The 576,716-nt window shown below is 40.8% G+C and overlaps 4 protein-coding genes across 14 annotated transcripts in view; 2 read left to right on the forward strand and 2 right to left on the reverse strand.

Moving 5' to 3' along the window:
• Positions 1–11,908: 11,908 nt before the first annotated feature.
• On the forward strand, positions 11,909–376,510 carry TSPAN4 (tetraspanin 4). Of its 5 annotated transcripts, XM_050337173.1 has the most exons (9): positions 11,909–12,002; positions 90,602–90,683; positions 176,169–176,248; positions 299,614–299,805; positions 318,566–318,640; positions 354,839–354,940; positions 363,162–363,293; positions 365,617–365,700; positions 367,959–376,510. In XM_050337173.1, exons 3-9 carry the CDS (start codon positions 176,186–176,188, stop codon positions 368,025–368,027), a joined length of 717 nt encoding a protein of 238 aa, XP_050193130.1. In that variant the 5' UTR covers positions 11,909–12,002; positions 90,602–90,683; positions 176,169–176,185; the 3' UTR covers positions 368,028–376,510. The 5 variants fall into 5 exon arrangements, with proteins under 5 accessions (XP_050193130.1, XP_050193134.1, XP_050193133.1 ...); XM_050337177.1 differs by lacking the exons at positions 11,909–12,002; positions 90,602–90,683 and adding an exon at positions 174,523–174,580; XM_050337176.1 differs by lacking the exons at positions 11,909–12,002; positions 90,602–90,683 and adding an exon at positions 175,050–175,068.
• A 17,384-nt stretch (positions 376,511–393,894) lies between these two features.
• Positions 393,895–499,156, reverse strand: CHID1 (chitinase domain containing 1). 4 transcript variants are annotated; one of them, XM_050336911.1, is made up of 15 exons: positions 499,102–499,156; positions 497,289–497,361; positions 496,844–496,939; positions 495,821–495,963; positions 494,455–494,604; positions 493,053–493,185; positions 492,089–492,133; positions 490,664–490,770; positions 489,246–489,307; positions 480,451–480,543; positions 461,907–462,008; positions 460,507–460,662; positions 400,311–400,391; positions 396,224–396,266; positions 393,895–394,161 (listed from the first exon to the last, which is right to left on the reverse strand). In XM_050336911.1, exons 4-15 carry the CDS (start codon positions 495,944–495,946, stop codon positions 394,063–394,065), a joined length of 1,197 nt encoding a protein of 398 aa, XP_050192868.1. In that variant the 5' UTR covers positions 495,947–495,963; positions 496,844–496,939; positions 497,289–497,361; positions 499,102–499,156; the 3' UTR covers positions 393,895–394,062. The 4 variants fall into 4 exon arrangements, with proteins under 4 accessions (XP_050192868.1, XP_050192865.1, XP_050192869.1 ...); XM_050336908.1 differs by lacking the exon at positions 496,844–496,939 and having other exon boundaries at positions 499,102–499,153; XM_050336912.1 differs by lacking the exon at positions 496,844–496,939 and having other exon boundaries at positions 495,821–495,987; positions 499,102–499,132.
• Positions 499,157–503,462: 4,306 nt separating this feature from the next.
• On the forward strand, positions 503,463–552,429 carry AP2A2 (adaptor related protein complex 2 subunit alpha 2). 4 transcript variants are annotated; one of them, XM_050335333.1, is made up of 23 exons: positions 503,463–503,630; positions 516,706–516,774; positions 526,532–526,674; positions 527,202–527,395; positions 529,302–529,431; positions 530,718–530,819; positions 532,278–532,386; positions 532,866–533,016; positions 533,507–533,675; positions 534,835–534,972; positions 536,273–536,455; positions 536,789–536,886; positions 537,065–537,296; positions 538,173–538,346; positions 540,320–540,483; positions 542,228–542,305; positions 543,201–543,283; positions 544,040–544,129; positions 544,968–545,091; positions 545,839–545,955; positions 546,146–546,215; positions 548,639–548,773; positions 549,585–552,429. In XM_050335333.1, exons 1-23 carry the CDS (start codon positions 503,564–503,566, stop codon positions 549,660–549,662), a joined length of 2,898 nt encoding a protein of 965 aa, XP_050191290.1. In that variant the 5' UTR covers positions 503,463–503,563; the 3' UTR covers positions 549,663–552,429. The 4 variants fall into 4 exon arrangements, with proteins under 4 accessions (XP_050191290.1, XP_050191291.1, XP_050191292.1 ...); XM_050335334.1 differs by having other exon boundaries at positions 532,869–533,016; XM_050335335.1 differs by lacking the exon at positions 542,228–542,305.
• A 6,614-nt stretch (positions 552,430–559,043) lies between these two features.
• Positions 559,044–576,716, reverse strand: part of MUC6 (mucin 6, oligomeric mucus/gel-forming) — a 47,010-nt gene continuing 29,337 nt past the window's right edge. The window contains exons 33-37 of the mRNA XM_050336701.1: positions 576,539–576,716; positions 563,556–563,996; positions 561,694–562,134; positions 559,935–560,242; positions 559,044–559,064 (exon numbers count right to left, since the gene is read on the reverse strand). The exon at positions 576,539–576,716 is cut by the window's right edge and continues 263 nt beyond it. Coding sequence (XP_050192658.1) covers positions 559,044–559,064; positions 559,935–560,242; positions 561,694–562,134; positions 563,556–563,996; positions 576,539–576,716 — 1,389 coding nt within the window. The remainder of the gene's footprint in view (positions 559,065–559,934; positions 560,243–561,693; positions 562,135–563,555; positions 563,997–576,538) is intronic.

Here is a 576,716-nt window from a genome sequence, read left to right on the forward strand (position 1 = left end):
TTTTTTTTTTTCCTAGTAAAGGACATCTCCAATGTTGGCTGTATTTAAAGGCATAGAAAATAGTTTTGAAAAACTACACACAGCAGCTGAAATAATTTACTGTGATACCCTGCTGTTTAGGTAACTAATAAGCGCGTCAGTTCTTTGGATATGTTGAGCCAGATCATTAATCAGTATCAACTGACCTTGCTTCAGTGGAATTGGGGGGACTTTCATACGAGTTGATACAAATCACCTACACTTAGTGATTAAGGTATATAAAGGGGATGGTTTTCTCTTCATAAGAGATGGAAGTGTGTGCCTGGCTTAGTGTTGGGAATATTATGTTTTCGGGATATCGTGGAAAGCATGGACCAGTTACAAGAAAAAATTTTATTTCTAAGTTTGGGTGTTTGTTTCTTAAGCGTCTCTCCTGCTCTCATGTAGAACATGAGCAGCTTGTATGAGCTTACACTTCACAACCTGTCCATAATGAGGAATTGCTTCCAGCCAGCTCCAGAATTTTACCTGACTTCCTATAGCTGACTTTCGGCTTTTGTTCCCATCCAGCTGTGAGGTATCATCCTTCTGCCTTATCCTCCCATGAACTGCCTAATGTTGAAGCAGATCAGAAGTGAGAGGATGTTATCTTCGCTGCAGGAGTTTACTTACATCTTAAGGGATACAAAGTTTTGATACAGCTGCAGAATATTTCTTCAGTGTAGTCTCACTGTAGGTAGCAACGGCAGCATTTCTTATAGTTGAAAATTAAATATGTGCTTTTGTTGGTCATCTGCTCAGGACAGGGACCCGCTAACTCATGGTCTTCAGACAACCCCCGTTGCTTACAGCGCTGTATAAGCAGGCATTTCTGTAAGGGGCCTGCTTGCTTTTGGCTTCTGGGTTAAGAGGCATTTTGTTTTCATTAGAGTAGTGCATTCTAGGGTAGTAATGGATGAGCATCAGTCAAGTTTTGAGTTTGTACAAAGTGAATAACAATATGTGTATGAAGTATAAACTAGAGAGTAGTTTCAGACTGTGCCAGGCTGAAGGTGAGATGGAAAACCAAAGGCAGATGGCAGAAACTGCTAGGAAGAGTAAAGATAGACATCCCCATTGTTACTGACCTGTGAGCCTGGTGTGATTCTAATAAGAAATATGCTGGTTAGCCATAATGCTGTTAAAGAGTACTAGTGGCCGGTGAACAGCTGTAATCCCTCCAAGTTTAATCTCCCACCTGTAGCATTTAATCTACTTGACTAACTCTTGTGTGATTGTAGCAAATGGCAAGACAGAAGGACAATCAAAGTGAAATGCTTTTAAGTTTGGGGTTTTTTGGTGTGGATACTTTTTGTCTTCCATAAGTTTCAGAAGCTCCAAGATGGGACCTCTGTCTTGTGATAGACTTGTATGGACCTTAGCACTTTTTTAATGGATATATGATATATGTATCTTTTCCTGTTTTCCCCTGCTTTTCTTAAGTATGGGCAAGTAGTTATTTGTATGCTGTACTGCCCATTCTGCCTCAAACAAAACCAGAAATTTTCTGAGTTAAACATAGTCAGTAGGCATTGTGAGAGATGGATTCAAAGGGCAGGTTTTGTTTGCAAGATGGACCAATTAGTTGGAATGTTGTCTCTGTTGTGTGTGAGAACTCAAGGGCAGAGAAATGAAGACTTGAGCCCTGTAGGTAACTGCTTTGCCTGTATAATATGGATCAGGAAAGGAGATAGAGAACTGCATCTGCTGTCAAGTTGCTTTAACCTTTATGGTGCAATGTGGCACAACTGCATCTGACTCTGCACAAAACTTTTGAAAACCTCTAAATAATTTAAAGATGTTGATTCTGAAGCCATGTAGTGTTTCCTGACTGAGTGTAAAATATTCCAAAATATTTGCAGTAGTTTAAGCCAGCCTACATTTCTACAGTGGAACTTAAAGCAAACACATTCTTCATGAGATGTGTTTGGTTTTCCAAAGCCTAGTAGTGATAACGATCACATTAAATAAATTTCTTAAATCCTTCTCCAGAGGGAAGATGTTTGAGGTACCAGTGATGTGAATAGTTGTTTAGTATCTTTGTTATAGGTACCTATTACCTAGGTATTGGTTTAGATGCTTTGTAAACTGTGCAAATAAGTTTGGGTTATAAACTGCAATTGCTCCTGCCTGAAAGGTGATATTTTGATTTCTATATAGATCACAAATAAATTCTCAATGCATTTTGTGCAGTTATCCTGTAATAAGCCTCTTATCTTTTCACTGGGTCTGTGTGTTTGAGAGTGTTACCCAAGTCATCCAAATTTTTGCACCACTTGAGAAGGGTAGGGCAGTGGGCTGTGAAGTCCTGGGGATGCTCTGTGACAGGAGAGGAGGGTGACTGTGCGTTTAACAGGATTTGAGTGGAAGCAAACCAAATATGAATGCTCACCCCAGACAGATGGGAACATGGACCTGCAAGTCTGTGGGGGAATCCAGCAGTTAAGACTGTCAGAAAGTTGCTTAGAGCAGCACCTGTCACACTGAAGAACTCCTTGAACAATGTGAATGCTGCTGTCCTGGCCCAGATGGATCTGTGCTGTGCTTTAACTTCGCCCCCTGACTAAGTCACATTCAGTGCTTTCACTGTTGCCAAACACCAGTGCTCTGAAATTACTGCACAGTAGTTCTCATTTACCACGAAGTGCCTGCCATAGCTGCAGTGGTTCTGGCCCAGCCAGAGTGTTATTTGTGAAGGCTGGCTGATGTGCTCGCAGCAAAGCTGCGCCACCCTGCCAGCAAGGGGGCCTGCGGCCAGATCCAGTTACTCTGTGGCCAGATGGAAGAGCAGAGCAGAGGGAATTGCTGCAATCTGAAATGGAAAACTTACTTGGTTTGTGTGTTTTGGATGGTTGGTTTAGGAGAGCAAAGGATCTAAACTTGCCTTAAAATTGGGAATGTGTTGGTTTAACCTCCGTGAAGTTACCGCAAGGGGCAAAGATAGGATAAGTGTGTTCCTGGAAATATCGTGGTAAAAACTGTATGCTGTAGTTTACTGCCTTGGAGATTTTCTGGGAGCAAAATATGTGTGTTGGTGTATCCACAGCAACAAAATTGAGGTAACAGTTGTTTTAAGTCACTGGCTTAAAAGGAAAAGCTGAAAAGCTTTAAATAAAAAAGATAAGCGAGTACTTTGCAGATATTACAGCACTAGAAAACTTCACTTGACTGATTGAGGTAGGAAATTAAGTGACATGTAAATTGTTGTTGTTACCATCAAAATTTCCTTTGCCTGTGGTGGCTGATTTTCCTGTCTTGCCTTGCTCCTCCTCAGGTGCTTCTTCGTGTTTGCTCAGGGCATGCCTGTGGGATGACATATAGCTGGCCATCGCTCCCTGTGGAGCTGGGTGCTCACTGGGAACAGGGTGCACTTTGTTCGCCTCCTAACTCTGCAGCAGACTCCTTGGGAAGGTCACTTCTGTTTTCTGGCATGATGTCCAGTGTTGTGAATGATCTCAGGATGGCTTGAAGCGCTGCTGTGACTCAGTGTCCTGCCACAGACACCTCTGAAAGAGTGTGGTGGGACCCCAGACCTAGATAGTAAACTATCAGTGAGCCCAGGCAAGTGGTGTATTACCCTTGCTCAGAAGGAGCTTGGAGAGTGAGGAGGATCCTGTTGTTGCTGATTTTGCCATGCTCATAGTGTCTCAGGTCTGTACCAATCACAGCATGGGAAGGATAGTCCTTCTTATGCTTATAAGGATGACAGAGGGACAAATGTGTGCAATATTGGGATACTCTAAGAGATGTGTCAGCTCTTTGGGAATTGGAATAACTCCTTTAGAAAATACCTCCTGTTTATCTCTGTTTAAGGGTTTACAGTGGGTAATAGTTGGCTATGCCCACTGGGAGTATATTTCAGGAGCTAAGTGTATTTTAAAAACACCCTCTGTTTCTGAAAGCCCTGGAACAGTTTTAAGAATCGCTGGATGAGTACTGGAATCAATGCACTTAAACAGTGCTATGTCTGTATTTGTGTGTGTGTGTGTGATCATAGATACACAATTAAATGTATTCTCCAAAAAGAAACCTTTTCAATGGTGAATTTGAAATAATGACAAATCAGGTCAAGATTTAAACTTCCCCTAACCATTTAATAGCACTTAAATTAAGAAGTATTTACTGGTGCAGGTTTGGCTAGGGCTTTAAAGGAAAATGAAGGTGGTCGAACCACAGGAAATCAATGGCCTAATTGTCTGGAAAAAGAGTTCATTGCAGTGCCAGGATAATCTGTGAGAGCAATAGCCTATTCTATAGGTTTAGGGAGAATATTTGTCATTTAAGTTCTACAGCAATAGTAGTTCCACAGCTTATGAAGTTGTGAGACTGACTGGGAGTTGAGAATGCCATATAGCTTAGGTGAGGGAGGGATTCGAGAGAGTGAAGCAGGGATGGTGAGATATTCTCTTTATTCTAATAGAACCAGTCACCTTTCCTTTCTTTCTTTCATTATAGATAATGCTATTTTAAAAACAATTTTAAATGCAAAATTCATTATGCGTACTTTATTCTCTTGGTGAGTCATCAAGGTTGGGGCAGTTTAATTAAATGCTGCTTCTGCAGATTTTAATTGGGTTTCAGTTGTTGAGGTATACACCCAGCTTGATGTGCAGCTGCAGTGTGAGCTGCAGGTTGTGCTCTGGGTGGAGAGAAATGGTGGGACCACCAGGCAAGGGGCCATGACCTGATGCTGACAAAGGGCACAGGAACCTGTGGGACTTTTGGTGGGTGCAGGGTGTAGGAGTGGCCACTCACCCAGAGAGTCTGCAGAACCCAAATAAATAATGAGAATACCCCAGACCAAATTGGAATGGGCACAGGGACTGTGAGAGTACAAAACCCCGGGGATTCCTTTGATGGGGGTCCCTCCCCAGAGGCACCAGCTCGAGCTGTTCCTGTGTTACTGCACCACAATTAAATGACTTAAAGGAGCCAGGCGTCTGGGACTCTGCTGTGGGAAAACCAGGTCTGAGCCAGTGAGGGAAACTTGCCTGACTGTGAGTGTGGGATATGCAGGAGTCAAGTGGGGCACCCATCACATCACTGGAACTGCCCGACTGTGAAGGGGCTTCAGTCCCAGCAGTGAAAGTTTGGGGTGATGGGTGTGTGACTGACAGAGTGGCTTCTGGGTGGTCAGACAGGGAAGTTTCCTTAACATCAGTTTTCCTCCAAGGACACTCAAAGTTAAACAAACAGAGAAAAAATGAAAACAAAACAAAAGAAGAAACAAACAAACAAAAAACCCTCCCCAACTTTAGTAAAAGGCAAATCCATAATTCATTCTTATCAAACAGGAAAAAATGAAATTTGAATAAATGTATCATTTATTGCATATCTTCTTAGATAAATGAATGGTGATATATCTTCCTTAAATTTGCGTGCTGAACTTCAGTGTATGGGGTATTTTAATCTAAACATCTATATGTTTTCATAGTTACTAATCAGGGAGAATCAGCCCCCCTCCCTTTTTTTTTTTCTTTTTTTTTTTTTTTTTTAGGCTTAACAGCTAAATTGGAAACCCAAGTTTAAAGCTGCTGACCTTAATAATGGTTTCATGTTTTGAACTTCTAATCACTTTAATTATGAATATTAGAACTATTAAATTATTAGTTCTGGTCGTAATAGTATCTGAATGACGAATAATCATCTTCAGACAGCCTCTCCCTTCTGGCAGAAGGAGCTGTCATGGGAGCTGTTCCTGTGCTCTCTGAGGTGTAGCATGTGCTGCAGAGATCTTCTTGGGATCTAGTAGTACTAGATACAAAGGCAGACACTGAGAGTTAGATGACAATGATGGAAAGCAGTGGTTGATGCAGAGAGGCCTTCAGGAAGGAGTCAGCTGTGTTTCACCCTCCTTTGTAGGTTTACTTGCTTTGAGGAGTAACTGCCTTAGAATGCACTGAGGCCTCTCATCCTACCGAAAATATGGGTTGTTTTTGTTGGTTATTCCATCTAGAGTGCCCAGGATATGAAAGACCTTAAAGCCTCATCTTTTTTCACTGTATTTGGGAATAAAAGTGATAAAAATGAAAGGCTCCTCTGCATGAGAAGAGGGGACTTGCTCACCGGTTAGGCTGAGACTTGGGAACAGCCAGAGGAGGATCACAGATCTTCCAGCCTGTCAGTGCTAAGTGCTGAGCACAGATGCCTTTGCAAGCAGAAACACAGGATGCAAATATTTAACAAAGCCTTGTCAAGCTCACAGGAGGGATGCAGAGTGCAAGTGGATGTTTAGGGCAGAGTGCCTGAGCGACAATCTGCTGTTTGCACTAACTCTAGTGGAAGTCACATGTGTTCATCAGTTTAAGAGCTGATCCATGTAGGCATGCTGCAGTTGCATATTCTGGACATAGTAAAGAGTAACTCCAATAGTAAAATCAATCCAGTGGTTTCCAGAGACAAAAGTGAACTAACGTTGCAGGAATATGGTTGTCAGGTTTGATGCTGATGTAAGGAAGATAAGAATAGTCTAGAGTTCAGAAAATCCTAAAATAGGAGTTGGAAGGGAATAACTATTTATATATTCCCCTATGCTTTATATATATATAACATATATATAAGATATCAGCTGGAGATAGCTTACCTGGCAGTTTTGCTGGATTTTTTAATAGATAGTGATGGGTATGGTCACGACAGGAGAGTTGTCTTGCATCAAGCAATAGGAACTGAAGGAAGAGATTTCCAATAATTGCAAGTTGTCAAGTGGAGTTTTGTTTGAGGGGAGAGCATGTGGGCAAAAAAGACAACATTAATTAAAAAAAAAACCAAAACAACAACATAGAAAAGAAGGGATAGGTAGGAGACTGGTGGGTGGTGGTAGAGAAACTTGCTGACATTTCTTTTTTGTATTTTTTCTCTTAAAAACGAGCAAGCACTACTCATATCTGCTTTAAAATACACTTTCAACAACCTCTTGTGTTTTGTAGGACTTCAGAGAATAGCTTTTTTTTTTTTTTTTTTTTTTCTTATAGGCACTGTGTGCTAATGCAAGCAGATTACAGGCAGTCATTAAATTTCCTGAAGTGGTTGCAGTGGTTAAAATCAGAGCAGAGACTGAAAAGTACCCCTTACCACTGATTACGGTTGCTGTGTCTAATCTGTGTGGGGCTAGGAATTTGTGCGTTCTCTTCAAGACAGGGAAGTTGAGTTGCACTACAGATGTTTGCCCAGTGTGCTGTTGTGACAGAAATTGGGACAATTCCCAGCTTCCCACTGTCCCTGGTGATATCTAGCTCTGGGTATCTATGTGAACGCTGTCAAAAAGAGGCCTTATTGCAATGCCAGAAGACCCACACAGCAAAGCCTTCCCACCTTTTTAAGGTCACCATCAAATGCTATTGATGATGTCTTTGTTGATAATGAGTCAATTTCTTGGGATTGCTGCCCAAATGGCTGCAGCTTTGTATACAGGATGCATCTTGCCTCAAAAGGTGAAGCTATTTTCTGATATAAGGGGAAGAAAAAAGAATTGTTGACTGAGCTCAGAAGAATGAAAAAGGCAATTTTAGCATATCATGGTAACAAGTGTCTCCTAACTGCTACATTCGTTCTTTGCCTTTCAGCAGTCTGGTAAGTTGCACCTCTGTGCTTGGCAAAATCATGGAGCAGATCTTCCTGGAAACTGTGCTAAGGCACATGGAGAATAAGGAGTGACAGCCAGCATGGCTTCACTAAGGGCAAATCATGCCTGACAAGTCTGGTAACCTTCTATGGCAGTGTTACAGAGTTGGTGGGTGAGGGAAGAGCAACTGATGTCATCTACCTGAACTTGTGCTAAGCATTTGATGCTGTCCCACATTATATCCTTGTCTCTAGACCGGAGAGATCCTTGTCTGTAAACTGGAGAGACATGGATTTGATGTGTGGACCACTCGGTGGATAAGGAATTGGCTGTATGGTCGCATCCAGAAAGTAGTGGTCAGTTGTTCAGTGTCTGGGTGGAGACCAGTGATGAGTGTAATCCCTCAGGTGCCTGTATTGGGACCACTGTTAGTTAAACTCTTTGTTGGTGACATGGACAGTGGGATTGAGTGCAAGTTTGCTGATGGCACCAAGCTGTGTGGTGTGGTTGACAACGCTGGAGGGAAGGGATGTCATCCTGAGGGATACTCACTCACAGGCTGGAGTCTTGCACATGGGTTGGGGCAATTTTCAAACACAAATATGGGCTGGGCAACAGCGGATTGAGAGCAGCCCTAAGGAGAACTTTGGAGGGTAATGGTGGATGAAAAAAGGAATATGACCCAGCAATGTGTGCTCACAGCCCAGAAAATCAGCTGTTTCCTGGGCTGCATCCAAAGTAGTGTGGCCTGCAGGTCAAGGGAGGTGGTTCTACCCCTCGGCTCCACTCTCATGAGGCCCCACCTGGAGGGGTGTCCAGCTGTGGGACCCCCAACATAGAAAGATGTGTACCTGTTAGAGGGGGTCCAGAGGGGGACCACAAAGGTGACCAGAGGCCTGGAGCACCTGTCCTGTGAGGACAGACTGACAATGTTGGGGGTTTTCAGCCTGGAGAAGAGAAGGCTCTGGGGAGAATTTATAGTGGCCTTCCAGTACTTAGAGGGCTTACAGGAAAGACAAGGATGAATCTTTATCAGGGAGTGTAGTGATAGAATGAGGTTCAATAGTTTTAAACTGAAAGAGAGTAGATTTCCATTAGATATTTGGAAGACATTCTTTACTGTGAGGATGGTGAAACACTGGAACAGATTTTCCAGAGAAACTGGTCAAGGCCAGGTTGGATGGGGCCCTGAGCAACCTGGTCTAGTGGAAGATGTCTGTGCCCATGGCAGGCAGTTTGGACGAGACAATCTTGAGCATCCCTTCCAACACAACCGTTCTGTGATGTTGTGATGTATCAGCAAGCTCTTGAAAGTAGTAGAGCACCGAGAGGTGTCCTACATCTGGAAACCAGGTTTCTTGACCAATATGCAAATAAATATAAGCCCAAATTAACAGCTCTTCTGGGTTACAGCAGAAAGTCACCTTAATCTCTATCTTTGATGGGGGGAATGCCCAAGAAGGAATGCAGGAGTGGGGAGAGCAAGGAGAGATGTTTCAAAGCAAGAATTCAGAGAGCAGGACTCTTGTGTAACTCAGGGTGTCCAAGTTCCTGTAAAGCTGAGCTGTCTGTGACAGATCTTTCATCAGATAGTTTGAATTTAGGCATTAGGACTCAATTCACCTGCTCCTGCTAAGCTGTAGTTTCCTCCCTTAAGAACCTGCAAAGTTAGCCTGGAAAAAAAAGAATCTTCTAAGTGGTTGGAAGCTGTCAGTTTTTTAGATGGACTCCAGGTGGTGTGGGACATACCAGAGAGCTGGGAAGCATTTGACACAAGCCAGGACAGAAAGATTAAACACATGGCTCTGGTCTCTGGAGCAGGATGTCTGGTGTATCTGGGTTTGAGGGGGTGCTTGTAACTCTAATTGGAGTTATACTACAGCTGAGGTTCCTGTTGTTATTAAACTTAATGCTTAAAGGCCTCCTTGTGCTCAGCAACACGTGATAAATAGACATAAACATCTTGTAAAAGATGATCCCTGGCCAAAAGAGGAGACAAAAAAAAAAATCAACCTTGGAATGGAAGTGAGGGTCAAGCATACAAAATGTTTTGCCTGGGGCTATACAGGTCATTTGTGGAGAGGGAAGCAGAGCCCTGGTCTCTCTGCTGGTGGTGTCAGCATGTTCTTTGCTGAAAATGTAGTTTCCTGAGCTCACGTGTTGGACAGGTTAAGGGAAGTCTGTGCAATGACTATGATACTACTCAAAGAGCAGGATTTGAGATGTCTTCTAGATTTGAGGAGTAGATTTGAATGCAGCCTACCGAGATCACATCCTCTCATTAGGATAATGCTGCCACTTGTGATGGCAGCGACAGCCCGTGTTTCAGGAGGCAGGGCTGCAGCGTGAACAGCCCTACGTGACCCAGGTTTCATTAGCGTTGTTAACAGGCCTGATGAAGACACTGGGTTATGCACAACTACAGGGGCTTGCTGGAGGCAGATGTGTGAATGCTTCTGCATCTTCTCTGCCTTATCTCTTGAGCTGGTTGTCGACTGTGTTGAAAGCATATGTGACTGCGGTGTAGATATAGCTTCAGATACATACTTCCTCCTGCATTCCTGTAGAAAAGATAAGGCATGAAATGTGTTCCTGTCCATCTGTGTTGTGTTTACTGTACTTTCTAGGGATGCAAATGAATGATAAGACTAGGCCAGGCCAGGGGTCTGTCTAGCTCTTTTTCTTTTTTGCAGTAGCCAAGAGCACCTGCTTGAACCAGCCAAACCAGCCCACAAAAGTCCTGGGGGAAAAAAAAGGGTTTGTTTGAATTGTTATCACTAAGGCTTCTAGCTTGTTCTTAGTTTATGATTGAGTTTGTTTTTCTAGGAAGAATCTTTGCTGTTATGAGTCACTCTGGCATAAAAGAAGGATTTTGCTTTCAGCTGCCTTTTGCCTTAAAAGGTGATGTTGCTTATGGTATTTGTCAAGTTTAGGATAAAAAAACAAATCTAAAAATCATCAGGCAGCTCATTCTTCTAAAGAATCACTTGATACCTACTTCCTTAGTTCTTTGTTTTAGAAAAATCAAAATAAAATAGTGCTTTGGGAATGCATTCCTGATGCCTCTTTGGGGCCAGCTTGATTTATGTGACAGTAAAACATCAGAGAACAGCACTGCTGCACGTAACAGGGATATAGTCTGCTTGCTGGTGTGTTAGGTTTCTAGACCATCTGGAAATTAATATCATTAAGCACCTGAAATAGCAAAATTAAAAAAAATAAGCACAAAAAATCCTAGGAGTTACCCTATGGCAAGCCAGGCAGAGTTCATCTGCAGACCAAATGTCTTTCAAGTGGGTAGATAAAGTGCTGTCTTGTTTGCCTGTGGTCAGTAAAGATGTAATAGTTAACCCTCAGTAATTTACAGTGAGGCTAATTCCACTGGGCTTAGCTATAAAATCTATCTGTAGTTCCAAACTTAATGCTAAGGAAATGTATGCATTAACAAAAATCTTGTGCCGCAAAATGGTGGTGTAATTCATTATCCACTATAATTGTAAAGCTGCAATGGAAAAGAAAGGGGTTGTTCTTTTTTGCACCTCAGACCTTATTGCTGCTTTTGTAGGTAGAGCTAAGAAGTTACACGTTGGCTGATCGTGCATTTGGATGTTGCCCTGCATTTGAATATAGCTGTAAACTTCTCCCTGGGCAGCTTCACTTGGTTTTACCAGCAGAAGCTGCTGGATTCGTGGCTATTTGCTGCAGTAACTGCTTCCACCAACTGAGCTTGATTCATTGGCATTTGTCAGTCTCAGAAACTTGAATGTTTAGAAATTTTTACTTAATTTTACACTTCCTTGCTGTGACCTTCTCCCTGCATAGGAAACATAAACCCATGCTCTCTTCTGAATAATGCTTTCTGTGCATTATTCCCTAGGACCCACAAAGCTTGTTTCTTGGGCTGCTGATGGACCATAAATTACAGGGTGCTGTTCTGTACACACACTTTACTTGGACTTTTCTCTGCATGCCCAGCATGCCTTTGTCTGTTGCCATTTCATGTTCACTCTTACATTGTAAGGGGATTTAATGTCAAAAAGTCACTTTAATTTGTGTGTGTGTGTTTATATATTTATTTGTTTATTTATGTATTGGAAATGTGCTAGAAGAGATCTTCTCCAATAAGTCAATATTTATTTGGTGACCTGAGTTTCATTTTAGTAACAAACTCCATCGAGGCTGAGGAGTGTGTGTGGAAGTACAGAGGGGAGGGGAAGGGGATTGTGAAGCAGGGAGTATTAATCCTGGATCAAACAGTTTGTTTATGAAGTGACTCCTGATCACCACCTGCCTGTTTTGTTCATGAATCTGTTGTTTTGTGTCTTGCAGTGGTGTCACTGAAGGGCCAGCTGTTATTGCTGTGAGAGATCAAGAGCTCCTTCCAACTGCATCTCCTGTGTCATCTGCAAAAACACCAATTACAGTGAGTTTCTCCTACACACACTCTTGTTTTCTCCAGTGAGGATTTGTTAACTGGAATCTGTGATAATTATATTTGTCTATATTTATACTTTGTCAGTTCACTTACTACAGCAAAAAGCTTTAATTTACGAATCCCAGGCCACGTGGATACACGCACCTCCCACTCCCCAAAAGTGCATACTGGAAGCTCATCATTGCAAACTCTTCTGGCCACCTCCATACCTTGTAGGGGGGATGATCAAAGACTATGTGCTTTGAGTGGGTGTTCTGGTTATTCATCCAATAACCAAGTTGAGAGTTGAACAAAATATTTTGTTCCTGAGAATGGCTTCAAAAAGAAAAACTTATTTAAATAAAAAGAGGAAAGAAAAGTATGGGTTGGGCAAAGAAGATTAACCTTCCTTACTCGTTGAGTGTGCCAGAAGCAAACACATCATACCTGTGTGGATCTAGTCACAGCAGTGGTAGGTGAAAAGAGAGGGTGACTCAATGCTGGAATGTTCCTGAGTCTATTCCTAGATACACTCTTGAAATGAGATAGTGGACTTTTCTCAGCAGTGTAAGAAAGGGACCTAATTCAGTGCTGTTTGGATACCAGATGAAAACTCCTGAAAATCCTCATTCCCTCTTTTAGCTTCTGCCTAAAGGAAATGCAGTGAAGGAAATGCTTCCCTACTCCTGGCAGCTGTCTGTGAATGTCCCTGTAACTTGCCTATGTTTCCTCTGCCCATAACTCAGTAAAACACACTCAGGTGATTTTAGTCTTTTAATATTTTGCACCTTTTAAAACAGTTGCGTAACAATTGCTTGCAAAGCCATCTCTGGTTTTCAGACAACTATTTACCTCGTTGGATTCTGCACAGGGCATACCCAACTCACATATTCAGCTCTCCCATCTGCAAGACTGGAAGGGTAGGAGCACATCTATGCGTGTGCAAATGTTTGCTTTGATGAAAACTTGAGGACTAAATGAACAAAAAAAACCCTGTAAGTGGTTAAGGAAAATGCCCCTCAAATCTGTTGAAAGCTTATAAGAGATGATTTTGGCACGATGTGTATCTCTAGCCTATGTCAGTGTTGTGGATGCATAAATTATACATGACTCGTAAAATAAAAAAGGTTGCTTCTAGGGAGCTGTTGTGTTTTGCCTGGAAGGATGGAGCCAGCGTGCAACATATGTAGAGAATATTACCTGTCAGAAATTGAATATTGAGTGAAAGTAATCGTTTTAATCAAGAGTGGTTAAAAGTGAGGCCGAGTTGAAGGGAAAAACAACTGCTCATCTGGAAGACCGCTTCCAGAGCTGCAGACATGCCCTGAGATGTGTAGTTTCTGTATTAGGAATATTGATCAGGGCCATGGTTGTACCTTGCATTACCACTGTTCTTCCTGATAATTGCAATCGAGATTTCTTAACTCTTTGAATTCCGCTCCTTCCTCTGTAACCAAGTACGAAGCACTTGGTGCTGGTGTGATGGAGATGTCACCATCGTATGAGGTGCTTAGCTTGGCCCTTCCTTCCTTCTGTTTTAATATTGTGCAGAAGTAACTGGTTTAATCACAAAAAAGCTAAGGAGCTGTGGAGAGATCAGTCTCTGTACTCTCCTCTGAGGTCCTCTAGTAAACCTGTGAGCGAGCTTTGCCGCTGTTGAAGGTAGTGTGATCTTGTCACAGAACTTGGCTATGGTACCCTGTCCTGTCCTCCCCCAGGCCTTTCCCCTGTTAAACACTCATATACTTGAACCTGTCTGCAGACATTTTCCCTGATGGATGGATGGATGGATGGGTGAATCTTACTGTGGACCATGAATTTTAGCTGCATAAAATAAAGGAAGGAGAAGGGATTTAAGTGAGATGTTCCTGTATCAGCTGATGGACAACACTGCTCAAAGGAGCAGCTTGTTGGTGTGTGGACAGATACTTGGCAGAATCTATTGATTCTACTGAGGCAAAGACATTTTGGTTTATATTAATTAGTATTCCTGACAAATCATTTGTAGTGATTGTGGGTGTTTTCTTAAGAGTCACTGTACAGGCTTGTCACTGGGAGCAGTGACTGTGTGCACAATCTGAAATACACTGAGCTGAGTGTAAAGGAACTGTAGACTTTGTGTTTCTGCAAAGAAAAAATCCTAGGCTGTTTTTTTGAATTTTTCTGCTTTCAGATCAAAAGTGGGATTGTTTCCATGCACTTAAGTCTGCTTTCTATTTCTCCTGAGTTGATGTCTGTTCCCTTCTGATTGTTTACAGTGCCCTGGGAAAGCTGAATCCCTGTGGAACCTGGGTAAGCCACCTCCACTTGGATCTGCTAAAACTAGCTGGCAACAAAGGATGAGGTTGGAGATTAGTGATGTCAAACACCTTTTGTGTGCTACAGCATTTGGCTACTGCACCCGTGAGAAGGCAGGAGTCTACAGTTGCACTTGCTTGAGCAAAGCTCTGAGCAGAGCAGGTCATCCGTGGTGCAATGCTGGATGCAGAGTGGATGCTGGAGCCCTGCCGATGCAGTTGCTTTCTTGACCCACACCACCCTGCACTTTCTACTCTGACTTGCTTGTTCTTTGGCTGAGCCACCAGACTTTCGGAGGAAGCGGCACAAATATGTGCAGGTGGATGCGCCCGTTGGAAGAATGGTCTGGTAGCTGATTTAGAGCACTGCAAGTCCAGTTTCAGCTACCTGATCCACTTGCAGATTCCCTCTGAGAATTCAGAGTAGTATCAGTATATCAGTAGTATGATAGAGAGCTCTGTGCTAGTTTTCTGTCTGTAAAGGGCACTTCCACCTTGGATAGGAACTGATGGTAAACAGAACGTCTTTCTCTAACATTTCTGTGCGGCCTGGATAGTATTCCTGAAGTCTTTTTAGCAGTCAAAATGAGATGATGAGTAATGTGTATGGATAGGGAATGTAGGGTTGTATACCATGACAGTGAGATCCCAGTATCCACCATCCCACTCTGATCACTGAGTGTGTCTCACCTCTCTGAGTGACAGTGCTTTCATGGACCTGGGACACCAGAGGCTACAGACAACTTGGGTTCACATTCCTCACCTGGGATTTCAGTAGCAAGTGCTACTTTGTTCCCTCATATGGTTTTGCCTTGTTGTAGTCACATCTGCTCAACTTATCTGGACTGCCTATTGCATATTGGCTTTCAACATGTACTTTAGGGTCACAGAAAAGTCTTTTACCTTGCTTTCCAAATGTCACCAGGCGAAGTTCTTTTCAGAACCTGGCTATTTCATGGCTGCACAGCCTACCTCAAAACAGTTACTGTCCCTGGTGTGTCAATGAAAAAGACCTTGGTAGGACTGACAGCTATAAAACATTCCCTCTGAAGTCTGAGATGAAAGTGAGACATTTCCTTTCTCCTTTCAGAGGACTCATCTGCTGTAAGAGGAGGGAGATGGTTTTCTTTCTAAAAATGTAACTCATATCAGGTATCATAGCAGTGTCTATAGCGCTGCACAGCAGCATGTTCTGATGCCTCATGCTATGGGAAACTGGGAATGAAAGGCGACTCTGCCAAGAGGCTTCTGTGTGCACTGATGGGATGGTGCATGTGACTCTTATGGCATTACCCGAAGCTCACTGGTGATACAGGTGAAGAGGCATAGGGTAGAATCAAGTTTGAGTTCAAATATTCAGATTGCAAGGATCAACCTTGCAAAGATCAACCCTGGGGTTGATCTTCTTGCTTGCTAATGGCATAGCATAGGGAACAGAATAAAGAGGTTTTTGGCTTTGCACTGCAAATACATAAGCCGACCTTGCTTTGGCTCCCAGCCCAGGGTGAAAAGGATGGCTGATCACCCTGCTCTTTCAGTGTTGGCAGCTATTGCTGTCAGGGACAGATGTGGCTTGGGTCTAAGACAGAGATAACAGTGTGAATGCTTCTTGCTGGAAAGGTAGATTTTTAGGAGATAATGCAGTTTATCTGTTGTACAGTAAAGGGAAACAAGAAATGTTTTTGTGTTCTCTTGGTGCATTTTTCTTTTTCTTTTTTTTTTCATATTAATTCTCCTGATGCAAGAAGATTGCTCATATATTCTAGTACTTAGCAGTCATAGACTGTATCCTCAGTTCATCCAGTCTCATAAACCATCCCTCCCATGCCAAAACCAGTTACCTTACGAGCATGAAAGCAGGCCGTTCTGGGATACCACTGGCTCTGCAGATGTAAGTCTGTGTGTTTGATCCTTATGAAAATGTTTTGAAAAGCTGGACAAGAAAACACTGTAGGAATTTGGTGGGCAGATTAGCTGCATTCCTGTTTCAGGCTGTTTATTCATAGCTTTAACTTTTTTAAGGCAAAAGGAGGCTATTTTTAGCTTGCTTTTTTTCCCCTCCATATTAACCCAAACAAATTTCCCTCTTGAAGGGGAGGGTGGAGTTGGAAGGAAGGAAGGGTGGAATTGAAACTGCTTTATTAAGTCACTTTAAAGATCACTAACACACGATTTTGTTTTCACACTACAGCTTTGAGTCTCTTCAGACTTTCTGAAAAGGGGAAGCTTTGTGTACAGAGCGGGAGAGTGAGAGCCTCTGAGACAATGAAGTGGTTATGGAAAGCTTATGACTTTTGCTTAGGGTGAACTGTCAGGAGGGTAACCTGGCTCTCCTGAGTCCCAGTATCTATGTTTTGATGGTTTTATGGTAAGCTGGTTCTGAAGCAGAGAGAGCGAGAGCAACTCAAACAGCTTCTTTACTAGGCTGATGTGACTTTGGCTTTAACTTTCACATGGTTACTGAGTTAGGTGTGCTGCAGAAAGGGTGGCTGAATCCAGGGCCTGTGGATGTAGTCTGTTAGAAAGAAGGATACATACTTCAAACTTTGAGATTGACTGATAATCTGAGGAGCCAGTGCTGCCTGGCCACTGCAGAGCACTGCTGCTTTTTGAATCTCTTGTGCTTCGATGTTGGTTCTTCAGTACCTGTTAGTTTTCCCTCTCCCTGTTGATAATATCTGAAGGATCTTGAAAATGGAACATCTGTGAAGTCCACCTCTGGTGGTGGAGTGTAGAGCTGCTCGTGCTGTCCTGTCTGACTGACAGGTTACTCAAGATTAGATCCTAAATTACCTCTTCTTGCCATGTGTTCCTCCTGCTGTGTTTTCTCATGAACTATTGGAGAAGTGATTAAAAACAATGCTAATATTTGCACCTAAAGAAAGTAAAAACTTTTCTGGTTTAGAAATATACAGAAAAAACCCCATGAAACACATAAATATTTCTCTTCCAATAATAACTGGTTACCGAGTTATTGAACTCCATGTATGAGCTCAGAGCTGGAAAGGACAACCTGACTTTCCAAGCCTCAGTCCTGGGAAGACTCCCTGCTGCTGATGCATCAGCATGGGGCAGGAGCCATTTCTGTGGACTCCCAGGTTCTCTCTGTATCTGCTTTCTTCTCCTCTTCCACTTCTCCCACTGGGAGGCTGCTCCAGATCCCAGCTACTTCACATTCAGATTTCTCTGACCTCCAGCTGAGAAGCGTTCCTGGTTGGTATATCTCCCTTCTCTACCAAGCAAATCCTATGCTTTAAATGTCTGTTCTCATTTCTTGCAGCTCCTCTCCTCAAGTGTATTTGCAGGCAGTGATTCTGTCCTCTATTGTGCTGTGTTTTGCCAGCTTAAATGAGCCAAACTTTCCTGAGATAGGGCTCTTGTTCTTATCAGCACTCTTGTGAACCTGTTCTCAATTCAGTAAATCGTCTTTGAATTTTGCTGTAAGCAGAACTGCTCACGATAAGCCTGTCTGAGAAATGGCTGCTTTCATTAATGCTCATTTCAACATCCAACCATTAACTGTGACTTAAGTGTGGTCATATATGTATTTAAGAAGAATCCTCTGGTCTTGCTTTGAAGACATTAAGTAATGGTGACTCTTTCTGCTCTAGGAGAGTTCTGTCAATGATTAGTTACTTGATGTTTAACTAGGTACCTTAATTTGAATAGGCTGCCTTCAGTCACTGCATCTTGAAATGCCTTTCTTTGTTAGTTTACAGAGGCTTTTATTATCAGAAATATGATTTTTCTTAAAGTGCTCTTATACTTGTAGACTATGTAAAGCAATCAGTTAATTACAATGGTTTGTATTTCAGAAACCAAACACTCATATTCCAAGAAAAAGTCCCTTCTAAGGTATGTTTGAATATCCAAAAATGGCTCATTATCAGCTTCCATCTCCAGATAACACTGGGCATTGCACCAGCAAGAGTATATGCAAAGAATGGAAATAAAGTCCATTATTTATGACCCTCTCTCTGAGATTCCCTAGCTTGTGTGAGAAAAGTGGAACTACTTGGAAATACTTTGCTTCCCCCTGGATTTCTGGCTTCTTTGAAGGTTGTCTTGATCTTTGTGAATAATCTTGGGTTTATACATTTGATTTCATGCCAGCAAACTAAATCTTTCTGTAATGCGCATTCCTTCAGGCTTTGTATATCATGAAGATGAGGGATTTCTCCCACTGTTTGGTGTAGTGCTGTTTTCCTTCTGCTGGCACTGAACACCAGTGGGATGTGGTTGTGAGCAAGGCACAGCCTGCTGTGCCCAGAGTCGGGGTTTGTTACCTGGCTGTGCTGCAGGCACACACTGCCTGTCCGTGAGTGAACTGCACAACCACTCCCTGGATCTGCCTTTAAACTGGGGGCAGTGACACTGTGCCCGGCCCTGCTGAGCTCGTGTATTTCATAAACCCTTCTGTTGACACTCTCTCTCACTGCTTAGCCATTGGGCTTACAGTGACGGTAGCACAGGGCTGCTTGTGGTCCCAAAACCCACCCGAAGGGATGATGTGGCTTAACACCCTCACTGCTGGAAATACTCTTGTTAGGATGCTGGTCAGGGGGGCTGTAGTTTGGGTGATTTTTGTGTGTTTGTGTTTTGTTGTTGTTGTTGTTGTTGTTGTTGTTTTTGTTTGTTTTTGTTTGTTTGTTTTTTATTTTATTTTATTTTATTTTGTTCCTTGTGCTCTCCCGGTCTCTGGTTTTTGTTCCACATTGTCTCTTGTAATATACTCTCATTCAGTGGCTTCTAATGTTTTGGGAACAATCAACTGTTGCCAAACACAAAGTTTCTGGCAGGCTAAGCTCCTTGTTTGTTGTACATCACTGTTCTCGCATTCAGAAGGCAGTAATTTTGCTTATTGGAGAGGCTACACACATCTGTCATGGCCCTGTGAGCCTCTGCTGGGGAACCATTGTGTTATTCTCAGCATAAGTACTGTTTTTCTTCTGCTTCACAGGGCCTTACTCTAAAGTCTTCATTAAAGGTGTAGTAATACAAATACATTTGTCCTAAAGTCAGTTGAGTGAATGCTCTGTCCCTTTTTTAAAAAAAAACAAGTACCAGTGGATATAAGCTGCTTTTTGAATCTTTTAACTGAAATCCTACCTTGAGAAAATGAGTTGTTCTTTCCTTTTCTCTTAGAGTTTTAGTCCAGAGCTAAATGATTTTGGCAAAATACTTCCAGGCATTTAACTTTGATAATCATAATTTTATTTATAATAATTAATAAATCCTTTCACAGTGACAAGCTTTTGCCTTTAGAAAATGCCTGTGAGCCCCTTCTGCTAGATTACACTGTCATTGTATGTATATAATTTATCAGATATATATACGTTAAGAAAATATGTGTCTTTAAGTGCATGCATCTTTGAGATGACAGCCATCCTTGTGCTCTTGGCATCCTTTACATCATTTAGAGTATATCATAAACTCAGCTGTTAAGACAATTTGCCATAAATCCCATTGTCCTTGAATAATTTCACATATTCAATTGTAGTTCAAGTTTTTTTGGGGGGTAGAAAGTGCTCTTCTGCTCTTAAAAGCATTCTTTCCCTGCTCTGTCACAAGTATTGTTAGTTCATTCTGCATTTCTTTTTTAGTCACTTGCTGTAGTCCTTTAAAAGTGCAATTACATAATCCATATAAATTTAGAAAGGGAAAGATGAAGTTCTCTACACATGTTTAGGGTTTTTTTTTTTTTTTTTTTTCATCCTCTGTGGAAGCTAGGAAAAATTCAGGGTAGTGTTCTGGAAAGTAATTAGCATTTGAAATGGAAGTTAAGATTGGACAATTTCTCACGTGTCCTGGTGGAGATGACAGACGTAATCTCTCAGTTTTAATAAATCATTGTTTTGAGTCCTGAAGCAGCTTCCCTACAGCTATTCTTGACTTGTTGAAGGAGAGAAGGTCATTGTCTGGTTTACTCTGAATTGAGAGGTTAGCCCAGACCTCTGTATTTAAGCTAGAATGGGGCCAAGCAAGCAGTCTCTGCTTTGGAATTTGGTGAATAAGGCTGATTTTATTTGTTTGTACCACAGCGTGTTCACAAGCCCCAAATGGCGGCTTCTGCTATGTAAACACCTTACAACTACAGGACAAGGAAATGGTCCCTGATCAGAGGTTTCAGCCTATATGGAATAATTGACAGCTGCATTAGTAAATGCTCTTGCCTGAATGGAGACTTCATCCTCTCTGTGCCTAAACCTTCCAGGTGGAGGGAACCCAGAGTTTGTACTACAGGCTGGTGAGAGCTGTACTTCATGCATACACAGTGCAGTTGCTCTATCTAAAGCTTCCCAAGTGCGAAACTTGGGAAACATCCTTGTGCACAGGCTGTTTCTCTTCCTGAGCAGCATGTAGAGAAAGACAGTGACCAGCAGTGGACTGCTGGTGTCCTGGTGAAGGTGACCCAGTCCTGCCTGTGCTTTTCGAGGAGAACTCCTTGCAAGTAAGCAGGGAGAGGAGCTGTGGGCTTGTGTGGATTGTTCTTGCGATATGCTCCTAGCCATCTGTGTTATGGGATGAAGCAGCACCTGTCAGGAGAGAGGTAAGGGAACAGCTTAGGATTCCACTTCTGTTAGGGGTGGTCAGTTAGGGCTTTATGAGCTGTTCTGCCAGGCTATATATTTGGACATTAGTGGTCTGCATCATTAAGTTCTATTTAAGGACTCATTTGCCTTGTCCACTACTAAAAAAAAGAAAAAAAAGTTGTTTTAACAGAAATCTGGGACTTATCAACCCCTCTGGAAGTTGCATTTAAACCCAAGACTAGGAACTGAGGGACAGCTCTATTGACATTAATCTAAGGGGAATTATTTGATAAAACTGTCATTCTTGTGAATTCCACTATGATGCTTTTGAGCATTACTAAGTCCTGTTTATATCAATCTGTAGGCTCAGGAATACTGTTGCTTCCACTTGCATTTTCCTTGCATTTAAAAGGCTATCTCTGCAACTATGGGGGCTGTATTTTGATCTGTTTTAATTGGTACCACAGACTGTACAGAAGCCTGGGACTTGTATTTGTGTTCTCCAGAGCAAGATTTCCACACAGTAAATCAATAGTGAGAAGAAAGTGGATTAATTTCTGCAAACTCCACGTGTGTACTTGAGTCTCATCTCTGCAGACATTTTAATGCATGGTGAAATGAGTCCACCATTAGCTTCAGATGCCTGCAGACTAGCTGCCTGCATCTGAGAGAGTTATAGGAACTCTCCTTCCAGACAGGAAAGGGAGAGAGATATTTTAGGACATAGTTCATCTGACCCTGTTTTAGCCAACTGCTTTAGAAAGAGATGAATCCTGCCCTGCAGGTGACGCTTTCTCTCCACTGACTGTAGTGTCAGATGTAGATCTTAACATTTGCTCAGATGAATCCCGTATGAAATATTTCCAGTTTTAAATGTAACTGATCAGACGTTTTCAATAAAGTGCAGTCCCCAACCAGCAAACATGTCCCGGTACCAAGGGAGCCAGTTGTGTGCTATAACTTTTTCTGCTTTTATTCTCCAGCTCTTTATCTAGCAAATGAAAATTATTCCATTATGACAGCAACACTGGCCTTTAGAAAGCTCCTTTTATCTACACAAATACTTTCTGTGGTATTTTTCCACTTTTGCTTATCCATCTTAGAGCTGGATTAACTTCAGAAAGACCTTGTATGGAACTCTGAGGCACATTTATTTCTTTGACCAGTAAATCAGTATTATAGTTTCCTGGGGCCTGGAAAAGAGGGTATTATTATGGAGTTATACTAAGTCCACTTTCCTGAATGCTGAATTTCCAAGGAAAAGATATAAATCTCTTCTGTGAAGGAAAAGAAGCTATATGAAACAGACTTCAGGGGCCTTATTCTCTTTGTGTTTATGCTTGCTTGCCTTTTTTTTCTACCTCCCTCTGTTTCCTCAGGTGCTGCAGTATATTACTTAATCTCCTTTAAGGTAGGTATAGCTTCTTTGTCACTCTGTGGAACACATTGGTATTCAGAAGAGCTTTTTCCCGTGTCAGAGCCAATATTTTGTTTCTTTGTAACCCTAACCTTCTTGGAACTCTCCAGCTAATATTTTTCTTTTCTTCTGTCTTTTATTGACTGTGGTACACTGAGTATTGCTTCCCTCCCCAGTAACTTTTTGAGTTTTATTCGTGACTAAATACATCCATTTTATGAAGCAATGAAACGTATTTAGAGGAAAGCGAAGCTGGTTGCAGGGGCTTGATGGAAGTGACAATAGAAAGCACAGACTCTCCAGTCATGTTTGTTGTACAGATGAGGTCTAGCAGAGAGGCACAAATTCTGGGGCTCTACAGGATCCTTCTGGCTGTGTGCACATGTTCCCTTCTGCAGTGCCTCTGGGAAGAGCCGTGCTGAGGCTAGCTGGAAAGGTGAGCAGAGAGGGTGGTAAAATGGGATTCCATTCTCCCTGCTCATGCTAGAGGAGTGGAAATCCCAGTACTTGGCACCTCTGCATCTCTTCCCCACCATTCTTTGTCTGCTTGAATTGCAAACTGCTTCAAGAAGAAACTTGCATCCTGCAATGCCAGTGCATAAGACAGTGCATGGAGACTTGCATCTGCCCTCTGCCCCCCTCCCCCTTTTTTCCTTTCACTTTATGTTCTACAGTCATTTTAAGAGACACTGTTGGAGTTCCAGTAACTGAATCTAGTTTTCATGTTACTTTTCTCCCCTCCTCTCATCACCTTAGTCATATAGTCTTGACACAGTCTTACTGTGTGCATGTTTTAGAAGGCTATGAATTTGTTCACGTGGCATGCAAGGGAGGAAGGGTGACTTACCTGCATTGTGCTCATGTGTGGAAGCCCTTGAATCATTTCTGCCAGGATCTTCTCGTCCACAGCAGATTTTTGGATCACAGACATTTATGGGCCATATTAGGCTGTGCAGGAGCACCTGGGTAGTTTGCTGGGGTGGAGAGGGGATCTCACCAGCTGCTTCAGCTGCTTTGGTTCTGGTCTCCATCCCCTGAAGTTCCAGGGAGATAATACATTGGGTTGCCAAGGTATTGTGGTACTGAGGGATTAAGAAAAGTGGACATCTGATTGTGGCTGTAAGGAGAACCTCCCCGAGTCCCCCGAATATTATTCCAGAACCCCCTTGATTTTGTCATAGATCAAATGTGATTGTAGCTTCTCTGGTTTCATGTCACATGCACAGGGCCTGGATGAAATGTTGGCCTGTGATTCAGGGTTGCAGACACTATTTTAAAGTGTCTGTTCTGGCATCTCACTAGCAGAGTTTTCTTGTTCACAGCTGGTCTCTTAAAGGGTACAGCTAGCTTGTCATATTTAGGGCCACCAAGTCACCGGTTCAGTGAGCCAGTGTTGTTGGTTTTTTGCAGTGAAGTACATTCAAATAACATTTATTTTTCAGTAATCTACATTTTGATAACTCTCAGCCTTCTCTATAATGTGTAGATAATCTAGTCTCAGTTTTATACCTTGTTGTTGGTGCTCTCCCAGCCTTACAAGAATGTTGTCCAACCAAAACTGGAAATGGTCTCACATTGTCACTAGTAAGCTGTTCAGAAACTCTTGATTCTCTGTTTTGAAAGTGCTGTAAATCTCTAGTTCATAGATGACAAATCTGGCCACCTAAGCAAATAAACAAAAACACTCAACACACCATTATTTTTCAAGACGAGGTAAAGCTCTGACAGGAATAGAGCAGTAGGAGAGAGTTGGCGGTGGGGAAATCTGACAAGTTAATTTATTTTTGGTGTTTTAATTGGATAGGTTGGGAGACAGAGAAAGAAAAGATGGTGCAGGAGACAAGTCATGGAGTCCTGGGAAAAGGGAGCAGGGAAAGAACTGTAAACATGACCAGCAAAATAATCTACTTTGTGTGCAAAGTCCATTTAAATGTAAATTACCCAAAGTGATTTTTAGTGGAATATTTTATCAGCACAGTGTAGAAAGACAGAACTCTCTTCCTTCTCCCTTGTTTAAATATGTGATGCAGACAGCTATAGGGAGATATAAACATCCCCCATCTCTCTACCTACTCACACCCACTTCTTTCCTTTAGGCTTCTTGGAGCTCTTCCCTGCAGCAATGCTTCCAGGTAGTGACAGTTTGGATGTTCACTTCAGTCACCAGAGGCCTGTCAGGGCCAATTAGCATCCTAATGACTGGCATGTACTATCTTGATAACATTCAGTCTCTGCTCTGTACCAGGGGACCTCGCCTCTTAAGAACCCACCTTGTCTCATCTGGCCCTTACTGGTCATATAAACCTGTTTAAAAAAAAAAGGGGAAAGAAGAAAAAAATTTCCATTTCATCTTGTCTTCTGAGTCTCGGGGGATTCAAGCACAGAACAAATATCCTGTCCTTTCCTTTGCTGGAAGTGATGAATCTTGGCTTTAGGGAGGGGACTTAAATCAAGCTGCTGCTCGTACAGGTACTGAGGACTTTGGGCCAAAGCTTCAACTGAGACTAAGTAAAGCAGTACTTGTTCCTTGTACGAGCAATCAAAGACCCAGCCACATAGTCTTTAAATACTGAGTACCTGGCCGGTATGAGGACTAAAGTGGTACTTTTCTGAAATTACTGCTACCTGTTGTTTGGTGGTTTGCTGCAAAATCCACTCCACAAGCATCTGCTGTCAAAACTATGCTTCTGTTGTTCAATCAAACCAGAGCTGAATGCTGGGCAGAGTCCTTTTCTGTAGCACGGTCCAGGGCATGAAGATGAGGAAACTTAGGGAAAGTTTCACTGCTACTCAAGGAGATTGGAACATAGTGAAGTGTCCAGGGTGTAAACGTGTCACTCAGCACCCTTTATCAGTGTGGAGATTCTTGAGGCTTGTCATAAGCTGTGCCAGGCTGGAGCAGGAACGTATCCTCTGGTAGTGGCAGAGTTAAATGCTGCAGTTTTAAATCCCCCCATTTTGGTGCTGTGTTTTATTGTTCGGTGACAACGTGCTTTCAGGAGAAACTCATGCATCTATCCTGATTTTTAGCCGTAAAAGTCAGTGTTCCTTCTTGTTAGTATGGCATTGCTGTCTAATCCTGCCATGTCCTAGCTCTTCCGTGGCTTTAATGATGTGCTGTGATGCCAGGGCCAGCTGGTTGGCACAGCCACACTGGGTCATCTGAGGGAGAGGTCATCAGTTTAATGGTCTTTAAGAGGAGCCAAATCACCTGCGATGCTGAAACAGGCCAAGGAGCGGCTGAAGGGCACTGTGTTACCATGGCTGAACTGAAGCTGCAGCAGAGAGGATTTCAATTTATGGGGCGTGGAGGCGGCACCTTTCACTGATTGTGTAAGAACCCTTACATTGTGTTACTTGAAATGGCATTGCTAAGATGCTGAAGACAAAAGAAGCCTTTCCTGTAAGGAACAGCAAATCCCAAGTATGAACTCTGGAGAGCGAGTGAGCAAGAACTACTATTTTTAAGGTCATAACTATTCTTAAAACACACACACACACACAAAAAATAGCCCTGCCATCCCCCAGCCCAGCCTGTGAGGCTGAAAGACAGCACAGTAACATATCCACATGATACATAAGTTATTTTTAACCTTGCTGTGAGAATTCTGGCTTTTCCTGAATTTTTTGAATGGCGTTTGCATTTACTATCAGAAGGCTGTCATACTGCTATCATGACTCTTTCAGTTCCAAACTTAATGTTTTGACATGATCTTCTGCAATGTCCCAAGAACTTGATGGCTAAGAAGGCTGCAGATACATAGACAGAAGCACTGTGTTTGTTCAAGTACTTGCCTGTGCCTCTTGTCTCTTCTGGACGTGTCACCAGAAGACACAAACCTGTGTCCTGGAGCACTTTTTTCGTAAGTGCCACTTTGAATGTCATGGTATCTGTTACAATCTGGTTTGTATGCAGCGAGCCTGTTCTCATTGTGCATGAGGTGCAGTAAATCAGCAAGGCTGATTTACTGTGTGCACACAACGTACCCGACAAGAAGCCCTCCTAAAATGGTCCAATGATTTGAACTCTGCCTCTTGTGTTCTCTTATGGGTGTGATTTAGTTTGTAGACACCTCTGAGGCTGAAGCCCTCTGTCCCTCTCTTGTGGTCCCTAAGCATCCCCTAATCTGACATTCTAGGCTTCTCAAAGTCATAATGTGCTACTTTCCCCAGGTCATATTGCATTAAGCCTACTCAGGGTCACACTTAGCTTTTCTTTACAAACACGAAGGCCAAAAAATTAAAATAAAACATAGCCTACAATAACAGAGCGATTATTATATAATGATCTCTCTTGAGAAGCTTAGGTGATTATTGAAGTGTCAGGTATAGATGAAATGGGGAGAGTTGGCAGAGTTGATGTAAAAGATGGATAATAACAGGGCAGTTTTTCCCACATTAGTCTAACATGGGAAAATAGCTCTAGGCCTAATCCTGGCCTAGAGCTATTCTGCTTCTCCCTTCAGAGTAAAGAAGTAGCTAGCTCTCTGTGGCCTGTTTAACAAGTGGGTATTTTCCTGCTGCTTTCCAAAATGTGTATGAGAAGAGGGCATGTAAGCTCCCAGGCAAGGGTTCAAGTGTTCTGATACAGATTTTGGCAACTATGCACATATATCACTTGAAAGCCAGAGACTGGTTAGTTGTCCATGCTGCAGAGAAGGGCAGAGCCATAGCCTGAGCCAGTCCTCCTGGACTGGTAGAGCTTCAGAGCTATCCAGTTTCTTAAGACTGAAGCCAGAGGCTGAGAGTTTGGGATTCAGGGCTGAGGCTCAAGGATGATCCCCAACTACTCAGGAAAACATAAATCTCATTGGTGTGACTATGGACTATTTTGGCCAAAAATCATTGAGGTCTCTGACTCCCACTGATCTCGAGAGGATTAGGTGCCTACGTGACTTTTTATATCAAAAGTACCTGCTTTAGTTCTTCTTTTGCAAAATCAGTAAAATAGTACCTCTTCTTTTTACCTCCTAGTCTGACTGTGTAAAGATGCCAGGGATTTATCCTGAGAATTTGTTTTTAAAACAGTGGGGACATGCTCTCAGTTGGGGCTCTCACCACGGAGCAATCATTGCTTTATGTCAGGATACAGAGCTGTCACTTACAGGTTTCTACTGAAGCACATAGTAAAGTCAGAGTCTGCAGCTCCAGTAACGTGTGGGCAAATCAATAATCTGAGCACTTGGTGGTTTTCTGTAGTGTAGGACAATTCCCAGAGATTAATGTAAACCTAAGAGCCTTTGTACTGGAAGCAAACCACAGGACTGTGATTGCATTAGACATTTCAAATGGCTGTGTAAAGACTCTGCAACTACATATTTTTGAAACGCATTTATTCTTGGTGCAGCTTAGATCCTAGCTCAGTGATGAATTACTTTAAACTTCAAAATGAACTCCTTGTCCTGGTGTCAGGATGGATTGTAATCTTAAAGGTGACTCGTAAGAGAAAACAAATATTTTGTTTTTTGCTTGTGAATTTTTCCATCATAGGATGGGTAAAAGGAACACAAAGAGCAGATACTTCTTGTGAGAGTCAGTGATGGCTGAAGGACTACTAAAATAAAAAGCATTTCCAAATATCAGATCCATGTAGTTCTTTGAGACTTGTAAAATTTGCTTCTGAATCATGTTCCTTTTCTTCCATGTCCACTCTGGGGTAAAACCCTTATATTTGTTTCAGAGTTTCAGTGTTCTTTCCAGGTAAGGTACAGGAGTTTGCAGTCTCTATTCCCAGGACCCTTGTGGAGGAGACTTGCGGTTGGCTTTGCTAGGTACGAAAAGCTGGCTGCTGAAGAGGTGGGAAATGGAAAGGTTAGGGTTAAATTTAAAATTTCTCTTCATTCTTTGGAAGGCAGAAAGCTGCCATCATCTCGCTACTCACAAAACTCATCTTTTTCAGTTGCTCAGGCTGATTTTTAATCCCAGTCATGGTCCATGTTTATTCTGTACAAGTTGTTTTTTTGCCAAGTGACTGATAAAGTCTCGTCCCAGCATCATTACTGTAAATTACACTTAAAAAACACATCACCTGATATGATGGCTAATTTTTGTCCAGAAGAAAAACACCCACCCTAGCATTTATATGTTTTGAAAAACAGACTATGGTGTTTTGCTTGTTTTCCCCTCCACCTCCATGCTTACTGCTTTTTTCCACTGATTCTATATGTGTATTTGAGGGGTTTTCATGAATCTGTGTGGAGTTAACTGGCATACCTTGTGCTTATTAGGATAAATATTTTGTCAGCAATAATACTGAATATCAATAGTGAATCAGTAGCTTGTGCTCATGACTTTTATTGAATTTGTGGGTCAAATCATTCCTAGTGTGGCATCATGGCATGGTATTTAGACAGAGCCTTTTTGGGACTGAAATGTAATCTCTCTGTGCCTTCAACCTTGAGCATATTGCGGGCAGAGCTGTAGTAACAGATGTCTTGGTCCAGCCAGCTGTAAGAGTCCATGGATATATAACTTAAATCTCCTGTGGCTGCAGCAGGTTGGGAGGACATGTGTGAAAAACAACTGTCTCAGCACTTACACTATAACCTGCTTGATTTGCTGTAATTTGCTGATGGATCTGACCCTTTGAGACACATCCCTTGACCAGTCACATCTGTATTGCGTGTCAGGCTCTGGGACTACTGTGGAAACTATCAGTTCTTCAGGGGTTTTGCAAAAAGTAGAACACAGAACTGCATTTGGTTAGGTATGGAGTAAGCAAAAAGTTCCAGTGAGTAGAACTGCTTTTCTGTTAAAATACATTCACGTTCTGGTTTGAGTGTTTTCAGTTGGCTGCAGATTTGTTGTGAAGCAGTGTAATGTGGCCAGCAAGGAGAGGACTTCTGACCTTGGTGTTAGGATCAGTGTACGAGGGGGAGGTCTTTGTGCCAGGGTTCTGCAATAGGATTGGTAGCAGGACTGCCATGCAAACTGCTGTCTGCTGATCTGGGATGACGAGGTGCCAAGATATGGTAGTCAGCTCACTGTGAACAGCAGGAAACATGGTACTTTTTTTCTTCCATTCTTAGGCTTGTTGAGCTGTGTCTCATCCTGACCAGGAACTCATGAGTTTAGAGTTGGATGGACTAATTCCTAAGCTTCGCCCTGTGGAGCCCTGGGTGGCTTGAGAAACAAATGGTGAGCATGGGGGAATAGTGGCCAGAACATGAGCTTTGAGCACTATGCTCTGTTGTTGCAAATTAGATGAAAGTAGGTTGGTTTCTTTTCTGTCCCTGGGAGCGACAACAAAGAATTTTAATATTGTCACTGGCTGCCTGGAAGGCAGCTGTGCCCTTCTGGTCCATTGTGGCTGGCTGACTGTGAGCTCAGACAGTACTTAAAATGCAATCCTCCCAGGATTTCCAGAGTTAAGGCACCGGGGCACAGTTCTACAACAGTGGTGATCTGCAAAATGTCTAGTTGTGCAGTTCATTCTGGTCTGTGTTGCTCCTGAGACAGTTCATTGTCTGTCATGTTTTTCCCCTGTTCCAAGAATGTGGTTACAAATACTGTATTTCTGGCTTATTACTTTGAACACTTTTTCTGCCACCTCACCGGGCTTCCTTTTCTACCACCCAAATGCAAAACACTCATCTTTGTTGTCAGCTCTTCACAGCCTACCCCTTCCCTGTGTATCTTGTCCAGTGCAGCACTGAGACATCACCCCCATCTGCTCTGTTAAACCTAGAGTGTTCATTTGTCATGCATTTCTAAAAAAACTCCTTCATATATATTCTTCCATGTCACATCTGGCATCTAAGAGCAGTCCTAGTTAAAGGTCAGCGAAGCTGACAACTTTTCTCATTCTCAAGTCTTCCCTTAGCACTCTCCTGTGCCAGCAACAAGCTGGAAGATGATGAGACAGATGCTGCACAGGGAGTACCTGCAAAGCCAGCTCCAGGCATGGCCCTGGAAGTGGTTGCTCAAGGGAGAAGCTGCTGAGTGTGGCAGAACTGTCCACATTCCCCTTTCTTTGCCCCTATCAGTACTCTGTTGCTGCCCAGGAAGGAGGGCATGTGGAGGGTGGGAGAGCACTGCCTGCCAGGGCTGGTGTGGTCCCTGCTGAGCCGCTCTGCTTCTGTTCCTCCAGCAGCAGCCTCTGCTCAGCGCTCCTCAGCCTTCAGTAATGGGTGCCCTCCTAAGAAGCTTTGAGCTGGGGGGTGATGCCTTTGTGACAGGCTCCTTTACATGTCTCCCTCACAGCTGGGTGAAACTCCTGGGAACTTGGATGAGGAGCCCTTTAGGGCAGGGGCAATGTCCCCCTAACTGTGTGCCCAGTTATGGTGCAGGCATCTCATCTTTGTTAAGAGACTTAGCAAAATATGCAGGAACTCTGAAGTGTTGCCGTGGTTTAGATGCTCAGCAATTCCTTCAGTACTTCCACTGCTGGTCACTAAATGCTGGATTAAGCCCTGTCTTTCTCTCTTGACATGAAAAAGCACAATGAAATTTAAATTTCTCATAAGAGGGAGCGTGCATTCCCTTGTCAGTGAGAGAAATAGTGCCAGCTGTGATTTCAGTACTAACAACAACCAAAGCCTCCCAAAAAGAGAATTCTTTTCCTTTCCACTCCCTTGGTAGACAATTTTATGGGCTTATTTTTGTCTCATTATGTTCTCTGTGCCTCAGTTGTTTGTATACTTTATAAAGACTCTAAAGTAGAATTATTGAATAAACTCCGCAGTGTTGAATCTATGTGTTTCTCATGTCTGGCTTCACATGGAATTTCTTTTTTTAGTCTTTGTTTGTAGGACACCATATATTGTACCCCCTCCCAGTGCTTGTGCTCCCCTAGAAGAGCTAGAATCCACATCTAATGCTTTTTGTTTAGCTGACTGTAATTCTCTTCTAACCTTGGAAATATTTTTAGTGTGGCCAAATGATATATCCAGCTCTGTTATCGATGTATGTGCATCACAACTAAGGTTCTGAGTGAGAATCTGCATGGGACTGTGAATCTTTCCATTGATTTTTCCATAGGTTTTGACTGTACCTCTGATTACCTATCCTTCTCAGTGAATCTGTGCTGCTCTGTTTACTTTGCTTGATGAGATAAGGATCATTCTGTTCCTTGGAGATGTATTCCCAGGAGCCTTCCCTTTTTTTTTCACCTGTGCAATGATCACTTTATATTTTAGCAACCTGATGTTAATAAGTGCTGCAGCATTAGCTATGCCTTGGAGACAAAGCCTTCGTAGTGCAGACCCTGTGTGCCCGTGGGTCTTACATGTTCCTCTCAGCCAGGGTACAAATGGGTGACTGTGGCTGCCCTCAGTCTTCTGTTACACTTTTCGTTTTGTGCCACTGATATTTTTGCAGCTTCTTTTTGTGTGTGTGTCTGGCTTTTCTATCCCCATTTTTTCCCAGTGGTTTCTACTCCTGGCTGTGTGAATGTCACTTTCTATATTACTCCTTGGTGTTTTATGGCTTATTCTTATCTCGTGGAGCACTGGACAGGCAGCCAGTCATCCTCTGTGGAGCTGAGTGGGTGCTCTGGATGTGCATTCAGCTAGACAAAGATCATCAGCTCAGTCTTCCCTGACAGCCAGGACGAAGATTACAGGAGCAGGATTTGTATCAGGGTGGTTCACTGATGTAGTCACAATTCAGGCACTCGTTTATGTGAGTGTTCACAGGAACAGAATGCAGCCTTGTGAGCCTGGGGAGCCAAGCAGATAGACCAAAAGAGGGATGCAGAACCAAGATCCAGTGACATGTTCCTTGCCTGTGTTTTGAACACCAGAAACTCATTCATGTACATAACCCTCTACTTCTAATTAACAGTCTAGGTTGTGGAATTGTATATATTAAAAACAACTAGCTGTGTGCTGATGTAAGCTGTGTGACTGCTTGCTGGAGCTCTGCAGATTTTCTGTCCTGATCCTTGGACAAATGCCTCTACCTGAACAAACAAGCCAGATAGCCTATTGTGCTGCCCACAGTGGAAGTGTAGTGGCTGTGGACATTTTGTCTTACAAATCTGCCTTTGTGATTCCCCTGTGCAGACAAATCTACCCATCAATGTCCGAGTGACTGCCCCACATCACAAACCTAGCCTTAGTGATACCTGAGTCTTAGTATCTCCACTCAGACTTTGTAGTGACATCATTACCTTCTGGAAGGGCTGAACACATGCTGTGTGCCCATTTTCTGTGATTTTTTTTTTTTCTTTAGGGGAACAACACTGCATTTTTTGCTGCTTGAAGTCAAGTCTGAAAATATTTGCAGGTGTTTTAGGGAGCAGCTAGAAAGTCTTTATTATTTCTTGAGAAACTTGAGCTTCTGCAGAATCTGAATTTTATCTGTAGCCCACGTTAATTTATTGCATTTACGTATTGAGGCAGCTGCGTTCAGTATGTTGATTGAATAGAGAGATGATTTAAAAACATGAAGTGTTCTGGAGAGAGATTAAACTGTTTTCTTGTTAAGTATTTCATATCTCTCTATCACCCATGAAAATTGAAACTGCAAATATTAATAAATTAATTGACACATTTGCTAGTCTCATTGTAATGATACAGCCAATTGACATGCAGTCATATGATGACTCATCTTCAGTAGCAGGAGATATTTTTTAAAATCATGAGTTTATTTCACAGTATTGGGGTTTGTTTTTCATTTGTCTTCTGCGTTTTGAACATTTGGGGTTAGTATTGCCAGGCTTTCTTCTGCAGTCAGGAGGAGCAGAAACTTAGTTTTGTACTTCTTTTTTTTTAAAGACAGGACAATTATGCTCAAGAGGAGACTTATAATAGTAGTAAAAGTTGACAGATCTACAACTTTCTATTCTTTCAGCTGTGATTCAAAGCACTTTAAAGATTCAGCTTCCTGAATTATTCAGCAACGAATAATGCTGAGGATTCTTGAAGCACATGTACAGTTGACACTTCCCCCCTCCCCCCCCATTCTTTCACTCCTCCACTCCCACCCCCCTTTTACCAAATTCAGAAGTTGTTATAACAACATCAGCCATCGCTTTCTCAGTGTCAGTGCACCAGGACCATAGTGCTTTAGGCAGGAAACCTGAGCAGGGTAAATTCCAAACATTTCCTCCAAGATCTTGTTGCAATTTCTTGCCCTTGTTTGATTCTAGCTATTTGTGTGGGAGGATTGTTTTCCTAATGTTTTGATGGCTGTATTAGAGTTGTAGTACTTTACTAGAGCTTGATGCTAATAAGTCATGATGGTGTTATGAAAATAATCAGGGTAGCCAGATATAAAAACAGTTTGAAGTGTTGCAGAAATTCTCTCAATAGTGAGTGACCAGGTGGTAAAATGACAGGTAAAATGCATCACCACTGAATGCAAAGTATTTAGTATATAAAGAAAATAACCTTCTTCCCTTCCCTAACAAAACCCCCACAAAGTATATGAGGGTAGTGATGATGAGTCATACTTCAACTAATGCTGCTTTTGGAAAGTTGCTCCTAATAAGTCTTTGGAAGAATAAGCTCCATGTTCAGGGGTGATTAAATAGGCAAATAAAATGAAAGACTTTTTCCTACTGTGCTTGAATTCATCAATTTCTAGACTTGTCAGCCTGGAAAAGAGGTAGATTAGAGGTCGAAGGAGAAGGCTAATGAAATCATGAGGAAAGGAAAGAAGACAAATTAGTGAATGATTGTTCACTTTCTCACAAATAAGGCATTAGAAACTATCCAATGAAATAAATAGTAGATTTTAAGTAAATAAAAATACATTTTCCTGTAACACAGAATGGAGCTGTGGAACTCATTGCCAGATCATGTTGCGTGTTAAAAGGATACACAGACTAGAGAAATCCAGGGAGGAGAGATTTATGGGCTGCAAAACAGAATAGTTCAATATCAGCTCCTGAGGAACCGTAAGGTTCTAATAGTCAGCTGGAACTCTTAAGGAAAGGAAAGGTACATCCTCTTTAAGGGTGTATCAGGAGAAAGGCAATGCTGCCTTCTCCTAACTTTTGACCCCTACCATCTTAATTTCCATGTCCCTGTGGGTCTGGTTGCTTCTGATTGTGTGAGTCTACGTATCTGGACAACTTAAAGTCACAGGAACACATTCACATTCCTCGCATCTTCATATACACGTACACGTTTCTCCTGGAAAGATTTTCTATATACTTGGATTGCATCTATTCTATTTCAGTGAAATGGGACCTTGATGCAAATTACATCGTGCAGAAAAATCTACAGTGATGCACTTACGAAAATCTCCACTAGTTGTCACTCGATCCACATTTTAAAGCTGCCTTCAAGACCAATTCGAGCTTCTGTAAGAATGATGTCCTGGGCCCCAAATAACAAATATCCGCGACAAATTTTGCCATGGAGTCTTTCTGAAATGTAGTGATAAGAATAAGTTTGAGTCCAAGAGATGGCAGCCTCTGCAAGTGTTATTCTGTGGGTTTTGGCTTTCTGAATAATTACTCTTAACAGTGTGTTGTCCAGGGTCCAAGTTGGTGTGTCAGCTGCTGTATGTTAGCTCCTCTCTCTGGAGAGGTGATGATCCCAATGGACAAGTTCCCTCTAGGAGGAGGAGAAGTTACAGAAGAATGAAAAGAGTGTGGCAGCACCTCATTCAGCTTGGGCTTAGTTTTTGATGAATGTTTTCTAGGGCAGAAGTTAGCAGGACTGAAAGGGAGAGTGGCGAAAGGGTGCCGGCAGTGATGAGGAGGAAAGGACTTTGTAGAGGTGTTTTGCAATTTATTTCCAGGAGGGTTTCCTTTCTCTGGTTTCACAGCGAACAACCACCTGGATTTTTAACTGAAAAAATGTAAACTCTTTTACAAGTCCATGTTTTACCTACTTGTATTCCTTTGGTACAACCCAGCATGAGTTTGAGAAAAATAATAAATTCCATAAACTTGATAAGCCTCTTTTTTCTTCTTCTGTCTTTAGCTCTGCCTGTTGCAGGTTCATCTTTGGAGTGTGTGTGTTTCATTGTATGTGTAGAAGTAGTGTTGTATTGAACAAATCATGTTCTGTACCAGTTTGGTGCTTAATGCTGTGAAGTGAGGGAGAAGAGTTTGCTGTGTGTGTAAATCATAGGAAAATGCGAACATGGCACAATTCAAGCTTTTAATTTCTCATTATATTAGCAAAATTCTTTTGTTGTCTTAGTTTCGATGGCTGACAAGCCTGTCTTGAGATTTTTCTTTCCTACCAGACTTTTGTTTGGCCTGCCCCACTCCACAAAGAGATGCAAGTGTAAACCTGGCTAATAATACCTGGGGATGATGCAGATCATCACTCTCAGGAGAGCTGTATCATTAGCACAGGCAGCATTGGCTCCTGTTGCTCTATGAATTGAGAAGATGGACAAGGAATTGCCTGCTTGGCAGGCTCATAAGGGAAAAACGTTCCTGTCTCTACATGCTTTGGCCTCAGTGAACATACATTATTTGAGGAGGTAGTCAATGATTGAGTGAGTGAGCAAGAGCAATTAGGATGTCCTGTACCCTCCTCCTGCATGCTCACTTTGTAAGGAGTGTCCTGTGCTCTGCCATGTGCTCGCTGGGAGCAAGGACAGAATAGAGCAAAGCAGCCTGCATTATGGGGCTGCAAGGTCTGACATATACTTGTTCCTACAAAGCAATTACTGCTTCCAGTGCTTAAGTAGTAGGAAAGCTGTTTAAAAGGAAAAAACACCCCAACAACAAAAAACCCAACAAACACCACAAAAAAAGACAAACCAAACTAACAAAAAAGAAAAAAGAAAAAACCTCAACCAACTAAAAACTTAAAAAGAAACAACCAAGAAAACCCCACGACTAAAAAGACACAACTAAACGAAACTCCTCCCATTTTACAGGATTTAAAGAAAATTACTTTATTTTAATTAAAATTTCCTTTTTAATGTAATGAAATGGAAAGAATTTTTTCAATCACTTGTTCATTGTAATGGTAAAAGTGTTATCCTGAGTTACTGCTATTCAGTCTGTTCTCTCTTTTCCTCCTGAAAAGGAAGAAGGAAAGTCAGCTCAAACTGAATTGCTCTCAAGATGTTTCTTCAAGGTTAGAGAATGTTTCCTGCTCCAGCTACCCATTTCCTTTGAAATAATTATGTTTTGGAAACTGCTGTGAGCCCAGGCCATCAAAATGAGCCTCAAGGGAAGAAGAGTCTGTTTGAGACCAATGGGCAGGGCGTTAATGCATTTGTATCCCAGGACTAACTGTTTTGTTTATACACTGAGAAAAGTGAGATGGGACTATTTATTTGCATGATCAGTGTGTATGCCTTTTTATCTCTATTATATCAGTCTATAATTTGATTGCTTTGTTGAAACCTATATTACATATCTTTGTCTAATATTTTTTTCATTCTTTAATTTTCTAAAAGACATTAAAAAACCGTGGAGATTAGGTAATCCCCTCCCCCACATCTTACATTTTAAATGCAGGGGAAAATAATAAGAAACTTCTTATTGCTCTTGATTGCCTTTTAATTATTTTATGCTTTAATTAAGTCTCACCATTCCTCATTAAGGATATTGTTCAGGAACTGTTTTAGTAATCCTGCACAAGCAGCATCTGTGAAAGCCTTTGGTAGCTGTTGCCTTGGCAAGGAGACTTTTCACTTACATAAGCAAGTAGCATGTGATGAGGTTTGCTGCTCTGCTGTCACCTGAGGAAGCTGTGTGGCAAAAGATAGAACCCCAAATTTATACAATACCTAGGAAAAATGTCCCTGAGGCTGGAGCAGCCTAGTCTGGAGATGATAATTGTACTAATGAAGTGACCATTTTCATGGTTTATGCTGCTCAGAATCTCTATTAGCCAATTTGATGTCATTCTTGATCCAGGCCATTTTGTAATATAAAATCAGAGGTGCCAGACAGTGACTTCCCAGGTGCTTACATCATTGTCTCCTGTGGCAGCAAAACGTCTGAGGCAGGGGTCAATGAGCTAGAATTCATGAGACAGCTTACACCTGCCTGCTTGCATGATGTGAGAGGAGGGTGCTGCTGCCAGGACCGGAGCCCAGTCAGTACTCTGTGTGACACAGGTGTAATTCGACCTGGGGAGTCACCTTCAGCTCAGTCACTGACACTTCAACCGTTGCACAAAAGTTGATTCTATCACAGCTAGACCTTGAGCTCAAGTGAAAAATTCCTGGGTCACTGTGACATAAAGTACATGCTAAATTGAACTACAGCTGAGAGTAAGCCTGAAGTGAAGCTAAGCTGCTTAACTAAATTTAAAGCTTGAGGATCACTTTGAAGAGCAGTTTGGGGAGCAGTTGAGTTTTTCAAAGGTCCATGCAGAGACAACACCTAGATAACTTGGTAGCAAGGTGAGAGAAGCCTGGGAAGTTGCAGTAGCATTGCGTGAGGTTTTACCAGCTTGTCCAGTGTGCTGGATATTAGTTTGCAGACTAGTCAAATGAAGGTGCGCCTTCATCTACTGCAGTTAAACTCTAAGTAGAATGAGCCTCTGTCTCCTTGATGGACACACCTAGAGCATCCTGCTTTTGCAAAGGTTAGTGTTAGCCATAAACCCCACAAATGTAGCTTAGCTCAAGACACTGCTGTGAGCATGATGTCATTTGGTTGAGTATGTTGTTATAAGTTAGTATAAGAATTTAGACAACTCAATTCCAATTAAACATTGATAAATTTATTAAGCAAGTGATAATAAAGCAAAGACAGCGCTGGGTGGTCTGGGGAGCCAGTCTGCTCTGCCCAAGACACACACTGAAATCTAGTAAATGTCCCTTTTTATACATTTTTAAGTCCTGGGTTTTGAATGTAAATCTGCTTGTGGTTGCAGTGCATGGCTCGTTGTTAAGTGGTCATCTGGGATTTGTCAGAGATGAAAGTTGCAGTTCTTATCAGCTGTAAATTTTACCGATACTGACACTTGTTTGTTTAACAGGATGTCTGTGAAACTTATCTTGTTTAATTATAACAAAGTTTCTTATTCTCTCATACACATTTTATGAACAAAGTTAACCCTTCTATTACATATGTCATGGTGATCAGTGTCATGTGGGGTCACTCTACTCTCTCTTGCACAGAGAAGAACAGATCTGCTGTCCTTGCAGGTATGTAGGCCAAAAAGCAAGTAGTGTACTCCAGTTGTGTACAACACTGTCTCAGCCTTAGTTGACATTTTGGGCATTCAGCTGTGAATAAATGAGAGTCTGCCTATTAGTTCATCAGGGAATCTAGCAAATTAGGAACCACAGTAATTAAAATTTTGCTGGTGTGAAATCCTGTTCAAAAATACTTAGCATCTGCCATCCAGCAAATTTTTAAGTACTTAACAAGCTTTTGATTTTCTTATGTGGAGGTAAACATCAGTGTCTCCTATTTTACAAAAGAGACTGGTATACAGAAGAGTCAGATGACTTTCCTTAGTCATATGCAATGAACCAAAGCAGAGTTCTTTGATCAGGATTTTATCATTAATGTTGGAGATCTCTATACATACAGTCACAGTTATTATAACCAGTAAAGGAAAGTCTTACCTGCTCTAGGTGGAATATGACTGTTAGGAACTTGTCAATCAAGAAGAGATCAAGTGACTTTTTCTGGAAGAATGGAACAGTCTTACACTGTTGTGAAAGAGAAGCAATTCTGACTGTAAGATTTTTTTTTCCAGCAGTAAAAGAGCAGAACCAATTGTTGATTATTAAGGAAAGAAATTTTTCCTCAATCTAGAGTATAAGGGCAATTTAAAAAATACAGGTTAGAGTCTTAGGTAGCATATAAACCATATCAATATGCTGTATGAATGGCTTATTGTAGAAGCAGGATACTTGAAAGCAGACAAATCAGTAATAAAGTGTAGCTTAACCAAGATTTGGTTGAAAAGAGTTGAATAATTACTGTACATTGTAAAATATTTCAAGTGGAACCTAAAAGACTTCTTCACCTTCGTGGAAATATAATTGCATTTTACATAAACTCCTGGAAACTGGTGGCCAGAACCTGCCTTTAAGCTTAGGAGGGGTGCCAGGGACAGACACAGGGGAGGGATTTGGGGGTTGTATAGCCCAGATGTAGATATTGATATAGACTCTGAAAGACTATAGACAAACCTTGATGAGAAGAGAAGAAAAATGACAAAAAACCTGAAAGAAATTTAAATTTAATCTTACACTGAAGTAGAAGGGACTTCCTTTATTCTATGGGGGTTTTTTTGTGTGACATCCTGCTTACAAAGCTGTATGTGGAAAACCAAATGATGCTTAGAGAAGTAATCTGGAGTTCTGCTGTGATGAATGTACCTGAGTAAAACATTTAGTCAAAGGAGCTGACAAATAAATGTATGGTTTTCCTTATTCTGACTCTCAGTTTGCAAAGCTCCCTTGCAACACCACTGCAAGATTCATAGAAATACCGTATTTTAAACATTGTTTTCCTTTCTCTACCAGAGAGTTCATCGTGAAGTCACTGAAATGTAGTTTATTTATATGATGGTATGTTGTCTATTACTAATCCTGCAGATGAAATCACTGATGACATACTGCAAGTATTAACTGAACCTGAAATGAAAGTAAATATAAGCCAATAAAATTCACTTATCTTTCAGCTGAAACATAACTGGGGAGGGTGGCTGTGATTGATATCCATTTCAGGTGATACAGTAAAGTTTGAAGGCTAGAAGGAGGAAGTGATAATACCTTTCTGTGAAACTTCAGGAAGACTGTAAGCACAGTGGTTTTAGTGCCACAACAAGGAATTTGTCCGAGATAATGCATGAAGACCCATATAATACATCTGTTATTATTTGTGAACTGTTATTTAGGAATTTCTAGGTGGATGAGTTCCAAGACTTCTGTTGTCCTTAAAGAGTTCAATCTGGCAGTCACAAGTGTGGGGTGATGATTCATCAGGTGTAGTGAGCTCGAATAAATTTTTGACAGATGCAATTAAGCTGTGCGTCTTAGCAACATTTTTCTTAGCCCCAGGACAACGTACTCTCTATTTGTTCAGAGCTTTCTCTTAAGTGAAAAATGGTGCAAGACAGCTGTTTTAGAAATAGGACTCATTCAGAGTCAGAGGTGAGAAAACACTTTTTGTTGTGTGTAATGGAAAGGCGAACACCAGGGTCCCCACAGCTTTGGAAGCACTGCAGCTTTATAATATGTGGGAGACCTAGAAGAAACCTTCTATGGCGGGGGGAGGGGGGAAGTAATAATTAATCCTTCTTCCCTTAGTCCTTTATCTTTGGTAATAGAGAATAAAGTAGGCATTCTTACAACATGTGATCCGTTGATCAGGAGCTTATTTCCTGACTAGGAATAGGAAGGAGAAGACTGTTGCTTTGTCTGTATGCATGCTGCCCAGTGGGAGTTGTATGAAGCAGATGACTTCATACCTCATGATGGCTTCCAAGGAGTCTTCTGTGCTCTTTTGTAACAATCCTGCAGACCTATGTAAGTATGCAGAAGATGGCAAGGGACAGGGGAATGCGTGTCCTCTCTGAGCCTCTGTGTCTCAGTAGACATGTTCAGGTGTAAGCAATTGATGCATTGTCTGTAATAATTCCCTCAGCAGCCATCTAAAGGCACACAACATGATTTGGTGTTGACAATTGGAATTATTTAAAATAATTGTGCTTAATATGCCAAGCCCGTAGGAACTGTATTGGTTGAGAAAAATGCCAGATGTTTCAGGTACAGTAGATGTCGACAAGGGATTAATAAGTTGTGTAAGTACGTATTTTTTATCACTAAAGCTCATATACTGAGAAAAAACCTGATGAGTTCTGTGTAAGTGTTAATGTAGAAAAGTTGTTGAAAAGGTGATTAATGAGTTTTCACTGCTCTGTTTATGAAACACATAAACACGGTAATAAGCATAGTGAATTCCAGCTTTCAAGGTCTCATTCAGTGATTCACACTATTTTGTCCTGTACTATTTAGGTATTTATCTAAGAGTATAAATGTACTTATGTGTCTGTATATATATATATATATATTTATATGTATGTAAGTAGAACAGCCTCACCTGGATTTGTAGAACAAAACAGTGCTCAAGAACTCAACACCCATGTTTGTATACGTTTAGGGTTGTTGACACTGGACGGGCTCTAGCTCTGCTGACTGCCAACAGGATGTGCTGTCTTGCTCTGTCTACTGAGATTACTTGTCAATCTGTGTGGCTCTAGGCTGTGTTTGAATGGGAGCAGTAACTGTGTAGGTGGGGTGTTCTCAGACAGGCAGCTTGTGGGAACAGTGCCGTGTTTCTCTGTGGACATCCCTACAGCGGATCTGGACAAAGCGCAGAGCTCATCGCTAACTGCAGCCCTTACTGCTCAACAGCTGATGTCACCTCTGAGACAGACCAACTGCAGTGTAACACAAAACTAAATTTAGTTGTTTACTGTGGGTTTTTTAAATTTAAATTTTTCTTCTTCAATGTGAAGCGTCCTCATTCCGTGGCTGCCAGTTTTGTTTATTTTGCTAAATGTGGTGTATCCCTTTAGAGCTTGCACAGGCTGCTCAGCTCAAGGAACCTGCATGAGCCTTCTGAGCTTTGGATGCTGCTCTTCAGTGGTATGAACTCTTTGATATTCTTCAGTAGACATGTCTTTGTGATGTTGTCTGTGTGAGTTCATTTATAACATCAGCTAAAAAGAATCAAGTTTAAATTTTGGTTTTCTGGATTTTCTCCTTAATTATTCTTAGAAATTGGCCTTCTGTTCTTGTTTAAAATCATTTGATGCAAAGGGATGTGGAAACAGCCACGAGGAGGTTGGAAGGCCAGCTTTCTCTGGCATTTTGAAATATATTGAGGATACTGCTTCCTACTGACTTAGTGCAAAATCTAAAATTGCTGAGATTCCACAGAGGAGAACTCCATAATCTCACAAGTGTGTATAGGGAGGTATTTGACTTACAGTCTACTTTTTTGTTTCACATTTCAAAACTGAAATATTTAATTTAGATTCTGACATCTGAAGTGTAAATATAATACCCAGGAAAAGAAAGGATGGAATTTAAAATAAGGGAAAGTAATTTTAAAAAGAGAGTTGAGCAAAAACCTTTCTCTTCTGGAAAGGCTGTGGAGTTGCATGACTTTTACCCTGTTTTTTTTTTTTAGTATTGTCAGTATTGTGTTGATTTTATGAAACACTCAGGTTTCAGCAAAAATGCTTGTTCTGATGAGTTGTGGATCTTTTGAAACGCTGTGTTTTCCTGTTGGTGCTGTTACTACCACTGCATTATTGTGATGCACAGAGGCAGAATTTTGATGTGATTTTCACAGTGCTAACTAGAATCCTCACAATGGAGAACATGCCAATAAGGTTAGTGTGTTTCAACACATAGAACAGCTAATCCTGACCCTGCTGATGTCATTGACAAAACCACAGTGAGCTTTGCCCAGATGAAGGATTTCATTTGAATGATTTCAGGTTTTGCTTTCTCTGTGAAGCTGAAGCCCTTTGTTTTTGGGGCACTTGAAGTGGCTTTGTCTGGGTTTGTTTAGGCTTTGCTTTAAATGCAGGTTTCTTGCTTCTGTTACATATTCTCGTTCTTTCCCTATTCTGTTGCACTTTTTTTCCTTCCCTATGGAGTCCAAATGCAATATGTGTAAGTCAGGAGGAGGCAGGAGTAATACCTGGTTTAGAAATAAATGAAAATGAAAGCCCTACTCAAGTCTACCTATTTCGTTTACTTCCTAAGCATCATGGCAGAGTTGAGTCTGAAGCCTCTTCAAATATCTCTGGGTATTGTTTCTGTATAGTCAAACACTCTGGACCTTTCCAGGAGGGGTCCCTTTCACACAGGTGTAGCCATTTCAATGTCTTTAGAGTCTAAATGCTAAAAAAAGTTTAATTAATAAATCTGTTGTTTCCTATGGCACATGTTGTTTCTGGAGTTAAGTAATTTTAACCTTGTTGTACCAGTTGAGGCTCTCTGGAAGAGAGTAGGCTCTCTCTATCCCAAAGTTTCACATGGATTTTATCAGTACTCTGTTTTATGTTTGAGTTCTTTTTCCAGAACGTTCATTGTGTTCAGGGAGTGGGCAGAATTAATACACAGCTTCACTAAAGCCAAACCATGAGCTGTGCATCCAAAACTGTGGGACTAACTAAGCTAATGCTGGCTGGAGGTGTTGCAGGGTTTGAAGGCCACATCTCGATATTGGTGTGGTTGTGTCTTTACGGACGTGGCTTCGTGTGCTGCATGAAAAGGCAGCGGATTCCTAGGACTGCCTGGCTGTGCATGGCACGAGTCTGGACACGGGTCTTTGCTGGGTGAGGGTTCCCACGCTCCTCTCCTGCATGGCACAGGCATTTCTTGGGGAACTTGTGGAAATTTCTCTGGCTAGTCATACACACGGGAAAGGATTCCTGGCCCTTGTATTTTTTTTTTCTGCTGTTTCTCTTGAAAGTGTATGTATTCTGTGCTGGCAACAGCGTCCATAGTTTCATATATACATATACCAGACAGTTGTTGCCTCTTATACAGCCATATAGCATTTAAAATTTTTTTGTATATACTCAAGATTCCTAATTTCTAGGTCTGCTCCGTGAAGAGTTTGCTTATAATAACTGACTTCAGTGTGTTCCTTAAGACTTGTTTAGAAAACTTATGTTAGAAGTATATTGCTAAATAGCATTCAGTGAGTTAAATGCAGTTGCTGGCTCTTATTATTAGAGGCACAGTTATCTAGGAAGAGTTGCAAGATACCTGATTATAACAACATACTGCATATTATCTATGCTTGCTCTCTGCAAATGCCAGTTTATTCCTGAAAAGTGCCATAACATTTTATAGCACTTATACATGATCTTAGGGAGTATAGGCCAAGTTGTCTTAGGGCAGCACTTATAGTTAACCCTAAGATGTTTGGGCAAACACCTGGACTGTACAATATCCTGTAAAGTGCAATTATACACCTATATAATTGTGCAAACTTGGTGATTCCACTTGAAGGCGTAATCATACCTGCCATGACGTGGCTTGGTGGCCTTGTGCCTGGTCAGGATCCCATTGGGCTGTGCTCCCCACAAATGAACTGTAAGTGATGTTGAAGAATTTAACATCTAGATGGGCAAGATGAAAAGGAAATATTATACTCCTTTCAGAAACAGGACTCTAAAAATGGTAGGCTTGGGTCAGTGTGGAAACTGGACCCAGCTCCAAGTCTCAGGCTGAGGGTCAAGGCTTCTTGTCCCTTGCACGGAGCTCCTGGCTGGTGTGATATAGGCATTTCCCCCATGGGTTGTTTTACTGGTTATTTGCTTTTCCATCTTGTTACATAGCTTCTAAAAGTACTCAGCCAGATGGGCTGTTTGATTTGCTGGATGTTTCACTCTTTTATGTTTAGTTAAGTCAATATATGTCAAATTTTCATCTGTAAAGCGGAGCTAAAACTTCCCTATTTAATACTGTGCTGTGAGGATAAATTAAGAGGTTTGTATCTTTTTTTGCTGTGTCAGGAAGACAGTTAATATGGTTTAAAGATGAAAATAAGTATTTCTGATTGAATTTTCCCTTCCTCCCTCTCTCCCACTGTTACACATATACTGTGTATCTGTTGTTTTTGCTCATACCTACCCTTTTAGGATTTAAGTAACACACATTTTAAATGAGTTCTCTTTTGGGTTGCACAGGTTAACACTGCATATTCCAACTTTCTCTGACCTTGTTTCATAAATGTAAGAGATATTGCTCTCCAGAGGTGACTTATTCATACCGCTTCTTAATTACTAGAAGAGAGTTGGGCATGATGGGGATGATGAGTGACTTGAGCTCAGGACTCAGGCTGTAGTTCCCTATGGGAAAACATACAGTCCTGTGGTTAAGATCAAAGGCTGTAGATCTTGCATTCAGTCCCTATCTTTGTGCATCCTTCAGTATCCGAAAGTCATTTAAGTGAAGGAGCTTACATTTCCCTGTCTAGCCTAGGTGTTGTAAGAATAAATTGATTGGCGTGGATGAGTCACTCACAAATGCTCTGGGACTGTGGGTTATTTAAAAACCTGAATTTATCACTGAGGCCAGACTTTTCTAAAGGGCTCAGCTTGGCTTGTAAGCTTATGCCAGTAGTTGTCTTACCACTGTCATTTAGGATTTGTATCACAGTTTTGCCTAGAATCCCACATGGACATCAATAATGCATTACACAAAGGCTTATTATCTAGGAGTTCTTGCCCCAAAGAACTTTCAGTCAAGTCACAGGCAATAAATGGATATGAAAAACAGAAGAGAATGGGGAGAACATGGCAGGGTAGTATTATCTATCTATCTATCTATCTATCTATCTATCTATCTATCTATCTATCTTTTGGTCTTTCTACCTGATGAGATCTCTGATGACAGGAGGAGGCAGTGAATATATTCAACATTGTGATTGTATCTTTAAACTCGGGAGGAATCTCTACAGCATCATTTTAAACAAGTGTAAGTAGGAGCGTTAGACGTTTCAGTAGCAAAATTCCTAGCAAGATTGTTGCCAGATTAGTGTGCAGACCAGTCTGTCTATGCACTCCAAGGTATATTTCTACTCTAAATTGAATTATTTTACCTGTCAGCAAATGCTTGATAATATAGTGATCTGTGCTTGGAAGATTTGCTCTTCTATTAGTGTTGTATTGCATTCAGTGTTGAGGCTAGACAGAGCCACTCATCTTTACCTCCTGGTCCCACGTGGACTCACTTAGCTTAGTCATGAGTGGGCAATTAAATAAGAAGAGACCTTGTCAGCTCCAGGCATTAATATAAATCTTGGTGCTTGTAATACATTTACTTGGTTCCCCCGTGTCTATCTGGACTTAAAATCGTCTCTCTCATTCACAGATCTTCTGGGATATTGACTGCTCGTTTTTGCTTTGTAGTTCTCTGAATCAGACTTTGGCCCGGGAGATAGCCAGCAGTAAGTTTTCTGACAGGCACTCAGTGAGCACAGGCACTTACCCACCTTGATGTGCATAGGCACTGCCTTAAGTAATACTAAACATTTTGCTGGGGAAACAGGGGCTCCTGCTTAGCAGCCAGCGGATTTTATTCTCCAATTTCTCCTGCTCAGGTGCATCTGGCTTGTAGTTATCGGTGCCTCATGGCTGATACAAGGTCTTCATGAACAGATTTGGTGATCTTTTTATGTAGAAAGAGCACGTACCTGCATCATAGGGCCCTGAATGAATGAGTGGTCAGTGTGTCTGCTTCTCACAGGGATTTTATTAAGAGGTTCTTCCTAATTTCTTTAACCTAATCATCTGGAGATGTGTTAAGGATATAAGTAGTACTGTTGTGATCCACTAGTTAAGATGGCTCATGTTATATGTATAAGCCTTTGCTGATGATCTTGTGGAAGGTCCATGAGCTGAATGGAGCTTGGAGTTTGATTTACCCTGGAGAAACATCTTACAGAAGGAAAGACAGACAAGATGCAGACGGCTGGAACACAATAGCAAAGAGATGCTGTTTGTGCTCTGTTTTTCTTGACAACCAGCAGTTTTCTGTATTGAGGTTGGTGAGCTACTGCCTGTAAACATCAGTAAATTGTCTATATAAAATCACACAGAAGCAGGAAAGGGTGCAATGGCTAAAGTCTGGTATGTGGTTGTTTTGGTTTTTTTCTCCTGCAGCCTTAAAAAATGCTTTTTTGATTTCAAATTTAGGCAGAACTCTTCCATTCATTTCTGTCTCGGCATTGTTTATTACTATAAATAAATAAGTACTGGGGCATAATTTTATAAGTAGTCTGCACTGGGAGGTGGGGACTTCAGCTTTCGTTCTTCCAAGCAGGTGCACGCTTTGCTGGCTTTTATCGGGAAAATTGTCCAGCTGCTGCAGAGCCTCAAAGCAAATGTAATTTCTGGGACTTCTTCCCTTCCTTCCTTCTTCCCTTCCCTCCACAGGAAGCACCACGGTAGTGTCCATCAGAACATCTCTTAATGTTGTCAGGTACTTGCAGCTCTAGCGTAGATATGTTGTGAAATCCAAAATAAGCTTAAGAGATAATGTTAGCAGAACCAAATATTGTCAGAGGCTGACGTCTCTGTAGCTATCTAAAGGGAATTCAGACTGAAAGTGTTTATTTTGACAGCAAGTGACATGGATGCTGTGACAAAGTTTCGTTAAGGTGACTTCTATTATCCAGAATGATTGGTGTGCATTTCCTTGCTTCAGCTGATGAATGTTGGTGCAGTGGCAGAAGCTGCCTGCTCTGTATCTTCATTGATCTTCTGGTTTTAGATGTGTTTTAAGAACCAATTTATGTCAGGCTGCAACCGGTTGCAGACCAGTTGGTCATGACAGTAGGGGAGTGGATGGATGATGGCAGCTTGGGCTGGGCAGCCAATGTGTTTTTCAAATGCAGCTTTGCTCAGTATGTGGCTGGACATTTTCTTTGAGTGGCTGGCACAGACATTCAGTATCTCTTTGGCTGTTTTGTCCTCATGTGTATGTGAACCATCCACAGTGAAGTTGTTGAGTTGTGTATCTATAAGAAGACAGAAATTAATTCAGTCTTAAGCTAAAATGAGAGCTTTTTGTGAGTCAAATGGCCTCAGTTGCTTTCTATTTTAATACCTAAACAACTGTGACCTTTCTATGCTGCTTTCCATCTTCCCCTCACCATCTTTCCCTTCTGTACATTCCAGGTGAGCACTAATACAAGTGCTGCAACCATCTGTTAGAGCTTTAGGGTAACTTAGAGAGAAACTGCAATGTTAATACAAGGCAGAGCATCAAAGGCTGGAAACATTCCCAACTGATGAAAGATTTATGTGTGTGTGTTTATGTGTATGTATATAGCCTGACTTGTTGATACATCTTTTTAAATTCTATTTGGACATTGAACACAGAATATCTTCTGTCTCTGCTACTGCAGAGACAATATTTTCTGCTGAAACTTTTATGATGACAGTCCCTCAGTAGTACACGTTTCAGAGTATTGCTTTGCTACTGAATACAATCTATCAAGTCTTTGTTGTAACAACAACAGTAATGTTTTCCCCTTTTTTCACTTGGGTCCATTGTGCTTGAGGTCAGCTACAACCTTGTCAGCAGGTCAGGAATACTCTACCTTACTTGTACTGATAGAAGGAAGGGAGGTTCCTGGCATGGGGAGAATAGTCTGCCATTAGTAAATGGATACAAAGTAACCAAGCCTTTGCTTTTTTTTCCTGGTCACATTTTTTTTGTTGTTTCCTAAAGGAAGGTTTCTTTTCTGTATGCAAATTGTCAGGCCCAGAGCTCCTTTTCAAGCAGTGTTTTGTTACACAGTTCTGAATCCCAGACAAGGAGCTCTGTGGTGTGTGTGCACCGCTGCAGCAGAGGTTCAGAGGGAAGGGGTGCTGACCCTCACTCCACTGCTGCACATGAGGTTGTAGCTGTCTCTTTCTGGAGAGGGAGGATTGAATATCACTGCTGGTGTGAGTCTGTACGAGATTGATCTTCAAAACTATACTTCTGTGTTTGTTTTATCATGCAGTTGCTTGGCCCTGGCTCCCCAGGACTCATCTTTTTTTCTCTCAGCAAAGCTTCAATATGGTCTGTGCCCACGGGTCTGGTTCCCTCTCATGACGGTCTTGTTACTGGCTGGAGAGGATCTTGGCACTAAACAAGCCTATGAAGTGTGGAGGGCAGGGACTTGCTGTGTGCTGACACCACAGTGTGCACGTGCTGCACCTTTTTGTAAGGGATGATCTCAAGTGAAAGTGCTATCATGCTGACGCTGGGTAAATGGGATGTTTGTGACTGACCCATAAATGAGTTGTCCCCTAATTCAACAGAGATGCGAATAAGTGATGTAAGTTATATCTAAAATGTGCAGGAAATACTTAATGTAATTATTAATGTGTAATGTAATTTGAAGAGTTAAAGATAGTTTTCTGCCTTTATATTCCTTCTGAAAATTTACAACAAAAGAGGCTTCACTGCCCACTGTCCTCCGAGTATTGGGCTTTGAATATTCATCCAGCCAATTTTCCTTGATTGACTGAGAATCCCAGGTGGCTGCATATGCACTAACACCAATTCCTGCAGCACATTTCCTAAAGTCTGATGCTGCCTGTCTTGACTTGCAGCTGCGTAGCCACTTTTCCTCCACCACAGGACTATGAGAGTGACTTCACATCAAGAAAAATATAAGATACAAATTTTGTAATTTTTTCATCTTTGTATATGAGTGCTCTTTTTGGGACGCCTTGCCAGTAGGTTGCACATGAATTTGTTGATAGCAGAGAATTACTGAGACCTCTGGTCAGGAGGTGGGGTGAGGGATTTATGCATGTGCCTCTTTTTCAAAGGGCAACCTCTTCTACCTCTTCTTCTAGATTATTTTTGCTGCAAGCCTATCTTTTCACAGTGTGGCCAGACAGCCAGTGTCTTAGCAACACTTAGCAACTTTTGTGTACCTTCAACCTATAGTTTCTTGCCTGACCCCATCAAATACAGTGTTTTCTTATCAGTTTCTTTGCCTTTGCCCAGCCAGTTGAAATTTCCCTTTCTGCCCTTTTTTCTTCAGTTGTAGTTTACTTTTGCCACAATCCTTGCTGCCCTATACAAGCTTCTAAAAATACTTGTGCCTTCATTCACCTCCTTGTCACTCTCTATGGGTGGTGTTTGACTTCTTTCCCTGGTTCATGTGCTGCTTTCTCTGCCTTGGTGGTGGCAGGGAGAGGTTGGAGTACTCCCATGTGCTTCTCTTACCTTTGCAGTATCCATTTATGGCTCAGCCTGGAGCTGCTGTTGCAGAACATTCCGTCCAGTTCCTCATCCTGGTGCAGGCTCACTGCACCTCACTGTGTGGGTGTCATCCCAAAGCAGATTGAACATTTTCAGGGCTTGTGCAGACCTCAGCACACAACTGCAGGTGTGAAGCTGCAATACAGCAGCTGGCTTATTCAGGAGTGTGGCAATTAGTCACGTTGGGGTGGTTTCTGGCTGCACACTGTTCCTTAAAACGAAAAAAAACCCTGAAATGCCACATGTGTGTAAGGTGTGCTGCCACTCTCCGAGGTAATACAGCACTCTGCAGTGTGCATTAGCACATTGTCTTGTTAACACTGAAGTTCTTTCCCTCTGCCACTTGAAGACAGAGAGCCTGAGACAGAGAAAATTGGTGCTCAAAATCACCTTTTCCTCCTTTTTAAAGTAAGATGATGACATGATAGCAATTCTTTGACCAAGAAGGAAAATAATGTAAAGTTGAGTAGTGAAAATCAGTTGATATTAGCCCAGTGGACAGAGAACTTTGAGAACTATCCTAAAAGAAGCAAAAAAGTCAGAAACCAACAAAAAGGCTGTTCCCAAGGAAAAAAAATAGGGAATTGCTCTTATCTGTGGCAGCAGGGAAGAGGGTCCTGTGACTCCTTGTTAGCCTACGCTAAGGAAGATGGTTTAGAAATTCCAAGTTGTAATTTGCTAATGGCTAATATAGGCTTTGGGGATGGCAGATCAGTTATCCAAGCTACTGTTAGTGTTCATGGGCTTGTTAAGGATCTTGCTAGCACACTTTGTTCTGGAGCGAGATGTAAATGATTGAGGAGGAATTTGTAGTTGAAGGGCATCTGCAGCCAACTGGCATCCTGTCTTAGTGGCTGTGCACTGCAGTCAGGACTGCTGTCACCATGAGAAGTATTCTAGAAGAGCATCATCAAGCCATGACAAGCATCTTAGGGATTAGAAGGCCTTCTCAGACCTAATCAGTTTCTTGTTATTATAATCTAAAGTACTTTCCCCAGTGTTTCCTCATCTGAGTGAATCAACAGTGACCCTTGGTGGTTAGAAAGGCTCAGTGCCTGCTGGTCTGTCATGCGTAGCATTGCCAACCTGTATACCTGTCTCTTGAGAACCTGAATAATGTGGGCATTGACTACAGTATTGGGCATCTTATTTCAGCTTAAAACATCAGCTGATCAGGCTGATGTTTTAAGACAAAAATCTCCTCTAGCCAGTCCAGTTTGCATGGAGTGTTAGTTTCTAAATGGAGGATTTTGGCAGGACACTTAAATCTCACTCTTGAAGTTTTGGATTATTACTTTGACATACACATACCCCACTGCTACTCTGAGTGTAGATCCATAGCATTGTCCTGTTTGAAGGAAATCACAGGCCCTTACTGCATACAGAGTTTTGGAAAGAGATATTCTTTAAGGCCCATGTGAATTCATAGACACCAGTTTGGTGACATTTAGCATCAGGCCATAACTTGTCATTGTCCCTGCTTTTCTTTGTAGAAATCTGTCCACTGCAACAGACTTCCTTGTATCACAGTGCCTTGGTGTGACCATAAGGTGACTGTATGCTCGCTCACAGTGAGCTGTTACTCTGGTGGGTATAACTGATGGCAATGATGATGCTGTGTTTTTACAGTTCAGCAATCGTTTCTATTCGTTCTTCAACCTGGGCTGTGCTTCAAACCAGAATTTAAGTAGAGTCACCACCTGTTCATTTTTCAGCCAGACAATCTGCTTTTTTAATCTTTTAATTAAAAAAACCCAACCCTCTTCAGCAGAAGTCAGTTTGTTTCTCTGGCTGGCATCTGATTCCTGGCTCACTTCTAGTGGCATCTCCTCCTTCTCCTCCTCTTTACATCTTTGCTTCGGGCTGCTCAGTGTAACACTTAGCACACGCTGTGGCATCACTGGAAGCTGTGTTTAAACTACTTGAATTCAACTATAGTAGAGTGGGAGTGGAGATGTGGACTCATGAGAAAATTAGATGCATAGGGAGAAGGCATTTCTATGAAAGTTTCAACTTGTTCCTGCTCTTCAAAAACAAGTGATTGTTAGTTAAGGTATACGATACATCTGTATGTTATACGTAAAAGGCACAGCCATTGTGAATGCTGAGGAATACACCCAGTGCTGGTAACTGGGTGTGCAGCTGCAGTGTGAGCTGCAGGTTGTGCCCTGGGTGGGAGGAAAATGTTGGGAGCCCCAGGCAGAGGGGGCCATGACCTGGTGCTGACTCTGCACAACAAAGGGCACAGGGACCTGTGGTATTGTCTAGAGATGCTGTAAAACCAAATAAACAATGTGAAGAGGCACATGTAAGGGGTGTGAAGAGCATGTGAGGAGCGACATCGGTCTGGGCACACAGATTCTTAAGGGTACAAAATCCCAGGGGTTCTTCTGTTGGAGGTTCCTCCCCAGCGGCACCAGCTCGAGCTGTTTGTGTGTCACTGCACTACGATTGAATGACTTAAAGGAACAGGTGTCTGGGACTCTGCTGTGGGAAACTCAGGGTCGAGCTGGTAAGGAAACCTTGTCTGACTGTGAGTGTGGGGTGTGCAGAGAGTCAAGTGGGGCACCCATCAGGTCACTGGAGTCACATGCTGTGAAGGGGCTCCAGTCCCAGCAGTGAAAGTCTGGGGTGGTGGGAGTGTGACTGACAGTGGCTCCTGCGTGGTCAGACAGGGAAGTTTCCTTAACAGCAATCATGGAATTGGCCTGCATGTATCCACTCTTATTAAACTGCATTGAGAGAGAGAGAGGCCTTTGAGGCAGGTGAATTGTTAGAAAAACCAACCCTGCCCTTCAAACCGGTGGCCACATGAGTTACTTGGGAAAGCTCTCAAAGAATCTTGAAGAACAAGAACCTTACATAATTTGGAGGTAGTTTTTGTTATTTCGTTTGCAACAGGTTTTTACACTTTGGTCTGAAATCTTTTCTGCTGGGGTTGGCTATGGATGTTGGATCATGAAATAAAATTAGGAATTTGAGGGTTTTGCTGGCTGAGATTTGTATTGCAAGCTACTGTTTGCGTTGTTCCATAAAATCCAGGGGTATTTGCTGTAGCTCCCATACAGAGGTCTATGGAGACCTGTGAGGGTGTCCTGTATTCTATTTTGAACTGTGATTTACAAATGGTCATTTGGAATTTGTAATTTCGTTGGCCTTATTTTTTTGCATGACTTATGTTAGTAGAATCATAGAATCATTAGGGTTGGAAAAGACCTCCAAGATCGTCGAGTCCAATATTTGACCGATCACCACTTTGTCAACTAAACCACAGCACTAAGTGCCACGTCCAGTTGTTTGTTGAATACCTCCAGGGATGGTGACTCGACCACCTCCCTGGGTAGTCCATTCCAGTGCTTGACCACCCTTTCTGTGAAGAAATTCATTTTTATGTCCAATCTGAGCCTCCTGTGGCACAGCTAAAGCTATGTCCTCCTCTCCTCTTTTCAGCTGCCTGGGAGAAGGGATCAACCCCCACCTGGCTAAAACCTCCTTTCAGGTAGTTTTAGGGAGCAGTGAGGTCTCTCCTGAGCCTCCTGTTCTTCAGGCTAAACAACCTTAGCTCCCTCAGCCCCACTGGTGTGAGTAGGAGCCACTTGACTTTCAAATGTTTTCCATCTCAGAAATAATACTTGGACCACAACTAAAATTAAATAGAGAATGGGTATTTCACTGAAAATTAAAGAAGATAAAACTTTAAAACCCTACAGTGGTGTAAAAATTTTTGTCCCAGTGCACTCTTTAGGCTTTTAGTGGCGTGAAGTGCTTTTATAGGACAGCGAATATGTTGTTAGTTGTAGAACAAATCCTTCCTATTTATGGTAATGCCTGTTGTCTAAGACTCTGAAACCACTTTACAGAAGGTGATCAAATCTTTTGCTCTAATTTTACAGGGAGACATCTTGCCCTAGATCACAAAGCATATCAGCTGGAGTGTCACTTTCTTGGGGACACATGGTACATTCCCACCATAATTTATAACACTGAGGTGTCTCTCTGGGCCTTATCTCCCTGCTATTCTAAGGACAGATGACATGTGCCAGCCCTACTCCTGGCACCCCTACACAGTGGAACAGGAATTGCACACTGCATCTGTGCAGTAGCTCTCAGTGGCGATCTGTCCCAGCCCAAAAAACATTAGCACTCCCTAATCTCCTGCATTGTGTGGGTATTAGTGAAATGGCTTAAATTTATTTTGAATAAATGATCTCAAGAACTTGCTAATCATAATCCTAGTCAGTTCAGGGGCTCAGATCAAATGTGAGCTGGTGATGTGATATCTGTCAAATGAGGTGTTTCACTTTCAGCCATTTGTGCTATTGAAGTCAGTCATTGAATTTTAGCTTTCAAAGAGATAGATAAATTATGAGACACATTAGCCTTGCCAGTCCACATACTGGGAGAAGAACTTGTCATTTGGCCTCACATGGACAAATTGATGTGTGGGCTTCCAGTAAATTGATGGGGTGCCCTTGTAAGACCGTTGTCCTTGAGGGAGTTCCTGCAGTTTCTCACCATCTTCAAACAGAATGTGCCTGAAAGAAATGTCAGTTGAACTGAAGCCCCTCCAGGGCAATGCTTTTGTTTATTACAAAGCACTGGTGTATGAAATAACAGTGCTATAATCATGTGTAAATGAACCACGAACTAGGAGAACATCCACGAACATTTTATAATGGGATGTGTTCTCTAAAGTTGCGACTGGCTGGAATAAATCAATAGCCCATGGAGTGTACTTTTATTTTAGTCCTAAGTGTGCAAAATGCAGTTTTAAGTGGCTCTCCTTTTGAGAGCACAGACTTTAAAACTTCCTGACTCTAGCCATTTTCAACGCCTGAAATTGTGCTGCTAAGTAAGTAGTAATAAATTTCCTGAAAATGTAGTAGGCCTTTCATCTTTATCTTCTGTGACTTATTTAAAGAGGGAAGATAATTATGGCTCCTTGTTTCAGGAACCATTGTTTGCTGTACCAATGTTTAATGACTCTTTGATAAATATCATTCTCAACTCATCACTTTTGAGCCATTTGTTGTTTGTCCAAGGTGGTTAAGAAGGAAGGAAGAAAAGAATGAGATGAAATAAAAGTTAGAACTGAAGTGTATTTTAATATTTCAGCACAAACGTTGAACACTAGAGGAATTACTGGTTTTGTTGCTTTTGACATCTGCAAAGAAGTTGTTATGCCATCAAGACTATAGAAGCAAAGCATCTCCCAAACTCTCTTATGAATAGTGGTTTACTTATCATTTCACTGTCTCTGCAGGATGAGTGTCTCCTTGCAAACCTTCATGCTTTACTGCTTATTGTGCTTTTCAACTGTTCCTTTCCCCCATCCTGTTCCTTCACACTAGTTGCTTCTCATAGTTGCTTTGGTCTCTGTTAATTCATGTATTCTTTTCCCCATCTCACTTTAATGCGGTCCTTTCATTTTGCATCTCTTTATTGCAAGCCACCTTAGCCTACGTCTCGTGAATGCTTTCCTTTTGATTGGAAGTGCATAACACCACTTACCCCACTCCAAATTTGTTCTGCATGCTGTATAACAGGTTATTAAATGTATTCCATTCTAATGAACATTGATTCAATAATATGTTGCTTTGCTGTTTTTAATGAAACTGTAAGGATCTCTTCTCATCTGCCTACTCATGATCTGCCTTTAATCAGTGGTGGTTCTCTCTTGATTGCTGAGGTCTTCTAGTCCTTTTAAGTTTAAAGGTGTATGAGGTTTATGTTAGTGGTGGTGGCAAATTGCTTCTCATCTAAACAAGTGAATTCCCTGTATGGCGAAGATTTGTTACTGCTGTATTCTAGCTGGGAAATGTAAGTCAGAGCAAGGTTGCTGATGACAAATAAATCAATTGATGACAGAGGAATTTATGGTCCATCACAGAAAACAGAATGGGAGCTGTGATTTATATATTTATTTGCTTTAATCAATATATAAAAATAAAGTGTGACATTATACATAGGGTCCCTGGCAGTGAGTGATGATGGTGTAACCTGTACATATCTGCCCAGTAGATGAGTCTTTTCTGGGAAGAAACTCATGGACAATGAGCAGCATTTTAAACATACAGGTGGATTTTAAAAGTGTGTGTGTGTGTATGTAGGGAATGGTGGTTGTATGATCATATACCTTGACAATAAATATAAACATAAAAGAGTAGAAGATGGGTCACCTGTTTCTATCAGACTTTTGGGATGATCTTACTTTTACTTGGTGCATGGCTGTTGGTGTAAGCCACTCTGTTTTCCTGGTTCCTGCTAGTTTTACCATTACGTGGCATAGAATCTCATCACTGATACAGCATCCCTGGACATTTAAACATGGACCAGAAAGCAGGGAAGGTGGAATTTTTTTTCCCCCAGCTTACCATAAGAAAATTAGACTGTTCCAATGTCAGATGGGAAGCATGCCAGCTCATGGACACAGAATACGAATGGACTGGAGGGACTGGTTGGATAAAGAATGGTGGGAAGGTTGGCATCCCTTGGGGCCTGGTGTGTGCACTCTGTTATGCGTTGTCATTGTGGAAGATTTTGGGGCAAAGCATTCCTCTTTGGGGAGAATGGCAGCATCACTTTTCATGTCCTTGGTTTCTGTTCTGGTACATGGATGTCATACCTGATGGTTGCAGAGTAAGGGTTTGGGATGGGAAGGAGTAGGAAGGGAGGCTAGAAGCTCTCCCAGAAGCCTGTCCACCTCAAACAATCTGTTGCCTAACTTTGCATTTTTGCTTTTTTACTGATTTACAAATGGAGAAACATCTGTGTTGTTGAACCATAGGAAGAATAGGAGGTATGAATTCTCATCTCCAGTTGCACGCTAGGCTTGATTTAAGTTCTCACACCCAGGTTTCTTGGTAAGATATAGTATATGTAACCTGACTTTTTCTAAATCTGAGATAATTTGGTATTTTTTGGCTCATCTGGGCTTGTGTCTGCATAACCTGAGATGGAAGAGGAGGTAGGAAAAATTGTAAGGTATGGAAATACACATATTTACTTACTTCTCCTATGCTTAACAGGGATAAAGCATTTAAACTTCACTGATACCAGCTGTAGTTGCAGTTGGTAATGATCCAGTGTTTTATTTGGGAGAGGGGGGGAAGAGGAAATAGAACAACCTTCACTGAAAGGAAACTTCACCTTCACTGAAAGGAAAAGGGGATGCTTTTGTTAAAATGGAATGATCTCAAAGGATAGGTAACATTTCAGTTGATGTCTTCACATATTTTTGAGTTGCCTTCAATATTTGTTTTCAAGTAACAGTCACACCAAATTCCTTCTGAGTTGACTGCAGTTTCTTGAGTCTTACTCATCACAGATATTTATTCCTAAGAGGCATAAAACACGTTAACACATGTTGAGACTTCACAGTCCTCCAAACACTAATGCTCTGCTGGTGGGGTTCAGCAGCAGAACTGATGAACTCACCTTGTCTCTCATTGGGAATGGGTAGCACCGAAACACCTTTACTAAACAGCAAACAAAAGATGGGGACTGGCACTGGGGGACAGCAAGTTTGGCCACAGGGCCAATACCTTTCAGCTGTGACAAGTTCTCAACGTGATCTGCTGCAGCAGCCAGAGCTTTGTCATACACGAGACCAACACATCTGGACCCTCCCCATGTATTACTGTACTCCATGTATGTCCTGTGATGCCTTCTGGTATTCTTTGTCTTGATATCCAGTATTTATTAGCCTGCTGTCGCCTTGGATTAGAGAGGGAAAACATGTGCTGCCCCTCTGGCATGAAATGGGACATTTAAGGGATGGTTTCTTGTCATGATGCATGGTTTTATCATCATCAGTACAACTGAAGTTAAGGAGAGCAAGTACTGTTTTTAATGCTGAATTTGCAATAATTTTGAAGGTTTAGGACTTGTATGACAGATTTTACATGTGGCTCTTGTATACACCTGCTCCTTCTGTGTCCAGATTTTATGGGATGACTATATATCCTCTTAAACTGAGCATTTACTTCCTCGGGAGTGATTTTGGTTATTGCCGCTGTTAATGAGATAATTGCTAATTGAGGATCAGTCTTGTCTCTTTTCAACAAGTGCCCTGTATGTATTGCATATGGAAAATATGAATGTGAGCTTGGAGTTCTGAAAGGCCAACTCTGAGGTGCCCGAAAAGAGCTGATAATCTCAGCTTTGGGGCATAGCACATGGCTGAAATAGTTAAAAAGTCTCTTGGGCACTCCAAATCAACACAAATCTTATTCATACGTTTTATTTTGTGAAATCTAATTTTGCACACACTAGAGCACACATTGCGCTTGACTTGTTTGATGTGTCCCTGGAAACTCCAGTAAGGACATCACTGAGTGAACTTGTAGAAAGCTGGAGCTCATGTTTTACACACTGTAATTTATGGAAGGATGCTCCCCTGCTTCTTATGTCAGAGCTTTAGTTCAGCAGAGTGGACTCTCCTGGCTTCTACCTTTTGTACTAACTGAAAAGAGGCTGTTTCTGAATTGCATTACCTTTTGCAGTAATGTTTGTAAACTACTTAAAGGACACATTTACTATCACTTTCTTCTTTAAATGTAAATCTTCCCCATTCAGGTAGTCACAGCTCAAAAGTCCTGCACAAGGCAAAAGCATGCCATAAAGATGTAATGGAATATAAATGGGCCCTCCTGGCTGCTGAGATGAGAACTGGATGTATTTGAGTAGTTCACAGAGACTGCAATTTTAATTGTCTTTACGTACCTCTTATGGATTTCATTCTCTTTTTTTAATTTTCCTTCTCGTGGTTATTATACAGTTCAAAAAAAGTTAACCTGCAGTTATATAAGATGCAGAAACTACTGAACACAAGGATTTATTGACTTTCCCTGGCAGTTTTGACTGGGGTTGTTGTACATCTACATATGTGGCTAAGTTGCTGCTTTTGCAGTTGACACCAGTTAACACTAATGTTAACTCCTTGGTGTAGGAGATACTATCAGTGTATAGATAGCTGTTGCAAGTGTGCCTCTCTTTATAGTGAGAGAGATAATTAATGGAGTAGGCTGACTGCCTGAGTTCATGTAGCTCCTCAAAGTTGCTGGGATGGGAAGGTGAAGAAGGTTAATGTTGGGAAGAGCCAGGCTAATCAGTGCTTTACTACAGTGGAGAGTTCTGCATATACTTAATCTCTTTCTCCCATTTCAATCTCATTTAATGCTAATATTACTTGAGAAAGATTTCTGGAATTCAACATGAGTGGCTCCTTTATGATTCTGTAAAAACTCTTGAGTTTCTAATTGCTAATCACTCGTGAAAAACATGACCAGTAATTTTAAATCGTAATAATCATGCTTTCCCCAGACTCCTGTGTGCACAAAATAATGTTACAAAAATGGATGCGGTACCCTTAACAGATATTGTTTCATGCATTTTTGGTTTATATATTTGTGGCCTTTTGCACTGTTCGTGCACACGTGGGTGCCTTTGATGAAGCAGGCAGCTGTCTTTGAACTATTTGAAATAACTGAGCAGATGCATGACTCTGCCACACATCAGCTCAGTGCAAGGCATCCCTCCTGTGCAGTATAAATCAGGAGACTTGAGGAGCAAATATACAGTGCTAGACATCATCTCCTCATTTATCTTTGCCACATTTCACCCCCTCTGGGGGGGATAATATTTTGATGGGTGCATAAAGTACCATTAACTTCAACATTATCATCAATCATCATGACAAAGGAGGACAAGTAGTCTTTGTACCTGGTCTTGCCACTTGTTTAGTCATCAAACCCTTTACAAAATGAGTGTAAAACACTACTTTATTAAGGCTGTAGTTCTGTGATACAGTTTTTTTGACAGCAATACCTGTTTTAGCTACTGCTGGGCTACCTTGCACCTGTAAGGCAGCATCTCCATCCACTGTTCTGTGCAATTGCACATTCTGCCTCCCTTCTTAGGGCACCAACCCGACTCACCTTTTCAGAGACAAAACACGAAAAAACATGTTTTGGGAAGGGGGAGCTAATGGGAAGGTAGTTTTTTTTCTTTTTAAAGCTGCCTCAGTTCCCTGGTCCTGTTCATTACCTTGCTTTGTGAAGAGCTGACCCGACACCCCCTGAGAGTCTTGGGCCTGACTGAGGGCAGGCATCGCTGTGGGGTGAGAGAAGAGGTTGAAGGGTTTTGAGCCAGTATTTTCAAAAAGCAGTGAACTAAACACCTGAACTAAAGCCTGATTTAGTAACCATTGTGTTGGCAGTGCTTCAGTGCCAAGGATGTAGAGAATTCAGGATCCTTTCTTGACCACTTTCGTAGTGGTCCTTTTGGGTTTTTTCCCCTTGCTAAGACCACTTCTTGAGGGGGGGAAAAAAAATCATCAGGAGAAGTGAGGTGTGTTGCAGAGCAGCAGGACACCATAATGATGTGGGCCAGCACTGTCAGGGGAGTGTGAAGTTCTCAGTCTCGCTCCAGGTTTGCTGCACAGCTGAGAATTGAATCAGCACCAACTAGTTTTTACCAAGTGACTTTCAGCGGTAGCCTTTCATGCTGACAGAGGACAAAGCATTCTTCAAATACCTTTTCTTCTCTTTTTGCTTTCAGAAAGTCACTGCAGATGTGTCAGATTATGGCTTTGCTTTTCAAAGATTACTGTACCTCACAGACGGACAGGTACAGCTCAGCATTAGGTTTTAATTCAAATGAAAAAAAACTTATCATCCTGCCTCTTTTTAAAGCGTAGTTTTTCTCTCCGTGGGACAATTGATGAGGGGATGGTACTGCATCGTGTTTGCGAAGTTGCTGCTTAGAGGCAGTTTCCGTGCTTGCTCCTGGTATGATGACAGACTTTAGTAGGAACCCAAAATGTCATGCTTCCCTATATTTCTTCCTGGATAGCATTACTTTGTGCTCTCTTATGGTTTCAATGTGCACAAATGCTTAGGAGCCTGTGCAGCAGAAAAAAAATCCAAAATAAGGCCCTGTTCTGATAGGCTGGGAATTGAGGTCAGGATCTGGCAACTAATTTCCAGGAGGCCCCAGTGAAGAAACACAGTTTATCCAACCATATAATTTGCTCGTGTTGCTCGTAAAGCTCATTCTCATGCTAAAAAGGCAACCAAGGAAAGAAATGTCAGGTTTGCCATGCTCTTAATTTCTCCACAGTTTTTCTTCCTCTCCCCTTTTTCGGTCCCTTTTAACCACACTAAGTTAACTAAATTAATATTAATTCTTCAGTAGTGAGAGTTGATATTTGTGGAATTGACTCCTGCTGCTTTGTGTGTCTGGACAGTGCCTTACAACAGCTGGACAGGCTTTGAAATCTTGAGCACTGGGAGCTGATTAGTGCGACCTGGTTCAAGGGAGTGGTGTTAATCCGCTGAGATTGACCACAGATTGTAATCTGAGGGCTCTAAACAGTGTTTCTCTGTGTTGGCTGGCTGAGGCTTTAAGAATTTACCCCAAAGAGAGGAATGGATCTATGCCACTTCTATAAAAAAAATCAAAGGGAGGGATTTGCATGCCCAAATGTGTATGTTTCAGGCACCAGAATTTCCATGCTGAAGCTCACTGTTTCTGACTCAGCCTGCAGAAGACCCTATAGCTGGTGTCTATCTCACCATAAAATCTGGCAAATCATGGAGCACAAGATTCATCATGTGCTCTCAGCATATGGTACAACAGAGCATTTTGCTTTTACAAAGCAGTATAATCAGCCCTACAATATCCAGCCTTCTTCCTGTATAGTGAAGTTTAATACACAACAGAAAGGAGTTTTCTTCTCAGTGAAGATGGGGAGGAAGAACATTGGCCTTGCTGGAGGTGCATGGGCAGTGACCACAAGTGTGCCTGAGCCTGGATATCTCTCTAGTCCTTCCTGCGTGTGCACCAGGGGAAAGCTTGGCAAGTGTTTGCCTGCATTGAGATTCTGAACGAGACTCAGAGCCATTGCAAACGGATGATCCCAGTCTCTGGCTGAGCTGGCAATGATTAATTGAAGCCCTTGAGATACAAGACTGAGCAGATGCAAGTGACCTTAACTGACACAGAAATGAAGCCTTATCTGCATCAGAAAGAGGGTTCAGCTCATCATCATCTGCTGTTACAAACAGCAGGAAAGGAGAAAGGCACAGAAACTAGCTCAGGTAAAGTTTATCCAAAGAAGGCAGATAGATATGAAGAAGCTTGCAATATGTTCTTTGTTTAAATCCAGCAACCAGAATGCTGACACACATTTAAGATGTTATGTGGCTCAGGTGTTTTTTTTTTAAGTATTCGTCTTTCAAGTACTCTTTCCCAAGGAAATATGTTTGGGACATGCATATGGACTTCTACTGCATGTTAATGGAAGCTGCTTTTGAGTTTGCAGAGGGCGAGGTGTGGAGACCAGCAGGCAGGCCTGGTTTGTGTGTGTGTGTGTGAGAGAGAGCCTTGTAGGAGTCACTGCAATAGCAAAGCTGGAATGCAGGTTATGGAATTCTACGTAACAGGAACTTTAAATTTCTGGGTAGTCTCATTGCCTTGCAGAATCTTCCCGCAGGCATAAAATTTGGCTTAGGCGTAAGGATTTTCAGGAATGTTCTTCTTTTTAATGTGTACAGTGGAAACTGTAATTTAATTTGTTTGTGTGGCTGTTTTCCCTGTGGCTGTTGGAGACTGTTGCTTATTTTCCTGATAGTAGTGGCACAAGCAGTGCTTTCCAGTGTTTGCTTGGATGATTGGATTGCTGGGAAAGGCTGTCTGGGATAGTAGGTCACTGTGAAGTGAGGACTTTCTTTGCTCTAATCAGAAAGGCTGTACCTAGATGCTTGCTTCCAACAGCAAGAGAGGGAAAGCAGAAACGAAATGTGAACAGGACTGTATTGCAAGTGGAAAATGTTGAGGGACAGGAGTGTCAGGATAGCACCATTTCCCTCGATGATTGATTGCTCTTCAGCTCGTGGTCATGCAAAAGCATATCTCCTGTAACTGTAGCACTGTGTAATTTCCTGCACCCTTGCTCTGAAGAACTTAAAGAGCAGTGTGAACTCAGACGGGTTAAATCTGCAGCAGTTCTGTGACAGAGGTGCAGTCACCTTGGTTTTACAGATGAAACTCAGGGAAGAAAAGTTCAGGTGCTTACCCAGAATCAGTGAGATGGTGACAAAGGTAGGAACTGAATGGAGCATACAGACAGAAATTAACCACTCTGAAGCTATTAATCTGGGCTATGCCTTTGCTTATGTAGTTGAACAAATGAAATTGTTTTTTCCTGAAGCATTGTGCACCTACCAGCTCCCCTGGAAACCTGCTGGAGCGGTGGCAGTTCAGCTGTTCTGCAAATCAGACTCTTGAAAGAAGAGTCTTACACAAAAGAAACATCCTCAAGAGGGCGGAGTATTGGCAAGCTTTCTGAGGTCATTTGAAGTGCATAGAGCAGCACAGGATCAAAGTAGAGCAGAAGAGTTAGGAGATGAGGAAACGACTGGGGAGGGGGTGAGAAGGGCACGTTAAGAAATATTGGAGAATGGTGGCAGAAGAGGACAAGTTTGGCCTCAGAGAAGAAAATAGTAGGAAAGCGTGTGCACGATAGCCTGGTTAAAAAAACCAAACCCAAACACATAAGTCCTGCCTTAAAGGAAGTACATGAATTATGTAGTAAAAGAAAGAAGGGGTTTGGTGAGGTAAGATAGGTCTGAGGATAGGAGGGTTACTCAGGAACACAGAACCTTGCATTTGTCTTGCCCCCTGTCCCGTGTATGTACTAATGTTGTGCTCTTCCTTGTGCTGTGGGATGGTGCTGTGATCTTGTCCAAGTCCTCTGAGTACTGCTCTAATAAAATATGAACAGTAATCTCCCTTAGTCTGCAATCAGCACAATGAAAAAGGAGGGAAAGAGTAAGGTGTGGGTGAGAACTGTGTAGCTTTGTTGTGTTCTTTTTTCCTGTAACTAAAATTTTACCCTGGAAGTGTTCCAGAAATGAATCCTTGTCAGCTGATATAAATAAAAACCATCTTATTCCTCATTCTTTCCCTTTTCCCCCCTACATCACCAATGCGTAGCAGATGTAAAGCAAAGACAGAATCATAGTATTTTGTGTTATACAGGGAAAACCAGGTATTACCTGGTTTCAGACAGTGTTTTATCATGACCTGGGAAGGGTTGCATAACTCTGTCCTCTGTGAAGATTGTTGGGAAACTCTAGCTATTTTTCTTTTCATTATCATTATTATTTGAATGAAAAGTAAGTAAATGTGTCTGTGTGAGAGAGAGAGGGAGGCTGGGTGAGTACGTGTGTGGGGCTGAGGGGGAACTGAAACCTTTGTTGTTTGCTCCTACTGGTGTATCAGAGTTAGGCTCTTGGGTAGCAGTGGGAACCCTGAAGAAACTTCCTTTGAGAACTTCCTGTTGGAGAATGCACAGCATCACCCTATAATTAGAAATTTATTACTTGAATGGAAGTCCTGTGCTTCTGCTGCACTTGAAATAAATCCTCTTTCTTACTTACAGCAGTGTTACCACTAGGGAGTCCCTTTTTGGAAGTTACTTAATAGACAGTGTTCAAAAATGTGTTCTCAGTAGAAGTGTTAAAAAAATGTGCAGATGTGGCTCTTGGGGATCCGGTTTAGAGGTGATGGTAGGTTAGGACTCAGTGATCTTTGGGGCCTTTTCCAACCTTAATGACTCTATGACAAAGCAGCCTCAGGAGAACAGTTACAGTGCTGGTGAGGCAAGAGCACCATTCTGATATTTTTACGTTGTCTCAGGTTTTTCAGTCTGGCGTTGAATAATTCAAATGGCCTCTCAATGCCTCAGGTTGCCAGGAACGAGATGACAAAGTGGTACTCCTTGACTTTGTGGGCATAGGCTGATAAAGGTTTTGAAGTTGTTGAGGTATCCAAAGGTATAAGGTAAAAACTTTTATCTGAGACAGTATGTCTGCCCACTCCCAAGATCCTTATGGTGTTTTCCTCATTTAAGTTAAGCATGGAGGCTTTTATAAACCAGTCCCTTGCAACATGTTGAAAACCCCAGTGGGCAACAGAAAGCTGCTGAGTGGCTCCCCAGCCCAGTCAGAGTGTTGGAAAAAAATCTGAGGGGATTTCCTGCAACGGGATTTATTTTCTTGGCTTTTCACAAGTGGTGGACATACAGTTTACTGTTCCAGTTAATCCTGTCTTTTTGGTTAAATCTCAGAAAACACCTGCCAGCATCAGTGATGACTTACAAGGGAGCAGGAGGATCTAGTGGTCATTGGGGTTAGAGATCAGAGGCTTCAAATGGCCATACACAGATCTGTGTTTATGCATGGACCATTACTGAGACTGAATGCCTGACCCTCCCTGATATATTGGGATGTAATTGCAGGTGACTTTAGTAAGTACTGCAAGTTCAGGACTGCCTTACTAACCCAGGATATGGGGAGCAGGCACTTTTCCAGATCAGGACTGTCCGATTTTATGGTTTTGTGGTGGGCTACCCTAGCTCTTGCTTGCTTTAAGCCTGAGTCTGACAAGTACTGGGATCTACTGTGATCTCTTAGAGAGCCAACAAGAATTCCAGCCTAATATTTCAAGGCACTGAAAAAGAATCCTTTGCCCTTATGAAATTAATTCAGAACAGAAATTACCTCCCAATTGACTACTTCTTTGCACAGCCCTGCTAAGTAGTTTATCTTCATGAAATATGGTCAGATGTGATGTTTTTAAGTTCTGTTTCTTCCTAAAAAAGGACACAACTATTGAGTAGCAGCATCCCTGGGGAATGAACCTGGGAACTCTGGATGAAAAGGAACAGGTCTGTGTTGCTTGTGCTATTTGTTTATCTATGAATATCTGTGTATTAGCTAGAGGCTGCAGTTGTCTGCATTCAACCTACCCTCTAAAGAAGAATGAGGAGCCACAATGTGGGACTTTATTAGTATCTTTGACTTGCTTTCATCGGTGTGTATCAAACGTTCATCATCCTGGGTGCCACTGCTTTGTGGTGGAGCAGATGCTGACCTGAGCCCTTGGAGCTGGAAGTCAGGAATCATTCCTATTTAAGCCAAAGCGTAGCTGGTGTGGTGACAGCTCATTCCTTAGCCCTGATGTGTGTCCTCTTACCACGTGCAGAGAGTGCAGAACAGGAGCGTTGGACTTAGGGGTGATGATAAGATTTTTTACGCCTTGAAATGACAGAGAATGCACTGGAAAATTACAGTGCTTTCCAGTGGGATCAGAGAATGCTCACAGCTGCCTTTGTGGGGAGGAGATCAGGGTGCTATGAAGATACTGCAGGGAAGCAGAGCATCTGATAGCTGCAGCATTGAGATATATGTAAGAAATCTGGGTTTCCTGTGGCTAGGATTTGTGACTGCTGCAGATCTGTTGTGCCACCTTGGCTGGATCTCTCTATTCCCCTGAATGTTTCTTTTCTCTCTTGTTTATTCCTGTCTTACTGCCAGGAGGGGACTGCACTGAGCCCTCTGTTGTACAGCACCAGGTTGTACAAGCAGGCGGGGTCTCCCAGCACATCCATCACACTAAAAATAATAGGATGGGAGGGTACCTGTCAGACATTTCTTCTTACCTTTTAGTTATTAATACATTTTCCTTTCTGTCTATCTTTTATTTATTTATTTATTTATTTTATATTTATTTCTTGCTTGAAGGGGAAAATAAGTCAGCTGTCTTTTATTTCTTCTAAAACAAATGGCTCTTGACAGGTCTGGGAATGTGTTTCCTGCACTTACTCCATGCACACAGGGGCCGTGCTGGCTCATTTATACACCCACATACAACAGCTCAGACTTTTCATTAGCTTGGCATATATCTTTTGTTTGCAGTGATAGGCACATGAAAGTACAACAGGAACAGGGCTAGGGGAGAGGGGAGGGAAGGGGATGCATTGCTGCCTGAAAGTCGCTGTCTCGGTGTTTTATTCCTTGCATATGCAGAACAATATTTTTATTCTTTTTATTGTTCCCCAGCTGTGCGAGAGCTGACATGGACTCAGATGGATGCACTGCAGCCTGGGTCGCTGCTTGTGCCACTCAGACAAGGTTGATTTGTGATCTTGGCTGGCAGAGGAAGGGAAAGGACATGTAGGGGATTTTCCTGCTGTTCAGGAGTGAGAGTGTACCCTGGAGAAAGGAGCATGAATGAGGCAGACACTTGGCCAGCTCTCCTCTCCTCCCCAGCTTCATCCCTGGTCACTCTTGCTTTTGGGAATGTCCTCCAGCCAGAGATGATGTGTGCTGGGCCCTGTGAGGAGACTGATGGCTGTGGGATGACAGGCGAATGGGGGGGCAGTGCTGCTGTCTGATTTACATGCCCTCAGCAGGGGTTGTCCTTGGCCAAGAGCATCAGGGTGTTTGTGTGAGAGCTGAAATGCAGTCAAGGCTGGTTAGATCAGCAAAAGGCTAATTTTAAATCCCAGATATGCTGCCAGTCTTGCTCTGCATAGCTCCAGCCCTCCTGCTCCCTCTCATCTCGCCGCAGCTTCATCTTTCCCTTTCAGATTTGTCCCCCTATTGCTCAGTGCAATTCCTGGGTGACTGTTTTTTTTTTTTTCCCTAAGCCCATTTGTGTGCTTGTAGCTTATGTCCTGGAAATGTTTGCCCTTGTCAGATGTGTCCCTCTCACACAGCCAGATACAGAGCCTGGCAGATCTAGGCCTCCTGCCAATGCTTTCGTGGTGTTGTGGTCTCTCAAGCAAAAAGCCGCTCTTTTCTGTAGGTAGTACAGGCTGACAGATGTTTTGACTTCTGCTTTTGTCCCTGCCTGGCTGTCTTGAAGACAGAAGAGGTACATTGAAACTAGCACAGATGGGAGAGATGTCTGCTGAGATCCACCAAAGGTCACACGAAAGCTGTGGAAGGGAAATATTAGCGCCGTGTTTATACCGTCCCTACCTCCATCTGCAGCTTGAAATGCCACAGGGAAGAGCCACTCTTGGTGTGTCCAATCTTCATAATGTAGTCTAGCTTAGTTCTGTCCTGGCTCTTCTTTCTCCTGAAGGCTGTGTAAGCACTCATGTTCTCCGTGGGTACATTTAAACAGAAATCTTGGGTGTTTCAGTGTTGGCAAGGGCTCCTGAGGAGCTGTGACTGTTCATGACTGTCCCCATGGCTGACAGCAGAACTTACTCTTAGTAAGAGTCTCTGGTTTGAGCTAAAAAGACTGTGTTTTGCACATAACTTCAGTTGAATGAAAAAACTCAACCCCCAAACATCCAAAAACTTAAAAGAGCTGCAGAAACCTTCTGTCTCCTGCGAACAACAGTGAGCCTAGACCACACTCTAAAGAGCAGGGATTGCAGTGTTACTCCAGAATCACTGCCATAGCTCTCACTGGTTAGAGAATTCAAAGGCAGTGTGCAGCTTGTTACCCAGTCCCTTTGGCTTGCTAAAAACAGGTGAGATATCTTGGATTCTTTTTTCTGATGTCATGGGTAGGATCTGCGTGGAGACATTTTTGTGCTGTTGTCTTTGACCAAGAAATTGCTGCCTAGAAAATCAACTTTATGTGTTTTTTTTTCATTTTATTTCTTTTGAAACCTTGCACCATAGTAAGAAAATTGATAGTAGTGTTCTGTGTGCAATGCCCTGGATTATTTAAGGTGCTAATGCCCGTTCAAAGCTGTTGGTTAATTGAACATCACGGAGTTATAGGCCTGAGCTGCCAAATATAAACAGGGTAATAGTTTTTATTTATTTCACAAGATGAAATTCTGATCTTTGGTCATGTTTATTGACTGAATATCTTGGAGCTCAGTATTTTTAACATTTTACAGTAATTTCTTAGCATTATGCTGAGAAAAAGAAGGATAGGTAGAATTCTTAAATATTTTTCTATTGTGACCTCATCATCCTTTTGCACTGACTGCATTTACTTGTTCACCTAATTGTTGTCATGCTTGCACAAAAAGTGTGTATTCAGCAGATGTGTAGGCAGTGCTAGATTGTATCAGGTCCACTGTTCTTTGATAGTCTTTATTCTTTAAGATGCGAGACAAGCGGTGCTTTAACCTTTGAATCAAGGAATGGTTTTCTGAAGTGCTAGAATGATTTAAGAGTGTGGTGCCCTTTGGCTTCCAGTCAAACTTTGTGCTCTTTAATCTTTTTAGGTACTTTCTTTCCCTTCTCCAAGGGTTTTGTGAATCTGTCTCTCCTTAGCACTGACATGGCCCCTTTATTGTATAAGTACTGTCCAGCCGCCAGTATGCTGCCCTATCAGTCTAGTACGGGAGAAGAGATCTGTGTCTCTGACCTACAGATGGGGAGTTAAGGCACAAGGGAGATGGACTGAGTTGTCTGTAGCCACTCAGGGTTCTTAAAGCAGATATCCAAGTCGTACACAAAACCCTGAGCCTGATTGCTCAGCTTCTGTGCAGGGAGGTGCTAAGCATTCCCCACTATGCCTCGCTGAGTTAGGGACTTAAGCTCTTCCTGACATGGTCTGCTTGTCCGCACGTACAAGTACTTGCCAAAACTGCTGAGGTTTTGCTGTTAACTGAAGTGTTGGCATCAATACCTCCCAGGATGCACTCTGATGAACTATTCTGTGTGCTGAGAAAAGGAAGACAAGGAGCAGGCAGGGGAAAAGGCATTTAAATACAGTATCCTGCATATATAATTTGCTATTTCACTCATGTGTGATAGTTCAAGAGCATACAAAGTACAAATTCCCTGGTTTTGGGCTCTTTCCCTAGATAGCCCTTCCATTAATGTTGGCTCTGCATTAGTTCATGTTGGGTGAGCTTTGGACCACCTCTGCAAGGCTCACCTGATATAGCTTGGGACCTTTGAGCATAGGTGGGGATTATGGGGGATTTAAGCAAGCACAGATGGAGTGAATTTGAAAAGATGCTGCTTTGAATATTCTTAAGATGCTGCTTTGCTGGGATTCAATGAGGGCTTGTTCTTGTTTGGAACAACTGGAGCCTTGCTCTGAGGAGAGAAGTGGGGTTTCTGCAGTGAATGCCTTTCTGGGAGCAGAAGGGAGGCCTCAGCACTGGCCTAGGTGTCTGCTTCTATGGACTGCCTCTCAGCAGCTATTGCAGCTTTTTCTGTGAACAGTCTTCCCATGGGGAGAAGGACTGGGTGGTGCATAGGAACATTTTTTCAAATGAGAACTTAATTAAAAATGTTTATAAAAAAATCATTGTGACAGTTAATTATTTTTTGCAGTTTTTAACCATGAATACAGTGTTCAGCATTTTGGCTTTTGTATGCTTTTTACTTTTTTTTTTTTTTTTTTTTTTTAAGGTTTGGTTGCAGCTGCTGCTGTTTCTTTCTCTTTGTGTTGCTGGGTCCTTGGTTAGACACGGTGTTTTGTGTGGGCTTGACAATGGTGTGTGTCCCAGGGACCACGTGTTTCAGTTATCTGGTCTGGGCCAATTGAACAGCTGTAGTCCTCTGGCAGGTTGTGTTCCTGAAATGAAAAATATGGTTCTAATTTATTTTTGTTTATTTTAAAGCTTGATTGGCAGTCAACACTGTTTATTTACCACATTCTAATTATGGGCAGTGGCAAAACTAATTTGCTTGACCTTTAAAAAACACAAAGTATGGCTTTTTTTTAAAAAAAGGAAAATACTGTTTTGAAATATTTTAGAATACCTTTTGATTGTCTATTTTATGTTGCTTTGTTTCAGGTTATCAAATTTACAGATGTTCAGGGAAGCACTTGCCTGCCAAAGGTCAGCCCATCAGCTGGGTTGATGGTGCCTCTGTTGAGATATATTTAAGAAAGGGCAAAAACTGCCACACAGGAGAGGAGGAAGGGAAAAAAGAGAGTGAGAAAGAACAGAGGGAGCACCAAGATCAGGGAAGATGAAGGAGGAGAACATGCTCCATGATGGGCAGGTATTATTTCCAGCCTGTAGAAGACCCACACAGGAGCAGATGGATGTTCCCAAAGAACTGCTGGCAGAGGAGAGCCCACTCTAGAGCAGAGGAAAGGTGTGAGAATGAAGAAGGAGCAGAGAGGAGCTGTTGCATAGTGACAGTGTATCTTCATCAGTGACACAGTGGGATCTCAGCATATTTGCAGATGGCACACATGAGGTATGTGGTTCCATTCAGAGGGACCTGTATGAGCTCGAGAAGTGGGCCTGCATGAACCTCTTGAAGTTCAGCCACATGAAGTGCAAGGTCTTGCACCTGGGTGGGAGCAATCTCTGGTATCAGTACAGACTGTGGGGGATGAAGGGGTTGAGGGCAGCCCTGCGGAGAAGGACTTGGGGGATTATTGGTGCATGAAAAACTGAACATGGGCCAGCAATGTGCACTTGAAGCCCAGAAAGACGACTGTGTCCTGGTCTGCATCAAAAGCAACATTGCCAGCAGGGTGAGGGAGGTGGTTTTGCCCCTCTACTCTGCTCTGGTGAGACAGTACCTGGAGTGCTGCATCCAGCTCAGGGGTCCTCAGTACATGGATCTGTTGAAGCGGGTCCAGAGGAGGGCCACAAAAATGATCTGAGGGCACCTCTCCTATGAGGAAAGTCTGAGAGAGTTTGGGTTATTCAGCCTGGAGAAGTGCTTCTTGGGGTGAGGGGTGGAGTCTTGAGAAAAGCTCTGCAGTTGAGCCTGGGAGAGGGGAGAAGAAAGATGGTGTTCTAATGTTTGTGGTTTTGTTTCTCACTATCTGGATCTATTTTACTTGGCAGTAAGTAATTTTCATCAAGTCAAGTCTGTTTTGCCTGCTTTGCATGCAACAGTAATTGATAAGCAATCTTCCTGTCTTTATCTCAACCCACAAGCTTTCTCATTGCTATTCTTACTAATTTCCCCCTGTCCTTCTGATAGGAGGGAGTGAGTGAGAGCTTGGGAGGGTGTTTGGCTCTTAGCCAAGGCTCACCCACCACAGCAGGAATGAGAGTTAATATCACACTAAGCAGGTCTCACACTTGAGCACTGCTCTGCACTGCAGCTGTGAGCTGCAACTGCAGCTAAGGTGGCTCATTTAAATAAGCAACTGCAGCAACTCGAGGCTCAGTGCTGCCTTCATCACTTCACGTGCTTGGATGCCCAGCATCCTAAGGAGGTTTTTAATGAAAGCAGCCTGCTCCTTTGGCCTTCTTCCCCTCCTCACTGCTAACACAAAGTACTCCAACAGTGTCTGTATCTGCTGAGTTTTCCTTGTGATATTCTACCATGTGCATGCAGACATTATATTTCTTGCAGGGATCTTATGCTGGATGCAAATAGGAGACTCATAGATGTTTGCACTTGGCAGTAGGAGAGAGGAGCTTGCTGACTTAGCTGCAATCAGAAAGGCTGCATCTCTTAATCCAGATATTTTGGTAAGGTGCTGTCTTTGATATCAAGGAGGGTAGAAGCTCTCCTGGTTACTTGGAGACAGGAGTTCAGTTCCATACAACATTGCTGATCTCAAGAGATCAAATCAAACTAAATGATGTTCTTAAAAAAACAAACAAAAATTCTTAATATATTGAATTTAATGACTCTTTTGACTTTTACGCTGTATTTGCAGGAGGGAGTGGTCAACAGTGTGATTGTGAATGCACATAAAAATGCATTCACCTTCATAGACTTCCCTGTGCACTGCAACAGTGACTCCTTCATTGTTCCTTTTCCACAGCTAAAGTAATCACCACCCACCTTTGTTATGATCCTTTTCCTCTCCAACCTTAGCACTTTTTCTCCTGTCCGGCTCTTTGGTATGTGGAATAAAAAATTATGCTGGGGGCAAACTGAGAACAGTACAGAAGTTGCAGAACAAGAAATGAGAGAGCTTGAATGTGATGGGCACAGGTGTTTCTTAAGATGGAGGAAAAGATTTTTGTCAGCCCCTTGTGAAGGAAAAAAATGCCCAAGTTAGGTAATTGGGGAGTATTTTGCTTCAGGGTCCTGCACAGAACTCTGCTTCTGTTAGCAGGCTTAAAAATAATGGAGCTGGAGGAACTACTCACTTCACATCAAGGACTCTTGCAATGTCCTACAAATGCTGAATGCTGTGTTCTATGATTTATTTGTGAGAGCTGGTGATGCTGTTACATCATCATATGAGTCATGGTCTGTGTACTTCGTACGTGCCTTCCAGCTGTGGCCCTGCACTCAGGAGAAAGTTTTTCTGGTGAATTATATTGATTTTGCAAATATGCACTCAATTAGCATAGTGTGCTAATTCCAAACATATGTTTATTTAGCTGATTGTGTCCTTGTTGCTAATGTTTACAGTATGGCATTGTTCTCGGAGTTGGGTGACTTTTGAGTTTGTTTGTAGGCTGTAAATCAGGGCCACTGTAGGCTGGGTCCTTATTTTCTGTATGTTTAAACAGCTCTGTTGTCCTCATAATAAAGTACTGATTTATTTGGCAGGATAGACTTCTCTTAGTAGAAGTGGGCTATCTCTATCATCTAATAAACACAAGCAGGTTTAATAGATTTCCAGGAGGAAGTGTTATGATCACCTAGATTTCCTGGTTAATGTGAGCGGAAGACCCTAATTCAGCAGTTCCTGTGTCTAATCTTTAATTTTTGACTTCTGCTAGAGTATGTTGTCAGGAACTATACTGCTTTAGTTGAGGATTTGAAGTAACAGACAAAGTACCATGCAACTTATTAATTTGTGGCAGTAGTTAATTACTCCTTGTAAAAATTTAATCAGCTTTTCTTCAATTTCCATTTTGCCCGGCTTTAGCTTGAATGGTTCTCAATGTGCCCTTTTTGCTATATTAGGAGTTCCTTTCCATTACTAAATACTGTATTCCTGTGTAGGTGATTATACTTGGTAAAATAGGTAGCTTAAAGTTTCCAGTATTCAGGTCCATATACAGGAGAATGTGTTCCATAGGCTTCCAGTAGGACTAACGGTCATCTGATTTTTATTGAAAGATATTTAAAACTATCTTTTACATCATAGAACATGTCTTTTGAATTTTCTTCTAGCAGATTTCTGTTCTACTCACCCACTTGGGATGGTTAAGCATGGAAGACCTAGGAAGTGCTAAATGGCTTAAAACCATCTTGGCAACCTAGCATTATAGATCTGTGTTTTTTTGTGAGACAAAAATGAAAATTAAATTAAATTTCATCTAAGTAGATAGTATGAGAAGGGGAGAAAGTAAATCTCTTTGGACTCCACATCCTTATTTTCTGTGCTTTGTTCTTTGAGCACATAAAAGTCAGGCAGCTTGTTATAATAATAATAATAATGCAGCCTTAACACGTGTATATATAGACATAAAATATTTTGCCTTTTATCACTTTATAAGCATTTCCTTTCCTTGAGACCACACAAATGGTGTTAGTTTCCTTGATGTTCTCCGTTAGCAGTCAATGATTTGTGATCTCATAGGGAGTTAATAGTCTGTTGCAGAAGGGTTATCAAGGTCTTTTGGTTTAACACCTTTACTTTCCTCTCGTAACAAAAAATCAGCAAGTGGAGATGTGTGTATGTTTTGTCAGTCTACTCCAAAAGTGGCTGGTCAAGAATGCGGGTGACCTTTTTAACATTTTGTGCCTGGGAAGCAGAAATGGTAGTGGTGAGTCGGGTGACAGTCGGACACTCTGTGCTGTGAAGTCGGTATAACTGGTGGTGTGTTTGGACGGGAGCAGTGTCCCTCCACACCGTGCAGATGGATAAGGAGCTTCCAAGTGAGAAGGCTTTTGATTAGACATCAGGCCTTGGCTAGCCCTGGTGTAACATCTGGGTCTGTGCTGCCATGGTGCTTATGCACTTGGCAGCATCATCTCTCCTTGTTTTACAAGCCCCTCATTGCAGGTGTGTGTCTGGTGCTGCAGGCGACGTTCCCTCATGCAAGGTGTCCGGATCCGCATGTGGTGACACCTCCTAAACATCAGCTCCCTGACTCGGACTCTTGAATAGCTTCTAAATTTGGATGCCACAGGCTTAGATGCCCAAGTCTGGCAGCATCATATGTCTGGTTGTTCCTCAGTTGTTGGGAGTTTGGTAGATGCTGAACTCTGACCACGGCACTTGAAGTGAGCAGACAGTTGCAAGCACCCCAACTGTGTGAAAATTCTCTTGCAAAGTATTACAGGGCCTAAAACAGTGCCCTAAACACCAGGCATATATATTTGTTCTGTCACTACTGGGGATAAAAAACACCAATAAAAACTGAGATTTGTAGCTGGTTAAAAGAGAGAAAGAACATAGCTGTTCAGATAACCACGTGTAGTCAGCAAACTCATTTACTGGGGTTAATTTTGCCTGTAGCCATGTTCCTCCTATTGGCAAAGTGACAGTCCTGTCATAAGATACAGTTACTACTGAGTTCTCACCTCAATGTGGCAGCCCAGAGTTAACCAGTTGTATGAGATGAGAAAGGGTAGGAGCAGTTCCAGAATCAAAATTTACAATTCTTAGGTGCCCATGCTCTTCTGGAGTGGCTGCTGTGCTTTTTAATGCTTGGTGGGAGTGGCACATTATAAAGAACATAGAGGTCATTCTGGTGTTTGTGATTCTTTATTTGGTTGTGAATTTTAAAATTCTTTAATGCCTTCAAAATATAAACAGCAAGTTGTTATCACTGAAATTGAACTGCGTGTTGTGATGTGTTTGGGAAGGAAACCTGAGGTCACTCAGTGGATGTGTATGTTTTGCTGCAGCCCCGAGTGCTGAATCCCATCACGTCAGGGCTCAGTTCATCAAAGTTCATAACCTCATCTGTCTCTAGCTGTATAAAATTAAAGCATCTAGGCCAGAAAGTGCTTCAGTCCAGCTATTTTGGGTGTCTGTTTTAGGGCGGATAAGTCATGCTCAGATGAAGTCTGTCTCCACTGGCTGCAGGGTACATAGAGAACTAGTTTGGATGCTGTATTTGAGTTCAGCCCTGGAGCAACCCCACAGCCTGAGAGAACTTGCAGCCTCCTGGTGTCATTTAAGACAGCATTTGTGTGCTCTTGGTGGATAAAGTTTCTGCTCAGAACAGCACTTGGGAACTTCTTTTTCCTCCCCCTGAGCAGACATGTTTTCCTGGAATGATGCCTCCAGCTCTTACCAGATGTCCCCTTCTGGCTCCAGCTGTGTCAGCTAGGATGTCACTACCTGTCACTGCTTTTCAGACCCAGTGACAAGCCCACAGAGATCTGACAGCAGGGCAGTCTGCAGGAAGTTGAATCTTACTATTTTTTTGTAAAAAATGTGCAGCTTTTGGTTTGATCTGTCCTGATGGATTTTAACCAAAGCAGACCCAGCAGCACTTGCACTAACGCTTCCACCAGCAGAGTGATGGCAGCAAACATTGGCCAATAACTTCAGTGACACTGCAGAGTGTAAAAGCAATGTTTTTTGGCAGTGTCAGCAGAGGAGACGGGGAGTCTCAGCTTGGGTTCTGCCCCCTTGGCTGTGCTGTTCTCTAGCTCGTGTCTCACCTCAAGCCTCCAGGGATGTTCAAACAGTGTTGTCTCTCAGCTGTGTATGTGTGATAGAGTGTTGAACTTGGTATGTTCTGCCAAGCCAAGATGAATCATCTTAGGGAATGTGGTGTGCTTTGGGGGCAGGTGTAACAGATACCAAGGAACACTTCAGACAGGACAGCACTGAGGAGGACTATGTCTCTCAGATGTAGTGAGCACATAGAGATAGCAAAAAATTGGTTGTACCAGGGGAATTTGTGAGAACAAACCACAAGTTGGCTGTAGGTGTTAGCAAATGATTTCTGTGCTTGCACATGCTCCTGTAGAGTCATTTTGTTTTCTCAGGCTTTACAGTCACAGATGTGGTGAGGCTATAAATGCTCTAATCTCGCTCCTTCTTAATTCAGAATTTGGACTCTTCCCCGCTCCATTAAATCCCACATTCGACTTTATTTTGAAGAGTTTTAGTAATAGGAACGGTGTAGGGGACAGAAATGGTACATTTAGTTCTGTTGAATGGATAGGGCATTAGATTGACAGTCTCTGTCAGTGTTTAATTGCAGATTAATGGGATGTAATATGTCATTACGGCAGCTCAGTAGCACAAGTTTTGGAGCTGCGCACAAAGTCGAGACTTTATTTCTTGTTAGAGGGGGCTACTCTGACCTGCCTTGCACAATTTTCTCTCTGATCTCTTGTGGTAGAGAATAGGAATGTTTACAGTTCAGGGACTTAATGACCCCAGGAATATGAGGCAAGACCAAAGGTGTAATTTGAAGGGTATGAAGACACAGAGAAGAACTGATGCAATATGGGAGTGACATGATTCCAACAATATGCTACCAGGAATGAAATATGTATGAAAAGCTTTATGCTGTGAAGTGAGCAGCCTTCTGCACAACATCTGCCAGCAGATATGAAGGTATTATTTGTGTCCAAAATGAATAGAGTTGCTGAGCTTTACTGACCGGACCATGAAGCCAAGGGAGGAACTATATTCATGGGCTGGAAAATGGGGGCATTCCATAAATGGGTCATCAAAGTAACATCCCTGGTTATTGCCTAGTTGAGCCTCTTTCAGCCAATACTTTAATACTTCATGTCTTGCAGCAGATGCCTTATGCTAAGCAGGTTGATTTGAAGGTATTCTCACTGAGGACCACCTTGAGACATTTACTTACCTAAAACATACTTTACACTCTAAGCAGCCCTCCTGATGTCTACAGACAAAAATAATGATTTTTGGGAATGGAATAGGTTGTATTTTGGCCCTAGGGCAGGAGCTGAGTAAGGAATCAAACAGGTATTAGAAAGGGCTTAATCACTTTAAGATGTAATAGATCTCCTTCAATTTTTCTTCCCTAGTAAGGCAGCCTGTCAGTGTTGCTGTGCAGGTTTCAGGTACCCTCTCAAGAGTCACTTATTCTTGAACTCCACAACTCACAGTCCTGCTTGTGCAGACAGTGCAGTGTGGACTGCCGTAAGATAGAATGGATTTTTTCTTTGATGGAGTAGGAAGACAGTTCCTGGTGTAGCAATGGGCAGAGGAGGTATTTATTCCTCCCTATCTGACTGGAGTCACATGGAGGAAATGCTAACCATCACAGAATGAAAGGAATGGCTTGGAAACCTTTGTTACAAGCACAGGACTGCTTCCTCTGTGACAGATTTCAAGGCATCAGTTGTAGTGGTGTCTCAAAGGACATTTGAGGAGAAGAGGGAGTCTGCAGCTGAGGAGTTTCAGATGTGTGTGACGGATCTGCTGGGAATTTTATCTTGTGCTGTATAAAGTGTGGCTACCACCGTGTTTACTTGCGCTGCTCCATTTGTTCATGCTTCCCACACTGGCGTAAGGATTTCACGTGTCCAGGTTTTCTCTGCCATTGTGAAAGTGGAAACTGGCAGGGCTTAGCAAGTCTTCACCTGGTGGACAGCAAGCCTGTTGTTGAAACTGCTGACCCTGAGGGGCCAGGGATGCTTCTTTATAGAAACAACATATCTCTTAATAACCCGATGTACTATGGCCTTGACTGTACTTGTATGTTGAGAGTGTTTTGGACTTGTGAAGTGCTCCATTGTGCTCCATTGTTCCTGTGCAAATAACAACCCTGCCATGCCCAAACCTCCACGTCAGAGTAGCAGCCCAGGGAGAGCATTCCTGGAGCTGCTATTGCTTCCAGTTGCTTACAGGTATGTGAGGATACAGCAGCAAAGTGTGGGGAGTGGTGTAGCCAGGCTCTTCCTCTTCTCCCTGTTGGCCTGGTGTTGTCTTGAGCCATATCATTGAGGGGATCATGAGCAAGTCTTCAGGGCTAAATGTAATGCCACCCATCCAGGAGCAGAGGTGCAGACTGCAATTTCTCCAGGTGTGTTCCTTTGGAGAACATAGCTGAGCTGGGAAGGAGGTGACTGTCCACAGCCACCTGCCAAATGTTACTGCCTTAGTGCTCTGTGGTCAGAGCCATGTGTGTGAGTGTTTCCTTATCTGCTCCAGGTGTAATCAGGCTGCCCAGCTCAGGTCAGTGATTTGTGGTATTTTATACTAGTACTGATAATTTAGATTTCCTAAATGTAAGTAAGGAATTTTTGACAAAAAGCAGCTTTTCAGGCAATACTGTGAGGAACACAGAGAAAGGAATTGCAATGCTGGAAGGTGTGAAACTCTTTTAAAGGTACGTGGGAACCTAAGAAAGAAGTCTGTGATGGCCTCAGATTCATAATGCTGTGCCCTGTGCTCAGGGCTTGCTTGACAGCGGTGGGTGAACTAAATGCATTTATGGTTTGCAGAAAAAAAGTGAATTCTTAGACATAATAATAAATACGTGGATAATACCCCAGAATGACCAGCCTACTTCGGAAGAGTGGTAAAACCTAATAATGCCTTTGTTTAAAAGAACTGAGACACTAATTCACCTCTAGAACTGAGGGAAGTATTTATCATTAGTGCCATGCTACCAGATTTAGTAGTGTGAAAATAACACAAAGAGTAATCTGTAATGCAAATGTTGATGTCTGATTAATAGAGAAAATAACACGAGCAATTAATCCACTAGGGAATAGATCATTATAAATGCAAATTAGATCATCAAAGGGTAAGCCACACAGAAATAAAACTACCCCAAAACATGATTAATTATTGAAATTCCAGTAAAAAGACATCTTTAACAATAGACTCCTTGGAAGACATGTCATGTGGTTCATCAAAATTCTGGACGGGGTTATTTTACAAGCCCAAAATTGATTAGCTTCATTATGAATATGATGGGGACATTTATTCCACCCAAGATGGCATTCTGTTTTAGGGATAGAGCACAGCCTTAGCACTAAACTGACTCAGTCCTGATTTATGCACACCCACTTTTTGTTGTAGTATAGTTTGCTTGGGTAAGTCAGGAGACACCTTTCTAGCATTTTGGAGAGATGAGCATAGCTATTACATAAATAAGTATATTTGTACCTCCATATGATCATAATCGCTCCAAGACACAGTGTTAGAGAAAAGACTTTCTCGTCAGGGCATAGAGATTTCTCAAAAATTATTTTCTCTTCTTGCCTCTCAAAAAAATTCTCAGGTGGCCTAGGGCAGGTTGCTTTATCTCCCTGTGCCATGTTCTCTACCTTGGTTTTGAATGCTTCAGCTTAATGTTGTATAACAAGAAATTATTTAAAAGGTCTTAATTTCAAGTAATGCTAGGAATCTGCCGTTGTAAAGTCCTGGTTACTTTTTAAAAGCTCAATTAAAGATGTTATTCTTTTCTAACAAAATAGGTCTTACTGTGCTGTTAAATGCTCAAGTTACTTCATACTCTGAAGATAGGCAGTATTTTAGCACTGTTTGTAACATTAAATGGCCAGGATCATAATCTGCATCTTTCCTGAGGTTAAATTTTACATTTTGCTGTTATTAGAGACCTACTTAGGAACTTGGCAGTTTTCTCCCTTTCTATTCAAACTAGACTCACTGTGCAGTAGTTTAATTGCATTTTGCATGGTATTGTGGTGTGCTGAACACCCTTCAGAACTGGCCTTATGTGACACCTTCCTCCTTATGCAAGGCCAGTTGGAGTTTGAGATATGTTGCTGGAATGAGTATTTCAGAGAGTGTCAGAGGGAGGAAAAATAGGAGAAGCATCTCTGGTACTGGCAGGAAGGCCTATGAGCAGTCAAAGAATTACTTGTAGCAAGGGTCCAGAAAAAGATAACAACAAACTTTTGTATACAGGACAGATTGACAAGAATGTTGAAGCTGAGATAGAATCAGAACAACTTTGTCTCGCTGTTCAGCTTCTTCTTTATTTGATGAAATAAGATTTTCTAAGGATTATATTGCAAATAAATATTACTCAGGAAATGCCATATCTTTCCTTACTTTCTCTTCTTGATAGAAACAGAACCCCAGTCCAGGTTAGCCTCTGGGTTAGACAGCATCTCAGAACAAGTTTTGCATACTGCTCTTCTCAGACTCTTACTGCTGCTTCGTCTGTCCACACCTTTTTATAATGTTCTGTATGTGAGACCTAGCAGAGAGTCACAAGTCCTGGTTATGTCAGGAAGTTATGTGGTCACCTCTTGAGCTTCAGTTTTGTTTTGGCACCTTACCCTTCAATTTAGTTTTGCTACAGTTTTTTTCTCTGCTTTGAAGGACAGGAGGGATTGAAACCTCTGTAAAAGATGGGTGTCTTCAGAGCCTCTTGGCTGTTAACAGACATTGAATGTTGACTGGTTCCATACAGGAATTGTCATCTCAGCCATTGCTTGAAGTTGTTACCCAAAAAGTTTGCTTTCACTACAAGCCACAGTCAGTAGTTTTTATTGCTCCTGAATATTATTTTCAGCCCCAGCCCTTTTGCTAATAGCACTAGAGTGCTGATGCTTGTGATGCAAATTTCTGTAGCTGAGAAGGCCACCTGATGGTAAATGTTTCTGCTTTTTCCCTTCAGTCAAATGGTTCTGAGGCATTTCTTACAGGAACTTAGTTGGAATACTGTATTAGGTAGCTTGTGGTTTTGAGGCTCCAACAGCTAGATTTAAATACTGCTGCAGAAACATATACAGAAAACCCAGGAAATGAGGAACAAATACCTGACAGGAAAAAGCACTTTTGCATTTTTATACTGTCATTATCTCTTAAAAAACAACCCTTTTGGTCTGATTCCTGGGTGCAGTACTCCTGTGCAGGAAGAAACTTGGCCTTGACTTGCTTTTCATTTTGAGCTCCTGAGCTTTGGGTGGTACCAGCAAGTCTCTTCTATTACTGTAAGCATCCAAGTTTAAATAGCAGCCTTTCTATGCCTGTAATGGAGTGTGTCCTACCTGGTCCTCTTCAGCCCGAGGAAGGATGAGTGCAGTGCCTTACCCTAAGGCCCTGTAACATAAATGGTAGAATATGTATTTCCCTGAGTTCCCTTAGGGCTGTACAGAGAACCTTGGAGGGAGAAAGACTGCTGAAGAAATGGATGTTGGTAAATCGTATTAAAAACTAGTAGACAGGGAGAGATATATGAGTGCAAGATACGTAGGGTTGTTAAGTGAGGGAGAAGTCTGTGAACCCAATTTATGCCAGTGGCACGAGGAATGAAACAAGAAAGGTGGCACTCAGTAGGGTCCCTTGGCTCCTCGTAAATTTTGAATTGTCTACCTTTCTGGTTTTAGTATCCTGCAATTTAGTAAAATGCCACCCTGGGATTGTTAGAAGATGTGCTGGTGAAGGTGATAGGAAGTGAGAGAAGTTTCCTCATTCTGGCCTTCATTTCCATGTTCATCAGCGATTTGTTGGTCAATTAACGTGGGGTCAGATATATCTGTCGTTTGTTCAAGTATTATGCTCCAGTAGACTATGTTATTCAACTTAATCTTGTCTGCATCTTTAGAACCATGCTTGCCATTAGAATATTTTTGGCTCACTGGGATGAAGAAAAGGATTTTAATTTTTCAGCACCCTCTGTGCAGAATGGCAGTTATGCTTTTTATATTTCTGTATTTTTAGTGGAATATAAAGAAGTTGCTGTTTCAAACAAACATTTGGAGGCCTGCTAATTTGTAGAAATCATTTTAATGAAGGGGAAGGAGATGCAGTCTTTTGTCATTCCTACTGTGCATTAGTTGGCTTAAATCTGGAGGGCCAGTTTGACTAATACTTCTGATGATCCTCCTCAGGATCCTTGTCCCCTCTCCCATTATCTAATGCTTCCTCAGCCTAGGGACTCCACCACTGTTGTCATTTCATCAGGCCACGGACCCCTGGGGGCTGAGAGCTTTCCAGCTTTGTGCTCAGCACACGTGCAGTGCAAAATGACCGTGTGCTCCTAGAGGGCAAACACTCAGCGCTAATGAGAAGTTACTGGTGAGGTGTGAGGTGCTTTGCAAAGCAAGGGGTATGAATTGGTTTTTTAAACTTTGTCACTACCTTCCCACTTCATCCTCGGCTGACACGCAGCCCTCTAAAAACTGAGGTCTGGGTATATTTGTCACTGATTTCTCAGGTCACTCAAGAGGCCCATGGCAGCTCTGCACATTGTATGCTGTGATCCATCCTTGTAGGAGGGGAGTGGGAGCATCAGCATCACATGTGGATTGGTTCTGCTTGTAAATAGATTAAAATTGTGTCTTGTGATCTGGTTATAAATTCTCTGAACATCAGCAGAGAAATTTGAAAAATGTATTGGCCTTTCCATGTGGACCTCCACATGGCCAATAGCTCATTTGAACTAAATTTTTTCGACCAATTCCACAGAATCCCTAAGAGTGGCCATTCTGGCTGGCTGGAATTCAGACTGCCAGGAAACAAAGTCTTAGCTTTTTGTTGTCTTCTCTGTCCTTCATATGAAGTAGCCTTTTTCTGAGGGGGTGTTCTTAAACTGTGTCTGCCTCCATAAACTTCTTAGGCGTGGTTGTCTGTACCATGTTTTACTCAAGTACCTGAAGTCTTAAGTTCAAAGCTTAGGTTGAGAGAGACACATAGGCCAGGCTTCTTCCTCCTGTCTTTTGTGTATGCCATCAAGTTGTGTACTTGTTAGAAAGAATACTATCTCTGAGTGTACGTGCATGTGTGAGGGTCCTCAGCTCTCACTGAAGTGGGATTCACAGCAGTCCAGTACTATGCACATATCAGCAGCAGTCACAGTATTAATATTGGTGGGGGAGGTGGGGAATAATTTATTGATTTCTATAACAGCTAAACTCATGCAATGTGAGGGCAGTTGTTTCAAGGCTGTATGGGTCAGCCCTCTCGGTTTCATTCCACTGGCGTCACAGCTTTCTGAAAGCAAAAGCCGTGTACTGTCTAGGGAGTTTTCTGTTGAACTTTTAATAAGTTTGTGATGAGGTGCTGTGCAATTCCGCAGGTAATTGGCCTGTGTGTAACCCAAAATGTTTCTACATGAGTATGTACGTGAAGAGCAGTTGGTACTAATTAAATAATTACTTCCATTAAGCTGAACATAATTAATGCAACTTAGATAATGGAGAAAGGCAAGTGGGCAATTTAACTGCTGTGGGTTTGTGGCAGAATTTTCAATGATTCACTATGTGGCAAAGAAGAAAGAATTGGGAAATATTGCTACAGAACAACTCAAATAAAAAGGGATCACCTTGCAGTATTTCTGCAATATTGCAGAAAGCTTTTTATACTTCTGTAAGGTTGCCTGGCAGGTTATAGTTAGATCTGGGAGAGAGTATGCCTTTTCCCCCCACCTTCCCCCCTCAAGGAGCTTTTAAGACTTAGAATACTTGAATGTACTGACAAGGTTGTGTCACTGCCTGAAGCGCCACAGCGATCTCTGTGGCCAAAAATGCAGTGGTCCAGTGCTTGGAGATGAGGCAGGTCCAAGATCAGGCCAGGGTGCTGCAGGTCGGGTCAGCAAAGCAGAGGGCCAGGCACAAGTTTGTGCAAACCAGGGAAGGCCCAAGGGCTTGATCTTCATTGCAGCTCTATAGAAAAGTGATTATTCCTGAGATGAATATGTCTCTTTCAGGGCTGTGGTTGCTCTTGGCACAGATTTCCCCCCCTCTTTTGTTGTTGTTGTTTGTTTGTTTGTTTGTTTTTGTGCCCCCCCCCCCTTCAGCCTGAAACTGGAAAAAACTTTATGAAAGCCAAGCAAATGACAAAAGCTTTCTTACTTCTTTATTTGAATTTAAATCAATGTTTGTGAGTGTTGAGTCTTTTATCACAGGAAAGAATGTGTTCATCTCTGGCATGGTTCTGTAATGGCAGTGAAAAATGTGCATTCAACCATGGGTTGAAATTTTCTGTGGTTTAAATGCTTGTCTAGTCCCAGAGCAAAGAAAGCCCAACTGAAGCATGCATAGCTGAGAGAGGATGAAGTCTTGATCAGCAGTCTTGCTGAGCAGAGGCAGACAGAGATATCCCCAGGAGCAAGCAGAACGCATCACAACTCTTTCATTACAGTGCCTTGGTATCTGAGAAATTCCCTGAAAACTCCTGTTACCAGTAGCAGTGCTGGGTATTGTGGGACTGACAAACAGTGAATTCCTGGTAATTTTATTTTTGCCAGTGCTGCTGTTAGGGATAAACCACAATAGTTCAGTGGTCAGTGGAACCTGGAGAGGAGGGCAGGTGTGATCCAACACTAATTTCCTTCTAGTCTCACCTGTATATCCATCCTTGCTCTCAGAGGTCTGAAGTCATGTATGGGAGTACAGGATTTACCTACCTTGTCCCATTATTTTAAATGTCTTCTAAGTATCAGGTAAGATCAAAACCCTTTGAGGGTTCTTTAGATAAATGGCTTGCTCTTTGTAAGCAAAAGCAAAAGATTGAATTGTCTTGACATTTTTTAATCTTTTTGATTTCACGTGCTGAAGTTTAAATGTATTGCAAAAGGCCCCTGTCATTTTTCTGAAGTCTGCAGGGTCTCTGAGGACGGGAGTAATATCTTCACTTCCTTGCAGTCTCATTTCTGTACCTGGTCCTGTGACCTTCATGAGACAGATGTAAGATTTTGTTTTCCTCAGGATTGTGCTGTCCTCTGGACAATTTAGACCTACTTGTTACTAATTTATATCTGATGAGGAAATTTGAAAAGATTCAAATGTGGATTTATTCTCTGGGATACCTCCGCTACGAGTTGCTTGAGGATGAAGCTGGATGACTTTTCAGTCAGTACTCTCCTGTTCTCCATGGTACTACTGATCTCTGTTTGAGCTGCTGGAATTTATTATTTGTATAAAGAGGTTTCCCAGCCTCAGCTCTAATCTTATTTACTTGTGAACAGTCTGTATACAGCATAGACACAGATCATTTCTGTGCCAAGTTAATATGCAGTGCAAAGGATAACATATTTAGGTGGCTGTGTTGGATTTGGGAGGCTGTGAAGCTCATCATTCTTGCCTTTTCTTATCAAATAGTGGACTGCAGCATTCTGGTACCATGTAACCCATCAGGAGGAGAGGTATTTCTGTCAAGGGAAAGAAAGAGAAAATTCAGTCCTTTACTCTTTCTGCTCTGATGCTTCAGGAAATGCAGAGCAGAGAAATGTGATCCCTGAGGATCTCTGCAAATAGTGAAAAGAGGAAATATAGAGAAGACAAAAATCAGCTACAGGATGCCATACCTTGAGGGATTCCAGATTCAATTGACTTTTGATACCTCAGGCTTTAAGCTGTCTTTTGGTAGTAGGCAGTGTAGATGATGCTGTCTTCAGGCAGCAGACAGCACCATTCAGGCATTCCATGAACGCGGCGGGTGCTGGGGTGTGTTGTCAATGAGCCGTCAAGTTCTCATACCAAAATGGCTTTTTTGATAGTCACTTCTCCCAGAGAAATGTCACAATTAGTGATTCTTTATTAATGGTAGAAGCGTTCTGTCAATCATTCCCCCTTTGAAATGAAAGCAATCCAATTAATAATGCTGAAAGGAAATGTTTCACAAATGACTGGAAAAAGTACTGATTTTGAATCCTGAAGAAAAAGAACCTTCAGTGTGCCAGTATTTAAAAAAAAAAAAAATGTTTTCTAGTAAGTTTTGTCTTGGTAAGGAGTCTCACACATCAGGGGAGGTGAGGTAATGACTATCTGGCTGTTGTGTTAGAAATGTCTGTGTGTGTAAGAGACTGATGGTGGTGGTACATCATCCTTGTTGCTTAAAAAGACACTCTCAGGTGGGAGCTACCTACATAAGTTACTCCAGTTAGAGCTTCTCTCCAATTGCAAGGGCAAGGACTGTGGCTTATGTCCTTGCTATAAATATCTGCTGGTGTTCCGATATTTTCTAATGCATGTTTGGAGTCATCTCCACTCCTTTCAGTTGCCTGGCTGTCCTCAGACCTACTGTTAGTCCTGAATTTTGGCCAAGGCTGAACCTTGGGTACCGGGGCAAGGAGGTCTTGAGCTAGAGATATCTTCTCTCCCTGGACACAGAGTGCCCCATTAGTTGCCTTTAGGGCATGATGGAAACACCATTTGTTTAATCTGATCTGTTTAACCTTGGCTGCCCTTCAGATTTCTGGTTTGTATACGATTTTCTTTCCCCTGCAACCTGAGCTCCCTTCATCAGCTGTAGTGGCTGCTGAAGAGCAAGGAATTCTACCTTGTGCAAGGCTTTTAAAGAAATTATTTATGATTCTAAGATGATTGGATGTGTTTCGGTGTCAGCACTGGGTATGCAATTTTAAGAATGCTGTTGAAACCTTCATACAAAAAAATCAACCAAGTATGTTCCTAGGATGCTATTTTATAGTATTAAATAACGTATTGAATGGAGTACTATTGAATAAAAACTTCAAACTAATTTATCAAAATGTTTTCCGTGCTTTCCTCCTTCTAGAACTGGCAGAATTTAAACAAACACCAAGCAAAGGAAGGGGACAGAAATGTGTTTTTGACCTTACATCTCTTTTGCTTTAACTGGGACTAGTTAGGCTGAATACATAATCATAAGCTCAGAAGCCTAATTTTTTGTTGAAGGGAATTTGTATAGCAGGAGTTTGAAAAGTCAATGTGATTGATGTCAAGTAAGTCTGATGTTGTGTAGTCTTTGAGCCTGTTATCTGCAATAATGCGAGTTAACCTCAGTGAACGATCAACAGCTGCAGTCATGGGCTAGCAGAGCTTCTAGATTATGACAACAAAGAGATCTTGACTTTTTTATCCTTCGAAAGGTAAATGGAAAAGTTTAAAGAAGAACTTCGTGGTCAATATTTTGATGGGGCCAGTATGGTTTTAGAAATGTTCATCAAAATGGATGCTGACATTCCTTAGTAGTCTGGTCTTCTGGCAGACATGAAAAAAAAGTCATAAAACAAAAAGATTGAACACAATGAAAAGGGAAGGATTCAATTTTATATTTTCTTGAGGATTTAGATTTTGTTGATTTTGTTTATTTTAATTTAATTAAATTATTAAATTTTAGATTTCAGTAACGCTGCCTATAGATATGTTTCATTAGATGGGCAGAAGAGCTGCTCCTCTCTTCAGGCAAAATGCAGAATTTATTTCTGGGCTGTGTGCCTGGTCAGTTGTATCTTTATATGTAGATGTCTGTGCTAAAGTGCACACAGATTTACAGCAAAGGAATTTAAGGTGTGGTGATCTCTAAGAGAGATCACTAGGTCAAGCAAGTTCTCTCTCCAAGATTATAAATCAAGCTAGATCAAGTGATACATAAGGCAGACAGGCACTTTCTTGGATTGGAAACAAGGCAGAAACATTGTAGAAACAATTCCTACAAGTTTAATTTTACTCGGATTTTTGTTGGTTTTACTGCTTTTGCACTTTGAAACTGGAACAAATGTGAGATTCTGTTCATTCCAATAAGCTGGAAATGAAAACAAAGACACATTTGTCCCAGTGAGGTCCTTTTTAATACATAGAATTCTCTGAAGATGATCTCCATTCATGCCTTATTTCTATTAAGTCCTCTCTTAAAAGCTGCTGGGAAATGGAGTTTGGGTGCAATTTTCCAATTGTGAATAATCTTCCTGTTTCTGTAGTATGGATGCAGTTTGGGTTGAAGACATTATGAGGGAAAGCAGCACCTCGCATGGCACTTCAGGCTCTGTGTCTGATGCAGTAATGCTGTTCTGAGTAGCAGAAGTGTTCAAAAGGACACATCAATGCAGTGAGCAGTTCATAGTCTCCTTTCCCATATAGCATTACTTCTTACTTGAAAGATCTTCTAATGCTGTACTTGAAGTGCTTAATTTATGCAATACATTTTTTTTGTTTCCTTCTCAGTACTTCTCCTAAACTGAGAGTGTGCTTAAATGGAAAGGAATGGCCTTAGTTCTTCTGTCTGTCTAATCTAATTAATCTATTTCGTTTATTCAGTAATTAGACCATGCAGATTTTTTTTTTTTATTTTTTTTTTACTCATGAAGTAGAAGACGGGAGTGCTGAACATCTGTGTTTGTTCCTGTGGAGTCTGTCTGGTTGAATAAAAGACATCCTCCAGTGTCATCCTCTTCACTTGAAACAGGTGTTTGAAGTTCACCCTTTTGGATGGCTTTGAACTGAAGGCAAGGAAAGCCTACTGGGAAAATAAGCATCAAAGGCCTTGTAGGCCTTTTGAAAGAGTTAAATCGCTCTCTGATCTCACTGGTTTCACTCAGGCTGTTAGGTCTTTAAGCATCTTGTCTTTGAGGATTAGTCTGAACTTAATTGTCCATTCCTGATGGTTTCTGTCACCTCAAGTCTGCTAATCCTGCCTTAATAATTATGGCAGTCATTGCATTGCTGTAAAAACTCTTGCTTTTTTTCTTTATAATATTCTTCACTCAAAAGCTTTCCCTTTAAAGCCTTTCAGCCAGTTCATAATTGGGATGATGGGGAGCGAGCAGTGGGAGTAGAGCCATAGCACTTGATAAATTGTTTTTTCTCAAGTTCTCTGGGCTCCCAGAGCAAGGGAAGTGTCACCAAGCCACTTTTTTGCTAAAACCTGCTGTTAGCAAGCTGTTAGTGTTGATTCCCAGGTGCTTTGCATTAGTAGAATGGTTTCTACCATCTGCATTTGCCAAGAGTCCTGTGGGCTTTGAGAAAACTTCATGTGTAGTTTAGAAGCAGTGTGCACTTGTATGTGAGTCTTATCATGATGGAAATGAAGTGCTACAAAGATGATTAATGGACTGGAGCATCTCTTACATGAGGAAGGGCTGAGAGGAGAGAGCAGGGATTGTTTAGCTGTGAGGGGAGAAGGCTTAGGGGGGATCTTATCAGTATATATACATAGCTGAAGGAAGGGTGCAAAGAACTTTGGAGTCAGGCTATTCCCAGTGATGCCTACTGACAAGATAGAGGCACAAAATGAAACAGGAAGTTCTGTCTGAACATCAGGAAAGAGTTTTGCTGTGAGGGTGACTTGGTTGACAGTCGCCTCACCTGGGATGACACAGGTTGTCCAGAGGAGTTGTGCAGCCTCAATTCTTGAAGGTCTTTAAAAGCTGTCTGACACGATCCTGGACAGTGGGCTCCAAGTGCCCCTGCTTGAACAGGGTGGTTGGAGCAGGTGTCCTCCAGGGATCCCTTCCAACCTTATCCAGTCTGAGACTCTGTGATGCTCAGCTTTAATGCAGAGCATCATGTGAGTAAAGACCTGACCCAGAATGGAGGTTTAATTTTCCAGCCATCTTGTCTTTCCCAGTTCTATGTGCAGTCATCTCATCTTTTTGTACCGTGTGGTCCCACTAATGACACCTTTTGCTTTTCTATCGATTTTTTTTAATTATTTTTCGTTCATTAAACCCCCTTCAATTTCTGTATGCATGAGATTTTGGGGAGAGCTGAGGTTTCTTTAAAAAATATAAATAAAAAATTAGTTTTTGTGGTTATACAAAAAGAAATCAGACGTATAACTTTCTAAAAAGACAAAATATTATGTAATAAATGAAGACATTCTAACACTCTCTGTTTTATGAAAACATTGATTTTAGGAAGCTGATTTTTAACTTTTCCTCCCGTTTGGATTTATACATTACATATTCTGGATGTGTAGAAATTACATTCGTGTCTCTTTTGAATCTCAAGTCCTTGAAGTGCTCATATCTGATCCAGTGTTTAATGGGATTCAGATTATGCAAAGAAGCTGATGATGCCACCCTGTTCTAATGAAGTGCTCGAACATGGGCCTGAGTGGAAACATGCAGTGTGGGATGTTCAGAAGTGCCCAGGAGAAAGAGTTTAAATCCCACTGATGATCCCACTAGCCTGAGAACATGGTGTCTCCCCCTTGCTCTGCTCCTGCTGCCATTGGTGGGTGTTGTCATTCTGATACTTCACGAGCCAAGCTATGGGTTTCATGCACCGTCCCTTTATAGTCACACTGATGCAAACTCTCATACCTTGCCAGGTTTTCCTCTATTAGGTTTTGAGTGATTTTAGAGTAGTTAATTAGGGGGTGGCAATGGTGTCTCTTTTGTCCTTACCAAAGGCACAGTTAGAGAGAGCTGTTTTCCATATATTTTGTTAAAGACACATAGCTGCTGACACACAGGCTCTTGTTTTGCAGGTCGCCGGTTTACGGGCTGTGGAAAGGCCACCTTGTCAACTGGGATCACATCAGGTGCTCTGAGCTCCCATTCCTGCATCAGGTACGTGAATAGCTGTGATCAATTTATTGATCTAAACTAACATTCCAAGTGGGTAATTGCATTTCAACTTTAGGCCTCAGTGAATGGCTTATTAAAGAGTAGAAATGACAATCTGCAGAAGCTATTACAATTAATATAATGGGTTAGGCTGGTAACAGAGATGTTGTTTACTGCTGATGTGGATTGTATTTCCTTGTTTCCCTCCAAGTGGGGTGGCCTGGTAAGATGTTGTGCTGAGCCCTTTGGGTGAGGGGACTGAAATGGGAATTGAATAATTATCTCAGGATCCTCCTTTTTGTGTTAGTGTTACTGGCAAACTAACTGATGTGGGTATTGTTTATGTGAATACAGAGCGCAACTGTATTCTTTCCAAGTCAGATCAATTTCTTTCTGTTTATGATGATGAGACTTCGCTCTTTAAGAAAAAATAATTAAATAAGATCCCATCTACTGCAGTCATGCATGAAATATGTCCATCTTCATTCTTTCCCCCAAACCTGCGTCTTTTTTCACAGCCTGTATATTTTGAATAGGGGGAAAAAACCAACCCAGTCCTTCCAGTCATACTACAGAAACAGTGAAGGTGTTGAAGAACATGCTGTGGGAAGGGAAGGACAGATAAACAGACTAAAAATTGAGGTGCTGCAGCACCTGGCACAGTTGCTGTACCTATATAGTTGATCACCCAGCAACAAATGACTGAGACACTGAGATATATTTGGGATAATCTCACAGAGTGCAGCCCCTGAAGTGGGCAGAAAGGAAAAGGATGATGCAGTGGAATTTATGTGCAGTCCTTTCTAGAGCCTTGTAGGGAAAAATAGTTTTGAGTCTTCTGGAAGATCAAACCTACAAATAAAACACTTTAATAACTTCCAGGTTGGTGTATCTGAAGCAGTGAAGCGTTTAGGTAGAGGGTCAGTCTTTCCCCTTTATTTTATTTACCTTAAGTACTTTGTATTTTAATTTCCTTTAAGCAGTGCAACTGACATAAGGACCAGTCTCAACCTCCACCTGAAAGTCAGATTTTTACCAGAAATACGGAAAGAAAAATAATTTTTAGTTTGCAGATAAAAAGAAAATACAGGTGAAAGGAAATAGCAAGTACTTACTGCTGGCAAGTTACTGGGGACACTCAGAAAAGCAGTCACCATTGTATAGTGTCCCTTTTCACTGGAAATTGCAGGTGATTATTGAAGTCCATGTAGGTCTGTGAACTTTTGCAGCACATCCAAACTGAGGATTTGACAAAGGTCCATGGTGTGAAGTGCAATTGAGTTGGGTATCTGATGTTAATTGGTATCGACTTTTGACTTGGTTCATCTCACTCTCTAAAATGCTGATGTGTATCAGGAATTTTTATGTTCCTTGATTTTCAGTGACCCTTCTCCTCCTGGGTTGTTTTGGGTTTGGGTTTTTTTTTTTGTTTGTTACTGTTTTTGTTTTGTTTTGGGGTTTTGTTTGGTTTTTTTGGGTGGGAAAATGTATTTTCTTTGATTTTATATGTATTCTGTAACTCCCATGTTAGTTACAACTGAAATTAAGATTTGTTCTATATCGTTAACATTACTGTGTGTCAGTTGAATTGAATCAACCAAAGCTCAGTGATTTATGCTAGAAAAGAACTCTTTTTGTTTCTTTTTTACCCTTTTTGTTGTCTGTGAAAACTGAAGTATCTGTCCTTCAGAAGGGCTATTCTGTCCATGTAGCTTTTGCAGTTAAATGGAACAGGTAGTGTAGTTACTGGTAGTGTAGCCATAATTTACCAACTAATAGAATCTTTAACTGGACTAGTTTTTTTGTTTGTTTGTTTACCGAGTTAGTGTGTCAAAACTTAACTTTGCTTTCAATTCTCAAACTGAATTATAGGTTTAGGCCAAGGAGGTTCATCAAACACAGGATTTCAGCAGCTGGACTGACCCAATTTTCTACATTGTTAGTGATGATTTTGTTGGTTTTGTATGACTATATATTTAATTCAGCAGAGCTTTCAATAGGCAAGGTTCGAAGAAGAGGGGGAGGCCTCTTTGTTTTCTTTGTTACTGTAAATATTCACACAGCATGACTGTATAATTTGAAGGATACAGCTCTTAGGGCCGTGTTTACTCCCTCATCCTTACAGCATTGTGCAGAGCCCTTCTGTATGAAGTGTGCAGGAAAAAAACCCCAAACAAAACCTGTTTCTCTGCAGAAATTTTTTATATTGAGTTTTAAGGTGGTCTTTACAGACTAAGGACAAATCCTTTTTTTCGGTGGTGCAAGGGCTTCTAGGGAAATATGGTGAATGAGTGCTGGGGGCATCTGTTTGGGCTGACATGGAATGTGTTTGACTATGCATATACTAATTGTTTGTACTTAATGCAAAAGAAGTGTGAGTTTCCCAAGTAGTATTTCACTGCTGAAATCAGGCAATATGAGTTGTCATCTCAAGTGCAGCACCTCTGGGAGGTGAGATTTAACCAAAATCATCTACAGATGTGGAGATGAACTGGTGGAAAAATGGCAGACTCTTGTCTTCTTTCACTAACAGAAAGAGGGAAGGGCCTGCCTGTGTCAGTGCAGTACTTATACACAGTCTAGACGAGAAGCTGTCAGGTTGTAGATGCTGAGGGATTTAAAAGGATCTTTGTGCCATGAAAACAGTCTCTGCCCGCATGCCTGATGTTAGGAGTGGAGTTGTTGTGGAGGGGAATAAGGCTTTGCTTTTCCCACCAGTGTTTGTTTTTCTTTAGCTCTTTCCGCTTCTGGCCTCACTGCTGACAGGGAGACTGGTTTACCATGCTAAACACCCCGGGGCTGACAGGGTAGAGAAAACCTAGAGGCTCCTTTGACAGCCATAATCAATAAGAAGTGAAAAATCTCGCTTTGAGGAGACCTTTTCCAACTGTAAATGGCAACAAAAGTCACTAAGGTGAAACCCTGATTTTTAGATCGAACTGTCAAAGCAGAGGACCAGGAATCTGGGCCCAGGCGAAAGATTTGCAAACCAAGAGTTTCTATCTGCTCGTCTGTGTGCGCCTCAACCAAGGGGAGAACTACATTGTGCCAGACAGTCCTCTAAAATGCCTTCCTCAGCCCATAAGCTGGGGCTTTACTTAGTACATCCCTCAGAATTTAGAATCATAAAATTGCTAAGGTTGGAGAAGACCTCTATGATCATCGAGTCCAACCATTAATCCAGTACCACCATGTTCACTGCTAAACCCCATCGCTTGGGGTGCCACATCCACATGTTTTTTGAGACTTCCAGGGATGGTGATTTCACCACTTTCCTGGGCACCCTGTTCCAATGCCTGACCACCAGCACTGCTGCTGGCTTCTTGTGTATTTGTAATATCCAATCTAAACATCCCCTGGTGCAACTTGAGGCCATTTCCTCTCATCCTGTCACTTGTTACCTACGACTGACCACCAGTCTCTGGGCCCAGTCATCCATCCAGGTTTTTACCCAGTGAACAGTGCACACATCCAAGCTATGAGCAGCCAGTTTCTCCAGGAGAATGCGGTGGGAAATGGTGTCAAAGGCTTTAATAAAGTCCAGGTAGACAGCATCAACAGCCTTTCCCTCGTCCACTAAGTGGGTCACCTTGTCGTAGAAGGAGATCAGGTTAGGCAAGCAGCACCTGCCTTTCCCAAAACCAGCTGGCTGGGCCTGATCCCGTTATTTTCCTGTATGTACTGTGTGATTGCAGTCAAGATGATCTGTTCTAAAATATTCCCTGCCACCAGAGTCAGGCTGATAGACCTGTAGTTCCTCAGATCCTCCGTCTGACCCTTCCTGTAGGATGGACATTACATTGGCAAACCTCCAGTCAACTGGGATCTCCCTGGTTAGCCAGGACTGCTGAGAAATGATCGAAAGTGGCTTGGTGTGCACTTCCAAAAGCTCCCTCAGTGCCCTTGAGTGGATCCAGTCAGGGTCCCTAGACTTGTGTATGTCTGAGTAGTGTAGCAGGCTGCAGACCATTTCCTCCTGGGTTATGGGGGCTCCAGTCTGCTCCTTGTCTCTGTCTTCCAGCTCAGAGGGCTGTGTACCCTGAGGATAACTGGTACTATTAAAGACTTGCCCAAGAGCTTTCATTATCAAACTGAAAGCTTCTCCAAAGTTCCTACTCGCCTTATGAGGGATGATGAATTTCTCCAGCTCTTGAGAGAGTCACCGGAAGGTGAGGAAACTTCATTAATAAAATCTAGGCAGAAGGAGGGATCAGAATTAACTTTTTAACCAACAGGTTTACTTTATTTTTAAAAATAAGGAAATAATTTCTACGGAAGAAAAAAAGTTTTTTCTTTCCAAATAATTGTCAGCAGGTCACATTGAAAATGGGAATAACAACTTTTAATTATGAATGGGGATAGACAGAAATTCCCAGAGCACCTGGTTAATCAAAAAATAGACGCTTAGGAGTGCAGTATTTTTCATGCTGTATTATAGTGATAATGGCAAGTCATTCAGAAAGCACAATAGGAAAAATTAAGTCTAGCTGATGTATTCTTGTTTTGTGATGTTGAGTAATTGGTAATATGGGCTCTTACTGTCATTGTTTTGCAGGAAGCAGTGCAAGCAAATAAACAGGTCTGTATCCTGTCTTACTCACAACTTAACTGTTTATTTGGTCGATAGGGAGTTTTTGTTGCCTTTGTGTTATGGGTTCAGGTAAGAAATTTAGTGGTAATAAAACCACAGAGCTCTTGCTGCAGGCTTTGCGCTGATACATTTCAGTGTTTCATGAAGTGTGATTAACCTCACATTGCGGATATGTAACAGAGAAAGAGGTTTGCCCCCATTGTCACTTGGCTTGCAGGAGAACTGGACTGTGTATCCCTGGCCTTGAACCTCAGCTCCCTTTGTCTGACCACGCTCTGCTTTGGTTTGTTTGTAGAACTGTCAGTGGTATAATTCCTCCTAAGGATGTGGGGAAGGTTTTAGATATTAACCAGGTACCTTTCTGTCAGCACTAAATTAATTTTAAAGGAGAGATACAAAAATAGCACATCCTTTTATATTAGGTATCATATGTCCTCTGGAAGCATCTTTGCCAAATGCTATTAATGGCTACTCAAGAGATTCATTCTATTATCTTGACTAGCTTATTTCGAAAGTAGTTTGACATTTTATTTGTCTGACTTATCTGTTGTTGTGGGGAGATCTTATTTTATTACCCTTGAGAAGGCTAAAATGTTAACCAGGAAATACAGGAGCTTCTTTTGTTACTTTTTTACTATGAAATATGAACTCACAGAGTGGAGTGTTGGCTCTGCAGTAAAGGAGAGTTCTTGGCTCATGGATGGGAAAAATGGTGCTCAGGAGACTTAGATTTGACTACAAACAGTCCCACGCCCTCTGGGGTAAATTACTTATTCCTCAAATAGGAATACAAAGCAGTTTTGAGCCCTGCACACCATACCTCTCCAATGGGAAATTGAGTTGGAGCTTTGTCTTCCTTTGGCACTGCCAAGGTCCCAGTTACTGTAGTCAGGGTGAACAAGCACTGCAGGGAGGGAGTATGCTGGAGTGAAGTGGGTTCGTGCTCCCAGAGCAGACTTTGCTGTGAATAGTAGGACAGATGTAGTTTAAAATACTGGTGTTACTGGTGAACGTGTACCATCAGTAGTGTGAACTATAATGGGAACTATAGTATGTTAACAAAAAGTCCTTTTGCCTGGAAGAATAAGAACCATTTTATATGGTCATCTTTTAGACTGAACTTGTTTCTTCCTCAGCCAGTTCAGACATGCTTGACATCAGCTGAATGCTCTTAAATTTAATGGCTTTGAGTGTTTTTGTATTGATATTCTGGTGTACAGTCCTCTCTGCTTCATGATTTCCTGATTCCACCTTTCATGCATGCACACACACTCTCCATTTGGAACACAAGATAAATATTTGATTTGATTACGATCTTTGGGAGGCACAGTGAGTAGGAGGAGTTTATTGAGAGGCCAGGAGAAAGCTCAGAGTCAGATAAGACAGAAAGAAAACCAGTTGAGATGGATTGGCAGTTTTCTATGTGTGAGCACACTATGTTACATTTTGAGTCAAAGAGGATAAAAAGCATTTGATTAATAGAAACCTGGGTGAAGACATGTCCTGCTACATTTTTTTTAGGAGTCTGGTAGATCCTGGGCTTGACACCCAAAAAATCTGTCCTCTAATATGAGGAAAGTTGAATGAACTTTCCTCATATTAGAGAAAACTGTAAGGTAAATGAAATAAGTAAGTAGAGCAGGCATATATTATTAAGCAAGTTTTGTGTGAGTAAATGAATATCCACATTTTTAAAAGGAGTCTAAAACTCAGGCCTGCAGAAATAAATTTCTTTGTCTTAATAATATACAACAGAAAGCTTTTGCTTTTTGAGAGAAAAAATACAGAAAACTTTGGACCTTCTTAAAGCAAAGATAATTGCACTCTAGCTTATTTTAATTACATTATCTTAAGTAGGTCGCTCACATGCTTAAACTGTGGAAAATTTAGGAAAGTTTATGAACCTGGCATAACAACAGAACCAGGGGACCTTGATTTCAGTCTCCTTTTGCTTCAGCATTTCAGCATGGACTGCCTGCAGTCAGAGAGAACGTTTACTTGTACTTGTTTTCTAATCCAGACTGGTGTTAGCACTTCTTTTCTGGGTCAACTGATTTCATTACAGACATGTTCATTGCAGTCAAGCTGTCTTGTAGCAGCAGTGATAAAAAGATAAAATCAGGCTTCTAAAAGCAATGGTGACAAGATTGGCTCTGAGTGGATAAAGAGACTGAAAATAGGAACAACTTCATGTGGTCAGAGATGGTACTGAATATTTACTTTCTGATTTAGGGTGTGCTTTGTGGCTCTAGAAAAATGAGGCAAAAATTACCAACTCAGTTCCTGATTTCTTAAATGTGTGGCTCTGTTTTCTGAGCTCAGGATGCTTAGGATCCTGCATGTCTATTTGGTACTGAAAAAGTCTGACCTTTGATGTTACCTCAAGAGCAGCAGAGCTCTAAGCACACTTATAGGAGCTCCTCCCCTCTTCAGCTGCTGAAGTGGTACACCAGAGCTCCTGTGAAAACTTGAGTAAAGGGCTCCTTTGGAAATATTTAGCTGCAAAGATACAACACAGAGAGTAGTAGAAGAAGGGCTTAGGGCTTTGCTCTATGTTTTAGTGTAGATGCAAGCTGGTCTTTAAACTCCTTGGGAACCCCTGAGTAAAAAGGTTAGTTATAAAGGTAATGCTACTGGGTATAATACATTTGGAAAATGCCAACATTTCTGATAGGATGGTTTTCAGGCATGACATGCATTACCAAGACAGTTCAGTGGGATTGCAGTACACAGAACATCCGTTTCAGAAAAAAAATCTCTATCCTCGGCTTTTTACACATCTTCTGCAGCTTCTGCGGTGAACTGTGCAGCCTGATCAGTGTTATCATTGTTATTTTTTTCTGCTTAACTCTTTAAATATGGGCATGCAAAGGGGCCAGGAGAGGCTGCTTCAGACCATCATGTGTTTGCTGGCTGGAGCTCTGCCAATATAACTCGAGGAGACTGTAGTGGTGGGGAGTCTTTCCTGGAGTTCAGGAAAGGAGAAGGAAAAAAGCTCTGTGCTATGAACGGAGAAGTTTGCATAAAGTACACTCTGCTGGAAACAAGTCATGCAAGGTGGTTAACAGTGTAACTAATTTTTCCTTCTTTCACTATGAAGCCCATCTTCTTTAAAATGAGATGTCAGTTATTGGCAGTTTGAACTTCTCAGTGGTGTTCAGAGTAAAAGGGCTTTATAAGCATGAGATACGATGTTTTCCTTCTGTTACATAGCAGGTAAGGTCTTTCCACCTCAGTTTGACCGGAACTTCACCAGGCACAGAGAGCGAGCAAGGCAGTAAAGAGACAGAACCTCTGTTTTTACTTCTTGGCTGTTGGGTGTAGTCTTATGGTGAGGGATAAGGAGCCATGCTAATGTCCTGCTCCACAGTCCTTTCAATTCAAAGACCCTCACTTATTTAAAAAGAGCTGAAAAAGACTTCAAACCTGTCTCCTTCCATCAAGCTCATAGTATTGTTGGCTGTTCAACTTGGAAAAGAGACATTAAAATAATATTATCCTGGAGCATACCCCTCCAGTGATACCCCTGTCTTCTACTTGTTTGGTGTTCAGTAGCACTGTGTCACAGCATTGTTCATTAGCTCCTTGCCTGCTGTAAAGAGAGATTTCCCTCTGGTTTCAACCCACAAATTGTTATGGCTGATTACTAGAGGGGGAAATGCTGTACTCTCTTTATAGCCCTATTCTTATATCTGTCCCTGTTTCTCCTCAATGCAGTGGATACTTTTCCTTCTCTGATTTCTTCCGTAAAATCACAGGTTGTAGTGGAAGTGACCTCAGTAGGCAGTAAAGACTTGAAGTTGAAACAAAATGAGCAAAGCTACAGGGAAAATGAATTTGGTTGTAAAGTTTTCACTGTGGGATCAGCCAAATCCTGAGATCTATCTATTCCTGAACTTTTCCTAGGATATGGTATTTTAAATTAATTATATAGGTATAACCCTCTGTGCGGACATTTGTTCTAGAGTAAGAGTGTCTATGTAGAAATTGAACTCCTGAAACCACTTGAAAGTATTTATTCTGCAGTAGCTGCTTTGATTAATTTCTAAGCATGCCAGGACCTACAGTGATTACAGCTGATACAGCTTTTGTTCCTCACTGCTTGCTTAAAGAAGCTCAGAGACTGTCCCCAGCAATGAGTCAGGTTCAGAATTGTGCCCTTTCATTTTATTTAAACTAGCAGAAGAGAACAATCTTCTCGACTTTTCATCTAAAAAAGCATATCACAGATTGAAAGATTGCACTGTGTATCTGTGTGCTGACTCCACAAACCTCCCACCCTTTGCCACCATCTCTTTCATAACAGTAGAGTTTAAATGTGGAAACATCTCTTAAGTCAGACAAGGATATTTGGCTCAGAAAATGAGAGGAGGTCGTCAGTGCATCACATGAAGTGATACGTGAGGGGATGAGACATGTCTAATGAAAAAGACTGGAAAAAAGCAAGGGAAGAGTACTGAGGGAGAGAAAACCAGAAGTAAAAGGAGTGGAAAAGAGGAAAAAATGCAGGGAGAGGCTGTAAGGTCCTGATGAAATTAAAATGAGTAGCTGTTAACACACAGGAATTGCTCCGTGACTTTGGATAGGCCAGGACTCCCTGCTCCACTGGCTTTCCTGCCATGCAGTCCCTGTTCACTTCTGCTGAGAACTTGGCCTTCCTCACTCAGAAGTTGCCATCTGTCATAGTCACCCACTGGCCTGTGAATTATTTGGGCTTGTCTAAAGGCACGAACTGCTGAATGCATGAGCTCACTGCAGGATTGGTGCTGTAGCTCAGCTGGAGGCCAAATGGTAGAGCCTCAGCCCAAGAAAAGCCCCAAAGCAGCTCCCACAGCTCTCCCCAAGGTTCCCAAAAAGAAAGGGTGCAGACCTCAACTGTGCTGCAGCCAAGACTGTGGGCACAGTAACAGTATTTAAAATTGAAAAAAGTAAGTGCTGTTCACCTCAGGTAAACATTTATCTAAGGACCTTACAATTTTATTGTTGTTTGGATGAGGCTTCATAGAAATTTGGTGTGATAGCTCAGCTATTTCCAATAGAAATGGGGAAAGATATCAAAGGGAAGTACCTGCTGAATAATCGAGAGCTAGGGATAACCTTCAGCTTACCCAAGCACACGGCTCCTGCTCCTTCCCTTGGGCAGTGTGCACAGTTGCTTCTTCATCAAAAAAAGTCTTTCCTCTGCATGGAGCTCATGAAGAACCTCATATTCTCTGATGTTGGACCAAAACTTCGTTATGTTCCTGACGTTCTGCTTGCTTTCAGTTTGTTGCCTGCAGTTCTGGTGAATCAGCATCTTTTATTTGACCAAGAGCTGACCTAACTCGGCGGTGCCCAAATGTGTCCAGTTCTCAGAGGAGTTTCTTTGACAACAGGTGAAAAATGGAGAACTTAGTCACTCATTGGAGCTCTTGACTTCAGGTCAGCTCTGAGAGCTCAGTATTGCTCCCTTTTCTGGGGTCAACAGAAATTAATTAATTATTTTGTCCTGATTGCTTCAGAAGGTCTCCCTATTCCAGGACTGTTTGGCTGGGTGGGAAATGGTTAAAAGTATCTGCCTGCAAACCCTCACCTTTCATTTCTGCTGAGGGGAAAATGTGATACATGCATTAGGCTATAGCACTGACCAAAAAAACTGCAACACTTTGCACCCAGTGAGCAGCTGATGAATGTGATGGTCTGTTTAGATGTCTCTGTCTCCCTCAATCTCTGTTTAGAAACAAATGACAGAAACATAAACACATTCCTGAAATCAAGGAATAGTTACAGTTCATGAACAACAGAGAGTCAGATTCGAAACTGGTGAAAGTTACCATAGCTTCACTAAAGTTTCATTTATTTATGTTTACATTATTTTAGCAGCGGGATTTCACAGCTCTTATTTAGAGCATGGCTTTGAGAGTAACTGAATCAGCTTAAGGAAGGTGGCAGTGGACTCTGCTGTGAGGAGATCAGAGCTGGGAGGGAGAGTTAGCCCTCTTAAATCAGATGTGATGTCAGTAAAAGTAATTATGTGGAACTACAGCCTTAATAGAGTGCTGCAATTTTATACCAGCTCCTGATATGACTGGTAGCTAAACTTTAATTTACCCACCACCTCCTGCTCTTCATGCTGACTGCCATAATTATGAAAGCTGCTCTCATCTGAAAATGGTCTTAAGAGTTACCAGTATGACGACACTAAAGGTAGGCTAAGAGCGAGTCATATACTCCGTATCATGAATTCATAAACTGCTCATCTTGTGCCAGTGGCATTATAAAACAAAGTTAACATTCTGGAAATCCTTTTCATAGTCCAGGTACACTATGAACTCCTATTAATTTAAGCCTAACTCTTTTAAAAAAGTGCACTGGTTCTGTTTGTAATGAGTTTGGAAGATGCAAGGTCTGTTTATGGGCTCAGTCTCAACATGTCTTTCTGTTATTACAGAGCTGTTTCAAATTTAGTTTGAAGCTAAATCTATGCAATTCCTTCATATCAGCTGAATAATGCTTCTAGTGTATTGAGCTATAGATTTTTTTTTTGGTGTTAATTTTGCCAATTTTTATCTATTGCTTATATATTGCTTTATAGTTTCAGGGAAACTTTCCGAAGGACTGGAGAGAGTGTCACGTAACAGTATTTTTTTAAATTTTGATAGCATGCAAGTGAAAGATACTTGGGTTATCCTCGTTTTTGAAGTTTAGTCAGCCCTCAGTTGGGATTTCTGGACGTGTCTGTGGCACAGATTTAGATACTTTTTGCCATTTTGAATTTTCTTCTTTTGACTTCAGGAGGTACTAAATCTAATAAGGGCAGACCTGTCACTATAAAATTGAAGCAGAGACAGGAAATAGGCATTTGTCATATGGGTGAATTTCAACAAGCTTGATTTCGTATTGCTTTTTGAAAAGCAGTCTGATGTGATAAATGACAGCAAATGCAATTCTGCTTAACAGTTACTGACCTCTTTTTTTGGTAGCATTCCTGCAGAAGTTGCAATACTCAAACCTAAATATAGAAAAGAGGCTGCAAGCATGTTATGAGGCTTTCCACTTGTATAGAGTATTGCAAAGTGCTTTGAGTAATAAGGCCTTGTTAAATATGAGTAATTTTGCTCTTGTCTAGTTCTGTTACAGATGTGAAGGGATAGAAAAGTACAGATTGTCATGACAGATGTTAGCCACGTCCCTTGGTGTACATCTGGAAAGCTCTTGGACTTAAACTGAAATGTTCTCACAGACATTGACATATATTGGTTGGTCACTGCTTCTCTGCCCCCTCTCTTGGCATACAGATAACTAATAATATTTATTGCCTGATCACAGTGGGCAAACTCTATAATTTTAGAAGTATTTATTGTCAAGATCAATGTGAAGTTTTATGCCAACAAAGCTGAAGGAGGGGGAAAAAGGCTGACCAGGTTCTTTACCAGGGAGTGTTGACTTTTGGCTATCTTCATACCATGCCTTCATTCCATGACCCAGAAAAGGTCACAGAAGGGAAGACTTTCACTGCTAGAGGTTTCTAGGCTTGGGAGAGCTCTCTTACACTGTGTGTTAGAGGGGATACAGCATGCATAGGAGTGTGTAGATTGTCTCATCTCACCTGGTGCGTGTGGACAAAGCAATCACCAGAGGTAATGTGTAATCCATAGAGAGCAGCCCATGAAGCCGCCACTTACTGCTGAACCATTCCTTTAAAATCTTTTGGGGCACATCTCTGGATGCACGTTAGCTGAAATACATTTAGTAGTGTAAGGACACAGGAAAATCTACTCATCAAGACCAGTCATTCTGAACAGAGAGAACTCCAAATATTCTGTCTGTCTCCTTTTCTGTGTGAAGTCTGTGATAGAGCTAATTGTGACAAAACAAATTTTTTAACCAGTTCAGTATCACATCTGGAAAAAAGTCAAGATTCTTTGCAACCTTATTTACAGTCAAGTAAACATTGTGCAAAAATTTGTATAAGGCAGCATACTCTCTTCATAATATATTTGTATTTATGCATGTGTGTGTATAAATGTATCTTTATCCCTACAGAAAAGCAGACTGTGAAAACACAGTGTTCATTTCTTAGAAACCTTGAGTACAGTGGTCCCTCATACCGCTCATACCCCTTATACATCCTGGATGTATTATTTCTTTTTTTTAATACTCTTTTGTGCTTGTAAGAAAGGGGAGCAAAGGCCACCCCTTTGGCACCAACCACTTTCCTTTTGAAAACCTCTGTTCTTTGCTGCGTGTCAGATGGTGTTATAGGATAGTTTCTAAACCAGATTAATTAAGTTCAAGGAAAGTTCCCAAGCTTTGCAGAAGCTGTCAATTTGCATTTTTATTTTTATTTGCTTTTTGACACAATCTAGTGTCAAAGAGAGTTCAAAATCCAATATGACAGCATGATGGGAAGGTGTTGTGACTTCTTTCCAATTTAGAAGGACTGCTTTCCAAGTGAGATCTCCAGCATCTCTTACTGCTGTGAGGAATGCAGCAAGTACAAAGATGCTTTGCAATAAGTGTCCCCAGGAGGCCTGGTGAAGCCTGAACTTGAACATGGGTGAGCCAGTTGAAACCCTTCCCAATATGAAATACCTCTCAAATTGGGACTACGAAAAGCAAATATCCTGCTGTTTAAACTAATTTACTAATAAGAAAATGTTTGCTAATTGTTGATGATTCTTTGCATTATGTTTCCTTGCAAATCCGGGACTCCTGTCCATATTAGCTTCCTCTTGGGAAAACCCTGAGTATGAAAGGAAATACAGTTCCAGATAGCACATTCTGGCTGATTAGTTCTTCCCCTTGGACACAGCTGCAGAGTTGATGTATACTGTGTATAGTATTAATTCACACCTTTTGCTTGGATTGGGGTTTAGATCCCTCCCAGGGTGCATCTCCTGTTCATCCCTGTCCACCTACAGTTGTCGGTGTGATGAGCCATTTGGGCACAGTTAGGCTCACTGGAGGAGTAAATAAAGCTTCCTACAGGTTTTGTCAGTCTCTCATGTACCCTCCTTGAGCTAACTGCTCAGTTAAGATCCTGTTGCTCAGTCTCTAGACAATTTTAAATCCCTGTGGCTTCAGATCTCGACTTCAGTGAAGCTGTGTATGCAATTTCTTAACCTTGAACTGTTGTTTAAACTTGTACTTCCCTAACAGAGCACAAATCCAGGTACTTAGCTTTATGGACATACTTGTAGGGTTGAATGCCTCTCAAATCAGATTGAATGCTCTGTCAGTTCTAGGAAGAATTGAAGGGCAGATTTTTACTTACCTTTTTTCCCTCCCCCCAAGTCGGTATCTTGAAAATATAAGACTTCTAACTAGAGTTAAGGAAAAGTCATACTTTTCTAGGAGTTTACATTTCTGAGAGAGTACTGGTTGTGAAGGTATTGGGGTGTGGTTGCTTTTAATTTTGCTTTTTAACTTAACTTTCTCTGCAGGCTTTTGGCTGTAGTGACAGAATCCTTCAGGCATAACAAAGTACCGGCAGATTCCAGCTCTTGCATTTGCCCGATATCCCGTTGTGCTCAGTATTCTGGATGGTGTAGAAGCTGCTGTGTAAATCCTTGGCTTGGCAACAGAAATGCCATGCAGTTAACTCACTGAGTGGTCTTTGTTATGCTTCATCTACTTTTCTGATTTCATTTCAGATTTGGTAACACCTGGTCTGCAAGTGGTAATGACAGCCACAGTTGCTTATATACTTATATACTCATAGTTGTGTATTTCAGTGCATGTGTCTATGCATACTAAATGCTTACACAGTTCTATTGCAGTATGAGTTGCCATCATCTGTGGGAGTGGCCTACCAGTGTTTTCTTTCATTGCATTGATTCCCAAGGTGCCCTAAATCAATGAATGAATGAAAATGCATCGACTCGGAAGGAGCACGTTCTAGAGATTGTTCAGAAGTGAACCAGTTGACTTGACAAGTTCAATTTTGAGAGCAATCTTTTTCGGGGCACTGAAAGATAACAAGTGAGAAATCCTGCCCAGGAAACAAGAGAGACTCAATTTACCAACTGTCAGACACGTGACATTGATTTTGAACAAAGTGAACACCAGATTCTCTGAGGCTTGAGGCATCAGTGGAGCCCAAAAGTCAGATACACGTATTTGAATGATGCAGAGGAGCAACCTTTCTTTGGCAAGGTTGTTTTTATCTCCTGAAGTAAAATAATGGCATAAAATAATCCATAAAGGTGACTTTGCTACAGAGAGGACTTACAACCTAGATGTTGAAACAAATGTCTTGAAGATGTGTAGAGTAATGAATTCTAACTGATCACATTCCTCTTTCCATGGGAAAACCTCTTTCTGGATTTTGTTGCATGTTTCAGTTCAAATGCTGATCCTTTTTGAGGGGATTTCCAGCTTAGTTTGAGAAAATAAAAGGTGATGAGTGTTGAGAAAGATAGAATGTGTTGAGATATACTGTTGTCTCTTCTAGTCTTCAAGTAGTGCTTTTAGAATTAGAATTAAAACCCCACAGGTTTGGAAAGGTTGATTAAGTTGCTGAACCAGGCAGAAATGGTGGTTCAAGTTTACAAGCATGATATCAGGTGGTTTTGTTTGTTTGTTTGTTTTGCTTTTAAAGCCTCAGCAGTCCTGCTGCTGTGTTCGATTTGAGTCAAAAGCTTTTTGGTTAAGCTGACCCTTTTATACTTCTCAGCTTGGAGCTGGGTCTGTAATGTTTCTGTCAGTTAGAGGATTGTGAAGAAACTGCCAGGCAGGTGCTTTGCAGAGTTACAAGAGGTGATAGCTGCAGGGGATAGCACACTGCAGGTAAGAACAGCTGCAGAATGGCCCTTCTCTCCCCCTGCCTGCTGTGTCCATCGAACCTGTTGCTCTCGCTTTGGCCCAATGAGATACTGCTCCCAGCAGGTGCCAGGCCTTGGTGTGAGCAGTATGGTAAGTCAAAACATGAGCTGTAGCTGAGTAAACAGTCACAATCTGCCCAAAAAAAAATCATGCAAGTGTGCTGATTCTGCCTATCACATTCCTCGAAGACCAAATTTTTATGATGAAATGAGAGGTTTACCTACAAAAAGCCATATTTGCCACTGCATAGTTACACTGAGGACTAGAAAACTTGTGCTCCCTAGGGATCTTATCCCCAGTGATATCCCCACATGTACAACTATCTGAAAGGGAGTTGTAGTAAGGTGTGGGGATCGGCCTCTTCTCGCAAGCAGCTAATGGCAGGACAAGAGGAAATGGCCTAAAGTTGTGTCAGGGGTAGGTTCAAGGGGGACATCAGGAAGAATTTCTTCAGTGAAGAAATTGGCATTGGCATGGGCTGCCCAGGGAAGGGGTGGAGTCACCGTTCCTGGGAGAATTCAAGAAATGACTGGATGTGGCACGTAGTGCTGTGGTTTAGTTGACACAGAGTTACAGAATCACGGCATGTTCAGGGGCTTTTAATGGACCTTAAAGATTGTCGAGTCTCAACCCTGCCTGCACTGGGCAAGGACACCTCCCACTAGACCAGGTTGCTTAAGGCCTTATCCAACCTGGCTTTGAACACTGCCAGGGATGGGGCATGCACAGCCTCCCTGGGCAATCTGTTCCAGTGTCTAAGCACCCTCACAGTACAAAATTTCTTCCTAATATCTAACCTTAATCTTCCCTCCTTCATTTTGTATCCATTACTCCTTGTCCTATCACTGCAGTTCCTGACAGTGAGTCTCTTCTGGGTGGTGTTTGGTCAAAAATTGGACTCTCTGATCTTGGAGGTCTTTTCCAACCTGAATGATTCTATAATTCTATGATTTCGAATTCCCATAATGCTTTTAAAATGACATTTTACAAGATTATATTGCAATTAAAAAGTCAAAACAAACGTGAGAAATCCATGGGGGAAAAAAACCCCAGTGTTCAGTGAAAGTTTAGATTGTGTTTTGATTTTGATACATTCCTCTGTTTTCAGCAGGAAAAAACCTCCTACTCACTACGGGGGAAGGTGTTTTTCAAGCCCTGTCTTGCAAGTTGGAAATTTAAATGCAGCATCACTGTGGGTGCAGGTGACACTGAAAAAGTGAAACAGAACTTAAAATATGGATAGAAAAGAAAGACCCTTCATGAAGTAGATCTAGGTAAAAAGTAAAACTCCAGTCCTTTCTGCTGCCACTTTGGTCAATTCAGTGTTGGGATCAGACACTGATAATGGGCTTTAATTTACTTTACTATTTAGCATGTTGTGCATCTTCTTGAGTATGGCAGCTCATTGCCGTTTTTATATGGATATAGGAGGTACAAAATGGTTGTGTTGTTAATGGACTAACAATAGAGAATGAGAGAAAGAGGGAAAGGGCTAGTAATTTGTGATATGTGGGAGTTTTGCTGAAAAAGGATTATGTGGTTTAAAAAGTGGTTGTGCATTTTTTCTCTGAATAACTGCAAGGGTTGATAGATGTTTACAAGGTATGGAATAGCCAGTGCAGATCAGTAGTAGAGTCACTGCAACAACTAAAAAAAAGATTAAAACAACAATTAAAAAGTTAAAGTTTTTTTTGGTTTCTACGCGTTTCTCTGAGAGTGGGCTTGGGTGGAATGTTTACTGTGTTGGCAAATATTGGCAACTGTTAAAAGCTGTATTGGCTCCTGGGGTAGATTTTCATTGGTAGCTCATACTGTTCAGTGTTGAAGAGCTGTTCCTGTTGTGTAGGGAGTAAAATCTGGGGATGCAGCTGCAAGAAATGAATGACCTATGTTGGTAGGTAGAGTGGAGGTGAGCGAATTGACTGAGTAAACAGATACTTCTGCAAACCGTATCTTCTCTCCTGTCATAGTCTCTAAAGACACTTTGGGCATTTGGAATGCTAAAAACCTCTGTGATCTTTAGAATTAAGCATATCTCACTGTGTTCTTGAGTTTATGTAAGAATCTGTCAACCTTTTAGCCTTTGATCCTGTAGATTACAAAGACAGCTATAGCTCCCTACTGTGCCAGACACTGTTGTTCCAGGGACTGTATAAACATAACAGTTATGGAAGAGTTTTGCACCAGGTATCTCATTTTGCAAGCAGATCAAGGCACTCACAAAATGAGTAAATGTAATTGAAATATAATGCCATGGTTTCCTCTGTGCGTGCATGATTTTGAACAAGGATGTTCTGCTCCTGGATCAACAGGGTAGAATTCATCTGAGCCATCTGTATAATCTCTGCCAAACAAGGAAGCACCTTGTGCAGAAAGAATAGGGAGGGCAGGTGACGTGGTGGTGTCTCATTATACGTAAGGGAGGGCTTTGATTGCACGGTTAGTGCTGTTCTAGTTAGTGATGATGTGGTTGGGTATTTCTGTGTAAGGATTAGGGGGATGGGAAACAAAGAAGAGGTTGTTACACAGAATAGCTAGTACTGATTGCACTGATGAGTTATTCTGTAGGAATTAGAAGAAACTTCTGGATCTTATAGGGATGAAGAAAAAGTGGAGGCATCCCCAGTCTTTAATAATACCGATAGACCTTGGGCTGCTCAACCCCCTGAGTCAGAGGACCATGAGTGCGGGAACAGTGACTTTCCATTCATGGAACACATTGTGTAAGGTACCAGCTGTGTCAACTAAATGTTTCCAAGTCCATAGGGGCCTGATGGGATTCATCCTGGAATTCTGAAGGAGCTGGTAGATGTTATGGCAGGATCCTTCTCAATCATCCAGCAAAAGATCTTGGGAATCTGGGGGCAGGTCCCTGCTGGGGAAGTTAGCCAGTGCTATTCCAACCTACAAGGAGGGCAGGAGGGAAAACCCAGGGAATTACAGACCTGTTAGTCTAATCTCAAGTTCCTGGAATAAACTATGGAAAAAATTATACTGGGTACTATTGGAAGGCCTTTAAAGAATAATGCATTCATCAGGTAGAATCAACATGGGTTCACAAAGGGAAAGTCCTGTTTAACTAATTTGATCTCTTTGTATGCTAAGGTCACCCACCTAGTGGATGAAGTGAAAGCAGTGGATGCAATTTTTTTTTATTTTAATAAGACATTTGATACTGGTACCGTCACAGGTTCTTCACTCAGCACACCGTGAACCCCCTCATTTGAGGTCCCAGTGAACTGTCCAGACCTGTGTCCTAACTGAGTGTAACGCAGAGACATGAGAGATCAAGGTTTCTTGGTGGAAAGTATCTTTTGAGACATTTTAGTCCTATATGTTCAGCAAATGTTTCTGAGAAAACCCTGTATTCTCCCCTTCTATCAATATTTACTTTAATATCCATTTTCTAGTTTTTGTTTATTTGTTTGCTTTGCTGTGTGTCTCGGCTAAAAATCCAGTGATTTCAGTGCGGTGACAAAGGTAAAGGAAGAGCTGTGGAATGATCTACCAGAATGGGACTGAAATATGAAAATACCTTCATGCCTTGTAAACACAAGGTTGTTGATGCATGGGAGAACTAATAGAGATGGTTTCAGCAGGGAGCTGGAGAGTCATTACACCTTAATCACTCTTTGCTTGCTTTGAGGAAAAGAAACTGTTCCTCAACTGGTCATCAATTTTGCTTCCTGATTTATTTTAAAGAAAAAAATAGAAAGAAATAGGGTTTTTCAGAATTATTGACGTGTTTGTTTGTTTATTTGTTTGTTTTAAATTAGCAGTATACTAGAAGTAAAAAGAAAAAGAGGGGAATAAACACAAAGTTATCATTGAGGGAGGAGATGCATGTGGCTCAGGACTGACTTTTTTCTTGTGGACCAGAGAGTCTTCTCTTTTCTATTAAATGAATGTGGTTAGTGTGTGACAACTATGATATTGTTTTGTGAAATATAACCTTTAGACTTCTTTCTGAAGGGATAAAAAAAATCCTGCTTGATTTATGGAGAAAAAAAGTCTTAAACTGTAGGTGACATTAGCAATGAAAATGTCAGGCTCTGTAGTGTGTAATACATAACTGTGCTGTGTTTTCGCTGTATTTAATGTTATGGGACAATAACCAGGACTTCTGCTCTTCTGATTACTCATTTTGAATGCAGCCCTCCTCAAGAGAATAACAGTTTTGTACTCCTAGAGAGCAAAGTGCAGCTCTCTGAACTACTGCAAACTTTGGCCTTCCTCCACAGAAGTCAGCAGGATTTACTCATCTCCAGTGGGAGAATGGAAAAACCTTAAGGATAGGTATAAGGAGGGAATTTTCAGAGAAAATTTATTTTATTTGCATCAACGTAGTTCATGAGCTGTCTGCTGATTACAAGGGATGTCTTTCATTTTCATCCAAAATCTGTTGATGTCCTGCACAAATTTTTTGTCCTGCTTCTACTCTCCAAAAAAAAAAAAAAAAAAAAAAAAAAAATCAAAGGATTGAAAGCTTTCAACTGAGGGGCTACTGAAAGAATACTTTTCACTGAGGAAGGATGACAAAGGCACTTATGAGTGCCTTGCATGATTAACTCTTTTGCAGAGCATGTTTTCCACCCTCAACTCCTTCTTCCATTATGGCTGAGAGAAATACTGCTGAATAGTTTTATGTTTTATTTTTGTGCACTGTCCTGGTTTTGGCTGGGGTAGAGTTACTTTTCTTCCCGGTAGCTGATACAGTGCTGTATTTTGGATTTAGTATGAGAGCAGTTGTTGCTAACACTGATATTTTAGTTGTTGCTACGTACTGCTCACTCTAAAGTTTCATTTCCCCCATGGTGCTGTTGGGGAGGTGCACAAGGAGCTGGGAGGGAGCATGGCCAGGCCAGCTGATCCAAATTGGCCAAAGGAATGTTCCATATCACAGAATGTCAGGCTTAGTATAGAAACTGGGGGCAGTTGGCCTGCAAACATTGATCACTGCTGAGGGACAGGCTGGGCATCAGTCAGTGGGGGGATCACCTGTGTTTGTTGGGCTTTATTCTTCTTCTTTCTCCTTTCCATTACAACTATTATTATTGATATTATTATTATTATTATATTTTACTTTGTTTCAATTTTCAAACTGTTCTTCTCGCAACCCACAAGTTCTGATTTTTTTTTTAACTGATTCTCCTCCCCATTCCATCAAGGAGGGGGAGAGGTGGGAGGGAACAAGCAGTTGTGTGGTACGTAGTTGCCAGCTGGGGTTAGACCGTGACACCCTTACATCAACAAATGATGAATAATCCAACATTTATTTTCCCTGCAAAGAAGTTTCCCTGTTCTTCAGCAAGGGTTGAAGTGGCTTGTACGAATCAAGTCATTACAAGAACTTGCATTAGGTTAATAGAAGATCGTGGAATTGGCTTAACACTTCAGCGGCGTCATTATCGGACTTGCAGAGCTGAACGTTCCAACGGAGGAATGAGATCATCTCAGTCTTGTATTCTGCCTCAGCATCCATTCAGAGATGGCAGAGCATTGACAAGAACAGGGAAAACTGCAAATGGATGTGCCAGAATGTCATCACAGCCAGGAGATGGTGCTTATGTAGGAACAGGCAAGTGACAAAAATAACACCAGTAAGCAATAGTGCAGTGATTTCTTTAGAGTCACTTCTGACTCTCACCTGCTGACTTCATGGAGTTTAAACCCATTAATGGATGGCAAGTTACATTCAGCTGACTCTACTAACTGGCCTTGCTACTTTAAATTTTAGCATTCCTCAGTGTCTCACTGGCTGTATAACTACAGTAGGATGTCTGGTCCAGCTGTTTAATACTTTTGTATAAGGTAGTGCTCACAGAATTGCCATTAAATCTGATTTATTCAGTTTTTTTTTTTTATTTTGGCATTAAAATACTGCAACTCAAGTTTAGTTCAACTTGTTTGTCAAACCCTGTTATGATACAGGAGCTGCGTTCTAGTGAGCAACTTGGCTGATACATTTGCAGGCACCTTTTATGGGAGAAGAATGTTAGTTGGAAATAAAATTTCAGTCTCCGGTTGCCATGGGTCAGTCACTGCAAAGTTATTTTAGAATTAATGCAAAAATTCTCTCTGGATAAAAGTTTTGAATAAGCTGTATAAATTATAAATGCTAATGATGGGTTTCCAAAGTCACTTAGAATAAGATTTATGAAGATATTGCAGTATGTAAAGTTAGAGGTAGACATCTTGTGGAAAAAAAAAACTCTTAAATGTCATTGAGGGCCTCAAAGATGACATTTTTTCAAAAGAAAACTACAGCTATTTTGACACTTGCCTGAATCTTTTTAATGAGGCAGGATTTACTAAGGGAAAGGAAGTAGCACTTTTGAAAGTTGAACTCTGTAAACTGTTTGAAACTGTACTTGAAGAATAGAGAGACCTATCACTGCTCTACTTGTTTCTGAAAATTGTACATTGTACTTCTGAAAAGGCAAAGGGAAAATTGTATCTGGTTAGAAAAGTAGCAGAAAGGGTAAGACAAATGGGAAGACTCCCTTTGGGGTAATGAGGAGTAGTGATTTGATCTGTGAAACTGGGAAGTGGATAAGATTTCCTTATTCCTTTGCCTAAAACAAATGTTTATATTTCTTGTCGTTTTATTGATTAATCTGAAAAATTGGAGACTTTTCTCTTTTGTAGTTTCAATTCAAACTATGCAGCACAGCCTCTGAATAGAAAGTAGAATAATACAAATGAGATTTAAAAATAAAGTAATTTCCAGATAGCTCTGTATAAGCACTAAAACAGAAATAAAGGAGATTTTATAGTTTCACTGTAGCATCAAGCAATGAAAGTCAGTCAGTTTGAAGCAGGTTCATAGTGTTAAAACAAACCATCAGCTCAAAGCAGGAAGTAAAACAGGTGCATTCACAGTAACATTTACAGTAAGGAAAGCAGATGGGAAAAGTGAGCGCATTAATGGATATATTTTTAATACATTTTTGTGTGCCCATGATCTTTTATTACAAGAGAAAATTCAGTAAATTGATATTGTTCACTGAAGTCCAGTTACATATAGTACACAGTGGCAGCGTGTGGGGGATTGACCCCAACCAGCAACTAAATACCCACTGACCAATTGCTCACTGCCTGCTGCTCCCCCAGTGGGATGGGGGGAGAATTGGAAGTGCAAAAGTGAGAAAAGATCAGTTTGAGTGAAGCAAAGCGCTGTGTGCAAGCAAAGTGAAATGGGGAGACGTATCCCATCAGCGGGTAGATGTTTAGCCCCCTCCTGTAGGCCGGCAGGGCTCAGCAGGCAAAGTGCTTACTTGGGAAGGCAAATGCTATAACAGCAAACAGCTCTCCTTCATCCTCTTTTCCCTGAGCTTCTGTTGCTGAGCATGACACCAGGGGCTGTGGGATATCCCTCTGGTCACTTGGGGTCAGCTGTCCTGGCTGTCCCCCCTCTTGACTTCTTGCCCAATGCTCGAGATGAACATTGCCACTGAGGACTAATTTTGCCTGGTTTTATTCCAGAGTGTCTACTGGCTGCTGGATTTCTGTGCCTAGTGGCACCTAGAAGAAGGTGCTGCTAGTGACTGCAGCTGCTGGAAGTTTCTGCTGTACCTTGTCATTCTTGAGATATCCAAGGGTTTCACTTGTCCATTTTGTGAGACTTTAGTTTTAACGTTTTCTCAGATCAATCGAATTCCATAATAAATCCATTACAATATGTATCTCTCTGGTCACAACTGGAGTTGTGCTGCCTTTTGCAGTGTGGGAGAGGCTTGATTTTTGTTGCTAATTTATTTTTACCAGCTGAAGTTTTGGAGTTTTGTTAGAAATTAGTTCCCAGGGTGTACATTGATAGTATTGGATGGCATCTTCATCCCTTCAGCTGTCAGACGAGGCCGTCTGTCTGACTTGACATTAGTTGAACCCATTCCAATTGCAAGTAAGGGTACTAAATTCTCAGCGTAGTTGTTGCCTTCATTTGGACATGATGAATTCCACATGCATGTGAATCTCATGTTTTGCACAGCCTAATTTTTGGAGTTATAAACTTGCCCTGACTTTCAGATGGTGATTGTTACTTAAAGCAGAACTGGGCACTCAGTGGGCTGGGTCCTTTTGTTTCCAGTGCACAGGCTGTGGCTTTGTTCAAAGGACAGAGTTCAGGGTTGATGAAGAGTGTTGCAGATGTGCAGGAGGCAGCTCTGTGAGTTACACACTGACATTGCATTTAAATGAGGCATTTACTGATTTCTCCCAACCCTAAAGTTTGGGAGCTTTGGTTCTAAGTGTTTGGATTTTTTATTTGTCTTGAAATTATACACTTCTGGTTTTTTTGTATGTATATATATATATATGTGTGTATATATATATATGTGTTAACTTGGGTGGGCATCTATGCCTACTTTAGCTTATTCCTGTAAATTCTTGGTTTAGAATGATAAAAGCATATAATAAACAGAGATTATTTGTAACTGATACAGAGTATCTCTCAGAATACCAGAAATAGGGAGCTCTTTAGAGCTGAGAACTATCTTTATACCATGACCTTACTAATATCTTATCCCTGCACGCTCTTTTAATGGAGACAATCTGTTTTTAAAGTTTTAAAGATGTTTTTAAAGTTGCTATTTCAGTCTACATTTTCATATTTTCCTTTGCCTGAAGCAGCTGATGTCCCCCTGAATCCTGAACAGGCTATTTGTGTGCGATATTGAAGAAGCCTGATGGCTCTGCCTGTGTGAACAGAATTTCAGTTGCTTCTGAATGCTCTAGCAGTGTGCCAGACTTAGGTAAATAAACTAACTACATTAATTGCTCCTACATCCCTTGAGTGCTTCCACTTTGTAGGTTTTACAGTAATGTTAATGTATTGTAATCCATTATTATTTGCAAAATTAAAATTTTCTTTCTTTGCCTGCATCTGCCACTGTTAATTCAGAAGCTCTAATAAATGCATTAAAAGAGGGAAGTAATAAGCAAAAGAAAGCCCCTCTGGGAATGTATAATTTCACTCTTTATGCTGTGTTGGAAGAAAATAAACAGTGTAAACATGCAAAGTTAGCACGCCACTAAAGTGAGACTACAAAGGAAAGCCGTAAAACCCTTCTGTAGCTTTTGCACTTGAATTTATTATAGAAATGGAAAGGATGAGACTCAGTAATGCAGTGATGTGCTGAAAGCAGGTCTCAGACTTGCATCAAAGGAGAGGCTCATGTGGAAGCTGTGAGCAGTGTCATGCATTGGAATGGGAAGCTACCCCATGGGGCACACTGGATAAGTCATTTTTTATGAGGGAAAACAGTAAACCATCAAAAAGCTGAGATTAGTAAAGGAAATAAGGAAAGAGAGACCTGTATGTGGACACAGTGTATCAGTCAGAAAAAAGGCAACTGAATGAGGAGATGAAGCTTTATCAGAACAAACAGTTTTGATTTGAGAACAATTGCCTTACTGCCTTTTGGGACCTGGCCAATACTAAACATGCATTTCTCCTATTAATTTTAAGTGCCAGAGGGTGTTAGGAGATGTCAGACACAGATGTTTCATTTAGCCATTGTCTGACTTCAAAGGAGTAGGTGAGCATGAGATGATAGCCCATGACATGCTGAACAACTGGGATAAGTCAGGAATAGGTTCAGAGAGATCCAGGCCGAGTAAAGGAAGAAATTAGAATGGGAGTGAGATGGTGGAAAAGAAGGAATGAAAGTGGATGAGGAGTGGATGTTTTGGGAAGTCTTTATGTTTAAAAGGTTTTTTGCAAGGCCGGGCTCAGGCAGAAATAGGAGAAGCTGAGCTGCCTGGAGCAGAAGAAACATTTGAAAGCAGCATGGCTACCCAAGAGGAGCCAGGGAGATAGCTCCATGTAGGGAACGTACAGGCAGGTGTGTGGCAGAAGAAAGAAAATGTGCTTAATTCTATTTAGTAGCACTGTACTATATCCTGCTGGGGCTTTAGTGGATCTTTCATGGAGTTTTGGAGCAGATGTGGGTTCAACACCTAACTACAGCAGCCAGGCCTCGTGGGGGTTCTTCTGTCTTCTCTGCCAAGGAAGGAGCTGCAGGAACACTTGCAGGCAGAAGTGCCACGGCACAAGCTCTGTATGGCAACTAAACAGCAGCCCTGGGGATAGGAAGCAGGCCTTTTCTAGTGGATAGGATGTGACAAATGTCCTGTTGTTTCAATGAGATCATCTTCTCCCATTAGTGTAATCACTGCAATTAGTCAAGCTGTCCTTGCTGGTGATGTCCCCTGGGACATGTTTCAAAATTTTTCTCCTGTTATGTGCCTGGAGGGTGTTGAATTTGGGAATAAAGAAGAGAAGCGCTGTTGTTATGCACCCTAAGAGGAGAGATCTGAGCACAGGAGGCAGAGTATGACTTTCAGCATCATAATAAATGGATATTCTTGACGAACTGTGGGTGAAAGTTAGGGAAGGAATAAGGTCATTGTGCTGAATGGGATGTGTATATTTATACAGGGTCAAGGTAGACCCTTAGTGGGTTATTTATCTCAAGGGGTTTCTGCCTTAAGCATGCTTTCTAGAGGAAGAGTGTCAGCCTGCAGTTGTTAGGGCACTTTCAATCCAGGAATAGGCATGTTCAGTGATATGGTTTTTATGCAGACATAAAGCAATTGCAGTGAAATAAAGGAGGTTCTTTAATTTCATGAGGCTTAAAAATGTGTATGGTCCACAAGGCCATGCAAATCCCTCTTGATTTTCTAATGTGCAGCAGCATTGGGCTTTGCAGAATAAATGGAGCTAATAATTTCTAGGAACTGGTCTGATCCACTGCTTGAGAAGCTGAGAGCTAGGGCTTTGTTCCCTTGAGTCATTTGGAACTCCTTTCTTCTGTCTTAAAATGTTAATAAACAGAGCTGTGGAACTTCATGGGTTTTGTAAAGCTTTGTGAATTTCTGCAATGTAAGGTTGTCCCATAAAGTATAGAGTGTTATTCTTAGACTCCTGTGGGGTAGAGTACCCTCCTTTTGTTTGTATTGGACTTAAGGGGGGGAATAGCAATTGTTGAAGCCTCGAATATTTACAATGAATTGTGGCATAAGAATGGAAGAACAGATAACTTTCCATTAATGTAGGTAAAGAAACAGATATGCATTAAGTGAACATAAATGTGCATTTCCCAGCCTTTCAGGAACATAAAAATTGCTATTAAAGTAGAACAAAACAGCTTTAACATTAAATACAGCTTCTCTGTAGGAATAAGATAAATATCAGAATGTAAGTAATTGCAAAGCCCCTGAAAAAAGCAGTGCTATAGAAATGCACACACAGTTTGCCACTTGTGTCCCACGTTCACTAAAAAGCATCAAATACTGTGAATGTGCTATCAGCAACATCTGTTTCCTTAGGAGATGCTGAGCTACATTTATTTATATTATTGTCTCACATCCAGAAACCTCAGATTTTTGCTCCTTGGAAGAGTGTACCAGCAATGCTTTTTGGTTTCAGAGAAATCATCGTTCTGTATTTTCTCTGCCCTCACTACTACTGTGTACATAGTGATGCAAAATGTTTCTTCCACGTTCAACAGTTACCCAGGTTTACGTGCAGACTGAAGATTTTAGTAGGCAGAGGAGGAAGTGCTTTTAAACAGGAGCTGTGATTTTTAAAAGCAGCTGCAAAAATGTCTCCCAGTGATTTCTTAGTTAAGCCAGGAAAAAAGAAATATATTCTCATCCTTTTAGTATGTTATAAAAGTTTATACTAACATAATTCTAACGCAATCAGTAACAATGCAGTGCTGTAAAATAAGTATAACATGATGGAAAAAAGCGTAGTAGTCCTTCCTACTTACCATCTCAGACCTAAACTTTTAGTGTGAGCATGAAGGTTGGTATTTTTGGTCCATCAATAACATTATTTTGTATTTAAGACTTTTAACATTACTATAAAATCAGTGTGGCTTCTTTTTGTATCATTGGCATTGTAGAGATCTAATGCTAGTGTCTGATTGATGGATTAGATACTTTTAGATCATCATTACATACATATCATCATTGGTGCTGTCTCTATCTGTAAGAGTAATTCTGGCAATAAGCATTAAGTGATATCATCACTCTTCCAGATAGTCTCTGGAGAAGCCAAACAATGATGTCATGTCTAAGCAGTCCTTTAATCCCAGATGTATCTTTTAATGTCCTGATTTACATGTGATTCTGCGATAGTGTGAAGAATCACATTCTACACTGAAGCCTAATGTTTTTGGTTTTTTTATTCCTTGGGCTGTCATTTTTTCAAATTCAGCAGTGGAAGTACCTACTTTTCAAGGAAAACTATGCATTTCTTAGAGTGATCCCTATATATCTGCATACACATCTGGATGATACACATCTATATTTGGATTAGATTTTATAATTTGGCCATTTTTTTCATCCCCATGTCCCAGTCCTAGAAAAAGCTTGGATAAGGTTATGTCAGAAAGGTTTCTTGGATTAGTTTTGTTGTGAACTGGTTTGTTTTCTTGTTTATTAGAGCTTTTCCATGCTAATGGCAGACTTAACTATTGCATTTCAATTGCAAGAAATGCTTTTGCTGAAACAATTGACTTTTTCTTTTTTTAATTCAACACATTAATATAAATCATACCAGCAAAAGACAATGTCGTTGCTATAGGCTGTGCCTGTGATAGCTTTAGCTGTTTCAGTTGTGCCAAGATGGGTTGTAATTGCATAATGATACCAGCAAACCATTTCTGAAGTAGACCTTGCCTGAGGCACATGCTTAACTTTACATACTGCGAATAATTTCACTGATTTCAGAAATTATTTATAAGACAAAATCCTGGCTCCTCATTCCACAGACTTCGGTGGAGCTAAAAGCCACCCATGGGGCATAAATACTATCAAACTCTGGACTAGAGCTGATAAAATCCCCAGGCTGCAACAGAGGTAAAAATTGATCTTTTGATATTGAAGAAGAGGTGTGACTTGTGGGTAAACTGTGGAAACCTGGGAACTATATGCAACTTATTATTGATGTGAGAGAGGGAAGGAAATGAGCAGAGGCTTGCATAAAAGTAATAACATTGCCAAAGGGATGGTCTAGGAAAATGGCCTTTAAAGCAGCACTTTGGATAAATAGCTGAGGAACAAGATTGAATCTGTCAAGAGAGTTTTATCTCTGCAGATGACAAGATGCTGTGGATGGCCTGTTAGCGACACTATGTGGAAACCCTCTGCCAGGCTAAGGTACAGCTTAGATATAAGATATAAGAATCAAGAACAAGCTCCAAGATGAAGATGATAATGAAGTTATGGGCTGATGCAACAGGAAGATGGTTATTGTTCACAATTCATGAGGAAAGAAGATAATGGGCGGGAGGGTCTTGGGAAGAAAATTAAGTTACCTGCTTTAGCCATGATGAGTTTGTGGTAATTGCTAAATATACACATAAAAATATAAGAAAAGAAGCTGAGATTCCCATTTGAACAGAAGGTGTGGCATTTTGTAAGTCATCAAGCAAGCTGAATTTGTGTTTGCCAATGGGAGGAAATGTGGAAGTGAAAGAGAAGGAACAAAAAGCGTAGAGGCCAGTGGGACTACAGAAGGAAATGGAGGTGTGAAGCATGAGGAGAGTTCAGTAGAGGACACACAGGGAACACTCAGGGAATCAGGAGGAGGATTCAGGACATGCTGTCACTGAAGCTGTGGAAAGAAACAGCACAACAGCAGGAGCATGGCTAGATCTACTGAAGAGTCTAACTAAGAAGTTGTAAAGTTATTGTTAGAAGTAATTCCCATGGACTGTAAGAGCATAAACCAGATGTTTGTAGGCCGCATTTTCTTGAAAAGAATTCTAGATAATTACTGCAGTGATCTCAGGGTGGCTGATGTATTTTGGCATGGGTTTTTTCAGGATGGGAGTGGCCAAATCAGATTTGAAGTTTATTTGTATCATGAAAAGAAGAGCTACAAGGAGAGAAGTTTGCGAGGGAGGTCCGTGATCAATGAGATCATCCTTATAAACAGAGTTATAGCAGGAGACATTTTTCATTCATCAATTAATGATCCCTTGAACAAGAAAATTAATGACTTGAACTATAATTGAGACAGTCACATTGGACTAATCATGTAACCCTGTGGTCTACAAGGTACATTTAATGAGAATTTGGCCCTTTAAGATTGATTATTTTCATGATCTGTTTAAGTCAATGTATGTCTAACTCTGGGGGCATTTGAAAGATGTTTATTCTGGCATTTGGAAGACATGATGGACATGTCCATGAAATCCTGAGGGCTAAAGCAGAGTGAGAGCAGTGTCTTCCTGATGTCATGCATCAAATATTGCATGGGACAGACTGAGCTGCTGCAAATGCCACATGAAGCTCTTAACCATCCAAGAATTATTCCATGCCTTTCTGGTATCTGAGGCGTGCGTTTGTGCCTTAGCTGAGAATGCTTGTCCTGTGCCCCAGGAGACACAGACTCTTGCTTCTTCTCAGCCAGTTTTGCACTCTCTTGTGCAGTATCACTGGTACAAGTTAATTTACTTATTTTGCTACTGTGGTCCTTTTTAAAGTATGTTTTGCATAGATTTAACCAAAATTTTCATCACCTCTTAATACAGTTGGCTTGCTGTGTTCAGATGGGCCAGCTGAGGCATTGCATTAGTACTGATACAGATGGGGACTTGTTGCATGATGGTGAAATGTAAATGGTTTCAGCACCTGTGTTTCTATTCCATTTTACTTTGTCCAAGTGAATGCTGCAGTGGACTGTCCCTGAAGACAAGCAGGTAGCAAGTGTTTCCTGTCTGTAAACACCTCTGTGAAAATGTACTGACTCTATTTGGCTCCTGCTGTGCAGGCTCAGCACCTGTTAGCAGGAGTGGGACTTCCACTTGTGCTTTGAGTGCAGTGTACTCTGGGTAACAGAACCCTTATCTTGCATTTCCATATTGCTGTGTGGAACAAAAGCCATTGTAAAAACAAATCCACCCCATCCCTCCATGGGTATTTTTGTCTTGCTTCTCTTTTCTCATTTGCAATGAGACAACCCAAGGCTGACAAGAGAGCTTTGTTACTTTCTGGTAGCTTAAAAGAGAGACAAGGGAAGGCTTCTTGACACACTGCCATAACTGTCCAGACCTTTTGTAAGCTTTATCTTCCCAGGCTGCAGAGTTCGTGAGTTAAAAATCACCTCTCCTGAAAATGTCATATGGTTTCCATAGCATAAAATGACTGTCTGCAGGTTAGACTGTAACTCCTGATTTACAGAAGTGTCACTGTATCCAGGTACCTTCAGACAACTCTGAATTCTAAAAGCTGTGACAAATACCAGTATGGGCAAAGAGGCCAACCTGAGCACTTAACCTGCCCTACACTGTGTTTTGCTGCTTTACCATGTGCATGGAAAAATGGTAAATAATTGGAACTACACCATGAAACTTGAACATCAAAATGATGGAGAGGCAGAAACATGGCAGCAAATGGAAGGGGTCTTTTGATCTTTAAGTGACCCAGTTTACCACATGGCCCACAAACATTTGTATGTGCATAGTTAAGGTGCCAAGTTGCAGCACAGGGAAATTAATGAAGAATCAGGGGCTTAAAACAGTCTTGTGGTGCCCTTAGACACAAAGCAGAACAACTGAGAGATGAATTTCCTATAGTACTCTTTAATTCCTTTAGGGGGTTTGTGCCAACATCCGAAACCTTGTGAGCCATATAATTCAGGAGTCAGTTTATTGCAATTACTGAGGCATGCATTTGAAACCCTAATCCCTGAACCTCTTTTGTTCTGTGACTTGAAACCCAAAATATTTTTTGTAACGCTATCAGTTTTAAGTATCGGTAAATATCATCCTTAAAAAAAACCCAACCGCCACACAGAATCCTCTGTGATTAAAGTTCTGTATTTTGTGGTTGAGGCTGCAGAAGTTGAAAATGTCTGTCTAAGTTCATGGAGGGAACTGCTTTGGAGAAAGTTTCTTTTCCTTTATGTCAGGTAAGCAATCTCCCAGTAACCATGCATTTGGTGTGGTTGTGACCCTTCTTTATTCTGAATGCTGACAATCTATTAGGACTGAAAAGTATGACTTGCTCACCCTTTTAGTATCAAATATCATCACTCTGCTGGTTTTTAGAATGAGGGAAGAGATGGGCGCGGGGCAAAGCAAATGTTTTCCTTGTAGGTGTTCCTGTGGGAAAGAGCCATTATGTCTTTGTTCTTCCCTGGTACATTTCTAGGTCAAATCAATCTTTTTTGTAACAGCTTTGAGCTGACTCTTATTTATTTATATGACCAGCTGTTCTCAAGATAAGTGATACAAAAGAGGTAAGGAAAGGAGAGAAAGCAAAGGGAGGAAGCAAGTACTTTTCTATCTCCTCTGCCATGGGGAAAAGAGAGGAAAAAGGGAGAGGAAGAGGACATGGTTGTAGTTACATCCCCCTCCCATTACTCCATCTTATGGTAAATAACCTGAAGGATTGGTTTTACATCCCCCATTAAATAAGCTGGTACTGGAGACGACTTAGCTGTCATGAATAGTCACTTATGACTGCAGCTAGCAGTGTTTCTCTCCTTCCCATTGCAGGGACTGGAATGGTCCCTAGCTGTGCAGGGTCCTGAAGGTACTCTCTCTGGGGCACAGGCAAGTGATAACTACCCTTGCCTGAATTATATTCTTGCAACTGTAAGGGCACGGGATTATCTTGATGCTCTTCAAATGTTCCTCATATCCTTCTGTCATGAGACACATATGTCATGCTTCCAATTAAAGAAATATGGTTGTAGTGCATAGTTTCTAATCCATATTGCAGAACCATGTTCCTCCTCCCTCATGTATCCTTGGAGAATGTATCTTGAAAGAAAGGTTCACAGTTTCCTCCTACGGAAGTTTCATGCAGGTTTGGTGGGGTTATGGATATGATATGCACGCTGATAATTCTTCAGATTAGAGCCATCCATTCATGATGATTATTTTAGCAGGTAAGGAGAATGAGCATCACTAGACATCCATAATAAAAGTGCAAGAAGCTTCATAAAGTGTCAGTTACTCTTTGTGGATGGTGGAATAACCCTCTGAGGAGCTGTGTGCTGCTCAAGATCATTTCTGATGCCCAAGCTATCCTCTCCTGTTCACAAAGTGTAAGAAATAGGATTATCCTGACTTTACAGGTTAGATTGGAAGCACAGTAAGTGTTAATTAAATGATTTGCCCAAAGTTAGAGAATTGACTTATGTCAGAGCCAGGGTTTGAATCATTATAATCTGAATCTCAAACTGGTGCTTTTGCCTCCAAAGAGGACTGTTGTTCTGGAGAGGAAAAGCCTACAGCAGTCAAAGTTGCAGCTTTGGGGAAATGACTGGCCAGAAAAATGAGTGTTAGCCAAATGTTTTTCATATTTGTGTTTGTGTGAGAGAAGCTGTGCATCTCTAATTTGGTAAAAATTCAACTTCATCACTTAATTAGAAGTTGTTGTTATCTAAAAACTTTGCAGCACTCCCACATTTCTCCTGACAGCTTGGGCTGTGTGGCACAGACAAGCTAGAATGGTTTAAATGTCAAAATATGCTTTTCATTCTTGTGTGTGTATATATATCAATGCATTATCGAGTAAAATAAAACCCTGCAATGTGACAAGTTACATTTCTCTAATTGTCATCAGTCTTTAAATGAATTTATGGCTGTCAAGAGAAATTTGCACTTCCAGAAACATGGGAAACCTTGAATCATCTAGGCTGAAAAGAAGGCCGGGCCTTGCTCTGTGTAGCTCTTGCTGGAGCATTGCTGGAGATGGCTGAGCTGATTTGAATACATTTGGTTTTGAATGCTTTCTCTTTTATTGCTAATTACATACCAGGTTGTATTTCATACAGAACTCTGACCGTCTTTCTCTGCTTTGTCAGTGGTTTTTATTGTTTGTGGGACTAAAGAAGTGGGAGGCTTCTCCTGAGGGATCTGGTTCTTCACATGTTCCTGTTGGACAGCCCCTGCTGCTGTCATGTTTGTGGAGCAAGAAGCCTGTGCACCTCCATGAGTTAGAGAAGATTTGTGTTCCCTGTTTGGAGGTGGATGTGAGGTGGCAATAGGCTGGAATGGAAATCTGTTAGCTACATTGTGCTTAACCTGGACCAGCCTAGCAGGAGTTGAAGGTGCAGGGAGCATTACTGATGGTGGATGGACATGAACTGGCAATGGCACTCGCAGCCCAAAAAGCCAGTCGTATCCTGGGCTGTGTCCAAAGTAGCGTGGCCAGCAGATCAAGGGAGGTGATTCTACCTTTCTACTCTGATATGGTGAGACCCCAGCTGGAGTGGTGAGACACTGCATTATAACATTAATTCCTGGGTTGAACCAACTCAAGTTGGGGTGGGGGTGGTGGTGAGGGAAGGGTAAAGGTTGAACTTCACAGAGGTGGGGTGATGCCCTATTCCATATCTCAGCCCCTGTGAGACTCCTGGGGCAGCCCTGGAGCAGCTGGGGGCCAAAGCAATAAAAGCAGGATCATGTGCTGTCCAGGCTATTTGAGACCTGCCACGTACATGGAAGCTGGATTCTTACAGGTCTCTAGTGGTAGGTATATAATTTTCTCCTTTTTTTCTCTCTGTTTCTCTACTTCTCCTTCTTCTCTTAATCTCTTTTCTTAATATTTTGGGTAACCTAAGACTGAGTGGGCTGGATTTTGCTAAGTTGTATGTGTCAGCGTGTGCTGAGTCAGTGGTTTGTGGACTACTTTGTTTTGGTTGTATGTTACCCTTTAAACTTTTGCAAAGATCTCCTATTTCCTAACGTTTACCAGTAAAAGTACCCTCTGATGAAATGTGTGTGGCTTTTCTCCTTTGGGCTCTCTCTTAAGGTGTTAAAAGAACTGTGTGCTCTTCTAATAATTCAGAGGGTGAATTTTTGGAGCCCTGTATATTTGTTAAAGTAAAACTCCCTCAGTGATCTCGTAACTCGAGACCTGGGATCTTACAAGTCCTGAATCCAGCTCTGGGGTCCTCAGCACAGGACCCGTTGGAGTGAATCCAGAGCAGGGGCACCGAGATGATTAGAGGGATGAAGCACCTCTCCTACAATGAAAGGCTCAGAGAACTGGGTTTGTTCAGCCTGGAGAAGAGAAGGTGTCAGGGTGACTTAATTATGGCCTTCCAGTGCTTGAGGAGAGACTACAAGAAAAATGGAGAGGGACTTTTTACAAGAGCATGTAGTGACAGGACAAGTGGGAATGGTTTCAAACTGAAACAGATGACGTTTAGATTAGACAGTCTTTGCTGTGAGGGTGGTGAGACAGGCACAGGTTGCCAGAGAAGTTGTGGATTCCCCATCCCTGGAAGTGTCCAAGGCCAGGTTGGACAGGGCTTGGAGCAACCTGATCTAGTGGAAGGTGTTCCTGACCATGGCAAGGGGATTGGAATTAGATGATCTTTAAGGTCCCTTCGAAACCGAATCATTCTATGATTATTGCATTATGTGTGTTAGGCAGGCTGAAGAGATGCATGCACGTCAGCCATGGATATACTTATTAGAAGGTTACTTCTAGGAGCCACTGAAGAACATGAGAAGGGGAATGAGGTAATTAAGAGAGGCAGATTGAAACAAACATGACTCATCTGATGCCTTAACCATGAATGTCACCAGTAATTTCTAGCTAGGCAGAAATCAACAACTGCTGTTCCAGCTGGCTTTCCTACTTCCTTTAAAAATATTTAATTCTGAGTTTTGTTTACTATGCGGGAGCATCCTTGTGTGTACTGCATAGATCTAAAGGCGTGTGTTTTCACTTACAGGTCCCCAGCAGGGATACTGCAGGTGCCGACCTTGACACTAAAGTTTTAACTGTGATTAACAAGCTCAGATTCTGGAAACCTTAAAATTGTGTGTTTTGCCTGTCAGCTGGATCTCTGGGTGCAGAGATGTGGTTCAAATGGCAGTTGCAGATAGGAAATTACAGACAGAGAGCAACAGGAGCTCCAGCAGCACCTCGAATTCCACATAAGCACACCTGGTCTGTTTTTTTTTTTTTTGCAGCAGATATATCACATTAGTCAGGGATTGCTGTATTTTCTGTCTTTGGTTTCCCTGGGTTCATTTACCTGGTTAGATGCCCTACTGCCTTGAAAGAAAATCTGGAATTAAATGCCACAGACAGAATGCCCTTTCTTTTTGCTGCTTTTCTGGATAGAGATGGATGCCCTTTGTACACTCACAGCAGCAGCAGCCAGACAAACTGGTAGGTCACAACACTTTTCTTCTGCCTGAAATGAAGGAGAGACTAGTTCTGATTAAAATTCAGCCAGAGGCTGTAATACTGTAGTATTAATAGTGATCCTGGCCTTGACAAAAATAGCTGTTAAATGAGGAGTAAAAAGCTTTCCATGTTTGCCAAAGTTGTAATGAAAATGGTGGAGCTGTCATAAATACGATGTTCTTAGTTAAAATGATTATGGCTTAACAATTATCTGATGCATTGCAGTGGGTTATTCCCAGAACATTCAGATCTTGGAGCTGTAAAGGCTTAATAGAAAATCTGAGTGCCAGAGGAAAAGGTAGGCAGTGTTTATGAAATCCACTCACATTCTTTTCTCACTACCTTGACATTGCTTCTGTGCTCGTTTTTTGTCATCTTTACATGTGTCGTAACTCTTTCAAGAAACACTTGAACCAGGTTATGGCTGTGGGCTGCTAAATGTGGTTGCTGTTTCTTTGCATGCTACGTGACCCTAACAGTCCTCATAGGCTGTAATACACGGGCTGACTCCTCAGCAGGGGTAAATCCATGGCATTCCACAGAAGTGGCTGAAGCTGGGCCAATCTACAGTGCTTGAAGACTAAGAACAATGATGCATCATTAATGCAAATTACTGCTTTTAGGAAAAACTAGTGTATAGAAGGAATCAAGCATACATGGGTTAATGCTGAACTGCGAAGCAGGGCCAGAAGTTACAGTTGACAGATCTTTGTAGATGTTAAGGAACTCAGGGAAAATTTAAATACCAGCCTCTGTGATAATGATAGAACAATACAAGTTGAGAACACGTACAGAAATATTTTATTCCAAATGGTAAAGTGACTAATGCTGTTCATTTATGATGAACACTAGGGAAGTGAATTTGCCTCTCTGTAGCTCTGATTTCAGTTTGTAGCAGAAACTTGCCTTGGTAGCAGGAACTCGAACATTGGATGGTTCCAGCTTTCATTAATTATCAGTTCTGTTTCTTATTTCTCCAGAACAGAGGCTGAACATTCCTCATCATGTTTTCACTGATCCCTAATGGGCTTTTTAAGTGGAGGGAGAAGCATGCATGTTTGCAAGTTCTTCTGCTGGCCTACAGAAATACTGCTTTCTTCTCATTTTTGTGTATTCTGAAGGAAAGGGAGAAGAACAAGTAATTTATCCTGAGGCCAAGAACTGCACAAAACCTAGTGTGGCATTATGATCTTTGTAACTGTAGACAGCATGTTGCTGAGTATGGAGGAGACCCCAGAAATTCTGGACTGCTGATACTTGATTGAGGTTTCTTGTTTGTTTCATACTAAAGAGGTGAGTTAGGTCTATAGAAGCATTCCCATTCGCAATTAGTCAATGTACCAGGGAATATCCTGCTGTGTATCTTTGGATATCTTCAGTGGACAAAAAAATGCAGTGCAACCTTATCAGACAGCAATAGGGAGCCCCTGATTCTCACCTCTTGTTTTGTGCGGTTGTGCATGAGATGGGACTATCTTATTGCCTAGTTAAGTATATCCTGGAGTGCCTTTCTGAATCCATAGCCTTCTGTGTATATTACTACTTATGAAGAAATAATAATAATAGTCATAATAAAGTATTCCCTGCACTATTGTAAAAATTATGTATTTTTTTGCAGAGAAGGTGTATGGCTACACAAACGAAAGAATTTGGATGTATATTTTATTGCCTGTTCAGTGGCTTTTCCAGAGCTTATAAGTAAGCTAGGTACATAATGCCTTTGGGATCCATGTGTTGGTAATAGTGTTTACTGCTAACACCTTAGTCATTGTATCTTGGTATTATTGGTGGTCTTAAGATTTACAGGGAGGGGTGTTACGTTTTAGTAAATCAGCTGATACACCTGCAGAGAATCTCTGAGAACCAATAAGCTCCAGGAAAAAAAACAAACAGTGGAGAGTAATTATGATATGAGCACTTTCAGAAATTGTCTCCTATTTGATGTAGGTGGTGAACACTTGGGAGACAAGAACATGTACTTACATTCATATCAAAATAAATAGTATTTAAGCTGCTGTTTTGCTGGTAGCTGCAGTGCATGTCTGGGTGAGGCTGTCATGCCCTGTAACTGTGTGGTGTGTGGGCACTGACATTACCCTTTAGGTGTTCCTTTCAATATCTGCCTCTCCCACCTGCTGCCCTTTTCCAGGGACCAGGTAGCAGCTGCCTGTCTGATCACCTAAACTGGCTGCTGTTGGATCTGTCTGGAATCCCACGTCCAGGTGATCAGACGTTTGCAGTCTGCCAGATGTTGGATATGTCTCTCAGATTTCTTTCTTGGGTAGTAAGGTAACACTGCGTGCTGCTGAGAAACTGGTGGGATCTAACCTATGCCTTAGGACAGACACCCTTTCCAGACTTGATCCATCAGATAAAAGATATCCCACTGTGATTAGTCAAGGCTCAGCTGTCTCCTTTGATCGCAGCTTCAGTTATTGATCCCTGTGTCTACACTGTACGTAAATCATTTTGCTTTCACAGATAAGAACACCTTGCACCGTTCTGGTACCCTTTGGTCAGAACAGAGGGCATTAGCTGTTCTGTTTTGGAAGCATAGCTGAGAACCCACAAAAAAGTGGCAGCTGTGAGCTAACACATTAACAGCTGTCCTCAGTCTTCTATCCTGCTCTGAGAAATACTGGGCTAACTGGATGCTGCTGTCCTTACTGTGCATGCTGGATATGGTAAGGACTCCCAGGTGTGTGGCAGCCTTGGGTAAATATGAACTATTCTACTGGATTTACCTGGGGAACAGTTGAAGTATGGAATTGCTACACTGAATCAATGGCTGATTCTCACAAATTCAAAAAATGCATGGCCTTTTTAGTCTTCCTCTCTGGACAGCCTGGAAGTGCTGAAAAGTATTTTAGCATAGCCACTGCTACTCATGAAAGAGGACTTTATTGTAGGAAAGGCACTTGCTACAAGTTGTACAAGCTAAATAATATTTTTAAATACCCTGTTCAAAATTGAATTACCTGAGGAAGAAGAATAATTTTTTAATTAGTTTTCTGTTGAATGCTGCATGTGTGATTCCCTTTAGAAAAGTTTAAAAGTTGAACATTTACCTTACTGTCTTGTTATGATTATATTTGGTCCTCTGTTTCCTCTAATTTGTTTATTATTAGGAACTGGACTAAGAGCAGTTACATGAATATAGTAAGACAGGAGATTATTATATTGTTCACTAAGTGCTATGGCATTCCTTATTTTTATATATATATATATTTATATTTATAGAGGTTGCTGACGTTATAGCTCTTGATGTAGGAAAAGTGAAATAAAAAGAGGGGCTAGGCAAAGAAATGAAGAGGTGGAAAAAACCCCAAGCTGTGATCTAAGAAAGAATTTAAGAAAAGTATTTACAAGAGTTTCTGACAGAAACCCTTGATTTGATGCATTTGGCATTATCTGCCAAGAATCATATGAAAATAAAAGAAGCCAAAATTAGAGGTAAATACATGGGAAGTGGGCTTCAGTACTGAATTTAAAATGTTGGCAGTTCCTGTCGTTGATTTGACATTTGATCGTTGCAGAGAATTTGGTGTTTCTGTTGTGAGTAGAATTAAGCTTTCCTGTGAACATACACAACACCACCACCTACCCTCAGACTTCATTGATGGACAGTGTTCTGTACCCTTTAATATTGCAGGCACATTTGGTTTCAATAGTTGTACCTCTTTTTGGCAGCACATTCATGTATGTATATTAAATAGCTCTTTTGTAAGGTCTTGAGTTCACAAAGGAAGGCAGTTGTGAGTCAGAGCAACACCAGCACAGCATCCTTTTTCAGCAGTAGCTCAGAGCAAATGCTGAGAAGTGGTAAAACAAATAAGACATATAGTGACAATTCTTGAGTGTACTTAGAAGCTATCAGGCCAAATGACTGCATCAGTGCAAGCCCTAAGCAGAGGCTCGGAGATAATTCTTTTGGTTTTCCTCTTCGAAACAGGGTTAAGTGCAAATATCCCACTTGGAGCTTTTCCACATGAGCATCCTGGATTTGCATCAGTGCAGGTGGATCAGTTCTAGGCCTCTGCCTCCCAAGTGGGGCTAGTTCTGTAAACATCTCACCCTGTGAGCTGGATAAGACTTCTCATGTGCTGGGCATAAAGTTGCAATGGCATGAACGCAAATAAAGCCAGAAGTTCACAGCTGTCCTGCACTGTGATTGCAAACCTGGATCATGGTGGCTGTACAGGTGTTTGTCTCTCTCATGCCATGTGCATTTTGGATGGATAGTGATGATAACTATTTATGATTACTAGCTCTTGAGGCTGCTGAAGAACAGAAAAGAAATGCATGTGTGTGGGTGTCTTTTTGTGTTTGGTTTCTGTCTGCATGCAAGTACAAAATGTTTATCAGGCAGTTAGTTTGGGATCTAAGCTAGAAATACGTTGCCTCTTTAGGAACCTCTTCCTTTCCCCTCCATCTTGTGGAGTCTCACCAGGGTGGTGCTAGAAAGTGGCAGCAGTTTTATCAGCTGTCAGGTCATTCCCTTCACTCTTTTTAACCAGGATCCACAGCCTGGATGTACTTCTTGAAGAGTAGCAGAAAGACTTGGAGATGCCTCTCAGTTTCTGAGTTATAACTTCTATTTATAGTAATTTGATATTCTCCCTGAAAATTGAAACTATAAAGTTGATGAATTGGTTTCAGATTCTTTTTTTCTGTTGGTCTTTGGTTGCATGGACTGTTTAACACCAATGATGGATAGTTTCATTATAGCTCTTCTCCTATAAGCATATAGGATCTTTATGAAAAAGTGATTTAGGATTTCTTCATTATGCCTGAAAATGTCTTAGAAGATGCCTTGCATGGTGCTAATCCTCAAAAGTGAGTTGTGTGCTTTTTCTAGAAGAACAAAAACTTTAAAGCTTGTTGGAATTTGACTCCCTAAATTTACTTTTTAAATGCGTTTCCTCTCCATCCTTCTTTCTCATATATTAAAGCCTCTCTGGTAATTAACATGGGGACTGCTAAATTACATTTTGTGATTTCTTTTTTGAATATATAAAAACTGTTTGTGTACTTTGTGTAGGGTTTTTTCCTTTTTCTTTTTGACCATCAATACCAAGCCAGGTATAAAATTGAAGATAGGGAAAAAGATGCTTTTGAAGTGGCGAGTGTTTAAATAACTATTTTAAAACCTTCATTTTGAAACAAATCAGCAAATGTTGAGGCCCCCACAGGTGGCCTCATACTACTATTCCCCGTTGTAGACACTCCTCAGACCATCATCTGACCTCACTATATGAATCAGTGAGTTCAGCTTGGAAAATGGTGAATAATTTACTACCTGGTGTTAGCAGTTTCCAAAGGAGCCTGGTTAAGAGTTCACGGAGGTTATCTTGGCTCTTCACCCTCTGGTTTTCAAAAAGCTTGAAGTTTGCTGAATAAGGCATTAAAAGCAGAAGGTATTATGAGGCGGTCTCAGGTTTGTACTAGTGTACCTTTTTTTTCCCCTTTGAATTCTCTATGGTGATATAAAGGGAAAACTAAATATTCTGCTGGAGCGGAATGGGTTTTATACCAGTCTTTTCCACTTCCTCTTACTTGTGAGAGCAAATAATTTGAGGCACTGTCCTTGAACTGGTAATAATTTAGCAGGTGGGAAAAATGTACTTCCTAATTCTTGGGTGAAAAGTAATAAAAACTGTGAAGCTACTTGCATAGGGGTTTTGTTAGCTAGACGTATTCTCTCCTGGCTTTTTGTAGCTGATGGAGTTTTTGGTGTCTCACTGCAAATGAAAGGGACTTTTGGAGAGTCAGCTCATTGCAGAAATAGCAGAAGGGTGTTCACTGAGAATAGTCTCTCACAGAGACATGAATTCACAGCAACAGCATTTCTTCTGCTTTATTTCCCCCAGCACTGAGCTAAAGCGGCTCAGCCTTCTGGACGTTACAAGCTTGGATTGGCTCCTTTAACCTTCTCTGAGCTGTAGGTCATTGATGTCAGATCTGGCCCACTTTAAAGTATGTTTCATGTTCTTTTACACACTCTAATTGTAGCTTTCTCGTTCCCCAAGTGGTCTCCTTCCTTGCTGTTTTCCTCACACTCCCCACCTACACTTTCTGCAGAGTCTCTCTGGGAGTATGAAACAGCTAAAGGATAGATTACCAGTATGAGGTCTTGCCTAAAAGGGGCAGATCCTTCAGAGATGCTGAATCAGTCTGCGTGATGCTAGAGGTACTTAATTTTGAGTGTTCTGAAATAATCCTGTAATTATTCCATTACTTTTTCATAAATGGAGTATCATCCATAGCACCACTTGCCACAGCTTATATCTGGTCAAGTATTTGTCTTTAAGTTACACCTAGTGTGAAGGTTACTCCAGATCTATGTGCGTGCTATAACTTCCATTGCAGTTGCCTTTCAGAGGGACCTTACAGGGGTTGCTGCCCCAAAACTCACTAGGCAGTTTGGCTGATTATGGCATTTGCTGCTTAGTGGTGGCTGTAACTGTCTTCCTATGAACTTAGCAGTCTCACCTTTTGCATGCCTATTTTTTCCATCATCCTTAAAACTCCAGATGGCAGGGACCGTTTTTGAATACAAGATGTGATATAAGTTGTTGATTTTTATCTACACCTCCACGTGCTTCCACAGGTTAAGAACTAATAATTGACTGTTGTCAGTTTTGCACTGTTCCTCTTGTGTTTTAACTACATGTTTCTGTGAAATGCCTACAGTTACTTTCCATGGTCTAAAGCAACATTTGAGCAAGTTAAGTGAGTGAGTCTGCTGGCTCTCAGGTATTTGGAACCCTAATGCATGTCCAGCTGTGCACTTGTATGCTGTTCTCTGCCAAAGCGATTACAGTTGGTAGTAGCTGATTATGTTAAAATACAATTAGTTGGATTTTATTGTTATTTATACCTTCACTATTTCTTATTTCTGAAGTACACTTGAGTAATCCTGTAGGTTCAAGACAACACAGTTGTAAAGTTTCAAGTGGTCAGTATTCTCTGTATGATGTTGAAAAGTTAATACAGGTGTCTACCTCTGATTTATAGCTAATTATTTGTTTAAAACAATTCTGTATTTCTGAATGTTCTATTCAAAATGGCATTTTGGTCTATATTGTCAGTTCTTTGGGGATTGCCTGACCTTGTAGTTTTCCTTAAAACGTGTCATGATTTTGTTTGATGTGTGCTGATTTTTATATGTGTCTGTAGCCTGTCAGCTGAAGATGTTATCACGTTTGTTAAATGCAGGCTAGGGGGGCTGGTGTACAAGGCAAACCATATAGACTCTGAGCTAATCTTATCTCCTGGAGCAAAGCATTTCTGAGGAATTTCTAATTTTGACAACTGGGATCAAATGTCTGACTTCTGAGGGCTGACAATAATGCCAGGGGCTGAGCTGCTTTGTCCTGTTGATAGCAACTGCACAGTTTAAAAACCACACTAAATGCCAGGGAAGAACCATGCATCGTATCTGGTGAGAGTCAGGGTGTGTGTGTGTTCAGGGTAAGGCATGAGCCTTAGCAGTCTTCATGGGGCAGAAATGCTGTGGCTGCTGAGGGGTAAAAATAGTTCTGGGTTTTCAATGGCTGCATTCCATGGCTGGAGCCTGAAATCGTGAATCAGGGCTCAGCTCTCGGTCTGTGCGAGACCAACTGCGAGAGCTCTGCAGACACACGGGAGGGGAGCAGCTGGCTGAGATGAGTCTGAGCCCAGCACCGCTGATACTCTGGGAGGGACCCGTGTTGCTTGTACACTCTCAGCAAGGTATTGTACATTAATATTTTGATTTCCAGTAGGAGTGTAGTTACTTGAGTGTGAATAATTAAAAATCTTCTGAACCATGTAAAATTTCCCGCTCAGCCAAAGGCGACTTTTAAGAACTGTCTTGTTCTGTGTGAATTCAGCCTCATAGAGACTTGTAGCTTCACACCTTACAAGCTTCCAGAGACCTGGGTTGATATATTGTGATTGCAAGGGTGTGCTGCTCATCCCCACCTGAACACTGTTTTCTGCAAGTGTTTGTCCTTGCTTTTGCATGTTTTTCTGGCCTGGAAATTCCTGGGAATTTAGATACATAGATAGTAGTCCTTTGAAACCCTCCTGCAAGAGTGCTTTTTAAAACTGTACCTAAAACATGGCTGCTTAACTTAGAGATCTCTAAAGCTTCAAGTGTTGTGGCGTGAGATCTATGCAGGTTTAAATCCCAGTTTTACAGAGTTAAGATGATTATTCTCAGTGGTTGAAAGTATAGCACTACTTAATGCAGGAGTGAATTTTGTACTTACAGTCAGGACTTTGTGTTGAAAGTGTTACTAGAATGCTACCAAAGTTTTTGTGACCAACATTACCTTTGAAAGTGCTAAACAAAACCTCCCCCCCCCTTTTTTTTTGTCCCTGAGACCTTTCAAAAATCTATTCTCCAGGCTATTCCTAGTAGGACCTTGAGAAATCGATGTTCATGCAGTTTTTGGCATGCCCTGTGAGTTGAGTAACTGCGTGATCCTCCTTCCAGAGTGAGTTGCTGGATTTCGTGCTGCTAGAAGTACCCGTGCCAGCCGTGTGTGCAGATTGTCTGTTCCATTAGTGCCCGGGGCAAAGCGATGCAAATCCACACGTGGTAACCTTGCAGTTGGGCACAGCGTTCGAGTGCATTCATTCATCTGTTTTCTTCCTAGGCCCTGGGACGCGTCCACACACGCTTGTCTGACACTCTCAGTGTATCTCCTCGTGCTGATCTGCTCTGTGCTACCTCTGTGCCTGGCACAGCTGCACGTATCTGCCTTTTGCTTTGCTGGCACTCGACATGTCACACGGGCTCCTGCAGCTGTGCTGTGCCCACCTACTGCTGGATGGGCTTCTGTTGGAAGAGCTTGATAGCCAAGCACAGCGCTGGGTCCAGGTGATCCTGCTTCAGCAAACCAACAGCCAAAGCTATTTGCGACTCATTTTTTTATTTTTTCCCCTTCTAGTGTGCTGGCACAGCGTACTTCCCTGAACATTGCTGATACTCAGAGTAGAGGATACTGTTTTCTTATGGACTCCCACATTGTGAGGCTGATCTGTAACATAACCAAGGCGAATTTGGGAAATCTCAGTTGGAATAGCAACTGTGAAGTGAGAAGCATATTGCTCTAAGATGAGGAGTAAAACTGCAGAAGTCAAAGTAGTTCCATGCTGTAAGCTGAGTTAGTGAGGTGTTAGGTACAGCTGTGGGATGATTAGTGAACACAAGGAGTTTTTAAATCTATATTGTTTTATTTTACTTGAGATGTCTTAGTGTGGAAAGCACTGGGCTTGGGTGCAGGACCTGGATTCTATTTCAGCCTTGCTGATGGAATTGAGTCACCTAATTTTCTTGCTTTTCTGTTCCCAGTCTGTATAATGAGAATGATTTTACAACAGAGGTATTATGCAAATAAAATCTTATTTATTACAAATGTAAGTGCTAATGCCATCTTTGCCCTTTCAGAGCTGCCAGATTAACTGCCAGTACACCACTCTTGGGAGGCCCGTCCCATTTCTTAAACAGGAGTTTAGTGTTCTTCTCACTGAAGCCATTTTGAAAAGGGTGAATATGGAGTGTGGATAGTTAAAAGTGTATTCCAGGAGTTGTGTAATGTCTGAGGACAAGAACGAGTGCATTAATGCTACCTACCCGTCTTCTGTGTGCTCCCCTCACTGTATGTTCCCCTTTTGTGAGGTTCAGTAAGAGTTAGAAATACGTTGCAAGACCTGGGTTAGCCATCAGCTCTGCACAAAAATAGTTGAATGGGTATTTTAAAGAAGTGACATGGCAAAACCGTTGGTGTAATTGTAGCGATAGCAGAGCTGCCTAAAATAACATTAGAAAGTATTTTTTAACTACCGCATTTTATTTAAGGCTATTTTTGCCTACTGTGGATCAAGCAATGAGAGATATCTCAAATATTCAGTCAGTGGTCCCAGATATTATGTGCCCTTTGTGTTAGGAATTACAACACTTCAAACTATTTGCCAGAGTTGTCAGATAAGGTGAATAACTGAAGATTTGGATGTTTGCCCAAGCTGTCTGGGTTTAATTATCCTCTGAAACCTCATTAGAGATGATGTACATCTGTGATACTAAGAAGGAACTATTTTGAAGGTAGTTCAGACCCTGATTCATAGCTCAGTATAAAAAATAGCCTTTTAGAGTCTGAAAGTTTTTCCATCCCCATGTATTTTGTTACAATTAGTATTCAGTCCTGATCTGATTTTTTGAGGGGGCAGGAAATAGAGAAGATGCATTTGGTAGCCAAAATGATGCTGACAAATTGGAGATACAGCCTGATATAAATGGATAAATGCAATATATTTCACTTCAGAAATAATCAGCTGCATAATATGGGGGTTATTGTGGTTCACAGGGTGAATTTAAGTCAGGAATGCTGTGTTGCTTCAAAAGACAAAACCATCTTGCAATACAAAAGTAGAACATATCACCTGTGAGACCTGTGAAATGATCCATCTCTTTGGCACTTAGCAGAGTCTCAACTGGGATATAACTCAGATTTTGGGAGCTACAGCTGAAAGATGTGGATAAACTGGACAATATGATCTGAGTGCAGTGGAAATGATCGAGGTAAAAATAAAATCTAAGGGGAAGATTGCATGAATTGGAGTTCTTTGGTAAAAAAGAGATGCCTAAGGATATTTAACAGCATTTTGCAAATGTGTAAATGGCTGCTGGAAAGAGGAAGGGAAGAACTCTTCTTTGTAGGCATAGGGTAAGAAGTAGTAGGCTTCAGTCACAGAATAGAAGGTTGAGGTTTGTTAATAGATGAAGTAATTGTCTGTCTGGGGTGGCATAGATATGGCCCGTTCTGCCGTCATCTGTGTGTTCTTTTCAAGTCTCTCCCAACTCTGTGATTCTATAATCCTGCATGATTATATGCTTTGAGTTGGAAACTAATGTCCTTAATCCTCTGCAGCAGACATTGTGCTCAGTGTCTCCCAGAGAAACCTGTTCCTGCAACTGTGGCTGATGCTATTATAGATAATGGAAGCTGGGCAGAGGGAAGGGGTTGGGTGGACATATAACCTTTTGGCAGTCATAAACAACTGAGTCAGGAATGAATGGCTGTTCTCAGTTTCTCATGGTACAAAAGCTGTATGACAACCACTTGGACTGTCAGGTGGCAAATGCAGAACAGGTAAGGACTTTTTCCCACTGTATCTGCTTAATCTGAGGAACTTACTGCTGTTAGATGTGTTGGGTGCCAAAAGCGATTAGACAATATTATACCAGCAGATCTGTCAAAAGCATTTAAACCAGTTCCAGCTTGAGAATTTCCTGAGACCCATGTTGCTGGAGGCTGGGCTTGGATTCTGTGGAGGCTATTGCTATATTTGTGCTCTGTTCCTATACTCTTGGCACTTGCAAGGGGTGTCTGTCAGAGTTTGAAGGGAGAGCTGGGTCCAAAATTTATTGAAGAAGGGTTTTCTCTTTCTCCAGTCTGCAGTGCACAGCCTGTGGTGGCATCTGCATGCCTGATAATCAGCACATTTAAAATAGCCTTTTGCCTGTCAGGATCTGAGAAGAGCCCTGACCGGGACAACTTCTGTTCCCATATGAGAAATATTCTGTCAGCACTCCCACTTCAGTCTGAGGAGTGCAGTGAAACAGCTGAGATGGAATGAGAAGAGGCAGCAAAAATTCATTCCTACTCATTGGACATTCTCATGTTTTCTCTGGGAATATCAGGGCATTTGCTTCCTAGATTATTTCCAACCAGAACTATACTGAAACGTGTCAAGTCTTTGCTTTTAAGGATAGCTTAGGAAGCCCCATCATTAGAGACATTTCTGAGTACAAAGCTTGGCATGGCTTATAGGAGGAACTGCTAATAGCCAAGAGGTATATGTACAAGGTCAGATAAAAACTACATAAATGCTACGTGCCAATGTTTTTCTCACACAAAATTACCCTGTCTTTAGCAGGATGATATTATGAATTACCCTAAAATAATTTCACAGAATCGCTAGGGTTGGTAAGGACATCGGGAGACCATCCAGCCCAACCCGTCTGCCAAGACAGGGTCACCTACAGCAGGTTACAGAGGAGCTCATCCAGGTGGGTTTTGAATGTCTCCGGAGAGGGAGACTCCATGACCTGCCTGGGCAGCCTGTTCCAGTGCTCTGCCACCCTCAATCTAAAGAAGTTCTTCTCACATTGAGGTGAAACTTCTTGTGTTTTAGTTTATGGCCATTTGTCCTCGGGCTGTTGCTGGGCACCACCATAAAGGGTCTGGCACCATCCTCTTGGCACCCAGCTTTGAGATATTTATGTGCATTATTGAGATCCCCTCTCTGTCTTCTCTTTTGTAGACTAAACAGGCCCAGCTTCCTCAGTCTCTCCTCATAGGAGAGATGCTTCAGACCCCTAATTTTTGTAGCTAGTGTGCTGCCATTCTGTAAGGATTATGTGTTATGAGGACACGACTGTGGGATTGATATGCCGGGAGGTGGCATGCAAGCGGCAGGCTCTTGGTGCTTCTCTGCCTGTAAGCTGTCCTCTGTCAATACTAAAACCACTATGTTGACAGCAGTAAGCTATGAATTTTACCCGTGGGGCGAACAATCCAAAGTGTTGACTGAAGAGGATTGAGTACTATGGCAGAGGCTGTCTGATAAAAGTACACAAGGCCAGGAAAGGCCATAACAAGAGCTGAGCACCTCTGGTGGTGTTCAGCTTGTTACAGAATGGGGTCTGATGGGTCAACCTGCTGGAGCACGTTGCTAGAGGGAATATTGCTGGCAGACAGCGTGCAGATTGGTAACAAAATGGAAATCAGACAGAATAATGTCCACATGAGAAGTGCTTAGACTAACAAAATCCAAGCAATTTTGTACACCAGTGTGGAAGAGTGTCTTCTAGTTCTAGAGCACAGTGACTTGATCAGTGTGTTGAGACTGGTGTTAAGATTTGGAAAGGTGGTGTGGTACCTAACTCTTTTATTAGGAGGCTAAAAATATCTTTACAAGTCTGGAACAAAGCTGTAGGAGGCAAGGGTCCTTTGAGGGTTGGCTACATTTTGGGCGGTTGTACTTGGCCTACAGTAATCGTTGGAAATCGTTACTTCAAGTCGAAAAGGAATATACTTACCAAATCCTCAAAACACTGTTAATGCCTAGGTATTGTCATGATCCCCTATTCTGATTTTTCTGATGTCAAAGACAGGAAAAGCATCCCAAGCATTTCATGTAGATACCCATTACCTAAAGACCCTGAAAAAAGATTTCTCAAAAGTGAAAAAGAAAGGATTGCTTTAACATTTCTTAAGCAGATTTCACTGCAGTTGCATCCCAAATAATTTTCTACATCTTCTGAACCAAAAAATGTAACATTTTCAAAAGAGCTGTACTTTGTAGGCCTGACAAAAAATTACCAAAGCAGTGAGCCAACAAATCTTGACATTGGCTAACAGAATAGAAGCCCCTCATTTAGTGGTTAGTTTCTTAAATATTTTAGGAATAAATTTTACGTCTCAATTAACATAAGCACAAATGTTTTTATGAGCCATATAGAAGTCCAGTCCTAGTGTACATTCTGCAGAGGTCTTGGAAAGGAAGGCCCTAGATGGTCTAACTGTAGCCAGAAATGATGTTGCACAAGAGAAATTTTTATCCTTCGCAGAACTTTGCAGCCAATTTTTATCCTTTGCAGCCTGCAAGAAAATTTAAATTAGTGCTTTCTGTATTAGTAACTGTAATGGGATCTCATCATAGACTAATTGACTCAACACACCTGAACAGCACACCCTCCTGTAGCTGACCTGGCTCTCCTTGCCTTATCCCTGCCCTCAGCAACCCCTGTATCCATTTTGGACCATGTATACCAGAGTGGTGCTGTCTGCAACAGAAAATGCCAGATGATGAAAAATTACTAATTTGTTTTGATAGCAGCTTTGCAGTTGTTTTGTGTTTTATGAACAGCCAAAGAAGTCAGATGAGGAACTGAATAACTAACCTTTTATGTTGTTCTCATGTGTCTACCATAAAAAGAAAAAAATCACCCTGACAGTTAATAATAATAACCACCACAGCAATCCCTTGATAGTCCTTGTGGAAGTGACGAATATGTTCTCAGGGTTTGCATTATATATTGAATATACCTTATAATGAATATTCTAGTGGCTATTCTACTGTAGTTATTTCTGAAGTCCTAAACAGAATGGGAGATTTTTCTGCAGGATGTCGTACTTGGTGCACACTAATTCATTCCTTCTGAACTTTTGATCTGCTTTGCTGAAGTGGAATTTCCCCGCAGAAGAATTTTCCTTCCTGATAATATGAGTGTGTATGTATATCCATTAGAAAATGTTCGTAGCCACAGAGCAGAACTCAGTTGTAATGATAGTCAAGTTATTATTATGAATTACAGGTTGTTTGTTTTCCTTATTCCTGGAGCTGTATTTAATGATGTTTTAAACACAGCAAATTTCCACTCAAAATGAAGAACAGCTTTTCTCAGTGGAACATAAGGAAATTCTTCCTTATGTACTCTGTTTTACTACTAGGTTTTCTGCAAAGTTTATTTGAAGTTGTTTGTTCCCCAAAGCTATTTTATTGATGCCTTTGCCAAAGCTAAAATCATTGGTCAGATGAGAGGAAAAATACATATTTGTACAGTGACATATCTGCAGCAATATCATCTGGTTCATGGAGAAATGCCTTTTAGTTCATCCTGTACATCTGTATCCTTAGCAGCAGGTGCCACTGCCAGACAATTCATCAAAGTTAATGTGATTGCTGAGAAATGCTAAAGCCTTTCTTTTTTATTGCTGTGGGAGGTGGTGTAAAGAACTGTGTTCTCTGTGGGAGGAAGAGGAGGCTATGCTGACAAACAAGCTGGAAAGGTGGACTTTTCAACTATGCTTTGTTGAGGATTAAGTGTAAGAAAACAAGGGTGTCCTCTCCACAGCTTGTGATGGGGGGCAAATGTGGGACACCTTGTCTCAGCAGGAGATGGGAGCACAAGTTCAGCATGAAAGGGGCCATCTGGTATGTGATTTGGAATACACCTTCAGAAAGAACAGGGTTGAAAAGTGAATAGGGATTTTTTCCAGTTGAAGTGCTGCCAACTTAGTCATGCCATGAGCAGAGGCTGGACATTTGCGTTCTTCCCTTGGCAGGCGGCTTTAAAAGCAGCACACGCTGATTCACAGATTGTGCTGGGAACCTGTACACGCCCACCCCACCAAGTTTTTGGCTTTTATTACCTGCAGCTGCTGATGCCTACTAACCAGTAAGCAGCAAGATTTGCTGAGATTTTGCCTGGTTGAACTTTTGCCCCATGTCAGCAAACCTAGTCTGGAGACCAGTGGAAATCACGAGTTTATTTATGTGTAGGAAGTAGCCAGGTTTGGGAGGAGGGAGCCTGGAGCTGTAGTAAACAAACCCCAGGAGCACATGTGCTAGTGCTAAAATGACAAATGACTAAGAAAGGATGCTCTATGACAAAAGAGGAGAGAAACATTAGCAGAGAGCTAATCTACAGGAATAGAAAGTGGTACAAAACAGATAGTGATAGAATTAATGACAACAAGTTGCTAGCAATAGATATGCTCAGCAGGCATGGAAATGAAGAATGAGCATGCACATATGAATGGAACTGTGCACATACACAATCAGTCCCTTTGGTTAGAACTATACAATGCTCAAAGCTAGGGTCAGTCCTAATGCTAAAATGGATGCAACTTTAGGAGCTGGGAGGCTGTATCCTTCCCTTTCTCCATGGAACCACCCATCTAAGAAGCATTTGTGTTAAGGGAAGGACAGCTGTGGTCCTTTTCCCTTACATCAACACTTACACACAGAAAAGAACAGCAGTGAAACATTTGCTAAGCTGAATGTGAGTTATCACACGTGGTGGCAGAATAGCAGTGCTTGGTAGTTCGGAGGATGCCAAGCAGAGGACAGTGTAAACCGAATAGTAGGACAAAAATGACCACGGAATGGTGAAATCTCAGAAGCATTCATGGAGCAAGAAGTTCAGGCATGTATAGAGCAATACAAGTAAGACCCCAGGACTTGCAGTATGATGGTATGAGTAAACCACAGGATGATTACATGGGGCTTCACAGAAAATGTGTAAACAGTATCACCTTGCAATTCTACCATATTCTCTGTGCAAGTCCATAGCTGAATTTGGAAACAACTTAGTCTCAGGGCACCAGCTTTAAATCCTATAACCCAGTTTAGTTGCTGTTCATAACCTAACTTTTCCCTAAATTCTGCAGTAATGCCAGTGCAATGTTCTTTTCTTTGTGCTTTTATAACCTTTCCTGGTCCTATTTGAAATTGGTAAGTCTGGGTAATATCCATGGAAATTGTTCAGTTTATTGATTTTTCTTTTCATGCCCTAAAGTGAAAGGGCTATCAACACAATAACTTGGATTTTTGAAACAAAGATTTGAATTCTAATTTGTTCAGTATTTTAGAAAAGTTGTATTCTCCTTTTCGTGACCAAGTTCTGACTGTGTTTGCAGCACAGAATTCCCTATAGAATAAACCTTGACTTCCTCATTTCTTTGTGCTTTTAAGTAGTTTGAGGTGGTTAGTAGTCTTCATTGTCTTATCAGGAGAAAGTTTTGTTTCCTGAAATGGCCTATAACTGTGGTTTTGGGCCCAGGAGTCCAAACTCAAAATTTCGTTTTCCATAAAGGACATGAGTAAAAAAGCACTTTTTTTTTTTTTTTTCCTCCAGAGGACTGAAGTGACTAATCACTAGTCTGATTTAATGCTGAAAGTGGAGCATTATTTATGAAGGTTGTTTAGAGTTTCAGATGTTGGTCTTGAGTTGAGTAGCCTTTGTTTACACACATTTATACCATTCTGCCCCCAAGTTTTATTAATGGTTAGACTGAACTCAGAAAGGATCAATATCTTCTTGTCTTTTCACTGAGTATCAAATGTTAGGGGTGTCTCATTAAGGCAAGTAACAGCATTCTTAAAGGTAAGTTCATCCACAAGGTAGGACAGGTTTTATCCATCCACTGGTAGAATCTGACCTTTAAAGAAGTTAATCTTTTCAAGCGTTATATATGTTACAAATTATTGCTGAGATTCTTGTTGAGTTTCATTTTTTTCCTAAATTAATTTGCATGTGAACACTGACGGAGTTTCAGGGAGCTTTCTTTTCCTTCTAAATGGAATCTAATGGCCAAATACCGTAGCATAAACAATTTGAAATGCAAGGAAGCAAAATAAGGTTAGGAGATGTAAATTCAGTTCCCTGATATAATTTGAATAAACAACTCAACCAACAGATAACCCCATAATCTAGTTCACGAGAGCGTATGTTTGGCAGGATTCAGCCTGGTGGGTTTGCAGCCTCTGCTTATCAAAGAACCAGGACTATATGCATCACTGCCACATGCTTCTCTTTTCCCTTCATCCTAGGGAAACTAATCTTGTCAAGAAATGAAAGTGGGAGGAGGAAATGCATCATTCCAACACAAGCTGGATACAATTCCTTTGCTCGATGTTAGTGGAGGCTGGGAGACGCCTTATATCTTACAGACAGCCTATTGCAGAGGAATTTCAATGTCTGGTTTTACTTTTAGTGTAGATTTTTTTTTTTTTAATACGTATGAGTTATAAAGCTATTTTCTTCAACAGACTCAGATACTAAGAAGTTCGGTCCTGCAGCATCTCTCCTTTGTGTGGCATATGTAAGTGGCTCATTAACTGTCCAACTGTAATTTCTGTTTTATCATAAATGAAGAACAAGAGAGGCATGTTGGCACCAGAATCCTCCTATAAAATGGAAAATTTACTTTAAGATGCCTGAAAGTACCATTAGCTTTGGAAGCATTGCCCTTTTCCTGTAAGTGGAGAAAATCTTTTTATTAAAGTTTCAACCATGATGATAATATGGGAAGTATGGGGAGTGTTAATATAAATAGTTTTAGTCAGTTGTTATACATAGGCTATCCTATTAACCTCCTTTGACTGAATGTTCAGTCCTTACTACCTGAACTGTGAAAAACCAGGGATTCACATGAAGTGTTACAGTAGCTTTTGATGGAGAAATCTCTCACGTAGGTTAACCTACAGAGAGTCTGTGGTCTGAGCAATTCTGAGAATGGTGAGTTGCTCTAAATACAGAGTGAACAAGCAGAAGAGTTTTAATTTATGAAGGAAACTTAAATGGGCTTATCTGCTTCAGTAATTAAGAGCTGAGAATCACAGAAATTGTGGGTGTGTTGGGAAATCAGCATAACAAAATTCATTGGGAGATCTTACAGAAGGGGAAAGTAGTATTTATTAAAAAAAAATCTTTAAGTAAGTTGATTTTGCCTGCTGATGCTGATTTTGTCATAGATTTCATTCATCTGCATACTTTTACAGACATGCCCATGTCCACAAGCTCTAGGAGGTGTATGTCCAGAGTATCCGGCAAGGATCAGTTGTGTGTGACGTAGAGGCCAAAGGGTGCCAGATGTTAAGCTTCTGGGGTTCTTCCTGATGTAATCTGATGTAACAAGCATGCTTTTGGACAGGTCTTTTGTGCCCTTTAGGATTCAGCAGCGGTTGCATAGTGGTGCTTTCCTGCAGAGCCTTGCTTACATCATCTTCCATAAATCTTGGGCCAGGTTATCACCCATTACCTGTTTTCCTTGTGGGATAAGGAAGATATGAGTGGTTGGTGTGGCATTGCCACAACCTTGGTATGTGAGTGTGACACTTCTACAACCTTGGTGTGGTCTTCATTAGCAATACAGGTCCTTTTTTTAACCCTCTGTCCTGTTCCTTCTGGTGCTTGCAGCTACATAGTTCAGACTGCATTTATGCATCTTCATATTTCCGTAACAGATCTCTCCAGGTGGAATTTTTAAAAGTGCCCACTGTTGTTCAAACTCCCTTTGCATTGAGGTTAGTGGTAAAACTTCTGTGGATGTCAAAGAGAGACAGTGATTTGTGTCAGTGCTCAGTACTTTGGAAAATTAAGTGCTTAGAAATGCTGTTGTATAACCAACTTCCCTGAAGTAGAGAAGACATCCCCAGTGTCAAGTTTGGACTAGACAGACTATTATTAAACCCTGCTGTAGTTCTGGAATGTATGTTGCATGAGCACATACAGAGAAGCAGTCAGGCTTTTGCCTGAAACTGAAAATAAGTTTTTGTGTGACAGTTTCCACGTGAAACTGCTTTTCAGATTTTTGTCACGTGAGAACAACTTTCTTTCTTCATGTTTAGCAGAAATATTCGAACCTTCAGTAAAGTGAACTTTGCTCTGGGATTACTGTGCTGTCAGGGCTCAGCACCAGACTGCTTATTCATCCAAGTTGTTGAGCACAGTTGCCACCTCTTGTTCACCTTTAGCTTTTGTCCCCCTTGGCTAACTGCAGGAGGTGACATCACTTGGCTGAAGATCCAGAGAATAACTGGAAGGAGAATACTTTGCAGGACAGCTATGCCAAGGAGAGCTACTCGCATAGCTCAAGGAGAGGACTGTGATTCCAGGAATCAGTCCAGTGATTTGCTCATGCATATGGAAAAGAGACACCAACCTTGGGCTTCTGGGAGATTTTCTGTACCGCCCCCCTCTTCTTCCCCAGTTTAGTGTCTCTTGTGGTGAATTAGCATTATGAATACTAAGTTTATCTACACAGTGTAGTTAGTAGTCTTCTGTGGAGTCCCTGGTGATATTGTTGCATTAGTACTTCAGCTTTGGCACAGCATATGTGAGTTTCATGCGTCGGTGGCTTTTGTCACAAGAGTGCTTGGTTATGGAAGCTGTCGAATGAGTCCACCTGCAGTGATCTGAATGCTTGATTAAAACTTGATTTGACTCCTCTATCTGAGCTATCGGCAAAGAGTCCAAAACACCCCAGGGGACAGAGACAAGTGGAAATGGTAAGGGAGAAGTGGGGAATGAGGGTAGGGGTAGAAAGCAGTTGATGCAGTGTTCTGCAACTGCTTAAAACTACAATTCCAAATTCGATATAATTTCCAAGCTAAAACCAATCTTTTGCAAAACTCTCAACTTCAGCTACTGGGGTAGGCTACTGTGGGTGGCTGTAAAAAATACTGCCTTTTAAAGAGTTGGCAGTAGGGTTTGCCAGAGGGGAAGATATATAAAGCAAGTTGGTTTTACATGCACACCCTGTGTTGAGGAGCTCTCTGTAACACAACTACCATGGAGAGGACTGTATATGTATTTGAGGTACCAACTTTGAGCTGTGGGGCTGCCCTAGACCACCTGATTGAGGTGCAGGATTCCCTTTTCTCCACAAGCTGAAGCAGCAGCCAAAGGCTGTGGAAATACAGGTGGGAAAGAAACTAAAAACGTTATGAATGTTAGAAGAAAACTTTCTGCTCTTTAGCACAATATCCTTCAATGTATAACCCAATCAGGAAAGAAATATATTTAGTAGTGAGGTGTCAGCTGTCTGGGAAGCAGCAAGTTTCCTAAGTACTGAGGGACAGTTTGGGCCTTAGCCTGTGGCAGGTTGGGTGTGAGAACCCTGAAAAGCTCTAGTGAGTTGTTCTAACATCAAAGCCCCCAAAGAGCAGGTATCAGTGAGCTGCTGTGTGAAATTTCACCCATGGTTTATTATGTGCTTGCAACTGCCTGGCTTTCTACCCACTGCACTCTCCAGATGTTTTCCTGGGACTCACAGTGCAGCCCCAAAGGAAAACAACACTAGAACATTACACAGCAGTATTTGAATAAACCACTTTTGGGAGTGGTGGACAGCAATGAAATCTTATGACATGATTTGTTGTGAGCCTGGAGCATAATGGCCAAGCCTTTGTGCCATCAGCTCTTCAGGGGTCCTGGGAGCAATCCTGATAATTGGTTGTGCTTCATCAGGTCTCTTACAGAGTCTGACCTAACTTGGTCTGCTCTCTTTGCATGAACTGGAAAATCACAGTCAGCAGTACCAAGGAGCTGTGGTTTCCTTGGGAACTTAGTGCTGTCTTATTTACAACACTGGGTGGCTGCTTGGAGTAGCAGGGTGGAGAGAGCATGTTACCAGACCGCCTGGTGCCTTGTATTTTGAAGTTACCAGCACCTGGGAGTGCCTCACTGGGTGCTGATGGCAGAGACAAGCCAAAAGGCTTTTTCCTGAACTCCTGCTGTGCCCCTCCTGCATCCTCCTCTGTGTCCATCAAGTGGTGAAATTAGCAGATGGGCTGCCCTGAGGTGACACATGCTTACCTGCAGGGAAGAGAGAGCAGCTCCTGTACCATGTCCCCGGTGTAAGTGCTGCTGCTGGCAGGCAGGCAGCTCTGTTGCTTGGCAGCAGGTCTCAGAGAGATTACGTTGTCCTTGTTCTCAGTCAAGTTTGCCAGGTTCCCTTCTGATTGCCAGGCTGGTTAATGCATGGGGGAGATAACCCTGGTTCAGTGAGCAGCAATGCAGTCTGTCATCAAACAGAAAATACTTGGGCAGAATTAACAGAGCCATGTGCTAAGCTAATTTGGTATCAGCCTTTTGAGTGTGGTTCTTTGGTACAAGTATTTTTGTGTTTGTCTTTTTGCAGAGAGGACTGAAATCTTCCATCTGTCCCTTACAGGCTTGCTCACAACTTGTACGGTCCCCCTCCATGCTCTTTACCTGCAAGCTAAGCTGCTGCCTCTCATCTCTCTCCAACAGCAGCATGTTTGTTCCCTTTTCCCCTGCACTCCCATCACCAGCTCTGCAGACTGGGAGACTTGTTTGTGCTCTCATTCTCTGTGGCTTACTGAATTTCGTGGACACATCAGGTAGTCCTGCCAGTCTGGACCCATCCCTCCCAGCCCCTGACCTCCCCCAAAAGAAATGCATACATTATTGCTCCAGAGTAATGTTCAATTGTCAAATTTGCCTGCCTTCCCTGTTGAAAAACAGGATATATCTTTCCTATTTTGGTTTTTGTCTTCTCCTTTTTTGCCACCTTCCTAGCTGTTGCTAATGACTTTTTGTTTGAGTGTGAGTACTAATCCAGAGGGCGTAATTGGTTGAGAATCAAGTCACAAATAAAACTTGTGTTCACAGGATCTTGCCTGATTAACCTTCAGTCCAGATTCTTGCCATATTGTGTCATATGCAAGAAAGTGTATTACTGTGCCCTACACAGGTATTAAGACTTTGCTGTATCTGAGGACTGAGGTCTGTGGATTTCACTCAGTAATACAACTACAAAGATCCCTTCACCCACTTTACGATGTGAGGATTCCTGCACATACTTGCAAGCATTCCAGTCACCAAATTCTTTAATTTTCCTATGACAGATCAGACCTCATGTCTCTGTTACTTCTTGAATTACCTTCTTGTCTATGTTTTGTAGCAAAAATAACAGTTGATGCACACAAGTGTGGGTATATCCACCCAAAGCATTTGCACTCTTTAGCCAATGTGTCTAGCTGTGATTCATCATTTGATGCAAGGCCAATTTACCATAATACTAATGTATTTGGGATTTACTAAGCAATAAGTGCAGAAGAAAACACATATTTTTGTTTATTTGCCATCTTAAGAGAGCTTCTGAAAGCCATGTTTTCTCCAGTGTTTCAATTTAATATATGAGTTAATTGGTTTGATGCTATGAAGAAGTCACTCTTCCCTCACCCTCTGCTGTAGGTATAAAGCAGCAAATACAGGGATAAAACTGGATGGGGAGGAATGTGGAGCAGTTATGATGGCTGCATGAGGCGTGATCGACAGCAGCAGGGTTCAACAAGGAGAGAGGTTTATAGCATCACAGCTGCTGGCTTCATCTTTCTGACGCTCAAGCCTGGGTGGAAATCTCTCTGTGCACTCCAAAGTCTTGCTGTTGCTGAACTTCGGAAAGGTATCATGTTCATGAACACTTTATTTATGTACAAATACCAGGTGTAAAGAAGGCATGAAATTGCTAATTGATCTGTGTCAAAGCAGATCTTGCTTCTCTACTTCTTCATGATTTGGTAGCCTAATAGTGGGTTTATTTTGTTGCTGTTGTGTTTTTCTGTCCCAGTTTGTGGCTGAGTTATGATTTCCATGTGTCTGTGGCGGAAGAATCCTCAGATGCACAAGGGCCAGGATTTTCACTCAAAAATATCACGTAGGAGACACTAACCCAAGCACAGAGCAAGGATCATAGACAGTTACAATTCTCCTTGTTATAATCTGCTCTGGCCAATAATTTTCTAATTTGGCGCAAAACCCAATGCATAAACCCAGCCAGATTTCTTTTATTTGGCATGTTTTAATATGCAACAATAATGGTGACTGCTCAGAGCTGTGCTGGCTGACCTGTGCAATGTGCTGCTCTGTTTCACTGCAGCAGAAACAGAGGTGGTTTTAATGCTGGCCATTTGGTTAGCGTCTACCTAAAACATCCCAGACCACAGGGATTCTTAGCATTGAAAACTCAGGCATTTTCACCCTTTCTCCTTTAGTAACTAGCTGCTGTCTGCTCTCCCATGCAGCCACAGCTTACTTGCTGTCACTGTTCAGCTTGTCCAGGGTGACATTGTCCTGTTGTTTTGACAATGACCTTAATCTATTTGTGCAGTTCAGAGTAAAGGCTGTGTGGCCAGAGATGGAAATGCATGAGCTCAGGCAACTTAAATTGAAATGTGGAGTCTTTTACTTCAGCTACTTTGAAGCCACTGCAGATCAGTTGTTGGATTTGATGTGTCTTCAAGGATATGAAGTGAGTTTAGTGGCTTCTAGCTGGTCACAGGAAATCAGGTGTTCACTTCATGAACTGCTCCACTATAATCAAGAGTTGTGTATGGCAGGTTTAGCAGGTATGCCAGTGGCTGTATCAAACTGGATGTAGCTTCCTCTACTGACAAAGATTTTGATAAACCCACTTGCAGGCAATTTAACAGACGGATCATTGAGCAGGAACTTTGTTCCATGGTTGCCTGTACTTGTATGTGTTTACACATAGAGGATAGCAGGACTTTTGAGTCAAAGTGGCACTGCTGTGCTGAGTTAGGTGGTAGGATCAATAATTTCTTGTTAGCTGGTGTCTCTTAGTGCTGCTGGTCTGGGGCAACTGCCTGAGGACATTGTTAAATCAAAGTTTGGACTATCAATGAAATGCCTTTCAATACCTATAGTGCAGAGAGGACCAGACAGCAAATTACTTAAGAGAAAGCCAACTGTTTCTGGTGAATTTGAAAACACTTGATTTGTCCTTACCAAGGAATGGGAGCATGTTGTCTGGCTGCAGCACCTTCCCAGTAACATTTGTCCCCTGTGGGAGCACTGGCTGGGGGCAAATATCTGCAAACCCTCTCTTCATGCCACACAGAGAAATGTCTGTTGCGAGGGTAGCACTGGAGCAAGGCACACTGCGAGTTACATGGATTTTTAGATCAATAGTGGCTCTAAAATGTAGCCAGCTGCATTATACTTTGGCACATACATTTGTGCAGATCCTGGGACTCTGCTTGGCTTTTTTAATGGAATTAGCTGTGCACCAAGCATTAACACCAGCAAACTCTTATCAGAAGCAGGAGATGCACAGTATTTTGCCCTTTCCTGGAAAATTTGCTTCCTTACTTAAAGACAGAAGTCAGAAACAGCACCATATTCATTTGCCTTTTTGGACTTGAATTCTGTGTGACTCTGCATCTATTTCCAGGAGTCATACATTTCCCTTGATTTACATTGTTTAATCAGGGAGGATGCAGTGGGTACATGACCTGTGAACAAGGCGATCTTTATTGCAATCACTGCAACCCTCAGCTTTCAATGCAATTAAAAGATAAGCTTACAGGTATGTAAAAATGCCTCCTGCTTGTCACAGTGGTAGTGTTTACTTAGGCTATTTTCTATTATTCTCTGTACACGTAGCTGTATGAATTCCCCTCCTTCCATTTCTGGGAGTCTAAGCCAAATCAAGAGGGATATTCAAATTCTGTGTATGGATTAATGTCAGTTGAGCATCCTGTGGTGGGAGCAGTTCCTATGTTACATGAAAAAATACTAAAAATTAGGAACTGTTTATCTACTGTTTATCTACTTTCAGTATCGGTGCAGAGGACAGAGCCTGGTCACGTGGGAGATACGATCAGTACACATTGGATGAAATACGAAATATAAATGCAACTTTAGCAAGCCAGAAAGGTGAAGGTGTTGTTGAACTGTCCTCAGTCTGTGTCCTTCTTGGATCCAGGCTAATGACAAATCGACAAACAACAAAATATGTGTTGACCTAATGAATAAGAAATGCTTCTGGGATGCAGGGACTGACTCCTTTCCTATTTTTCTCACTGCTCTGCTGAGTAATCTTTCCTTATTTGTGCTTCAGTGCCTTTATCTGTCAGATGGCAATAACGATAATAAAATCTGTTTTGAAGCTTGTTGGGCTATACCAGTGAAGGGCATACAGAGGATCTGGACACAAACATTTTTTTGTTTTCTTTACCATGGGCCAGGAGTGAGGGAATGGAAGGCATAGTTTCTACCTGAAAAATGAGCATCAGGGACTCTAAATGCCTTCTGAAGTATTTTAGAGCTGCCCTGTCCGTGGTGCTTTTTCAAGGACTTGAGGTCAAAAAAAATACCACTTTGTATTGTACTACTGTGATACTACTCCAGAAGATTTCAGTGCTTTGTAAGCAACTGTCATTGTGATTTTGTGCCTGGTCAGTCACATCTTGATGGCCTTTCTTGTGTATTGTATCACTTTGTTCTCATCAGGTGGAAGAGGCAAATTTGTGATGAAATCTTCCCTTTCTTCCATTTCTTGTGGTCACTGGGTATGGTCTTTTGCAGATGCTTTGGGAATGAAAGTGACCGAAAAAATCCTGTGATATTTGTACGTTCTTCTCCCTTATGACTCGCTCTGATCTATGGCAGTATTACTTCTCTGCTATTTATAGGTCATACTTTTGCAGAGCTATCAGTGCACAATACTTCTAACTTTGTCAGTTTTGTGCTTTGTATGCTTCTCAGATCAACTAAGGTACATCCATTTGTAATCTGATCAATAGGCCTTTAGGCCTGGCCCCTCATCCTGCATTCTTTGTATTTGGCTTTTTTAACATATATCTAATTTTTTTAACATAACCAGGTAAATAGTCTGTGCTTGTGTGGCCATACTTAAACTCTGTATGTGCCTTCTGTGACAAGCCACTTATAATTTGTAACCATGTTTCCAAGAATTTTTGTAAAATGTCTCCATATACTCCACATACAAGTGCTTAGGTCTGCCAAAGTATCTCTTGTTACCTGCCAGGTGACTTACTCTCAGGAAAAATATACTCCTCATTTCATGTTTGGAATGCTATCTGAGACACAGTAGGTCCATCTTCCTTATTTCGGGAAGCCTGTTGTAATTTTACGCTCTTCTTCCAAAACACTGTGATTCTTGGGTGTTTCAACTCCTGTCTTGCTCTCAATATGCAGCTTGTTTGAGTTCTGTCAACACAGCCCTAACTTTCCTGTAGAACATGGAATTGGAGAAACATTCATGTCAGAAAAGACATCTAGAAGTCATCTGGTCTGATCCCTTGTGCCAAGAAGGACCAGCTTTGAAGTTACATTGGGTTGGTCACTCAGGACCTTTCCAATCTTAAATTTTGTCTTCATCTCCAAAGGCGGAGATTCCCCATATTTCAGAGACCCTTTTCCAACGCTGAACAACCTTGCAGTGATTGGTTGCTCCTTTCCCCCTCCCTGATACCTAGTGAGAATTTCCATTACTACAGATTGTGGCCATTGCCTCTCTTCCCATGGAGCTCTGGGCAGCTCGGGAGAGACTCTGGCTCCATTTTCTGTATAGCTGCCCTTTTAACCCAGGGCTCAGTAAATACTTGTAGTATTCAGAACAGTTGTTATTTTCTTATGAATTATTTTAGAGTTTTTATTTTTCAGGCACTAGTGATCATTCAACAAAGCACAGTATCAGGACATACCTAACTAATGCTTTACAATATTTGGAGTCGAGTGTGAAATAACTTACCAGGGCCTGTTTTTCAGAATATGTAAAAATGTCATGAAGACACAGCATTGAATCTTAGTGTTTTTCTCCTCATTTTGTTACCACTGCAGAAAAAAATGGAACTAGAGGAGTCAGCTGCATTTTGATATAACTTGTGGCTCATTTCTGTGTTTATTTCCTAAATTCTAATCTGCTATTTCTGTGCAAGTCCCTTGAAATCTGTTAGCTAGAAAGAAAGAACCCAGCTGGAGTTTTGGGACTTCCACAGTAAATTTACCAGCTTTGGGGAGTAAGATATTCTTTCTAGCAAATTGAGTCTTTTTGATTTGAAATTCCATGAAGAGCATCAGCAAGAGAATACCGTGGTGCTGCTTCTTTAGAAGCCTCTCCCTGTGTTGCTTGTAGAGATGTAAAGCTTGGAAAGCTCCAGGTATCACCATGCTGTGAGGAAGATGGCAATGCAGCATCTTTGAGTAGACGATTCTATTTTGTGGGCTTTCTTAGAGGATGCTGTTATTTTGCTTTACCACTGGTGTACTTCCTTGAATGTACTTTGTCAGTGTCAAAACGAAGGTATGCTGCTGTTCTTGTGTTGGAGTGACAGCTCTTCCTCTCACACCATCCCTTGCATCCTGACGTTTTCCATGTCAAGCCCCAAATATCTTTCTAGTGTCATGCTAATGATTGTTGGTTCTGCTTGGCCAGCATGTGAAGATCAAGTTGATTTCCCTGCTGGAAGCAAGGCACTCTGAAGGTTTCTAGATCAAACAGAATTATTTCCCTATCCCATCCAAAAAGCACTGAAATGCAAATATGGCAAAAGAGGACAAAATTAAATTCTGTCATCCATACAGGTGCTAAACTAGCTCAAAGTCAAAAAGGTTACTCAGTAGTCACTGTATCTATTCCATACAAGTAACAATAAACACTACGCTGAATTTCCCTGCTCAGGAAGGGCAAGACCTAAACCAGACTGGTCCGTCCTCTTCAGTTCATTAATGCAATGACCATTTCTTCATGGGGCAGGATTAGACATTTTTAGCTAGTGTTTTATTACATGGTCCCTTTCTATGCACACTTTGAGAGGCAGGAGTGTTCCTTTTCTTTTCCCAGCAGCATTTCTTAACAAACATGCTTGAAATGCTTTCATCCCTTAGAATGCTTCATGGATAATAGGTTGCTTTGTCAGGCCTATGTTGTCAACAGCTGTTTCTGTGAGTTCTGCCATGCAAACACATAATCATCTCTTTCAAGAAGTTAGTGGTTCCTCCAGGATATGTATTTCCAATCTGTATTATTAATTGTTGGTCTGTTCTGATACAGTGGCTTTGTTGTTAATGTGGAATTGAAACTAACTTTAAAATAGCATCCAACAAAATGTCCTCAATTAACTCAAAGTTAATAGTAAAGAAATAGTAATTCAAAGCCAGAATATTAAGGAACTATAACCTGGCTTTCTTCTCTACCAGTTCCTAATGACTTTTTCAAATTCTTAGTGGATGGTTAAGGGGGATATTAGAAATCAGGTGGTCACACCATCATGCTTGGAAATCCACCTATGTGGGGCAAATGGGGAAAATAACTCAAAAAATGCCTGTCACTTTGTTCATGCTGTTACAGCTGTAACCCTGTAGTGCACCCAGAGCTGAGGTGCACGTGGGAAGGGGTGGCCTTAGTTGCTGTGGGTGGTGGTGGCTGTGATGGCTGTGCTGTACCTTGTGAGCCAGCACATCTCGGGGGTAAGAACTTGGCCAAGCCACTCTGCTCCTGGAGCCTGCAGCAGGAAGATGGCTGAGTTCCTGCAGTCTATTAATGGTATGTTCAAGTGATAAACCTTCAGAATTAGTTTTCTAGTTTAAGAACAGGGTCGAATTGTTAGTAATACTGACAGGTGCCAGCAGAGGGCATTTGGAAACTTGGCTTTCCTGCTCATTTATCTTCTGATAGATTAGGGCCCCTGTGCAATTTCTGTGTGAGGCTGATGTCCCACAGTGCTGGTGTCTTCTGTGTTGGTACCTAAGTTTTGGGGTTATTGTTTGTTCTGGTTTGGTTTTAATTAACATACAAAATTAATAAAATATGTATTTCAGAATAATTTCCAAGTTAGAAGTAGTATTGAGACAGAAAGCCAGTAAACGCTTGCTTCTATCAGAAGGGAGTATTTGGGTGTGAGGTGGATAAAAGGCCAAGAGAAAGGAAGTGAAGAAACAGCATATTCTCTGGGTTTTTTTTCCACTAGTGTGTTTTATTTGTAAATTATCAATCTAAAGTGGAACCTTATTGCTTGATATGCATTACCATATTTAGATACTAATTACACCTCCTCTACCCTAAAATCATCAGCATAAGCCTCTCACCAGTGACCATTTTAGCCCAATACTCTTATCTTTGGTACCAAGAAAATTGCACGTGCAGGAATAATAAAAAAAGACCAAATAGTGACTCTTCGTATTCATGACCAAAAATCCAGTTGCATTCCTGTTGATGAAGGCTTTTGTTATTTGCACTGAGTATGTGACATGGTGCAGTACACAAAAGGTCTCTCACCAGCAATACATTTGGAGTGAGCTGTTGTTAAAGCCCATGTCCTTGAGTAAATGTGCAAAGGCGTTAAAGCATAAGAGCATTTAATAAAAATGCTTTTCTGTTCTTGGGCTTTGATCAAGTGATTCCTATCTATCAGCCTTTGATTCAGGCTCTGGCAGCATCTTTCTAGAAGATACTTTTACTGGACTTTTTAAAAAGACAAGTCTTATGTGGGGGGTGCTGGTAAAAACAACTGAAGTGCATTTCTCAGCTTTGCAACATGATAAATGGCTCCAGCACTGTGAGGCTGCTAAGGTTTTCAGCTTTTTTATCTCTTTGGAAAAATGTTAATAAAAATAGGGGAAAGGTATTTTTTAAGCTTTGTAAAGGTACATTAAGTGGACCTGTTTGTGGGCCTTTTGTTGGCTAACATGCATGCTAAAATATTACAGATGGGAATTTTAATGTAAGGGGTAACAACATTTGGAGATTATTTCCTCTAAATATAAACTGTTCTGAGGTATGATTTATGCTGCAGATATGATATCGTATGTATGTTTTGAAAAAGTGGGATGGAACAGAATCTTTCTGTGAGGCAGAAGGATGCTTTTTTATACTAGAAGTGTCATTAGCAAAGACAGAGTAAAAAAGGGAGCAACTGAGGGGTGCATTTATTGATATATATTTCATATGTACTTTACTTGCTATAACATCTGCCAACATCTGTTGTATCCCTATGGCAGAGCTTTTCTTTGGCCTTTTGAAAGTTAGTGAATGTTAGCATGAACTACCTACACTGAACTGTGCTTCCACATGCTCACGTTATAGAGGAATTCTTTGACTTCTTCTGAAATAACATGCCAAGCCCGTAAGCTTGATTATTAACATTTGAGTGGTTGGTTTCAAAGCTGTTTGCTTGCACCTTTTCAACTTACATATCGATGAGCTATAAAAAACGAACTCTTCCATTGTGGAGACTTGTCATTGTGGCTCCTTGCAAACGTGCTTCAATATGTTGAGAGAGACGCTGTAGAGCGAGGAAAGGGAAAGCAGGGCTTGGGGTAGACTCTGCAATTTACTCAGACCTTGGACAAGTGGGTCCAGTGCTGTGCTTTTGCATCAGCTTGATGGGAATGCAGTAGTTACCCCTCTGGAAAAGCTGTATGTTTTGGAAATATGAAGCTGTTCTATACTGCTTGCCCAAATCCAGTGAGTTTCTTGGCTCCAGCCATGTGGCTAGCAGCTCCTTTTGGTGTGTAAGATGTGATGTTTTTTTAAGTAAAGCTTAAAATACTCCCTATGTGATGACAGCATGTCTCACTCATTTTCACTGTCCATTCTGTATTTTCTGATTTCTGTATTGTTTTCTCTCACTTACACTGAGTGCTATCTGCTAGTGAACTGCTTCAGGACAATGCCAAGATTAATAGAAATGTGGGAAACATCCACTTCTATTTTCAGACCTGTCTCAGAGGTTGTAATACTTGTTCTGGTTGAAGTGAGTTTTCATCCAGACAGTGTAATGATTGAGAATAGAGTAAGTAACACTGGAATAACTAACTGTATATAATTGCTCTGCAAGTAAAAGCAAAAAAACACTTTAGTGAAGACTAGTAATTGTTATAATGGTAATTACCACTAAAGTTAGAAAAGCTCTTTCTTGGTACCCACTAACACCATTTAAAGAGCATTCTACCATACAGTATATGTTAATGAGTTCCTGCTTGTGTTTCTGTGCTCATAATCGTATTTCAAGTTTGTGCTGTGTACCTCCTCCTTGTCATTATCATCATTATCCTGTTCTTGATACTATTGTAGAGCACATCCATCCCTAGTAGTATTGCACGGATACCTAGAAATCTCAACAACTTGGTGATAGTATGAAAAAAAAGGACTGGAGAGCAAAACTGAAGAACAAAAGAACTCAATCATGTACCCAGCACTGGAGGACTGTGTAAGAGGTGGAATGGAAACTTTAAGTCTGAAGGCTTACTTAACTTCTGAGGACAAAGTCTTAGTCCTTTTTGTTGTTTCATCTGCGAAGTAGACGGACCCCCATCTTTCCCTTGCTGCTTCTAGCAAAAGGTCAGATCTAATCCTCTTGTTAAGCACACTGGGAGGCACATCAAGTTTTTTGAACTCTACAGGCTCAATATAAAAGGGCAGCTGTCATTAAAGTAGCTGCAGATGTCTGATATTTAACTCTTTCACATCTCCAGAGAGATGACTTTAAGTTATTCTCTAAATGAAAAAGTTTCTCAGAAGTTTGCCTCCGTGCTCTTCAGACTCATAGGTAGACCTCCCACTGACTTCAGTGTGCACTGGATTAGCCCACACAGGGAGAAGGAAAAGAACATTTGAATTTTGAAATAAACACTAACTGGGGTGATAAATCCCAATAGCTTTCTCATTGCCATGGCTGCGTTGGTCCCTATCCCAGGGAGCCATTCTGCCTCCTCATCTTCTCTCATCTGCCTTAGGGAAATTTCCATGCAGTGTTGCCCTGCACCCCTGTCCTGGGCAGTCTTCATTCCGACCATGCATCTTCCAAAAACACTTTGAAAAACATAGAACAGAGCTACGATGAACAGCCTGATACAGAATAAATTATGGCTATCACAAAACATCTCTTTGGCAGCAGTGTCCTGCTACCCCTTTGCCTGGAAAGAAAATTAAATCTAAAAGACAAATTCTCAAACAAAGCTGGCCTGGGTACATGAATTGGCAGGTAGCAAATAACAGTGTGAAGTGACTTCTGGCCCTTACTGGCTGCTTTCCTTGAGAGAGGAAGGAGACGGCTGTGCTCCCAGATGGAGGAACAAGAGGGAGTCTAACACTGTGACATGTGAGGGTCCTCCGTAGATGCTGAGGCTTGGCTGGCAGCTGATTCTCCAGTGAGGTTGGTGACAGCTTGAGGGAAGGGCATCTCACCTGTGCCCCAGCAGCATAAAGTACGTGAGTCAAGTCCTGGCACGCACAGCCCAACTGAATCGGGAAAACAGAGCCCCTGTTCAAAGAAAGGGAGAATTCTAAGCAAATCCCAGGGTGCAGCTCAGAAATGCTGCTGCAGATATTTTCACTGCATCAACAGGAACGAAAAAGGCAGCATATACATGGGGGAGAAATACTTCAGCCGTGGTGCTTACCTGAGTGGAAGCCTCTGCAATTTTAAGATGGTTGGCTGGGTTCTCAATTGGTGTAAACACTCAGAGCTTTTGATTTACTTGTAGTTAAATTGTTTTGCAGTGTCTCAGAATCTTGCTTACACATCTGAATCATGACTGAGGAGCGTGAGCTGCTGAGGGATTCATATCAAAACCCAAAGGTTAATTAGCACATGGTGTTAAAAGCAGATCTAGTTTAAGGGAACGGTGCTTCAATGCACCTATGCAGATATTGATTCTAAAGAAGAAAGATGAGCTGGCGAGTTGTGGCTCAACTGTGACAAAGTCTAATCAAAAAATAAAAAGTTTTAAAATAAATATAAAAACCATTAAATTATCCATTTTCCAGGAGTATCAGTAAAATTTTAATAGTCAAATTTTCTGTGAAAGTGTATACACTGACACATCCTTATTAATATATATTCGTTATAAGTATATATACCAGAACCAACCTGAAACCTTCTAAAGGCCCAGGGAGTAATCCAGTCAGGGAAAAGAAACTGCCAATTAATGTATCACAGAAGAATAGCAAATTGTGACGAATACAATATTGAAACAATATTTTTTGTGACTAAAATATGTTTGTAGCAGGCTTGGGAGAGACAGATTTTCACGTGTATAGAAGGGAAATGGGCACCTAGCTTCCAGCGAAACCTATCTTCTCTATTTACTTAATACATTCCCTAATTATCTTTTCATAAAGAAGATATACTGATAAAACCGAGCCATCTCACAGATAATCTGTAAATGGTAACATAAGACTTTGTCACCACTACATGTACAGTAATTGGCTGCACAGAAAATCTGCCTTGTAACTACAAAATTGTAGTTTATTTGTTGTGTAATGAATTGTTTCTTTTCCTGCAGTGCCAAAAGCTGTTGCCGTGAACCCTCCAGAGTGCTGATTTGCTTGCTGTCAGGTCACTCTGGGTGTTTACTGTCCTGAAATCCTTGCCTCTCTGCCCCTCCCCTTTGCACACAAGGGGAGAAAATTGAGAAGGGGGAGCATTGTTTCCTTACCCAAAGGGAGGTGCGAGCTGTGCGAGTGAAACAGTGATTTCCACGAGCAGCCATCAGAGAAATCTGCACAAATGGTGTGCAGCAGCAAAAGCCTTTTGCCTAAACTCGTCTTCAGTGACGAGGTGGAGGAGCAGGAACCTTCAGGGTTGCTTGGAATGGACACGTGAGGGATTTTGGAGGCAGTGCCCTTTTGGGTCTAGCAGGGATCAGGGGTGCTGGGCCTGTTGACCACTGTACAGGGTCTGGCTGTATTGGCAGGGCTGCCTGTGACCTCTGCCTGATGTTGTGTGACAGAGAGCCCCTCTTCCAGCTTCAGTGAGAGTAGGTGGTGGTCCAGGCTTCTCTTGCTGCTTCATGGGGGCCAGCTGTTGTCTGGAGAAGACCCAAATCCTCCTGCGTTCCTGCCCTTTGGAGGGCACATCCTCACATCCTGATGGTGGATGTGAGGTACGGGTGCAGTTAAATGGGTCCTTTTCCCACAGGATCTTGTCTTTCCTTGGCAGTCACAGTTGTGAAGCCCCTAGGGTTGTCTTGTTGGTGCTACGCTTTCCTGACAGCTCAGAATGTTGTGACAGTAGCAGTGCCTGTTCCACAGTTTCCCCCTTGAAAGATTCTTATTTAAAATCCTAGCCATCAAGCAGTCTACTTAGCTAATTGTCAGAACTTGTCATGCTATGTAATTAATTTTTGGACAGCATTCAGATGCCTCTTCAAGAGTGTGTAAGGGTATGTGTGGAACTGCATCTCTTCTGCCCTGTTATCACAAGAAATGACTTGCACTTCTTGCTGGTTCAAACAGAGCTGCAGACATCATTGCGGTAGCTTTGGTAGAGGATTGAAGATTAGGAGCTTCCATAACATGCTCCCACAGAAAAACCCCAGCTAGCCTTGCTGCTAGTGCAGGGATTTGTTCACAACTGACTGGGTATAACCAAGGGGATTCTTTAAATCTCCTCAGCCTGCTGTTAGGAGCTTGCTTACTATAGCCTAGTAACTCTGTCCTGGAATCACAGGCAGCTCTCAAATTAAGACCTCTGTCTTCAGTAGGAAGGATAAGGCTTCAGCATCGTGGATTTGAGAGGGCCTTGCTGTTCATTACTTCTGATGCACATGCACACAGTTGCTCAGGTAATCAAACTCTAAGTGTTCATGCACTGCACAGACCAACCTGCCTGTGCTGGTGGCTGGCTGAGGTAGCAATAAGCCTCAGAGTTTCATTGATCTTGCAAAAGAAATAAAAAGTGTCTGTATGTATTCACACATGTATATATATTTTTTTTCCTGGGAAAAATGCCAACATCGTGCTTCAGATTTTGAGGCATTGCCATCCTGGGTGCACTATTGAATTTTGGGATTGTTTTGTTTTTAAAGCTGCATTGCAGAAATTAATGTGAACATGGAAAATGCTGGAGGTTTTTTGGGGTTTTGTTTGTTTAGAACACAATAACAAAAAATCTCTTTTGAGGTCCCCTAAATGCTCAAACATTATTGCAGCACAGTGTTTTGCTTCTAAATTCTGTGTGCAGTGTCTGTGCTGTCTTGATTCATCCTAAGATTTTCAATAGCATCCTAGTGGAGACAGAATAAAGCATGGCTGTCACTGGAACCTCTCTTCTGTCAGAACTCAACATGGTCAAAAAGAAACTTAAATCATGGGCAGCTGTTGAAGCCAATTCCTTTGAGCTGCTCTCAAACTGGGAAGAAACAGTTCTATAGCACACACACACAAAAAAACCTTCGTCTGCTTTTATGGTACTTCAAGAAGTGTAGACAAGCAGGGATCCAGGACTGAAGGGTTTCTTTTGGAGGAATGCAGGTTCCATCAACAGAGTTCTTGTGTGGATGATTAAAATGAGATTAAAGCATGCCAGGATGAAACTAGTAAAGCCTTGTAAGTGGATTCTCAACCCATCCATTTCAGTTTGTTGTGCACATCTCTTACTAAATACTGGCTCCTGTGCCTGTAGCTGTGTGCCTTTCTGTGCTGCCCCTTTCAGAACTCTGGAGGCCCAGGCTGTGGGTTATATACTCTGTTCACTGTTTCTGGGAATGAGAGCTGCTTGTTTTGGAATTTCATTTTCTTCCTCTAAAGGAAGCTGCCTCCTTTTGCTCTCCAGCAACCTCTGATTGACCACGTTTCAGACATGTCCAGTGACTCTTGGAATTGCCTTTTTTGCTTTTAAGAGAGCACCTATAAGTGCAGTTCGTCCTTCTAGGTGATAAGTGAGAAGGGAGATGGAAGCAGGCTGCACCCTGAAAAGTGCAAAATGTGGATGTGGAAGGCAGATGAAAAAAATGCTTCTCTCATTGCTAAAAACTAGGGCAACAGAGAGGTTTACAGCTGTTCTGTATAGTTACATGTGGAGTCTGGCATAGAGCTCTCTGAATTTCTGCAGCAGCTCCCACTGATGTGAGGCTCCAGGTCTACCAGCAACAGCCTGTTCTTGTTCCCAACATGGAAGAACTGCCCCTCACTGCTTAGTGGCTTTCAGTGGCTCCAGTCCCATGCAGATCACTTCCCAGCCAGCTTTCCCTGCCACTTGTGCTTCTCCAATGCTTCTCAGGAGCTTGGGACATTATGGCCTCACATACTATTTTAACTGTCAGTCTAGTAAAAACCAAAACATATTGTAAGCTTGGATGCAAAATAGCAGTGTGGGCTCTGTGCATTGATCTGCAAGGTGGGGCCAGATGATCTTGACATAATCGCTTTGACAGGGCGGGTAAATCCCACCTGCTGTTTGGCAGGAGCAGAGGAAAACCTGCAAGTTGGTATTTCCCTGCTGGGGAAAGCAGCCGTAAGGGAACACTGCCAGGTTGTGCTCAAACCAGTTATCTTATTATTGAGAACCACTGGGAGTCCAGGAAGAAAAGAGGATGCTTTTGAAGTCAAGTCTGTCTGTTTATGAGCTTCAGTAAGCAGCAGAGACCAGATTGTCCCGAGGGCCAGGGGTAGGGGAACCTCTTGTGTAATTCCTCTGATCTGCAGGTTTTGTTATGTGGATTTTGTGATTTGTAGTTTAGGATTAAAAGGACCAAAGACCTTTTAAGTATGGATTTCATTCTGCTGATTGTGTCATCGTCCACAGATGCAGAGCCAGCCAGCATGTATCAGACCCTTCATCAACTAATTAACTTGAGTTGTCAAGCTGCAATCAGTGAACTGCTCTCATACTAAAATAATAATGATAAATTCCTCTCATCTGAAGCTGTCAGCTTCCAGCTGCAAGAGGCACAAGTTTGCAGAATCTATAACTTACTCCACGAAGGAAAATCAGATTTGCACCTCTGTCTTGCCAAAGCCAACTTGGCTTGGTTCCCTTTCTAGCAGAGTTTTCTGTTGGAGGAGCAGCTGAGGCCAGGCCAGGATTATGCCGGGACTTGTAGCAGGGCTAATACCTACCATCAGACTGCCAGATACAGTGCCTTGAGTCCTTGTTTTGCAGGGAATGTAGGAGTGGAGAATGTGCTCCATGGCTTGGTGAAGGCAGGGGAGTTCCACATTGCCAAGGCTCATGGTTTTCTAGTTTTGGTTGCTGACTGAGGAGCTGATGTTTGTTGGTTTCTTTTGGGTTGCATTTTTAAGAGTATGTCTGTAAGGGCTGTGTTTCTGTTGAAATTCTGCCCGTGATTATTTTTTTAGATGAGAAAGGTGCTACACATTTCACTGTGGAACAGGGTCTGAGACCTGTCTGAAGGAACAAGTGTCCAGAATGCCTTTGGGACCACTTGTCTGCCCCACAGAGCTGGCAGGTCAGCAGGGAGTCCTCACAGGCTCTGGTGAGAATGTCAGACTTTCTTCCTTCCTGTTTCTTGGAGCTTTAATGCCCTGTTTTATCCGTCCTGTCATACTTGTCATACCTATCCTGTCTTAAGCAGATCAATAAAGAAATCCGATTCCACAGTGGTAAAGGGAATCCTGGATTCAATCCTCCTGCCTCTCTGGCTCGCATTAAAAAATTGAATGCCAGCTCATCTAAATATGACCAGTCCTGCTCACCACAATATCCAGGCATCAACGGGGGCAGAAGCTTGATCCAAGATTTGTCTGGACTAAAAGTAGTCAGGCTATTGAGGTGTTGAGATTGGAAGAACACCTTGCCGTGAATTCAATGAGTTTTGGATCAGTCTCCAAACACAGTGTGCTGCTTGAGCTAGGCAGTGAGTATAATTATCTTCTAGGTATTTTCATTTCTTGCTCTTGCAAATACACCAAGTGTATTGATTATTGGCTTGATTCACAAGTATGGTTTTGGCTTTAGAGTGTTTGACCACTATAGGATTTTATTTTTTTTTTGGTGGTGATTGACTGCCTAGGAATTCCGAGCAAAATGGAAGTAAACAAAAATGATTGTTTGCTCTATCCAGACAGACTGTGACCTAGGAATTTATGCAGTCTTCTAAGAAATAATGGCTAGCTTTTCCTGCAGTGAATGTCTTTGTACAGTGTAAACATAACAAATAGAAATTAAAAGTACAGTTTACCTTACAGCATAGGTTTGGGTGACACTTACAAAAGGCTATAAAGCATTTTAATTAAAGTTTTATAGGCTTATAATCGTGCGGTTTTTGAGATAAATATCATTAGCAATAGAGCAATGCAGAAACTTAATATAGTCTTTATATACCTGGAAATATGTGTAAAATAAATATATTTCTAGGAAGGTCTTCTTTCCCCGTCAAATAAGGAATCTTGTCTGAAGACAGAAATGCAGAATACAGAAATTAGGAGGCTGGCTTTTTCTTTGTGCATTCCCTGCCATTTCTGAAAACCATCATGGAATAGATACCATTTTTCTGTGGAAACGCTCCTAATAATTTTTCAGATGGCTTCTTGGTGATTTGATGCAGAAATATTTTATTAGTATATAAATCTGCCTTCATAAACATCCTCATAAATACAACACAGCAAAAAAAAACTGCTTGGAGGTCAGAATACAGAAGAGGTTGAGCTTGCAGTTTTAGCAGTTTAATGTAGGCTAGGGCTTAGATTTAGCAGGATTAAATTTTGCAAAGGTCCTGTGCCAAATGTTTCTTACAGAGTAGAAATGTCTGAAAGCCTTGTGCAAACTAATAGGAAACACTGAGCACAAATTCTCAGGTGAAGTTTAGGCACAAATTTGATTTTGATTAAATCCAGAATCTTAGCCAGTGTGCAAAATAGGCAGTGACTTCAAGGATTAAACAGATATTTTGGCAGTACCTTTTCATGAGCATCTAAATTCAGGCACTGATTCTCTTTCATTTTTTATCATTAAAGCTCTTAGCTACATCCTTATTTCTGTCCAAACAAAGCCTTCATGATTAAAATTAAATAACATTAAGTCCCTTAATAAATAAGGATGAGTTTCTAATTTTTTTTTTAATTTGCTGAATTAGAGCTCATGTATTACGTTTTGGTAACTGAGTTTAGGTATGTTTTGCAAAAATGGTATCCCTGCTGCCTTAAAATACAGTTGCCTCTTCTTTTTGTGCTGATGTACCCTTCCTTAGGGACATGAGCCTATTTACAGATTTTGACAGTGAAATATAAAAAGCTGGATTGCGGTGATGGAAACAAGTGAATACAGATATATGGTTCCAGTGCAGGTGATATTTTTTATTCCAAAAGAACACTTTTATTTCAAGCATTATCGCTATTGTACTCACTAATATGCCTTTTAGGGGTGTAAAACCTAGGTTATTGTTTTAAATTGTTTACCTGTATGTGTTATCTGTTCAAAGAATGTGTTTGACAGTATGTCTGCTGGTAGCATTCCTGAAGTTATTTTTGACTGTTCACTGTTATGAATGCTCAGAATAGCAAAGCAAAAAGCCAAAGCTTGTGGTACTACCCAGAATTATTTTTTTTTATAAACTTTTGATGGCAGAAGCTCCTCTCTTTTTGCTTGAATGGTTATAGAGATGTCAAGGATAAGAGATCCACTGCTATTTACTTTTATTATGTGGGATTCCATATGACATTAAGAACAGAAACAATAGATGATAACCTAATATATAAAAAGATATATGTCCACTTGCATTTTTTTTGTACAGGTCCATTGCATTTTAATATCAATATTTAATTATCACCTAGTGGTTTTGTTTACCATTTGCTTTCAAATACTCTTTTAATTTGCTGCAGGCTCTTTAATACTTCAGTTTTAATTTTAAGCTTTCTCCAACACACCTTGCATTCCAAGTAATGCATTGAGTTGGTGTCACAAACTTTCCATATAGTAAAAAAATAATGCCTTTTGCTTACTCTTAAGAAGTTGCCTTTCAAGATGAAAAAAATACATCTATTGCTCCCTTAAGGAGGTTATTTTCAGTACTTTTTTTTTGAAAAATAAGTGTATTTGTCTTTTAACTAGCATTTTGGAAGGAACCTAAGGGAACTAGGAGCAAATTGAGGACTTTTGGCTATGAAGAGAAAGACAGACCCAGCAGTGCAGCAGCAGAGATGATTTCTTGAGCCAGTCTTGGCATGCTTGCTCACATCTGTTGACTGAGTTGATGGTAGGAGAGCTCCTTTCCCCATTTCAAACTGTGTTCTTTTGGCTGAAGGCACCTCCCAGCCAGCTCTGCAAGGAGATCTGCAAAGCAGTAGCCTCAAAAGGGTGTGCTCAGGGAGTAATTCCTTCTACTACAGCAGCTGTATGGAGAGTCCAGCTTGATCTGAAGCCTTTTGAACACTGCATTTCTCCTGCTTATGTACAACCCCACCCATGAAAGCTTTAAGTGTGTGCTTACTGTTTAAGTACATGAATGCAGTGAAAATGCAGTGAAAACTGTGGTTGAGTACTCAGTTGAAATGGGCTCTCTGTGACCTGATTCTGAAATGTGCTGAGCGCTCCGATGCCCGTGAGGTCAGTGAATGCTTCTGGGCCTTCATTGCTTTGGAACTGGAGCTGAAACGTGGTTATATGAACTTTGCTTCATGCTCATCTGCGTGCAAAACCTTAGTCCTGTTTTTAAGGATGCAAGGCAAGAAAAGAATCCATTTTGAATCTCCAAGGGGAAAATCCATAAAGATGTTAAAAGGCAAACACTGGTTAGGGAACGTTATTGAATCTTTGGATTTTTCTAAGTCACTGTTTTGTTTTGTTTGCTTTTGCTTTCACAAGCCCGCAGAACTGTGCAGTTTAAGGATTTTCACGTCTGATTACTTTATACTTGACAGAAAGATCCCGAGTACCACGTGTGTGTTTGAAGTGGTATTTCTTTGAATGTCAGCTGATCTCTCAGGTTAGAGAAAGTAACCTGATTTTAAGAAAACTAGCACATAAATTGCATTTCTGCTGCTAAGACCTGCTGACACCGCAAAGATAGGTCTTGACAAAGATTTTATTTGGGCTACAACTCTTCTTGTACAGCGTGTCAGATGGGTTCTTTATTTCTGTTCTTTCGTTCTTTATTACTGAGGACATTAGTAGGGGAACAGGGCGTTCTGCTTCTTCAAGAGTTCAGTGACTGGCCCTGCTTGTCTTTCATCTGCAGCAACAATCCTCTCTGTCCAGAGCTGAAATACACAGAATTTGCTGGGGAAACAGGGAATCTCCTTACTTAAAATTTTTATTATTGGACAAAAGAAATCATTAGCAAAGAATAGGATGACAAAAGCCCAGAAAACACAAACAGCAAGGGAGCTCTGAGGTGCACAGGGTTTTGGGGGCTGATACCAGGTAATTTTTAAAGAGATTTTATTTGTTTAATCTGACTTGACACCAGCTACCCTGCGTGCATGTACAGTCTCATCACTGTTTGAACATATAGATGCTCAGATATGGGTGAAGAAAATGCCCTCAGTGTGAGTCATGCACGTACCAATACGAGTATGTCTGAGTGCACAGGCAGAGGTGATGGCAGCAGTTATGCAGATGAGAGCACGTAAAAGGCAGTGAGGTTTCTGCAAAAGTTGTGCACAGGCTTGAATAAAGAGCATTGCAAATCATACCCAAAATATTTTCTCTGTGTCTCTGATTATGTTATTTCCATAGCAACTAATTATGCCATAAACCAAAGATCATGACTTCAGGTGACATGTGAGCAGAAGGAGATGAGTTAATAAGTATTGAAGATTTTTTTTTCATGCAAATTTCCTTATTTATAAAGGAAAAGGAAGAAGGAAAATGAAAAAAGAAAAACCACACAAAAAACCAACAGACAAAAACCAAACTAACCAACCCTAAATTCTGCTATGTGAGTGAAATTGCTTCTGACTGGAATGTGTTTTCAAAGTTTTGTTGGAGGCATCAGTAAATCTTTTAAGGAGTTGGAGGTACAACTGTGAATATCAAAAGATCTGTGTATTAGCTGAGGAAATCTCTAGAATGTCTGACCTCCTGCTTATCCAATCCAGAGCTCAACCTTTTTCCAGCAACTTTAGCCTTTTACAGATTCTGAGCTTGTTAATGGACGAGCAAGGACCGGGGAAATAAAAGGGAAGGTGTGGGATCTTCTTATGTATGCAGTAAGTTTGAGGTTTCAGTGAAATATGCTCTATTCTGCTTCAGTTATTAAAACCATTCATATTTCTTTCTAAAATAAAAGGTTCCAGAGAGATTTTCAGCTTACAGTCCCATAGTAATACCCTTTGAGCTGGAGGACCTACTGCCCAGAGTAGGACTGATGTTGCTTGACTAACCTATTTCTTGGGCTGCTTTAACATATCTTGCTTTTTGTTCAGGAACTGGTTGTATGGCTCCCACTTGAGCCAATTCTGACCCACTTGAGCCTCTCTTAAAGCCTTTGGCAGCACATGACAGCACAGGCTTATTGCACCATGAGAATTTTTAGGAGAGAGCAGGATTTAGGGATGAAGACCTTTGGTTGCTGCTTGAATTGAACTTGAACGTTTCCAGGGATGGGGCATCTACAACCTCTTTGGGCAACTTCTTCCAGTATTTTATCACTTCATTGTAAAAAATTTCTTCCCTATATCTAGTCTGAATCTACCCTATTTTAGTTTAAAACCATTACCCCTTCTCCTATCACAACAGGCCCTTTTAAAAAGTCTGTCCCCATCTTTCTTTTAAGCCCATTCAGGTACTGAAAGGCCACAATGAGATCTACCCAGAGCCTTCTCTTCTCCAGGCTGAACAACTCCAACCCTCTCAGCCTTTCCTGATAGGAAAAGTGTTCCAGACCTCCTCTGGATCCATTCCCAATAGGTCCATGTCTTGAACTGAGGACTCCTGAGCTGGATGCACTATTCCACATGGGCTCTCATCAGAATACAGAAGCAGAATCACCTCCCTCAACCTGTTTGCCATGCTGCTTTAGGTGCAGCCCAGGATGTGGTTGGCTTTCTGGGCTGCAGGGACACACTGTGGGCTCATGTCATTTTTCATCTGCCAGTACCTGCAAGTCCATCTTCAAGGGGTCACTCCCAGTCCCTTCATCCCCCAGCCTGTACTGATACTGGAGGCTGCCCCAACACAGGTGCACGACCTTGCACTTGGTCTTGTTGAACCCCATGAGATTCCCATGTGCCCACTTCTTGAGCTTATCCAGGTTCCTCTGAATGGCATCCTGTCCCTCAGTGTGTCAGCTGCACCACTCAGCTTATTGTCATCTGCAGACTTGGGGAGGGTGAACTCGATCCCACTGTCCGTGTGTGTCACTGATGAAGACATTAAACAGTACTGGCCAGGGCTGAGCAGAGACTGAAGGCCCATGGCAGCGTGAGGCTGGCAGGTTAAAAATCATATTCTCCCTCCCTTTGCCTTGCGCTTTTAGTCATTTATATTCATGCAAAATGAATATACAAAAGCAAACAAATCAAAGACTTCATCACAAGGCTTTTTCCTCCCAGCTGAAACAGCCAGCTTCCCCCTGAACTTGGGTTCACTCTCCAGTCAGAAGAGGTAATGTTTCTCTTAGTCTTTGGAAGAGGTACAATTTTTACAAAGCCTGCATCACTGAATCAAATGTAATCAAATTATTTGCAAAGAGTACACTGGGGGAAGAAAAAAGGGATTGCTCTGTAGGCATGTTGCTGAAGAAAAGGACAGACAGTGCCAGACAGGACTGATTAACGTTCTTGTGTGGTGATGTCTGTACGTGAAATTACAAAGTTCAGATAAATACACTTGGAGTGTATTTATCAGTCGATCACCCTTAGCTGATTCCAACGTCGTGGCATGAAGCAAAGCTAATAACCCACAAGAGATGACCACCGTTTTAGTCATTTTTGATCTCAAACATTTTGTTCATTGAAACTACTGGGAATGACAGTCACCTGTCACATGCATGGCTTTGCGCACCCCCCTGTTGCAGAACAGGAGCAGTTGCCACATACTGTATTTATAGAGTATATTTCAGTATTAGCTTCTAACAGGATTCTTTAAAATTTATTTCATTTTGTGGATCACTTCTTAACAGTCTACCAAGTAGGTTGTTTCATTAGGAGGATGGAGCAGATGTGTTTTGAGGACAGTGACAAGAGGCATTAGTAGGGAGAAAGCCTTTGCAACCCTTAAAGAACTTATGAGACTAAATTAATGAGGAGGTGAGTTAGTGGCTGCATTTTGTGTGACCTGAAGGCACTGGTGTCTTGTGATCATGAGAGTTAAATCATGGAGGAGGAAGAGAAAGCAGTATTCAAAATGGGCAAAAGGAAGGCCTGATTCAATACCAACATGGTATTGAAATACTGGTTGGTTTCAGTGGATGGTTCCTTTGGGTCCAGAGGCATCACACACAGTCAGGCATGAGGAGGGAAAGTCCTGAACATGGAACAGGCAAAGAAGAAGCTGGGTCTGGAAAAACATGGTACACCAAAAGAGGAACCAAAGATGGACCAGGGGCTGAAGTGGGCCAGAAAGCAGCTGTCACCAAAATTATGGGAGAAGCAGGGTTTTTTTGGCATCCCTGGTAGAAAGTTTTGATGTATTAACCATCACTTGAGCTCAGAGTCCACACACAAAGCTTGCTCAAAGCTTGGCAGTGGCGATGCCCCTGCTTTGGGGTCAGGATCCAGCAGCACTCCCCAGCTGCAGCCCACCTGGGGTTTGGGACTGCTGCCTGTGCTCTCACGTGTACCTATTGCACATGCATTGCATGTACCCCATCCTGACTGGCCCGGGTGCCCATGACCCGTTAAAGGAGGAATGTTACCATGACCAGTGGAGGTGATGGAGTAGGGGCTGGCAGCGGGGACACTGAGCACAGCTTAGGAAATGGGGAGTAGATTTGGCTAAGGGAGAGGGGTCTGTGGTGGCTGCAAGCTTAGGTTGAGGTGGGAAGTGTGGGCTGAACACATAGGTGTGTGTCTTCAGGTGAAAGCTGAAGCCTCGGATGAGGCTGCTCAGAGAAAGGGTGTGAGGGATAACACAGTTAACAGATTTGCTGCTGATACCCAAACTTTTACACTTTACTGATGTCAGATGAACTCCAGGCAACAGAGTGCTGCCTCTCCTCTTTCAGGGGCAGGGTTCTGGCTGGAGATGTCGAAGGTTTACCAGCCCTTCACTCAGAGCAGCAGGGACAGAGTTGTTATAACCTAAATGGTAGCGTGCCACTGCAATCAATACAAATTGAACCTCTGCCGGAGAGATTGCACAGTGCCTGCTTTCTTGTGTAGAGGAATCAATATGAATTGGCCACAGGATGGGAATATACAGATGCAGTTAGGGAGAGAAAACGTAAATGTTAAGCAGAGGTGAACAGAGGTCACTAAGTCCAGTGATGTGGCTGTGATTTTAGGCTCAGTCATTAACAAAAAGTTTTGTGAAGGCTTCAGTTCACCTGCCCCTTGAGTCACCCTTATAGGCATAATGGCAATGCTTCCAAAGCACATTCTTCTTGGTTCATATATTACTTCATTGTTAAGCAGCTTAAATGTCAACGTGGGTCCTGGAATGTGCCTTTCATCCACTTTACACCAGGGATAGGAAAGAGCAGAGTACATCAGCCCTTCTCTTTTTGTTTTTTACCCACTTGCCATGCAGGATCTTACTCCATCACATAAGCATGTCATCCAGGCTATGGTTAGCCTGCTGGAACAACATTGCTATCTCAAGGATTTCCCATTTAGTTTAGTGATTCTGATTGGGTTTCCTAACGTGGAAGATGTAATAAAAAATGATTCTGGATCTGTATAATGTCTGTATCCTCAATGAATCTGTTTTTAATTAGTTGTTGGTATTGGCACGAGAAAGAAGAACAGCAAAGGTCCTGTCTGACCAACCTGATCTCCTTTTACGATCAGGTGACCCACCTGGTGGATGAGGGGAAGGCTGTGGATGTGTCTATCTGGACTTCAGCAAAGCCTTTGACACTGTCTCCCATAATATACTCCTGGAAAAGCTGGCAGCCCATGGCTTGGACAGGGGCACTCTGTGCTGGGTTAAGAACTGGCTGGAGGGCCGGGCCCAGAGAGTGCTGGTGAACGGGGCTGCCTCCAGCTGGCAGTCACCAGTGGTGTCCCCCAGGGATCAGTGCTGGGCCCAGTCCTGTTTAACATCTTTATCGATGATCTAGATGAGGGGATTGAGTCCATCATCAGCAAATTTGCAGATGACACCAAGTTGGGAGGGAGTGTCAACCTACCAGAAGGCAGGAGGGCTCTGCAGAGGGACCTGGATAGACTGGAGAGTTGGGCTGATTCCAACGGGATGAGGTTCAGCAAGGCCAAGTGCCGGGTCCTGCACTTTGGCCACAACAACCCCTGCAGCGCTACAGGCTGGGGACAGAGTGGCTGGAGAGCAGCCAGGTGGAAAGGGACCTGGGGGTGCTGATTGACAGGAAGCTGAACATGAGCCAGCAGTGTGCCCAGGTGGCCAAGAAGGCCAATGGCATCCTGGCCTGGATCAGGAACAGTGTGGCCAGCAGGACGAGGGAAGTGATCCTTCCCCTGTACTCAGCGCTGTGAGTGAGGTGAGGCCACACCTTGAGTATTGTGTTCAGCTCTGGGCCCCTCAGTTCAGGAAAGACATTGAGGTGCTGGAGCGGGCCCAGAGAAGAGCAACGAGGCTGGTGAAGGGACTGAGCACAAGTCCTATGAGGAGAGGCTGAGGGAGCTGGGGTTGTTTAGTCTGGAGAAGAGGAGGCTCAGGAGTGACCTCATCACTCTCTACAACTCCCTGAGAGGAGGCTGTAGCCAGGTGGGGGTTGGTCTCTTCTCCCAGGCAATCAGCAGCAGGACAAGAGGGCACGGGCTTAAGCTCTGCCAGGGGAGGTTTAGGTTGGATATTAGAAAGAAGTTCTTTACAGAGAGAGTGATCAGGCATTGGAATGGCCTGCCCAGAGAGGTGGTGGATTCACCATCCCTGGAGGTTTCTAAGATGAGGCTGGATGTGGGCACTAAGTGCCATGGTCTAGTAATCACAGTGGGGTTGGATCAAGGGTTGGACTTGATGATCTCGGAGGTCTCTTCCAACCCAGTTAATTCTATGATTCTGTGACTTGAGAACTAAATTTCACACTAAAGTGCCTTTGAAAAGTTGTCATTTCCAAGAGGTGTGCTAAGGGATGATGCTGAAAGGAGGCTGGAGTAAAAGTACCCTTATTGTATGGGTCATGCAGGACCCCTGCCTTCCTCGTGCATCTTCTGTATCTGTCTGAAATATATCCACAGTGTGTCGATGTTTATTACTTTTTATTTAAAAGCAACATTTAGAAACTCTCCCTTGTACCTCATATCTTTGCTTTATAAATTATTCCACCCATATTAAGGACTTAATTCTCCTAAGAATTGATGATTTCTTGCCTTAAGGGAAGGTGATATCAAGTGATTTCTCTTTTCTAATCCAGATAGCAATGAGATGCCTTTAGGGCTTCAGATGCCTAGTTTATAGTAAATATGCTGAATTCTCCTCCCTTACATGCAGTACCAGGGACACTCTTGTTAAATAACAGTTATCTGACTTGTCACTGTTTCAGCATAATTTGTGTGCTGAGAAAAACCATTTAATGTGAAGCTCTATGGCACAGGCATTTTTGTATACTGACAGGCAATGTAGAAAATATTTGAATCACCTTTGGTGTCTGTTGCCAAACTGGTCTAGTTGCAATAGAGACGAGGAGGAAGGTTGGAGACAGAACTGTCTGATGCCACAGGAAAAATCAGTGATATATTGGAAACTCAGTGTGAGAACAGATCTGCTTCCGTGGGACCGTGTTTATGTGCTAGGAAAGGAGGACTCCTTTATGGGGACAGAGTTTATACCGTGCAGGAAAGGGAGGGAGGGAAGAGTAGAAAACTGACTTCCCTTGGGGCTATGAAGTGTCTCTAATTTCAGGGGCAGGGAAATTAAAAAGTAGAAAAGCTGTAAGTTATCAAAGTTGTGGAAATAGATGGCGCAGGAGTTACTACCCTCGGGTTTTGTGCTCAAGTTCTTTCTCTCTAAAGCTTGCACCAGGTATGGTCAGTGTATTTATAGTTTGTGGAGGAAATGAAGAGAAATAATTAGACTCTAGGTTTGCAGTTTGTAAATTAACAGAATTAGAGGGTAGTTTGCAAGGGTGATCTGCTCAGGCTATGTGCATAACCAGCTCATTTTACTTTTACTAATTTGTTCTTTAATTAATTGGTGCCTGTGTCTCTCAGTTTGTGCTGAGACTTGCAAGATGCTTCATGCAAGAAACCTGTTTTCATCTTGATTAATTCTCTGCTGGGGCAAGCCTTTTAAAAAATATTAGCCAGCCATCTTTTCACTTGGCTCCAGTAGCATACAGCCAAAATCAAAGGGCAGACAGAGGAGGAGAGGAGGAAGGCAGAGACAGGCCAGCCCATTTCGCAGATCAGAAGTGGCACTACAGAGACAAGTGAGTTACTTTCACAGGGAATTCGGGGCAAAGATGGTAAATGAGTCTTGCTTTCCTGAGTGTTAATACTGTAATTCCCCCAGTTTCAGTAAGATTTTTTCCTTTCTGAAAAAGTTGCGTGTGGCAGATTTTCAGCTCTTTACTGCCGGTGGGAGCTGTCAGATTTTAGAGAAGTGCTCCCTAGCGTACCGAGCATGATGCCGATCAGTACCTTACCTGACAGGGGGACAAATGAGCTGGCCATACATTGTGCTGAGTGATGATTCTGTGGGACTGAGCGAATTAGGAAAATCCCGGTGATGGATCTGCAGCGGAACAAACAAGCCTTCCGGCAAGGGGAGCACTGCCTGTCCTGACCCCAGCATCCCCCTGACAAAGCATCCCCAGCGCTTATGCGTGCGAAATCTTTGCACTGGTTACTTATTCCCGATCCTTTCGGCAGCGCGGTCGGTGTGTCCGGGCAGCCCCTCAGGACCCACCTGCACCAGGTTCGCTCTCCGTGCCCAGAGTTTCGGAGCGGGGTGGGGGGACCCGCGGCCCCGAGACCTGCCCCGGGCGGGGGTTCCCGCCGCATCCCCGTGCGAGGGGGTGCTGCCGGTCGGCAGGGTGTGGGTCGGGGTGTGCCCGGGGCCGGGGCCGGGCCGGGCCGGGGCAGGAGGGCGCGGCCGCGGGCGGGCCGGGAGCGCCATTGGCGCGGCGCTCGGAGGAGGGGCGGCCGCGCCGGGAATGGAGCGGCGGGGCTGGCGTGCCACGGGCTCCCGCCGCGGGAAGGGCATGCGGGCATGCTGAAAGTGAGCTCGGCGTCTCGGGGCAGAGCGATGTGGCGAGGAGGAAAGGGCCACGGGAGCTGCTTGCCTTTTGGATAATACCTGCCCCTGCCGCGGGTCTTGTGCAGCGGCGCTCTCTTGTTTGCGTGTGGCATGCGGAGCCGGGGTTTTATATGGCATTTGGGAGCCGAGCGAGGTCACACTTCCTTTTTTAAAAATTCTTTGCTTTGGGTACAGTGTATCTCTCTGTGATTTTTTCTTCCCTGGTAGCGGGGTGGGCCGGGAGGGACGATTGTGACAGTGACGGGAATGTTTACTTGTGCAGAAGTCTTTCTCATGTGGAAGCACGCTGCTCCCTAACTCCTGGCTAAGCAGACTTCAGTTCACCAACTTTGCTGCCGTACAGCAGACATAACTCCTTGACAGGATGGCAGACAAAAGAACAGCTGGCGCAAAGCAATAGGGGATTCATAGCAAGGAGGAGGGAAGAAGATCGCAGACCTTTCACCCGCGCCATCGACGCCCGGCAGCTGTCAGAGCAGCAGTGGAAGGGACAGCTGAAGCCACCATGCGCAGGTCTAGCACCGATGAGTCGACCTATCACAGGAGCCCTTCCCTGGACAGCAAGGATTACAGTTTCCCAAATGGCGCCTTTCGTCGCTACAGCAGCATGTATGGTGGCCAGTTTGGGGCTGCCAGCAACTCTTTCTTTGGATTCCACACCAACCCAGGCCCAAAGGCCACCAAGGCTAAGTACACGTCCCCCAAGGGAAACAAGTACGTTGTCTTTTACCTGGATCTCTCATTTATTTTTCTCCTAGAACTGAAGAGGTGCAGCATGGCTCACAACTGCCTGCAGTGTATCAAGTACCTAATGTTTGTTTTCAACCTTCTCTTCTGGGTGAGTACACATTTGAAACTGCGAGACGTTTTGTGTCTGCTTACTAATGGAAGGTGAACTTGTTGCTTCTTTAAAAGTTTAAACTTGGAAGTTGAACAAAGTGGTGTCTGGCCTCTTTAATTTTTGTAGACAGCCTTCTGAGGATTTCCTTTATCCTCATTTCCTGACCCTCGACTGCTTTTGAAAACTGTGATACAAGGCAAGAGAATGTGTTTTTAGAGGCCAGTTGCATGAATGCCTTTATCACTTTGTTCCAGTGGGAGCTGTACACTCTTTTTTGTGCCCTGATCTTTCATTCCCATGTGTGCTTGCCTCAAAAGTCATGCATAGTCCTACAGAAATCGCTGAGGCCATTCATGATTGGAGAGTTGAGCGCATACTTATGTCCACTGTTGTATTGCAGGTGGCACACTTGGTACACCACAACATTAAAGCCTGTGTCAGGAATGTCCAGGTAATCGCACTCTGTCCCAGTCAGTGATAGGTCCTGGCATTGCCATTCCCAGTTGAAGACATGGCTCTGAAGGGTGGAGGGTGACCAGAGCCCTCCTCACTGCTTCTGAGGCTGCTACTCTGTGGAGGAGCTTACAAATCCCTACGAGGCATGCGTGTGTCAGGAGGACACATGGATGTGTCTCCACATCACCTTTTTAATAACGGAGGTGGCTGTCAGCAACACAGTGATTGGGCATTTCACTCCCAGGAAATGGAGCATAGGCTGTAGCCGGAGACTAAAGAAGCTCACTGGGGGGTTCAGGTTTTTTCCTGTAAAAAAGGGAGTAGCACGATTGCTAGGGCAGGAAGTGGTTTCTAGTTCAGTGTCTCCTGTCCAGGATCCTATGTGGGAGGGTCTGTTGCGAGATCATCAGGAGGTGCCTTTAAATGGCTCGTTCTTCCCAAGTGGTTTATTAACATGCTGAGGGAAATAAGGCATATTGTAAAGTGACGCCACTTCTGTCCTGTCACTTAAGGAGAGGGTACGTTTGCAATTGTATGTTACCGTGTCTGTATTACTGATTGCCTGTGCTCTCATGAATTGGTGGAGGTACACGGAGTGAGATGCAAAGAGCTGTTCTCTAGTGTGCACTGCTGTACAGCTGTTTAAAGCCAGGCATGCTGCAGTGCATCAGAAAACACGAAGTGCACGCAACTTCTGCTGACCTGAGTCATACCAGGGAGTCGGGGTGTAATAAACTACTTCAAGTCCACTGAATTGGCATAGTACTAACCAGAGCTTTGAAACACAATGAGGGTGCTATCTTTATGTCCTAAGTAAGCTGGTAGGAAGAGTGTTTGTAAGACTGCAGTGTGTCTTTCAAGGCTGGCTCTGATTGCTTCTGCTTTCCTAAAAATTTTCTAGTATTTATTGCAGGTTTCCCTGGACCTTTCTGGAAAAGATGAACATTATCTTTCTTGTTCTTTTAAGCCTTGTGCCTCTACTGACTGTCCCTGGTCAAGATTATAACACTGACAGCCAGTTGAAGCGTATGCTAGAGAGAAGCAATTGGGTGCTGGCATTAATAGCTCTTTTCAGGACTGGGCACGGCACTGCCACAAAGGATACAGGCATTCTGAATCCTCTTACAATATTCATCTTCCACTGAAGGGTATACATGTGTTAAGAAGAGGTACTGCTTGCAAGTAGTGTGTGTGTATTTACAAAGGCAAAGTGGCACATACTAATTTATCTTTGGCATGCTTTTCAGTAGGAAAGCTTTAATCCTTTGAGAGGAAAGAGAAGGGTTTTGTCTTCCCCCTGATGATGTCAGAACTATTCTAAGCTTTGCTTGGAGGGAGAGAAAAGACAGGGGTCCCAAAAAGAGAATAACTGTGTGTCAACAGGGCTCTTCATGAAGAAAGCATAGGATCAGGGGGTGGGTGGTGTCAAATACTGCAGCACGATTTCTGTTTTGTTTCCCTTTCACATGCTACCTGCACAGCAGGAGTGATTGATGATGATCGTGTCCAAATGAGGTTTGCACAGCATGTAGTTATAATAGATGCAGCTCTTCACCTTCTCACGGTGTAGAAAGTAACTAAAATGGACGATTTTTAAAAGTACTGGCTTAAGCTTAGTAAAAACAGAAAAAATTTTCCATTTCTAGTGATCAAAAATCTTAGAATGATTACAGTTTGATGATGCTGTTGTTTTGTTTTCCATCATGCTGTCAGTTATCTGTCATATTTTACTTTGTGAAATTAAAGGAAAAGCATCTCTGCAAGAAAACAGGATTTCTCTTTGCCTACATGATCACGGAAGTTTTGCTGGCTCCACCTTTCCCCTCCACCCTTCTCTAGGTGGTTGATTAGTGACAGACAAGAGTTTAAGTAAGAAGAGGACTTTTTTTCTTTTTCATGCTTTGACCTCCAAATAAAAACTGCAGCTATTTTCATGTATTGAGAGCAGTCATTACATTAAATGAATTAAATGCCTATTATAGGTTGTTCCTGCTTTTTATTGTTTTGAGCAAATGCTTTGATTTCCTTCAGAAATCATATTTTCTTCTTCCTGTTCCTGTTCATTAACTCTAGTACATCTTGTGCTTCCCTACAGCCTATTTCCTAGTACTTTCAGCTATGTTTCCCACAGTATGGCAGAAAAACAGTCCTCAGCCCTGTGCAATTCCAGTGGGATTGGTACTGCATTTCTGAGGAAAAAAGTCCTTTTCTTAGGATACTGGTGAATTTATAAGAAACAAAATCTCTGAGACCTTGATTTTAAATGTTCCTGGCAGGCTTTGTTGTGTTAGGTGGTGCGCTCATGCTGTAAAATTTTTAAGAGCTGTCATATAACTGTGAAAACAGAGCGAATTTCTCCTCCCCTTTCTGATGGTTAAAGGGAAAACAAAGCTCCTTCTCAAGTGTCAGAGGCTGAAATGCCCTGTCAGTGTTGGTGCTGAATCAGTCCATTGGTACAGCAGACTAGCAGGTTATTACATGTAGAGAAAAAAAGTGGATACTCCTAGAATAGCTCACTTCTTCATGGAGAGTCCTGTGCAAATTGCTCTGGGGTATTAAGATACTGAAACACAGGCAAAACATTAATAGAGAGCAGCACTGCCACTCTAATGGGAATTGCCATTCAGAGGCTATTTCCTGGAGTATTGCCAGGTGTAGAGGAGCCATTATTGTATCACTGCACTGGTTTGTAAGCTCCCAGAATAACTTTTGTCACCTGATACATCATACTTGTCTGAGTTCATTCATTTTTATGGACTTTGATTTTCATTTGTTGGATTGCTGAACCCTCGAGACTGAAGATCACCTCAGATGATTGCAGAGCAGACTATTTTTATTTCATAATGAAATATTCGTATTTCACTGTGAAATACCCAGGGAAGAACATTTGTTTTCCTCACTCTGTCCTCCGGACATCCAGCGTTTTTTTACAGTCAGTAAAAGAAACTGTTTTCTTTCTGTGCTTTTAATCCAAGGCTCTGCTTGCCTTCTTTTTTTGTTGTTGCTGTTAGGAAAAGGTGGGATATATCCTGAAGGCTGAGAGAGTGCTATAGAAAGAAAAAGGTCATCCCCTTAATCCCCTTGTCTTATGCTGCATTCCCTCTTGCTTTGACTTCTAGCTCCCAAACCTCCAAGACTCAATAAAGGAAATGCACTAACTCTACTTGTGTTGCCGGTGCCTTGTGCTTTCCTTAGATCCCGTGCTAGGGAATACTGGCTAGATTGGTAGCCATTTGCCCTTCAAATAATTGAATACCTTTATCTGACTCTTCAGATAGTGCTTTAACCAATAGAGAACTTCAGTAAAGCATGGGGTTTGCAGAATGCTTTTGTTAGAAGTTATAGAGGGGAGACAGCAACAAAAAGAAAGAAGGCAAAGAAGTTTATTTTTATCAAACTTACCATCAGTCATTTCTGTGCCTGTGTCTCCTTTCTGTTGTTAAAACATACTAAATTTGTATGCATTACAAAGCAGTCAAAACCTTCAAAAAGTTATATCAAGGCTCTGATTCCATTGGGTAGGCTACCAAAGACCCAGGGGAATAGTCTCTGGTAGCTTGAAAACTTGGGAGTTGCCATCTGCTGGACACTCTGTGGCTGGGATGAGCAGCTGGAAGTCTGCTTTCCACCTTTCTGGATGACAAGATGAGGCAAGGCACTTTGCTTTCTTTTGCCATTTGTTCAGTAATAAATTCCCAAATCATACAGCCCTGGGAATGCTTTATCTTGGCTTGTGAGTCACAAAGTGCAAATCTGAAATGTATGGAAACACTGAGCCAAGGAAGTGGCAGGTGGCAATACTGAATGCACAAGGATCTTTGTGGAGAAAACCCAAGAACATATTGAATCTTATTCCAGGGTCCAGCTATGGGTCTCCTGCTCTGGCTTTGCTGCTGTTGATGCTTCATGGACCCCAGTTTAGGAAGCTCTTCCCTAATGAGTCCTGCTGGCCTGGGGCACAAGTGATACTGCCAGCAGTCAATCTTTATTATTTGTATGTAAATGGAAAGAAGGAGGGGGAGTAATGAAAATGAGAAGTCCCTTATTACTGGGATATTCTTCCTTCCTTGCACTTCAACTTCAGTGGCACAGGTTGTCTTACAAGAACTGTACAAAAAAGTTATAATACGTGCAAGACCAGGCAGGACTGCTGGAAAAAGGAACAGCTTGATGTGAAAATGCACCGTGAGCAATGGGTTGTGTTTGAGTGATCCTGGCCAAATTTGACCAGAGGGTGGAAGCAGAGGGGTGTCTCTTCGTTTCTTGGTACCTTGGGAAACCAACTGATATTATTAGCTTGAGAAGAGCTATTAGCTGGAAGCTAGAGAATTTTGTAAGAGAAGCAGCTGATTTTATTGAGGTGGATTCCTTATCCTTCATTTGCTTCTTCCATCAGTCAGCTGAATGAGATTGATGGCTGAAACAGCCAGAAACTCCACAGATTGTTAGTGGCTGAGGACAGCAATCATTTTGTGGTTATACTTGGCTGCAGTCTCAAGTTTGTGGAAAAAAAATTACCAATAGAGCAGTAAGTAATTTTAAAAGCAGGCCCCCCATTTCATCATCATTATGTGTACATGTTCGGCTCTGATGGGCAAGGGCTGCCACTTATCCATGGAGCTGCTGCAGGTCATTGTGCAGGGTAGACAGTCATGTGTTTACCAGTTGAGTGGTGCTCTGAGAAGAAAGTTTGATTAGAAATAAGACAGGCTGTGTACTTCCAAATGTATGAGAGGAGGAAAATATGTGACAAACACAAACTTGATTAATCAGCAAAACAGACTTCGCTTTTGTGTAATTAAAACATGTGAAATGACACGCCAGAATGTCATTTTCTCTAACTGCCTCTGAGTCTCTGATTCTCCTTTGTTACTTAGCCCTTCCAGAAAACTGCTCAGTCTGATTGACATCTTATCTCTGCTTCTGGCTTTCTGAGGGCTCTCTGAGGATGTATTTTTAAGAAGCATTGCTTTTAAAGAAAGGAGAGTCATTTGATATGGGAATTACAGACTTCAAAAAATGGCATTTCCGTGAGAAGCAGAACTATTGAGAGCTGATATCAAGTGTGAGAGAGAGATGATTGTACTACCTGATGTCTGATTTGTACAGGCACCAATTAGAGCTTTTCCCATAGCAGCACCATTCATACAGTCTCTTTGCTGTGTGGATTCTGATGTCTAATAGGGATTTGGGATCATGCTGGAGTCTTATCTCCCAGTGAAGGCATTGCTAAGGACTGCATTTGCTATCTAAATGCATACCTTCTGAAAACTTTTAAGAAGTTAATGACTTTGAAAGAATGCATATGTGTCAAATCAGGCTAACAGTGATCAGTGTTATTCATGGGATACTCAGCCAATTCCTTTCCATAATATCTTTTTCCTTAGGAAACCAGGTTCAAAGGGCTGTTCATAGAGAAGAAAAAAATTGCTCTAAAGTTGACCATATAATAGATGCCATCTTCAGGTTGCTCACTGTATGCCACGTCATGCATCTGTTGCTCATGACAAGGAGTAGTTTCCTAATGTTATGTCTGTTTACTGTCATATTGATAAGATTTTGGCCACGAGTATTGGCAAGGACTAAGCACCTCACTTTACAGGTTTTACTGTCAGGTATATCCCCTGTCCCTAACTCAGGGTTACTGGTAGTACAAAAAAATGAGGAAACCCATCAGTGAGCAGACCCACAGGATAGGGCTTGGTGCTGTTGTGGACAAACTGGCCTTTTTAAAGCAATGAGTGAAAAGGCTGCAAACATAATTCCCTCTTCTGAACAGTGACAGATACTAAATCTGTTGCAACCAATGCTTTGAACTACACAGAGGAAGAACCAGGCAGGTGAGATAATTTCTATCTATTCCTCTTCCTCCGTCTCTTGGCTTGAAAAATTTTGAAGGCTTGCCAGTGCTTCTTTCTTGCGCAGGATTTCTCATCGCTGGGGACACGATCAAAGTGAGAGTTACTGCTACAATAGATGCTGTCACCTCACATTTTATTCTGCCCATGTATTACATCCTTTTCACCCCCTCTGAGACACTATTTTAGAAGAATAACCTTTTGGTCAGGGGATTGGTTGCAACTCTGTACCCACAGAGTATCTAGAAGAGTAAAATCCCAGTCTTATTTTGTCTCCAGATGCTACTGTTTAAAACATGATAGCTATTAATACTGCAGTGTGGTTTATTTATTTAGAACATAACTTTTAGCTAAGGTTGCAAATCTGTACAAGTTGGAAAAATATACAGTATCTATATAAAACATATAAAGACACTTCTCTCTGGTATTTGTAGTGCAAAGTGAGCAGTGAGAGGTCAAAAATGAAATGTGGAGTTGAATGGAATGAATTCTGCATACTCATACAGATTGGAGTCAGTAAATTGTATTTCTTAGTACTGTCCTGTAATTGTTTCTCCAGGAAATGTTAAACCATCACAGGATGCTACAGAAGTAAATGAAATTGAAATTGCACTCTGTAATTAGACTGTCATACTGTAACACATCTTAAATCTATCTTCAACAGAAAAACTAACACCCTCCAAAAAACCCTCCCAACCTGATTCAAGTGTGAATGCATGCAGAGCCGTATAATTCAATATGTTTCAACTGAGACTTGTTCTACAGATGCCATGCATTTGAAATAGTAGTTTGAATGAGACAGAAGGTTTGATACACAAGGACAAAGGACTAGAATGACTCAGTGTTGTGAGTTTTTATGCACAGGTTTTCAGGACTTTGGGATGTTTATTTTGGTTTTTGTTAGTTTTGTTTTGATTTAATTAGTTGGTTGTGGTTTTTTCCCCTGCTTGCTTTTCCAGATTGCTCATTTCCTTGGCCATAACAACTTTGTTTGTTTTCAGATACTTTGAAAGTAGTGCAGCAGCAGCTATTGATCTATGTCATCTTAGTGCTGGAGTCCTTCTGAGCTGTATGGTTTAGGGGTGGCTCTAAATCTGGATCAGCATAATCCATACTGGCTTATTGTATTATTACTTTGTCTAGTTTTGTTTCTGCTCTGCACACTATGTGGTACTTGTTCATCTACTCTTCTCACAAGCTTCTTCATGTTTTCTCCCCATTTCATCCTTTACAGGAAAATTCCGATTTACAAAACCTTCACTTTCCCTTCCAGCTGTATTGTGTAAACTCCTTCTTGAGAAATCATGTGCTGTGATGCCTGTGAACGTTCTATCTGATGACCATGGAATGATAGTGATTTATTAGTGCTGATGTTGTTTATTGCCCATAGTCGTTGCACATACTTTTAGTTTTTTCTATGTATTCCTGGCTCTATCACTGGTGACTTTGATAATGTAGAGGCCTCTGGATATAACTTACAGTGGGAATGAGCTTTCATGGCTTTCCTTTGTAGTCACGCTTTGTTGATAAAACTACGATATGTTTGCTCCTACTCCCATTTAGATAGACAGTCGTCTTACCCCTGTGCCTAACAGGATTTAGTTTGAGACCTGGAGAACAAGGAAAACTCTGCTGTGAGGGAGGGAAACCCAACCAATGACCTGCCCTTCATGCAGATGTCAGTTTGCACTTTATTTTTTGTATGAAGTTCATTTTCTTTTTTCCCTAAGTGGCTTTCCTTTGCCACAGTGACCAAATTTAATGATGAAACAGCCAGCACAAAGTGCAATGCTTGGAATTAAACAATTTAAATCTCTTATTTTAAAAAGGCTTAGCACTTAGGAACAAAAATCTTATTGATTTAATAAGTGACTGTGTGGCAGGCCTGTGGTGGGATTATAAAGCCTTCACATAACCTTCAGCTACACCAGCAAATTGTGCTCGTGCCAAGAAGGCTTGTTTTCTCCAGAGAACTGGTGTAGGCTGTAATGACAAAAAGTGCTTTTCCTAGTGTTAGCTGTTCCCCCAGTAGGGGCTTTGCTGGTTTAATATGCAGACAATTGGGGTTTTAGCCCACAAGGTGTAAGAATGGTGATACTCTCTCTGTGCCGCTCTTGGACAGTGTGGGGCCCAAAAAGGCAGAATGGAGCTGGGTAAAGGGAAGGTGAATGTTATCTGTAGGAAATGAGATTTTGTTGTGACTCAGTGGCCATGTGCTTAACCTGTGCAATAGCATGAGGAGCCACTACCCTGTGAGTTGTGAGCAATATGCTTTCCCCAGCAGCAGAAAGGAAAGGGGCAAGAGCTTAATCTCCGAGGAAAGAAAGTAGCCAGCAGCTTCTGTGGTAAAAGTGGCAAAATTAGGTAATATCTTGAACTTTATACCTCCTCCCTCCTTCTTCAATTACCAGTGGTTTACCCTTGTTGTCTATACAATATTTAGAAGGGAGAGCACAAAGAAGTTACATTCTCAGTAAATACGTTCATTCACTACTCTACGACACCAAGACCAAGTACCTCTTGGTGCTTCTGTGCTTGGAAAGGCTCAACTAATGGCTTCCTCCATAGGAGGCAGTTGAGGGCCTTCACAACTTCTAAGGGTTTTTTCCCCTCCCATGCTGTTGTCTCTCATTAGTGGTACTTGCAATTTCTAGTCTTGTCACAGTTCCTGTGACAACCTGGGAGTCCCTGTAGTAGTGGGAAGGGTGCAAGTCTCCTTGGGAAACACCATACATGAGTGCCTCTGGTTCTGTTGAACACTGTATTTTTCTCTAGGTCATCTTGCTGTAGAGCATTTCTTTGACGTTGATGATGGCCTTTACTCCCTCAGTATTCACCAGTGGCTGTTCTGAGGGTATATTCTGGATGAGATGGACTTACAACTCTTCTGTAAAACGCGAAACAGAGCTCCAGTTTGTCCTGAACTACTTAAGCATTCCAAAACCCTTCTCGGTTGTCTTTCAATAACAATTTTTTAACATCTTGTTTCCTCCCAGTTGAAACTAGAACTTTAGATGTGGTTATTCATGGTCATTTTATTACATTACTTTTTTTCTAAAGTCCCCCTACAAATTGACCTTAAGTTATGTGCTATCCACCACATTGCTTCTGACAAGTTTGCAAATGTTAGTAAACAAACTGCCTTCGTACTGACCAGTTGAACATTTGTACTCTTGTTTTGTTAGTGACATTCATCCAGGGTTGTAGGACAAATTGGTTATTTATGTCTGAATAAATCTTTTCACTAATCCATTTGTAGCAGCATGGGAAGGAGCTGAGGGTGACACATTTAATACCATTTTCTTGAACGAAACAATTGGAACTCCTGATATGAATCGAGTTCCACTGCCACTTGCAATCTGTTACAAGTTTCAGTCCTTGAAGGCCAGAGTTTTAACACATCCACCATCTGCTTTGTACTTACTATATTAATGCAGAATGCTTGGTTGTTTTAGAATGACTCTGCAAACTAAAATAAAGAGCACAGAAATGGTCTAATGCATCCTATATACATGTGCAGCCACTACCAAGGATACAAAGAGGCGTCTTTGGACATGAAAAAGTGGACATCGTTTTGTTGTTTATTCATGAGTCACTTCATGACCTCCAACCATGAGACTTTTTCACTTTTGTAAGTATATTAGTATTTTTCTGACATTCGCAAGCCCCAAACACTGTAGTAATAGAAGTCTGGTGCAAAAAAGGAGGCAACCTTGAGAACTTTTTGACTGGTCTTTCAGTGCAAAGAAAACCAGGAGCAGGTTGAGTGTGCACGATCATTGTAGCCATGTGTATCATTTACCGGTTTTTATGATTCCGTGTCTTTTGTCAGTGGTGGGATTCAGTTTGTACCATGGAGAAGATGCTGATTGTGTCTTGCACTGCTTTGGTGCCCTTGCCCTCCTCTCCCAGTGGCAGATGTGCTAAGGGATCTCCATTTGTCTCTTGGTTGGTGTGTTTGAGCTCGGTGTCACAGTTGGAGCACACAGGTTTGCTGCTTCTCTTCGTAGTCAGGCTTCCTGGTGCTCCTTACTGCAGAAACCTGGAAGTAGAGGTAAATATGATCACAGTGGTTTTGGTAAACAAAGTGGGACGAGTCTGTAAAGCTCCAGGCTAAACTCTTGCATCCCTTTTCCTTGTCAGTATTGTTGAATTCTGCAAAGGCACGATAACATGGCAGCAAAACAATGCATCGTTCAGGGGGATCATATGGCTCATAGAATTATTGCTCCAGTGACACAGGGAGGTCTCAGGTTCAAGTTAGAGGCAAAGAAACAGCATAGTGGGTTAAGATCTATTTATTTGAAATAAGCATCACTGAAATCCTGTGTGTAATTTATGACAGCTTCCATTTGTAATATTTGGGTAAATTCACACAGGACCTGAAACATTGTTACCATACTCCCACCAGTCTGTCTTCTTGAATATGTTCCTGTGTGTTACTTACAGTATTTATCCCTTCTTGCTCTCCAATTTCCCTTTGTAAATAGGTTTTAGGTAGATAATTCTTGGAGAAAAATCGACTAACAGTCACTGAGAAAAATGTCCTGTAGCTAAGGAGAGCGTGTGTCTCCACTTATGGTACTGGTTAAATTGTAATCCTGAAAAAACACAGACTGGACAGTCCCATTTTTTTCCACTGCTGACACTAAAGGGCTGTTTCAATACTCTAGGAAAGCCTTAGATGAAATTCTTGCATTTTCTATGTACTGAATTTCTTTCTGCCTTCATTTCTCAGCAAATACTCCATGGGCTTTTCAAGATTAAGGCACTGGTCCTTCATCAAACACAGGTTTTGTTTTCCTTTGGTTTCTTAGCTACTAGTACTTTCCTCTAAGGTTCCACTTGCTCTATCCAGAAGTTGCAGTAGAGCTATTATTTCGAGGCTGGAGCTTGGAAACACTTCATGCTTTGTCACTGCAGTTGAAATTTCTCTCTCCGAAATAATATCCAACCCATTCAGTTCCTGGCTTAGTATTTTTAGCACAAGCTGCTTACTGTTACATGTCGACTTACCTGCAATAGCAGTGTGGATTTCCTTGTGCGTGTATGAGGAGCACTCCCTTTTGAAACCTAATCCATTTTAGTAACTTGATAATTCTGATGTGAAATTAGGAAAATGGCAGAAGGCACTTCATTTTAAATCTCACACCTACTAGCTGGAGTATATATATCTGTATATATGTAGTACTTTGTTATCCTCTGTGCTTGGCACTTGTATCTTGTTTTCCACGATCTCCAAATGTAAGTGACCAACTAAGAAATATAAATTGTCTGGCACATTCTTCTTCAGTTGGCTGTACTTTCTCATGTCACTCTCTTTCTGAAAGAAGATGATTTTCATTTCATGTGTTTTTTACAACTTCTGTATACACTGCCATTTTTTACAGTCCCTATGGGATTTGCCTTTGACCCAATGTTCATTTGGATTGTCAGATTGTCACATCAAAAGCACACCCTCACATTGTTTCGTTCACGACATGCTTCTGTTCATGAAACTTGCATGTAGGTGATAATATTACAACTCCTTGGCATATATGTAGAATGAAAAGTTATTAATTATAAGAAAGAAAATTGAAAGCAATAAGGGGTGTGATACTGTATACGATTTGGTGCCGCAAGTGCACTTATCCTCCATCGTGTGACCAAGCAGCTGCACAAATGCCCCATTTGCTGCTGGTGAGATCTGAGCCAGACCTTGGTGCTTTAGAGTCACATTTGATCCCATCAGTACCTGATTTTGGATTACTTCCCTTTGCCTACCAGTCGTGAGTTAATCCTCTTTGTATATCATCTGGTTTTGTCATAACTGACAGAACTCTGCTAATTTCTTTATTTCAGCCACATGTTGAGGTTTGGGGATCTTTCCATGTCTATACAAGTGGAAAGGCTCTGTGACCACACGGTGTCTGTGGGCTGGGGACTCCATAGGATTCACATAGTCTTGGCACGTGCTTTGCTGTCTGCTGGTGTAATAGGAGCTGTTAGGTTGCACAGCAAGTTACAGGCTTAAGTCCCCATTACATTCGGTAAAACAGTCATCTTTTTCTCATAACAGATATCATTAGCTATTATGTACTGTTTCAGTCGCTCAGAAGAGGTGTCAAATCTTCCACTGAATTACCAGACAGGTCCAGATATCAGTCCTGTTTAACCCTTTTTCTGACTGCGTGGCAGGTTGCCCACAGATCCAGTGCTTCACACAATACTTTTAATTTGATTTTTGGTTTTGTCTCTGCAGCTACACCTGCTTTGTTATGTTCCTTAATAGGGCTCTTGCCCTTACTGCCAAATGCTTTGCCCTTTCTTTCTAAACAGTGGGGAAGCTGCAGGGGCACAGCTGGTTTCCCCGTAACTGTGATGTGTTAGTTAGCTCCAACCCTCTAAACCTCAGCTACCCATGGACTCTACTGCAAAGTTTATGTGACTTCTGCTGCAGAGGACAGGGCAGACACTGCAGGGGGGCTCAGATGGTGCTTAAAAGCCTGTCACTGTGCTGCACTGGGCTGTCCAGCCTATGGCTCATGAACCACAGGCACAGGTGCCTTCTGGTTCCTACTGCAGGAGTTGTCACGGGGACCACTACAGTGGTGTATGTGTTTTGGCTTTCAGGCTGGTGCTGGTCAATACTTGTACCTCTGCCTCTGTACAGGCAGTGGCAAGAAGGGGAGGGAACAGAGCCTGTCTGTGGTATTACAATTACAGGGTCAAGTACAGGCTTGCTCATCTTGGCACTAATGTTGCTGGTGGCATTTGCCAGAGCTTAGTAGGGATGTGGTGGTGTGTTCTGTTATATGCAAGTATCATGGAATGAGTCTATTTTCCAGTATACAAAGAAGTAGGATTCGTAAGATAGAGCTGAGCTTTATAAAAGGGACAGTAAAAAGATTTTACAAGTTTATCAAAGTCTTAGGTGCATGTTCAGAGATCTCCAGAGTCTTCTGAAAATTTTAAAAATACTTCACTGTGACAATTCAGTGCTGCTGCTGACTTTGTCCTGAGCTGGCCAAGCAGATGCTTAAAAAACTCTTGAAGAGCTATAGGAAGAAACAGCTGGATGTTCACCCCAGACATTCGCTCATTTTGTGCAGGATGTAGAATCATTTTGTTTTATCTGGGTGGTTTCATCACTGCATACATGTGTGTGTGCATGTGTATGAGAGAGTGAGATAACTGAGCTTTTGTGAGTGGGTGTTCAGTTTTGGCTAACAAAGTCTTATTTCACTTGGGATTTGGAAAAACAAGTGACAGCTGTGGGACTTAAAAGATCTGCCAGGTTTGGAAGCTGTAATGATTACACCAGCACAGTAGGTGTATATATTACACAGGTGTATTTTGTTCTGGGGGAAAAAATATTCATCAAGTTATATGAATATTTAGAGATATTAGGAGAAAATCATATACATTTTTGTGAGATAAATGGTACAAGTTAAGAGATGAGAGTTTTAAGAGGGATATAATACAAAGTGATTACTTTATCAAGACCCATAGGTCATGGAATAGAAAATGCCAGTAGACTTTTTTTGCAGGCTATGTGTAGGGAAGGAATTCACAAACCAGGCTATTTATCTACTGTTACTTATTTGAAGCTCTTTTTGATAAAACAGAAGATTATCACTAACATTACTGGGGAAATCTCAAAAGATTCAAAACAAACAGTTTCCTTTTCCATCCAATTAAAAACAATACCCGAGGCATGAAGATAAATACATTTGTTCTCAGAAAACCACATGAGCAATACCATCAAAGAAAATCCTTATTTCTATATAGTTGTTTTAAAATCAATACGGTGAGCTTAGTCTTGGCCTCTGCACAGCCACCATTACTATTTAGCTCATCTAACAACAGACATTCCAGGCTATTAACACCAGGTTAGTAGGTGTTCCAGAAGAGAAAAAAATTGTCAGATGTTATAACTGGAAGTGAGGGGATTCTAAAAGAGTTGTGTTCTGGGTCTATGACATTTAGAGTGTACAGTTATATACATAGGTAGGAGGGGAAAAAAAAGGAGGGTGTTTGAAGAGGCTATATGTTTCTTAACTTCTGGAGAGCCTGCACATTTTACTTCTATAAGATTCTTCCACTACTTGGTCATTAACTACTATATAATTTCTGTGATTGGGAATGACTAGGTCATCCATACTGGGGAGAGTTTTCTTGTAGTGACACTTTTGAGCCTGGCATGTTCAAAAGGACTAATATGACTTAAATAACCATGTCCTGTTGAATTTCCCTTACAGCTGGACATGTTTTAAGTTCTTTGAAGTTTTATTCCAAGCCTCTCTCCTCTACCTGCAGAAGACAGGAGGAGCCTTGCCCTTGCACAAGGCATCTGTGACATGAATTCAAGAAAGCGGGTCCTCAACCTGTCTCATTCCAGACTCGTGTGATTCTCTTAGCAAATGTCAAGTCTGAGCAGAAGTGTTAACCATCTTTTGTGTGGTGTCTTATAATCCAGGATTTATGTGAAAGGCAGAAGGCTGAAGTAGTTTCAGTAGTCTTAGATGCTCTACTTCTTGTTGTCTGATTAAGTCCCTTTTTTCATGTGAGAAAAGCCCTGAGAATGGCACAGCAAGACTGAGTTTTCTTGTAACATTGTGATAACTTTTTGTCAGATTGCGTTTAATTTTCACCTCCTACCTGTGCTCCTACTGCTGCATTGGGTGGTTTTTTTAAAACTAGAAAAAAAGCTCTGCTTAAAAAACAGCTGCAGAGGGTTCGAACTTCTTGTGTTTTGAATAATTTGAGTAACTTTTATAATCTGAGAAGAACATATCTGCAATTTTACAACCTACAGTAGAGAAATATCACTGTTGCACTGCTTGTGTAGATGCTGCTGGGCTGGCAGGCATCCTCTTACTGCTTCACAGGTCCCTGCTTTGGGAACTTTCCCTTTCTGGCCTCAGTTTTTGCTCTTTTGTCTTTGTTGGCAATTTACTTTGTCTCTGCAGGTACACATTGGTGGGTTTGTTCTTTAGATAGTGTTGACAGGGTTTTCCTGGTTTTCTTTTTTCTTACCTCAGTTGTATAGACTGTACTCGCCTGTGTTTTGAGAAGAAGCACCTAGGGCCATTGAACTGGAGGACCTGTGTATCCCCAAGGAAACATTATTAATGAGCTGTCTCTTAAGTTTTTCCCTCTGCCCTGGTTGTTTGTCTCCATTTGGTAGGTGCTCTCTTCTAGGAAGCCTTAAACTTGCTATTTGCTTTTTTGAAAATGTTATTAATGGAGCAGGAAGTTGTATTATTGGCTTCAACTTTATAGTTGCCTGTGACACTCTAGAGGGTTTGTGCAGTGATCTAGATATTGTTTATACCTGACAGTCTTTTTTAATTACCTTTGATCTGAGTTTTTAACTGTTCCTTCTAATCTACTACCTGTAAGCCTGACAGACGGATCATACAACTGGGAGAGTTTAATTGTGCTATCAGGCAGAGCTGAATAAGCTATTAAAACTGTTTACTCATGAGTTACTTGACCAGATTTGTAAAATGTGAAAGCACCTTTACAGAAACAATATAAAATATAGCATAAATGTGGAAACCTCAGCACTTGCTGCCTCCACTTTAAATTGAGTGTTTTAGAGGAGCACATGCCTGTTAAATAGCATACCAGAGTCACAGGGACAGTGGCGTGGTTTTGCCCACCAGCCAGCCCCTGGGGCTGAGGATGGTTTTGTCCAAGTAGATTTCCAGAAAAAGGCCAATCAAAAGTGTTACTAACGCCTTTGCTAATTATATATTTAAGAAAACGGAAGAGAAGCGTGTTGTGCAGTTGAAATTAAGTAGCCATGTAGGAGAGGCAGCAGGCCCCAGGTGGGGGCCAGGCCTCCTCCTCCCCTGGCCCTGGGCCAGGGGCAGGTGTGGCACTGAAGCCCCCCTTTCTCTCCTGTAAGAGAGTAGAGAAAAAAAAAATTAGAGAAGAACTGACTGCTTGGATGAGAAGCGCTGCAGAAGAAATTCTGGCAGAGAGAGGTATTCAAGGCCAAAGCTGCAGTAGGAGAGAGAAAAGAGAAGTTCGAAGGGGGGGCTGTTTCTCCCCCCTCTCTTGCTCTCTCTCTCTCTCTCTCTCTGTTCAGCAGGGAAAAGACTGAAAAATAAATCCCTGCCACCTGTGGAAGTTTGTTGGGGTGAGGAGACCCCCATGCTGCTTGTGGAAGAGCCTACACTGGAGTAAGTGGATGCATAAAGAAGCTGAGACTTTATGAGAGACCTGAGGTGAAGCAGAGTCCTGTTGAAGATTTGTGACCCTGAGGGAGGCTTACGCTGGAGCGAGACGGCTCGGGTAAGCTTGGGATCTCAGTGAGAGATCCATGCTGGTTGCTGGAGATTGTGACCCTGAGAGAACCTACGCTGGAGCGAGATGGTCCGGGTAGGATGTTGGGATCCATTAGACCCATGTCGGAGAGGTCAATCAAAGACTGTTCTCTCGTGGGAAGGGAACCCTCAGGAAGCAGGGGTGGACTCAAAAGCCATTATCCCCTGTGACCCTGTGGTGAAGATCCATGGTAGGCAAGTGTCCCCTTGCAGTCCATGGAAGAGAAAACCTTCAGGGCCTGGGTAACCCCCCAGCCTCCGGTCTTAGCCCAGGAGGGGGGTAGGTCCAGCCCTGGGGCTGACACAGAAGAGAGAGAGAGAGAGAAAAAGTTCCAGCTGCGGCAAATTGGAGTTGTCGTCCTAGAGATAACAGAAGAAGAGCTTTAGAGTGCTGCAGAGTTACTGAAAAGACCTAGAGCTCCAAGAATGGAGAAAGAGACTGCTTCTCCTCCTGGACTGATAAAAAGGTGGGAAAGATATTTCTGTAAATACATAGTACTTTTACCTAATTAGAATTGTTGTAGATATAGTTCTTTAGGTTTTTATCTTGCTAGTAATAAATGTTAATATTATTTTCCCAAATCAGGTCTCTTTTGTCTGCATAAACCTTCTCTCAATTTATAGTAATTGTGTGTGGGGTGAGACAAATTGACCCAGAGCAAAACCACGACAGAGGCAGCAGCGGTGCTGTATTTTGGAGCGAGTCCCTAACAAATCCTTAATTTTGATACTTTGGCAACATTTTGTGTAAATAGGTGTCAAGATGCTTTTTATTTTTCTTCAAGTGAAAGTGGCAAGTGATGTGCTTCTATACCCTCTCCTATGTAATTTGTGTGAGTTTTAGAAGCTATGGGTCACTTGGTTGTGAAAGTCATTTGTCTTCAAAGGGTTAAACATGCCAGTTCCTGTGGAGCATTCTTCATGCTTCTTTTAGCCATGTCATCTTTGATGGAAGTGCTATGGATTGTGATACCAAACCATGCTCCTTTAGTTGCACATATGATGCAACTTTTGATTACTGAGAAATTATGTCACTAGCTCGGGCTGTTGGAGACAGACCCTTGTGCCATCATCACTCATTGTCGGAAGAAACTTGTGAGTAGCAGGAATATCTTAGGCATGTACAGAATTAGGTGTTGAGGCAGTGAGGGAGGACAGGAGTGCTGAGAAGCAGATTGGGAATTTGCATGTATCATTCACAATTGAAAAGTGTAACCTCCATTTCTTTGTAGCTTTCATTTTTGTGTCTTACAAAGCAATTACTATTTATCATTCTCAAACCTTTCATCAACAGCACTTATCACAGCTCTTGCCTGCACAGTGATTTCCTCTCAGCACATCTTTGAGGAGAACTAGTGACACTGCTGCAGTCTGCTTACTGCTCTGAATTGCCTTGATTCTGTGTGTTTTACCCAGCATTTTCCCTACTGATGTCAGCTTCTCCTTACCTACTTTAGGGAAAAGATCCTAAGGAAAGTTTGCTACTGACAGTACCTTTGCAGAGGTGGCTGCTCATCGGAATGTCTCCTTTCTCTTTGTCTACAGGAGTCGATTTAAACATTTCCTTTGGATGGTTTCATTGCAAATGATTTTTATTTTTGTTATTATGATTGTTCTGAATCCACATAAGCTGGATCCTCAGCCTTTTCCCTTTTATTTATGTGGCATTCATTTTTCATCACACAAGCAATGCTGCACTTGATCAGACAAGCGTTGTCTAATCTGAAGCCTGTGCCAGACACCTCAGAAGAAGGTGCAGAAAATCTAAAATAGACAATTATTCCAAATTGTTGATGGTTATTTTACCTGGGGATGTTGAGGTCATGTATATAAAGCCCAGAATGGTGTTTCAGTTCTGTTGACATCAGTGTGAGAAGTTCTGCAGTTCCAGTAAAATCTGGGTTTCATTGGCAATTTCTACCCACGGTGAAGGCTGATATAGTAATTTTTCTCGAAGACATGTACTTCTGTAGCTGTAGTTCTGAAGATACAGTTTTCTCTGTTCACTCAATAGTATTATCTTGGTAGATAACAGGGATCTTTCAGTAGAGTAACCTTCCCAGTGGTTATGCCCTTATCTGTGCTTCTTGAATGGCATCCCATTGATTTTTGTTGCTTGCCATGCTCAGGAAGTGAAGTCTCGTCAAAGCCCTCTTTTACTGACAATTATTCCAACCTTCTTCCAATTCTAGAAACTGTCTTTAACATTATGCAGTAGAGAATGTTTTGGCAAACAGGATGTTCCACTCATTTAAATGTCTTATCAACTCAGCCCTTAAAAAGTGGGCATTTGCCTGTGTTAGGAGAAGTTTTATCAGCCCCTTAATAGAATCTGTTTTCCTGGTATACACAGGAACTGACTGACTTATCTGACAGAAGTATCTTTCAGTTGATGTAATCAGTTAAAATATTCCTCACCTTCAAACTAATCAGTCCTGATTGACATAAACCTCATGTGTATGGAACCTAAGTCTAGGATGCACATGAGAGGTAGGTCGGGGAAGATTGCCCACAGTGGATCTGATTAGCACATTAATTTTAGCTTGGCCTGCACTCCCTGTTTTATAATGGAGGTTGTGATCGATACATTATAGTTCTTTATGTGTGAGAGAGCTAGTCCATCCTGGCACTTGTCCGTGAAGGCTTTTATTGTCACACTTTCCCTGCTGTCATCCGATATGGTTTCTTTAAATGTTCTCAGTTTTAGGGAAAGCTGGTGGTTATTAAAATGTATTTAAGCAATGGTTATGTTTGACTCTGCAAAATCCAATGGCTGTTCCTTACATTTGTCTCTTCCTTTCTCACATCTCTGCTTTCATTAAGTATATCACTTATAGGTGTCTCTTCACTAAGTGGCAATTAGGCACATTCATCTGGTAGGGCAGTGAGCTCCTGATTAGGCAAAATGCTGCAAGTCTATGAAATACCAGGTTGTGCAAGGACTGCCAGCCCAGCAGCAACAGCCCATTTTTTCAGGATGCTTCCACAGTGCTGTTTGCTGCCTGTTTATGGGGGAGGATGCAAGGACTGCTTTCCTGTGGTGACTGCCAGTCCTCATTAGATGCCAGTCTGTAATGAAGCTGCATGTCAGAGAGCATGGAATGTTGCAAAGGTTCTCCAGAATTTTGCAGAATGGACAACCCCAGGTGGTATGAGCTGATGGTAGCCAAAACAGACTGAATAAAAGGGAAGCCCCAGACTCCTCCTCTTCTTGCTGCTCTTTCGCAAAAGTGATTCCAGCTTCTAAGAAACCCTGGTGTTGTCTTCAGCTGTTCCTTATATCTGTATTCCCATTATAGTGAGACTCTTTGTCACTCAGCAAAATGAAAACCTGTAGTCTTATAACTGTAAATAGCTGGAGAAAAGAATTAACAATAAATTGCATAGCCAGAAACTAATCCATGAAGAGTTTTGTTTCCTTTTTTAAAAACTATTTTTATGTTTATAGCAAATTTTATCAATCACTCTAATAAAGGTGAATTTTTTCTTACATTTTTGCCCTGGTTACCTCCTTGAGTTATCATGACTGTATTACCCATTTTATTATAGTAACACCTCTACTTCTAGATAGATAGATAGATATAGTGATGCAGAAGTTGCTCTGTAATGTACTTTTCCTAAACTGAATATCCCAGCTCCCACCCTAGGGACTCATCCAGGTTTGCCAGAAATGTGTTTGTCAGGGTCCTGGAGAAGTACTCTCATTTTCCCTAGATTACTGCGTAAAAGATAACATAACAAAAGCTCTGCAGATGCTTTCTACATTAAATAAAGAGCTTTCCCTGTGAATTTAAATCTCCCACAGCTTACTTTCTGTGATTCAATAGTGAGTTATATTTGGTTTTTATTTTGTAATTAGAGTGCAGAACAGATGGCAAACCCTCAGTTTAAAGTGAAGTGTATTGAATAACCCCCAATGCCTGGTGCCTAACCGGAATTCAGAGAAAAGTTGCACTCACTTTTCTTGACCTTGCTCCCAGAGCTTTATGTGGAAACAGTGTTAGCAGAAACATTCACCAAATCTCACTTAATAGCAGCATCATGTCTGCTGCTACTCAGGCCAGCAAACTAAATCCACTTTAGAGTAGCTGGAGGGGACATCAGGAAACATCAAATACCATGAGCAGAGGCATCATTATGAGTCAGACACTATAAAGTGTCCACTTCAGCAGCCGGGAGACAAATATGTCATTAGAAGTGAAGGCTTTGGCCAAAATATGAGACTAGCTTAGAACATTTCAAAGGTACTTAAGTGATAGTCTTTTAGTAAAAAAAATCATTTTGATCCTTGATGAATTGCAGTATGTGATATTGCTTGACCACTTCAGTATCCTTCTATCCTTCAATTGCATATAGAATTTTTCATTTGTTTTGTGTTGCTGGTGTTGTTTGTTCCATGGAGTATGTGCAGGCAGGACTCCATTTCAGATGTAGGTAATTTTGCACTTTTATCTGCTACAGCAAATTATCACAAAGCTTCTGTTAATGAAATATTTGCTTTTACTTCTGCTATAGAGAAAGTATAACAGAGCCATTATGGTACTGGAAGCTGTCATACCTTGTTTTTGCTTTTCAGAAGATGTGCTAGAGGGACACTCATTCCAGAGATGTAAGCACATTCCGTTTCAGAGTAAGCAGGAGCAAAGAAATGGGAGGGCAGTGTAAAAGGTGTGATGTAGAGCTCCTTGGTGTTGACTTTCTGAGATTCTTTTCCCTTGAAATTCCTTTCCGTTATCACCCATTTAGAAGAGAGTTTGTCTGATGTTGGTTAGAAGTGACAGGTCTAGGCATTACCTGGCAGGTAGGAGTTACTACCAGAGATGCTCCTGTTTACCTATAGGATAAAATGAAGACCAGTTCAAAGCTCTCCTTTCTTTGCCTCTTTGAATTATTTTTTTTTTTTGTTTGTTTGGTTTGTTTTTGGGGTGTGTCCTGGCTACTTCACAATCATCCTCTATTCCCTCACCTACATTTGCTATCTTTTTAATAGCAGTTGTGGTCTCTGAAGTCTATACAGAATTACGAGGAAAAATCAGATCAACCAAGCGCTGTTCTGGTACTTCCCCACCCTCCTTCATCCTGGTACTTCTCTTTCATTACATTAATTTCTTGTTTCTTTTCTTTTTTTTTTTTTTTTTTTTTTTTTTAAATGCCAGTCTTGCTTTTGCATCCAGCTTTCTGCTTAGTATGTAAGCTGTTCCTGCTTTGAGCAGGGAGTTGAAACTGGTGACAACCTGTATCATCACTGCAAAACATCCTTTAAATTGCAGAGTCCATCACCAGCATTGCTAATCATGATTCTTCGGTGTGGAGATACCCACCTTTTCATGTCACTGCACTGGTCTTAATAAAAAAGACAAAACTCCCCAAACTGGGAATTTATCTTGTGCCTAGGTGCCATTATGGTTGAACAACAGTAGTGTCAGTTTGATGCTATGCATCAGTCTTTATATCATAGTGGGTTTTATGTGTTTCTGGTTAAAATTTAGGCCTTTGATGCATGATCAAATTATCAGTTCAGCTGAGTGTTGATGATAATCTGTATCTCTCCACTTATAACCCATGATATATTTGAAGTAACCCTGCTTAGCTTCACTCATAATGAAAAATTCTTATTTCTTGAAGTTACTGTTGCTGGAAGTACACAGGCATTATCACAACAGATGAATTGTCAAGAGGAAGTCCTTTAAACCAAGCTAATTTTATTGTGGATTGAGATCTTAGTTCAAAGGTACGAGGTTATGTGTTCTGAATTGAGCAGGGTCATGCTTTCAGCAATGGGATGTCTGTGGAAAGATACTATGTTTCTCACTGCCGTTGAATACTGCTGTGTTCAGTTGGTGGCCTTATTGATTTTTGTGATTTAGTTTCTAGTGTGATTTACTAATCTACGTGAAAAGGCATCAGAACCTGGTCTGACAGACAAGGCAGCAGTAGTGGCTTCTGTTCTCCCCCCACCTCCTGCCACCCTTGAGTTCATGACTGATGGTACTTTCCTCTGAAAGTAAAGTATTTGCCCTGTTTAAGATCGCAGTTCTTCCAGAGAAATGCTTGGTCTTGCTCGAAGTGCTTGGTCTTGTTAACCTTAAAGTCCTAAGCCGCTTGCTTAATACACATTCTTAGTGAAAACTTTGCCTCTGAACACACTCTGTGATGGACAGAAATCTTCAAGAAACTCATAACAGTAAGCAGGCGTGGCTTGGAAGCTCCGTGACACACTCCATGATTCCATCCCTTACAGAGCTTCAGGAAAACCGTCACTGTTGTGGTATTGTGTTCACAAATTGCACTCCTACTGCCAGGCAGATGCACTTTTTCCCAGTTGCCTTGTGCTTATTATCCTTCTTTTCTTTGGTGGGGTGGAGGGGGCAGCAGAGGGAAAAGGTTGTAGCAGCATTTCAGCCTGACATTTGTGCACCTGTAAGAACTGTGTTTTGTCAACTGCTCTTTTTACATAATAGATTCTCAGGTTAAGAGAAACTGGGGGAACAGAGGAGTGTTTCAATGATTAATAGCACCAGGATGTCAGATTGCTGCTGTAAAAGAGATTTAAAAAAAAAAAGAAAAAAGAAAAAAAGAAAAGATTGAGGCTAGTTTTCTGCTGGATGCCCAAAGGAGTCAGCTTTTTATACTTGTTGAGGAACCAAAACACAAAGTAGGTGTCTTCGTGTCTGTGTGTATCTTTAGGTGCATAATTATTTTCAAATTACCAACCCTTTTTTATTCTTGAAAGATGCTTATTATCCTGCAGTTATTACAGAGTTAAGTAATACTTTTGACTTCAAAGACTTCTGTTCCTTTTTTATGATGAGGAATCAGCAATAAAAAATCCCTGTTATTGAAAAAGTAGGCAAAAAAATCCTCAGATCTGGACACGGAGTGTGAGGAGCTAAATCCCTAGCAATATGCACAGCTGTAATGGTCTTGAAAGCAGTGATGCTCTGTCCTGAATTTGTTGTGAAGGCTCTTGTGCACAACGTGAGGGAAACGATACTATTTAAAATGGTTTCTTGTAGGAGCACACCACCTCTGTGTTCAGCGTTTATGTGTGAGACTGCACATGACTAAGAGATGCAAATGGACGTGCATGCTCAAACCTTCTTCCTTTAATAGCATGTTTTCTGTAGTATGAAGGGGTTTAAGAGGTTGGAAGTGACTTCTATTGATGTATTCTATTTTTAGCAGGTAATCTGAATCAATTTATTCTCCTTGATAGAGCAGTGTATAAAAAAGAGGAGAGGCAGTCTGGGGGGTGGGAAGCATCTCACTAAGGAGGTTTCCCCTGATACCTCCATATGTAATTTATTTAACCATTGCCCTTCCTTCACTATGTTTTGTTAAAGCTGTGCTGTTATGCTGCTGATCTGGATGCTGTTAGGATCAAAAGTGTTGTAGGCTATAGGAATATGATCTGACCATAGCTCTTAAGTTTTCTGTGACACCGTTCTCTGCAGACTGCTGTTCTAGGAAGTTGATCTAATTTCCAGGACAGAAAATCTTCTGTAAAGGTGATAAACTCTCAAATGACTCTTCAGGGTGTTTAGGATGTAGGAGTAGGATGCCTTCGAAGTACATTATTAACCAGTGAACAACTGCAAACATCCTTGTATTTTCTGCCAGTTGGAAGCTATTCAGGGATGGGAGAAAGAAAATTGCTTGTACTGCAGTTTTGCATGTACCTCAGAGGTGTGGGGCTGCTCAGCTCTCTAGAGGAAAGACACTGTTCTCTGCTTCATTACATTCATTAAACTTCATTACGGACCTTAAGTGTCTGCAGGAATGCTAGGGAATCAATACTGCTCTCCATTTCCTCTGCCAGAGTAATTTTCTGAGCTGTAGTGCACTCTACGGTACCACTGACCTAATCCAAAAAGGGTAAGAGAGACTTAATCCAACAATTCTTTTTCCTTGCTGTTCCCCACTAATCGTGAAGGCCACGTTCACTCTCAGGTTAAAAACTGAGCTTAGAGATGATTTCTTTGGAAATCCAACCATTGCAAATAATTGATTTCACTTACCCTTCCAGAACCATGGGCTTTGCCTGGGCAAGGGCATCCTTCAACCCTGACAACTTTCTCCTTGTCCTCCTCTCTCCAGCTTCACCTCTCATTGCAAAGCTCTTGGTTTTTGTGGTAAATAACATTGCTCACATGCTCAAGTTACCCCTGTCCATCTAATAAGTAATCACTTAGTGCTGATGGCAGGAAACTGCCTACAGCAGAGCCCTCTTCAGGTGATGGCAGCAGTGAATATAGATGGGGAGAGAAAGTCCTTGCTATGAAAAGGATTTACAGGCTATATTCATGTGGCTAGGAAAGAAAGCTCTTAGGAAACAGTGGTATTTGGGATGAGAAGATGGGACTGTGGATGTATCAGTAGGTGTAAGGGCTAAACAAATAAGGCAGTGTAGATTTGCATGTGTAACCACCTGACATGTGAGACTCAGTGTTTTATTTAGGAAATTGTTACAGATCAGTTGGAATCAGTCTACTAGAATATAGATGTATGTAAGGGTGTGAGTCTTGAATAAGGATTCTGGAATGAGTTCAAGAGTTGCTTTCTTGGCACGATGTCCGTGGCTGTGAACCTTGGAGAGTACAATACTACGTGTTCCTGGTGTTCCTGAGTGGTTCTAGGTGGTTGTAATGATCCATTCTGACCTTTAAAAATAAATCTCTGCATGCTCACTGAAATAACTGTTTAAGATACCAGTCAGTAGAAGGGAGGGGAGCTAGAAGGCAGTGTTCCCCTCTGATTTTGGTGTCATTGGATTATTTCCATCTGGTTGAATACTTGTTGTGGAGGAAAACAATCTTTCAGTCTTCACATAAAGATGTGTTCAAGGCTGCTGCTTTTTTAGCTCATACACTAACGCCCGTATTTCTCCAAACTGATCCTATCATGTTTGACATGGCTGGACTTTCTTTTCCCAATATATTTTTTCTCTCCTCCTCTAAGCAGTTTCCTCTCTACTTACCCTGCTGTAAAACTTTATTGTTCCCTTAGGTTGTGATTGACTGTCTTGCAGCAAGGTGATTTACAACACTTCACAATGAGCATGTTATATAAAAATCAATCGTGTTCTGCTCTATGGTTTGGGCTGGGTGGGGTTTTTTGGTTTAGTTCCAACTTTCCATTCTCCTTCCACCTTCTAACCTATTCTATTGTACAAAAATAAATAGTAGTACCAGTGTATATTATCCACTACAGATAAGATCTTGTGCGCTTTCTTGTGGACTCTAGCAAACCATTTCTTTGTTCTGTGCAGTGTGAATTGATTTTGTTCTTGTCTCCTAGATTTTTTCTTGACTTGGGGATCAATCTAATCTCTAACTTTTCTTGTACTCAGTTCAGTTTTTCTTCAGTTCTCTGATTAGATCTGACTGGGGTATTCTACAGTGACACACTGTAATTTCATACTCCCTTTCTATTTTTTTTTTTGTTATTTTTCCCCTCCCAAGATACAGCATAATTTTCTATGAGGTCTTTGCAAGTGGTTTCCATGCTGTGAGCCAATAATTCTGCTGAAAATAAGAATGCCTTGGAGCTTCTTTAATGCATATTAATGCATATTTTAATCAACACAAGGTCTCATGACATATCAGGAATTCACTAAAATTTCACCAGCTCTACCTTAGATATTTTTTGTTCTTGTTGGTTAGAGAGATTGACATGTAAATATTTTCAACTCCCTTGAAAGCACTTTTGCTCTGTGATATTACCAAAGAATGTACTTTGTATTAACTTGCAGTAACTGGGAGCAGTCAGGACTGCTCTGTCAGATGACACAGGCTCTTTAAAGACTCTGTTGCATAGTTTAAATGCAGAGAGTCTTATCCTTTACCTGGCAGTGCAGTTTCAGGGAATGGGGAAGATCACGATGACTGTATTTTACTTGATGCCCCACACAATTCATTGCAGAGCTTCTCTGAGCAGCCCTCAATAGCATAAGGCAGCTGGAGCAGAAATATATTTCTTCTTCCATTGGCTATGCTTGGCTTTCAGGTGGCAAACCAGCAGATACGGTTCAGGTTGTTGCAGATTATCCTTGTATCTTTTTTCTTTTTTGATGATATACAAAGCTTTGTCAAGAATGTCTTTGGGTTTGTTTGCATTGTGTTTGAAGCAGTGGGGTTTTATTCTTGGCTGGTTCTGAAGCACCACTGTAATGATCCTGATAATTAGGAATAGTAAGATCTAAAAGCTAAGCCTCATCAAAAGCCAGTTAAAACAATTGGAAAGAAGCTGACTTAATTGACTTTACAGCAAGCCCTTCTCTAAGTCTGCCTATCTACTAAATAAGAAGTGGTAGGGAAAAGCACTTATAGGTAATTTTGTTCTATTCTCTTTTTTTTCTCCCCCCACCAACCATCTGCAAGTGCATGCCTGTCCCAACCGTGTGTTTTGTCGTTGCCACTTCTATTCAGTAAGATTTACAAACTGCACACAAGCTTGCAGGAGGTGTCCTGCTTTTCTTTTCCCTTCTGCAGAAACTGTGCAAGTAAAAGTAATGTAAACCACTGTGTCCTCCTTCCTTTACATGGCCTTTCCCAAGTGCACAGTGAATACTTTAAAGGCAATTGTTTTACTTAGTTAGATTGAATTTTCACATATTCTAGAACTACTGGAACAAGTACTTTAAGGTCTTGATCTTGCAATTCAATAAAACTAGTTGTGTGTTTGCACACTTCTGCAGACCCCAGAACTGTGAGAGAGCATCTTCTCTGCTTGCAGGAAGGAAGGATCCTGCTTCTTGCACTGGAATCTCAGGGAATTTATTTTGGGGTCTAGTGTTGCACCACTGATTTCAAGGATCTTTTTTCAAATGCTTCAGTGGATGCACCATTATGTATCATCTTTGGATTCTGTTTTCTTGCACTTTAGAAATCACTTACATCTTTTAGTGCCTTCTATTTTGACAGTACTGTCTCCTCCTCAATAGTGAAAAAGGGTATGAGTGGTTATTTGGGGTTCTTTACCAACTCTTTAAGACCTTATGATCTCATTTTAAATGAGACAGATTACATTTTAATACCAGGCATTTATTTGAGTAGGATTATTAGAGGAGTAGGATCATTTAATGGAGGTACATGTTTTAATGATTCCAGTGGGATGACATTTTTCTCTGCTGTGATGGTTTTGCTTACAAAATTGTGTTCCTAATGTCTTTGTCATCAAAATTCAGCTAAGAAGTTGTCAGAAATTTGTAAGGGAGAAAGAAGATTCGGTTTCTCTGAGAGCACTATATTTAGCTGTGCATTCATGTAATGAATGAACACTTGTTTGCATCCGTGAAGTACACAGAGATGCTTCAAAGACATGCATGGAACAAGCATACAGAATTGTTTGTCAAGAGTTAAGTCCTGTTATTTTCAACGAGACTCATCCAGTAAATTACCTGACATTGTAAAGCATATTTTTTTGATCCTCCAAAAGCATTCTGTGTGTCTCTCTAGATGTGAGAGTTCATAAACAAAGCTCCAAGTAACCATCCTCCACACAAAACTAGGGACTGGAAAGTTTCTTTTTCTGATAGCAAGTTGATTCTTCTCATTGATATTTATCTTTATCAAGGGAAAAATACATTTCCAGTATTTCATATTCTGGCCTCATAGTGGATGTATATGCAGTCTCTTTGTGTTGTTTGAATTGTTATCACTGACTGGATCTTTAGAAGAAAGCATATGGGAAAGCATTTGCTTGACATTCATAGGAGGGAATGTACTTCACAGTCCTTTGGGCTGCCTCTTGCAGTGTCTTTGGCTGCATGAACTCGTTATCATGCGATGACGTAAGAAGAGTTTTTACTTGCAGCTCTCACTCACCATTTCCAACACTTGAAATTAATTAGGCTGAGTAAACCACTGTCATAGATGATTTGGGAAACAGCTTGTCATGGTTTAACCCCATCCAGCAATTGTGTACCACACTGCTGCTCACCCACTCCCACCCCCCCCAATCCCTGTAGTGAGATGGGAAGGAGAGTTGGAAAAAGGTAAAACTTGTGGCTTGAGGTAAGAACAGTTTAATAATTGAAACTAAGTAAAATATAATACTTTGACTACTACTAATACAAATAATAATTTAATAAAGGGAGGGATGAAACTCAAGAAACACATGATGCACGGTATAGTTGCTCACCACACACTGACCAATGCCATCCCATCCCTCAGCAGTGATTGGTGTTTGCAGGCCAACTGCCTCCAGTTTCTATACTGAGCCTGACATTCTATGGTAACATCCCTTTGGCCAGTTTGGATCAGCTGGCCTGGCCATGCTCCCTCCCAGCTTCTTGTGAACCTCCTCACTGACAGAGCACGGGAAACTGAAAAATCCTTGCTTTAGAGTGAGCAGTACTTAGCAACAACTAAAATATCAGCATGTTATCAACAGTTGTTCTCATACTAAATCCAAAACGCGGCACTGTACCAGCTACTAGGAAGAAAAGTAACTTAATCCCAGCCAAAACCAGGACACAGCTGAATGAAACCAGCAGTTTGGACCAATGTCTAGTACTACAGCAGAAGGAGATAGGACTGCAAATACTGTTTTCACATGAAGAGAACAAGCCTCATCTAACTGCTTTGAGAAAGTAAATTACGTTCCTTTCAGAGACTTATCGTTTGAATCTAATTACACTACTGCAGAAAAGAAACTTAAAAATTCCCCGTAAGTGGATTTGTTTGCTGTCAATTTGATGTGAAATCAGGGGACTAGGAACAGATGATTAGCCTTTTTTTTTTTTTTGTGTGTGTGTGTGTGTTTAGCTTTAAGAGATTATGAAGTACAAAATGCATATTACAGACTTCTGGCATCATTAGCAATTCCTCCAGCTTTATTTTCCCTGTCACTCTGTAACAAGTAATGAACTAAGCTGGTATTAAAGCCAGCTTAACAAGCCATCGCTTTTTAAATTGCAAGTCTCCCAATATGTCCTTCTGCTTATTATTAATTTTAAATAACTCCTATTTCTGTTGCTGCATTTCTGTTCCTTGTGAATTTTGCATAATGTTTGTATTCACATACTTTTAGTCCTCTCAGTAAAGATGCAGTGATTAGGCGCTTTCTGTTACCAGCTTCCAAGACATAAGAAAAAAGGATGTTCCGGGGCAATGAAAGGTCAGAAAAATACAATCAAAGTTAGAAATCTATTTCAGAGGCAAGACAGTCTCTGAAATTCACTACTACATAGAAGTTGCTGACATTGCTGAAAGATGCTTATAATTTTATGTCTATTAACATAATTTGTAATTGAGCTGCTGAGAACAGGGATGAGAGCAGGGATGAAATTTATCTTCCCTGAAAGCTGTCTCTGGCCACTTGGTTGTACAGAGGCTGGGATTGAATCACTGGTCCTGTTCAACTGACATTTCCATCCAGCTCAAGAAGAGTATTATTGAGGAATAATGAAGATTGAGATCAAAACACATTTTGGCATGTGAAGAACTTAACATAGTTAAATCAATCAAAGTGTGGTAAATGTAGGACAGATGATGAATGCAATATCACAGGCTCCTGTTTTCCATTTCCCATAAAGTAAGAACAGATGATGAGCAGCAAATGTAGAATCAATGACAAAGGAAAATATTTGAAAATTAACTTACTTGTGCTTGTTATCTTAAGATAGAAAAGCAGTTTGGGATCTTGTGTTCCTTTTCTTTTTCCAAAGGCTCTTTTTTCAGATTTCTCTGGCATTGAGAATACTTGGGTTTCTTAAGTGTCTTCAACTCCAGAGTTTTCTGCCCACAGTTATAACACTTACGGGTTTTGAAAGATATTTTCTGTGTAAATTGTGTTATATCATTATGTGCCCTACATTTTACTTCACATTCTCTGAAGCATTCGCCCCTATCAGAGATAAGTTATAAGAATAGGTGAATTACTGGTCTAATTTAAAGTTTCCCTATCTAAAAAGATAGTAGTGCCTAGCAGTGAGGAAAAAAAGTGGCTTTCTATAAATACAGCTGAATTAAAGGCCAAGACTTTTGAAAACACAAGTGATTTTTGGATGTTTCTTTTCTGTTGAGCTTAACCTGTGAGCCTCCTCTGAGGGGCATTGATGTCTCAAAAATAAGACATTTGTATCTTGAATGTTGTGTAAAGTTCTGATGCCTCTCACCTCAAAAAAGCCTGAACAACTGTAAAACAAGCAGAGAAGGGAGATGGGAGGATCAGAGATAGGGAATGACTTGTACCTGAGGGGTAGTTAAATAGAGTAGATCTCTTCAATCTAGCAACCAGGTGACTTGAGGATGGACTTGACAGATTTTGTAAGAACAAAATTAGGAGTTGCATGGAAAAAGGTGAGTAAGGAAAAACTTCCTGAAGAATATATGGCTAAGCCTGTGAATGTTGTTGTCACAGAACACACTGTGGGCAGCATGAATTCAAAAATGGGAAAATCAGCAATAAAATCTATGAAAATCTATGAAATAAGAAGACACTTCAGATTCAGGAAGTGCCCAAGAGCTGGAGTGCAAGGCAGGGCTCTGGGGAAGTGTTCTCTTTGCTCTGGTGTAGGATCTATGGCTAGAGATTTGCTTTTGTTCTCCATAGAATCTTGTTCTGACTTGATGCAGCCATTTCTGAGTAAAATACCGACCTCTTGCCTCTTGAAGAAGAGGCTGTGTAAGAACATCTCCATTTAGGTACAAAAAAAATAGAAGGTTTCAAATCCCTCTTTGCACTTCAGAACATAAAATGCCAGTTTTCAGAGCATTAATTGTAAATAATGTAATGAATATCGCTTTGCTCTGTGCCTGACCTCGGGAATATGGCATAGCTTTTAGATGAAGGTATTATTTGCTGCAGGAACAAGGATTGGAATTTAGTCATTATTTGAGCAAAAGAGAATACTTCATGCCAAGTGACAGTGTTAGGTGAGTGATGCCATCTTACTTCTTGTTATGAGTGTAATCCCATCTAAATATGGTTCTACGTGATGGAGCTTAATGATTTCAGAGAGAAGTCATTACAGATGATCAAGTAAATAGAATGTATTTAGAAAGAAAAAAGCTCACAAGCTTGAAGAGTTATTTACCTGATGGCTTAGTGCATGTAGGCAGAGGAGTGGTTATCCTGTCACACTTCCTATGTACCTGTCAGAGGTTTTTCAGCTCCACAGTATACATATTTATACAATCTGATTGAAGACTTATATGCAAAGGAGCTATTGCCAGCTGTGATATGTATGTGGTCTCTGATGACAGGAATGTCTTTTGAAATAGGAAATCAATTCCTTTAAAATATTCAAGGAACAAAATTGGTTTATCTTCACACCTGTGGTGGGCTGACCATGACTGGATGCCAGGGGCCCACCAAGCTGCTCTATCACTCCCCTCCACATCTGGACAGAGCAGAGAAAATACAACAAAAGGCTGGTGGGTTGAGGATAAGGACAGGGAGAGATCACTCACCAGCTACTGTCACAGGCAAAAGATATTCTACTTCAGGAAACTGGTTTAATTTATTGCCAATCAAATCAGAGAAGGGTAATGAGAAAACCGAATCTTTAAAACTGCTTCCCCCCATCCTTCCCTTCTTCCTGGGCTTAACTTTAGTCATGATTTTCTCTGCTTCCTCCCCTCCAGTGATACAAGGGGGTGGGGAATGGGGGCAGTGGTTAGTTCCTCAGATGTTGTCTCTGATGCTCCTTCCTCCTCAGGGTGAGGACTCCTCACACTCTTCCCCTGCTCCAGCGTGGGTCCCCCGTGGGGCCACAAGTCCTGCCAGCAAACCTGCTCTGGTGTGGGCTGCTCTCTCCTCACATCCACAGGCCAGGCTCCAGTGCAGGCTTCCTATGGGGTCACAGCCTCCTTTGGGCACCTGCTCTGGTGTGGGGTCCTCTGTGGGCTGCAGGTGGATATCTACTCTATTGTGGACCTTCATGGGCTGCAGGGGCACAGCTGCCTCACCATGGTCTGCACCACGGGCTGCAGGGAACCTCAGCTCTGATGCCTAGAACACCTCTTCGCCCTCTTTTTACGACTGACCTTCGTGTCTTCAGGGCTGTTCCTGTCACATATTCTCACTTCTGTCCTTTGCTCCCATTGCAAAGGGTTTTTTCTCCTCTTCTTAAATCTGTTATCCCAGAGGCACTACCATCATGACTGATCCTTGGGCTGATGTCTTGCTCAAGGACATGGGTTCTCACTGAGCCCTGTGAGGTTAAATAACTTGCCTAAGTATCAAACAGGGAGCATGTTCCAAAGACAGCTTTCATATGGGATTTGAGCACGATGAAAAGGCAAGTGCTTGTTTCATGTTTGCTGTTGGATGTAGGCAAAGTAACCTCGGCACAGCTGAACTGCTTACATGAGAGATCTAAGCACTGACAGTGATCCCAAAGGCTCTTAGGAGTGCTTGGCCTGGCACCTTTCCTTGCATCATTTTTCTGCGCTTTCCTCAGGTCATTTGAGAGGTTGTTCTGACTCACAGCCTCTGCTCCAAAGAACCTGAAGTGGTAGGAAGAGTTGTAAATCTGCACTGAGTGTTGTCAGCAGGGTTGTATTTACAGACCTGCACAAACACTTCTCCATGTTCTGCCTTGGTATGAACACTCTGTTTGGTCTCAAGCTTTGCAGAGCACTTACATTCATTCCCATGGAGAAAAATATGCAAATGAGAAAAAACTATCTCCGTATCCATAAAAGAAGTCAGTAAGGGTCATTAGTAATAACAATTTATCTTTGGAATTGCTGTGATGCTGGCAGAAGCAACCTGTTAGTCTCCAACCTGGATCAGAGTGGATATGAAGGCACGGGGCTGCACTGTGGGTGACGGTGACAGCAATCTGCTGCCCAGGCAGCTTGGCTGGAAAAGCAGCCTCAGAGGCAAATATGCTGTGTCCAAACTGGCTTTGGCCAGTTTTCCCACCTGCCACTGCTTCCTGTTATTGCAGGGTTGTGTTAATATTTGCATTTACTGACTTTCTGTCCAGATATTTAGATATTGGTACAGACTCCCTTCAGTGCTGCTAGCTCTGATGAGTTACTTGCTATATCTCAAAGATTTTTAGAGCCAGAGAATATATCTTTTAGAGTGTGGTTTTGATCAGGGAAGAGACTAAGTAAAAATAACTCCATTCTGGTTCCAGAATGGTTCCCTAGTGTATTTTCAAGACATTTGATTATTTTGACAAATAGAAATCTTTATGCTACTTCTCCCTCCAGACCTTATAAAACTATGGAAGAATGCCCTGCAGTCTTTTCTGCCCAGAGCGTCTGATACTTTAACTCCTAGGCACAGTCCTGAATATGCAATTCAGAGTCTTTATTACCTGTGTCACTGTTAGAGGCAGGAGAAACCTAGCATGATTTTTCCAGTCTCAAAGTGATATTTCCAAACTGTCAGGGGAGAAAAACCCATCACTGAATTGTAAACTGAGCAATAACAGAATGAGTACAGGCTCTTTGCTGACACTTCTCTATAAACTGATTGCTTCAGTGGTGGGCTTGTTGGGGCTCACAGAGTTCAGCATTGGCCCACTTAAGAAGGTAAGGGTTAAGGATATATCTTACCAGAGCAGAGCATAAAATATGCATCTGTGGTGAACAGTGTGCTTCTTCCTCTGTGTCATCTTCTTAGTCCTGTCACAGAGGCTGATACTTCTGTGCCTCATGAAGTCTTGTTCTTCTGGAGAGTGAGCATCTGTGTCCAGTAGTTAAACTGACAGTAAGCAGAGCAGGAGACTCTATGCTGTGCTCTTTTTTTTTTACTCTTACCACAAACTGCTTAGGCATGATGAGGGTTAGGTGCTGCGTTGCTGATTCGAGATAGAGCTGAAAGGTAAAATCTCAATTTCAGCCTGGATTCCAAGCCCCATGAATTTCTGACTCCCTTGATATGAAGTGTTTTGTTTGAGATCCTAGCACAGATGTGACACAGCTGCAATGTCCAGCTGGCTTCTGGGTCCGAGTCTTGGAGTCTTCTGCCTCTCTGTGAGCAGAGAGGCACTTGTCTTGTTGGCAGCAAACTTGGATCCAGAACTTCCTGAAACTAATAATAAGCATTCATTCAGTATGTCTCTGGTAACAGAAGCTTATGGCTTTTCTCTGTACTGATCTAGCAAGTTGCTTCTGAAAGTTTTGCAGGAGCTGGGGGAGAGGCAGGGCTGTGAATTCTAGTGTGGATTGAGCCAACTCAACACTGTAATTGTGCAAATGAGGGCAGAATGCAGTGTGGTAGATGTGGAGAGAACTGTTTGTTTTAATTTTACCTACCGTGTTGCCCCTAGACTCTGAACTTGGAAGCTGGTTGGCAGCTTGTTTGTCAATGTTTGGATGTAATACAGATAGGATCCATGCCTCTTGCACCATCCCAACTCCCTCTTAAGCAATGTTGGCCATAGCTGGTCAGGATTGGGTTTTTATTCTCACAAACAGCCTCAATATAGGTCAGATGAATTCTCCTTTATGTTTTCTTTCCTGAGGTTTTCTTTTGGAAAAAGTGTGGGTGAAGGGTTTTTTTCTTAAACCCAGAAATTTTTAGGTTTAGTTTAGACTGTGGCTTAGTGCTTTGCTGTATTAAGATAGAAACTAGTAATGAAATCTCTGATGCAGTTTTGCTACCTTTCTGAAATAGATGAACACTACTGTCCTGATACTCTTGCATCCGTGTGGTTGTGAACATAAATCCACTTCAGATCATTATAGAAACAGAAGGTCCATCAAACTGAAACACATGGTTATTATTTAATGGATATTTAGTGTTTAGGGACTCAGACTGTCCTGATGCAGGGATTTGGAAATCTTTTTCTGGGAGGAGGTTGCCAGATCTCAGGATTCAGATGACACCTTCTAGTAATTAGTGTTACTTTGGGGAGATTACTTTACTCATTTAAGCTGAATTCAGGGAGCAAACTTATGAAAGGACAAAGACCAAAACAGAAGCCACTGTTTTCTAAAGGAGCCTCTGATCTGGGGTGTCTGTTCTGCTGTTGCTGTGACCGTAACAGCCTGCTGCTCACAGGTTCTTTGATTGTTGAATTTTTGAGAAATCAAATGGAAGACAGATTTTCATTCATTTCACTAAATAAATACTTAAAAGTAAGGGGAGAGAAAGAGTTAAAGGAAAGGGAAATGATATTACCAATTTGATTCTGTCACTGCTATTCCCTGGTCTATTTTTGCTGAGAACTGTAGAGAATCCTTTTCAGTTTAGTACCACTTGTGTCAAGGTGAAAGTTAATTCTACAGCAAAACAGAAATAACCTGAGATATATTTGATGCCAACTAATCAGTTAATTTGAAAATCCCAGTTCAGAGACCAAGTCCTTCTCAGACCAGGTTTTCTACACCTTTATCAGAAAATGAGTCCTTAACTCGAAAGAGTTTGCAGTCAAAGTGTCAGAGGGAGAGACAACCAACGAAAATGACAGATGGGAGGGTGTGCAAAGGAACAGCAAGCTAATTAAGATTAGCATAATAAGCAACACAGTGAGGTTATTGTAATGCTCAGTAATTATACACAAGTAAGAAACTGATGGCTGGTGAATTTCTTATTTTCTGCTTGAAAGTGATTGAATTCTTTCCTGCTGTTCTCTGCTGTTTGTGTGCAGGAATGTATTTTCAAAGTCCCTTCCTACTTTTTGGTGGGAACTTCAATACTAAAGCATTTTCTTGGGCTGCCAGATACCTGTTTTCATGGAACCTGTATCCAGAAGTGTGTGGAAAGCAGTTCCCAGTATAATGTCATACATTCTTTTGAGGCTAATGTTTCAATCTTTGCTTATTTTGCCTACTTACAAGTCACTATTAGTGAACATATAAGGAATCTGTTGCCACTGGGAGAGGAGAGGAATACCCAGAGTGATCCAGAGATAAATGCTACCTACTTTGAATGCAGCCCTCCTTTTGTGGTCACATTTGGTGGTGTGATCTGCCAGAGTGATGTTCTGCTCAGAAGGCAGCAGGTCCAAGAAGGGAAGTCTGTCCAGTAAATGAGGCCAGGCATGTGAGCGACTGCAATCAAAACAAGCTCTTTACTCCACAGACAGGAGGACAGATGGCACTGGAGTTTATGAAATCAGGTAATAGTCTCTGGTGGAGAGAAGCACATTAAATGTGTCAATCAACCACAAGTTGGAAAGCCCCCATTTGAAGACTTGTATAATCAGAGAAGGTTCTCCCAGGGCTGACAAGTTCTAAGTCTGTCATCATCTGCTCCAGGGAGCATGAAGTGCATAGTAGTAATGAACTAAGAGGGCATGTTTTTAGAAAGAAAATGAAAGTACGCTAATATTCTCTTCAGTATATACAGCTGTGGGATGAATGTCTTCATGTCTATATGCTCTGCTGTGGACCCGGCCAAGCCTGACTCCAGAAATCCCAAGTTTCTGCATTCAGGTTTTAAGTTGACCTTAGTTCCTTTGAAGTAAGGTTGACCTGCACTGGTTTAGTGTCTTCCCATTTTCCATGGTTATGCAGACTGTGCAGTTTGTAGCTCTGTGCTGATAGAGCATTTTTTTGAGAAGGAAGGAAAGGTGTTTTCCTCTCTATTTCTGGTTGTATTTTTGTGCATCTAGCTAATGAGTCCCAGCCCGTGAAGTTACTATAACAGATCTACACAGCTGGAATCCCTGTCAGCTGCTAAGCTACTGCTCTTCACAAAAAGGAACTTTTTCTGAAGTTCAGCAAAGTTATAGATACAACAGGAGTTACCTAAAAAAGCTCCATGGTCTCCAAGGCGTGAGTTCTTTTCTCTGGCAGCAGACTGTGTCTTAGCTTCAGGTGTCTGACTGCCTCCCTACCAGGTCCCTGCATGCCAGAGCTACATGAGAGATGCAGCACAGAAACTTCGCAGGGCAGACTCATTTGAGAATTTCTTTCTGCTGCAAAAATCACATCTGAAGCATACTAGAGGTTTTCTTTCTTGCTTCCTGCCGTGTGAACATCTATTTTATCCAATTATTTTTTACCGCGCAACTTGGGCTTGTTTTGTTCATGTAATAGATGAATTCAGTATATGTCACCTCTGACGTGAGTGTTGGGGTGCAATGAAGGTCTGGTTGTGCTCCAGCACCTCAGTACCTGTGTCACAGTGGGCTGGGCAGGGGTCTGGCTGGTCAGGGTTTATCTCCACTTTACCCCCCAGCAGGGCAAGTGGGGCCAGGGTGGGGGTGGTAGTCAAGGTCAGCTGGGAGTCCAGATCATTAGACACGCCTGGGGTAATGAGACTTGTCCACAGTCTGAGATATCAACTGGATATTTACATAAGTGAGCTGCTGCTTCTTTTGTGTGAAAAAAAAATCTCTCAACGACAAACCACGTTCCAATCTCTTATCGTGCCGTAGTTGGGATAGTAGGACTGACAGAGCTCCTGCTCAACCAGCTGGGGTTTGAGCATAACTGTGAAGTGCCTTCAATGTGCTGCTGCACAACAATTTGAGTTGTTCCTCTGGTTCCATTCATCCTTCCCTGAAATGTAGGAGTATTTGTCCATCAACTGAAGCAGCATATCTGTGGTTTCATCCAGGGGAAGTTGGTAAGCCAAATGGAAGTGTGTGTGTGTGCTGCCTGGTTGGGGGTCTCTGGTAATGCTTCTGTAGATGTTGATGACTACTTTGGCTGGCTCTGAAGGCTGATGGCTTTAGCTTGAATTTTTTTTTTTTTTTAGAACCATTCAATATCCTCATCCTGTTCAATCTCTCAAGAAAGAGAAAACACACACTACAGATAAGTGGTCTGTGGCAGAGATAAATCAGCTCTAAATTGCTTGATTTCCTTTCAGAGAGTAGCTGCTTCTTGCATAATTTTTCAAAAAGAATCTTGTGAGGGCATGAGGGGGCAGGGACTATATCACACTGTTTCTGTAGCACAGAGACATATTTCCCTCTTTCAAGAGTGAAGTGCCGACTTGCATTTTGTTGTGCATTGCTCAGGAGCTGCCTGCACAGGTTTTACAAGTCTCAGATGAACGGAAGCAAACCACAGTCAGATAACCTTGAAAGAGGCAGCAATGACTTCCTTTTTTCTGTGCTATCTACAAGCCTGTGGCTGGACTACATTCTCTATTTTTCATTCTTAAAATTATATACTTTCAGAGGGCTCCAGCAAATCTCATTTGTCTTCAGTGTTTTTTTGGATGTGAGTCAAGGGGCAGTGGGCGAATAGAGGAGCTTAGGGAAAAGTGGCAGCCCATTGCCTGTGAACCACCACTCTTCAATGCCTTTGCTGGATCTGTCCTCAGAGTTACCAAAGCAAATCACCTTTTCTTTAGAAAAAAAAGTAGAATCTTGTCAGCTAGAAATGTGACCTGACCCAATAGTTCATTTCATACAATAGGTACTGTAGAGCAGGTAGTGTGCTAACTGTGGAAAAACGGAGAATAACCCTCCACCTGGCAAGAATTCAGAGGGGGTGGGAACCCAAAGATGAACATCTCCTGATATCTACTGCAAAGATGGAAAAGAAAACTGTGAAAGATCCATAGGTGTATCTGAAAGATGTGTTCTTGTGTTTTACAGATTTTTTTTTGTTAAAGCAAGTTTGTAATGAAGTCTACCTTGTGTTAGCTTTCGTTGATTACTTCAGATATGACCAAGTATCCTAAAATACAGAAGGTTATACAGTGATGTTCTTTCAGTTTCTAAAACATAAGGTTGTGTTGTGTTAAAATTATTTGCACAGAACATGGTTTGAGTGCTTTCAGAAGGGGGTGCTGCTCGCTTCTGCAAAATGCAAGGCACGCTGTACTTGTGGAGATCAGGGAGGTCTCTGCTTTTTATGAAAGGAAAACTACAGCTTATCAGCAGAAATACTGGATCTTTTGGAAGAGTTTCTTTGATGTTTCAGAGGCATCCCAAACCACATTTTACATGCTACCTGCTATGTGTGGCTTTTCCTACTTTATAGCATGTGTCATTTCAGTTGAATGCTGACTCTTCGACTAGATGCATGGGAATATTTTTTTGCCTTTTACGTAGCAGCAATATTGCCTTCCCTTTGGAAAATAACTTTCAAACTTATACTCCCAAGAAGGGTATGCTTGAGGCACTTCACACCTCATATTTGGGAGTGGAATTTATACTGCTAGAGCTCAGTTATTTGGACTTTGAAATCTTTTTTAAAGAAAAGGAGAAGCTATAGCTGTGACCAGTTCTTGTTGCAAAGCCTGAGAGATGAAACTATGTGCTTCTGTTGATGGAATACCAGAAGAAAGAGTTTCAGTCCAAAGGCATCTTGAGAAGCCTGAAGATAGTCCAAGGGAGATCTCTTAACAAGAAGTGCAAAATTCTACTTTTGCTATAGAGTAACCCTGGTATCTGTACAGGTTGGGAACCATGTGGCTGAGTAGTAATCCTGCTGTGAAGGCCTTGCAAGTTATGAGGGATGTCAAGTTGAATGTTGACCAGCTTTGCACTCTGTATGTGAATAAGATGAACTAAATACTGGGCTGCATTTGGAGGACTGTGGCCAGCAGATTGAAGGAAAATTATTATCCTCTTCATTTGAGAGTGGTGAGGCTTTGCCTGGTACCTTGGGTCTAGTTTTGGGATGTCAAGATACTTAAGCAGGGCCAGCAAAAATCTGCTTGGATGGGTAGAGGCTGAGCACATGAATTATGGGCAGAGTTTGAGAGGATTGGATTTGTATAAACTAGTGAGGGCAAGGAAAGGGGTCATTAAATAACAATCTACAACTACTTGAAGGGAGGAACAAAAATGACCGAGCCAAACCCTTCCCAGCAATTGCAGGTGGTGAGTCAAGGATGCTGTGGGAGAAGTGGCAGCTTGGAAGCTTCAGACTACTTAACACGAGCTTTTTCACTTGTTTGGTGCTGCAGCTCTGTAATAATTTGTAACAGTACCGAACTACAGTTTGGTACTAAGGTATGGAGATAATTTTTCTCCATTCTTGGGCTTTTTCAAGGCTAAGATAGACCAAACCATGTCTGAGCTGATCTAGTGTTTACAGTAGTCCTCCTTGTAAAATGACATAGGGCTGGAGACCTGTGGGGTGCCAACAGACAGTCCTGCAGTCTGTGTAAACCCCAACTCCTGGCCAGCCCCCTAATCTAGCTCTAGAGGAGGGGAGCAGCATCACTGGAGTCACGCTCGACTTGATCTCAGGGCACTGAACTCTTTCAGGTGGGCCATTGACTTGGTTGGTAAGGGGGTGAATGCACCTGTTCATCTCCTGGTGTTTCCCCCAGTTTATTTGACACAAGCCACAGTTGTTGCTGCCTCTAGATGAGACTTCATTAATAACCACTCAGCTAAAAATAGACTACAGTGAACCAGAGTCCCTTGACAGAGTGCCCTGCTTCCACCTCTTGCCATCAGCTGTCTTTTTGCTTTTAATTAAATCTGGTCTTCACATTTTTTAGTATTTTTTCCTCTCCCCTGCCCCACCACCACAGGATTTAATTTCTGTTCCAGAGGGCTGAGTTTCTTCTGAGATTGAAGTTATTACCTGATACATAGCAGTTTCTATGGACCTTGATAAACTGTGGCTTCTGTGATTCAATCTCTAAGGTTTCCTGGAATCTTAGTGCTTCTTGAATCTTCCAAGAGACTGTACTTCACTGATAGAGTTAACAGAATGCCTTGCTTTGCTTTTGTATGGCTGTGCTCAAGTATTTAGTAGTGCTTGTGACCAGCAATTTCAGCTGAAGCAAAGATCAGATTTTGTGGTTAGACTGACAAGTATTCAGTTGGTTAGACTACTAATGTACTGTAGGAAAAGGGTATCTTTAACAAAAATAAATAGGACAATATTTTCAGCTTGGTTAAACTGCCAGAGCATGGTTGATTTCCATGAGGCCATGACGATACAAATCATATTTTCCTTTTAGGTCGCTTTAGCTCTGTATTTGCATATTGGATGGCATGGGGAGGAGAACAGATAAATATCATTGTGAAACAGTTGGTAGAGTCCTTCAAACAAAACCAATTGCTACATTGTTAGATGTTGGATTAAAAATTGTTGAGAGAAATGCAGGCAAGTGCTAATAAGCAGAAACTTGGTATGACTTAAGTCTCTTGTTTTTCATTAAGTTTTCCTATTTTCTTAATAAATAATTTGTATTATTTGATATCTGGAAGAGTATTATTTGTTAGTTCCATTAACTATTTGGAAGAAGTGATAAGGAAGAAAGAAGTTGTGAGGCCAATTGAATAGTAAGGAAGATAAAGGAAATATTTTAAAGAAACTTGGAAAGGTAAATAGGAGTAGGAATGAAAATGAAATTAATCGTGGCAAAATTCAAGTGAATATGTTTGAGAAACTGCTGGGGTTTCATACCGTGTATGTAAAATTACAGGAGAAGAATTGGAGGGTAAGAAAAAAGCATTGTGGTAGTTCTGAGCAGCATGGTTTAAGAATCTGGTGGAATATAGGGGGAAAAAGAAGTATGATAACATGAGGGATAAAATTTAAGAAGAGGGAAAGGAATTCTTTAAATGAATGAGTTTTAGAAACAATGTGTTACTGAGGCAAAAATCTTCTTTTCATCTGCAAAAGTCTTGATGGTGCCAGTGGGGTAACACAGAGCTGGATGACTGGCAGGTAAAGTGAATTTAACAATTCTGCAGTGGCTGGGAAGTCACTTAGGGTGAATTAAATAGCTTGTGCAAAGTGAATTCAACATCAAAGTTCAAAATGAAGGCCGTAGTTAATCCTCAGAGAAGAGTAAACAAATCCAAGGTGTGTACCTTGCCATCTACACATAAGAATTAGTTCCAAATTGAGTCTTTGATTCTGACTTTGACTCGAGGGCATTGGGTCTTGCCTTTCCATGAAGAGGCAAAAATAGATTCAGATCATTTTCCACTCTGGAATGCTGTGACCTACCTTCTGTAGATTTGGTAACTTAAAATAACTCCTCGCCCATTACATGCATTTTAGTGCTGTCCCAGTCTGAGAGCACTTGTTGGTCTCCACAAATTCCAAAGAGGTCCTTGCTGCTGAGGTAAAAACATCAAGGTAGCACTTGCATTTATCCTGAGTTCTGGTGAACTTTCATGCGCTGAAGATGTCTTGGAGGTGTCACTCTACTAAAAGCATAAATACTTTCTACTAAAACCAGATATTTTGCTTCACGTAAACTCTTCCTCCACATTCTTTATGTAGTGTGGTTGAAATGATTGTGAAACAAGATAATTAGCCACGTATTCTTTATGGTTTCTGCATTTACCCTTTCAGTTTATAATATTCATCATAAGGTTTTTTGTACACAAAGAAGGTTCAGAATCCTACATTTTTTGCTTAACAGAAAAAAATATATGCAAGAAGCTTGAAGTCTAGAGTCTTAATTAAGGCATTATGTATGAATTATTTTGTTTCACACATTGGACTTCATTGTGTCTTATGTCTGTGAGATTTTTGTATTAGTATTTTTTATTTGTCCACCCAATTTTTGAAAATGTTTTTTTTTTGTGTTCAGTACCAGCACATTTCTCAGTCTTTCCTATTCAGGAAGCCAGATCTGTGTCCAGCTGACTTCTGTGTGAGGCATTGAATGACTCCAGCAGAATCCAGCTTAAAGAATGGAGGCAACCTCAGGGCTTTCATCAACACAAGTGACAGCTGCATTCCCCTTCTGAAGTAGTGCATTGCCACTCTGGAGCTGATTGCTTGAGGAAGAAGTGCTCTCAGCTGCCTTGGACTGCAGAAGAACAATGTAAGATAAGCAATTACAGAATTGCAATTGGGTTCAGAAGGATCTCTGGTGATTATGAAGGTGAGCTGAAAGCAGGTCTTACTAGATGAGGTTGTTCATGAACTCTTTTTAATATCTCCAAAGGTGGAAGACTCCTCAGTCTCTCTGTGGACCTCTTCCAATGGTTGACCACTCTTAAATTAATTTCTGGTTTTTTTCCTGTAAATGCATGACTACCAAAGAATGATGCAACAAAAAACTTGGTCTGAGACATCTAAAAATCTAATGGAACAGAATGACTTTTCTTGCTCTCATCATTCCCTGTTATAAACAAGTAGTAACGAGCTGGCTACCGGGCGATAGGAAACGTCACAGTATCTTCACTTACTCATTTTCTGAAAAATGGTCTTTTTCTTCCAGCACCATTTAATTGGATGGAAGAGTTGAGAAAAGGGCTTGGATGATTTTCAGAGTCAATATATTCTTTTCCCATGCATTCTGCAGAATCACAGAGGTGGTTAAGAGAGGGGGAGAAAGCTCTTGCAGACAGAATAAACAGAAGCAGAATGTTCTCCATACTATGAGAATCTTTCCCATTATTATGGGCAAATCACTCGAATTTGATGTCTTACCTTTTTCATGGATGTCACACTGTTTGGAGGTCCTTTGAAGTAATTGCTGATGTCTTCGTATGTACTGATAAAAAATGAACAGTGGATCATCTGATCTGGTCTCCTGAAAGTCCCACCTTGAGGAATTTCACCAGTGTAGTCTGATTTTGAGCTTGTGTTTCTGTAAATTATCTGTGAAGTGCCTTAGGCAACATGGTGGGAGGTCTTGTAGGTATCTTGCATTTTCAGTTCCTCAGTGGCCCACAGAAACAGAGGGTGCCTGATTAACATTCCCAGTCAAAAAGACTCTGTCTTTTTTCTTATTGTTCTTGTTCAGCCATTTCAACAACTGACTTTGCCCTTTCTTTGGAGAATGTTGGACAAATCCAGAAGTCTCTGGCTTTCTTTTGCATCTCTACTTTATATAAAATGACCTTTCTTTTTTATTAAAACAGATTTTAAATAGATTTAAAAAATATTTATTCAAATAGATCTGTGTGCAAACCTGTTTAATTATATTACCCCTTAAGCCTGATTAGTACTATCTTTTGCTTGTGGAATTATTGTTTTTTTGGTCTCATGTACAGCAACTTTATTAGCGTGCAGTGTTTTATCTCAACTGTGTTAAGCCTGAATTATCATGGATAAGGATCCAGTGTTGATTGTATATGGGATCCTACACAGCACAGTCGATTCTCCCAGTGAGATGGAAACTAGAAACCCACAGCCAAAACTGAAGATGGAAAAACCCTTATCAATACTGAAAAATAACCTTTAAGGGCCAGGTTTCTTATTGGTGGATGGGAAGGGGAAAATGGGCCATGTGAATAAAAAAATGAAGAATCTTTCATTAAAGCTAATAACAAAAACAACAACCAAAAATCCTTGACTTGTTATCTCTGATTTCTATATATGCTTTCTCATATGCTTTATTTTGTTTTTAGGATTTCCCTACTGCCCTTACTCTTCTTCAAGATTTCTTTTTTCCAGAGATTTGCGTTTAGAATTAAATTTTGCTTCCTTCTCCCATGTGCATGCAGGAAAGAAAACATTTTTATTGCTGTAGCTGGTAATATCTGCTCATCAGTAGGATGTGAAAGGCCTTGCATATTTGGTTTGCTATTTTTTGTTTCCCCTGGTGCCTCTTCTCTGTGAACATCAGCCTTTCAGCTGCAGAGTGAGCTGGTGGAAGAGAGGCTGCCTAAGGGAGTTGTGACGTGGAGTAGGATTGAATTCTGCATGCTAAAAACTGAATATCCTGCAACCCTGCAGAAAATCGCGCCAGGTCATTTCCAGTCATTTCCAGGAGTCCCTTCCTGTCTCTTCTGCCAAGAGTAGCACTGGAGGACATGGCATAGCTGATAAAAGCAAGTGTGTTCTCCAACTCATATAGGGTTGTGAAATTGTATTTCTGTTCTGGAAAATAGCTGTGGAAAAGGTGGATGGCTGTACTTCTTGGACTGTGTTGCTTCTGGCATCAGAATTTGAGGTGCTGAATACAAAGAGATAATCTTTTATTTTTACCCTTATATAATGTTAGAAGACTAATGTAGCAAAATGACAGTGTGTTTTCCTCATGGATTTTCTTGTAGTACTTGCAGTATTTGCTATTTTTTGTAAAGTCCCAACCTTTATAATCATGGTAATATCACAGAATGTTAGTTTTCATTTTTTTTCTGTGAGCACATTTTAAACTTCATTTTCCCAGATGAAAAGGTGTCACTCAAATGTCGCACTTCAAGTCTTTCAAAAGGTGCAGAGGAGTCACAGTCCTAACATTCAACAAAAGAAATGCATCCTGCATTTAAATCCAGCTTCACAGTTTTAGGAGTTTGATTCCTGATTTCTGTATACGTAAGATAAAAGGTATTAAACTGAGCTGGATTTTATTCCTTTTGTATCTACAACACACTAGAAATATAGGGAGCTGACTCAACCTCAGTCAGCTATAAATCAAAATAGACTGTGGGAGGTGGTGAGGTTGCCCAAGGATCATTTTGGGCATAATAGGAAGTTGTCAGGGCTGTCTTGTTATCCCTTTAGGTCAGCTACATGACTGATAATATGAAGGATGATTGGAAAGTGCTATATCTTCTTAAACCTTCAAGGAGAAAGTGTCTGATCTTCCATAATAAATTACAAACTGTTCTCTCAATTAAGAGAACTTGAGACAAATGGGGATAATGTTGTGTCAGTTTTGCAACATCGTCTTTCTTGACACAGTAGCAGGATAACAAATCCCCATGGCCAGGTCAGGTGGTCAGTTCCTTCTTCAGCTGTAACTTGTCCCACACAGTTTGCTGGTTGGAATGGGGAAACAATAAATTCAAGGAAGCCTTTCCTTGACACTGAATTTAAACATACATAAGTATTTTAAGTAGAGGACTGCATTGCACCTGGATCTGAAGGGAAGTGATTGGGTGCTTTGCTCTGTGTTTGTATACAGTGGTTTTATCTTTCTGTAGCCACTTTGCATAAAATAATAAAATAATTACTGGCCTGCTTATTTTCTTCTAGCATGTGATCCCTGGCTTAGACTAAACTGTTTCAGAGATGTGTTTGATCTCCACCACAGTGGTTGGAATCCTTGAAAGTCATTAGGACAAATTCATCTCTTGGATTAGCCACATGCCTTGTTGCTTTTGTCCTGCCTTGACTAATAAGTTTTGACAAGTAAATTATCAGATCAATAGCCCTTGTCAGACGAGGCTGATTGAGAAAACGGGAAGCAGCTTCAAAGCACAAATGGTTTATTGTCTCAAGAAACATAGCAGATCTTCAGGGATGTTGAACCCAATTATCCATATCCTCCTTGGATAATGCCAAGCTGTTTCAAGCTAATTACCCAGAGTTTACACCAATCTGGATATGAATTTCATCTAGTTGTAATGAACTTTTATTCTTTGGCTTTGCTCATTTCAACTGCAGTGAATTTCACTTTTGAGTTAATGTTGGTTTTGTTTTAATTACATCGCAGCGGACTAATTGGATGGCTCGGGACTAGATGCTTAATAACTTGATATTGCATATTATTAGTGCTGTCATTTAATATTAGAGGATGAAAGAAAGTTATTACTAAGTACAGAGGTTTTGGAGCTTATTCTTCCAGGAGAAACCTGCATTTTTCCACTTCTTGGTTCAGTCTCCTTTGACTTAGTGACTGATAGAGCTCTTAGTAAGGTCTATAAAAAGATTCCCATTGATTTGAAAGAAGCTTTTATAGATGCTGATTTAGGTCTCAATTTAGAAAAGTACTTTAGCAGGTGAATAAATAAGTTTCCCTATCAACAGAACTTAAGCACATGTTCAAAAAAAGTACTGAAGCATGAATCAAGACTAAAAAAGGGTAATTTATTCAGAAATGCTTACCTTCCAATTTACCAGAAGAAAATACTAAATCATTTTAAGGGCAAGCTAACCTTTCTCTTTTAATTTTGACCTTATAGTTGTGACTGATTTATCCTTCCCATTTTTGCTTTGGGAAATTAGGAAGAAACCTCAAAAATTATTTCCAGTTTGTCTGCTACCTCATTCACCAACAGCTTGTATTTTTCGAGGCTGCTTCTGTTCTCCCTTACTTTTTGTAATGTTGGTTGAGTGGTGTTTGGTCTGTCTAAACTGAATGGGAGTGTTACTACTTAATTCACAAATTAAGAGATTTGTACCCAGCAGCTTCAGAGAGATGGCTTGTGTTCCACTGTTTGCTGTGAGAGGATCAGGTCTTTGGGGTACTGTGCTTCCATTTGAGCACTCGGTCTTGCATTCAGTAAAGTGTAAAGTGCACCTTTACCTGGCAGTAAAGTGTACCTTTAGGAAGTAACAGGGAAGTCAGTGGGACTGTTCACCTCTATCAAATTTAACATGCAGAAATGTATTTCAAGATGATACTGTCTTTACGAAACAGGACTGTATCCAGTGCCTGATTTTTGCATCTTCCAGATAATTTCATGTCTTCTAATGATATTCCAGTGTTTACTGCCTCTGATAAAGCACATAATTACGTTTCTAATTGTTCTACTTGTTACTTCAGCATTTCTGTGCAAGGTAGAGATGGTCCCAGAGAAGGAAGCAAGTGAGAAAAGTAAGAGTTACACATCACTATGCCCTTATCTTTGTTTCTTTAAATTTTGGGTGGAGCATTAACGGTTTAAGTGGAAGTTCTTATAGTAAATACTATTTATTATAGTTATTCTATTTAAACTTGTTTAGGTTTTGAAATAACTGCAGTTATTGTTGGAAAACCCCGATATTTTAGAAAACTGCTCTACTGCTTTGCTTTCTACACTTTTCTTAGTCTAAGATAATAAAATCCTCAGCACAGTGCAATCTGTTTGGAGTTCTGGAAATAGAAGGACTGTGTATTTTGAAAAAAATGTGTTCTCATCTGGAGGAAAAAAATGTAATGTCTGTAGTCATACAAATTTTAATAACATTTCTCTTGAGTTCCAATCTGCACCTTAAAACGTAAAATGCATGTTGAGACTCAAAAGATACAGTAAGTGGAACTTCAGGTCCTTCTGTACTTCTCTGCTTAATGGAATTTACACTTTGCCAGTGCTGATCACAAGCTTATGCTGCAGTTTCTTTAACTTACAGTGATGAGTGAAGACTCAACTTGTTTGGTCTAGTCTCTACCTAGAGACACCACAACTGTGACTAATTTTTGTTGTTTACAGAGATTCTGCTGTTATCCAGGGTTCAAGGAGCTGGAATTGTAAGGAAAACACTAAACAGATTGCAGATATTACTGATGCTGATAAGTACTGCTGTTAGTACCTGTCTTACAAATTACTAGAAAAAGGCAGAATTTGTAATTTTACATAGATAGTGATATGCCAGCCCTATATTGCCTGGAGATTGGAGTGACTTTATTGTATATGACTCTGGCTGTTACACGGCTTTCTCCTAGCTATGTCACCTGTAACTAAGAGAGAATATGCATCTGTATTTCTAGACTTAATTGAAATTATTGTTGTTAGGAAGCAGCTACACAATGAGAATGTGACTAAAACATCTATTCAGACTGCTGCCTTTCCTTGTTTAGGTACTGTTATTGTAAGAAAGATTTGCATGTAGTACCCCAGAGCCGTGACTGAATAGCAGGAATGGCTATTTAAATGTTCTCCTGAAAAACAAAATAATTAAAAAACGTCACAGGCATAAGCTAACTAGTTTAAATGAGATGAAATGCTGCACTGTAGTGTTATTTCAAATAGGAGGAAATATGAAATACTGAAATGTAATAATACATTGCCAGAATGTTCTCCCTCAGAGATTCTTGGCAGGTAATGCACTGAATAGAGTGCAAATAAATCTGGTTTTAATAGTAATCAGTAGATTATTGTGTTGGTGTAGAGCAAATTTACTGTTTGGCTCGCACATGGTGATTCTGTTCTATGTACCCATTGCTCTTCCTCTGCAAATGCCTATTTCAGGGGGAAGCCACGAGGTGTGCACACAGGTGCATATTGAGGTCACACCCAACATGCAGCTCGACATACAGATGTTTTGTAAACGGTGGGTTTTTTTACCCTGTCTCTGTAATGTAGCTCGTGTTGGAAAATCCTTGCTTTTTGAAATGATACCAGTTACTCGACTTTTATCCCAACCCCTTTATGAAAGTAGTGTTGATCTGTGAGCTGCTGTAGAAACACTTGTGCTGAACAGTTTGCCAGGCAGAGGCTGTGCACCATGGGAGGTTTCAGTAAAGCCAACAGACTGTGCCCATGCTTTTTGACCTGAGCGAGCCAAAGCCAGGAACACGCAGTTGGTAGAAAGGCAGGGAAATGTGAACTCATATTCCTGCATTTTGATTTTCTGGATGAGGTCTTTCGTGGAGGTAGGCAAAGAGCGTAATCCAAGAGATAGCTTGGTTAGCATTCATATGTATAAGCTATATGGCTGCTCACTAAGGATGAAGAGGAATTAAGTAGAAGATAACTAATTAGAATTATGGGTGAAATTCTATATCCAGCAAAGTACAGGAAATCCATTACAGTCAAATATTGAGCCCTGGTTTTAATTTTCTGAGTCCCCGGGCCAGTTCTCTAACCACAAAATGTTATTAATGTCTCCACAGCTAGTTTTTTACAAGATAGACAATATCAGAAATTATTCTTGTGTAGCACATTAGAGCATGAGTAATAGTGAAGCCTCTAAGACTTTTTTTAATATGCCTTTCAAAGCATAATGGGAGCAAGAGTAATTTTCCAAGCAAGTGTATATTCACTGCTGTTACTTTACATTTCTTTCAACTCTTATTACTACTGAATTGGGGGAGATTAAACCTGTTCTCTGCCTTTTTTATTTTTTGCAGTGCAAGGCAGCAGTAGCCATAAAATATGTACATGAGTATGAAAAACACCCCAATGTTTAAAACAGCCAGCAAGGAATTGTAAACTGGACTGCAAGTTTTATATTTCAGAGAAAGCGGCTATTGTAAGTTAAGTCAGGTTTATTTATGAGACTTATGTGAAATACAGACTTGGTGTACTACGGTTTCCACAGACGGCTAGTCTCTTAAGAGACATGGTAATTATGTTCATAAATATTGTGTGTAATCCTGATGAGTAGAAAAAGAGGAGGAAAGGTTAGAAAGGAAGGGCTGTGGAAGGATTTTGAGGGGGCATGCTGTTGCCAGCAGAGGTCTAACACTCTGTTTGGAAACCTGATTAGAAGTATGAATGGAAAAAACATGCATCGCCAGCAATTCATTATTACAGATTTCTTTTCACTAGGTGTTTTGGGGAGAAAATTATGTTTGAAGTGAATCTGTCTCAAATGAAGGCAAAATAAAAATTACATTGTTGTTCAGAGGTAACACTTGGCAATTCTGATACCCAGTGAAGACTGACAGAGCCTTTGCAGGGATCGCCCAGATGGAGCCTGAGGTGCAGTGTTGGTTCCTTGCAGGGTGCCACAGCAAGCAGTGGCTGAGATCTGGTGCCCTGCAAATGCAGTACAATTCTCAGAAGAGCAGACAAGTTTGTTCTGACCTGGCTGAAGGAAATAAGGAGAATTACTGAGCCTCTAATCCAATAACTTCAATTCTGGTCCTGCTGCTGCACTTGTTGCCTGCTCTAAACAGGCACCTCTCGATGTGTGTGCAAAACATAGAGGGAAGCTTTCAAAATAACTCCCTGTCACATGCTGTATATACCTTTTGAGACTAAAACTACTACACCTGTGCACAAGGCATTTTGATGGGCACAGGAGGCCCTGCTAGCCCTGCCCAGCCACCCATCCCCATTTTGACTGGGGCTGCCCCACAGGGGGACCCAGTGTCCAGCCCAGGATACAGTTGACTGACTTTTTTTTGTATCTGGAAACTGGTTTTCTTCCTGTATGGGCACTGTTGTTAGCAGTTTCCCATCCCTCACTTCACCGTAGCCTGATGTCGGGTGCCGTGTCTTCAGCCCACCTCCTGCAGGTCCTGACTGGATTTCCTGAGTGGACTTTAGGCTTCTCGCATCACCTCATGTCATTTGTAGTGGCCAGTGACACTCTGGTGTCCCCAGCCTGCTCTGCACACCCCACTGGGATGTGGTGGTGTGGCACTGAGGACAGTGTCTGGCTCCATTGCCTTGTCTGGGTCTCCTGGCCAGCGCCAGCTTGTGTTGCACAGAAGTTTGGCAGAAATTCCTGTCTGTGGTGCATATGTATATTTGTATCCCTGAAGCTCTAACCTTTCAGTGATCTTCAGATACAGGAGATAGCTGTTGCACTCAGGTGTTGCCTCGGGTACCTGTCAGTAATCAGTGTCGGTGTTACAGCATCAGAAATGCTCATTGCTGAAAGCCTCCTCTGTGGCTGTCATGTTGTTTAACTGTGCTACCTGCTCCACAATAACAGCACGGCTGTTTTCAGGAGATGCATTTTCCCACCCCTTTGTCAGAAAAGTCCGGTGACTGTGTAGTGGGGAGGAGTGGGGCCCGTAAATACATCAGAGTAAAGCAATGCAGGAGAAAGGGTGTTGTAAAATAGAAGTATTTCTATGAGAAAGCAGTCACACAGGAGGTGCTGTAAGTCTGACTTGTAAAAAGAAAAAAAGGGAAATTTTAACAGCCCATAAAGTTCTCTACAGGAGGTTGTTTTTTCCCTTGTTCTGCTGGTAAGGTAGCTTTGGTGTAGATGGACCATGACAATGTGATGGTCCCATGTGTTTTATCCTTTCTTTAGTGCTGCTTTTGGATGGGCATTTATTTGGCAGTAAGGAAATGCTCCATAGAGTATAACTTATCTCTAGAAAGTCTCTTATAAACCACCAAATAACCTCCAGGGAATAACAGAGACTTTCTGCTGCTTTAGACTCAGGATTTAGTTGGAACCGGTAACCTGAAGGTGAGTGGTTGTTGTGTTTATCAGCCTGATTCGTGCCTTTTTCCCAGGCTTTTTAAAAAAGGTAGGGAGAGTAAGAGCCACTGTGGGCTCGTGCTAATCAACTACCTCCAATTTCAGTTTGTTGCTTCTCCAGTCCTCTCTTGGCTCACATGATACCATTTTGTGTTAGATGTTTTCTCGCAATAGGTAAATGTGGTTGACGTAGCACAGCTAGGTCATAATACATGAGGAAATGGAGATAGGGGAGCAGTACTATTTCTTGTGGTGCTTCCTGAGCACGGCCTGTCAGCAGAAATGTGCAGTGAGGAACCTGCCACACAGCCATTAAAATCCCCAAAGGACAAATTCTTCAGTCAGAGGAAAAATTTTCCCTACCTTGATGAGTGTGTGACAGGCTGTTAATGGCACTGTCCCCCAGTGATGCAAACGTGTGTAACAGTGCAAACATTAGCACATTAATATTTCAGGGTGTAATCTGATTAACAGCTAGGATCAAGATGAGCTTTCCCACACATGGGTTAGTGTTACAAAGGACTATTTGGCATGAGGTAGTGCAATAGTGGCTGACTCATCATGCTGACACTGGTGTGGGCAGGGATAAGGATGCAGGAATACGGCTGACTGAAGCTCATACAGCTAATAGATGGAGGAAGAAAGCTATATTAGTGGTTGTGGCCATCATGATGGGGTGATCTTGGTGGCTTTTTGCTCTGGCAGTTATTATAGGTGTTAGTGGGGCAGTTCTTGGAAAGAGGGGATGGGTAACAGATGCAAGGCCTGAGCTTCCCTTGTGGTCTGCCAAATATGCAAAACAATGGCAAATTCTGTTCAGCTTGCCAGGTTTACCTGTATGTTATACAGGAAGCATAACCATGCAGAACTGAGTGGGCCTAGAGTGGCCCATTCAGTGAAGGTATTTTTGGAGTGGGCTATGCTGCCATCAGTTATCTTACATGCTTTTCACATGCCTTTTCTGTGCCTACACAGGAGGGATTAAAATGCCACATCACTTCCAAAGCTACCCTGGGTAGCAATTTCAAGGCAAGCCATGACTTCCTGAGAACAGAAGCTTTATAGAACATGAGACTGAACACTGCAAAACTGAAAGTTTTAGTTTTCTCTGTGATATGAAAATTACAACTTCGTATTTCAGTCAATGTAGCATCAAACCTGTCACGTTTAACCATTTGTGACAACTAAACGAGGTCAAGAAAGAGGGTTTAATATACTGTTTAAGACCATCATCATGCTTCTGGACGTGGTGGAGTCTGGGTAGCTCTTAGAAACTTCTGTTTAATGCTGTGCTAGTCTTGTGCTAATGGGAGTGTGAGGAATGGAAAAGATGTCTTATGGGCTTGGGGAGCATCTCTCTCTGCTCATCCATGAGAAATACATAGTGTTCTCTTTCTCCCTGAAATCAGCACTTGAATGTTTTGTTAGGAATAACCCAGCTTGTCACTCGTGTGCCATTCTTGTAGGTTTGTCTGTACCATCAGTTGCTACCTGAGAGAAATATTTATGTGGGGCAAGATGGGCAAGCTCTGCCTAATGAACACAGAAAAGCACATCTCAGTGAGTGGTGGTGCATGGACGGTTCAGAAGAGGAGGAATTAAGTGTCGCAGTTTCACTGACATTCTCTCTGTTATATTCTACAGTCCAGGTGAACTATCTGATCATAACTTTGCCATGGAAGTGGTAGTATTGTTGACATAGATCAGTGTTGATATGACTCATTAATGTGATGCGAACTTCTGTAGATGACCTATTGACTTCTGTCTGAGCTCCGTGCCTTGATATATCTGTATACATTTGTATTATCATCTAAATAGCAGTTCTCTAAACTTCACTGGAGGCATTCACATTTCAGAAAAATTGAGTCTTTTTAAAAGAAAAATAACCAAGGCAAATTACTCTCCTTACACAACCTCAGTTTTGCCTTTGAAATTAAAAAAGGGAATTAGCTGTGATTATAGCTAGGCAAAATTTGAAGTTTTCATCACAGTGGGAATGCCTGCATTTCAATATTTGAGTTTGTTCCAGGCTGGTACTAAAATGTGAAATTTTAACATAGTGGATATTCCAAAACAGTCAATTTGACTTTTCTTTAATTAAAATCTTTTAGCACTTTTCAGGTTGAAAATGCTTAATTTCTATTATTGTTGGTTTCTGCAGTGTTTCATTTTGAGCATGTTAAGTATTTAAGCTACACACAAGATGGGGGTTGCAGTTAAGAAGCATGATGTGTTTTCCATTCTCTCTTTTGGGTTGGCCTGCTTTTCTGGACTACACCTCCAGGGATTATTCAAAATTATGCAGTGTATATAATATATCGTACAGATCCCTCAGAGGAAGATCTGCATTGCATTATAGGAAATGTAATCTTCTGAGCCATTCAGTTTATTTTAGAAAATGTGGGCCCATACCTTAATTTACAAAAATCAACATGGTGTTACGAACATAGAGTTTAGTAATTTCTCAGTCCAAGTTCAAGTAACATTTTGGGTTAGTTCACTGTAAAAAAAATCCCTCTACAAACACCTTTTGGGACAAGGAACTCTCTAATGAGGTATTTTACCTTAAATTTCCTTTGATGGTGATAACAACAATAATAATATTTTTCAGCAGATCAGTTTTTCATGGAAAATACTGGGTTTGGAAAGTTGCGTATTTGATTAGCAAACTCTAGTATTCCTAAAATTTTTACTTCTACCAGTTTTGTTCACTGAGTGAGTGAAAAAAACCAGAGGTTTTCCCTCTGCTGATGACTGTACAAATATACCAGTCAGGCACTATGAAGTTTTGCTGTAGAGGTTCTGTAAGTGCTGTCAGTTTGCCATTCCAACGTTTACAGGTCAGTGAGATTCAATAATGATTTGTTTTACAATTGTCAAATCAAGGAAGAAGAAATCAGAAAAACCTGATGAACAGGGTGCAGGGACAGTGAGGATGCTAAAATTCCATCCCTGAACTGGTCAAGGTTTTAAAGTATTAAGTGTCCAGAGTCAGATTTGTTAGGAAAAAGGCTAGAGATAACAGCTGCCATCTGATTAGGTATCTGGTATTATCTAGTTCATGTTAGCCTTGTTAAGCAGCTTATATTAGGTATTAGTGTAGTCAATCCTATGAATGTAACATGGGAAGGATTTAAGGATGTCTTTAAATTATTTTTACTTCTTTACTTCTTTTTTTTTACTTCTTTTGTTTTGCCTGCAAGTTCTCTTTAAACAAGGCACTGGCCGACAGGCACAGGGGATGGTGGATAAAATAATCCTAACAGCTTTTCAGAGTGGCATAAGTAATTGGAATGAGGTTTCCCTTAACTAGCTGCAGTCCAGTATTCTCTGTTTAGAGTTGTGCTGACACCAGTTTTCAGATGAGATTAAAGAGAGCTTTAATTTGAAATGAAACGTGGTTTTCACTGCTTGTATTGGTAGAGGGTTTCCTTCTCATTCAGAAGACAGTTTTTTCTGTCTTCTAAAAGCGTTAAGTCTGAGGAATTTCTTTCCATCACTATGTCACAGATAGTCTTGTACGTAGTTACTTTTTCTGAAGGTTGTCCAAGGTCACTGCACTCACAAGGCAGACAGAAACCTACTGCTTCCCTCTCTACGCTTTGGGAAGGGTGAGGAATGCTTTGCAAGCTTCCGTATGTCAGTATCATAACAGGAAACAATGCTCTGTTAATGCCCACTTTGCCATATTGAATTAGCTCATTGCCTCCTGTGGCGTATCAGTACAGCTCCTGTGGCAGCAATGGAGCTGTATCAAGGTGACCCACAGCTCCTTTCACTAATTTATCTAATCAAGTGTGCAGTAATTTACTTAAGGTTGAAAAGGCAGAGGAGTTACTTCATGACCTTTGTACCTGTCAGTTCATACTCCAAAGTGTGATTTATTTTTTTTTACTACCTATTTTATGTGAGGTTCCTTCTTAAAATTCACTATTCGTGCCTGTCTTTAACAAATTCTAGCAATTTTGTATTCCGTGAACTCCCTCTGTGTTGCCTTAAGAAGTCTGCCTTTGTATTGATTTTTAATTCACTGCCCTTTAGCTTTATTGATGAACCTAAATATTTCAAGATATAGAAATGCAGATTGTACCACCCAAGCATACATAAACCTTATGGCAGTGCCTGAGACCACTCTTGTGTCAAATTTATTCAGGTATATTAGACAGTTGTAACTCTTGGTCACTAAAAAGGCTGGGCCTGGCAGTTACATAAAGTCATCTTAATGCATGGGAATGTGTAGTTCTGAATAAAATCCTTGTTTAACTATTTCCTCACCTTGGAATTAGAAAAGTAATAATTTTCCAGACTTCATTAAGATCCCAGATGCCATCCCTTCTACAAGTATAATTAATCAGCAAGCTAGTGTATCTACCTGTGCAAATTTTTGAGGCTCAATTTATTAATTTAAGGGCAGTGCATGGATGGAATAAAAAGTTGGTGTAATGATGCAGCATATATTAGCAATACAGACACCAAAGCAGCGTTTTATACTTCATGAAATACTTTATTACTTAATAGCCTACTTCATAGCTTACACTTACCAAAGTCTGTAGTCCAGGCACATCTCAAATTGCATCTGGCAGGTGTTCTGTGAGTACACCCATCAGAGAAGTCCAACACCACCTGCTGCTGGTAGTGCCTCACCCAAGGGCTCAGGGACCACGGCTCCTTCTCCAGGGCTTTGGATGTGCCAGTCCCTGCTGTGCAGTGGTGTACTGTGTTTCACAAGGAAGGGCTGTTAGAAATGCATTTTTAGTGTACTAGGGTGCTAGTAACTTCACTGAGACTTAAAGACCCTTATTCCTAATAATAATGTTTCAGCTGTGCTTAACACTTCTCATTGATCAGGTTGTGTCCTTTCTACTTGGCATCTTTGTGCCTTTGTGAGGTGTTTGGATGTCATGGTAAGTAGGCGAGGAACAAGTGGCATGTGAACTCAGCAAGTGAACACATGCCTAAGAACCAGTGTCCCTGTGACTGTGTGTTAGGATATGCCTTGTATGCACACTTGGGAAAATGTATTCCTCACAGTGTAAAAGACTAGCAGTTCATGTTTATCTCCTCTGTTTTACCAAAAACCTGGTAATGAGGCAAAATAATCTAATTTGGATGCAACATATAGTCCCTTACAAGAAATTATGGGTGTTGTCTAGGTACACTGTACCATCTGAGTAAAGAAAGAACAGGATCCTGATTGTCTTGTAAGGAGTCATATGCACTGGAGGGGACAAAGCAAAACTGCACCAGAGATCTGGTGTTCCCTCAGAAGCACAGCTCTTACAAGGTGTTGTTTAGAGTTCTTCAAAAGCACCGAGAGGCTCGTTCTGGTACAGATCAGCCAGGTTTCCTGGCAGGTGGGACACAAGTAAGGTTTTGCCCCCTTAATCTGTTCAGCATAATAAAAATGACAGGCTACTCTAGACAGAAATAGAAGTTAGCTGGCGAAGAATAATCACTGCCTGAGCTTTTATAAAGCCATTTTATTTACTTGATATGTTTTAAGAGTGTTACTGTGCCTCTTTAATCTCTCCTTACTCTCCTGTCCAAAGGGGAATGGCTGTGGACCTTGTGTAAATACAGATGATGGGGCACTTAAAAACACGTATTAGGAGAAAGGAGAATATACATCTTGTTTCTGTATTGCTGAAGATGGCCAAGTTACTTGATGCTTGGGAAGTGTTGTGTTAACCACAACTCCTGGCCTTTCCATTATCTTCATTCCCTCCAATGTATTCATCTTAAGCGAAAATTGGAAACAAAGTTGGTAAGTAAAAGAATACCTTTATTACAAAGTGCATCTCTGTGTTCTGTTCTTCCCACAACCTTGCCACAGATTTGTCTCATGAAAGCTTTTGCTGTATAATTTTTGAGAGGGTGCAGAGAGCTGCCATAACTGCAAAGAGCTGTGTGTGTGAGCTGCTCAGAGGCACCAGGCAGTCTCTGACATTGATGTAGCGTGATGCATCCGTTAACACCTTCATTTTCCCCTCAGACACGCTCCCTCTGTCCCATTATGGCTGGCTCCAGCAGTTTTTGTTATGATCAGCATTAGCACCTCATTTCCTCCTGCGCTCTCCACCTCCCTTCAAAGCTTCATAAAATCCATCTCATGTCTGGTATCTGACAAATATTTCTGGGCACCTTGAAGCACTTTGTTGTGAGAGGGAAGCAAAGCTCAGGTGTGGCTGCCTCTGTAAGCTATCTAAGGGTAGCATTAACTCAATGTAAAACCTGTGAATGTGATATCCCTTCCTCCCTCCTCTTTTCTGTCTTCTTCAGTCATTTCTTCTATTTCTGTTACTGCTGGTGGTTTTACCTGGCTTATAGAGCCTAAGGTGTAAACTGAGCTGGGTCACTGTGCATTCACAGAAGCTAAGCAGCTCCTCTGTAATCTGCTTGGATTTGATTTGTCTCTGACAGTGATGGGGGCCAATGTCTTTAGCAGTAGGAAAGCTGTTAGCTGGATGTGACTGTCACTGCCGTCACAAAGAGGAACTACTCAGGCTATTTCAAAGTCTGAATGTATGTTCCCTTTAGATTTTATGCACTGTCTCTTGCATATGTTTGTGACTTAAAGGATTCCTACCTGTGTATGTAGGTAGTGGTTAGGATAGTAATGAAAGCAGTATTTACGGGTTTTTAGAAGGCAGAAAAACTTTAATTGTACTTACTGCTTCTCTGACTGTATTTGCCTCTTAAGAGGTTTCTCTTTTATGTAGTCAGCAGGTGGCTCAGTCCTTGCTGCAGAACTTCCTAGCGCTCTTCCTGCACATCTATCTCAGCTTATTCCTTCCCTGCTGTTCCAAAAACCTCTGCACTATTTACTGTAATTACTTATTTTTATGGTGTTAGTGTCTGGAGATGTGCAGATAGCATCACATCAGGCTACAAATGTTAGCAGACATAGGTTTGTAGAAATAAGTGTGTGTTTCTACCCAAAGAGGCTTCCAAGATGATATGTTTTAAGACTCAATTTATACTATCTTAGCCTATGAAATTGCTTTTTATTTAGTATGTGCTTCCTTCTGCTCTCTGTAAGACCCATCTGTAAGAAGAGGAGCAATAAGCATCTCCAGCACTATACAGGTGTAGATAGCAAGTAAAATTCCCATTAGTTGCTTTATCCTCTTGTACCAGATGCTATCGATAGAGTTAATTTTCTACTGAGATAAGAAAGTACTCATGGTCCAGAGATGGGACAGGTATGAAAGCAAAGAGATGGGAATGGTCATGGAGCCTATGCCTTGTTATTTTAGTTGTGTACTTCCTACACAAGTAGGAGGTACTTGTGTAGGAGAGGAGGTAGCAGATGAGCAAAGGAATAGAGAGCAGGAAGCGAGCAGGTTGACATAAAGATGAAATGATACAAGCAAATCATGCCTGGAGTTTTACTTGTACAGTTAGCATGTCGACTTCCCAGTGTTCAGGGTAGTGATAGACAGCTCATACACTGCTCAGCACGTGCTCTGGGCTCATTCTGCAGAAACCTCAGCTGTTTTGGAGAAAGTGCACTATGCCATTACTCTGAGGGGACAAGGAAGTCTGCTGCAGACGCAGCCTGTGGTGAGAGAGACAGTTGCTCTGACAGACCTCTCTCTTTACTGAACTCCGACACGAGGGGATAAAGGCCTTTTTTTGCTCCAGATGCTTTTAATTTGAAAGTACAGTAAACTCTTCAAATCCCATTAGCCCTTTGGGTGCAAGATGGATAGTTATCTATTTTGTTGAACTGTTTTAGCAAGCAGATTTACATTTTGTGTTTCCAGTTGCAGAGGAAGAAGAGGAATTCTCTGTATACAAAGTGTCGAGTCTGTGTTAAATCTTTGAGCAAGTTGCTATGTACTGGTACCCTCTGGATTTCATACTAGGGGAAGCTTGAAGGGGTTCTCTGATTTTAAATTAGATCTGAAAATGTGTAAATGCTGCTTAAAGTACAGTATGACTGGCCATCAATAGTCTGGATCACTCAAAGTGAGGAGCCTCCAGCAGCCAATTTAGAATAGTAAATCAAAGTATGTTTGGAGATTTTAAATTTTCTATTGTTTGCTTTTATGTGTGTCGGGAAAAGAGTAAAACATGTCCATGGTCAAGAGAAAGGGTTTAGTGTAAGGATAAGTGAGAGAATTTTCACCCTTCAGTTATCTAGCATCTTAGGTATCTTGCACGTGAAACCATGTGGCTTTCTCTTACATAGTTGTTTTAGATCCAGCCTTGTCAACTAATCTCATGAGAACAAAAAGTGTGCAGCACCTACAGAACACCGAAAACATTAGTTTAAACACTTAGTTCTTCATCCACTTTGGGAATCTCAGCTGATTGCAGACATTTTGCCAGTTCTTCTATGCTGTGCTGTGAAGGGTGTTTCAACAGATAATGCCTCTTTGTGGATTTCAGTTGGTGATTTTTATTTGTAGAGATTCAGATAGTTGTGCATTGTGTAAGCTACATTTGCTCTAAACTGAACTTCAGAATTAAGACAGCTTATAGGGGAGCAGATTAGGTGCATGCCCTTCTATGCGTGACCTTTTAAAAAGCAACCAAGCATTCAGCCCGCCCTCCTAGTGCCACACATGAATTATGAAGAATATATTCTTTCAATTTTTTAAATGCTGAAAAGCCATTTGTCTTCTGTGTCCTTAACCAGACCTACAGAAAGAGATATAACTTAAGTAATTTACTTTGCAGAATGAGGCATTAGCAATTTACTTGATTAACAACACGTACTAGCTTTAGCTCTGAATTTGAAATTGCACAAAAATAATCTGACCTTTTTTTACAATTAGCTCTGTAGTGACAAAGGAAGCCAAGCCAGAAAAACATGTGCAGGGTTTCTGAGAGTGCCAGGGGCTTCCAGGGAGCTTCCTGTTTCTGCCCAAGATAGCTGATGATGGGTCTGTTGAGCTGACATATTTCTTGCTCAGTGGTTGCCTTTCGTACTGTGCTTTCTTTTAATACTGTAATTGCCTTAGCCATTAAAAAAACAACACTTAGGTGTTGTTTGAATTTGTCTTCATTTGTTAGGTCTGTGACAAAGTAATGCCTGAAAGAGCAGTATTTTATCTGTTACTAAGCTCCTATTTCAACTCGCTATTTTGTGCCAGAAACTTCATAATCTAATTAATTGAATACAAACAGAGCAAAAGTATTATTTTAAATTAATTTACAGGAAACTAAAAATAAATGCAGAAGGAAAATACTGCAGGGTATTCAAGCAGAACAAGGTTTTGCTCATCAGAGGTTTTCAAAGATTCAGGGTTAATAGTTTGGGCCAGCAGTTCAGACCTGCAGCTTGGCTGGTGGGCTGATATGCAATACAAGACTGACAGTATCATGCTGTGTTCTGCTGTTTTCCTCAGTTAAGGAATGTGCAGGTCCTGAGTTGAAGGAGACTGCTCTAAAAGAAGATGTCTTGATTTTATGGAAACTGAGATCACGAAGACGATAAAGCTATGTCTGTTTCTCAGAGAAAACTTTGTTAGAGAAATTGTACATCAGAGCCAGAGAGGAAGATTTATAAGGCCCAGTACTTCTGGCCAGGGAACTGAGAGTTTCCAGATCTTTCTGCCTTTCTTCCTCTAATTCTGAGTTGCCTGTATTGGCTTTAGGACTACCTCTGATTGTTTCTAATGTGCACATTTCCCCCTACATATTTGTTTATGTCAGCACATGGGCTCCAACTGAAGTAATTTAATTTAATTCATGGAGTTGTATTTCATATTCATTATTCCACATTTAATTGAAGCAGGTCAGGAATTAAGATACTAGAACACCAGTTTTAGAACTTTATTTGGTTTAGTTGCCTTTGAAGGGCTAGAGTACCTTCCAGCTTGGAAGTCAGATGTGCCTTGTCCTCTGCCTAATTTTTCCGTATCAGTTAAAGCAGAATTGCTAAGGAATGCCCTGTAAAAGTAATAGTCAATAAGGGAGGAGTTTTAGTGCCAGGTATCTACCTATCCCCTGAAACTTCAGCTATGGCTGAGGTTTTTTGTGTTGGATTTTTTTGTGTCACTCATTTTAATGACAAAATGCCCTTTCTGTAAGGTAAGGATAACTAAGTGCCTCCACTTGGACAATCAATAGCAAATCACAAATCCCATCAGCAGGAGCACAAGAGGCTACTGTTGCTCAAATCCCTTTTATTTTCACCTTTAATGAGGTAGAAAGTCGTTCAGTTGATATATTGTGCCCTGCCCTTTTCCCAGTAATTAACCTAGACTATTGGGCTGTGCCTTAATAAATCTGTTCTTTGAAAGGAGAGAGAGAACAGAAAAGGACCAGTGAGTTTGTCTTAGACTTGTCTTACACCTCTGAATTTCCTCATTAGTAATTTTAAGGATCCTTCTTTGAACAAGTTTGCTATCATAGCATAAAACTGACCACAACACAGTTTTGCTTTTACCAAAATTGCTGTGTAGGCAGGGGCAGAAATTAAGGTCTTCTTGATGATACAATGAAGATTGTTGTCCTGTCTGATGGCATCTGCTTATGGCAAAGAACTGTTGTTTATCTTCTCTTTAAGCTCACGTTATACATAGGGGAAGGAAGAGTCACAAGATGTTTTCCATGCTTGTAGATATCCACATTTCGGGGTGGAGGACGATCCACAGGAAAGGTGGTGTTTGTCTGTACATCTTCAACCAACTGCCTCATGGGATTGGCAGTGGAAACACTGCTTTACTGCCTTCCTCCCTATGGCTCAGGTGTCTCTGTGGTTCCAGCAGTAATCTCAAGCTCTTTGGATCAAACCATAATTGCCTCAGTTTCCAATTTTTTTTTCCTGGTTAATATTGTCCATTGGGTGGCACCAAAAAGCAGAATCTTTCCTGTCCTTCAAGAGCAAGTAATGTTTCTTCTCAGAAATTTGGCCCAAAGTCAGCTGTGGGTGTATTTCCGTAGTAAATGAAGTGCTATAAAACCAGAGGGTTTGGTGTGATGTTTTAGATGTTGATTCCATTTGAAAATCAAGTCAGCTGTATTTGTATACCAATGCAGAAACTGGAAGAGTGTAACTTAAGCACTCTGGATTAGTGTTTTTAAAACCATGTTTGTAACCGAACCACTTTAATAATTTATATTCCTTTGAATATTGTGTACTCTGTTTTGAAGCTCTGTGTTAAAGCATGCTTCTTTGAGCACACGGGATAAGAACAACATTTAATCCAACCTCTCTGTTTCAAAGTAAGCCATGTCTACATTATAAAATACCAAGCCAGTAGCTGCATTGATACATTCAAGGGCTGAATTGTCAGTGTACTTGCAGTCGTCCATATACACATGTGTAACCTTAAAAAGTACTTAAAACTGCTAAGAGTGAACACTTGGTAGAGGGGACTTGTGCTTCAAGGCTCTCTAAAAGTTAGTGAATTGATTATTTATTTTTTTCTTAAATGTAATGCATAAACAGCAATTTCAGAATGTGATATTGTTACTGTTTCACACCTCCTGCTCTTAAAGCTTTCAGCAGCTGCATCTTTCACATTAGCTCTAGGTGTAAAAACTGTAAATGTTTGAGTACATGTGGCTGGCACGCTTGAGGAATTGGGTGCCAGACACCAGCAGATGAGCTGGAGGTAAGTCAGAGGTAGCCAGTTTTCCCATTTTGTAAATACTTGAGATAAAACACTATGTTTTTGTAGTGTTGGTCATTTTGTAGTTGGGTCATTTCCCGCTCTTTGAATTGAAATGACACAATTTTTTTGTCTGTCATTTTCCTGTCCCAGAATAAAGGCAAACACAATGTTTTCATTATCTTCATAAAACTGTGCATAAATACCAGCATTCTCCGTGTCAGTTTATGTGCCAAAAAAAATCCCCAAAGAATGATAATAAAACTGTAAAGTGCTTTAAAATTAGGATACACCAGAAATGGAGTAACTTGACATTTTTGTGTTAAATGACTTATGGTGAAGATTTAGTACTTACATCCTATAATAGTGCCAGTTCTATCATGTATTAATGAGGAAGCTGCTTCACATTCATCAGTTTTCTACCAATTTGGTTAATGGAGTAACTGAAATATTAGAAGCTTGGGGTTTTTAATGGAAATAGGAATAAGACACACATTTTTAAATATGCTACAAAGCTATTTACTAACAGGAAGGGTGTTTCTGAAATGCTGTGGCTCAAATTTTAGATTCCATTCCAAGCTTTGGAGGTCCAGAGGTTTTTTTTAGCATGTATAAATGTTCCCTTTTCTCATCTTCACAAATTGAAAAGGTTCTTTGCTTTTCATGCTGATCACCTTCTTGTGGCATTGTTTATATCTTTATACCTTATCTTTTTTTCCAATCCTGCCAGGGTCTGAGGAGAAAAAAGAAACTGTTTATGTGCTTTTGATGCTGAGTGAGAAGTAATCTGCATTTGTAGAAAAACATTGGCTGGCCCCTTGCAGCCCAGGCTGCAGCCTGCTCAGGGTGAATGGAGCTTTCAGCACAGTCAGCTGCAATAAGCTTCAAGATCTTTGCTAAGGAGGACTTGGCTCCAGTTTTTCCAGCGACTTGTGAGTTGTTATTCTTGGAAAGCTATTTGCTTGCCAAGTTGCAGTTCCACACTGCACATCTAGAGCTTCTTAAAGAAAATATTTTTTTTTCTTTTGTTTTTGAATATGAGCAAAACAATGTATTTTTCTCTAAGCTCCTTCTGGGAAATGCCTGAACTGTCAAGACTGAAGTTTTCCAAAACAGCATGGCTAGAGGCATGCTTCTAGTATGTTAAAGTCTCTGGAATTTGAATATTTTCTCCTTTGCTGCTGGGAACACTCCTGTCCTGTGCATGGTAGCCCTTTAAAACTTTTCATCATCAGTTCCTCCAAGCTTGCTGCTGCTGCTGACATTGTCAGAAGTCAACTTGAGAGGGCAGACATAAAGCAAATTTTGTTTAAAGTTGTTACTCGTGCTGTTGTGTCCTTTTCTAAATATGTAAAGCTAAATGGCACGTTGGGCTTTTACAGAAGTCTATAATTTTGATCTTAAGGGGTTCTTTATTCCCCAAGACATTTGTTGTTTTCCTGACAGACCAGAGGTCTTGCAGAGGAAATAAGCAGTCAGTCTGAAATCAAAAAGTAGTTTCCTGGCCAGAGCATGCAATTCACAGTAAAATCAACAGATGTTATTAAATAAAGAAGCTCTAAGTTAAAGGATGGTTATAACTATTCAGAAATAATTTCACATTTCCATCATCCTTACCTGTGTTTGTTCTACTTTCTGTTTTCCCTATTGCACTGTGTTTCTTTGGTAGAGATTCTCTTCTGTGTCTTTTCTGCTTGAATGCTTTAGCATGACCGTTTGCTTGGCATCTCATAGTTCTTCCAGCTTTCAGAATGGCAATGCCTAATTTTGGTTTAGGTGTTTTAGTTTGTTTTGTTTTGTTTTGTTTTGTCATATCAGTACTGATTCTCATATGTGAGCTACAAAATTTACTTTTTCTTATAAAATACTCTCAGGATTTCCTTTAAAAGGAACTACTGGACTGTAAGTGAGGAGTTGTGCTTGTGGGAGCATTCAGAAGAACAAATTATTAATGATAAGTATACTCTAGGATGACAGTCCATTTTCATTCCTGTCTTTCCCATGTATCTCTCTGTGTGGCATTATTAGTCATGAGTATCAAGTGACATTAAAGTTCCTTCTACCCATCTCTAATTATATAGTTGTATTTTTAACATTTTGTGGAATGCACAAAAGCATAAAATAGCAGTATAGGTGTCATCCTTCCAGCCTTTAACCAGTTAATGAAACAAATTGTAGGGTCAGTAAATCAGTTTCTATAGCAAATCCATTAAATTTAACTGAGTAAAATATACTTGGTATATGGTAATTACAGATCTGCTCCCAACTTTATGTGTTCAGTGAAAACCTACATAGAAGAAGAATTTGTATGAACACCTATAAGGGTACTTAATTTATTCCATAAATGTGTTTTGAAATGCATTACTCTGAAGCTTCAATGCAGTGCTGTCAAGTGAAGTCAAATTTAATTGTATTCCACAGACAGGATGGATTCATAGAAGGATAAATTGCCCGTAAGATGAACCTGCGTTGTTGTCTTAGTATTTACTCTGCTACATGTTTTTCTCACCTCTGCCTTTCTGAGCTTTTCCTAAGTTTAAGGTGTCAGTTCTGTGCAAGACTAATTATCTTTTTTTTCAGGAGAGGGTTTTTTCCTTGGTCAGCAGGTACAGACATTTGCAGACACGTACAAATGGGTATAGTGATAACAACAAAAACCTCTGTGCATTAAAAGTAGATTAATAAATTGGTAGTAACACACTAATATTTTTAAGTGTAAGGAGTCCAAGTTGGATATTAGAACATATTGGTAGTTATTAGGTCATTTTTGATCCAGCATTCTCTAGTGCTGGTGGGGTTGGTGTACTTTAGTGTCTGGTGGGTATTTTTTAGTACGTATCTCAGTTCAAATATGTTTAGAAATTACTACCTTGGTGTGTCCAGTTTCCTTACTTTAATGACACTTTCTAGAAGCAATTTACTTGCTTAGACTAACCCTCATGTTCATTTGATTCATCAGGTATCTTTTATTTACAAATATATACACCCAGTGATCACAGGTATACTATTAAGCTGAACTGAAAATTGGCAGTTGCATTTGGCTTTGACATCACCTTCCAAGGTGAAGAATAAACAATTTCTTTGAAAATGGAAAAGTGGAATTGCCTATTTCAAGTCATTCATTCTTCAAATGGGGAGCTTCAGACTTTGGAGAACCTGCTCAGGTTTACAGTCAGCTGTTCTTCCCCCACATCATGTCATCACAACAGGACATATCCCTTCTGGGATACTTTTCCTAATATTCAATTCCTAATATTTGTGACGCTATATAAAGACCATCTTATAAGAACCATGTTTGTCGTACATCATCTTGTACCTGGCTCTCTCTAATCCCCACTAGTGTTTAAAATAGTGCTCTAGCTTATAAGAAGCTTCTGTTCCCAAATCTGTGCAACCTTTGTGAGAGAGAGGAATGTGTGGACCAAAGAGAGAGGAATGTGTGGACCAATGTGTGTCACACCAGTTGAAGTCAGTGGTAGTAGTTCAGCATCTTTTCCAGACCACCAGGGTCCTTCCTGACTCACCTGGGGAATTGTTTAATTCTGGATCTCTAGGAAGTACAGCCTGACATATGCAACCACATCAAAGAAGAATAAAATTGGTTCTATCCTAGAGCTTAGTTACCTCAACATTTGTCCCTTCTCTACTTCATCTACCAGGATACTTCGTTCTCTATTTCTCTAACCCTGCCTCTTTGGCAAGAAGCACGTCTTAATTTCTGAATCCCCATAACCTTGTTTGACTGATGAGGACAGAACTGCTTAATATTTTCTCCTCCTTGGTATGCTCCAGCCTAACATTTACTGAAAGCACAGCTCACAGGGAAGAAAACCGGGATGCTTCTATGGGGAGGAAATCTTGCTCTAATGGGGCTGCATCAGCACTTCCAGTGCATTAATATTTTTATTAGACTATATAGTTAAGTACTGGGAAGTAAGTGCATTAGTGTGGATCAGCATTTCTGAGCTATGGGTGTGTTTTATAGAGGTTATCAACAAGACAGTGCATTTGAAAGCTTTGTTGATCTGAATCAACAATTCAGTGCATTAGTGATTCATGCAAATGCTTAGGCCCTGAGACCCAGGGAGAACAGGGATGTGTTGCTAATTCGAATATTAATAGCCTTTGACTTGAAGCTGAAGTTCAGAATTTGATGGATATTGATTATCAAATGAAAACTTCCTTGTTGATGAATTTCTTTCACAGTGAAAATGGGGGAATGTGCATGGTAGTAAGTGATTATTTTTACCTTTGAAATTTAATTTATTAAATCTTTTTGGAGGGAGATAAAATTCAATTCTGATAGCAGCTATAAAAACGCACTCAGCTTTTAATGACTGAATATAACACACTATCACATGGAAGCAGAACTGAAAATTAAAAAAGAAATGGGTCCATTACATGGAAAGAGCAGCACTGACCTGATCTGATCTCTAACCTTTCATGTCTTATCCCTGTCCCCACTTTTGGCTCTTCAGGTTGTCCATCTGAAAGCACTTGGGCAGCTCAGACTTTTTCTTCTGCTTGCTTTCTCATGCCTCTCTCCTGGTCTGATGGGGTTTTCCATATCTCCCTGGTCATCATTCCCTTTGGGCTGTAACTGTGTTGGACCTGTAAGAGCGTCAGGAATGGAGATCAGGGGAAGTTGGGCTTTGGTCTTGAAAAGGGAAGGAAAGTGATAAAGTGGCACCGGTAAAGGTGGATGGAAGGGGATACCTGGAGTGAGTGTGACAGGTAATTGTTAAGCTCTGAAGTTGAGGGACAGGGCCCTTGAGGCTTGTTTGCCTAGGAAAGAGAAGATGAAGAAAGGAGCAAAGTCTCAGTAAACAGCAAGGTATAGAGGAGGAGACAGAGGTGAATCCTGTCCAAATAGAGACTGGTTTTAATTCACATGTGCAGTATAATTGTTTACATCATGTAATAAGTATATTAGAAAATTATAATCTTTTTTTCTTCCAGGTGTTACCAAGAAATGTGGTCATACAGGAATGGGTTCTTGAGACCAAGAGAAACTCATCATTTCTGTTTTCTGATGTAAGAGGTGCAGTGCACCGCTGGGGATTCAAGGATCTATAGCACTGTTCTGTCCCCAGGTATGGACATGAAGGCCCAATTAGTGGGGATATTTTTGTTGATATCCAAAATTATTTACTGGTTTTTAAGAAGTGCAGCATTTTGTTCTGCTTTTGCTGATGGCTCTGACATACTGAGTCCCAGTGAGCATCACCACTGGCAGAATGTGATGTGCAAGTGAATAAAATCTACTGAGAGTGAGTGCTAAAGATCCTTCACCCTTAGCCTGCTCAAATGAGAAAGGATGCACTTGCAATATCAGTACAGATTTTCAACACAGGAGAAGAAAAGTAAAGGCAATAATTTTCATTTCATTTTTTCCTTCCTTTTTCAGTCAATTCTAAAGGTAGCATTGCTGTATTCTATGATTTCTTCAGAGTTGCAATGGAGTTTCACCTAAACCCCATTTCACCTTGTGTTAAAGTCCTGGCAATGTCACAGGATGTCCGTATGAGTTTTAATTTAAATGTGCTCACAGTGTCTGTTCTGGTTCCCTTTATCAACTCTGTTATTTAGCAGCTACCCATTATGTTATTTCCACCCTTCTTTTCAACATGCATGCAAAAAAGCAGAGTATGTTGGCTTGTACTTTGTCCATATTCTGATAGCATAAACAGGTGCTTAAGCTTTATGTTCTTCTAAAATTTTTAAGGTCTTATGACACAGGGGAAGTGAAAATGTGTAGGCACTGTAAAGACAACAACTGGGCAATTAGGAAGGCTTCATCTTGAAGTGGTTCCGTGAGCACTGCCGATTTTGCTTGCAGTCTGATCCTACTGGATATATATTACCTTGGTGGGTCATGACCTAAAGAGGTACCTAAGATAAGTTACTAGTGGAGGTTTTGGAAAGTGCTCTCTCAAGTGCCCATTCTGGGGCAGAGGAATTTAGATGTATTGCTGCTTTGTGGAAAACGGAGAGCTGATCTGACGGTCTTGGCTCTAAAGCAGCTGTCATCTCTGTGTGTTTTTTCTTTTCATATCACCAGTCAGATTAAGCAGCAGAAATGGCAGTAGCAGCAGCAACGCTGTCACTTGGTCTGTTTATTTCCCTTGAGCTTCTTTTACTGTGCTTTTGGGATACTGTTTTCAGATACATATTGGATATTCAGGAAAAGGTACTCAGAAACAGCGTGTTGTTGGCACGCTGTTCAAAATGGTAGAATGAACCAATGCACTTGCTTTCATGTGTCTGTATCAGCATGTTGCCTGCTTCTGTGTTGTGAACAAAATAAGGAGTGTTGTTCTCTGGTTCTGCTTTGCAGCCCCGTGGAAGTGCCTAGTTGTGATGCTTATCATTTTAATGTGCTAGCAAAGTGCTGCTGCAGACTGAGAGACTCTGTAACCCTCCCTCTAATGGGTCACTTCTGCTTGGGCATCTCTGTATGCAATTTAACAGTACACAGTGATAATTTATTGACTATTGCATGTAATAGTCAACTAGGATGAAATGCTACTAGGCTAGCAGAACATGTGTTGATTGCAGTTGCAGAGACCTAATGGGTGGTGGGTTAATTGTCAGCTTCTCATCAGTCAGGTGGGAAAGGGCTTTCCTCTACTGCTCCCTCAGTCAAGCTTATCCTTGACCATTTTTGTTAAATTGCTGTCTCTGATTCTCCATTTTTTTCTTAGGGCTTTATAGCTTCTTGTGTCACTCTTTCTGTCTTGAGTCTGGAATCATCTTAATAGTTTCATTTGTGTCTGCATTTTGTCTTGCTTGGCTTCAGCTTATGGATTGTCTCACACAAATTTTCTCCCTAACTTAATGTTTTGGTAGAATGGAGATAAAACTTTTCTGAAACCAGAGCTGTGGATGAACTGACTACTGGTGTTGTACCTGCCTGTGCAAAACACAGTTTCTGCTTTCCAACTTGACTAGCAAAACTGTCTATCTACTTGCTACTGCTATCTCATAGCACTGGAATTTTATAAATGCTCTTTTTTTTCTGTTTGGGATTCGGTTTAGTTGGAGTTTCTTCCATGTGATCTGTTTGGCAGTATTTGGTGAATATAGTGTTCTTTAGTTCATTGAAATTATTTCCTGCTAAATGTGTCCTTGTGTTCAGCTTAAGTGAACTGACATCATCAAACCTCTACTGGTCTGTGTGGGAGATCTGGATGGAGTCTCCACTGTGAACAAACAGGTGGAGGTATAACTTTCATGAATATCAATAAAGAGAATGAAGGAGTAAATTTTAGCAGATCGTGGGCAGACATGAAAAGAGATGCTTTAAAATGTTCATAGAGCAGTGGAACTGAAGAGAGCCTTTGAACATCTCAGCAAGAATCCATTAGAAGTGCTCAAAGACTTGAAAAGGGAAAAACACTTGGGGTCCTGTGCTTGCAGGAGAGAATCTGTCCTGAGTGAAAAGTCTGAGTGAAGAGCCTCCAAATACAGAAACCAGAATCAAACCTTACTTCTGTCTTCTGGGGTTTGCCTCTCATATCTACTGTTGTACTTTAAGAATGAAAAAACACAATGCCTTTTGAGGCTGGAGGTGACCCTGAATACTTAAGCTCTTTACCATTCTAGATTAATTTTTTATCGAAGCAGGATTTGCATCTTTTGAGCTGGGATTTCCTGAAAAGCTGCCTGCCTTTTCATGTCTTTTCTTTTTAGTCCCTGTACTGTGACAGTGATGAGTGCAGCCTGCTCTGCCACACTGTGGAAATGTCAGCTTTGCAGAGGCAGCTCTCTGAGGTCTCTGCAAGTGAGAGCATTCCTGATGCTGCTGCACTACTTAGGGGAAATGTTACCAGTCAGTCACAAGGGAAATGATGACAGAGAATAATCATAGAATCACAGAATGCTTTGGGTTGGAAGGGACTTTAAATATCATCTAATTCCAAGCCCCCTGCCACAGGCAGGGACACCTTCCACTAGGCCAGGTTGTTCAAAGTCTCCCCTGTTCCAGTTGACTGTAAAAATTCCAGGGATGGGGCTTTCTTGTAGGTTCCCTTTAGGTACTGAAAGGCTGTTCTAAAGTCTCCCCAGAGCCTTTACTTCCCCCCACTGAACAACCCCATCTCTCTCAGCCAGGAGAGATGCTCCATCCCTCTCATCATCTTCGTGATCCTCCTGTGGACCCCCTCCAAGAGGTCCATGTCTTTCCTGGGCTGAGGACTCCAGAGCTGAATGTAATACTGCAGCCTGGGTCTTAGGAGAGTATAGCAGAGGGGGAGAATCACCAGTCTTGACCTGCTGGCCATGCTTCTCTTCATGCAACCCAGGATGCAACTGGCCTTCTGGGCTGCAAACACAAATTGCTCGGTTATGTCAAGCTTCTCACCCATCAACATCCTCAAGTCCTTCTTCTCAGGGCTACTCTTAACCAATTCTCTGCCCAGCCTGTAATTGTACTTGGACTTGCCCTAATCTGAGTGGAGGACATTGCACTTGCCCTTGTTGAACTTCATGAGTTTCGCACAGTCCCGACTCTCCAGACTGTCAGCATCTTTCTGGATTGCATCCCTGCCCTCCTGCAAGTTGATTGTACCAAACAGCTTAGTGATGTTGGCAACCTTGCTGAGGATGTACTCAGTCTGGCTGTGCACATCACTGACGTCTGGCTGTGCACATCACTGACAAAGATGTTAAATAGCATCAGTCCCAAGAACTCATATCACAAAAACTTGACAACTGGAAAGTGTGTATGGAAGATGCTGATATCCTGAATGAAAAATAAAACCAGAACTTTTATTTTTAGTATACAGATGGACAGGAGTTAATCATTGTGGACATACAGGATTACAAGACTAAACTTCAGCATTTGCATGCATAAAGCCAGACTGTGAACACTGCTGCATGTAGACCAAAAGAGTCACAGTGTTTCATTCATCATTCATTTCATCAGATCAGAGTAACTGATCCTTGCCCTTCCTACACACTGTTAATACAGAGCACAAAGAAAGTACCTAAAAGGAGGTAGATAGTTTGAATTGTGAAATAGTGATTTTATTTAGCCTAATCTCTTGTCAGTTTTTCATGCTGTCTCTGTAGTAAATCAAGCATTTTTTCTGTGATTAAAAGTGCTAAAGAAAAAAAGAGACAATAAATATTAGGGTAAATAACTTTTTACTCAGATGCCCACTCGGTGTTCCTTATGTTAAGTCCAAATACTAGGTAGAGTGAGGAGTTGCTTTTCTCAGGACATTAAGCTATGAGACATTAAGGCAGTGAGCAGCAGAGACAAGAAATGTATTAATTGAAATATGTCCACATTATTCCAACAAGCAAGCTAGGCATTGTGCAAGGGAGATAGGAAAAAAAAAATTCCTCGAGGCCCTTAGAAAATTCCTTTTCAATATGTCATTGAGTGATCTGCATGCTTGGAAGCATCCAAGTAATGTTCACCAGCCAGCCTTCAAGAAAAAGGCCTTTCCTGTATAGCACAGCAGTAGCTCTCCATGCAGCTCTAGCTGCAGGTGCTTTGATGCCTCAGAATAGCAAGTAATATTCAGAGACAAGGGAAAACCACAGTGTCTGGTCAAGTATGCATAGCTGGAAAAATCTTTCCTCATTCCACCACAGACCATCCAAGGCTGTGCAGTGAGGTTTGACTTTACCCATTCTGCAATGCAACTTACAAGTTGAGGACAGAGGAGTAAATTTGATCCATTTTTGGAAGAGTCAAGGCCAGGAGGGTTCTCCTGAAACCTTTAGGCCAGTTTCTTTCTCTTCCTTAACAGAATCACAGAATATGCAGAGTTGGAAGGGACCCACAAGGATCATCAAGTCCAACTCTTGGACCTGCACAGGACCATCCCCAAGAGTCACACCATGTGCCTGAGAGTATCATCCAAACACTTCTTGAACTCTGTCAGGCTTGGTGCTGTGACCACTTCCCTGGGGAGCCTGTTCCAGCAACCAAACACCCTCAGGGTGAGGAACCTTCTTCTAATATCCAACCTAAACCTTCCCTGACACAACTTCAGGCCATTCCTTTGGGTCCTGTCACTGGTCTCCACAGAGAAGAGATCAGTGCCTGCCCCTTCTCTTCCCATCATGAGGAAGTTGTAACTGCAATGAGGTCTCCTTTCAGACTCCGTTTCTCCAGGCTGAACAGACCGAGTGACCTCAGCTGCTCCTCATACAGCTTCCCCTCAAAGCCCTTCACCATCTTCATTGCCCTCCTTTGGACACTCTCTAAGAGCTTAATATCTTTCTTACATTGTGGTGCCCAAAACTGCACACAATATTCAAGGTGCAGAGCAGAGCGGGATCCCAGCTGTCTAGACCATAAAATTTCTTCCAGAAGTAGTATTAAAATACTGGTTTTTTAAAGCCTTGGGATCCAGGCAAGTCTATCACTTCTGGTAAACGGTTTTAATACTTAATTATAGTTTCTCTAAGAAATTTCTCCTTAGTTCAAGATTAAATCTGTCTCACTTGAGCTTCCAGTCAGTGGATCTTGCAATGCTATTGTCAGCAGGATTAGAAAGGCTATCTGATGTCTTTTCAACAAAAACATTAACATTGTTCACATCAACTCTAGATTTACTTTTCAATATCCTAAATACATTAAAAGTTTCTTAATCCTCACATTGTCAGGATGAATTTGACAGTTCCTGGGACACTTCTGTGATTCTTCCCTGCAGTTGCTTTACGATGCCCACAGCAACGTTGTTATGAATAGGCCAGAACTGCACACTCCAGTCTAATAATGTTCTTTACAGTGCTGCACACACAGAGCAAGGAGTTGCTTCCCTGTGTCTCTTTAGGGCTAAAGTTGCCCTTTTTATAAGTTTGCTGCTCTCTCAGGTCATTGTCTCATAATTACCTATTAAAACTACCAAGCTGTTTGCTTAGTTATTCTTTTTTCAGAAGTCTCTCACGATGCAGGTATAGTTGTATTTTCTGTTCCCATATACACAATCTTCCTGGAGGTCATGTTGGACAGTGACCATTTATTTAGTTCAGGAGCAACTCAGCAGTTGCTCTCTACAGTCTGAGCAAAATTATTGGCCCAAGAAGGCAGCCTGTGCTGAGCTTGGGAGTGAAGGGCATCATGTTGAAATAGAGCCAGAAAACTTCACTAGGAGTGAGGCTTGAAGAGCTGTCTGCTTTGCTCTGTGCCTAGAGCAGGGCTCCCTGGTTGGCTTAACTGGCTGTTCTGGGTTTCTTCCATGATGAATGTAGAGATTAAAGTATAATAAGGATAGAAATATAAAGCAACCCACATTACAAGACAGTAAACATAAAGAGAACCTGCACTTGCATGATACTTGGAGAAGGTGTCTTCGAGAATATATATGTACCTTTTCAAAAAATAGGTGAAATAACAGGGAATATAGTTGGGATGAGAAGTCATACTCATTTGCAAATCAAATATTTAAAGGTTTAGCAGATAAGAAAACTAATCACTGCTCAAATTGACTTACCCAAAACTGTAAGCATCATTTATGCAATGAGGACACATGGTTGGAATCAGTGATGAAGCAAAGATGTAGTTTGCCAGATTTAATACAAGCACTGAGCAAAAAATTTCTGTGCTGAGAAGTTTTTGATCCCTTCATTATGTGATAGCAGGATTGAACAGTCAGGCCTGGAGTAAAGCACTGGATAGCTGAACTAGTTCATACTTGTCTGTGAATTTTAAATAGGGAAAAGGAGGCACTATGTGGATTTTGCCAAACCCTCACATACTCCTGTGTTTACCATGCCAGTCAGCATTTGTGGATTTCTAAAGAATTGTAGGAAACTGCAGGACAGTGCTTTGCTAAGTCTAGTGAGGATGTTTCTTATGTTATTACCTAGGAAAATATGCTTACTTTGCTTTTTTTCAAAAGTGGCAATCATATAAGAAGTTGATAGGTGAAGGGCACAGGAATTCTGGGTCATTGTCTTTGCACTGTTAACTCACCCTCTTTGTGCTCACACACTATGACGCAGTCTTTAATTAGGTGCTCACGTACTGTTTTGTTCCACAGAGGTGGAAGGGACCCACAAGAATCAGCACCGGAAAGTTGCAAGATTGTGCAGGGATTGAGTCTGATCTTGGTAGACCCCTTATCTTGTCTGGAAACTATGCAGTGAATGAGGCCAGGGATTGCTGGCAGGCAGTGGATAAGCCTGTGCAATGCCAGAATACTCTGAGCTGCAGTTTGCACGTTCCTAATTATGTGGGTACTTGGTAGGATATATGTTAGGCCAGATTTGCATAAATGCTGAGCATTCCCAGCTGCAAGCGTGACTGCTTGGATCTGTGCTCTGCATGTGTGGGGTGCTATAAAAAAGATAAGTACTTTGGAAAAAACCACACTCTGAGGGTCTCAAGTTTATTCCTTAAATGTAGAGCTTTAGCTGCTTTGGCTTTACTCATGGCTAGCTTTAGTTTCATATCTGCCAAAAAAAAGATTGTAATAATGTCAAATGTTTCAGGAATATTAAGGCAAAATAAGAAAATTTCTGATGCTTACTAGTGTAACAAATAAAGGCCTGGAAGTGTGATGCAGCCGTTTAGGGTTCATGGGTGTACAGAAATAAGATGTGGTTCAGTGTGAATGTGGAGGTTGAGAAGTACCAAGTAACTACAGTCACTAAATGAGCTGTAATTCCTATGGAAACATGTTTTTTGGCAGTGCATCCCAGTGTTTATGCACTGCAGAGAATCCTGAAGTGCAACAGGCAACCTGTTATTGTCTGGCAAACCAGGGTTTCCTGATTTGTTTTTTTAAATGTAATAAAAATATGTCGCCACACTTCACCAACTATTTGTTTGATGGGAAGTGAAGACATCTGAGCCATTAATGCCTTAGGCAAGCCAGGTGCAGCTGTGTAAGAAGGTCATCCTTCTCTGTGAGCCTAATGAGTCATTCAGGGAGATTGCTATACACAGTGTCATTCAACATCACTGCTGACGCCTGATGGAATTAATAATACTATTTATATCAATAAGATTAGCAGCAGATAGGTTCAATGTTATTAATAGTATAATTAGCAACTATGAATTTGTATCAGTGGTGTGTGGTATCTTCTCCATTAGCATGTCATAAAAGCTATCACTGCTAGGAAGTAGATGGCAGGTGCTGAGTCAATGAAACACCTGCTTACACATAATTGTAAATTAAGCAGCCACATTTACTTTGGTGAACGCAATCTTTTATCTGTCTGGGGCTTACCCTAATGTCATGGATAGCAAAAATAGCACCAGAAATTATGCCTTGGCAACGTCTAGTCTAGCTCCAGGGGTCTCGCAGGTCTCTCAGTGCATCTTTCCCACTAGTATTGATTTTACCTGGTCCTGAATATTTACGGTAATGGTTCCTAGCCAGCATCCCTGGAGACACTATTCACTTACCAGTTATTCGTTTCCTTAACTTACACTGCCAACTTACCTACCAACTTCTGAGACAGAGTAATTCCCATTTTTCATTTATACATTTATGTTACTACCTTGAAGATATTTATAGATCGTGATCATCTTCCCCATGAGTCATCTCTTTTCTAAACTATTAGTTCCTCCAGCACTTCTGCATGTGTGACCTGTTTTTCTAATTTTCTGGGTCACTGATGGAAAAGGAGAGCTGCCTACAGTATGTAAATAGGGTATGGGTCAAAGGAGAAGAGACTTACTCAGATCAGAATTGTTGTGACATACCTGAACTTCCTATCCCAAACTTTTTTTCCCCCCAGTTCCTGCTGAAAGTGTTGTAAATTTAGCTTGGTCTGCTGGTTCACATTCTTGTTTCTCAATATAGCAAAGTCAAACATTAGATCAACCTCAGTCATTTTAGTTCATCTGTATTGCAGTAGTTGCCCACAGCCATAATGAATTCAGTGAAATGATGTACTGAAAAAACCACTCTAACACCAGCTCATCACCTGCTCAGGACTCTGGTGCAAGAGTTAACTTTGAACATATGCCTGTTGTGCTGAGATTGTTTTTATATTGCAGAAACAATGGAGGTACCTGATTGGGCTTCTTGTTAGTTAGCCTGTGTGCCTGCTGCAGTGGATCTCAGCATGACTGAATTTTTCCAGAGTGAAGGTGTACTGCACATGCATATATATGTATAGACACATTATGCTATAACTAAATTGGTGTTAGCACAGAGTGTTTTGCTGAAAATAAATGCTAGCTGTCCTATGTAAATAATGTGTGCAGAGGGAGAGAGTAAGATCTAGTTGCCTTGGAGAAATGAAATTTTAAGGGCATGTTTTAGTGTTTGAGGATGTAGTAATTTACTCTGGCATCCCGTCATTGTGTCTTCACTGTGCGCATTCACTATGTTCCAAATAAGATCAAAACAAGGCAAATCTCTGTCATCTTCCAGTTAAATAAATATTTAATTTGAAAAGAATAGGACAAACAGTGCATTAAGTATGTCATTCAGTCTGAATCTGATGACCTGACCTAGTTCGTTGTTTGCATAAAGTTCTACTTGCGGAGAATCCTAAGTTACAAATATTCTTTACTTCAGAAAACTCTTCAGCACAGTATCGTGTCAAGTACAGTAAAATAATATAGCTCATATGAGATGATACTGTCTCGTAGAACAATGTCTTCCATAACATTGATGTATTTTATCCACTGCCTGTCTTTCCTTTAGTTCTAATCTGCTCTTGCAATAGCTTCCTGGAAGATCAAGTGTTCGTGTACCAGCCAAGTTAGTTACAACCTCTATTTACAGATGGATTTTTCAAAATGGTTACTTCAGCTTATGCATCTTTATCTTAGAAGATTCTCCAAGTGATATTTTCTTCATATTTATAGCAGAATATAAAGTAAGTTTTCCAGCTGTGGCAATATAAAATATTTCATGTGTGATAAAAAAGCTGTCTCACTTGTGCAGTAATCGACATTGGGCATTACAGAGTGTCATAATCTTGGTACTTATGGTGTCTCTCAAGCAGAAACAGTCATTGCTGTCAAAACCATTCTGAATCCACAATATGTACATAGAAAACCAAATGGCTGGTAACTGCCCCAATAAATTTTATGGTGATTGTCTTTATGTTACAATTTAACATAAAGGCAAAAGCTGGGAAAAAGGGAAAATACTGGAATCAACAGTTGTGTGATTTCTGAGTTACTTATTCTAGTACTTGGTAGATTCTCAATCTTGTTTCTAGACAAGCTTTTGCTTCATTCTGGTGTCCTGCAAAAGTCGGACCTAGCCTGGATTCTAGCTCCCATGTAGACTGTACAATTGGCATTTCTTAATCCCTGGTGGAAGAGAGAGAAAAGAGTCCAGTGAGTGCAACTTCAGTGTAGCAATGTTGTTTGTGATTTATTGAGGAGACCTTTGGGGATCATCAGTAGGGAATAAAGAGAAGTGCTTACTGAAACAGCAGTGTAGGTAGAGAAACTTTCAATTCATTAATCAATGTACTAGCAGTGTCCACTTTCAGATAGGTGAGATAGTAAAATATGGAGCCAAGAAAATCAATCTGCATTACCAGAACACCTCCATAAATAAAATGTTAAAAAGAACAATGGCTTCAGACTCTTCTGACAAATAGAGTTTATTTTTAACTGTAGCATTGATCTTCATTTCTTTAGGGATGAATTGTCACAGCCCTAAGGTTTATGTAAGCATGCCGTGTGTGTAAGTGTAATGGGAGATACAAAACATACCTCAAAAACAAATGCTGTATCCACCCTCTAGCTTTTACCTGTTGTCTGTTAACTTCTTTTGCCCATTAATGCTGTTCATGTCTTGATTATGAGTGCAACCTCATAGTGATTCTTACATAGATTAGGATCAGTGAGTGAGAAAACTCCATAGAAAAACTCCTCACACCACCACAAAGCATGATAATAAGCTTCCCCTACCCTCAGAGGCAGAGTAACATTATAAAGTGTTGCCTGCTTCTATAGATGTTATCCATAGAAAAGTATCACAACTCTTCACACTATGTTATTTTCTTTGTATGAAAAAATACCTTTTTTAATTTAGATTCTCTCCTCCTTTCTGCATCAGAGGAAAATTAGATTTTTTGAGAGCCTCTTCTTTTTACCTATTATTAAAGTATTATTAAAATACTTTAGCAAACTTTAGCACTGTTATAAACAAACACATTTAAACCTGTCTTCCCCTGATAAGGATTAACACAGGCCAGGCATTCTTTCTCTGATTGTAGCTGCCTGAGTAAGTTCGTCATTGTGGCAGACCTGTAAAACTGATTCAGACTGCAGTGTGCCATGTCTCCCACTGCATTATCTGGGAGTCTAGCCTGTAAACCCATTCGTGCTTTTGCAGAACTATAGCAGGGGAGAATCATCTTTATAATTTCCAAGAATGGGGTGGATCTATCAGCAGCCCAAACCAACAGAAAAATTATTGAACAAATTAATCCAAGCAGAGCATAGTTTGCTGGAAGGCAGTGCAGATCCAGGGACCTACAGATATATTGGAGTCTCTGCAGAAACATTCACAGCTGGCTTCCCTCTGAATGAGCTGAAACTGTTGAATGGCCTTTATGTGCAGCACTTGGAATGCTTAGGCTGGGAAAGCTGGGCTGTTCAGCCTGGAGAAGAGAAGGTTGTGTGGAGACCTCAGAGTAACCTTCCAGTATCTGAAGGGAGCCTACAGGGAAGCTGGAGAGGGACTCTTTGTCAGGAACTGTAGTGATAGGACAAGGAGTAATGGGTACAAATTGAAAGAGGGGAAATTTAGGCTAGATATTAGGAAAAAAATTCTTTACTGTGAGAGTGATGAGACTAGAACAGGTTGCCCAGAGAAGGAGTTGTGGATGCCCCAACTGTTCAAGGCCATCTTGGATAAGGCCTTGAGGAACCTGATCTACTAGGAGGTGTCCCTGCCCATGGCAAAGGGTGTTTGGACTAGAAGATCTTTAAGGTCCCTTCCAACCCTTAAAACTCTATGATTATTGCAGTTACCTTGTGAGTTTTGCAAACAGCATTGAGGATGCAGGATAGCAAGGGGTGACAAGGCTGGTGGGGAGTATCTGGCATCTTAGGAAACATTGTTCATTATGATGTAAGAGGCTTAAGCATTTCACATAAACTAAACCTTGATGTGACTAACCAGGTGACTAATGTCACCTAGTGCATTTCCCTATTGGGGTGCAAGTTCCAGTATCCCTCAGCACCAGCAGAGGCAAAGTTTAGAAACACTGGAATTCTCTGTTGATCTAGAGAACAGTGAGGTGGGCTGAGTATCTTTCAACTATCAGTGATGTAGCAGATTTGCCACTCCAGGGAGCTAGAGCTCCTCCATCATTCCTGTTATACTCGTTCTGGAGAACAATCCTGCTGAGAAAGAAGATGGAAGAGGGGAAGGCAAGGAAATAGGTTGGAAATTTCACCAAGTGCAGTTCATTCTATGCTGCTTGATACTAACAGGATAATGACTTGGAACTCCCACTCAGATTTAACTGTGAGCAACAAAACTGTGCATTCATTGCATGTGTATGCTGGCAGAGCCACACTCTTAGGTACCAACCATATTTTGTTTTTTAACTCTTAAGGAGTAAGATCAGTTGGGGCTTTCTCTGAGGTGCCTTTGTGGTGCTCTTCAAGTCACTCTAGAGATGCATTAGTGAAAGCAGAAAACCAGTAAAATAAGGGGGGAAAAGGCTGGCTTGTGATTACAAGTTGTACTGAGAAGGTAACAGGCCTTCATTACTTTCTGCACATCACTGCTTTTATACTGAGAAGACAAGGGCCTCTTGGGATGTGGAGATTAACTGTGAGAGATTAACTGTGCAGGATGGACTGGGAATCAAAGGGGTTTTTCTGTTTTACACTTTCAAGCAGTGTATGATAAGTCGCTAGTTTGAGAAAAGAGTGCAAGTGTCAGCACCAAACTCTCAAAACCTTCATACCATCAGACCACCAGTTTCTTTTGGTGTAGCAAAGAGCTCCTTGTATTCAGCATCTTCTCTGGAGAAAGCTGCAAAGGGACTAGAACTAGTCAAAACAGCCTAAAAGCTTCATGCACAGACTGAGCTACAAGGAGCATGGAGACCACTGAAGGGAAGCACTGCTAGCAGCATTCACCAGCATGGCTTCTATGAATGCAAGGAGGATTCCTTACTCACTGTGATGGCAGCTGACAACAGAAGGCATAAATTGAGGCTTGAAAGTCTCTTTGTTCACTGAGCAGATGGAAATGTTTGGCCACTTTGTGGATTTCTTCTTTCCTTCTGGACTGGAATTACCCTTGTTTTCATACCATCCAGCATTAATGTTTCCCAAAGTTGCCCCTTAAGCAGAGCAGAAATACTCTACAGCATATTAACAACATGAGCATATCACAGTAAATGGTCTTATACATAATACAACATGGTCATTAGCCAGCTGTGCACATAAAACACCAAGTAGAGGCAGCAGGATGTAAACCAGGTTCTTCAGCTCTGAAGGCATTAGTCCCTGCACAGAGGGCTAACGGAGCTCTCCTGGCCTGTGTGCTGCAATGGGGAGTGGTTTTCCATCAGAATAGTCATCCTTCTCTAGGGTGTTTTACAACATTTCAAAACGCCTGTAAGCCATGAGCTAGCTCGGTGAGAACAAACAAATTACACAGGAGGCAATAACTCCTCTGTGATAATCATAGATCTGTTGGCCGAGATAAATTTTAAGCCTTTCTAAATTACTGCCAGTCAGACTTGAACAGGTTTATATCTTGTGATGTACCACAGTTAGAAGCATCTCATTCTGCCCTATCATCTGTACCTACCTTCTCATCAAGTTTCTGTATTTCTATATAATTAGAGAAAGTGAAAATATTTGATAATATAGCATAGAAGGTTTTTATTAGCAAAAGTTTATGGCCACAAGTTTTATTGGGTAAAGTTTTACATGCACACCAAGTTACTTACGTATGTCATCCTTAACAAGGGCCAATAAAATTTCTGTGTTGTGCCACGTACACTATCGTGTATTCAGAACCTGCCTCAGAACCATCATTTCTGTTTTATTATCTGCAAAGCCTCTTCAGCAGTGGAAACACAAAGAAACGGATCTGATGGTCCTGAAAGCTCCGCTGCTGACATTGGTATGGGTTCCCCATTCTCTTTGCAACCTGTGTACCCTGAAGGTCTCAGAACTAAATGGTAAGGACTAGTGTATGCCATGTAAGGGTGAGGTTGAACACTGAAGATGTGTCTGGCTGGTTTCTGAAAAGTGCAGTTGTATTTTCTGTTAGCCAGCAGGAGGATGAAACTAGGCAGGTAGAAAAGATACAAATTTGATAGATATTTGATAGATAGATATTTGATAGACAGATTTTTCACCAATGTCTTGGCTTGGTCAGTTATTTCTTACAGTTGAATTTCAAAGAGTCAAGGAGATTTTTTTTTTTCCTAAGCTCTATGTAAATTCAGTGAGCAGATAAATAGCAGAAGCAGATAATAATTTTTTTAAGGGACAAAATAATTTCCTGATAAATACCTGTAAGCAATAAGAGTATACCAGTTTAATATAAGGCCTAACTTTAGCTACTGTAAAGGAAATAAAATAAAAGCTTTTGTGCTTGTTTCGTTTAAGGAACACAAGTGATTTGGCCCTCTCACTTTACACTACCAGAGCTTGTGCAATGGACATAAGAGAGGAGAACATCACATTCAGATTTCTGGAGCATTTGAATCCTAGACTTTGCTCTAGTGTGAAAAGAAGATAGATTCCTAACCCTCTGCTATGCAGGTGCACTTGCTTTCACACCTGAACTGCAGTGGAGTTAAGCTGGACAGAGTATTTCAGTTTATCTCAAGCAAATACCTGTCTTTGTCTTGAGGGGAAAAAATACCAACTTGGAACTGCAGTTCCCCATCAGTCTCTGAGATATCCATGCTGTATGAGATCACTGGAAGAGAGAGAAGAAAACACAGGAGCTGGCTCAGAGAGAGATTCAGCAAACATCAGCAAGCTGCCAAATGATCATTTTAGTGCTGCAGTTGTTTGCCTCTGCAAAATTTCAAGGACACCCATCAGAAAAGCTTTCTGAGGAAAAATCCTTTTAAAAGAGGACCATTCTTTGGTGGCAGTTGCAGTTTGGAAGAGCTGTCTTTTGAGACAATGCAGTATTTCTTTAATAGGAGAAAAAAAAAAAAAAGGCAGATTTTATAATGAGCAATTCCTGTACTTAGTCTGCCTCTATTACATCACCTTTTATAAAGCACTCCTATTTAGGGTTATCTCATACTAGTGTGTGCCTAATAGCTCTGTAGGAGCCTGAGATGAAATTTACTGTGTGCTCCTGTTTTTTGTATCGGTTCTCTCTTCCCTTGAAAAGATACAAACAGTAGTGAGCAGCTTTGCAGTAGGAAAGCTGTTGTACTTTCTCACTGTAATGACAACAGAGGAAAAGCAATTCAGAAGGGTAAAACAAATGGCCTTTTTTATTTAAAGGATGGTGAATACATACCCCTTTGTCAGTGGTAATAAGTGCTATTTAGAGAGGTTTCCAGGTTAAATGGTATGTTTCCAAAGGACATGAATATGACTAAGTGTAAGCAAGTATTCTCTGAAAACTTTCAGCCCACAGGGTTTGTATTATTCTGTTTTGTCCTATAATACCTCTCCTTTATCTAAAATCAATGGGCTGTTATGTTCTTATGTACCAACATCTCTTCAAAGCCTGACATCGTCTGACCAAGCAAATATTTGGGTCAGAACTATTTAATTTCAAAGGATTTGTACACAGGGTCGTAATTCAGCCCTGGTTTACTTGCGTTTTGGCTGAGGCAAGGGCTTTTCTGAAGGCACCAAGTCTTGATATGAACTTGGCTTCCATCAGTCCTGTTCTTTTCAGGTATTTGTTCTGATGCTGTCACCTCTGTATCAGCTAGAGAACACTGAAGTAGAGCAGAACTAATGTAGTGCTTTACTGTGGGAACTTTACATATAAATAACACACAACTGGAGAGGTCATTACCTGACATTATACATTCACTTGTATTGTAAGTACCTGCTCTTGGACATCTTTCCACAGCACTCCTGATGGGAAAGAGTGGGGGGTATTTTTGTTTCATTTTGGTTGGCTTTTTCCTGTATGAAATATGAAATTTACATAATGGAACTACTACAAAGAGTACTTTTTCAAATATCAGGACTGTATGTTCTTGGTTTTGATGGCATTTGTGGGAAGGGAATTGCAAATTCTGGGGCCAAGGACTACAAAAGATGTGGTTTGTGTTGTGAAGAGTGCAGTCGTCGCTGTTGGTCTTGGTGCAGTGTCCTTGTTGGCAAGACTAAGAGAGTATAAAACCCCCACTTTTTTAAAGAAGGTAGTGGAATGGGTTAGGTCTGCTTAATGTCATTGAATGACAACTCATGATCAATTGTCTTGTAAACCTGTTGCTGCAAAGTATAGGCATTGGTTTGCTACTGCTAAACTGGTTAATTGTAGATGAGTAAGAATCTGGGCAAGTGAACTTCCAGAGAACACTGACATCGTATTCTATACAGCCATGGACTTCTCCTCCTTATGCTGGAAAAGGAACAAAGACTCCTTGCAGAGCAGCAGAGGAATCAGCTGCTTTTCCTGTAAATTCTGGGATTTTCCCAATTCAGACCATGTCTGTGCCCCATCACAGTACACTCATTTTTCTGTATCCCAAGGCTTCTTTTTGCCTGGGCAGCTACTTCAGCATTGCAGTAGCTCTCTCCATTCTGCTGTCATCACAGTCAACATAATCAACCTTCTCTTCATGCCTACTTCTACCTTTCAAGGATTAGGAGCTGCTGCTGAAATATCCTTTCATAATCTTTTATATCCTTTTATTGCATCTCACTGTACTAACAGTATAGCCTGGGGTTTTTGCATACTGAGCCTGCTGAGATACAAAAAGCAGATATTATAGGCTACCATGTGGCAGTGACAGCAGTAGTGACTGCAAATGGCTTTTGACTCCATATCAGGCCATCTACAGAGGCAGATGGTTGGTTGTTCAGGCAATACCCAGTCTTCTCGAGAGAAAAAGACGGTCATCTTGCTTCCTGTTTGTGTACCATAGTTTGGGAACATTTCACATAGCCACAAGCACAAACAACTCATCACAGATCCTAGAGACTTGGATTTGCAGTGGCTGGAGTTTTCAAAAGAAGTATTACAATTTTTCTCCAAAAATATTTCCTTGGTAAGTCAGTGATAGTGGTCTGTCATTTCACAGAACTTGTCCTTGCTGTCACAATACTGTGTTATTGAAAACATTATTGAGAACAGCTTTATTTTATGTCTGTGCACGCCCCCTCTCAGCTCCAGTTTGGAATGGGCATAGATGGCTAAATCATTAGCCTTGTTGCCAGATCTGTGCAGCCCAGAGTCATCAGTGATGAGGGTGTAAAACAAAGCAATCTGGCGAATTTCAAATTCTGTTTTAGGGGAGGAATAACAAAAGTGACGCATGTGGGTTTTTCCTTCCTTTGTTACAGTATTTTGCATAAATTTCAATTACTTTGCTTTTTTTGCCACATCAATTTCAGTGATGTAGTATGGATGAATTCCAGACCCAATATGTTACACTTAAAAGTGTAAAAAATTAGATTAACTGAAGTTTTTGGTCACTGGAACAACTACTATTATAAGTAGACTGAAAACCTTCAGTTACAGTTAACTGCAACTGAAGTAACAGCTTCCTAAATAATTGAAAAACATCTTGAAGTACTCAAAAATGTCTTGTGCCTGAGATGAAGTTCTTTGTATTGATGAAAGTTTGAATCAAGTTGGACAGTGCCGGTGTCTTATTTCTTTTGCTTGCTTTTAGAGTAAACTTTAATCTCATTTATCCAGACCATTTATACTTTGCTCAGGAGTGTGCTTGGTTGACTGTTGGGAGTCTCTTGTTTTGAAACAATGATTATTAAATCAAGTTTGATTCTATTAGAAGCATATTATTTAGAAAAAAAATGGCTCTTGACATTAATGTTCTTTATCTCATATGGAGCCTGCTTATTAATGTTGATTGAATGTATAAACACTCATTTTTAAATTTTTTTCTCTGTTCTTCTCCTGGTACAGGACTAGTAAGGAGAGGAGGGGCATTGTTTTTTGTTCTTGTACAAGACAAATATTTTTGTAGATACAGAGAAAACTGCACCATTACTGGTTTTAACTTGAGCTGTTGGAAATGAGAGGCATTATCCACATACTTTTGAAGTTACAAAACACAGGGATCCTTCTCTTCAACAATGCATTAAACATTGGTAATATCTTTCTCAAGAGCAGATTTTTGTCTGCAGATAAGACCTCAAAGAGCAGTTAATACCAAATGCACCTTTAAATCTCATTATACAAGACTGAGGAGGGTAAAAGTAGAAAAACAGAATCAGGCAGCAAAAAGGTAGTCAGATGTCTCTGAAATCTTGCTCGTAGCAGTCTCTCAGTTTTAAATGTTTCTTTTTCTAAATGCTTCTTTTTTCTAATAAGTTACTGGGTTTATTATCTACTCTTTATAAATAACAAGAATTATCTGATATTAACAACACATATTGAGAAGAATTGAGTCTATGATTGAAGAGGTTTCATATAGTTCCATAGTGTATGAAACAGGCTGCTAGTTTTTTTTGGTTTGTATTTTGTGGGCAGGCAGTTCAGTAAAATGTTTCCATGTATTACAGTGCATGGGCTGTTTCCTCTCTGATGCATCTCATTGAGTAGCAAAGTCTTCAAATGCCATGAGACAGATTTCAATGGGCTTTAGCCACAGAGAATGACCAGATCTCATGGAAAAGAAATGAGCAACAAAATTGTAAAGACATGTCAAAATAAAATTAAAATTGAAAACTCCAGACATATAAGACTGTGGATCTTTGGGATGAAATAGTTTTTTGATAGCTACTATCTAGTAGCAGTCCAGCGCAGAGCAGGAGATCCAAATCACATTTCCTAGTTAATGCCCTGTCGCAGTTATTTTCTGTCTCCTTTCTGTGTGTTCCCACTGTGATGTAGGGAAAATGTTTTTTGAACAAAACCTAAAGATGTGACTGCCTTTTTTCGTATTTCAAGATACATCGCTCGTCTAGTTCAAGTTGATGTAATTTACTCAATGCAGCACAGTGCTATCTGTTACTGTCAGGCTGAGAATATGTAATTTTGTCCACAAGGGAGATACTTTTCCGTCTACAGTAAGGCACTAGAGATAAAATGCAGGACAGTGTTGACATCTCTCAGTAGAAGATGAAGACTTGACAAAATAAGTCTAGTTAGGAGTCAGGGAATATCTTTACAGGGTATTCTTTGGATGTGATGTGCAAAAGGGGGAGATGGTGTTAAAATGATGCTGTTTGACAAAATGCTTCAGGGAAGAGGATAACCGAGGTCTGTTTTCCATTTGGCTCTAGGAGAGGGGATAAGGCATTCACAGTGTGTTTGCTGTTGTGTTAATAGCATGAAGATTATTCCTTTGAATAATGTTTAATGTTGCAAGCAGTGGCATATGCTGTCATTGCAGCACACAGGCAAATGTTTGCATGCAAGAGTACTATTTTTGAAGAGGAATTGCCTAGAAAGCCTAAAGTTGTCCTTGTAGGTTTACTGGGACACACGGTTGATGAACACTGCATGAATATTTAAAATTACTTTTATGGAATCCTTTACAAGCTTCACTGAACCTGCAGATGAGGAGAGAAGTGGTTTTGGATTATATATGCTAACCTACCCAGAGTATTACATACCAGTCTAACACAGAGAAAGTATCATACCTAAAGCAAACAGATTTTCTCACCTGGTCAGACAATAGGATTTCCTTGTATCACTGAGTCTAGCACTCCTCCTTTTCCTCCCCTGGCAATTCAGAATTAAGATACTGCCATGATTTAAGCATTCTCACCTGTTTTTCTTACCACTTCGGTTCAGACCCTTGCCCCTGCTTAAATGCTTTCTTGAATCAAAGGTGCTGTGTAGCTCGTAAAAACCAATAACATTGCAGCAGTGGCATAATTTTCACAGAAAAGGCTTCTCAGCTTTTTTTATTGCCTCATTTAATGCTGCTTGCCTGGTGAGACACACAGCAAAGGCAGTTTGTTCCTCTTCTCCTTGGCCTTGTGAGAAGAGAAATATTTCAGTGTGAGGTGGCATTTTGAGTCCCATGAAGCTGTACCTGGCTGCTGGCTGTGACCATCATGATCTGTGACCTCTGGGTGCTGGACATAGCTAGTCAGCAGAGTCCATCAGCAACCCTGGTGCAGGATATCTGGTACTAGGGCTCAGTACTGGGCTTCTGAGTTTCCACGATGGTTGCCAGCAGCACAGTCTATCACTGCCATAAATTGCAGAGCTGTTAAACTAGAGGAGAAGGTCATGGTGGTGAGGCCCAAGCAGTGCTCGTTGGGGAATAGAGTTGTCCTAGGCTATACCACATCGTTAAAAATGAAGACATCAGATGACAACATTCTCTGAGTGCTTTCTGTTCCACAGTAGATTTTGATAGTTGTTTGAAAGAAGCAGTCAAGACTTTGCATCAATTTCTCAGGATAACAGACTGGTGATCGTGCTTTGTGTTTGACCTGTTCAGTCACAACTATTTTGCTCGTGTTTCTGTAAATGGCGTGGTTGAGTCAGGGGAAACCCTCGGGCGTAGGAGAGAAATCACACCTTCCTTGGACACCTGCTGAGAAGGAGCAAGAGAAGGGACTTTCAGAGACACTGAGTATGGAAGACAGGAAAGTCATTGTGTGAAGCTGAGAGCAGCAGCTCAGGGGGACACAGAAAACTTCTTAAGGACCATGTTCCTTATGGACTCCTTACAAAGTGACTGATGGCAGGAATAAAGCTTGAGAAGGACTTGCTTGCAGGGAGACTGTGGGTGAAGGGAGTATTGTTTTTAGTCTGTGTGCGTTTCTCTTCTCTCTGCAGTATTCATTTTTTAAAATTTTTGTCTTTAATTTAAATGTTAAATATTCTGTTTTATACTTTTACAAAGACTGACATTTTTATTTTAAAAGTACTTTGGTCTGTTTTGCAGAACTGTCTATAAAGAGAAGAGTTTGGATCTTTTCACACATTAAATACCACATTAAATATAGTTAATCCTTGTCTCCATCCCTGCTTTCTGACGTGGAAGTATTAAAGGGCGAGGTGGAAAGGGATAAAGCTCCTTATACTGAAAAATATGAAACAGCTTTGACCTTATGCTCAGTATCTCCCTGAACACATGGACTGCAAATCAAAACACAAAAATCAACAAAAGTAATAGGAGTGCACAGGGTTAAGTGTCAAGCAACTCCTCTGAGGACAGAGAAATTCAAAATGGAGTTCAGTGCTCAAGGACCAGTTAAGTCCCAGCAGCTCTGGTGCTGCTGGAAGTGGTGCTGCTCAGCCATCGACTGGAGTGGGCATCACAGGAGGGCTGCCTGCTGGGCAGGGTGCTCTGATTTAATTGCCATCCCCTCAGAACCCTACACACAGCATGGGGTATGCACAAGATCGCACATGGATGTATATGTCACTGCAAATACATTACATGTTAAATCCATTCCATTAGTTTCTGCATTTGCTTGGAAGTGTTAAGAGTTTAACAAAAGACAAGATCAGTATTACCAAAGCATTGCATTGTCCTTTTCTGTTACTTTTGTTACCTTAAAAAGCTGCATGCCCTAAGCTTCTCTGTTCTCTTAGATCTCAGGAGGGTGTAAATGTGTGCAAGAGATCCCTAGAGACAGGGCAAAGCACTAAGGTTGTAAAGTTGTGCTGTTTTAATATGAGGAGGCAGAAAGCCAAGTTAGATTGATAGTCTAAGTACCAACAAAATAATAAACTAATGCAGATTCTGTGTCCAAGCCTCTTCTGCTTTCAGTTCCCAGTGGGACAGTCTGTTCCAGTGTCCTTGTCCATTTGACTTTCTTCTAGAGGAATTGGACAGTATCCAACTTTTAAAATTACCTCAGTTTTAATTTATTCTGCTTTTGATTTCATTGCACTATATATTTAATGGTCCCCAGATCTTTTCCTTAGTCTATAAGTCTATAATTTACCTGCCCAGTGTCTCAAAGGCAGATACCACTTACTTTAAAAGTTACATATAATTTTAATATCCATATGTTTATATAATATGTGAAGTTTGTGGAGTGAGTGAGGAAGGGAAATGATTTACACTTCACGAGCATTTCCAGCCATTCCGATGACAAGTGAATTTCAGTTTTACAGAGGCATCTTAGCAGAAACCTCCCCAGGTCCAGCATATTTAATGTAACTTAGACTCAGCAAAAAAATGAACAAGTTCCCTTAGGACTTAGTACCAAACTCACAGAACTAGGTGCAATCCAGCTAAATGTATTCCTTTTCCATGGCAGGTTTCTTTTTAAAGAAAAACACGGCGACAGGGGGATATGAGAAAAAGTCGTGTGAATTACGAAGAACTGAATTTTATATGTGAGGACTTAAAAATATCTCAATTACAGTTTCCACTGAGGCACCTTTATGTAAACCTGGAAATGCAAAGGGAAATCAGTGAAGCAAAGCTGTAGCACTTGTTAAGGCCCCTTTTCAGAACAGGTTAAATTGACATAAAACTTAGATCCAAAGCCTTGTTTCCCACACAAGGGCTGTAGAAATGGGAGCTATATGTATAAGTAGAAGAGAGTGATGGTGAGGATTAAATCCTGAAGAGTGGCACAGAATAGTTCAGGAAAGCAAATCTGAGCAGATCCCATGATTGCATAGCAGCTGGTGAAAGTGAGCTGTGGTCCAAGGTGAGCAGAGATTCCAGAGCCCTGCGGACACTCGCCCGCTGACTGCCGCATCGCCTCTCGTGGCTCCCCGTGGCTGGCCAGGGCAGAGCATGGATTTTGATTTCCTCCTGCATCTAAGCCTGGTATGATCTCTGTGTGCTCTTGCTGCTCTCTTGGCATTATGCTGTTCAGACATGGTGGGAAAGGAAATTAGCCAATTTGCCGCAAAGCCAGTTGATGAACCTTTCGTCACACATCTACTAGTTTCAAATGTATCATCTCCTCTTATTTTCACTTGCCCATATATGCTCAGGCAGAGCCAAAGCTCGCACATTTCACGGTGGTGTAACGTCCTTAAAGCTTGGGAGAGGCAAAAAGAGCTATAGAGATCTGGAACCCTGTTGGACCTTAAGAATTCTGATTTGAATAGAGCAGCAATGTGTCGTAACTTAGCATCCATTAGCAATAGGAGCATAAGCCCTCCTAAGAATCAGACTAGTATCTCTATTTCAGTCTATGCTTGAAGGAATTGGTAACTTTTCATACTGTCTAAAATTGATAGTTTTTTTAGGGGAAAAAGGAGACACAAAGACACTGCTTGCATCATATCTGCACTGCTCAACAGATTATTCTAAACAATGTGAAGTGTTGCTTTGTGTATTTCTTACAAGCTGTTCCTTCCTCTTGCCCCTTTTCTTTTTTCTTTCGTAGGTGATGAAATAGATTGACTCCAGCTCTCCCCTCCTGGCATGCCATATGTGCTGTGTGATACCCTTCTTTGCTAGATTGTTCCAGCCTTTAGGGAGGTGGGAATTTATTCCTGGAATCATTCCAGTGTCCAGATCACTTTCAGTGCCTTGATTATTATGGACTGCAGCCCATCATCACTGAGGAGAGCAGTTGTAGGGAGCCTATGAGATAATTGCCTAAAATGAACTCTACCTCCACAAAATCACTCAGTGGCATTGCAGTATTCTCATTCTGGATTAAGTTGCCTTCCCCCCTCTAGGCAGTAGCTGGTTCTTACATATGCTATGGGGACCATATGCTCAGCCTAGACCCAGTCCCAGGCTTAGTCCGTCTGCCTGTAAAACAATATGATTTTTCTTTCCTGCAGCCCTTTCTAGGTGGCATCTCCATCCTTCAGGTGCAAGAGCTTACTGCCTTCATCCCTCCAGGATGGCTGTCAGCAAAAGAAATCAGTTATTCTCTGGGTCCAAAGGGTCAAACTCTTTCCATCTGCTCATTCCCATGCCTGAACAGCTCCGTGCAGTAGGGCCAGCCTCTCAAATATTGCTGTACGTCATGCAAATGTATATGACTTCCATAGAATCATAGACTCACTTGGGTTGGAAAAGCCCCTTAAGATCATTGAGTCCAACTGTTATCCCAGTGCTGCCAAGTCCACCACTAAACCATATCCCTAAGCACCACATCGACAGCTCTTTATAAATACCTCCAGTGATGGTGGCTCAGCCACTTCCGTGGACAGCCTGTTCCAGTGCTTCACAACTCGGTGAAGAATTTTTTACTAATGTCCATTGTAAATCTCCCCTGGTGCCACTTGAGACCATTTCCTCTTGTTCTGTCACTTGTTAGCTGAGAGAAGAGACCAACTCCCACCTGCCTACAACCTTCTTTCAGGTAGCTGTAGTTAGGGATAAGCTTCTCTCTCAAGCCTGCTTTTCTCCAGGCTAAACAACCTCATTACCCTCTGCTGCTCCTCATCAGATGTGTGCTGCAGATCCTTCTATAGAGGACTATACTGTTTCATGTGGGCTTTAAGTTGGTGATAGGTCACGACTGTGTAAATGTGGTCCAAGTCTCCTTTTCCTGTATTTATAATAAGATGAACCAAATCCCAGTGTTGTTCTCTCTGCTGGCATTATTGAATGGATAGCATGGTGTACCAAAAATGGTCAAGGATGGGCCTTGCAATCGCCCCAGCTGGAACCAGTTAGCTGATGAGAACAAGGAACTGCAAATTACCAAGGAAGGGGTGAATTCCAGCAGAAAGCTAGAGGTGCAGGTTTTGGAGCTACAGACTAAGAGAAACTGTGAAGAAAAATGTAAGAGGAGAGAGAGTAAAACCCATTAGGAAGATTCATGAGGGATGGGTAGAACTTTTGGTGCTTAATGCATGGTTATTGGGCTGGAAGCTAGAGGAGGAGCTGGGATTCCCATTCCCTGCAGAAGGGGAAGAAGCAGACCTGGAGGCAAATAAGCAGCAGAAAAGGGAGAAGTCCAGTGCTGGATTATATGGTGTAGGATTTTTGTTGTTTGGAAAAGAAAGAGACCCTGCTGCAGCCAGGCAGGAGCATCGTGTCTTCACTTGCGGTTCCTTCTTGGTACCAAAGTGGTTTAAGCAAAGGTAAGAAGCAAAAACCCTCCTCTCAGGAGCAGCATGACCCTGCAGCACTTCTGTGCCTTGGGGCAGCTGTGTCCCATCACAGCTCACTATAGCAGCTGGAGGTCCTCTCTCCACCCCCTAGAGGGAAGAGACTCGGCTCTTTGCTATGCTCTTGTCTGTTCTCTACCACTTGAATTTGATGAGGTTTTGTGGAGGGAAGAAGGCAGTAAGCTCTTGCATTCAACCCACTTCTGGACATAAAACTGAACTGTAACCATGGCCTGAGTTAGAAATATCAGGACAGGGACAAAACCTCACAAACCAATGAACTCTTTTACAGCCTACTGTAAGCATTTGTTTTACCCTTCTAAAGGGAAATAACCAAACATCTCTTTGCTGCTTGAATGAGCAGGAGGCTTTATTAGAAAATGTTTTGCAGTGTTTGTTTGCTTCCTATTAGTTAGTAATTGTTTCATTAATGTAGAAATAGATGTCATGTTACTTTTTCATGTTGTTTTTTTCCCACACTGTTGTGTGAACATTTCTTTCTGTTATTTTCTGTAGGAAAATGTGGAATAGATGGTATAAAAGTAGGCAGAAACAGAGAAATTGCCTTAGCTTTGGAAGAGCCTTGCTTCTTGCCCTCAGCTGACATTAACAAACCCATCAATAATAAAGTCAAGTGTGAGCTAAAATGAAGCAGCTTTTCAATTACAAAGGAAGGAGTTTGGACCAGGGCAGATTAAGAGACTGGAAAAGACTAGTTAGAAGTTTGCCCTGCTGAAGGTGTACCAGTTTCCAGTCATTACTGGTTGAGTCAAGGAGGAGTAGAAGCACTGGTGTGTTTTATGGGGTCCTTTGTCTGTTTACACCTTCACTCTCTCTACTGCTATTGATTTCTGATCCATGGATCTCCAGGAGGAGTCTCCTTTGACTTGACCCTGCCTGTCCAACAGGGTGGCACGAGAAAGCAGCATCAATGGGTCTGTGTGAGTCTAATGTTGTTTACAGAGTGATGTTGGTGCTACTAGATTTTAGCAGCTGGAAGAGCCACTGTATTAACCACTAGTCTGTCCATCTCTGTCCCAGAAGCCATAGATCCTAGCCAGGTATGGCTTTCTACCAGCAGCTAGTAAGACACATGCAGTGTTATTTATGGTGAATGATGCAATACTATATAGTTTAATGTATTATTTGCTCATCCTGTAGTGATGGAAATTTAAAGGCATGAGGTAGCAGTTAGAGAGGACTTAGCAAAGCTACCCCTTTCTCATCCCACAACCTCCAATTGAAGAAGAGAGATGGAATATGTAGAACTTCTGGAGGAAATGTATTTGAAGAAAAGACGTGGAAGAGGTGTTGGATGAAAAACAGAAGAAAGCTTCAGATTTCTGCAGTTAAAGGGAATGGGGAGGCTGAGTGCATGTGAAGGTGGACATGAGTATCATGTGCTGTTTGGCTGGGGAGGAACAGGCAAGTCGAAGAAAGAAGTTAACAAGTGTCCAAAAGCAACCTGAGACTCTGTGAAAGGCTAAAAATAGTTAAAAGGTCATGTGTGTTAAAAGGTTATGTGTGCAGTACTGTCATGCAGTAACTCTGCATGATAACATTGTTTTATTGGAGCCTTTGGCAAAACACAGAGCGTGCTGCCGGGGGAGCTTTGCTCTCTCCTTTGCCCTGTGCATCTTGACAGCAAAGACTGTGAGGCTTAGGGCTTTTATGAAGGATTTTGTTGTTTTTTTTTTAGCAGAATTAAGTGGCAGGCAGTATACCCACAGCTTTCCTGTGGAAGAGCTTGGCTTAATACCCCTGTGACCTGCTGTGGCTCTGTGCCCTCCTAGAACTTGCAGTCATGGGGACACTACTGATGCTTTTGTTTTTATGGTAAATTAAAGAAGCCAACAGACACTTTGAAATTCAGGTGTACTCTTAATATTTCAAACCGAGGTTGCATGAACACTTTTTTCCCCCCACGGATAACTTTAATGCAGAGAAAAGAGCTGCAGCAGAGAGCTTTGCACATTAAGGAACTGATGAATTATACATGAAACACAGCAGTATTGGCAGTGCCTGGTTTATGAGAGAAAGGGAGTGATAGTAACAATTTACGCTGTACACTAGCTGTAGTTTTTCATACTAGAGCAGTAATGGGGGCTGCTGGGCTGGGAATGAACAACATGACTCCTTCTTTAAGCCCCTAGGGGCTGGGAAAGGTTGTCTGGCAGCAGGGAGCAATAGAACTGTTTTGAGCAAAGCATGGAGAAAGGCAAGAGAAGGCAGGGAGGACGCATCAGCTCTGCAGGCTGCTTGGCAGGGCTGTGCTGAAGAATGATGGAGTTACTACTGGGTTGACAGGCCCAGCGTGTGCACAGTAAACTCTGCCTTGTAATGGGGCAATAAGACAGACACCAAAAGCCTTGTATCAGGCAATCCATGCTGCCTGGGCTCGCTGTCCTGTGAATCAAAGGTGGAATGAGAAGAGAAAGCAATGGTTAAAAAAACTCGTTAAAGGTAAAGGGTGACTGTAGAAAAATAAAGGGATAATACTTTGCAGTGCTTTTAACGTGAGGCCTCTTGCTGTGACAGCAGACTTGTGGAGTTGCTGCATGTCAGAAGCTGCAGAGGTAAAGCTCTGTAGGTTACTGGTTAAGCGATTTACCAGAAAATTAAGTGCCCTAGAAGTTCTCCAAACCTTTGTGATTCAGCAGCAAAAAGAAATTTCTGCTCTCCCTGGCAAGTTGCCACTGCATATTTATAAGGCAGCTACATCTTTGGAGTGGCAATTGTAGGACCTCAGGTTTCCTTGTAATTGTTTGAGGTTCTCTCTCAACCAGATCCACATCTTTTATTGTTCTCTTTAGGTTTCTTTTTTTGACCATTCATGATTTTGAACCATTTATTAGGAAGAGCCAATCCCTATAGGTGTTGAAAGTGGGCTGGATGTCTATGAGGCATTTGTACACCAATGATGATGATTTTTGTTTTTTGTAGTGTTGGTTATTCTCCCCTTTCAAAAGAGCTTTATGAACATCAAGAAAGCCATTTTCTTCTCCTTCACGGTGGGAGAATACTTTCATGCTCGGTTTGCACGTGGAGACTGACATGCAGAGAAGTACAGTCCAGCATTTTCAAAAGTGTCCTGTATTAGAAGGCATACATTTTCCAAGATTTTCAGAAATGCTGATCATGTGGAACCTCTCTGAACACCAGCTAAAGTGCTTGGCATTTATGAAGCTGGAAAGCATTGATTTGGTATGAACCTGAATCTACTCTGAAAAACATTGGCCTGGGAGACTTCCTTGGACTAAAGAGCTCAATTGGAATCCTGGACATTGCTGTGATTACTACTTCTCTGCTGCTCAACTATTCGTTGTTCTTTATACTTTTAATTCTTTAGAGAGTGACTCTGTTTGCCTTGGCCCTGTCTTCTCAGTCTCTGTCAGAATCCTTTATGTGATGAAGTTGTGTTTGAGTCTTGCATTTTGAAGTTGTTGTTCTGGCTAACCTTAACCATGAGCAGCACAAACAGATTTTGTTTTACTTCAACCTCTCTTTGGACACTTGGGTGTGGAAGACAGAAGAAAACCCAGCACTCTTTAGAGAGAGCTCTTTACCCTTGTCTTGTTCCTCCGGAATTTCAGTCCCAGCTATCCTCAATGTTAAAAGGGTTGATTTAACAGTTTTAACAAAATAGTTAAAGAACACTGATCAAATTGGAGTTTTCTTGCCAATGAATTGGCAAAGCTTTGGTTCTGACTGTGTAATGCCTCCAGTACACACATGACATGGCAGTAGCTCATTACTGTATTTCCAAGCAGCATTCATTGAATTATTTTATTTTACATTTTGTGGAGATGAACAAAAAATGAAACAACCTTCTTAACTGTAAGCAATAAAATACATATTGTGCTTTAATTGTTTTCACTTTTGGCAGAGCTACTTTATAATACAATTATGCTTGTGCCCAGGGGTATGTGGGATTGGATTATTGGGTATCCCCCTTCCAGCACTCTCTTCAGACACCCTATACTTAAATTATATGAATCCTTTGGGAACCAGATCATTATGGAAGTGTTAGTTAGCAAAAATCATCTGAAGTTGCATGCAAGCGTATTTCTCTATAGAACCATTTTGTAGGTAACTTTTCTTTTTTGGTTAATCTAAGTGCTTTGAATATGGGCTTTAGTGTTCTTCTCAAGTGACTTATGAGGATGTTCTTTTGTGTGTGGGGACAAGAGACATATGGGGAAAATGTGAATCACCTACTCTGACCAAGCATGGAAAAAAGAATAAATCTTTTGGGAAAAATAAGTCTATTAGTTGAAGTGCAAGCTCTGGTAATTCTTTTTCAGAGAAGGCTTTTATTCCAACAAGGTTAATATTCCACGAATAATCTTCTTTGTTTGCCTATGCTTTTTGTGTTTTGTTTTTAATTTTTTTCAACACTTTATGGAAGATGAGGCATGTCTGATGTTTTTGCAAAGATGCTTAGGCAGCAGTCACTTGTTGCAGGGAAGAAATTAAGGCCAGTATCATGTGCAACTTATGTCAGTTTGGCTAAGATTTTTTTATTTTTTTAAACATTCATGTTTAAGCAGAAGCAAATTTTGCAGGGCCATTCTTATCCGGGCTTGTCCCTATTTCTCAGGTGATCTAAAGTGCTATAAACTTTAAATTAAAGTGTATACACACAGTTGTTTACAATCAAACGTAATAACTTTGAAACCAGATTAATATGAATTGACTCTATAGATTTACAATTACTACTGTAAACAGGGACAATACAGAATGGTTTCATCAAAGTTCTGGTGTCTCTATAACCTCAGCTAAGTTGACTGATGCAGATGTTTTACCACTCAAAGACTTGATCTGAAATCTAATTCAAACCATGGTGGTATCTCCTACTTCCTTTAATGTTGTAAATGGTTGCATAATGTGCAAGGCATGTGAATGCATATGCAGATTTCCACAAGATAGATATATCTATGTCTCTCAATATATCTGTATCTATAGAAGTCCCTCCTTCTGTAACCAGAGATATGGATACTGCTTCTGTTGCTGGACCTTCAGATTCCTTTCATGTGACTGTCTAACAGGTTTTTTAACAGCTTTCGAAGATCTTAGTTCATCTGTTTTAAATGTAAAACACTCTTACTGCATGTATGTTTAGAGTATGTTCATGGTTACTAAATGGTATCTTATTTCTTCATAAGCCAGGCAAATGATTCAATGTCAAAATATTTTTGTGTCTTGGGCAGAAATTTTCCCTTCTGGTGCTGGTCCAGACTGAATTTCTGCAGCTAGATCTTTGCTTACCCACAGAGGTGTGCCTGTGATTGCTGAAATTACACTTGGTTATTTACCTAAGGATAATAATATGCACTGCATGTAACCTTTTCCCTTGGCTTTTATTTGAATACTAAAAGGAGGAAATGATCTGCCTAAAGAGGTTTCCTTTGTGTTCCCCTTCTCAACCTTCTCTCTATTTCAGTGGGGAAAAAAAAAGCCCAACTGTCATGTTCTGTAGCTAAAACCCATTCAAACAAAAGAAGTCTTAAATCCATATTAATCACCTCCACCTTTAATTTCTCAATCACTGCTTGATTAAATTGCTGCCTGGATATGTCCTTTCAGTGATAGGGCCTGGTGAGCTCTCTGCAGTGAACTCAAACAGAGAAGTAATAAAATGTTTTCTGTCACAGGCACTCCCCAAAGCGCCAGACACAACACAAGTTATTAAAAAAATATCAAAGAGTGAGCTCCCATAAACTGTGTGTAGAGGAACAGAATGATTGTCCAGGGAAGGGGAAGAAGATTTTAATTTCACATCTGCAATTGTGAAGGCAAATACATCTGTATAGAGGATACTTCAAAGTCAAAAAGAAATGAGCAAACTTGAATGGCTGGGTCTGTGTCAAAACCTAGGTTTGTGATGATTTTACCACTGTCTAAAGGAAAGTGCCTATTTTTTTTTTCCTTTCAGTATAATTTTCAGCATAGAGCATGTCTATCTGTTGGTGAACTAACATTATCTACAATCACAAAGTCACAGAATGAGCCAGGTTGGAAGGCACTACAGTGGGTCATCTGGTCCAACTTCCCTGCTCAAGCAGGGTCAATCCTAGAGCACATGGCGCAGGATTGCATCCAGATGCTTCTTGAATATCTCCAGTGAGGGAGACTCCCCACCCTCTCTGGGCAATCTGTTCCAGTGCTCGGTCACCCACACAGTAAAGAGTTTCTTCTTTATGTTCACTTCCCTTTAAATCTTCCCTCCAGGAATGCAGATATTCCAGCTCTGATTCTAGTAAAGATGGGGTTCTGCGTAAGTCACCTTTTGTTGATGTGCAACCCTCTTCTGATACTCCACAACCATTATGAAAATGGTTTATGTTGTTATAGGACTTGACAGTAGACCTGTGGGTCTTGAACCACCTTCCACTAGTGAGCAGTCAAGGTGCCATTCCCAAGCTGGACTGTTGTTTGGAGTCTAGTGCTGGCACCGAGGTTGCTGTGTAGTCTAATGTGAGCCAAAAGGTCTTTTCTGATGACTGTCCTCACTTGGGAAGTGAGTTGTAAAGTTGTGTTTGGTGTTGTTATGTTATGATACAGCTGGACTTTCATGCTGGGTGACTGCTGTTCAAAGAACATTAAGTCAGTGTTAGTGTCCCCGGTGGCTCAGCACTTGGAATGGTCAGAATAGGGTATTTTACAAAGTCCTGTCCTTTGTCTGTGTTAGCTGCCAGCACAAACATTGATTATCCAGTAAATACAGAATAAAATGGACAAACTGAAGCAAACAGCTGGGGCTGGGACTTGCATGTGTTTGGCTTCCCAGCCTTAGCTGAGGAAAAGTAACTTCCAGATGAAATAGCTTATTTTCTTTTAAATAAAATCTCTGAATTTTTTACAATTACATGAGTATCCCCTTGGCTCTACCTCGTCTTTGACAAATCTTCAAACCTTGATGTTGTTAAGAGTATGTATTAGAAAACCATGTTCTTCTTGTTTAAGATGTTTCACAGGACATGTTGCTGTGTTCTGACACAAGTACTTTTGCTTTTTTTCCCCAACCTGAGTCAGTAGAGAGTCAACATACACTAAATCATTATAAGTCAATTTTAAACCAATTCAGGAATGTCCATACTGGGGTTTGTGTGGACAACAATTTAGTGAAAAAATCAATGTTCAGCATCATCTGTGTCAGTTTAACTAGCTTCCTTCCCATTCAGCTTTCAGCCGGCTAATAGCTGGCAAAACCCTACAACATAATGTTGTCTTGGGCTTACACAATCTTCATCGGCAAAAGGATTTTAGCGGCTGATTTTAGTCCCTTAAGTTTGTATTGTGCAGATCTTTACCCAGCCTAGAGTGTGATGGAGACAACCTGTTTCACGCTGTGAAAGCCTGTAGCTACAGCTTTTTGAGTGCAGAAAAGGCCTTGTAGACAAGATATCAAGAGTTGGATTCGAGAGAGCTGAGTGCTCATTTCTACCATTTCTACTTTATCTTTCTATCTTTTCCCTCCACCAAATGGCTGCAATAATACAAACCTTGCATGTGGTGCATGTGGTTTATTTGAATTCATTTGTTCTTGGGAAGTTTTTTTGGAGTCAGTGATTATTAAAGTAATAAAAAAATACTGGAGATTGTAGTCAGTGGATATTTGGAGTAGTTCTGTCATGCTGGTGATATTCTGCATCCATGCCTGCTTGTGTACTTTGATGTAAATTTGGGGCTGCTGTCACAGTGGTGAGGCTGGTCTCCTGAAGAAACCTGTCCTCACACAAAGCTTCATCTAATTATTTAGCAAGTGCCCCTGCAACATCAGAACCACCCATGTGGATTCCTTCTATTTTAGTAAGGGAGTGATTTCTGTGGAAGATAGATTTCTTCCCTTAGTTTTCTTGTACTGTTAAATGAATCCTTCTACTGCTGTGGTGTTGATGCAGTGCTGACCATGATTGCAGAAGCAGCATTGCCTCCATAAGAGTTGCAGGCTTGAAATAGGGTCAAAACATTAAAATTCATATTTCTTTTGCTTACCTGTAGAAGGCTTGTGGAGTGAGATGTATTTCTGTACTGTGGTGTGCTTACATATTCATTGGTTGCCCTACTTCATGGCCCTCAGCTAAAGTTACCGCCAGCGTCTGTAGTGTAGAGACAGGGAGCTGGGGTTGGTAATTAATGTGGTATTTTACTGCATAGCAATATATGTACCCTGTGCATCTATGAATAAGCACATCTCATACTGCTCTGCAGGAAAATGTAAACATCCCACAATGAGCAATAACAGTTCAAAACCATTTCATAAACATTTGGTTTAAACAACAACAAACCCCTGCAAAACCGTAAGACAACAGTGGTATTTCATTTTCACAAAATTACTTGGAGGGCTCTTTGTGGACTGTAGTAGAAATATTATTGGAGTGCTGGGTCTGAGACTTTCCTTTCCTGCTATCCTTCCATTTAGCATCAAAATCCATTTGGGCTTCCTTCTCTGCTGTAATCCTATTGTTTGCAAATCCATGTTTCCTGTTTATGCTCTGAAACCCGTACTGAGACACCCAGTGCTCTCAGCTGCTTGTCTGAGAAAAGGATCCAGGGCTGAACCCTTCCAAAAGGCAATAGGTTGCAAGTAGAAAATGTCAGCAGGATACCTGTGTGCTTACCTCCGTTTCTCACAAAACACAATCACAGTTTTTAATTTGTGCAAGTCCCTGAGTGAATAGTACTAGAAAAAGCTGATAATGCTGCAGCATTCTCTATCCCTTTACTGGTCTAGTTATTATTGTATCGTGCCAACTGTCTGATGACACATGTTCATTGCTCTGTTGTCCCATCACGCGCTGCAATTACTTTAGTCCTTCCACTCAAATAGCACAACCACAATCAAAATTGCCTGGAGATGTAACATCTTGGGAAACTGAAGGCATTAGGCAGGCATGGGGTTAACCTTTGCATCCACTGTAATTATGTCAGGTAGTGGAAATTATTAAAGGACCTGAAACATACACTTCAGAACAGACAAGTACCTGTAGCCAGTATTTTTTAACCTCCTGGGCTTACCCCGAGTAATCAAGTATTTTATAATCAGATGGCAGATGCCCACTTTATTAGTGAGCCATTAGTTTAGCAGGGTTATAGATGGTGTTATAACACATATGATTTTTTTACTGTATGAGCAGAGTAACTTCTAATTTAGACAGGTGAATAATTAATAGAAAAGGAGCTTTTATAGAAGTGAGGTCATCTGTTTTCTATTATAAAAGCTGGAGTTAAAGCATGGATCAAGAAGGGCATAGCACACAGAAAGGTGACAATGTCTTGATCCTTCTGGCTTAGATTGATTTGCCTCTTTGCTCTTCTGATCTTCCTACTGAACAGTTTTCTTCCAGACAAATTCAGACAGATGAAACCATTAGAAGTAGAGAAACTTGAAGGGCATGAAAAGAGGGATGTGGGGATTTTCATCATGAGCACCCTCACCCATCAAATGCCAAAACAGCAAGTTGTGTAACCATGACCAGACTGTTGGTAGAACATCTCTGCTGTGATCTCTTGAGTTATGTGTCTATCTGCAGATGGTCTTTAAAGCAAGAGAGTCTAGAGAAGTGCTTTATCACAATATAGCATTGAACAGCTACAGTGGGCTGATTGCTCTGAATTCCCAGAAATGAGTATTTCAGGGATAGCAGTCCCTTACATCATGTGTGATTGCTGTGAGGAGCAGGAGTTTCATCTTTTGCATTTGTTTGACAACCTTTCGGCTTTACAATTTGATTGATAACAAATGCTGGAGGTTTTTAGGACAACATATGCTGTCAGCTTCAATTGGGTTCCTTTGTAATTTTGACAGAAAGTGTTCCCTAAATCTATGACACAGAGGATTACTCGGTAAAGACTGTCACATACTGGGACAAAGGGATTTTAAGAAGTATAGCAACAAGTAAACATCCATCTTTGGTAGACCATTGTTACAAATCCTTTGAGAAGATGATTCATGTGAAGGGTGTAATCAGATTTTTAAGAATTCCTGTTGTCCAGAATGAGGAAGGCTGAATGTGATTTTAGGTGAGTAAGGCAATTAAATATAACACAAAAGTTTGGTATTTTTTTTTGCCTTCCTCCCCTTCCTCTTTTTTTCTTCTCCTTTCCTAACAGCTAAGGGGGAGCTGAGCAATGCTGTAAGGAAGATGCAGGTGGGATGAAAGAATCGGACAGGATGCAGAACAGCCAAGAGGTGACAGTTGTATTTGCAGAGGGTAGGGAAACAGCCAAGGAGGTGACAAGGAAGGCTCATTTGTACAGCTGGGAGCTGCTCACTTTGTTGGACAAGGAAAAAGGTGTGGGCCTGGAATAGAAACCTGTAGTGGAGGGAAGCTCGTAAAAAACAGTGCCAGACCTAAATTTGATGAAGTCCATGGCGCTGCATGATTTATACTGTGGAATATCTTGCCTGTTTAGTATATCTTTTTTCTTTTGCCTATATGCACACAAATAAAGTTCAGGTTTGTATTTTTGATGTCCTACCTATTTTCTTTTGATTGTTGTCCCCCTTCAGTTGGATTTTTTTTCCTGTTTTTTTATGTTAAGTGTTGAAAAATATCACAGTTATTTCATGCTTAGTGGTTTCCATAATCTACCATCAGAGAGTTTCTTGAGGGCCTGGCATCTGCTGGATGGCAGAGCACTTTTCCAAGTCTGTGAAAGGATCTCTGACTCATTCAGCTGTTACACCTTTCTTCATGTAAAGCTGCAGTCTTTGGAGTTCCCAGCCCAGTCTGTCTTTGGAAACACTAGGTGGCAAAACTTGGGCACGTAGAGAAAAGCTGCACTTCAGCCCTAATTTTGGTTAAATCTGTTGCTGTTGTATTTTCATGTAATATTCTGCAAGCTGACAGTTTTGTTGTGTTTTTTTTTAATTATTTTTTTAAATGCCATTGTTGTGGCAACAAAGTGAAGAGCCCTTGTGCACTTACTTACTGAATTGTACTTTTTCCAGAAGGGAAATAAAATACAAAGTAGAATCAACAATAGTGGAAAACGAGATAGGAATAAAACCACATAATTATTTCCTTCTTTCTCTCTCCTTCAACAAAAAGAAAAGGTAGACTGAGGCTGAACAGACTCTGCCCTGCTGTGGGGGGAAGCACAGCAGCCTTCTGGGCCTGTCCTCTTTTATAGCAAGTGGTAAATAGTCCTAAAGCACTTGAACACAGCATATTTATGTGCAAGTAGGTTCTGTATTCAAAAATGACAAGAATTTGTGTGATGGTGGGAGTGCTCATCATAAAAAAAATTCAGAGGAACCTGTCTCAGTTCACTTATCTGGAAATATTTCTACATCTGAAAAACAGCCCTACCGGCTGAAAATGTCTGCAGTGGCAGGGGGAAGAAAGAAAGGCCTTCTGGCAGTTTTCTTCTGAACTAAGTAAATTGTCTTCAGTGTTTCCCTTTTTATTTTTAAAAAGGATGCTTTGAAAATACTACATAGTGTTGTTAGGACCATAAAGCAGTTGCTAAGGTTAAGCGGGAGCCTGAGCCAGAATTCTTGAAATCAGAGGAAGTTTGGGAATAGCTCGTAAAGAGGGCAGGAAGAGTGCATTGGGTGAGAGGGACACACACATTACAAAAAGTTATGCTCTTAGCTTCCCTCTTTAAAAACCATATGTTTAATCTCAGTAATAATTTTTACAGTAAAAATTTCTTTAGGCGTGTCACTGTTGCCATGCAAGTCAAAACCAAGACCTCTGCTACAAAAACCCGAAAGTGGCAATGTGGCCTTTTCCTCCCTTGCTCTCGTTGTAATTCAGTAACTCAGCTAGAGGCACAATTGCAGAAAAGAGCCAAAAAGGTTCATTCGTACTTGCTCTCCCTGGCTGGCTCTGATATGCTATTTATGTGTGTCAGTTTTTCACACCTGCTTTGGAACGGCAGGGGAAGATACTGTGAGAAAAGAGAGAGGACTGCCTTATTCTTTCTTCTTGTACAAATGCTCGGGCGAATCCACACAGGAGTCTTTGAAAAGACAAAACTTGTATCAATAGCCAGCCATGCTGTTGCTTTTATGCTCTGCATTATGAACTGGGCCTCTGTTTTGGCTTGATATTCTTCACAAACAAACTCGGAAAGTGGAATTTGAAAACAACAACAACAAAAAAGATTTCGATTATTTTAGCTTCATTGCACTTCATGTTGCTGCTGCTCCTCCCTCTGGAGAGACACTCTTGCTGTTTCTGGCTCTTCTCATTTACTGAGTGCGATTGTATGAGTTGACCAAATTTTCCAAACCATTGATCTTGCTGCAAATGCTCTGCTGACTTGTTTCTGGCTTATGTTCAGAAAGTTAGTGAGTTGTGTGGAATTGCCAATAGTTCTTTTAGTTGAAGACAGTTAAGGGGTCTGTATTTTGCTTTTCTGCCTTATTGCATGCTATATCCCCTACACATCGGGTGGAAAGGAGAGATAAACCATATAGGAAAAGGTTCTGCATGTTTGCACAGCTGCTTAGAAGTCAGTGCTGTTTTGTAGGCACTGGGTTTGGATATGTCATGTGATACATGCCTCTCAGCAATTGAAATATTATGAATTACATCGGAGATTTGGATAGTGAGTACCCTGTTAGAGTTATGCATGTGAATGAGTGTGTTTGAGGGCACACAACTTTTTCTTTTTTGGTTTTGTTCTTTTTTCTTTGGCTTCTTTTTCCTTTCCCTTAACTCCTATTGTATCACAAGTGGCTTTATCTGGCGTGTTCTGCAGATCAGACAGACTTAAACTAGTTTATTTCTTTCTATCTAATCTGCTCTGCCTGGCTGTAGGTTTACCCCATTATTACACAGACAGCAGAGATCATCAGTAGCAGATTAGGATTGGATAAACTTTCCAGTGCATGTTCAAATCCTATCACATACCCATTACAGAGCAGCTGCAGACCCAGGCAAGAGGCATTTCATTGACCAAAGTCTATCTAGTGAGCTCTAAACCTTGTGTTTTGTATCTATATTAGTCCTGCAACATTGGCAGCTTTTCATTAAATCTAAGCAGGGAATAGAGTGTGTGAATGCAAAAACACTTTCACAAACTCCTCCTCTGGTTGGTCCACAGACGAAACACCATGGGGGTGGAGGGCATGAGCAGCACCTGTGTGGAATTTAGCTGTGAATGGCATGCTTGTAAAAAATGCTCTGACATCAGAAAGGTGGATGGCACGTCTTGGTACAGAGCATTATGTGTAAGTGGTTCTTTCCCCTCTCTGTGACCATCTGGCATCACATAGAAATCATGTCCTCAGAGCTGAACATGTTGAAGTGTCTCAGATGGGCCTGTTAAGGCTGGAATTGCTGCAGACTCTATCTCCTGCTTGGCTGATATTTTTCTCCCAGTTTATGCTAGAAGAGCTTTGGCTGCCCTTGCATCAATCTGTTTGCTGTGGGACAGGTGGTGGTAAGCCATTGAAACCCCCAAGTGTGAGCCTTCCTGTAAGCCACTGCTATCAGGAACAGACTGTAGTGAGCTTTTATGGAGGTGTAGTTTAACGGTGGGGACTGGATACTGCACAGGATGCAGGGAAACAGTCTTTGTAATGTCCCAGAGCAGCTCAGGAATAATAACCTTAAGACCTGGGGACAGGCAACAAGTGCTCTTTGGTCAGCACTCCAGCTGCAGAGCTGGAACAGCCTCCCACTTCCCTATGGCCATTGCTTTGAAAAAGGTGATGCCTTGGACTGGTAGAAGGGTTTGGCACCCCTTCAACCCTACATCCAAGTGCTTCTGCCTTAGCTTCTGTGAAGAGCTGTTGGACATGTTGATACATTGAGAGGCACCTGGAGAAATGTTGGGCTCTCTTTTCCTGCTAGAACCTTTGAGGGTCCGTTTTACAAAGGAGAGCAACTGGAGACTGATGTAAAGAGAGGAGAACCATTTCTCATTGGTGATGCTGAGCATTTCTCCTTTTCATACAAATGTTGCCACTATTTAATTCTGCAGTTCAAGATGACAACAGCAATAAAGTCAGCAAACAGATGCTTTGCAGAGAGAAATTATTTCTCAGCCGTTGGCTTTCTTGCCCTGTAGCAAAGTTTTATTGTGAGTATATTGTGTCTGTAATAAACCTGGCTTTCCAGGAGCTGCTCTTGGGAAGAAGACATGAAAGTTTCACTGTGAGCCTCTTATCCCCTTTGTCAGAGTTATTTTCCCATTTCTAACTGGCTTTAAGGTAAGGATATGCTTGTTTTTTCAATGTAATAGTGTGGGAAGCCAAAAGTTTTACTTGTCAAAAGTTCTTTTAGGTAAAAGCCCCGAAAAGTGTCAATATATTAAGTACCAAGTGTTGTTGTGCCACCAGCATCACTGGAGTTTTGGGGCTGTTCTGGCTGCTTATAGCTGTTTGAGGCTCACTGCATGCTTGGCCCTGGTTTGTTTAGGTTTAAAGGCAAAGAACTTGACTTTGAATCTCTTTAGAATTATATTAGAGTAAAGCAGTAGGATTCCTGCCTGAGCCAGCGTTTTCCTCTTCAGTCTGAAAAACGTTATATTGCCTGGAAGCCTCTGCTGAGCTTCTGTCCCGAGTGAAAGCAAGTGTGACAGACTCAGGCCTCTCCCAAATGAGAACTTCTTTCAATAGCAGCAGTGGCTGGGAGGGCACTTCTGAAGAAGAGGGTCTCACTGCAGGGCAAGCTGTTTCTGCTTGTCCTTAAAATCTCTCCTACTCTGCCTCTTCTAACGGGTGAGTTTGTGTAAGCGTATAGAACGTGCCTAATTGTACTTACAAAGCAGTCGGGGTAAGATGGACTGTGCTTTCCTTGGGCTTGGCAGAGCAGGATGATATTTTACACTGAGAGCCTGAAGAGAGCTGACTTTGATGCAGCATTGAGCTCCCTGAGAACTGTGTCATACTTTGGTCATGACTCCTTGGAGGTTCTGACAGGAGTATTTATTTAAGTATTTCAGAACCTAGCTGCTTGCACCAGCCATAGCTATTAAAGATTACAACTGAGGATAATTATTCTTTATAAGAACGAGTTTTTATTAGAGAGGACTAATAAACAGCTCTAGTAGTGCTGTGCATGTCTTGGTGGCGCTTTAGCACTTCCTCATAATCATTCACACTAATGCTGCCCAGCTGAGCAAATCCCATGGCCATTTTATCCAGATAAAATGGAGAAAATAGATGAGCTTTTCACTGCCCCTGGAAGGCTGACAACAAATCTCACATTCACCAGACCAAAACGAAAGCAATTACCCAGACAGCAGCTTGCCAATAGTAACTTTTCCCCTTAAAATAAAGGAGTACAATGACATATTTTCATCAGCTCTCCCTGTGCTGCTGCAGTGAAGGGAGGCCAGCCACTAAGTCTGAGAATTCTGCCTTTTCCTCCAGAGCTTTCCTCTAGGAAAGTGTTTCCAATCCCTAGCGTTCCCTCTGGGATTGTCACTCTCTAGCTATGTCATGCCAACCCTTGGCTTAACCACTGCAATCCTCTTGATATTCCCTTCTCCCATCAATTCTTTCTTTCCCCCTCCATAAGCGAATCGGAGACCGCAGTCATTGAACATAAAGGAGGTTTGGTTCAGTGAACACAGAAAGTCTTCAAATTACGGATGTATGCAGAGTTCCTGGAGAATAACAAAAGTCGCTGAGATGGCATATCTCAAGATGAAGGTCAAGGATGGAGAGGGAACTGGAATTCATCCAGATCACTGAGTCTAGAGGGAACTTGTTAAGTAGTATAGACTATTTACTCAAAATATTTTTCTTCAAGTTTTTTACCTTTATCTCTCCACTTCCATTAGAGGACACTCATTCATCCTGCCTTCCTTTCCTCCCTTTTCAGCTGTGTACTTTTGTTACCTGCCTCTTGTGAGAGACATGGAAAAGAGGAGGTGGACTGAAAATTGGATTTTTTTCTTGTTGTTGGTTTTGTCCTGGTAAACTTGTCCTGCTCTTGCTTGCTGGTAAAGCTCACTCACCCTTGGGAGACTGAGAAAGGCAAGGAATAATATTGAAGTGAATTACCTCTTGGGGATTCACTTCATTGGCTGGAGATGAGAGCTTTCTGCCCCTTGGAATATGTTTTGCCTTGTAAATGGTTAATAGAATGGGAATGAAGATGGCTGAAATAATCTTGAGATGTTTTTCTTTATACAGCACTGCCTGTTTACAGTTTGAAATCAGTGATTCATTTTAAGTGGCTAAAGGTTATTAATTGAAAGCAGGTTCTCTATAGTACAGCTGCAGACTCCAAGTGGCCTCATGATGAGTTATTAAATAAGACTTTTGCCTTGATTCACAACTACGAGTTTTAGCCTGAACTTAACAGAAAGATTTCATACTGAGAGTCCCATTGCTGCCTTCCACCTTCCTATGCAGAGAAGCTAATTTTGTAGTTAACCCAAGAATATGGTTCACCTTCTTGTTCTTGTTTGGATAAAGTTATGCTTCTCAATGTTTGACTTTCTTTGCTGTCTCACTCCCATGCCTGTCTTTGATTTTAGTCAGACCTGTCCCACCAAGCACAGAGCCATTGCAGCCATTTCTGCTCTGAAGTTCATTTATTCTCTTGCCTACTAAATTTACATGAAATTCCAGTGTTTTGTTTTGGAGGCCATCCTAGAATTAGTACACAGCCTGGTGTTAGAGGGCTGTTCTCTAGATTTCCCCTCTTTGCTGAAGTTGGGAACATTTCTATTTGAAAGCTTTTTATTTTTTCACCTGTGGCATTTGAATTGCAGTGCACCCTGTGGACATTTCAGCTTTGTCAGCTTGACTGTTATTAAGCTGTAATCATTTATCATCATTGGCAATGATTTTATGTCTAGGTTTTTTTAAGCAGGTATTGCAGAACATTCATTGGTAAACTGCTGTGAGCACACAAAGACTTAAGATATATAATTTATGAAGACATATTTATGTAGCAGTACTTTATGATGGAAGGGTGTGCTAAGAAAGTGTTTGAGATGACTGTTTATTTTTAGATGAGCCAGAAGTTTTTGTTTTCATCTCATTTCAGGCCCTGGCACAGAATGATTGAGGATCTGCAGAAACCCAAAAGCTTTTTCCCATCTAATGGCGAGAAAGTGTGTGTAAATAAAACTGACAAACATAAAAATGCAATAAACTACAACTGTTTCATGAATTTATAACCTGAGGGGCAAAGTAATAAAGCAATAAATTCATGTCAGTCATGCCCCTTTATTAAGAGCTACTAAGCAATACCCGTAATGGACAGTGCAAGAATGTAAGTGTATCTGAATGCTGTCCATGAGTATTGACTAGAAGGGACTTGCTGAACTTAGATAATTTCATTCTTCTTGCTCTCTGTGTGTATTTGCACACACATGGGGGTTGAATATCTATGTGATGGCATGTTGTTATCACAAGGAATAAAAAACCCCAATATGTAATTTTAATTAATAAGGATAGATGAGTTAATTTCCAAATTACCTCAGAGAGGATTGTGAAGCTTCACAACCTGACCTTTGAAGAGAGAATCATCTTTTCTGTCTTTTAGGGAGGGATTTTAAGCTGTCTGTGCTGTTTGCTCCCCCTACCCTTCAGTCGCTGCATACAGTAGGTTTTCCAAAGGGTCATTTGTCCTGAATGCATATTCTAGAATAGGCTGGAGTGAACTTTGAAGATGCCTGTTTCCTTCCAATGACAAATGAAGGAGAGTCTGGGCAGATGGATTTGAGCTGAGGTTGGAGCTGCCCTAACTCAAGGCGTCCAGGCTGCTGCTGCAGTCAGGGCAGTTCTGGTCAATGCCATTAATGGTGTCTGGGGAGCACTTCAGCTGACCAAAGTCAGGCTTGCACTATGATTAGCCACATTGATTTCTAGGCACCACTAATAGCATTGACATCAAAAGGTAGGTGACCTGAATCCTACCCTAGATGGCTGAATGCTGGTGGTATAGACCTGAAATCAGAAGAAATATTTGCAGTCTTTCTGTGTTGTATCATGTAGCATCTGACAAATAAAAGATGAAGCTTAGTCTAGAAATATTCTGCAGTCCAGAAGTGTCAACAGTACTTACATAACCAGAAGACTACTTGGAGGGAGCCCCTAGGGTATATTCATTGTTTGGACGGTCCCAGAGGGAATATTTACATTCATTTTTACATCTTAGTCTTAGGGTTCATTTCCACAGATCCACGAAAGAGAAAAAGCAAAATAAAATGTGAAAGCAGGGGATTCTGTGAGCTCTCCTGTCTGTACATTGCAGTGAAGCTGCTGATCACAGATCTGTTTAACTAAATGTGTTTATTGCAAAGCATCTGAAATGCCTCCATAGCAGATATTTGGTTGGTGATAAGAGGGGACTGTAATGTTTCCTTTGGGAATAACTAGAACAGAAAAAGAGATTATTTGAGGTGCCATTCATTACTGATGGCACACTGCCCATTCTTGGAAGTGGCTTGGGATAGGAACAATTGTGTATAAACAGCCTCAGATGTGCTATTGCATAGCAAAGTCTAATATAAATAAACAATCATTAAAAATTGCTAACATAAAACAAGGGAATAATCTTTGCTTTCTCTTGTACTCCTACCCAATTAGAATAGTTTTCTTGACAAGGCATTTGAACTATTGAAGTGAGAGATGCTATTCCAGACGTAATGCTGGTTTTGTTACAAGGGACTGCTTACATGGAATTGTTAGGCAATTGCGATGGAAGTAAATACTTTGTTTGCTTGTACAAATATTATTAAGAATCCATTAAAAAGAATCCATAAAAGATTCAGAATGTGTTTTGCTCAGCTTTCTGATGGTGTTCAGTGAAAGAAGATGAGCTTTGTGATGTGAGGCTTTAGGGTGTGATTATTGCTCACAAGTCTGTTATTGATCAGGGGATCAATATTGAATGTGGCAGAAACCCTTCCTATGACCACGTGAGCCACTAATTGATGGGACTGTTTAAAAAAAAGACTTCTCATTGAAAGCCAGTTGTGATGTACAAGTTTGGTCATTCTCCCCGTCCCCATGGAAAGCTTAACTTCAGGAAATGAGATCCTGTGTAAAAGTTCTGCTGCTTCCTAAAACCTTTCTATCCCTTCTCATGATGGGCTCAGTTCCTGAGGAGGGCTCCTCAAGATGAAAGTTGGGTGTTACAGGAATCAACCTGAGAGTCCTGTGGTTTTTGGAGGTGGACTTGGAGAATAATGGGAAGGGACTTCCTGTGATACAGAACGTTTGTCTGGCCTCAGGTGTTTGCAGCACCTGGGCAGAGAGAGCAGGTTGCAGGCACAATATCTGTGGTAGGCAGAGGTGGGGGGTGCTGTACTGCAGGTGTTCTCACTTACCCTCGCCTACAGCCCTCTGCTGTAAGCTGGTAGGTTTGAGAACAGTGTTAGATGGTGACCCTGTATGTATTCTTGCTGACACTGTCCCTGGCTAATGAGTAAACTTGAGAAAGCTGAATGGGAGCAGAAAATGTGGCGTAGCTGCATTGCTACTGGAGGAATTGAAGACAACGTTCTATCATGTAGACTGTAAGTTTGCAAAGAAGAACAATTCCTCTTCCAAGAGGTTTTCATCAGGAAAAATAGGCATAATGACAGTGGAACACATCAGCACAGTCTGGGACCTGAGAAAGGAGGCTCTTAAAATCAGCCTCGAGGTGTAAAAACCCAGGCATGTTAGTAAAGGCCACCTGCCCTCAGTTCCAGGACTAAAACCAGAGACTTTTGGGATCTGACTTGACTTCCAAACTAAGTTCAGCTTCTACCACTGTGCACTGTGGGAGATTATTTTATTAAATATTCTGAACAAAGATTGGTTTATACAGTCAAGGCTCTTATTTTTTGAAAGCTTTTGTGTGATAGGGTATCATCTTTAGCTGTCGTAATTTTTTTTGACAGTATCAGCAATTTTCTATCTTAGATACATGACTAATTTTGCATTTCAACTGCAGTATCTGTGTTCACTGTGGATGTTTCTATAGCAACCAGCCTTGTGCTATCTACATACCTTTGTACGGATTAAACGTGCAATATAAAGTTGATTTTCATTTTACTTTTCTGCGGATCGTGCCTGTTGCAACATGTTTTAAAAACTCTTTGAGTAGTATGAAATAGATTGACCATCTCTGTCATCTTTGTATTTTTATAAGAAACCCGTTTGTTTATCTTTGGTTTTTATATGGCTGGTATCATCCTAATATTTCACTACCGTTTACTCTAAACCCATCCAGTACCTCTAGAGGAGAGTAAAGCTGTAAAGATACCAAATAATTTAGACTTTATCTAATGCAAGAAATCTGTGGTAAACCAATGAACTGAGCTATGGCCTCTGGAGTCATTATTTGAGGCTCATTATCCTCAGTTTTTCTCAGCATCTCACCAAATGGTTCAGGTAAAATTATCCATCAGCAATCTCCTTTACAGAAATCACGTTCTGTTTTGCATAAAAGACCAAACTTTACAATTGTGTCTGCTTCTATTGCTTTCAGTATTTAGTGCTATGTGCATGACAACGGGTGACTAAAATTGCATCCAGAGCTCCAGATCTGGTATTTTCCCAGTTTATGCTACAAAGTAATTTTAAAAGTTATTTATTGCTATAGGGATGAGACAGAACAGGGACTCCTGGTCACACCCAGTTTTCTCCCATCTCTGCTTCTCTGCTAAAAGATTTAACTTCATTTGATGGATTCTGATTCCAGATCTCATGCGTGTATTCCTCGTTACAACTGTATCCATTTCATTACAGTAATCCCAGGTGGGTTTAGAAATTATATTTGAGGAGCAGATGAAAAAGCTTTAACAGCTTCAGTTTGGCAGCAGCTAAAACTAGAACATGAAAAGAGTAGTTGTAGTAAATTCATCCCTTTTGCTTTTCTAACTCATGCATTTGCTCTGTTTCAGTGTGTTGTCATTAACTCAATGTGTTACTAATAATCCTTAATTTGAATTAGAGTTTAGGCATATTGCCAAATTAGATGCTTGTGACACTGATAATCACCATTTTTTAATATTCTTTGATCGTGTTTAATCTTTTGTCAGCAATGCTGCCTTAATAGGTCATTCTCACCTCTCTATTTCTGCAAATTTTTGCATCCTCAATGATAAGAGCTTTGCATCATGGGGCAATTAAGTGTACTACAGATGTGTCTAATTAAAGCCAGTGGCCATTAAGCACATGCTTTTTATTGCTTTGCTGAATAAGGATGTGACTGAGCACACATTTAAGTGTTTCAGTGAATTTTGAGCTCATGAAAGGAAGCCATCGCTTTTTAGATTGAGTGTATTAACTCATAAATGTTGTAGTTCCGTTCTTCTGTAACTGTACTTGATAGATAACTACGATTTGGAGGAGAAAGTATGTAGGAGAATGCTACTCATAAAACAGCAGGGATTAGCTGAATGACTCTTTATTCACTTTTCCATTAGCGGGGTGTCAGCATGATATTCTGTCTTTTGACATCTTCAATTGTCTCCAGATTTACTTCAGTTGTATGAGACTGCAATTTAGTGGTGGAACTCAACTGGGAAAGAATAATGAATTTCTTAAGGCTTAAGTTCCTGAGGCTCAATCCTCACCAGGATAACTGAAAAAGCAGCATTTCATGTTTCCATTATTGACACTATGAAAATAAATGCCCTTCTTGTGATGTTTCTTTGCCCACATGGTCTACAAACGGGACTTCAGAGCTCTTTCTAGGCTTGATAAAATCACTTGGTATTTGTCAGGCTCACGCACTGGGTGGAATATCCTAAAACAAAGCCTGTTTGTAGAGTCTAAAAGGAAGAAAAGCAACAACATGAGCTATTGGCCTGTGTTTCTTCTAACCTTTGACAAGACTGCAGTGGAGTTACAGGGCAGCGAGGGTGTGAATCCCAGGATGTCATGGTGGCAGGCAGAACAAGGTTATGATTATAGCACTGCTGTGCTATGATCAGGCTACCTGTGTTCATGTAACAGTTTTTTGCCTGTCGTGCAGGATATCAAGTTGAGGCTCATGGAAGGTGGTACATCACATCTACTTTGAAATTATGTTGAATGCTGCACACTGTGTTGCACTACAACAAGACACTGGCTTCTAAAGGAGAGGGAGACAGGATGTTAATTCAGGAGAAAATGTCTAGTGTGACCTCCAGACTGGATCCTTGGCTATTGTTGGCCAGGGTGGTGACCAGTTGGTTGTGCTGGTTGACACCAGCTGGGCATGTAGGCCTCCAACTCTTGGAGGCGTTTTTCTGCTGCTTGATCCATATTGCAAGATGAGATTTTTGTATTAAATAGTAATTTTCAAGCAAAAATGAAAAGAATATGAGATGTCAAGGCAAACAACTAGTTTCATAGAACTTTTAAACTTTTACTGCTTATATGCAGAGCTGAGAGCTTGGCATTTGAAATGCTTTGTGCCTTACACAGTTGTGCTGTTCTAAAATATCTTCCTGTAAGTCATGGAGATATTAGTGAAAGAGTTCTGAAGTGAAATTAAATGACACCAGATTTTGGCTTGAGAGAACATAATGCCATGAGTAGATGTTCTAAAAGAAAGCCTTGATTCTGGGAATAGGGCAACATTTGTCTGTGATGTGTGATTAGTTGGAATAATGTCTGCCTACTGGATTTATCTACTGGAGCTATCACTCTTTAGGAGTTGAGAATGGACATGTCTGAGAAGCAACACAATGGAGAGCCCATCTGAATTAGATGAAGACAGGATTTTCTGGGTTATTCCCTTTTACAGTGGGGCTTTACAGACCACAGGCTTGGTGTTTTTTCTCCTTTCCTTTTTCTATTCCTCCCCTCCCCTTCTCTCCTTCTGTGCAAACCTCATGAAGTGCTTAACTGTTGAAATCTCAAGTCTCAAGACTTTTGGGGTCTATCCCAAGACTCAATAGATTGGACATTTTTTACCCTTAATTATTTTTCTCTGAAAAGACTTCTTCAGGGGGCTGTGCTTAACCATCCAGCCTGACAATCAGGGTGCTAAAGGTGTGTGGGTGTAGCATGGGGTGGAAAGGATATGCTTGCATTCAGCCAAGCTTTTAAAAGGCTGCTTACTCCCTAGGGTGGGAAATCAGGGACATGTTTTGAATGATCTAGGGGACCTGTAAGCCCTGTTCTCATTGATTTTTTGATGTAAGTTATGAGACAGCTCAAGTGCTCTGAAGTGATGACAGGTGAGAATTTGCTGATGGCTGCCCAAATTCCATCAGCCATACTGAAAACATGTGCATAAGCACTGTGGTGTTTCTAGTTTACCTATTGATTGCATTAACACCAGAGTCTGGTATGCTTGGGAATAAAGTCTAGGATTTCCCTTCAACTAATCTTCAGAAAGATCTGGTGGACTGGGTGTGTAGAGGTTAGCAGGTCTTACTCCAGATTTGCTGAGTCTGAGAGAGAAGAGGCTCAATAGGATCTCCATGCTGACAAGAAAAGAAATGCCGCATTTATAGGTCCAGTGGATCTGAGGGAGATGAAGAGACTTTGAATTTGTTTCTAAATTTGATAATTTTGATGACTGAACAGATTTTTAAAGTTTGGGTTGAAGTAAGCTGTGTATTCATTGATACACTACCAGTGTGATATGTAGGTAAGGAGAAACGGATTTAACTCTTTGATCGTTGTCTGTATCTAAAGTTCTGTCTCTGAAAAGAGGCTGAAGCCAAGTCAAGGAAGTGAGTGAAAAAAAAAATCAAATTCAAACTTTAACTGAACATTCAAACTAGGGAGGGGAAGAGGGTGAAATAGGGAGAACATAGAAGTGGCCATGACGTTAAAAGGGTTTCATCTAGACAAGTACCCTATTTTTGGTCAGGGTTGCTCAGAAATGCTTAGAGAGAATGTAAGAAAAAAGCAGGGACAAGACAGGACATTTTTAGCAGCTGCTCCAGTTAATGGAGCAAAGGCTGCAAGTAAAATATCATTTTTAAGAAATGGTATGATACCTTGTCCTCATTTGATTTGTGTAATCCCTTTTTGAACCTGCATATATTTTGACATCCGCAAAACTCTGTGGCAAGGAATTCCAGAATTTAATTAAATGTCTTGTGAAAAAGTGCTTACTTTATTGGTTTTCAACCTGCAGACCGAATAACCTCTATCTTTTTTTTAATCTTAAGAAAAATGAATAATGATCCTCTAGTCACCTTTCCCATTCCACGTTGGTGTTTATTTACTGCTACTGTTTACTTCTACTGTTTTAGTCTCTTTCCAGGATTGTGGTCCCTACTAACTGATCTTTTTTCAAATATTTTTTCCCTAGTTCTTTTAAAATTCTTGCTAAAAGGACACAGCTCAGATCATGGCCATTTTGAATGAGGTTTACACATATCCTTTAGTTTTAGCCTTGATACTCTCAAGGGTAGAAATGTGCTTCGTTCCACATTTACTACTCCATTTAACTTTCTAAAATGAGAGGCACAAAAAGGATCAAATTCTGTAGCATCCTTTGTTAAATTTCTGTCTATTATCCTGTATTTGTTAAATTTCAGACTTCTAACTAGTGAAAGAAATACAGCTTGTGCTACTCTGAGGTGATACCACTACTTTATGTCACATGAGCTTTGCCGAAGTGGACACCACCCGCAAATTCAGTTATCCCGCGTAGTGGCAGCGGGTCCTGGTGGTGGGGTGCAGATGGATGTCTGCGAGGTCTTCAGTACCATGATGGCCATGAACTACCTGCTTGAAGGTGTTTTCCAGAAGTGACTCCTCCTTCCCCCTAGATAGGCAACAGCTACATGAACAGGTTGTTTGCACGTGTTTATATAGAGCGCCACGGCCTCTGCGTTTGCGCACGTGCTTCTGCTTTTTCCGTGTTAGATTCTTGGTTCATTGGATCTTGTCTGTGTATATATGTATTCCATTTCCACCTCCTCTGTGTGTCTAGCAGAAAGGATCAGTAATTTAAATATGCCTGATATTACAGGAACGTTTGCTGGATAACATTCACATCGCTGCTGTTGATACTTCAATGTTGATTTTTTCACTGTATGCTTTCACTCCATACTTAGAGGGGGAAGCATGTTCATGAAAGTGGGATTGAGAAAACCCCTTTATTTTAAATATGTAGAGACTAGGGGAGAAAAATCCTCCAGAGGAGTTAGTTTAACTGCAAAACAACTGTTTATTCAGAATCCACTTGGATTCTGTTATCAGCATTTTTCTTAATAACACAAGGAATTTTTTTTTTAGCTAAAAGAGGAAGTATGATGAGTAGATCCTGATCAGATACAATATGAAAAGCCTCAATTAGATGCATTTTCCATGTAATAAAACCAATAAAAAACCCACTTAAAGACACCAGCACCATTATCGTGAACAATGAGACAGTTTCTCCTGCAGTATTTTAAGTGTGTAGCTGTAACTTCAGAATAATTTTCTCCACCAACATGCATATATCCAGGGCTGTTTGGGATTACTTTGGTTATCATACTGTAAGATCAATTCTAAATGTATGCACTGAAGCCTGAATAATTTATTTTCCAGACCATTAGAACAATGTGGAGGATCTAATTCCATAGGCAGCTTTTTTGCCAAGAGAGCAAGTGCACGTCTGTGTACCTCTTGGGGAAGAAGAGAGACTCAATCTATGCTTTTAGAGGAAGACACCTGCTTTGCTGCTTGACTGCTGTATAAATGCCTATGAGCAATTTGTCTTGAGCAGAATAATCTGCTCCTTCCAGAGCCAATTGCACAGTCCAGGGCTTCCAAAGAACCCACTCACAATTTTGCAACGCAGTCACAGACACACTAAATAGCCTAGTTGAGACTTACGCTGACGTCTGCCTTGGAGCAGACACTTGACTCAAATTTCCCAAGTCTCAGGGCTATGACAGTAGTCCTTCTGGTGTCCCACTGTTTTGACTTTAGAATAAAAGATTTTGCAAAAAAATGTGCAACATTTATCGGGGTAAAAAATGTTAGAGGAAGGATCATTTTGTTTCAGGTCTTGCCATGAGCTGCCTTGCTTGCAAGAGAGTGGATTATCATGAACAATTAGGCAAATAACGTGTTAAACATTTCACAAGAGAATTAAAAAAATTGTTGTTGTCAGCCTGACATCTTTCAAGGGGATTTTTTTTTTAAGTCAGCTCTGCACTCACTAAGTGGAGTTGATACATCTGGCTGCCAGTAGATCAGGTTTAAACTGTAGACTTCTCACTAATCTTTATTTTAATGTTTTCTCTTTTATCCATGCCAGCATCACTGTTTGCATAGAAGTCCCCAAATTATCAAGAATAGCCCCTTTAATGGTTTTGTTTAATTTCATATCTCGGCAAGCCCTGCAAACTGTCAAAACTTATCATCTCCTCACTCTGCTTCTGAGTGTTTGATACAAAAAAAAGGATTGGGAGGTGGGGATGAGGTAAGGAGAGAAAAAGTAGAGGAAAGGGGACATCATAAATAACTACATAAAATTATCCTTAACTAATAGGGCCTTAGATACCAAGAGGACAAAGTAAAACCAGACAAGCAGTATAGAACCAACTACAACAGCTTTCTCTTGGCTCTGATCCAGAATAAATAAACGTGATCCCTCTAATCCCTGGATTTTAGACTGGGAATTACACTGCTGTTCAGTTCAGAATGGGGGGGTGGGGCAGGACAGGCAGGGAACAAGCTTTTTGAATTTTTCAGAAAACATTTGGCTATTGTTGGAAAGGCTCCTGTGGCTGTCTTGGTGGGTCTTGGTTCCCTTAAGCATTGCCTTAACCAGGTGCTTGAGTGTTAAAAAGGCCAGTGAGCAGAGACTTGCAGATGTGCTTCACCCTGTGGGGAAAAGGGAGCTTTAACGAGCCGTTTAGACGAGAATTAAGGGCAGCCTGTTTCCCATGGCCTGGTGTGACAACTGAGGAAATTTATTTGGGGACCACGAGGGGATGTTCTGATGTGGAAAAAAGACTGGACTAGGGTGAAGCAGTCTTCAGTAGTGTGTGCTGAGGTTGGGAAGTCCGGCCTGAGCCAGGTGTTTTAATGTTCAAGAGATCCCTTTGCACTGTCAGGGTTTGGTTAATCAACCTAAGGAAGAGCTGTGCATTATCTCTTCAAAAACAGGAAGATGGAGAGTATCTCTGAATCAAGGGCAGTGTACTGAGATACTCCTGCTGACCAACTGATCTGAAATATTCATCCCTGATCTAAATGGGCATAGCCACCATCGTGGCATTTTGCACGAATTGTGTCCTACTTCTGTGATGTTTTGTGCTACTGGTGAATTTCCAGTTTCCGCGAACAAGAACGACTTTGGAGTCAGAAGAGACTGGATTCGAATGTCCAGGCAATGATGTCTTAAGCATTATGCATTGGATGGCATAAAGAACTTAGTGGGTGATGGAGGAGCAGGCAAGCAGGTCTTGCCTTTACAGCGTCCTCCTTTAATATAAGGATGATAGCTGTAGGTGTTGGTATCACTCAGAGCAGTGTAGCAACGCAGGGGGGCATGAAAGCTGATGAAAAAAGCTGCCTCTTACTGGTGCTGTTGAATTGCTTCTGAACAAAGGACTGCAGATAATAGCTAAACATATTGCAAGGTCATGCCTCTGCTGCTGCTGGGCATCCACCTTCTTTAGGCTTAATTGGTCTGTCGGTGCGGCCTCACTGTGCCTGCAGCTCCAAGACTGATTTTTGAGGCAGAACCTCCTCCAGGCTGAAGAGGCAGAAGTACAGTTGTGCTTTCTACCCCATTCCTTGGCCAGTTTAGTGCTATTCCTGACTGTGTGTCAATGTTCTGACCAGTTTGGTTTTAGCTTGGGTTTCTACCACCTCTCCTTGGATGATGTTCTGTAGTCCGATAGACATTCAGAGTTTTATTCCCATTTTAGGGAATTTATTCCTAATTTGATTCCATTTTTTTCCCTTGGGCCATGATGATAGCTTTTGTTTATATTCCCTCAGTTATCTTAAATGATTTTTTATGGATTACCTTCTTTAAGTAATACTTCCCTCTCCTCTTCCTTGTTTTTTTTTTAATCATTTTAGACCACTTTAAAGATCATGGTCTCTAAGTGGACATAGAGGGAAGGTATATCCAGTGTGTATGATCATGGCATGGACTACAACAAGAACCTCCATGGTTCTTGTAGAGGGTACTTGAGAAAGAGTGAATTTAGTGATATGGGATGCTTGTAATATTGTAATATGCTACTGAGTGAGGTGATTTGAGCCCCTGTGTCCAGGAGTTTTCCTTTTCTCAGGAAAACTCTCAGCACAGGCTGGTGCAACTGAGATGCATTGCAATGAGGCATAGTCTAGTCCCTTAGTTCTGAACAAAATAGACTGATCTGCAACTTGGATGGGGAGTTCTGCCTTAAAACATAGTTGCCTTTATTGTCCTCTATTGTGGGGGAATTCAGTGGCATTCAGAGACAACCTTAGTAATTAGTGTAAGAAATTACTTTGGCTTTTGTGTTTCTCTTCTATGTTTCATTTCTGAGGTTTAGCTCTGCCGCAGGATTAGCTCTATCTTTTTCCCTCCCTGGTTCATGAGTTGCCTTATGTTCATCCACTTTATGCAGGTATTTAATGGATATGCTCCTGTGCCTGGCTTAATACTCTTAGGAACACAATTTCTTTCCTAGCCTTTAATTGATTTGGGTAATAAAGTGCAATTATAAAACTCAGTAAAAATTGGTTATTTTAAAGGGAGAGCAGGAAAGAAACCTAAGTGATGAGCAGCACAGTGACTATATAATAATGCAAAACCCCCTTCGATTTAATTCTGTTTAATTGCTCAGCTTTACTCAGATTGTTACAATTCTGCAGATTTCCTCACAGTTATAAATGCAGTTTTTGAAAGTTCCTTGTGTATATAATAATTGTAAATTTTATGCTTTTGTGGTGGCTGCTGCCTGCACTGACATCCTCCCTTTTCCTTGTTCCTGTGCCTAGGAAACCTGTATTGCTGCTCCTCCTCAAATTTTTCCTAAACCAGCCAACTTCTCTTCTGAGGATTGAATTACCAATGAAGTGTCACATTAGGAGTAAACATGTTTGGGGGGTTTTAATGTTATGGGAGGATTCTTCCTCCTTCTCTGGTCCCTTTATACTTTAACTGCTCTCTTGCTTCCAAGAGAGGCTAGACCTTGGACAGGAGCTAATAACAAGAATAATGAGGTGTTCTGCCAGGCAAGTGCTCTGGCAGGATTTGTTTATGGCATGTGTCAGGGATGAGAGACTGTGTATATTAGGATGGGAAGAAAAGGGTATCAAAAGTACTTCAGCCATTCTCAGCTGCAGCTCTCAAAGGTACCTAAATAGGACATGGATTTTTTTCAATCCCGTTGAATTTTTTCAGTTCTCACAAAGGAGAGCCAAACTTTTGGGAAATCTGTCCTTTACTCAGTGTCTGCTTTTTCACCAGAGAGGAAGAGACCTGGTATCTAAAGTTATGTCTTGAATTTAGGAAGTCTGTGTCTTTTTCTCGAGTGTTACATATTACTGATGAGTTTTGTGTAATTTTTTTCTTCCTCCTTTGTTTGCACCACTGAAAATGCCATAAGGAGAGATCATTTCCTATTAGGTGTAACTGCTGGGTTACCTCAGCAGAGCCATTCTACCACTGCCATATTGACATGGATTAATATCTGGAGTTGCTTGGATACAATAACTGAGTTTCTCTGTTTCTCTTTGTTTTCCCAGCTGGGAGGCTGTGGAATCCTTGGTGTAGGCATCTGGCTGGCTGTTACCCAAGGGAACTTTGCCACCCTCTCCTCTTCTTTCCCGTCCCTGTCAGCTGCCAACCTACTGATCGTCACAGGGACATTTGTCATGATCATTGGCTTCGTGGGCTGCATAGGCGCCATCAAAGAAAACAAGTGCCTCCTGCTGAGTGTGAGTATTAAACCACTGTGTTGCTGCGGTGTTTGCTGTCTTATGGTGCTTTTACTATTCTAATGCATGTTACAGTGACAGGGATTTCAACACAAGTTGCTCACTTGCAATAGATGAGATGTGAGTCATGTTTGAATCAGGCTTCGATCACTTTAAGGAGCTGCTCGATCATCCCTGACCATGCTTTTAATCTTAGCATGGAGGATGAGACCTGCAAGAAGGGAATTGTTAGAGGTGGCATAGGATTCCTTGAACTTTTCAAGGAAGAAGAGTTTTGTGAGGACATCTTTTGCCGTATATCCTTGAATTACTTTTCACTCAGCTTGGTAGAGATCTATTCCAAATACTTGCCCTGTTGGGATGGATGATCTGAAGTCCTGGACAGAAAGATCAGTGTAGGGAGGAAACACTGTGAAGAGATTGATTTTGGTTTCAATTGAAAAACAAGACCTTCAGATTTGGCAATGCTGGTTTAGCCAGCCATTAACTCTGAAATGACTGAGATGTCAGGAGGCAAAGGTACCAGCACAAGGATACTGCTGTGAAATCAAAGATCAATAAAGTGCCAGCTGTCCATGATTTCATGGAGGCTTGAGCCACATCCATGGGTTATTTTATCAAAATGTAATTTGTTGCCACTCAAAGCTGAACTTCGGGAGTAGTGAATACCTGCTGTAGTTGGTGTTAGTGTTTATTTTGCATCCTGTTCAGCTTAGGACCAGGAAGTGAGGGGATCTTTCTGCTCCAGTCTAAGACTTCACCGTGAAGAGGGCAAACCTCATAGTGAAGTGATGCTGGGGTTCGGTTTGGTGATCTGGTGATGCCTTTGTAAAAGGTTGTTCCTTACTGTGCTTCACATATTTATTTTGTTCCCATGGGAACTATAGAATGAGTTCAGTTATGCAGCCTCCCATTTTCCTAAGTGACTGTGAGATTCCAAACCTTCAACGGAGGACTCTTGCCAGACCTCTGTCTTATTGAGTTGTTTCTGCCGATTTTTAACCAGTCAGGACTAGTCAGTCTAGGCTATTTATGTGGCAGGTATGTGGTTTGAAACTAAAATGAACAATATAAATCGAAATTAAGGCAGTTATATGAGTGGAAATTTAAACTGGGAAGGCTGAAAGTCCTTGACATTCTCATTAGTCTTATAAATACCCACTTTGTGGAGGAAATATCTAGCCAGCCACATGTAATGGATTACAGCTTCAATGCCAATGCAACAGGAGCCCACAGAGTGCTGAGTCTAAAAGTGTAGCTTACATGTGCAAAATTAATCACCTACTTTGTGCTTTTTTGAAGGCCTAGCTCAGGTGTGACGTGCAGTGAGCAGTGCCTTCTTGTGTGTCAGGAACAGGTCAGAGTCTGGCAATTTAGTCCTTGGTACTGGAAGAGTTTCAGCCTTTTATTTCACGTGGTTCTTTGGCCCTCATGTCTCCCTTTGGGAAGGGCAAAACCTATTGCTGCAGCTAGGGTGAATGTACTCAGCCAACCCTACCTGGGCATTCTTTTAGGGAGATGGAAATGTTTGTAGGTACTGCTCCTCCTAACATATGGTGCACAATACTCAGAATCTAATGCCCTTCAATGCACCAGGTACAGATCAATCCAATGCCCTTCAGTGCATGACATAAGGACTTTACTAGGTGAATCAGATTAAGTAATGTAAAGGAATCCAAATTCATTTAGGAACTCTTTGCATGGGAGAATAGGGAAACTTGATCTGATTTGGTACCCACATTTCACTCTGTCTGCCTGTCCTTACGTTTTTGTGCTGTAGCTGTTCAACGTGGTATCTACTTTACTCAATTTCCTTCAAAATTGAGTTATGTTAGAGCTGATTACAGCTACTTTAATTCTGAATAAGCCAGACTATAGAGGGTTGAAAAAGAGTTTAATTAGTCTACACTTTTTGTTTAGTCTAAAGTAACTTTACATTGGTACTTCCTTACTGTCAGTAAATACCAGAAATACTGACATTTTTGATCTCTTCTGAGTTCATTTGTTGTGACTGTCTCTCTGGAAGGGAAATGGATGGTTGTAGGAGCTCCTGTTTCTGGGAGCAAAGACTTAACATGTAGGTTTGTCTGTAGTCTTCCTTTCCTCAAATTGATGGTTCTATTTGACTAGTGTTTGAAATAGTGTTTTCAAGTTCAGGGCTGGTGTATTTCAATTTGGCCATCTCCTGTTTTTCTAGGTAACATGGATAGTAAAATAAGTGCTTGAATGAAAGAAATTGCTGAATATCAAACCAAGACTGTTCTTAGGGCGTGTGGTTGCTACATCTCTTCATTCCATTTCTTATTCCACAGGTGTTCCCAATGCTGTGTTATGCCAAAATGAAAATAATCTCTTCTGAAAGTACCTGGTTTTTCATTAAACATCCCTGAAAGTCCCCCTCTCTACTGCTTTTCAAGAGGATTGTTTTGTTGCAGCTGGGACGCAATAGCATTTATCATCTAAATTGTAAAGGAAAAGCTCCTAAGTATTGGCAGCCTTGTGTTAAACACACATAAAGTTCAACAATCACTGCAGGATCAAGTCCTTAACACTCCTTTCTACATCTCCCTGGGCAGTACTTAACATCTGGCTTTGGTCCTGGTAGTAGCTAAGATTGCTTTTGGAACTGAACTCCTGTAATTTGTGTCTGCAGAAGGCATTACCACAAATGTGACAGCAGCTCATGGACTAAGTTGTCTTGCTCACGTGTGATGTCACTGCCATATCTTCTTGCGCAGCATTTGCTTTAGCTAACTTATCATAACTTCTTCCTTCGTTTGGAGACAGGGGCTTTGATAGTACACAAAGAGAGGAACTGAAGTCTGTCTGTACAGGTGCTTAAGATGGGATGATAGAGGCTGTTTGGCTGTATGGGTAGTATATGCTGTTGCACTATTTGCTGGTAATGTATTTGGATCGTTCACCCTCACTCCCTGATATTTGTCAAACCCCAGTGGTTTGGCTTGGAAGGGACATTAAAGATCATCTATTTCCAACCTCCCTGCCATGGGCAGAGACACCTTCCACTAGGCCTGGTTACTCTGAGTCCCATCCAGCGTGGTCCTGAGCACCTCCAAGGATGGGAGTCCACAACCTCTCTGGGCAACCAGTGAGTGTCTCACCATCCTCATAGTAAAGAATTCCTTCCTAATATCTAATCTGAACTTGCCCTCTTTCAGCCTAAAGTCATTCCTCCTATCTCTATTACTACAGGCCCATGTGGAAAGCCCATCTCTGGCTTTCTCCCCAAGGCTAGTCTTGATCCGTTCTCTGCCCAGCCTGTATTTATTCTTAGTGTTCCTTTGACCCAGGTGCAGGACCTTGTGCTTGGCCTTCAAGAGATTCTAAACCAGTAAAGAAACAAGCACTAAACAGCCTTAGGGAACAGGGAGGGACAGGAGATAGACAAGGTCTGCAGGCAGTTGAAGCAGGTTTCTGGTGGGCTTAAAACCATTGAAAAGTTATTGATGGAGTCCTAAAAGGAAATGAAGAAGTAAAGCTAGGTTGTTGATTTTACATGGTCATACCTGGCTTAACTAAGAACAATTTGGATCTCCCCTTGCTCATATCTCCCGTAGTGCACCTTATCCTAATGATAGGGTGTTGGTCTGACCTGCAAGGACTGGAAACACAAATTTCCTGTAGAACAGGGGCACCTCTTGTTCTGCATCCTAAAATCAGAAGAAAGAGGAAAGGAGAGGAAAGTGGCTTTTACTAATTGGGAGGATGTGCTGGTGTTCTTGGGGTGTATGGTTTGGAGGAAGACACTGGAGATATTGCAGGAGGCATGGAGCACTACTGGGATCCTAAAATGAACTGGGAGGGAGCAGGACAGGAAGAACTAGTAGCTCAACCCACCTGCACTGGAGAAGCAGAAGTATTAGACATGTGTTAGACAAAGGATGTTTGTGTATGGTCTTGCCTTAGGAATAGTGCTGTTGTTTGATGATGTGATAAAGGATGAGATTTCCTAAGGAGTTTGCTTGAGTGAATGAAAATGAGCAGTATCAAAGAGACATTTCAGTCTATTTTCATTTCATACACTAGGTTGCAGAGCAGGTGAGACTCTGATCCTGTGTCTTTGTGTTCTCCACATGACATTTGTATTGGGTTGTCAGCGCACCTGTCAGCTCTTTGGTCTTAGGCTGCTGTGATGCTAGGTGTGAATGTTAGTAATTGCTTACCTCTGGTATTTACCAATGACTTTTGAAAGAAAGAAGGACAGACCAAGTGTTTTAAGTAGCAGAGGACAGACAAAGAAAGAAAGTTTGAAAGGAGTTGTAAAGTTTAATTTGTAAATGAGATTTTTGCATGGCTGTGTACAATAGCCAGGAACGATCTATGTTAACTCTTTGAATAGAGAGTTTAGATAGTCTAAAGCTTCACAGATGTACTGACTTGAAAGGACTGACCTGGTGTTCACAAACTAAGGAGCTGGCAGATATTCTTTACTCAGTGACAACGTATGGTCAGGAGAGTGCTTCATTAGTCTTTTAAGAAACAGGCCCATTCCTATTTCTCTGCCTTCAGAGCAATACAATAATAGGAAAATGTAAAATTGAATGTAAAGGAAAAAAAAAAAAAAGGAAACCTCAACCACCTTGTGTGTTCTGCACAAGTACATAGATGGGATGAGTTTTGCAGCTGTCATTCTAAGATCTCAGTGAACAAAGACTAGCACTGATTCTTATTTGTTCCAGCTACAATGTGGAAGAAGATAAAGCTTTCCGTTATGAGATTTCCCAGGGGAAATCAAACCAACAGGCATTCTTGAGATAAGTATACAACCTGGTGTATGTAATCTTACATACACCATCTGAATGTAGATGCAAATGGGTGAATGAAGCAGATGAATCTTTCTTGCTTCAGAAAGATTTGTTTAACATTTCTGCTTGTCTTGCTGCTCAAGATTGTATGACAGAGGTCCCTCTGCTACAAGCTCAGCTGTAATTAGAAAATGGCATCGTTGTTCTGATGTGTTGGGTCCTCAACTGGTGACAGAGGTAATAAGCTAAGAGTCTGACTTGAGAAAGTTGGTTTATGGACTTCCACTGATTTTTTTCATAGGTATTTGGTCCTGCATTGCCGGATCATCTAGCTGTGCTGCAAATGCCTATAGGCTGTCTTGACACAAAATTACTAATCTATCTTTGTTCATTTTCCCTTTGCAAATGGGATGTAGTTCTAACATCCATCAGAGCTATTAGCCATATCCATTGTCTTTGTGAATTTTAACAGGATGTTTGGCTTGTGAGCCCTTTACCCATTGCAGTGCACGTGCTGTCCCACTGAGGGCAGGTCCTTGCAGGAGCTGAGGCACCACCTTGCTGTACCACTCCAGCACAATCAGTTTTGGTGGCTTGATCATAGTACTGACTTCAGGCAGGTGCTGTATGCACACATGAACAGACCATTTATCTATGCTAAAGAAATTTATGCCTGATTAAGTACTTCCATGCTCAAACGTTGACCTACCTGATCCTTCAGTGTCTGTGTAAACATTATCTTTTAGGTTAATTGCTTAGGATCTATGTTTGAGAAACTAAATTGCCTGAATTCTCTGCCTTTTGTACATGTTTAGCAGAGATCTATATTTGTGTGCTTGCACTGAAAAAGGTCTTTCATTATTCCATGGGTAGTCCAGGTTAAAAGTCTTAGCTCTAGACGTTAAATCATGATGGATTATGTAATTTATCTATATTACAGTATCCCCTACAGGCAGCCCATGAGGATGCTCATTCTGTATAAAACTCCTAGTAAGCAGAGGTACCTGGCCAGTAGAGTTTACCATCTAATTAGATAAGACAAATGGAAAATATTATTATCCTCATTAGACAGATGGGGAGCTGCAGCAAAGTGAAACTAAGTGCCTTGGGTAAGTTGCACTGGGAGATTGTGGGAGAGCTGTGAAGCAAACCCAAATTGTCTAAATCTCAGTGCCTTTATCATCTTTCTGTGATTACAGCAGAATGACTTGCCATCCTGTGTGCTTCAATGACCTTTAGGAAGTATTTAGTCCATGTTTCTATATTAGCAATACAAAATTTGATTTCTTTTATCATATGGATAGTGTCCAAATGATAAATAAAAGCATCCCAAAGCAAAATTATTTCTGAATTTTTATTTTGTTGGAAGTGCCTAGTTGGCAGACTTTGCTGTTTTCCATGGGCTCCACTCAAGGGCTGTCCCAGCTGAGCTGATCAGCCTAATTGCAGCATTGCCTTCAGTTAAATGTGAAGCAGAACATTTAGAGAAGCTGCCAGAAAGAGTCGGTGAACATGGTCTAGTGCATTTTTTTGCAAATAGGAACTTACTTTTGGTCTAGAAAATCATAGTCATACTGGTAAAAAACCAGTATCAGGTCCTTTATGAAGGAAGGATTTTAGTACTTATTTGGTTGTTACAGCATACATGTATAGATGTTTCCATACAGTTGAAACTTAAGTAATAACCCAGGTCCTAGAAGGAAATATGATCCTTAGGCAGTTCTTTATTTCACCCTCAGATTTGGCAACCTTTTTTTTTTTTTTTCTCCAGTGATTTGGTACAAAGAACACATTCTTCTGCTCCTGGTTGGGGTGCAGCATGGTCAATAATCCAATCAAAAAAGGTAGAGGATGAGGGGATTCTTTGCCACACGTTGCCTACACAAGAATAAACTAGAAAGGGGAAAGGGCTTGAAACAGACAAAGTGCTCATTCCTCTCTGATTACCCAAAGCCGGCTGCCTTCTTATAAAGCATCAATGTTGGGTGTGTTCCATCACATCACAGATTAGATAAATAACAAAATGTCTTAGACACACTCTCTTTCTGCTTATTGCCGATTTGTGGATAACCTTGATTTTTGTAGTAGAAAAGTTGAAACAACGGTTAATGAGAAGGGGAAGGAAAGTAATAGACCGATCTGTGTGTTCAGTTTAATTTAAATGAGGACCTCATGTTAATAGCGAGTAGTTCATCACAGTTGCTAGAATGAATAAGATCAAAATTAAACCTTGATAGTAGGTCAGGACCAGCTGTGGAATGCGCTGATGCTATATACATGTCTGTGTGACTATCCAGACATCAAAAGGGTCTCATTTACAGAATAGTCCAAGGGGAAAATGAACACCCGTGATGTTTTGTGCTGTGCTGTTGAGAGTTTTCTGAACTTCAGCCAGCTCATCTGTAAGTGAAATAGCAATAAGGAAAATGAAGAAAAAGTTAATGAGTGGAACGAAAAAGAGACTAAAAAACCCAACTGTTCTCAATAGTGTCACTGGATCCAGAGAGCTGACAACTGAAACTTCATTGGTGACAGGAAATTTATTTCGAAGTGACTAAATGGGAAAAACCATCCCATGAACGACTTCGTCTCAGTAATGTAATGCTACAGATCAAACAGTAGATTCTTATTCTGGTTTAGTACGTGAGCTGGTGTTGTAGCAATCAAACTAGCAAAATCAGGGAGATGGTAGCTGCAGCCACTGCAGCAAGCAATGTGAAACCCAGGCAGATGCCATACGTACAGCCTGAGAGCATTATACATCATGTATAGCACTTCTCTGTGTAGTGCTGTGTTGCATATGAAAGCCCCATTTGGACTGTAAGTACTGAGCACCAATCTCCCCTAGTTTGGTTGTCTCTGTTAGAAAAAATCAGCTTTTCATTGCCTTTCAGTTTTTAGCTCCTTCTGCTTGGCTGGTACTGCAACTCAGGAGGGGATTTTTGAGTTCTCCCCTTCCTACATTCTTTTCTTCAACTCTGGTAGCAATTAATCAAAGGAGCTGGGAACAGAGGAGAGAAAAATAAAGCTGTTTTCCTTCCCTTCTCTTTTTAGACTCAACCCTAGGCACAATGTGTAGGAAGGGCTTACCTCATAGAGTTAGTTTTCTAATACAGACTAATGCAATACCATTAGTGCCAGATGTGCTTTGAGATATAGAATCATACAGTATCTTGAGTTGGAGAATCATCTAGTTCTACTACCTGATCCCCACAGGATTGCCTAACTAAACTAAACCATGTAACTAGGAATGTAGTCCAGATACTCCTTGAACTCTGACAGGCTTGGTACCCCACTTCCCTGGAGAGCCTGTTTTGGTGACTACCCACCGTCTCAGTGAAGAACCCTTCCCTAATGTCCCCATTCCTTTTTGTAGTGCCAAGACACTGCTTAATGGCAGTCCAGCCATGTGGCAGCACCATGTGCAGGAGTCAGTGGAGCTATACTAATTTATATCAGTTGAAGGTTTAATCTGTTTGTCTAAATGGCTCTCAGTGTTTCCGAGTTCCTAACTCCTTGTTGATTAATCTGTTAAGCAGTAGTTGTTAGCTGTGTGTTAGCAACATCAGCTTCTCTGACCTGTGAAGGCTGAAGTTCCTCTATCACTTGAAAAGCCTCCCTCAGCCCATGTTTTACCTCAGCGCTCAACCAGCTCTCATGTGCCAGAGGTTTCTTGAAAGAAAAGCCTGGCTGTGAGGCATTTCCAAAGTGGACCCAGAAACTAAGCCTCATCTTGCCCTTCTACTACCTGTGAGGATTTGAGGTGGGTCACTGCACATCAAGTTGCCAGGGCAGTTAAGTAATCTAAGGGACCTCATGGTAGAAAACTAGAGCATAAGACTACCTGGTGGTCTGGAAAACACTTTCAAGAAAACCTGTTTTCTGCCAGAGCTTGCAGTTTCTGGACAGATATATTTATTGTCTGATCTGTAAGACTGTCCGCTGCTGCTTTGGATAGACCTTTGCTGTAGAGCTAGGATCACCTGCAAGGTCTGAAAGGCAACAGATTTCCTCCCATTTTGAAAGTAAAGGACAGGTAACCTGTGTGTTCCTTGCCTGTACAGACATTCATGTCAATTTTGAGCATAACGTTTGATAATTTTTTTTCCCTAATAATAAAATTATCTCCTCGGGTAGAACACAATAGGCTTACCAAAGCAGCTTGTGTGCTTATATTCCCAGTCATTCTTTTGTCATTTTTAACCACCTTAATAATGCATCCTAAATTGAAGAGCAACATTGACTTCTTTTTCAGTAAGGATTAGAATTACCTGAACCGCAGAAAAATGTAACTCTGGAGGTAAAGAAATGGAGGTTAGTGCGTGTAAATCAGTGGTGCCTACACAAGGTATAGCCAGAGCTGATTTGGTGCTGTAAACGTTTCAGATCCCCAGTAGGAGAATATTACCACCTTAAAGGCAGAATAAGTAAGCCAAATGGACTACTTGTTCATTTTTGAAGCTACTAAAAGACCATCCCATGTGCATCTGATGCAGCAGCTTCTGTGTACCACATTTGAGAACAGCAAGCAGGGTAAAACCAGCAGTAGAATTTAAATACAGACAAAATAGCTTTTCCTTTATTCTCTCCTTGATGACCTTCTCACCATCTTCTTCATGTGCACACACATCACAGTTTCTAGACACTGTTTTGACACTCCTAGAAATAAGATAAGTCTTCTATTGTTATAACTGGCAAGTGAGGTCCCATTGCAAGCTTAGCTCAGGGTTTGTAAGTAGGTGTAAAGAGAGGACTGCAGAATTTCACAGTCATTTTTTTCCCCTTTGGCTCATCATAAGTCAGCTGAGCAGCATGGTCATGTCATTTGCCCTTATCATCTTGGGGGAACTTCTGTCGGTTTGCCCAGCACTTGAGGTCAGCCAGATGTTCAGTGTGAATATGAGTGTGAAGCCAGCCCTGCCAACACACTCGCTCCTCATGGAGGGGGTGGGCACCACTCGCTGCTGCTCTCCTGCTCCTCTTGGGACACTGAGCTGTCCAATCCTGTTTCATTCTGGCACTCCAGATAAGAAGAAATATCCCAGGGAAGAAGCTCCATTTACTAAATACACAGGTGGTGTTATAGTGTGAGTAAAAGGTGTAAGTTTAGACACTTATGAATCTTGCATTTCATCACCATAGATGGAGAATATTGTATTAAAACCAAGGCAGAGCCTTTTAGTTGTATTGACTGTGTCCATTACCTGTGTTAGATGGACTCAAGCAGCTGCTTTGGCATCAGTGGAGTGGCTCAGGGACTCATAAGAGCTAGTCCAGTGTTTAATTTCTTCTACAGCCACTTGTACTTCACAAGTAGGATGAGTTTTTCTCTCAACTAGTATACAGAGTGACACCGTGTCATGTCACACCTTTGCATTATGCATCATGCAGAAGAGATGAAGCAACCCTTAAAAGGCCAGTGAGTCCTCAATTTGTGCTAAGGCATCTGTGCTCTCTTAAGTGGACCTATACCCACCTACTGTTGTGATATTAGAGTGAGACCTGGCCAATATTTGATGACACCTCATTAATTTTGAGTCAGTTGTTGGAGAATATGAAAAATTACCAGAAATACCATAAAATGTGAGTTAAAATCCTTTGAAGCATAGTATGGGAATATCAAGTCTCTCAACTCTCACTCTCTAATGCAGAAAGACTGAATGATTTGAACTGAAAGCAGTAATGAGACTAAAATGAAACACTGTTAATGTGTTAAGATGGCATATGTTGTATATCTTCCCAGAAATAATTACTGCAGATTTCTTTGAGCTTTATTGATCAGCAGGAGTTCTTGCACATTCATAAAGAATATAGTCCAAACATAAACAAAGATGTACTATATATCCAGCAGGCATAAAGCATGCAAGACTTGTCACAATTAGAATGAATTAACTATTGAGGCTTTTAGAGAATAATAGTTGATGAACCAAATTTAGATACATACCATTTTCATAATGGAGTTTCTGTTCATAAGTTTGCTCATATATATTACTGCCTTTTTACAGTTTATGAGCAAACTTATCATTTTTATGCTGAAAAAAAAGATGATTGTGAGGCTAAAGAGATTTACTTCCAGGGGAGCATAAAAGAGCTAAATATGCACAGCATGGCAGAGAGAAGGCTCAAATGGGACACAGATCTACAAATATGCAAGGAGTCTAAATGCTGTGGGCAGGAAGGTAGCGTGCATTGTGCTACAGAGGGTGGGAAGTAGAAGCAATCGTATGGAACTAATGAAAGGAGCATTCAAACCTAGTGTCAGCAAAAACTTTGGTACTGAGATGTACAATCTGAATCCACTGTGAGGGAAATTGATAGAAGCAAACTGCCCTTTCCCTTTTGCTCTGAAGTTCATGTAGTAGATTAATACACCGGGATTTTCTTGACTGTAATTTAGGTTATTTTTACAGTCTGGGCACTGTCCTGTCATTTCTCATTCTCTGCTCTGTCTCTTTCTGTACAAGTCTTCCAGGCTGCAGAGGAAGTCACTTCCAAGTACAATTCCCACTGCACTTCTTCTTCTATTCCCTTCTGCTTGCTCAGTACCTTGGAAAAGAAAATCAAAGAAAATTTAAGAAAAATAAGCGAACCTTTCATAGTGTTCCTGTTTCCTATTAATATATCAGATCAAAATGTCTATGGGGAATTATGTTAAATCAAACTTCTCATGAGAACTAGTGACACATGAAACACTTTTGCTTTCAAAAGTGGAATAAAGTTTCTTTGGGGTTTTGGGTTGTTTTTTTTTTTGAGTACTGATAAAAACTGTACCATACCACTTTTTATTCTGTGGAAGTCATGTTACCAGTATGTTAGAAAAAAGCTGTTCTGGGAAGCCTTTTAAAGTGCTTGAGGATGATCTTTATATTGCTCTGCTTACAAAGCCAGATCCAATATTGGCAAAAGTACAGGATCCTTATAAAGAGTGGGTGGTTCTCCAGTTTTTTTCAGTATCTCAGTGGGAATTCTTGCATTGATTCAGAGTTTTCTTAGGTGGCTTGATTTTTTTCCAAAGTGTGGAATACGCAGTAAATTTGGCGATAGTTTATAACATTCAGAATTTCTGATGGTGTTACCTCTTTTGGTGCTCAGGTTTATGGATCTAAGTTTGTTGGTGCATGTGCTATAATTTGGTTGGACATGGGGATGCTACACTTCTGCAGAGAAGATAGAAGATTTTTGACAATGCCAACCATGGTAATCAGGCATCTCCACTCAGTCCAGTAAATATTATTGAAATATAAATAATATAATTTATGATAAAGTAACAGGAAAATTACAAAACAAATTTAGGGAAAGTTCTTCATTTTCAGACAGCTCCGTAAAGTGTGGCTGCTATAAAATCCTGTACGTTCTTTTGACTTTAACAGAACTCTGTGAATTTTTAGGTCTCCTAGTTTCAGCTGGGGTAGAGCTTATTTTCTTACCATGACAGTAGGTAAAAGTTTGATGTAATTTATTAAAAAAAAATTACACTTTCAGTATTAAAGACAGGACACTATCCCTGAAGTGAAGGATTTGTGCAGGATGTGAGGTTATCTTTGATAGTATTTCTGTTCATATCAGATCATAATCTGAAAATCAAGCGAAGATGTTTGAAATGTGTGGAGAGACTGCATTTTAATCTACGAGCCTTTGTCTCAAATGAGAATAAAAAGATAACTGTAATAATTGGGCAGTTGTGGACGACACCAAGCCCCACATTCCTTTACATTTCTTGACACGGAGAAATAATAACACCTTCTTCCAGAATAAGATAAGGCTGTGTCTAAAGTGCTTAGCCTGATTTGAAGCTCCCCAGTAGAAGACACATGTACATACCAGCAGGAAAGGAATCCAGTGGAGGGCCACTGTGATGATTATGGGGCACATGATGTGCAAGGACGGACTGAGGGAGCACAGTTTGCTCTGTCTTAAGAAATTAAAGCAAGGAGGATATTTTATTCACGTCTTCAACTACCTTACAGTAGAGTCTAAAGAAAATACAGCCTTTGGAAGGATTCGCAGAGATCACACAAGAGGTAACAGACACACGTTAAAACAAAGGGAATTCCAATTAGAGATACAGAATATTTTTGTTTTCATGAATATGGTCAAGTGTTGGAAAAAGGTATCCAGTGAGGCTGTGGATGACTGTCCATCTTCGTCCTTGGAGATGCTCATAAGGTGAATGGGCACAGCTCTGCACAGCTTCATCTAGTTGGCTGTGCCATTTGGAAAGGGTTTGAACCAGACAATCCTCAGAGGTCACTGACAGCCCGTGTGTTTCTGTTATTCTAAGAGACTGTGTCTTCAAGCAGCCAAGCTGGTCAATTTTTGAGTACCAAAGCTACATATGTATACATTAGGACCAGGCAGACAAATTAAAAACCCTCCCAGCCTATGAAGACCAACTATCTTAGCCCAACAAATTCTCTGTCATTTCTTCTACCTGAGGTACATGTTAATTAGGAAGTGGAATGTAACACTGAAATTAAAGCTTATCGGTGAGGACTTGGTAACCCAGCCTCACTTAAAGGCAAAATCCTTGACTATATCCAACTTGCAGTTGATATTACAGAGGAAACACTACCTGTAACTCTTCTATTTTTTTTTTCTCTGCATCCTGGGAGCTGCTGCAGCTGAAGAGCAGTTATCTTGCTGGAGCATTTTCACAGGTGCAACCTACCTGCTCATGTGTTGTAGTTCATACTGTCTCTGTCAGAAAAGAAGCTGACTGTCCACCTTGCAGACAGTTTAACAGTGTAGTTACTGTGAGATGGAAAACAGCACATGCTGACTGTTGAAGTTATTTGTTCTGATTCATGGGTAGGTTATTTGAAGGCAGTGTAGTCTAAACAATTTAGTTGCTAAGCCATGAACTTTAGAGTCATTTTGGAATGTATCACTATTCCAAAGAGACTGCTGGCTTTTGGATCTTCTTACTACTTTCATGTTGTTTGTTGAAGAGAATTTGAACAATACATTGCAAGAAACTTCTGTCTCTTGTCATTAGCGAAGTTGAGAAGAGAGTCTGGCACACTTAGATCTTACTCTCTCCTTCTGAGACAGACCCTTTTCAAACTAACTCATTATTTCAGCGATCAGTCTAAACATAACAGTCTTGATTCTGCCATCAGTTATACCACATTTAGTCTCATAGCAAAATGTGAGGAGGTTAACAAACAACATAATCACACATTGGTTTTCATTGTACTGGTTCACTTTTGTCTTTGGGAGACAGTGAGATGATCACCTATTCCTGACATGGAGAGATGGGCAATTGGAGCAACATGATACAACTCCTGAGGAAGGGGAGGCAGAGGACCCAATCCTGTGTGTTAGGGTGTGGTGCTCAGTCACCATTCAGAGAGGCAAGTGTAACGTGTGAGAAACCAGGGAATCTTGGTTTTTTGGGAAGGAAATAGAATTAACTGGTTCTGTGCCTTCGCGAGCTGTGATGGAAAAATATTTTAAATTATGTACATAGGGTGCAGTTCATGATTCTCTCACTGATATTATGAGGCTGGATGAAGAAGAGTGGAAGTAGTGGGTCAAAAGCTTGGTACAGCTCCAATAGGGATGGAGTTGAATGCTGAGACCTCCTCTTCTCTAGCAGATTTTTCTCTGACATCAGGAGGGGGATGCATATCTATGAGGTGGGCTTGATAGCAGTTGCATACTGCCTTTTCCCTATTCCTTGAATGAGAACCTGTGAGAAAGTCATAGGCTTTGTAGAATATAAAGGTAGCTGCTGAGGAACTGGCTGAGTTTTTCTGAAGGGTTAGGAGTCAGCAGTGGTAGACAGAAAGGCATCACCTTACCTCCCTTCTCATCAAAACTCCTTTGCAGTTATTTCAGGTGTAATTTATGAAAAGCTGAGGAGTAGGTACCCCTCCACTAAACCTCTATAGGTTGCATCCCACTGTTTGACAAGTAGTATGGGAAAGCATTTCCCTGTACAAGGTCAGATTAATCTTTTTTTATGGAGTTTCACATGAATGCTTTGCTTTGGGATTGTTTCTCCATGCATAAATCTTTATTATACCAACAGCCTACAGCCCCAGTGAACCAAACAAAACTCATTTTTATTCCTCTCTGTATTTATCACCACAGTGAGAGAACTCCATTGAACAGGAGCTGTGAGAGTTTCCAGCAGGTGTGGTGGGGAGTTGGGCACTGTGAGCTTTTAGTGGGTTTATGTTCCTTCCTTTTAAATTTTAATGGTATATGCCAAGCTGGTTCTGGCCCCAGATTGGGCATCATTCCCTTTGGAATGACACTGAGGACTGAACTGAAAATGAACTCTTGTTGGAAGGTGCTGTGGGAATAGAGGAGCAGGTTGTGCATATGTCCATGCATGCACTTTAGGATGGTGAGTCAAAAAATGTGCTGAAGTGTGCAGGCTGTGCTTTGCAGCCGGCTCAGGCTGAAGCCTTGATTTCTACTTTCCAATGAGTTTGTTTGGGTTCAGGTGTGGTTCTTCTTTAGAGGGGGAAGACACATGTGCTGGCATGTAGGTGCTTGTGGCTTTTACCAGATGATGAATTTGAACCCTACACCTTGTGGTTGACCTCACATAATTTACCTTTGTAATAAAAGGTGCAGTGCAGGTCTCTACACACAGGGGGATTGCTAATACATGTTAGTTATCTGGGATATAACTGTGTGGGTTTTGTCAATGAATGCAAATGGAAAGCAAGATAAAACTAGGTGTTTTACATAGAGCAATTTTTTTTTTATGGAGATAAAGGATAATCCTGCTTATTTAGGTTTTGACTTTCTGAACAGTGTACATTAGTTTTGGTTCACTGTATAACTTCCAAAATCTACAGTGCATGAAACCAAATTCCCAGCTTGGAGGAACCTCTGAGGAAAAAACTTAGACATGATACATAAACATCACTGAGAGGACTTTTATTCTCATATGTCCTAAATTTTGAACGCTCGACTCCGCAATTTTAGCACCTGCTGCGATGGCAATGTCATACCTATTTCTCTTTTCTGAACTAAGGCAGGAGCACCATCACAGTTTCACCAGAAATTCCACCCTCCTTTTGTTGGTGAACACACCAGCTCGGCTGGCAACAGCAGCTGCCTGCTCCAGTCTGAAGATGGGGGGTTTTAGCAGAGTTGGTGTTGCAGGGGAAAACACTCTTCAGTTGTGAAGTTTCACTTAATTTATTGCCAGTTAGGATAAACTTTGAATTGCTGATCCTGGTATTGAGAAATAACGACACACCCCCTTGCCAGTCGCCAGTCCACTTGCTGTACACGTCACGTGCTCAGTCATGAGGGTCAGTGGAGGGGGCTTTCCTTTCTCTGCCACTCCTTGTTTCTTGCTATTTTTTTTTCCCCTGGCTCCAGCATGGGGTCCTCCCCAGGCCACTGTCTTCTCAAAGGCCTTGCCCCTCCTGGGCATCCATGTGTGCAGGTATCCTCTGGCCCTGCCTTGATTGTCTCTGGTGTCTCCTCCCTCAGTTGGCTGCTGCCTGTAGGTACAGTTTCTCTAAAACTGGTTGCCAGATCATACCCTAAAACAAACCATTCCCCATCTGCTGTTAAAAATGTTCTTCCTTAAGCTCCCCTTTCTCCTGCAGAGTCATTCCCTGGCTTCATCTGTACTTTATCCATGATTCTGAGTGCAGAGAAGGGAGGAAAAGCTTTCTTGAGAGCCCAGGAAAAACAGGTCCCTGAATTTTATTCCAGTTCCTGGACATACCCAATGTTTCAGGTCATGTCCTGTGAAGCAGGACTGGAGGTTATTGGCTCTGGGGAGTTGGCAGAAGGGCATCAGGGGTGAGCGTGGGCACCACAGGAACAGAGAAGATTCTCTGTGGGATGGTTTGTGGGTTGTCTGGTCACACATAAGCATGTGGTTGTACACTCTGCAGGTTTTATCTGCTGAGCCCTCTCTGCTGGATATGTGAAATACAGTTTTTTGAAGGGTAATAATTTCCCACGAAAATGCACTCATAGTTGGGTAAGACAAAAAACATGTGCCTGAAATGGAGCCACACTGTTTTGGGTCCCTGCTCTAAACACTGCAATATGACAGGATTGCAAATTAAATCACCAGAAATTTAACCTGGGCAGAATAACATACTTTGCCCTGCTTAATTTTTTAAAGTAAGTGAAGCCCTATTTCTTTCAAAAGCTGTTATCCTTTAGACAGAAACAAGCGCAGAATATATAAACACAAACAATTACAGTTCTGCAAAATGATAAGCTGATGAAATTGAGGTCCTGTGGTAGGAAATGATGATCACTCTTAATAATTGGTATCAGCCCTTCCTTTGTTCTAGAAATTGTCTAAGGCAATCCTAGCTATGCCTGGGAATTTCACAAGGAGAGAATGGTGTTCGCATGCACATTTTGGAAAAGCAGTGCTTTGTGAATGAGCAAAGAAGTGCTCTGCAGCCAAATGAGTAGAGCAAAGTGTCTGTGCACCTTTGCAGAGAGTGATATCCTTTGCCCTGTTTCAGTTAATGCTATGCAGCAGGCTAAAATTGTAAACAGTAAGCAAGCTGTACCAAGACTGGTTTGAAAAGCCGTACAGAAGGTCAGTGTTGGTTGGTAATGATATGGAAATCAGCTTGGATCATGAGCATAAATGGGTTCTGTGATTCAAAACTGGGCAGTAATAGGATCCAGTATTAGGGTCAGGCAGGTGTGAAAATACTGGTGATGAAGATTTGAAAATAAATAGTTTAAGATTCAGAGGGCAAAATGCAATGATTTCTGTAGACACAGTAATTCTCTGAGAGAAGAAAAGTATTTTCCCCTTCTTGACCTTTCGCCCTCCATTCAGTCACAGAAAGCCATAGGTTCAAAGGTTTGGTTTTGACTTACCAAGCAGTGCAGAAATTCTGATAAAGGCTTAGTAGCTATTAAACTTTCATAAGTTTGCAGCCTTTTGGTTGAAGCTAAAGAGACAGTAGCTGTTTTTTTTCTCTTGGGGATGGGATTCTAATTAAGTCAGTGTTGCTCAGTATTAGAATTCCAGCCTTACAGGCTGCCAAGTGTGTGGAGTTTGTGTTATAGGGAGCAGGACCTTTGCCTGAGCCTAAAAAATTTCCAAAATTACTCTCTCCTTTACCTATCTTTGCAAAACTCAGTTTCATTTAGTGCCCTGATAGCATTCATTCTGAAGTCTTGTGCAACTGCTGTGTTGACACCGCTGCAGACCTGTGCTGCAGACCCATCCAGCATCTTAACAAAATGCAGAGGATTTGGTTTTCCAGAAGTGTTTGGCATTGCCACCAGTTTCTCTCACTGAAGTCGGTTAAAGCTGAGGGCTTTATTGAATCTACCTGAAATCCCTGCATTAAAAGTTTTTTATCCAGTTCTTTGAGCTTTTGACTGGGTTTTAAACAGTTCCATGGCTGATAAGAAAAGCTGGTGGACCAACTTTACTTTGATGTCTTTAGTACAAATCAGCCCCTTTCAACTGAAACTCAGGGGTGATTTGTGTAGCTGCCTGAAACTGCTTGTACGGCTACTTGGTATACTTTTCACTTCTCCCACAGTTCCCATTGAAAGGAGCTATGACTTTATGGGTTATGACCCAGGCTACCTTCTCTTGCAAGGGAAAGTTGAGGCTGTGGATTTCACTGATAGCATTGGATATGACTGGGTGTCACTGGATATGTCACTGGTAGCAATGACGATATCCAATGGGAAAAAAATTAAAGAAAAACCTAGTGTGGGAAAAGTCCTCAAGTGGTGCTGTTAAGCAGAGCGTTGGCTTGCTCTTTGTGGGGTTTGGGGCTGTTCCACTGTAACCAGTGACATAAATGAGCCATATGTACGCACAGATACCATGGTGTTTCCTGACTGCTATTTTATCTGCTTTCTCAGTTGCTGCATGTTGCAGCACATTTGTATCTTGCTGCCTGTATGACTCCCATTCTGCATGATCTGCTGAATGTTCTTACTGTGCATCCAGAAAGAGATGAAATAGATGTTGATGGCTTTTGCTTTTGTTTATCCCCTGTCCCTTCTTCTCTTGACAGTTTTTTATCATGCTGTTAATTATATTTCTGTTGGAGCTCACTGTTGTGATTCTGTTCTTCGTCTACACCGACAAGGTAAGTCAAATTCTTCATTTTTCTTTCCCCTTCAGCAAATTTATATGCCCCTTTTCCCTATAAATAAATCATGAAGCGCTTGGCTTGGTATGCACATCATGCTTCTGTCTTCCTTGAGACACTCCTCTCAGAAGGAGCTCTCTCAGAATGCATAAACAGCCTTGCAGGACTGGGCTGTCTTGCGTGATGTGTACAACTCAAGGTCACAGATACTGCCAAGTGCATCTGTCATTAACAACCAACAAAACAAACACCAAAAACCCCCACAAAAAGTCAAAGAAGCGAACGAGCCTCACTAAGGGCATGTAGGAAGAGACACCCATCAGAATGAATAGGATTTTTAAAAATATGTGTACAATTTAAGAGCCACGTTGATGTTGTTACAAAGGAGGTGTCCTTAGCACAGCCAAATGCACAAAATTCATTATCTTTCCACATTGTTCCTTGCAGCACATGTGTACTTAGGATCTAGTGGAAAGCCAAGGTAAATGTATAAAAGTTCAATAAAGAAAGCTTTTGTTTGTGGTTTCACATTTTACTTATGTTTGACTGTTGTTCCTTCTGTTTTTTGGGCAGTATTGGCTATCTGAATTATCTGTATCCTTAAAATAATTTTTCTTTAAAATATTTCACAGTAATAAATCCAAAACGAGGGCATAATTGTGTGCAACCTGCCTATTCAATCAAAATTTTCAAATACTAAGGGAGCTTAAAAATCGTATGGTAGGTGGCAAAATTTTACCATGAATTAACAGCCATCAGGTGCATGACCAATAAATGCCTTCTTCCAGAATGGAAAGGCAAACCAGCAAATTTAAAAAAAACAAAAACAAACCACAAACCCAACAAACAAACAAATCCTTCACAAAATATCAAAATAAAATAAAGGTTAACAGTAGACCTAGTTATATTCAGTATGTTTAGCAATAACCTGGAGTAGGAGTAGATAAGATGTCAACATAACTTTCTAGAAAGGCTCCAGATTTATTGATGAGCACTGTGAGTGATTGTCAGGTGCACTTCTGAAGGACTGAAGAGAGCTAGGGTGCTGGACAGCATCCTGTAGCTGGAACATGGAATTAACTTGCAAAGTAATTACAGTAGAAGGGACAATATAAAATTACTTGTATGCATTACTGGATTCTGAATTACATGTCACCTTGTGGGAGAAAGATCTACGTGTCATACATGAATAAAGGCACCTACTTAATATGCAGTGGGCCTCCAAAACCCAAACACAACACTTGGTTATATTTAGAGAGGAAATCAGTCAGAAAGTATTGTCGTGTCATTGTATAAATTGATGGGCTTGCCTCCCTGTGAACGTAATATTGAGTTTTGGTTACAGAAACGATTAGAAGTGCTAGAAGGGTGGGAGAGAGAAGACATGAGGAGGGATTATGGAGATGACCTAGATTTAGTCTGGGAAAGAAAAGAGATCCTCTGCTTAGAAGGTCTGAAGAAGAGAAATTCTAGTAGTGTCCAAAATAATGACAGACCTAAACTAAAGACCTGACCTGAACACAGAAGAGGTATATGAAAATATTAAGGATTAGATTTATAATATAAATATTTGTTATGCTCCACATCATCATCTTGTGGAATTCCCTGGTTTTGGCTGGTGTTGAGGCTGATAGTTCAATAAATGTGTGGGTACGGAGGAAAGAAAAAAAATACAAAAAAGTATTTTCATTCAGAAAGCAGTCAACTCTATTAGCTTGACAAGTGTGTCACAGAGAATGTTTGTCCTCACTCTTCAGAGATAAAAACCAGTGAAAAACTATCAGGAGGGATTTCCTCTCTCCTTCAGCCTGGTGGTTTGCAGTGGGGTTTTTTGGTTTTTAATAAATAGATCAGGAAATTAACTTTCCTCTGAGTCACATACTGTAGGCTGATGCAGGAGGTACACTGCAGTTGTCTTTAAGATCAAAACAGAGTGTAAAATATGGGCTCCATATAACTGCAGTTTTACTGAGTTAACAAATTGCTGTAGTCTGTGTATTTATTGCAGATGATCAGATTTGAGGCTCTTAATGTTCCTGTATGATTTTCAATCGTATACTGAAGAAATCAATAGCTTGTGTTACACTTGCAGTCCTGCCTACAGAATAAATAAAACAGCAGCAGCCTAAAACTAATATTTTCATACAGCATGTTTAGAATTTGTGCGCTGGCTTTCCTGGTGTGAGGAACAGTATTGCCCTGTGTATGGGGAAGTAGCTGACTCAAACAAGTTCACCACAGCAATCCAGTTAATGTAGTTCCTTGGAAAATCAGGGAAGGAGCAATCTACACTAACGCTTGCCCATCAGAAGACAGTAACATTAATTTTGTGTGCAAATGGAGAAAAAGACTCTGCAGATTATGACTTTGAGGGCCTCTGTATCAGTCATTTTAGATATAGATAGATACAGATTATATATTTGTCATCACTTTTTTCAAGTATCTGGTAGCTTTCTGTTAGTCAGGAGTGTATGTACATGTAAAATTCTTCCCAGGATAAAATGTGGGCCAACTGTTATTTTCTATTTCTGGCTTGAGGAGAGGTTCAATAATGGATTCCCTTGCAGGTTTTGTTTACTCCTGCTTTGTCAAGTGGAAGAACTTTGGAGTGGATACTTTGTCCCTTGCTGCTACAAATTTTAATCAATACTCTCCTCTTTCCTTGAAGCAAGCAGTGCTATGACCCTATTTAGCTGTAGAGGCAGGAGCTGAGAGAGTTTCCCAAGATTCTGCAGGAAGCTGGGGCTGATTCTAAATTTAGAGCTGTTCATGTTTTGGCTGCTGCTGAGGGATTGGAGAGGCTGAGCTGTGCCTGGCAGGGCTGGCTATTGCAGGTGACTCAGTAGCTCTTGTCTGGTGAGTGGTGTCTCATTTGTTCCTTCTGCTGTAGAATGGGCACAGCCACAGGCTGGTGCTCCCACGGCATTATCAGCCACAGGGTGGGTGTGCATTCTTGTCAGTGTGGCACTGCATGGGCTCCTGAGCTGTGAAGCAGTGTCTGTATCCACTGCTGGGACTGCTGCTTTAGTAGTGCCTTGAGTATTAAAAATAATGACAAAAGTTCTTTACAGCCATTCACGAATATGTTTTTGGCACAGCACTTCTATTCTTTTACTGTCGAAGGATGTGCAGCTGTAGAGGTGAACAGGACAGGCTGCTGGGACTCACCTGTTCTCATTCATCAGCCTGGGAGAAACCAAAAAATTGCCTCTGCCTCTCATTCTAGTGACTTCATAGCAGCTTCTCTAAGCTTTGAAGCAGCCAACTTGCTCCCATACCCTAGAATGTCTTTTCATTTCTTGATGGACAAATGTTTATCTTGATCTCATGAGGTAAATGGCACTCTGAAGTCTACAACTCTTTTTCTGAACTAGCTCTGCAGTCTGATATTGTAAAGAGAGGGGCTTGGAGAAAGCTCAGGAGTCCATAGTGTAGGAAGGAAAAGCCTTGCTTCTTGAAGCTACACTGTGGATCTCATTGTCAGGGCCTCAGTTAACACCTTGTTCACTATTCCTTCAGCTATCCTGACTAGTTGTGTTGGAAAATCCGAGTCTCTTGACATCTGCAGAAGTGAATGTGGGCTGTGATGGAATTCATTCCTGTGGGAAGGTTGTCAGGAAAACATATAGGCCTTTTATTTTGTCCTGGCTGTTTCCAAAGCAGCAGAGTGACGGGTTCGTGGCTTGTCTTCAGCAAAAAGTAGCACCCAGGAGACTGGGAAGCTCCTCTTGCTGTTTGTGCATGTTCATATGCAAGTTCCCAAAGTGTAGTTTTTATTTTTTTGAGGTCAGAAGTATCAGCCTAAGAGATGTGGGTATTGAATGGAGCTTGTGTGATTATGAGAACTAAGGCGGGTTATTATCGCTGTTGAGTGCAGTATTTTTTTCAGGCTACATTTATGCCCCATTTGAAACAGTCCAAACACCAGTGACATTGTGAGAATCATGTAAATGGTTATGTGAATGGCTACCCATCTATAGCTGGAATATTCTCATTAGTATGTTTTATTTTGATTCCATTATGCAGAACAGCATTTGACATTTTTATAAGTTTGCCATTTCTGTATGAGGCTTTCTATGTATTCATAAGAGATACACAAAGTGCTGATAGGGTTAACCTTAATTTCATTGTGATAAAGAGAAAGCAGCAGAACCCTATCCTGTCAGAGGCTGGATACTCATGCTTCTCAACACCAGATTGGATCCTGTTAGAATATAAATTATGCTAATAAAATGCACAGCCTTGTACCAGTTCTAACTTGTATAATCCTTCTGGTTTTAGAATCTGTATTTATTTTTACTGTGATGATTCTCCTGCAGGCACAGGGAAAAAAAAAAGTCTATATTTGTTTTTATTTTTAAGTAGGTTTATTCAGATGTCTGCATTTTATATGATTTACAGGCAGAGCTGTTTAATGCCCACAAATGGAAGAACATAACTAAATAATGAGGGGAGGGGGTTGCGGTTTCTTTTCTTTTTAAATGTCAAACTGAGTAACATAAGCCAGGAAGGAACAAAAGCGCTGAAGTATCACTGACTATGATATTTGATTATGGCAGCAGTTACTGCTGTTGGCAACTCAAAGTTAGGATGAGAATTTTCAATAAAGATTAGGCCATTAACTCACTTGGGGTCCCTGTGAAAATTACAGCCTAAATTCCATGCCTGCTTAGCTGTGTTGAAAATGGCCCATAGAATGGCCCACAGAGGATTGAAAAATAATGGCTACTTCTGTTTTTCATGAGATGTGTGAAAATGTTGTTGTTTTCCATGTTGTGGTACATTGTAATGAGCTCCTCTGTAGCTTTTACGGCTAGCTTGTGAAAAAAAAAATAGTCTGTAGGTTGATGTGTTTCTTGCTTTGTTTCTCAAAACATTATTGTAATTCCTGATTGATATTTTGCCTCATCCCATAGAGAGACAGCAGATTGGAATGTAGTGGATATGATTTCAAGCACAGCTCAGTCCTCACAATCGCTTTCATATTTGGCTTTAAAAGTGCAAAAACACTTCCACCTGCTGTGCTCATGTGTGGTTGCTCACTGAAGTGATCCAATTCTGCAGAACCGCTCACTGATACCAGGAAGGGATTCACAAAAAACTGAAGAAATCACTCCTACAGAAAGTTTAGTTCAAGTCCATTGCTGAAAACTGTTGTCATTGAGCTTCTGTCAAGAGAGCTTAAAAGTTTTGCAAGTTTGCGTTTGACAGAGCTTCAGCAAAGCAAGGTGTCACCTCAGGTAATGAAACGCCTCATGTTCACAGTCAGCATAGCCTGCAGGGCTGTCCACGGCACACACAGGAGATGCTAATGTTTTTGAAAATGGAGAAATGGAGGCTAAAGCGAAGGGACAAGACCATCCAAATTGTATGTAGTTTAGAGATGGTCTTAAGTTACTGGAAAACGACAGGCTGTGGAAAATCCTGCAAAACTGGCAGAGTAGTTGGTCACTGCACCACTCTTCAGTCAGATGGCCTGCCTTTTCTTCCAATGTTTCTCCATCATCCGTTTGACTTTGCCTACACCATCCCCTTGTCATAGGTTTTTAAATTTCTTCCTGTTGAAACTCTTGAGTGGTGGTAGAAGTTACTGGGTCTGTGTATCCTCCTTTGCCACAGTGAACACGGCTGTTCCTGCTGCTGTTCGAGGCTGGGATAATTCCAGAACAGAGTCTGTGTGGGTAGTGTCTGCACTTGTCGGCGTGCAGAGAAGGCTCTCAAGAGGACAGGGCCAATTTTAACTCTCTCTGGTACTACTGTGGGGATGGGCTGTATTAACATAACAAGCTTCAGAGAATGCAAGTCCTGATATATGTATGCAATGGTTTCTGAGCAGCCCGTGTGCTAATGCTTTATTTTGCAGTTAAGGTTCCATTTGTTTTGTTTTTAAGAGTCAAACAGTTCCTGGCTTGTACCATCTCTCCTCAGTGTTCTGGAGTCAGGGTTTTGCCCAAGTGCTGAGGTAGCTAAAAGCTCTTTCTCAAGATCATTGAGAGTAGCACTGCAGGCAGTGTGGAGGAATCTATGGATCGCCTCCTGGATGGCGATGCACTGCGATTACTGCTCTGTGAGGCTGATGTGTTCACTCTGGTCAAATATTTTATTTCTCTAATGCAAAATATCACATAAATGATGATATAAAATAAGAAAAGAAAGAAGTGTCTCTGTGGTTTATTTTACTTGGTAATAAGCTTAATTTTAGCTAGTTTATTAGCATTTCAGTACTGGTGTCACACAATAGGGAGTTGCAGAAATTTCATCAAAAGAATTTAATTATAACCAATTCATTTTGGCTTCTTTTCAGCAAAGCGTTCAGGCATAGGTTTAAATTTCTCCCTGTTCAGTACATAACTTAAGTGCATGCTTAAGCCCATGTGACTGACTTAATCATATGCTCAAGTCTTGTCAAAGTTGATCTTCACCTTCTGTGTCTTTTAAAGAAATATTGCTAGGAAAATGCTAACGACACTGAAAAATTATGGAAAGGGTAAAGATGCATCACATCTTTCATTCTGTGGGGAATTTAGTGAAAAATAATGAATGTTTGCTTTAAAGCGTTATTGGTTATCTTTTTCCATTTGTTCTGAACAGCTTTCTATTTAGTATCTTGATCTCTAACACATCACTTTAACCTTTTTCTAGTCAGGAGGAGGTGAGGGGGATGGAATTTATTTGCCTGTGCAACTGAAAGAAGCAAACACACCAAAGGAAATCCCGGTAGTTTCACTAATTCATTTGTCAAAGGAGGATTTCATTGAAAGTGCACTTTCAAAATGTTATTAACAGGCTTGTTGAAGGGTAGCACAGTATTGATGAAAAGAATTAAGTGCATGCTCAGAAATAGGTGTTATTTAGGAACAATAACTGCAGATAAAATGCATTAGGGCTCCCCACTGGGAACTCCTGATCTATGGTTGATCAAGGCCTAATTGATTCCTTGAATAAAACGTTAGCAGGGGAATGGGTGCAGGGAAAGGAAAATCAAACTTTCCTAAATTAAGCTCCATACCTAATACAAATACTCTTTGTGAAGATTAGATAATGCAGCAGCCTGACAGCTCTTTATGCTGCATATCTTCCTACTTTGGCTGAATTCAGAAATGAAGACAGGGGTAGATGTCTTATCCTCAGCAGTATGGATTTTTGCTCATATTGCAATGAGTACCATATTTTTCATAGTCTCCTGATGCACAGTTTGGAACAGTGCTTTTGTCTCAGGAGAAATCCAGTTCTGACCTCCAGCCTGGCTAGCTGGGATATTAATTCCCAAATCCGTACAGATGAACCGAACACAGCTGTTGCTGCCATTATGCCTGGCTTAAAGCCAGCAAGATCTGTCTCTTATTTCCTGACATCACTGAGTTAATCCTGGGGTTTTCCTGATAAATATTTGGCAACATGTAAGTTAGTCTGCAACAGAAAGAGATGTATCTGAGCTTCCTTCTTACTAGTTTGTGATTTCTGATTATAAGTTAACTCATAACCTCAGCAGCATGTCAAGTTATATTTTTTTGGTGGTGGCTGCACTTCTACAGTGATCTGTCTCCCATGCCCATGTCTCAAGTTTCAGGTTTTGTAGTAAACAAAATATAAGTGGTGCATGTCTTCAACCAGCCTCTCCAAAGGAAAACTAGAATACGGTACTGATGGTTATTAAATACTTTGCACATCTGCATGCTTTTTTTTGTCCATCATCTTAAAGCATGTTACGAGTGGTAAGTAGTTCAGCTCTGCTTTTGCTGACTTGAGGAAGTGCTGTTGAAAGTGAAATCCTGAAGGTGCAGTGTGTCCTGGGAAATACTTAGTGCTCTCATGTGTGAATGAAGAGAATGGGATCTTACTGTTCCAGAAGACAAGTGTTTACATGACTCATCCACGATCACATAAGAAGCCATTTGAGCATCTAAGTGGATCTGGAATTGAATGCATGCCAGTGTTCAGTGCCAGTGGAAGTAAAGTGAAGGGCACTGTTCTATATACACCTGATCAACATTAGTTTTAGCTGGTGACTGACCCCCAGTTTGCTCTAATGGCTGGCACCCATTTTATACAGTTTTATTTGACAAAGGAAAGAACAGCAGAAAGAGAAAAGAATGCTTTAGAAAAGCAATAAAATAAATAATTAAGGCAGCTTTAGACATTAAAGCACAGGCAACATCAAATACTGAGGAATGACTGAGGTAGTGTATTGAAACAGACAGCACATTTTTTATTCATTCTGTGAACATTTTTGATGTGTCACAATGTATTTCAGGCAACATTAGAAAATGACAGTAAACTAAATGCTTAACACTTTTTACATATTACAAAAAGAGAAGGGAAGATGACTTTTTGCATTATCAGAGTGTAAGCAGGCCAGTAGCTTATAGTCCTTGTCTTGGATTTGTCAGCTGCAGTTAAAGAATGATGAGGTAGCTTGACCACTTTATTAGGCGTAATTTGCAGCTGAGGTTTTTTCAACTCCTTCCTTTTATTTAACTCAGCAATGGTATACTCAAAACTAGTTGAAACCATGGAGAGGCAGATCTGTTGATCAGCAGCTCTAAGCCACTGCTAGCTCTGGGTTCTCTTAGCGTGGAGTGTGTTGACAGCACTGCTCAGGTACTTTATATATAATCCAAACTCTGTGATATGAACAAAGCTTCTCATTGGAAATATTGCTGTATTGCAAGACAGTGTTGTCCTTTCAGCTGATTTTTTTGTGGGTTGGATTCTGTCTATGAAGTTCTTGTGTAGGGAGGAGGTTTAGCAAGTGTTCCAGACACCAGAAGTTTACCTTTTGAAATATGTTCCCCAGCCTTACAAAACCAGCACAGTCAATGGTGATTATCAGTCAGTGGCTGCTTTCTGATATACCTGATACCACTTATATCTTAATCATCTTTAATATGGATTAATAATTTTAATTATTTGGGGTCTTGGACTCCCTGAATCTATGCGCAAAAAATCAGTGATTGACTTAACAGTGGGAAATGACTGAGCTGGAAGAGAGGGAGTATATTTTGTGTAAGGATATATGTCTTAACAGGAAGCTGAGAGCTTTATTTTGCCGTTTCTGTATGCACACATTTCCTACTTGACACCTTCAGTGCCTCTGGTAATTTGGGTGATGGTAACAACTTTGCTACAGTGTCCTGGCATTAGCAGTGAATGAGCTGTGTGCAAAAATTGTTTTAACCATGGTACAATCTTAATTCACTTTGTTGTACTGCAATTATTTTGTGTACCCTCTTCTATACCTTGAAGTTGCAGGGAAGACATCCCAGAGAACAGCGAATTCTGGGAGAGGTTCACTTTCACCATTCACCCCCCCTTTCCCCCCTATTAACTGTCTTTCATACAATTTCCTAATGAGATTTTCTGTGATAGATTATTGAATTATTATACAACAATATATATTTTGATTTTCCTGCTTGCTCCATTTTGCACTTTACTGCCATAAGTCAAGGATGATGTTGCTCTGCCAGACGTGTTTGCCATCTGCACCGTGCCACTTGAACCACAGGAAAGCAGAGCAATACATATCATCATCTTCAGCAATGCTGATGTTGCCTCTGTTGACAAAGTCCTAACCTCAGCATTTAGGAAACCTTTTCAGAGGTCACCCTGAAGGGCATATTGAAGTGCAAACTGAATTGCATGTTAAAAATTGGCAAATTATGTAAATGAAGCAAGATGGAAAAGATTCAAAAGATCATTGAAGCTATTTAAGAAAACTACTAAAAATCTTTCACTAAAGAATAACAAAAGCAGAAAGTCACAAAGCACGTAAGATTTTGATTCAAAACCAGATGTTTGTTAGATTTATCACACAAGACATTTAGTTTTTCTTTTAAAAATACAGGACCAAAGGAGCTGTGGTAAGATTTGAATTAATCAAAATGGTTGAAGGGATATTTAAAAGCTGTGAAGAGAATCAACATTACTCTCTATATGACATGCACACGCAAGAAAATGTCCTGCAGATTTCTTTCAGGTCCACCTTTATCTCCATGAATAGGAAATGCATTGTAGTCAGCACAAAAGCAGCTGAATCCATGCAAACAAAGGGAAGAAATGTTTTTTTCAAGGTCAGGCAGCTTGGAGGAAAAAAAAACACCCCTTTTGGGGGCTGTGAAGAAAGCAAGAGGAGAATGTGCTGCATACCTTGAAGTGTGCTGAAATGGGACTGATATTTAAGTAAATGTCAGCAGAGTGCCCTTGCTGCTGCCACCACCACAGGTGACCCTTCAGCGGGCAGGTGGGGCTTCCCATAGCTGGGTGTTCCCAGTGGAAGCCTGGTTTGTGTGGCTTTGACACTGATTTATGTACAAATGGCAGAGGCAGCTCTTTCGTACCCACTGTTGTCGCCAAAGAGCACTGAGCAATGAGGATTGCTTTTCTGATTGCCTGCTGTAAGTTTTCCCTCTTTCAACTCTGTTCATGTAGGTGTTTTCATGTAAGAGCATCAGTAAGAGGTGATTTGATGAGTAAGACTAGGGGACCGGAATTGCTGCTGGATATCACAGTTTTGCCATATCCATTTCAAGTCATTTAGGAGTTTAGCTACGTGATACAGCTATCAGGTGTCAGCACTGAATGAATACACAAGTTACCACTTCCTGTATGGTAAAATTCTGGCCTTACTGAAGTCAGTGGGAGCTGCCTGTTGTCTTCCATGAAGCTGTTATCCCTAATTTTAGGATTTTTAAATCTGTTTCCCACTTCCCAGCATAGTGATCCAAATAACGCTCCCTTGAGTGTGTGAAATTATGTATTCCAGTGCTATGGGAGATTCCTCTGCATGGCAGCTGCAATAATCGGGGAGTTTTGTTCTCGAGCATAATGTCTTAATCTTGTGATACAGAATGTGTGGGATGCTGCTGCCTGCTCAGAAATTGGTTGAATCTTGGCTGCAGAAAGATCAGACATTTCCAAAAGAAATGTAAGTAATGAAATCTAGATGCCTGTGGGTATTCGTTTCCTAATCTCTGCTTTGGTAACTTGGCTTTGCCATCCATGTTCTTAATGACTGCAACACCCTTGCTAGGGTACAGAATTGCCGGACTGTTTAGTTCAGGAGGGGTTTCTTGAGATCTGGTGTCCCAACCCTCTCTTCAAACAGGAACAAGTAGAGCAGACTTCCCAGGGCTGTGTCCAGTTGGGTTTTGACTATCTCCACAATCTCTCTGAGCAACCTGTTGCAGTGTTTGACCACCCTCACGGTGTCCTTCTTTGCTTCAAGAGTGCATTTCTGGCTCATGGTCAACCTAATGCCTTGACCAAAACTGCAAGGTCTTCTCTGCAGAGCTACAGGTGTCAAAAGCTGTACTAAAGTAAAGACAAGGTAAACAACATCCACTGCTCTCCCCTGATCCACAGAGCTCGTTACCGTATGGTGGAAAACTGTCACGTTAGTTAAGCATGATTTCCCCTTCGTGAATCCATTCTGACTACTCCCAATCGTCTTCCTGTCCTTCGTGTGTTTGGAAATGGTTTCCAGGATTAGTTGCTCTATCACCTTTCCAGGGATTGATGTGAGAATGACAGGTTTGTAGTTCCTGGATCTTCCTAACTGCCCAGGCTGAAGATAGGAGTGGTGTTTGCTCTTTCTTGCAGTGTTCAAGAACTGCTTACCAACATCTAGTGGGACAGAGTCCTCTCTCCTGTCTTGTATGATATTGGCATTTCTTGTCTAGAAATTCCAATCACTGCAAAACAACAGCCCATGTGCCTGACTGCCAAGGCACTATATATTCTGTAGCAGATGAAATATTTATCTGTTACACTCCCATTTCAGCCCTTTTTTCTCATTCTGGGTACTAATTTTAAGTATCTGATGCAACCAGTCATCACTTTTCACAAAAATTATGGAAATTGAGTGTATCTGAAATCTGTGTGTCTACATTTTACTTCTTTTTTTTTTTTTTTTTTTTGCTTTACAATTATTTGTTGAAGGCATATAATGGCAAAAGCTTTCCAATGACAAAATGCTTCCCCTGATGCATACGATAGGTTTGCAGTGATTAAACAAAAGGAAAATATTTGAATTAAAAATCAACATGCAACTTGAAGCTTTTTCTCCGTGCTATTTAATGAAATGAATGCTTTTCCAATGAGGCTTTGGCTGTCATTTATTTGAAGTTACTTTTTAAAATACTTTGAATTCCTGGAATGTGCTTGATATCAAACTGCTAAGAGGGCAGCAGGGAGGGGCTTCATTCCACACTGAGCTGCACTTTTTGAGGGTTTATATATCCCTTTTCAACATGCTTGTTTATTAGATTTTGTGATTGGTTATGGTTGTATTTTTGTATTCATCCCATAAGGATCAGCTAGTGCTATTTATGATAAAATGGAGAATATGGAGAATTTGGCTTTTTGTTTTCACATAATTAGTGGGGCCATGCAGATTCCATAGAAGTCAGATTCTGGATTCCTCAGGCTCCTCGCTCCTGATCCAAGGGCATTTCCTAGCACACTCCTTAGACACCACAAAACTGTCAACATTACTGCAGCTCTTTGAGCATTTTGATCAAGCTCTAAGATGCTGAAGTATGCTCTCCTGCTTGATCTAGAAATAAATAGTAGGTGCTTTTCTGATCCAAAGGCGCCTTCCATCCATCCCAGGCATGTTTTGAGCAATGTTCCACTGGCCATTTGGAATAGACCTTTTTGCTGTGTGCCTGGGAGAGCTTTAGTCTTCCCTGTGAGGCTGGAGTGACACTTTAAAGAGGCTCATGGCATGTCCGGGTGTGAATTTGCCTGTGTGTGGTCCCTGCTCTATCCTGTTTGTCAGGGAGATGCAAACAGCCAGATTTAGAGGTAGAGACAACTGAACCTTTTCCATGTGCCCTTATGAAACAATTTCAATGCAAATGAGCAACGTATTTTCAGTAACTATTTCACAGACTGTATGTGGGTTTTTTTCTGGCCTTAGCAGGATGTCATGCAGTGGTATAGCCTGTAAGGGTCTCTCTGTAAGTCCTTATCTATTCCACAGCTTTTATGTTTAGAGTTAATACATCTCATTGATTTTTTTTTTTTAATAGCATATTAAATGCAAGGATTCCAATATTACTCTTTCTCAAGATTTTTCCACATGAACTTTTCTAGAGGAGATGATCTTATCAGAGAAGAGTTAAGGAATTCTGTTCTATATAGATTTTTTTGTGAAAAGTGGCACATTTGAGTATTGAGATATACAGCTGATAACAGGGTAAATCTACTACTTGAAGCGTGTTTCTTCAGTCACACAATTATTCTTTTTCTCTTCAAAGGCTGTTTGCCTTGGTCAGCTTAACATCATGAACCCACAATTTAAATAGCATGAATTAGGAGGATCAAGTTTCTTATCTCTGAAAGCTTGCAATACCCTGATTACTCTAACCTTCCAAGAGAAGAGGACATTGAGAGGTCCCCATGTCAATTCTGGCTTTGCTGATCACTTCACCTTCAGTCCTTGAAACAATTACTCAGTGGGAATTTTAGGTTGCATGCTGACAGCTTTTATTCTGATTGAACAGTTAAGTGGAGTTAAGTAGGCAAGAAGTTGACTCTTGTTACAGAGTTTGTTCTTAAGCGACTTCCAGGTGCTCTTTTAAGTGGTGGCATTGGAATCTGATAAAGAGAAAAATTAATACTAAAGGAAAACTATATTTGACAGCCAGCTAAGTACATCCTACCTGGTGAAAATGCATTTTTAAGCTGAGAGTAATTTGTGTGTTTCTCCCATGTTGACCCACTTGGAGATAATTTCGAGAGGCTTGAATGTTGAGAGTTCATGCAAATGAGGTCTGCTGGGATGAGGAGTGCCCCAAATCCCTCTCATGTCTGCAAATCATCTCTGAGGTAGAGTGACCCTGAACAGCAGTGCAGTGGTGAGACACGGTTCAGCCACTGCCTACCACAGCAACTCACTTCACAAGGGAAGAACTCCTTGGGTAAGAATGAATCTTAACATTCTCTTTTTCGTGTCCTGTGACCACAGTGCAGAGCCTCTCATTTACCATTAGGAACAGAGTTTTACATGGAGGGTAAGGATGCATTTGTATTAATAAGCATATAGGTTTGGATCACTTGCTTTGTTTTATCAGGAACTAGCAGCTTAACTGGTCCTCCATTTCAAGCTGAAATGGAAGAATAAATTAAACAAATCTTTTATCTCAGCACATTTTTATAAAAGTGTGTGGGGAATGAAAGATGAATTGTGTTCTGTGAAGTAGGAAATTAAATTGTCCTTCCACCCTCTAATTGAAAAATCCAGGAAAGCTCAGGAAATGTTCCTTGCTTTCTGGATGTACCAATATCCCTTCCCATGCCTGGACTATCTCAGAACATACAGGAAGGGCTTTAGGATTTGGGAAGGGTGGCTGTAAAGGTCTTTTCCTGCAAATAAAGCTATTTCTTACAAGAAGCATATTTGGCACCTGAAAGTGAATTTTGTTGATCTGCAACAAGAGAAGGAACACCCAGATTGACCCTGCAGTGCTCTGGGCAACTATGGGCATGTAGGATTAGGATGGGGAAAGTGAAGGTTCTATGCTGCTGCCTTTTTCTCAGGGAGCACAGACTGCTCCGCCTTCCCTGCACCGTGCCTGGATCAAAGACTGGAGGAATGGAGTGAGGGGCTGTACACTTGCTAGAGATGGGCATAAATATGATTAGTCCCCAAGCTTGGAGTAATGTTTATTGCCAAACATTAGACATATTGTGGCAGAAATGGCAGTTCAGGATTTTCCTAGCAGCATTTGTTCTCTGTCTGTCCCAATGAATGCAGTCCAGTGGGCCCAAGTAATTTAATACGATTAAAAGCTCGGCCCCAGTGAAAGGAGTGATGAGGGAGATTCTTTACTTATTCCCCATTAGTCCTGAGCTCATGAATCCTGTAACCTTGGCAGCAAGAGAATCCCCTTTTGCTTCGCTATCTGCAAGGAAATGAATTACACAAGCATAGAAATTCATGAACACTGAATGCTGCAATTAATTTTGTTAAAGTCTCTTTATATATTTAGTTTGTGAAGAGGAAGGAAGGAGAAGCTTATCACCAGCTGTGAGTCTGAAGCCACAAATCTTGCACAGCTTTCACTTTGAGATAAAAATGAATCTATAAGGAATCCAAAACCCCTTTGTTTATTTTATATATTGTAAGAATGAGAAATGATGAAGGCAGTAATATAAAGTAGTGTTAACATTGCAATCCCCATATTGAATTGATTAACGTGGAGGAAACACATTAATAGCTTCTTTATTACTAGTCTGAAAACTTTATAATGGCATTTATTGGAACAGGATTGAAATGTGAATGACAGAACTTTATAAATCTCAGCTTGTGAGTGGTGGCCAAAACACTGCAGGAAAATGTTTGGGTTTTTTTAAAGGTCCAGACTTTAAAGCTTGCCAGTTTTTCCCATTTAATCTTTCATTTGTACATACTAAACAGGCAATCATACTGCAAAGGAGAAGCTGGATGTAAAGCTGAATGTATTGGATGTGCAAATTTTCTCTCTTTATGGTCAAAGCAGATGCATGTAAATGTTTCATCAGCACACCCATTAAGTTCCCAGTGGTAAATTTAACCACAACCATTCAAGAGGTGCTTACTTTGCATTTAATGTAGATCTAAAAAAAGAAGTAGCAGGTATATTTAAAATGCATTACAGTCAGCTTATTTAATATTCTTATTCTCATATATTCTTATTCATTATTTATATATAAAAAGTTAATGAGAAAGTCACAGAAATGCATAGCTCAAAGTGATGAGGGTGGTTGTTCTAGAGGGGGTAAAATCTGGCTTAGCAACCAACCAGTCATTTCATGATCTCTGAGTGAAATAACCTCACTGAAGTCAGAGAGCATCTCCCAGACAGAGTAACTCTGTTATCCTCTCTTCTTAAATTGTACCAAATACTTCTAGTTTTTCATGCTGTTGCATAATACTAGCACTGCAGGTTGCTCTGGCTCTTTTTCATCCCTCTTTTTCCTTCTGTGGGCAGATTCCATGAACTTGCCAATTTCAGCGTGCTCACATCTGATTGCAGTGGAGCTTTCTTTGCTGTTTACTCACAGACTTTACATTGTTAACTCTTGCTGTGGCACAGCCTCACTCTGCCACGGGTAAGAAGATGCAGGGACTTCTGCTTGTGCATCACCCACCTTTCCATGGCAGCAGTGCTTTGCACTTCATTAGGAGTTGTGTTTTCTTTGGGAGTTACACTGATATCACTTCATATGTGAAATGCATTATTTATCACATCTGTTCAAAATGGGTGGCCAGAAATCGGAATTTCTAGACCAGGGGAACAATGATGTGATAAAATGCAGTGAACAAAACAGCTATCGGGAATATAAAAAGAAATATATTCCTGTCTGTGTGGCAAGTTGCACTGAAGAGAGATGGCTACAAAGCATGAAGGAGATTTTTCTTGGTAGGTTCAGATAGGTACAAGGCTCTGTAGATAACAGGCCTCTGAAAAGTGTACTTGGATGCTGTTTGTTTGGAAGCCATCCACTTGGTAAAGTTTGCGCTAACTATATGCCAAGTCCATAAATATCAATCAAAATGCAGTCATCATCTTTCTACTGTTTCAGCATGTCCTCAGAAAGAATCATGGGATTTGGCTTGGTGAGGGATTAAATTGCTAACAGATATCTGGGCTTCTCTGTTGTGTTTTACTTGCTTTGGCATGCTTTTGTTTATTCCCATGCCTTTCAGAGGATAGAGTTCTACTGCACTCCACCCTTATGGTATCTCTGTAAAGAAGAAAACAGAAAACTTACTGCTTAGGCTTGTTCTTGAGTTTAGCTTGTATCCCCTTATCCAAGTTTTAGAAGATAATTTTAACAACTTACGAAACTCTTCTTAGGCTGCCCAGTGTGGCAGGGGAGACAAAAACTAATTTTTTCCCTGTGTGAATTTTTTTGCCTGACAAAATGGCCTGTTGTGACAGAAAGGAATTTTCACCCTCATCCCTTCCTATCTTGTTTCATCACAAGTCACACTACATTAGAGTCCTAATGTTTCTATCAATAAATGATGGATTTGCCAATGGTGATTTAAGTTTAAAATTACTTCCGAAAACTTAATGAAGCCTTCAAATCATGAATTAGATCTCAAAGAAATAATCTCTGACAGTTAAAAACTACAGGGCCAAAGTAATTTCAAGGGTGGCATTTTTCCCCCATCTATAAATTATGTATCAGGGCAAGACAGAGGTGGTGGTTCTGTAGGTATTATTATGATTTTTTTTAAAAGCAAATAGCAATTTGTCTCCTGCTGCCAGAGCTTTCTCTTACTGGTGTGTAGCGAGGTGGGTGACATGCTCTGCAGAAAAAAAATTAATCTCTGCTGCAACGAGCCGTTGTGAGTGCCAGTCTGCTTTGAGTCTGTTTTTAACATTGGTTTGAGTGATGGTTTCTAATCCCACTTCCCAATCTTGTGTCCTCATTACCAAACTGCTCAGACTGCTTGTCTGCTGTGGACGCAAATGCTACCCTGAAGCTCTCAGATGTTGTATTTCTAAATGGGGTTATGTTTTTAAAACTCCCAAGTGCCTTTTGCAGACTTAAAGGCCTTTTGGCCCCCGCTTTGCCTGCGTAGGAGAGGATTCCTTGTGCTGGTTTGCAGCATCATGAGAAAGAGAATCACTTTTCTCAAAAATGCACGTGGGGAATTTGTTGTTGCTTGGAGCATATTCATTTAGTTAATTAGATTTCTGAAAGCAAATTAAAAGTTTCCTCTCCTAAATTTGGGATATTTAATGCAATTTGCAAACGGTTGTAAATCTATCTAAAATAGCCATAAAAGAACCATAGTTATCTATTGATTCTGTCCTTTCTTTTCCTTCCAATCCAAGGAGATAAGAGTGGTTAAAAGTATTTTAAGCCCTCCCCAAGAAAGGAGAGGTGGTTGAAGAGTACTTCTAATGCTTTGATAATCTTGCCAATAGGCTTTATTTAGATTTGGTGATTCTCTCTGAGCAGTGTGGTAACACAGTGGTAGTCAGCATGCTTCTGAATCCAGTCAGTCTCTGATTTGGTGAGGGAGCTACAGTTTTATAGACTGAAACTAAAAGTCTCTCTAATGCAGTTAAGAAACAATTGGAACTTTTGGTGCATCTTTTGCATTATTGACATTTACAGTGTTTGTATTCACAAACTGTGGTGGGTTTTGCTCCCTCACGTATTTGTGGTGAAACAGTTATCCACTGAATACCCAGCTTTCACAGTTTTCCACTTTCTTTTTCTAATCTGTTAAATTATTTTATTTTTCTTCCCCATGTGTCTGCATATGGTGTCTTGATGGGAGAGAATTCAGCCCTGGCTGAATAATCTAAGCATTTCTGTTGTCCTGTTTATGTTGTAGAGAGAACGGTGAACACAACAGGTTTATTTATTGAAACTTGTTTCAGTGCTCCCATTTACTCCATGTATGCTGGGTGTCATTTTTCATCTGCAAAGCTGCTTTATGCACAACCTGAATATCTGTTACTCTTGGTTTGCATGGTTTCAACTCTGTTTCCAAGATTAGATTGTCTGTGGCACATTTGTCTATCAACAAATTGTTTGTCTACATGATGAGACATTCCCTTTGGCAAGATGGATCCTGTTCTTCGTCGCCCAGCCTCCAGTTTACAGCACTTGTGACTCTTGACTGAATGTTTCTTTTACAGACTTGTGTGTGGATTTGGTTGTAAGGCCAGTTGTACCACTAATGTGAGGTTAGCAAAGAAATCATTAGTGCTCAGTGAAAACACACAGGGTGTGGCTTTGCAGTTTCAGAACAATTGGAATCCACTCCCTGTCTCAAGGCTTTCTGTGGTGCTGTCCTGGTCCTTTTTAATAAGCCTTTGCTTATCAAAGAAGTTTAGTAGAAGGGAAAAAACCCTGATCCTGTAACTTTCTTTTCTGTTTTGGAAAACCTGTCATAGATAAAGAGATTCTAACAGGTGTTTGATTATCGCATTTTCCAGCAGTCAAACCCAAGAAAGGTGAAAGCTGACATAGCAAAGACCTCTCCAGCTGTTGTGAGATTGTTGTGTCAAGCAGTTCTTATATGACCACTTGAGAGCTTCTGCTGGTCACCGAGGTACACAGCTGAGGAGATGTGGTTACTGCCTCTTGTAAAAGTGACCATGCTTTGCAGAAAAATGAGATTTAAATAGAATCTGATTGGGAAAAAAAAATCACAATAAAAACCAGCAAACAACCACAGGTGTTTAATCAGGTCTTTAGTAATTATTTTAAGTGCATTTTGATGCTCAGGTGAGGGCAGTGTATATCCAGTACTTGTTATTTTGTTAGATTCTGAACTAGTATAAATAGTCTAAATAGCAACAGCATCTGTGAAATAGTCATATCATCATCCCGTGGAGCAATGCCAGAGCTGTACCAGAGTTGAGAAGCTGCCAACCTTCACCGGACGAAATCATGCAAGATGATTTCATTGGCAGTGAGGCAGAATGACAAACACTTCTTACTAATCTGGGGTGAAGGGGGATTGCCTTTTGCTTTTTAATATTTTAAAACTTTTAGCATAAACCATGAGGCTTTAACATTTTATAATAAACTTTTTTTTTAAATTCTCAACTATGGCTGCTGAATTCAGTATCTGGAGTATTTTACAAACTCCCGTGCAAGTACAATGTGACTTCTCTAAGTATCCCAAAAGCTGGTAATACTGGTGAAAGTACAGGGCTTCTCCTTTGGATTAAGTGACTCACGTGCAGGCTAATCCCAGCCTGCAATTTCTTTCATAGTGCTGGGTTAGTTTGTGTTCCAGTCTTCCAGTACCTAAAAAAAAAAATTGACATGGCACAAAAAACCTGCACTTTGCACTTTGGTGTGTATACATTTTGTCCTCACTGCAGCAACACCTGGGGGCCTCCGCTGTTGTTTTCAGGCCGATAGGATCATGTAAGGAAAATTGTGATCTCAGCTCCAAGCATCTTTGATTCCCATAAGAGATTTATTGCTATTGATCCAGGTCTATCTATATTAAGGTTTGATGTAAGTATGAAAGCATGTCAGAGTCACATCTGAGAGAACGTGTGCTTGTACTGTGCTTTGGGTCACAAATGGCAGGTAGTGTCACTGCAGGTACTCACAGGGCAATGTTTTCTAAGTGGTTACAGTTTAGATGGTGGAAGTTTTTCAAATAAAAAGTGAATGAGATTCTGAATAGCAGGGCTGCACATGGGGTCCTTATCTAGAGGAAGGATACTTCAAAACTAAGGCCCCAATGGTGAGTGACTATGGCAAATAGCGCTGTGGCTGTGGCTGTGAGTGGCCTTTGCCGCCGCACTGTATTCAGCACAGCCCTGTCCATGTATTCCTTGTCCATGGGATTCAAGGCAGATGCCCTGACTTTATGAGCATTACTTGGGTGTGGACTGGAGATGGTCCTGGTGATGCTGCACCCTGACGAGCCAGTGCTGTGATATCTCAGGGGAGTGTCTGGCAGGACAGGTAAGAGACAAAGGACAGGCAAGGGACAGAGTGTTCCTATGAAATTCAAAGAACTCAACTCTTTGGACTGACAAAATAGTCACGGGCCATTGATGGCTGAAAGTTAAATCGAAGGCACTTTTTGCTGTCCATCTAGTCTTGACTTTATGTCAGAGGGACTGAAATGTGCTTGCCTGTCCCAGGGGAGTTAAGACAGCACACCTTAGAGCTGCTCACCTGTGACTCCTTGGGCTTGGCCTCTCCCCTGCCGCCACAGTCCTGGCTGGTGATGCCATGCAGGCTGTCACACTGTAGCCAGGGGAAGCCAGGTAAAAGCAGCCTCTGAGATGAATGCCATGAATGTGCTGCAGGGCAGATGAGCCTGCGTGGATGGTGGCTGTGGAGCAGCTGGCCTCTGTAACTTGGATGACACGGTTCCCAGAGGACCCCTGCTCCCAGAGGACCCCTGCTCAGTCACAGTCAGCAACACTTCTGAGTGTTGCCGTGGGCAAGGAGATGGTGGATTTGGCAGACAGGGAGCTCATTCAGAGAACTCGGGTTGTTAACTAGGAGCATTTGTGCTCCCAGATCGCAAGGGTCAGTTTAAAAGGAGTTGTGTCAGAGTCCCCAGGATGGGATGTGCCAGATAGGCTGATATGTTTTATTTCAGCTGTTCTTTAGGATGGATTTGAAGCAAAGTTCAAAATGCAGGGCATAGGTAACATAATCTGGCATGAATAACCCAAGTCCCTATCCCTGGAAAACTTGCAGCCTTCTGGAAAGATTTGTAAATTTTAAGACCAGAAGAAAGGTTACAGTCATCTGTTATCTGTAGTGTTTCAATGAGTATTCTTCTCATCAAACTAATTGCATATGAGTTACAATTTTGCAAAATTCTTGGGCCTTTCTTGTATTTGTCTAGCTTAAAGTTCTAACCATTAACTCTCATTATGTCTCTTTGTGGTAGATTAAAGAGCTGTCTACTGTTGAGAATTGCTTCTCCATGTAGGTACCTGAAGACTGCAATTAAGCTCCTTTTTAACTTTGTCACTCCACTTAATTCTTCCAAGAATGTTAGTCACGTAAAGGACACTTCTCGTGGTGGATTTTTCTTGTAGGTCTTCTTAAAAATCTTTTCAGATTTTCAGTAGATTTTTGAAAACATGGATATCAGTTCTGCAGTGTAGAGAGTGGTACAACTCAACCTTTATACAGTTTATGTTGACTAAACCCGTGACTCTGTTTTCTCTGTGAGTTGGAAATGTTCCCCAAGAGCATGTCCATTTCCGCTTCCTCAGTCCTTACACAGATTTTATGCTTTCCAGAATACAGTTTCCAGTCTCGTAGTGTGACCTCTCACCTTTGTTCTTAGATGTCTTTTCTGGTATTTGGCTGCATAAGCTGTGAGGTTCTGTTACCAAGCAGACCAGGTGATATCAGCAGATTATGTAATGCATAGCAAGTTATGGGGGTGTTAGCTACAAAATTTCATTAGCAGCGATTTTTATGCTTCCTTCCTTAGCATTACTAAAATACCAAATAACTTTGGGTCGAGAACCCACTAAAACCCCCACTGATGAACCCCCTATTTTTAATAATGTTTCTTATTTGTAAATTTTACTTTTAAAAATACATTCAGTGTAGCTACAGTGACTCTTTTCTCTTGTGTCCCCATAAGCCTTGACCCTGACAGCAAATTTCAGTCAAATTTGAGCTCTTTAGAGGTGTCAGAACCAGTAAATTTGGATCGGTGGAGAGACCCAAATGAATGTCCCATGGAGAAGAATGTCGTATAGCTATCACAGCCAGTATTATTGAACACCAGAGAATCCAAGGGGAATAGGAGAGAGCAGACAGTTTCCGGCTTTAAGAAGAGACTTGGGATCTATGCTGCTCTTTGGCAAAAAGTCAATGTTTTAATTAGGAAAGAGGGGCTCATTTTGAAAGGTAGAAGCATGAACAATAAATTCAAAAGAAGCCAGAGGCAGCTGAGGAACATCCTCAGAGGTGTTCTTGAGACCATTGTCACATGTGGTAGATTTAACCTTTCACTTTGGTTTCTGTTCCTCTCTGAGGGATAACTCACCCTTCTGACAGAGACTGTTTCTGAACAGACGAGGTCACCACTGGCAGTTGCTCAGTCTGCCTGGATTACTTCCAGGACCTCAGTGCCATTTCTAGAAGGGGCACTTGCATGTGGCAGAAACTTGTTTCAGGTCCTTGGCTCAGACACAACATATTTGGAAACACAGCACCTCTTCTAGAAGGCGTGTGTTTTGGGTGAAGTCGATGATATGACAGCAGAGTAGGTGTAAGCTACAACCAAAATTAAAAACAAACAAACAAAAAGAATAGTGTTTTTTTCCTGTCAGAGGCTTTTAAAACTTAACATTTTGTGGAAAAGAAGGAAGGTGGAGTAGCATAGTAGGTTGGCTAAAAGGATACAGCCCATACCCCTTAGGCCTGTATTAACTGGGGGGGGGGGGGCTGAGCTGTAGTTGATTGACAATAAGCTTTATAGTAGAAATTATATAGTTATAAAATTATATAGATTATATTATATTAATTATCTGTAATAAGATTTTCAGATTTCTAAAGGCAGTTTTGGACACTAGCTACACACTTGAGCCAAGCTAATATTAATGTAGTTTGATCTCAGAGGCAAACTAGAGGTGTGTGGAGGCTGTCCAAACTAACCTCTACAAAAATGTGTAGTGACTTCTAGGTGACTGGCAGTCAGTTAAGACAAGGTGAAATTACCCAGTGGATTTAAACCTTTTAAAGGTCCTGATTGAGATGCAGCTTGTGCTTAAACTGATTAAAAGTGATTGCCAGCAGTTATTTGATTGAGTCTTGATTATTGCAGACAACTCTCTGTACTTTTAGATGTGACCTTGTTAAGTTCTTGTAAAGGAGGTGGGCTAAGACAGACCAATTTTGCAGATTTCCTTCCTTTTTCCTACACGGTGGCTTCTTTGGATTTGGAGTAGGATTCAGCTCTGTCATGACATGGGCATCCCCTTTCACTGGGGAGTCAATTCTTACCTCTAGTCCAGTTACATGTAGTATGGGATCAAATAATCATAGATTGGTTTAGGTTAGAAGGGACTTCAAAGATCATCTAGTTCCCAACCCCCTGCCATGGGCAGGGACATCTTCCACTACACCAGGTCGCTCAAAGCCCCGTCCAACCTGGCATTGAACTCTTCCAGGGATGACACAGCCACAACTTCTCTGGGCAACCTGTGCCAGTGCCTCACCATCCTCACAGTAAACACTTTCTTCCTAATATGTAATCTAAACCTGCCCTCTTTCAGTTTGAAGCCATTCCCCTTGTCCTGTCAGTACAGGCCATTGTAAAAAACCCCTCTCCAGCTTTCTTGTATGCCCCTTTAGATACTGAAAGGTGCTAAAAGGTCTCCCTGGAGACTTCTCCAAGCTGAATAACCCCAACTCTTTCAGCCTCTTCTCATACAAAGGTGCTCCATCTCCCTCATCATCTTCATGGCCCTTCTCTGCACTTGCTCCCACAAGTCAATGCTTTTCATATGCTGGAGACCTCGGAGCTGGATGCAGCACTCCAGGTGAGGTCTCACCAGAGCAGAGTGGAAGAATCACCTCCCTCACCTGCTGGCCACACTCTCTTGATGCAGATCAGGGCATGGTTGACTTTCTGGCCTTACTGTTCCTGTCCATCTTCTTCCATCAGCACCCCGAAGTTGTTCTCCTCAGCATCACGCTCAATCCATTCTCCACCCAGCCTGTGTTTGTGCTTGGGATTGCCCTGATCCAAGAGCAGGAAAGCTTCAACTTGTCCTTGTTGAGCTTCATGAATTTCACACAGCCCCCCCTGTCAAGGTCAGATCCTCAAATGATTACTAGTGTGTTGGTTTCTATAGGGTTGGGTGAGGGTGGCTCAAATCGTAATCTCAAATGTGTCCACTGCTCACATGAAAAGTATTTGCATTTTTTTACACTGGCTTTTGTTGACTTTTACAGATAACAGTCCTGAGTGTCTCCTCCTTTCATTAAGGACCAGTAGGTAGTTGAGGAAGTGAGTTGACTCAGTTTCTTCTGACTCCAGTAACTGTTGGATGGCCATTGATACCTAGATGCACAGTCTGTGTGTCATGTTGACATGATGATGCAATTACAAATGAAATTGGCATGTGCCCTGGGTGGTTTGAAACACTGGATCTGCCACAGAGCAGCGATTCTGGTGCTCTCCTCCCCTGCCCACCCCAATGGAGTGGAGGGGAGCCAAACCTCTCCCCAGTTTGCAGCTGGATTAGGCAGCCAGTATGTGCATGTGTCTCACCTTGGGATATAGGAGGGCTCCCCAAGCAGCAGCAGCTTGAGGTGAACCTTTCTTCAAGATTTCCGGTTTCTCCTTTCATTCACCTTTGCTGCCATTTCACAGGGCGTCTGCTGTTCCTTTGATAAATGCCACTTTTTGTGGGGAAAAAACAGCATAGTTAATTCTGTTCTGTATGGAAATACTGCATTCCTCCAGCATCTCGCTCAGTGAAGGTGCTGTCACTTATCTCTGTTTAACATATGGAGTAAGAACCACATTTCCTTCTCCATTCAACCCATGTGACTTCCAGTGAGAAATGTGGCTTTGTTCTGACAATATTAGAAGTAGAGAGTATGCTGGAAACTTGCACTTCGTGCCATATAATTGTGACTGGCAGTTTGCTTATTTGCTTGTTTTCTGTTATTATGGAAAGCAATCTCCATGTAGTTTATTCATTTGCAGTGACTGAGTCCCAAATCATTCCATTCACGATAAAATCTGTTTTCAGTGAAGTGCATTGAAGAGCTGCAATTGTTTGTTTCATTAAAACAAGGGAGGCATTTAATAGCAGTTATTCACTTCTGTTGCTGTTGTTATTTACTAGCTTTCCAAGACATTTTGTTTACCAATTTTGTAATACCTTCACTGAAAAGTTTACCTGAGGATTAAAACCAGTAATTCCAGTTGCTGAAGGTCAGAACTCCCATGGTGTCAGGGATGTTGTTTGGAGAGAGAATAGTTTACAAGCTTGCATGTACCACCTAATGGAAACATGGGTTTGAGCCACTGGAGACACCACATGGCCATGCCCAGATGCTAGAAATGTGAGCAACTCCATTGATTTTAGTGGAGTCAGGCAGATTTCAACTAGCTGGGGAGCTGGCATTTAGCATATCCTTTGATTCTTGCAAGTACACATGTCTATGTGATTGCAAGAAAATAATGTATTTCCAAGGAAGAAAAGACAGGTAAGGAGACCATCACCTTCTCTGGTGTTTGGCCAGGCAGCTCTTCCAGTGGTCTTGCTAAGTTTCTGCACAGTAGCTGGATGTTCTCCAAAGCCCTCTGTCTCTTCCCTGGATCTGGGATTTGTGCTGGCCTCTCTCTCTCAGGGGTGCATTCTGCACTTCTCCCACTTTCCGGCCTGCTGCTCTGTTCCCTCCAAGGACAATGGTAGTTCTCACAGCATTATTTATTTAAAATGAGTTAATTTCAGAGAAAGCTTATCTTAAGAATAATAAAACAGGCTGTGTGCAAACCTCACTTTCCCCTAAGGATTAACATTCCCTGAATCTAGGAAGACACAGCTCTTTCAATGTTTCCAGAGAATCACTCTTTTCAGACAAGTTTCTTCAGGCAGTGTAGCAAATTTTAACCCTTCAGTGGCTTTGATTTGGTTTTTAATGGGTCTTTTAGCTCCAGACCAGAGAAAGGTGGCTTATCAGCACAACATTTGTTCCCCTTGTTCTAAGGAATCAGGAAAATTTGTACCCCATAGGACATGATTTAGCCAGTCCTCTCCCCCACTGGCTTTACAGGTTACTGGGTTGTCACTGGTTGCTGATGGAGCTGACCCCTGTGTTCAGCAGAGTAGCTCTGACACCAAGAGGGGGCAATGCTGATGCCTGTGATAAACCACGGGAGCTTGCGAGCCTTTCTTATGGCCCCAGCAAAGCTCAGGTGGCACCAAAGGCCTGATACAGAGAGGGTGTAATTGTTTTGACTTTTGCACAGATGTATTTACCTTGTAGCAGTGGACGAATCTTGTATTTTAGCCTATATTTTCCTACCAAAGTCATAAATTTAAGTGGAAACTAACTTAAGCTATATGGATAAATGGATTTGCAGATAGCCCGCCCTTACGTGGTGTGTGGGACTCGTTCATCCTCTCTTACCACAGTGGGAGCGTAGGGCATGGTTTGCCTTGGTTATCCCTCCTCCTCTGATATTTTAATAGTGCTCTCTCTTATTTGAACACTCTCTTGTTCACCTTTAAGCTGAATGAATGAGTACTGCAAATAATTGAAGCAAGGTTTGATCCCATGGGATGGCCACAGCAAATGGCTTAGTGGGCGTATGGCCAAGTCCTTCATCTCTGTGAGTGAACTGCTGCCTTCCCCTTTCCCAGTTCACAGCGTCTGAAGGAGTCTGTGTCCAATGTCACTGTTCCACCTAATATATAATCACACAGTGGTCATTAGTTCCTACAAGGGAAGAGGATTTTCTCCCTGCTTTGATTTGCCTCTGCAGTCCTGAAGTCTTTGTTGGCAGCTAATTGGATCTCAAGTTCTATTGACGTGCACATCCCTAGGTGGCTGGGGAGGTTTTGGCAGTCTCTTTTTGGGTCTGTGTAGTTGGAGATAACAGGTTGTTAGCACTGGAAACATAAATGCAACCCACCTTTCATGTCTCTTGGCAAACAAAGGCTCAACAGTATGTATCATGTTAATTGGCATCCTTCCTGATTTACTTATCTGTGGTTATACTGATGGCTGTTAAGGACAAATGAAAGTGATTATTTAAAAATTAAAAGAAAGGAAAAAAAAATGGCAGAGAGGCTGAATACAGATATCCTGGGAATATCTTCAACATAAGCATAGGTTTTGAAAGAGGGAGCATTTCCCTTGCTGGTCTGGATCCAGTCTACGTGAGATTTCAATACATGAGCAAAGCTCAGCGGATTCTTTACACCCTGGCACAGGTGCGGTCCTGTAGCCACCAGAGATTGAGGCAGAATTACCATTACTGGGACATACAGGAAGGGAGTGACTCTTACAGGACCATGTCTGGGAAGAGATGATTCAAGTGAGTAGGAGGGGTGGCAGAGGAAGGGGACGAGGGCTTTGAGGAAAGGTTGTGAGATCTGTGGGACACAAGGCTGATCTGGGAAGACAGAGGAGCATTGCTGAGAGCAATGGTGGGATACCTAACTAGAGAAAAGGCACAGAAGCTCTTTTGTGTCAGTCATCTTTGGAGCAAGTATATCAAGAAAATGTGCTACAAAGGGAGTTTCACTCTGGAAAAGAAATGGCATTGTTAGATCACGATGGCACCAGCTTTGCTGGTGTCCCTGCTGTTGAGGTGTTAGTATCATGTTTTCCCAACCATCTTAATAATCTGAAGAAGAGCCTATTTATATGTAAAAAAAGTGTCCTTCAATGGAAGCAGCATTAAATTTATGCTGAATGCTGTATAATTAGGTATGTCACAAAGAACATGCACTTCATTGTTCACTCACCTGAAATTCCTCCAGCATGCTGCTGGTGAGGCTTTTGTCACTCAAAATGCATAATGCTCAGGAAGAATAGACTTAATAATGTGATAATTACTTTGCAGTGTCACACTTCTGAGTAAGCAATTGATTTTATTTACCTGCCTAGTTTTACCCAGCCCTTTCCCCATGTTTGCCACAGCATTCAAATTCCTTTCAAACAAGAAGCAGCAATCCAAGAATTCATATTTAAAGTTTTTATTCCTGGGTCCACTAAAAATTAACAAGATTTTTGGGCTTTTTAGGGTGGTCTAGGACTGTCTTGTTGGGAAGTGCCCGTGCTCAGGTGCCATACAAGAGAGAGCTTAAATAAGCACTTGGCTCTGCTACTGGCTTCATTCTCTAGATAAACCAAGAAAATGCATAGCTGCAGCTTAACATTTTGAACTGTATCTCTGAGCTAGTTATTATGTACTGTATTTAAACAAACCTGGGGACTTGATGCACAAGTTATTCAGCTGTTGTTGTGCCTAAGAACAGATTACATGGCAGTGGCCTCTCCAGCTCCAGAGTAGCGTACTTTCCCCTTACACCAGCAGTAACAGGATGCTAAACATTCACTTTATATGGAACAATGATAAAATGCCCATCTCTCCCTTGGACTTTTAAGGAATCATTTGGACAAAATCAGGTACAGTTTGCTGAAAACATTTGAATTTGCTCTTGCATGAAAAAAATTTGAGTTGCAGAGCTTAGTGACTTGCCATATTTGTGATCTCTTGCTGAAAACAAAGAAGCACTAAAGCTGCTGTGGGATTCATTGGCAGTTTAATAGTATGAATAGTACAGGGATGTTTCTGTGGCTCCTTTCCTGCAGCCTCAGCTGTTTGCTGATGCCTGCATTTGAGCACAAGCAGGTGCTTGTGGGCAGAAGACAGTGACTGAAACTGCAATTAATTGTATGCACAAACTGTGGCCCCAGGAAACACTGGTTTGAAAAACCCAAGTTCTTTGACTTTCTTATTAGCTTTTTGTTATAAAAGCTATTACAACTCCTTATGCTCTTGTCAGAGCACATGGTGAGAAGTTCTTTCTCTTACAGTTTCACCAGTTGCCTGCTCCAGGCCAATGCAAGACGTACTTGTCCTTCCTTTTGCTTCCCGATGAACCTCAGTTTTACCTTCTCAGTGTTTCTGACTCTCTCAGGTCAGAAACCCCAGTCCTTGTCTCAGATTCTGTACAGGGTTTCATCTCCCAGGTTAGGTTTGGTATTCAAATACCTACCAAATTATATTATTAACTTCGTGGCATGACTAGAGTCAGATTATTCTTGTTTTACAATCAGGGAGCTGAAATACAAGAGAAACAGTGACTTCTCAAGACTAGGTAGGAATCCTGTGGCACAGTTACCCCAGCTGACCCCAGCCAGGACCTTTCAGAAACATTCACTCTTCTTCCTGCTCCCAGCCCTTTTCCTCTGATCTTCACTTCCGTATTCTTCACTCTTTTTCTGAAGTTACACAGCCAGTACCAGTGCACCTCTCTTGGTATCAAACACTGCTAGAGCAATAAGTATGTCAACTAAATTATTGAAGTGTGGAAGATCTGTAGAGTGTTTGACTTCTGACACTGGCTTTTGTAGTGAAACTAGGAAAAGAGAATTCACTAAGCAAGAGGTTTTCTGTGTTTAAGGAAGCAATTAAAAAAAAAAAAAGTTAAGTTTTGAAGTTGTTTCAGATTTGGGGATAAAGTGAGGAAGAGAGAATCCCACAGAGCTGAGCAAAACATCCTGGAGACGTCGTGTAACGCTGATGACACTGGCAAGAAATCAGTATATTGTTGCTTAACTGCCAAACATCAACAAAAATCATGTAATATCTTTTACTTACTAAAATCTTACAAGATTTCTATTTATAGGCAGGTGGTGTAAGGAAGATTTCAGTGGTGAGGAGGGCACGTACTGCTCTCGGCTTCTTATAGACAGGCCTAAGGACATCTCATTTAAAACAAGCCTTACCTGTTGGTACAATCAATCTCATCTCTTCTTAGCAGGCAAGGGCTCTCACAGATGACCTTATAGATTAGGCACTTTCTGTTTACATTCGATTTCCCACTCCCTGCTATTTGTAGAGAATGATTATCAAGGCATTAAATTAAAAGTTTTGCCCGGTGGGAAACTATTGGATGTTTTGTCATTTCCTTAGAGCCTCTCCTGTTCTGGTGGAGAGGCAGAGAGGCAGGGGAAGCAATCACCAGAAAGGTCAAGAATATTTGCTTACCTGTATTGAAACACCACTGAGAGGCTTTGCCCAGTTTAGGAGACTTTTTGGGTAGAATTTTTGTTCAGGACATGGTAGGAAAGCACTGAGGCTTGAAATTAAAAGTCTCCAGTTGCCTGCAGGTTAGAAAGCTGGGGATGCTGCTGGCATCCTCTGGCCTTTTCCTAAAGGCTATGCCAGAATCTAAGTGACACCTCACACTTTCAAAAAGTCGAAAAGTAGTTAATAAGATTCTCCCCAAAGTCTTCTTTTGACCTTTATTCCAGAGAAAATTACATCAAAACCATCTTCCCTCTCAGTGTGCTGGGGCAGTGGAAGGACTTTGTCTCTTCAGTATTGGTAGGGTTTCAGTTTGATCAGTCTTGCATCATGTTAGCTCTAAATATTGATAATACCCATGTTCTGCACAGACACAATTTCCTTGTTTGCCCAAGGTGTTTGGCTCCAAAGCACTTCCTCCTCCTTATCAGCAGCAAAATTACAGGGCTGGGCTTTGCAGGGAACAGTATTTGTCTTCTGTTTCATGCCTTAATAGTAAGTACATAAACTCCAAAGCCTTCTGTTTAGACAGAGAGTTAGAGGAGAGGTCTGTGGAACTACTCCCAGGAACTGAGAAGCTCCTGCAGTCCTCCACCTGTAATACAGAGATGGAAATAACGATGAGCCTGGGTTTTTGCAGCGCAGAATGTTTATGTAGTGCTTTCAGCATGTCTGTGCCAGGCAGGGTTTTGTTGTTGCTGCTGTTACACAGTATTTATCTCAGCCTCAATTATTCCTGAGTTGTCTTATTCAAGGGGGCAAGGTGGAGTCTGACAGCTCTTGATCCTCTTGAAGTGTGCTGGCTTCTCCAGCTGGGCTTGTCAGCCAGCCAGCCACGGTTCTGCTTGGAGGCTCCAGATTTCCGAAGCAATGAGGGTGCAAAGCTGACAGTAAAACAAGCCTTACATGTAAATTGCTACAGTTTAAGTAACTGTCTCAAGGGAATACAGATTAAGAAGGAAACACGTTTTAATTTGGCCTGGATTTATACACGGGTTTAAGTAAGACTTTTTAAGGGATGTTTTGTCACGGCTGTAGTTTAGAGGAGGCTCAGATAGATCCGTGCCCATTGTCCATCACTGCATCAGCTGCTTCCAGCCACTTTTCCTGACCTCTGTGGCAGGTTCTCTCCAGTTCTGCCACATCTCTTGTAGCTTTCTCTTCTCTGGTTCAAATACTGGGTTTCTTTCATTGCCTGAAACTCTCTGCACATGACTAGTCCACCTTAGAGCAGCATATGGTTTTTAGAAAGTCTTTGTAACAGGACAGTGAGAGATTTCAGAGCACTATTTGGGCCTAATGGAAGTCAGTGAGAAAGTATTGGTGTTCTTTGCAGTGGGAACAGGATTTTACCTTGGATAAAGTGCTGGTAATATGCTCGAAGAAGTGGTTCTCTTGCAGGCATGGTTTGTAGTGGATTCACACTGAGACACATTTGTCTAAAATCTGGTGGGGCTGATAAGCACGAACAAGGCTCTAATATGTCTGAACCCATAAGAATGTACATGGATGGGGATGCCAGCTTGAAGCTTTCACATCTGATCTGTTGACCAATGAATCCTGAGGAGGAAGAGATTTTTCTCTTCTTCACTGAAAGATTGATAAAATGTTCTTGCTGCCAAACCTTTCAGAAACTCATTTGTCTAAGGAAATCTCTGGTATTCCACATGTCTAAAAATAGGTACCTCACTTAAAGTAACAGTTTGCCTGCTGAGAATTTTTATTACACTGTATTGTGCTCCTTCACTAGAGTTCTGCTTTGTGAAGGGCCTGGCTTGTTTTTGGAAGAATGCAGCAGATTCAAATTGCAGAATATTAAATATAATACTTACAGTCCCTGTTTTGAGATAGATGTTTTGTCCTGGCTGAGGACTGATAGCACAGAGACAAATAAGAGAAGCTGACAGATTTGTGAATGTTGGGTGGGATTATTTGTCAGGAGATGTGGTGAATCACTGTGGTATAGCATTTCATTTTCAGAAAAATCATTTTCTGAAAAAGTCAACTTAAAGGCAGAAGAGGCAGCTGGGAGTATTTCGTGAGTTTTCATTTAAATCAAACATACAATTAGAATAAAGGCATATTGAAAAGTTCTTGCTATTCTAAAAATATTTTGAGGAAGAAATAAAATTGAGATTGGAAAGAATCAGGATGACCTGGAGGAGCACTTGCCAGCTGTGCTCCACAAATAGGCATTGTTTTACTGACCCCTCTCTAATCAAAGCTAGTTGGAATCATATGTCTAGAGCTTCAAGCAGTGCTTCAATTAGGGGAAAAATATCCATCTTATAACCTTGTACAGAGGTTATTCAAGCAGGGGTCAATGTGCTTTTAATAGGACTGCACATAGAGACTGGGCTCCTCACAGTGTGAGTGAGAGAAGGGCTCTTGTTTAATATCGTCTGAGCTCTTAGGGAGTCCAAGGCTACGTGTGCGTCAGGACTGATTAATTCACGCAAGGTAACACATTAATAAAAAAAGACTCTACAGAACTGGCTAGAAGGGGAGGCAGACAGTGGGGGCTTCATGACAGTACCTCAGCTGCTGACACAAGGGCCAGGAGATCAAGGGCCAATGCCTGCTTCTCCTTTCTCCTGGAGCCAAAGGGCCACCCACAGCCTCGGTTGTTCTGTACAAGGTTGTTCCTAGGGGATGATGAGGAACTTTCTGACCCTGGTGTAAGCAAACAAAAGAGTGGGAATGCTTTAAGGAGTAGCTCTGTGAAAAAGAAATTTTAAATCAGCTGCTCTTCAGAGAATAGCACACTCTGCTGCATGCACAGCACACCTGATCAGAAGGTAAGGTAGAAACTTCAGTAAAGGAGAACTATGAAAAATCCTACCTTTACAATCACTCAAATAAATATAAAGTTTTCTCTGTGTATATATGTGTACAACTGTGTGATATTTCCAGATGCCTTCCCATGTCAGTGGACATGAAATAAAAAGATAAAGCAATCTGGCGATACTGTTTCACAACATGTGTTTACCTCTTTCAAAGTTGCAACCTGCACGGAGGTGAGAGAGATAAGGAAATGAGATACACAGGGATTTGGATTCTAAAAATCTTATATCCTCTTCCAAACAAGATTCAAGCAGACACTTTCTTTTTAAAACAACCAATAATGATGGGTCGTACAATGTGCAGGACTTGATGTTGAGGCTTTGTAAAATAGCAGCAGAACTGGTCACATTGTGCCTGTTTTCTTGAATAATGCTCTGCTGGTTACTCAGTTTCTGAAATATGGAAATCTGTTGCCTGTTGTGTTCCCAGTATGAAGGTCTTGCACTCTTTGTGCAGGGAAAAGTGGGTAATTTTATGAGTAAGAGAGAGCTTGCTTTTATGTGGCCTCAGCAAAATGCTTGCTAGCGAGGCTTCTCCAGGTGAAAGGAAGATCAGGAATGCTTGGTGGGGACACCTCTAGAGACCACATTAAAGCACACATGGAATAACTTAATATTATTATTATCTATCTCAAATAGGACATGAAGATTGCATTAACAGGGGTAGCGTGTGAGCCCTTGTAAAAGGGATTATCCTGCTGAGCCACTGCATTGGTTTGCAAAGGAAATCTTGAGTGAGGACATGCACAGTTGGCATTTTGCATTCTTTTGGTGACGTGGCATTTGCCCTTCAGATAAGCATCACTGTTCTCTTCCATGTTCCAGATCAGTGCTGATATGAAGCTAAGGCTGGTGCATAGCTCTCTCATTGTACAGGGCAGATACTCTCAGGTGTGATTAATTAATATTCAAAATAGACCTTTCTCTTTCAAGACAGCAGATCTACTAGCTGGGTTTCTGTCCCCGCCTGCCCTCAGCTATGCTGTTCCTCTTCACCTCTGTTTGTTTCTGAATAAGAATAAGATTTTTAGCAATTAATTCACCTCAGTACCTCTGTAGGACATTAACTAAATTTCAAAGCCTCTCTGACACTAGGATCACAGCCATGCCCCTCCATCCTAACTGATGTCTCTGCTCGAGACCACGGCAGGTCCAATTCAGACACACGGAGCTGAGGGTAAGCGAAGAGCTGAAACCCAGTTCAGTCTAATTTTGAAATGAATGCTAGGAATTCCCAACACATGTAAGTTTTATCATTTGTTGCCTGTAATTTTCTCAACTAATTTCAAATTTAATGACAGCTCTCAGCTTTGGTTTTCTCTTCTAATTAATGTACCAGTGACTGTGTATAATCTCTGTGTAAAGCCAAAAGCAGCTTACATGATAATTACAGTGGGATCACAGCACCTACTGTTTAAGGGAGTCACCGATGAGAAAGTCCTTGTGTGATAGTTAAGGTGCTGAGATTAAGTTGTACATCTTCCTTTTACTGCCTCAATGCTATTTTATTAGTGGCTCAGCATAATGGTGGTAAACTTTTGGGAAGGAAACAAAAGAAATGGAGAGATCAAGCACAATCTTTTGCACATACAGCAGGGATGGACATGATGAACTTTTGAAGTCATAATTTTTTGTGGAGTCATAATGTTGAGTGACTTTAATTTACCCCATAATAATTATGATGTAGTGGGTTGAAAAGTTCCTCTTTTACACTGTGCAAGATGCTTTGCATCCACCTCTTTTTCCAGATGTTTATGAAGACAACTCTGACTGCACAAAGCAGAAGGGAAGTCCAAGTGTATGGCAGAAGCAGAATACCTTTGTTCCCTGTGTTAACTCAAAATTAGCATTGGTTACTTCATTTTAAACACCCCCCCATTCTCCTCCCCCCAGGTGGAATGACAAGTGTCAGAGGGGCAATCGCTAGAGAATACACCACATCAGTCCGTTTTACAATATGGAAGAGAGTATGTATTAAACCAGACTGTCCCCAAGGAGCAAGTTGTGACTTTAATTTTAGTTTTCTTTTTGCTGTTGCAGCAGGATGATCTCAGGATGGCACTGCATTTTGCAGTCAGATTTATAGCAGACTGATGGAGGAGAAATGGGACAGGTCTGCTCACCCTTCTTGCTATACCTTGGATGTCTAACAGACCATTAACATTGACAGGCACCCAGGGGAAGGGGAATGTACAGCAATGTTTGAGCAGGAGTAGTCAGTGTTTTTCATTTACAACAGAAAAATCAGGTTAAACCATGAATATCCATTAATTATTCAGTTCCTTGTTTGTGTTTGCTTGATTCTGTAGAAATGTGTATGTGCGGTTACACTTGGAGAAAAGCACTTGTAATCATTTTGGATACTACCTGTTGGTGACCAGTGCATCCAACAATAGCCTGCTTTACGAGCAGGGACTCTCAACAAGACAGCACCATCTTCAATTGCAAAGCCCTCTAAAGCAGAACTTTGTGCTTTGATTAAATCAAGAAAAATGCATTTATTAAAGAGCAATTCTGTTTACTATCTAAAGTCTTAAATCCTCTCTGTCCTGAATTTTAGAAAGCTCATTACCTGCTGCTTCAGTATCATTGGGTTCACTCTGCTGTAAGAAGTGGAGTCCCCTGGCTGATGGAATGAACACAAGTCAGAGAATCAGTACAATATTAATGCCAGTGTTGTTGTCCCAGGAAGCACAAGGAAGATGCTGAGGTGTACTTGGTCACAATTAAAGGTATTAAGCTAAAAGGAAATGTTGTGTGTAGCTGAATATTTTCATATATAGGCCTCATTCGCAAAAATGAGTGATTAAACTCTGTCCAGTCTTCCTACAGTACTTTGGTGGTTAAGTGAGAAGGGAAAAATGTTTGGAAGGTCTCTGTGATGGAAAACATGAACATAAACTCAGAACAGGAACTCCTCATGTTCTTTACAGAGTGCAGGTACCTCTAATAGATACCGGATCTACTGGAGAAAGGTGTTAGGAAGTGTTGGTTCATTCTTTATTCAGTACAGGACCATTGTCCAACACCCTCCTGCACTGTAATTCTGAAATGTGGTACTCAGCAAATTCTGAGGTTTGTGCCTTTTGTTGTTGATTTTAGATTGACAAGTATGCTCAGCGGGATCTGAAGAAAGGACTTCATTTGTATGGAACAGATGGAAATATTGGCCTCACTAATGCATGGAGCATCATTCAAACAGATGTAAGTCTGAATTCTCTTCCTCTTTATCCTCTGAGTTCTTAAACAGCATGTTCTAGGTGTGAACCTAATTAAACCTCCAAATCCCAACATTAGCAACATAAGCACATTAGCAACTAAACTCTGCTTTTTGTAACAAATGGTAATTTTTATTTCTCTGTTGACCAGGAATAGCTTCTTTCTTTTAAAAGTTTATATTGATGCCTAAGTATCATATAGTTCTGTGCTGTGTGGAGAGTGAGGGGGCTGGTCAGACAGGAAGCAAGCAGTACCTTCTCTTTCAAGTCAAAGGGGTGGCTTATGTTGGGATGAAGAGCAGTGGCATAACAGCAAAGAACCACCTCAGCCCCTTTTCATTTCTGTCCTGTCTCCTTGCACTGCTATTGTTGTTTCCATTAGTGTAGTCGAGATGGAAACAGACCATGGTGTTTACAACCTCCTCCTACAGTCAGTACATTTTCCCCAGCGAAATTCAATCATCCTCCATCACAGACAGGCTGGGAATGCTTTTTGCTACTGCTGTTCTGATTGTCCTGATTCTCTGACAGCCCTCTGCCAGTGTTTGTTTCCTAAGAACTGGTGAACACTGTAGCTGGCTTCCTCCTTTTGTCCTTGTCTGGCTTGCTGAGGAAACACCATCACTGACAGTTCAGGTTTATTAGCTCTGTACTTCTCGTTGCATATTCAGTTCAGTCAGTTCTCCTGGGGATGATCTTTCTGATTTCATTTTCTCTGCTTCTTGAATGAGGAAAAGTGCTCCAAGTTTTCTTCTGCTTTAGGCAGAAGCACTTGCACTGCCCCGGTTTCACTCAAAAAATATTTCATAGCTTTCTCAAGTTCTCCCCAAGAGGGGCTAGTGTGGTACAGACAGGAGGGTTTTAGTCTTGTCTCTGATGCCTTGAATCGATCAAAGACGATAATCTCTCCCAGGAATACTCTTCTGTATGATACAAGATAACAGGAGCAGCAGCCTGCTAAGAAATGGTCTGAGAAATTAAAAATTCGGGGTTACTAACAAAACAAAAGAACTGGTTGGCCAAACTCCATGTGCATCTTGGGGCCTGCAGGAGCTGTCTGTGTTGAGTGCAGTAGGTTGCCTGCAACAGTACTGTGTGTGAAAGACAAACAGCTCAGGTCCAGCAAACAAGCCAGTCCCAGTCCTGCATTCTAACAACTACACACAATAGGTTCTTTCAGTTACCTTTAAAAGCCCTCAGCACCTTGCAATATTGTTAATATTTTCCTCTTTCAATACTACTTCCTCTTTCCAATGCATCAAATATGAGAAGGCATCAATTACCAACAAGAGAAATGAATTTTGTGGTGTTAGCCCAAGAGTAAGCCATGTGAAATATGGATAAAATTTTAAATACTGTTGCTTATATCAAACAGTATTAGAAGCTTTACTGTTCTACACTAACTTAACTATGCTTATTAAAAATGTGGTAGAAATTACTAATGTAAAAATGTTTGTGGTAAATATTAATCAGGTTTCAGTGCACCCCAAGAATTGTTAAAAGCATATAGCAAAGGTGGGGGAAGAAGCATTGTTTGGAGGACTCATGGAATACAAACAGCATAGTTCTGCTCCCCTTTCTGTAAAAGAAGTTCAACAGTATATGCTATGTCTAGTTCATCTAGTCACATTTTTTCAAGATGTTCACAAGTTGGATTGGGTCCAAAAAAGATGTAAAAGAATAATGAGAATTTTGGAAAGTATGGTGAGAAGTTTTAACCATTTTATGTAATCGGGAAAAGACAAAGTAGTGATGTGATTGCTGTCCTTAAAAAGAGAGCAGGAAGGGAAAAGGGTTTTGAAAGAAAGGGGCTCTGTGATTGATCCAGGAGCTAAAAACTCCAGATAGACATATTGGGTGGTCGGATGCCACTGTACAGCAGGACATAGATTCTTTTTCCTTAAAGAACAAGACAGGGGGTTTTGCTTAAAAGGAATGGTCACGATCAGTGACAAGCTTGGGTTTTGAGGACTCAATAGTCTGTGTTACAGACCATGGCCAATTGTCTTGATAACTCCTTTGGTCTTGAAACCCATTACAGTTTAAAGAGTATCTTAAAAGTTTCAGATGCAACACCTAGGTGTTATGTAACACCTAGGAGCTCATAAGATAACGAAGTGCTGTCTCAAAAGGTGTGTACAAGCCATGGGGCATCACACTCTCAGGGCCACTAGGAAATTACCATGCACCAGCTTGACAGTACCACAGTGTTAGTTACCATGCTCCTGGTGCTGGGCACTGAGGAAGAAAGCAAAGAGCTCCCACAGATCCATTTTTACTTCCCTACATAATTGGTTTTCACATGTATCTTTCAAAACTATTTAGGAATAGACTATTGCAGTGGTGCAGCAAAGAGAATTCCAGCATGGTTAATTATGTAAAACACTTTGCAGTTGAATAGTGCTATCTAAATGCCAAGGGGATTTTTTTGTGTAATAATCATTATCTCTTACCTCCTTAATCAGTAGGATGTAATCACTGATAGGAGGATTAGGGCAATACAGGGGATTTTCTAAAAGGAAAGTCCCAACCCAGGCTTGCTGTTTGCATTTTGTCTCCTAAGGCTCTCAGAAAACCCCACAGTAGAGCTAACCACGTGTGCATATTAGGACAGTGTCTCAGCACTGGCTTTCCTCATGGGACCAGTAGACATCAGTCATTGGTTGAGCTATGGGCTGTGTCTGTACGTGAATGGAAAACAGCAGCCTCCGGAAAAAGGCATGCCATGTGAAAAACATGACAGGAACAGAAATCATAATGAGTCCTCCTCCCTTGTCCCCTCTGCATTTGCACTCCTTCCTTTGCAGAAGTATTTTTCAGAGCTTGAGCAGCGGTTAAAGTAGTAGCCCAGACACGAGGGATTGGAGCTCTGGCATTGGAGCTCTTCATTTCTCCTACGGTTTGTTTAGATAGAGACCACCCCCACCTGCGTTCACGAGGCAGTGTGACTGTGCATGGCAGCTTTTGCTTAAAGGGGGAAAACGTGTTTTTCAGGAGCAGAGCCACATTTAGATGGCATTTGATTTCTGTAGGACCGCCCAGTCACAAAACAGAGGGGAGTTTTGACTGGGAGTGTGGATACCCAGTGCTCACACAGTGACTTGTGAGAGGTGATTACTCTAGTAAAATACTCTAGTTTTTGTCAAGTGTGAAAGGCCTGAGCATCTTTTGAGTGAGGCTTTATTCTCTGGAAGGTTTTGTGTCCTGAGAAATGGTTTTCCTCTTATTAACAGAAGCATACAATTCCTAAGTAACTGGAAACAAGGGAAAACAAGCCCTGTCTGGTCTGTCTTTAAAGAGGAAGTTGCAGTTTCGGCCCATGACTGATCTATTCATATTGTCAATAAAGGAGTTGGGTTGAGCTGCACACCTGCAAAGCATGTGAGAGGAAAAGCAGTGGGCTCATTTTGCAGTCACATTAAGCCTCTAGGTCAGAGAGCTGTTTCAAATTAGAACATTCTATTGATTTCTTTTTAATACCTCCAGCTAACCAAACTCACAGCCGTTCTCGATAGCGTTTCAGACTTTAAAAGGATCAGAAACATGAGCAGATGACTTCTGCACATTAGGACTGAAGACTAGAAAAGCTTACAAAGTAGTTTTTAAACATGACTAAAATTCTAATAGTATAGGAGGCGAGTTACCCTGAACTGCACTACACTCCTTACCCACCACCTGGTTAGAGTTACAGGTGGAGATCATTAGGAAATGAGAAACAGGCATTAATTTTTAAAACGTTGCTTCATCCCCAACATCTTTGTGATCAATATTTGAACACTTCTCCTTTTAACTAACCAGGCAGTAATTTGAGAGGCATGCAGAAAACCTATTAGCTTCACTAAAGTGAGCCAAATTCAGCTCACTTTTGCTGCTGTGTAATGTCCTTTCATGTCTATTTAGACCACTGTAACTGAGAAGAAATTTTGCCCCATCTCCCTCTGTCCAGTCATTGATTCTGTTAGATCAAGCCATACTTTAGAATTACTGCTGAAGTAATCCAAACCACCCATTAAACATGATTTTTAGAACAAAACTATATTTGTCACCATTTTTTACAGTGATGGATGTAAAAACACATAAAAAGCACCCTACCCTGTCTCTAGTTCTTTGTCACATTCACAAAACCAGAAAAACCAGACATTGATAGCAAACTCTCTGCAACAAGGATTGAATGTCTGTTTATTTTCATGAACCCAGCCTGACTGATTTTGCAGGAATTTGCCAAAGATAAGGCCTAGTTAGCCTTCAGTATTTGGATTACCTGTAAAATATGTACAAGTGTCCAGCTCCTTAACATTTCTGTTGCACTAAGATAGAAACTTTCTGTTTAACATTGATTACCAGCTCTAGATACCCCTTGCTAGAGCAGCAGTTACTTGTTAAAACAAAAAATAAGCTATTTTCAAGCAGCTTTGCATCCCATAAGTACAGCACAGGGACCTCAGTGCTCTTTGGTGCTGCTTGGCTGGGAAAAGCACCTCAGGACCATGACCTTTGACTGCATCGTTGTGTTGAGCATCCCCTGCACGTCCTGAGCTTTTGGAAACCTGTGAGCCACTTCAGAACCCCACAGATTATCAGTAGGCGAGTGATTTATGTCTGTACAACAAAGCAGGGGAGAAGATCTGGTTTGACATCTCAGGAGGGAGAAAAGCCTCCCACATGAAACATCTGGAACAAACTGCAGCATATCGTCAGCATTCCTAGGAACACTGTTCAGCAGCAGGAGCTGAGATTCTCAAAGGCATTTGACAAGCTTTGGCTTGTTTGAGAAACTCTGCCAAACACTGTATGAACATCCCCAGAACTACTACCTCACTGTCACCTTATGCCGTAACTACCTGCATTTCTTCATGGAGCAGCACAATTGCCTCTCACCCTGTGTGATCCTTCATAGCTGTGAGTCCCAGAATCTAGTGAGCTGGAGTGTCCAAGTCCAAGGTGTCTTAAAAGTTACTGCTATTTGAGACAACAGTTAACATTTTTAATGGATTATCCTCTTTTAAAGTGTGTTTGTCTGGGTACCCCAAAATAAGCACAATTAGTTTCTAATTGTTTCTAAAAAGCATGAGTGTATTGTTCCCTGTTGAAACTAGGAACAGAACTAATCAATTAGGCAACCTTGTCTAATTTTTATCACTTTACTAGTAAAGGGAACAAGACAGGACTGTAAATGTGATCAAAAAATTAATATAGTTGTAGCAAGAATCAGGTCTTCAATTGCTTCATGACAAACAGCCTGGTATTGGCAGAACATCAGTCTTTGTGGAAGAACATTAAGTCTGGTAGGACTGCCTACAACAAACATCTGGTGACAGAAATTATCTTTCAGGTGACCTGAGATTTCTTCATTCTCCAAGAGTAGGACTGTCTCCAACTGTCCTTGCTCAGAAACCTTGTAAATCTTCAAAAGAGAACATTGCTCTCAAATCTAAGAGGACTCTAAAAAAGTCCTCATATTTTGTTCTTTGTCCTCAGTATTCCCCTTCCTTCTCATAGTCCCTCATCTCCCTCAACAATCTGGCTACTTACTGTTCAGCTTCGTGAACCTGAGATAAATCAGGTCACTTGTCACATGATCCAAAATCACTCCCACACTCTCTTTTCTACTTGGACATCCATAATGAAGTCTCTGAGTTTACTGAGCTCTCAGCTTATTTGTCTTTTTGGCTTCTAGCTGGACCCCTTTGCTGAATCTGTACTGGTGTCCCATTCAGTGCCACTGTGGCTCATTTCCTTGTTCTTGTGTCATTGGCCCACTGCCATGGATCTGTGCCTCTGCCCCCTAGAAGTGCCAGTCACTGGACTTGGCCTTCACTGAGCAGTGCTGGCTCACTTGCTGATGCTTTCTGTTCTCTGTGGTGTTAGTACTCTTCTGTGATCGTCACCTCCTCTCCTTTAGCACTGTGGATCATCTGCTGCATAATTCCATTGCTCATACTTACTTTGTCTTGCAAAGATATTTCTTCTCGTTACAGTTGCAGACTATTTCTTTCCAGTCCTAAGACTATTGATCCTCTACTCTGTCCTGGATCTTTTTAGCCCTTTCTCCTATTGCTGAGTCTGCCGTGTCTGTTCTGTTCTCGTACAGTACACAGAGAATCTGTGTGAGCAGGCAATTTGTGTCCAACTGCAGCTTGTCTTTGCAACTGCATCCCCTCCTATTTTCCACCTTCTGGTTTACCAGGAATTTTTACTCTTTGGAGCCCCAACTCTATCTCATGGCCCAGGCACCTCCTGCTTCACAGGATCAGCTGTCCTCAAGCTGTTAGTGAGCACTTAACTACAAAACCCATACTTCATCTCCATCTCCTTAGTCTGTCAGACTTTGACACCCTTAGCCATGCAATATTACGGGGAGAAGGGGTCTAATCCTGATTTATGCAAACTTGTGTCACTTGTGTTTGGCCAGAACATCACTCAAATGTCTCAGCCCTTACCGCTGCGCTCTCTACATCACAGATGAGCCACATTTTTCAGGCTTGCTGTTTACAAGCTGTCACTTCTCACTGTCTGTCAAAGAGCTGCCTCCTGACTCTAATGATGACAGCCTGCAAGACCTTCTTCTTGTTAGATTTCCAAATAAACCAGCTTTCCTCAAATGCATACCATGTGTTCCATGCTGCTCCTGTTCGCTTTTTGGGACCTGTTACTCGTGGACCTCCTGTTTTCTGTGCAGGAACATAGAGGGGAAAAAAGAAAGCCACACAAACTTTTTCTTACTTTCACGTCAGTTTATAGAAAATGAAGCCTGTAAACTCACAAATCAAACAGTTGCAAGCTAAGGATTGATTCCTGCCACAGACCAAATCAAAATTCGGAGCAGAACCTTGTGGGGATAGATGTTAGTCCGGGAAAGTTTTCTGACTTTTTCTTGGCAGAAGAAAAACACTGCTGTGAGCACTGAAATGTCTTTATCAAGGAGTACTTTCTGTGAGTACTTGAAGCATCACATGATGCATGAGGCAGTGTGTGACACCTCTGCCCTCTATGGGTCTTGAATGGCAGATTTTGTGTGTGCAACAAGACCTGAACACTACAACTCTACCTACAGCCTGAACTCCACAACTATTACAGTCAAGGAAAAACTTTCTCTCAAGCCAGTGTAAATACCAGGATCTGAATTAGGTCCTTGGTCCTGGTGATGCAGATGTCTGCATGATTATGGGTCTATCAGAAAGAAACAAGACGAGTGGTCTCTATAGGGATACAAAAGATAATGTACAGGCTTATATAGGATCACATTTAAAGAATAAGATTTCAGCAAGTCATTTTGAGGCTAAGTGGGTGGCTGGCTTAGTCCTGAAAAAGTATGAGGTACTGCCAATAGCACAGAGTGGTTCTGCAGCCCAGTGTTGTCTTTTTTTACTCGTTAGTGCTAAAGTGTCTAAATACCAACAAATTCATACTTTTGAGTTAGCACAGAGGCAGCAGATGGTGTATACATCTATATGGTAATGAGTCTTCGCTTATTTTGTATCACAGGAATATACCAGTTCCCAGAGAGGGAAGATGATCACAGAGTCATTCCCTGTATGTTTCCTATACCTTTCGTCCCACTACCAAAGTGGAACAAACATTCTGATTTAGCCCCGTTGTAATCTTTGTGTCCTTGTAGGCAGGCACTTAAAGCACCACTATTTAGCAGCATCAGATGATGACATTAAGGAACTGCACCATAGAGAGATGAGGAGGAAATACATCTTTTACTGACTGGCAAAGACTTTCAAAGGTGATTAGTAATTAAGAGCTTAGCAAGAAATTTGCCTTGTTAACTTCAATCATGAAGTAGCGTGCCATAGAGATCCCAGTATCTTCATCTCTTGGGTGCTGTATCTGTATCTTTTTTACAGACAAGAAGCTGTAAACAACTTGTTATAATTCTGCTCAGTCACATATCCTTAATCTCAGTACTTGGCTAAGGTTGTCTGGTTTCAGCTCATGCAGTGTCCTCCCATTGCAGATGGGTGCCTTTGTGTCTTGCATCAACGTCAACATACAAGACCATATTTAAACATAATACAAGAGTGGAGAAAAGGGTCCATTTGGGTAACACTGAGCAAGTACTGCATTTCTTTAAAACTTCAAGCCTCTGTTGGTATAATCAAGATGCACTGAGTGTCCAGCTCCAGGAGGCAGAAGTCAGAACAAGCAGAAGTCAGTGACAGGTCGTACTTACGGTACCGCCTCGCTTTCTCTTTTTCCAGTTCAGGTGCTGTGGAGTCTCCAACTACACTGACTGGTTTGAGGTGTACAACACAACCCGGGTGCCAGACTCCTGCTGCTTAGAATTCAGTGAGAACTGTGGACTTCATTCCCCAGGGACCTGGTGGAAAGCGGTGAGTAGCTCTCCAGCACCATCTCAGCAGCTGCCTTGCGGCCCAGGTACAGGCAGGCAGGTACATCTGCAGGGCTATACAGGTGATAAGGTATGCTGGTGTCCTAATTCATCTTTAATCAGGTGGTTCCAGAAGGCTCATGTTGAGCTGTGGCCTTTGACCTCTAGTGAAACCTCCTATTGAATTATTTTTATGAGCTGAAGGGTTTTCTTTCAGTAGGCTCTGAGCTGTTATTTCACATAGCAGACAAGTACATTCCAACTCTGATGTGCATCGTGGTCTAGGTACGACTAGCTAGGAAATGACGGGAATGTCCTTTTTAACATCCCACCTCCTGGAGTCAGGTAGCAATAAAAGCAAATGGCTCATACACACACAGGCCCTGGAGCAGCAGCCGTAGCTTATCATAGCCCAGGCAGTCCTGAGGCAAGAGGACCGTGAGCATGGGGTGCTCTGCTCCAACCAGGCACTCTAGTTCAGGGCCTTCCACTGCACAGTAGGAAAGTGGGAACTGTTCCGCTGAATTGACGGCAGCATTTTTTTGAAGTGAGTTTTTGCACTTGCCTGTCATCAAATTCAAAACTCCATGGGATAATTTCCCTACAATGGCCTCGACAAGATCTTTCCGGAACAGATCATCACAGCCTAAATTCTTCTCTGAAATTAGCTCAGCAATTCTTTGTGCTAATTACAGGTATTGCAATTATGCAGGAGGAGTGTGGAGTAAGGCCATCTAATGAAGTGGAATTATAAGTAAGTTTTGATGGTTCTAACGGTTCATGAAGACAATGACTAAAGCTCTCTTGGCCACTTCCTAGCAAAATTTCACACACATGGATTGGCACTGGCAGAGGCTGAGTTCACATCCAACATGGCTTCCTTATACTTCTCAAGTAGCCCCAAGTCAGTTTTTTAATTTAAGGGCCTAAATGTTCTTCTTCTATTTTATTTGTGGTCCCAAGAAGATCAGTGCAGGTTAACTCTGTGTCTGGTGGGTATTAAGAGTTTTTCCTTTATACATATGTGAAAGCCACTAACTGAAGGCTGACTGATTCTTGGTCTTGAACATTTACAAGATAGCGGGCACTGTTTGTACACAAGGTTGTCTTACAGACACTATTTATTATTTAAAGGAAGGTTTCACTTGGGCCAATTCCACCCTTCCTAACACTGGATTAGGAAGACAAGAGTTACAGCTACTGCAGAATTTAAAGCAGGAAGCAAATAATGGAGGAGTGCCCATACTGCAAATTGAAATGATGGAAAATGTTATAAAGTGGGTCCATGTGCAGCAGGAGTGGCTACTGAGCCATTCTCACTGGGACTTTTGGGCTTCATATTATATGAAATTATAAGGTATTATAAGAAGTATTTGTTTCCCTGAAACATAAGAGAAAAGGAAAGCCTAATTCTGAAGTTCTAACTGCTTCTGGTTGGGTTTGAGAGGACAAAGAGGACACAAATCCACTGCTTGTTTATTTGTCATGGTTTAACCCCACCTTCTACTAAACACCACACAGCTGCTCGCTCACTCCCCCAGCAGTGAGATCAAGGGGAGAATCAGGAAAGTGAGAAAAGAGTGGGTGGAGATAAGGACAATTCAATAGGGAAAGCAAAAGCCACGTTTGCAAGCAAAGCAAAACAAGGAATTCATTCACCACTTCCCACGGGCAGGCAGGTGTCCAGCCATCCCCAGAGAGCAGGGCTCCATCCACACATAGCCCTGACTAGGGAAGGCAAATGCCATCGTTCCAAATATCCTCCTCTTTGTCCTCTTTTCCCCCTCTTTATATGCTGAGCATGATGTGATGTGATATGAAATCCTTTGGTCCCTTTGGGTCACCTGGCCTAGCTGGGTCCCCTCCCAGCCTCCCATGTAGCCCCAAATTCCATGCCAGTGTGGGAGGACAAGAAGCAGAAAAGGCCTTGGCTCTGGGTAAGCCCTGCTCAGCAATAACAAAAACATCTCTATATTATCAGCCTTGTGTTCAGCACAAATCCAAAGCACGGCCCCATAGCCACTGTGAAGACAATTAAGTCTACCCCATCCAAAACCAGCACAGTAGTTAAAACTACTGTTAAAGGGTTACATGGAGCAGTGCTCATGCAGTATTTTGAAGGTGCATCTTTGTGTCACTAGAATTAGTACTCCATGTTCAAGCTTCAACCCAAAAATACACTGTACTTGCTCCAATGCTGAAATTATGAACCGGGCTACATAGCACCTTAATCAGATCTGGTTCTTCTCTGGCTCTGTGTTCCCAGGGGAGTAGAGCTGTGTGTTTATAGCTAATGTGATATTATGTGGATTTTTTTTTTCTAGCCTTGCTATGAAACTGTGAAAATATGGCTCCAGGAAAACTTATTAGCAGTGGGAATCTTTGGACTGTGCACAGCTATGGTGCAGGTACAGTTTAATATCAATTTTCAAATCCTAACTAATTGTAACTAAGTAACCACAGATGCAGATATACTCTGCTCAAGCTGGTTTTAATAATTTTGCATGATGGTAAAATTCTGCATTATTGAAGTTCTTTGTGTTTAAATTTATTTAAAATAGGTACAAGATTGAGCTGTATGTCAGTGCTCCATGCATGGCCCAAAGTCCCATTCCTAAATGCAGTGAAAATCTCGCTTAGTTTCCAGCTTCCCCCTTCTCTCACCCTCAAGATATAAGCAGAAAGGATGGCATCACTGAGCTAATTAACACCATGTAACTGCAGATTAACCCGTGGTTGTTCAGGGTTTTTGTTTTGTTTTGTTGTGGTTGTTTGTTTGTTTGTTTAATTTTATCTGGAATGCCACTAGCAGCAGCAAGATCAGAATCCCAGCAGCCTGGGATCATAATTCTACTCACATTCCCACTAATGTCAGATTAGGCAGAATGGCATGCATCTTACTCTCTCATATGTCATGTATTGGCTGCAACTTATTAATGCAAATGCCTGATGCCCCACAGGCCCAAATTCAGGGGAGTTTTGTTTTTTATGCCACTGTGGTGAGCAGATATGCTTAGGAAAAAAGCTCAAGCAGATCATATGGCAGACAGACAATTTAAGACTGTTGTTAATATATTACTATACTTTAAAAAAAACCAACAAAAAAAACAAACCAAAACCACCACAAAAAACCCACCCAGCTTTTGAACATCTATGCAGCATTTAGGGGGTCTTTAAAAGATACACTAAAACACCCCCACCAGCCCATGTCAGAGTCCTTCTCATAAATACCCTAAATATAATCAAGTTCTAAGACAATGCTGTCTTTCTGACAGAAAGACATTACTAGTCTGTGTGGAAGAAAACACTTCAGACAATTTAAAAATGCAAATTCATATTCCTACTAAATGCTGTGCAGTGCAGAGAAAACACCTCAGAACACGAAAGATTTTCAGTCTGTCTTCCAGCTGCACTATGTGATTCGGATCTAATGGATGACAAAAGTTTTGACGCACTGTCACCTGAAATGATTTGGGCTCCCTCTGTTGTTTCTGTTTCAGTGGTGCTCTGGCCCTCAGTGTGTGACAGCTTTTGTTTTTCATGTTAAGAATCCTCCAAATTACAAAACAAATTCAGCCACCATGGTTTTATTAGGCAGCTGTCCCCAGAGGTGTTCCTTTGCTAGGAAGCAGAAGGCAGTGTTCAGGGGATACTTCCCAAAGCCAAGTGCTTACTGTAAAACTAAAACCTAAGTGTTATTTCACTGTGATAGACTGAGACTTGAGAAGATTAACAACTTTATAACCATTTTTTTCTTCATAAATAGAATAGTGTGTGTATATTCATACACTATTTCAAAGTACTCATTAAGAGAAACTACTACTGATACAAAGTCTAAATTTGAAGTGGTCATATTAAGTGCTAAAAATAAGATCCATATCCTAAAAATTTCTACTTGGCAGACCTTCGTTTCAATGGCAATTCTTACAGCGGTGTTGCAAAGGGAAAATAACAAGCATTTAGTACATTCATATAAAGTACTTCAGCTGGAAGGAGGATAAGACTCTCTTCCCCATCCCCTTTTCTGATGAAGTAATCTACAGAGGCAGCACAGCAGGTCAGTAGCTGGCTGGGAGAAGAGCTACCACCACCTCCCTGCTGCTTCTCTTGAATAGGCTGAGTAGAAAGACACATACATTGTTGATGAGGCATTGATGGCCATGATTAATGCATTTTCAGTCTCCAGTGATTCCCCCACAGGGGCCTGTGCACACACAGACTTGGAAAGGTAAAGTGCAATAAAGTAAACCACAGCATCCTTGGGGTCAGGGATGAACCTGATGTATTTCAAAGCAACAGCTACAGAGCTACTCACCCAGCCCCACAGCTGTGGGTTGCTACTTTAAAATATTTTCAAGCAAAAGACATCCAAACGTGGTTTTTTTCCCAATATACCTCTTCCCAGTGTCTGGTGGCTGCTCTTCATAGGGAAACCAACTCTCCCCTGCTTTCATTGTTCATTCTGTACAACAGTAACACAGATAAGGACAAAAGGCAGACAGACAGTAGGAACAGAACAAGGGCAGGAACGGGCAGGAAAAGCAGTATGTGATGTGTCTTCCTGGGTGTGAACAAAACTAGTGCCATGCTTTTTCTTGTTGTTTCAATAAATAGGGGTTTTTTACTTACTGAAAAGTGATTGTTTTTTGGTTTTTTTTTCTCTTAGATTCTCGGACTCACCTTTGCAATGACCATGTATTGTCAGGTAGTCAAGGCAGATACCTACTGTGCATAGATACCATTTCCCAATCTTTCTGCTCCTCCTCCAAAGGACACAGGAGAAATCTCCTTCATGCTCATTCATCTGACCTTTCCCCCCCACACCCTTTGTACTATAAACTGTGTATAATGCTATCTTTCTGAAGATTTTGTGATTCACCCCACTTCACTGAAGGAGGAAGAAAAGAAAAAGTCAGTACTTGAACTGGCACAGGTAAGAAGCAGCCTTGTCTTTAAACAGAGGAAAACCTCCAAAGAGCAGTGATTCCTTTTCCATGGCCTGTGGCAAGACAAAGGAGGTTGCTTGCGAGAGGCTGATCTGCAAACCAGTGTTAGGAAAAGATTGCACTGAGGCAACCTCTGAGAAACCTGCCAGGTTTCCTTCACGCATTTCACAGTCTGGAAGAGAGGAAGTAGAAAATGCATTTTCTTCAGCAAGAAGGTACAGAGTAGTAGCACCGAATGCAATTGTGATTTTACTACAGTTTGCACACAGCTAAAATGTCCAGATCAAGCAGCCCTGCCTCCAAGTGTCTCAAGATGATTTTGTAGCTGGAAAGGATCATCTTCAGAAATACGTTGTTTTAAAGGAGTATTTTTAATCTTATGCGCTGCAAAGTCAGGCTTTTAATCAGAATCTGTACAGTGAGACCTGGCTGTTAATGGAAAACAATATTGGACATTGCCTCACTTACTAATTGCCAGTGGCAATAGATGGTTGACTGCATATGTTATATATATTACATTCATTATCACATACTTTTCTGAAAGGAAGTGAAAATACCCAGCATCTAACCTCAGAAAGAGGAAACCTTTCTATCCTATTTTACATTCCAACTGAAATAACCAAGTATTATTTCTTGTACAAGGCACTATCACTTATACCTCTGGGAAACAAGTAATTACTTTCAGCTGTATCTTCATTTCAGTAAACAACTTGCGAGTGGGCTCTCTCTGTCAGTCTACTATGGCTTTATTTTTTATCATTCCTGTTTCAAGTTAGTCTGCCAAAAAATATCACTCATTTCCTCACTTGAAGATGTGTACGAAGCTGTCAGCTGTTCCTTCCCTGAATGTCACCATTTCATTAATTTACTTTGGGATATCATCATCTGCAGGTATGATAGAGTTTGCCTTGCTGAGGAAGAATCTTTTGCACATTGCCCATTTTTTCTGAGAGCTATTAAGACTTCAGATGCTTTTATGCTTAGCTTTTTTTTTCTCCCAGCTGCACGCTGACAATGGCCAAGACACATCAGTCTCCCTTAGAACTGGAGTCACCTCTCAGTGCTCCTTTTCACGTGCACTTTCCTTTGCCTAGCTGTTGGCTAGAATATACCCCACACTTTCTGAAATATCACAGAATCGCAGGAATATGCAGGAATCAAAACCATAACTTTCCTTAGCCAGAGGACAGCCGCTAACCGTCCGATTTCCCAACTCATTGATAACTAAAGCAATTTCTGTAGTACCCACCTGTGCACACCTTCTAGCAGTGAGGTTAAGAATCAGATGTATCCTATTGTTCAAACAAATAATTCCTCACCAGCAAGCAGCCCCAGATAATGCATATGTGACAGGGAGAAGCTGAGGCACCCCTGGGAAAGGACACAGCAGGGAACAGGCTAACAGAGCAATGCAGATGGCCTGCTCACTGCAGCCAGCCTTGGAGGATCTCTCAGGCACTGATGGTTAGATGAGAGAGACAGCCATGGAGCCCTGTTTTCCCAGAAGGCTCAGTGCAGCCATTCTTTCTGTGGCACACTGGAAGCATGCATCAAGATCACAGATAGAGTGAGCCTGCTTACAACAGCAGGTCTCAGCTACGAGTGACATTTTGTGTGCTTTGATTTAAAGGCAATTTCCAGCATAAAGCTGGACTTGCCAACCCATGGCCCTTCGAACAATCTCCTTTGCACACACAACTAATCCTTTTCTGAACCTGCACCATTGACAGATTCGCTCTCACTCCTTAGCTCTTGGGTTGTCTCTTTGCTGGTTTTCTGTAGCCTTCTTGCTCTCAGGCAAGAACTACTCCATGTTTTCCCAGGAAATGCTTAGGACAGTCTGATGTGTAAAAGAGCAAGTATCTTCCAAAATCTTACTCCCAGGGGGCATTCACCTGTGCAGGCTAAGTTGAAAGTAATGTATTACTTGTGTGCATTTTATGTGGCTTCTTGGTGACTCTCTATCACAGCAACCTCACCACCACTAATGGATTTTACTGTCACGCTAACAAGCCTTGACAAATGTTAACATACCTTTGCTCCAAGCTGAGTGAGCAGCCCACACAGAGGTTCCCTGCACTCCGAGCAAGCAGCTTACTCCTGGTGTTAATCACCACAGTCTCATTGCTCTCTGCTTCCTGAGTCAGGCTCACCTGCAAACAGTCCTGCTCTTCAAAAGGTGGTGTAAGTTTTGTTCCTTCGCTCTCTCCACTCTTTTCCTTTCTTACTTGCACGGATGCAATTCCAGGTTAGACGTACCACTAGTTCTTGCCGTGGTTTATAGTTTGTACACAGAGGTGCCCCTGCTGACAGCTCAGAGTTTCCACCGCTGAAAAGCAGCATAACAGAGTGATGAATACATTAATAAAACATTGATTTTTTTAAAGATAGATAAAAGGTAGAGAAGTCTACTTGTAGTGATCCCTGCCATTAAAAATTAACACAGAGAGAGCAGGCTGCTGATGGTTCAGTTGATAAGAGCAAGAGAACAGCAGAACTCCCACAGAGAGCAACTCATCAATTTGCTTGATGGTGGTGTAGGCAAAAGAGAGATCACAGACCCTTGTCCTGTGAGTCTCCCAGTAACATGTGCTGAGCTCTTAGAGAACACTGTTAGACTTCAGCTAATCCTGCAGTGGAAAGAAAACATGAGAAATAGAGACCGAAGACAAGTCACATTTTGTGGTTCCCTCTAATAAATTTCCACAGTTTAGGTGTCTTTACAGTAAGATAAACTGCCTTTGTTTTCAAAAACAAGTATCTATAAGGAATTTAAGTAACACTCTTTTTGTAAATCCCAGTCACTGCAACAAAAACATATAGTTAGGGGAAAAACAAACCAACAAAAAGACCCCAACCAAACAAAAAAACCCCAGGTCACATATTGCTGCTAATAATTCTTTTTTAAATACTATCCTTACACTACCAACTGAGATGCTTTTGCAACTGGTTTATAATTCTGACTGGACTGTTTTCTATATTTGATCTTATTAACTCTCTTCACACAGGCCAAGCAGATGTTACGGTGCTTGCAGCATTACCAGCACAGTCCAATTTCAAACCTCTGAACATACTGCATATTACAAGCCTCAGACTTACCATATTTTCTCTTGAAGAGCATTGCATCCTTTCTCTGCTGATAAGTTTAGAAGATTTCTGTGATATGTAAAGGAACAATCTTTTTAAAAAACAAAGAAAAGATAGTTCCATATTACAAATAAAACTTCAAGTTAAACTGGTTGATTATAAATAAGTAACCTGTAGTATATCATATCCATTTAAAAGGCTGCTGATGTTGTATGTATGCAGAGCAACACAGAAGTCATTCCAATTGCTTCTATTAGTGTCCTTCTCACTTTTAGTAAAGCTTTTTATATAATTTTGACTTCTTATCTTTAACCAGAAAGGAGGATTCAATACATTTACATTAAAGACAGAACCAAAGGCAATAAAGGAGCACTTCTAATTTATTCTCATTGCTCTTTCTGCTTAATAACAAGATGTGAAGGCATAGAGCATATGGCTGCACCTACTGAATTCAGCAACACTAGGATTTCAGTCCAGTATTCTTTTGGCTTTTCATCAGCACAGTTATAATGAAATATATACATATATATATATATATATTTAGTAGAATATGGTTTATTTTCCTGCACTGCCACTAGCAGCCAAATGTTATTACTTCTACCACAGAATTACTTAGCTCCACATCATATAATGCACAATCACTGAAATTCAGTCCCGTTTCTGTTCTGTGAATACTTCTTTGGTTCTCCCCCTTAGATCATACAAACTCATAAAGGTTTATTCTTTCATTGAATAATTAGCATTTCGATGCAGCATCGTAGGATTTATAATATGGAGAGGAAGGAACTGCACAGAAGCTGTAAAATATTTTGTCTTGCATCAGCAGGTAGGGTTGCTTTGCAAACCCACCCAAACCCCTCTCACTTCTCACAAACTGGTTACGCTTTGTCCATGCCAACAACCTCCTGTCCTACCCTGTGAATGTGGTAAGAGGCAGCCCAGAGCCACCTGCACTCAGAGTTGCAGCCTTTCACTTACCCCTTTGCTTCATTGTTGTGCTATGAATGTGGCACCAAAGGTAAGCAAGAGAAACCAGCTGTTGATTGTGGCGATTGTTTTAAATCCAGACTCTTTATTTGCTTAGTCGGCAAGGATTTGCTAAGTGTGAATGATCTTCATAGATTAGACAATTCACAGCTAGAAAACAAGTCGGGACTCGCCATGGGAAATTTGTTTGGATTCCATTGTGAATTTTCCTAACTTGTCACTGGTATCTTACCACAGTGGGCAAGTCTCCTCAGTTCTTTGGATTTTGTTGCTGCAATTACAGTGATACATTTTTGTGCATTCATATAAAGAACAAAATTTAAAATATACATTTTATTTTTTAAAAGTTATTAAATATTCTTTAAAGTTTACAACAGAATGTCTTTTGTATTCTTTATAATCAACTGCACTACAAGCTATACAGTGAGTATACAGATACGTGTTTGTGCAAGTGCATGCAAGTGAACACACACTGCATGCAATTAAAAAACCCTCCACACCATCCTAATTCTTTGTCACTTCTCATTACCCATCTTTCGTTTGACCTATCCTTCCTTACATTTATTTTTATTATTATTATTTAAGCGATTTACCCGTCCCCAGGTAAAGATACATCCCTTTCTTTTTCCTTTTAAGGGCAACCTGAAATTATGCAGTAGTCAGAAACTACTGGGAGATCAGATTTACAGTGTTAACAAAATACTCAGAGCTGAAACCAATTATTCTGTGTTTACAACTTGTCTGTTACTGATAATTTTGAAGCAAAAGGACTGGACTTCTCTTTTTCTGAGGTAGTTGCTTGGATTCAGAAATTATATAGAGAAACTTAGAAAATTAATGCCAGACTATGTTAAAATGGAACACCTAGGAACTCATACTGTGTCAGATTAGAAAAATATCTGGTTAGCCAGGTATCTTATTTGAAGTCATGTCTAACACTGCCTTTTTCAGTACAGATTATTGCACCCTACAGGTCAAACAGGTTTGCAAGCGAAATTCCCTCCAAATTGTGCATTCTGAACAACCAAAAGGGGTACTGTTGAAATTGTAACTGTAGAAGTAGAGATCCAGACATTTTAGAAGTTGTTGCAGGAAACTTCATAAGGGATAACCCAAACCTTTGACAGAAGCTTTCTACAGTTCCCTCAGTTCAACAGGCATGTTTACAGTACTTGAATTTTCTTCATCCTATTCAAAGTACCACTGATGGTCTCATTAACCACACCTGTCTTTAATCCCTTTCTGACTCTGTAAAACTTTACCCTTAAGTCTTGCATTGTAGCAGAGAATTTCACAATTTCATCATGCTGCATACATGTAAAACAACCCTTCTTACATGGATTTTAAAATGTTGCCTTTTAATTTCATTTACTCAGCGTTGGTTCTGTACTTCAGGAACACTAACATAATGATGCTTACAGGACTGTATGGGCACAGAGCAGCAGTATTACCTTTACAGCCTGATTTGTCTTTCCACTAAAGCTGAACCCTGGGTAATTGAGTATGCTATTGATTTTCAAGATCCCATTGTTTAAAACAACTAAGCCCAGTGTACCTTCCCCTAGTAGCTATCCTATCTGTCTTTGCTTTTGAAATACATGTTGGCATAGACAGGGCTGTTTCTACTTTAATCAACAACTGGACTAGTATTTCACCTGACATCCTGCTATTTTTCCTTAAGTACACTTAACCTGGGAATATCAGGCTTAGCTGATTAGACTGGCTGTGTAATACAAAGTAGTTTCTGTCTGCATGGTGATAATTTTCAAAGAGACTTAAGGACAGCCTCTGAAATCTCATCCAGAGTTTTGTCTTGACACATCAGGAGTTCAAAATGCAGAGCCCTGTGTTTCGTACCTGCCATATGTTAAAACCCCAAGCAAATAAGGAACTGATCATTACTAACTCACCTAGCAAATGCCAGTTGAAAGACTGTTCCTCTGAAATCCCATCCAGTTCCCTAGGTAGGTCATTTTACCCTAGGCCTTGCTTCCTCCTCCCCCCACAATAAACTGTTTCCCCATGGAAGTACTGTAAATTCACTAGACATCCTGGGTTTTGTTGTCCTGCAAGAACAGCCTAGTTTATGTTCTTCCCTCCAACAGCCAGAAAGCATTTACTACCAAATCTATGCCAGTGTGTGTTAGACAACTAAACAGTCATCTTGCATTGCATGGTTTTTAATGAAGAAATGGCTGATCAGTTTAGTGGGTTTCTCAAACAACTCCCTGGTATCTTTTATACAGAAATAGTTTATGCAGAACATATTGTTACTACAGAATTGCTTAACAGCAACTTCCCTCTGGTTGTGGTTAAAAGAATAATTTGAAAGGATGGGATAATTATGCACTGTAAACTTCCCCCTGTATTCCTATGGTACTGCTATTACAGAATATAGTTCAAATCGCAGCCAACAAAATAAAACATAACTGTAAACAATTAAATCTATAGAAAACAAAAATCTATAGAAAACCACAGCATTAAAAAAACCCCAACTGCTAGTGTGTACTGCTTATGTGTTTATGTCTCATATGGACAGCAAAAGGGTTTCAGGTGTAAAGCATTCATCCTAAAGATTACCTGAAGATTACTGTAGAAATAAAGGGAGTTCAGGAACTGGTTTCTTAAAAGTCTGTTCAGATGCACCTCATCATCTCCCTCTTCCACAAATACCTTTCCTTGGCCCTAAAGCTTAAGGCCATCGCTGCTTCAGCACTTGACCTCTGCCATTTAAATCTGCTGTTCTGCACACTGCAGTGCCTGATCAGTCAGAGTCTCAGTCTGTCAAATGTGGATTCAATTATCTGTATTGTACAAATTTTAGTGCCCAGTGACAGACGTCTTACATGGCTGAACGAAGTTCAGGTTTTCTATTGATTTAGGAGACCACAGTCCCTACACAACAGAGTAAAATAAGCACTGTAACCAAGTAATTCATGCAGCCTAGTTATAAACTGAGTGGTGACTGAATCTGAATTGCTTTTAATGTTCTCAGTTCCATGATGCAAGTGGCTAGATGAGCACTGTTATCAAGCAGAACTGTCACTAGCTGCTTAGCATTCTCCAGAGAAACTAATGCTGCAGGGATGCTTTTTTTCCTTTTTTTTTTTTTTTTTAAACCCAGTTTACCTTGGCAACTTGTTCAGTGTTATTGTATCATCCACAGAGGCAATGAACAGGTTCTGATAATGTATCTCAGCTTGAATAATAAGCATCCCGAATACTGAGTTAAAAAATACTTCATGTTAGAAATTACGTCTTTGCTGTTCTTTTGAAATGCTCACCTGCATCCACACTCTGTTGAGGTGAGTGGAGCAGTATATGCATCCCCACAGTTTGTACTGTGGCAGCCCAACTATCCAATATAACTTCTACAAAAGAAAAAAAAAAAAAAAGGGAAAGAGGGGGAGTGAGGGAGGTGTTCTCAGTTCTCTCATTTTCAGGCTCTCATTTCTGAAGGAACAGACTCATCCTTCCCTCAAAGGAGTTAAAGCTGTTTACAAACGCAATTAGAATGAAGTATTTGCAAGTACTCCAGGAAAAGAGCACTTCTCCATGGTGCTGATTCTAGTGCTTTTTGGAACCCCACGTCTCAGTCTATAAGCCTGTGCCAGATCTCCTGTCACAGTCAAAGTCACCAAAAGCTGCTTTATAATCCTCAGAGCACCACACAACCCTCCTCCCTCCCCACCAGTGCCCCCTGTCTTTGCACCTGTATTAATTTCATTTGAAAGTCATGTTGGCATTAGTTGAATACAGAGGCTTCATGGAGGTACAAGTGAAGCTGTTTGGGTAAATTCTTCACTCTGTAAGCTCAGCTGCAGGAACTGGACACACAACTATATTAGAAGCAGTCCTATTTTCCCCTAGAAGCCAGAGGTGCTTTGACTGTTCTCCTGCTGAGCAGCTAAGTTATGTTACTTGGTCTCCCAAGAAGAGTTGCCTCAAAACCTCATGACTGAAAACACTCCTACTTTTGGGGGAAAGACAGAAATTGTGAACTCAGACCTGTGCACAACTGAAGGAATTATGGATTTGCATATGCAACCACAAGAGAGTACATAGACTGAATTGATGTGTCATATAATTACTAACTCCCTTTCCTTAAACAAAATAACTCACCAGCTTGGAAGTACAGCTTGTTGTCATGGAACTTGCTTGGTATTTGGTGCTAATAAAAATTGAAGTTTTAAATCTCCCTGTGAAGTCCGTGCATTGAAGTTCTTCCCTATTAAACACCTTCTTATCCCTAACTGTGCACCACAGCTGGTTACCCTGACACAAAACAATCTTCATTATCAAAAGGTCCTTTGAAATAAGTGCTCACAGGTTTAAAAGAAGAATTATCACATGAAAAACTGGCACAATTAAAAGCTTGCTGCAAATCACACTTTCTTGTTCCTGATGGAATCAAGAGTTAATGTACATTCAAAATAAAAATCTCTGTATGTCCTTGTCAGAACTAGAATATTCCAATGCAAGCAATCTTTGCTATGGATGGCACAGGACTCAGTTTATCCAAATGTCTGCACCAGGAAAGGTGAGGAAGAAAAGGGAAAATAAAAATGACAGGTATGAAAAAACACAAATGCAAATTAAGGGAGAAGGTTGAAAATGGACGAGACCTGAGCAGACTTTTTTTCCCCACTGTAAGGTACAAAAATAGAGCAGCATCCTATGAAATAAGTGGTCACCTCATTCAGAACAGACACTGTTCTTTCAGAAAGCCCCTGCCAGAACAGAATCAGGGCTGCAGCATGTACAAAGTCTCTCTTCAAACTATTCTGCTGAGTCTCTGTGGTTTAGCAGATTTGGGGAGTTGAGTCTTGTGTAGATAGTGGTTCTCAGTTGTAGGACTAAAGCAGTCTTTCTCTGTAGCGTGCTGTGATTCAGATCTCTATGACAAAAGCAGTATGTCCTGCTGGTACTGCTGCTGGGACCACTCAGTTTATCCCTTTTATAAAGTTTTCATTTCACCACCCCCAGCACTCACACAGGCAACTTTCTAGGACAGTTACTGAAGCTGACACTGTCACCAGGAGAAGGCGAAAGTCACCAACTACATCTGGAATAAACAAGGTCAGAGAGAAATGTTCAGTGCCATTTTGTTTACCTTTTTCTCCTTGGCCCTGCTTTCATCCGACCTGCTTTCCTGTGCTCTTCAATCTGCAACCCCACCTGTTCCCCTCCTAGGTGCAGCAAGGTCACTGAGGTACTGAAGGACACTGGAATACTCAGAGGATGAAGAGTTACAAGGGGTACAGACACTGATCTCTCTTACATCCTTCAACTTCAGTTCTTCCAGCCTTCCAGGAGATCAGTCCAGCGAGCCGTGGTGCTGAGTTTATATGTGATTTAAACATTAATGAAAAATGTTGACATCCATGACATGATGAGGTGTATTTGTGGGTCCTGAGGGAACTGGTGGGTGAAGTGGCTGAGCCACTATCCGTCATATTTGAGAAATCATGGCAGTGCAGTGAAGAGTTCCCACTGACTGGAAAAGGGGAAACATAACCCCCATTTTTATAAATGAAAAAATGGAAGACCTGGAGAACTACAGGCCGATCAGTCTCACCTCAGTGCTTGGCAAAATCATGGAGCAGATCCTCCTGGAAAATATGCTAAGGCACAGAGGAAATAAGGAGGTGATTTGGGACACGGCTTCACTAAGGGCAAATCATGCCTAAAAAATCTGGTGGCCTTTTATGATGGGGTTACAGAGTTGGATAAGGGTAGAATGGCATCATCTACCTGGACTTGCACAAGGCATTTTACACTGTCCTACATAACATCCTTTGTCTCTAAACTGGAGAGACCCTGGTTTAATGGAAGTACCTCTCAGTGGATAAGGAATTGGTTGGATGGTCACTCTCAAAAAGTTGCAGTCAAACAGCTGAGAGTCCAAGAGGAGATCAGTGATGAGTGGTGTTCCTTGGGGGTCCAGGACGACTGTTAGGACCGTCGCTGTTTAACATCCTTGTCACTGACTTGGACAGTGGGATCAAGTGCACGCTCAGGAGGTTTGCCAAAGACACCAAGCTGTGTGGTGCAGTCGACACGCTGGAGGGAAGGGATGTCATCCTGAGGGACCTGGACAGGCTTGAGAGGTGGGGCTATGCAAACCTCATGAAGTTCAACAAGGTGAAGTGCAACGTCCTGCACTTGAGTCAGGGAGATCCCAAACACAACTATGGGCTGGACGGATACAAATACAGGACTGAGAGCAGCCCTGTGGAGAAGGACTTCAGTGTTGGTTGAGGAGAAGCTCAACAGGACCTGGCAATGAGCGCATGCAGCCCAGAAAGAAAAGCCTAGCAAGTCAAGGGAGGTGATTCTCTCCCTCTGCTCCACTCTCGTGAGATCCCACTTGCAGTACTACTTCCAACATAAGAAGGATGTGGACCTGCTGGAGCAGGTCCATAGGAGGGCCACAAAGATGCTCAGAGGGCTGTAACACCTCTCCTATGAGGACAGGCTGAGAGAGTTGGGGTTGTTCAGCCTGGAGAAGAAATAGGTATAGGAAGAAATTCTTTACTGTTAGGGTGGGGAGGCACTGGAACACGTTGCCCAGAGAAGTTACAGGTGCCCCAACCCTGGAAATGTTCAAGGCCAGTTTGGATGGGTTCTTTGAGTAACCTGGTCTAGTGGAAGGTGTCCTGGCCCAGGGTTGCTGGGGTTGGAACAGGATAATCTTCAAGGTCCTTTCCAATCCAAACCATTCTGATTCTATGATCTAAAAGAACTCAGCATGCCCAGCTGATCTGTCACTGGTCACATGGAGCAGTGTCCTGCAAGTGCAAAAGCTTTCCTGACATCAGTGCAGTTACACAGAAGGCAAGGGTGTTCAGCTACACAATCACTTCTAGTACTGAACAATGTGAGTACCCTGGTGCCTCATGTGCACAAGCAGCTTTGGTGAAGTATTAATAGAAATTCAGGGTAACGCTGCCATTCTCAGTGCTGATGATGCAAGCTTATTTCATTTTCATTTTAATTTAGTGAGCTTTCACTGAAATTAAAGATTCCCTGAGAGCTTTATAGCATGAAGTGAAATGGCAAATTCAATTGAAATTGAGATAATCCCCAGAAATGTACACGCAACTAAAGCAACTCCAAATCCAGACACCTTTCAGACTGGCAAGTTCTTACATAAATAAGAAAAAGCAATCTCCTATAATTCTCAAGCCTTTCGATTTGTCTGAAGGCATCCCAGAATGCATCACATTGTGTCTACACTATCATTGCAGTGGGACTTCTCAGATCTCTATCAGAGAATGAAGTACTATTGAAATGGGTTACATGAACCCAAAGCACCACAGAATTTCACATAGAGGAGTTTAAAAAAAACACATATTTTCTCTGCCTACCTTATTGAGATCACATATCGCAAGCATCAACATAATTTTCACTTCAGTATTTTCAAATAGCAACATTTGCTTGTTTGAAAGCCTAAGCAAGATCTCTGTTCAGGTAGAAAAGTTGCTCAACTCTGCACTTTTTGTGGTTTTTTCAAGTCTGCATAAAATTGTTCCCGTGGCAAAAACATAATAAATGAAAACCCACAAGGAATCACACTCTGGGTGTACAGATGTACACAGAAAGAATTTAGGCCCCGGGAATGAAAGTAGATTTCCCAATAGGCAAAGTTGAGCTGTAGTTTCAGTTAAGTCTTCAGTGAAATTTTTGAAGCAGAGAATATGATGATTCCCCTGGGAAACTGCACAACCACAATGCCTAAGCATATTTAAAGATTATCATTCAGGGCTTTTAAATGGAGCTCTGTGTTTCCATTAATCCACTGAGCTGCCAGCCCAATCTCACACTGGCAGGCTCACTGCTCTCTAACAATTGAGAGCTTATTAAATATTAAGGTCTTAATCTTAAGTACTTCTGTTTGACTGAGAATTTCTAAACAGCACACAGAAGATAAACATTTTCCCACTAATACAGATATATATATATATATATATACACACACACATGTATAGTGGTATGAGATAAAGGTAAAGTCTCCAAAGTGGCAGGAGAATTGTGTAATAAATCCATCCATTTTAAAGCAGCCCGTGTATCCCCTCAGTCACATTGTCCAGACCCAGGTTTCACAGGCTTACCTCGGAAGGAGAAAAGCTCACCTCTCTCCTGCCTTGAAATGCCAGCTTAGCAATTAGAAAGAGGTTCACAGCAGGATTCACACTACTCTGCTAATGCTACACTACAGGTAAAGAGGTAGACAGATAAAGAGCTGGGTAAAGGTAGCAGGACCAGCAGCATGTCTGGTATTTGATCTCTCTGACTTTCCATTACATTATTTTAAAATGCATTCAGCCAAAATCGCTTTTGCTTAAAAATTAGGGTAACTAAAGTGCATAAACTGGGTATGTATCCAAACCAAGATTTTCTGAAAAATCATTTTCTACCTAATGGGGAAGGAGGTAATCTAGTCAGACAGATTACTTTCCTCTTGTATTTCAGGGGGATCAGTTCAGATCTAGCACAACTCGGAGTGGGTTGGGAGAAACCAGGAAAGCTTTTAGTTTAGATTTTTAGCTTTTCATACTGTTAAGGCTTTCCACTGGACCCAACAGTAAGACAGATGGTGACTGGGAAAACCATCAGCAGCAAATGAGGGTCCTGTTTTGGGATTTCTCTTCTTGAAAGGGGCCAGGGAGTACCCATAGAGGTGCTGAAACCCCCCTTGGCTCTTAGACAAAAGATCTGTAGTGCATGCAGTCCTGCTGCCCCCTGAAGCACACAGGGAGTGTGGCTCATTACACTGCTCCCACTGACTGGAAGGGGAAACATAACCCCCATTTTTGAAGGTGGACAGACCTTCCTAGATTACAGAATTATTTTGTCTTTCTCTGTGCCCTTCTCTTCAACCCAGGTTTTCTACTGGAACCAGATCTGCTTCCCTCTTCGCAGCATCACCATTCCCTGAGGGCTGGCACACTGAAACCCCTCTGGCAGGAATCAGAGGCACATCAGCTTCTCCACAGACAGAAACAGAAACTTGAATTTCCCTTTCCAGACTTTAGACAAGCTCAGGTATCAAACAATGCTCAGACAGGCATTACACCACAGGGGCAAAACTTGGATTTTGACAGAAGGATGAAAGAAATAAGGAGCTTAGTGTCTGTATATACACATGCAAACCTAGAGATGAATCAAAACTAGAATACTGGAATTAGTGCTGAGGTAAAACACAATGAAGTAAAACACCAAGCAGCTGGCTGAGTTATCTTTCAGTGTAACTATGCCAGGGACCTCAGCACCAGCCAGTGGAGACACTGTCTTTTCCATTACAGGACTTATATATGGACCCAAGGGAATAGTTGCAAACCCACTGTATTCACAACAATTTTCCATTATTGTGCCATATCTCAAAATGCAAAGTTACCATTTGGATGCATTTGGCTGGAGGTTTAGCTGAGACTCAGCCTCATGTGTCCCTGACCCATGTCATCTTCAGGCCCATCACTTTGGGACAAAGTACTTTCAATTCCTGTTTGATGACCACAAATAACATTTCATAAAATCAAGTTCTGCAGTTGCTGCAGTTAGGAGGTACTGATGGCTAGAAAACACTTAAGTCTTCAAAGCCCTTGGAATGGATAATGCAGCTGCAGAATTATGTAAGTCATTTTGTAGTACAAGTCAATCCCTTTATTAAAAGGGGATTACAACAACCACAGCGTTTGGTATCATTGGCACACACACATAACCCATGTATTAAATCCTATATATGCAAAACTGAATTCAGTGATATGCTTGTGCAATGCATTTTTCCTCGTCCTGTGTCCCATGCCCCTCCTCCAAGATTTTTATCTATAAGAATGTCAGGAGTTTTCTAAATCTTTCTAAAGATCACTGCCGAGCACAGCCCTTCACAAGAGCCCAGAGAAATTGTGTGGGTCCAACATTTACCCAGAACTCTATGAATCTTTGTCCTCCTTCCACTAGTGGCCCACATGACCAGGGAAATGATAAGGTCTGCAAAGTGACAAAGTTCAAAACAAGTAAATAGTATTCAAATTGTTATATAAAACATACAGGCCAATCCCTGAAACAATTTCAGATTTGGTACTGAAATATTATTCCACTTATCAGTTCCTTTTGTGTCTACCAGTTTTGTTTGTTCATGCTTCATTCTATATTTGAACACCTATTTTATAAGAACAGTCTTTAGAAGTACTAACTATGCATGCTTGCAAATGCTTCTTTACACAAAAGTAACAAAAAAGCAGAATCATTTTAATCAACAAATCACTTGAGGTGCAAAATAGTTTGAAGAAAAATAATGTGCTTTGTAAGCACAGGAAATAATTATTCTGATAATGTGCAGAAAAATTAAATAGAAATGTTTCATCTTTTTTTTTCTAAATAAATTCTTTTATAATCTTTTCCTTAGTAAGAGAAGTTTACCTTGCCATAAATTTTATTCCCATAGGAGGAATAGAAGGATTCCTCCCAAGGAGGAGACATGTATCAGGATACAGGTAATTTTTAAACTAAACCAAACATTCTTCCTCAGGGTGATGCACATCTGATGAGCTACTCATGAAATCCTTTCAGCTGAGCATCACAGGTTTACTGTTGGGCAGGAAACAAAGTTTTACAGTTAAAGAAAAGCACTGCAGAGAGAGGGATACCATTACAGAACTCCAAGGGCTCATGTTCAGCACTGCATTTCCAGAGCACTCCAATACAACCAGAAATTCCAAACCATTTTCACGTGCAGTGAGTCAAACCGTTATCCTCCTGCTTTGTTAGCAGCTGAAATCAGTCTGAGAAACATCTCCCCATCACCATGAAGAAACTGCCCCAATTTAAGTGCCTGACACCTGCACTGTATATAACGCTTCTCACTAAGCAAAGCTTTCATCGTTTTGGGTTTGCTCTGAAATTGGAAGTAAATTCTTTCAGAAGCAACTATTTACTTCCAGGAAAGCCATTTAATGCTGCCTGTGGAAATAACCTTAAAACCTTTCTTTATTACAAACTAGCATTATCAATAAAAACTGGCTGAGCTTTACAGCATAGCTCTGTTCTCAGAAGTGTTTTCATTGTGAAGAACCACCATCTACTCAGCTCCTTCCAAATAATGATTTTAAACTTTCTGCAGGACAGGGGAGAGGCATTACTACTTCTTTTGATTCTTTCTGTTCTCACTGAGTCAACACAAGATAAAGCAGGATTATGTTTTTGTTTGAGATTCATTAAAAGAGCTGCAGTCAAGCTGCAGCTGCACTGCTAAATTCTGTTTTAATTATAAACAACAAAAATCCCAGAAAACAAATGGGCTCCCAGACATGCAAGTCAGTGGCAAAATGGGACCTGTGGAATCTTTAAGCAGCAATGGTCCCTGAACACCAACAAGTGCTTGAATGTCAGCAAAAAAAAAAAAAAAAGCTTTCACTTACAAAGAAAACAACTTGGAAATGAAAGTTTCCAAGCTTTGACCAGCAGTTTGACTCAAACATCAGACAAACACAGAGACCAAACAGTCAGTCTCAAAGGAGAGAAGTATATCCCCTGAAGCCTGTACACAAGCAAGATTAAAAAGCTCAAGGCTAGCCATGCAAACGTGATCCACCACAGATCCTTCTCCTTTTTGTCTTCTCAGCTCATCCAGATAACATACAGAAAAAGCCTTAACTACTGGAAAAAATGTTCAAATATTGTGGGGGTTGGGGTGGAGAGAAGATGTCTCAGAGGAATAACAATTCACCTGTGGCAGGAGGAGTAACACACCGGTATTCTCCCTTTAAAGTGTATAATCAGTGACAACACAACTAGGAAAATATTCAGGCCTTTGAAAGATCCAGCTAGTGTCTGTGGCTTTATAACTTATTACAGTAATTAATCAATTCTAATTTATGCTTTGTATAATTACTTGTCTCCATATCTACAAGCAAAGCCATTTTCCCTCACTCTGTGGTGGAGAGAGGAGGGACTCCTCGCTTCTCTCAGCACCACTCAGAATGGCAGCATGCCCTGTTACCTTTGACACACACAACCCGAATTTGTGGCCAACAGGTGCGGTGAATGATCTTGAGAAGACCCTCATGGTGTAAGTGAGGAAGGGACCCTACTTTGCTCTGGCTTGTTCTGGTTTCTGATGACTCAGCAGCAGGGTCTAGCTAGCATGTGATGGGAGAGAGAATCACAGAATATCCTCAGTTAGGAGGGACCCCAAAGGATAATCGAAGCCCAACTGGCCCTGCACAGGGCAGTCCCAAAAATCCCACCACGTGCCTGAGAGTGTTGTCCAAATGTTTCTTGAACTCTGTCAGGCTTGGTGCTGTGACCATTTCTCTGGGGAACCTGTTCCAGTGCTCAAATACCCTGTGGGTGAAGAAGTGTTTCCTAATACCCAACCTAATCCTCACCTGACACAACTTCAGGCCGTTCCCTCGGGTCCTGTCCCAGGTCCCCACAGAGAAGAGATCAGTGCCTCCCCCTCCTCTCCCCCTCACAAGGAAGCTGTAGACTGTGATGAGGTCTCCCCTCCCAAGCTGAGCAGACCAAGTGACCTCAGCTGCTCCTCATACAGCTCCAGGCCCTTTCACCATCTTCATTGCTCTCTTTTGGACACTCTCTAACAGCTTCATGTCTTTGTTATACTGGTAGTGCCCAAAACTGCCACAATATTCCATGTGAGGCCTCACCAGTGCAGAGCAGAGCAGGACAATCCCCTCCCTTGCCTGGCTGGCGATGCTTTTCCTGATGCCCCTCAGGACACGGAGAGTGAGAAACCTTGGCTCCCATTTGACTTTGTGACAGACTTACTACCCAGCACTGAAAAAGTAATTTTCTCTTTTCTTTCTTCCTCATACTTTGTCTGCAAGATCTGTTTAAGGCTGGGTGCTCTTTGGAACACTGTCCTCTTCCAAGTCCTTACCTTAGAAGGGTACCTTTTTTTTCAGTGCAGTTATCCCTGACAACCAAGGTCTTCTGACAAGGAGAGGGAAAAGGCTTCTCATATAACTCTGATGAGTTTTTCTCATATACCACAGTGAGTTTAATACTGCACACTCTTGAAATTCAAATTATACGACTAATATGTGTACCTGGGAAGGCAAGGAATATTTACAGTATTCGTGTTGTCATCTGCAAAATTCACTCAATAACTTAAAGCTCTGCCAAAAAGCACTGGGAGAAGCCATCAGAGAAGTAATGTCAGCTTTTACAAATATATATGCCAGGGATACAGCACTACCTGCCAAAGTATTTCGCAGTCCTTGGTTCCAAGACAGGCAGTGCTCAAAAATGCACAGGGATCATCTTGGAACGCAGGGGTTTGGGTTTCATTTTGCTAAGTCTATCTCTCTGTGGGTCCTACAAGAGAGAGAAAAGGAGAAATGGCATTTTTTCTGAAAGTTGTAGTTGTTTTGCCCCATTCCCTGCCTCTCATCCCCCTCAAGCAGCCACAAACACTCTGTTTGCCTTCTCTGCCCTGCCCACCACCTGAAGAGACATGGGCAGATAAGCAAAATAGCTGCTGCTAAGGGGAGAAGATGAAATCTGAACACAAAACTGGGACCTTGCTCCTGTCACAGATTTATGCACTCTATGTTAGACACAAAAGGAAAGAGTTCATTCTGGGGATGATGAAGATTCTGCCTGCCACATTATATATTTATTTAACTTATTAAAGCAATTGAAAACTCTGGTCCAGTAAAAAAAAAAAACCTTAAAAATTACTAATCATTCTCTCTTGTATATCAAAGGCAGTAATCCCAAATCTTAAAGCAAATACTAAAGGTACAATTTAACCCCCACTGCCTTAAAATAGTCAATAAACTTCTAAACCAGGATTTTGAGACATGAGCTCAGCCAGTGTCCTGTGTGCAATTGCATCCTCATGTCAACAACAATTTCAGGATTGATGGGAATGAAGAAAGGAGGAATTAAAGGGATCTTGGCCCCTTGTTTGCCACAGAAACTCCATCTAATACAACTCTAAGCTAACAGCAAATGCAACTTAATTTTAACAAAAAAGTCCTGAGTTAAAAAACAGAAGCAAGACAAGAAGGTCTGATACAGCAGACAACCATTTAGTGCTGTGGTTCTAAAAGCATCATTGAATAAAACACTTTCTAATTTTAATTCCAGCTAATGGTATCAGCAAAGTTTAAAAAAAAAAAAAATTGACTAATTTTAAGTTGCATCTACAGTTGCAACACAATATATTTGTGAAGAGGGGTACTTATCATTTCTGAAGAAACTATTTAACTACTTACTTAGCAGAAGTGGTCTGCATTAAATATGCCAAACACCTCCACCTGGTTCTTCACCAGCACCAGCTCTAGTGCAAAACAAAGGCACTTTGGCTTAAATTTAGCCAGGCTGATCAGCTGTTCTAATGAGAGCAAAATGAAAAAGATTATGAGCGCAATGTTTTTTTTCACATCAGGACATGAAACAGCAGAGCAAAAATAACACAACCACTTGTTATACACAAAAGCTCCCATCACAGCAACTGAAACAGCATTTATGTCCCAAGGGGGAAATCAGCCCAGAGGGAACTGCCACGACCAGAGCTGAGCTTTGCCACCCTACCTACCACAGTATCACTGCAGTAACTGCAGGGATTAGGGAGCCAGCTCTGCAAATGACATAAATTGCTCTCTCCCTCTCTCTCAGTGTGGCCACACAACCTCCCAGGCACCTTTTCCCTGACTTCCCCAGCACAAGAATGCTGATGCTGCTACTGCTGGCCTTTCATCTCCTCATGATATACAGGCATGTCCACTCACAGCATTTGTTCTGTTCAGCCTCCAAAAGGAGCCAAGGAAAACACAAAAAGGTTGCAAAAACCGTAATAATAACTAAATAACCTAGAGCAGCATTTCTGCCCCACGTGAGTCCGTTCACCTGAAAAATCAGAGAAGAAACATTAAAGATTAGGTGAAAATGGACATACACAGTCCTAAATAATTTCCTACACTGGGCAGTAACTGCCTGTTGGCTTTTTTGCCTTCCCACACTAGACAGTTGCTAAATTTTATCTTATTTAAACTTCTCACAGTGGAAGGAACAAAACATGATAATTTATGTGCCACATGAAGGCAACTCCACTTTGGTCTCAGCAGTTCAGTGGGGAAGAAGTTCTAACATGCTGGAAGTCATGTTAAGAGCTTTCCTTAAGAGCCTGTAAGAAACTTTTTTATTTGTTTCTAGGAAAAATAGCATACAAGTTTTTCTACAGTATTTTTATTAAAATAATTTTAAGTTACATTTTAACCACTTAGACATTAAAATATATCCAGAAAAACTGATATAAGTAGGAACGTAAAACAACAAACTGTTTTAAATTTTGAGTCTTAGGTTCCATTCATCCACATTTTATGCAAAATAACATTTTGTTATAATGTTCTTGTTCCAATAGAATGCATTTTAAAACATATTTTGCTTTTAATTTCATATACTAACAAGACAAGTGATGTGATCAATTTTTTGTTTGAGTAAGCAGTGTTAATCAAATTCTATTCCAGTTATTTTTTCATATGAAAGATTTTTTTTTTTTTTTTTTTTTTTAAGAGAAGATACATTTTTCCCCAACATGGACTATCAAAGTGATTGCCTGGTAGACTAAAAAACACCAGTTTGGGTTTGCTTAATTTTCACTTACTACATATAAAAGTGATCACTGAGGGAATGTTATTTTCAGGAAATAGCTGCATGCAGGCTCTTAAAGCTGCAGAGGCAGAATCCATCTGCTTTGTGCTGCCATTTCTTTAACTGAAGTCAAATAGCTGCACTGTGCATTAATCAAAATAGTAAACTTCAAAAGACGTGTCCCAAATTCAGGAGAGGCTGTAATGGCAGTTCCCATGAACATCCATTAACTTTGCCGTCTCCACAGACAAGAGTGCACAAAATAACCATCCCCACTCTTACAAACAATTACCACTAGCAGCTCATAGTAGAAATGGAAAAGGTATTCTATATTTTCACTCCAGCCCGTAAACACTAAATTGTTACCACTTGCTCAACAATCCTTTAGAACTCAGAAGTGGTTAAAGAACCTGTTTTCCTCTGGTCTCCCTTTTACCTCTTTCACTCCCAGCTTTCTTACCTGGAAGCTACACTGGGTTCTGCAGTTCCACACCTCTATACAAAAGCAGAAAGGAACTATAACATGAGATACCATCGCAGATTTCAGCAAAGAATGAGACAAAACGTCTCATCTCACAATGAGACAAACTAAACAATTTATTTTCCGCAATTCCCTGTTAAATCTGCTTCTGATTACAAAGACTCTACGGCAGCTCTAGTTTTCAAGACATACACTTTACCACAAGAGACACGTTTCCCGAGATAAGATGAGATGCTGTTGGCCCAGAAGAATGGTCCATGTGATCCTGCAAGGAGCCAGATAAGTCCTTTTGTCTGTCTCGATAAGATACTCAGCTGTTAGCAGACACACAACCCCCTCTGACACCTATTAAAGCCATGTGTGTGACAAGAAAAATACAAATCTTCCTATTGAAGGCCAGCTGCAACAGAATCAGCTGCTGTTTCTTCTTCTCAGTGAATGCAATAGAAATTGTGCAGAGAAATGAATTTATCTTCACTCTGCTTTAAGTCCAACCCAAAAAAGTAACTCACCCAGAAACACAAGAGCAAAGATGGAAAAAAGCTCCACTTGCCATCGGGTAGATCAAAGATACTTTTACATTCATAGCACCCAAGAATTTAGCCAAAGAAGAAGAAATTTTGCTTGCAACCAAGCCAGCTAGTAGAACACACCTTTTTATTTCCTTAAATGGACTTTAGAAAACTGAACAATGCTAGACTGTGTGGAAGTAAACACACTTCCCTTTCACTGTTTGCTATATCAGGTATAAGCTGTTTTAATAGAAACAATAATATTTCTTCCCAGTCATACCTTCAATCCTCCAAGTCCAGTACCTTTGGCCTTGCCCTGCTAAGTACCTCGTTTTAGGAATACCTGAGTTCTTTGGGGTTTTTTGGGGGGTTTGTCTGTTTGTTTGGTTGGGGTTTTTTTAAGTTTTGGGTTTTTTTCTTTTTCTCTATACAGAAAGAATCTTTCTTTGTGTTGTAGAACAGTTCTACCTCTTTTCTGTTGTTTTTGAACAGATGGACTGAAATTCCCCTCACAGCACTGCCACTCCAGCACTGCCACCCTTCCCTCAGTTTTCCCCACTTCCCCCAGTAACAGATGCTCTGCAGAACCCCCTGTTCCAGAAGCAGCTCTGGCCCAGCTCATCTTCCAGAGATGTGGGAGGGGCAAATTCCAAAAGCAAGCCCTTTCCACTGGGGCTCACTGACTGCCAACTCTGGCATGTCCGTGACGAGACAATCTCACATTGCTGCACCCGGAAAAATCACGGAAACACAAGACTAATCCCTCGGAAAAGAACCAGTTTGAACCAGTCGGAACCGGTTTGAGCTAGTTTGGACCGGTCGGAACAGGTCCGAACTGCTTGGAAATGGTTTAATCCGGTCGGAACTAGTTTTAACCGGTTTGAGCCAGTTGGAACCAGTTTGAACAGGTCAGAACTGGTCTGAGCCGGTCAGAACCGGTGGGAACCGGTTTGAGCCGGTCGGAACCGGTCTGAGCCGGTCAGAACTGGTGGGAACCGGTTTGAACTGGTCGGAACAGTTTGAACCAGTCTGAACTAGTTTGAATCAGTTTCAACTGGTCAGAACTGGTCAGAACGGGTCAGAACTGGTCAGAACCAGTTTGATCCGGTCTGAACCATTTTGAACCGGTCGGAACCAGTTTGAACTGGTCTGAACTGGTTTGAACCGGAAAGAACTGGTCTGAGCCAGTCGGAACTGGTCAGAACCAGTTTGAACCGGTCAGAACCGGTTTGAACCAGTCTGAGCCAGACGGAACTGGACAGAACCGGTCGGAACCGGTCTGAACTGGTAAGAACCGGTCTGAGCTGGTTGGAATGGGTCAGAACCGGTTGGAAGCGGTTGGAACCGGTTTGAACAGGTCAGAAACGGTTTGAACCAGTCTGAGCCGGTTGGAACCGTTTTGAACTGGTCAGTAACCAGTTGGAACTGGTTTGCACCAGTCAGAACCAGTTTGAACCAATTGGAACTGGTCTGAACCATTTTAAACTGGTCTGAGCCCGTCAGAACTGGTCGGAACCGGTTTGATCCAGTCGGAACCGGTCTGAACCAGTCTGAGCCAGTGTCATGGATTTGCTCACTGGCCAGCCCCTGGGGCTGAGGATGGTTTTGTCCAGGTGGATTTCCGGACAAAAAGCCAATCAAAAGTTCAGTAACGCCTTTGCTAATTACATATTTAAGAAAAACGGAAGAGAAGCCTGGTGTGCAGTTGAAATTAGGAACAGTAGCCATGTAGGGAGAGAGAGGCAGGCCCCAGGTGGGGGCCAGGCCTCCCTCCTCCCTGGTGCTGGGCTGGGGGCAGGTTCGGCACTGAAGTCCCCCTTCTCTCATGTAAGAGAGTAAAGAAAAAAAACTTTAAAGGACTGACTGCTTGGATGAAAAACCACTGCAGAAGAATTCCAGCAAAGAGATAATGAAGTGTCCAAGGTCAAAGCTGGCAGTCAGAGGAGAGAGAAGTTTGAAGGGGGGGGCTGTTTATCCCCCCTTTCACTCTCTCTCTTCAGCAGGGAAAAGACTGAAAAATAAATCCCTGCTACCTTTGGAAGATTGTTGGGGTGAGGAGACCCCCATGCTGCTCGTGGTGGAGGAGCCTACATTGGAGTAAGTTGATGCATGAGGAAGCCAAGACTTTATGAGAGACCTGAGACAAGGCAGAGTCCTGTTGAAGATTTGTGACCCTGAGAGGGACGAGGCTTATGCCGGAGTGCGAACAGCTCGGGTAAGCTTGGGATTCAAGTGAGGAATCCATGTTAGACCCATGTGAGGTCTATTCAAGGACTGTTCTCCCATGGGAAGGGACCTCCACAGGAAGCAGGGATGGACTCAAAAGCCATTATCCCCTGTGACCCTGTGGTGAAGATCCATGGTAGGCAAGTGTCCCCTTGCAATCCATGGAAGAGAAAACCTTCAGGGCCTGGGTAACCCCCCAGCCTCCGGTCTTAGCCCAGGAGGGGGGTAGGCCCAGCCCTGGAGGCCGACATAGAAAAGAGAGAGAAAGAGAAAGAGTTCCAGCTGCGACGAAAAGGAGTTGTCATCCTGAGATAACAGGAGAAGAGCTTTAGAGTGCTGCAGAGTTATTAAAAAAGATCTGGAGCTCCGAGAATGGAGAAAGAGACTGCTTCTCCTCCTTGGACTGATATAAAGGGGGGGGAGAAGTATTTCTGTAAATACATAGGACTTTTACTTAAATAGAATTGTTGTAGATATAGTTCTTTAGTAGTTTTTATCTTGCTAGTAATAAATATTAATATCATTTTTCCCCAATCAAGTCTCTTTTGTCTGCATAAACCTTCTCTCAATTTATAGTAATCGTGTGGGGGGTGTGAGAACAAACTGACCCAGAGTAAAACCACGACAACCAGTCGGAACCAGTTCGATCCAATCTGAACCATTTGGAACTGGTTTGAACCGATCTGAACCAGTCTAGAACTGTTCAAACCAGTTCAGACTCGTTGAAACCTGTCCAGAGCTGTTCAAACCTGTTGAAACCACTTCAGACTGGTTCAGACCATTGTTGTTTTGTTTCATTTTGTGGGGTTTTTGGATTTTTTAGCAGAGAGCTTCCCAAGGAAGGCTAATGCCAAGTTTGTTTCCTTTGGAATATTTTTTCGAAAGCAACAAAGATGTTTTGTTTTCAAAGACAAAAGGCCACATCCTTGGCCTCAAACACCCATGTACCATGGACAGCTCAAAATCTTATCTGCTACTTCTTATTTGGTATTTATTTTTCACAGATACAGCAAGAGTTAGTTTGATCTTTTTGACACACAGAGGTCTTTGTTCGATCTCTAAGGGTGGAAATGACATTTCTTTCTAACACAGCTGTACTCACAGACAAACTGGAATCATGAATTTCATTAAGAATCAATATAGAATATTAAAAAAAATCCATGAAAAACATGATACATTACACGTATCTCTTCTAGAGACAAAACAACAAGCTAAAATGAAATGCTATTTTCTTCCCCACACCCAGTTTTGAAAGCTACCTACCAGCTCATCTAAAAATGGATGCCATTTCAGAACACAACGCCTTCCACTTTGAAGCATTTCCTTCTGGGACAATCTGGTTCAGGAGTGCTACGGAAAGTAAAAAAAAAAACCAGTGTGATAGAATTTAATTCTTGAACTTTCTAGTTGGTTCAAAAGCAATTTAAAGTCACTCTGGCAATGGTATCCAGAACAGCACAAGTTAATTGAACACAAGGATTCATGTAGCAAATTATTTTACTACTAATGGGATGGAAGAAAGAAGCCTGATTAGTGAGCCCTGCTGGATACTCGCAATGTGAGAAGTCGAGAGATGCCAGAACTAAATCAGAAAGGTGAAGATCAATAGTTCTTTAATCAATGGGGGATTACAGTGGGATTTATTCTTCTGAAAACAGCAGGGGCAGATGAATTCCCCACTGAGATTAATTACTAGGAAGGGTGGATGTGAACAGAGGAGTGCAGTTATCTTTGTGACAACTGTAAGTGGCAAGACCACCGGTGGGAGCACAGAGCTCTTTGGCTGAGCCTCTGCTGGTGACCAATGACACCCTCATCAAATTCCCAGCATCTCTTAGTTCCTTAGAAGAAATTGCTTTGAAGCCTATGTATTTCTACAAACACAATATTATAGACCAAAAAGCAGGAACACAAATTTTTTTAGCCTGTCTTTTAAACTGATCGGTTGTTACAGCTTTTGGCTTCATAAAAAAAATCTGTATTATGGAGAAAAAAAAGCATCACTGTGTACAGTACTAAAGAATGACAGCTTCATGCACAAAGATGCTGACCACATTCACAGCACCTGGGGGTTGTCAGAGCTGCTGTGGGGCTCTGTTGAGGACGTGGAATCCATTGTGTCCCTGGAATCCATCATTAGTGCTAAATGTTACAGCTCCCACAAACCAGCCATTAACTAGTGCTAAACACTGTAAACTGAGACACTAAGCAGGCTAAGCAGAATAGAGAAACCACAGAGCATCTCTTGTAAAAGAACCAATTTAGAAACAAGCCATAAATTGAGATTACTGTGACTTTGAACTACTTAAGGAAGTACCCAGTGTGAAAAAACAGAGCTAACAGCTTAGCTTGTCAGTGCTTGATTTTCTACCAGCTTGAGGGAAAGTCTTCTAACTGGTCTCTCCCACGACATTTTATGTTCACTTACCTCATCAGAAGACAACAAGATGCAGAGGGTCCAGTAGATAATCAATTTGCTGGACGTAATCTGATGGATTTATTTGTTTCCTTACTTTGGTTATTACCAGCAGCTTTTTGAGAGATCTCCGTCTGAAGTTTTGATCAGATGGAATCAACTTGCTCATTTTATTTCTTGTAGAAAATACTTCAGAAAATATTTTCAACTCTGACTCCATCCAGCTTTGTTGGTCTCTTTTTAATGACTCTAAATTCAGGACCTTTAAGAAAAATTTCTGTGGTTTTTTTTACTCTGAATTTTATCAGACATCAACAATCACATCTGTGTGGCAAATCAGAAAAGGTTCTTTATTGGGAAAAATGCAAATTTAATACAGATATTATGTAAATTACAAAAAATGTTTTAAAGATCACTTCTCCAGGATACCCAACTTAATTGAAGGTGGAACCCTCCGTGAAGCAAACAAAAGTCTCAGATCATCTCTCATTTTAAAGCAGGTCATAAAAATAGTCCAGGCCTTGTCCCAGTTCCCAGATGGATATTCCGGTGCCCAATTCTTTTGCAAGCTCTACACGCAACTGGATGGACTAAGACAAAGACAAATAAAGCAATTACATGCGAGATATCAGACACTCCACACTGCCATGACGTCGAGCCATTATCAGACCTTTTAAAAACATCTATCCTTGAACCAAGTACTGACAAACCTAGTCTGTAGTTCAAATACTCTCTGGTTAGCAAGCAATCATTCAGTAAGAGACACTTAATCGTACCAGTTAATTCAGTGACCTAATAAAAGATCACCAGCTAAACTGACAAAATGCCACAGAAATAAATCAAATTTATGAACTATGCAAAGGACTATTCTAATTTAGGCTATCGTTTCACAATGTATAGAAATTCTAACCCTTCCCAAAAATGTCTCAGGGGTAAAATAAAACTTTATCACTAAAGACAATCAGAACAACTTGTCAAATACCATCAAGATCTCTTGCCTACCTTTGCCTTTTCCCAGGACAGAGTCACAATTTACATTAACACAGTTCTCTTTTTAAGAGATTTGTGGAGATAATATTGAAAAATATCTGTATTTTATCTCCAACCATTGAGTTAAAGTTAGTTTAGCCATTGGTTTACAAGGGAAGTAATGCCACAATTCATGTTCTGCACTTTTTTTTTTGATTCAAACAACAAAAATAATTATTTTTCAACCTTTCGCTTTCAGGTTTTCTTATTTTGAAGTGCAGCACTGCAATGTTTAAACTACTCACACTGGGGATGTGTTTAAAACTAATTTCCATGGAAAAGAGAATAAAGCATCAAGGTATCATTAAGAGATCCACTGGGCCTAGTGTTCATTACTGCTTTTGACTAATCTTGAACAAGCTAATTTTGAACAACATACCAGCAATTACACCATTAATAAGAGAAAGAAACACATTTATCATGGAGTAATAACATTCAGTGTTTCCTGACCTTCTTGATCAATATTCTTTGATTTGCCCCAGCATACAAATCTCAAAATATTTAAGTACAAGCCTGTTGAAAATGGAACCATGCATTTACCAGCCACCACAGCAGAGAAGAAATAGTGAAAGAAATGCACAGGAGTGAGTGTTCTTAACCTGGTTAGTACTGACAACGCTAGGGTGAAATCCTTCCACAAGGCCAAAGAGAAGGCAGCATAACAGCACAATCTTATCTTTTTGCTGGTATGTTCACAATGAAATTTCTAACACTGTAAGGCAGGTACTACTAGGAAGAACATAGTTAGACATGGTAATTAATACCCCATATGTGATGGTACTTCCACAGAATTAGGCTGATGAGGGAAAATACTAATGGTGCTTAAGATAACAATCCTTTTCAGGAGAACAGACTTAGATCATTTCACATTAGTTTATCCATAAAAAATGTCTCTGTTCTCTGTAAATATTATATAGTTTCACTACAGAGGCAATTAATTCCCTTCCAATAGGAAAAGCCAGCAGAGGCTTAACATACTGCCTTTAGTTTAATTTGAGAAAATCTAAAGATAACTTCCTAGGAACTAAGGCTGCAAGTAACCATTTTATTCTGTATTCTGGTATATCACAGACCAATGTGTAGACAGAAATTACATGCCCTGCCAAAGGACTTGTAAGGCCAAAGGCCTAAGTTTTCAAAACTCTAAAATATATTCCCTAGAAACAGAACTGAAGAATATGGGGATGAAGGCTGATGGGGAGAATCAGGACCCTGTTACAGGAAAGGCAAAAGTTCTCCAAGCTTTCAGCCAATTTGAGGAGAGGGAAAATTTCTTTGGTCTCTTGTCTGACAATCTGTTAATGATGTGTCTGATAGTACATTAACTGTGTACTTGAAATCCTCTCACAGCACTGGTTTGTCCTAGTGTGTCTTATCTCTAGACATGGTTTATCTTCAGAGATCCCAAAACCCCTTGATCCATGAGAAGGAAAAAACAACCTTCTTGTACAGGCAGCTGAAGCTTTGAATCGTAACAATTTACATAACATTTAGATGAGGGTAAACTTCTTTCACAAAAGCTTCAGCTCAGTTCAACATTTTCTGAAATGTCCCAATAATGCAACAAATCAAGTAAATAGTTCTGTCCTCTTACAGCCCTCTGATGTGAAAAGTGACACCTACCTTCAGTGTTGGGTAGAAGACGGCATGTTTTCCTCCTTTATTTCTGCAAAACAGGAAAACCAAATAGTTACAATAGCTTTGATAGATTCCAATAGGATTTTTTAAGCTAAAGTTGGAATTCAAAACCAGTTTTATTTCTTTTCTACTAAAAGGAAACAAACTCAGTGCTGAAGAAAACTGCCAACTTTGTTTTGAAGAAATTATTGCTAATAAAATTAAGATATGCTAGTATGTTTAGCACATGAGCATTAATACACACATATCAAAGACAAAGACTACTTGCCATTTAATAACTCATATCTTTGAGGTTTCTCACCCAGTGTTCATTCCACTCTGGAAGCTGAGGCGCTGTTTCTATGAACTCAAGACACTTTTGCTATCAATTACCATTTCTTCTGCACTCTGGCTACTCTGTCTCCTCATGGCAAGCTACAGCCAAAATCTTCTCTACTTCTCTTCCTCTTCTACTGCAGATAAGAACTTCTACTCCTGCCCCTTTTCTACTGTATATGCAAATACATCACAGCACATAAATCCAAAAAGCTACTGGGAGAAGGTACACAACATATCTAAAAGTTAAGTACATAACTGTGGCACCGTCCTGCAGGTATTGGTTGCAGGTAAATTTGTCAGACAGATTCTCCTGTCATGATTCAGATGAAAATCCCAAACTCCTTTATGCATAACACACTTCACCCAAGAACTGGTTACAACGAAATACAATATAGGCAGTCAGACAAGACACTGATTTACCCATACTAGTGGCCTTTAAGGAGGACAAGTCTTAAAGGAGGTGAAAGAGGCTTTTGAGGTGAAAGAGGATATCTTCACAGGCAAGCCCAGAAAGCACAGGCTCAACAAGTGGGTGGTGAGGTATGTTGAGAAGTGTCTGAATGGCAGATGCCAGAGGGCTGTGATCAGTGGCACAGTCTAGTTGGCGATACGTCACTAGTGGTATCCCCCCAGGTTCAATAGTGGGCCCAGTATTGTTTAACTTAAAGGACATGAGTGACGGGGCAGATGCATCTTCAGCAAGTTCACAGACAAAGCTGGGAGGAGTGGCCGATATCCCGGAGTGCTGTGCAGCCCTTCAGGAGGACCTTGACAGGTTGGAGAGGTGGGTACTGGAGAACCCTCTGAAATTCAACGAAGGCAAATGCATCTGGGGAGAAATAGCCCCATGCACCAATAAAGGCTGGGGAAAGCAGCTCTGTGGAGAAGGATCTGGAGGTCCTGGTGGACAGCAAGCTGTCCAAGAGCCCTTGTAGCCAAGAAGGCCAATTGTATCCTGGGGTGCATTAGGAAAAGCATTGCCAGCAAGTTGAGGGAGGTGATCCTGCCCCTTTACTCAGCCCTGGTGAGGCCTCCCCTGGAGTGTTATGTCCAGCTTGGGCTTCCCATCAAGAAAGATATGGAACTCTTGGAGTGGGTCTAGTGGAGGGCAACAAAGATGAGAGGAGACTGCAGCATGTCACCTGTGAAGAAATGCTGAAGGACCTGGGCCTATTGAGCCTTGAGAAGAAAAGACTGAGAGACTGAGATGGGACCTTATCAATGTCTATAAGTCTCTAAAGGGAGTCAAGAGTACAGAGCCAGGCTCTACTTGGTGATGCTGAGCAACAGAATGGGAGACCTTTCGGAACACAGGAAGTTCTACCTGAACATGGGGAAGAACTTCTTTACTGTGAGGGTGACAGAGCACTGACACAAGTTGCCCAGACAGGTTGTGGTCTCCTTCCCTGGAGATATTCAATAGCTGTCTAGATACAATCTTGAGTAATGTGCTTTAGAGCTTGAGTAGGGAGGTTGGACTAAATGACCTCCAGTGGTCCCTTCCAACCTTAACCATTCTGAGATTCCTTGATTTTATGGAAAGGCAGACACTGAAAATAGAGGATCCAAGAAGTCATCTCATAAGAGATGGTTTGATACCATATCATAGTAAACACACTGAGATATTTTGTTGCAACTGGATGACAAAATTGTCAGACAGTAAAAGAGAGTTGTGCCTACTAAATGCTCATCTAAAAAAGATGAAGACATTTGGTTTTCAGCTGCAAACTGTGAAAGATTTTCTCTGATTCCCTGAATTACTGGCTTTTCGGTTAAATTAAATGCTAGCTGTATAAAATATAGAGACAGGGCAAGCTACACTGGGCACAAAAACCGAGGCTGCATTTTAAACCCCTTATAATGAGAAGGACGAGCTACAAGTCATCTCACAGCACCACTTGAGCAGTTAGGCAAGGAGGAGATACAGAATACATGGGCAGACCGAGCAGGAATTGCTCCTAAAATCTCACAGCTTACATAAATGAATACTTACCTGTGCGCTTCGACGAGCACTCAGAGACAGCAGATTTCTGCAACTATTTGTAATAGGCAGTCTCTGCCTGCTACATGAAATCGTTAGCTGTGCTTTTTCTTAAAGATTCATGATTTCATTTCTTAGCCCCTGCAGACATGCAAGGTTTCCAGGTGAGATGCTTCACCAGTGAAGCGTATTTCAGGCCTGGCTGCCATCCCTGTCCAATGTAACCGAACCTTTGGAAGCTGAAGTGGTAACTGAGAAAGAGTTCCCTTAAATAACCCTCCCCTGGAGCCAGCTTAACCACTGCAGAATCACTGAGCCACACAGCTGCCTGCAAGCACAAGTGAAGTTCAGAGTGATTTTCAGACACAGCGTGCTTTACGCATCAGAAATTCCTCCAGGAAGGCCACACACAAGAACCTCCAAAGATTGGCTTTCAAAGGCAAATGATGCCACCTTAGTGACAACCTGTCCCTTTCCCACAAATTCCTTTTGCAAGGGGCTGTATCAGAAACGTGATTCAGACATGAATCCCAGAAGCAAGCCATTCAGAGAGAGCCCTCAGGTTTACCCTTTTGAGAGTAAGTTTTCACCCAGCACTCGTTTTGTCTCCATTTGGATTGCGCATTAGAGATCAGTGAAACAGAGCTTCTGGTTTATCCCCCTTTGGCTAACAAAAGACTTGGAATTGTTTGCTTCAAAGTAACTTTGCAACAGGATACCAAATAATTAAATATGAAGGAACACAGATCCCAGTCCTTTCATACAAAAACAGAAAACAAATTAAAACACTGGTGAACAACAGATTTTTTTAAAATTCTTTTGCCTGATAAGAAATACGAGTTGCTGAGAAGTCAAAAGAAAATTACAGGCTGAGAGAAACCTTGAAAATTAAACTAAAAATATAAAAATAGAACATTTTTTAGGGTTTGGGTTATTTTTACATTTAAAAATATGTAAAACAAGAAAGTATTTTGGAAATAACAAAGTAGTTCTGATTTCTTTTTCCTAAAGCACCCTAAAATGTGTTTTACTCTACTTTTCAGTGGTGTGTCTTCACATTAACAATACATTGAGTAATATACAAGACACAGCTTTGCAGAAGTAGTAGGATTTGTTTGAATCATTTTAGTATATTTTTTGTATATTTGCATAAAAACAGCAAATTATCAGAGGATTAATAAAATGTTTGGGCGGGGTGTGTTAAATCTATTTTAAATGGATTCTTCCTAGATCAGGAATCCTCTTGTCATTTCATGATGAAAAAGGGAGGACAAAGAAAGTTATCACTTTTAATGCTCTCAGTCCTTCTAAAAAACTTTATCTGGGAGTCAATTTTATTCCTATTACGTTTTTCTATGGTCTATTCCATTTAGTGGAAGTTTGTTGCTTGAACAATCTTATCAGTAGGACTTGTAAAACCAGGCTCTTGTACCACTGATTTTTCTCAGAACTATTTTTGGCCAAGTTACTGGTAATCACCCAACAGCTCACAGTACTAATCTCAGAGGCCCTGATTAACTAAGACTCAATAGATAACTTTGATGGATAACTCCTAGAGATGTGACTCATCAGACTTGTCTTCCAAAGATTGGTTTAGTTCATGTAATTTCATTCATCCTTCTCTGATTTTCTTCTCTTTCCTGAAGCAGTTCAGTATTGACACACAGATCACAAAGAACAGAATTTCCATTTGTTCAATTCAGTTCCATTCTATAGTCACTGGGTGGTACCCAAAAATATCTGCAAAATGGTAAGTTAATAAATATAACTCACTTTTTATATTCAAAGTAGTGTTCAGCAATTTGTTCATCCCAGACAATTTTTGGTTTGTGTTCCTTCAAGGTTTCAATGTACCTGCAAATGAAAAACATAGATATAGAATTAATTAGTCTAAGAAGCAGTTATGAAATTAAAGTGCAGAAATTGCTGAAAATGAAGTTTTACCATGTTTAGATGCTGAACACTGTATCAAAAATATCTTCTTGTTGACGGCTAATTTCTTTAACATTTTACAATTTTCCATGTTCACATTTTTAGGTTTTTATTTTTCTAAAGTGTTGTATATAAGTATCTGAAGGGAGGGTGTCAAGAGGATGGAGCCAGGCTATTCCTGGTGATGCCAAGCAATAGGACAAGAGGTAATGGGCAGAAACTGATGCACAGAAGTTCCACCTGAATACAAGGAAGAACACTGTGATCTCACACTGGAACAGATTCCCAGAGACGTTGTGGAATCTCCTTCCCTGGAGATGTTCAAAAGCTGTCTGGGCACAAACCAGTGCCTTAACCATTCCACGATTGTGTGTGATTCTGTGAATTAATTAATGTTTATCAATTGCAAATCTCTAAGGTCACACACGTGCAGGCAGTGCTTCAGTATTTCTACAGTCTGAAACCCAAAAGCACAGGAACTGAAGTCACCTCTAGGCTGTGCATAGGTGTGTCCTCCAAGGCTAATCAATGCAATTCTTAATCATAAGCCACTATATGACTTATGTAATTAGAAAAGTTCTTGTATCAAAGGGGCTTAGTTAACCTTCTAAAAATGCAATTGTCAAGGAAAAGGCACTGCTAAGTAACTCTGCATGAGAATTTTCTCCACCACTGGTTTCTTGGCATTATTCTCTTGCACGGACATTTTGAACATGGAACGGCCTACCTCACCTGGCACAAAGTGAGAACAGAGTACTACCTGTACCCAAAAAACTGCATGGGGAACTGGTTTGGAATAGCTAGTGTGGAATAGCTAGTATGCTGTAAATTTATGTTCTTGGTTATCATCTCAGTGCAGAGACAGTGTCTCCTTGTGTCTGTGTTTCTGACTGCAAAACAGAACCAAAGCTTCTGGCTGCCACATGTAAGAAGACCAGAAGATGGCAAGCTACTGCCAGTGATAGAAGCCACATGGGTGTCACACAAATAAGAGATGTATTTCCACCCCCTGTTTCTTCTGCATCTTTTTAACCTGCATCTTTGGCCATCTGTTTTTGAAAGATCTGTCAAAGCCATCTCTCTCACAATAGGTGTCATTCTTGTAACAGTTTCTCTGCTTATGACAGGAATTGGATGGAGAAATGTATTTCAAATCACCTAAATAAGAAATTTCCCTCTCCTATGTCAAAGACATTTATAACCGATTTCTATCAGCCACTATCCTGACTGCATCAGTGCTGAAATTCTACCTCACTAATATACATCAAAAGCCAAAGCAACAGTATGCATTTCCCAGTTTGAAAAAGACTTCTTCTCTTATTTGGTCTTATTCTAAATGCAATTAAAGCATTCAGCATTGCCAGGAATATCTTCTCCCTTTAGCTGTGGCTTGCTTATTCATATATTGGCAAATTGTTGCCTACTGCTAGTGGTTTTACAGAAGATTTTCATTTCATATTTACATCAAATGATGTAAAGATCAAGCCAGACATGGTGTTTATCCATCTACATAAGAAAACACGTGGGAGCAACTATTGCACTCTTCCTCTCTCACACATGTCCTGGAACAATGAACCTTTTCAAATAGTGCAAGTTAAACCTTGGAACCTGCCCATAAGACATACAAGATTTCAAGTTGTCCCACTAGAAACATATGCAAAGATATCTAGTTTTCTAAATTTAAAATTTAAGGATTGATTTTAACAAACTGTCCCATTCCACAATGACAAGGTCAGTAATGACAGGAGACAAAACTCATACAGATTATGGGACCAAGATGTTACAACCCAGAATTTCCAGCCAAGACATCCTGGCACACAGCTTTATTCCTGAATATATGACTTTGGATGGGAAGATTAGCTCAGTTAGTGGGGATTGGTGCTAATCATGTCAAGGTCATGGGTTCGATCCCTGTACAGGCCATTTACTCAAGAGTTGGACTCAATGGTCCTTGCGGGTCCTGTCAAACTCAAAATGTTCTGTAATTCTGTGACACCTGTCTGTGAAATCCTGTGCCATATTTCCCATTATCTCTGGGGTATCTTACTATGTACATCTGAAGTGGAAGGGTTCCTGTGTAAAACTGCAGCACCTGTAGTAAAACACACTCACTGGAGTCAAATTAATGCTTACCAGGCACCCTTAACACATTATCTCCCAGCTGAGGCAGTACTTGACTCAAAAAATGTTTGACATGCATTGGTTTCAAAAAATCTAAAAAAATATTAAAATTAAAAAGTGAAATTTGCCATCACACTGAGTAAGACATAGTGATATCAGTATGTCTGGGGTACCAGAGATCTATATTAATTTCCAAGTTCTCAGAGAGGAAAAGGAATGGGCAGGGAGCTCATCACAGCCAGCTTTCCTTCTTTCCACCTCTCACCTTACTCTTCTCCTTTCAAATCATATTTATTGCTATTTTACTCTCCTCTCTTTCTAATTTATCCCTCTTTCTGCTGCCACCGCCCCAGTTCACATCTGCTTTTATACTCCTATCCAGACTAATTTATTTGCTTCCTCATCTATCAGCTCCTAACTTACTACCTTTCTTCTTTTACCAAGCTGCCTCAGCACTTGCGAGAATGATAAACACTGAAAATGCAGCTTCACTGCCTCGCACTTCATATTTCCTGGGAAGTTTGTGACCATTTGCAGAGAAAGTCATGCTGTTTCTGTGGCCCTAGCCTGAAACAAAGTCATAGAATCATAGAATCAGATGGGTTGGAAAGGACCTCTGAGATCATCAAGTCCAACCCTTGATCCACTACCACCGTGGTTACCAGACCATGGCACTCAGTGCCACATCCAGTCTCATCTTAAAAACCTCCAGAGACAGAGAATCCACCACCTCCCTGGGCAACCCATTCCAATGCCCGATTACCCTCTCTGTAAAGAATTTCTTCCTAATATCTAACCAAAACCTCCCCTGGCAGAGCTTAAGCCCGTGCCCTCTTGTCTTACTGAGAGCTGCCTGAGTATCTGGATTATTGATGATAGCCTGTAACGAAGCATCAATGCAGCATATAGAAATGATAAACCTGCAGGGGTCATCAGGAATAGTAACAAAAGGCAGATGTCACCTGCATGTCCACGTTGCAAATGCATGTTCTGACATAGACAAAGGCCATTCTGGATCGTTTAAGCTGCCACACCTCTTTTATAAGGGACACCTCCTCGGTCTACAGAAGACACCAACTGTTATTTTTATCACTGATACTCCTGGTTACAAACACGCTGGGCACGGCTGGACTAAAACAAACATTCCCTTCCACAAAGCAAATGAGAAGCCAAAACATACATATTATGGAGTTGTAAAGTTAGTCCTGGCAAAGATGTGCATCTCTGAACAACACTGATGTTGTTACACCTGCACACTATTGCATTTTACTGTGCGTTCATCTAACATAAAGGATCCAGACGAAAGGTTCTCAAGATTTATGGCTGGTGTTCCTTTTCTAAGATGCTTTTCTTCCAAAACATGAAAAATGGCATGGCCCTGGAATATGTTAAGGCAAAAACTACAATCTGTGAAGATAAATACCTGAAGATAAATACCTGAAGAAGGTATTTATCTTCACGGATAATGCTTTGTTCAGAGTATGAAGGAACCAGTCTCTAGTATATCTTTTGCAACAAGAATATATATTCTAGGAAAAGAGATAGCTTCATATAAAGTTCTTAGACTGGGATTTTTTTATGAAGGTTAACTTTTTTAATCCTCAGATGCTTTGCTTTACTAGTCCTGAGTCACTCTTCAACAAAAAACTTTGGTGGAAAGGAAACCACTACTGAGCATACATTGCATTTTGATGCTCTTTTCTAACACTTTATATTTTCTCCTCAGTTCTCACATGAACAAAACTCTGACTAAAAGCAACAGGTCACCAGTCAGAATGAAGGATCATTTGCTCCTGCTGCAAGAAACTGAGTTTATCTTCCACTATAGCAAACTTGAGTGATTCAATCAAAGGATAAAAATACTTTTCAGCTTGAAAATCTCTACCACACATTTTCTTTCAGTTTGCTTCAGTTACAAAAGACTTAGTTATTAAACTGTGAACCTACCAGGAATTGTGTCTCCATATCTATCAACAGTGCCTATGCATGGCAACAAATGTTTTAGAGTCAACTGGATAGGGTCCATCTTCCCCCTTTATAGGAAGCTTATCTCTTAATAAAAGTAAGAGAAGTCACATAAAAGGCCATATTCTAAAGCTCAAGAGTTCAGATTTCTAATGCAAAACAAATATAGAGAAATAGCTACAAAACAGTTTTCACAGTAGTACTTCTAAGGACATTCCCTATCTTTTTACATATTTTCAAAAAAAGTTCTGGTCCATCTCCCCATTGCTCTGTGTACATCACAACACTGTCTGAAAGGACAAATGCCCACCATCAAAACAAGACTTTTCAGAGGGATATATATGTAACACCTGTAATTCAACCCCCTTTTTAATTTTATCTATCTTGACAATTTCCATTTTAGGCTTTTCTTAAACTATTTCCTTTTTGGTGAGATAAAATGTCAAGAAAAAATACAATCTGGAAACATTTAAAAAACTTAAATTGAAAAGGTTTTAAAACTCAGAATTTATTTTGCCTTCTCTGTGTCTTAGAAGATTATATCTAAAGAGCAGATGTAAAATTTCTGAATATCCTACAAGCTACCAAAGGATTCAGCCATGAAACTAACAGTTTGGATAAAGGATACCTTCGATGGTAATAAATGAAAACACAAAGGGAAGAAAATTTGAAAAAGAAAAAAGATTTTAGAGAGATTTTGAGCTTCCACTCAGTCCCTAAAATTGCAGCTTGCAAAAGGTAAAGATGCCCTGCAATTTAACAATCTTTAGATATCAGCCTTTAAAATAGTCTTGTGAGCATGCATATAGTTATCAAAAGCTTAGCAGCAGAGTCAATAACAGCATAACACTATATATGTGTACATATATATATAAATATATATATATATACACAGCTTTGCATAGTGTGCAGTAATAAAGGTCAGCAATAGATTGAACAATTAAGCTTTCACTGAACTGGTTCCCTCAGGATCACTTAAGCACCTTTTTACTCATCTCCTCTCACCATTCAATACCATATTTACTATTATGTAAGCATAAAATTCCAGCTTTAAAATGTGGTGAAGTTGCACACCACTGCATCTCTTGCTTGCACATTAAAGAATTCAGATTTTTCTAACAGAAATCCCACAAGTTCTTCCAAAAGCAAATAGGTTATCCAAGAAAAAGATAGTTACTACACATGTTCTAGATCATCAAAAGAACGCACTTACATTAAAACAGTTTTTACTCTGATGATTTATGCATTTGAGAGGAGTGGAGAGCACACTCTATAAGCATGTTTACAGCGTGTGTTACTTGAAATTAGTTCTGTTATGATCCTTGGATTATTTAACGTAAAACAACTTTAAACCAAATACAGTTTGCAGAGAGAAACCAATCTTTTACCTGTTAAAGTATCCAAATAGCAGCCTAGAAATGAAAAATCTATAAGTAAGTATTATCTTTCTCTGTTGCTGCTTGCACTTTGCCAGTTTTAAAAGGAAATAAGAATATTTCTACTATTTTAATAGTAATAGGTTTTCAACAAAGTAGTTTCTCTGGGTGTGTTGCTTTCAGTAACTTTTATAAAATCATTCTCACTGATTCCTTCACAATGCTTCATCACTGACTTGACAGATGACACTTTCCAGTGTTTCCACACTGCCACACCAACCTCACACAAACCTACTGACCTTCTACCTCCTGCCTTGATACCCCAGCCCAACGAAAACAAGCAGAACCTCAGTGACATTTCTACCATTACTCTGGGCTCTTCAGAAGTGCTCCTTGTTTAGCATTCTCAAAGTAACTTAGAAACAATAATACTTTGGTGAACACAACTGCAGAGAGGTAGCCAAGTATTCCTATTTTACAGAACTGTAAAGACACAGAAGACAACGTCAAGCTTTTCAGAAGCATCCTTGTCTCTTGTCTCAAGAAAAAATGAGCATCAAAACCTTTCAGTGCCTTACTGTGGCTACAGAAGAAAATACAAACATTACAGCATTGCTATGTATGTGTACATGGGTTTACATGTTAATAGTGGCCCTTATTATCATTTAAGTTGACAGAGATTTTATAAAGAGACTCATCTGAGAGTGTACACAATGCTACGCTGGTAAATTACCCAAGCACAGCTGAAAGTGATGTAGTACATGCTAATGTTTCTCAGTATAACCAAAATGGTGGTTCTTTACCAAAAAAAGCTCACAAGCTTACAGTTAGATACTGATTTATGAATAGAAGTAATCACACACAAGGTAGAAAGGTGTGAAAATTTCTTTATATATTTAAGATTCTGACTCAAACTGACAGATACGAGAGGAAGATATGAAAATCTCCCTAAAGAAAACAAGATCTTTATGTCTAAGGCAATAAATATTTCTCAGACAATGAAGATGTAACTAGATTGAGGCAGAAGGCTGGCATATGTGTTTGTGTACCTCCAATAACACATTGCTGTGCAGCAGAGTTACTGTTTCTAAAGGAGAACTGAAAACATGTATTGTTGAGAAAGCCTATAGGTGATTCTTTCCTCAGTCAGAGTCAGAACAGTGCACTGCCATTCCTGCAACTTAATGTCCATCCTTCACAGAAGAAACAAAGGTCCTAATAAATTCCTATAAGAATTGGTAAAAATATTAGTTCTTCCTAGACTATACACCACAGAAGCTTAAATTCTGCTCCATCTCACCCAATAATCTGGTTTACTACAGAATCTGAGACAAGACAGAGTGTCTTTGCTTAAAAATACTTCTCAACATGATGAAAACTAATGCTTGTTTATCCCTACAGGCTTCTTTCAAGAACCAGCAGGTTCATCCTAAAAATAAAATCTCTGAAGATAAAACTGCTAGTTTAAGGGCACATTTCCTGAAATGTTTAAGTAACGCTCAGTTGGGGTTGATGCTTTTTCAAAGACATTACTCCAAGTTCAATACTGTGCTCCATTCTTCCAAGAACTGACGTAATAGGCACTTCATCTCAAAAAACGGGGCTGTATATCTGTGGATGCAAGGCTGAACAAAGTTCAGATATGCTAATATATCTGCTGCTCAGCTTCAGCTGCAAATAACAAAAACTAAAACCAAGCTACTTCTGTTGCATGTCAGATTGGATTTTTGGGGGTTTCTTTTATACGCATCATAAAAACTTTACAGAGTTTCCTCTTGCTCAAAATATACATATCAGCTATATTCATACAGTGCTATGAAGATTATCTATGAAAACTGTTACACTGGATTTGGAGCCTGGACAGATTCAGATAATCTTAATTCAGTGCATAGGAAATGAAATTTGATCCACTCCAGCTATGAAGTTTGAGTGCAAACTCATCTACTTTGATATTCTTAATTCTTCCATTCCTACTTCATTAGAAGGTACATATAGAAAAATCACATTTCTTTTCCACCCTTGCCTAAAAGGTCAGATGGTCTTAATGCCATTAAATACCACTCCAAGCTCTTCCAGTTGCTTCTTGTGTCTCTCTCCAACCATTCCTGAACTAAAATCATCCCAACACAATCCAAGGTCAATAGCAACATCATCCACCAGATTTAACAACCAGAAAAGCAGGCAGGAACATCTTTTCCTCACCCTGCATCAGGAAAGGAGCAGTGCAGTTCTTCTTCCGAGCCCCCACCTCACCCTGTGGTTGCCTGGAGGCCTGTGCCAGGTAGGTGCTCACATCCTCTCTTTCCACAGGGTTGCTAAGAGGCCCTGGCTGAGAGAGATGGCCAGGGACCAAGCCCCACGCAGGGCACAGTCATGGAAAGGATACACTTGGCAGCAAAGGAGAAAGAAAGGGAACGTACATTGGGTGCAAGCAGCAGAAAGCCCCAAGGATGGGACAAGGACACTGTGACTGAAGGGGAGCATCTGCTGGAGGTGTAGCTCCCAAATGACTCTCTCTAGTGTCAGGCAGAGCACAAAACCTGCAGGCTGCAGGACACTGGGTGTGTAAAACTGATTCAGGTCAGCAACTGCCTTAAGAGAGAAATGTTGTCTCTGTTCTCTCCCCAGAAAGAGGAGAAACAGTTTAGGCCAGACAGAAGCAGAGTTGTCTGCAAGGAACCAGAACTTCAGGTGATGAAAAGAAATAACTACAATACAAGACTGAGAAAGCTGACTGCCACTTGGATTCCCTTTGCCTCACAAGGTGCTGAGAGCGAGACACCTCCAAACAGCCTCAGAAGTGTGTTCAGATTCCTTAGCTGATAATCATATCAGCCCTACAATTTCCACTACTTTTGTCAATAAGAGATTTGGCTGCTTAAAGAAACACCATCAAAGAAAGGTATTGGTAAAAGGATGATCTGAACACCAAACATGGGTAAAAAGATAACAGAAGCACAGCTCAGGGCTATTTTCTTGCCATTTAGTAGTTATAGACGTGCAGTAATAAATTTAAATTATCAAGCACAATACAGCAGATCGTTTCATATAAAAGAAATAATAAAGTCCATCCTCGACTGGAAGGATTGTAACTAAAGAAGGTAACTACACTAAAGGAAAATCTGTGGCCAATCAGTAAATTCTACAAACCTCCAGTGTCCTATGAAGCTACAAACTATATACTCTTTTCCATCTATTGGCACCAAGTGAAGAGAAGAGCAAAGAACATCGTTGCTGACCTTCAATTTAATATTTCATACTTGGCAGAGGGACCTTTCTCCTCTCAATTGACGGGACACCAGCAGAACTCACGTAAGACTTACAGACTTTGTTTTTTTGACAAAACAGAATTATGACAAATTCATGCAAATTACTATTAATCTCTCATAAAACATGCAAATCTCAGAGGGTTAATACATTTTCAACACGCCTTAGAATAATCTAGATGGCATATCATTCCTCCTTTTTTGACTTGAATTGAAGACAGGCTATGTAATAATAAACTATGTTTAAACCAGTGAGAGTGGAGGTTCATGCCCTTTTAAGAATCTATCTTCATCAGGGCAGTTAAGTACATATTTGAGAACACAGCTTTTAAATCTCTTGATACTTAGTTAAACTAATACATATTCATGTGACAGTGTTTTCAGTTTTAAAGAAAAGCTTGGCACTTTTCATCACGACAAAAGAGCAGAACATCTTCCATATCTTTCCTGTACAACAAATATTTGTATATTTTTATCTTATATTGGTTTCTGCTGAACACACATATCTCTGCCTGCTGCTAAAATTTGTTAAAACTAAACTTTAAAGCAAAAACCAATATGCATATATTTATTAAAAATTATTTCCAAAATACCCTGTTACTTAAATGAAATGGTAACACTTGGAGTGCAAATCAAGGGACAAAATGATGACCATCATATTTATTATTTTTTCCATTAAACTAACTGGAAATTTCAAAATGCTATACTATTTATCTTAAACAGGCATGTATATATTTTATTCTTATTTTTAAATTAAACACTACTTATCACACTACCCCTAAGTATGGCCCTCTCAGAGGATTTTCAGTTTGCTGAAGAAATTGTAGATTTAGAGTAACAGTGAAAAAGAGCATTATACTCATCATATGTAGGATCTGTGCAAATTCTAAAATTTTGGGGAAGTTAGAAAATAAATCCTTTTGCTGTGTTTATATGACAGAAGTTTGTTTTTTGCAATTATTTGAGCAAATTCAGACAGTAAGTGTTCACAATTTATCCTAATACACCAATGAAGGTAAATCAGTAAGGCATTTATGTATCTGAAGTTGTTCCATATGCAAACATATTGAATTGCAATAACACTTTCAAAATATCAGTCTGCACTCCCTACAGAAGTCATCCAACACATGGAGCAATCACCACTACAGCTGTATAATTAATAAAAGAAGAATGTCCTTTAAACACTTGCTAACTGTAAAACCAAACAAATTAAATATTAACAAACACTATGATATGCATGTAACAAAGGTAAATACTGAAAGCCCAAAGCAAAATTAAAGAGCAAACATCCTGCAAGGCACCAATTAATAAAAACGTAGGAGAAGAGAAACTGATACAATGTGGAAGGAAGAAACGTCTATTTTTAATTTTTTTAGAAACAACTGTTAGGGAAAAAAGCTTTCATTTACCTGTTTTCTTCTGATTTCATCAGTGAACATTGGTTTTTTCAAAGGCTCAAGAAAAACATCTGATTGCTTTAATTAAAAAAAATTGTTTCTATTGAATTATGTCTAGCAAGATAGCGAAAGGTTCATACCCACAAACAAGTCAACTTTTCTACCTTAAGGCAGGCCTGAGGGGAGAAGTAAAGCTCTACTTTTTATTGCAAAGAGCTATTTCAAAACCATATGGCAGAAGTGCCACTTGGGAATAACTCCCTGTGTCCCACATACCCAATTATCACAAGCTCCTGCTACAGTCATATGCACAGAGATGAGGTATGAATGACCTTGTTGGGTAAAGAAAACATAAAGAGAGGGTGATAGCAAAGCTCAGAGATGAAGAGAAACAGATGGGACTGTCAGCTGTAGAACCACAAAGCCCAGCAATGCAAGGACATGGATAACGTGGGGAATATTGCTTGGATTAGATGAAAAAGTTCCAACTACAGTCACTGAAAGACTTACTGACCTACATTTGGGATTGGTGAGGCTTTTGTTGGGTAATACTTTAATTGTACTTACTTTTCTATAAAGCAGAGGGCTGTAATCTCTTCCTATTCCGCTTAGCATAGCAGCTATTGCAGTAAGTGTCAGTACTGCTTTACACACGTTGTAATCTACAATAAATACCGCAACACTTCAGAAGTTCTTTTATCTCAATCCCCTCCTCAGGATGACACAGTTTTCTCTTTAAGTAAAGAACTATTACTGCCAGATGATGGATTCTGTACTCAGCATTAAAAAGGAGAATCAAATCCAGAAGTTCTGAAGAGAAATAAGAATTACCTCCTCAGACCAGGGAAAAATGCGGGTTCTTGGCTTATTAATAGGCTTTGACTCCATAACTAGGATTGGTTGAACTAGCTTTGCTGATTGATTTGAGCACTTGCTGACTTGAAATCCCAAATATTATACTGTTAGTAATCTTTCCCTTCTGCAAAGCTCCGTATTTGTAGATTGTGATGGTTAATGTCTTTGATCTCAGAATGTTTCCATGCAGAGGATGGAAAAACATAAGAACCTGCTGCAACATGATTGACAGCCAAAATACAGAGAAACACACTGAAAAGTCCAAAATGGATTTTATTTGGCCATTTGTCTATGTGGGTATCACACTGGGGAAGAGTTAAATACATCACACGTGTTAGAGCTTTCTTAAGCTGAGAAGAACAGACAAAGGAATGAAAAATAGATTGGGGCCAAGAGGTAATTTTTATCCATTAATGTTTCTGAGCATGGAACAGCAATTCAAATATACTGGATAATTTTTTGGATCCTGGGGCATGAAGAGACAGATTACGAGACCTATTAATTTATATTCATGAAACATATTCCAATTACAAGTAGTTTCTGACCCTTTCTGGCCCCATAGCCATTGCAAGAACCTCTTTAATTACTTTCCTCTTTTGCAATAAAATACAATTAAGCAGCACTAATTATTTGACACAAGGTATTTTAAGATGGAAGAGGCTAACCAGTTGCTATAACAACATAATTTAAGGAACTTGACTGGCAGGTATTACAGATTCTCCTCCCATGGCAGAACAGTTTTGTTGTGCACTCCCTTTTTCAAACGTATCATCTTTGTTGTAATTTGTACCTACAATAAAATAAGAACATACTGAACAGAAGAGTGCTGAAAGAATTCACAAAACCATCAAATTGTCACAGCATTTCACACTTTGGGATGATGTATAAATATTAAGTGATTATGATAGAGTTGGAAAGGCTACTAATTAAAATAAAGATCCTATGTGGAAACAAGTTCTTCCTCTGAAAGACAGAAGTCTGGGGTAATGTTATAAATTAAATTAGACAAAAGCAATACCAATCCAGTCAATAATGGTGGGGATTTTGTATGATAAAACAGTGAATTCTCCCTCCATGGGCAGCAACTCTAGATGCCAAAATATATTATTATTCCTTAGAAATTTTGCAACAGCATTAGTAAAAAAAAAATTAATTAGAAAAAAATAGGACATATCTGAAAATTATAATTCTAAGAATTATAATAATATTATAATTATAACAAATATAATTATATTTCTTCACATGATTCCAGATTAATTATCATTGTGTCCCCTAAAAGGTCACAGCAGGAAAGTGGAAACTAAGAAGTTACCAAGCTGCATAAGTATATTCCATGACAAGATTGTCTAACGCCAGGAGCACACTTTGTTCAAACTTAAGGGCTGATGCAAATTACACTGTTCACCATCTGAACTTGGTCAATCACTCAGATTCAAGTTTTATTTTTAACACAATGAAAGGATGAGTAATTCAAAAGGAATTCAGAAAGGTACTCAGTTTTTACAGATACAAAACCATCATTCTGTAAAGAATTGGTTCTATAATTTTGAGTGCAGAAAGACAATACATGAGATTCAGAGAACCACAAATACTCTTTCATTCCAGCAAATGTATGCTGTTCACAATAAAATACAAGCAACATATACAAGTTTTCTTACCTTTTCATTTGAGTTACTGGATAATCAAAATTAAATTTAAAGCTAACGCAAGTTATTTGTGTTTGTTTTTACCCAGAGGTTAACTCATTTCTTGAAAAGATTCAGCTCTAATAATCAAAATTAATGGAAATCAGATTATTCAGAAATTCTAATTAAAATTAGAACTTTATAACTGTATTATCTGTCATTAACTACAACCCCCTACCATTTTTTCAGTATTGTATCAATCATATCTCTTTCCTTGAACAGACAAAGCCTAAACTGTGCTCCACTGCTAGTCAATGTTTGCACACAGTAGTGCACAAGTACTTGCATTTGGACCCACAAATATTTCCAAAAGAGAATTTAGTTAAATCATAAATTAAGAAATTACTGAAACGTTAAGATATTTTAGTAATATTTAAATAAACACAATAAAGTTTATAGAAATAAACTGAATATGTTTATTTAGTAGTTAAAATTAGTTAAGTTTCATTGTGCAAACAGCAACAGCATTTCTGCTGTTTAATTTGATTTTCAGAATTTACAAGTGTCTACTATTAAACATAGCATTCATATTCTGTAACAAAAAACATGTTCAAGGTTTTGCTTTCTTTTCAAAAGATTTTAAATCTTACATAAATTTCTTAATTTTTAAAATTTGTAAGGAGCTTTAAAGATTCTCATCCTAAAGTCTATGAAATATTTCAGTATGACATCCTTGAATATTTTCATATGAAAGCTCATACGAGGACATACTGTATGAATTTTCTGGGGGTAAAAATTACAGTAATATCATCATCTTTACCACCCCAGCATTAATATGGAAGAACAGCTGATAGAACAAGTGCATGAGAATTAATCACAGGATTCATATTCATGTATCATATTTAGAGAAAGGAAAATAAATTAAAAGGATCAAAGAAGCCATTTAAAAGGACATAAATATAGTAGGCTAAAACCAACTATAAACACAAACCAGGTTTTGCTAGAAACATGCATAAGGGATATTACATTTTACCTCCAATGTTACTGCTGTTCTACAGAAGGGCAAGACATCTACATATAATACAAATACCTTCAATTTTCCCACACAGTACTGAAGTCTACTGGCTCAGGATTTCCACCAGTATTTAAACAACCATCGACTACTATTTGACTTGCCTGTAAAGGTATTTTCAAAGAGGGATAGAAGACTATGGGATCTGCTGTATAGTTTGATTTTCACAGCCAGTAAGAAAACAATACATTCATTAGTCAAGGATGAAAGTCACAACTCACAGGTGAGTTCTGTTGGACTGTAGGATGCTGTTATTGTAAATAGTAAAGATGGTGATTTTCATTAATGCAAGCAAACACAGAATAACTTCACTTCAGCACCTCTTAAACTTGACTATTTGACTGCTTACCTTTGACTGCACTGAAAGTGTGTTTTAATATAACTATGCAATCACTGTATGCAAAACATACCAACAACTTCCATCATTTCTGTATTCCAAAGCATTAGGAAGCCTAATGAACCTCGCTGTCTTCATTTATCCTGCAAGATAACCTGGTTAGACAGTCATCAAGAAGCTGGTTTCTCATACCACAAAATAGAAGTTTTCACTAATGGAGAAAATACTATAAAATACATCATGTAAGAGTTTTCCTTACATGCTCGACCCTGGGTTTTCCACTGCAGAGTCTCAGACCTCTGGTTCCTTTTGGTAGTCCAGTCCTGATGCAGTAACAGACAACCAGCTCGAGTTGGTGCCTCAGAGCATGGGCCCCCAGCAAAGGAATTCCTGGGATTTTGTACCTCACAGTCTGTGCCCATGATAGTCTGGGGTCTTCCTGCTGAGGTACTGGCTCCTGTTGTCTCTTGAGTGCCGGGTCACCTGGCCAGTGCCACAGGTCCCGTGCCCTTTGTGATGCAAAGGGTCGGCACCAGCTCACAGTCCCTTCCCTGAGGCTCCCACCATTTCTCCCCCCGCCCCCAGTGCACAGCCTGCAGCTCACACTGCACTGCACACCCACTGGCACTGGGTGTATTCCTTAACACACCACACACGCAGTTGCTTCCATGAAAAAATAGGCTCTTTCTTCCTCTGTGTGAGCAGTGGAAAAGTCGGTATTGAGGATGTTCCCACCGCGTGTGTTTCAGAAGGAGTTCCTCTGGACTAGCCCTAGTCTGATTCCAAAGGTGCAAGGTTCAGGAGATTGAACTAAATGCACTCACACAGCTCAGCTTCCATTTCAGTCTTTTCCAAAAGAAATGTGTTCCATTTTGTGTGTTCCAAGACTGCTCTGCAATGTAAATTAAAAAAGGAGAAATGGCAGAGGATATGGAAGACTGACTTTAAAAGTGTGTTCCAGAACCAAACGAAAACACACCACACTATTTTTCAATGTTTCTCACTAAAGGAATGATCAGTAGAGTTTTTTTGATTGGTAGGATTTTTTACAGTCTATATGCAGTGTACATTTTTCTTTCTTCCCCTTACTGCGTTTTGAAGCCCTTTATGAACTGCCACACTATATTTCAAGTGCCAAATCTAATTGAGTTATAATTATGACACGGAATTACTACCTGAATAATGACTTGTATCCCAGAAGATGAGTATCCTAAATATGCATATGTAAGATCTTGATTCTACTGCTAAATGGTGTCAGAATTCAGGGTACCTCAAAAACAGAGCTGCAAAGTCCGGTTTATCTGCATTACAGGAGAGTGAGGAAAATGTTCACCTTTGGAAACATGAAAGATATAACAATGGTGATACAGTATTACACCTGAAATACTTACATCCCAGTAAGTTCTATATTAAGTCATAAATAACAGGGACATTATCAGTAGCTAAAAAGCTCATTTGAGTAGATCTGGGGCCACCTACATAAGAAGGAGATGGACCTGCTGCAGTGAGTCCAGAGGAGACCATGACCAGAGGGCTGGAGCACCTCTGCTATGAAGACAGGCTGAGAGAGCTGGGGTTGTTCAGCCTGGAGAAGAGAAGGCTCCAAGGCTCCTTAGAGCAGCTTCCAGCACTGAAAGAAGGCCTACAAAAGAGATGGACTTTTGACAAAGACATGTAGTGGAAGGAGGAGGGTAATGGATTTAAACTGAGAGGGTAGGTTTATATTAAATGTTGGGAACAAATTCTTTACTGTGAGGGTGGTGAGGCACTGCAATAGGTTGCTCAGAGAAGCTGAGGATGACCTATTCCTGAAACTTTTCAAGGCCAGGTTGAACAGGGCTCTGAGCAACCTGGTCTAGCAGAAGGTGGTCCTGCCCATGGCAGGGGGTTTGGAACTAGATGATCTCTCAAGTCTCGTTCCAAACCAAACCATTCGATGATAACATTTTTATATTCTATAAAGTTCAGGAATTATGTATAGAAAATGCGTATGCTGACATAAAATTAAAAATACTTATTTCAATTTTTAATGGGAAAAAAAGTGCGTAATTCCTAAGGAGATTTGCTAGCTTTGTTTATTTTAGAAAGAAACAAACCTTCTAATTCAGAAAAAAAGAAAGCTTCACAGGAAGGATCAAAAGTAACTTGACAAATAAGTTTTATACTTACAAGAAGACAATCTGATTCCTAGGAAACCTAAAAATTTCAAAATTAAGTTTATCCACTCATGGATAGAAATAATTTTGCCTAAATATATTAGTTACTGACTGCATTCTGCAAACAAACTTCATTTGATAAGGGTCTTAAATAGATGCTTGTTTTCATGCATCTTTCCTTGATATATCCTGAGTTCTTATTCCTGCAGTTTTCAGTCACCCAGTTCGACCTTTGCAATGCTTAAATGTTTTTGCTGAATTTAGAACTCCTGTTTATTTCTGCAAATGAAATGTGTATTTATATGAGTCACTATTTGGTAGTGCTTATTCTGGGTCTTCTGAAAAAAAAAAAAAAATCAGTGAAATATGGCAGGGTAGAGATGTCATTGCAATGGCACAGTCCTTTATCAGTCCTGTTCCTTCTGCCTGTTTTTAAACATCAAGTTGGAGTCTCACCACTCCAGTTACATTCTAAAGTACTCCATAAAATTTTAGCTTCTTCTCATAAAAATTTTGCTAAATTTCCTAAAGATTTTTCTCAAAGTTTTTTTCTATTTTTGGAGAAAATACATTCTGTAAGAAGTTCTAAGAATGTATGCAGTATTTCAAATTTATGTTCAAAATGATTGTATTTCTTAAGCTAAAATTCACAAATCACTAAGTATGTATCAGGAAACAGTTAATGTGACTGAAATTACTTAAATTTTGCATATAGTAAATATTGAAAAAAATGTGTACTCTTAAAATGAACGCAAGAGAAAAGCACAGTATAAACCCAAGGTAATATCATTTGTAGAAATCTAGGACAGGTTGATTACTAGCCCATAATCAAGGAGAGAAGAAACTCATGGAGAGAGATTATGTATGGCAGAAGAAGAAAAAAGAGACCATGAAAGGACAGCACTGGGAGACTGAAAATTATAAGAATCTTCAGAACTCAGAATAGATTAAAGAAAGATGAACTGTATGTAAGATCTAAGGACAAACATAGAAACATTAGGATTGAAAAATAATTAAAATACCAATGAGCCTAGTTATTAAAATACCAGTACTAAAAAAGTCAATATACAAACCAGCATACATTAAAAATGGAATACAAAAGAACATCATCACTCAGCATACCAGATGTGAACAAGACCAACTCAATTTGCATCATGGATTATATTTGTAGAGACAGAAGAAAAAAATACCTTTTTCACTCTCCTACTCATAAGAAACATTAACCTGTTGATAATGTGCTGAAACTTGCTGAAGCTCATGATGGTTTTGCAAGGCTGAACTGGATGCTGGGAGCAAGTTTTGCTCTAATCAGTTTAGTAAATCTAAATGATTTACTAATGAGGGAGCAGGACCTAGGACATAGGACAGCTACCAGAGTTAAATGCTCTGTTGCTGCTTTGCTACTCCTGCCTCTCTTTCATGGTCACAGGCAAGTCATTTATCAACATGTAATATTCCCATCATAAAACAAGATTGTACCCGCTTTTACTAGACACAGTGAAACTTCACACTGAGTATCATATCCACATGAATTACTTCCAACATTATTTTAGAGCCTTATATTCAGGTCTAACTGGTATGTACTGTCCATAAAGAAATTTTGGAACTTTTTTAATATAGGAAAGGACCATGAAGGATTTGGCAGCAATCCTTGATTGGTGGAAATCTGATTTCACTCTGTTCCTCTATCTGTATAAGCCAAATAATTTACAGCTCCTTGCAGTATGTAAACAAAAAGCTAGCAACCACCCCTGGGAAAGGGTCTGGAGCACAAGTCTTATGAGGAATAGCTGAGGGAGCTAGAGATGTTTAGCCTGGAGAAAAATGAGGCTCAGGAAGGACCTTATTGTGGTTTATGATGAAAATTTCTGAAAAAGAATGCCAGTACAGAAGGTTTAACAACAAATAAAAATTAGATATAACAATTTATCTGCTTTCACTGTGCTACCTTCTATCTTCTTTTCATTAGGAATCAGAGAATCTCAGAATGGTTAAGGTTGAAAGGAACCACTGGAGGTCATTTGGTCCAAGCTCCTTGCTCAGTCTCTAAGCACATTACTCAGGATTGTGTCCAGACAGCTTTTGATTACGTTAAATATCCCACAAATAGCTAACTAGAGAATCTCTAAAATTAGCATTCAAGAAAAGGTTACCAGTTGCTGATCAAGCCTTTCAGAGCTGGAGTTGAAAAGTAAAGGGGTCTGGTACTTGCACAAGAGAGGGAAGTCTAATCCTCAGCAAGACTCCCAGATGATGCTAAATAGAATCAGATGGCAAGATCTGTGTTAACAGTATGTCAAAGTGGTCCCCAAGATATTCATTATGGGCTGAATGTGAAACTCAGTTTTAATTCACTAACGGAAAATTAAATATTTCAAAGAAAATGCTGATGAGTGACATTCTGGCATTGGCTGTCCCAGTGAGACATGTGAGCAAAGAGAATTCAGTAATTTGTGGAATGATCCCTAGCTGAACCAGGTCAAATCCAGAAGAGGACTTCGTAAAGGGAAGTATGTGGGCTGTTTAGACTGATGTGTCAGACAGGACAATGGTTGAATTTAAATATAATTTCAGGGGAAATAAGAAACTTCTTGGGAGGGCACACTGCAGTCTAGTGGTTACACTGTGGTCAACACTCATTCTGTGACAAAATTAATTGCTTCATTTGAACTATCTGTAAATCAAACTACTGGTCAGCTCCCTTGCTACAGTGACACTTGAGTGAGTGAAAGGAATATTACTAAGGTTTTTAACATCAGCAAGAAGAAGAAAAAACAATTTTTCTCATTTCTTTATATCATAAAATCAGATGTACAGGAATAAGTGAACAATCAAATCTACAACTGTAAAAGTTCTCAAGGCTCAGAGACAGCAGTTCAACGCAGGAGAGAGAGAACAGCTCTGGAAGAACTTTGCTAACTGAAGGAATGTATAGTTCACAACTTTGAATCAGAAAACAACATAACCTTGTTAAAAAGTAACACTGTTAAAGTACAGTCTTACACCTATAAATCCAGTAAAATGTCTTGCTGAGTTATTTCAGGCAAATCAGCTACAATCATCACAGTAAGTCTCAAATGGGCAGTGGTTGAAATGTACACGTGGTCAAGGTAGTTCATTTGAGGGAAAAGAGAGCAGTTTCAAGGCAGTTGCAATGACAGCTCAGCAGGCTGAAAGAACTGTATCCTGTGGTTTGCAACTCACTGTTTCAAAAGCAGTGTTTGAAACAAACGCTGTTCAAAAACAGCCTCCAAAGAACTGAGTTTTGCAAATATTGAGTCTTACAAATATCAAGTTTTTCAAATAGAAACACTTAGAAACCAGTATCTGAAAGGTGTACTTGAGGATTTCTCTCAGGGAAAACCTGAAGTCCTATTAAAACCAAAAATACATCCCTTCATCCCACTTTTTTGATTGTTCAAAATGGTAGTCAGTACGAATTTTCTCCAAGTGTCCTCTTTACAATGTCATCAACAAATGCAATTTTTAAAGCATATAAATTGCACAAAACAAGGTTAGAGGACCTAGACCAGTGCTCATACAGAACACCTGAAAGAAAGTCAGAAGCTACTTTTTTATCATTTGGATGTAACAATCCAGATCTGATAAATCAAGATTTATTACTGGTGTTTCCTACATCTAAATTTCTATTCCTCCACGTCAGTTACAAAGATAAACGTTCTTTTTAAAAAATCCTCCTTACAATCCTCAAAATACATAAATAAAGTACTGACTGTAAAGTTATACACACAAGGCCAAGAAACACAAATCAAATGCTTCTATCCCTGATTTGCACATGGCACAGTCACACAAAACCTGCATGCTAGGTCTGATCCTGTAACAAACACACTGAGCGCTGCCTTGCAGGTGGTGAAGCACAGAGCCTCAAACATTTTCACACATTTCCCTTCTATTACGATCCTTTGCTACAGAAGACTTCAGTAAGAACTAAGCGCTCAAATGCTTTGGGCAACCTGGCTTGCAGACTGCAGAGCTCATATCTAAAGCGACGGGGAAAAGAGAAGGCTCAGGCCATGAGAGTTCCAAATATATCATATTTTATTTTAAGGGTCGGTAAGGGACAGGGTGGTCATCTATCATGTCATTTAAATATACCTACAAACTTAAAAAAGCATTGAAATGAATAATTAAAAAGATCATAAATTTTGCACTACCTGCAAAATGAATGTACTTTATGTTTTTCAAATATAAAAGAAATGCATATTTCATTAGAAAACAACATGGATTGTTGGTGGCAGTAAGAGCTGGGTTTATGCATTATTCACTCATAAAAAAATTCATTAACACAAAGATTGCCTTATGGTTATCATGCCCTTCTGCAACACTAAACCTGAGGGGGAGTGAACGTATTTCAAACCCCAAACTTGGGTGTCACACAGTTTTGCTGGCAGTGGAATGCTGGAAAATACCTGCATGCCATGCAGTCACTTCCAGTTACACGCTGATCTGCAGGCTAATGAGGGATCAACAGAGAGAATATGGCAAAGCTATGGCTGGTAGGCAGCATTTCTCAAGAGGAAAGTGCTGCATAAGTATTTTGCACGACCTGAGCATCCGCAGGTTCAGCACCCAGGGGGGAGTGCGATGTCACTCACAGAGAACTGTAATGTGTGGCTCCGTCAGCCTACAATTTCCTGCTATCCATTTTCTGTCAGCGGGTAAATGGGAGCAGAGCGTGGCTGTAGATTAAATTGTGAGCATGTGAAATGACGGAATTGGAAGACAACAACTGCTTTAATATAAGGAGACTATTCTGTGTGACCAAAGGACGTAGGCAGGTATCTCCTACTACAGGCAGTGCAAAGGCAGACTGCAAGTAAATTGGGCATACTGATGCATCCCTGAGAGAACAGCTGTTACATGAATTTTTGCCATAATTTTCTATTTCTGATGTCTCAGAAGCCTGTTTTTTTCTGACTTCAAACTCTCTCAAGATGGAAAGAAGATACCAGTAGGAATCCATAGTTCTGCACTGAATATGGCTTTTTCATCAAATTAATAGACATATGGGCTGTTTATCTGCCAACAGTAAGTGGTTGTTTTCACAACAGAAAGAAGTAAGCCACAGCAATTCACAAATATCCGCACTGTGACCTCTGAAGTTCACTCTATATACATAAATATCTGCAAGAGGAAAAATTAGCAAGGGTGAAAAACTTGTTGATGATAAGAAAATATTCAGAGTCAATTAAAACCAAGCTTGAACGAAGTGAATTGCAGAAGCTCAGAGAAACAGATTATGTCACAGTAAAATGGAAACCAATGTCTGATGCCAATTAACACAAAATAATAACTATGAGAAAAATACCATCTTGGTTCTGAATAAGCTGCTATCACCCAGAAAAATGACCTTAGAGTTTATATAGGCAGTTCTCTTTTAGCATCAGTCTAGCGCTCAAAAATTGTCAAGAAGTCAAACAAAATATTATAAATTAATAAGAAAGGACCACAGAAACATGAACTACAAGTGAAAAACTGTTTCACTAACCTAATACAGTATTCTGAATGCAGTTGCCAGCTCTAGTGCTTGGAAGCTCATGATATCTACCAAGTAGATTTTAACAAATCACACAGCAACTTTCATCTAAGGGTCACATTTAACTAGACTTTGGCCAATTTCCAGGCAATGCCATTGTCTGCTACACATCCCTTTGAACCAAGAAATAAATAACAAACCAGAAATCATTTGTATTCCTTTGCCCATAAATACTACAATCAGTTCGGTGAATGTAAAACTTATCCTGGTTTGAGCACCTATTTCAATCTTGTTTTCCCACAGGGCAAGTAGTTGCCATTGCAGTAGATGAGGGAGACATCTAGGTAAATGAAAAAGTCTGGAACAGAGTTCCATCAGTCACGGTTTAATCTCCACATGGGAACAAGCACTAACAGAACCTGTCAATCACCTGCAAAGTTTGTGGGCTCGGGAGGAACTAGAAAAGAGCAGATGAGATTCCGAATCGCATTCCAACAAGTGCTGATTTGGTGCATAAACCTCTCCTTGAAACATACCAAACTCCAAGGTAAATCTAAGCAAGTGGGTTAATTTCAGACTATTTAGAAAAGGATTAGAAAAAGAACCAGATGGTTAATTTTAATTGCAGCAAACCTGGCATCTTACTGGTCTAATTTGCTGAGTCAATTGTACAATATACTTAAAGGAACAAGGGTTCTAAAATTTGGTATATTAGTTTTTTAGAAACATACACCATGCAAATATGCTGAGAAATGCCTTAAAAAGAGAGTAAGGTCTGATTTATCATTTATATATGGGTGCTGTAACACCAACTAGTCATTAAACATGATCATATTTTTTCCAAATTGAAGTCTCTTAATGCTTGGACTTTAAGGACACTGATAAAATGGCTGTTATTTTTAATCACTGTTATGGTATTTCAGCAAGTCAGCTGCAGACAGAGATGAGCTACATTTTCTAGTAATTTGTTATTTTTTCACTTCTCCCACTGAGAGCATTACCAAGTTTCAAAACAGATTGCTTACCACTGGAAACTGGTTCTAAAAAGTCAATGTCAATGTAATGTCAGCTAATACATAAATGGATTTGTTACAATGATCTTAACTTCTCTATTAAAAACATTCAGTAACATCAAAATTATTTCAAATCAGTGTGATAAAAAAGCAGCAAACACATTATTTGCAAAACTCCAAACACAATTTGAAGAACATGATTGTGGCACACAAAAACTTTATTCAAGCAGCCCAATATCATAAAAGGAGGTGGTACTGCAATGGTATCACAGTTGAATATTACGGTTGCAAGTAAGTTCACTGAGATATACTTCAGAGATTTCATGGCCTGCAAGTCATGAGCATGAGTGATAACACAACATAATGCTGTGAAATCTGAAGATTTAAAAAAGAAGTCCAGAGTGATCAAAATTCTGGAAACTTGCAAGTGATAGTGAAAGATGAGAATTCCTTACTTATGAAATGAAAATAACAAAATCTCCATAAATAACAGGCACTTCAGAGATCACAAAGCACACATATTTCTTGCCCTTCTGCAGTTTTAGGCTATAACATAGGATAATCCTGGTGTTCCTGTAAGTGCACAATCCCTCCAAGTTTCATCTTACTGTCCTTGTTAACAAAGCAACATTTCAGGATGAGACATAAAACCATAAAATAATAAAGGTGTTCTCCCTGTCAAGAAAACCAGGTTAATCAAATAAATGGTACATATTTAAAAAGTCAACTGGCATGTCATGATTTAACCCCACTTTGTCATCCCTCCCAAATGAAAACACACCTAGAGGACTGTCACAGATTTTACTGGCAGCACCAAGATCAGTTACTCAGTCAGGATAAGTAAAATGGGTAAAATGATAAAGGAATCTGCACCAGAGTTTTGTCAGCATAAAACTTTGCTAGTTAGGAGAATAATTTTCATCACTTTTCTTTCTAATATTTTTGGCAACTACCAGCATTCTACATCATCATGTCACCTGGAGTAACAATTTCTTGCATCAGGAATATCTAACTGGTGCAGAATGTGCAATGTAGATAGAATAGCAAAAGGAACAAAATCAAACTGTGACTTCACTGTAAAACTGAAATATTTCAATGCAATTATTTTTCTCCATTTTACTACAGAGGTGTAAAAAAAGCCCAGTGTTTTGAAGCCACTTGTCATTTGTGCAAGTGAACAGACTAACAAAATAGTTAACTATTTAAACTAGAAAATGAAAATTTTCAAAATAGAGAAATAGAATTTACAATATAATCCAAATGAAAACCTGAGGCTGGACAACCTCACTTCTTTTCCACTTACAGCAACTCAAAAACAATGATGTATGCAGTCCATCTTCTCATGTTTATAGACTTTAACAAAAATGGATTCTAGAATTCTTGCATTGACCAACTATATTTTGTAAAAGTAATAAAGAGATATGTGTTTGCTCCTTCACTTTTCATGTCTTTCCAAATACTGTATCACCTGTTAATGCACTTTCACTGTATTAACAAGCCTTTGCATTGGCATTCTAACCATGTTCTATCCAAAAGAAACATCACAAGAACTTTTTCAGAACATTTTCTCATTACTTCTACAGTACAGATTATATAATGTAGTCCACAATAAATCTTTTAAATTTCATTTCTTCAAGATGCATTTCCATCAAATACCTCTGACAATTCAGAGAACATCACTAAGTTATGAATTTTGCTTAAGGTTATCAAGACATGGCAGCATTTACAGCCTCAGGGTGTACACCCTCTGCAGTTCTCTGTCAGAGCAGCATCTGCTCTCCAAGGTCAGATGCAATAAAGAATCATGTGCTGACCAGCTGTTCAGAGGAAGCAACCTTGCACGAGGGCTTGCTACATAAGATAAAACTCACTTTACTTTTAATTCTAGCAGGCTCTAAATACATGAATGAACTTGGCTCCTCAGACAAGGCTGCCTGGGAAAGAGAGACAAAGGGTTATAAAAGGAGGGGTTATGTAATGGCTCTTCAGGGAGAAAATAGCAAACAGACAATACTTTTCTCCTAAGCAGAAGGGTAAAAACTATGTGCAGGAGGGGAATAATAAACTTTTAGAGGCTCCGACATTAACTTCAAATAGTATTTTACTGAGGAAAGTAAACCCATAAGAAATACATAGACTTTTATTATTTTGCCCTCTGTATGTTTCCCTTTCTAGCTAAACTGGAGAGTGTTTGTTTTCTTGGACCCATTATCAAATCCCAGGGGGTATTTATTTGTTCATTTTTCCTGTAAATATCACAAATATCTGACAAGAGAAACTGCACAAGAGGAGCTCAGGAAGAGTCTGTGCTAACAGTCAATTTTCAGGATTCATGCACATCTGGGAACTCAGACAGTTGCAAAGCACACTCCACCACCAGGGAACAAACAAGGATCTGCCTCCAAGAAAACTATCAGGGAAGTATGGAGAGTGACAGCACTGTAAACAATCAAGACCCAGCCAAGTTATGAGTACAACGATGATGGTAAACTTCAAACCCAGCAACCTGCACGTGCAGCAACAGAACAAAGTGGTGCTTGTGACATCACTTCATTGCTTGCCCAGCCTTTTTGTGTGCAGCTCTTGCGAAGAGTTGTCTAGGTAGGTAAGACCCAACTGCAGATACATAAATTTTCAGTGAAATTCTTCTAAAGAAATCTCACCACATTAATTACATTAATTAGAACTACTGCAAATTGAAAACAAACATCTCACCTTATCTCAAAGATTTGGGTAAGCTGTTCTGAAGAACTTACCTGTGTACTCATTCTGTATCACAGCAACAGGCTATCACAGCTGTATTTTGGTTTCACTACACAACCCCACACAACCCCCACCTCCCACCCTCGCCCCTGATAAAAGATTTGCTTACGGCTCATACGAAACAGTTCAAGTACCTGACTACGTAACAGAAGGAAACCAAATGACCACCAAATGTAATATTACACACTGAATTGTTTTGAATTTAGATTGTGTTTAGAATGAGCAAGAAAGACCTGCTGAAGTCAACTGAAGCCAACATTTTAATGGTTTACCTACAGTCTTTATTTGGCTCTGCTCATTCTGCAGATAAGTCTGAAGTAGAGGTAGTTTAATAGCAACAATCATAGTGTAAATGAAGTTTTTGCTGGGACAGCCTTGATGGTTACTAGGTGTGATTCTAGCCACATTATTTCTCATTTGCTAAGTGAAGGGTTTTTTTGTGCCACAGTGTCTTTCACACACTTCACACTGCAAATGTTTACCTGGTCGCTATACCTGCAAATATTTTTATTGCCAACTGCCAACATTTGCAGACAGCAACAAAATATTTATAAAGTATTCAAGCAAATATTTACAAAAACTCTGAGATCACCAGTTACTTTAGGGTCAGAAAATTTCCGTTACAATTCGGTAACAAAGAGGAAAATACAGAAAAACCTCCAGGAATGAAACAACTCTTAATTATAAAAAGATATCACACATTACATACAAAGACTACATTTTCGTGCAAGAATTTAATGTTGGAAATCTTAATGTTTGGACTTCATGTTACAATGAGGCAAGTGCTTTTCATGTATAGAGCTATAAAGACATATATTAAGCAATTATTTTCTGTCTTTAACTCATGTACATACATGCACACACACAGATCATGGCAATTCCCTGCAACAACAATCTGAATCTTCAGCTGAAGCAACATTTTGGCAATGGCATGGCTGAAATAACAGCACTGCACTAACCACAAGAAAATGTGACATCAGAAATTAAAATAACATTGACACTGTCAGGAAATTTGGCAAGAACCTCCCATAAATTCACAGTTACATCAGTCACTCACTTGAAATCCTAGGAATCTCAGTGACTTTATCCTACAACAGTAAGACTGATTTAAATACGTCTTGAGTTCTTTACTATGTATGGTATTTTCAAACTTTAAGGAATATCTTATCTGTCAACATTTTACTTTCTACAACTTCTTAATCCTTAAATCTCTCCCTATTAACCTTCTATTTATTTATCTTAAAAAAACCCTAATTGCCAGTGTGCAACATTAAATAACCTATTTTTTTTTGAGAAAAATAACATTCAGGCAATCAGATAAAAATATAGTACCAGGCAAGTAGTTACTAAAGTTACTTAAGCCCAGTGCTTTTGAACAGTGTTTCCCCCCAGAGACAGTTTTGTGTCATATGGAAGTATAGAGAACACATCCTATCCCACCCAAACCTTCCTGGTTTTCTTTATCAGCTTTTCTGTGATTATGCTGTAACTCCACAGCTGGAAGTCTCATTCTTGACTTAATGACATGGAAAGCTAAAGAGATGCCCCCAAACCCTTCTTTTCAAAATGGTTGCTTTATCTGCTGATGTAAATTATAAATATTCCCTAAGCTACCAGAATTTATTTGGAATGATGTCACCACTCTTACATTTGGCATATAGTCCACTTACTCTTTCCATTTTCCAACAATGAGGTTAGTTAGAATTAACAAGCATTGGTTATGATCCAGACTGTTAATAGCAAGATTGATCCGTGGGGTATTTTATAGCTCATTAAAAGTTTATTAGCTATTGCAGATCATCAATAAAACCTGTTTATTTGGCTAATTGCTACAGCTGCTGCTGTGAGTGATGCTTGTGACTCTTCCCTCGCATAGAGCAGCATGTTCTCCTCAACTCCACCTGTCTGATACTCCTTTCACAGGAGATGCTTATTGCAGTTTTGTACTTGGAGATAACAGAGCAGCTTTTACCTTCTAACAGTTCCTCTGAGAAACACTGGATCAGGTTACAGCTGCAGTCAGAAGAATCTTTCTAAAATGTGTGAAAAATTAACGAATTTAAAGCCTTTCAAGTGTACTGGTTTGACAAGCAGTAACCTCCGAAAGTCAGTGTTCTGATGACTAGGGATTACTACTTTGTTCAAGTCTTTCTTGCAGCTGTTTCACCATCTCACATGGCTAATCAAGTATTTACACTGAAAAACATCCAGCAACCAAACATCTGGCCAGCTGGAATTACAAGAATTATGATATTTCATAATTATTATTAGATAGAGTGTATTTTTATTTGAATTCTATTTCAAGAGATAAAATTACCATATTTGGTGTGTAGAAACTTTTCATTTTCTCCATAGACAACTTATTCTAATTGCTTGTAATATGAATACTGTTTAAATACATCAAGACTATAATTTTGCTCACTAAAACAGCTCTTAACTGTTGCATGGGAACAGCTGACTGGCATGCTGATGTCTGTATGACATTACCAGTTCTTCCAGTGTTCTCAGAGCAACACAGAAAGTCAATGCAACATAAGAAATATCATCTGCATTTTGCTTATTTGAACCTGTTGAATGCTGTATACATATATATATATATCTCAGGGTTTCAAGCCTACACTAAACAAGTACAGCTACTTTATCAATGTTTATTCCAGGCAGCTGTGCCCAGGCTTCCACCAGCAAAGGGCACAGGCCAAGTATTCTTCTGAAACAAAAGAAATTCCTAAGAAGCAAATGCATACAGTGTTTACTTATTTATTCATTCATTCATAAATTCCTTCTGTAGATACTCAGACACTACATGCCTGAATAGATGGAAGGCCTCAAACACTGCTCTGAAGTATTTCTGCAAGACACCTCTTTAAAAGTTCTGAGTGAAGAGCACTGCATTTATTTATGACTGTGCAAGCTTAGTAAAGGGAGGGGAGGTGTTTTAAGCCACAACTCCCTCTTGACCTTCCCATCGTGCTGCTGAAGGTTAATGTAAAACAGCAAAATATACAAACACACACAAAAGAGGGACCTAATTTCAGTTATTCCTATAGATCTTCTAAGGTTCATTTTAAAACAGTGTGTCCCTTATCAGAGAATTGTTAAGGTTTGGAAAGACGTCTCAGATCATCAAGTCCAACCACTAACCTAAAACTGCTATCTTCACCACTAAGCCATGGCCCCAAGTGCTACATGTAGATGTCCTATGAGCCCTAACCCAATGCCTGACCACCCTTTCAGTGAAGAATTTTTTCCAAATATCTAACCTAAACTTCTCCTGGTACAATTGAGGCCATTTCCTCTCATTCTGTCACTTGTTGCCTGGGAGAAGAGACCAACCCTCACTACCCTACAGCCTCATGCAGCACAGCTCTGAATTCCTGACATTCCAGTTCTAAAGCCAGTGTTATACACACCATACTCCACTGTACTTTGCCTTCCAGTACCGATTTGGATGTTAATACAACACACAAATATTACACTCTGAAATCCAGAAACACACAACACACTGCCTTTGCTTGTTGAACAACAACAGTGTTGTTGTGACAACCTTTCTTTAGTGGCCTCTCTCTGCCCTGGATTTTGTGAGATGTGAGCACGATGCTTACGCAACAGAGTATCGTCCTAGCAGATTGTTAAATCTGCTTACTAATTATACATTAAGCGTCGATCAATGCTGAAAGTGAATTAACTCATTACAGATACATGACATGTATCTTTAGCTACTCTTAAGGCTACAGCTTTCTGAATAATAAATGAAGTAACAATGAATTTTAACCACAGTTCAAAGGATAATTACTTTTCAGAACAATAGTTTATGGTATGAAAGCATGAGTGCTTCCAAAGCCAGTATGAGCTTATTAAGTCACAGAAAACTAGGTCAAACACAATTGATATTGCTGCTTTAAGAGTCTTACACATATTACTTTAAATCATCTTTACCAATAAACTTAAGTATTCAAATTTGAATCATGTTTCAACATTTCTTACCCTTCAAAAAGGCATCTGTGGGACAATGTATGAGACCCTGGGAAGAGAATATTGTCTACAGTTCTGCCTCTCTGAGGTTTGAGAAAAATCACATTCCTGGATCTCAATTCTATACTTGAGATAAATAGAAACTCTTGAAGCTACGAGAAGCTGTGATGGTGGCTAGATGGAATTCATCCTGTGCACAGTACCAATGTCATGGGGCACTTTTTGACAGCTTTTGGGATTTTCCAGCCAAACAGAATCCTCTGTTCTATCCAATCAAAATAACTGAAAACAATATGTTGCATATGGAAATTTAAACTAGTATATAAAATAAATGTTAAGATAAAACATATAGTTTCCTTTTAGAAGGAAATTTATTTCTTGTTTTCAAACCTCATAAGTCTTCTTGATATTCACAGATATGCAAAAACTCTAGGAAAAAAATTCGAGTGTCAGCTCTTGATCATAGCACATCAGTACTGGGATGCAAATAAGTCACCAGTCTTCCTGGTGACTACCTGAAATTCCAAAGCAATATGATGGTCAACATAATGTTCATAAAGTCAAATAAAAGGTCACAGAATATGTACAGCTATATGACAAGGTTGAATTCGGAAAATGTCTGATTGCTTTGTTGGGAAATTTGAAGGAGAACAAAAATTGAGAAAAACATGTAATTTCTACTGGAAGTTTTTCTGCTAAGACAGAGTCAAGAGGACATGCCTGCTATTCATCAAAGACTACGGATAAGCTCAGAGCAAAACACGCAACCATTGACTGCGTGGGTTACACTGCAATCTGTCACCTGTCCTGTTGGGCCAAAAGCTCCGAGAGATTTGTGATCTCCAAAATCTTTTACCACGCAACAGAAACCTAAAACCAAGGATCCTGACAGATGGCATCTTGAGACAGAACAGCCAGCCTAATGGTATGTGTTAGAACCACGGTTCTGTCAAACTTCAACTTTGAAGTCAAATTCCTTAAGAACAAGTGGTGCCAAGTAGGAAACGACACAGATAAAATTTTCTTCTGAAGTAGCAATCAGCAAATCTTACGAAAAAGCACAGTGAACCTCTTCTAATACCATCTGTTAATACCAGATGAAGACATGAGTACTGGGTTTCAGCTGTACCTGAAAACCCCACATGTTGGTTAATGACGCAGACTATCTGCAGAGCACTGAATAATTCCAGCTGGGCTGATTAAGAAAACCCAAATGAAGAAACAACTTTTAGTAGCACTCCAGGTTTTAAAAGGCTACTACTGTTTTCCCTTAATGCAAAGACCTAAAAGACCTAACGACCTCAGAAACACGTGCAAAAGCACAAGCCAGTCTGAAGGAAAGGTGCAATGAAATGCATCAAGGTTTTGTGTTATGATTGACTAAAAGATAGTTCCCATCTGAAACAATACATGTTGCACACACAAGATGCCTGTTCATACAGTCCTTTACCAGGAACATCACCCATTCTAACCTAACAACAGCTCTTCCTGGTGACTATCTGCAACTGGAGACAGGATCTCTCGGATTTAATGAACGTTGGCTGGTACAACAGTTAACACAGCATTCAGTATGACTAGAGAAGGGTTTTGGAATAACTTTTTTATCTATTAACTCCTGATACAAGACATTACCTGCTAGTAACAACATTTAACTAGTGAAAGAGAATAAATTAAGCATTTCCCACTGTGGGATTGTCAGTGTTCTTCCTGTAAGATAATAATTAACCTCACTGGTACCTTTACAACTTCTCAGTATCAAAACAAACAGAGCCCAGGAAACACAACTCATTCAACCCCTTGTGAATAACCCTTTTGGCAATGATAGTAGGTATGATACTATTTGGTTAGAAACATTATTGCAACACAAAAACTAAATATAGGTACAATAGAGATTTTATGAGCATATTACAGAAAATTCTCAATGTACCAGTCCAGTAGCATTTAGAACAAAAGTTTAAGGTATGACATTTGGGCACTGAATATTAACTAATTATAAAATATTTTCAGTGTGAAAAAGATCACTGTCAACCTTGCCTATTGACATAAAATGTGTACATGTTTCAAAGAAGTCAATTCAGATGTGTAAATATCCCAGTTACTAAGAAGTTTATTATACAGCCTCAGGGCAGAATCAGTATAAATAGTTTAATCACTTTGATCTAAACCAGATGTATGTTCTGTTCATAAAAACAAACAATTTCACAGAAATCAACAAGTTTTAATCAGTATTTTTTGGTCTGTGGTACTGCAACAGTTTTTGTTAGAATGCAAAACTATACTTTCTTTTAACTGGAAACAGTTCATCAATCAGAGAAGCTTATTTCACAGGGCAAGAAATGAAGCTGCCATCAGCTTTGCAATGTCCTCACGTGTTAGAATGTCAAAGTCTTCACATCTAAACAAGCATTTCAGGGCACTGAAATGTTTTGCAATTTTTGCACCAAGGGAATGATGGGGAACCCGACTTCATGCACAGATATCAGGTTCATAGCTAGAGCATGAATTTCACAAATTAAAGTAATTTGAGTTGGTTACAATTCCCTGTGCAAGTATATAATTAATAAAATGGGAATAAACCTTGCTGTACAACGTGTGCCAGCACTTGCTCTAATTTTCCAGACAGCCACAGCCTCATTACCTCCAGATTTGTGCATCTCATTATGATGCTGACACTCACATTTGTGCGATTAGTGATGAAATTACGAATTCATCCTGATTTAGCGTGGTCTTTATTGCTGTTAATTAGGCAATGAAATGTGAAAACTGTTACGGCATTTTAATTATCTGAATGCTATGAGATTTGTTAAAAAAACCCAAAACAACAAACTGAAACCTAGAGAAAATATTTTCTTGGAAACAGTTACTGGTTTTGATGGAAACAGCTGATTGAGAGAAATTCGAAAAATTTGTTTTGCTGCTAGTTGAGGTGACTCCTCCTGTCCATATCTGCCATGTACAGTTTTATTTTTTTTCAGAAAGACAGTTCAAAACTGCCTGCTTTTTAAAGAGCATCAACACATTCAGTAACAAAACCCTGAATTAAATATGGACAAAAGAGTTGCTTAATCTAAGTAAAATTTTTGTATTACTTTGGCTAAGAAACTTTTAAAAAAACCCTGGAGGAACAGACACCAGCAGGCATAACTTATGTGCAGAAACAAAATCTCCAAGGAGGCAGCATCAAAACGCAAAGGAAATCTCACCCTTGTTGTTGGACTTAGGTTGAAGTAATTTTAAATTACTGATTATTTTATAATTACTGACTGTGGTCATGCTGAGGGGTCACAATGACCCCATTCTTCTCAGTTCTCTCGGCTAAGATGGGTGCCCCCCTGCAGTCAGATGTCATGGACACTGCATGGGAATACAACTCCTGTGGTGTAGCCACAGCGTGGATTATACACAGCACGTACCTGTAACGAGTCCTGTATGAGTGAGCTGTGTGTCCGAGTGTGTCTTCTACTATTTGAGCTTTTCACTGTTAAAATTACTGTTTCATTGAGCACTATTGATTTGCTTCACTAGCTTTAGTTATTACTAGTCCATTAATTTTTTTCTAACATACAGTAATTGATTAATTGTCACAGCACATTTTGGAGGAATTGGTTCATGGGCAGAAGTCGGCTTTAAAGAGCTGGAGAGCCACATTTCCTTTCATGCTGGCACCATGCCTGCCCTATGACAGCGTGCCAGAGGCTGCCCCTCAGACAGAGGTCCACTGACCTCACCAGTCATCCTCCAGTGGCTGTGTACCCCTAGGCTTCACTTACTAGAATGGTTTGGCAGGCAGGCAAGCAGGTTACATGTGGGCACTTTAGGTGCACGCAGACATTCAAGTCTGAATCCTCAAGTGCACCATGCTTTGAGGGCTTGTATTTCTGTAAATACTCAGTTTATCAGCCCCCAAGAGGATGTAGAGGCTGGTAAGCCTGCAGACAACCAGCTGGTAATAATTGTGTGGAATTTGTAGAAAAGAATTGTTGTCTCACACCTTTTATTACTGACTCAAATTTGTAGGACATTATTCCCACTAACCCATTTAAATCTTTCTTCAACAGTGTAACCTACGTAAGTGCCACCTTATTTGATTACAAATAACTTTCTATACATAATACTTTTATTTTGACAATTCTGACTGAGCTATCTTAAACTTGTCCACTCCTTTCATCATATATTGGAGAGAATTTCATTGGTTTTTCTTTTACAAGATCTCATACACTCACACAATTTTCTTTGCAAAAATGAAATCAAACTGGTGTTACAGTTTCTCAATAGGTAAAAGATTTGAAATAGATTTTAAACAGATTTTAAACACTCAAGCATCATGAAATTTAAAAAGGAAGGCTCTCAAAGAACTGTCAAATTAAGTAGATTTTATATATATATATCTCTCACACATATGCATCCATCAGTAGTCTGTAACATCAAAATATAATTGGCAAGGTGCTACACTGGGAACTTCTCTGATGTCTCATTTACATCCTAATCTTCTGTACATTAAACTTTTTTTTTTTAAAATTAAATAGCCAAGGAGAATATTCTTAAGCAAGATTATGTTTTACTGTTCTGTATACCTCTAATGAAACCAAATTCAAAACATTAAGATGAATATACTCAAGTATTAGCATTATTGCTACTACAAACCCACTAATTTTTATGATGTAAAAATTCAGCAAGCCTTTATCCGTACATTTAGTGTCCAGAAAGCATGAAAAACCTGAGTGTTTCAGAGATATTTCATCCACTGTTCTTCTCATGCTTTCTACGTCCTCTCTACATTTAATATCACAATCAGTTCTCTCAAAATAATTTTGGGAACTGTACCAGAAAGACAATATTATTGAATTGAGGCTTTTTTGCCTGAGGAACTAAATACGGAAGAAATCTTAGAGTGATGGGCTTAATATATAGAAATAAACACTACTTTATTCAGCAATTTTTCACTCTAAAGCTAGCTTCCCCCAGAAGCAGTATACAAAAATAAGCACCAACATTTTTCAAATACTAGAAATGCAAATATTAGGCAATTTGCCAAAGGCTACGCAAGTCAATAAGAGAATTACGAGCAGAGTCCAGTTCCTCGCTGAATTCATTAAACTGCTAACCAGTAAAGTCCTTAAAGTCAGGGCAAGCAACACATATTTTCTAATATAAGCACAGAAATGATGTTGACAGAATACATATAAATATGTGCACACACTCAGTGTGATAGTACTGCAGCCCCTTAAGCTTCTTGAAAAAGTAGACTTCAAAATCTATAAACACAGAAGCATTATTATCTTATTTTCTACTCAAAGATACTGCATAGTTGCCTGTTCTACTTAGGACAGTGCTCAAGATCACCCCTTTATGCATTGTTCCATAGGGTCCTATCTTCTGGATGCCAGAAAGGAGATGAACTTTGTGTGTGCGTTCTTAACAAATATCCCTTTTCCCTTGTCCCTTACACATTACTACACTGGCATTATTTTACTTGCTAGACCACCCTTTCTCTTTTTGACCATTCCTTTGCACACACACAAACAACAAAAAATCTCCAGCTGGATACACACACTTCCTGGAAAATTTTACAGCTGTCACAAAACAGTAGAAAGGACGGTACTGGCTCCACTAGGCCAGCTGAGTGTCCCAGCTCAGTGCATGCGTTCCCAGTGAAATGGACGTCTCTTCCTATGAATATGATCCTTTTGGCACATAAACATAAGCACAGCCAAGTAATGTAAAGCAGTAAAACAGACTCCCAAATGTGAAATCAAATGTATTTGAATGTCCAACCTGAACAGCTTCCCTAAACCAGCTCAGAATAATGGACATCTTAAAAATGAAAGAGGAATGAAGCCTAAATAATGGAATATACTTTACCCATAACTTCATACAGCCTTTTTCAATGGCAACTAATGAGAAAAGCAATGAAGTTATTCCTGCCCTTCCCCTTATTTTTTGGCTCAGTGTGGAGAATGAGACAGTAAACTGTTATTTGTCTAGCTCAAAATCAAAAGGTTGATGTGTTACATCGAAGTCTAGAAGATACTTCACCAATAAATTTGCAAGTTAATGGCTTATGTATTCATAATCTAGCAGACTGCTATACAAGTAGATTTTCCATACAATAGTACCTAATCAGTGCAAGATGATGCATTTCATTAAATGTTTTGAAATGACATGAGAACGGAGGCACTCACATGAATTCTAAAATAAGCACACTGAACTTATCATAGAACTGTCAAAAAAAACCTGCTGTATCACCCCACTAAAACATCACTTGTCCCTGCTCTCTCTCTAATGCTGATCCATAAGCTCTCCATTTGCTCCTCTTCCACCTCCAGACAGAGCCTCATGCACTCCAGCTGCTCATCCACATAGAGGGTGACACCCACTCCTCATCTCCCCTGCCTGTGCTTCCTAGAGAGCCTGTATCCTTCCATTCCAACAGTCCAGTCATCCTGCTGCCAATAAGATCATAGCCCTGCAGGCATCTCACTCCTCTTGTCTACTCCCCACGCTGTGTGTGGTTGCACAGAGGTGTTTAAGTTGGGCCCCCAGTGAAGCCAACTTACTGGCTGGAGTGTCTGGGATTCCTTTGTGCTGCCCTTCAGGTGCTCTTCTGCTGACCTGTGACTGCTCTCCAGGTTCAGGGCATTTACTAGTGGCACTGGAATCGAACTGCTAGGAGTGGGATGAACTGAGGTTTCCCTTCCCTGGCAACTTTATTTGAAAGTCCTCTTCACCATGTTGGCAAGCATGTGACCTATAATGCAAGGGGGGTTTGTCACTCATTAAACACTCCCTCCTTGAGCTTTCATTTCTTACCTTACCAGATAAGTGGTTTCCTTCTCCATATTCTTTGCTTGTTGGGACTCACTGGTTATGACAGTATTTGGAACAAAGGAAGATGAACAAGAGAGATATTGTACAGGAAACATGTATAATAGAAAAAGTCAAATTTGCTGAAGAAACATCAAGAACTTAACCAGAGTCTTCTGCTTAGTAAGAGGGACTGTGTCTGTCTCTTGCAACAGTTCACAGAACTAGAGACTAGATCTGAGATTACAAAAAGCTCTGCTGAAATACAGCAACAACACAGTAGTGCAAGAGAAGCATTAAAAAAAGAAAGAAGCTGTGTGCTCTACTCTGCACTGATACTGCAACAGAACACTGAACAGCTCAAAGTAAGCGTAAAAAGTCCAATTTTAAGAATGGTTATGAGGGTGTTTCCTCAGCCCTTCAACATTATGCTTCAGCATCATCAGTACAGCACACTAATACATGGTTGATAGAGTACATATCCTTCCATCATCCCGCACCCCCACACTGGCCGATGTTTCCTCAGAGGAAAAGGCTGCTTAAGAATATTTTACATTCAAGGCATATTTGTTCTACCGCTTGTCCTCAGCCCCAAGATGACTGCTACATCTTTCACTGGATCTATGTAATTTGAACACAAAGAGGGGATAAAAAAAGCATTTGAAGCCTGTGATTTACAAAGAAAACATCCAGAAGAGGTGGGGAAGCTGGTGAAAAGTAGTCAAACATCAGTGCATGGTGCAAGTGTTGTCAAGGCAGCCTAGAGTGCACTGAGACTACTGATAGACAACAGCAACTACAGAGATGTAGTACATGTGAATTCTTTGTTGGTGGTAAGCATCACCTTTAGGTCATAAAGCAAGTGGTAATTTCGTCCGGAGTCTTTTTATGAACACATTAAGTTACAAAGGTTAACTCTGAAAAAACACTGTGTGACCATGTAAAGCACTTAGAATACATCAAACAAGCACCTCAGACACAGGAACAAATAAAGTTAAAATGCCCTAACACATACAATGTTTATAAACAATCTTGTGCACAGTGTTATTCAAAACAGTGATTCAGATAAAAGAACCTGCTCTCTCATGCAAAACACTTCCTACCTGAAGGCAAGATAATTCTTATTTTAGAGAAGTCAAAATATTATGCCTTAATAATATCTCTTGGATCTTGAAATACTTCCTTGATGTAAGACAGTTTTGCTTCTGTTGGTGCATCACAAGAATTGTGTCCTTCCATCAAGGACATCACTCAAGGTCCATCTGCTTAACACAATTTAAGAAATGTCGACCCACCTCTCCCTGGATATTACTTCCAAAATTACGTCAGCTTGAAAGAATACATAAAATATGAAGTGTATCCTCTGTTAATAGCCACTGTTAAAGGAAGTATACTTATTATCCAGTGTAATTAGATACAAGCTTCTGAATGTCAATTCACCGCACAGGGCTCAATGACAGGAGGGAAACAGTCAGGTTGACCACTGAGGTCTTTATGAATTGCAGACATTAGCAAATCTCAGTAAGAAAATGCCCTGAAGTATGTATTTGCAATTCCATTGCTATTAGAGAGTATTAAAAGTTATTTATATGCCACAGCTAGAATGAGACAAAAATAGAAAGCTTACATAATCTTCTATTATGAAGAATAACTACTGACCGTAAAAGTAATTGAAAATGAGATTGTAGGCAGACACTGCAAGGCTCTACTTGCCTTAGCTCTAAAAATACACAACAATGTAAAGGACATAGAGCTGATCTGCATCCATTTATAAACAGTGCGTGTGACCCAGTCACTGAGATAGTTGTTGTATGCTTATAGGAATTTGGTTTAGTAAAAGAGCTGTTCAGAAACTGCACAGAGTCCTTGGATTAGCAACAATTGCCAGGTTATGAATGAATCAACCAGAAAACATCAGTAATGGAAATACTGGATGTCTTAATGCTCAAAGGTGCAACAATTACTTTGCCAGAGATGGAGGTCTTAAGGACAGTAAGCAACTAGGAAGTGATTTCCAACTTTCACCTAGGCAAAACACATTGCAGGGGCCTGGTAAGCAATCACAGTTTATCCATAAGTAGATCACCCAGCACTCACTTTACAAGCAAGTTGTCCTACAGTTGAAGAAAGGAAGATTAAGTTTAGAAGGAACAGTCAGTAAGACCAGAAACTGAAACAGAAAAGCAGCTAACACAAAAGTCCTGACAAAGATATCTTTAAGAAAGTGCTTACTGTTATTTCAGGTGGAATGTCAAGCGTCCTAAAGCTTCCCTTAGGAAACGTCTTTCCTCTAGCATTAGGAGTTTCCAATGATCAATATTTTGTATGGATTAGTCATACAATGATTTTAAGTTTTCTTTGTAACTAACTGAAACATTATGCCTGTTAAATCGATAGGTTCTTGGCTTGCCTAATACTGTGAGAATACATATTTAAAGAAAACATTGGTTTAACAATTATTTAAAATAACAAGATATTTCCAGAGGACAACTCTTCTTTCTTAAACCTTCCAGAATAATTGTTATATAAAGGGTCGTGATGCCCACTCACATATCTGTAAAGCTCAGGAAAATGAGAACAGCAGATACAGTGTGTGATCAACAACCCATACTTTCACCAAACTACACTGCTCATTGTTTCACTAACATCAGTTAAAGAACCTTCCTAACTGCAACAAAGTGCTACTAAAATAATGAGGTGCTAGAAGGATAAAGAAAAGGAGAAAGCAAATTATGTGGCCCTGTGATACTCAGAGATCACGGCAAATTTAATCAGCATGTGTTGCCATCAGTGCTATATCCCAGAGTTCAAGCTATCTGAAGATGAGAGAATATAAAATTAAAGCTGAACTGTGACTGAGCAGAGAGGTTGGAAACAACCTCCTTTCATTTTCAACTTGCCTATTAACCAAATATACTGTGTGCAATGGTGACCTTACCCCCTGAAGACGATGCACTAGAAAAAATAGCCTTTTTTTTTTTTTACAGCATACATTAAGGAATCCTTTTTACTGCATCTTTATAAGTGTGTCACTAGTAGACAATGGCCCTTGTGAGAATACTCACTGCAACTTCAGAAACCAGTTATTTATTAATCACCAGTAAACTTTTTTTTTTCATATGAAATAGGAAAAAAATGATCCCTCTAAAACACAATAAAGAATCCCATCAACTTCCAAAGGATCTCTTTAATTCCAAAAATACAAAGTAAAGCACCAGCAGGTGCTCACAGTTAAAGACTTTTGAGACTTAAGGTCCTTAAAACCATATTAGCAATAATGTCATTCAACACCAAATCTCTAGGAGCTTCACAAATTATCACTCTGCAATGCAGCACATCTGTGCAAAAGAACACATTCAGAATAATATGCATAATCACATCAACCCTGGGAAAAAAAACCACTGCCCACACAATGCCACAGGAAAGTCTGTGTGAGTGGAAATAGGCTTTGCTTTTCAGGTCCAATGGAAGCTCCTGGTAAACTGCATTTTCTAGAAAGTTACAAAGCAAACCAAAGTTTCTATTTGTACATGAAAGTAGACAAGTATTAGTATAGTGTGGACAAGTATGATTTTTTTATGTCATTATTTTTAAGCAATATGCTACATTACGTCTGGTATTTAGCACCAGAGAAAGCAAAAATCTCTTGAATTAAAACTCATCACAAAACTTATGGCAGTCGGTCCTACAAAGGCACATCTCACAGACGACTTCCAAATCGTGTAGATCAGGAATTCCACATATTGCACAGCATAAATGCAACTGAGAACCACCACCAGACAGAAGTGATCTGTTCCTTTATAGTTATTCTACTGAAAAGCTGTTCTTCAGTTTAATATTCTAGGGAAAAATATCTTGATTTTTAGTAAAGAATAAGATTAAAGGTACCCTTAAGAAAAAAAAAAACAAACCATAACAACCCCAAAAAAAACCCCTCCTACAAACACTAAACCACGGAACAAAGAATTCTCTAGGTTGTGCACAATAGAACACAAATGTGTGTCAACAACCAAAGCAGGTGAGAAGTATTTTCATACTCCTTTGTTGAAACAGGTACAACTTTCCACCGCAGAAATAGTATGTGTGATGCCTGACTAAATCTGTAAAACAAACTGAATTCCTGGCTGGAATTTTCATCACTGAACTCCATCTGGGTATTGAGTCATTGACCACTACTCTCTGGATGCAATCATCCAGCCAATTCTTTATCTGCTGACCAGCTCATCCATCTCTCTCCATCTTAGAGAAAAGGTTGTGTGGGGGATCATATCAAAGGCATCACAGAACTCCAGATAGGTGATATTCACACCTCTTCCCTTATCCACCAGTGTAGTCCCTCCATCACACAAGGCCACTAGATTGGTCAGGCAGGACTTGCCCTTGGTAAGCCACGCTGGCTGTCCCAAATCAGATCCCTGTCCTCCATATGCCTTAACACAGCTTCCAGGAGGATCTGTTCCATGGTCTTCCCAGGCACAGAGGTGAAGCTGAAAGGTCAGTAGTTCCCAGAGTCCTCCTTTCTACCCCTTTTTATCTTCTCTTATGGTGGGAGACTTTGCCTTGAGGTCCATCCACTCAAGAGATGTGGGAAGAGAGCTTGCCAGAGAAGACTGAGGGGAAAAAAATTGTTTAGTACCTCAGGCTTCTTTCTGTCTGTTGTTACCAGTTTGTACCAGTCGTGTTCATCAGGGGGGTACATTTTCTTTTGCCTTCCTGGCACATATCTGCAGAAGCCCTTACTATTACTTTTTGCATCCCTTGCAGAGAACAGCTCTAGCCACGCCTTGGCCTTTCTGAGCCCATCCCTACACATACAGGCAGTATCCCTATACTCTTCCCAGGATACCTGTCCCTGCTTTCACTGACTGTGTATTTCCTTCTTGCCCTTTACTTTGACCAGCAATTCTTAACTCATCCATGCGAGTCTCTTGCCATCCTTTCCTGATTTGTTACAACTCTTTTGCTCTGTGGAAAGTGTCCTTAAAGATCTGCCAGCTATCTTCTGTTCCTTTATTCCTCTGTGCAGTTTTCCAGGGAGTCCTATTGACTAACTCCTTGAACAGACGGAATTTTGATTTCCTGAAATTCAGAGTCCTGACTTTATGCTTCCCCTGACCCATATCCCTCAGGACTGTGAACTCCACCGATGCATGATCACTTCAGCCCAGGCTGCCTCCAATCTTGATGAGCCCATTAGCTCACTTGCACTGGTCACCAGTAGGCCCAGTATCACATCCCTGCTGGTAGGGCTGTTTATTACCTGGCTTACCCTCAGTGCACTCCAGGATTCTCCTGCAATACCTACAGCTCACTATGTTGAGTTCCCAGCAGACACTGGGGTGGTTGAAGTACCCCAGCAGGACAGGAGCCCACGAGCAAGAAGGTTCCACCAACAGACTCCCCTTGATTGGGTGACCAGTAGTGAACACCAACCACAAGGTCTTCTTTGTTGCCTCTGTCTCCAGTTCTTCCCCACAGGCTTTCAACCTGCTCACAGTTATTCCTCAGAGACAGCTCTTCACCTGGGCTGTTGGACATGTCACCTTTTTAGAGCAACACACCTTAATTCCTTTGAGGTATTTCACTGGTGTTTCCCTGTTGGCTCCTATTATCTCAGGAGCCCCTGGCTTCTCTGTAAGACTTCAAGTGTGCTCCAGTGTACCCAGCACATTGCAATGCTGAGGGCCCTTGCTAGCACTCCATGCCTCTAAACCTGGCATGTCATCCCACAATTTGTCCCCCTCTCGCTTCAAATCTGGTTTAAAGCTCTGTCAATCAGCCTCACCAGCTCATGAGCAAAGACCCTTTCCCCCTTTGACAAAGGTGAGTTCCATGTGACACCAGGAGGCCTGGTGCCATATAGCCTATCCTACGACCAGAAAACCCCAAAGTTTTGTCACACCACCCACAGAGCTATGTCTTAACAGACTGGACCCATCTGTTTATTCCAATATTGCTGCCCACAACTGGGCTCTGAATTCTCTTACCACCCATCCAAAGGCCTTGACATCTCTTTTGATTGCCCTTGGACAACGTGTTGCAGCTTCATTCTCATCCACGTGGAAGAGCAATAATGGGTAATAGTCCGAGGGCTGTACTAGGCTAAGTTTCCTAGTGATGTTCTTAACCCAGGCCCCAGGCAGGCAGAAGACTTCCCTAAGAGGAGGGTCTGTCTGGCATATTTGGACCCTCTGTTCCCCTCAGAAGGGAGTTATCTACCACCACAACCCATCTTTTCTTCCTTGTGGAGATGGTTGTCGTACAGGGAGCAGTCTTTTTTGACCTTGCAAACATCTCTTGTGTAGATGGCCCATTATCTACATCATCCATTGACCTACCTTTCACATCCAGAGCCTCGTAACTGTTGTATAGAAACACCTGGGAAGGCAAGGTGGGCAAAGAGGGGGTTGCCTGCTGCTCCAGGAACATACTTGCCTCCATTTACTCTTTTCCTTCAAGTTACTGCCTTCTGCAAGGCAGGATGAGAATAAAGAATCCCCTTGATCTTGTGTTTTTTTCTGGTGGCTGTTCCTGTTTCTGTCTCAGGGAGAGCAAAGCACAGTTTTGCCAGTCTAACTCTTTCTCATTTCCCTACTAATGACCCCGTGTTCCACTCTTGTACTTTGAAATAGCAGCCAAATATCCTAATAATGGTGGCTGATAAGCGTAGCTCTGAATAACAAAGTGCAATGTCTTTGAAAATACTGTTTTCCATTTCAAACAAATGACATTAAGCGATTCAAAAGCATTATTTCATGCTTCTTATAACAGCCACATGAAATGGAAATTTCTTTTTTTGCTCACAGTAGCAGATGAATACACACAAAAATGTATTGCTAGTAAAGGGTCATTTACTTCTTGTTTTATAGATTTTAACAGGCATTAACATCAAGCTTGAGTAGAAGCTATGTAATATGACTGATGTAGAATGAATTCCATCTCACTTAAATTATTTTGCAGTGCTTATTCTCATTAGAGGAGAAAGCTCCTTAGGTCAAAAGACAATGGAATTTATGTTTCTTTCTATCTTAGACGCTGAACTCTGAAATTAAACACAATGCTTTAATATCTGGATGCATTTAGACCTGTTCAAATAGGATTTAATATCCTATAAATAGCAAGCTCTAAATTATCACTGGTACAGAGATAACTCTTGAAAGTGTTATTATATTTATAGGTAAAAAGTACATCATATTCTATACATGCAGTGCTCTCTGTACACATACATAGGAAACATTACAATTAAATAAACATTTTTATACTGCAATTTCTACCATGATAAAAGCTTTTTCTATCAAAACAACATTTCTGCTAATTCTAAAGGGAAAAGCACCTAAGAAGTTACCATATCAGTGAAATGAAATGAAACCAAATAAGGAATCTATTAACTTCTGGAATAAGAAATGCTAATTCTTTAATGTTCACTGGCCTTTTGGGATTTCTAATAGGCTGAATCTAACATACTGTGGGATTTTAGCATTGACATGTTTCTAACGAGAGGTTAATGAATCTAATCTCTCAAACCATGGTGAAACACAAGACTGGGATTCAAGGAGCCAGTTCTGACAGTGTTTGGCTGTGTTCCAGTTGGGTTCACTTATTCATGAAGAAGTTTCCATCAGACGCTCTACTTCTTACTGAAACATGAAGTGAGTTGGAAAAGAAAGGTCTCTGTGGTATAGAAGGAACTGTCAGCAACCCAAGGCAAAGGCCAAATTAAAATTAAAATTCATTAACCTTAGCATCTGTCAAGCAGTTTCAAAAGGAAGAAGCAGAAAAAGAAAAAGAAAGGGTGAATACAGTAGCCTGAGACAAACAGAATGCTACCTTTTACCTGTTCCCCAGAAAACTATCTATAACATCAATGGGCTTAATGCTCTGAGAGCAGTATCTTTGATAAATAGAAATTATGTAACGTAGCTAAGTACCATTCTTCACTGACAACTCCTTTGTCTACCTGACATTTGAATGTGACAAGAATACCTTTTTCAGTCCTAAATTATCTATGGTCAAGGAGAAAGCATGCCACCAGCTACGTCTACCCCTCAAAAAGCTGCTGCAATATTCCCTGAATGCACATCCAAGGAATCACAGTGAGAAATGCATAGGCAAGACTTACTCTAGACCATCTAAATACACAGTTCACAGCAGACAAGAAGACCCTCAGTTCCAAAAACAGCAAAGCTTCCTACACCTTGAGTTTTACATGGATTCTCTGGTAACCAGCAACCAGATTACGGTGGGGAGACCTGCTCTCTTCACAACCCTAACTTAGCTCTGCTAAGCCGTCTGTATTCAGAGAAGTTTGCTTATCTTTGAGAGCATCAGTCTTTGTCAAATTTGAAGTAGTTCATATATCCAAAAGGCACTGTAGAGAACCGCATGAATAAGTTGACCAACAGAAACAGCATAATATTTATTAAGAAATTTAGAAAAATATTAATAATCTGGATGACCAAGTGCAGAATATTCAAGATATGAAATTTATCAAAATAAAACCAAATCATGTATTTGAACACTAGCATATATGTAACATGCATAAGCAGCTCAAAACTAAATAGAACTCAGTGAAACTTCAAGCTCATAAAGAGTTACTACTTTTTCATTGCTAGTTCAAAAATCACTCCTTGGCATCTCAATGCATAATTTACTTCAGCTCTGTCCTCAAAACAGCTTTTCTTTTTTTTTTTTTTTTTTGTAGAGTTCTCTAACAAATTCTTGGATTTTGTCTTTATACATTTTACATTTCCTAGCAACTGAAAGCACAGTTCTCCAATTTAACAGTGCCATTTACCATATGGGTAAATAAATAAATACATTTTATGCAAGTCCCTCAGCCAGTCTCACTGCTTTTCAAATGTTGCAGTTGTGAATGATTAGCAGCTCTCATTTATCTTCCCCTGCTTAGCTGTCTTTTAAGTTTGTTCTTGCCTAAGACACAGTTCTTTTTCAATACAAGCAGATCAGAATGATCAAAAGTCCTGCAATATTTTCAATATTTTATTTATATTTCTAATTTATTTTAGGATTAACATGTTCCTCTTCCCCTCAACCAGATCTTGAGTTGAATTTCAGATGCTAATCTAATTCACTTTGTTTGGGAACTCTGTTCCCTTATTTGGATTAGGTAAATTCCAACTCTGGTACCAGGAACGTCCCTTTTTGGTACTGCAACACTGTGAGAAGGTTTAAGCCACTCTGAAAGCAACACACTCACTACCCACTTGAAGTATTCTTATTTGAGAACTTTTTATTTCAGTGTGTCAAAGTTTGCAAAGTATGTAGAAATTAGAATGATAAACAGGATCACTTTCTTAAACTATGCTTTAGCACAGGGTAGGAGAAGAGAACATGCCTGGGTATGGTAAATGTTCCAGGAGGTGAATGTACAAATTAAAAACATGTAGTAGAAGTATTAAAGATTTTTAATAAATAGCTTAAAAATCACATAGAAAATAGCAAGCCTAAATAAAACAACTTCTAATGAGATTTACACCACTAGTACTGTTACTGGACTGTCATTTGTTTCCAGCACAGAAGAAATCCATTAAAATGGTCCTCCAGTACTGCTACAAGACAGTATTATGTATCTTTCTCTGACAAAGATTATTCTTTCTTGGACAGACAGCATTCAAAACTTCTACTCTGTACAACAGGATAGAAAAGAGAAAAAAATATACTACCTTGGAATCTCCTCAAAGTCATTTCAAAGTAGGTGAAAATATTACAACATCTCCAGACAATCCTTGAACACATAGTCCTCAGACAACCTTCTACTACAGAGAGGACACTATAAAATGGCCTTCTTTGTTTAGCTATAATGGAGGAAAATGCTGCCAACTAATATCATGCAGGAAGAGAAAGTATCAAATGCCACCATTTTAAAAATCACATTTTCAAAATCTGAAGCAAGATACCTTGTTGTACAATATTTCAGGATTATTCTTAAAAATAAACAAAATAAGGAAAAAAAACTAAAATAAAGTAACTTGCCAAACTCTAAATTTATTTCATTCTTTTAAAAGCTGTAAAAATGGTCAAAAAAAATCTCCCTTTCAAGAAGCTATCAAATAAGGCAGAATATTCTATGATTTCCTTTTATTTATTCTCTCCCAGTAGCTCTGGTAACCATAAAGAGAACAGAATTGTTATCCACTGGAGGGCTGGAGAAAGGCTGATCACCTGGATCATTTCATGGGATGATTCTTGCATTGTTACTTGCATGATAAAAATTACGTACCTGAACCAGTGCTAGTATGAAGCACATTGAAGAAGCAAAAGTTCAGTTTACTTCCCATGAGAGTGAATTATTTTTTCCCCCTAACTTTACTGCAATCCTGGTGTAGGTTTTGCTCATTTACCAGATTCCATATTTGCCATTTTTCCTCTCTGTCAAAGATCTATCCTCCAGAAATTGTCTGGAGCGAAAAGGCAAAGCGACTTAATTCACGAAGATTGCCTTAGTTTCTGGTTTAATATAAACAACTATTAAGAATTGGAAGTTGCAGAATACAAGGCAGGAAGTGAGGTTAATAGGAAGAGCCTTTAAGAGAAATCAGAGGAATCAGGAATCAAGAAGAATGAGAGATAATGGAGAGAACTCATTAAATAACTGACTGAATGTATGTAATTAAAGTCATTCAAGAAACTGGAAATTATTAAAAGCTGTTATTGGGGAAGGTAAAACAAGTCTTTGCTTTTGGTGAAAAGACCAAATACTCCTTCTAACTCCTCAAAGCCACCTTCAAGACAGAAGCATAGCCCAGTTAAGGTTTCCAGCTGACAACAAAATATTTATTATCCTATTACTGCAGAGTGTTCTTGAATTTTGCATTACCTATTTTCACCATTGTTCTGAACAAAGCACCACTGGTGTTTTAATTTTAATTGGTATCTTTTCAATCTTAGATATGGAAGCTCTACAAAAGCACAAGCTGCATATTGAAATGAATCCCAAATTGCTTAATCTGTACTAAAAATCTCAATATTTGCCAAAGTCCAAATGCTCAAGTTCAAAGTTCAAAATGCTCTTACCAGCATTACTCCTAGAAGTAAAATAAAAACTTGTTTGCTTTTCTAATAGTTCAAATAAAAAAGAGGTTAAATAAACTGCTAAGGTTTCACAGTGAAGTCATCAGCATCGAGAAAGGGAATAAAAAAGAGCAGGTATAGATCTATTAAAAATTCTGCCTTTTCGCCACTATATTAATTTCCTTTCCCTTTATAGACATAACCTTGATTTTTTTTTTTTTTTTTTGCTAGCTAAAGGAACAAGGGTCCCTCTCCACAGATGCCTCTTTTGAATATGTTTTCTTATCATTTGCTTTCCAAGCTTTAGAACAGTTCTAGTCTCATACAACAGCTTACTTTGGAGGGCATGGGAAGCTTCGCTCCCCCCTGACATAGCACCATCAGTTATCATAGTTAGCATACTGACTGGAAATACTGATTTCACAAAAATACCTGGGAGGAGGTTGTAGCCAGGTGGGGGTCGGTCTCTTCTCCCAGGCAATCAGCAGTAGGACAAGAGGGCACGGGCTTAAGCTCTGTCAGGAGAGGTTTAGGTTGGATATTAGGAAGAAGTTCTTTACAGAGAGAGTGATCAGGTATTGGAATGGCCTGCCCAGAGAGGTGGTGGATTCACCATCCCTGGAGGTTTTTAAGATGAGGCTGGATGTGGCACTGAGTGCCATGATCTGGTAACCACAGTGGGGTTGGATCAAGGGTTGGAATTGATGATCTCGGAGGTCTCTTCCAACCCAGTTAATTCTATGATTCTGTGAAAGGAAAGGAAAACATTTGCACAGCACTGTTCTCCTCGGATACCATGCTGGCAGTAACCAGTAGTGGAAGACTGAGGGCCTCAGTCTACAATCCCAGCACAAAAACATTCTGAAGGTAGGAAGTCCTATGTCCCAAGGTCAGGTTATTTAAAGGACAGCTTCAACTTGGAATAATTAAAGCTGTATTTAAACAGAAATAGAAACTGCTCAAAGGAGGTGGAAAAGGCAAGGCAGGTTATCTAGCTAAAAGCAAAGCTTCAGGCCACGAGATTTGAAAGTTCTGGTCAAAGGTCTCAAGTGCATCCCTTTAATTTGATGTCTCCTTCAGGACACATCTGATGCCATTCCTCTTTTTTAAAAGTAGCGGAACAATAATTCCAGATAAAGATTCTTTTAATCATAAGTGGTTTATTATTATATTAAACTTGGAGACATGACTACAGAAAAGTAGTCACTACATTACAACTACTAAAATGGCAAAAAAACTAAAGAAAACAGGGGAAAATGAAGACATTTAGTGCCTATCGCACTAGAGCATTATAACATGGTCAGCCACAGCATATCTTATGCCCAATATCCCAATAACTGCAACCACTTGGCTTTTATGCAACCTTAAAAAGATAACTGTACTAAATGGCAAGATGCTCCAGACCTTAACAACTATGAAAGATTACATAAAGAGAATCACTGCTCCACATACAAATGAGCAGCTTTATAAAGAATTTAAATTCAGAATCTGAGCATTCTGCAGTAAATAAGTATATAATTCTATCACTTATGCCACAATTGTATGGTTTTTATTTCTTTCTTCAAGGCCCGGTACCTGTGTAGAAACAGTCAACCTCTTTTTTTACCATTACAACTCAGACTTATTTCTGCAAGGATTTTTCCTATATTTCTCCAAATATTGCTAGTTCAACTTAGCTATAACTGGCTACTAGAGAATGCAGTTAGACTATGAAAAAATAAATCAGCTTTAAAACTGACATTTTAGTACTGAATAAATATATATACCAGCATTTTTCAAATTACGCATTTATATAAATGAGGGAAGGTTACTTTCAAAAGCCTTCTCCTCCCCCATCACTCTTCTTGTCTTTACGTCTGATTTTGTGCCAGCTGAGGACTCATTTTCATGAACAAACAGTTTTTCAATGGATGCAGGCTTTATGTATAAAATATGGTAAAATAGATAAATGTTAAAATGTGTTTCTCGTTCCTAATAACATTCAAAACAAAGATTCCAAGTTGAAACTTTAATGTGAAAATAAGCTTTGGAAAATCACTATCCTGTGAACAAAGAGTTTTATTGTATTAATCACCATTTAAAAAAAAAAATTCCAGCTCAAGAAACATACTATTACTAAAATTCATATACCCAAGAAATCAAAGCTGCCAAAATATTTTAATTGCAGAGATTTCAAAACTCATGCAGGGAGGAAAAGAAACATTAAAACGGTAGATAATTCAATATCAGAATCCAAGAAATATTTATAACCGTGGTCAAAATGTAAACAAGCAAGTAGAAAACATGACCTAGATTAGCTAATACTACTATAGTGGTCTGTGAGAACATTTTGGAATTTGGATACTAAGGAGACAAGAAAAACAATTTTGGAAATAACTCATTCTTAAAATTTTAAACCCTCCATAGAGATCAGAGTGAATTACACTAGATCGCTTCAGTGGATTTTCTACACAGAATGTACATAAATAACAGTGCCACAATTCCAAGGACAACTTCTCATCAAATCCATGTGAACAGAAACACTCTAATTTCAAATAAGAAGCTGTCAACATGTAGCAGAGCAGAAGGGATGATCATAAATTGTGTCCATTGCTAAGAGAATTCTAGTAACTAACTGCAGTGAATTTAAAGAAAATGAATGGAAAAGAAATTATTTAGAATGTAATTCTGAACAGCACACGTGAAAATATGCACATTAATGTCATTTGAAACAAATGGCTCCGTGTAATTTTTTCCATGCTCTAAAACTACTATTTTTTATGACATTTACTCTTCCTTACTATAGCTAAAAAAAAAAAAAAAAAAAAAAAACCACACTTCTTTTCCTGTTCAAGTATGAGATTAGTGAGGAATTCTTCAGAACAAATTGTTTCACCTGTTGCCACAGACTCCCTACTGCTTAAATCTATCCACTAATGCACTGGAAGATTTTATGTTCCTTATCCACTCCTATTTAAACATCTCTTTCTCACAGTACTGTAAAACAGATTCTAATAAAATACTATTTATCTTGGAAGACATTCCTGTACATGGTAATGGATGCTATCAGTCCTTTATTATGCAGCTTGATAACGACCATTTCACAAAAGACTAATGGCAAATGGTTTCTTTGCAAATTAACAGTGGGTTACTTTAAGGCAAGCTCATGATTCAGTATCAGATTTTTGCTTTAGAAACCCACAGATTTTCAATTATTCTTAATACATTTGCTGAATAAATGCTGCCAGTCAACTACAGGGTTCCAGGCACATCTTATTCTTAATATTCCTGTTATAGATTTTCCCAAGGAAGACTCTAGGGATAAGAACAAGATGAAAACTCCTCAATTTTTGAAAGAGGTTTTCAGCTCTGATTGAAATGTATTGGTGGAGCTCTCTGTAAGCTTGACATACTACCATCAGTGGAACAGGGCTTTTTTTTTTTTTTTAATCTGGGGAGAGAACTTAATTCACTTTATTTTTAGCAAGAACCTTCATTTCTCCTGACTCAAATCTAAATTGATTTTCCTAAGACAAAACTTGTTTTGGTGGACAGTTTCCATCACCAGATTGATCAGTTTTCTTTCATGATTACATTTGTGAGGAAGAATTTAAAAAAACCAGCTAAAATACTCTTGAATATAATTGTTTCTAAATCAGGAAAAGTATCCCACAGATACTGCTGTACTTGGCTAAGCCTTAAATGGAAGCACTGTGTCTCTTGCCCCTATCAACTCACAGTTCTGAAAATCTTGTAATTGGCATCTTCAAGTAAGGCTCACAGAGACACAGACACTTCAGATTTAAACCTTTGCAACATGATATCCACTTTACACATACAGATGCTTGTAAGATTGTTTTCCAGGGTCAGCTGTAAGAGAAATTACAAATGACAAACAATTTACCCTAAGTTCATCTTTTACTATTCTACGCACTCCTGTCTGCTAATTCATGTTCTCAAGGGTACACACATCAACAAAAAGAGAATTTTTCATGAGTCTTTCAATATGCAGACTCAAGTACAGAACAAAAACCAGGATAAACTAAACATTTAAGACTGTCTGGACTCAGCTAAGATATACTGTCCAAAAAAAGAAAGGTTAGCAATGACAGTTTGCCATGACCCTATTGTTTTCCCAGGTTTGGTATATAAAGGTCTCCCTAAAGAGGCATGCCTCATTGATTTTGCTCCATCCACTTACAAACCACAAGTGCTAAAACCTAGGACCAATTCTATAGATTATTATTCCCCAAAGCAATCTTGACCTAATTTCCACTGTCAATACTAAAATACATTCCACTTCTATATTGAGTTTGCTCAAACTGTCTAGTGTCTCATTACCATAAAATGTAGAATCTAGTGAAATGTAACTATACATATAACCATTAAAACATATTCAAAGCTGTGCAAGAATATGGAAAGTGATAACTTCGTTGACTTTTACCTTTCTTGATTTATGGCTCCAAGTGATCAGTGTATTATGAACAGACCTCTAACCCACAACTACTTCTCAGCTGGAAACATTTTATTTTCTGAAGCTACTAGGGCTCAAAGCCCAGGACTCACAGACATTTGCTTTCACTCACAGGAAGAAAATACTCTTGTACACTACTAATGTCTCTAAATTTGGTAAATACAAGGAAACCCTAAAGATAAGATGACTTCCTCTAGGTTTTAACCATTGTAGGAAATGAATTTATATTCAAAATTGCAAGCACCATCTGTCACCTAAACCCCATCCTCTATTTAAGGTTGGCAGTAGGACTATTCCCAGTCTTACACAAACTGGATCACAGAACTTACAGACTCCTATTTAGCCCTCTTGCCCAATCAGCATCCTCACTCACAAACAGGCAAGTGAATGTGCCTGCTCTAAGCCTGGCAATACAGCTACCTTGCACTTTACAAGAAAAACCATTCTAGAGGAATTTTCTTTTTCCTCTCAAACCTTAAGGACAGGTAAATAACAAAAGGCAGAAGCTATTTTCAAAAGGTTTAAAGAGATGTAGTATACAGAGATAGTTTTACTTTTTTCAAAGACAGTTCCTTTCCAAAATAGTGTAACAAACCTGAAATTTGGTTTAAACAATGAAGTGCCATACATAAAAATGTAAGAAATGGGTAACTATTTAGGATATATAGATATATTTTGGGCATAATCTTGTAGATTTCACTGAGTTTTCAAATAACTCATTTGTAATAACTTTCATAATATTGTATTTTTTACTAAAAGTAGATGAAGTATCAGAGTCTGCCTTGATTTCCATTTTAGCCATGAACAACACTGCATTCCAGAAAAATTCTGAAATGCAACTCTCCTAGTTCTAGAGCTCAAAATCCAAAAACTTACTTTAGCTCTAATTTATTACTCACTATTTCTAGACACATTCTCCTAACATAGACATGAATCAATTGAGGGTGGAAAAACTCCACTCTGCTTGCTAGCATTACTAATATACTGAAATATCTCATAAAATCATAAAGGAAAAATTTATTGGACCTTGTACCAATACTGAATGTTATCACCAAAAACCTTTTTCAATCACCTGCCTTGTAATTCCAAGTGTAAACAAGCTGTTTGCACAAATCAAAAGCTGTTAATGTTGTGGAACATACTTGCAGTTCTATTACTTCAAAGACTGTATAGCTATATGCCCCATTACGATTTCCTGCAAGTATTGCTTCAAGCCTATTCCTAAATCTTACATATTTCCACACTGGCTCTTCCCTTGGTTATTGAGTCCTTCTATTGGTAATTAAATGACTCTGCACACTTTGCTGCTGTAATTGCTACTTTCCTCTAGAATTGCAATAAACATGCTCATTTATTCTTGCCTTCTGAAACAACTAAAAAACAAATTCTTGAGAAATGTAAAAGTATTTTTACAGACATTTTCCCACTGCCTTATGTGAAGAACAATCAACGTAACTTTACTGTTTTAGTTTTTTTAATTGTCCTGTTTAAAAACATTGTGTCAACATGAAAGGAGGCATTTGGATTGTGTGATTCTGCCTATATCAAACTTACAGTTCACATCAGGATGGAGCTTTCACAATAAAACCTAGCACCATATTTCAGTGTTCATGGAGCAGTCTCAGAGAGCATAAAATTGATGCTTTTTTTGGATGAAACAACTGCAGAAGTACTCAAACTGCTAATGAGTTTCAGCCCATAGGACCAGACTAGAGTCAGCCCAAAGAAGAAAAGCTCCCAAGGCTCATTGTGTAAGCGCTAGGTCCCTGGCACCACTTTTCATAGAATCACAGAATCAGTCAGGTTGGAAAGGACCTCTGAGATCATCAAGTCCAACCCTTGATCCACTACCACCACAGTTACTAGACTATGGCACTCCGTGCCATATCCAGTCTCATCTTAAAAACCTCCAGGGACAGAGAATCCACCACTTCCCTGGGCAGCCCATTCCAATGCCCAGTTACCCTCTCTGTAAAGAATTTCTTCCTAATATTCAACTTAAATCTCCTTTGTGGCAGTCTGTTTGACAGCATACAAATAGCCAAGTAACAAAGACATGACTTCATTAAAAAAAAAAAAAGGGGCACAAAAAACTGTGCTTTAGCAAGAATTACTATATGTTTCAGAGCTTGCTTTGGAAGCTGTGCTCTTTAGCAAATGAAGAAGTATATAGCTATAGCTGTCTTCCTCTAAATTCAACCAATTGAAATTACATTTGAATTACCAAGAAAGTTCATTCCAACTTTTAAAACTATGCTGATGATGTTCAGATCAGATTCAAAAATCCTATCTTGATTTTAAATCTGACTGCTTCCCCAGTAATCATGGCAATTCAATTCACTGAGCAGATTAATGTTAAAAGTAGATAATAAGGATTGCAAGATCATTTCAAGATTAGAAAAACTCCAACCTATTTGCTCTTAAAATAAAAACTTGTCCATTTAAAAAAACCCAAGCATAACATCAAACAATGCCCCTCCTTCAACAAAATATAAATGATCTCATTAGTGTCACTTTTCGAGTAAGAGAATAGACAATCAGTCTAAAACTCCAGTTTTTCTTTTTTTTTTCCTCCCCTCAAGAAAAGGTAAAAAACTCTTCCTGTTTAGAAGTAAGAGAAAAATATATCCAGCTGCCTGAAGCCAACACTTTAGCCTCTGCATCCATCAGTGGCTTCGAGGTCCCAGGGTAGGCTTCACCCAGGCTGCTGTCTTTTGGCTCCAAAAGAGGACTTCATGCCTTCAGAATCAGAAGCTTCCCAGATGAATCTGTACTGCAGACCATCCAACAAGGCAGCAGAGTGCACTTAGCCAGCTCTAGGCTAACTTGTACAAACCCACCATGCATTTTTAGGAAGCTTTTTTAACACTCATCTCCAATTGATTCGCAGTGGAATTGAGCACAATGAGTACCTTGTGAGGCACAGCCAACACCAAGCAAAAACAAATCATTATCTTCTCAGCACAGGGCATGAGAGAGGATGGGGCAATGGGAGCTAAGGATTCATAGTGGAGTGATCTGGTCACACACAGTTATCTGTTATATGTTCTTTATTAACCATCACATATTTGAAGAGATTCAGTCAGAGCTAGTAGTGGCTTTTAGTCTACCACAAGGCTACCAAAGGCATGAGTTTCTTTCACTCTACACTGGGTGCAGACACACCCACATACAAATCTAGGAACATAAGTAAATTTAACTTACAGTAAAGGTTTCTGGCTCTTCTCTTTGTTTTAAACCACAGAAGTAATTTTCCTAATTTCATCATGCTAGCTTCTAATGGTTTGAGTACAACAATGAGACAGTAAAGAACTATATCCTTGTTATTTTGTCAACATTTAACTGCCTAAATATTGCCTCCAGCAAATCTACTATCAGCAAAAGATCCTGAGACACAGAGAAGAGCACATTTTTAAGGCAGATGCACTGAGATATACACACTCCTCCATAGCCAATATGTCACTGTACAACTGAACTTCAGAACCAATCATTTGCTTAATAAACAAAAGCCACCTTTCCCTCATTTCAAAAGAAATAAAGAATATGCTTTACATAAAAAACCACCTAAAATAGCTTTTGTATTTACCATCATATTTATAACCTGGATAAGCTGAAATATGACCATAAATTTACTTCATAAGACATTCTATCCACTTCCAGCTAACAGCTCACACTCACCTTCCATTCCTAAAGGGATGAAAGGACAGATATACCACGGAAGTCACACAAAACAGAATATCCCAGAGGAAATTTACCAGAATAAACCTTCTGAAACACTCTTGAAATATTTAGATATTCGTAATACAGAAATAACTTCAGATTTCAGGCCCAACTGTAACTTCCTCCCATCACTGCCATGATTTGACCATCTGACCCAGGGGTACAATTTAAGAAGAAAGAGCTTAACAGTTTCTCCAATGAAACTCCAGGAGAGCTGATCAACAGGCCAAAACATTCAGTCTTACAGAGCTAATTGGTCAATCAGTTTATTTGAAAGACTAGTATCTCCCCAACACTATATAAACAATGAGAAAAATGGATTAAATCGGGAGACAGAATCCTGGCATACAGGGAAGCGATGGAAATCCTGGGAGAATTACAGCATGAAGAGAAATGCTATGAAACCCTTGCAGCTTGAAGAGTAAAAGTGTTCCTGGCAGTAGCTTTTTGCTAATCTTCTATAAGACAAAATCATGAGTCACAGTTGGCCCAAATATTCTTAAATTGCTGCTAATAAAGCCACTGCCATGATAATACAAAGAAAAAGTTCACCTCTAACTGTTTCTAAGTACCACTTTTTATGACCTGCTGTTTACAGAATGGCAGGCAGCCAATAAAATTCTCGGTAGAACTCTATATCCTCATACTGCTTGCAAGCCATCTTATTTTCTGTCTCTGAATAGCACAGTGCATTGTCAAATTAGTTTCTCCCTTGCTTCATCTGGCAATTTATTATATCAATCTTCTTAAATGTTTAAAATTAACATAAAAATCCCTATTCAGATTACTTTAAATAAAATGTAAGCATACACAGCACTGTTTCAAAATAATGGAACTATTCACATATCTATTTTCAACAGCTAAGCCTGGAACAAAAGCAGCTTGAATGCAGAATATATTCAGAAGTTATATATAGTCAGGTGAAACATTAGAGATGTATCTTCCCTCTTTCGACACTACACAAAAAGAAGGAATAAAATAATATATTAAATAATACATTAAATAATAATAATGCATTAAACTTACAGGGATATGCTCAATCAAGAATGTTGATTTATTAAAGGTAAGCAACACGATTGTCAAATGACAGCTTTTGATTTACATTTCTTATAATTCACAGCTGGCAATGAAGTCTATCAGTGCCCCTTTGGCCCAGGTCATAAGGGATATAGATTTTAGATGGTGTGGAATGAAAAACACCACCACACTGTTGTCTAACCTCCCATGAGAATACAAAACAAAACTGCAATTGATATGTAGTGTCCCAATGATTAAGCGAGATTCCACTGAGCAGACAGCTAAAGGCAAAAAATGTACACTGGAAGTAAGAGCTCGTGAGATTGAGGGGCTTGCTGACCTACTACAGGTCTCTAAAGAGGACTCAGAGGCAAAGATTCCTCAGAAAGACTAAACAATTTCTTAAGCTTCAGGGTATACTGAAGAATTATTTACCCAAGACATCCACTTTTGAGGTGAACAGGAAATACTGCCAGGTTGCAGTATCAACAGAGGACATGCTGGAACCAGTTGATCATTAGAACAGCAAGTCAGCAGCACCAGGTGGTTTGTTCAGGTTTCAGTACAGTGGAAAGTTATAATGACTGCATCTTAGTAATTCCGACACCTGATTCGTGACAGCCAGGGGGCAGAAAACAGTGCCAGAAGCACTAGAGGTGATTTGGGGAATCACAGACACAAAACCTTTATTTCCAGCTTAGGACTTGATGCAAATTATGTCACAATGAAATAAACTTGAATGTAGCTTCTCTCCACATAACCCACAATGGCACTTGGTTGATTACAGCATCAGAATGTGCTATAATCTCTGAGATTGACTCACTGAATTAACAAATCACAATTGTGACTGAGCTGCAAGACAAACACATTGTTACTGCAGTTATAGAAACTGTAGTTCCTACTGTAACACCCAAGGACAAACTATTTTGTGCTGTGAGAGAAAAATTGTTTTCATTTCATTTAATCCTGAGATACAGATATATATACATGCAAGAATATACCTATACACTTATTACTTCTTATGGTGTGTATGAAGGAAACAGGATATTACACAGAAAGGTTGTATATCTTTTCAAGTACTTCTACCTTTAGATTACATTCTGCAATAAAAAACACTGCCAAATAATATTTTATGCAAACAGGGATTCTACTGTAAGTTATTTTATGAATTTCTAGACTGAAAAAATATGCAGTGAATGAAATCTACCTATGTTCAGAGCCTTCTTTACATCACCTAATTCCTATCCTAAAGAAAAACAAAAACACGAGACCAGCAAAGGTTTCTGCATTCTGCATTCAGTCCTATGCATATGCTTTACTAATCATCAATTTAAGTGCATAATACATTGACATAAAACAACTTGAGGATATACAGTTTGCCACTGAATCTTGCAGTTCTCCATCTTTGTTCTTAAAGAGGATCAGACTCCCATAAATATGCTTCAACAAAGCAGTGTGCACCTTACAGTGAGCTAAGGAGCACTGACACGTTGGGTACTTGTACATGCAATAAACTTCAGATGCAAAAACTTAAGCAGAAATCTACACAAAGCTAATACTCACCATACTGCACTTAGCTGAATAGATTTTGAATTAATTTTAATACCAGTACTTTAGCTTAACTCCACTATCAATATAACATATGGAGGGTGCCTTAAAGGAGTCGTGAATCAATCTTCAAAACTTCTGGCAAGCCAAAGGACTTCCTTACAAACAGCCTGATACCAATTAAGTGGCAGAAAGCTGATTTTACATTACAAACCTTTCTCCCCCTATTTTCTCTATGCCAGAAGCTTGGCCTATTTTGAAGCTGTTTTACCTTGAATCTATTTTACCATTACATTACTACACATGACATGCACAACAAAGACTAAAACGTAACTGTGCATGCTCAAAACTATGCTTCTGGAAAAATAAACTTAACCATTGAGCGGTGGGTAAGGCAGCACATTAAAAAAGAGTGTGTTTTATGTATAAACTCAAAGTCATTTAAAGACTTTGTCCAGAACCTTGCTCCTGGTAGATATCTGAAAAACCGCAATCATGATCTGTCAATGAAGAATGTGTTAACAGGATCATTCTCTGTATAAAACATACTGTCCCACACTGTGCACCAGTGTCCTACATACAGGTAAATATAGCCTATTTCAGTAAAAGTTAGAATTATCATACATGAGTCTTAGCTAGGCTATTTTTGCCATTGATTAAAAAGCAACATGAATTAATACCATATGAAATTATTACTACGAAAGAAGAATCTATGAAAAGTAAAAGTAGATGCCATCCTAGTGCTCAGTGTTTTTTTCAAGGGGAAACTTCATTTCACATGTTGCTGTTCAGAAAAAAAAGCAAGAACCTTTTATTGTGCTAGATAGTGCTATACTCCTACTTGCACAAGGAACTGCAAATATTACAGTGCAGCTACATAATTTTGCTGAGCTTGTATAATTAGGTCTGTAAATCAACAATGTTTTCACTATTGAGTATTTTTCCTGCCTAATCACTACAACTAACTTTATAGAAATCATTCTGAAATACTCTCTATATACCTTTTGCTGTAGACAATGGCTTTATTTTCTCCTTCTGTTATTCAGTCAGATTCAAAACACAATTCAGCACTGGGAAAAAGCTCTGTATAGAGTATCATACTCCTGCAAAGAGCCAAGGAGAAGCAGGAAGAGAGTAGAGGCAAGCACAATGATGACAGTGTGTGTTTGCATAGCTGAAGGTACGGACACAAAAATTCAGAGCCTTGCCTTACACAGTCCACCTCAGATAGCATTTCAATGTTTAAAAAGCAATCTGTTATTATATTTAAATATTGTGGGGTAATGAACTTAGTAACCTCTGAAACTTTAGCCACCTTGTGTGCTTTAGGTTTTTTTCCACTTGGCTTGGTTCTATTTCAAAATACAGCAGCAAATTTCTGAACAAACCTAATTTTCCTGCCAAATTCATTTTTCTTCTGGCTTGATGTACTATACCCTGAATGTATTTCTACAAAGCTTGCTGTTATTACAGGTGGTTATTACCCAAAACTAAAACCATTCTCCTCTTAGAATCAATATAAAATTTTAAGCTAGCTTTGGAATAGTTCCCTTTATCTTGTTACAGATTCTTTTCTCCAGATGTGCTTCTTGCAGCTTTTGCTACGGAAAAGAAACTTGATGGTGTATTGCTGTCTGAAACCAGTATCAAATTCCAAAGTAACAGGTAACAACTTTGGGAGCTGAGAGAAACAATCCTTAGGACAACTGCATGAACTCCCAAAATGATACAGAGCAGAACATTTTGACACCAAGATGGCAACCTGCATGTACAAACATGGATAGAGGAAAGGGGGAAAACTACATGTATCATTTTTCCATAGGATTTCTGACAGGATAACTGTGCCATCTATCTGCATTTCTGTACAGTGAAGAGAAGTTACAGGTCTTACTTTAACTGGTGAGCTACTATTTCAGGTGCAGATTTATCACTTTTGCCATTTCTATGTTGCTAACACATCCGTATTTCTAAGCAAGAATACTCATGAATTTTTAAGTTTTGTGAGAAAATATATTATACATAAGTACTTACTATCCAGAGAAGTCATACCTGCTGCCAAGGATTGGCTCCCCAGAGGGTCCCGAAGCAGAATAGTCCATGCCATAGAAATTCAGCCCTAGAAGTATTTTATTCCTCCATTTTGAATCAGGATCCAGTACTTGAACACAGGCTCGTACCCAGGGAAGGGGGGAATTTGGACCAGGTCTGTCAAGTTAGCAAAAATCAAACAGGTTGTCAGAAAAAGTACATGTTCGCTCTCAGCCTTTTCTTTTGACTTGTGCAATTGTAAAAAAGCAAATTATGGCACACAAAAATCGGTGAAGATGAACCTATAATTCTATGAAGGTTAAATGCACATTCTTCAATAGGCTGAAGTGTTCAGGCACAAAACATGCCTGCCCCACTCTTGACTTTGTAATTCAATTCTAAAGTGCAAGGACATAAAACTCCTTACAGAGAGTAAGAAGTTTCCCCCAGCACATTTTCTCCGTCACTGGGCCTTGTACAATGCCTATGCTATAATTCAAAACTCTGTGTCACTCCAGTTGTTTTCCAATATCTTCATCCTCAATGCTTTTACTGTCAACTGGCAAAACATTATGGGACAAAATCCACTATTTACTTACAGAAAGAACTATAAAATTATGACTGGTAAGCAAGGCAGGGTTCAATGATTGTTTAACACTTACTTATGGGAAAAAACCTAAAAAGGCAATAACTTAACAAAAAGCTACATTAAGAAAAAGAGTATAGCCTTAACACACAGAGTATTTGAATTGTTGTGTATCTAACAGAACTAGTGCACTCATTCCATTCCTATCTCTTTGGAGAGGAGAGCAGGTTTTCCCTCAAACACTTGCTAATGTGATAAAAGGTACTCACTAACATGATAAAAGGAGACATATATTCAAGTCTTACAAATATCAACATCTACTCCCTACTAATTATCTGCCTCAAAGCCTTCATGATATCTGTGCCATTAAAACCCAATATGCTAATACAGCAGAGGAATGTTGCTGGAAATCATGTCCATGTTTAAAGGCAAATGAATTATCAATTGTGCTTTAAAGCTAATTTGTTCGACAATGATATGTTGTAGATTATTTGTGTACCTATCATGCAGAACTGCGCTAAATAACTCAAAACAAAAGAACCTGGCCTGGAAAAGAGTAAGTGTCGGGTTATCCTTCTAAAAAGATAACTCTTTAGCTCAAGTACAAAGTCTTTCATAAAATCCAAACCCCAAAAATACACTGCTGTTAAACATGTGCTGAGTTATGGGTTTGTTCAAAAGTCACCTACCCTAACTACTAATCCAGAACTTTGGTATCTGGTATCTGATCACAACACACTATCCACTTTACTAGAAAAAATTAACTCATACTGTAAATTTAATAGTGACTTAACAGTTCCTTCAACAACCTTTCTAATGTTAGATGGAGTCTTACCGATGTGGTGCTGAATAGTCATATGTCATGAGACTGAAGCTGTCTATTGCTGAGGCCAACTGATCGAATTCCTTCTTTGTGAACATTCCTGGTTGGTTAGTCCTTCCAAAACAAAGCAAAACAGAAACAAGAGGAAGAGATAAATTACTACAGTAACCTGGTTTATTTTCTCCTTTGGGTTTTTTTTGATCACATTAGAAAAATCTTTCACTCTGAGGTGGCCAAAAAAAAAAAAAAAAAAGAAAAAAAAAGAAGATATTTCAGTGCCATTCTTATAATAAATGTCTAAGGGAAAAAAACCAAATTTAATGCTAGGTAGGTTGCCAGTGGGAATAATCACACTTCCACTGCATACTTACCAAATAAGCATTTCTGGCATGGCTACAATACTGATTATAAGGGCCACAGACTAATCAAATTGCCTTAGGTAGCAATCAATTGAACTCTAAAAGTTTTTGCAAAACCTTTAATTGCTTGGCCTGTCAAACTGGCTTTGACACTTACAAAACTAAGTTCTCTGAGGCATACTTAAATAAATGGATGGGTGTAGCTTTTGAGAGAAGAATATAAACCAAAGATAATTTTTTTATTAATCTCAAAAAGAACAATAATTTCAGCTTATGCTGTACTTAAGAAAGACTATACAAACCTGTTTTCTTTAGACAAAAACAGATCCATTTCTTTCTTTGTGGGGGGGAAAGGGAGGGAAGGAAGAAATCCATTCTATGACCTTCTCTGGACTAAAGTCTAGTAATGCCTTCAGCACATCTTTGTATGAAATACTGAAGTATGAAATACTTCCCCCTTTCTTTTGCCTATCCTTGATTTACAAAATAGAGCACTGGATTATTATCTACCTTAGCTTCATGGGTGAGAGAGAGAGTGTATATTTTGTCAGTTTTGGACTCATACTGGCTTCCTTCAACCATTCAAGCTGGAAACAATTAATTCACACAAAAAATCCCACTGAATCTGTTTCAAAGAGAATTTGCAACTTCAAACTAGCAGCACCAATAGCACAGCAGGGAACATAAGCCAGCCTTAATCACATTGCAAAGATGGGACTGAACTTAAAAGGAAAAGCTGCTGCCAGGAGAACCATGTCCTCAGCCAGAGGGTTCTGAAGCATGCTAACATGAAACAAATAGGTAGAGAAGTAGCATATTGTCCTAAATAATCCAGGAGAGCAGAGTTCATAGGGGGTCATTATAAAAGGGAAAAAAGGTGGTTTAACAGGTGCAAACTCTGTAATGCACCTCTGCTATTCAAGGGGCAAGGATTGTGCAAGATTCATCTAGAGAGCAGAGCAGAAACACTGAAGAATCCAGACCTTCCCAATAATATCAGAAACTGATACTTGCTCTAGAAATTAGTAGGCAATCCCTATCTAGACAAGGTAAACTTTTAAAACCACTCACATTCCATCCTAAATGTAAAAACTAAAAAGATGCTCAGTGACAGATGCCAGTAATAAACTGAAAAATCACATTTTTTGACCCTTAACCCTTTTGGATCAGTTTGCAAATTCTACATCCAACAATATGTGCTGAGTGGATCACCAGAGCATAACAGTGTTCATTTATCACTTTACAAGGACACTTTCTGTTTCATTGCACTGGAAAAGAGATGAACAGAGTACAAGTTACAAAGTGGGGCGGATTAAATCACATAACATGCCTGTTGTGTTACAAGAGAGCAAAGCATGAATGATACGTGTAAAACAGGTCAATGAACCTGACCAAACATACCCTGGATTATGTAGCTGTGATCTGCATGAAGCACAGTGGTATTGTGGAAGTCTCAAATGTTCTGAAACAGTGATATGCTAGTCCTGGGAAGGAGAAATCCCGTCCCTTTCCTTCCAGGGTTTTAACAAATTAAAACAAATCCTCACTTCTGGAACCTGTTGGGTTTTTGTATAGTTATCTGCTTGTCATTTAATGTAATTGCCAACTACAGTTGTTCTACAAGAATTTTAGAAAAAAAAATCAAAAAAATCTTTGAAACAATGTCATGGCAACTTGGATGTCTGTAGGCAAAGCAATTCCCCAGTGCAAACTCCAGCTAAACACATTTTCATTAAATTGATTGTGATTACTCATGAGGGGAAAAGCATAAAAAGTAATTATAATGTGTATTAGGTATTAGGGCAAATTGGATTGCTTTATAGATTAAGCTAGGTATACTTTAATGGAATTTGCATGTGTAGCTTAAGAAACACACAAGTTAAAATGGATTTTGTCATCATTTTCTCCAAAGCAATCTTGCAACTCAACTACTTCCATGACATAGGAAAGCCGTCTAAGTGGCAAGGGCATAAATTTCCAACTTGGAACAAACCCAGCAGCAATGAACACGCTTTGTCCATTCATGTAGAGTTTTAAAATACCACCACTCTTCACAAAAAAGCAAGCACCCCCCACCATTTCAATGGTGAGTACCACCAGTCAACTCTGCTAGAGTCAAGCACTCTGGGAAACTGTCCATTGGAGCAAAAACCAGACTATTTGATTCATGCCTTTAGAATTGTTCTGAGTCAAGAAAACCGGCACTCAAGGATAAAACCTAAATACTTTTCAACAGCTATTATGCTTAAAATTTGAGGCTTTCCAATCATCCTGACATTTAATTGCAAATTTAGCTCAAGAATAAGTATGTTGACGACTGACTACTTCATTGAGAAACCCAGCAACAAAAAAATTCAAGAGAGTTGGCATCGTATATGTGAAGTCCATTAAAATAATATTTCCCATATCTAAGTCAAAAGCCTGTCATTCTTTTAAATCCTGAATACCATTTCCAAAATATTCAGTAAAGAGCAGAAATTTCATTATCATCATTTATTAGTTCTGTACAATATACATAGAATCATTGAATATGCTGAGTTGGAAAGGACCCACAAGGATCATTGAGTCCAACTCCAGGCCCTGCACAGTCACACCATGTGCCTGAGAGTATTGTCAAAACACGTCCTGAACTCTGGCAGGCTTGGTGCTGTGACCACTGAATATTTCCAGTCATATAAACTGGGACTAAACTCCACTCTCACTTGGGATTGTTTTTTAACATGGCATGTTTCATTTTAAAACTTTCTCAAGAAGACTTAAGAGACACTGCGGAAGGAGAAGCAAAAATAGTAACTGAGTTTGCTCTGCAAATCTGTTCTTAAAACTCCCACCGGTCTTGAGCATCCCAGGGCTCCTCCCAGTCCCTCTGCAAAACCAGGTCCAAACCCTTCCCCGAGATCCTGAAATCCTCCCAGAGCTAGGAGAGGGATGATGATGGAGGAGGGATGCCCTAGGTGGTAGATTCCATAGCCCCAGCCCTGCTACCACGGAACTCCAGCCCCCTGGAGGTGACACGATCACCGGGCAGCGCCATTCCATGATGCGCGGGGTCGGGGAGGCCACATGAGCGATGGGACTGGAGGCACTCAGGGGACCGAGACCCCTGACCCAGACAGAGCACAGGGCACCGTGGGTTTTGTTCAGTAACTTTCAGTAAGATTCAACAAAATACATGAATGTGAACCATAATCAACAGAAAAACTGAACTATATAAACTGAATCTATAACCAAACCTGCTCCTCAGTGTGTCCCCCAGAGAACAAAACCCTCCCTTACACTATCAACAAAACCCACAGTATTTTTTTTCATTCTGAGATGCTTGTTTTCCTTTTGCTATTAAATAGGCCTTAAACTTGCTCAGGCAACTTCTCATAGTTACAGGTTTGGTTTGTGCTATTACTGAAAAAGCACTGGAGTTTTTAGCTCCATTCAAGGCAGTTTCAATGTGGCAGTGCAATATTATGTCTCAATCTATACAACCAGGCATTATATTGTATTTTTACGTCTTCCTTACCCATTAGGCTCTCCGTGTTTCCAGCAAAGAGAGCTTCTCTAGCAATGATAAAAACTCTGGTGAAAAGCAGATGCAAAGCTAGGAAGTGTTAATATTTGAGGCATCACTCAACCTACTTTTCTGATGGACAAGTCATGATCCAAAAATTCATCATACACTTCATAGTCAACTTTCAGTACAGGGTTCTAAGTCTGTGATAAAGAAATTTCTTTACACAACATCCACAGAAACCATCTTCCTATAAGAAACCCCAGGAATGCAATGTGATCTTTACAACTTCTCCTCAGTAAGAGAGCAAAGGCAACCTGGCAGAACTCATAGAACAACTATCCCCCTGAGAGCATTAAGTCTTATTTGCACATATTCCTGAGAGTTTGTCAGCAGTTTCCAATGGTATGCTGCCATATGTATATAAAAAAACCTATTACTGGGACAACATCACAGACTTAGAAGAAGAAATCACCTATTTTCCTTGGTATTTCTTAGCTTAGAATTCCACAATCTCTTTTTACCATCCTGTCTTTTCATGCCTAAAATAACTGCAGGGGAGTTTGCTTCATAGCCTAGAATGTCTATTACCTGAATCTTCCAAATTACATTTAGTCATATGTATCAAAATTCCCATTAATGCCTGACTGATAAGCATTTCTATAAGGTTTTGACTTTTCAGTCTTTCATATTGAAAGACTGGAAAAATACTTCAACAATGCAAGATGCTTTCATTTATTTTCAAATGAATCTACATTCTCAGTTACTTCTTGTCTCACTACAATTACTCTCCAAATGAAGTAAGACAAAAAAAAAAAAAAAAAGGTGTTGTAACTGACTGTTATTCCCTGCAAGTTTGAACTGCATTCTTGTTGGGTTACCTCACCTTCTCCCTCCCAAGAAGTTTCCTGTATATTCACATCTTTTCAATAGCCTTCATAATGGAAAACTGATTGATTTTCTGTTTCTGCTATGATTCTATTTCAGAAGTCAGCCTCTCAGTAATGACTTAATTTTCTTGTCATGTATAATTTTCTGTAAAGCAACTATTTACAAATTTTCTCCCATCTTTCTTCACCATCAGATATTATTGGTTTTCATAGCTCGTTGCAGATAGGAGCATTATAGTATAATGCTAATCCATTTTATGAACAGAGCACTGAATTCAGTTAATGCACAATCACTGAATAAAAATTCAGTGTTTCTGCCTGCATGAAGTCTGTTCTACAGCAAACAGGAGAAAGAGCTAAAATGCCTACCCTGTTCATTATACAATTATAGGCATTGATAATGAAGTAATCAAATGCATAAACAAGCTAAAGCTGAAACCATTTTTTTTTCAGAAGAAATCCTCAACAGTTTTGTAATTACCCTTTCTCACTTTAGGTTTTTCAAAACTCTTAAAATGACAGCTCACTGAAGGAATTCTCCACTGTCAGTACTTAAAAAACAGTTCTACATGAATCCTGGTTTCCATGGATGTTTTGCAACTAGATTTTCTGGTGTCTTATAGATGTCTCATCTACAATGTCCTCTTACAGCTGGGTCTTGGGGGGAAAAAAAAAAAAAAAAAGTTATCTTCATCCGTCCAGCTGTCTATTTTTTTTTTTTAAGTGACAAGGACCTGATGATTAATACTCTATGCTTATGTCAATTTGGTTTGAAGTTGGTCAAATGCCAACAAAGCTTTAGTAGAGAGATGAAAAACATGAGAGAGAAAGCTTACAGGCACCTTGTTACCTCAGAAATCAGGCTAAAAGTGGAATTAAGATCTTTCTACAATAACATTGTATGAAGTAGGCAAGTCAACGACAAGATCTTGACATAATACTGCTGTTCAAAGCCATGAACAATAATTACAGATCTAATCCCTGCTGTCAAAAAAAGAACGTGACCATACTGAATGTTTAATCAAAAAAGAGAGATTCTCAGACTGATGAAAACAAATTTACTACATAGTAGAGGATGAATTCCATGCAGCTGATCGAAGATTTTAAAAAGCAGATAATGTTCTCCATCTCTGACCTCTCTCCCTCAGTGAACACATCCTTGCAGACAACAGATCAAGGCCTTTGCAGAGATCAATGCTACTCAAACATTTCAGAAAGTACACAGGTTACTATTCAAATATCTTCACCAGCATTTGTAATACAGAATTCTTTTTCTCTATTTCCCTTCTAAGGACAAAATGATGCAAGAGGTGAAGCATGATCCAAACACAGTAGCTGATCTTGTGGCCTACAAACCCAGATCAATATGACAAATCAGGGACTGTGCATTCCAAACCCAAAAATGTTAGTCTATTGAACCACAATGTTGAGGTCAGTCCATTTCAGGAGAAACAAAACAAAAATTCCAGGTTAGTAGAAATTTCTCTCCCCACACACTTTAAAAAAAAAAAAATCTCTGTATGAAAATCTTATTCCTCTTAAAAGAGAAATAAAAATAAAACTGAAAGGTAATTCCATAAAACCAGTGCAATCACCTCTGTTCACATACACTCTTCCAGACATGGATTTTCATCTGGTTCTACTCACAGAACACTCTCCCAGTTCCACACACAAAATGAGTTGGAACAGATGAAAGCAGAGACAAAAGCAAGAGGTTTCTTCCCCTCCCAGCTAAACCCCATCTTCTTAATATCTCCAAATCCCAATATTATATAATATTAATATATCCAAATCCAAATATTTTCCTTATATAATATGAAAGGCCACCTTCTTGTTAATAAATCATAGAAACATCATCCCTAGAGATAAAAATTATAAAAGAATGAGTAAATGAAAATGGAGAATTTGAATGGAAACATGACAATTTAGTTGTTCATTTGTAACCAGTTGGAATAGCCTGAATATCCCAAGAGAATTACTTTAGCAAGCCTGGGCTAGACATTAGGGAGAAACTTCTAATGGTGAGGTAGTCTGGGAGCACTGTACGAACATTCATTCACTTGTAGGTTTTAAGAGCTTGTTAGATAAACTTCTATGAAAAGTCATGTAGTTAGGATTTGCCTTCATATAATTTTTTGTTTATTTGCACCTTCCAATACTATTCTCTAGTAGTCTGAATAGTAGCTTAAATTCAGAAGCAAAACCTGCAACCCTACTTGTGCAGTGTCTTTGGTTGTTGCACTGGTTTCATTATAGGAATGGTGACATTCAGATGTCTTTAGAGCATAAGGGCCATCTGTCAGTTGTCCACAAAAAAAAAAGATCATAATTTAAATTAAACAAACATCTCTACCGAAACCCCCAAACCACGTTACTGACTGTGTTCAAGTCTTCTTAATGGCAAAAATCTCTTTACCAAATTCTCAGATAAGATTAGGATAGGTATTTAAAAAGCAACAAAACCTAGCCAGCTTGACAAGCAAGAAAATCATAATGGAGTGCTACAGATTCACAATATAGGAGTGCTGGGAGTGGTTTCTTCATACACTACGAGTGCTTCATATCACCAGGGGACTGTAAATTATAACAGACTAACAAGTAAAAACTTGCTATATTTTATCAGGAAACAAAATGGTATTTATGTACCTAATGAATTTTTTGCAGAACATTAAGAGTTGGCACTCTTCTTTAATATACACATCCCACCCCAGCTGTTGCCTTTGCAGTCCTTGCTCTCCAAACAGGGAGAAGCGTGGGATGTGCTCTTGTCATGGAGTAGCCTACACAGTTTTCATGAAGCCAAACTAATTACCTGTGGCCCATCTGGTTTAAACCAGTAACAGAAGTCAAGAAGGAGAAACATGCCAACAATTCTATGTCCTGAAAAAAGGCATGAAGCCTCAGCAGACAGCTAGGGACAAATGAGCCTGAAAACTGCTGTCCTCAGAGCTGAGGCATGCTGGCAGAACAGTCTGCACCACTTACGCTCTATTTTTCAAGTAACTTAAGAATTTGTATCTGAAACTCTTAATTCAACATAAGAAATACACCTGTTTGACCAAATTGGGCAATTTGAATATCAAAGAAGAAAAAAATTTCTCTTGATAGTTGTCGCTGTATTTATGGGTTCCATTTTTGGGAAGGTCAACTGGTCTCCTTTAGTGCTGTTTCTGTTATGTTGTTTCACCCTGTTTATCAGAGTCATTTAAGCAAGGCTAGGCATAAATGAACATCCACTGTGTCACCATTTGCTTATCCTAATTTCCAAAGTATTCTAGTGCCTTTTGTGCCAGGGCTTAATGCCCAGGCAAGCCATGCTCCAACAGCAGAACATCATGCAAAACAAGCTTGTACTCTGGAGCATATGAGCCTAATTTAAAAACTCTAACACACCAAATGTAGCCTTAATTCTGCCTTGCAAAGATTAAAATGCTCATAACTTTTCCTTTCTTTTTTTTTTTTTTTGGAAAGTTTTCCAACTTTACACTGAAACTTATGCAGTAATTGCTCTATACTGGTTAGCTCAGGATTGGTAGAGCTACAAATGATGGGCCATGGGGAAGAAAACATTTCACTCTTTCTTCTCTTTGACCATTATTAGTTGACCTACTGGTTATTTTAATGATTCTCCCTCATGGGAATTCAAACCCAGATGTGTACACCAGCTTCAGCAAGTGTCAGTACAGTTGCATTAATTTTACATAGTAAGGCATAGTCTTTAAAAAGCCAGTTCTAAGAATAGATTTGTTCCTCCCGAGTCTTTTGTGAGTCTATACAAAATGCATGGAACCTTCCATGGTTGCAGTCAGAGCTATGCTGTACTGAGCTGGCAGCCCAACAAACAACAGCAAAACCAGGGAAGTAATCAGCAAGAGAAACAGCTGTAGTTTAGAGCTGTTAAGAAGAATCCAGATTTCCTGGAGCTAATAGAATTAAGTTTAAAAAAGAGATGTGACTGACAGACCTGTATCTTAAGCCTTTATACAAGGAAAAACATAAGCCCAACAGCATGACTCTTGAGTATGATTCAATAGTATTACCATAATTTGAAGACATTATTGACCTTTGTCCAGTAACTGTTACTCAGAAGTAGTCAGTGGTCATTTCCTACCCAGCTTTCTCTTCCCCTCAGTATAAACTTGTATATCAATTGTATCTTGTGATCCAAGTCACACATATTTTACAGGTTCTTTAATATGCAATAAGAACCCCAATTATGCCTAGAAAGCCCACTTAAGAGTAATTTCTGTGCCTTCTTGAGTGCTGAATTTTATGCACAGAGCCCAATTTCAAAATTTCTTGATATGTAATTGTATTTTCCATATTCTGGACAGACTGGTTTTTTTTTAGGATACTCACAGGAACATTGACAACTACGGAAACAATGGAAGACAATGTGCTATTATCAGCTAGGCACATCAAATAGGAAACTGTGCATAGTTAGCTTTTTCCTTCCCAAGTCCCATTTTTCTTTATATTGCTTGTCCAAAGAGATTGTCTTCCAGCATCAAATTTCTTTATTGGCAACAGTAAGCATGGGAGAGTATACTGGGTGTATAATTGCTAAGTCTACAATGAACAGACACTGATTATTTTTAGAATTGCTTGCTTTTCTGTGGCCTCATTTGTCAAACTGGAAAGAAAAGTAAGAAACTTCAAACATGTAGAAAGTTCAGAAAAGTGCAGCAACAGTATTATTGATTCCAACAAAATAAGACTGTTGCGACCAGGTTTCTCACAAATATCTTAACCTTTCTGAACTTTAAGTGTAGGTACTGGTAAAGCAGAATCCTATTTAATAAACAATAGTCTACAAAGTTGGTTTTCTAGTGTACTGTTATTTGACATAATCTGATAATTGAAAATGCCATCTGAAACAAGCAATACATTTCCTGCTGGTTTGATCCCTGGCATTATTTACTTACCAAAATTTCAAGGCTTTAAATTCTGGCCCTGAGAATAATGTTAAAAGTAAGTGACAGTTCCCATTTCACTCCAAATCAGAGACAAGTTAAAAGCTGCTTATAATTTAATTGAATTTGTTTACCATACATTATCATAAAAATTACCCTGCTGTTTACTTGCAGATACTGCATCTGAATTACTACTTGCTAGAAATATTTCTAATGAAAACAGTCTGTGTGTATATGGTGGAATAGTAAACCAACAACCACATCATTCTCTACACACAAAGTTATGGCAAGGCAATTGAATCTGCAGCAACTTCTAAAGATGACAGACTCCTGGTGTAAAGCAGATTACCTTAAGAATTACAAGTATTTGCTAATAATCAGTTTCTAAGAGACCAAAACACCCATTTCCTTTATCAATATGCAAAACAGTGGTCAATTGTGGCATCCATTAAGCTGAACAACTGTCAGTGAAATATATATCTATTTTTATAGGAAAGGAAGAAAAGACCATGAGAGTACAAAGCAAAAAGAGGGACAAGATGTCTGCCCTGCTTCCAATCTTTCTCAAGAGGCAGAGCAGCAAAACTAAGCTGGTATCCACTGCTACTGCACTAATGAAGATTGCACAGATTCAGGTAATTTTCTCTGCACAGCAGCTCTAGGAAGAATAAGCTGAAGCTACTTAAGACAGTCCTTCAACATCCACAACGTTTTTGCAGCAAGAATTAAGAATAAACTGAGCAGCTAAAATGTTAATTTTGAAGAAGTGGTAGTTTAGTGGTGGAAAATACTGACAATACGTACCTAGAGAGAAGTTTTAAGTAACAGGAAGAGAGGCTGTAGATTCTTCCTTCCTTACATATGCAAATATGAAATACAAATATAGGGATGCTTACTGTATTTTGATGAGGCAAGAGCATACATTATGTTCAAATATTTAAAGAGAAAAAAGTGGTTTGGGTTCCTGCAGCTTTAAAATGAAAACAGCTGCACTACTGCTGTGCATCTCAAGAAGTCAGTAAAGACAGACAAATTGTTCTAGAAGCTGTGAGGTTAAGTGCACCTTTTATCAGGGAGAAACATGTTTGGTTTTAATTTAAATACCCCTTTGATATATACTATCAGAAACTGGCCAGGAGATAACAAGTTATTCTAGCTAGCCTTTACGCAATGTACCAACAGAAGCATTTTTTGAGAATGTCATGAGGACAGCAATAGCTACAGTGGTTTGTTTACAGCATGCTTCACTCTTGCTAATAATCCCAAACACTGTGTCCCATAAGGTTAAATGAAACTGCTCGATCACCTCTGCTTTGTACTGGTATGGATGTTATTAAAACATCACTAAGAACAGCAGCTATTTTGCATATAATTACTTAAATCAAGGAGCAAGGTCTGATATACATCTAGTTATTATCATTCTAGACTTGATAAAATTACTTAAGTATAAAGCTACTTTGTGTTACCTGGGGCTTCTTAAACAATTGAAACAATCTCTTCTACAACTGTCTTCCATGCATTTTAATTATGATTGATACATACAAAGCTCCAAAGTTTCAGAGATTTTCAGCAGATTCTTGATACTTTTTCTCAGAAATGCAACAATCACTACTTTAACAGACTTTTCATCTGTAATTCTAAAACTCTTAATAGTGACAAAGTCAGCTCGTACTTTCTGTAGCTTTATCATTTATTTGAGGCATGACAAAACCTTTAGTATCTTAAAGGTGAACTTCCTTAAAAGAGACCCCAAAAATTCTCAGTAGCATGTCATATAAGTTATTTCATAGAATTATGTAAGTTGGAAAAGACCTTTAAGATCATCCAGTCCAACTGTTAACTTAACACTGCCTCACCACTAAACCACGGCCCAAAGCGTTGTGTCTACACATCTGTCAAATACCTCCAGGGATGGTGTCTCCATCACTGCCCTAGGTAGCCTAGTCCAAGCCTTTTGGTGAAGAAATTTTTCCTAATATCCCATCTTAAACCTCCCCTGGTGCAACTTGAGGCCATTTCCTCTTATTGTATTATTTGTTACTTGGGAAAAAACACCAACACCACCTCACTACAACCTCCTTTCATGTAGCTGTAGAGAGTGGTAAGGTCTCCCCTGGGAGCCTCCTTTTCCTCCAGGCTGAACAATCCCAGCTTCCTCAGCCACTCCTCATATGACTTACTCTCCAGACCCTTCAACAGTTCCACTGCCTGTCCCTGGAAATGCTCCAGCATCTCCATGTCTCTCTTGCAGTGAGGGGCCCAGAACTAAACACAGGATTTGAGGTGCGGCCTCATCAGTGCCGTGTACAGGGGGATGATCCCATCCCTGGTCCTGCTGGCCACACTGTTTCTGATACAAACCAGGATGCCATTGGTCTTCTAGGCCACCCAGGCACACAGCTGGCTCATCTTCAGCTGCCTGTTTACCAGCACCCAGGTCCTTTTCCACCGAGCAGATTTCCAGCCACCCACCACCCACGCTGTAACTCTCAGTGGAGCTGTTATGACCCAAGTGCAGGACTGGGCTCTAGGGCCTTGTTGAACCTCATACCATTGGCCTCAGACCATTGATCCAGCCTGTCCAGATCCCTCTGCAGAGCCTTCCTGCCCTCCAGCAGATCAACATTCCTGCCCAAATTGGTGTTGCCTACAAACTTATCGAGAGTGCCCTTGATCCCCTCATCTAGATCATTGATAAAGATAATAAACAAGACTGGTCCCAACTGGGGAATAGCACTTGTGATCAGCCACCAGTTGGGTTTAACTCCATTCACCACCTCTCTCTGGGCCTGGCCCTCCAGCCAGTTTTTTTACTCAGTGAAGAGTGCTCTTGTCCAAGCAAGAGCATCCAGTTTCTCCAGGAGAAATCTGTGCAAAATCACTTGTGTCAAAGGCTTTGCTAAAGTCCAGGTAAACAACATCCACATCTCCCCTGCTCACTGAGGGGATCACCTTGTCATAGAAGGAGATCAGGTTAGTCAAGCATTTTTCCCAAACTCATGCTGACTGGGCCTGATACTCTGGTTGTCCTGTACATGCTGTGTGATGGCACTCAAGATGATCTCCGCTTCATGACCTCTCCTGGCTGGGGAGGTCAGATTAACGGGCCTGTGGTTCCCCAGATCCTCCTTCTGGCACTTCTTGTAGATAGGCATCACATTGGCCAACCTCCAGTCAACTGAAACCTCCATGGAGAGCCAGGGCTGCTGGTAAATGATTGAAAGTGGCTTGGTGAGCACTTCCACCAGCTCCCTCAGTACTTGTGGGGATCCACTTGTCAGTGGATCCCATCTGGTCCCACAGGTTTGTGCACATCTTAAGTGGTTTAGCAGGTCACTAACCATTTCCTCTTGGAATTATGGGGGCTTCATTCTGCTCCCCCTGTCTTCCAGACTCCAGGAAGGATAGAGAACACTCATTGTGCTACTGATCCTTTAACCAGTTGTCTCAAGGCCCTTAATTCTCTTTTGATTGCCCTTGGACTTATTATAAACTTCATTGCTGCCTACATGAAAAATCAATAATGGATAATAATCCAAGGGCCATATCTTTGACTCAGGCTCCAGGGTGGTAGAAGACTTCCCTAAGAAGTGGGTCTCATCAAAGGGTTTCCTATGACAATAACTCATCTTTTTTTCTTTATGGAAGAGGGATTGATGCAGAACATAGGCCAACTTAGCCTTGGCAACTCTTCCAACCTAGATGAACTATCATCCTCATCATTGCTCAGTTCCACTTGCAGAGTCTCCTACCTCATCAAGAGATAAAGAATCCTCTGTTGTTCAAGAAGTGGCTACTGTCTTGTAACCTGAAGACAGGTATTTTAAAAGGACATCCATTACACAGGACAAACTGCCCAGTGAATATCCTAACCATCAAAATGTAAGTTTTGCACAGTATTATATTATGAAGCGGCACAACCAGTGCCATTTTTATTGTTACTTCATGCAAAGGATTATACTTCAGGGAACAATAAAAGCCAAAGGAAAGTGACTACTAACAACCTGTCTGTAAATACAGTTATTTAACACTGTGTTTAGCAAACATAACAGCTTTTAATGACAGTGTACACCAAGCTGAGCCTTAACATATTGATATAGTATGTCCAAAGACTGTAATAAACTACAAATGGCCAGAAAGGCCATGGTTATGCATCCACGGATACACTGATAATCCCTGTGAAGACAACAGCCTACCAACAGCTCTCAAGAGCATTTTGCCTGCCTTTGCTCTTTCTCAGAACAAAAAGAAACAAGAGTATTACTGATGCTCTTTCTGGTGATAGTTTATGTAAATACTCTTAATTTTCTTTACTCATTCTCTTATTCACAGTCAGTGGAAGCCACAATGGATAAACTGGTTACTGAACCTGGACAAAATATGCAATAATCTAGTCAGATAAATTCAACTTACTTGCAGACAGAAAAGAGTTACTATACAAATTCAAAGTCTCACTTTTTTTGGCTTTGAAAATGCATCACTAATAATTAAAAAGAATGTAAGCATAGAGAAACAAAATAACCAACTTAATCCCTGTGATTTAAGAGAACAGGTTCCACCTGTTCTCTTAAACCTCAAGGCCCATTTGACATATTTAATTTTTTCCCCAACATTTTTATACATATGCATATTTAGGCATAAAGATAGTTCACTCCAGCACAGCTATCCTGTTTGGAAAGAGGCTTGTGAAATCTGTACAAAAACATCGACACAGCTTTCACCAGTATAATTTCTGCAGCTCAATAAATCACTGAAGTGCATATATTTAAGGCAGGCATTTAATCAAGCCCAGGATTAGTAGGACCAATGGAGTTACTCATCCTCACCAACGGGCAGAAAATGCCTGGCCACCCATTGCCCTTTTAGAAATGGCACTCATAGTTTATACACGCATCAAAATCCATGCATGTTAAAGGCAGTAAAATTCCAACATTTTGAGACAATCTGTTGAAAGACAGGCTGAAAGTCTTCAGCAACCCATCTGCTCTAGCAACCATTTACACACCACTGCAATCCTAGCACCTCTCTTCAGACATTCACAACTGCAAGTCTCCAATCCCAAGGTAGAGTTACAGTATAACACACACACACTTTGCAGAGCATAGCTTTGGCTCCTGCTGTTCCTCCCTCTTGTAAATCACTTATGTTTGCAGCAAAATTATGCAATTCCTGGACATCAGGTGGATGGAAATGCTGTCTCAACCTCTGTTTGCCACCGTGGGAGCTCTACATGCATTCTCTGTGACAGTAAAACTTGCTGGAGAGATTCCTGCTTCCTAATCACCCTCCACACACGTTCCCAGCTCTTGATGCCAGCACAAGTGCCTCTGTTTAATGCTGTGAAAAGCTTTAAAATGTCTGGATTTAAAAAAAAAAATAAAATTGGGATTGAAGTTGTTTTAGCCCAGGGCATCTCACATGCAAATCAAAAATCAAAAGGCATCACCGGAAGCTTTAGTTACCAAAGCAAGCTCCAGCTGGAGGATCAGTCTCCACTTGGGTTTTGTTTGAAAAAGTTGATTTTGAGAAGTTAAACAGAGGACCCAACATGTTTTCTTCCTGCATCACACGCTCAATCTCATGTGCAATGCTGCATTTTCCAGACTGATTTTCCCTAAGCAAACTAGTATTTTTAGCTCTTAAGAGTGTCTCCTTTCAGATAGCATTTGCTGACAGACTGCTTTGATCTTAATGCATATCAAAGCAACCTAAATTACAAATTCCTAAATAAACTGCTTACATTTGACTATGCTCTCTCTTTAAATTTTAATCAGGGTAGAACACAAAAGGAACAATGTTTCAGCCCCTAGCATCTCAGTTGGTTGGGGTATTCCACATACAGCTCATGTCTCCTTTATCAGTCTATTGCCAGCTGCTGAACTCTAATATATTATTTAATTCTTGATGGTGCTTATTTCCAAAAATGTCTTTTGCTGTATTTTTGATTAACAGTCTACAATGATTCCAACAAATAAAGAATATAAAATGCATTAAAGTACACTTTCAATCATATGTAAGTGTTAAAACCCAAAGTGAGTTTCAAGATATTCAATACATAATAGGAAGCACTTTTCAGTTCAAGCCCTGTATCCTATAAATCAAAAATCTTCAAGTACAGATGCTATTTAAAAAGTCAAGTAAGGTAGAAAGAAAATGTCAGGATTCTGATAATTGACATCATTAAACCCAATGGACTTCTAAGCTTTAAAGTATGCATGGACATTGTTGAAAATATAGTCAGAAGTTACAGAAACATCCTAAGACATTCACAATCTATTTACTCAAGAAGTTACAGTGTTTTTTCTAGTTAATGCAATAACAACACACATGGAAGACACAGGCAGGTGGCTTATGTAAGATTATTGATTGAAAAGAATGTGACTAATGCATTCTCCTGGGTAATAAAGGTTTATGGATAAATCCTACAAACTTTAGGAATGCATAAAGAAACAATATAATTGGTTTAGAGGAATGAGACTCTCTTTCATATAAACTACAACTGTTATTTCCCACAGCTGAAAACCAGAAATACTTCACTACTCCTCTACAAACAGGCCATTTAGGGACAGGCATGTAAAACTTATTTCAGGTTAAAAATCACACTTTAGATAGACAGCTCTTCCAAGCTCTAATAGGGCATTTCAGAGCCCAGTTCAGAAAGGTTTGAGAACTGTGACCTCAATATTGTGTCAATATGCAGGACAGCAGGAGGCAGCAATGACAACACAAGATCCAAATCTCAGTGTAGTGTTCAACAGAGAAATAGCCCTGAAAGATACAGTTACCATAACAATGCAAATTTTGGTCCAGGCAAAACTTGTTCAAGAATCCAGAGGTCCTACAGTGACTTTAACTCTTGTTTAGGGATTTAGAAAAAAAAGACTGCAGAGGGACTCATATAAACAAAACAGATTAAGGTTCCTCTGGCTACAAGACTGAACTTGGTAGTGTCAATAGGCATCACAACAAACAGGAATATTGAGGTTTTTACTGTTCTCCATTTTCTCCCTAACACCAAAAGAGCTATTGCTCTTCAAACGTGAACACTGTTTACAGCAATTACTTAAATTCTACCAGAGCATGCATTAGCATCTTAAAAAGCATCTGTGTGATGCAGTGACTGATAAAGCATTTTAGAAAAATGTTCCAAAGTGTTCTCCTTTGCTTTATCTGTAATAGACTACAATTAATGCAACAGAAAATTACTTTAAAAAGTAACTATCAATTGAGATGAAATGTAGGTCATCAGAGGGCAGCATGAAAGACTGGAATAAATGACAGACAAACGAGAAGACATAGTAGGTTCTCATTATTTTGGACTTAACCAAATCACAAGAAACCCAAAGTATTTGTTAGCACCACTGAAAATCCATGTGATGCAAAGGCATACCAGCCCACAATTTTCCAGACAAAACTGCAAGAAATGAGAGGATTAATGATCCAGAACTAAGGTAAAAGCAGAGGTGCTTGAGGGATAGGAAGGAACCTCCTCAAAATGCAGCTAGGCCTTCAATCCCTAAAGAAAAGGGCTCCGCACAAGTATTATTTTACAGAACTGTCTACTTTATCAATGCACATGGAATTAATTTTGTCTTCTTTTCCCATAGTTTTCAACACACTGAAGTCTCTGCCTATCAAAATTGGGTGGTCAGCCACACACAGAAGCAAAGTGACTTCTGCATCAAACGAGCTACTTCATTTTAGAGATGTACCATTGGTTATACCATGCAACAGAGGAAAATATAAAGAAACAAAAACCATCCCCAAGTACATAGTTTTACAGGAAACAAAACTGCAATCAGATTTCACGCAGCTATTGAAGAACAAAATTACATGTGGCTACTACTCTGGCCTTACAGTCTTAAGAGGGTAGGAAGTACTTATATTCAGGAATTGGTTGACATTGCTAACCTACAGAAGAGGTGATATCACAGTTGAGGTGCAGGTGCTAACTGATCTCAGCACATAGGTAACTTTTTAGTCACCTACGACAGGGTCCGTTAATCTTTTCAGCAAGATGCATTTGAGTCTGCACAGATAGCTGTAGGGAGAGATGCTTTATTTCCCCCACGGGCTATAGGACCTTCCCACGAAACTCAACAATAACTTGAGACCATTACATAGAACAGTCCAGCCACAGAAGCGACATTTACCAGACTGCTCAAGCATTCAATTTTCTCAGCCTTTTTGGCACCTTGAAAATGAATGTACACTGAGAGATGTGACAGCCTACAAGAAATTTAGGAGGCTGTACAACACTGTCCTGAAAGTGTGCTGTTAAAATGTCATAATCTGTATTGGCTGTGAGCCTATCTGTACTGCTATACAGCCCAAGGTGAGAAAAATAAGAAATTGTTACTTTTTTTCCTTTAGCTGTCTACCAAGTTTCATTTGAAAAAAATACCTAACAGTGCTTCTCTATTTAAGTTTGACTTATATTACTGAGTTTTCATGTGCAGGCATAAAGTTGTTGAACAGCTTAAATGAAAAAAAATAATCTTGTTTTGCCAACTATGCATTGGTGGTCAAGTGTGCACTTGCAACCCAGAAATCCAACCGTGTCTTGGGCTGCATCAAGAGAAGCGTGACCAGCAGGTTGAGGGAGGTGATTCTGCCCCTCTACTCTGCTCTCATGAGACCCCACCTGGAGCGTGGGTGAGAACAAGGTCCAACAGAGCACCTCTCCTTGTTGGCTCCTCTATCACATCAAAAGTTGAGAGGTGTGTATGAATGCACATAGTTACCAAGACTACTCAGAGCAACATGCATGGAGACAGAACTACCAATCAAACCCAAATAATTTCTTATTCATTTAAACTGCATAGCTATAAACATAGCTTTGAACTTAACTGTTTTTCATTTGGAACCTGCCATCTAAATAGCAATACTCACCCTGCTGAAACTGCAGGAGGGATGACCAGTATGAGTTTAAGTTGTGCTTCATGCAGAGCTTCAGAAAGGTGAATGAGCAGGTGAATCAACTCCCTGAAACACAAATATACTGTTAGAGGGAAAGGCAGGAAAACTGGTGCTATATATTCTCAAGAGCAAGTAACTGTAGAAATAATTGAAAAGATTCACTGGCAAGAGAGCCAAACACAATTTGTTGCAAATGACCATAGCACAAAAAGCACCAGTTAGGAAGACTGATCTAGGTCTATTGTCTTCAAGGATTAAAAACACTGAACTGCTTGAGACAGTCTTAGTTGTCCTGGAACTGGTGACCACCTTGGGGCGAAAATTTTTCCTAGTTTTACTTTAATCTAACTATGCATTGTTAGCATGTAAAACAAACCAGTGTATCTTATCAGGGCATGTCATCTCTTAAGGTAATATTCAGTAAAAAGAATTAGATCAACAGAAGAACCAAACACTGTTCTGAAGAAGCAGATGTTGAAGAGATGTTCAAGTTGTTACTACACATAAGGCCTGAGAATTTGTAAAGATGCTTTCGCAGCAAACATGCAATCTTCAAGGGATATTTCTGAGGCCTGTGTTTAGAAACATTTCTTCTGCTGGTTTTTTCTGTGTAAATTATCTTTTTGTTTTTCAATACATTACTGTATATCTACAAAATGCACGTCTGACAATGCTGTATCTGGAAGTATCACCTTCCATATGCATCTGCTAAATAAAGATTTCCACAAAAGTTGATTTTCATATCCATGTTCTAGACATTTCAATAGGAAAATAAAACTAAAAATTCTTATGCAAACTGTTCTTAGCACTCCTGAATTGAAGGGTGATGTTAATAGAAAATCCTTCAGAGACAGACTGCAGAAATAAAAAAAAGTTTATTGTTATTTTAAGAGGAGTCCAGTATTACCTTAAAACTGCACTACAAATATGGCCCTTTTGAGTGTATTTCTTAAGAAATTTGATTTTTCAGAACAAAGTAAACTTTCATATTTACTCACTGGCTGGAGGGATCCACAAACAGTCAGAGAGTTGATATCAGTACAGAACTCTAGACCTGTCAAGAACTATGCTTAAACCTGAACAGAATAGAGAACAACTTCATGACCCATTCCAGGAGGCTGAAAGTGCTTAAGCAGGAAAAAGGCAGAATACACAAAAGCAGCTCAACCAAGCTTTTTGCTCCACTTAAACCGAATAACATCTGAACTTTCATGAAAAAATATCTTGGTATTGTTGTGCCTTTGAAGGTAGTATCATCCTAGAGATATACTTCTGAAATCATTGCTCTTCCATATAATCATCTGTCTCAGTAATTATGCTTAACTTGCACAATGCAGACACTATCCAAAGGTAAGTATTTTCATTTTTGCTGAAATGGTCTGATGCCTGATGAAAACTTCCAAAGGCCTAAAAAAGCCATTACTCTCAAAATGCTGGTGAATGAACAAAGCAAGTTTTATCCCTTTCCCAATACCAGCAGTATTCTGTGCTTACAATTTGAGAGCTGCCTGTGCTGAACAGCCCTTAACAATAAGCTGTCACACTGCTATCTATATTTCTCTTCTGGGGGAAGACATGAGATTACAGGAATCAGCTTTTGGTCTGTCTGCAAAATGCATTTCCACCATTCTTGCTCTGGGAAAGTAACAGCTTTCCCTCCTGCTACTTTATCACATGGATTCCACATTAAGAGTGTCACTATTCAGACAAAACAATTACAGCATACAAGAATCCTTTTCCACAGGAACACATTAAAAAATTACAACACTAAACTAAACAGACATTTATTGACACCAACATATGCATCACAACTCCCACATGACACAATGTTATCAAAAACTATAATCAGTAGTAAAACTAGCCAAGCAAGCTCTCCCACTGATTCGAGTCTCCTGGCTTAGTGACCTTTTTAACTAATTATGCCCAAACTACAGTATGAGTGCAACCTTTATTAGATGTCAGAGATGTTACATATAAGATAAATTTGACCAAAGAATCAATTCCTCTGGCACTAAGATTATTCTGCAGTGTTCGTCAGCAGGGATCTCTCTTCTCTGCCTGGCTGCCTTTGTTAGCTGTAGGAACTTAGAGAACTCCACACCACACAAAACATTTTCTGACTTTAAATTTAATTATTTAGAAGATGAGGGGATAAGAGGAAGGGCAGAATAGGACAAAAGAACCTAGCATAGATAGAGAACAAGATAATATATTTTTCTTTTCCATTCAGAAATAAGGCTAATACCCTCACTCCCATTCTGCATCTTCACATATCTGCCTCAGCTCCTAAAATTTTGCATTCCAGATAGCACTGCTTTGAAGCATAAGAAGAAAAGCAGTTGGGATTATTTGGAACCAGATGCAAAGAAAAACAGAAATTCAAGGGAATATTAATTTCAAGGTTTCAGCCTTCCTCAGCAATGTCAGACACTGGTGGTTGGTCAGCAGAGGCAAAAACTGATCCACAAAGGCCATGGCATTCCCACAAGAACAGTTACTACACAAACGCAGTCATATTTCAAAAGTAGAAAAACAGAGAGTGGGGAACCATAACCTGTAACTGTAAACATGGGACAGAGATCTGTGGCCTGATCAAGGGGCAGGAGTGTAGTTTGGATTGTTGGTGCACTTGGGACTCTAAGACAGACTGCAGTGAAACAGCCACTTCCTCTCCTCCCACCACCAAATTCAAGCAGTATTGATCTGGCTAAAAAACAATTACCTTCAGCTTGAGGAGATCAAGAAGAAAAGGAGTAGCTGGTTGACTTCAGACTCTTGCTCAAGAAATCCACATTAATATCTACTCACTACCCTGTCAAACCAGGTCTCTGGGCCCTGAAACCTTTTTAACAAATCAGACAGGATTAATAGTTAAAGAGTTAATTTAGGCTCACTTCCATGTGTCAACCAAGACAAATTACGTAAATCAAACGTGCGCTCTTCCCTCTCCCCCAAAGAGCAATAGCAGAATGTTCATTTACTGTGCTATAAATTAAAACTTTACTGTGTCCCAACAGTGCTTTCCAGTGGTTTAAACACAACATTATCCAATGTTACCATTGTTAACTTTGAAAGAAAAGCTACTGACTTTTTAAACATTCTAATGAGGTACAGGAAAGTAGGAATAGAATCAATCTTCCTAAAAAAGCTTCATTAAATATTTACCAGAGACTTCACCATAGTCAAGTTTAACTTCAAAGCAGCTACTAAAATAGTGGCAGCTTGAAGATTCTATCTTGAGCTAATTAAGGTCTACTTCATTCCTACTATTTCAGGTCTTCTCTTATCACTACCATTTGGTAGGTCAATTTTCCAAGTGTCCATCATTTCAAAGTATCTTGTCCCCTATAAAGTACAAAGATCTCTGAATTTTCATCCTCCGAAGCTCATGAGAAGCTTATTTTCACAGAAATCACTTTTTTCCAGAATTGCTGGTCTATTGTGTTTTGGACATCTTTTAGTACAGTTTGCTTCAGTGCACGAGAATGGGCTGTAGACGCACTTGAAAAGCCTTGCAAAAGACACATAGGGCTGTTATATCTTCCCTTCAGTTACATGGCCCTTCAGAATTCTGCAACTTTCCAACTTCAGTCACCTTTTTGCACAAGTTGGTAGTCAGTACTCCCTAAAATTTATGCCTTGCCAAGAAAATTGGACAAAATAAAGCTGTCTACTCAAAGAAGAAATTGCCCTTTCCTGCCATTTCATTGCCTAGTTAATACCAAGAAACTGGAATGAATTATGGCAAATCTTTGATTAATAGATTAACTTTTCAGGGACTAACATGAAGGATACAACTGCCAGAGGAGCTTTTTCCTCTTATATTCCTACCAACGTTAATAAGATGTCTGAAGGTCATCTTCTGCATGATTCCAAGTGCCTGCAGCATGTGGTGACAAAAAACCCATGTTTTTCAGATTGATTCTGTGGGATGGCAGTGCCATCTGTCAACTAAAGCCAGACTGATCAGAATATTGTGTGCATTTTTATGTAGGCTGTGAGATTCTGATGGGTACATTCATGCCTTTATCACAACCCAGGTCTGGAGAAAAAATCCCACCCAATAAACCCACAATTGAGATTAGCAAGGGAGACATGGTCCTGGTGCAGCTGTTAACTAAATAAGCAGGAAAGCCTTTGCTTGCTCAAGTTTCTCAATATTTCTGCCATGTACATTTCTAAACTTAAATGCCACAGGATGAATAACTTGGAATATTTTATTGGAAAATTAGACAAGAAAGTTTTAGAAAAAAAGGGAGTTATTTAACTAAGAAGCAGGTTTAAACTATAAGAAGCAGGTTTAAACTATAAGAAGCAGGTTTAAACTATAAGAAGCAGCAAAACACATTGGGATTGAGGTATTTGCATAGGGTATCTTGGCTTATTTAGATTTTTATTTAGACACTAATTTCCTATTTGTTAGAGTAAAAGGTGGGTAGCTGAATACTTTTTTACTGTGCAACAATTGCTAGCATGACAGGAAGCAGCATCAGGTAGATGCAGTCCTTCATCTCACACGAAATTTGATGTCCCTGTGATTTGTATATTAATAGTTCTACACCCAGGAATCAGAGGGAAGAAGGAGGCACCAGTGCTATAGAGGGTAATTTAAGACATTAGTCTGCTGAGCACTACAGAACAATTCTTAAGACTAAACCAGAATGACTGGAAAATTTTTTGTTCTTGAAAAAAAAACAAACCAGATTAAGTTAGTTCTGCTTAAGAAGACATAAACCAGAAGATTCATAGTGAGATTGAAACCACAGAATTTCATGTCTTAGTGGATGCCAGCAATATAACTTCTTAGCAACATTGCTAAGAACAACCTCATCTGCAATGCCATCTAGAATAAAGAGGAAACTGAAGGCCCTTTTTAGATAATTCCTCAGGCCTTGAAGGAATAATTTTCACTCATTTCTAAAGCTGAAGTGAGTGCCCCAAAAAATAAAGGTCTTCTAGAAACATGTAAAGGGCTGACATAGGAGTGTCTAAATTTACCTCATTTAAAAAACATTCAGTGATCACAGGTCCTTAAAGAGGCTGGTCATAGGATTTATGTGTTACAGAAGAGCTAACACTGTTGCCTTGTTACATGAAGATACAGAATTTAATTGTCACAAAGTCTTTAGGCAATTCAGTGTTTCAAGCCCCAACATCAAGACAACAGGGAGAACATGTGTTATGAAGATATCCATCCAATATTCAGGTTCAGCTACTGAAAAAGCTATCTCATGGGGACACTTGCTCAGCTGAGGCCTATTGAGAAGACAGCTTCAGCTTCAATTAATCCAGCTTTCTGATATATGAAGTAGTATTTAAATCATAACCCAATTTATTAGTGAGTTAGAACACTAATTTGCAGGTTTTCAGGTTTTTTTGCAGGCTCACCTGCTTTGAGGTGCACTCTGTTAAAAATTCTCACTACACATTGTCTTTAGAGAGTGGATTCACATTTAGTAGCTGAAACACCTTATCAGGCACAAAAGTTCCGTGAGCAAATCCCCCTCTCCAGTAATTTTAAAGATATAGATAGGGATAAAGAAACCTGTACTACATTAAGTGTTCCTGCACTACTAAGGCAGTGCATTGGACAGGATCACAGATCTTCTCCATAACACTGTTAAAAACGTGACAGGAATAATTTCCATAGCTTTCCCTTCAACAAGATACATAAAATATATTCACTGCCATTTTATTAATTTGTTAGCTAGATATTCACTTACTTTAGGTTTTGAAAAATGTTCTCCATAATGATTCACTGTGAAATATTTTTCCTTAGATCCACACCATGGCTCTAATATTCTGTAAGGCAAGCTGGTAGCTGCAGCATATCCCCATCTATTTTATGCACCTGTGTTGACTATTCCTTGTATTTCAGGGGGAATAAATCTGATTTTTTATTTTATTTTTAAACTAAAACATGTTCACTTTAAATAATATGAATAAACTGTATTAGCCAGGCAGGTCTTCTTATATTGTCAGACTGATTTGAAAGTAATTTGAAGGGAAAGTATCTGTTTGCCTTTACCCAGAAGTAGGTTAAGCTACTTTCAGGTGTTTGACCTTGAAGGATCTGAATCACGAAAGCCTACACTGTACCTAACAGTTAAGACAGATGCTTTATTTGGAGCATACACAAATACTGTTCTATGAACACTTCACATCTCCAAAGGATTAGGCTTCATCTCCGTGCTGACATCTACCTGTCAACCAACTCCCAGCCTTCCAGCTCAAGAACGTGCTTTACTGCTGATGTTTGTCACTTTGGAGACACAAGCTGAAGGAAGCTCAGGCATGACTCACGTTACACTACTGCCACTCTGTGGGCTAAAGGGGGCATTGGGCTGCTGCAACTCTTTCAACAGCGACAATGGAAGCAAAAGACCATCCATGCTTACCTGTTACCAGAAATAACTCTGCTCTGCTACTGAAAAGGAAATTAACAGATCCCAAAGGAACAGCACTCAATGTGCAATAAAAATACAGGCTTGCCAAGGTGCTAAGTTCACTTAATTCTGCCCCTTACGATCTGTTCAAAGCAGCTGTTCCCTCCAAACAACATCGATAGGGAAAACGCCTGGGCCACTGCATAGCCAAGCCATCCAGTTTTAAAGCAAGTGACAGGCAAACAGACTTAATCTCAAAATGAAGACACCGGTCCCATAACTCAGAAGCATCATGAGACAAAATTCTATGTAATGATGCAATTCTCCTACTTTTACAAAACAGCTGTTACTGCTTACACGAGCCTACCTTCAGCTTTCTGTCTACATTAGCCATATTCAGAATGCCCAGCCCAAGGAATTGTGCAACTTAAACACTAAGCATTTCTAGGAGAGTGGAAATAAAGGGATGAAAAACCCACAGGGGAGTTTACAATGAAACATTTAAATCAAAACTGGTCTTGAAATGGAGGAAAATTTGCAGTTCCTAGGTTCTGTTTCTATTTATGTTTTTGTGCCAAACAATCTTACCCATTTTATGTTAGGAAAATCCCGTTGGCCACATAATCAAACATTACTGCCTCAGAGTAAAGGATGCAGTTACCATCCTACTGTATGAGAATAACCCTCTCTTTCTCTGAAATTATGGAAAATAGTTCCCAATCTTTCCTATCAATAACAGACAGTGAATGTGTAAGTGGTGCTTCACCTGAATAACACAGGTACTGAAGGTTAAAGCAACTAAACAGCAGCATCTCCTCTAGTACAGTTTTTATCACACAGGATAGGAAAAACAACACTCTTTTAGATAAGCATTACTCTTGGCAGAGAGCAACATTTTTACCATGCCACAGATAAACTCACCCTGGAGCTAATAGAAAAGTATGTTTTGCTTATGTGTGTCATTTGTTACACAGCACTTTCGTACCAGTGTGCTTGAAGTGATCTTCAGTGAGTCTTAAAATTACAGCTACACAGTCTGTCTTACATCTGTGTTAACTAACAGGAAAAGCATTCAATTTTACTGAAATACAGTAAGCACAGTGGAGAAAATGACCACTACTCCCAGCTTCTGGCTGGCAGTTACTAATTGCTTAAATCACCTTCTTGTCTCTCTTATTAAGACACTGCAATAGGTTCAGAGCTCAGTATAGGGATCAAGTCTTAGGAACAGCCTGGCAAATTACCTAATTATGAGCAAGAGCATCTAGTTTAAGGATACTCATTCTAGGGCAATTGGCAGAGCCCCAACAAAGCTACAAAGATTCTGCAGTTCCAATTTTTTGTTCCCAAGTGTTCATTTTACAGGGACAAGGTAGGACACTGTTAATAACACACTCAAAGAAGTAACTTACATGCCCTCTGTAAGTTACAGGGTCTGTAACATTTGCCCTAAACAGGATAACAAGGTACCTATTTTTGAAAGGTTAAAGTCTTCCACAATGAAATCTGCATTCTGTGCAACTTTCCTTAAGTTACTTTCCCCCAGACCTTTAGGCAACAGAGATCCGGTAAAAATACCGTTCTTTAGGGAAACGGATGCCTGAATTCCCTGAGAAACTAACACAAAATCTTCAGATTGCTGCATCGAATCATTCATTTCACCGCATATTCTGCCTTTTCCTCACAAAGCAGAAGTATATAGCTTGCCTTACCTTGACTCTGTCCAAGTTGGTAAAACAACAAGGAGCTTTTGCTCAAGAAAACCAGATTAGAATATGTCAGGAAACAGTGTAATATACATAAGCCCTCTAGTTTTAGCAGCTACAATAAATGCAGACTCACTGAAACTTCAAAGCAGAGCTACCAAAAGGTAGATCAACTACTCCAAAGTTTAAAATATACCGTGCTTGCAAGAACCTGAAGCACTTTCTCCCTAGATTTACTTCAGGGTGGGGATTTTGTTTTTAGTTTCAGTATGTCTAAAAGATCTCTGTAAAGGTTTGGAAGGTTTCGTATCAAATCATCACACCCTTCCAAGCTTCACCCAGTAACCCAAACCAATCCATGGTACGATAAGGCCAGTGGCAACACGTGAGTGTGCAACTGAGGTACCCTCTTCACCCTGGTGCAACAGTAACATCATGCATAACTAAAATATGAAAGGCTCATATGGGCTGCTAAGTCCATTATGAAGATTATTATGTAATCCTTGGGTTCATGTAGAGTGGAGTAAACTATTTCTTTCTAAGATAAGCAGAAGAATCTTCAGTTGTTCTAGAACGAAGCGTATTTCTTTATAAAGACCAATTCAATTCAACATGGACAAATAAAAAGATGCTTTGAAAGATTTTTAGGAAATGCATCCTAGAGACTTATACTCACGTTTGCTTTTGATTTCCCAGCTGACTCCAAACTTCAACTACAAAACCATCAAAATTTTCATTCTAAATAAAGAGATTTGACAACAATATACAGTTAATAACCATCCTTTTCATTATGTTTCTATCAGAGATGATAATACAGTATCAAAGCACAGAGTTCTGTAGTTTTTCTTGTACTATTAACAGGCTGAACATGTTTTGTATTCTTATACCAGCTTCCCCTTTAACTTCATGAGGAAGTCCAAAAGAAGCACAAATTATTTAACAAACATGCAAAAGTTGAAAATCTCTATTAGTTAACTGTGAGTTCTACTCTTACAGAATCAACCAAAATTGGATTGGGAAAATTCAGACATTAATGAAGCAATTGGTTGTTAAGCAAATCATTTGACACACATTTACTTGTATACTGGGGAAAAAAACCTCATTAGCTCTTGAGCCTAAAGATGTAAATGCTAATTTGGCACACACATGATTCCAAATATTTTCCACAATTAATCTCACTGGTGATAATTTATGCTAAGTATGATCAAGGATACTGTTGTACTTGACTTGACCTCCTTAAGAGGTCAACTGTTATAGAGGACCTAAAATTGATGTACTGGCTACAAATTTTAAGAAACTACTCACTTTAGCTCTACATTCATCTTCCTCAGAGCACAGTAAGATTTCTTTACATCATGTAGCAAGTGAGAAATCTTATTCTGACACTAATTAGGTAGGCTGTCATGAATCAACCACCAAAGCTGAATGTCTTTTTGGTGCAATTTGTCTAGTCCTACACATGCATAGCTCTAAAGCCATTAGGTGAGGGGCTGCCCAGAAAACCTTAGCAAACAGTAACCATTCCTTAAAGAATTCCTCCTCCTCTCCCCAGCCTCTTGACATTTTGAGAAAACTGGTTTATCAGACCTGAGCAAAACTGATTAATAACAGATATCCAGTGAGTTATTCTTGGCATTAAAAGTGGCTCCTTAGCCACTGGGCCTGAGTGCACTCCTGTACAGAAAACAGCATTCATTGCACCCATAATCCTTTTTCTGCCTATCAGAAAATGCCACTAAGCAGTTTAGCCCCCTCTTAATAATTACCTTTTTAAAAGAAATGTAAAAGAAGGCAATTTAGAGCAGGTAAAGGTCACCATTGCAGCTGTCAATGATAACTTAACAAGGTTATCTTGATCAGGTTTACGTAATCTCACGTTAGACTTGTAGTTAACTGCACTTAAATGTGCTACACTTCATGTTTACAGAACTTGGACACATATGAGCATACGCTATTAAGAATCCCACCTTATTATTGTTTTGAGCAGAATTTCATTTTGTAGAATATAAAATCACTAGAAATGAGAAAACATCCACTACAAACAGAATCAAATATCATCACACACTATTTTCTAAGTATCATAAGTCGTTTTACCTTGGCTAGCAGAACCATGTTTTTGGAAAGCTCCTCTATTTCATCTTCACTGCCAAAAACACTCTCAAAGTCCTGATAAGTCCAGCCATCAAACAAAATTCGAGGCACTATCAAGCAAAGTTGTCAATCAGTAGTGAAAATTAAGAATTTATTATCTACACTGGAAAATTTCTGCAGAAATAGAATACAGCAGATAGAAGCAGATATACCACTAAACATCATATCCCATGACTAAGATCATTGCTCTTTCAATCTGACCAGCTTCAGCAGCAGAGACAAACTGACATTGTAGAACATTCTTCTTCATTTTAAGTTTCATTAAAGGTCACACTTATGCAAGTTTTAAGAAAAGATACTTTCACTTGATTGAACTACCTTAAATTGAACTACCACTCAGGATCCCAAGTAGAGTCTTAAAACAGCATCAATATTAGACAACAATCTGTAAGTTGTGCATCTCTTCTACCACAATAACAAGGTAAAAAAGTTCACATCTAATTTACTCTTTTGTACTCAGCACTGTATTACTTCACTCTTCTACTCATCTCAAGACCCTGTGGCAAATTTTTAATTCTGGAAAAAGTAGGCACTTGAATGCATATAATTTCTTTTTCTAAAAACACAAAACATTAAAAAACTTAGACAGTCAGGAAAATTTTTGTTGGAACAGTCAAAAATCATGCCCACTGGAAAAGCCAACAACTCTTATGGAGCTATGTCTAAGCCCTTTCTACCTATCAAGGATGTAAAAGAGTATTTTAGAAGGGTATGGAGAGATTCCAAAGGCTTTGTACTCTGGCAGCTGAAGCACTTTAAAATATCTGACTGAGCATTCAATTTTTCTAATGCATTTCAAACTTCATACTCCCTTCTGAATCAAGAAGCATTTCACAGTTCCACAGAATTCTTGCTACAGACAAATGTAAGAAGTCTGGCACAGTAGAATCTCTAGAGCAATGTCTGCCATTTTCCCTAAAGATACACACTGTAGCACATCCCATGAATTCCCAGCTTCAAAGGGAGAAGAGACAAAGCAGGACTTTTCTACTATCATGGAGGAAAGTCTGACTGATGCAGATTTTTGATTTCTTCTTTCTTTTTAACTACACAGAACCCTGAGCAACAAGTTTGAAGACTGCTTTCCCCGGGGAGGCATACAATGTTATTACTGAGTATCCCTGCAGTGAGCACCCTGGGAACCAAGACTCATCCAGAGACAAGAGGTTAAGGCAAAACATTAAGGCACCAAGGTCAACACTTCAGTTACTTAACTATCTATAGTTAGCTGCTTTTATTTTCCTTCTCAGACTGTGCTAAGGTAACCTCCCTTTCTCCCATACACACCTGGAACAAAGCCTTCCTTTGCTCTGCTGGCAGTTAAAGAAGGTAGGAAAGCAAGTAAACAAACATAAACCAGAGGCTCACCTATTTTGATGTTTTTGGAGGTTTTCCTGACATCTTTCATCCAGCCTGTCAAACAGTATTAAGACAACTCTTAAAATACAAATGATGTTGACAATGATATGTTTTCAAGCATTTTTCAAATAAAGTAGCATAGATTCATTATACATATATTTCTGACACTAACTACTAGTTCACAACAACACAGACAAAACCAGAATTTAAAGCTATTTATTAACCTGCACCACAGCATTTATTACAGTCTTACAATAGTCCCTATCCAGCTCCTCCCTGCTGCTTAGTTCTGCCTCACTATGGAAACTACCTCACAGCCTACTGAGAACAACACTTTTGTAGTCACCAAGCATCACCTGGGAGCAATGGTGTTGGGTTTTTTTTTCTGATGGTACTTTAAAGTGTCCCATCCCCTCCTCTTGGCAGTGACTGACTAGGATAAATTTGTTAACAGGCACCAACAGGGTAAGAATCATAGCTGTTTCAAATGAAATTCCACATTCACTCAAGTTCAAAACCATAATCTAGTACATTCTAGCTGAAATTTGAACTTGCTGACACTTTCTTGAAGGAAATGGCAATGAAGGAAAAGATTCTCTTCAAATTAAACTTAGCTTCCATTTCCAAAACAAAATCACCTAAAGGTTTTGGCAAAGGAAAAAAAAACAAACAACCAAAATCCACAACATGTAAACAACTGCACAGTGCAAACAGCAAAGACTATTTCTGCTTGTACAGACTCTTTGTTCCATTCCATTTTTTAAGAGGAGTTTTGTAGCCTGATGGAAAAGCCAATCTTGTCACTCTGGAAGGAGATTGTGGTAGCAGATGGGGACAGAAAGAAGTTCACTCTGAAAAAAACTCTCAAAGAAATGGAATGGATGAAAGTACTTCACCATGAGGCAGAGCCAGCAAAAACCACGTAGTCTACAACAATATTTCACTTCATATTCAAAGAAAAAGAAAATCATACCTTTATCAGCATCATGGAGCCCAGTGAACTGGAACATTTCCTTCCCTCTCCTTTTCACTTGTAACCAAACTGGTGAGATTAGTGTAAATTTGTTCCCAAATATTTTAGCAATGTCATAGCCATGGTTATTCCACTTGAAAAACAAACGAGGGAAAAAAAAGTGAGAGACTTAGAAGCAAGATATACACTTTACCTCTGACCTTCTGGAACATTATTTTTATTTAAATAAGAAAGTACTCTGGAAACTCTGGTAGCTACATGGAAGACTAACTTCAAATTGTGCTAATTCTTAACTACAGGAACCTGAATGTAGGTTCCAACACAGTTTTGAATTTACAGACTCTGTATTTATGTCCAAGAGAACTTGAGAAAGTTGAAAATTTATAGGGCATCTATTTCTCTTTTGAGCTGTGTAAGACTGAAACAAGTGAAAATCATCCTTCTAAACAAAAGGATGAAACATTTATTATTAAAGAAAGAATGCTCTGAATAACAGTAAGACAGGATAGCAAAGGAGATCAGTTCCACAGCAGCATATAATTGTTAACTGTTGATTTGGAAGGTTCAAGTTTCCAGCTGTAGGATGAGGACACTTAGTAGCCCTCCTGTTCTGACTTCACCACAACTTCATCTGGTTCATCAGCAACAAGAGAATACTATCATCAAGGTTATAACCAGCCTTAAGAAAACTTTGCTGTCTGTCCAGCCAAGGGGCACTCCTGGAGTCACACTCCCACCACCCCAGACTTTCACTCCTGGGACCGAGACCCCTTCCCATCGGGTGGTTCCAATGACCAACAAGTGCCCATCTTGTCTCCCTGCACACCCCCCACTCACAGTCAGACTAGTTTCCTTACCAGCTCAGCCTTGAGTTTCCCACAGCAGAGACTCAGATGTCTGGATCCTTAAAGCAATTCAATTATGGCAGGACTCCCAAAAGAGGAATCCCCAGGATTTTGTACCCCCACAGTCTATGCCCATGACAGTTTGGGGTCTTCCTGCTGAGTCATCAGCTCCTGCTGCATTTGAGTGCCCAGTCACCTGGGTGCCACAAGTCCTCGCACTCTTTGTGATGCAAAGGGTCAGTGCCAGCTCCCACCATTTCCCCCCACCCAGGGCACAACCTGCAGCTCACACTGCAGCTGCACACGCAGCTATCAGCACTGAGTGTATTCCTCAACAACAGTGAGAAGAAAAACAATATGACCTAGACATCCCCCAAGAGACAGATGAGAAAACAAGGGTTTGAGATGACCGGAACCCCAAGCCAGCTCTCAAATAATCCTCTGGCAGTTCTCATAATTACAAAAATGCTTTTGAAGCAGGGATACAAGCTTGCAGGTTAGCACAATCTGCTGCATACCTATTCAAAGCACAAATTTTATCCATTGTATCAACTTACAGGAGTAATATATCCCAGAACATCTCCTGAGAAATGTCTTTCCTTCATCTTCTTGGAGCAATAACTTCTATGTTCCCGTATTATATCCTTTGCTTTTGGATCCACAACTACCAGTCCCCGGTCCTGTACATTTTTATCAGAATGCAGCACCTATGAAGAGAAGACAATTATCAGTTAGATGAAATAACCACTTTCAATGGCAACAGACTTTAAACACAACAATATAATAAATCACTTCATTAAATTCTGAGCACTCCTTTGAAAGGATGCAGAGCAGTTTGATCTAAAACTGAAACATGCAAGTCCTTAGAAATAATTTGTCATCATCAGTAAACTTTCTTTAGAAGGTAAAAAGCACATAAACACACACAAAAAAAATCAAGACATAATAAGATAAGGAACATAATTCATGACAGCTGATGGTGCTCTACTCTTTGGCCAGTACTTTCTGCCATGCCATGTTACCCCCAAAATAATAAAAAAGGGCTAGGAGTTCTTAACTAAGAATTTGCACACAACTTTTAAACTGGATATGTTTTAGTCTGAGAATGCTGCATTGTAGTTACTGAAGGTCAAGGTTTTGACCACTTTTCCTTAGGGAAGATGCTTCAGCTAAATCAGCACAAACAGTTTTAGCAGATAAAAAGAGTGAAAAGACCTAATAAGGTGTGCATGGTGAGTACACAATAACCATCTATTGATTCAGCATAAGGAATTTAGAGATATGACCTGTCTTAACACTTTTATTATCCTCACTACTGCAGACTAGATTGTCTTCATGGCAGATGCTGAGCAAGTAACACAAACAATGAGAGATGTATATCCATAATGATAGGAAACAATAACATGCTCAGCAACTGAAGAGAGACTGCAGCATGTTGGCTCTGCTTGCTCTTACTACTGGGGGACTCTGAATCATTTCTGCCTGCAAAGGAGCTGCTGGTTAGAAGGCCCTTCAAACTCTTCCAACAGGATACAGCCTTCCCACTGGCAAGGCTCCATTCCACCAGTAAATGTGGAAAAAAATCTAGTGCTCTTGGCCCAAACTACTGTTCCCCACTCTGCCTTCCAAAGGGATGGAAGTATGTTTCCTGAGGGGACAAAAACTTCCTGCTTCTGCAGTTTGCATGGAGGATAGAGCTCCAGAAGTCTACATCATATTGGTTCGAGGATTGAACCATTTGTGACACTTAAAAAAGCTGAAGAAAAAAGACAGTTTCAGAGAATCTTATTTGTGAGCACAAGCTTCAACAGAAATACGTTAACACTGTTCTCACAGAAGTAGAGTCCACTTACCAAAGTGGACTACTTCAATCAGTTCACTGGGCATGTCAGATAAGACAAGCATTTCTGCTATTTCTCTTACCTTTTCTTCCATTTTTTTTGTAGCACCTTTCTTTGCATCTGTTTTTGACAGGGTACCTTCAGATAGCCAGCAAATCATGGTAAGAGAAAGTGAAGCACAGAGAATCCTCATGGTGTTTTTCCTCATATCAAATTTTTATTTCCCTGAAAACATAAGTGTTCAAATCTCTGTGAACGGAGGAATGTAACAGTTTAATTTGGTTTTCTTGTCCAAGAAAGACATGTAATTGTCTTAACTTCTGCCATCTAGAATCAGACTTATTAAGGCAGTACTGCTTTAATAGTGCTTTCACTCTGGCAGCAAAATATCAGAGGATTTTAAGAGATTCCTAGGCCCAAACCACCTTTTCTTGTCCTTTGCTTTAGTAGCTGTATCATACGTAAAGGGGGTTGGACACTTGCAGCTTCCCTCTTACAGAATCCCCCAAAGAAGTATAACAGTTTACAGCTGAAACTGAGATAAATGTTTGCTGCCCAGAACAATTATAGTACCCCCTTACCTTTTTATAGCAAATAAGAGATAACATTTGTTTCTGCTCCTGCCTAGCCCAGTTGGTATGTCATAAACTAATAAGAGATAGAAAGAATAATAGCTATATGCTTACAGCTCTGTGCCTTCACTCTAACAGGTACTTTGCTTTCAATTCCTTGCCAATTCAGTGATACACATAGAACTGAAAAAAATAATAGTGTGAGGGAGGTGTCCTTTTGGTCTAGAAGAACAACTTTGACAGTTTATCCCAGCTCCAGATAAAGAAATTGAGAATTAGTAGAGAACAGTTCTGTTCTGTGCTATTTATCTATTACACCTTATTTCTCTAAGAAGAAAGACTTTACAAAAAAAATAAAATAATCAAATACAGCCAGAGCTTGTTTTTCAACCTCTCCCCATTCATAACTAGCCTTGGTTTTCCAGCCTAATTTTCAGCAGTGAATAAGAAGAAAACAGAGAAAAATACTAAGCATTAGGGAAACCAGGGCAAAAGAAGTAAAATAACAGAATGAAAAGCAATCTGTTACTAACTGTGGAAGTTCTAAGTATCAAAATGGCACAGCTTTCACGTATAATAAACTAGTGGCTCTAGATATGTATCTGGCTGCTTCTCGTAACTATGAGATCCTGGTGGACAAGAAAAAAGGTTATGTTTTCCACAATTTTCTCAAGTTTTGTTAAACTTAAAAAATTATCTTGCTTCCTCTATTACTCTACCACTCACTTTAAAGACTTACAAGATCATTTCAGCAAGTCACGTTTACAATACTTGTCCTGTTCACACCGATAAGAAGTGCTGCTCAAAGTTCGAGTATTTTGTTTCTGTACAAAACATCAGGTGAGGGATCCCCTAACAGCAGACTGAACATTCTGAAAGGGTACTGTGGTAGAAGGAACCTTAAAGGTTCAGTACAAATGTAATCAATGAAATAGCAGGGATAACATAGAGATGAGATCAACAACCCAATAAACTTACTCGCATTTGGATGTGTCTGGCTTAGCAGTGAGGTTTTAAAAAGTAGAGGTATTTGTTGTAGGAGTTAGAGATTCTGCAGAAAAAGAGAGGAATACATGATTAGGGAACAAAGCAGAAGGATGATGGCAGCAAAAGTGTTTGAAAAATATGAAAATGTGAAAAATAATTTGAAGGCTTTAGTCAAGTCTTATAAAGACTGCAAAATAAAAGCAGAAAGCCTCCTAATATTTCTTGGATCCAGAGGGCAGGGTAAGAGCTAAATTGCTATACAGTTTGAAATTCACTATTATTAATAATTAAGGTGTTATGCTTCCACTCTGACTTCAAGGTCACTGGTAACCTCCTCGTTTTCCACATCCTAAAAAATTAGAAAACCAGGTTGCTCTTGATATCATCTCCTCTGTTCCATCTAGCTTGGCAAGATCTATAAACTACTGCAGGGGAGAACAATTGAGATCCTGAATAGTCAATACAAGTCTTAACTATTTGGACAGGATATCAATTCTTCCAGAAGCTCGTATATATTGATTTGGAGGTGTCTGATTTCACTTTCAGAAACAATTAGCAACTGCATCCACTTCCCTGAAAAGAAGATAATGTTTAACAGCTGAAGAGCTGAAGTTTAAAAAACCATTACTGAACTTCAATTAGACATCAAAATGTGCTCATTTCCTTGACGTGATCGTATCCATCTGCCAATTACTGTCAACACAACATCCACTCCTAGATTTATAGAAGGTACTGAGCCTGCGGCAAAACAGTTTCTGACACTGGCAGTCCAGTATCAACTCTTGGTTGGAAACTTATTTTAATAATCTGTTCTTTAACAACATCAGTTTAGTGAAAATTAAGCAGACAGCATCACTCTGATATATGAAGATGAATAAGTCAAACATGCTTTATGGAAACTATAAGCATGAATTTTGCAAGCTTTATGAAACTAAATCCTCATCAAGTTTTTCTTCTGCAAACTCACCACCATTTTTAAACTCTTCTTGAACTAATTAATCGTCAGTAAAAGTGTATTTGCTTGCCAGCCTTGTTTATCTCCTTTATCACTGCAAAATGCAATCAGAATTGAAGACTGTGTCCTGGTTCAACTGGTACTATTGACAATTTAAAGTTTAAAACATCTTTTGACAAACTGATCTGAAACTCAGCTTTCTCTTTCAGCCAGGTCACAAATGTCGTTTAACCCCAGTCTCTACCTGAGGTAATATACTTTTAGTCAGCTATTTTAAATGCATCTTTATTTTTAAAAGGGAGAAAATCTGTCATAGATTGAGGCTGTCCAAAATAAGCAACCAAAGAAAATAAATAATCTTGGAGGCTGGTACTGTACTGAGTTAATGATTATAGTTTTATTTATAAAGACGAAATAGATTCTGATTACAGCTGCAGAAGGACCCTGCATCACTTATTACGGAAAGACCAGGAAGCACGCTGCTGATGCGTTTGTAAATGAAATCAATAAAAGCTATATTGGGGAGTGAAGAGTGAGGATAAATCCTTTTCGAACCCGTGTAAACATTAAACCCTTTCCTCTTGTAAGGTAGCTCTACTGTGATTGTCAGAATTGTCTCCCTCACTCGTCTGAATCTCCAGACACCAGAGCTCCCCAGGCAGCTGCACGCCCGCTACGGCAGCGCCGGCCCCGCCGCGGCCTCCCCCGAGCTCAGAGCCGCCCGGGCTGCTCTGGCCGCCCCCGGTGCCGCGTTCCCCCCAGCCGGCTGCGGCAATGCCGAGGCCCCCGCACCGCCGGAGCACGGCCGCGCCGCCCGGCCCTGCCCCCCTGCCCGCGGACAGCACGTACCGCCCGCCGCCGCCGCGGAAGTGCGGGAGGGCGGGCCGAGGCACCGCCCCGCCGGCTCCGGGCCGCGCTGGGGCCGCGGGAGGGCGCCGGGCCGCGACAACATGGCGGGGCGGGCAGAGGGAACGGCGCCGGCTCCGACTGTGGCTCCGGCTCCAGGCTGGCGTTCCGGCTCCAGGCTGGCGCTCCGGGAGGCCCGGGAGCCGCGGGAGTGACGCCATATCCCGACTGAGCCGCTGGGGCAGAGCCGCCGGCTGGGCTGTCCCGTCTCGGCCCGGGGTGCGGCTGCTTTGGGGCTCATCAGTGCCCCAAGAAAGCAAACGCTAGTCACGATCTACAGGAAATTCCCGTGAAGAGCCTCCTGGTTTAGCCCACGCTGTAGTAAATAGCTACAGCTCCAGGTTTAGCCTGGACAAGAGGAGGCTGAGGCGACCTTATCTCTCGCTACAACTACCTGACAGGAGGCTGTAGCCAGGTGGGGATCAGCTTCTTCTCCCAGGCAACCAGTGACAGGACAAGAGGACACAGCCTCAAGCTGCACCAGGTTTAAGCTGGACATTTGGAGGAATTTCTTCACAGAAAGGATAATTAGATATTGGAATGGACTGCCCAGGGAGGTGGTGGAGTCACTGTCCCTGGAGGTGTTCAAGACTGGCCGTGACACTTTGTGCCATGGTCGAATTGACATGGTAGTGTTAGGCCATGAGTTGGACTCAATGATCTCAGAGGTCTTTTCCAACCTAATTGTTTCTCTGAATCTGTGAAACAGTGTAGGTAAATCGGGAGCTGGGCTAAAATACACACACTGGCCTGGAGGCAAAATGATTGTATACACAAGGCTGCAGAGCGTCTGCAAGCAATACTGCTAACTCTCGGTATGCAGAGAGGAGGGGCTAAATCCCAGATGGCTTTTAACAGGTTCAAAAATAAAAGATTATGTTTTAAATTGAGATTTTTATTTTCTCCTGTTTTGACCTTCTACAGTTTTTTGGTTTTTTGCATGCAATATGGCTGTGCTACTGCTATTTTTACTGCAGCCCAAGTTTTGTTGTAACCCTGTTATTTCACAGGCTGCTTGCAGGGACTAAGTACTATATCAGAAGACTTGATGATAAAAGGATGTGTTATGTCATGATGTAGTCATGCCCAGCATATCGTGTCAGTGTACTTCCCAAAAAAGACCTGCTTTCTGTTTTGGTGAGACTTCCTAGAAGCTGAACTGGAAGGTTATCTTACTCTGCTGGTATGCCCTCTTTTTTCATTCCTTCCTGTGTAACAAAGATCTTCATGAACATCCTTTAGCACTGAAAAAAAAAAAAAAATATTCCTCTGAACAAAAGTCTAGCCAGTGAACCAGATGCATGGTCTTCTATGCCCAGATCCATACAAAATTTCTGGAAATTTTGAGTTTCATGATAATTATTTTAATGTTGAAAGCATCTGATACTCTGGCATGGCAGAAGGCATTGTGCTCTCTGTTAATGGATAATGAATGTTAGATGTCAAGTGCAGAAACAGGATTGTGTGTACACATGGAGGAGCCACCGATTCTGTTTTCTCCTCAGTTCTTTCTGCTTCCAGAAATGGCTAGAATGATCATGAGGAGCAGAAGAAAACAATAACTGGTGGTACAAATCTGACAAAAGTAACAAAGGAAATGGAACAATTCCCTTTTTGTAGTTCCCACCACTGGACACATTCAGTTGAGTAATAATAGTTTTATGACGGTCAGCACAATTATTCAAGTCTTTGTACCAAAGTGCAATGAAATTCTGAAAAGTTAATAAAGCAACTCCCATGTGAAATGGAAAAGAAGGGACAGACATTGTGGATTTACAGGCATCCGAATTTGATACAAAACATTTTGTGTAATAGCAAAATGTTTCTTGACGCTATTTCCTCTTTAATGCTGATTTTATAGTAATTAGAAATCTCTTAAAAATTACAGCATTGTGGGATGGATGAAACCAATGTAGTTTGTTTTTAAACGGACTGGTGTTTTACACATGCTAGACTCAAACCAAAATGTTTTCCAGAATTACCAACTCAGTGTGTTTGCAGAAGGCTGTGCCCAGTGTCAGCTCTGAGCTGGGTAACAGCTGAGCTCATATTACAATGTTTCTTTCAGTCAGGATGCATCTAGAGACCATTATAGGCTCTCTTGCCTCTAGCTATCCAGTTATTCACATAAAATTTGTATCTTGTCCCTACCAAAACTATCTGAAATAGACTAATAAGTCTCAGTTATGACGCAATAAGGGGAGACATATGGCTACACATTTGTCCTAATTGCACAAGCCTTTGCTGGGGCAAAAAGACAGGGGGCAAGGATGAATACAGTGAAGCCTCAAAAGCCAGTCAAAGGATGTTGACATAAAATAGTCAAGAGGATGTGTACTGCCCACTGAACTCCTTCAAATGAAACATTTAGCTGTATAGTTGCAAAATTAGAGATATCCTATGTGTTAACCCGTTGAATATTTGCCCCAGTTCTCAAGAATAATTTGCAGTTCATGCTTAGCTTGGTACTGCCACAGCTATTCACTGTTAGTATTTAAGCCATCACTGAGAAGGCAGTTGAAGTGTATGTACCTGCATGACTTGCATTTGCAGTATTGGTTGGAACACAGCCAGACAGGACCAATAGACTAGCCTTTAGGTGTCACTGTGCTCTTAAGAGTAGAAGTTAGTTCAACATTTTGGATAGCTCAAAAAAGATTTTTTTTTTCTGATTACAGAGAAAACTTCCTATAGTGACAAATGAAGTTTTTATCTCTTTAAAGGTATATGGAAATTATATATAAGCATGCAAATCTACTAGTAAAGCTGTAAACAAGGAAAGCATTCTTCATGTAAGCCTACAGAGAATCTAATTTAAATAATAGACTAGTTGTGCATGACTGCCTGTACTTGCACTTGGAGTACAAAATGGATTCAGGGACAAAGGGATATCTGCTAATATATCACTAACTTAAAGGCTCTGGAGCTTGATGAGTATAAACAAGATGCAAGCTCTTAAACCACGATTAACCATGGAAACAAGCTATCCAGGGAAACAGTGAGTTTGATTGTGTCAGCAAGACCGAGTGCCTTTCTGAAAGATAGACTGTAGCTAGAAGCTAGATATTGGGTTCAATTGGAGGGGGTGGGAGGAAGAACAGGTGAAATGAAATGGCTTGAAGTATACGGGAAAAGAGGTGAAATGACTGTTAGGTCTCCAATAGCCCTAAACCCCATGATTCTAAGGTCATTATTCTCCACTAAGCATACTAATCACTTGTGTTAAGGCTGAAGCTCCCACCGTATTTTTGGGTAGGCAGACTAGGCCAGTTTTGACACCATTTGAATCTATTTTCAGCTGATGTGATTAAATGCTGTGCACAGTCCTACCTCTTTGGCATATTTAAGACAGTTTGACCTTGAAATGTTTTCATTCTCGGGAGTAGATGTAGCGTGGGACTGTGTCGCCGTGCATGTTCGCAGCCTTCAGGAGAAACACATGGCCCTGGGTTTGCAGCCTGCGGGCCTAGGGAGCCAGGCTACGTGTCACACGGAGCAGCTGCACCACTCACGCTATTGATGGCAGGCTCACAAGGGGCATGTGACTAAGGATGGGGCTGCACACAGTAGCTCCTGGGCTGGTCAGTGTTCAGAGAGACTGTGCAGTGTACGTGAAACAGATTCCATGCACTGTTTTGGGGTGCCTATGGAGCAGCAGGACCAAGGCCATGGCCTCCCACGGTCCACCTTGTGGAAAGCATGTTCTTACGGATGGCACCGTTCCGAGTTCGTACCTTACTCTCCATATTTTTGCAATAAGACCGTAGATTAACAGCCTGCTCAAGGCTTAGCAGTGAAGTGAAATTTTCCTGTCTCCTGATCTGGTGCCCCTCTCATTCCCCTCAGCTCTTACATCCTCTGAGGCAACCTCGAAGCTCGATATTTCACCTTCAAAGATCATCGAACTTGTCGACCATTAGGGGCACTGGGAGCAGAAGGGATCAGGCTGTTCCCGATCCCGGAGTACGCGGTGGGTTCCACACGGACCCAGCGGCTGACGCCGTCCTGCCGCCCCTCGCCTCTGCCCGGGCCCGTTTGCCTCGGTGTGCGGTGACTTGGTAATCGCGTCGCAGCAGCGGCACCGCCGAGCTCCAGGGCCCGCAGGGTTGCAGGAGGGATGCCCGGGAGCCGCAGGACACCGCGGGGCCATCCCGGGGGCCGGGCGGGGCCGCAGCGCAGGGAGGCGGCGGGGCCCGGCCGGCCCGCGGCGCTCCCGCCTCCGCTCGGCAGGGGGCGCCCGAGCGCCGCCCGCCCGGCGGCTGCGGGGGCGCGGGAGCCCCGGCGGCGCCTGCGCGCTGCGGAGGCGGCGGCGGCGGAGCGGCCTGAGGAGCCCGCGGGGAGAGCGGGCGGCGGCTGCGGGGCTTTGGCGTGTCGCGTCCCTGGGCGGCCGTGATCCAGCGCCACCATGCCTGCGGTGTCGAAGGGCGATGGCATGCGAGGCCTGGCGGTCTTCATCTCCGATATCCGCAATTGTGAGTGGCGGCGGGACCGGGGCCTGGGCTGGGCCGGGACGGGCCGGGCGTCGCCGTGGGCTGTTGCCCCGTGGGGCCGGGGCTTCACCCCTCGATCCCCGGCCCGGAGCTTCCCCCTGGTCACCTCAGCGGGCAGCTCGGAGCGCTCCTGCCTCACGAAATGGCGACGCGCTCGGGGGGGCGGCGCGGCGGGGAGGGGGGGCAGCGTACGGCGTTTGGCCGTGGGTTTGCGCGTTTGGGGTGGGTGGGTTGCGGTGTTTCTCTGCCTCCCTGGCCACCCCGGTCACCCCCCTTCGCCCTCGGGTGTCGCGGTGGCCGCCCCGGAACAGGGGGTGCCGGTGGCCGGTGCTGCCCTTGTTCGTGATGCCGGAGCGGTGCCGGGGCGCGGTGGGTGTGTGGCGGGGCAGGGAGAGGCGTCCCTGGGTTCCTTCCAAATCCCTGAGCGGCTTTCGGCTCATCACGTCACTGATGGAAAACAGGCCTCTGTAGGCGCCTGAGAGCAGGGCCCTCAGTGCGTTGTGCCTAGGCTTGGCTTAAATTGGCTTTAAGATTCTGCTTTGACGGAAAATCAGCGCTTGGGATCAGTGTAATTAAAAATGGGGTGGAGGGGAGTGCGGTTGTGTCTCGCTGAGGGACGCGGGAGGAGCGTGTCCATGAGTGTGTGGTGCAGAGATGAGGAGCACAAATCTGCTGCTGCTTGGCGTGGGGGGCAAGGTGTATATCTGAGGGCACAGCCCAGTGCTCAGCCTTCCTTTCTGTCCGAGAATTGCATGCGATAGTTTAATATTAATCGGAGTTAGAGATCTAAGTGTATGATGTGGCAGGAATTGCCTGGGGAAGGGCTAAGGTCGCTGTGGTTGGTGTGATGAAACAGCTCTATTTTGTCCACCCTTGTGTCTCTGTAGATCACTTGAGGCTATTTTAAATGCAACGACAGTAAGGTCCCCTCTTTAACAGATGAAAATGGATTTGGAGAATTTTTTAATGCGAATTTTAATGATCTAACTGGGCTTGTATTGGGATAACCACACTGGCTTGGAAAACTCTTTATATGGATGATTTCTAATACAAAAAAAAGCTGAGGAAAAATTATACTGGTAAAATGAGACCATTTAAATGCAGAGCTTCCTTAAACTAAAATCAGGTGATTTGGACTTCTAGCCATGTAAAGAGGGATTCTGTTTGTAAAATTCAAGGTCGAGAATTTTCCTTATAGCAGAAACTGTCTCAGTAGTTGAGTTGTGGGATTTTCTTTTCAGAACAGAGTTGCAGGTCCTTAGGATTCTTTAGACTTCCCTCTTGTATGTGTAGAAGGTGGATCATAAAATGTGTATCAGTTCAAGGTTACGTGGATTGCTCTGGTGCTTTGTCTGGTTGGCCTGGCTGTTTACTGAAAGTTTCCCAGTGTCCTGGTGTTCCGTGCACTGTGTAACATAGTTTCACTTGGTGTCATAGTCTTGAGGACTTGCTGTTGTATCTCCCTGCTAGTTTGTAATCATTGTTTTCATTCATTTAGCCGGAAGTAGTATGATTTTATCCTTCAGTGTCTTGTGTCTTGCAGTTGGTTAACGCATTTGTGCGCTCTTGTTTTCAGTGGCGTTCAGTAGAGAGAAATACAAGAGAAGCATTCAAGCTCCTAGGTTTGTAACCTGTGTTTGGAAGTGTGGAATAACAATATTTGAGGTTCTAGGATATAACAGATAAGGTACTGATTTCCCCACAAGTTTGCTAGTGCATAGGCAGCGTGGGAACAGTGCTGAAACTACCTCTCTGTCCAGATGGGACAACAAACCAGTCATACTCTCAGTATCTGCAGGAGAAGATGTAACTTAAATGTGAAACAAATAAAATGTTAACACTATCGCTATTTAAACAAATGCTGGTATTTCTCAAATGTTTTTTTAGCGTCCAGACAGCTATTTGGGAGAATAGTGATTGTAATTACTTGTGTATCTTTATCATCTTCATAATGAAGAAAGTAACTACATCTTCCAAATAGCTTAAGAAGAGCTCACAGTTCCCACTATTAGGTGATCTCTGGAACTTCCTAATAGTTGTCTAATGGCAACACTGACTAAGATTCATAAAAATACTTGAGAGTACTCTCTAGAGACTGTGCTTTGCAGGCACTGGTATTGGCTAAAACTCCCTCTTTCCCTCTTCAGGGAGAAGCTAGATGTTGTCAAGAACAAAAAGTAACTGCTGTTTAGGTGAAGAGAATCTTTTCACATGTAAAGAAAAGAAAATGTTCCTTTTCTGAAGTGGGAGGGAAGCTAGACACCAAGTTTGGCTCTTGACCTCTGTTTCTAGCCTTAAAATTGGACTTAATAGCTGACAGTTGCAGTGATGTGCAAAATTCTGGCATTCTTAATTTCAGTCTGAATTTTGTCTGTGTTGGATTCATGTGCCTTTGTAATACTGCTGTAAAGGCCCTACACATTTAGTTTGCCAATAGCCCTTCCAGATTGTGAATAATGGTGAAACATGGTGTGGGGTTTTTTCTGGAAGGTTTTGCATAGATTAGGATTCTACATCGTAGATATTGCTGAAAAATGAAAACGCAGTTGTTGTGTGCTGACTGTGCTCAGGTGGATGCACAGCATGTGACTTCAAGTTAATAGAGTAACCTAAACTTCAGGGAGTTATTTATGTAAATTTTGACGGCCTACCTTTGGAAATGCTTGATCTTCTTACATTGAGTTTTATTTCTTGGGCATTTGTACCTACAGTGTCTGCAGCACTAAATAGTACATGACTCTCTTACAGATTACTGATTTGGAAATGATGCTGGTCTTGCCTATCTCTTTATGCCAGTCTGTTACGGGCTTCAGTTAAGTCTTACTTGATAGCAATTTTCAATGTTTACAACTGTGTTTGACTGTGAATGAACAGCTCACACTGCAAGTCTTTCTTTCATAGTTAAAAAGTTGGTTGTCACTTCTGTGTTGGTTAGACATATTTTTGGCACTTGGCTTATCTGTTAAACTTCCTGGTCTTTCTCTTAAATGCTTCTATGCCACATATGACTTGTTAAAGCACACTTTTTAAGAGTATGCTGATTTCTCAAATGTCTGTGAAGCTTTTAATTAAAAAAATTTGATATACTACTTGTAGCAGCAACTGTAAAATACTTTAAGGAAAAAATAGTCCTCTTAGCCTTTGACTTTGCTCTAGTCTCTGTGAAACTGTTGTATCATCTTTTTTCAAAATTAAATGTTCTTTATTCATATAAATATCAAGTGAATTTTCAAAATCTGATAATACAAGAAAATTAATTATCCTTCAGTTCCTGATAGTTCTCCAGAATTTTGTTTCAGGGCAGCTTCTTGTTCTAGGCTCTGTGTTTTGCATATAGAGGTGCTATTGCAGATGACAGATAAAAATGTTTTTAAGAAAATAACCCTTTAGATGTCTGTCAGTTTGCCAGTAGATATATGGGCTTTTCTGGAAACTAATTCATTTGGATTGTTTTATAACATATATGAATTACTACAGTAAATAGCTTTTTAGCTTATCTTTTATAGACCCCGGAGAAGAGTCAAGAAAACTACAGATTGAAAGCCAGACCGAAGTCCTTGGTTATAATAGCCCAGTTAATTAGTGCTTAGTTAATGTGACCCACTGAGAAAATAATTAGGTGTGGCTATGCTGTAGGAAGGATTGTGGTGGTGGTGGAGCTGGAAAGCTCTGAATCCTGTGGTTTGGTGAAGTGCTACCCAAATTTAGGAGTTCATATCAGGAAGAGTCCTTGTCAGCTGCATGGATTAAGCGCCTCATGAACTAAAACCTAAAAGATCTGCATGTGTTACACACATATGGACTCCTGCAAGAAATGTTTATTCTTAAATAGTATGTTAAATCTTTTTTGTGTGTGTATTCCTGCAGCGCTGCTGAAGTGACTTGGCTTATGCAAGATGGTGCTTTATAAACTCTCCAGCTGTCTTAGCTGACAGATCACCAGGAGTCTGTTGTCATTTTTTTGAGTACAGCTTTATGCTTATCTCACGATGAAGTACTTTTAAGTCATTTGTCACTCAACCTATTCTGCTGTAACAACAGTGCTACCTGCTATTCCCCCTGAAAACTAGTAAAGCTTACTTTTGTCCTTTCATTTGCAGGCATTAGTGTAGAAATAGTTTCTATTACAATATTGAGTGTACTACTGGTTTCATGGTAAAATTGAGAATTCCTCTACTCCTGGGTTGATGAAATGTGTCTACACAGGGGCAAAAACTACTTTTGTCACAGGCTTGGAGGACAAGATAGTTCTTAATTTTCCTCACTACTTTAATAACTTTCTTGCCTAGAAGTCAGACAGAGGGAGGAAGGATTCCTTTAGTTTGTTCTCCAAATGTTCCTTTCATGTTCTCTTCCAGAGTGCTGTTTCTTTCTCCTCAGGCTATATTTTTTCCTTAAATAAAACCCAACAAATGTATTTAACAAAGGTCTATCTTTTCTCACAGAACTTAATGCATTAATTTTTCTTTGTACTGGGCAGGGATAGTGACCAGAGGCTGAGCCTCCCAAAATGTAGCTTTGCTTGACTGAACTGGGACTGATGCATCAGGTTACGTATAAGCAAGTGGGGATTGCAAAAAGGCTGGTTCGTTAAATTCCTCATATGCTGATCACCTGTTTGAATGAATGGTAGTTATGGAGTGCACTACAGGTGCATGTGGGAGGAACATGTACATGGATTAGAGGACTGCATGGGTATGTATAGAGCTATTTGTTCTCTGTAAGAACAGCCAGACAGTGAAACAAACTCTACACAGGGGGAGTTGAGCACATACAGCTTGGTTTAGTTATCCGTCAGTAATTATTTTATGTCAGTAATACAGCTCTTAGTGTGTAGGCAAAGTTCCTATGAGGTGTAGGTTCTTATTTGCATTGGGTATAGTTTTAAAGTAGGACTTGAATTACTTCTGCAGACAGTCAATGACTTTTCTTGTATTCTTAGATTACTTATCTCATTGAAGGAATTTGAAGGCAAGGCATCTTGCTTACTCTCCTCTTTCTCTTGCAGGGATGTGGAAGCTCATCTAATATGGATGGTTTCTGGCCTGAAAAAACAATCCTAAGTGCTGCTTAGAGCTATAATAAGCACTAAGTGTTGCATCACTTGCTACTATTTGCAGGAGAGTGATTTAAGGAAAACACAATTAGCCTGAGATTAGTCTGAGGAGGATGTCTAAAACAAAACTAGTGTTCTGCCCATGTATTCTCTGTCTTGGCTTTCTTCTAGTCATTTCATGGAACTCTGACTGAGTGGGCTGGTTGGGTGGTTAGGTTTTTCCTGGTTTGTGGGTTTTTGGTTTGTTTTGGGTTTTTTGTTTGTTTGGGATTTTTTTACACTTGAATTTGTGCATGTTTGACTAAAGGGAGAGTAGTCAAAGAAGATAGTGGATGAGAGGTAGTAAAGAGCTAGAATTTTTCATGTGATATCCAACCTCTCTATTAGATACCCTGGAAAATATGGTACCTGCTTAATTTGAAGTCCTTTGGATAAAGGCTGCCCATCAGGACTGATAAGAGGACATTAAGGACTATTGCAGAGACTATTACGTATCTACATCAATTAGTGAGGTAAAAAAGGATTTTTAAGACCCCTGAAACAGTAGAAGTGATAGCTAAACTAGGAGGCTTCGGATAAGCCTCAAACTGTTACTCTGTATGAACATGAACTAAAGTAGAAGAGAGTCCCCAGTGACTTGTAGTAAATCAGTGCAAATATTGCCTTGCCCCGTTGAAGGGAGTGTGACTGTACAGTGTGAAAAGGCTGATCAAGGAAATGACTAATTAGGTGCTGCTCAGTCAAGGAAGGAGGAAGAACTGCTTTATATAGAAGCCTAACCCTGCACCTCCTGTTTGCATATCTTCTTGGCTCAGAGCTTCTCCTGACAGTCAATGTCCTTTTGTCAACTAAACTGCTAAATAGATGTTCTGTATGTCATAAAGTCATTCAGATATAAACTTCCAGTAAACTTTCAGTTCTTTTGGGGATAGATCTGGTCTTAAGCTAGACCCTATTACCTAGTTACTCCTCAAACTGGTAATGTTTTTCTTAACTTGTGCCCAGTTAGGTGCTCACCATGGTTGATTTTTTTCTAAAATCATTAAACTTATATTAAATTACTGCAATTTAATACATCTGTATTTGGAAACTGCTTTCATGCTCTTATTTCCCTTCTGTTATGAGGACAAGGAGTTAATGGATTAGTGGATTACAGTAAAGCCTGTGACTCCCTGCTGTTTCATGAGAAGTGTTGTTACAGGGGCAGGTCTCCAGCAGCATGCTGGATGAAGAAATCAGTTCTGTGGGTAGTAGTTTACTTACTGTGCAGAATATTAGAAAATGCACTTTATGGAGTTCCTAAATATGATTAGTAGGACACTGATCTCTGTCTTTGGATATCTAATCACAGCAGGATGTCCCAAGACACGACTGTCTTCAACGGCCTTTGTGCCATTCATGATCTTCAACGTGACAGACACTTCTTTCTTCTGATCAAACAGATCTTGTGAAAGGACAGCACTCATGTTTTCATTCATAACAGGATGTTAATACGTCATTAAGCAAAAAGCTTGTTCTGCAGCCTTGAACAGGTCAGTTTGTGAAGAAAAGTGAAGCCATAGTAACATTTTGTCAAGGTACAATATTTTATAGTAGTCCCTTTGGATTAGCTGTGCAGTGAGTTTGTAAACAATAGCACCAGCATACTCAGGTGGAGCTGGACCTTGCAGCTCTCTTGTAGTACTGTAGGTAATTTAACCAAATAAAGGAATTTATGCAGACAGACGCTCATAATGTGAGGGCAGGCATACAGCAAACACATCACTCTAATGTATTGCTATGCAACCTGCCTGCCCTCCTTTTGGCCCTCTTCCCTGCTGTGCTAAAGAGCCAGGTGAGAGACTGGGAGAGCTGGAGGATGGATTTGGTGTTTTACCTCATGAAGATCATAATCTGCATAACAAACAACTAATCTGTACTCTAGAGCTGCAACATGAGTATCTGTCCCGCTGGCAGGTAAAAGCAGTGGTTTAATTTACTGATATGAGATAAAAGTACTGTAAAAGCTCTTTCACAAAGGCAAGAATGGAGGCGCTGATTACATGAATATTTTCCTATATAAGTATTTCTACCATTTTTACTGTAGAGACTCTAGTGTTTGTTTTGATTTTTCCTCTCTTTCTACCAGTTTCTTTTTCTGTTCCCTGACAGCAGGGTTCAAGAATGCAGTGTAGTCAGCATCATGTTTGCAGGATATTTTAGCAGTAGGAAAGCAAGTGGATAACTTGATTGCTTTATGCCAACTAAAGTGTGTTTGGATGGTGAATGTGGTTAACTTGCTTTATACTTGGTCATGTCTTCTGCTGGCATTATCAGTTCTAGCAAAGCTGATATGACTTACCCTCTGGATAAACCAATCTTGCCTTCTGTCGTTTGGCTCTCCAACTGACCTGCAGCAGTACAAGGTAGTAGCAGGAATGTGTATACCAGGAAGAGAGCAGTGCTTTGGAACAGCCTGTGGTTGTCTCTTAAGAAGTACAGCTTTGAATCAAACTCATTCTGAAACTGTATCAGTGTTTTGCTGAAGAGAAGCTATTAGCAGTTTGTTGGTGATGTCTTTCCCACAGAACTGGCCAGTCAGCTTGGATGCTCTTAATGAAAACATAACAAAAGAAAAATTCTTATGTTTGGAAAATAGACTTGCAGGTCTCAAGGAAGGTGTCTAACAACATCTTTGAAACTAGGAATTTATCTTTTGTGTAAGAACTGTTTTCTTCCCAAGGAGGTGTTCTTAGCCATTGAGGAGTTCAGAGAATTTCCTACTCTTAACCATGGCAGTGTTTGTATTACTCTGTCCTAAACAGAACAGTAGCCTTGTCCTCTCTGAAAGGCCTTTTTGATAATTGAATGTGAACAGAGTTGTGTTATATTAGTGGAAGTACCACAGGTAGTCACTGACACCACTACTGTCCTTCAAAAAGTGTGACAGAATTGTGGCAGGCTTTTTCTTGTGTTAATAGAGCCTCCTACCTAACATGCTTTATAGTTGTTCATGCCAATAATGGCACATCTCTAATCCTGGATTGTCAGGTGGCCATAGGGCAGGTAAGGCTAAGAGGTAACGTGGTGCAACAGTTCTGAACTGTACATAAATTTAAAGCAAATGGATTATTGGGTGGGCTCAATTACACTGGTGGCTGGTCCTAAGCAAATTGGAGCCAGATGAGTACTGGGAACATCTAAACTTTTGTGAAATGAATTTTTTGTTGCTTTAAGTGTGGCCAATATGCCCATGTCTCAAAACCTTGCCTGCAGAAATCTACTCTGCTTGGTATCTGTATAGATGCCGAAAGAAAAAGGGCTTCTCTGTTCCTTTGGGAAATAAATGTGTAGACTTGGTCAGAAATATATCAGACTCTAAGTGGTCTGTGTGAAAATTAAGAACTCATAGCAGTTCTGGTTACCACAGATGTGCTCTGTGCCTCAGACTTGGCTTAGGCAGTCTGCAGTTAGTATAGCAACAAGCTAATCCTGATGGAGCAGGTCACTAAGTGAGCCACAAGCAGCCTACTAATTCTCACCTTGAAGCACTTGCTTAATCTTGCAACTAACTTACTGCCAAGTATTAAGGTATGTCAGATGTTCTTTTCAAAGCAGTGGACTCAACAAACCCCTTTTCCTGTAACTTGTTTTGTCCTTCTGTAGATCGTAATGCAAAAGCTCCAAACTGAGGTATGGAGATGTTATTTCTGCAGTACTGAAATGCTGACTGTAGCCTGCATTACTAGGAGATGCAAGAATAGTAATTGGTTCTCTGATGAGCTGCATGACTTTTGATGTTCCCTACTCTATCTTTGTTAAACAAGATGGTAATTAAAGATAATAGTGCTCTGCAGACTAAATTTACCTTGCCTAGTAAAGGCAGTAGGCAGCATGGTGGAGTCTGAAGCCTGACAAACTGCCAAGCATGAAGTAATCACTCCGAAGCACCTTGGACAATGTTGTGGCTGGGTATCTGTGCTCGGGTGCTCATCTTGGGCTAGACTCACAGCACTTGTACTAGGACTGTAAGGCTGTAAATAGTGGATGTCTTTTCAGCAAAGTAGCAAGCCCAGACTTGCATTCACCACTTTTAATAACTTGTTATGGATATTTAATCATAGTCTTCTTAAGCTGGTAGAAGTCTGAATAAGTGAAAGTGAGAAGGAAGTGGTTTGAACTCATATGGAACATAATCTTCTTATGCTCTGGCTTAAATACTGTCCTACCCATCAGTCTGTACACATGACATGACCTTTATTAAAGCCTCTCCAAGTTAAATGGCATGGCTACAGAACATTTTGTTTGTGTACAGCCCTGAGAATTTCATGAAAGTGGGAGCTGTGTAACAACCTGGAAGTGTGGCGGAGCAACTGCCTTTGCAAGCTCTGAAATGTAAATCTCTAGTCCTGCAGCAAAACACTCCTTCACCTGTCATCACTAGTAGCCCATCTTCCTTTTTCTCTGTCCTTAAGGCTACTTAAGTGTTTCTTCTGGTAAAAATAAAATATGCATGTAGAAATTATTCAGTGAGTGTTACCACGGCTGAGTAATGTGATGAAAACTTCTCAATTAATCAAACACATTTTCTTTAACTGTGTCCTCCCTCCTCCATTTAGTAGGACAGAAGATCTAGCTATAAACCAAGGACTCATTTTCTTTTTTCGTGTACAGCTGAAGCCACCTGCTATTGTGAGGTTTTGCTTTGCTTTGTCATCCTCTGATGTAAGCAATCAATCAAGTTGGAATAAGGTTAGCCTGCAGTATAACCGCTGGAGTTGAGGATATTTGGTTTTAAATACTTCAACCTGTTTTTAACTCATAAGTTATCCTAAACATTGTTATGTGATTGTCCTCAGGGACATTTAACACTCGGCTGGTGCTGTTCTCTAAAACTTCACTTTCAGGCGTGTATAGACTGTAATCAATAATAAGGCGACAACTTAATTGTTCACTATGATTTCCAATATATGGAGTTAAACTTTTATCACCACCTAGTTGCTATGGTATTTATGCTTGATCAAGGTCTACATGAGATCATATGTTACCTTCAAAATAGAACAGCCTGAGGGAATTATTTGAAACAGACCTTTGTTCATATGCTAAGCAAGTTTTTAAATTTGAGAGAATAAACCTTCAGATGTGAATTTACTGTTTAATATGGGTGTTCCTGTCATCTCACTGCTACAGCGTGGGGGTGGGATTTTCATGTTTGTGTTGCTGAGGCTGCAGACTATTTCTACCAAAGGTGCTGACTTCACAAATTCCTGAAGTATTTTTGTCAGGCTTTGCTTAATGCTATGTTGCTGCTTGGGACAAAAAGAACCCAGGTTCTAGCTGTAACTGGTAACCTGTGAACATAGCAGGTAGATAATGCTGCTTGAAACAGCAACACTGCTGAGAGGGTTTGGTGATTAAAAAAAAAAAAGAAAAAAAGACAGTCTTGATTTCATCTTGGGATAAGAAAAGCTGGTTGATCTGCATGTTTGTTCCCCTTTCCTTTCCTTTTTTAACATCCGTGATCACTATTGTGCTTGTTGAGGTTAGAGAAATAATTGCTAATAATTCGAAGTAAATCTTGCAGTTCACTTTTGTTACAAACATAAGCTAAAGATATAGAGCAAGGACCTGGCTTCCTATCCTACTTAAGTTAGCAATATCTGAGACTGAGGTCTGTATTCTCTGCCCTGTTAATCTAAATGAAGTACAAAATCTCCAGACTCAGTGGTAATGTCTTAATGAGCTCTTCCCTTGGTAGAAGAGAAAATAAATTAATAGCTTTGGAAATTAAAATTTTCAGCAGGAGCAGATGAATGGCTGAAAATAAAGGAAGTGTTTTTAAGTCTTAAGAAATAGGTTACAAAACTGGAGGATTGTTTATTTACATAAACAGTTGCACCCTTTTGGTATGTTAATGTGGCTCCCTGTTCTCAGAGTGTGGACCCAGGAGCAAAGGACTTTTTTCAGTCTAGTAATGAACTCCTAATGCTGGCGAGTGCCTTAGAAGCGAACACTTGAGTATCTGCTGTGTGCACAGTACAAATAAACTAATCCAACTAAGACAAATCTAAAATCTATAGTAGAAGACACTTCAGGTCTTAGATTGTATGAGCTGCTGCTCACTTATACAATAAACAGTGATGCTGTTTTAAACCTTGCGCTTCAGTCTTTTGAGCAGTGTCCCTTACAAAACACTGCTGTAGAATGGAAAAATTCAATTCTAAGCAAATATGTAGGGTCTGTAGGCATTTTGTTAAAATGACTAGGCAAACTGAAATACTTGCTTCTGTTTTGGACCTAACATGTCTGTATTCCTGTGGCCATTACTACAGGCATATTAATATAAACCAGCTCTCTCCATCTTATGCCAGAGTTGGTTTCAGAAGTGCAGATTTTTTTGGGTCTAAATCAAGAAATTACAAAATCTGGATTTGCTCCTACTTGGCAAGGGATTCCCTAATACTGTAAATATTTTGCTATTAACCTATCCTAAGGCACTTGTTTCCTTGAGTTACTTAATCACCTTTCATCAAGGCCTGCCTGCTGTCAGATCATCTTTGGAATTGTAAAGGGAAGATTAACAGTCATAGAGTGACACAGGAGTTTGGGCATGCAAATGTAGCGGGATGTTTAAATGTTGTGAGTTGTTTATGTGGAAGAAGGGGATGAGATTGGAGGTGCTTCAGATGCTGGTCACGATCTGCTCTTCAAGCCTTGTCACATAACCCACTTGCACTGACGTGGCTGTAATTGTGATCGGAGTGGTAGGGAGGGAAAGTGTGGTGTGAACACAGGGCATGTGATCCCCACTGCTCATAAGGTTGGACTTTAGGGCTAGGAAGCTTTTTGTTCATAACCTTGAAAGCAAATACATATGATGAAGAGGGAAGGAAGCTGTCATTTGATGCTAGTTGATGTTTTGGAACACTTGAAATTGCTTGAAACTTTTGGAAAATGGACAAAGTTTTAGATTTCTTGAAAGTTTGAGTAGTACAGGTCTGAATTTACCCCAGAACTAAATGGCCAGTTTTTTACCCCAGAACTAAATTCACCACTGCTGAAGTGCACTTTGCTTCCCTCAGACGTCAAGCAACTGAGTATAATGCCTGAGTTGACTGTTTTACCCTTCCATGCTCACTCATTTAGGATTTAATGGAGCCAGACCTCTGTAGAATGTCAGTCAACAAAAACTTAAATGCTAAAGAGTAATAAACTACTTTGGTTTTGACAGTGCAAATATTACTTGAATAAGTTTGAATTATCAAAATTTAAGTTGCAGCTATTTCTCTGAATACCTAACTTGAATTGGCACTAGAAATCCCAATACCTATTCTTGGAATCAAAAGTTGATATGAAATATTGATGGTCTTCAGAAGCATAAGCTTGTAAAGTAGATTTTAAATATTTCTGGTTTTCAAATTACTTTCATGAGGTATATAGAAAGTCAGAGCTTATGTATCTATCCTGGCTGTGGGAGGTGTCTTTTTAGTCTGGGCTACTTGTGAATTTACTGCTTTTCCTCTTCAGTCTATTCAGAGTGTTTTTAAAGGTGTTGAACTGAATGACCATTCAATAGAGAAACAGTAAATTGCCTTATCCTTAAGGTGAGGCATAACACAAGCTGCTTATTTATAAGATTATATTAGAAGACTATTTCCTTCAGAGCACTGTCAACTTAGTAGTTATATCAAAAGTAAAATTCGACTTTTTTTTTTGGCAGGTTCAGGAATAGAAAAACTGAAGTGTTTGTGGAAGTCAGTAGTAGAGGCATCTCAGGTTATATGCAAGTGATACTGTCTAAAGTCTGCAAAGCCTCTTGAAACAGGAAGATTCTTGGAGCTTCTCAAATTCCTCTATACAGTGATGCTTAAGTTACCTTTGTTTGCCTTTAGTTCCAGTACTGGAAAGGGAGAGTAATATGATGTTTATATGTTCACACAGCATGGTTGGGTGAAAAGAAGCTTAGGGTGGCAGAGGGCTGTCCAAAGCACTGTGTCCTCATATGTGTTCTTTTCATTTCAGGCAAAAGTAAAGAAGCGGAGATAAAGAGGATAAATAAGGAACTAGCAAACATTCGGTCAAAATTTAAAGGTAAGTGACTTGATCATACTAAACTGTACATATTCCATATGACATTCTTTTAGGAGGGTTTTTTTTACATGTTTGGACTTCTTTTGTCAACTGCTGACTCAAGCAAAATGCTAGAGCATTGTGTTAGAATAACTACTGAAAATGTTCTCTTAATTACAGAACATTCTGATAGACCTGTGATTCTTGACCATAACAAAAGCAAACTCCTTCCTATATCAAAGAATTGGGCTAATGTTCACAAACTATTTCTAATACTTTGCCTCCCAGCCGTGTGACTACGCAGTCTGTTGGCTTCCAGAAGGCTGTGAGGATGTGAATAATTTAAGATACATGGGTGAATGTGACTATTTCCAGTAAAACAGAATTTGTTTAAACTTCCTTCCTCTGTCATCTGCCCCAGTCCCTTTATGGAAGTAACGGGTTAGGCTGTCCTCTAGCAGAACTAAGATTAAAATGTGTAGTTGATGAAGCTATACATCTTGGCAACAAGCAACAGCAGTACAAATTATTCATATGAAGCAAAGGATATGCAGTAACTAATTCCAAAAGGCAGCAATTCACTTTTTAAACGCTACAAGGTAAAACTCATCTCTTAGCTGTATTCAAGTAGTGTATGTGGTGTCAAATTTTAAAGATTCTGACAGGTAATTCAGATGCTTTTAAGTGGAGTTCCAGCAGTAGTGGCTGTGGCAAGTTCTGTTTAAATAGATATGAGGCTATGTGTGCAGTAAGATAAGGCAGTGCAGCGTGGAGGTCATGTATGTGGCTTCAGAGTTTGCTGTATTTGTATTAAACTCATTTACCCTAGGTAGCTATCCTGACTTAAACTAATGCATCTATTTGGAATACTCAGTGCATTAACAAATAACTTTCCTGAGCAACCTGTGGTCTGTTGCTACATTTTAAGTGGTGTGTCACTTAGAGCCATATGAAGACCTGTAAAAACACAAGTGTCAACAACAGCTTAGGAGGGGAAAGTTAACCACAGTGCAAGGCATTCAAGAAAGGTTAAGAAATGCTTCTAAATCAGAAGCTGTCACATGCCTCTCTGCTAACATTTTTCTGTTAGAAATTTCAGGATGCTTTATGCAGATTGGTGTCTAAAGTCAAAGGGTAAGTAATGAAATTACAGCAACTATTTTTCTAGATTAAATAAGAAAAGGAGCTTTCACTTAGCTACCTCCTTTTGCTGTCACGTTGTTTTTTAATTTCTTTTCAATGCAAAACTTTCATATAACACTGATGTTGGTCGGATTTTTTTTGCCAGAAGTAGCAGGCTTTGCATCATCTGTCCTACAGACTTCCTCTTGATCATCCATTCCAAGTCTAAAATTTTTTGTCTATTTGTCCAGAAGTGACCACTTGTGTCTGTTTGCCAGTGACCAGTAGATACTGCCTTCATGTGCAAGGTATGCATGCACACTGAGCAGTTAGGATGTAGCTGAGGGTCTACTATGAACCTGCATAGGAGAGGAACAGCTGGGTTTTTTTAGTTCCAGCTGTATGATCAAAATGGATCCTCTTATTGCCTAGTAAATTTAAGCATAAAGGTGTAACCTTTAAATAAAGCAGTGGAGTCTCCAGGCAAAAGGTATATTAGACAAATTAAAGGTATTTTTTAGATAAAGAGTCTGAGTTTAATTAAAAATTGTCCAGGAATTTCTGTATCATAAGAATTTAATCAAAGTTTCATGTTACTTTATGTTTCAACCAATTTCATTAAGTTGATTAATCTGGAAGACACTGCACAAAACCTGCTTGTTTTCTCTTGGTCTTTGTAAAACCATTTGCTGTCAGATAGCCACATTATTGGTTATCAACTGTTGCTGAAATTCATTTCAACACCTAAATTCTTGACTTTGTTGTTCAAATAGGACAGGTTTTTCTATAAAGATATATTAACAGTCACTCCACCTATGCCTTTGCATCATCAAGAACAACTAGAGGTGAATGCCTGGCTGAAAGCCTTGCTGCAGTCACACTAACACAGAAATCTAGTTCTTTCAGCAACTGAACTTTAGGCTATAACACCTGTTCTATGTTGATTTGGTTAATAGGCAAGCTTTAGTTTGTTTGTAAAACCTAACCATATTTTCACTAATGAAACTGGAAGTTTTCATCAGGATAAGTCTTCAGTTAGCAGAGAAGGCCTGAAAATTTCAAAAGGCATAAAAAAAGAAAGTTAATGAATCTCCTTTTACCGTCTACTGTATGTTCAAGTGTGCTTGAAGCATGAAGGCCTGTCAGACCTGGTCACTTCACTGCTAGAGTGAAACCTGCTGGTGTAAAGGAATGCAATAAGGAATTGCAGACAAGTTGGTAATGGTTAAGGCTGTGTAGTTACTGACTTGCAAGGTAGTCCAGTTTTTAGTATTTGTGATCAAATCTATTAAATAATCCACTTTAGGTAGCAGCAGTTAGCTAGATATCACTTGCTGCCCAACTTCTCATGTTTGCAAGCTGATGTGAAAAGCTTTATTCTACAAGATGAAATAGGGAAGCTATATTGAAACCTTTAAAATCCGTGTGAAAGCTAAGTATTCTAGAAAAAATGATGGTTTACTTGTTTTGAGTAACACAAGTGAAACTCCCTTTGGGCCCATCTGCACCCTCTAACTTCTCTGAATTTGCAAGTGGGAAAAATGTGAACCTGTGGATTGTTTGGGTACCACAGCAATCAATGCAGCCTGTAAAGTTAATGCTAATTATATTTATGCCTTCCAAGTGCACTTACTGGTAAAGTGCAGTAAATCCTGTGTGGGGATTACAGAATGAACACTGACATACAGTTCAGTGTTTTGTCAAGACCAGTTATCCTGAGTCTTGCCCTGTGAAGAGTCTTTGAATGTATATTCAGTAATCTGCTAATGTCACCTCTGGTGAAAGGCTGCATTACACATGGTAGGGCCAGTCTCCACTGTTCTGTGAATGTCTTCATAAAAGCTGCAATATGAACCACTGTATTTCTAGCTTTAAGAAAGCTTGGCAGTGTGAAACTATAAATGAGCTGAATTCTGTCAGAATAGCAAGTTTTGCAAGGTATTTTGTGACTTAAGTACAAAAATAGTTAAAAGTATGTGAGCAGTAAATTGTTCTCTGCTTACTTGTGAAGCAAGGGAGAGATGATCGTAGGAGTCTCTGGCTGTGTAGAACCATGAATCAAGTAATGATCAGAGAAAGGAGGTACTTTCAGCAAAGTAGTGTGATAAACTTTGGCCTGCATACCTGGTGTAGCATCCTTTAAGAATTACTTAAAAAGTTTTGAGTAAGTATCAGTATAAGCTAATCCATTAGCTTCAGTGAAAGATGACTAAACCTTCCTATAGCTGATCTTCATTATGGCTACTTTATTACTAAATCTCTGTGGATTTTGGGTGGAAAATCTTACTTAAGACAATAACTTGATGTAGCCTAAACAAACCAAAAACATAAAATGTCACAGTTTGGAAGAAGCTGAGTGTAGACAATTTGTTGTGTAACTGCCTTGAAAGTGTGAGAAACTGATAGCTGTGTATCTGTCTGCTACAGAAGTCCCACATGGACCTGTGGTTGTTCCTTGCAGAAGGACTATATAAAAGTAAAGAGATCTTCATATGCATTTTATTATTGGTTTAACCCAGTTTCTTTTAATGTAGCTCTGACTTTTAAAAATGTTTTAAAATAGTTTGAATTAAGAGAAATGTGTGATTGTGAATTTAAGATGGAGTCCCTTGTCAAACAATTACAGTGAATTCTGGTGGCCTGGATTACTGGCCCTGCCTGGCCAAAGGTGCAGCTGTTGGACTGGCTGTGTTGCTGTCACCAGGGAAGGGGCTGAGTAAGAACCCAGGCCTCCTGACACACATAAGATTCTTTCTTGACAGCATAAGAGACTGGTATATCTCTGGATCTCTGCATGCTTCAGCACACTCCAGCAGTATCTGGACCCACATCCCATGTAACTTGCAAGATATATCCTTATACTATTGCAGGAGAAGCTGAGTATTTCTACATCTGTTCTACTGTGCAAGTAGCTGTCAAGTCTGTTACCTGCCTTACGTTTGGGTAACCTGCTATTTAAAATACCTTTGTATTTAACAGGCTGGGATAAGGCTGTGCTATCTCTGGAAAAGCAATACTTTTCTTGAACTGATGGAACATATGCCATGGCTTTGGATTCTGATCTAGCTTCTGTGTGCCAAGCTCAGCAGGCATTTAGAGTCTCTGTACTAATGTGACTTTGTCTCTTGTTGATGCATGAGGAAGCTCCACTGCTGAGGTCAGTGTGTCCTTGACAGTTGCTTTAAATGCTTCTGCATTAACTGAGATAAGAACGTAGTGGAGAGAAGCTACACCAGTGTGATAAAGCAGAAGTTGTAGGAGTTAAGTGTGGAGAAATGCTATTCCTTTTGTTTTGTGTTCAGACTGTAAGTTGATTTTGCTCCCATGTTTGAGCCAAACTTGAATTCTGTCAGAGTAGTAATTGCTTTGTGAGTGAAAAAAATCAGTTTATTACTTTGTATCACTTTGATCTGTCAGAGTAGAATTTGTGTATTTATGAAACAGCTCACAAATCTGTAAGCTGTTTCTGCAGTCAAAGGAACTTTGTTGTCTGCTTGAGTCAGACTTTTTTCCTTATCTGACATTAGAATTTAATTTTTTTTCTGATTGCTGTTTGTGTTACAAGAGTGGCTGCTAAATTTCAGATATGCTAGCGTATCTTCATTTTGGCTTGTCCAAAAGTGCTGCAATGTCAGTTGTTAATCCCTGGGTTTTGGTTGTTTTGTTTGGGTTTTTTGTTCCTTTAACTGCCTTATTTTCCATATTCAAGCAAGTCTTCTCTGTTGTCTCAAAATACATGGTAACCGTTTGGAGGAGGTTAAGACTAAGCCTCTTTTAAAATTACTTGTTTTAAACAGAAGCTAGTGTAACAGTAAGTTGCTTTCCTGACAGGCTGTGATAGCACAGTCTTTATATTTAAGATGGGTCTGGTTAATCGCAGTGTTCTGATAACTAAGAGGTGTATGAAGGCAATCAGACAGTAAAATAATAATGCCTTCACTGACAAACTGAATTGCTGAAGGTAAAATCAGGCTTCAAATATGACCTGAGTTGTGAGGCTACTCTAGTATTCTGAGTAGTATGGTAATTAGGTAGTAGTTTAATAATTTGTATGGATTGTCTGCCACAAATACTCAGTATTTGATGTAGAGGGCTTGGACTGTCACTCTTCTGGAAGTACAGATCTTGTCCTGAAGTGTCGCCATGTTCATAAAAAGCAAATTCACTTTGCCTCTAAGCTAGTGGTGGCCTTCTGATACAATATATCTCTGGATTGCTGCCAGCTGCATGAGCAGGGGTCAGTGTCAGCCTAGGAAGGAAGCACACCCAATGCAAAGAAACAGTGTTGTCCGTTCTGTTTTGCACAAGCTTTACTGTGGTTTTAAAAGCTACATTTTTAAGTCAGCAATCAACCATCTGAAAGCTGGAGAGATTTGACTTGTCAGGCTTCCTTGTCTTTTACCCCCCAGCAAACATCCCAAGGACTAAACTGCTTTCTTGACTCCTCTGGCTGGTAGCAGAGTTAGTAACTTAGTAACTCTGCACCAGACTGGTGTTTAATTATACTGAGTTAGATTAAAAAGCAGATGCTGGTTTTTAGCTTGTAGTCCAAATTAGTGACAGAAGATGCTGCCTGGGAACCAGAAGGTCTCATAATACTTTTGTGCCTTTTCCTTTTTGGAGGCCTGTGTGAAAGATTTGTATGAGCAATGAAAACCAAAAGTTATGTGTGGCAATGCTAGGGAGGTGATGCTCAGAAATGTGGAAGTAGTAGTTATTTCTTAATAGTACTACTTGTTGATCAGCTGTTAATAATTTCTTTCTTAAAAAAACAACCCAATAAACTTATCAGGGAAAGCAAGTAGTTTTTTGAAATGCCCACTGTGCTCAAAACCTGCTGACATGTGTTGTGAATGCTTCCTGTTTCTGCTGACTTGATTTGCAGTACTTGCAAATGTTCCTGAAAGCATTTGAAAATGAGCTGAGTTAAAAGAAATGATTGTGTATTGCACTAAAGATAACAGAACATGTGACATTTCCTTCTGCTCTTGTTCGGATGTTTGCTTGAGGCTGGGGGAAGCTGGACTATTTTAGCACATACTTAAGCAATGAGATTGGTTATTAATGTTTAAAATAGAACCTTTATAACTCTTTGTAAATGCTACACAGGAGGCAGAGGAATAGTTAATTTCAGTAAAAATCTGAGTTGCAGACTTCTTCAAAACACAGTTGGAGTTAGACAACTACTGTGAGATCTTTGACTGCAATGCTCTTTTTTCAAATTGCTCAGATAATTAAATAATAAAATTTCAGAAGAGACTATTCTGTTATTGCTGGGAAACTAATAAAACTTTGAAGAGCTTTAGTAATTATTTGGCTTAGTTCATAAACTTGGTGTTATTGAGAACTGTCACACTGCCTTCAGTTCTGTGTACAAGGCTCAGAAGGTTTTGAAAGCAGTCAGGGTACTATTTTTTCTGTTTTCCTAATAGTTGTCTCAGGTCTGATTTTACAGTATTGTTCTTTGATACCACTGTTGGAGAAGGAAGCTGCTTGTTAGTCGAGTGGTGCTGTGTTTTGAGTTTAATTGCATGGCATAACATCCATCAAAAATTCTTCAAATACCCCAAGATCCAAAGACCTTCCTAATATGAGCTCTTAAAATACTGTTGTGTTGGAAGGATGTAATACTTTAAATAGCTGTGTCCTAAACCTAAAAAAAGGAATTTCCAAACCATGACAAATAGTTTGTTGTGAAAGTTGATGCGGTTCATACTTTGATCTGCTGATGTTCTTCATTAAGCAATTGGGTTGCAGTATTCTGTATGCCCGCTTCTCTTCTGGTCTCACAAAATCAACACCAGAGTAATTTGAGAAGATAAAGAGATTGGGTTTTATACTTGTGACTTCTGTTTTTTGCTGATGGATTGTATACTAATGGGCAGCTGCAGTTCAACCTCTCGGCCTGCTGGGAACTCAGTCTTGGAGATTGGTTGGGGTGTTTCCACTTCTGGTAAAGTTCATGTAGAAGTTACTTTCTCTTGCCTATCTCAGAGAAGCAACTAATGGTATTAGTGCCTTCCAATACCATAGTAAGTCCTCAATTATGTTGATCTTGGTCACTCTCGGTCATGATTTGAAATGGTTTTTTGTTGCTAGGTAATATATAACCCCACAGGTTTATTCACTGATTGTTCCTTTTCCTTCCATCTCATGTAGATGACCAGTCAAATTTTAAGAGTTTCTACAAATTCTCCTTAAGGAACTGAAAAGAATGTTAGAAAGCTAAAGCTGTAACTCTGTGTTTTCCTGCGGGGTTTTGTTTGGGTTTTTTTCCTTGCCTTTCCTACGGAAAGGTATCTTTGATCTGCATCTCCCTATCATGATGGGATAGCAAAAAGCTTCTACTCTTGAGTGCCATTTGGGAAAATAGTGTAGCAGGAAGTATTTATGTTATAAATACAGAATACGTTATTCCTTTGCTGCTCAAGCCATGGTTTGAAGGCCTCAGCTGGTAGGCAGACATGGTTGAATATCTGCTCTTTCCTCTGGCCATATTGCTTCCAAAGAAGGGAAAAAACCCCTTCCACCCTGGATGTTTCACTCTGCTTCTTCTAATAGTAATTCAGATGTCTAGTAAGGCAAAATGCCTTACATAGGTTTGCTGACTCAGCAGGAAAATAGCCTTATGGCAGCAAACTGTGAATGCGACTTGAAGAAAACACATCTCTGGGCATCTTTCTGCAGAGCTGGCTGTGGTCAGAGGATCCTGACAGGATCCAGTGTAGCAGGATTTCATTGTCATGGGTATCTTCAGTAATACTGCTGCCTGTATCTAAGTAAAATGTGACGTGTATTGGCTTCCACAGTACAGACCTGAAGACAACTTCTCTTTGCACAGCATAAAAATAGCTTTAAGGTGAAACTTTTTGTTGGCAACTGATGCACTGTCTATGCCAGTTAAAAAATCAACAGGTGCCTGAAGACTCAGATTTGAAGAGTGTAATTGTCTGTGTTAAAATAGCAATTACTTGCTTAAGTTTATCTCAGTTGAAATAAGACTAAATAAAAGAAATTTTTAGAATCAAAATGGAAAGCAACCCCCCAAAAAGTGTAGTTGCAGCCTGTAAACATAACCTGTTAGCATTGTCTACTGGAGTGTGTCATGATGCTTTCTGTTGGGTCACTAATGTTACATGGCTTCGCACATGGATGGCAGTGTTCATTCCTTCACTAACTGTAAGGTTACCAGTAGTAGGGTTTCTTTGGGTTTTATCCAAGCAGTGAATGTTGTGTGAAATCTATGGGAACTGTAAATTCATGTTGTATGAGAAATTTAAACATCCCTCTGTATCAGTGGATGAGAAGGAAGAAGGAAAAGCTTCTGTCCTATTAAGATTATTATATATTTAACTGCCTATTACGTAAATCTGAAGTTTAAAAAAAATCCCGACGGAGCTTTTATTGGCAAAGATGATGAGTAAGGGATATCTTATGGAAGCTTTACTGTATGCAGGGCTGTTCTGGCTGAACTTGTCCATCACTAAGAAATACACATTGATGTGACAGACTAGTTATTCTGGGCCCAAAATGCTGAGGCTAAGGAGCTTGTATGGCCTTTTAGGCAGCAGCATCTATCAAAAGTTTGCTACCCTGACTCAACTATCTAGCGTTCAGGCTTTGCTGATTTACTGGGTGCTGTTTTATCTTCTGATTTGAGGTAGGGAGACAATGTAATGCAGAAAGTGTGTGTTCATATGTAGTTCTTTCCTTCAGGAAAAGCAGTGATCTGCCTGATGAACTGGAAGCTGTATTGCTCCATGTTGCTTTTATGAGCTTCTAAAATACAGCACTTCTGCAACATAAGGCCTATTTAGGTGCATTCTTCTAAAACTGAAACACCTGTTAATCTCATTTCATGTTTCTTTTCAAGTCTTTGGAATATACATCTGTCATTCAATCTTTCTAAAACATCTTGTTGGGGTTTTTTGTTGCTGCTGAGTTCTCTACACTGGTGCACTTGAGAACGTGCATCAAGACCTGTTACTGTGATAAAGGTTTGATAATTGGTTTAAGAAGAGAACGTGTATGAAAGGCATAGCTGTTCTGAAGAAACAGCAAAATCACAACTAAGCAAATGTGTATGCACTACGGCTTAGTAAGATCATACTTTAAGGACACTGCAGGATAATTCAAGGACTAGCTGATAGCATTATCTCATGACCATCCTTTAGGATATAGGTAATGAGTGGTAAATGTAATTAACAATATAGTCTTTGGGCTACCTGTCTTCTATGACTTAATATTTTAGTTGACTAATTTTTTTAAACCCAGAAGTTGTTTGGTTGTCTGACATTTGCTGATGATCATTTTTGGTAACTTTAATGTGTTTAGCACAAAATTATGTAAAGACTTACAGTCCTATAAGTTGGAGATAAATGGATATATTTAGCATTTTGTTCACTGTAGAGTGAATAACAGCTGAAACAAATTTTAAATTTGTGAAATTAAAGTACTGCAATAGCTGAACCATGAATTTGTCTCTCTTCTGTAGGGCAATACATATGGAATTAAATACCAATGTTAATTACTAGGTGCAAATGTAAGTCTCGTTACTGTACGATATGATGAGGTTCCTCAGTTCCACTGAGGAGGGAGTGGAACCAAGTTGAGGCATAACATAGGCTTAATTGCTGTTTGTTTCCTTGCTTTTCAGGTGACAAGGCTCTGGATGGTTACAGTAAGAAAAAATATGTCTGCAAACTGCTTTTCATCTTTCTTCTGGGCCATGACATTGACTTTGGTCACATGGAGGCTGTAAATCTGCTCAGTTCCAATCGATATACAGAGAAACAGATTGTGAGTAACTCGGGCTCTATAAAAGATAAACTGGTCTGTCTAATATCCTGCCTCAGCTCTAGAATCTGTAGAGGACTTTGCTTCATTCCCCCTGCACTGGCTTAAAGCCTTATTTTGGCTCTAGCAGTGATTCTGAAATCTAAACACCTTTGTGCACAGGGAGTCTTGAACTAATTGGAAAAGCTAAAATGTGTGTTCTGCAGAAAATTATTACTCTTGTTAAGAAACTATCTTGAGTCTTGCATTAGAAGGTAAATAAACTTTTAATTTTCAGTGTATTTCTTTTCCTTTTCCTAGGTAAGGTTGTGTTTATCAGGTGCATGTAACATACTAGTGTCTGAATAATAAAGTTTTGTTTGCTTCGCTTAATCTTTCTAGCCTTTGATCTCTCTAAATGTCTATTTCTGCCCATATACATGGTATTGGAGGAGAACTGTATGTCTCAAAGAATGACATGTTGTCATTAACAGAAATCAGAATTTAAGTCAACTAAAATAAATTTTCGTTTTCCTTTTTCTGACTCCCAGGGGTATCTCTTCATCTCTGTCCTAGTGAACTCTAACAGTGAGCTGATCCGCTTAATAAACAATGCAATCAAGAATGACCTGGCCAGCCGAAACCCCACCTTCATGGGGCTTGCTCTGCATTGTATTGCTAATGTGGGTAGCAGGGAGATGGCGGAAGCATTTGCTGGAGAAATTCCAAAAATACTTGTGGCTGGGTAGGTATGACATGCTTCTCTCAAGTACACCACCAATAAACCTTTTCAGCAACTGGGTTCCATTGCAGCAGCTTAATCCATGCTTAGAGCTACACAGGCCTGGGCTTGCAGTAGTGAGAGTTTCCAGTGGCTGCAGGTACTTTGACTTAACTGAGTATGGAGCTGCTTGTAGGTGTGTGGAAATACATGGAAATTAAGACTGTCAGTATCTTGAATAGGCTTTTATAGCTTTGTTCTGATCTGTTTCTTGTTCTGTATAAATGTGTGGTAGTGAACAATAGTGAAATGTGTTTTACTTTCCTTGCCTCTCCTGATGAAAAAGAGAAATAAATGAACCTAAATAGATGTTTATAGTACATTTTTTTTATAATCTGAAGCTCTTATTTAAATGTGCTGACTTCATAAGGAACACTGTATTGGTTTGTTGGCTTTCTTGCTTCCTCTACTAGCCATGTAAACAACTGTTTGTGTAACTAGCTCGAGGCTTCTAAACAGACCTGGCAAATGTCTGAAACTGTAGTTAAATAAGTGTAAAGTCAAACTTGTGATTGTAGGGCTAATGTATTTATTGAAACTTAAAATGTCCGAGTGTAAACAGTGTGTTTAGACTCTTTTGGATATGAAATATTTTAGAATATGCACGGATCTTGTTTTATAACAAGCTAATGTCTTAAATTAGTATAAAAAGTGACATGTGGCATAAGAACTGTATTAATACTCTAAATGTCAAGCACTGCCCTTGCCAGATGCTGTTCTCCATGTAGCACAGTGGAGACAACACTGCAGGGATGAGTCATGGTTTTTAATAAGATAACCTTAAAAAGTTCCAAAAATTTCACTTAAGGTCACTGATCGCAGACCGAGCACAGCACCTTCAGTTCAGACTTGTTTAAACTTAGACCTGTAGCTGTGTTTATGTTCTTCAGAGTCTCATTCCTTCTGCATTTCCAAGATAATATATGTGAAATGTGTACGTGTCCATGTCCTATCTAAGTGACCTGTGCAGAATGAGCATTGTCATTTATGTTTGTAACTTCAGTGTAGCTCTCTTGGCTTGAGTGTAAATTTGGAGCAGGGGAGGAATAGGTTTGTGGGTTTGCTTTGTTTTGTGTTTTCTTAACTGAGATACAAGTTGATCTCATGGAAAAGTGATAAATTTAGAAAGAATAGGTCGGCTGAATTTCTGGGGATGTGCAGGTTTTTGAACATTTAATGAGGATTGCACCCTGTAAACTGGCCTCTTAAAACTTTTAGTGGTAATGCTCTGTACATTTTATAGCTGTTGTTTGTGCAGCACACAAAATGCTTAGTTGTCTACTTTGTGAAAGGGAGTTCACTGAACTAGAATAGTAGCATGCTGCTCTTAAAATAGTCTGTTTCTGTGCCAGCAGCAGGGATGGCAAGGTGAATAGACTTGTGGTTTGCATGCTTGCTGATAGCAGACTTGTGTGCTAGATGTAGGTACTGAGGCTGTTGAGTAGTTAATGATTCGAATCTGATATGCAGGACCTCTTTGTATCTGCTATACAAGAGATCCAGCTTTGGCAGCATTCATAACATACTGTGCCTTAACTGTTTAACCAGAGTCAGTCTGGAAGAAGCTTTTCCTGGTAATTAGATTAGATAAACTTTAAATTCCCATAAAAAGATGTGAAATATCACTTGAATTTGTAACAAATAATTATAGAGACTACTAGACACTTGTAATGGTTGAAAACTTGACTAATTAAACTTACTGGATTAAATTAGGAAGAAATACTTGAACATAGGAAGAATTTAGTGAACTTCTGTTGAAAAGATGTGACCTGGCCAGGGATGCTGAGTCAATGTGAAGACTGGCATAATGCTGTTCTCAGGTACTGCTGTGCCTGAACCACTGTATTTTAAATCCATATTTGTCTTGCAGAGACACTATGGATAGCGTGAAGCAAAGTGCTGCTTTATGCTTGCTGCGTTTATATAGAACTTCTCCTGACCTTGTTCCTATGGGAGACTGGACATCCAGGGTGGTGCATCTCCTCAATGACCAGCACTTGGTAAATCAGCTTCATTGTGCTTCTCAGGCCTAGTGTGTATGAATTATGAGAATTATGCCACTTCTGCTGTTAAATGCACAATTTATTTCTTCTTGACCCTTTCAAGCAAGTGGGCTGCTGTTTTCTTCAGGCTTTGGGAAGAAAGTGGAAAGAGTTGTTGTCCTTTTTTAGTTGCTGTTTATGTTCATTTTTAATAAACCTTTGTTTACCTTTTTCTTGGAGATAGAAGAAAGGTATACACAAGTTCTTCTTTTGCTCTGGCTATAAATAAATTAATCTTGTCATACTAAGTCATACTGTATAGGTGTAATACTAATTTTCCTAGGCCTTTTAAGATTAGACCTGCACTAAAAATGGAAGACTTGATTTGTCAGTGCTTGGACTTGCTTGTCCTGTGGTGTTCATGTTGTCATTTTCACCTTACTGGTTCAAAAAACGTATTATTCTAGACAACAGACACTGGGTTTTTTTCCCCAATCTAGTTACTTTTTGAAAGTACGGTTATTAAGACCCATACTTCAACTGTAATGAGAGTGTTTTAGTCTGCAGTAATATAAAATCTTTGTGTTTTACAAAGCCCTCTGTTATGTTGAGGTGTGAGAATTTTTTCCTGGATGAATCTGCCGCATCCTACTTCTACTCACGCTTCTCTTGTATAAGAAGACAGTTTGTGTCCAGGCTTTATTTTAATAAAGCTGTCTTATTTTAGTTGTACTATCCAAATATGAGACAAAGCTAACACAAAAACAGAGCATAAAATGCTCTGCAAGCATGGCAGTAATGGCCAGTCTTCGCGAGCGAAGATCCGGGGAAGGTCTTTCCACCTTCCAGCCTGCGCATTGGATTTTTTAGGTGAGACACAGTGTGCGCGGAACTGAGCCCACCCTTTAATCCTAAGGTTCATCTGCCGGGGCCAAGCGAGCTTGGATGGTGGCAGCGAGGTCCTTAGGATGTAGGTGGGTTGCCTTTAAGGGCTAACGAGCTCCACCTGCCCGGGAGTGGCCCTGACCGGGAATCGAACCCGGGTCTCGGTGGTGATAGTGCCGCGCCCTTACCACTAGACCACCAGGGGCTCCTATAAGCATGGCAGTATCGTGCTGGATTCTGCAGGTGTGGAATTAGTGTAGCTACTTGCCTAATTAAAGACTTTTTAATGCAGGGCTTTGTCATGGGGATAAATTTAGTTTTGTTAATTTTTAAAAAGGAGTTGAAAGGTGTTAATGGGTAGCATCTTAAACTGATACAAAATTTAATTGTATTGCTTTGTTGGTGTGTTTTTTTTCTAGGGTGTGGTTACTGCAGCTACAAGTCTGATCACCACTTTGGCACAGAAGAACCCAGAAGAGTTTAAGACTTCAGTCTCCTTGGCGGTGTCTAGGTTAAGCAGAGTGAGTCCCCTCATGACCCTGATAATTCTTTGCTGTTGATTAATTTACTCAGCTTTCTAGATCAGGTTAGCTTACTGTTCAGCTTTGTAGAGTCAGATTAGTTTAGTGTACCATTAAATGTGAAGATGATTCAGTGTCACTTCATGTAGCTGGTTCACCTAACGTCTTTTAACGCTTCTTGCTTACCTGGACAGAAAGCTGTCTTGGCTTGCCCAAACTTTGTTGGTGTAACCCCTGCTATGCTCCAAGTGTATGTAGCTAAAAAGTGTCTTTCTGTCTCTCTCAGTGACTTGTATTTGAAAGGATCCTCATGATGCAGCTCAGCTTAATCCTCACTTTGTTACTATTAGCACCAAAGAGTAGTTGGATCGAACACTGATTCTACAGACCTCTCGAAAATACAGACTATAGCTTGAACTTTATCTAAGCTTCTAATAAGACGAGTTGTCTTCCTATTCCCTATTCTTTTGAGCTGCTGCTGGGTTAATAATCATAAGCATTTCATATTCTGTAAAGGGGTGTAGGGAGTTAAGCACAGGCAGGAGTGCAGGGAAGAGTGGAGGGGCACATCTCTAAGTTAGCATCTCCATGCTGGAAAACTGATGTGTGTGGGTTGTGTGTGTTTTCTAAATTTTTTTTTCCTTTTAGAAGGTGTGGAAGACATGTGAGGATGCTATTTCAGAAAAGTATTTTAGACCTCAGATTTATGTAGCCTTATACCCCAAAATTACTTGCAGTTTAAAGAAATTTAACTTTTTTTTCAAATAAGAAGTTTTTGTCTAATACTTAAAAGCAAGGGAGTGCTGAGGGAGGTGCATAGCTGTTCTATTATTAAGAAAAAGGTAGAATTATTTTGAGCAAAGCTAGTGCCAAACTCATGGTTACCCTAGAATTCAAGGGAAAAGAAATCTGTGAAGAGGGGTGCTCACTGTGAAACCTAGTCTAATCCTTATGAGATTTTATCATGCATTTGAGCCTCTTTTGTGAAAGCTATCTCCTTTTTGCTTTGGTGTATGGATGTTATTGAAGGCGTTAGTTGGTCCTTCTTTAGTTCAGTCTTTCATAGCATCCTACACTTGAATTCCAAGCTCACCTACCAGCAGCCACCAGACTGCTTTCTGTTGGCTGAATCTTATCTATGAATTGCTGATACAAAGTCAAGCTTCTAGTTAAATGTTCTGGTGTAACAAGATGTCATCTTCATGTCTGAGAACAGCAAGTATGCTTTCAAGAAGAAACTTCCTAGACTACTATATCTTTAAAACTGAATTTCTATTACTAGGGTTTCCTATGGTATACTCAAGAGTATGAGAACTTGCACCTAATTAATCTACTGACTTAAACATTGCTAGTGCAGTTTTGCAAGCCTCTGTCAGAGGTGATCTACAGTGTTCTTTGGCTCCTTCTAATGATTGTGGATCACTTCAGTAGCTGACATACTGTCTGTTTGTTTTACAGATTGTAACTTCTGCATCAACAGATCTTCAGGACTACACATACTACTTTGTTCCTGCTCCTTGGCTATCTGTGAAACTTCTGAGGCTGTTACAGTGCTATCCCCCTCCAGGTAATGCACAAATCACAGCGGTGGGCAGCTCTCTATGCAGTACACTGACTCCAAAGAGCTACACTACTCCTGCAGCGTTACCATAACTTGGAGTGCAAGCACATTGTCTTAAGACAAGGTTGCTGAGGTTGTTATTCTTGAGTTTTTCAGATAGCTCTAAGGTACATGACCTTTTGAATTGTGTTGTGTTTAATTTTAACAAAATGTCAAACCAGTGGCAACTTCCATTTTAAGCATTCTTTAATGTTATCAACTATATTAAAGCCTTGAAATATAGTGCAGATTGTGTCTGACTTTTGTTCTCACTCAGATAGAACTGTTGCTTAGAGTTCTTTTGCCAGCTGTATATTGAGGGAGGGTAAATGTTTGTAATGTATCAGAATACTTGAGTTTATTCAGACTTAGCAAGGGGAAAGGCCTAAGGTTGAGATTAGGGTGTCGAGCAAAACGAAGTTGTCCAACGGCTTGTTCTTCTCCAGAAGACCCTGCGGTACGTGGCCGTCTAACAGAATGCCTGGAGACTATTCTGAACAAAGCACAGGAGCCACCAAAGTCAAAAAAAGTACAACACTCAAATGCGAAGAATGCTGTCCTGTTTGAGGCAATAAGCTTAATTATACATCATGACAGGTGAGCTGTGAGAACACTTCTATTATGAGAGGGTTTTTTTTTTTTTGAAATGAAAAACTGTGACTTTGTCTTCAACAGTAAATTGAATTTTACTGGGGGAGAAAGGGCAGGAGAACAGAATATGAAGTTGCTTACTAGATTGGGAGACAGCCACAGTAATGGAATTGAACAGTATTAATGAATAATGGAATTGAACAGTATTAATGAATAATGGAATTGAACAGTATTAATGAACCGTGTTGCTGTTGGCATATTTTTTTATTGCTTTGTTTTTTGCCGCTTCTTTATTTGGTGTTTTGTATTGACCCCACTGCTCTAATTCCACAGATGATTTGCTCACAGTGTCTGAATTTTCATTTCACTGGCAAAGCATTCTAGCAGACACTTTGAGGCATTTTAAGAAATTTCCACAGCAGAAATAGTATTCTGTACTGAATGTTCTCAAACCTGTTGCTTTTAACCCTTTCACTTTCTCTCCTGTTCTGTGCAGTGAGCCAAATCTACTAGTCCGTGCCTGTAACCAGCTAGGTCAGTTCTTACAGCACCGAGAAACTAATTTGCGTTACCTAGCACTGGAAAGCATGTGCACGCTTGCCAGCTCTGAATTCTCACATGAGGCTGTGAAAACACACATAGAAACAGTTATCAATGCATTGAAGGTAAATATTAAAGTGTGTGGTCTGTTTTTGAGTGTTGTCTTGTCCCCTGCCTCAATACCCTCTCCTGCACTGCCCCAAGTAACCCATTTCCCCATCCCCAAATAAGCTAATAATACTTGGGGATCAAATGAGTTATTCTCAAAGTTCACTCGAGTTTGTTTTCTTTAATCAAGCAGAGTCTTACTGTGCTGGCAATTAGAGGTCAGCTGCAGTTTATTTCTGCGCCTTGCCGGTGAATCTGATACTCGTAGCTATGTCCCTTGTAAGACTATGGTATCTGCTTAAGCTGTAGACTGAGGATGAATAATTCTTTAAAAATGTGGAATTTCAAAACTGAGAATGCTGGGAAGACAGTTTTATTACTGTCTTGCTGGTATTGGACACTGTTCCTTCAATGTAGTAGTTTATGAGGGGCAGAAGAGCAGATCAGCTTCCACTGCAGAACTGTAAAGACAAGCAACCAGAAAGACATGTTCCCAGGCCACGTTTATGTGGCAAAGCAGAAGGTGAAAGAGTAGAACTGATTTGTGTATAAATTTACTTGGACACCTGAGTTTTTAACTGGATTGTTTTCATCCATACTCATGCTTGGACTTGTGTTAATGTATTAATACACTTGTCTAACTTCAGTGTACATATCTGTTTTAGTTGGGCTTCTGTTTTTACAAGGCATACCCGACACTAAACCTGCAGGCAGCTGATGTCCCATTGGCCTGATAGCAATCTGACAATATCAGCCAGTTATTGGTGCATTTATGGCCAGTGGTGCTGGTTAGTGCATAGTGGACCACAGACTCACCCTACTCAGGGTAATACTGGAGTGTTCTGTACAAACTCCTCCATTTTTTAGCACCCACACAGATTTGAACGTGTATGCTACAGAAACAAAACCTCATGATTTGACTTCTTTTGATGATATCTAAAAGCAGGAAGTTCTGAGACTCCAGTGACCTCTTTCTAGGTGACTGAAACTGAGAACAGAATCAGAAACTCATAGCTTATATGATATGGTGTATAACTTCATTCATAATCTGAAAGATTATAAAAATGCACTTGTTTTAAATTTGACTGTGGATTGTAGCAAATTTCATCTCTTAAATGCATGTACTTTCCAAATAAAGAAGAAATCACCTTGACCTTTCACTGTGTCCTTTTGCAGACTGAAAGAGATGTAAGTGTGCGACAGAGAGCTGTAGATCTTCTGTACGCAATGTGTGACCGGAGCAATGCCCAACAGATTGTGGCTGAAATGCTGAATTACCTGGAGACTGCTGATTATTCCATTAGGGAAGAAATTGTGAGCTATTTGTGTTTTCCTTATTTTTTTCATAGCCAGCTTTGGTACCATAATTATCATTTATCAGTAAGGAGGCTGCATAGTCTGTGATAATTTTTTACAGTGGCTTTAAAAAATCCACAGACAAAACTACTAAAACGAACAAACAAAAATTCCCTAGGTTTGTAATCTAATAGCAAAGAGTGTTCCTAATTTAGGTAAACTAATGGGAAAGAGGGCTGGGGGGAAGCTTGGAAACTAAGAATTTTAAAAACTGGTCTTGTTTTCAGGACACTGCATATAAAAAGCAAAGTGAATTTTATCAATGCCTGAGCAAACAGTCTCTATATCTGAGGGTTAGGTCCTACTCTAGTCAACTGTTCAAAAGCTTCAAAAATTAGTGTGGTAAATGCTTATTTGTAGGTAGAACTTTATTCTCACTGTGTATGCAGAACGTTCTGCCTAAGGGTTCCCAAAAGCAATACCTTATAATCTGCTAAAAGAGAGGCCTGATACTTATCTCCTTCCTACCAGTAGGATAAAAATGCAAAAGTTGAAATACTCACTTTAATGACCTTCCTAGAATGGTAGCCAAGGCTTGTACTTACAGTAGTTATTTAGCTTAGTTTGGTGCTGAAGTTTCTTGATTGGAGAAGTGTATGTGGAATACAGAGTTAGTTGATTTTCCTCTTGTACTGCCTGGTTGCTGTTGACAATGTCCCCTGACTTGGCAGTTAATGTGAATTTCATTCTGTTCCTTTATACTGACCCATTCTTTTAAGCTTAGTAAATGCAACTGATAATAAATTATGTGGAGGTCTTCTCCTAAGATGATTGTTTGCTTCAGGATGTAGGAATCTGAATATGACCTGAAAAAGTCAGCTATACTTTGGGGACTCTGGTTTGTGTCTGCTAGCTTGAGTTTCCACCTTTTACCTTTTTTTTTTTTTTTTTCCCAAGAGGTTTCCAATTTCCTGCTTGATCCTGTCTCAGTGATGGTTTAGATGGTATAGCAAACAAAAAATGGTCAATAAATTGCTCTTGATGACTTAGTTACACAGTTGAAAAGCCACAGGTACACCATACTTCAATGCATTATGGGGAAAACTGTGTGTACTGAGCAACTGCTGTGTTCTGGCACAGCATTTCAATGTTCATCTCTTTTCCCTTAACTGTGGGAACAAGTGAGCAAGCTGATGCAACTGAAACTGAGGCTTCTAGGATTCTGTGGGGTGTCACTAGGTGTACGTGAAAGTAAATCTTGATGCGCAGCTTACAGCAGAAGCTAATCAGCCTTCTGTATTCCCTTCTGCGTCTTCAGGTTCTGAAAGTTGCAATTCTGGCTGAGAAGTATGCAGTGGATTATACCTGGTATGTGGATACAATCTTGAATCTGATTCGCATTGCTGGTGACTATGTCAGTGAAGAAGTGTGGTATCGAGTTATTCAGATTGTCATCAACAGGGACGATGTTCAAGGATATGCAGCAAAGACTGTTTTTGAGGTGAGGATAACTGTTTTCAATTCACTTTCAAAATGAAGTAGGGATTAAGTGACCACCATGTGATATAACAGGGCAAACTTAGGTAGCTCTGTTTGTCCTCAAAAGTCTACAGTGCTGCTAGAAGAGCCTAAGAGTGCTCTTAAGCAAGTATTACTTATGTCAGAGAGTCTGTTATGAAGTCATACCACCTATCATGCTTTTCTCACGAGTGCTCTATAGTGCCTAGACCCATGGTCTGCTCAGGAAAGTAAACAAGGAAACTGGCAATGGAAGTGGCAGAAAACATCTTTTTTCATATATTACAAATTGGTGACTATTAATATGTTTCTACAGGCCCTTCAAGCTCCTGCATGCCATGAGAATCTTGTAAAAGTAGGTGGCTACATCTTGGGAGAATTTGGAAATCTGATAGCAGGTGATCCAAGATCAAGGTAAAACACCTTCTAAAATACTGAATTGAAGTAGTAATGCTTTCTGTACAGAATCTAATGTTTATTTAACATTCCTAAAAGCTAGTTAACAAATAATTCAGCTCTTGCTAGTAATGCATTAATAAGGAGTATCAGGTCTACAAAAACTGAACGAATTATTTTTCTTCCCATTTTTAAGTCCCCTCATCCAGTTCAACTTGCTACATTCCAAGTTTCATCTGTGTAGTGTTCCTACCCGAGCTCTGCTTCTGTCTACCTACATCAAGTTTGTGAACCTGTTTCCAGAAATCAAAACTACGATTCAAGATGTTTTACGCAGTGACAGTCAGCTAAAGAATGCTGATGTTGAGCTGCAGCAGAGAGCTGTTGAGTATTTGAGGCTCAGTACTATTGCTAGTACTGATATATTGGTAGGTATAAAGATTATTTTCTTTTTTATGCAGAACTCTTCTGTCAACAAGTTACTCCACTAAACCTTACCTGATTGATCAGAAATCTTAATGAAGGATTAAGGATCTACAATGTGGGTGCTGATTCTTTTAGTCTTCCTAATTCTGCTGCAGTGATCTTTAATTTAGAGCTAAATTAAAAGTTGTTATTGCTTTAGTGGGACAAATGACCTTCAAAACATGTTAATCTGGAGCTGGGAAGCTCGTGGAAGTTGGCATAATAGGGGATCCTACAGTATTTAGATAACAAAGGACTTTCTTGATGGTCATCAGGAAAAGGGTAATTTTTTGTCTCTAAAAGTTCAGTGGTTTAACCTGGGGCTCTCAGGTATGACCAGAGCACAGCAGATTTAGTTTTGACTAAAGTTAATAAATGCTTAGGTCTGAGTAAAACCACAGAGATTACCCAGGAATCCTAGTCTAGGTCTACTTGACTTAAAGACCATTAGATCTGCCGTGATCTAATTTTTTTAATTTTTATTTTTAATTTAAAACCAGTGTTTCAGAGAAGTGATATGCTCCTGTTCTCTTAACCACCTGCTTTGGGAGGACTTCTGAGAGTTTGTTTTTGGTTTTTGTTTTTGTGGTTTTGTTTGGGTTTTGGTTTTGGTTTTTGCTTGGTTTTGTTTTGGGGTCTTTGTTTTGAGGGTTTTTGTTTGTTTGTTTTTTTAAAGCAATCAGTCTGTCAGTGTAAATAAACTGCCTACTAATTTTCTCTGTGGGTAATTACTTCTGCTTTTGCCTTATGCAATCTGTAAGGGTGTATCTCTTCAAAGACTCAGAAGCTACTTTGACTTTTTGTCTCAAGTTTAACTAATACCTCTTTTTTGTGATAAGGCTACAGTTTTGGAAGAAATGCCTCCCTTTCCAGAGAGAGAATCTTCTATTTTGGCTAAACTCAAGAAGAAGAAAGGCCCGGGCACAGTTACTGACCTTGAAGAGATCAAAAAGGAGAGGAGCTCTGATATGAATGGAAGCGCTGAACCTGCCTCTGTCAATGCCAGTGCTGTTGTGAGTTTAAGAGCTGTTATTTCACTAATTTAGATGGTGTGCAAGTGAGAAAAGAATGTTTTCCTTCAAGTGGCTCTATAGGCATTTAAAATTTCTCGTCTTGAATTTAAGACTATGGATGTTTGTCATAAAGCAGGGGAATGCATAGCTGCTTTCCCCCACTGCATGCTTGGATGCAGTTTTCCTTTGGAAATTTTACATGAATAGGGACAAACTGTCCAAGACAAAAAAAATCCCTTTTACAACGTTATTTAAAAAATATTGCTGTAAACTTAGAAATGGGCATTTCCTTGCTCATGCAGTTACAGTGAAGGTGAGATTATACAATTAAATTCTTAACAAATTTTATTATTAAATTATGTTATTAAATTATAAAAGTAATATTTAAAATGGGTTAACTTGAATTTCAAAGTATTAGCTGTTCTTCTGCTTTGTCCGACATGTTATTTTGCATCTTGGTTTGGGTTGTTACTGTTTTTACTGGAAGTAGAAAACATTTGATTTCACAGGAATGTCCTTAAATCAATATAATGTTACTGTTTATTTGACAGTACTACTTGAGTTCAGTAACAGTAGACGAGGCCACAGTTGTTTTTGTTATTCTGAGATGAAACTTCTCATTTTATAGTCAATTAAAGCTGGTAGGATCAATTTTTCCTATAATCTAATACTTCCTTCTGGTTTTAATACCTAGCATAACGTGTAATTGCACTTAATATATAGTAGAAGGTGATCTAAAAGAAGGAAATATTGTAGCAGGCTCCCTTATCAGTTTGTTAGAGCATAATACTTAGTCACTGTAGTATATAAAAGTAGATATTCCAAGTGCAACATTTTTGGCTGGACAGAAACCTCTTTCCAGCGGAAAAATTGCCAAGTTTTCTTTGCATGCCAGATTGACTGAGGTGACTGGCAGTTAATATTGCATTATGTTTTATGAGCTTCACTTTTTGGGCTGCAGGCATGTAACAATCTGCACTGTGTTACCTTCATTAGTGGCTTTAGTGTAACCCTGGTTTAGATGCCAAAAACATTGCAAATTTGAGCTCCAACTGTTTGTTTTCAGTAGTTATTAATGACTGGCTTCTGAATTTTTTTGCCAGGGAAGTTTTCATTATACTCCATCCAATTCAGTCTTTGGAGTATATGGTAACTTTGAGTTGGTTTAAGAACACAAGATTTCAGATTCAATCTAAATGTATCTCATGATTTACCAGCAGATTACCTGGCATATTTTAAGCTGCTAATGTCTAATACATGAACATTTTGATTAACAGTCTGTGCTTTGTTCTTGCATGGAACTTGGACACATATATGCAGCCTCTGTTCCATGATTGTATCCTGGCTACCTGATTTGTTCTATTTGAGAAAAAAATAGTTCAAAGGTCTTGCCTCTTCCTTCAGTATTTGCAGCTTCAACTGGCTACAGGCTCTGCTTTTTTTTGCTGGTTAGGTTTTACATTCATTCTAAGGTTTGCCGAGCTTCAAAAACCCAGGATTAAACAGATAGTCAATTTTAAAGATGCTGTGATGACCTTTTGATTTAGATTTGTGTAAAAACCACTGCCTTTCTTGCTGGATTCTTCATGAAAGAAAAGCAACAAATTTGAATTTTGTTCCCTACAGTACTTAATTTATCTTGAAACTAAGAAAGGAGGAGAGAGGGAAGGAAAAACTTTGTCATCTTTTTTCTGCAGAATCAGATTCTAGACAGATGAATTTTGGTTTTGTTTTTTTTTTTCTATTTAATGTTTAGATGGACGTAACTATCTTCAAAGGAAAAAAACACATCTGTAAATGACCTAAAGTTGAAATACAACCTGATAACTGCATTTGTGAACTCGTTTACATGTATTCGAACCTTGGTTTGGGGTGGGGAGAGGCACTTTGCCATAGCTTAGTCGTGTGTGCAAAGAGACAGCTTTGTTTCAGTTTTGCTGCAGTGTAACACCAAAGTGTCTTGTCTTCCTTAGTCTACTCCTTCTCCATCGGCGGATCTGCTGGGTCTGGGTGCTGCCCCTATCACCAATTCAGCTCCCCCACCTTCCTCTAGTGGTAGCCTGCTGGTGGATGTATTTTCAGATTCAGCTTCTGCGGTTGCACCTCTTGCTCCTGGTTCTGATGACAACTTTGCGAGGTAATTAAGTCACCCTGAAAGGAATCTGAAGGAGAATTTGTCTGTTAAAACAGGATTAAAGGAAAGAAATACATAACTTTTGGGGTTTTTTCCAGCATGTTGAATGCATTCCTGGGTGGTAGATTCGCAGCAAGAGAGGTGTTCTTGAACTCTCTGCTGGATGTGCTGTCTGTTATTGAATATCTCTGCTAATGGAAAAGCTGGGTCTGTTGTAACCAACCTGAGGATATGGCCACACAGTTGTGTCTAGTTTTCATGCTGGTTTTGCTTCTTCGTTAAATTAAGCTACTTCTGCATCTCAATACATCTTGAATTTGGGGGTTATCTGGCCTGATATGAATATATTTATTCTTGCTTTATTTTCATAAAGTTTTCTTGTGTCTATCTACTTATGGCAAGCTGATACTGAAACAGTGAGATGGATTATATCCAGAGATACTGCTTCCCAGAATTTCAAGATTTACTTAAATTATCTTACTACTGTCTGACAGACGAGTGTAAAAAGGGGGATAAAGAACTAAGTGGTTTTCTTTTTTTTTTTTTTCCTTAAAATAGGGGATTTGATACAAGTGTCTTTCTAAGTACATTAGCCAGTGTAGTGGAGGTACGTGTTCTTAATCCTGTTAGTGTTAAAAGCCACTAGGACTACTCTCAAATGTAATTTGGCTAAAATTTTGGGAATAAATAGCATAAGATCACAGAATGTCTTTAAAAATCAGTTGTCTTATTGGACAAAGAATGTGTTACTATTGTCAAGAACCAAATTTTGAATGTTGACCTGACAAATTTGCAATGCATCCTAATATAGAAGACATAATTAGGGAAACTGATCTGCCTGGATCATTGACTCTTTCATCAAAATTTTATACTAGGCAAGACATTGTTGCAGGTTTGCCGTGATTAAGATTTGATCCTGTGTTTCTCCTGGAAGGTCACAAGCGGTGTTTGATCTTACAACACAATACCAAGACTTTAGGAAGCTGCACAAGCTTGTTCTTGCATTTTTTTTAAAGGGTAAAAAAAGAAACCAATACTAGTAGCTTCATAAGCAAATGTTACCTAAAAAGAGTTTTCTCTTTCTGCAGAAGAAAGTATAGCATTTCCCAACTCCTTGGTCTGTCTGTAGATGATGAAATGCTTCTCTAATGATACTGAGAAGTTGCTTTTTACAGTTTCCTGCCTCTTTTTAGTGCTGTTGTCACTTTTGTTTCTAATCTGTTACTTGGGTAAGTCATTCTCTGTGTGCCTGTGTATTCTTGCCTATGCTTAATACTTGTGTGTTTTTAGGAACTGATTGTACACCTGTAATTAGAAGGGATGCTAAGGTTGATGAGGTCTCTGCTTCAAAGCACACATTTGTAGTAGTTAATATACAGCTGCATTTACGATTTTGAGCTAAAACATTTTTGCTGTCACAATTAAACACTTAAAAGGACTTGGTTCTTTAAAAGGTATAAATTTAAGCTACTGAACGCCTTCAGCTATCTCCTGTCTTCATGAAGGATTTCTGTTTTCTAACAGTCTGGGTGGGATGGGGGAGAGAAGTGGGGGAGAACATTGCCTAATTCCTAAACCTTTCTAGGTGTACTGAGCTAGGGCAGCTAATAAATTTTTCATGCATTAAACTCAGCAGTGCCATTTTTGAGGAAGGAGGTAAAAGAAATAACTAAGCACTAAGCTGTCTTTACTAACTCCTGCTATCTCTGTCGCTACTGCCTTTCTTCCTTTTTGCTGCCTGAACTAGCCCTGACCTGGCTTCATCTGAGGTAGTTTCTGAGGAACCAGCTGATACTGTGCATGATGCTGATGAGCTTTTTCACAAGTAAGCAATACTAAAACCTTGCAAGGCTGGGCAATTTCCAGAATATAGTTATAAAGCAAAACTATATTGTGCGTTAACTTAATACCAGCAAAACTAGAGAAACATGTACTGTCAGACTTGTGACTAGAACACCTCTGTGGATGCTGTGGATTTTGTGACAGGCTCATGAATACACAGGTTAGAATTGCCTTTACAAGTCAGTGCTATCACACACTGCTGTAAAATGAGGCAATGCCAGTTGTATGTTAAGTTTTGCAACCACTCGCAAATGAAAAAACCCATGAGAGTACTTGTCAAAAGTACTGATATTTGGGAGTGTGTTTTAAGTGCCTTGTATGCAAAAGGCAGATGTTTGCTGACCACCTCTTCTGCTTCTAAGTGAGGGGGTGACAGAAAGGACTGAAATCACTGCATAATGGGCTTCCTCTCTCAAAATGGAAAAAGTACAGCTCTCAGTTCACTTGGGTGATACAGAAATGGTAAAACAAGGGATTCTTTTTTCTTTCAGGTTCAAACAGTCAAAGCTTCAAACTTTTCAATTCTGCACCAACCTAATGAGTTTCAGAAGTTCTCAAGACTAATAAGAAATCCTATTCTGTTGCCTGGTCCTTTATTAGACAGTGTGTGTGTGTATAGCATATTGTGGTTTCCTTCCTAGTTTCTCAGACATCCTATCAAATAAAAATTCCAGTTCTTTTAGTGTCCTACAAGTGGTGGTTCTGGTTGTAAAAGTGTCTTTTCTAACTCTGCAGTTTTCTGCAAAGGCCTCTCTCACAGACTGATGCATTCTAGGTTAACCGCAATCTTCATCCTCTGTGTAAACCCTGAATTTAGTGGTTCTAAATATTGTTTAATGTGGCTCAATTTAAAACACATTTTCCCTCTCTTCCCCTAGGTTTGTGTGTAAAAATAATGGAGTCTTATTTGAAAATCAGTTGCTACAAATTGGCTTGAAATCTGAATTTCGGCAGAACCTGGGTAAGATCTTTTGGGCCAAGTGGTTAGGTGTGTCTGCATTATCAATCTCAGTGCCAGCATGATGTTGCAGATAGACTTACTTACTTTTCAGCTACTTAAGAGGGAAATGTCATTGTAGTCTTAAGTGGTCTCATGCCTCCCTCTGTTTGTGCATCCCTGTCTTCCGTGTGAGCTCTTGTTTCCGTAAACTTTTTGGTTGTTTGGTAGCTGAGATGAAGTGGCAATGTTAAGTGGTACTGTAAGCTGCAACTCTTACTGCCTAGTTATATGGCTGGTACAGCCAGGGTTATAAAGGACCAATCTTCTCAATTTTTATATCTTACAGTGTAGCTTATTGTAATAATATGAGACACAGTACACTTCAGATCAGATTTAATGCATGAGATCCTGGAAGTACCTAGGAAAGGGCTGGGAACTGAATACAGGCCAGGACTAGGATTGCTTGCTTTTCCCCTTCTGCAAAACTCTTGGTGGCGTAGTAGCTTCTTTACATAAAAAGTAACGTTCTGCAGCAACTGGAATATTTCCACTGATTATTTAACTGCTTGTGTGACAGCTACTGTGGGAGGGATCTAATGGCTTGGTTAAATCGTTGCATTTTGAACTGTGAATATCTTGGTAGGATAAACTATGCTTGGTTCTTCAAAGTTGTTTTAAAGAAAGGTAGAAAGACAGTGCATTAGGTAATTAAAACATGTGCAGTTCAATATGACTAAGTGTACCTAAAATTCTGATGTCTCATCCTTTTCTTTCTAGGACGTATGTTCATATTCTATGGTAATAAGACATCAACACAGTTCTTGAATTTTACTCCAACAGTAATCTGCTCAGATGACCTTCAGTCAAATATCCTTAAATGCAGTAGCATGTGTCTGTTTTTATTTGGGTTTTATGGTTTATGTTGCACAAAACTGTAATAAAGCTGCTGGATCCAGGCATGGTGTCCTTGAACATGAAGAAATGGGAAACTTTCTGATAGCTTTCCAAAGTTCTTGTAGAAAGAACAAGTCTTCAGCAGGGATGGAAGATTCTTTCCCTAAAGCTCTGGTTATAAACACAAATTTTACTCTTGAAATAAGGAGAAATTAAGCTGAATAAATATGTGATGTAACTCTGTGGCTTTCTCCACTGCTGTGAAGTAAGTGGCAGGGGAGAGATACATCCTTCAAGTACTGCATTAGCAAATAACCTAAAACTTGACATGGAGATAGAAGAATACAGGTACACCAGGATGATGATACTTCAAAATAAGCTGCTACTTTATGGCTCATACTTTATGCTTGGTATTGCAAATGGAGGATTTCGGGGAGACTGTGCAATCAGCAGTGTTTGACTCAAGGCATCTCTGTAATGTTCAAAATAGTCCAGTGGTTTTTATTGTTAAATCTGTCTATACTTTCATACCTTTTTAAGGGCATTATTAAGAGTATCCAAGTATCCAGAGAATTGTCAGTTATTGCTTGTAGGTATGTCAGTATGAAAAAAAACCAGCACCAAGACAACAACCAACCAAAAAAAATCCCACCCCACAAACTTTTTTGCTGTACAAGAATTGAGCTTTGAATGTTCAATAGCACATAGAGAACGAGTGAACATGATGCTAATTCCTCTTATAGCTTATGGGAGGATTTGCTGGTTTCTAAGTTATCAACTCATCGATCTGTTTCCTTAACTACTTTTTTATGCCTGAATCTTCAGACAAAGCCTGTTGACCCCACAGTGGATGGAGGTGCACAGGTTCAACAGGTTGTGAACATCGAATGTGTGTCAGACTTCATGGAAGCTCCAATTCTGAACATTCAGTTCAGGTAAAACAAAAGATTCAAAAGATGTTAAAATTGCTGTAGTCCTGTGACTGAAATGTAGAATCTGGACACACAAAGCTCTCTTGGGTAGACTAACTTGAAAAATTGATCTAACTAAACTTTAAGATATTTGGAACAATGCGGTTAAGAAAAACCCAAAAACCAAGCAAACAAACAATCAAGAAACAGCTACTGATAAAATGTCTCCATGACTTCTCTTTCTGCTATCTGTATAAAACAGCAGTCTTCCTGTTTGCTTAAGAAATCTTGACAGGAATATACGCAATAACTTCTCTCTTCTGGAAACCAAGAACATTTCTGCAAATAACTTGGCCTGGAAATTTATGCAACCGAAAATAGGATCTTGTTCTGTCCACTCAACATCAGCTCAACTTTACGAAATCCTGATTTCTGGGCTACATGCTGTTATTCTAGTCTAAAATGGTTCTGTTGGTATTTTTTCACAGGAATATATTTTTCACTCCTTTGGGTGCTATGTAGGATAACAACCTATGTTAAAACTGGGAGATCCCTATTAGAAATTCAGCCAATTCATGTACCATCTAAGCAGAGCAAAGAAATTTATTTAACAGCGCATTAAAACTTTATATTAGAAATATCATCTGGATATGATGGATTTTAATCATAAGCAATTGGTTCTCAGTGTTCATGCTCTGTTGCTTGGTTGATTTATGCTGAGAGACTGCTGACACTGCCATATACATTGTGTTCATTTTATTCCATATGCAGGTATGGTGGAACATTTCAAAATCTTTCAGTAAAATTACCCATCACGCTGAATAAGTTCTTCCAGCCAACAGAGATGTCTTCTCAAGACTTTTTTCAGCGTTGGAAGCAACTGAGCAAGTAAGACTTGGTACTTAGGCTTGGGGCTCTTGTGGTGGGCCAAGGGATGAAAAAGTTATATTGTAAATGTAGCTGATGCAGTGCCTCATCCCATACTTAATCCTGTAAACTATAAGCTCTCCCAGCATAATTAATTGCTGTTGAACAATGCTGTACATAATACATGTGTCTATCTTGCCTTGTCTTGCAGTCCAAAACAAGAAGTACAGAATATCTTTAAAGCAAAACACCCGATGGATGCAGAGATCACAAAAGCAAAGGTAGGTTGGTAGTGTGGTGCTTTTAATTCACAGTGTAAGTAAGGGGTAGTGGCATGTCATGTTTTAACCCCAGCTGGCAACTAGGTGCCACACAGCCATGGGATGGGGCAAAGAATAAGGAGGTTAAAAAATGGGAAAACATGTGGGTTGAGATAAAGACAGTTAGTAGCTAAAACAAAAGCCATGCACACAAGCAAAGCAAGAAATTAATTCAGTGCTTCCCCTCGACAGGCAGGTGTTCGGCCATCCCCAGGACAGCAGGGCTCCCTCATGTGTAACAGTTACTGGAGAGATTGGAGAGATTAAATACTTCCAAACTTTATAAATAGGAAACTAAGAATATTGACCAGAGGTAGACTCTACACAATGTATTTATTCTGACTAGCAAGAGACAGATGGTATATCTGCATATATGACAGAAAATATAGCTATATCTTACCTTCACTGAAGAGGTAAAAGGTGTTCTGTATTCAAATGTATAAGAGGCACTGCACTTGTTTCCCATAACTTGCTGCAGTAGCAGGTTATACACAGTGCTAACGAACTTGATAAGGCTCTTTGATGGCAGCTGACTTTGCCATAACAATACACAGTTTTATCATGTCTGCCTTGGTCTTCTTGGCCTTTTTTTTTTTTTTTTTTGCAAACAACACCCTGCACTTCTGACAGATGTCGCAGACCTGTGATAGTCTTCTCTGATCCAAAATCTGCTAAAAGCAATTAGTAAGAGTGCAGGTTTAAAACAGGATTTTAGATCTCATCGTCTGCCTCCACACTTCAGAGCCAGGCTTTGACAATGAAGTACATTAAGAGCAAAAAGAAAAGAAATTAAGCCAAAATAACACCCAACCTCCTTCCCTTCTTGCTCTTGGAGTTCAAATGGTGAGGAGCTGCAAGAGCTGAGTGGTTCTGACACACGGTCAGTGCTCTCAGCATTTGTTTCACAGCACCTATGTGCAGGACCACAACTGAGATGGCTTTGACATCAGAGCAGGATTTCTTTTGAGGTTAGACTATTACATAGAGACATGTTTTTACCTGCTAGGATTAGTGCTGTATATGGGAGCATTGGCTGTGGGTGAAGGTTGTGATAGGGTACAGTCTGCTCCCAATAAATGTCTGAGAAAGTCAGAGAAACCTTTCAGTATTGCAGTACATAAAAACACACAGTGAACACTGCAAGCCTGATTGGCAGACGTATTCAGCAAATCCGGAGCTCAATCAAACTCACATAAAAAATAATCCGAGCTATGAAATACTTTTTGCCTTTGTACTCTTAGAAAAAAGCAAGTTTTGCTATGAGGACGGTATAAAGCGTGAGAGGAATAATAAGCACTAAATAAGAAAAGAAGCACCATGGGGATATTAAGATAGATAAAACAGGAAGTGGTGGAATCCCCATCCTTGGAAATGTTCAGAAAACAAGTGGATGTGGCACTTTGGGATATGGTTTAGTGGGCATGGTGGTATTTGATCAAAGGACGGACTTGAACATCTTGGGGGCCTTTTCCAACCTTAATAATTCTGTGATTCTCTGAAAACGCCATCACTACGAACATCCTCCCGTTCCTTCTTTCCCCAGCTTTATATGCTGAGCCAGGACATCATATAGTTTGGAGTATCCCATTGGTCAGTTAGGGTCAGTTGTCCTGGCTGTCCCAGCTTCTTGTGCACCCTCAGCCTCCTCACTGGTGGGGTGAGAAGCAGAAAAGGCCTTGGTTCTGTGTGAGCACTGCTCAGCGGTAACTAAAACATCCCTGACTTTATCAACGCTCTTTTCAGCAGAAATCCAAAACAAAGCCCCACACCCTACTAAGAAGAAAATTAACTCTATCCCAATCAAAACCAGCACATGGTATAAGCAAACTTTGTGCATTTTTGGCAATATGGCAATTGGATCATCCTGTTAAATGTTGTCCGTGTTGTGTAAGAGTCTTGGCAGTGCCGAGTTGAATGGACTGCTTCTCACTGTGGTTTGAATTAGATATAGTCTTCAATAGCAGTTGGAAACTCGAAGCTGTTTAAGAAAACACCAATTCTCTGCTTAAAACTGAATTGGAAGATACTTCAAGCCCTAATTTATACTGGTTAGAAAAGTCACTTTTTGCAGAACCGGCTGCCTTAGGCAAAACAGAAGTAACTAATGTACGACAGGAATGGCTGTATCAAAACCAGGGGAGACTTCTGTTAAATCTTATTTCTCAGTTGCTTTTGAGAAGAACCTTATTTACAGGAACAGCTCATTAGCAGGGTCATTCTTCAAAAATTTGTTGTAATTAAATTGGTATTGGAGAATTCTTTGTCTTGAGCACTTAAAAATTAGCCTCCTACTTGTTTTGCTATTGGTGGTGGCTGTGTTTGGGTAGACTCGATATTTGTGTCCCACTCTCTCCACATCTGAATCTTCTGTGTTTCTTTCATAGATCATAGGGTTTGGATCAGCGCTGCTTGAGGAGGTAGATCCCAATCCTGCCAACTTTGTTGGTGCTGGTATCATACATACAAAAACTACTCAGATTGGATGCTTGCTGCGCCTTGAACCCAACCTCCAGGCACAGGTATCTGTGTAACTATCTACAGCTTAAATACAGATTCTCATTTGAACAAAATATCTGTGTGTATCTGAAGCTCCTCAAGGTATTTAAAAATCACTATTGCACTAGCAGATTGTGACTGCAGACTCCAACAAGAAATTAAGTCGTAGCAGCTGGTCCTGCATTACATTATACCATCTTGGGAAGCTGCTTCTTCATAGCAATTCTCTTTCTTGTTAGGAGAGATCATTGTAATATTCCAGACTGTCCCTGAAGTCTCATCTTCTCTTGAAGGTTGGAAAAATTGAATGTTTTTGTCTTGTGCACCTCGGACAAGATGAAGTATGCTTTCTTTTGCCATTTTAAATTAGTAAAAGAGTGGCTAAAAGAGAAAGCATGAACACAATGTTAAGGATATCTTTACTCAAGCTTTTTTGATAGAGGTTTTATCAACGTTAACTAAGGACTAAAATTAATTTTTGGGTGGTAAGTCTTCTGTTTCCTGAAGAAGTGCTGGTAGAGGGTCTTTAGACTTTTCCACAGCATGTACTCCCCTTAAAGAAAAATTTTGGACACCACCTTTCTGTTAAACGCTAAAAATACTAGAATAAAAGTAATTCTCTACAAGGTTTAAAGATAAGTTTGGTTCAGCCAGTGGTTTGAAAAAGCTGTATTACTCAGTGGCTGGCTGCCTCTGGATGCTTTAATTTGAGGTCTTTTTCCTACCAAAGCTTACAGAGCAAGTAGGAGTTAACTTAGTTTTCACTAGTTGACTGTGCACTCATTTAATGCCAAACTGTTTAAAAAGTAAGTAAAACTTTATGTTCTTTTTCAGATGTACAGGCTCACACTACGAACAAGTAAAGAAGCTGTATCTCAGAGATTATGTGAATTGCTGTCTGAACAGTTTTAATATTAACCATGTCAGTTTTGGTTTTTCCACTTATATCACTGTCATCATACTGCAAATAAATGTCTTGTACATCACTGTCTGAGTACTGCAATGTTAACCAATACCAGCTCCCTGCCTTAATATGACTTGACCCTTGTTTAAAATTAAGAATATAAAATGTACAGTACAGGGAAGTGACTTTTTCCATTGAAAATGGCTTTTAGTGTGTTACACAAAGGGTGGGAGGGCTGGTTTTGCTCTTTTTTTTTTTTTTTTTTTTTGCAGAGGTCAGGCTTTTAACCTTGTTGAAGGGAAGTTGTTTTAGATGTGGTAATCAAGGATTTCAGCTGGAAATAGCTAGTAAACATTCTGCTTCAGTACCTTTAACGGGTACTTCCTCTGCTCTGAGTTGAAAGAAACCAATGTACTGCTGCTTGGTAAGGTTAAATCAGATGTTAATGTAGAGTCAAAACTTTGTAAAGTTGTCTACTGGATGGGAGGGCATATTCCAGGATGTGTTTGAATCTGATTCAAGTGAACATTTGTGTTGAGTGTCACCGATCTTTGTATTTGAAAAATGTCACAGGACCAGAGTCTTAAAGTATGAATTGTGTAATATTTTACATCTTAATGTTTTCTGATCTTTGGAAAGTCGATTGAAAGCAAAAGCTGTTCTTAATCCTTCTGCTTATCTCTAATAATGAGGTGAGCTTCTCTGGTAGGTGGTGAATGAGTATATACTTGTTCCTTGTTACTCAGTGAAGTTAAATATTTTGTTCTTTTTTTCTTCTGTTTTCCATCAGACTTCACAAGTAATAGTCCTAATGATGTGATACAATTAACTGCAGGGTCTAGTATTGTATAAAAGAAGTGAGAAGAAATGGGCCCTTGAAGGGCTCTAAGGCATGCGCTCTTAGATGAAAATGTAATTTTAAACAATATTTTCCCCAGTGTACATTAATGGTAAAACTTTAGAGGTTGAATACCTGATATCTGAACAATTTCCTTTCTGTCAGTGGTAAAAATGTCCAACATGGTGTAGAAAACTTCTGTTGAAACTTAAAGTGGAATACTCAAAAACGTTCAGCTTTTATAGTGGCTTTTACAACCAGAGTCTTTTTGTTTCACATCAGCAAACTCTTTGCAGCCTCTCTGCAGTAGTAAGCAGACAGAAATTTTGGCTCGTGCTCCTAAAGCCTTGAGGTGCAACAAAGGCTGCAAAACCAAAGCAGGTGCGGTAGCCCAGTTAGGAACTGTGGGCAGTTGTCAGTGAGAACTCCAGATCATGATGAACAAACTCACCTACTGCTGACATGAGAAGTGAACCTCAGACCAGGATTTCCTCAAGGTTATTTAAAGGCAGCCTGGGACTGGTGTCTCACACACATACAGACAAGTATGCCCACGAAGTAAAGGTTTTGAGTGATAGTGATGACACTGAAAATGCACGTAAATGAGGCTACTGTCATGCTGCCCAGTGCACAGCAGGGGACAGGATTCTCCATGACTGAGCATACCTTGCTTTTTGTTTTCAGTGCTTTTTGTGTAAAAGATGGAACTGGGAGATTATAACTGGGTTTGGTTGAAGGGTAGTGATTGTACTTGAGTACAGGCGAAAAATGAGGAACAAAGGTTTTGCTGTGATGTGTGGATTTTGGGGGATATGTTTTGTTTTTCCAGAAATGACTGGTAAATATGGATATTAAGACTGAAAATTTAGCTAAAGGCCTGGTCTTTCTGCAAAAGTTCTCTTGAACAATTGGCCCCTTTAAGGCCTTTTAAATAATTCTTAATTAAGACTCTTCGATCATAAATATTGTCGATGAAAATCTTCATGAGCAGTTCCTGCAGTCATGTTGGGCAGTTGGCAAAATACTAATGGGATACCTTCTGTTTTTTTCCTCTGGATGCTGTATGTCTCATTATTAGTCCTGTTATGTTAACCGTGCTGTTGGCTGCTACATTACAAGTCTGATGTGCTGATCTAAAGGGAGTCTTAACAAAGACAGGAGAGGAGCTTCTGTTTCATATATTCCAAATCCTGTTGTATATCTGTCCCCCCTCACCCCTGAAAAATGTTCTGTGCCCTCATTAAAGGACACCTTGAGAACTGCACTACTTTATTTCACTCTGCTTTGGTTCAAGCTGTGCTAAAATGTGCATTAAAACATGGGAAGGAGGGAGGGCTAAGGGAAAAGTGTCTTTTCAGTGGTGACTGTGTTAAGCTTATGACTGTTCACTCTTTATATTAAATGTCAGCTCAATGAAGCCATGAGCAGAAAAGTGAACAAATTAAAGACAAATACTTGATTTTTTTTTTGTTTGTGAATGATGGTTAACTTACCAGTGATGTATCCTGTCAAGCAGACAAAGTAATTTCTGCAGTAAACAGTGTTATTGTTTTTAAGTGCAGTATTTTCAGGCATTGACATGTGAAAATAACTGAATAGCAAAACAGGTAGCATATGTTCATTCTTGACCTACACTCCAGTATGTAACATTTATGGTGATTGTCTTATTTGTATAAAACAAAGTTCTGTCAAATTAAGTGGAGAATTTTCATATAGAAGACTATATATTAGACTATATTCATCAGAAGAACGTATTAAGATTAAATAAATGATTAGAACAGTAATCAAACTGTCCTTTTTTTGTCTGGGAGCAAAAAAGTGTAAGAAGTATCTGCATGGAATGGTTGTTGTGAAACAATTGATGTGATTCCTTTCTGAAAACTAGTGGGTTTTGTTCACTTGAATCTTATCTGGTCTAAAGATCTCTGTTCCCTCCAGTGAGTGAGCTTGGTCTTGTTGCTGTGTTAAGTCATGTGTTATAAATACTCTACTGTAAAAAACAAAAACAAAACCACCAAACCAACCAAAAACTTGATGTAAAATCTTTCTTCCTAGAGTGCTTAATAACAGTAAGTACATTAACAGTGCAGACTGCAGTAAACTGGAGCAGCAGTGGGATATGGTTGGGGCTAAGCAGCCCACACCTGTATTACATAGGGGCAGGAGTTGTAAAAAGTTCATGTCACTGTAAAGAGTACTCAAACTGCTAAATAACATCACTTAAGCTTTAAATGTATGCTTCAGATTCTTCTCCAAAACTTGCTAAAAGGGAAAAAAAATACACTATGAGCTTTTATGCATTCATACAGCTTTTTCTTAAGTGATTTGCAAACAAAGTAATAAAGAATTCTCTTGACTGGCACCAAGTAGAAATTGCTTCTGAGTGAACCTGTGTCCTGTTAAAAGCATATGGCCTCTGATTTCTTGCACAGAAATGCCCTCAAATTTCGGTGTTATCCAAAAGCCATTATGTGTCTGTGTTAGTAACGTTTCTAGGGTGGGTGTAGAAACCTCACAATTAGCTTTTGGTTCACGTAGCACCTTCCTTGCTTTCCAACAGCACTCATCTATGGATGATGAACACAAGTGCTGTGGCCTACCTTCAGAGGAAAGGGAATGGGTCAGTTCTCCCAGTGAAGTAGTGGCCTATTCCACAGCTCCTTACTTTAATGGGTGAACCTAACAGACTATTTTCAGTTAAAATAATTGGCCAAATAATGAAAAGTTAAGAAATTCATTTCCTTCTACTTTATTTGAAAGTCAAATTTCTGTTACTGTACGGTACATGGGCCAGTTTTTAGCCTCTGGTTAAATATATCACCCTGAACAAGGCCAGACGGTCTCTGACATGGTCTTCCCTCCCGAACTTCACACTGCCCATTCTTTCTTTCTTCTCTGCACCCCACCCTCCTGATCAGGAATAATTTATCTGTCAAGTTCACTGATAGTCCAGGCAGCCGCTCAGACGCCTGACTGCAAGTCTATCCTGGATAATCAGTACAAGAGAACCCAACAATGAGCAGTCACTATGGAAGTATTAAATTGTGATCAGTGTTTAATTAAAAACAAAACAAAACAACAGTATCTGAGGCCTGGCTAGTGTACACAACTGTCAAAGTTACAAACACAACCACTAAATACAGTTATGTCTGTAGTGAGCCTTTTTCCAGGGTCATCTGGGTCTTGGCATGGTAGCTGGAGTTCCTTCTTAAGAAGCTGGAGTGGCCGACAGCAGCCGCATGCTGTGGTGAGCATCATGTTCTCAACATTCAGCCTGTTTGGAAGAGAGGGAGAATGAGTTGGCATTTGGATACAGCATTTTAGGCTCAAGGTTTTTCAAGTATTTGCAGGTTTGTTTTTTTTTTTTTTTTCCTGTGGTGGGAGGTTCAGAGGAAAGAGCACGACCCTCAGCTTAATGGTTCTGTCAACTAGAGAACTACAGACAGTGCAGCAAGTGACTGAAGTTCTCACAATGGGTGCTGCAAGAGCTCAGGTGTACTGAGCTGTTGCCTTCCTTTTTAAAAGAGGATGTTCTCATCATCTCTTAGGCCTCAGACCTCACTGGAAAACTAATAAGATTTGATTTCCCTGTTCTTTGCACTTCTGAACATTGTCAAGTAACTGTGGATTTAATCCTTTTAAAGCTGTGCTTTGGACTACTTAGAGTTTGCAGAAGCGTGGTGTGGTCTGGTGTGGTCTGTTAACACAAATGCTAAATTGTGCCATTCCCTTTTTGTGGTTCATGGAGGAAGGAAAATCCCTCTCTTCCTCTGAGCAGTTAGCACCAGAATTTAAGCTGGTGACTGCATATCAATTCTGGGTTGTAAGGTCAGTTAGCAAAGCTATAGTAGACTTGCACATATCTTGCTGACTTCACAGTAATAAAGCACAGGAAGGTGAAGTGACTGCTTGAACAGGCAGGTGAGGCTTTGAAAGTCTCTCACGATGATACTGCTGTTTTCTTACGCTGTTGATTTCTGACAGTGTTCAGCCTGCTGCTGGACTTGGTTCTGTCTTTGTCAGTGGGCAGCAGTATAAAGGTAGGCTAGAATTCAGATACAGGAACAAGAGACTTGAGGAAAAAAATATATATTTTTTAAATTTCTTTTGAAGGGGAGAAAAGTTTGCTTGGTTGCAGTTAAAGCTGAGTTTTAACAACAACTTTTTAAATTATTTTGACAAACCTTACCTCTAAAAATCTTCCTCCAGGGTTCACAGCCCTTTCGAATATTCTCAGGATACAAAGTCAGTTTTTAAAATGCTGGGAGACACCTGAACTTGCTTTGAAAGGGGATAGCTTTTAGATTCAGGATTAATTTAAATTAGTTACTGCAAAGGCAAAACTGTTCATTGCTTTCCTGTTCTTGAACACTGTATTGGCTTGGATTGTTGGGAATTTAACAGTTTTAATTTTTTCTTCCAAATAATTGTGAACTCTAATACTGCTACACTAAGTTTAGCTGTATTGAAGCCTTGATTTTCTGTTGAATAGTCTCCTGTTGGGCAAGCAGAACTGCACAGGCTCAGACAGCACACTTGTAATTATAAAATATACCTGAATTACATTAATAGGAGAATGTTATGAAACAGCTGAAGTGAAATTATGTACCTTAGATGAAATTACTTATTTTACTGTCTTAGCTATTTGAAAACGGGCATTTGTAGTCTAAACAACCTTTTCCATCTTTAAAAAGCAAACAAACAAAATCAAAATCCCAACAATCAAACCAACAAAATAGCCCCCCAAACCTGTAGAATTGATGTCTGTTTATTTAAAAAAACCCAACCAACCAAAAAAACCCAACAAAAACTTAGGGAAGTGAGATGACCTTCCTTGTTTAGAATGTAAATCCCTATACAATAAATGACCTTATGAACGTTGGTTTTAGTTACCTGCTTTATATGGCACCACAATATATTACTGGGTGGATTCTAACCACATGTTCCTCCCTGATTTTAAGGAGCAGTAGTTCATAAATACCACTCCTTACAGATGACCAAGTAAGAAAAACAACTTCAGTACTCTGCAGCCTCTCAGCTATCCTTACTTTGTTGAAGATGGACATGATCCTTCACATCGGCTTAAAGTGACATTTGCAGAACAGCCTTTGTAAGTTATTTTTTCTTCATATTCAACTTCTCTACAACGGTCTGTCAAATGTAAAAAAAAAAGAAAGAATTAGGGCAGAAATTTATCTTGATCTTCTTGAGTGACCTTTGTTAGATACCAGAAGCCTCCATACCTGGTTGCGTGGAAAGCCATTCTTACTGCATGAGATAATTAAATCACAAGTGACTAACACAGCAAGAGGAGGTTTTAAACTGGGCCCTGAAGATGCATGAGACGCTTACCATGGAGGACAACTAAGAACAGAGAGGTTGGTGGAATTACAAATGAGCAAAAAAAATCCTGTTAAGAACATAGTACAGATTCAGTCCAGCAGGAAAAAACTAATCCTCTGCTGAGAACACAAAGATGCATGTAAAACAACCAGCTGTCTCATTCTGGTGGAGTTATTTCTGGTTCTCAGACTTTGTAGTAGATTTTACTTACTAGAAAAATGCTTAGCTTACTCATTTTAAGGATGTATTTTTTGTAGACAGACATAAGTTCACTACTTTCCTTACAAGACAGAATGCCTAATGCCTCATAGCAGGTAATGATTAAATGTACCAATCTCATATTTTCTCCTGACTTGAAGCATGACACTTAAGCACTGTATGAAGCTGAAAGCTGACTGAAAACATAGGTTTTCCAAGGAGTTTAAACACAGTGTTTGAAGTTTATTTTAAGGACAACAAAGATGTTGAATACTACAAAGGCCATTCATGCACCACTCACACATGCTCCTGCACAAGGATCTCTTGAGCACATTCAGGTTCTGTGGTTAAAGAAAGGTTACAGAAGAAACCTGAACACTATTGCAGGGAAGACTCAGTTAATAGTGTAGTATATGTTTGGGATTTTCTTACTGGAAAATGGCAAGCAGGGTCAAATCCTGCCTCCTTGGGTCAAACTGTCATTTCCCAATGCTCGAGCAGTCAGTCAGTTTGAGGCTCTTTTTCTGCTAAAACTGAAATGAGCCTCTTTTTGGTACTGCAGCACTTGTGTGACAGCAGGATGAAGGACAGACTTGCATTTATTCATTTCTCTGTGAGTAGGTAATTCTGCCATGCCTTGTGGCTGAGCTGACTGACCTGGCCAAGCTGCCCTCTGACAATGTTAATGGTGGAAATGGAAATGGAAGGTTCAGCTACAGGTAACTGTACCCACCGTCGTATATTGATTCTCACATCGCTCTTTGAGAGTAGTAGTTAACCACAAATACAGTTTTCTTAAATGACTATTTGGAACCTTTTGTATAAATCAGTGTTCTGGATTAAGACTGATGTCTTGGTTGAATGGAGCATGGTATTCTGCTTTGTTCATTTTTCCTTCCTGTTAGAGCCAATTTCCTGGTTCAGTGGATCTGACTGTAATGACAAAATGAAGAACTTTGTGTGAGGACTCACAACTAAGGAAGTAGCATATTTGTCTGTGGAAAAGTTTTGAACACGTGCTTCAAAAAGATACAAATACTTATAATCTCATTATTAAGCAGGGTAGAAAAGGGGCAGACCTACTAGGATGCCTCCCTCCTGATTCTTGACAAAGATAAGGCAAGTGAAGAATGTAGATTTTCGCAAGCAAGACTGTGCTTTCTTTAGGATTTAAACACACAGAAAAGGAGAACAAGCAGTGAAGGCAGCATATGACAACGGAGAAGGCAATAGGGAACAAGGCAGTATGATGTGGCTGAAGTACACATTCCACACAGTTTCTCCTTTCTATGTTGAAAGCTCCCAAAAGAGAATGCAAAGTAGCTCAAATTGAGATGTTAACTCTTCTCTTGGTCCTCAAACAGTAGTTAAAACAAATCAACACCCAAAAAGAAACCATACAGTAAACCTACCTTCCATTCATAGATTGAACAGTGCATGTGTCACTCTGGTTTATTCTTAGAAGGTGTTAAACCATATCCTAGAAAGCACTGATTAAAAACTGCCTCACTGTTTCTAAATAAGAGTAGAAACTAGGCCTCTGCTACTTATACAGGGTACAGTTACAATCTTAGACACCTCTTGTGCATCCACACCATGTTCCTGACTCCTATACTGTAGATCCTAAAGTAGGACAGTTCCATTTCAAAGCAGTAGATAGATATTCCTTTGTGTGCATCACTTTACATGAAATGGTGTGGAAATTATAGAAAGTAGTATTCCTTCAATTTAAAAAAAATTAGGTGATCAATTATGCACAGCAACCAAACAAAAATATCTCTACCTTAAAAACTGTGGAAACAGTATCCAGCAGAAGAGGTAACAAAAATGCTGAACTGTGCAGGGTATATGAGAGCTAACAAGAGGGCTGCAGGGTAAGTCAGAAGATACCTTCTATTTGGACAGGCTGTCTTTCTTACAGTGCTTTTGAAGATCAGGAAATAGAGGTTCTGGACTCCTGATCTACATCCCGTCAGACTCTTTAACTCGTGCTTTTTAATGTCTACAGTATTGTATAGCAGGGAACCAGCTTGTGAAATCTAAGACATCAGACAACTACTCAACAAAAAATAATTGCATAAGGGACAAAAAGAAAAGATGGAGCCATTGGGTACAAGTTGTATCATAAAGAATGTGTAAAGAAAAAAGTCATGCAGTCGTTAAAAAAAAAAAAAGGTATTAAAAGCATGGTATAGGAAATGCTATGGATATACATTACCATGTGGAACTGTCACTGGCACAATAGAAGACAAGGATGTCGAGAGTCTAGAGGTGAAAGAAGATGATGTTGTGCGGGCAGTGGTTAATGTTGTTGTTTGCAAGGTGCTCCTTTCAACAGACTCTGTAGAAGCAGTAGTGATCACTAGGGGAGCGAATGTCGTTGTTGTAGATAAAACAGTCGGGACCAACAGTGGAGTGGATTTGGCAGAGATACTGGAAGGAATGGCTAATGAAGATGTTTTGCCATATGGAGAAAATGTGGTATTTTGGAAGGAAGAATATGGAGTACTCTCAGCAGACCTAAACGTGGAAGTAGTGAGGGGTGTAGGTGTAGGCACTGTGCTGACGGTTGGGGCCAAAGAAGAGAACGTAGATGAGGCAGTTGATGGCAGCTGTGTGCTGAGTGGGCTGCTGGGGGCAGGCGAAGAGCTGGGATTTGGAGATGTTGTTGCCAGAGGGAGTTCTGTGCTGCTTGGTGGGCTGGTCTCTGTGGTGACAGAGGTCTTGGAGGTGCTGCTGATGGAGGTGGAGGCCGTGGTCTTGTGTGTGGTCAGAGGTGGCTCAATATGTGGCACTGTTGACTTGTGGGTGACGGCTGTTGGGAGGAAAAGCACAGGTCAGTTGGGGATGAGGGAAAAGGAGGTGGGCAGAAGCCTTGGGCTAAGGCAATGAGCAAGAAGGCAGCCCTATGTTGCACCGTGTATTCCTGCAAAAGAGGGAGGTTTAGACTTCTGCCTCCATCCATAAGCCTCCACGTCACGCTTCGACTCAGTGATGGCCCCTTGGTGTGCTAGGCGATGGTGGGGTGACCCTGCTGAATGTAAAGTGCCCACCCAGCCACTCACTCACTCCCCCTCTTCAGGCATTGTGGAGAGAACTGCAAATACCAAAGCAAGAATAGGCTAGTGTGTCTGGATAAAGACAGTTTTTAGAAGAGAAGACAGTAAAGGAAAAACAAAGCAACACCCACTCACGAGGTGCAAAGACAGTCATTCACTCCTTCCCACCACTGGCCACTGCCCAGCCAGTCTCCAAGCAATGGCTACTTCCAAAAACTGCCCTGCCCCTCCATTGCACTGCTCAGCATGACTTTCTGTGGCATGGAGTGTCTCCTTGGCCACTGGCTTTGGGCTATGCTGGCTGAGTCCCTGAGGGACCTCATGGCCACTCCTTGCCCACTCCCTGGCTGGCAGGAGGAAAAACACAGGTGGCCTGGATGCTGTGCTAGCACTCCTCAGCAATCTCTAAAGCATTTGTGTGCCATTAACACTGCCTAGGAGCAACAGATAAAACAGCACCAGGAACCCTGCTGGGAACAGAAATTGGCTCCAACCCAAGCAGAGTCATTGCACAGGCCCAGGACTACACCAGGAACCAGGCTGGCAGTGGGAATGGAGGGCTGAGAATTGAAAAAAGTGCACAAGTGGGGTGTGGTCCTTGGATGGAATGCTGGAGGCAGAGATGGATGGATGGATTGGACAGATGGAAGGAAGGAAGAGAGCAGGGAATATTAGGTGGGAGCAGCAGGAAGGTGGTTCTGAGCCTTACTGGGCTGTGAGGAGCTCATCCACGTTGAGGACACAGTGGAGGAGGCAGAAGGAGCAGGTGATGGCACTGTGCTGGTTTTGGCTGTGGTGGGTGCAGAGGACTCTGTTGTAGGAGACTCCTGTGGAGCACTTGCCCTTGGGGACGAGGGTTTGGGCCTCAGGGTTGTGGGTGTAGGCGTGGGGCTGGTGCTTGGAGCTGCTGTGGAATAGAGTGTGGAAGTGGGAGCAGATGGCAGCCGGGTGCTGAGTGGGCTGCTGGGGGCAGGCGGAGAGCTGGGATTTGGAGATGTTGTTGCCAGAGGGAGTTCTGTGCTGCTTGGTGGGCTGGTCTCTGTGGAGACAGAGGTCTTGGAGGTGCTGCTGATGGAGGTGGAGGCCGTGGTCTTGTGTGTGGTCAGAGGTGGCTCAATGTGTGGCTCGGTTGACCTTTTATGGGTGACGGCTGTTGGGAGAAAAGCACAGGTCAGTTGGGGAATGAGGGCAAGAAGGGAAGGCAGAGGAGGTGGGCAGAAGCCTTGTCTAATGCATTGGGTAAGAAGGGCAGCTCCATATCACACTGAATCTCTTTGTCCAAGATAGAAGATTGGGCATCTGGCTCATTTTTGAAGCCTCCATGTCCTGCTTAGATCCTGTCATGGCCAATGTGTGTGCCAGGTGATGGTGGGGTGACCTGGCCGCATGCAAAGTGCCTACCCAGCCACTCACTCACTGCCACTCCTCAGACATGGGAATAGAAATGAAGAGGCCAAAGCACCAATACCCACACTTTTCAGGGTAGAAGCAATTTTCAGAAGTGAAGAAACTAAAGGAAAAATGAACCCAGACCCACCCATGAGGTGCAGTGGCAGTCACTCACTGCCTCACTCTGCTGGCCAATGCCCAGCCAGTCTCCAAGCAATGGCTACTTCCAAAAACTGCCCTGCCCCTCCATTGCACTGCTCAGCGTGACTTTCTGTGGCATGGAGCGTCTCCTTGGCCACTGGCTTTGGGCTATGCTGGCTGTGTTCCTGAATGACCTCATGGCCACTCCTTGCCCACTCCCTGGCTGGCAGGAGGAGAAACACTGGTGGCCTGGATGCTGTGCTAGCACTCCTCAGCAATCACCAAAGCATTTGTGTACCATCAACACTGGCTCGGATCCACAGCTAAAACACAGCACCAGGAACCCTGCTAGGAACAGAAATTGGCTCCACCCCAAGCAGAGTCACTGCCCAGGACTTCATCTGGAATGAGGCTGGCCAAAAGCAGTGGGAATGAGGGGCCCAACACCCAAACAAATGCCCAAGTGAGATGTGGTTCTTAGATGGAAGGATACAAGGAAGGAGAGAAAGAAGGGAGGGATGGAGGGCCAGAGCAAGCAACGAAGGGAGGGAGCAATGGAGGGAGCTGGGAAAAGCAGGCAGATGAGGTCCAGAAGAGAGATACAAAGATGATCAGTGGACTGAAGGCGATCTCTAAACATGATCAGTGGAGAGACCTGGGGAGCTGGGCCTGTTGAATCCTGAGAAGAGAAGGCTGAGCTGGGATCTCATCATTGGATACAAATATCTCAAAGGCAGGTGCCAAGAGCATGGAGGCAGACTTTTTTTGGTGGTGCCCAGTGACAGAACAAGGAGCAATGGCCATGGAATGAAACACAAGAAGTTTCACTCAGCCTGAGGAACAATTTCTTTACACTGAGAGGAGCAGAGCAGTGGAACAGGCTCTCTCCAGGGAGAATGTGGAATCTCCTGCTCTGGAGACATTCAAAACCCATCTGGACACATTCCAGTCTAACCTGCACTAAGAGACACCTTCTTGGCAGGGGTGGACTAGATGATGTCCAGAGGTCCCTTCCAACCCTAACAATTCTGGGATTCTGTGAGCAGCAGGACATGAAGCAGTGAGTCTTACCAGGCTGTGAGGAGCTCAGCCATGTTGAGGACACAGTGGAGGAGGCAGAAGGAGCAGGTGATGGCACTGTGCTGGTTTTGGCTGTGGTGGGTGCAGAGGACTCTGTTGTAGGAGACTCTTGTGGAGCACTTGTCATGGGGGAAGAGGGCTTGGGCCTCAGGGTTGTGGGTGTAGGCGTGGGGCTGGTGCTTGGAGCTGCTGTGGAATAGAGTGTGGAAGTGGGAGCAGATGGCAGGCGGGTGCTGAGTGGGCTGCTGGGGGCAGGCGAAGAGCTGGGATTTGGAGATGTTGTTGCCAGAGGGAGTTTTGTGCTGCCTGGTGGGCTGGCCTCTGTGGAGACAGAGGTCTTGGAGGTGCTGCTGATGGAGGTGGAGGCTGTGGTCTTGTGTGTGGTCAGAGGTGGCTCAATGTGCGGCTCGGTTGACCTTTTATGGGTGAAGGCTGTTGGGAGGAAAGCACAGGTCAGCTGGGGAAGAGGGAAAGAGGGGAAGGCAGAGGAGGTGGGCAGAAGCCTTGTCTAATGCGTTGGGTAAGAAGGGCAGCTCTATATCACATTGAGTCTCTTTGTCCAAGATGGAAGATTGGGCTTCTGGCTCCTTTCTGAAGCCTCCATGTCCTGCTTAGATCCTGTCTAAGTGTATGCCAGGTGATGGTGGGGTGACCTGGCTGCATGCAAAGTGCCTACCCTGCCACTCACTCACTGCCACTCATCAGACATGGGAATAGAAATGAAGAGGCCAAAGCATCAATACCCACACTTTTCAGGGTAGAAGCAATTTTCAGAAGTGAAGAAACTAAAGGAAAAATGGACCCAGACCCACCCATGAGGTGCAAAGGCAGTCACTCACTGCCTCACTCTGCTGGCCAATGCCCAGCCAGTCTCCAAGCAATGGCTACTTCCAAAAACTGCCCTGCCCCTCCATTGCACTGCTCAGCATGACTTTCTGTGGCATGGAGCGTCTCCTTGGCCACTGGCTTTGGGCTATGCTGGCTGTGTCCTTGAGGGACCTCATGGCCACTCCTTGCCCACTCCCTGGCTGGCAGGAGGAGAAACACAGGTGGCCTGGATGCTGTGCTAGCACTCCTCAGCAATCACCAAAGCATTTGTGTACCATCAACACTGGGTCAGACCTGCAGCTAAAACACAGCACCAGGAACCCTGCTAGGAACAGAAATTGATTCCACCCCAAGCAGAGTCATTGCACAGGCCCAGGACTTCATCTGGAATGAGGCTGGCCAAAAGCAGTGGGAATGGGGGGCCCAACACCCAAACAAATGCCCAAGTGAGATGTGATTCTTAGATGGAAGGATACAAGGAAGGAGAGGGAGGGAAGGATGGAGAAATGCAGGGAGCGATGGAGGGAGCTGGGAAAAGCAGGCAGGAGAGGCCCAGGAGAGAGATACAAAGATTATTAGTGGACTGGAGCATCTCTCATATTTGGAGAGACCTGGGGAGCTGGTCCTGTTGAATCCTGAGAAGAGAAGGCTGAGACAGGATTTCATCGTTGTATACAAATATCTCAAAGGCAGGTGCCAAGAGCATGGAGGCAGACTTTTTTTGGTGGTGCCCAGTGACAGAACAAGGAGCAATGGCCATGGAATAAAACACAGGAAGTTTCACTCAGCCTAAGGAACAACTTCTTTACACTGAGGGAGCAGCTGAAGAGGCTCCTCAGGGAGATTGTGAAGTCTCCCTGTCTGGAGACATTCAAAACCCATCTGAAATGAATTCCAGTGTAACCTGCATTAAGAGACACCTTCTTGGCGGGGGGGGGGTGGTCTGGATGATGTCCAGAGGTCCCTTCCAATCCTAATAATTCTGGGATTCTGAGAGCAGTGGGACAAGAAGGAGTGAGTCTTACTAGGCTGTGAGGAGCTCAGCCATGTTGAGGACACAGTGGAGGAGGCAGAAGGAGCAGGTGATGGCACTGTGCTGGTTTTGGCTGTGGTGGGTGCAGAGGACTCTGTTGTAGAAGACTCTTGTGGAGCACTTGTCATGGAGGAAGAGGGCTTGGGCCTCAGGGTTGTGGGTGTAGGCGTGGGGCTGGTGCTTGGAGCTGCTGTGGAATAGAGTGTGGAAGTGGGAGCAGATGGCAGCCGGGTGCTGAGTGGGCTGCTGGGGGCAGGCGAAGAGCTGGGATTTGGAGATGTTGTTGCCAGAGGGAGTTCTGTGCTGCTTGGTGGGCTGGTCTCTGTGGAAACAGAGGTCTTGGAGGTGCTGCTGATGGAGGTGGAGGCCGTGGTCTTGTGTGTGGTCAGAGGGGGCTCAATGTGCGGCTCGGTTGACCTTTTATGGGTGACGGCTGTTGGGAGGAAAGCACAGGTTCAATGAGGGTGAGAGCAAGAGGTGAAGGTAAAGCAGGAGGGCACAATCCACACACTTGAAAAACAAGCAAAGAGTGCAGTGCTGTCCTGCACTGATTATTCCTCTGAAAGAGGGAGGACTGGGACTGTGGCTCCTGTCCACAAGCTGCTACCTGGTTCCTTCCCCAGAAAGGGAGAAAATGGACAGGGTGCCTTCCTAACCTCTGCCTCTTCCTAGAAAGTATCATTTCTGGATTTACATGCCTCTTCCTTCAAGGAATGGGCAGAGCATAAGGACTATCCACCTTAGAGACGGGCACACCAAGATACTTGGGAGAGTCACGTGCCCTGTGGCCATAGCAAAGGACAGCCATACCACAGTGCTGATGTGGAAAGGACTGGGAATGGAGAGCAAAAACTGAAACAACAGTGCAAGGGACCTGCACAGCTAGAAATGAAGGTGGGAAAAGGGAGAGCAGGCAGAAGCAGCAGGACTTGTAGCAGGCAGGCTTACCAGGCTGTGAGGAGCTCAGCCTTGTTGAGGACACAGTGGAGGAGGCAGAAGGAGCAGGCGATGGCACTGTGCTGGTTTTGGCTGTGGTGGGTGCAGAGGACTCTGTTGTAGGAGACTCCTGTGGAGCACTTGTCATGGAGGAAGAGGGTTTGGGCCTCAGGGTTGTGGGTGTAGGCGTGGGGCTGGTGCTTGGAGCTGCTGTGGAATAGAGTGTGGAAGTGGGAGCAGATGGCAGCCGGGTGCTGAGTGGGCTGCTGGGGGCAGGCGAAGAGCTGGGATTTGGAGATGTTGTTGCCAGAGGGAGTTCTGTGCTGCTTGGTGGGCTGGTCTCTGTGGAAACAGAGGTCTTGGAGGTGCTGCTGATGGAGGTGGAGGCCATGGTCTTGTGTGTGGTCAGAGGTGGCTCAATGTGTGGTTCGGTTGACCTTTTATGGGTGATGGCTGTTGGGAGGAAAGCACAGGTCAGTTGAGAATGAAGGCAGGAGGCAAAGACAAAGGAGGTGAGCAGAAGTCTTGGACTAAGGAACTGGGCAAGAAAAGGAGCCCTGTATCGCACTGAGTCTCTTTGGCCAGGATTTTGGCCTCCGGGTCCTTCTTGGAGCCTCTGCGTCCCACTTAGATCCTGTCATGGCCAGTGTGTGTGCCAGGTGATGGTGGGATGACCTGGCTGCATGCAAAGTGCCTACCCAGCCACTCACTCACTGCCACTCATCAGACATGGGGAGAGAAGTGAAGAGGCCAAAGCATCAATATCCACACTTTTCAGGATAGAAGCAATTTTCAGAAGTGAAGAAACTAAAGGAAAAACGAACCCAGACCTACCCATGAGGTGCAGTGGCAGTCACTCACTGCCTCACTCTGCTGGCCAATGCCCAGCCAGTCTCCAAGCAATGGCTACTTCCAAAAACTGCCCTGACCACTCCTTGCCCACTCCCTGGCTGGCAGGAGGAGAAACACTGGTGGCCTGGATGCTGTGCTAGCACTCCTCAGCAATTTCTAAAGCATTTGTGTGCCATCAACACTGGCTCGGATCCACAGCTAAAACACAGCACCAGGAACCCTGCTAGGAACAGAAATTGGCTCCACCCCAAGCAGAGTCATTGCCCAGGACTTCATCTGGAATGAGGCTGGCCAAAAGCAGTGGGAATGAGGGGCCCAACACCCAAACAAATGCCCAAGTGAGATGTGGTTCTTAGATGGAAGGATAAAGGTAAGGAAAGGAGGGAGGCAGGGAGGGAAGGAGAGTAGAAGGAAGGGAAAACAGCAGGGAGGGGGTGGAAAAGGGATGGAGGGAGCTGGGAAAAGCAGACACAAGATGTGTAGAAGAGGCACACAAAAATGATCAATGGATTCTAGCGTCTTTCATATTTGGACAGACTGTTGATAGGCCTGTTGAGTCTAGAGTAGAGAAGACTGAGAGGGGATCTCATCATTGTATACTAGTATCTCAAAGGCAGATGCAAAGTGGATGTTGACACTTTCATGTTGGCACCCAGCAACAGGACAAGGGACTAAAATAAACTAAAACACAAAAGGTTTAATTAACCCAAGGAACAACTTCTTTACACTGAGGATGGCAGAGCAGTGGAACAGCCTCGCCAGGGAGATTGTGGAAACTCCCTCTTTGGAGACATTCAAAACCCATCTGGATGCATTCTCTTAGCATAACCAACACTAAGAGACCCCTTTTTTTAGCAGGGGTGTTGGACTAGATGATGTCCAGAGGCCCATAAAACCCTAAGAATTCTGGAATTCTGTATGCAGTGGGACATAAAGGAGTGAGTCTTACTGGGCTGTGAGGAGCTCAGCCATGTTGAGGACACAGTGGAGGAGGCAGAAGGAGCAGGCGATGGCACTGTGCTGGTTTTGGCTGTGGTGGGTGCAGAGGACTCTGTTGTAGAAGACTCTTGTGGAGCACTTGTCATGGGGGAAGAGGGCTTGGGCCTCAGGGTTGTGGGTGTAGGCCTGGGGCTGGTGCTTGGAGCTGCTGTGGAATAGAGTGTGGAAGTGGGAGCAGATGGCAGCCGGGTGCTGAGTGGGCTGCTGGGGACAGGTGAAGAGCTGGGATTTGGAGATGTTGTTGCCAGAGGGAGTTCTGTGCTGCTTGGTGGGCTGGTCTCTGTGGAGACAGAGGTCTTGGAGGTGCTGCTGATGGAGGTGGAGGCCGTGGTCTTGCGTGTGGTCAGAGGTGGCTCAATGTGTGGTTCGGTTGACCTTTTATGGGTGACGGCTGTTGGGAGGAAAGCACAGGTCAGCTGGGGAAGAGGGAAAGAGGGGATGGCAGAGGAGGTGGGCAGAAGCCTTGTCTAATGCGTTGGATAAGAAAAACAAGTCCATATCACACTGAGTCTCTTTGTCCAAGATGGAAGATTGGGCTTCTGGCTCCTTTCTGAAGCCTCCATGTCCTGCTTAGATCCTGTCATGGCCAATGTGTGTGCCAGGTGATGGTGGTGTGACCTGGCTGCATGCAAAGTGCCTACCCAGCCACTCACTCACTGCCACTCATCAGACATGGGAATAGAAGTGAAGAGGCCAAAGCATCAATATCCACACTTTTCAGGATAGAAGCAATTTTCAGAAGTGAAGAAACTAAAGGAAAAACGAACCCAGACCCACCCATGTAGTGCAATGGCAGTCACTCACTGCCTCACTCTGATGGCCAATGCCCAGCCAGTCTCCAAGCAATGGCTACTTCCAAAAACTGCTCTGCCCCTCCATTGCACTGCTCAGCATGACTTTCTGTGGCATGGAGCATCTCCTTGGCCACTGGCTTTGGGCTATGCTGGCTGTGTCCCTGAAGGACCTCATGGCCACTCCTTGCCCACTCCCTGATTGGCAGGAGGAGAAACACAGGTGGCCTGGATGCTGTGCTAGCACTCCTCAGCAATCTCTAAAGCATTTGTGTGCCATCAACACTGGCTCAGACCCACAGCTAAAACACAGCACCAGGAACCCTGCTAGGAACAGAAATTGGCTCCACCCCAAGCAGAGTCATTGTCCAGGACTTCATCTGGAATGAGGCTGGCCAAAAGCAGTGGGAATGGGGGGCCCAACACCCAAACAAATGCCCAAGTGAGATGTGGTTCTTAGATGGAAGGATACAAGGAAGAAGAGAAAGAAGGGAGGGATGGAGGGCCAGAGCAAGCAACGAAGGGAGGGAGCAATGGAGGGAGCTGGGAAAAGCAGGCAGATGAGGTCCAGAGGAGAAATGCAAAGATGATCGGTGGACCGAAGGTGACACATAAACATGATCAGTGGAGAGACCTGGGGAGCTGGACCTGTTGAATCCTGAGAAGAGAAGGCTGAGCTGGGATCTCATCATTGGATACAAATATCTCAAAGGCAGGTGCCAAGAGCATGGAGGCAGACTTTTTTTGGTGGTGCCCAGTGACAAAACAAGGAGCAATGGCCATGGAATAAAGCACAAGAAATTCTACTCAGCATAAGGAACAATTTCTTTACATTGAGAGGAGCAGAGCAGTGGAACAGGCTCTCTCCCCATGGAGAATGTGGTATCTCCTGTTCTGGAGACTTTCAAAACCCATCTGGACACATTCCAGTCTAACCTGCACTAAGAGACACCTTCTTGGCAGGCAGATAATGATGTCCAGAGGTCCCTTCCAACCATAACAAGTCTGGGATTCTTTGAGCAGCAGGACATGTAGCAGGCAGGCTTACCAGGCTGTGAGGAGCTCAGCCATGTTGAGGACACAGTGGAGGAGGCAGAAGGAGCAGGTGATGGCACTGTGCTGGTTTTGGCTGTGGTGGGTGCAGAGGACTCTGTTGTAGGAGACTCTTGTGGAGCACTTGTCATGGGGGAAGAGGGCTTGGGCCTCAGGGTTGTGGGTGTAGGCGTGGGGCTGGTGCTTGGAGCTGCTGTGGAATAGAGTGTGGAAGTGGGAGCAGATGGCAGCCGGGTGCTGAGAGGGCTGCTGGGGGCAGGCGAAGAGCTGGGATTTGGAGATGATGTTGCCAGAGGGAGTTCTGTGCTGCTTGGTGGGCTGGTCTCTGTGGAGACAGAGGTCTTGGAGGTGCTGCTGATGGAGGTGGAGGCCGTGGTCTTGTGTGTGGTCAGAGGGGGCTCAATGTGCGGCTCAGTTGACCTTTTATGGGTGACGGCTGTTGGGAGGAAAGCACAGGTCAGCTTGGGATGAGGGAAAGAGGGTAAGGGAAAGGGGATGGTTATAAGTCTTGAACTGGAAGCATGAGTAAAAATGGTAGCTCTGGGCTGCACAAATATTCTTGGTAAAGTTGGAGATCTGGGGTTGTGGCTTCTTCCTAAAAGCTGTAATAATTTTCCCCTCTAAAAAAAAAAGGGAAAAGGACAGGGTGCCTTCCAACAGGAAAGTTCGCTCTGCCTCTTCCTGGAAAAGTGTCCTATCCAGATGTGCATGTCACCCTTCAGTGAATAGGCAGGCTCTAAGGACTGCTGAGTCTGAGCCAATGAGGCCAGGCTACAGGGGCTAGACCAGTGCCACAGCGTCATAGCAAAGGACAGGCATAGCACACTGAGGATGCTAAAAGAAGTGGGAATGGAGAGCAAATTCAAAAGAAATGTGCAAGTGGTCTGCACTCCTAGAAAAGAAGAAGGGAAAAGGGAGAACAGGCAGAAGCAGTGGGACACAAAGGAGTAGGTCTTACCAGGCTGTGAGGAACTCATCCGTGTTGAGGACACAGTGGAGGAGGCAGAAGGAGCAGGTGATGGCACTGTGCTGGTTTTGGCTGTGGTGGGTGCAGAGGACTCTGTTGTAGAAGATTCTTGTGGAGTGCTTGTCAAGGGGGAAGAGGGCTTGGGCCTCAGGGTTGTGGGTGTAGGCGTGGGGCTGGTGCTTGGAGCTGCTGTGGAATAGAGTGTGGAAGTGGGAGCAGATGGCAGGTGGGTGCTGAGAGGGCTGCTGGGGACAGGTGAAGAGCTGGGATTTGGAGATGTTGTTGCCAGAGGGAGTTCTGTGCTGCTTGGTGGGCTGGTCTCTGTGGAGACAGAGGTCTTGGAGGTGCTGCTGATGGAGGTGGAGGCCGTGGTCTTGTGTGTGGTCAGAGGGGGCTCAATGTGCGGCTCGGTTGACCTTTTATGGGTGACGGCTGTTGGGAGGAAAGCACAGGTCAGCTGGGGAAGAGGGAAAGAGGGGAAGGCAGAGGAGGTGGGCAGAAGCCTTGTCTAATGCATTGGGTAAGAAAAACAAGTCCATATCACACTGAATCTCTTTGTCCAAGATAGAAGATTGGGCTTCTGGCTCCTTTCTGAAGCCTCCATGTCCTGCTTAGATCCTGTCTAAGTGTATGCCAGGTGATGGTGGGGTGACCTGGCTGCATGCAAAGTGCCTACCCAGCCACTCACTCACTGCCACTCATCAGACATGGAATAGAAGTGAAGAGGCCAAAGCATCAATACCCACACTTTTCAGGATAGAAGCAATTTTCAGAAGTGAAGAAACTAAAGGAAAAATGGACCCAGACCCACCCATGAGGTGCAAAGGCAGTCACTCACTGCCTCACTCTGATGGCCAATGCCCAGCCAGTCTCCAAGCAATGGCTACTTTCATAAAACTGCCCTGGCCACTCCTTGCCCACTCCCTGGTTGGCAGGAGGAGAAACACTGGTGGCCTGGATGCTGTGCTAGCACTCCTCAGCAATCACCAAAGCATTTGTGTGCCATCAACACTGGCTCAGACCCACAGCTAAAACACAGCACCAGGAACCCTGCTAGGAACAGAAATTGGCTCCACCCCAAGCAGAGTCATTGCCCAGGACTTCATCTGGAATGAGGCTGGCCAAAAGCAGTGGGAATGGGGGGCCCAACACCCAAACAAATGCCCAAGTGAGATGTGGTTCTTAGATGGAAGGATAAAGGTAAGGAAAGGAGGGAGGCAGGGAGGGAAGGAGAGTAGAAGGAAGGGAAAGTAGCAGGGAGGGGGTGGAAAGGGAATGGAGGGAGCTGGGAAAAGCAGACACAAGATGTGTAGAAGAGGCACACAAAAATGATCAATGGATTCTAGCATCTTTCATATTTGGACAGACTGTTGATAGGCCTGTTGAGTCTAGAGTAGAGAAGACTGAGAGGGGATCTCATCATTGTATACTAGTATCTCAAAGGCAGATGCAAAGAGGATGTTGACACTTTCGTGTTGGCACCCAACAACAGGACAAGGGACTAAAATAAACTAAAACACAAAAGGTTTAATTAACCCAAGGAACAACTTCTTTACACTGAGGATGGCAGAGCGGTGGAACAGCCTCGCCAGGGAGATTGTGGAGACTCCTTCTTTGGAGACATTCAAAACCCATCTGGATGCATTCTCTTAGCATAACCAACACTAAGAGACCCCTTTTTTTAGCAGGGGTGTTGGACTAGATGATGTCCAGAGGCCCATAAAACCCTAAGAATTCTGGAATTCTGTATGCAGTGGGACATAAAGGAGTGAGTCTTACTGGGCTGTGAGGAGCTCAGCCATGTTGAGGACACAGTGGAGGAGGCAGAAGGAGCAGGTGATGGCACTGTGCTGGTTTTGGCTGTGGTGGGTGCAGAGGACTCTGTTGTAGAAGACTCTTGTGGAGCACTTGTCAAGGGGGAAGAGGGCTTGGGCCTCAGGGTTGTGGGTGTAGGCGTGGGGCTGGTGCTTGGAGCTGCTGTGGAATAGAGTGTGGAAGTGGGAGCAGATGGCAGGTGGGTGCTGAGTGGGCTGCTGGGGGCAGGCGAAGAGCTGGGATTTGGAGATGTTGTTGCCAGAGGGAGTTCTGTGCTGCTTGGTGGGCTGGTCTCTGTGGAGACAGAGGTCTTGGAGGTGCTGCTGATGGAGGTGGAGGCCGTGGTCTTGTGTGTGGTCAGAGGTGGCTCAATGTGTGGCTCAGTTGACCTTTTATGGGTGATGGCTGTTGGGAGGAAAGCACAGGTCAGCTGGGGAAGAGGGAAAGAGGGGAAGGCAGAGGAGGTGGGCAGAAGCCTTGTCTAATGCATTGGGTAAGAAAAACAACTCCATATCACACTGAGTCTCTTTGTCCAAGATGGAAGATTCGGCTTCTGGCTCCTTTCTGAAGCCTCCATGGCCTGCTTAGATCCTGTCATGGCCAATGTGTGTGCCAGGTGATGGTGGTGTGACCTGGCTGCATGCAAAGTGCCTACCCAGCCACTCACTCACTGCCACTCCTCAGACATGGGAATAGAAATGAAGAGGCCAAAGCATCAATACCCACACTTTTCAGGGTAGAAGCAATTTTCAGAAGTGAAGAAACTAAAGGAAAAACGAACCCAGACCCACCCATGAGGTGCAATGGCAGTCACTCACTGCCTCACTCTGCTGGCCAATGCCCAGCCAGTCTCCAAGCAATGGCTACTTCCAAAAACTGCCCTGCCCCTCCATTGCACTGCTCAGTGTGACTTTCTGTGGCATGGAGTGTCTCCTTGGCCACTGGCTTTGGGCTATGCTGGCTGTGTTCCTGAATGACCTCATGGCCACTCCTTGCCCACTCCCTGGTTGGCAGGAGGAGAAACACTGGTGGCCTGGATGCTGTGCTAGCACTCCTCAGCAATCTCTAAAGCATTTGTGTGCCATCAACACTGGCTCAGACCCACAGCTAAAACACAGCACCAGGAACCCTGCTAGGAACAGAAATTGGCTCCACCCCAAGCAGAGTCATTGTCCAGGACTTCATCTGGAATGAGGCTGGCCAAAAGCAGTGGGAATGAGGGGCCCAACACCCAAACAAATGCCCAAGTGAGATGTGGTTCTTAGATGGAAGGATACAAGGAAGGAGAGAAAGAAGGGAGGGATGGAGGGCCAGAGCAAGCAACGAAGGGAGGGAGCAATGGAGGGAGCTGGGAAAAGCAGGCAGATGAGGTCCAGAGGAGAAATACAAAGATGATCAGTGGACCAAAGGCGACACATAAACATGATCAGTGGAGAGACCTGGGGAGCTGGACCTGTTGAATCCTGAGAAGAGAAGGCTGAGCTGGGATCTCATCATTGGATACAAATATCTTAAAGGCAGGTGCCAAGAGCATGGAGGCAGACTTTTTTTGGTGGTGCCCAGTGACAGAACAAGGAGCAATGGCCATGGAATAAAGCACAAGAAATTCTACTCAACATGAGGAACAATGTCTATACATTGAGAGGAGCAGAGCAGTGGAACAGGCTCTCTCCCCATGGAGAATGTGGTATCTCCTGTTCTGGAGACATTCAAAACTCATCTGGACACATTCCAGTCTAACCTGCACTAAGAGACACCTTCTTGGCAGGCAGATAATGATGTCCAGAGGTCCCTTCCAACCATAACAAGTCTGGGATTCTTTGAGCAGCAGGACATGTAGCAGGCAGGCTTACCGGGCTGTGAGGAGCTCAGCCATGTTGAGGACACAGTGGAGGAGGCAGAAGGAGCAGGCGATGGCACTGTGCTGGTTTTGGCTGTGGTGGGTGCAGAGGACTCTGTTGTAAGAGACTCTTGTGGAGCACTTGTCAAGGGGGAAGAGGGTTTGGGCCTCAGGGTTGTGGGTGTAGGCCTGGGGCTGGTGCTTGGAGCTGCTGTGGAATAGAGTGTGGAAGTGGGAGCAGATGGCAGCCGGGTGCTGAGTGGGCTGCTGGGGGCAGGCGAAGAGCTGGGATTTGGAGATGTTGTTGCCAGAAGGAGTTCTGTGCTGCTTGGTGGGCTGGTCTCTGTGGAGACAGAGGTCTTGGAGGTGCTGCTGATGGAGGTGGAGGCCGTGGTCTTGTGTGTGGTCAGAGGTGGCTCAATGTGTGGCTCGGTTGACCTTTTATGGGTGAAGGCTGTTGGGAGGAAAAGCACAGGTCAGTTGGGGATGAGGGAAAGAGGGGAAGGGAAAGGAGATGGTTATAAGTCTTGAACTGGAAGCATGAGTAAAAATGGTAGCTCTGGGCTGCACAAATATTCTTGGTAAAGTGGGAGAACTGGGGTTGTGGCTTCTCCCTAAAAGCTGTGTTTATTATCCCCTATAAAAAAAAAAGGGAAAAGGACAGGGTGCCTTCCAACAGGAAACTTCGCTCTGCCTCTTCCTGGAAAAGTGTCCTATCCAGATGTGCATGTCACCCTTCAGTGAATAGGTAGGCTCTAAGGACTGCTGAGTCTGAGCCAATGAGGCCAGGCTACAGGGGCTAGACCAGTGCCACAGGGCCATAGCCAAGACAGGCAGAGCACACTGAGGATGCTAAAAGAAGTGGGAATGGAGTGCAAATTCAAAAGAAATGTGCAAGTGGTCTGCACTCCGAGAAAAGAAGAACTGAAAAGAGAGAGCAGGCAGAAGCAGTGGGACACAAACGAGTGGGTCTTACCAGGCTGTGAGGAGCTCAGCCATGTTGAGGACACAGTGGAGGAGGCAGAAGGAGCAGGCGATGGCACTGTGCTGGTTTTGGCTGTGGTGGGTGCAGAGGACTCTGTTGTAGAAGACTCTTGTGGAGTGCTTGTCAAGGGGGAAGAGGGCTTGGGCCTCAGGGTTGTGGGTGTAGGCGTGGGGCTGGTGCTTGGAGCTGCTGTGGAATAGAGTGTGGAAGTGGGAGCAGATGGCAGCCGGGTGCTGAGTGGGCTACTGGGGGCAGGTGAAGAGCTGGGATTTGGAGATGTTGTTGCCAGAGGGAGTTCTGTGCTGCTTGGTGGGCTGGTCTCTGTGGAGACAGAGGTCTTGGAGGTGCTGCTGATGGAGGTGGAGGCCGTGGTCTTGTGTGTGGTCAGAGGTGGCTCAATGTGCGGCTCGGTTGACCTTTTATGGGTGATGGCTGTTGGAAGGAATATACAGGTTCAATGAGAGTGAGAGCAAGAGGTGAAGGTAAAGCAGGAGGGCACAATCCACACACTTGAAAAACAAGCAAAGAGTGCAGTGCTGTCCTGTACTGATTATTCCTCTGAAAGAGGGAGGTCTGGGACTGTGGCTCCTGTCAACAAGCTGCTACCTGGTTCCTTCCCCAGAAAGGGAGAAAATGGACAGGGTGCCTTCCTAACCTCTGCCTCTTCCTAGAAAGTATCATTTCTGGATTTACATGCCTCTTCCTTCAAGGAATGGGCAGAGCATAAGGACTATCCACCTTAGAGATAGGCACGACAAGGTACATGGCAGAGTCATGTGCCCTCTGGCCATAGCAAAGGACAGCCATCCCACAGTGCTGATGTGGAAAGGACTGGGAATGGAGAGCAAAAACTGAAACAACAGTGCAAGGGACCTGCACAGCTAGAAATGAAGGTGGAAAAAGGGAGAGCAGGCAGAAACAGCAGGACATGTAGCAGGCAGGCTTACCAGGCTGTGAGGAGCTCAGCCATGTTGAGGACACAGTGGAGGAGGCAGAAGGAGCGGGTGATGGCACTGTGCTGGTTTTGGCTGTGGTGGGTGCAGAGGACTCTGTTGTAGAAGATTCTTGTGGAGTGCTTGTCATGGGGGATGAGGGCTTGGGCCTCAGGGTTGTGGGTGTAGGCGTGGGGCTGGTGCTTGGAGCTGCTGTGGAATAGAGTGTGGAAGTGGGAGCAGATGGCAGGCGGGTGCTGAGTGGGCTGCTGGGGGCAGGCGAAGAGCTGGGATTTGGAGATGTTGTTGCCAAAGGGAGTTCTGTGCTGCTTGGTGGGCTGGTCTCTGTGGAGACAGAGGTCTTGGAGGTGCTGCTGATGGAGGTGGAGGCCGTGGTCTTGTGTGTGGTCAGAGGGGGCTCAATGTGCGGCTCGGTTGACCTTTTATGGGTGAAGGCTGTTGGGAGGAAAGCACAGGTCAGCTGGGGAAGAGGGAAAGAGGGGATGGCAGAGGAGGTGGGCAGAAGCCTTGTCTAATGCGTTGGGTAAGAAAAACAAGTCCATATCACACTGAGTCTCTTTGTCCAAGATGGAAGATTGGGCTTCTGGCTCCTTTCTGAAGCCTCCATGTCCTGCTTAGATCCTGTCTAAGTGTATGCCAGGTGATGGTGGTGTGACCTGGCTGCATGCAAAGTGCCTACCCAGCCACTCACTCACTGCCACTCATCAGACATGGGAATAGAAGTGAAGAGGCCAAAGCATCAATACCCACACTTTTCAGGATAGAAGCAATTTTCAGAAGTGAAGAAACTAAAGGAAAAATGGACCCAGACCCACCCATGAGGTGCAATGGCAGTCACTCACTGCCTCACTCTGCTGGCCAATGCCCAGCCAGTCTCCAAGCAATGGCTACTTCCATAAAACTGCCCTGGCCACTCCTTGCCCACTCCCTGGTTGGCAGGAGGAGAAACACTGGTGGCCTGGATGCTGTGCTAGCACTCCTCAGCAATCACCAAAGCATTTGTGTGCCATCAACACTGGCTCAGACCCACAGCTAAAACACAGCACCAGGAACCCTGCTAGGAACAGAAATTGGCTCCACCCCAAGCAGAGTCACTGCCCAGGACTTCATCTGGAATGAGGCTGGCCAAAAGCAGTGGGAATGGGGGGCCCAACACCCAAACAAATGCCCAAGTGAGATGTGGTTCTTAGATGGAAGGATAAAGGTAAGGAAAGGAGGGAGGCAGGGAGGGAAGGAGAGTAGAAGGAAGGGAAAACAGCAGGGAGGGGGTGGAAAAGGGATGGAGGGAGCTGGGAAAAGCAGACACAAGATGTGTAGAAGAGGCACACAAAAATGATCAATGGATTCTAGCATCTTTCATATTTGGACAGACTGTTGATAGGCCTGTTGAGTCTAGAGTAGAGAAGACTGAGAGGGGATCTCATCATTGTATACTAGTATCTCAAAGGCAGATGCAAAGTGGATGTTGACACTTTCATGTTGGCACCCAGCAACAGGACAAGGGACTAAAATAAACTAAAACACAAAAGGTTTAATTAACCCAAGGAACAACTTCTTTACACTGAGGATGGCAGAGCAGTGGAACAGCCTCGCCAGGGAGATTGTGGAAACTCCCTCTTTGGAGACATTCAAAACCCATCTGGATGCATTCTCTTAGCACAACCAACACTAAGAGACCCCTTTTTTAGCAGGGGTGTTGGACTAGATGATGTCCAGAGGCCCCCTTAAAACCCTAAGAATTCTGGAATTCTGTGAGCAGTGGGACACAAAGGAGTGAGTCTTACCAGGCTGTGAGGAGCTCAGCCATGTTGAGGACACAGTGGAGGAGGCAGAAGGAGCAGGCGATGGCACTGTGCTGGTTTTGGCTGTGGTGGGTGCAGAGGACTCTGTTGTAGAAGACTCTTGTGGAGCACTTGTCATGGAGGAAGAGGGTTTGGGCCTCAGGGTTGTGGGTGTAGGCGT

Source organism: Myiozetetes cayanensis, unplaced genomic scaffold (assembly GCF_022539395.1).
Source record: "Myiozetetes cayanensis isolate MyiCay16 unplaced genomic scaffold, myiCay2020 scf6-25, whole genome shotgun sequence".
In the NCBI taxonomy this organism is placed as follows: Eukaryota; Metazoa; Chordata; class Aves; order Passeriformes; family Tyrannidae; genus Myiozetetes; species Myiozetetes cayanensis.

Excerpts from the sequence above, each read along its gene's own strand:
- TSPAN4 (XM_050337172.1), top strand. The coding sequence starts at position 175,916 with ATGCGCAGGTCTAGCACCGATGAGTCGACCTATCACAGGAGCCCTTCC. Across the intron at positions 299,806-318,565 it reads ACAAGTGCCTCCTGCTGAGT|TTTTTTATCATGCTGTTAAT; the intron begins GTGAGTATTAAA and ends TTCTCTTGACAG. Across the intron at positions 318,641-354,838 it reads TCTTCGTCTACACCGACAAG|ATTGACAAGTATGCTCAGCG; the intron begins GTAAGTCAAATT and ends TGTTGATTTTAG.
- CHID1 (XM_050336911.1), bottom strand. The coding sequence starts at position 495,946 with ATGAGGAAAAACACCATGAGGATTCTCTGTGCTTCACTTTCTCTTACC. Across the intron at positions 396,267-400,310 it reads CACTACTTTGAATATAAAAA|AAATAAAGGAGGAAAACATG; the intron begins GTGAGTTATATT and ends CCTGTTTTGCAG. Across the intron at positions 394,162-396,223 it reads TCTTCTACCCAACACTGAAG|TCCATCCAGTTGCGTGTAGA; the intron begins GTAGGTGTCACT and ends TCTTTGTCTTAG.
- AP2A2 (XM_050335333.1), top strand. The coding sequence starts at position 503,564 with ATGCCTGCGGTGTCGAAGGGCGATGGCATGCGAGGCCTGGCGGTCTTC. Across the intron at positions 530,820-532,277 it reads CGGTGTCTAGGTTAAGCAGA|ATTGTAACTTCTGCATCAAC; the intron begins GTGAGTCCCCTC and ends TTTGTTTTACAG. Across the intron at positions 545,956-546,145 it reads CGTTGGAAGCAACTGAGCAA|TCCAAAACAAGAAGTACAGA; the intron begins GTAAGACTTGGT and ends CTTGTCTTGCAG.